Raw genomic sequence first — 557,509 nt, forward strand, 5'->3', positions numbered from 1 at the left:
CCAAACAGCCTCACAGCTGAATCCCCATCCTAGCCCAATATCTGTGGAGACAGCCAGTTGTTCATGGTCTTCCAAAAGTGGTAATAAGGTAAAAAGTAAGGATCCTTCAGATTTTAGGGACAGCAAAGTCATCCTTTTTAATAGATAGGGCTTCATTGCTATGGGCAAAGGCTTACGTACAGTATTAGCCCCATGTATGTGCTAATTCTAACATACCTCACAGTATGGCCAGGATGAAAGAATTGTCTTAACACCTGGAATGACACAGTATAGCTTTCTTCAACCTGGTGCCCTCCAAATGTATGAGCAGTGTAGAGTTCAGAATTCCTATGCCAGCCTAGTCATTTTCTGGGAGGTGGGAATTCTGGCACTCCCATTACCTTGAGATGTGCCAGATTGGGGAAAAGCTGAACTATATACAATGCACCAGTTAGAAAAATATCTGCTAATTTTCTTCATAGCTGTAAAAGAAGGTTATTTAAGATTTTAGTGCCAAAAATATAAAGGGCACCAGTTTGGAGGAAATTTCAAGTTTGCTGGCAGAATATACACTTGCAAACTATATAGACATGTGTTGTGTCATAACTGCATAATTATTGTGGCTTGAGGATCATGCCATGCTTTGTATACTATATCAAGAGCATACTCCAAAAATGGATAGCCTAGGGTCCTTTGGGGAAAACTTTGAGGAATTTAAGCAATAAAATGAATGCCATAAAACTCTCAACTAAACCCTTTAAACCCGCTGAAAAAAACACAAATCAGTGCCAGACTTCGCTGGCTCCTAGTCTGGAGACCAGAAAAGGAATAAATGCAAACTTTACATTTTACTGTATAAAATAAAAGTGCAAGAGTTTCAGCTTGTGATGCTAGAATATACATTTCTGGCCATTATTCAGTTCACTACTGTCTAAGGATGAGGAAGAGGAAGAAGCTATATTTCCATCTGGAAGAAAACTATTGGGTTAAATTCCCAGTCGCTTTGATTGCATTTCATCTATATTGTATGTCTCTGCTTAGTCATAGTTATATAGAAAGAGAAAAAACCTTTAATTGTCAAATGTCTGCTATCATATTCCAAGTTTCAAATTAAAAAGTCTTATTAAAATTAGGAGAAGGACATAGAAATAATAGGATAGGGGGCAATGTATAAAGAAACTAAGACCCAACCTTTTTTTTTAACTCTGAAGAAAAAATGCCCAAAGTGGCAAACCAAAAGGAAGAGCAATTCTCCACCACTCCATTTTGGGATGTGTTTATAGGTCTCCTTTTACATTTATTCATCAAAAACACTAATCCCATAAACTCTGAAACCCTGCCCCTGCCCACATGCATTGGATCACCGAGTCAATTTCCCAACCTCTCTAAGGATTTTTTTTTTTAAGTCTGTATGCCTACCCTTAGTTTAAATAAATAATACAATTTTGAAACTCAAAGGATCCTAGCTAGATGGCAGCACACACCCGTCCTTGCTTGATCTTCAGAAACTTAATGGGGCAAGTCCTGTTTAGTACTTGGATAGGAGCCACCAAAAATACCAAGACTATAGACTAGATTATGAAGTCAAAAATCATCCTGGAAGAAAATAATGGCAAACAAATTTTAAGAAGCTCACAAACATTCCTTGAAGTGATCAGAAGTTGAAGTCAACTTAAAGGAGTCTTTATGTTACACAGATAGTTCTCGACTTACAACACTTCATTTAGTGACCATTGAAAGTTACAATGGTACTGAAAAATGTGATTTATGACCGTTTTTCAAAGTTACAACCTTTGCAGCATCCCTATGATCACATGATCAAAATTTGGATGCTTGGGAACTGGTTCATATTTATAACCATTGCTGTGTCCTGGTGTCATATCCTCTTTTGTGACCTTCTGACAAGCAAAGTCAATGGGGAAGCCAGATTCACTTAACAACTGCTTAACGCATTGTAAGCCGCCCTGAGTCTCCGGAGAAGGGCGGCATATAAATCAAATTAAAAAAAAAAATGTAGCAAATGGGGCAAAACTCACTTAACACATGTCTCACTTAACAACATAAATTTTGGGATCAATTGTGTCGGAAGTCGAGTACTACTTGCATTAAATGAAACAAGGATTATGTTTATACAATAGGCAGTCTTTAATAAGGAGAAAATACTCAATTTGTAAAATTAGGAGACATTGTTGAATGAAGACTTGGATCCATCAATCACATGTCACCCATATAGCTCGTACAGTATATGGAATACCTGTTGAGGTGGAATTTTGACATTTGAAACAGGAGGATGAGAACCTACAAAAAAACTTCCAGGGAAGTGGGTAATTGTGGTTTCTAGCAGCCCAGGAAGTATAACTATAAGAAATAAAAACTTTCATCTCTTATTACACATTGACCCTGGGATGTGTGAAGTTCTGCCTGTATTCATGGAAGATATGTGACAAACAATATGTTTTGTAAGGGAAAATCTAGGCCATTATGCCAGTTACAATAGATAAAAGACAGGAATTGTATACTCCAATATTTCTCATTTGAATGCTTTTTTTTCTTCACACCCAGTTCTAAATTATGGCTTTCTTATAAGAAACACGGCAATGTTACTGAAAAGTAACATTACTGTTTTTCTTATAATGGTAATTCATATGGAATGTAAAAATTAAGAGAATATTTTTCAGAATCTGGGTGCCCTAATAAATGTAATAATTGTTGGAAATCCCAGGCAGCACAGGCAATGGCTAAAACATTCTGGGGATTTTATGGTGTCCAGGTAAGTTTGTTCTGTTGTGCAGGACTCTCTGTCCCACAGCAATCAGACACTGGTGTGTGAATTCTTCCTGCCTAAAGGCCTTGACTCCACAAGCTTGTCTGTGTGCATTGCTTCATATTATCCCTCTTAAAGTATATCTCGTTGTATCCACTGCCAAAATTCAGTGGCCCTACTGTATCTCAAGTTGACATTAAGTGTGCCTTATTCTCATTTTACCCCACTGTTTCTATTCTTTTGAGCCTGGAGTCAGTCCATTGTATCATAGCTGTCAGAACTTTTCAGCGTATGCTCTGTTTTTTTTCAACACTTTGGTGATAAAATTGTATGATTTTACTTAAAAACAAACATGTTCTTAGATTAAATGCTTACATAACCCTGGCTTCAGAAACATTTGCTAAAATTGCTCTTGCTGGGAGATTCGTAATTCTGCTCTGAAATAACGCAACCACACTACTTTGCTTTAGTTTTGCTCTACTACCTGATGAAGTTGATAACATTGTAATTCACTGAAATAGTTCATTCTCCTTCACATGTTCCTTCTTAATGTGCAGAAAGCTTCTTTGCATACCTTAACCCAAGGTTTTCAAACTTTGGCCACTTTTACGGTGTGTTTACTTCAGTTCCAAGAATTCCCAAGTCAGTATGCCTGCCCTTAGAGATGAAGTGGTTCTACTCTGTCTAGAAGGAAACTTCCTCCCTGCCACTGCCCTGACATTTTGAGCTCTGTCTGTGAGTCCCTCTGTGGGACTGAGGGTTTGTTCTGTGCCTGTTACTGTCAGTATGACAGTCCAACAAGCCACAATTAGCTTTTATCACTGCCTGGTCATGTCTGCCTGATCCAAGAATTCACCATCAGAGTTTCATTTATGTAGGGTACCAAAAGCCATCCCCTAATGCCTGATTAGAAAGAAGTTATAAACACTGAATCTTTGATCCCTGAACTAGGCCAACTTTCGGACTCAGGCCACAAAGTAGGCTGTAGATGAAACAGAGAAGCCCAAGACCAGTCAGTCTAAAGGCTAAATCCCAAGTTCCACGGCTTTGTGGGCTGTAGCCACTTCTCTGTGTTAAGAAATAAGTGGAGGTTTTTCTTTTTTTATTACCTTGCTAGCTATGGTGCTTACGCTATCCAGGCAAAGAGTAGATTCCGCCCTCTGCAGCATCTTCTGCTGGTTCTACTGATAAACAAACTTTACTGAGCAGCAGCAAAATGGAGTAGGCAAAACAGATCTTTTTAGTATGACAAGTGAAGTCACAGAGCAAGATGGCTCTGAGGCCAATCAGGCTAAGGTACCTGACCTCCTCAAATTAAATTGGTGGTTGGCCAGCTAATACCAACTTGCTTCTACCTTCTCTATGTAAACTCCCGTTGCGGCATATCACCACCTATGTGCTTTAGCTCCCACCTCCAAGCCAAGAGAAAATAATTGAGGTCAATCAGGAAACTGAGCAAAGGGACACCCAACCATTGAAACCACTGCAGCCACTACTGGAGACAAATTCCAACAGCCCCTGGAATATGTCAAAAAGCACAGAAATACAATACATTTACCTAATGTGTGACTTTTCTGTTTGTTGCTGTGAATGTGTAGGGTTACATGTCTGTTAAATGGGTACGTTTACTTCTTTCATATTGTCTATCATCTATCTATCTATCTATCTATCTATCTATCTATCTATCTATCTATCTATCTATCTATCTATCTATCATCTATCTCTATCTATCTATCTATCTATCTATCTATCTATCTATCTATCTATCTATCTATCTATCATCTATCTCTATCTATCTATCTATCTATCTATCTATCTATCTATCTATCTATCTATCTATCTATCTATCTATCCTCTATCTATTGTCTATCTATCCAGCTAGCTATCTAGCTATCTATCTACCTATCTTTGATACAATTTAATGTATACTTTGATTGTGCTCCCCTGTCAAATTCTGCAAATTCTTTTAGGTCCTGCCTTGCGCTTAGGACAGATGTAATGCAGATTATGCTAAGTGATCTGAGTTGGCTTGATATCATGTATGAACAATATAACAGTATCTGGTGGCAGATGTAGAACTGCCTTCCCAAACAAACTTGATTGTATTATTTGAAAAATTAGCAATTGTACAATTTCAGACCTGGTTGTATATTTCCTATATTACACTATCTCTACAGAAAAATGTTGCTCTACTATAGACTCTATAAATGCTAACAAGCTAAGATGGAGCAAACAATTGTGAAGGGACTTGCTCTGAGTATACCTGATGCAGGCAGGTCTGTCTGGGCAGGACACCACCTGAGAATTATGATTGGGTATTTCTGGGAGTTGAAGTTCATGCATCTTTATTATTTGAAAAACAGTTATACTGTTGAAGAAAGACCAATGGTATGTTATGGGCATAGATTGGTGGGCATAGAAGAGTGGGCAAGTTATGGGCATAGATTGTAGGTATAGAATGGTGAAAACAAGGGAGCAGGTGATATAGAATAGACTCAGTAAAAATGACAGATAATATTGAAGGCATCCCATCTTGGTTAGAGGCCTTAAAAAGAAAACAAGCATTCATCTACCTAGAAGCTTTTTTCTTTTAATGCCGGAATCTTCTCAGACTTGGTGCTTTTGTCTTGCTGCAAAGCACTTTTTTTTTTTTTTTTTTTTACAAAAGGCTAGTCTTCCTTCAGTTGCAAATATAACAGCTGGGGTGATTAATAAAGAGCAATTTCAGTAACTAATTAAGCAAATATAGCTATTTTGTGCACACATGATGCACACAGGGAGAAGGAGGCTCCCTCATTGCAAACTGCAGCAAACGCTATACTGCTGCTTTTTTTTTTCTGCCCTTCCCAGCAACTTGGCAACAACTGTGCAGCTAGGCTGGTCCAGAAAATAGTGATTGACAGGGCTGTGATTAGCGGGGATGGGATTCCTCATTAGCTAATCAGCTTTCTCATTGCTTTGTCAGAGTTTAATGACTAGCTGCCTTGGGAAGGCGGACACCACGCTTTGCATTCTGCTCAGGAGCTGGGAGTAGCATGGGAAGGGTAGAGGGTGGGGGGTGCTAATTGGCAAGACTAACGAGTCTCATGTGGCTGGGCCCTTTGCACCTGTTGCTCAGGCTGGGGCTGCCTTTTCTTTTCTGTGCTAGCCTTGAGCAGCAATGGCAGCTAATGAAAAGGAATTACCCCATAAATCAATCATTTGTGCTACTGTGGCCTCAATCTTGAGGCAGGTCAGATCCTGTTAGAAGGTAAGCATCTCCATCCTGTTAGAATAGATGGCTATATATATATTTTTTAAAAAAGATTCATTTAGCCAGGCGGGCAATGGGATGCCCATGGAAACCCCCAGGGAGGTTGTGATTCAGGAATTTTGAAGTAAGAAAAAGAATTTGTAGGCCATTTTTCAAATGCTGTTTGTCAAAAATGTATGAGTCTCCCCTCAGCTTGAAAGGCAATTGAGGGTACAGGCTATATATATTAAAGAACAGCTACAGATTCGTTCTCAACCGGCTGAAATCTACTTACAAGGTTGAATGTGATTCATAAAAATGCAGGGATATTACTCAGGTACTCAGTGCATGATTGCAAGCTGAAATGTGCAAAACAGTTTCCAATGACAAATGTGCTGGCACCGATGTCAAAGTTCTAAATTGTTACAATTATGTGATGGGTCCTTCACACACCAAAGATACAAAAGTCACCCTCCTGTGCTATATTGCAGTCCAAAGCATCTCCATGTAAACCCATACAGAGTAGGGTTTCAATTAGGTGTGTGACTTGCATGTGATTGGGTTTTAGTCAAGCTATTTTAGGGATGGAGCATATTTCATCTTGGCAATTGAAGAAGGGTGCTAGCTTTAACATAGATTCTCCCCCCCCTCCACGCCACACACACACACACACACACACACACACACACACACACACACACAGGCATTTAATTCTTGCCTTTTCCAGGTATAGCTGGGAAAGAATATTGTCTGAACCCCTGTAGTCAATGTTGATGGGATGAGTTAAATGGGCCGCTAATATGCTGAGCAGAGCAATGCTGATGTTTCAAAAGGCAATTTTTAATATTGATAAATTGACATGAATTTACTATTTTTCCTGTCTTGGTTTCAAATATTAATGATTGGAAAAATCCGAAGACTGCATCTAAGTTAATTAATATGCAAATTAACACCTCTTTCTCCCCTCACTTGTCCTGTGATAAATGTGTTGGTCATCACCCAGAATGATCAGAGGACTTGGATACGCAACTTCCTTGGGCCAGTTAGTTCTTGGGTCAGATCTTGTTAAACCAGCTTAAAGAACTGAAAGAGCTTCACTCTCACAAAGAAATTTAGAAGTTAAATGCAGGCAATATGGTTCCTGCAGTGAGTGATTTTTCTCTTTTGTCACCATATGACAATTTGGTGGCAACCGTTAGAAGAGGGGCTGGCTGGCCCCCAAATTTTTGTAGCTGCCTAGAGTTCTGCATTCCTGCCTTGCACAAATTATCTTTATAAATAATTGAAATCAAGCCAGGGTTCTAGTTTCAGGGCTTATCCCATTTTCCGTTTAAGGCTAGTAAAAATTATAATTTTCTAGAGGCAAACTTGATGACTGATGGCTGATGGGGCTACCTGTAGTCCTGAATCATGAACAGGATGGTGGTGGTGAGAAATTCTACTTACTCACTATTAAGAGTTGTGGTGCACAGTGGTTAGAATGCAGTACTGCAGGCTACTTCTGCTGACTGCCAGCTGCCAGCAGTTAGATTCTCACTGGCTCAAGATTGACTCAGACTTCCATCCTTCTGAGGTCGGTAAAATGAGGATCCAGATTGTTGGGGGGCAATATTTATTTATTTTATTTGTCAAGCATATATAAGATAACAAATAAAAGTATAAACATGGTTATGAATACATGAAATGGATACGAATAAAAGGGACATTAGGACAGGGATGGTAGGCACGTTGGTGCACTTATGCACGCACCTTACAGACCTCTTAGGAATGGGGTGAGGTCAATAGTAGACAGTCTAAGGTTGAAGTTTTGGGGGTTTGGGGAAGAAACCACAGAGTCAGGTAGTGCATCCCAGGCAATGACCACTCTGTTGCTGAAGTCGTATTTTCTGCAATCGAGTTTGGAGCGGTTTATCTTAAGTTTGTATCTATTGTGTGCTTGTGTATTGTTGTGGTAAAAGCAGAAGTAGTCATTGACAGGTAGGACATTGTAGTAGATAAGGTACTACGCTTAGGTCAGACCGAAGGTGGCGTAGTTCTAAGTTGTCTAAGCCCAAATTTTCAAGTCTGGTGGCATAAGATATTCCATTGCGAGCAGAGGAGTGGAGAACTCTTCTTGTGAAATATCTTTGGACTCTCTCAATTGTATTAATGTCCAATATGCAGTGCGGGTTCCGGACAAATGAGCTGTATTCAAGAATTGATCTAGCAAATGTTTTGTATGCTCTAGTTAGTAGTACAATATTACCAGAGAAGAAGCTACACAAGATTAGGTTAATGCCTTTTTGGCAATGTTGTTACGGTGAGCCCTGGCACTTAGATCTTTAGAAATTAGTACTCCAAGGTCCTTGACAGAGTGAGGGTCATCTACAAGGTCATGTCCATCTAGCTCAGTGTTGGCAAACCTTATCGGCACCGAGTGCCAAAATGGGAGCATATGCATGTGCGCAGGCACACATGTACCAGAAACTGGAAGAGCAGCCTCCTGGTGTGCATGCGCACACTAGGAAGATAATCTTCTGGTTTCTGGTGCGCATGCACATGCAAAGGCCAGCTGGCCAGCACGCTGGACCCTGGATGTGCAACAAACGATGGCCCAGAGAGATGGCTCTGTATGCCACTTCTGGCACACATGCCATAGGTTCACCATCACGGATCTAGCTTGTATTTAATGTTCTGATTTTTTTTGCCAATGTGTAAGACAGAGCATTTGTTGGTTGAGATTTGAAGTTGCCAATTGTTTGACCAATCTGACACATAGTCAAGGTCTTTTTGAAGGGTAGCAGCATTGTCGGTGGTGTTGAATAGTTTTACATCATCAGCAAAGAGAATGCAGTTGCTTTTAATATGATTGCAAAGGTCATTTATGTAAAGTATAAAGAGTGTTGGTCCTAAAATGCTGCCTTGGGGAACACCGTTGTTGACAGGTACAGGATTTGATAGAGTGCTTCCTATTTTGACCACTTGTTGCCTGTTTGACAGGAAAATATGCAGAAGTCCAGAAATGCCATAAGATTTTAGTTTTAGAAGTAGTTTGTCATGTACCACTGAATCAAAGGCTTTGCCGAAGTCTATATAAATTGCGTCTATTGCTTTGCCCTGATCAATATGTGTAGTCTATATGTTTTTGCAATGTAGTAGTTGCAGATTACAGGATAATTTTTTTCTGAAACCAAATTGTTTATGGTTTTGGGCATCAGAAATACAAATAAAGGGAAATTTTACAGTTTTGAGGCTAGAAATAACTGTTGTTTGTAATGGGTATATGTGGCAGTGAATTTTTGGTGAAATCCAAATTTTTTTACTACCGGTTCTGTGGGTGTGGCTTGGTGGGTGTGGTGTGGCTTGGTGGGCGTGGCAGGGGAAGGATACTGCAAAATCTCCATTCCTTCTCCACTCCAGGGGAAGGATACTGCAAAATCTCCATTCCCACCCCACTCTGGGGCCAGCCAGAGGTGGTATTTGTCAGTTCTCTGAACTACTCAAAATTTCCGTTACTGGTTCTCTGAACTGCTTAAAATTTCCGCTACCAGTTCTCCAGAACCTGTTAGAATCTACTGGATTTCACCCCTGATATGTGATATATGATTTAGAAAATGGATATTTTGAAGGTCAGAATTTGAGGAGGAGGTGGGGAGTAGCTAGCTTCCTGATCCAGAAGCTGCTTGGACAGTTTTCCAGTGTAAGCCACCCCATCCACCCCAGAGATAAGCAGTAATGCTCTTGCATCAAAGCAGATGAGAAGAATTCATCAGTTGGTTATCCCTGCCTCAGCGTGTGAATTAGCTCCTCTCCTCTGGGCCGAGGCTGGAATGCTTAAGGATTGCTCCCTGATCCCAAATCCTTTATTCTTCAGCTATGGAGAGGAATTAATATTGTTTAAACCCATCCAACATTTGGATGAAAGTGTGGTCTTTCTGGTGATTGGTTTGGCAGGAGATGTGCACGCAGCAGAAGCTCTAGAGAGAAATATATTGGCGGTGGATGGCAGCAAGAAGACTTAATCCACTCAAAGCAGTAGATGACTGATTTGGTAACAAGATTAAAGGATAGGAATGACATTTGCCTGGCAGCTTTGAATCAACTCAACAAGAACAAAAGATTTCAAATAAACACTGGCATTAAAGCAGGAAATACAGAAGCATCTAAGAAGGCTGCACTCTTCATATTGCTGCTCAACAATTTCCTCTCTGGATGCATTTGACACTTCTGAAGCAGCAAAATCGGGCTCGTGTTTCTCCTCAACAACCTGAGATATGAATTAATAGAAAAATCTCAGATAGGGGTGTCAAACTCAAGGCCCAGGGGCCAGATCCAACCTTTGGGGTACTTAGATCTGGTCCGCGGGGGCCAACAGAAACAGTGAAGGACCAGGCCGCGGTGTTTCTGCCAGCAAAAACAGGCTCCTGAGCTCTGTTTTCAGCTGCCACAGCCTCCTGCACGCGGCCCTCCTGAGCTCCATTTTCACTAGCAGAGGGTTGTGATCTAAGATTTAATTTGTTCCTGGAGGTGGGAAAGAAGTTGTTGGGGAAGGGAGGGAAAGCAGGGAAGGCTTTTAATCCTAGACAATGGAAGATACTACTCTAACTTTCTTCAAGGAAACTTCAGTGTGTGCTTAATGTTGTCAGCCTGAAGGATGCCCAGGTATTTATCTTCTCCTCAGGTTATTTCTATAGGGCATCCTGATTCCTTCGGTTTTCCCTGTTGATGGTGACGGTGGCACATTTATCCATCCAAGCTCCATTGCAATATCTTGGCTGTATATTTGAGTAATGATTCCATTTCAGATGGTTTTTCCATACAGCTTCAGACTATCCATGAAAAGGGAGTGGGATAGCCTATCACCTATTTTTGATGTCTGTTAGCCCTGGCCTATCATGTTCAGTATTATCAACAAGGGAATCAGTGCAACGATAAACAATAAAGGTGATAGTGAGTCTCTTGAAAGATTCCTCTCTTGATATTAACCCTTCTCCCAATTTATCCCCATTGATCAGCACCGTGACTTCCATTTTGCCATTGATCTTTACAGAAAGCTTCTGATGTTCCTGTTATTTCTAGACACTTGATTATTCAATCATACGGAAAGGAGTGGATTGTGTTCATGTAATCAATCCAAGCTACACTCAAGTTGGTCTTCCTTCTTTTAGTTTTCCCAAATTGTCTTTTCAATTAGGAGCTGATGCTTTGTCCCTTTGCCATTTTGGCAGTTCGGTTTCTGCTTATATGGAAAGAGCTTGATTTCAACTAGATGCTGTTGGAATGCAACAGCTACCACAGGAGCTAGCAATTTGAAAGTTAATGATAAGCAGGTATTGGCCTGTAGTTGCCTGGTTCTGCTCCTTTTGTTGAATCTTTAGTTTTTAAGATAAATGTGTAGGTCTTCAATTTCACCCTCCTTGCAGGAGGTTATTAAACTGCTTGGCAATAAGTGAGTTTCAGCCAAAAAATGATGCAGTTCATCTTCACTTGTGTTGACCAATTCTTAATCTATCTTGCCCTTTTCTCCACTGTTTCTGCTGTTGTACTAACAGTTCTTTTAGTTCAGCTTTTTTCCCCTTCAGCTTTTTTCTCTTCTCCACCTACTTTATGTAAACTGCATTTTTATTGTATTTCCTTCATTTGTCCCATAGCTACACCTAGAACTGTACTGCTTCTTCTTTGCTGTGTTGACTGCATTGCATTCTCTCCATGAATTGGACTGAAATTGCAGAATTCTACTTATAATATGCAATTTGAGCATCATACCTGCTGATCTTGACTGCAACTGTTACTTGCTGCTTTATTATTTCTAGTTCTTTCTTTCTTCCTTGTTTCTAGGTGATATTTCTTCATCAGGTATTACTTGGTCTTGTTCTTCAGCTTTTCTTTCATCTGTTCTAATTGGCTTGGATCTGATCTTAGCATGCTGATCTTATTTTCCAGCCATATCTTCCATTTTGGTGGTGCACTTGCAGATTTTTTTTCTTGTTAATTTTTCATTCAAAATCTTCAGTTACAATTGCAACTGTGCTGTATGGTTTGTTTCTTGCAGTGACTTACATTTGATATTTCACTATTGGCATCTCTTAATACTTCTTTGCAATGAGTTTCAATGCAGGCAACCTTATCCTGTTGTTTTTGTGCTGTTCTAGATGTTCAATTACTCTTTGTTTTAGTTCCTCTCATTTTTCAATTAGACAACTTTATTTTTTTCTGAGGAGAAGGTAGAGGAGAGGGTATCTGGGAATGAAAATAGTTCAGTAGTGATGCTGGCTTCCTCTACTACTGAATCCCCTTATTTTGGCTCTGCTGGCAAGGCTTCAGTTTTTTTGCCCTGGATAGACCTTTGAAGTTCTTCCCATTCTACTTCTGTAAGTACTTTATTTCATGTTACAAATTGACATCAATCTTTTAGCCAATGTTCTGTTTTATCTGATTGTGGATGTTGTTCTTTCCAGGAGTGGTACATTTATTTTCAGATTTCCTCTTCTCATTGGACTTGATGTCTAATAGCAAATTATTATTTCTTTGTTTTAAGACTTTTGTATTTGGGTAAGCAAGTTTTCTTACAGTAGATGTGCAGCTGCTGGATCCAGCTGTTCTGGCAACAGTCCTGAATCCTGTAGCCTACTTACCATCAGATGTCCAGGAACTCCAACCCCTAGTGTGATCCTTGTTGACTTGGGCAGTGACTGATCCAATAGGTTTCCAAAATTATGTCTCACCATATTGTTTATGACAAAGACACTCTTCATCTGGCTCCTTTGATGAGACCTGTCCAGTATGATTGAACCTGACATAGCTATCATCTTCCCCAGAGCACATAAGGCCCACAACCACATCTAAGTAATACCTCACTAGGATCTGATGGTGATAATCTGCAAGTTTATCTCCAGCCAGCAAGTAAAAAAAAAATGTGGGGATAACTGAATAGATAAATTAACTCAATAATCTTTACAACACTGTAAAGTAGGGTAACATTGTTTAAGCCAATGCCAACTTCCTGAGAACAGTTACAATGCCAAAAGAATTATGTGCCCTTCAGACCAGTAAGTATACTTTAGGGTGCATTATAGTTCAACTGAGAGCAGTTAACCTTTCTGGTCTAATTGTAATAGTTTAAGTACAAGTGGCTCAGAAGTACTTGACAGTAACACATTTGTGGTAGCTGATACTACTACTTCAAAAGTTCTACTGGCTGGGGGATTCTGGGAGCTGAAGTCCACCCATCTTCAAGCTACCAAGGTTTAGAATCACTGATCAAGATGCATATGGAATCTCACAAATAGCTCTGTCTTTGATCCAATAGTTCTCACTATCCGTTTTTCACCATCTTATTGGCACAGCAAAGACTTTACTTATTAAATGTTGTCTTCTTCTAGTTATCTTCCAAAACGTGAGGCAGAATTTGGCTTGCATGAAAAGGAATTGCAGAGTTTTAGTTACATATCCATCTCTTATTTTTGCAGATGTTCAAATTCTCCCGGAATATAACATAGGCCATTGAAATTACCTGGCAGATGTTCTTCTAGATTTTATCAGCCTGAGGTTCTGCTGATGTCTATGTTAGCACCCTATTTGAATATATCCTGAAGAGGATCTACTCCTTGCAGCCCTGTTCTTTTAAAGTGATATTGTCACATGGGTTCCACGCTCTCTTTCTGGGAACTAAGAAAGTAGCCATTCAGGTTTATTCCCCCCTCCCTCGAAGTAGGATGTTCTGATTGCAGCATTTGGAATTGAGCTTTGATTGGACGTGTGTGTGTGTGTGAGCATCTGACAATTTAACTAGTGAATTTTCCTCACATTTGTGATGCTGCTTGCTACACCATGCTTTTTTATTTTTAATATGAAATATAGTCTTATGCTATTGTTTCTGCTTTTCCTACTATATATGCATTTCTATGCCACAAAAGTCAGGGGTGAGGTGGGGGGGAATGGTGGATCTCAATATTGTACTATAGAGTTTAAATATGTCCTTTCTGGTACCAATGGTTTAAAATAGAATTATCAGACCTTGGTTTCATTTCCCCCCTATTCTTCCCATACAGAGCCCAAACATCTGGGTCTCCCAATCAGGAAACCATCAATTCCAATCATCCCTGGCTTCCCAATTCCAGTACTTTCACTGAGCCTTGATTTTAAGCTTTTCTCGTTCCTCATCACTCAAAGCTACTGGGTCTACTCCCCTGTCAAGAAGGTAGGCCAAGACTCTGCGGAGGCAGAAAGGAACACCAGATGCTGTCCTGTGCTGGAGGAACCTGGACTGCACCGAGTGATCTGATTGTCACCATGCTTCTGTGCAGCCAGTCATTAAAGAGAACTAGTAGCATCAAACGCCTGCAGTAATTTACCATTGTGCATTAACCCTGGCCATACAAGGGAGAGAGTACTCCATAAATTATTTTGCCTGTCAGCTGACTTGTGTCTGCAGGCAGCTCTTTGCCCTGTTCTCTGGAAGGGAGCCAGCAGTGGTTTTACAGCAGCGATTTCACAGGGATTCCTTTTGTGCCAATTCAATAGGGAGTGGCAAAAGTCTCCTAGGAAGACACCATATGCAGAAGAGATTCTGGGGAAGACCACCAGTGTCATCCTAATACATTATTTCACACAAGAATAGGATGTACATGCCGAAATACTTACAATCTCAAACCAGAGACCACTGCCCAACTATTCGCAAATTGCCTGCTGTCAAACATTATACTTCACCTTTCATTCCTGTTTATTCTAAATGTCATCTGGCTTCTACTGATTTTTAAAGCCAAGTGCATGTTTTTCCCCCCACTTGATTGATGTCATCCTCCTCCCCGAAAACATCCCTACAATGCTCTATGTAGTGAACATCAAAGTATTTTTCAGCTGCTGCAGTGTAAAATGGTCAATTGGCTGCTTCTCATGCTCTTGCATTTATACACCTGCATTTTACGCGGCAGTGTACAAGAACTGGATCCAGCTTCCAGTTAGAGGTTTGAGAATCCTGCAAGAGGGTTAAGATCACTGATAAATGGAAACTGGCAGCCCGCATTCAAATATGAATTGAGGGAATTTTGAAAACGTGAAAAAGTTTGATAATAGAAAAAAACATAGAATTTACCTTGACTAAGTGAAGTGATAGTGAAACAGGATTTCATAGCATGGTGAGAATACCCTCTTTCCTTTCTCTTACACATTCTTTCTGCCATCCCTTTCTCTTTCCCCCGTTCTTTTCTCTTCCTCCCCACCCAGTAGGTTACTGCAAGGAAGACCAGTCATGATTGCCAGAAGTCTGAACAGACTGTTGCAGAGGACTTTTGAAGTTAGGCCAAGGAGTCTGTGAAATTAGGCCAACAGCTCCAGGATACCTATTGCTGTAGGTTGCACATGCCACAAAACCTCGTGTTACGTGTGTTGTATACACAGCAGAAGTTGAAGAGAGAAACAAATATGAGCCATCTGTGCACCTCATGAAAGTGGTATGCTTTCATTCTGTGATTATCAAGGGTGGCAGCAAATTTCTGACTCCTCGTATCTGCAACTAGAACTGGAGCCTAACTATGTAATTTCCTACCACTACCATCAAGAAACCCTGGAAATTGGAATTCAGTGAGGCAAGCAAGAAACACTATCAGGAAACAACAATTATCCCAGTATTAAAACTGGTGTGTTTGTGTGTGTGGTTAGAGTGTAAATGAACCCCAAATCTTTGTGTAGGAGCAAGCCTTAAAGCTGTGCATAAGATTTTTTTTTTAATTTTAAATCAGTCTGTTCACTGAGCCATTGAATCATTCATCAATTATCTTTCAATAAAATGGACAAATAATGCCATTTTGTAATACAAAAAGAAACAGGTTTTACAATTTAATTAACAAATGCCTCCACATTCAGATATTAGACATGTTTAATGCTTCCATTCTTTGTCAGAGTTAGAGTCAAATAACCTTTTCCCTCCAGATCAGCAACTGTGCCCTTATTTTGCCCAGCAATTTATCTTTTTAAAATGCCTTTATCCACTACTGAAGCCATAGTTAATGAATCTATCCATTAAAGCTTGCAGCTCTTTATAGGATGCGTTGCCTCTTTTTGGAGTGGTATGAAATCAAGTGGTGGATAGATATTCTAAGCTACTCAGAGGAATCAGCAACACTTCAGATTAGGAAGCTGTTAATAGTATTGGTTCTGTCTCATTTTTCTAACTTTGACTTTATTTTGTACATTTCTGCAACAGGTTGCCATTTTAAATAATCAATATGAGAAGTTGTACAGATGCTTTCAATGATGCAATTTTGCAAGCCATTGTCAAATAATGATTTTTGTAAATTCTTATTCATATATTTTTTAAAACAAACTTTCTTCTGATGATTTTTAAATTATCCGTGCAAGTCGAATTAATTTCTCCGTACCCTCGCTTTTGTTGTTCTTAAATAATGTTTCACATAGCAAGTGGGAGTTGGGCATCCAAGGATATCTGAAAGGTTATACCTGCACTGAGGAATCCCCTCTTAATGATCTCCTTTCCAGTTTCACCTATGAGCTTTTTACATTAATAGTTTGTAAAAAAGTATGTAAAGTATGTAGATAAATATTTCTGCATGCACAGACAGACACACAAGGTTTGCTTAGTGTGTGTTTGGAGAGAGCTTCAGTCCCAGTAAGCATTATAAACTGGGTTGGAGAAGTAAGAGTTCCATCATGAATAGCTTCAAGTCCATCACGGCTCTGTAATGGGAAAAAGGGATCAGAAGATAAAATATTGACTTCTGTGCAGCTCTTACAAGCACACGATGAGGAAACTGAAACAGTCAGTCTCTTAAACAAAGACAAACTGACAAATGGATGTGCCTACACTGAGCTTTCATAATGAAAACTAGCATTCTGCAGGCCATTCTGTCGCCTGCTGTGTTCTAGGAGAACCCAATTGTGCTTTCCCAATGCAAGTATTAGCGAGATGGGCTGAGCAATCACAAAATTCACTCAGAGATGTCAGTTTACACCGAAGGATATTTCCTTAGGAGTATGTCTCATACTTCTTTTTTCATCATGTAATTTCAAAGCCAACCCCCTGATTGAATCTATGACCCTTGTCATAACAGATGCTGGATTTGCTTTCCTGCCAGTCTTGAGAACAGTTCAAGTGCCTTGCTGTGTTTTGCAATGGTGCCATTGGAGGTTTAGGCTTAACAATATTTGACCTCGGGACATGTAACAGTATGTGGGAAAGACCTTTGGAGACTGAGCAGAGACACCACCAAGTGAATGGGCCAGATAACAGACAGCAACTGGACAGTGGGTGGGGCAAAGAGGCCTTGTTTCTCAGGCTGTAAAAGAGGCGTGGAAGGGCAGAATTGTACTTTCAGACTTGCAAAATTCTGTCAATATAGTTTTAAAATAAAATAAAATTAGCTCATTTCATGATTCTGACCTACCATGGAGGTGACAGGGCATGTATACATTTGCTGATGGGTGCAGCTTGATCCATAGCTCTATTGGAAAAGCTCTAGATTTAAGTGTTCTATATTCACTTCACCTCAGCTGCCTGACCCTACTTTAAAGAAATAGAACTTGACTTTATTGGGATGAAACATGAGGAGCTACACCTCTCTGAATGCAAAGTTTTATTAAAGGATAGATGGAATGCTGGGAAGACACATCAGTTTGAATGATCTGGATGGGGCTTGGCATCTTCCTCTTATATTGCTGGTTTGACTAATTCATGCAGGAATACACTGAGGACTTGAATGTAACCTTTGTTGGCCTTGGTGCATTGCTTTTCAGTGGCATCTGCTCACACAGCCAGCAATAGGAATTCAAAATGCAGCAAGTGAATGAAGAGAAGTTCAGATGACAGCATCCTTGACCAGCACAGGATGGTGTTTTTACAATGACAGTTCCTAGAGTTTTACGTTCCAGCTACAGAAATGTACACCTTAATTGCCTCATAACATGATTTCTCTGGTCCCCACACATTGGGCTTATCCTTTCTGCAATTTAGCTGTGATATTAAATCTCCAGAGTGAGTTACCTCCTTCTCAGCAGCAAGCTATCCAGTACAGCTGTCCACATCCTGGTATTTTCCACATCTGCCATAATTGCCTCTAAATTCTGGGGATTGTATCCTTTTGATCCATGTTGGGGAAAGCTAATATAATCCCTACATAATATTTGAAGGAAGAGTTTGAAGTGGTGACCAGAGGCAATTCTAGGCTTGTTACTGTCCCCAGTGTTGACATCTGTATCTTTTTGTGTGCCTCTTAATTTATCTTTAATGCGCCGTGATACTCGTCTAGCAAGGGAGGATTGAAAAATGTGCCAGTATAAGAACTGAAATTGAATAGTTGGGAAACTGGGACTGGAGCAGCCTGTTAGGGGGTGCTGTTTGAAAAGCTTGCTTGTTTTTTTGTAAAAGATGTGGGTGAAACTAGTAAAGAAGCATCTTCTTGGTTTTTTTTTTTTTTTGTTTTTGTCTTGACTGCTATTGGTATCAATAGAAGAGAATATCTGTAGCTCAGAGTTGAACTGTGGAGTCCTTGGTGCTCTCTGAGTGTGATTATTTGTCTGCAGACATTTCATTACCTGACTAGATAACATCATCAGTGCCCTGTGCACCAGTTACTTAGTTGATAATGAAATATCTGCAAGCAAACCACCAAGCTCAGAGAACACAAGGACTCAATGGTAGAGGTGTTCTTTTAAAGTTCGTTCCTTGCAAACTGAAACCAGGGGTGTTAGAATTTCAGTACTGTAGGGAGGTCAACTTTTCCTGGCAGCTGATAAGTCTTTAACATCTGGGTCTTCTGTGGGTAGAATAATAATACAGGGATGTGGAGCTCCTTTCTGTCTATTTTGAGGGGGAACTTTGGGAGAGGCCTAACACATTAAACCCATTTTAAGATTTACAATGGATTCTTGATTAGAAATCACAGTGCTAATTTTCCACAAATATGGAGAAAAGGGTTTCGGAAGCCCCCAAATATTTAATAGCCACCTGAGGAGAGGTCTGGCATCTTAGGTTATCGACTTGCGCAGTCTGTCATTAAGCTCTGTGTGCAAGATTTTCTGACACTCATTAAGAGATGTCAGTAACCCACCCCATAAAAAACAACAACAATGGCACATGTTCTGGACAAGCACTGGTCAGAAAGCTCTGAAAAGTATTGCTGGGGATAGAATGACCTTTTTTACCAGTGGAAATTATATACTGCCCTTTGAACATAGAGGCAATTTGAGGGGCAGAGAGGTGAAACTCCCTCCCAATCTTCCGAAGGGCTGCAGGAGGCCCAGTGGTATCACTAGAAGGGAGGAGGGTGATTTTCTTGGGATCCTTTTGTAGGAGAGGGATTCAAGGTGGAAGCTCTCTGGGAACATGAGGGTTTTTTTGAAGCCAATATGGATACTATACTCTCAACTTGTCAGGCTATATTAATGAAATCATAGAGTTTTCTCAGGCTGAGATAAACAATGTGGCTTCAGTTAGGACTTGGGAGAAGGAAGAGACTGAAGAGCAAACCAATAAAAAAAGGTTATTCCCAGTGACAACAAAGAGGTGCTCTTAAAAAGTTTTGAAAGGAATTGTTAGCTTCCGTGAAAGAGACAGGGTTTTAAAAATTTGATAAATAAACAAATGTCTTTTTATAATATACATTTTAGCATTGAAAAAAAAATCATTGACTGCAATGTCAATGTTTTACTAGAGGGAAGAGAAGTTAATTTGCATGAATGTTGATTCATGTTTGTGTGTTTACCAGACCAGTGAACAGTTAAGCTCTAGCAGCTGTTCACTAAACAGAGCCAATGACGATACGTTCTAGCCAAAAGTAGACAACTGGGTGTCCTCCAGAAGTTTTGGACTTCAGTTCCCATTGGCCCCAGCAGCAAACAAGAGAGCTGTAATTCTCAATTTCTGGAGATACCTCAGTTGTCTGCCATCCCCCAGCCTTACATTAACATACTAAGCTAAGATGACTAGAATGAATCGTTTGTAGTTCTGTGGAGCATCTATTACTTCAAGCGTATCATTCAGGAATTCTTTTGGAGTCCTAGGAATCTCTGAGTTATAACCTGAGTGTTACTTGCAAAAGGAGAAAGGGATATGTTAAAGATTAGATTTAGGATCATTGGCACTAGTTACTGGCAGCAATCCATAAAATTTGGGACTACCTGTCAAATGAAAGGAAATAAGAATCTGCATCAATCATCTCTTTTTTTTTTTCCCCCCCGCACGTTCTTTCTTCTTTGGTTATTAAATTTACAGTAAACGTGCACCAATTAAGTTTATGCAACAGGCTAAGCCAATTGACCCCAGCCTCCAATCCCGATATTATTAGTCGTCCACGAAGCTGTGTCAGGAGTCCCTGGTGCAAGTGCCAAAATAAAAACTCCAAATTTATTAAGATTGTTAAGTGTGACAAAATTCTGTCACACACAAATGGAGATGCTAATATTTCATGAGTTTGACGCTCTTCTGAGATCTTAGCCATTAAACATTTATAATGCAATTTCTCAGGTTGGAAATTTATACAGTACTTGTATAATTTGTAAAATGCTACATTGTTATGATAAAAGAAGAAAGATTGAGGTAGAGCAGTTGCCGCAGATGTGATCATTTAATATATCCATGGTCCAACAAGCAGGTATTCCATCCATGGTGGAACATCTGCATCTGGGAGCATCTGTGCTTTGTCCCCAGTCTAAAAAGAACTTGGCAAGCAGGCAAACAGGGCTGTAAGAGGTTTTTGCCTGAGGCATGGAGACCCCATCTCTCATGGTGGAGACCACTGGAATCCATTACACTAACGTGACTTTCCCAACCTTCCAAATTAACTAGGAGATATTATTTGTTAACATATCATTAGCCATTTACAACATTAGCCATAAGCCACGCTGGCTGGAGATGATGTGATCTGAAAGAGATCAAAATAGAGAAATCTGGACCAATGATCTGGTTTTGATAAAAATCCACATTTTACTTTCACAAGCTATATTTGACGCTCTTCAGAAATCATCCAAAAAGAATATCTTAGTCAAGAAATATGGAAGGACAATTGCCTTAGGAAAAGTAATGTTTTAGTATTCGAAATGCATTTTCTCAAAATGGATGTTTCTTGCACAAAAGGGGCCAAAGTACATGATTCACTTTTCTTTGCATTTGACTCTTACATCCAATAGAAGTCCAATATAAATAGTAGGCAGTGTGCAGAAATATGTTTTTCCCCATGATCAGGAATTACTAAATCCTCAAAGGCATGAGTCATAAACACAAAACCATTTTTTCGATGTCTAAAGTTATGATATCTAACTCAAAAAAATACTGAAGATACTTGCCATTTTCTTAATTACTTTCTGTTTCCAAAGACCTTAGATAGTTTTTTCAAGTTTTTCAGGATTAACTTCACAGCAAGAGTTCCAACATGATCCCAAGATTCTTTGCAGCCTTACAATATTTAATTACTCATAATAGAGTTGACCAAGTTCCTGATGGATTGCCTTGTAATATCTCTCTCCCCCCCTCCCGTGTGTGTGTGTGTGTGTGTGTGAGAGAGAGAGAGAGAGAGAGAGAGTGAAAGAGAGAAAAAGAGGGAAGGGATGGGATGGGATATGTGTACCTGTGCCTGGGAAGGAAGCCCTGAGGCAGGCAGGGTTATCTTGATAGCGATGGGCAGAAAGTGATATGGCAGAAATCTGAAATAGGGACACTGGGCCTGCTGCTTGACAGCAGTACCATTGTCTAGTCCTTGGCGTGTACCCTAAGAGCCTGGTAATTGAATCTTCAGTGACTCTTGTTGCTTGGTCTCCCATTGCATCTGCCTGGTCACTTCAATCTTGCAGGACTGGTATTGGGTTACTTTGATTAAACAACATCATTCAATGTGCCATCTCTGTAGCAGCATCTGCCCTCTGGAACTAGGCTGCCCGAGATATGGATGCCCTCCATTCTATTGTTCAAAAGAGTCTTGAAGATCTGGCTTTTTACCCAGGCTCTTTCTTTGCCCAGGAGACCCTCTGCTCCATTCTGAATGGTCTGTTCTTATCAGACCATTTTTATCAATGTAATTGTGATTTCTTTGATTGTTGTGAGCCATCCAGCATTGTCAGGTGGATGAATGTTTCATAAATATCTTGGACCCTAGTGAGGTGCTACCTTGACACCCATTATGGCACTATCTTCACATGGTTAATTTTGGTTTTCAGCCTTTTTTATTTCGTGGCATACATCTCACAGGTAGAACATCCGGCTGATGAAACACCTGAATACTTGTGGACCTTTTGTGGCACAAAAATGTGTTGTGGGCAGCACACTAGTTGACAACCCCTGCTCTAGAAAATTTATTTATTTATTTATTTATTTATTCAATTTATATACCGCCCTTCTCCTAGTGGACTCAGGGCGGTGCACAGCCAAAACTAAAATACATAACAATACAAAATTTAAAATTAATTAAAAGAATTATATACTTTGGCCCGAATTAAAACAGTGCGAATTAAAACCCATTAACAAATTAAAACTAAACAATTAATAACCATTAAAAACTAAAATTACTATATGGCAGCAAATTTTAGTCTTTGTTGCCATCCAATAGTCTTCTGGAGCTCCACAATCCAGTTGATAAATTTACTTTTTACTCCTTTTACCGATTTTTAAGATGTTACTGTTTTTTTTTCTTTCAAATATGTAATTTAATTAAAGGCATAAATAATAAAGTTACAACTTATAATATGAATCCAAAAAATATGGAGAGGAACACTGCCGATTTTGGCTGGCCAGTTCAAAATTTCCTCTGAAGGGAAGTATGTACCCTGTTTCCCACAAAATAAGACATCCCCTGATAATAAGCCCAATCAGGCTTTTGAGCACATGGCAATAAGGCCAAGCGCTTATTTCAGGGTCCAAAAAAATATAAGACAGGGTCTTATTTTCGGGGAAACACAGTATGTATTTTCTCCAGAACACATATGCACACACAAAAAGTTAATGGAAAAATGTAACAGTTTGCATGTGAAGTTTGGTTTTCATAAGCTGGATGTCCTAGATGCAATTTTCTAATTTAGGTGTGCATTTGTACATATGTGTTCATTAAAAAGTTTACGCCAACTTTTTCTTCTGGAGAATTTACATATAGTCTCTGAATTTTGTTTTTATTTATAATTTCTGGTTTTGGCATGTGACACTGAAAATGGTTCCAAACCAATTAAAAAACTGAGAAAAGATCTGTAATTATAAAGAAAAGAGAATGAGCTGTATTCCAGTTAATTAAACTTCTGACTACAAATCCTGTGAAATACATATGTGGGAGTAAATGCCACTGACCCAAGTGGGTGTTTCTTAAGCGTGAGCTGCAAGTCACACAGGGCGTTTCTGAACAGAAGTAACTTTCTCCTGTCAAATTGTAAGCTGCACATGATTTTATAAAAGTCTGCTGGACTTTTTTTTTTTTTTTTTTGAAGAGGAATGGCAAGACTGCATTAAGAATTCCATTGAAGAAATCAAGAAGGATAGGCAGTCCTTTGGTTTGCTGTCTCTCTTTATTTATTTTTATTTACCTACAGTATAATGCAGGTTGACACTCTAAAATGGTAGCACTGGAAATACTTGTTCAAATTTTGCTTTGCAAATAAATCAAATATCTTTCAATGTTCCCTCCCTTTCCTTTGGCTTAAGTGAGCAAAAATAAAAATAATTAATTCCCTCTCTTACTTCTTAGTCCAGGAACGACGAAAATGTAGGTACTAGAGCAGTGGCCCCCAACCTTTTGGGCACCAGGGACCGGTTCCATGTAAATTTTTCTATGGACTGGACGGGGCGTGATTTTGCGTGCTGCCTGCATCCCACAGATGGGGGCTTTGCTTGTCTGTGTGGCATGCCTGCTGGCACGCCACGGACTGACGCCAGTCCATGGACCAGGGATTTGGACCCCTGCACTAGACATTCATGAGATATTTGAGGGGAATTGCACTTACACCACTCTATCTGGACACAGACTGCCTTCACTGTTCTGCTGGTGCTGAGTAGATTAATCTAAGTTATACAGGCCATTAAGGTCCTGGAGTTCTCCTTCAATGGCCCTTGCACAATGTCTGTCAAAGGATACCCCTGATCCTGGAATGTATTTTAACTGTGATTCAAGGTTGGCTTGCACACACACAGAAGTAATATTCAGGAGGGCTCTAATAGGTAATTCAAGATTTTTGAGGGAATGTGGTGCTATAAAGTTGGAGACCCTATGCCTTACCCCAAATGTTTTTTTTCCAATGCTTTAGTTTAGCTTTTCTTGTGGTATACTTAAATCCAGGTAATTAACAAACAACCATGCTCATCTTCTCGCTTTACTTAAGGAAGAGAAAAGGCTCTTCCCAAGAGCAGGAAGCAGCTGCTATTCTTGGTCTCTTCTCAGCTTTGTATTATAAAAACAAAAGCAGCTTGGCAACTTTAATTTCTGCAAAAAGCCCTCATTTGGCAGAAAGTACACATTTCCAAAAGGGTACACAAGTTTTTTGGCAGGCTATTCAGTGAGGGAGAGAAAAGGTGTGGGGAGAGCTGTGAAGAAGATACAGATGTGCCCCAGAGAAAGGAACAGGACAACTCACCGTGGTCAATCTGACATAACCATCTCGCCATGGGACAACTTGCCATGGGACAATTCCATGTGGGATAACTCAACATGATAAATATTATCCAGCACTGTTTGTTCCAACATCATTGCCATTGACAAAAATGGAAAGAATGCAGAAGAAACTATGGTGGATAACATTTATCGCGTTAAGAGTTCCCACATGGAAGTTGTTCCAGAGCAAATAGAACAGAGTTGGAAGGGGCCTTGGAGGTCTTCTAGTCCAACCCCCTGCTTAGGCAGGAAACCCTACACCACTTCAGACAAATGGTTATCCAATCTCTTTTTAAAAACTTCCAGTGTTGGAGCATTCGCAACTTCTGGAGGCAAGTTGTTCCACTGATTAATTGTTCTAACTGTCAGGAAATTTCTCCTTAGTTCTAGGTTGCTTCTCTCCTTTATTAGTTTCCACCCATTGCTTCTTGTCCTACCCTCAGGTGCTTTGGAGAATAGCTTGACTCCCTCTTCTTTGTGGTGAACTGGTGAGTTGGCTGTGATAAAATGGCTGTACCGGGCTGGTCACAGCAAGGTGGTCATGGCGAGTTGGACAGGACGAGGTGGCTGCAGCAAGATGGTTGTGGCGAGTTATCCTAGATCCCCAAGAGAAGGTGTGAGCTCTTGACTCTGAACCTGCCTGCTTATCACTTCAGAGGTGGTATTCAGCCGGTTCTGGAGAATCGGTAGAGGAAATTTTGAGTAGTTCAGAGAACCGGCAAATACCACCTCTGACTGGCCCCGCCCACATCTATTCGCTGCCTCCCAAGTCCCAGCTGATCGAGTCCCAGCTGGGTCTTCTTTTGTTGCCCTGTACACGGAGCTGGAAAGCAGGTTAGTGGGGAGGGGAGGAATGGAAATTTTACAGTATCCTTCCCTTCATCTTCACTTGTGCTGACCAATTCTTAATCTATTTTACCCTTTTCTCCACCGTTTTTGCTGTTGTAATAACAATTCTTTTAGTTCAGCTTTTTTTCCCTTCAGCTTTTTTCCCTTCTCTGCCTACTTTATGTAAACTGCATTTTTGTTGTATTTCCTTCATTTGTCCCATAGCTACACCTAGAATTGTACTGCTTCTTCTTTGCTGTGTTGACTGCATTGCATTCTCTCCATGAATTAGACCGAAATTGGAGATTCTACCTATAATATGCAATTTGAGCATCATATCTGCGAGACCGCCTTCTGCCGCCAATGGCCTCCCACCGACCGGTTCACTCGCACAGAGAGGGCCTCCTCAGGGTGTCGCCGGCCAGACGGTGCCGGCTGGCGACCCCCAGGGGGAGAGCCTTCTCTGTGGCAGCACCTGCCCTCTGGAATGACCTACCCCCTGAGATACGCACGATTTCAGACCTCCGGACTTTTCGTCGGGCCCTGAAAACACACTTATTCCATCTAGCCGGGCTGGCTTGATCCCATCCTCTCAGTTTTAATTGAATTTGGTTTTAATTGGATTGTTTTAAATTTTGGGCCGAAATTATTTAATTGTTTTTTAAACTGTTTTTAAAAATTTTATATGCTATGTTTTATCTCGGCTGTATACCGCCCTGAGTCCCGCAGGAGAAGGGCGGTATAAAAATAAAATAAAATAAAATAAAATAAAATAAAATAAAATAAAATAAAATAAAATAAAATAAAATAAAATAAAATAAAATAAAATAAAATAAAATAATAAAATAAAATAAAATAAAATAAAATAAAATAAAATAATAAAATAAAATAAAATAAAATAAAATAATAAAATAAAATAAAATAAATAAATATCTGCTGATCTTGACTGCAGCTGTTATTTGCTCCTTTATTATTTCTAGTACTTCCTTTCTTCCTTGTTTCTAGGTGATATTTCTTCATCAGGTATTACTTGGTCTTGTTCTGTAGCTTTTCTTTCATCTGTTCTAATTGGCTTGGATCTGATTTTAGCACGCTGATCTTATTTTCCAGCCATATCTTCCATTTTGGTGGTACACTCAGAGATGGTATTCAGCAGGTTCTGACCAGTTCTGGAGAACTGGTAGCAGAAATTTTGAGTAGTTCGGAGAACCGGTAAATATTATCTCTGACTGGCCCCTCCCCCACCTATTCTCTGCCTGCTGAGTCCCAGCTGATCAGGAGGAAATAGGGATTTTTCAATAACCTTCCCCTGGAGTGGGGAGGGAATGGAGATTTTATAGTATCCTTCCCCTAGAATGGGAGGGGGGAATGGAGATTTTACAGTATCCTTCCCTTGCCACACCCACCAAGCCAAGCCACACCCAGCAAGCCATGCCCACAGAACCGGTAGTAAAAAAAATTGAATCCTACCACTGTATCACTTCCTTCTGCCCTACTTCCCCCCAGAATGTGACAGGGCCACACAGAGCAATCTTCTGAGTGTTCAGGCTTTAGGAAAACGAAAGTTGTCACCAATGGAGAAGGTGAGTCCTTAAATCTTTTTGGAAAGGCCATTTGAATAAAGGCAGGTCACCTTGTAGACGAGGGAGGAAGGTGTATCTGTCAACATTCTCTCCTATCGCACAATTAAAAGGGATTCCTGGCCTAGAGGCAGGTAGGAAGTAATTATAGTGTGGTCTATAATGGAGAAAGAAGCCGATTGTGGATTTTTGTTATAGTTAATCTATAAAACCCTAAATATTTAGAGAATTTGCCTTGTAAATAAAATTCTACAGGAGCCCGATACAGCACAAAAACGAGAATGTCTGTCCATCACCTCCCCACGGACGCAATAAAGCTAAATACTCTTGCATCTGGAAAAGGAGATCGCCCTGGAAATTTTCTCTTTATTCTTCCTGTCTGGCACATCTAGGGCTGTCTCTACAGAATTACTGTCAGGGTGACAATATTGCTCGACAAGCATAGTTGCACCTGCAGCTCCATGATCCAGTAAGAAAATATTTTCAATGCCAATCCTAACCAATTTTCAATATATAGTTTGAAACCATACCTTAAGTGGATTTTAAGAGGAGTTAAACCACACAGGACCTAAGAAACCAAGTGGGTAGTGTTTTGTGTGTTTCTCTTCTCTTGGTTTCCTGTAATCACTCATAACCTTCAGGACAGTATGAAGCATAAACACTAACTTGATCACTGAAAGATGTTGCAAGGCACCTGCACAGGGAAATGGGACAAACTTCCAAGCTTGGTCTTCATTTTATTGAAAGAGAAAAATATCCATGAAAAAGAAGCATGGGAAAAGGATCACAAGCCAGCATGTTTCCACAGGAAAGAGAACATGGCCCTGGAACCACTACAAACCTGGGCATCCCACTCCCAGAAAATTAAATAGGCAGGCAGGCACAGATGCAGAGTCTTTCAACCATCCCAGAAAGGAAGGTCACATTTCGAATGTATGTGCCCAGTAGGTGAAAAGATGCTTTCCTCATATTCACAGATGTATTCTATGCAACAGAGTTGGCCATATGCCCAAACAGCTTTCATTACAGAATGATTGACTACAGGAAAGGCACAGGAGGGAATTAATCACTTGCTGCTGACTCCTGTCCACTGGCAGATTATTGATTCAGTGGCTCATACTTTCCCAAAGATCTGCCCATCAGTTTCTACGGCTTGCTAGCTTGCTCCTTGGCAGTAGGGCTGGGTTTTGTTCTGGATCATTCCTGAAATGACCTTATTTCAATTGAGGTCACTGTTAGCAGTACATCTGTGTAAGAAAGGAAGGGGAGGGAGCACTCACTGATAAACTTTCAAGATGGACCAGCACTGGCTTGGTGGGGCCTGATACATTTGGTTCCTCTTTGTTTTTGATCTTAATGATCATAGACATAAGATGTTCCTTGCCACATGGCATGTGGATGCGCTGCATGTCATGTATTTTCCTGGGCCAATTCCTCAGGGCAGGGAATCTGATTCTGGGGCTTTAGTAGATGCATGACAGGCTGTGGTTGGGAAGAAAGATTATGTTGTGGGTCTACTGTGCCATGTCCTGCTGCTGTGTGATACAAATGTTTCTTGTACTGCACAAACATGCAGACCTTAAGAACAATAGCCAGCACGTTCTTCCCCATGAAGATACCAGAGACACGAATGTCCCGGAAGAATAACATATTGCTTCCCCTGATGAAGATGGTGGTGATATTGATTGTAAGCATGCTCAGAATTGGGTACAGCATCATGCGGTGCGGCACAATGCTGATTCCTTGCATACTAATTTCACACAGCGACACACAAGGCAGAATCAAGAGGAGGATATAGCAGTAGAAGAACATCAGGCCTTCAGCCCAGATGGGTAACCCTTTCTTCTGAGGCTCCCAGAGATTGGCCTGAATGTCCAGCACATCCAGCATGTCGACAATGACCCAGAAGAGACGATTGCGAAGATCCTCTTTTTTCTTGAACGTCCTGACGTACTCCATATGCTCTGTAGCCACCAAAAGCACATAGAGGGCTGGGATGCAGATTGACAGTAGAAGGGTCAATGCTTTGCGGGCTATGAGGTCCAAACTTTTCCTGTCAGCCTTATAGTTCTGATAAACGAAGTAGACTTTGATTTCCAGCACAAAGACATACAGGAACCAAAGGATCATGGCGTAGCCTCGCTTAGCAGTCCTCACTTCAGCCCCAACCCAAACAGCAACATACCTGAGCACCACCAGGAAGCAGATGTCTCCAACTGAGACCATGATGCAAATAGCCAATTTCCTAGAACCCTGGTTCTGTTCCACCAGATAAGCATCCATCAGCACCATGCTGCTCATGATGAGTGTAGTGGATAGGCAGACATGGGACTTGTTAATAGGAGGGGGAGGAACCATTCTGAAACAAAGAAGACATATTATTAGTCCAACAGAATTTCTGTGCAGCCATGGACCTTCTCCAGGCTCGTTGTTAGTACTGTGGTTGCTATAGCTTTGGCATGTGTGGGGTGTTGACCAACTGTATCTCTTCATCTAATATCCCTATAGTTGAATAACACACCTTGTAATATGTTGTTAGTTCCCAAAGAAACTGTATAGATATAACATTCAAGCAATGGGAACTGAACAGGGACCTTTAATTCAAGCCATGATGACTGTACTAAGCACACATTCTGTGTAAAAATACCAAATACGAGTGTAATAGTACAATGCTTTCAGTACTTAGAAAGTATTTATTACAAGCTTCTTTTTCCCTCTGTGCAATATGGAAAAAAACATAGATATCACTGATTTTCCTTCTATCACTGCATTCCCAAAGGCCTCCCATCCATCTGGACAAACTTTGGGAATTCCATGGGAAGAAGCTATCAGTGAAAATGGTCTGATCTTTTTTATAGCCACCATCCAAACTTGAGTTTCACTGAGATCACTCCCTTCAGTAAAACTTTAATGGTGATCCAAATCTTTGATTTTAAATAAAAATATATTCTAGTGAGGGATGGATCCCTGATTGATATTATATTTTATGGAGATGTTTTGCAGAATCAATGACATCCAATTCTCAAGTTGCCAGCACAAGTTGTTAATTCTCTTGTGGCTTCAGAACAGATTATGAATAAAATTCAAGCTTTTATGTTACATGTGCTCACATGTTCAGTTTATGGTTCCCCATTCACAGCCTGTCAGACACACAGATCTGTAAGCCAGGGATCCCCAACCCCCGGTCTGTGGACCAGCACCGGTCCGCAGCATGCCAGCAAACAAGTGAAGCCCCATCCACGGGATGCAGGCAGCATGCAAAAACCACGCTCCCTCCGGTCCGTGGAAAAATCTTTCTGCATGGAACTTGGCCCCTGGTGCCCAAAAGGCTGGGGGCCCCTGTTGTTTTTCCCTTGCTTTCTACTTGGATTCTCCAAATGGTTGCAGTGAGAACGGACAAGATACACAGCCCCAGTCAACAGCTTGAAAAAAACTAGGGACAAATACAAATCTCTTTCAACTGAACATTAAGGCAAATCAGGTTCTTTGAATTACACTGAGACCTGATGAATTTAAAGTAACAGCAAAACTTTACTGGATACATGGTACATTTGCTCTTTCTCACACACACATACACTCATTCATGCTTACTTAACGTCCTTCTCAACTAGACTGCCAGGCACTAGCCAAGAAGGATGGAAACTGCCAAGCTTGGTTCCAAAAAAATTATCAAGGAGTGGGTGGGCTTGTGGACCTCTTTTTGTCCCCAAGGATTTTCGCTTTATTGACTAGCTGGGATGGATGGGGACCCCCTTCCATGTGTTCAGGCCCAGCTTCCTTCATCTGGTTCAAGTGACATTTTTTTCCTTTCTTCTCTTAACAATTTACTTCCTTCTTACTGTAAGGGACCTTGTAGACAAGATTCCTGGTTTTTTGTCCTCTCTGCTTAAGTGTCTTTTTCTTCTTTACAGATAGTCCTAAACTTACAACAGTTCATTTAATGATAGTCCAAAGTTATGACTGTTTTAGAAAAAGTGACTTGTGACCCCTCCTCAAAGTTAAGACCATCACACCATCCCCATGTGATTGCAATTTGGGTTCTTGGTAACCGGCTTGTATTTACAAGGATTGCAGTGTCTTGCAGTCATATGATCCCAATTAGCAACCTTCCCAGTCAGCTTCCGACCAGGAAAGTCAATTGGGGAAGCTGGATTTGTTTAATGACAATGGTAAAAATGGTTGTAAAATCAGGTCCAGTAGTCACACAAATGACTCAGTTAATGACCACATCACTTATCAACCAAAATTCTAGTCCGAATTGTGGTCATAAATTAACCTGTAGTTATGGCAGCTTCTGATTAATGCCACACATTTCTACCGTCATGTATGTGAGCACTGTATCTAAATTGAATTGAATTGAATTGATTAAATTTTTATACCGCCCTTCTCCCAGAGGGACTCAGGGCGGTGAACAGCCAGGATTAAAATACATATAATATGAAAATTAAAATAATTTAAAACATAATTAAATCCATTTGGCTTCCCCAATTTAAAACCCCTTACCCATAAAACAATTAAAAATTTTAAGCCAGCCCGGCTTGCTGAAAGAAGAAGGTCTTCAGAGCCCGGCGGAAAGTACGGAGGTCCGGGATCAATCGTATCCCTGGGGGTAGCTCATTCCAGAGGGTGGGTGCCCCCACAGAGAAGGCTCTTCCCCTGGGGGTCACCAGTCGACATTGCTTGACCGACGGCACCCTGAGAAGACCCTCTCTGTGGGAGCATATTGGTCGGTGGGAGGTTGTCGCTGGCAGAAGGTGGTCTCGTAGGTACCCAGGCCCTAAGCCATGGAGCGCTTTAAAGATGAGAACCAATACCTTGAAGCGCACCCAGAAGACCACCGGAAGCCAGTGCAGCTTGCGCAGGAGAGGTGTTACATGGGAGCGCCATGTTGCCCCCATAATCACCAGCGCAGCTGCATTCTGGACCAGTTGGAGCCTCCAGGTGCTCCTCAAGGGGAGCCCCATGTAGAGAGCATTACAGTAGTCCAGGCGGGAAGTAACGAGGGCGTGAGTGACCGTGCATAAGGAGTCCTGATCCAGAAAGGGGTGCAACTGGCGTATCAGGTGAACCCGATAAAAAGCCCCCCTGGCCACAGCCATCATATGCTCTTCTAAAGACAGCCGTGCATCCAGGAGGATGCCCAAGTTACGAGCCCTCTCCGTGGGGGCCAATGACTCGCCCCCAATAGCCAGCGATGGCACCAGCTGGCTATATCAGGACGTTGGCAACCACAGCCACTCTGTCTTGGAGGGGTTGAGTCAGAGCCTGTTCTTCCCCATCCAAACCCACACGGCCTCCAGGCACCGGGACATCACTTCAAGGGCATCATTGGTGTGGTCTGGGGTGGAGATGTACAGTTGAATATCGTCAGCGTACAGATGGCACTGCACCCCAAATCCATGGATGATCTCACCCAGTGGCTTCACATAAATGTTGAACAGGAGAGGTGAGAGGACCAACCCTTGCGGCACCCCACAAACAAGGTGCCTTGAGGTCGACTTCTGCCCCCCAGCCAACACGGACTGCGACCGGTCGGAGAGATAGGAGGAGAACCACCGTAACATGGTGCCTCCCACTCCCAACCCTTCCAGCCGGCGCAGCATGATACCATGGTCGATGGTATCAAAAGTCGCTGAGAGATCTAATAGGACCAGGACAGAGGAACAACCCCTGTCCCGAGCCCTCCAGAGATTGAAAATGAATTAAAGTCCAGGAAGAAGTCCAACAGCTTTAAACTAGATCAAGCTCAAAAACAGCCTTTCCTAACTAACTGCTCTGCAAAAGGGCTGGGTTAGGTCTTCCAGAATTCCCAGATTAGCTACATGCCCAACATACAGGTGAGCCATTCCATTTTTCTTTTTTACTATAGCATTTGCATGTGGTCCTGATTTAGACTGGAAATTTTGAAAAGAACCTCCTGAACCATGATAACACAGTGGTTAGAATGCAGTAAGTCTGTAGAGATTCTTAAGTCATCCAGGTTATGGTTGTCCCAAAGATGCTTTTTCAGGAGGCAACTGGACTTTCTTGTTTTTTCTTTTGAAGATGTTTCACTTCTCATTCAAGAAGCTTCTTTAGCTCTGACAGAATAGTGGGGAATGGAAGGATTTATATTCTTTGCAGACAGCTGGTCATTTGCATCCTTTTCAAGGGTCATTGAAGCACTTGGAATGCAGTACTGTAGGTTAACTCTGCCCACACACGAGGAGTTCGATCCTGGCTCAAGGTTGACTCAGCCTTCCATCCTTCTGAGGTCAATAAAATGAGGACCCACAGTGTTGGGGACAATATGCCGATACTTTTAAACCATTCAGAGAGTACTGTAAAGCTCTATGGAACGGTATATAAGACTAAGTACTATTGGTATTGCTATGAATTCTAGTGATATCAGTGGCAAAAACTTGTGATTATCAAAATCCAGTAAGAATCCAATAAGAATGATTTCCTGATGTAAAACAAAGTGGCCAATAGTGCCATTTAGCCATAAAGAAAATGACCTAATGTTTTGTTCTATAGATCATACAGAATGTGAATGTGTTAAATCAGAATGTGATTTGTTTGGTTTTGGATTAGTTTATTGTGTTAACCCAGATGCTGTGGTTCAAACACAACTGTCTCTGTCTTAATGTTATATGTAAATCCTACCACTTGGATTGATCAACAAATCATGGTTAAACAAAGCCCAGATCCAGTCCCTGAGCTAAATCACTTCAGAATTGAGATATATTTAAAGACAGTTTGTTCAGCATGTATATTCCCATGACCACCCAGGCAGTAGCTGCTTTTCCTGGGTGTCTACCACTCATATGCTTATTGATTTCATGTACAATTGGCAAAGCTGGAACAATTAGGCAGGCTTGTGCCGAATAATTTTCAAAGGCTTCCAAGCTTTTGCTGCTTTGAGAGACTCTTGTCAAAGTAACATCAACAGGAAGGGGGAAATATCGTAATGATGATCACCTGAGCAGAGAATGAGAGGCCACCAAATGGAAAATGGGGGGGTGGGGCGGGAATGAGGAAGACCAAATATTTCAATTGAAATAAACATGGATCAGGAACGCAGATTTAAAAACAAGGATATAACAAGATAGCTCAGCTTGCAGTCTCTTCTATGACCTTGGGTGGTCCTGGATTCTTCCAATGCAGTCGACAAGAGATTGGGAACCCATTATCCTCACATCCAACCCACTCTCAGCCCAAGCCGTTTTGCTGAGACTGATTACTTACATTCTGAACACTTGTCTTGCTATCATTTTGCTTTCTCATTACAGAGAATTCAGTTACTTGTAATACCATACAAAGCGCTAAGCTGCACAAACTCTGTATAGGCACCCATGCTAGGCCCCAAACCCAAGAATGACACCAGATGATTCTTCTGAGTGGAGTTCTTTATTGTTTCTACACCCACAGACAGAATCTTGCCAGACTAACCACTCTACTATCTGAATCTACCATATATAGATAGTCCTCAACATACGACCATAATTGAGCCCAAATTTATGTTGTTAAGTGAGAAATTGGTTAAGTGAGTTTGCTCCATTTTATGACTATTCTCGCCACACTTGTTAAGTGAATCACTGCAGTTCTTAAATTAGTAACACAGTTGTTTAATGACTCTGGTTTCCCCATTGACTGCTTGTCAGAAGTGTGCAAAAGGGGATTGCATGACTCCGGAATGCTGCAACTGTCATAAATATAAGTCAGTTGTCAAGCATCTGAATGTAAATCACGTGACCATGGGGATGCTGCAATGGTCAATAAGTGTGAAAAATGGTCATAAGTCACTTTTTTCAGTGCCATTGTAACTTTGAGCAGTCACTAAATGAATTGTTGTAAATTGAGGACTACCTGTACTCTGAAAACTATTAGGGAGGGGCTGTCTTCAACCTCTTTCTCTCAATACAATATATCTGGATTGAGTTGTCTCTTATTCCTCTGGAAGGTACTCCCTTCCTCTGGGAATCTAACCTACTACATTCCATCACATCCCACCTGCTCCTACAAGGTAACTATCTGCTGGCTAAGATCTAGGAAAGATGCTCTCTTAAATTTGCAGTGTGGTGACTCAAATGAAAATGCTCAGGACAAGGTGCCCTGGTCATGGAATCCCTCCTTGTTCCATTAGAGTTGGCCACAAGCCTTTTAATCTTCAGGTTAAACTAATATTGCTTTCCATGTCTGGTCTGCTACCCCTATCCCTTGTCTTAAGAGTTTTTGAAAGCAATTGAAGATACCTAACATGCTTTTTAGAGTTTTAGAGTTTTGCTTTTCTTTTAATTATTTTAAGTTATTATCACTTAACGAGCTTTTATTTGTTTTTTTAATAATCTGTGCTCTACTTATGGATTGTAAAGCTATTTAAGTGTAATGTTATTTAAACTTAAATTGAATTAAATTAAATTCAGTACACTTAAATTATTCCTCTCTGTTTAATAGCTTTTTCATCCTGTCACCTTCAGAATTATATTACTTTTGGAGGAACTCCAGAGCCAGCCCTATAGATGGGAACAGGCATTGCTCACCTCCAGTGAAAAGAAGAGAGCTCATTCATTCTAATTTAGAGATGGTTGGACTGGAGCTGTGGTGTGATCTGTTTGGCCATTAGACAGCTGTTTTTTTAGGTTGAACAGCATCACATTTTAAGCAACATCACTCCATCTTGTTATTGTGAAGTAACCTAGGGTTTGAAGCATATACCTTGCACACACTTCCTTACAAAACTATATTGACATCTTTACTCTACAGGCTCAGTGATACAATAGAATTAGATTTGTATAGCTCAAGAATGGATAATAATAGTTACTGGAATCCATTTATCAGTATATGAAGACATGAATGGTAAGTCAGTAAATACTGGATAAGAATTAGTGAATGATCTAACCCAGGGGTGTCAAACTGGCACATGCAGGCCACGCCCACCTCAGCTCCACGAAGGGAAAAAAAATCACAATACATCACGAGACATCAACGTGACACGGCAAATTTGACACCCATGATCTAACCAGTATTCAGCACTTTTAATAAATCCTGTTTATTTTCAAGGGAAAATTTTATAAGTGCTTCATTGGCTAAATTCCATCTACATAAGGATGACATACAACAATAAAAACTGAGGTTGCTGTATTTCTTCTCTACACACTTACATAGAGAGGCAATTTTAATATATGTATTGTATTAGAATTGAATTGTGAATTCTTTTGCAAAAGCCAAGTTACTCTAGGAAATGTTAGTGCATTCTATTTATACAGTGTTTTATGAGTAATTGGAATACCTTTTCTTTTCTTTTATAAAAAAACAGATATTCTGAGCTTCTGATATGTACATAACTTCCAAAACCAGAACAAAATTAAATCATTTAGACGAAGAACAAAGAAGGTAAAAGAAACATTGTAGATAGGGGAGGGAAAGGAAAGAGAGGAGAGAGAGAAGGATTGTTGTAAAACAAGGGAAATGAAATGGTAGAAGAGCAACCCCGAATATAATTAAATTGTTTAGGATGAAGATTGTATTAGTATGAAAGTTAAAATAAAATATGTATGTTAGATAAGAAATTGTACATTTAAGATATGTTTATGAGACGAAGAAAAATATAAAAAACTTTTAAAAAAACAAAAAAAAAAAACATTGTAGATACGTTCTGCTTCCCCCATGGTTAGTTTTGGCTTGGAATGTTTTGTGAATAGAATCAATTATGTTTATAGCTCAGTGCGAATATGAACCTAGCTAATTATGGATTCCTGTGACTTACATCAGGAACTCAGTTAAGTAATCCATGATTTAGCAATACTTTTGACAAGCTGGGGTCTGCCAACGTTGGGACAAAATTCTCAGAACTGACCATGTTGCCTTGGGATTCTGGGAATTGCGTTTCCAACATAGGGAAAGAGTGTAGAAATGGTCAGGCATGTTTAGTGTGATGTGTTAAGCCTTGCTTAAGGATGCCCTCTGATTTTCTCCGGTATAGTTAGATTAAAAGTCAGTCTCACGCAATGCAATTTATATATGGTTGGGGATATCCCATGGGAGATAAGGAACTTTATGCCCGAGTATACTTATATAGGCTGAGCCTATTGAATACTAAGTAGTGCCAGCTCTCAGGACTCATAGTTAGCAATTGGGTTACGGTCTTTGAAGGCAGAATTGAGGAATTGCTCAGTGTCGCACTTCAGAAGATTGCTTATGGGATTCAAAACTGCAGATGTGGGTATCTGTGAGAACTACCAAAAAGAAGGGGAGGGGGGGAGAAAAAGAAAAGATGCAGCTAAGACTACAGACAATGGCAGAAGACAGCACATACAAACAGAACTAAGACTGAAGCTGCTAGGAAGCCTGACTGGGGAGAAAAATGTCAGATAAGCCAGTGAAAAAAGACTGGCTTACAATGTGGTGTTTTTCTTCCAAGTTTCTGTGCAAGAAAAATACATGCAAATATGAATATAAATTTTCTTTTCCTAGTCTGTCCACTGATCTTTCCTATGATTAATCCTCGCTGCTGTTTATATAAATCCATGGAGAAAGTTGCCAGAAGCCACAAGTAAAAGCAAGAATTTATGCTTCTTTCATGTGTAACTGGTTTTTAAGAGCAACTTGTTAGGTAATACTGTACCACAACATTAAGTAGGAAGTAGTAAAATACTATCACAGGCCTTGACCTTATGTAGTTGAACTAATACACTTCTCTAGCTCAGAGTCAAGTCTGGGTTAATTAGTTGTAACGGAGAAATGTAGACTAACATTGCCCCATTTATTTAGAAACAGGTTAAGATGGTTTGGAACTGGAATAGAGGCTAAATATTACTCATATTATCCTGGGGGGTGGGATTCATCTGCCCTTTTGCCTTTCTTGAGCCTCCTTGGTAGACCCCACTGCTCCCTAGTCTGCTCTACTGGTTGAGTATCTAGGACAGGTTTATGAACTCAGGATTATGTGAAAGTGAATCATTTTTCAGAAACGAACAAGCTTCTAAGGAAGTAAAAGAAACAGAAAAATATATCATTATGCAAACACTATCTCTCTGCACACACACACACACACACACACACTACTAGGTTATACAGCAAAGGTAAAAAAAAAGGAAAAGGCAGTTGGAAATCACAAAATCCAGGCTTTGGAAGGATACTCTCTTTTAGCCTAGAAAGTAAATCCTGTTCTTTGGCTTCACAAGGGCTATTTTAGCATATGATTCAACACAATGAGATACATTATAAGCTACAAAGCAAGACTTTTGCTTTTTTTTAAAAAAAAAAAAACCTGACTTCCTTTGATTTAGAAGGAAGAGGCAGAAGAAATCATGCAATTTAGAACCAAAAGACTTTGATTAAAATTTAAACTTTGGAACCATAATTTATGCCAAAATGGAAAAGAGGCCATGTTAAAAAAGATAGGTCTACTCTAAGGCATTAGTCTAGAATCCAGAAGCTCCTCGGGTAGTTCTTAAATAAGATGAAGACTTTTGATCAAGCACAATGGGACATAATGTTTATAGGTGTCTTAAATCTAATGTCAGACTGTCTGGATTCCAAAGAAGACCAGAGCCAAGAGAAAATTAAGCATCCAACGAAGAAAGATGGGTCCAAGATATAGTATCATCATTTGGTAAAGGCGATACCACTTTTTTCATGTAAAATGAGGTTTCTATATCTATGGGGCAAATCCATGTCCATAATCATTATATTAATAACACTGGGATTTCAAACTCATACTTACTATACATCACTCAAAGTCATTTTTGTGAGATAGGAAGACATATAAATTTGATAGATAAAGAAATAAATACATAATATACTATATGGAATTAAGAATGTGTGGACTGTGAATGTAGAACAGCCACTGTAAAAATATTTCTTCCAAATTGTCAGCACTTCTCTCTTGTCACGGGTAGCTTTGAAGCTGCTGAATATAAGCAGCTTCATATAATCCATTTCAGGGGTGGATTCTACTTACCTTTACTACCGGTTCACATCATTCCCGCGCGCACTCACTCGCTTCGTGCTCCCATGCATGCGTCCTTCTGTGCATGCGCAGATCACCTATGATGACGTCCAAGTCAGTGGGCGGAGCCGCCCGCCAGTTTTACTACCGGTTCTTGCAAACCGGTCCGAACCAGAGGCAACCCACCACTGGTCCATTTGATGGTATATCTAGATTCTGGATTTATTAAACTAGTTTCTAATTTATTAAAGCAGCATCTTTAAGAAACATGTGCCCAGTAAGTAGATATTTTTCTATTTTTAAGCATTTCTTTTCTACATGTAGGCTGGAATATAGGCTTTCAAATAGTCCATCTGATGGTAAATCTAATTTCTGGATTTATTGAACTAGTTTCTAATTTATTAAAGCAACAACATTAAAAAATGTGCAGACAGTAAGCAGGGTTTTTTTTCCCTATTTTTAAGTGTTTCTTTCCTACATTTTTATCAAAAATTCTTCATTTGGCTATGATCGCCCAGCATGCAAAACCATAGTTTGCTTTACCACAATTTATTAAATGAACCATAACTGGTTGAGTCCACATAACTCAAATTATAATGCGCAATCTACAAGCGATTCTGTCTGGATTCCTACATTAGGGTTAAACGAACACAACTGCAGAGCAGAAAATTACCCAGCTGGGCTGAACATTATTACGTCATTACAGGGATCAATATTTAGAGCCAAATTTCCACCCTCCCATGCGAATGACACCCTTGATCAAGGGCCAATCCATGCAATGAGTTCAACTTTTACCAAGCAATACACTAAGCATTAAAAAAAAATGTGTGTCAGTTTTTCCTTGGCAGAGTACGAAGTATTCATTTTAACCTTTAAAGCCCATCAACAGTTTAGGATTTGATCTTCTGAGGGATCCCATATTTCAAAACGAACTTGCCTGGGCATTAGGTGCAGAGGGTCTCACTTTCTGAGGTTTGTTTGTTGGGCATATAGGAGAAGAATTTCTTCTATATGGGTCACATCCATGGACACCTGGAGGGGACAAGTGAGATAGCGATATCATACACGTCATAATGGAACTGATATAAATGTTGTCAATGTGAAATCATGGTTGGTACGACTCTGAGATAAAAGAAGTAAGTCTTTTTTCTTCAGCTATGCTTTTGTAATCGGAGTTAGCTTTCATACCGGTTATAATTATTTCAATGATATTTTAACTCTAGTTATGTTTTGCATTGTTAGCTGCCTTGATTGCCCTGTGGGCAGAAAGGCAGGATATAAATAAAATAAATCACTACACACATATTAGTCTATCTTAACTCACAGGAAACAGGGATGCTTCACATGATATGCCTTAAGGCAATGTACTACTCCCTCCTTCAGCTGTCTGTCTTACAATGCTTCCAAACTAATCAAGATTTATCAGCTTTCTCTCACCTGATGCCTGCCCAGAATTTCCATGCAGACTGCCAGTCTACCTTCTACCCAACAGAGTAGAAAGGAGTTCTATTCACAAGTCCTTGCAACCCCATAAATATGCTTCCCGGTAATTGTAAACTGGATGGCATAACTTCAGCCACAGAATGGGATCCATTAAAAAGATTACAATATTGCCTACCCTGATTCATGTCAATAATACTCTAAACAAAATAGGTACTTCCTCATCTTTTTCTTCTTAATTTTTGTGTCTTAAGCTGAGGCGTAGTTGAAGTGCTTAATGTTAGAGCTTTTTTAAATGAGTCCAAGCAAAATAGCAATGTTGCAAGCAAAGGACAAGTAGTCCATTTTTTGATGTAGATCTCACTTCTTTTTTCAATGGCCAGCAGCATGTGCATACATGCACACACACACACACACACACACACACACACACACATTCACATACCTTCCTCAGTTTTCTATCTATCAGAACTCATTCATGTGTTTGTTGAAATGCAGCTGACTCTTCGTATGAATTATGGTTGTCTGGTCTATCTGCTAAGCATGGATCCCCTTTTGTTGTTCAATCCTAACTTGAGATTTTGGAGGTTGGGTGAAGCACTTGTGAAAAAGTATCGAAAAAAGGGGTGTATCAGCCTCAGATTTGCACATGGCAGAGAAACTGTTATCTGTCTATCTGCAGCAGAGAAGAAAGTTAAACAGGTTGGCTGGGTTTTGGGTCATGTGCAAAAAGAATAGGATTGCTGCATTTTTTTCACAAGGGGCTTCCTGGCTACAATCAATGGAATTTATAGTGTAGCACATCTGGAAAGTGCCATTTGAGAAAAGTGCTTTATACAATCTATCTTTTCCAGCACACCATATTAACCACATTGAGTTTGCATGTGTGAGAGATGTCTACCTACATAGAAATATTATAATTAATGCTATTCAGGGATAAAAGGTCACGATATAGAAAGTCTGTGCCTGGTTTTTTCATGCCTTCTTATTTTATCCCAGAGAGATGTAGGCTAGATGGCAGAATCAATCTGGGTAGGGAAGGGAAATAGAAGAGTAATAGAAGGAAAAAAGCACTTAGCCTCATCCAGATCATTCTTCCCGCCCAGAGCGGATGTCTATTAAATCAATTTTGGTGAAATTTCTTATCAATTACAGTTAGATCATAAACATTTCAGTGAATATATTGTATAGTGAATAATAATACTGATTGTCAGTATTCACATGAGAATGTTGGCAATCTCAGGATAATTTTGTCACTCCTTGGGAGTCTGCACATGCATACAATCATATTTTCCCCATATGTTCTGGGACACATACAACTACATCTCAATGATTGCCAACATTCAGAAGAGTGCCTAAGTTTTCCATAAGGCAGTACATTTGCCCAGGATCCTAAAGATTCATAAGCAAATGACACGTTTTCTTAAGGTTCACACTTCCCCCCCCCCTCACATATTCAAATCGAGCCACCCGTTCACTGCAGCATCAATTTGTTCTTTGGCTGCTTTCCAAAGAAATCCAAGAGCAAAACCAAAACCAAAGCTTATTTAATGAAGGATGATTTTAGACGACAATAATAATAATGATAATAACAACAACAATTAATAGTAGCAGTAGTACAATATTACCTAGTGCTGGTCTTGAAAGCCCCGGGACTTTTCTCCGGCTCTCAACAGGGATGGTCTAGTGCTGAAAGACGGAGGGATCTTGAAGCGATCCAGTCAGTTAATCAACTGAGTTAGGACGAGAGCGAGATCCCCCGGCAGAGCGAGGCCGCCCCTTCGCAGCCAATGAATGCTCAGCAAGTTCTGCGCGTGGATTTCAGCCTGGTCCTGGAGAGGCAACCGCACCGCCTCCCGCCCTGCCTTCCACGCCCGGAGCTGCTCAGACTGATCTCTTGCAAGGGACCCCCGGCGTGCTAATCGCTACGCTTAGATCCAAATTTCTGCCTCCGCGCCCCGACTAGCTCGCTCTTCGAGGTCCCGCACGCCGGTTGCTTCCCGCCGCTCCAGGGGGCTCCCTTCCGGCTGTTTTAGCGTGCTGTAGACCGATGCCGGGAGCGCTCTGCGCCGCTCGGCTCGCCTCTTCTCCCCGCGAACGCCTCCTCTCCGGTGTAGGTGACGAGCAGCCGTTGGCCCGGAGCCCAGCAGCACCATCCCCCGCGATGCGACCGGGGCAAGCAGCCTCTCCTTCCCGCGGGAAGCGAAGGTCAAGAGCGATTCTCGCAAGCGGCGGTGGCTCACGGCTTTTGCAGTTTCCTCCACCCACGAGCGCGGAACGTTAGGGCAGGGAGCGGCGGGGCTGAGAACTGTGCAAAAGCGGCACACGCAGAACAAAAGTCCTCGAGGTGCCGGAGAAAAGCGGGACTTCGACTCCGCTCCAGCCTGGCCTTCGCCCTGCTCTGCTCTGCCTCTTGCCCGCCTCAGAAGGCGAGCGGGAAGCCGCTTCCCCCCCCCCCCGCCACACGACCCCGGGGTCCAGCCACACGAGCTGCGGTTGGGGGCGGGAAGTCCCTGGCCCTGGCTGGGCAGCGTGCGGCGGCGGCGGCTTCTGCAGTCTGGCAAGCGCCTGGCTCGGCGAGGCTGGGAGCGCTGCTGAGATCAAGCGCGCCTCTGTGCTGAGCTGAGCGAAGCAGTGAATTAAAGTGAGTTAGTCAGGCGGCAGGTTGGCAGCATGGCCGCTCCCTCCAGAGAGCGAGACGGACGGAGGCAGGAAAGGAGGCAGGAAGGAGCGGAGGGGATAATGGAGTGGTTGTCTTATTGGGGAGTCTTACGGGAGGAGGAGGAGGCTACGCCGGGACGGTCCCGAGGGATGTGCCGGTCCTTGCTGTTGTGCCAAACATCCTGTTTTGTTAAATTCCAGATGTTTAATTCCAGACGAGGGCAGCCATCTATGTATAAATAAATGTACGTCCGCCCCGGTGCGCTCTTGCTCCTTTATTCTCATCCCAGAAAGTGCTCCGCAACCCACATTCTCCTCCTATGTAAATGCTTCGCCAGCAAAAGCCAGAAAATACGCAAATCAAAGGATGTGCTGCTAATTTTTGAGAGGAACGTATCTTTAGGCCTTGTATAATTGTCCTCCCTCATGCGTACACAGGGACACACATTCTCACACACACACACACACACACACACACAAACAAATATACATAAGCAGGTGAAATTTCTCCAGCTATAGTTAATATAGTTCAAAACTCTTTTCTGCCTTCAAAATTGTTTTAGAAACATAATGGATACAAAAAAAAAATAAATCCATAACAAGCAAGATTTTCAGAAAGATTGTTCTGCCCAGCTCCAAATTTCCACCATTGGCATTGCAGTCTTAACAGCTCTGGTGGAGGAGAGAAAGGTGAATGAATGAATGAATGCAGACAGAGAGATAATGCCAAGTAATAGGATTTAATCATTGCTTTCTTATATAGGCTACTGGAGGTCAAGCACTTAGTGACACTGTGCCACTAAGAAAAATATCACACCACTAATCCTTTCAGAAAATAATCTTTAAAAAATTTTTTCAAAATAAAGATTTTGATAAATCTTTTAAAAGATTTTAAAAAATCTTTATTTACCTTTCCCCAATAAACACAAGCATATTATGGAAAGCGTTGGGTTTTTTTCATATTGCTGAATGTTAATGGTGTAAACTGCCTGGAGGTTATACTAATCCAAGTAAAACAAGTACTTCTATCAGAAAAGTATAAAGATACAAGTTTTATATAATTCATTTATATATGATATAAAGAAATAATATTTTGCACTTTAAAATTGAAATACTACTCCTTTGGAATTTTTGACAAGTGATATAAAAGAAGCCCAAGTACTATGATATTTATTTTTTGGAAGAAATAGTGACTTTACCATTGCTGCTCAAGAATGATAGGTTTGTAGGTATCCTATCATGATAGTACAAATTTAGCTACTATTAAAAGGAAGAAGATGGAATCCTTTCTATTAATGAGGTAGCATCATCAGTTTCCAAGACAAGCATTAATAGATTCAGCACTGGAGTTTGAACATTGCACTAATTATGGCTGTTAAGCAAGCCATTATTGACTATTTGTTGTGTTCAGCCAAAATTAACCACAATGATGACTTACAGAAATGATTTAAATAATTCTCAAATTACAAGTATGGGAATATGGACTATGATATATAAACTCCCTCAAAAGTGATGCGATCCTGGTGGCATAATATAAACTTCCCATTTTTAGCTTGTTTTGTGCATATCAACCACTTGCTCATAATTTAAAACCTATTCTTTGATGTTATCACATATAGAGGCAATAAGGTGTTTTCTTTAAGCTTGCGCTCTCTCTCTCTCTCTCTCTCTCTCTCTTTCTCTCTCTCTCTCTCTCTCTCTCTGTGTGTGTGTGTGTGTGTATACAATTATGCCTGAAATTCCTTCCCAGAATAGCTATTGAAGTGACATTCAAATTGCCCTCCAGCTTCCCCCTTCCTGCATTTTATTAAATTTAACTAGTGAAGTTTATGTTTTATCAAGCTGAAAAGTGATTACTAATCCTAAACATTGACTCCACCTGTTTTTACTATCAGGGTTAAGGCTAAAGAAACATGGAAATGAGGGGTCCTTGGTGCTCTCTGAGCTTGGTTGTTTTTTTGCAGACATTTCGTTTTATTTTTATTTGATTTTATTTTATTTCTATACCGCCCTTCTCCAACAGGACTCAGGGCGGTGAACAGCCGAGATAAAACATAACATATAAAATTTTAAAAAACAGTTTAAAAGATATTAAATAATTTCATTTCATTACCCAGACTAGTTAACATCATCAGTGCCAATCAGTGAAACATCTGCAAGAAAACAGCCAAGCTCAGAGAGCACCAAGGACCTCTCATTTCGACCCTGAGCTACAAATATTCTCCTTTATTGGAAAATAGGAAATAGTTGAAAAGTTGTCAGAATTTCTATGTGGCTTATTTGCTGCATTATGTCTGGTTTGTATATTTCAGACTATGCTGGCTTGGATTAATTATTTATTTCTCATCTGCAACTGGGAAGAAGCAGAAATATATATGTGAGATACATATACATATACATATATATTCATTCATTCATTTGCATGTCCTATCTTTCCCTTTTTTCCTTCCCTTTCATCTTTTAGCCTGTCAAAATTTATTTATACTCTAAACTCAGGGGAGGAGATATCAAATTCCATAAATATGAAAGACCTTGACAGCATTTCATATGGAAAAATGAAGCATTTTTACCCTGATGTATACTATCCATGAGAAATATACCAGACCTCTACATTTTGATGACCCTTTGTATCAAGCACGGTGAAGGACTAATGATATACAGTAAATTCCTAAACAGTACTGGATTCTTGATGTTCTTTACAAAGGAGTAAGATGGGTGACCAATAAATTTTACAAATAAATAAATTTGTTTTTTGTCCCAGTATTGCTTCTCTATATTGTCTATCCATGCTGATTTTGTTAAAATAAAATAAAAGAGTTCTTAATTGAGGCACAAGTGATCAGGCTCATCATATTTGGGATATTATGCAAAGCCTGAAATTTGAGAAGTTTATTATTCTGGGGAAGACAGAAAGAAAGCAAAAAAGAAGCCAATTACAACAAGGGGGACTATGGTTAGGCTTAAAATGCCCTGGTGGAAGGTCTGAAGAACAAGAAAAATCTGTCTACGGAGTCACTAAAAGTCAGCACTGGCTTGGTCCATAATCAATTTCTGCTTACATATCTTGTATGTGTTTCTTGCTATTTGCTTCTCAGTTAGGGAAGGTGACTACTTCTATGACTCCATTGCCCATTTAGCAATCCATATGATACATCGATGCACTGTGTTTATCCTCTCTTGGGACAGTTTATAATCCCAATGGCTTGTGGAGCAGCAGAGCTAAATTTGGCTACACTTTTTTCGTTTTAAGTAGAGAAAGAGGTAAGTATCCAAAAACAAAATTGGTAGTGGACAGGGCCGGATTTTCCTATAGGCTAACTAGGCTTCAGCATAGGGCCTCAAGATCAAGAGGGGCCTACATTCAAATTGTTAGCAAAATTAAAATTACACTTTCACTATAGGTGAAAGGGCCTCATAATAGCCTAGGGCCTCTTTTCATCTAAATCCGGGCCTGGTAGTAGATTTCGGATTTCAGGGACCAGATTTCACAAAACCTGGGAATGAACATAGACATACTAGAAACAGAGGGGACAGTATAGTTTCCTTTCAAGGTAATCAAATAACACATGTGTGAAAAGTCTTTGTAGAAATAGTGGATGGCTACAGTCCAATAATTTGGTTGGAAGTGTCACCAAGTCCACTGAAAAGGCAAAAGATAAAATGAAGTATTAGAAGGCATGATGGAAGCAGAAGGGTAGATAGAGGAGAATAAACTCACTAGTTTGCTTCCTCGTGAATGGATGTTTTTGTCTGACCATGTCCTCTATGGTAGCAGTTTTGTAAGAGTGCCTGTGTGACATGCTCTTCAAATTCCACATGTGTCCAGTGGCCTCAGGCATGCAGTTTAACATGCTGGCTCTTACCCAATATTTCCCTACCCACATTCTCTGACCTTTTCAGCAAGAAGCTGTGCAGGAGAGCTATTCTTTCGTTCATGAGAACATGATAAAAATTTCCTGTGTAACGACAGTTATGTGCTAAAAATATGTGTATCCTCCTGACTAGTACATTTAATCCTATATAGTATTCAGAAAACCTGGGCGAGGGCTGATTTCTAATATAAATTGCATCAAAGCTGCATTTCAAGGCCATCTATATATTTATTCTTGTAACACACTCAGTACAGGTTAGATAAGCATCACCCTGGCATATTAAAATAACGAAACTATAAACAGCACTAAATACCTAAGGAAACGTATGCTCCTATGGCAACATGGGTGCTGGGGCAAGGGACTTTGAAAAGGCAGAATCGAAAGAAATTCTTATATGCCGGGCTTCTGACTTCTAAACCAGCATGAAGATAATAGCCTGATTTAATATTTGCTGAGGATAACTGTAACACAAAAGACTTTGGACACATTTTACTTCTGCCCAATTAATCTCTAAATGTCCTTCCAGTCATTGCATTCATTTATGGGCTGGGTCTAGCATTAGGCAGCAGACTCAACCTTCACCATTTATGAGCTGTTAGAAGATGGAATCGTGTGCGTTACCTAAAGAGGCTTCTAGCTAGCCTTAAAAGATGCTCTCCTGCTGCTGCTTCTTAGCTGTTCAATTAAGATGTAATGGAAAAAGAAAAAGGGGACAAATCCTTCATTTCACTCATCCAAACTCTTGGGTTGCCAAGAAGTCCATAAAAAATCTTCAGTACTGGGAAAGCTCTCTTTTCTGCAGTTTTTGCTTGGGTTGGGGCTTGAAGCAGGCCTACTCTTTATGATTAGTTTCATTTGAGAACATAGATTTTTTTTTTATTAGTGGTCCCATAAAGTTCTTTTATGGTTTGGGCCAGATCAGATCCGTACCAGAAGGTATGAGCTACATCTCATATCCATATCTAATCCATACTTAATAGGAGACAGCAACAGTGTTAACTACAAGGAGTGCCAAGCAGGGGTGAAATGCTCCTGGTTCGGCCCGGTTTGACCAAACCAGTAGCGATGACAGCTGGTGGTTCGGAGAACCGGTAGGAATGGCAGCTTGAGGCTCCACCCACCTGCCCGGTCGTCATTACTTCCTGGTTTTAACCAGGAAGTAACCTATTTTTTACCCTCTCCGCATGCACAGAAGGGTTTGCGCATTCGCAGAGGGTTGTCGCGGGCATGTGACGCGCATGTGGCATGTGCACTTCCAAAATGCTAGGGAAGGTAAGTAGATTTCACTCCTGGTACCAAGCAGTGGTGGGATTCAGCCAGTTCGCACCACTTCAGGAGAACCAGTTGTTAACTTTCTGAGCAGTTTGGCAAACTGGCTGTTGGAAGAAATCATTAGGGCAGAGAACCGGTTGTTAAATTACTTGAATCTCAACACTGGTGCCAAGTGATCGTAATGCCCCATATCTACGATACTGCAACCTCATGCTAGAAAGGCAAATAAGTACAGCACTAAATACTGTACAGGAGTTGATATCTGACCAAGGAGGTTGCATGCTGATACTAAGTATAATCCAAAAAACCTTTCCTGGCAAGTCACACAGCTTTCCCTGGGCAATACGAGCTATGCCATGTAGAACAGGATCAGCATATCTAAATAATTCAAATCAGAATTTAAACAACTAATTTCAAACAAATAGAAACATCTTTCTTACATATACTTTTTCAAACTGTCTTATTCCACCTTGAAACCAATCAATTTATTTTCTCAGAAGCACTTGGGAAATATATACATATGACATATTATATCATTATATAGCCATGTGGATGGCTATATTCTCATAATATATATTGTCTATGTTTTCGTATCCGTTTTTGTTGCAACAGCTTAATGCAGTTATATTTCTGTAAACTATTTTAAAAGTTAGTGATGCATGAAATAATTGGCAATTTGGCTGCCCTTTAATAACATCTGAAAATTGCTAACGGAAGCAGGCACTATCAGCATTGTACAATAGATGATGATAAGGCTAGGAGAAGATTCTCTTTGTCATTTTCCCATCCAAACGCAGGCAGTGTGTCACGGATTAACAGAAAGCCTCAACCAAAGTGGCCACTGGGTGTCACTGAGTCTCTACAGACAGGCTGTAGAACGAGGGTGTACTTGTGTGCAGGAAAGAGCTACTGCAAGTCCTGAAATTCATTCCTTACTTGGCTTGAGCCCCCATCTGAAAAACTCCCCAAGGAATAGCCATCCATGGACATCTCCATGACTTCTGGCCTTTCTTTCAAATCTTTGGCACGTTATTTTGACGCAGACCACATTTCTGCTGGGAGAGGAAAAAGAAAAGATAAGATTGTTGTTCACTTGTACATCTTATCTTATTTGAACACCATCTACTTTATAAAGCTTTCCAGTAAATATAATATTTGCTTAGCGTATTCATAGTCATGGATCTAACAAGAAAGTCACTACTGACATTTGGGAGAGACTAACAATCCAGGACTCTTTGCTGACATGCATTATTTTATTTGTTGGAGAAAAATATGGCTCAGAGAGGCTAAGGAAGATATATAACCAGATCAATTGGTTCTTGCTGTTTGAGCTGTTGCAACTTTATGAATCAAACATGCACCTCTACTGCTATTTCCATTTTATATACTGCAAGAGCTGTGGAATTCTGATGATCTTTTATTCATACGAGTGAAAAGAAGTGCCCAAATATTGGTGGTAAAACTGTAGAAAAGGTATCTATTATCTCTAATAGCTGTACAGGAGAGAGAACCTTAACAAAAAAGCATTATTTTTTCTCCACAGTGCTGTACTTTAGCAAGCGATCCAATGCACTGTTAGTTATTTCAAGAATTGCATAGTCTTTCTTTCTAGAACATAAAATGCATTGTTCAAGCAATCCATTGAAAGTGGATTTTCCCATAAATTCATTTATTTTGTCCTAAGATTAAAGGGCAGTCATACAAGCACAATAACATAACACAAAGGAAGCCTTTAGAGAGTATATCAAGTATGGTGAAGAGAATTTAGACTAGAGCTCCCTAGAGGCTCAAAAGGATTTGCTGAGCTCTATAATCCCCCTACCTTGCAGGATCAATTTCTGAAAGAATCACAACACGAGCTGAGATAATTGTATTATTTTGACTTTGTCACTTGGGTCCATGCTTCCTTTGAATTTTAACCTCAGAATATTGGCAAAAGGCAATACTGTATACAATAAAGATAACATCAAATCAGAGATGTGAAGACTTCTGGTTGTGGGAGAGGTTTTTTCCCCCAAAACAACGCACCAAATTCAATATGTTTATTCTAAGCTATTGGACTTCATATTTCAATTCTAAGTAAGACTGAATCTGGAAACAACATGGTGTTGCAAGGATCTGATGATCTTTTGATGATCTACTACAACATTCCTGAAATAAAGGATTTAAGCATCTATAAGCCAATGCAATTATACTGACAAGGAATTTAGGAGGTGGTCCAGCACACTGGGGAGCATTACATTAGAATTGGGTAGATGACATATATTTCAGGCAGTGTCATTTTTACTTATTTCTGATCTCTTAAGATAATGGGAAGCATTTCTGATCTCTTAAGATAATGGGAAGCATCCATTTTTTATGCTTGCTATCCAGATTTTTTCCATCGACTTTAATCACTATTATTACATGATTTTCATTGTTCTAAATTAAATATAGCTCCAATATTGTGAAGGTTCTCAGACTTAATTGGAAAATTTTCCATGGATTATTGCAATTCAATAGAGAATAATAGGTGTTCCTTGAAGGTGTAGACCAGGGGTGTCAAACTTGATTTCATTGAGGGCCACATCAGGGTTGTGTTTGACTTTGGGGGGGGTCGAGGGGTGTGTGGCCAGCTCAACGTCACTTGTGTCGGGGACGCCTGTGGTGGCCCAAGTGCTCTGCCAGAGAAAACAGAGCTCGGCTGGGCCGTGCACAGCCCTCCTGAGCTCCGTTTTTGCTGGTAGAAGGTTGCAAGAGGCCATTGCAGCCAAAACAGAGCTCGAGAAGGCCACATGCAGCTCTCCCGAGCTCTTTTTTTGCTGGCAGAGGCACTGAGGGCCAGTCCTTTGCTGTTCCCAGGGAAGCCCCACAGACCAGATCTAAGCACCCCATGGGCCAGATCTGGGCCGCGAGCCTTGAGTTTGACACCCCTGATCTACTCCCATAAATAAGGGTCCCTTTGCCATGGATATCTTGACAATCTCTGCTGTTGGTTAGAGAAATACAATAAGACACTTCTAGATTTTGGTCCCTAATGAGAAGTAGAGTTACTTGCTTAGTAATATAACCCAGTTTTCGCAACTCCAGCAAGTTTAAAATGTGTGAACTTCAATTCCTAGAATTCTACATGCTGGCTAGGAATCCTGGGAGCTGAAGCCCACATAACTTAAAGTTCTGATGTTGAGAAAAACTGATGTAACCAGTAAAGCATTCCTTGCTAGAAGTAGAACATGACGTTTCTAATGCTGAACTTAGTGCTTTGGGAGTTCCATGTCTCAACATATTTTGGAGGTGACACATAGAATGAGAATTCTTTACGGACCCATATGCTTTCTCATTTGGAAGCAATTTATTTCAGAAAAGACTTGCTTTGACAAATATAGTTTCTCATCAAATGTGAGAGAACATGCAAGAGGGGACCAAGAAAATTAAACCAGATCCTGCTACTTTTAATTTGTACCAATATTTTATGCACATGCACATACAGAATGTCCCATATGTCAATAAAATTTTGACAAATTGGAAAAACCTTGAGAATGGATATGTAGGATATCTAATATTAAAACAATCCTTATGAGGTCCTGTTTGGAATAAATATTAGAGTCTCAGCTGGTAGTTAGAAAGAATAGGACTATTTTCTATGGCATTGTCCCTCAGGAATTCTCTCTCAAGGGAAATCAGGCCAGACATGTCCTTGGGCAGAATGAGATGGCTGCCTCACACAAGGGAGTGGGTAGAAAGGAGGCAGAATCAGGCCATCCTTGAATGTTCCTATTGAACTTCCTTCTGAGGCCCATCTACTCTCTTGGAGGCTCGAGGATCAACCTCTGTGCCATCTAAGCAAGGCTGCTGCTGCCCTCAGGTGCAGTTCTGATTCCTGGCCAATTTCTCATCTGGAAGTAAAATTAAAATGGCAGACTGATCAGCTCTGTACATAGAATGGGAGGAGGCTTTCTTTAGGTAATCCTAAATAAATCCTATATGGCCTATTCCCCCCCTCCCCCACACACATCTTCATAAGGATACAGTAGTTGAAATTTACACAAAAAATAAATTGGGAAACATTTAGGTTACTTGGATGAATAATTCCAAACTATTTTTAAAACTGCTGCTACATTGCTTTGTATCCATTAATCATATCTGGTTGGAATTAATAACCTTAACTGTTAGTGCTTGCATGCCACAAATGTCCCTGATAAACGCTTTCAGGTTTTTTTTACTCCCCATCGGCTGCTACTTTCTCCTCTTGCAAAAATGTTTTGAATGTTATTGGTAGATCTATCATTCTTCCATTCTCAGGATGTATTTGACGGTGAAATCTTACTGGCTGTTTGTGGCACTAACCCCCTCATGAAGGAATAAAAAAACACAGCTTACATACATGATATATGTGGGTGCATGTCTGCTTACACATACATAAATGCTTACACCGAAGTCCCAAATATTTAAATAATTAGGCTAATGATATGGAAGCAGTTTGCCACTGGTTTCTGCTTGATATTTTTTTTTCCAACTTCTCACTTTAGCCAATAATCCTGGGATTTCTTGGTGAAACAGAACCACAGTATTAATTATTGTAGTGCTAGCAACTATGACAAGGTTAAGTTCTGTGCCTGCTTAGTCTGCTATCTATGTTCTTTTATCAGTTTCAAGCACCTGCTTTTCCTTCTTCTTATAGTTCTATTTTTTTACATTTGGGCATGGACTAGACAGCTTTTCAAAAAGGACAATCTTCTGTCATCTACTGCCTTCTATATAAATTGGAACTACAACTCTCAGAATTCCTTTCTGCCACATTGGCTGGAAATTCTAGTACATTACAAGAAAACTATATTGGGGAAGGCTGAAATAGGATACCTTAAAATAAAATAGGGAACTGTCCTCTGAAAGCCCTTCAAATAGAGGACTCTTAAACACAGCCACCCTAGTTGGATATAGTATAATATACAACTGAGTATGCAAAAACACATGGACATTTAAGCATGCTGGAATGCACTGCCTGGTGTTTCCCACTGGTGAGACTTATTTTGAAGGATTTCCAATCTGTGTTTAATAGGAACATATGGAGAGGCTTGCTGGCTTACACCAAGTGTTCTGTCAGTGTTCTGTATTTTACTTTGGCCAATCACAGTCAGAACACAGAAGCTATCATTCCAACTACAAATAGTCCTTGACTTATGACCACAATTGAGTCCAAAATTTCTCTTGCTAAACGAGATATTTGTTAAGTGCCCCATTTTATGATCTTTCTTGCCACAGGTGTTAAGCGAATCTAGTTTCCTCATTGACTTTTCCTGTCAGAAGTTTGCAAAAGATGATCGCACAATCCCGAGACACTGCAACGGTCATAAATAGAATAGAATAGAATAGAATTCTGTATTGGCCAAGTATGATTGGACACACAAGGAATTTGTCTTTGGTGCATATGCTTTCAGTGTACATAAAAAGACAAGACACACTCGTTAAGAATCACAAGACACAACACCCAGTGACAGTCATATGGTACAATAAGCAATCAAATCATACTAGGAAACAATCAATATCAATATAAATCGCAAGGATACAAGCAACGAAGTTACAGTCATACAGTCATAAGTGGGAGGAGATGGGCGACAGGAACGATGAGAAGACCAATAGCAATAGTAATAGTAATGCAGCCTTAATGGATAGTTTGACAGTTTTGAGGGAATTATTTATTTAGCAGAGTGATGGTGTTCAGGGAAAAAACTGTTCTTGTATCTAGTTGTCTTGGTGTGCAGTGCTCTATAGTGTCATTTTGAGGGTAGGAGTTGAAACAATTTATGTCCAGGATGTGAGGGAGTCTGTAAATATTTTCATAGCCCTCTTTTTGACTTGTGCAGTGTACAGGTCCTCAATGGAATGCACATTGGTAGTAATTGTTTTTTTCTGCGTTCTAATTACCTATTGAAGTCTGTGTCTGTCTTGTTGGGTTGCAGAACCAGACCAGATAGTTATAGAGGTGCAGATGACAGACTCAATAATTCCTTTGTAGAACTGTATCAGCAGCTCCTTGGGCAGTTTGAGCTTCATGAGTTGGCACAGAAAGAACATTCTTTGTTGTGCTTTTTTGATGATGTTTTTGATGTTAGATGTCCATTTTAGGTCTTGAGATATGATAGAACCTAGAAATTCGAAGGTCTCTACTGTTGATACTGTGTTATCTAGTATTGTAATGATATATGATAATATAGGAGGGTTTCTTCTAAAGTCTACCACCATTTATATGGTTTTGAATGTGTTCAGTTCCAGATTGTTCCGGTCACACCATGAGGCTAGTTGTTCAACCTCCTCTCTGTATGCAGATCAAATGAGACCAATCAATGTTGTATCATCTGCAAACTTCAGTAGTTTAACAGATGGATCATTTGAGATGCAGTCATTGGTATATAGAGGGAAGAGAAGTGAAGAAAGCACACATCCTTGCGGGGGCCCTGTGTTAATTGTACAGGTATCTGATGTTATTTTGCTTGGCTTCACCTGCTGTTTCCTGTCTGTTAGGAAGCTTGTGATCCACTTACAAGTGTGTTCAGGTACCGCTAGCTGATTTAGTTTAGTTAGAAGAATGTCCGATATGATGGTATTGAATGCTGAACTAAAGTCTACAAAGAGGATCCTTGCATAGGTCTTCGTTGATTCAAGATGTTGTAGGATGTAGTGCAGAGCCATATTAACAACATCATCTGCTCAGTATGCAAATTGCAGGGGATCTAACAGCGGATCCGTGATGGTTTTCAGGTGGGACATCACTTGCCTTTCAAAGGTTTTCATAACTACAGATGTTAGAGCAACTGGTCTGTAGTCATTCAGTTCCTTGATGGAGGGCTTCTTCGGCAAATATGAGTCAGTTGCCAAGCATCTGAATTTTGATCATGGGGATGCTGCAACGGTCGTAGGTGATAGAACAGTCATAAATCACTTTTTTTCAGTGCCTTTGAAACAGTCACTAAACAGTCACTAAATGAACATTTGTAATTCAAGGACTACCTGTACTGGGATTCAGAGGCAGAGAGCTCACTAGGCAACCATTAAGTAACCTGTAGTCACTAGGACAGAATAATACAGGTAGTCCTTGAATTACACCCATTCGTTTAGTGATCGTAAGACAGTGGCACTGAAAAAGTGACTTATGACAGGTCTTGTACTTAAGCATAACATAGCATCCTCATGGTCAGATGATCAAAATTTGGGTGCTTGACAACCAGCATGTATTTACAATGATTGCAGCATCTTGCAGTCATACCATTTGTGACTTTCCTAGCTAGCAAAGGAATAAGCAAAGTCAATGGGGAAAGCTGGATTCGCTTAACAACCGTGTGATTCACTTAATAACTGAAGTTATTCGCTTAACTACTATGTCAAAAAGGTCCTAAAATTGGGCATGATTTACTTATCAACTACCCTGCTTAGCAATGGAAATTCTGGTCCATATTGTGATTGTAAATCAAGGACTACCTGAATATCTTTAATCTCTCCCCTATATGCATCATGTAAAATATTCATTTTTATTAAATGCAAGACACTTTTTCTTGCCAAAAATATAATAGCACGTTCTATTAGAAGCTAACCTTTATTGATCCATAAGGAAGGCTTGTTTTTATGATTTCTTTTTCTGGCCAAAAATTGTTTAAACTGACAAGTGTAAAGTGGTGTACCTGTATATTGATGAATTTGAAAACAAAGCCACTATCCAATAACAAATTCTATCTCTAATGTAGAGCAGTTAATTCCCTTCTTGGCTGTACGGAGGGGAAGTCCCTGAAGAATTAATTAGAGCTCCTCTTTTCTTCTATGCATCATAATATGCCAGACGTTATTTGCTATTGGAAATTCAGGATCTTATCTGATACTGAGGTTCAGCTGCCCTGCTCTTTTTCAGCTGTCAGAACAGATTACTTATAATAAGAATCTGCCATTTGTTCCTGGTTAACTGAGCTTTTTTCATGACTTACTTCAAAATTTGAACGTGCTCAAACATACACATGCACACATATATATAATACATATGAAACAATATTAATCTTGCTAATATGTGACACCTTTATCTTATGTGTCTTAGAGTTGTGGCTATCTTCTTCTTCTTCTTCTTCTTCTTCTTCTTCTTCTTCTTCTTCTTCTTCTTCTTCTTCTCCTCCTCCTCCTCCTCCTCCTCCTCCTCCTCCTCTTCCTCCTCCCCCCCTTCCCCTTCCCCTTCCCCTTCCCCTTCCCCTTCCCCTTCCCCTTCCCCTTCCCCTTCCCCTTCCCCTTCCCCTTCCCCTTCTTCTTCTTCTTCTTCTTCTTCTTCTTCTTCTTCTTCTTCTTCTTCTTCTTCTTCTTCTTCTTCTTCTTTGACTTTAATAGCAAGGAGAAGTTCATGAAATGTGTTTTGTTGAGGTGATGGGAGCTATCCCAAGCAGCTTTTAAAAGGATTGATGTAATTATGAAAAATCTTGATTTTCTCCTAGTTTTCCTTCGCAGAAGTAAACACCAAGGAGAAATAATTAGAAGCTTAATATATTATAGACAACCCATGACCCTTTGGGTCATTGTTTCAGATTTATTCCCCTACCTAAACAGAGAAACAGAGTGACCGCAGGCAGGCAAAAAATAACTGGGAACAGAAACTTCTGATTTCCCACTGGCTTTTCCATTGACTTTCCTTGTAGGAAGCTAGCAAGCAGGGAGTATTGGAAATGATGATCCGGTGACTGTAGGTGATTTTGGCAGCATTGCGGTATTACAGCACAGCAGTACTGAAATGGTCACAACTTTGTCAAATTTCTATCTCATGGGTCCTGGATTTTGGATATATTCTGTAAGCCTATTTGAGATGTATTGATTCAAAAATTGTTGCCTGTGATGAACTATTTCACCCAAGTGAAGTTGCAAACAATCAAACAGACACAAGAGTTTTAGTAGTATATAGATTTCTAAAATATTGATTTGATATTCAGCTATAAGTCCTTCACTTGCTGTATGTTTCAGCTGAAGATTTAATGGTGTTTTGACTTTTGTTGCTTTTGGGGTAATTCCTGGAAAAGTAGCAAGTCCACTAACTTTGCATGTAATTGGCTGTACCTTTTTGAATTCACAATTGCAAAATTCTATATTCCCTTGCTTTTCCCCAGATTTAAACTACAAGCTGGCTCCAAATTGCTTCTTTGATCCTCTTTTATAGCTGGAGGGCGCCAAACTGAACAGACGTTAATTATTTATTGGTATCTCATTACAGAGATTGGACAGGGATTCTCAACTAAAGGAACATTATCATTTTATGGCTAAATTCTTACAAGGCCATTTCTTACTACAATCTGGCCAAAATCACAGCAAGTATGCTCACCTTATAGGAGACATATGCACATAATGTAGAAAAAAATTGATAATGCACAAAATGAGGGGAGAAACATATATCGTTAGCAGTGCCAAAGAAACTACTGGAAAGAAAATGAGGTCATCAAATTAATTTTTTGCTTAATTGATAGGACTCTATGTTTGCTGTTTTTTAAAAGTAAGGCGTATTGGAAGCATTTTAAAATATTTTCTTATAATCATTGCATAACAATATAAGAATTAGAAATGATAAAGCATCACTGCAAAAATAAATATATTAAAATAAGTGTCATTTTCTGTATAATAATTGGATTATAGCATCCATTGGGTTGAATCTGCCAACAAACTTAAATCTTCAATAACCCTTCTTGGTTTTAGCTTCATTCTGCCATTTCAGCAAATTATTGATGTATGATGTGCATAGATTCTATAGGTCACAGAATCTGCTCTTTATTTCATGATAATTGTTTGTTGTACAAGTGCTGGTCTCGAAAGCCCTGATCAACTCTCCTCTAATGCAGTTTAGAAATTATTCCCGTTTAAAGTTTGTAAGGGCAATTTGCTATAGGTGCAATATTTCTGCGGTAGGCAAGTATCCTTTGATTGAATTACAACTGATAAGGTAGTTTCATATTTTCAAAAGCTTGCTGAAAGCAATTACTATATAGTAAATCACGCTAGATTTCAGATTGGGAGAACTATCTCTTCATTCCACATCAACTACAGAATCACTTCATGATCCATAGAAACATTAGCTTAGCAAGGTCTGAGGCAGAAAAAGGAGATCAAGATAAAAACAACACAAAACTCACCAATTTATAGAATTTGGGTGACTTCTGACTGCTTTGAGGGAGTTTCTGGCTGCTATTACTGATTATCACATTGAAGCGTTAATGTCACTATGGAATGGTGAGGCAAGATGTTAATTGATTGAGTATATACCATCAAGTTGTTTTTGATTCCTATGGGGTACCTAGATTTTCTATAGGACAATCTATCCCTAATCTTTCTTTCAAGTCTCCACTCATCACCAATGTAACTGAGTCCACCCACCTTGCTGCTGGTTTTCCTTCTCTTCTCTTTTGAGGCAAGATGTGCCATCATGTAACTGTCACCAGTACTCCCTGCTACATTTTAAGAATTGATACGGTATTTACTTCTAAACGTGCCTCCCCAGGAACCAAAGGTTTTTGACTGATACAGGTATCTCCTTTTTATTATTATTATTATTTATTGAATTTGTATACCGCCCTACTCCCGAAGGACTCAGGGCGGTGAACAGCCAAATAAAATACATATAATACAAATGTTAAAAAACCATTAAAATACAATTAAATAATTGGCCCGGAAAACGAAATTTAAAACACCCCAATTCATAAGACAAATTTAAAATTTTTAAAAGTTTTAAAAAACAGTTTAAAAGAGAGGTTAGGCCAGGCCAGCCTGCTGGAAAAGAAATGTTTTAATGGCACGGCGGAAAGCGCGCAGGTCCGGGATCCTCCATATCTCCGGGGGGAGCTCGTTCCAGATGGCGGGTGCCCCCACAGAGAAGGCTCTCTCCCTGGGGGCCGCCAGTCGACATTGTTTGGCCGACGGCACCCTGAGGAGCCCCTCTCTATGGGAGCGTACTGGTCGGTGAGAGGCTACTGGTGGCAGAAGGTGGTCTCGTAAATACCCCGGTCCTAATCCATGGAGTGCTCTAAAGGTGGTAACCAGAACCTTGAAGCACATCCAGAAGACCCCGGGAGCCAGTGCAGCTCGCGCAGGAGGGGGGTCACATGGGAGCGCCCCGTCGCTCCCATAACCACTCGCGCATTTTGAGCATGGGAGCAAATAAACAGTAAGAGATATCCTGATTTAACTTCATACCGTGTTTTCCCAAAAATAAGACCTTGTCTTATATTTTTTTGAACCCTGAAATAAGCTCTTGGCCTTATTGCCATGCACTCAAAAGCCCGATAGGGCTTATTAACAGGGGATGTCTTATTTTGGACATCCAAAGGGTAATTTGAGTTTAACCTCATAGGCAAATTCATTAAAAGTAGCAAGGTTCTTTTAAAAGAGGTGAATATTTATACTTAGCAAAAAGTACCAAAAATAAAGCTAAAAGAAAGGCATACATAGTAGTGCTGCATATTTTTGCCCCAACCTTCCATTTATAAGATGTTGTGAAATGAGGAAAAATCAGATTATATCAAAGACTACTTCTGTTTTTGATAATTTCTCCCATAAATTTTGTTTTAATTATCAGTTTATTTTCCCAGCAGTCCAAATAATTATTTTTAGTTTAGCATCCTTTATTCAGTCTGCAGCAAACTTTTTTAAAGAACATATTGGCATTTGATGATATGTATTTATACATTACTGGAGTAAAACAATCTTGAGGTTTCAGAAGTGTGACTAACTGTGGTATTTACAGTAGTCAGAATCTGTACAATTTTTAGCAGCCAATGAATAATACTTTGGATATTGGTTAACCTGGATATTGATTAAAAGAAGGATTTGAGATTTATTAATAAAAGTTAAAGTTTTAAAGTTCTTTTGCTATATCTTTTTTTGTAAAGAATCTCTGTAAGTAATATCCAGTACATTTCTGATACACATCATAATTACAGAGAAATACATATGCACACACATTGTGTTGTATAGAACCACTTCCTTTTCATTTGATGGCTGTGTTAGCATATTTTATGACTGTGTTCCCATGGCTATCTTTATCCAAGTATCTCAATATTTGTGGCATTGCGGAACTCACTGAACTATAAACCATAAAATTACCATAAACCATAAACTGATCATGTACGTTGAATTTGTAGAATATGTCAGGCTAAAAGTGTGGCTGATTAGTTTGTGGTTCAGCAGGGCACAAACACACACAATATAAAGGAATTAAAACCTGACAGGTGAAGATTGACTGAGCTCCTGGGCCTTGAAGATTAGGGGTTCCGTTTTCATCACATGCATGTTTTGCAGGTTGGGATGCAGGAAAGGATGTTGGACATACATGTCTTTCTCCAAATCCACTGGTCCCCCTCCTCCCTATAGATGATTGGGTAAGTGTCATTGCCGCTCAGTCAGGATTGGTAATGTCTGCAAGTAGGAGGGTTTTAAAAAATTATTTATTTATATTATTGGGGCAAGGCCTTCCGATGGCTATGTATATAGCTTAGGATCGAGACTATTGATAGATTAATATTCTGTCCTGCTTTGCTACCTCATTGTAATGCAATGGAATGTTCCTAGGAAGCAAAGATATAGTGCCAGATGATGCACAGTTCAGATTGAATGGAAAAGCTGAACAAATTTGGGTGTACTAATATTGTTTGTTATTATTCCTATGCCCTGGAATCAGTCTTGACTCCTGGCAACAACATGACAAGGCTATACAGTTTTCTTGGCAACATTTGTAGGATTGATTTGTTATTGTTTCTTCCTAGGCTGAAAGAGGTGATTTGCTGAAAGTCATCCAGCTGGTTTTGTGCCTCCAGTAGGACTAGACCAGTCACCTGGTTTCTAGGGCAATACTTTTAATAACTACACCAAATTGGCTATTAATGGTGATAGATGGTGCAGCTAGCTCAAACCCTTTAGGACATCGAATAGCTGATGTTGCCATGCAAAAGGGGGGAAAAATCCAAAGATGCAGAGTCTCATGGGGGACATAGAATATAAGAAGCATGAATATGGAAAACACAGTGTAGCTAAAGATGAGTCAAGTGCATATTGATAGCTTAGGCATCAATGAATTGAAAGGGAATTTGACGCTTTCAATCAGAAGAACATACTATTTACTACTCAGGACATGAAAAAAGGATAGTGTCATTTTCATAGTCAGAAAGAATATAGCAAAAGCATTTGGCTACAATGCAATTGGTGATCAAATAGCATTCATTAGACTCTTTTGATATAATATGGAGAGAAACTTTTAACAGATTTCAAGATCAAGATCTGAAAGGATTAACATTAATCCTTTAAAGTAATCAGGGTCAAGCATGGCAGGATTTCCTTCACATAAAGTGAAATTCTCTACAATATGGATGTCAACATCCAAGATACCCTTAGAAAACAATATTTACAGGAACCTTTAGTATTAGCATATAAGAGCACTCCAGCTATTACCAAGCTAGAATATCTATAGAAATATGGCAAGCAACAGAAGAAAAATCAGTCATGCTACACCATCAAAGGAGAACAATACATAAGAGCCAATAGATTGGAAGAGGTCAATTTACATATCAAAGAAAGAAGGCTTAACACAATATTCCTAACACACTAGTGAAATAAATAAAACTAAGACTCATCCAACCACGACCAGAGCTCTATAAGTCAAAATGTGCTTCACTGATTAGAGAAAGGCTTTCAGTTAGGTCAACCATGTGAAACTATGGGATATCCTTAGAAAGATGGAATCCTGGAACATCTCACAGTCCTCATATAAAACTTAATCATGAAGCAACAGTCCAGACACCAAATTTTACAGATTGGACATAAATAAAAAATAGATAAATTATATCATAAAAATATTGGAAATATTGAGATATAGAAGGAACATTTTATCAAACATGGTGGTCAATCTAAAAGATCAGAAGTCCTTGAAAGAAATACAACATTATTCTTAAAAAAATAAACAAAGTTTGAATTAAAACCTTGATTTCTACTACGAATTGTTCCTAGAAGAACAAATAAATAAGAACATTTTTACAAATTATATATTAATGGTCATGAGGAAAAATTTGGTGAATATTTTGCTGGCAGTATCAATATTTGACAATATCAGACTGGGAAACCACACTTGATGAACATCTAGCAACGGCAAAATTAACAGTATGCATTCAGAACATAAACTGGACTAAATTTAAACAAGAATAACTCCCTTATATATCACATGTCACATAACAATCCAAACTAGGATATTAGTGTGTGGTTTTTAATTGACCACAATTAGTAAACGTTTTAGTGTTTATGAAAGTACTGAAACAATCACCAGTTGGCTACAATGGGAGGAAATTTAAAATTGCATAGTTTGCCAACGTTGTTTACTGATTATTCTCTTTTTAATTTATTTTTGTTTATTTTTTTCTTTTTGAACCTCACCCCCATTTTTTAAAATTTTGCATGATTATGTGGGTGCATATAGTGGGGAGGTCGATGTTAAACTCTAGTATAATATAACATAACATAATATATTACTATAATACAGTTTCATAGAGATTTCAAGTTCTTTCTTCAGATAACATAGTGAACTTAGTTCTAGTCATTTATTTATTTATTTATTTTATTTATTTATTTATTAGTCATTTAATTAATTTAAATTTTATGATAAATCTTTTATTTACTTTTTATTTAATTATTTATTTTCCTTATGCACAATGTCTCCTTGTTATGTACCTATTTATTCTGGTCCTTTAAATAGTTTAATAAATAAATCATAACCAAAAAAATCAATAATACTGGGAAAGATGGAAGGAATAAGAAAAAAAAAGAGAACGCCTAGCAGAAAGTTGGATGGATTCAGTTATAGTGACAATGGGTGCAAGACTAGAAGCCCTGAAAGACCGTGTTGAAACAGATTGTGTAGAAGAAAATCTGTGTAGTCCAGAGGTCTTCAAATTTGGCAGCTTTAAGACTTGTGGACTTCAACTCCCAGAATTCTCCAGCCAGCTTTGTTGGGAGTTGAGCTGAGAATTCTGGGAGTTGAAGTCCACAAGTCTTAAAGCTGCCAAGTTTGAAGACCTCTGGTGTAGTCACTAAGAATCAACACCATTCAACTACTGGATGGCAATTAACAAGAATACCATTTAAAGGTAAAATATATATATATGACCAGCTTTCCACATTTACTTTGGAAATAAGTCTGGTTTAGCTTACTCTACACAGGAATGCTAAACTGCAGTGTCAAGCCCGTTTTTCTCTATGCTGATACCTGTAGTAGGGTTAAGAGATCTGGGCAAGAGAAATCTGGATGACCACAAGATGGCAGCAAAAGAGATATTTTTTTTGCAGCCCCCAACCAGCATTCTGGGAGTTGAAGTCTGCACATCTTAAAACAGCTGTGGTTGAGAAACACTGCTTGGATAGCCTTCATTAGTACTGGGCCTGCTTTCATTTGCCCATTCCCTGCCATTCCCTGAAAGAGTATTTAGAGACCTGCTAAACTATAGAGCCCTAGATTTCATCTCCAGGACTAGCCCATGTGCTCCCGTTGGATAAGTGTGGGGGTGCACGTTTGTCAGCCATTTCTCTAACATTGGGGAATTTTCCTCCACATCTTTGGAGATCATGAGCAAATGTTGGTCCAGCAGCTGCTCAATTGCCCTTCCCATGTACAATTTATGATCAGGGTTGTTCTGGCTATAGTACCATATTACTTCACCTATTCCATACAGGTTTGTTTATTGAATTGAAAATCCCACAATACACATCAATTCTATTTTAAAAAAAATAAATAGACAACACAGTCAGAACAGAGACAGAAACATGAAGAATGCTTTTATTAGTAGTCTGTTTCTTTATTGGGTAAACTACGTGTCACTCAATTTCTTTCCAATCCTTAAAGTCTGTTTCCCCTCCCTATTTAAACTCTTCTTTCCCCAGGCCACGCCTCGTCAAGCCTTCCCCTTTTCAAAGCCTGCCCCCTCGCGTCGGAATTGGCTGATGCTGTGGAAACAGTTTCTCCCCTCCACGCTGGTTGGCCTACCGTCGCGGCAAGGTTTGCCTCCGACGTTCCGGATTGGCTGCCTCGTTAGAGGCTCCGCCCCGTTCGTGCGGTGAGGAGGGAATCGGGGCTGGGCGGAGGGTCCCGGCCGCCCCCCTACCTTCCCTCCCACCGCACCCAGTTTAGGTTCCAGGGTAGCGGCGCGATGGCGGCGGCGGCGGCGACGACAGCGGGCTCGTTGGGGTCCGGGTCAGGGCCCGGGGGGGCGGCCAGTAATGCTTTCCCCCCGATGGGCACTTGCGCGGCGGCATCGGGGGTCTCTGGGGGGCTCGGGCCGGTCCCGGTGCCCATGAACCTCTTCGCCACCTGGGAAATCGATCGCTCAGCGCCCAGCTGCGTGCCCAGGTAAGATGGGCGGGATCCGGCGGGGGTCCTCGCATCAGGGAAGGAAGGGATGTGCGGTGCGGGGTCCGGGAAGGGGACGGATGCAGAGGAGAAGCCGGGCCGTGGCGGGCTTCACGGGGGGATGAACATGCTATGGAGGCGTGGCGCGGTGCGGCGCTGACATAACGGGGTGCTGGAAAGCGGGTGGAGGGGAAATGGGGAGAGCATCATCTCGGATCTCCGTGGGATAGGTGGGAAGCACAGATGCAGCAGATGTGGGATGGGTGGGGTGGATTTTAGATGTGAACTTTAACACACACACACACACACACACACACACACACACACATCACCATCACCATCACCACCACCACCCTGCCCAATGGAAAGCTGAAGCTTCATTCTGATTTTTTGAGGTTCTTCAGGAAGTTTGGAAGTCAGGAAGTCTCTGTCTAGGAGGAAGACAGCACCCTGGTTTGTTATAGCCTTCTCTAGAGCTTAGTGTCTTTTATACATGCTAGACACCCCACTTCTATAGACGATGGGAAGTGCAGTTGAACATATCTGGGAAGAGCACCATGTGGGAACTCTATGTGAGAAGTGAATAGTTTGGGTATGTTTAATCAGTTGTTTTGTCTTGAAGAGAGTTCATGGATTCCTGCCTTGGATTCCAATGAATGTGAGAGAATCCTGACTCTAAATAGACTGAGTGGTGATATTTGGCCCAGAATTATTTCAAAGACAAAACAACAGTGTGGATGAGCAGTTGGGCTTTGTGATAGTCCATTGGATCTTGGCTTATAATTCTCAACTCTTTGTCAGAGCAGCTGTCCAAAAAATCTGGTAGCAGACAGTAACATTTTAAGGGTTAGGATACAAAAACCTTGATATGAATAGAGAGGCATTTTGAAAATGTCTCTTATATTCAGTATTGGCCCTTAATTCTATTCCATTTACCTTATGATTCCCTAATTATCTGCTTTAAATTGGCTTTTCCTAACTTTTATGCTAGACTACAGTATTAGATATTCTTGCTCAAGGAACACATGCTGCTAATAAACATCAATGTAAATTATGTAGAGTGGGGGGAGATGATATCACTGCATAATACTCACATGTTCATATAGTTAATTTTGCCCAGCATATTCTATTTTTGTATTGGTTACCAGGATTTATTCCCACCTCCTTGTGCTTCGGTATTGATATGAAGAAGGCCCTGATGTCAATAAAGTTGGCTGCTTACAAGAGAAAATGTTTTCATAAATGTTAATCGGTTCGGTTTGCCAGAAAGAGAAAACATGACATCTACATGTTGGCTTTCTCCAATGAGGTTTCAGCAGAGTGAGGTTTACCTGAGTATGTGTTAACATAAAATGCTTTAGACACACCTAAATCTGCATTAGGGAACTAGAGTGTTTGGAGTTTTTGTCAGGTTGCTCAGCCATTTGCTTGAGAGACAGCAACTGTTGTGGCTGTTCTAAGATCAGCTGTATGCACATTAAGGATTCATTTGGATGGTTAGCATTATTTGATGATATTAAAGCATAGCTACAAGTCTGCTTGAGTTGTCCATAGCTGTACTATATTTGTTGTAAGAGGGTCGCAAACTGGACAAGGTGCACCTGACTATAGAGGAAGTAGCCTGTATAAATCTGTTAGAAAAGTGGAATCCTGTGTTTCCCTTGGATAGGTATTTGCAAGTTGGCTATCTTTAATGATACACAGAATAATTTTTTTTCTTCCATATTGTTTGGTATTAATTAGACACATTTTTTGAAGAAACAAGTGACAAAGAATGTTTTGTATAACAACAACAACAACAACAATAATACAACTAATTTGCTGGGAGATGAGTGAGAAAGGACTAAGTGGGTAAACAAGTGCTCATGTAAATGCAGAAGAGGGTAGGCTACTAAGGCAAGCTGCTGCTGAAAGGGTTTGTGTATCCATGGGCTCTGTGTCATTCCATGGCAACTGATGGCAACTGTCTCTAAGCAAAAGAAATCATGACTTGGAATCCTGCTTGTAATAGCAATGTGAATTGTTAAACTCTTGACTTGCTTTTCAGCCAGTGTGTCCTGTTTTGCAGTTTCCTATTTTACAATGGAAATAGATACTTTTTCTTCTTTTTATTAATATGTTGTTTGCTTTGTTACTGTCTTTGTTAAGAAAATTAAAGTAATGAAAAGTAGAAGAAAAAAAAACTAAGAAGATATCCGTCTAAAAGCTTTGCTATTCTACACTGTTCCAACTTCTTTAAACTTCCCAAGCTTCTGGGAAAGATGTGAGGTCCTTCATGTAGATTAATTTAGCTCAAGCGATTTATTTATATGCATGTACTTTATAAATATTTGAATATCATTTGGTCGTGGTGTTTATAATTTGTGCTTTCATTAATGGATCTGGAAAGTGCATGTTTGAGCCTCATTGCTGTAGTTCCAGTGAACAGTTTGCAGTGGACTATACTTGGTGAAATAGCTGTTCCCATTTCTACAGCCGGTGGCCTGTTTGGCAGGTAAACACATGTTGCAACATAAATCTGTATGCTTACTGTCTTGTCCCAATATTTGTTTTTGGAACAATAGGAGACTTCTTTAAACGGTTATCCTCCAAATATATTGGGATCACAGGAAACCTAGATGTTACCAGTGAGGAAAGCCAAGCTTGAGAACTGGGTCTGCTTTTGCAGAAGATTGAAGACATTGTTTATCACTAAGCTGATGCCTAAGCAGCTGACCTCTTACAATGTGTCATCTTTCTTGTTGTTGTTGAAAGATACAATGATAAGTTGCTTTGAATTGTACATGAGAACAGATTCCTTTTTATTGTGGTTGGTAAATGAGTCTTTTCTTGTTTTGTTGGGCCTTTCTGTTCAATCTTTTGTGATCAGATTATATTTGTTTGTTTTGTTTTATCAGGTGCTATTTCAATGCTTGAATTAACACAAACTGTGATGTTTGAAATACAGATATATTGGAGCACTTCAGGTTGCTTAGAAACAGGAGAAAAAGAAGATCAAGAAAGAGTAGGGAGTGTCATATTTTTTTCAGAGAAGGCAATCTTTTCTTCAGCCCAAGACAAAGCCAATATTAAGTGGTCTGTTGAGATGATCCAAACACCATGGAGGAAAACATCTTTATCCATCCTTTCATAACATGAAAGCACATCCTTCCACCTCTTCTTTAGCTTCCCCATTCCCTCCTCTCTAAAAGCTCAGGATTGGAATCATTACTTAAACTTTTGCAGAGGAATTCAGAAGAGAAAAGAGTTACATTGAGAATGAAAATGGAGAGGATGGAGATGTAGTCAGAAATCCTCTTTATATTGTGCGATACATAAGTATGTAGACTAATAAAAATTTGGGAACATGAAGGAAGGGAACTTGTGGGGAAGGGTCAATTGTTTTGAGGTTGTCCACAAAGTATGTGATACTGTTAATCCAGTCTGGCATTATATAGTGCTGTAATTTCCCAAAATCTTGCTATCCAATCCTTCATCTGGACAGTATGGAGACTTTCCTGTGTCTTTTATTCAGCATGGGAATTTTCTGGTTCTGGAATGATCCAGAATTATGGATGGATGGAGCTAGTCATTTATGATCTATGTGAGTTTTTCCGTGTCTTCTTTTGTTAGCCCTATTCCTGTGTTAATCTGTATTTTTTTTTTTAATAAAATCTCTGACAGTTCAAAGACATTAATGTATAAAGCTGAAAACTGCAACACATCATTTGGAGAAATGTTGAATTGTTAGGATAATTGTGTTCTACTATGCATAGTTAGGATGTGTGGGTTATGTTAGTATGCTTTCAAAATGAGGACCTAATTAAATTCCATTTTTTGTCTGTAGCTCATATGATACATAGATACTCAAAAAGATCATTGGATGTAGAATAATATTTAATGACTATTACTAGTGAAGGTTCCAAAATATTACTCTAAAGTTCTTTTATGGAAAAATGGATGAGCAAGTGCTGAAATTTCAAACTATTTTTTTAGCTTAATATAAACACCAGTATATATTGTTTGTAGGAATGTGGATAAGTTTGTTCAATTGTCACTTTAACATAAAGTTATCCAATTCGTATATCTCTAACCAGTAAGCTATAGCACAATTATTTTTCACATTTTAGCATATTTCTGCATTTTATGGTACACTTTTCCAGGATAAAAAGTGCACCAAATCCTTATGGTAAAAGTACCACACATTTACAAAAGCAATATCAAAACTACAACTATTAACAGATATTAGAAAAATTGCATGGGGAAATACTTTATATTATGATAAATTTGTCCACTTGTGACCACTTCAAAGTTAAGGTAATATTTGAAAAGCATAACAATGAATGAAATGAAAGAAAAAAGGTATGTTCTGAATCTAAGAAAATAAAAAAAGGATTAATAATTAAAATTGGTCTGCTCTTGAGTGGATGAATTTATGAAAAGTCAAAATCTACATTTAATTATGAATGAAAAACTGAAATATATGTCAGAAATTAAGTATTGATAGATAACCTAGGCTAACTGTGTATATGAACCTGGGAAATCAAAAGTGTGTTTTAGCTGTATGTTGTGGTCAGATAGAATAGTGTAAGAGAGAAAAATAGAGAAGATATTTTAGGAAAAGCAACCAATATTTTGAGCAAATGCTAGGGGACATGAATAGATGGTTGATAAGATGAGAATAGTACATGGAACATGACTGAGCTCTATGAAGACTCAAAAATTAATGAGAATGAACATTGGTAAATATCTGCTTAGAAAAAGGATTCTCTATTTCAAATATATGGTTTAAACACAGATTTATTAATATGTGCACGTGACAAAGGAATGAATATAAATCCAAATGCATGATTGATTTGATAGTTTAATCATGAAAAATTAGAGAATTAGTGAGCAAGCTATACAGTATAAAAGCATAAGTTTTTCTGAATGTGAGGCATATTATTTCTTAGTAGTGTCAAGAGTGAATGTTGGGAAAAATGGACATGGGAAAAAAGTGAAAATAGAAGGACTGCAGAAAGAGAAGGTAAAAGTCCTATGTGGAAAAATTTTCAGAAACTAGATTAATCTCAGAATGAATAAAGAAGGGAATGTGGAAAATTCCTGGGAAAGATGAAAAAAATTATGTAATAGTGTCACAGATTGTGTTGCGTTATGCTAATTGAAAATATATAAAAGGACTCTCTTGCAGAATGAGTGGAAACACGAATAAAGAATAGTATATAATTTTGGATGAAATTGAAATGAAGGAATGCTGGAAGGAGTGTTGTAGAGTTCTGTATTGGAATGTTAGTGATATTTTTAAAAAAATTGAAATGAATGCCATGAAGATACTGATTAAATGCTATGAAAATGGTAAGGCTACAGGTGCAGGTGGTTTAATTGAAGAAATTCTAAAGCTAGGATGTAGTTTTCCTATAGGGTAGCCTTGAGATTTGCTTTATGTGTGAGAACATTGAATCTGTTGAAGTTGAAGAATGCCATTATTGTTCCCTGTACAAATTGAAAGGCAGCAAGAATGAATGCAATAATTACAGTGGGGTTAGTTTCTTAAGTATGCCTGGGAAGGTGTTTGGCAAGCTTCTTGTGGAAAGAGTACCAGAAATGGGCAAAATTGGAGAAAACAGCCTGTACTTAGTTTTTGCTCTTCCTCATATCATTGAGACATCTGTGAGTATAATACATGAGAGTTGGATATGTCCAGAGAAAAATTAAAGTTAAATGCCATAGGGATGAGATACTTATGTGTCTGCGGTAAAACATGATTTATGCTTTAGAATGAATGGATGCTGAATAAATGCAAACAGAATGGGAGTTGAGAGCATTATGCTGGATGCACACGATGAAATCCTCAGAAAGGACAGGCAGCCATAAATGAAGCAGTGTGTGAACATTGAACATTGTGAAAGAAAAAAGTACTTTGCTAGTACAGAAATGTTGAGGTACAATGAACAGTGTACTAAACCAGTTTTATCTATTTTTAAAAAAATTGTGCCTTTGATTTCTTAGATTTAGTATTTAGCCCAGAGTCCTTGAGAGTTGGGTGACATACAAGTTTAATTATTATTTATTATTTCTTTTCTGTGCTATGCATATTGCTTATCCCAAAAAGGAATAGAATGATACATATGTAAGTGTGTCTTTCATATTTCAGATTATAGTCCACAGCAGTTTTGATAGAATCTTCTCTTGATTTTCAGCATTGAATAATTTTCTGGTGGCAACAGGTAAGAGAGGTATATCTCCGTTTATTTGAATAGTAAGTACTCCTGAGAAAGATTTTTTAAAAATAATCAGTTATTTTGCTTAAATATGGGCAATGTGTGACCAGGTAGTTGTAATTGGTTTGCTCACTTTTCTTTGAATCTGGTGACTTTTTTGCTGCTACAACAATTTTGTCCTAGATTTAAGTTCAGATATTGTTGGAGTTCCTTTGTTTGTAAGCTCTGTTATGATATTTTTAAAAATATAACTCATTCCAAGCTCTGCCTGTGAATGAATCTTGGGGAGCATAAATATTAAGCTCACCTGAATGTCTTAAGTGTAGATAGAAGGAGAAGGTGTTTGACCAGAATTTAGCACTGTTTATAGAACTATAATTCCAATATCCAACATTACCAAATACTATTTGGTCCTTATCTGAATGCTTATATCACTGTTGCCAATTAATGGAAAGAATGTTCAGATGATAATATTTGATATATTTCAATTTACTGTATTTTCTTGACTGGGTTGTACTAAACTACAGTGTAGCAAACTCGTTTTTACACGATTGGACAGTGAATCAACTATTACCTTTTTAGGGAAGTAATCATACTTTGATTAAACTGTTGACTTGGTATTTTGTGCACAGAACCTAATCCTTTTGTGATTTTCTGGCTTATTCTGCTTTGTTTTTTAATATTCTGCCAAAGATCCTGAGGAATTCCAGAATGTCAAGTTAAGACCACCTAAACAAAAGAAGGGAAACAAACTAGGAATTATCAAGTAATCCATGAATACTTTGCTTGCCTACAAAACTGATTTAGGCAGGTTTCTAATTTGTTCAACATATTGCGATCAAACAAGCCATGCTTAATGTGTTGCTCTGGAAGAAATCAACTGTCAACTGACTTTAATTCATCAGTGTTGTTACAAAACCTTGGCATTTGTCTTTCAAGATCGTTGATATGCCTTTTATTAAATGCATCCAGATTTTTCTCCAAATGATTCTCTGTGAAGGGAAGGGTCAGCTTAGCAATTTACATTTGCTAAGAACATAGTAAATAAAAAAAACTATTGAAAGTGAAGCAACTTGTGAATTGCAAATGGATGGTGACATCTTAGGGTTGGATGCCTTTGAAAATTAAGACAATTATTTACTGCTGCTTGGAAAAAGCTGCTTACCTGGTGAATCTAACTCTTTTTGTAATGTTTAAGCAGAGTTTCTCTTTCTATTGCTGCATTTGCTTCCTTTTATTATTCTTTGTTGCTATTCCTGCTGGAAAGGGAGTTAAATGCATATATTGGTTTACTTGTATGTTTCTGCTGGGTGTTTTTTTGGCTTGAGGCTTCTGGCAGAGAAAAAGTCGCACATGTGGCCCTTATAATACAGGTGTACGTACACATTCCTTGAGGGAGGAGGAATTCTCCAAGACTGTTTTCCTCTGTCATTGATAACCCAAAATGGACAAATTAAGAAAGCTGGAAGGCATTGCACAGGATTCTTGTCTCCCTGTATTTTTTTCCCCTTTTACTCTTCTTTATTTGGGAAGATTTCCTAAATTCTAGGTTCTCTAGTTTCTGAGTAAAAATGGTAGTACAGTTAAGTACTATTATTGGCTGCTGTATCTGTTTCAGATCCACTAAATTGCAGTGTCATTTTCTGTCTGCCCTCCCCCCCCATATCCTTTTTTCAGTTCCTGGTATTTCTGGTATTTATTGTTTCTAGTCCTTCATTTTCTTCTCATCTTGCCCAGAATATAAGGAGTGAATATTAAAGTAAGTGTCTCATGACAGAGAATCTTAGTTCGATTTTAAAGCTTGCTACAAGCCAGTGATTTTACCTGTGACCACACATTAACACAAAGGAGGTGGATCAGGGATTGATGGACAGATAAAGTATAAATAATATTCAGAGGCAGAGCACTATTAAAAACCTATTGTATTTTAGTTAGCTATCACACACTGTCACTGTCACTGTCATGAGCTGGAATACCCTATACAGGTAGTCCTCGACTTACAACAGTTCATTTAGTGAACGTTCAAAGTTACAACAGCACTGAAAATAATGACTAATAATCATTTTTCACAGTTACGACATTTGCAATATCCCCCATGATCATGTGATCAACATTCAGACGCTTGGCAAGTGGTTCATATTTATGACCGTTGCTGTGTTACCAAGGTCGTGATCCCCTTTTGCGAGCAAAGTCAATGGGGAAGCCAGATTCACTTAACAACCATGTCACTAACTTATCAACTGCAGTGATTCATTTAACAACCGAGGCAAGAAAGGTCGTAAAATGGGGCAAAATTCACTTAACAAATCTCACTTAACAACAAAAATGTTGGGCTCAATTGTAGTCGTAAGTCGAGGACTACCTACATTGAAGAAAACTCATAGGCTAAGAAATACAGTTGGTCTTTTTGGAAAATTATGATTCTTATATTTTGTATGGTCATTTTCCAGGTGGAGTATCTAATGAGGATACTCCAAATATACTGAGGAATGGATGTAAGAAACACCACTGTGATATCTTTCCTTAAACCAAAGGATTATTATCCTTAATTTCAGGAAATTATTCAAAGAACATGAATGCTAGTGTGGTTACAAACTAGAGTAGTTGACTTAGATGCAATTTTTAATCTTTGGTTAACCCAAAAGATTTGCAGCATTATTTTGAAGCGAAAAGGGGATTTCATCCTGAGGTTTTTAGAAGTTATTTTTAAAATATTTTAAAATACACTAGATCTGAGCATGTTAAATACTGCTGGGAAAGGCAGTTGGAGAAATGCCATCTTTCTCAAACATGCTTGTATTCCTCCATTCTTTTCTCCTCTCTCCCTGCCTGCTTTCATTCAAAGTAGTATGCATGGTAGGTGTAAGTAGATTAGGTTGAGACATTTGTAGAGACAACACAACTCTCACTAGACACAAAACTCAACACTCTTAAAAAACTGTGATAGACCATCTTTTAGTACAGAAAGTTGTGTCACAAAAATAAATATTTCAGAAATTAGGAAGTAAAGAACAGAAAGTTGTAAGGATGTACTGTGACCATAAGCAGAAAGTTCTGCTGACTGTGAAGTTGAAAAGCAGAAATTGTCTTTGGTTCCTTTTAACAGTGCTAATGGGTGGGAGGGAATGTTGAGGATCAAGCTATCTCATTTAAAAGATGAGGGGGATTACATTAACATGACTTCATTGTTACATTGAGCTCTATTCTTGTTAAAGGCATTAAAAACTTTGTATTCAGAAATGGGCACAAAGGAAGAAGGGGGGGGTTGGATGCCAGGAAACTATGAATCTGTGTGAATTTTTTTTTTTTAATCATATGAATCAACCCCTTCTGTAGAATCTCTCAGGTTTTTAAAAAATGGACTAAAATCCCATCTAACCTTATACAGGTAGTCCTCAACTTACGATCACAATTGAGCTCACAATTTATGTTGCTAAGTGAGAAATTTGTTAAGTGAGTTTTGCCCCATTTTACAGATTTTCTTGCCACATTGGTTAAGTGAATCACCGCAGTTGTTAAATTAGTAACACGATTGTTAAATGAATCTGGTTTCCCCATTGACTTTGCTTGTCAGAAGGTCGCAAAAGGGGATCACATGGCTCTGGGACACTGCAACCGTCATAAATGTGAATCAAGCATCCAAATGTAAATCACATAACCATGAGGATGTTGCAATAGTCATAAGTGTGAAAAATGGTCATAAGTCCCTTTTTGCAGTGCCGTTGTAACTTCTAATGGTCACTAAGCAACCTGTTGTAAATTGGGGACTACCTCTACTTTCTGTATTTGTCCTTCATTCTGTCTAGAGGTGCCCATCCCACAAAAGTTTCCAGTCTCCCAGGTTAACCCACAAGACTCCAATTTTTTGGGCCCAATCAACAAATCTGGAGTTTTGAGAAACAATCGAGAGCCATTGCAAAGTAATGGCATGGGATAATGCTAAGTTAAAAAATAGCTGTTGTGGTACCTGCAGCCAACTGCAAAATATTCATTTCATAGAATAGTAGAAAGCATATCATTACTCTGAACAAAAACCCTGAACAAAGAGCAGAACTGGAGTCAGATCCAAAACAGAAAGAATGCCTTTGAATCAACATTTCTCTAGCTTATATAAACAGATTGGGGTTTTTTGTTTTTGTTTTGCTACACTCTGCAGCACAAAACACACTTGTGTTAGTTATTATTTCCTCCAGAACTTCCATCTTCCTGAACACTCCCTTGGTATCTCTCCCACCCGTTTTAAACTTTCTTATACATCTAGCATTCGGTATTTTTAATATTGTCTTCAGCAAAACTGTCTTCCTTTTTTCTCCATGGCCAGTAGGAAAAAGAAGCCTACAAACCTTTTTTACTAAGTTAATCAAAAGGAGCAAAAAAAGAAGCTGACAACTGTGCAAGCTTGGTGGTACGTGGAGTTATTTACAAAGCAATGTTACATTTTAAACCAAGAATATTGGAACAAAAAAAGTCTGTAAAACAATAAATATAAAATGTATCTTCAGTCTAAAGAATGTATGACATTAAGAGGATTTATCGGAAGAGATATATATTCGAAATAACATTTTTTCCTCTCTTAATTGAATCATATAGCACCAGAGGATCTGAGAACCTTGTTGTTCTTTTCCTTTTTCTTCTTCTCCTCCTCCTCCTCCTCCTCCTCCTCCTCCTCCTCCTCCTCCTCCTCCTCCCCCCCCCTTGGCAAATGCAGGGTCCTCTTTTTTTCAGATTAATTAAGTGTTGATCCAGGTTGCAACAAAATTGACTGTCCAGCTTATCACCTGAACCTGACATCATGGATTGATTGAGAGAAAGTGATTGGCCCAAGTTACTCAGCTAAGGCTGGACTAGAGCTTATAGTTTCCTGCTTTCTAGCAGTCACTAGACCCAACTGGCTCTTGATCGTTAAAATCTGAGAATATTCAAAAGAATAAGGATTTTATTCCTATTGATTTTGTGTTTTTATTTGTATAATGGGATTGTAAAAGTAAGCAAAATGCATATTTAGAGTCATTTTACTCGAGCTTTAGTATTTGAAACAAAAGTCCTGGCCTTCCTCGGAGATTTTGATTCTCTTAGACCTGTCAGTAGCTTTCAGTGCCATCTGTCAAGGTATTCCTCTGGACCAATTGTTTGAATGGGTAGTGAAGAGCACAGGTTTATTTAATTTACTGCTTCCCTAGGAGGGTGGTGGAAGATGATAACTTTTCATCGTGATAGTTGTGTCATAGAATTCCTCAAGATTTGTTATTTTCCATGCTATTTAATATCTGCATGAAACTGTAGTGGGAATTGTATAGGGTCATGTGCTGAGTTAGGGTTAGGAGGATGAAATTTATCTGTCCTTTTTCATTAAATGAAGCAATAGGTATCCAAGGTTTGAATAGATGAGGGTTGCAAACAGCCAAAAAGTTGAAGAAAAAATGAAACGGTCCAGATAAGTAGTATTATTGAAAAACTATACTTAATCTTGAAAGACTTGGAATCTTGTTTAAAAGTACTTCTTTATCCATCACTGACATAGGAGACATGAAGCCTTGGTGACTGAGACTGTATTTTTATCAACTTGATATGCTAGCAGCAACAGAATATCAGTATATTTCAGAATCGGGATAACTAGATTGATATAGCCTGTTGTACACGCTTTGGTAAGCTCTCAATTGCATTACTGCAATCCTTGCATGTGGCTACCATACAATATAATGTAGAAATTAGTTCAGAAGGGAATTGTGAAGCTAACCGAGATTGCCAGTATGATAAAACTACCAATTTGATTTGATGCTGCTTTTAAATCCATTCTCAAGAATTGCCTTAGCATAGAATTGTTTTCATGGGGGGATTAAAATATTTTTAGCAATCTTGTAGTTCTCTCAGGGTCATTCAGGTGAAGAGAGGAGGAAGCTACTTTCTTATGTATATTACTGAATTACTAGGTTCATATTTTGCTTTATGCCATTTTTGGGTGAATAGGCCCCTGGCCAAATTCATATATAATGTTAAGTCATAAATCATGATTTACATATCACAATAACAAGTTCACACATACCACAATAGCAAGTTCATACAACATTTCTAACTAAATAAAAATCACAAAATGGCTTAATGTAACGTGTGATCTTAGCTAATGAATCTTGGATTACGCACTATAGCTATGAATACTTTCAAATATCTCCTTGGCAGCCCAATTTGAATTTTCTCTCTGTAGTATTTGATTCAAGTACATTTTCACAGCATGAAAGTGTTAACACATTAGAAAACATTCTTTACAAAGACAATTGCTTTTGTAGTGTAAAATTTGCCAATAATTCAACATTACAAATTTAGCAAATTCGAGGGAGTTCCATTATAAATACAGAAATCTTAATAGGTTTCTTGGAGTCCTGGTGAACTCAACTGCTTGCTCACATTGCAATGCAATTGACAGTTATATATACTTGAATGTGGAATCTGGTTTTGCTAATAGTTTTATCACTTAGCTCATTCTTAATTCAGCTTTAATCCCTGCAAAATAACACATGCATATTTTTAATAATTCATCATCTATTAATTAGTTTTGGCAATACTTATTTTTAAAGATCTACTCTAATTACCTGGGAGGAAGAACCTGTTTAATAACTTAAGGAAGAACAGCCAATTTATGCCTTTTGACAGCCAATTTCTCCTTCAAAGTCACAGCTTAGTTTCCTCCAAAGGTGCAGCTAGTTCTCACTTTCATTCTGAAAGAGAAAAGTGCATTTGTCTTCAGTATGCATAGCTTTAATGTGACATGAGCCTTTCCAAATAAGTCCTACTCCTCTCCATTTTTTGTCTCCATTTTCACTTAAAAGGGAAGAAGAAAGCCTCATCCACTTTTATGCTTGTCCGAATGCCAGATTTTACACTTGTTATGTCAGACGTCAGTTTTTGTGCCTGGTGCTTTAAAAGGCAGTGTAGTTCAGCCCTAGAGGCCCTGAAGAACTGGGAGTTGCCCTCTTGGAAAAGGTCAGTTATCTCATCCATTCCAGGATTGCACAGGGTGTGTATTTGTGAACTAATCATTGCATCTCAGTCATTAAATGTAAGCCTTCCAAATGCAACTAGTCAAAAAGAGCTGCTTGTCAAATTTTTACACGGCCTGTAGTTTGAAAGGGCCCTTGCTCTCACACAAATGAGTGTGGTGAACATCTGTAAGGACTTTTCTCCAACTTTAGTGGACTGACTCAGCCTGGAGGAGATTCCCAGCCCTTTTTCTGTAGACAGACTGATTCTCCCATGCTGCAAGTCTTTTGTCTCTTTAATGGAAAGTTTAGTTTATTTAATTTTATTTTAAAGCAGAAATGGACAAGTTACGTAATCTTGGACCACATAAAGCTCTTGTCATGTTCAGTGTAGTGTGTGAATGGTCAGTTCAAACACCCAGCACGAATGATAATATTTTTCTCCCTACTTCATGTCGGTGGATCTTTGGAAGGATTCGGAGCCCCAGTTGCTCTTTACTTCCACCAGCGAAATTACTTCCTGAACCACAGGCAGCATATTTTAAATACCAGCTGCTGAGGGGATCTATTGTCCTCTTGTTCCTCTTTATGAGCTTCCCAAATACTATGTGTGGTAAAGAATTCTGGACCAAGTGAGCGTTTGGCTTGATGTTTATACTGAAAGACAAAAAGGGTAGATGAAGCCAACATAATTTAATATGCATTTATATTTATTCTGCTATTCAACTTGAAAAGCTCTTCAAAGCAGCTTTGTAGATTAATAAGCATGAATCACTGGATGCGCAGACTTCCAATACTCAACACAAGAGGAAAAAGAAATAGGAAAAGGAAACTTGAAGACAAATATTTAATTTAAAGGTTATTATAACTAGCTAAGATAGAAATACATTGTTCACAGTTCTGAAACAGGCCCCCGAAAAATAGCTTGGCCTTCCTAAAAACCTGAGATAGAGTTCTTGGCTTTAGAATCATAGAAATTTCAGTTCTTCACCACTGAGCCCAACTGCCTGCTTTAAGAATGAAAATTAACGCATACATCTTCAACTGCTTTTTAAAATAATAAGAAAAAGAAAAAAAACAAAAGATACAGAACACAAAAATATATATATGATAAAATATGATTGTACTACAAATGAATACACACACATATATACAGATATCTATACATATTTGGCAAAATGTTTGCATTAGAAATATAGAATTTACTGTAATGACATATAATTTATATTTTGGTTTTTCTGTTGTATTTTTTGCTTATTTTTAATAACTTATTTTTTTATTATGTATGCATTTTTGGATTTTGTATCTTGTATTTTTTTTCCTTTCTCTGAAAATTAAAGCATGCCTGCCAGGCCATTGTCTCCCCTTCAATTGCATACATCCAGTGAAGGGGAGCATTGAATTATGTATTGGACACTTACATTTCATTTTGTGATCTTCAGCCTACTCTCTAGCCTGTCAAAATCACTGTTTTATGTCATGTATAAATTAGATACATTTTACTTTTCTTCATAGTTAATTGAAATGTTGAAGAGTACCGGGCAGGTCTAAGGTTTGTCACACCTCATTGAATACTTCCCCTCAGTTTGATGAAGATCTATGATGAGCACTCTATTGATAAGTGCAGTTTTTGAGCCTGCTGTCAGGAGCCAGGATAGAATTCAAAAGCATTGCAAGTTTATTCCATGCAACGTATATATAAGAATCTGATCTACTAATGGCCAGGACAAATTGGCGCCAGATAAAAGTCAACAGACTTCAAGGGGGATTGGATTTAGGTCTCTTTTGGGGACATAAGGACTCCAGACTGATGTTGCATTTGACCTGCCCTCTTGGGCTCCGCCTGGCCATCCCCTATCTCTGTATGTGATTTAATTGTCTATTTAATTGTCATATTCTCTAGCCCACATTAACTTGACAATTGCAACGTCACACAGAATTTTGTCCATATGTTATAGAAATCAAGATATATTATGTACATGTCATTTCTACAATCTATTAAATAAGTTGTCCAATCAAAAATTAAGAACCAGGTTAGTCTGGCAAGACTTGTTCTTGACAAATACATGCTATTTTCTGGGAATCTTGTCATTTTTTCAGAGTTTGATTACTGTATAATTTGCTGCAGAGTGTTTCTAAATATTAATTTCAGACTGAGTATTCTCTAATGTTGAAGGTCTTCTTTTTACCTCTTTTAGAAGATGAAGGATATGGTTTGTCTTCCTCTAGTCATATGGCATTTAATCTGTTCTCCAACATTTCTAAGAGATGATAGTTTATTCAGACCATTACCGGTAGGTACTGTCTTCAAGACAGTAGGATACAGTTTGTGTGGCCCTGGAGATAGAAACTTGTTCAAAGTGATTAAATCTTCCCTGACTGCATGTTTCTGTCAGTTCCAAGCTTCAAATTTTGTTCTTTGTTTTATTCTGTTCTTCACAACTGTATATATTATTGGAGATGACTGAGATGAAACGGGAATTAAATCTGCTGTTATAATTTTTTTTGCGTTTGAGCAGCTGGTACATGGCTTCTTTTCATCTTTTATACATATCTGAAGAAGCCTTTTTCTTCTTCTTGTCATTCTGCACCATTGTGAGTTTTAACATTGCTGATGTTCCCTCTACAATTCGGGAGATATGTACTTACACGCGTGAATGCACACATGCACGTGCGTGTCCACACACACTTCTGTGGTAGCCCTCTTTTTATGCTCTACATGTGAATTTGTTTTCCTACTTTTATTTTTTTTTTCTCAGTAGATCGTTGGCAAACATGCTTTTAGTTTTTTCAAGTTTTAGGTGCTATAACTTAGCTTGAGCTCCTTTGCTCATTAGCTTCTCCTGTCTCCATTGGTGGTGTCCTACTTACTGCTCTGAGGATATTAACATCTTTTGAAGTCTAAGATTCATATTTGACTCCACTGATCTTTTCTTCAGGATTAACGTGGTCACTTTCTCCTAGTTTATTTTTTACTACTTCCATTTTATCAACTAAGTCTTTTCTGGTGGACTGTATTAAGTTAAAGATAAATGATTTTCTTGTCCCTCTCTTCATTCTCTGATGGATAAAAGCATTGGCAAAGCCAATCAGGAATTCCCTGAGAAAACCATGTTTTGCAGAGTTTATTTCATAGATATTAGTTCAATTAAAGTCTTCTCTATTATTATTACAAGCGCTGTTTGGTTTTGGAAGGCATCATATACCTAATCTCTTGAGTAAAGTGAGCTTTGGTAGCACCAACAGCAGAAGTCAGTAATTCTCTATGGCAGCCCCTGTCCTGTGAAACAATTTCCCCACTCTCCCATAACCAGATGATGCTCTCCCACTATTTAAGCAGGCAGTGTAAATGATGCTTTTCAGGAGAGCCCTTAATGGTTGGATCTTATTGTTGGGAGATGGCTCTGTTTTATAATTTTGCTAATTTAAGATATTGCTGTATGTTATTTTCCACTGTACTTTATTAAATGTTTGGTGCTGTTTTCTGGGAATGCAAGAGAAATGCAGCAACAGAAAAATAAAATTAGGGTGTCTACTAAGGCCACAGTTTTTCAATGTGTGATTGAACAGGCTACATAATAGTAACTTACTTCCTCACATAGCGAACAGATTTTTTAACTAACTCCCTTACTTTAGGGAAAGCTACACCAGGTATTCCTTTGGAGCCTGCAATTATTTTTAATTTTATCAAGTTGTTGGGGGCCTACTTTACGGTGTTAATTTCTAACCTCTATAGATCATGATTGGAAGACTCCCATGTTATACAAATGGTCCATCACTGAGATAACTTAGAACTGCTGAAACGTTGTTGGAAATAACTTCTCACCAATCTGGACATTGCAAGTAAGAGCAAAGAGACTACTGTAGATGAAATTAGCATTACCTCCTGAGGAGATGGTTTTCTTGTTCTTCTTTATAAGGCAACTTAACTGGTAGAAACAGCAACAAATGGAGATAATGGGGCCTGTTGTTGTTTTTCCTCTTCTGTGCAAAGCAGTTGGTTCAAGCAGCCTTCCAGTGGTGTCAAGCATCTCTGACTTGCAATTTGGGGAATTGAAGTTCAGAACCTCAGGAGATCTCCAGGCTGGGATAAACTGACTCAAGGCATTTACCAGCCACTCTTTCTATTATGTCCCAGTGCACAGCACTGGCAATTATGTTTTTGATGCATTAATATTTTATGTTAACTCTGAAAAATGAGGGGGAAAAGAAATGTCAAGTATTGACTTTAAAAATTAAATTGTAATCATAAAAGTAATTGGCAGAATTGATTGACAATCTGATCTGAGCCCTATGCAATAAACTTGGGTTGTAAAAACTCCTAAATGTCTAGATGTTTGTTTTAGAATGAGGAAAGAAATGATGAACTTTATCTTTAATTATAGAGTTGCTATCACACCTCCTGTAAAAATACATTGTAGCCGTAATTAAAGGCTGTAAAATTTAAATTCTTGGAGTTAGAGATTTCCAGGAATGGAACAGTGAGGAAGTGAGAGAAAACAATGTGAAAGCTACTATTCCTTGGAAGTGCTTCAACAGTGATGATTGTAAAGTGCTTGGCTGTTTAATTTAGTAATAAATAAATTATAGGATTCATGAATCCAGGCAAGAAAGCCTGTCCTTAATAATAGAATTGCTAACAGCAAATTATAGGTTAAATACTGAGTTTTACAGTACTGCTCATTTGGTGAATATAGAAATGCTAAAAAAATGCAAATACATTTTTGATGATAGAGAAATTCAGCTTATGACTTGAGATGTGACTAATTCATAAATTATAGTTGATATACTGTTTTTCTGGTTGATTGTATCTTTTTTATATGCGTTATTTTCTTTTTATTTATTAGTCACTCAGAGTCATCAAAGAGTTGTGTAGCTTCAAAAATTGATAGGTAAAGAAAAATAAAAATGCAATGTTCTAGTTCAGGATTTGTCTAGATGGCGCAGCTCTTAAAAATCATCTGAAATCTTTGATGTATGTAGCATGCAGCAGTCCAGATAGCTAGATGCCTAGATTAACCTATGTAACACCATAAAGCCGTGATGGCGAACCTATGGCATGCGTACTAGAGGTACCAGAGGTGGGGCGCAGAGCCCTCTCTGATGGCACGCGAGCCGTCACCCCAGTTCAGCTCCACTGTGCATGTGTGCGCACCTCCCGCCAGCCAGCTATTCTTACTGGCCAGCGGAGCGCATGCAGGGGGGGCATGTGCATGCAGGGGATGGGGCGCATGCGCAGGGGCCATGCATTGCATTTTGGGGGTGCATGTGCACACATCCGTGCACATGCGAGCTTTGAACACTCAGACCGGAAAAGGTTAGCCATCACTGCCATAAGGGATTGTATTAAATGTCAGTCCACTTCTAGATACAATTCAGGTGCCAGTTATCATCATTAAAACCATACTTGACTCAGGGCCTGGATATCTTTGAATATCTGCTCTGGGATGAGTCTGCCTATTCCAATAAGAGCTGAGATCTGCTAATGATCTCTTCTCTAAAGGAGTGCCATTGACTGGAGCCCCATAGCAGAGCCTTCTCATGATAGTACCCCTTCCATGAAACAGTTTCTCTTGATATCCAAACTACCCTATTTCTTGGAACTTCTGAAGAGCTTTCAAGATATGACGCTTCAGGAAATCATTTGAGGACAATGAGAATTAACGTATTCCAGTTGGGCTGCATTTAGGGAATATTTTATAATTAGATCATTATGGTTCTGTTTTTCATTTTGTTGTTTGATGTAAGCCTCTTACAGCTGTTGGGAACTGAGCCGTATATAAGCCATAGTAAATAACAATAAATTTGGATGTATTTTATTATTGCAATCTGGGGGGGCTGAAACATTTGGATGGTTGCCTTCACTTATGGTCCGTTTTAGAGCATTTAAGAAGCATGCTAGTTGTTGTTGACAATAACAATGCAAGGTTAAATCAATAGTCCTGCGCTCATTATCTCCACTTTATGTACATACTGTTGTCCAAGGAAGATAACTAAGATAACACGGTGCCTTCCAGATATTTTGGATATCAGCTCTCAGCGAAAACATCTTATTAGCCCCAGCAAGCATGGCCAGTGACATTGGCTTATGGGAACTGAATCCATAATAGCTTGTTTTGTTTCCTTGTATTAAAGACCAGTAATTATGTAGAAGACGAAGATGAAGTAGCTTCATGCAATTTCTTTTCGTATTGTCCTGCTTGGACAAAATAAGTCATTTGAGACCTTTCAAATATTGCTAAAACACCATCCAATCAGCAAATTTGGCCAATAATCTGACCTTTGGAAATAGAATGGATGTATCACCTTAGTTTCTTATGAATTACAGCCATAAAATGGATTACATATAGACCAAAGGGGCAGTCCAAAAGCCTCATGCAAATATCCTATCACAATTCCAGCCCATTCAACAACTTAGTACCTCTAGATTAGGGTGCTGAAATTAGGTGCATTTTGCGGGGGAGGTTCTAGTGGATTTGGAAAGGTTTTGACTCCCAGAAGCCTCTCATTCTCATGCCTGCCCTTAAATGCTCTTTTAAAGAATGAGGAATTCTTATATCTGCATTTTTCATACTATATCATACTTTTATATTTCTACCTATAGTCTTCAAATTACCATAGTTCGTTTAGTGACTGTTCAAAGTTACAACGGCACTGAAAAAAGTGACCTATGTCTGTTTTTCACAGTTACAACCATTACAGTATCCCCATGGTCACGTGTTCAAAATTGGGATACTAGGCAATTGACTCATATTTACGACCGCTGCAGTGTCCTGGGGTCATGTGATAACCTTTTACGACCTTCTGACAAGTAAAGTTAATGTGGAAGTCAGATTCACTTTAACAACTGCAGAGATTCACTTAACAACTGTGGCAAGAAAGTTCACAGAATGGAGCAAATTCACTTAATAAATGTCTCACTTAGCAACAGAAATGTTGGGCTCAATTGTTTGGCTCAATAAGTTGAGGACTATTTGTACAAGTAGTCCTTGATTTACAAGAGTTTGCTTAGTGACCATTCAAAGTTACAATGGCACTGATAGAAGTGACTTATGAGTGTTTTTCACAGTTACGACATTTCCAGCATCCCCATGATGATGTGATCAAAATTCAGATGCTTGGCAACTGGTTCATACTTACGACCGTTGCTGTGTCCCAAGATCATGTGATCACCTTTTGCAACTTTCTGACAAGCAAAGTCAATGGGGAAACCAGATTCACTTAACAGCTAGGTTATTAGCTTATCAACTGCAGTGGTTCATTTAACAACCGTGGCAAGAAAGGTCATAAAATGGGGCAAAACTCACTTAATAACAGAAATGTTGGGCTCAATTGTGGTCGTAAGTCAAGGACTATCTGTACTTAATTCCAGATAAAAATAATCGCAGATACTGTAGAGTTTCTCCTCATTTTATCTGTGTTTAAATGATCATCATAGGCTGCCAGTCTTTTTCCAGACTCAAATCAGATGGTAGTGATTAATGTCTTTGACCCAGAATATTCTATTTCTACTTGCCCAGGCATTTTGGTTATCTTCTGAAGCCATCCTCTTAGTATTCTTTCTTTCTGATGGTAGGTAGACAGCTATAAGGGGGTGTGCTTAACATTATGGAGCTTTATTTATGACATGCTTTCCCCAGCAAGGCTTTTCTAATACTTTGTGATATCTTCTTGATGTCATTAAGACATCCTTCTTCCCCCATCATTTTAATGGTGGTATTTATGTTTATATTCTTCCTGTACTACTTATACATCTATTAATTGTTTTTCATTATTACCTTTACTATTGCTTTGGATGTTTCTAAAAGCTTTATAGTGTACTTAGGGAATTATGGATGCTGAGTGCATTAGAAATACTGTTGCTGCTAATATACTTGTACAACATGTCTTGGATGCTCTCAAAAAATGACCACCACAACTGTCACAATACCGAAGGCATATATATTCAGAAATTTACCGAAGGCATACATGCTCAGAAATACCCACTCTGTCAATGGGATCTTACTACAGGTGGCGCAGTGGTTAGAGGGCAGTACTGCAGGCTACTTCAGCTGACTGCTAGCTGCAGTTCGGCATTGTGAAGCAGTATATAAGTCTTAAGTGCTATTGCTGTTGCTACATTTCGGTCACACAACTGTGGCCTTTAGTCTCACAACTGAGAGAGTATGACCCAGAAGGAGTAGAGGTAGCAGGCCAAATTCGGCAGAAATGGAACACACATGGAATGTTCTTTCTGTTCCTCTTCAAGGTTGGGTTTTGATAGGTATTTTTTTCCTTTTTCCTAGCAAATTCTAGGAATTAGGGAAGAATATTACTACTTTTCCCACCTAAAAACAGTGGGAAACTGTCAGTGATCTCTGGAAGCAAAATTAGACAGAGAGACTTCCAGGGGTTTAACAAACAGTTATATAAGAAGGAGGACTTGGGGCTCCATGCTGTCCATGTAGGTCCTGGTTGGTTTAAAACTAGTAGGCCAAAGGTTGGTTTAAAACTAGTTATTGAGAATCAACAGGATTTTGGAATTGTTCTTGTAGTTGGAAAACAAATGTGTAGCTAAGGTTGATTTCTAACAAGCTACTGATTACAAAAAGTCAGCTTCGTTGATTACCTTAATTATAGATGAAACTGTGAGCAGTACTTCATCATATTTGCATAACATTTTCTGTTAATAAGAATCTTCCCTCATCCTATTCCAGTTTATTTTTCTGGATGAGAGTTTCTGATGGCTTTTTAAATATATTGCAACAGAAAATGGTCCAGATGTTTTTAAAGAATGACTTTAAGGGGAAATATTTTTCCTAGTTTTATATGTAAAATATTACTATATTTACATTGGTAATGTCTAAATTATATATTTGAAGTTAGAAAAAAAATAAATGAGGCAAATCTGTTGTTAGATAATAAACAAAGAAAGGATTCCAATCCAATTATGGCTTCCATTTTTTCTTGATGAAAGTTCCTAGAGCAATGATACATAGTCAGAAATTCAGAAAGTGAAGAAAGATGCACTTACTTATTTAATACTTTTCTTTTGCAAACTGTGAAAACAGGATAGTCTTTTGAAATTGTTTATATCAGGGGTGAAATGATACCAGTTCGCACTGGTTTGGGAGAACCGGTAGTGATAAAAATGACCGGTTCAACTTCAGGCGAATCAGTAGTAAAAAAAAAGCTACCGGTTCATTTGAACCGGTATTTCTGACGATCAGCTGTGCCACCCCGTTTATATTCACTAGAAAGCAGGAAATCCTGCTTTCTAGCGAAGCTAAATCACGCGGCACAGCTGTTCCCCCCCTGCTGTTCTATTACCTTCCAAGTGTTCTTTTCCTGCGTGAAGCGCGCATTTGGCGTGCACTGTGCACTGTGCATGCGCATGTAGCGTGCTTTTGGTGTGCACTGTGTATGTGCACGCACACAGCGTGCTTTTAGAGCACACTGTGCATGCAGCATGCATTTGGTGCGCACTGCGCATGTGCAGGCAGCAAATCAGTGGCAATCCGCAGAGGAGTTCACCACTGGTTTATATGTAAATTTTTCATGTAATCTAGACTGTGATTAGGCACAAATGCAAGAAACGAATATGTAGCTCTTTGTTTGGCCTAACTAGGGAAGAAAATGCCAGAAGTTTTTATGTCAGCTACTTAATGATAATAGTCCATCTGACCTACATCTAGTTTTGCCCCAAAATGTATATCATTATTTAATGAAGTGCATTGGAAATATTAAATATTTGAATTCATAGTGGAACTATTTAGGGCTCATTCATACACAGTCATAGGGGTTAGAATATATATTTGATAGATGTTATGTGATTGACTTGCCCATTTTGGAGATAACTTTCTTCATGGTTTGCAATTTTCTTTAGTTTCTGTCTTCATTCTTAGCCATAATAAGATTTCTTTTGAACAAGGTTTCTGGGTAAGGACATATGGCAATTTAGATATCCTTGCAAGCATCTCAATAAGCATGAATAGTACTCCAGCGAAGATCAATGTTCAGGCAACAAGTTCAGGCAACTGTTGAAATTTTCTTTGGAAATGGAGAAATTGTGAGATCATCTAGTTGTGCTCTGGATAGCTGCTTCTCACCAGGAGACAACAAGATTCAAATTGCTTGTGGTTGATTGTGAACTGCTTGGGAGCTGAGGAAATAACACCACACTCAAAATCTACTGTGTAGCTTTTATGGATACATGATGTGCAAAACCCCATTTCTTAAATATTTTTTGTATGTTTTGTATTTACAACTTAAGGGAGATCTTCCAAATGACAGGAAAGAACAAACACATTTGGTGAGTCACTCTTTCAGAATTAAGAAAAGAAAAGAAATATCTCAAAAGATTTTGACTTAAAAGCAAAAAGCTTAACAAGATTGTGATACATGAAAGTTTGTAATGGATAAGATTGTGTGATTGTAGCTATAGAGAGCTAATTGGGACTAAAGTCTTAGAAAAAAAAAGCAAATTGGAGCAAAAAAAGAGTGCTTTTTATTTTTATTTTAATCCTAGTAATTGACATACTTTATCATAATGTCAACTATAAAAGAAAAGTAGCAAAAATAGGAGAAGGAAGGAGACGTTCACTAGAACAATTTACAGATAATGGGCATTTATTATTAGATTTATTACAGAAAATGTTTGAGGAACTTGGCAAGAAGATGACTGCAATAGTTGCCAAGAGTTTGAATGCTTTTAAAAAAGAAATGGTAGAAGGATTTACAGGGATAAAAGAGTATATGAAAGAAGAAGTTAAAGAAATTAAAAATCTGTAGGACAGTTGGCTGGAGATGTAAAACAAATTAATGACAAACTGAAAGTTTTGTGAAGTAAGCCAGAAGTTATAAATACACAGATAGAGAAAGATTTGAACAACTTGGCATTGCTGGAACTGAGAGGAAAAAGAATTTTATTTAAGATTTAGAGCAATTCCAGAAGACCGAGGAAACATATCGGACAAAAGATTGTTAAATCTCTGCCTAACTTTTTCTATTTGGATGAAGTTGACACAAAGACAGATAGCGATGAGGTTTATAGGTTCAATACACAATTTACAAAATTAAGAAATGTTCCAAGAGATGTCCTTATGCCCTTTGTTAGGAAGAAAATTAGATGTCAAGTTTTGCAGCAATATTTAATACTACATTGAGGATTGATAATATAATGTAATGGTACTTAAGAAAATTCCAATGAGAATACTGCATAGGAGAAAGGAATATTTCTTTCTGACAGACTTAAATAGAAGATGGTTCTATTTAGATGGGATATGTTGGAATGAGTTATTTTTACTTTTAAACGGTAGAGGTTTAAACTGAACTCTGTGAAGAAAGCAAGATATTTCCTGGGAAAATTCAAACAAGAATTGGAAGAAATGCAAATGGAAGTGACAGTGACAGATGTGATTAAACAAATGCAATAACAGATACAATGGGATGCTGCTACCACACTGAGCACTTTAGAATATCAAGTTTTTGAAAATCTTGGTCTAACTATGGTTTATAAATGCTTAACATGGGATATAAATACAGTAAAATGCTCCTCAAAAAAGAAAAAGCTAAAATAAGATGTGATTTGCTTAAAAGAAATACATATTAGGAAAAAATATAAAATATTTGAATCAAAAAAATGTGAGTGAATAATTTATTTCAGCAGGATTGCAAAAAAAGAAATGGAATTGTTTTGTATATAAATTGTCAACCATATCCATAATTTATATTGACTGATGATTATGGCAGATACGTTGGAGTGAAAATAATTCTATAGGGATTAGAATATTAACACTGATATTGGGAATTTAAGCCCCAAATGAAAATTAAACAGCATTTTATAAAGGATTTATGGATAAACTATTGGATTTTTTTGTATGAAAAATGGTAATTCAAAAGAATAAGCTTTTTTTTTTTTTTGAAAGAAATAAATCTTTTTCAAGAATAGATTTTGCATCTCTAAGACTTTGGTTACTCATATTCATAAAAAGAAGATATTACCAATGGCTCTCTCAGACCACAATCCATTGGTTTTAACTTTTAAAAGAAAAATGGCTCTTTTAGATGGAGATTGAATGAGATGTTGTTGCATAAGGAAATAGTAGTGGAAAAAGAAATTAAAAAGGTTTTTTTTTTTTAGAATAGTCTTCAATAAAGGCACAGAAGGAAAAATTGTTTTGGATGCAAGCAAAGCTTTACATTCTCCAACGCGCAGCTTGGAGAATCCAAAGCTTTGGGTTGTTCAGTAGTTGGATAGCCTACACTGAGTGTGTTCCTTTAAGAGATTTCTCTTCAGACACGCCCACTTGCTCAACAGAGTCCCAGTTTAGTTCACTCAGTTGAGCCTGTGACACTGTCTGAAAATTTCTCTGCCATCCTACTAAACTTGTTCCAGAAGCTTTGGATTCTTCAAGAGTTTCCACATTATTTCTTCAGTTCTCTTCAAATCGCTAATTCTGCCAGGGGGTGAGTCTGTCTGCTGCCCCAGGCAGGCTGTCAAAATCTATTAACTCTCTCTGAAGCCGGCTAATTATCGCCTCCTCAACGTCGCTGAATAGCCGCAGGGTGCGGGGTTGGCTCCCCGGCCTGACGGCAATACCGCCCTCGCCGCCTGGACTTCATTTTAAATTTGGCGGCTGGAGATTGACGCCCTGCGCTTAGCGGCGTCTCTCCCTCTCTCTCTCATCGTTTAGTGGCGGTTCTAGCGCTGGGATCACTTTTGAGTGATCGCGCGCTGTACTATTGCAGAGATATCGGCGCAGCCTCCTCCTATACTCGGCTCGATCGTTGGAGCGCCCCTCGAAGCGCCGGAGCGCCCCTCAAGCGTCCCTCGAGCGCCAGAGCGCCCCTCAAGCGTCCCTCGATCGCCGGAGCGCTCTTGCTATCTCTGCCCAGCCCGGGAGACGCTTCTGAGCCTTCTCCTGCTTCCGTGGCTCTCGGCTGCCTTGCACTTTCCAAAGGGGCTTATCGGCGGTGGCGCTTGGACAGTTTAAAAAAAGTGCGCGCCATTTCTAGCCGCCTCAGCGCTGGGAGCTGCGCTCAGTGGCAGCTCGCGCTTATTTGCACCCTCCCCCACAAGCCTCCCTTACTGACAGTCTTTGCCTGCCTAAGTTTCAACTGCCCTTCAAGGAGGACTTAGAGGAAGGCTTAAAGGAGTAGGCTTAAGTTTTAAAACTACTCCTATTGCCTCGATCTGCAGCCTTGCCTGACGCCATTCCCTTTGCTCTCAGGGAAAGGGATTATAACGGACGTGGATTCTGCCTAGCAACTGACTCGCGCATGAGCAGTTCACTACTAGAGGCCAGTCTTTTCCCCCGCTGGGATTTGCCTTCTCTCTAGCTTGTCTCTGGGCAACAATTGGCTAGTTGTGCTTATACTCCACCCCCTCCTCCATCTTCCTCCTCCTGGACTTACCTGCTGGCCCTTTTTTTGGCTCCTTTCCTTCACCGCTGTCATTCTTTCAGCTGCTTCCTGTTTAAAAAAAAAAAAAAAAAAAAACATTTATATATACTCCAGATATCCACAGAATTATATTAATCACAATAAAGAGGGAGAACAACAGGTTCTGACATGGCGGAACGTGATCTCTCGTCAGAATTAGAGGACAACGTCAGCTCCCCCAAGCGCCCTCGCGAACGGACTAGGCAACATACAAAGTCCCGAAAATGCTCTTCACTTTCGTCTTCGTCTGGTGCTCCATTTCCAAAAAAGACCAAACATTCGTCAGCTGCGGACAAGGACGCCTCCAGGAGGCACAAGGCTCTGGAGCGTCAGTTTGAGAAGGCGCGCAGCCAGTCAGTCCAGGCTGCATTCGCACACTTACCAGCCCCACTCTCACCTGTGGCTGAAGTCCCTGTCCAACCCATCCATCAAGCTGCGCAACAACCTCTACGGTCGTTACATCACACACCGGTCATGGAAGTTTTCACTGAGACGATTCCGGCTCATTGCATGGAACCAGTGGACCTCTCGTGCAACGCCTCCCTTTCTCGACGGCCTCAGCCGGAGGCAACCTTTACTCCCACGGCTGCGGGATTGCGCGCCACGGAGTCGGCCCACCCGCCCTTTCAGTATGACATTCAGCAGGTCATATCTGACACCGTTACCCGGACCCTGGCAGCAACTTCTCAGCAGGCAGCACCATATGGGGCTTGGACTCAGCCGCGATTTCCTCCTCCTCCTCCTCTGGCCCGGGACTCGCAACCGGTCCCTATCCAGTACCAACCTAGGATCCTGGGGTCCGGTCCTCCATCTGACTATGGACAAGATGGGGAGTCGTCCCCGGAGGAGGGAGAAGCTGACCCATCGGATATGGAACTATCCGATGATGCAGATATGCCACCCGAAAAGCCAGCCTTTTCTGGACTTTTTAGACCCTCGTTATTCAAGTCGCTCCTGCACAAGGCAAAGTTGGCCACAAATATGGCAGACCCGGCCCCTCAGGTGGTTCAGCCTGGTCCCTCTCAACAACATGAGGCCTTATTTACGGCACCTAAGCCGGAGGCGGACTTTATTCCGTGCCCACAGCTCTTTTCTGAGGTGGTCCAACGATCCTGGTCCACGCCTTCCTCCTTGCCCGCTCCTTCGGGGCTAGACAAGAAACTATTGTTCGGCACCTAGTCTCCAGGACCTTCTTCAGTTGCCAACTGTCGACACACCTGTGGCCAATCTAACGGCTTCCTCTGTGATTTCCAACGATGTCGCCGACGGTTTGCGCTCTGAGGATAAGAAAGCCGAGTTTACCTTCCGGCGTACACACAATGCAGCCGCCTGGGCGGTTAAGGCAGCCACCTCGGCTTCCTTCTTCAGCCGTGCCTGCTTAATCTGGCTCCGCCAACTTCAGGAGCACCTGCCCTCTGCAGATTCTCGCCTCCGCCAAGATGTCAACAAACTGGTGGCGGCTACTGAATATACGGCTGACGCCTCGCTCAATGCCGCGAAGTTCGCTTCGCGCGCCCTGGTGTCGTCCGTCACATCTCGCCGCTTATTATGGCTTAAGAATTGGAGAGCTGATGCCAAGTCTCGATGGCGCCTCGCTTCAACTCCGTATAAAGGTTCCCGTCTTTTTGGTGAAGCCTTAGACCCCATCCTTGTCGAGGACAAGGATAAACGGAAGGTCATGCCATCCTCTTATAAAAGGGCAGACCGTAAACCATCGTCCTACTCCACCAGGCAGCCCTTTCGGAACGACGCCAGACCTTCGGGATCTTTTTCCTCAAGGCCCTATTCTCAAGGATTCGACCGTTCCTTCGATAGACCCTCCTTCAGAGACCGTGGTCGAAAGGCCCCAGCACCCAAACAGCCCTTTCGAGGTACGGGTTCCCGTACCTTCAGAAGAGGGAAGTGACTACATCCATCTTCCCATTGGCGGCCGTCTGACTTATTTTCTTCCCCAGTGGGAAACCTCGACAACGGACGCCTGGGTGCTCCAGACAATTCGTCTGGGCCTTACCCTGGAGTTCCGCTCCAGACCTCCCTCACACTTTGTCCAATGCCCTATTTCTCCCAACCTGACCAAGCGCCAGCTAATGGAGGCAGAAATCCATCACCTGCTTCAAATCCAAGCCATCGAACCGGTTCCCCACCATCATCGCGGGACCGGCTTCTATTCAATTTTCTTCCTGGTCCCCAAATCGTCCGGGGGTCACAGGGGCATCCTAGACCTCAAGAGGCTGAACGAATTTATCGTATACCATCAGTTCAAAATGGAGTCCCTCCGATCGATTCTGGCTTCCATTCGACCATCGGACTGGATGACCTCGATCGATTTGAAAGAAGCGTATCTCCACGTTCCCATACGACTGTCCCATCGTCGTTTCCTACGCTTTGCCTACAACAACAGGCATTACCAATACAGAGCAATGCCCTTCGGCCTCTCCTCCGCCCCGAGAACCTTTACGAAGCTCCTGGCAGCAGTGGCGGCCCATCTACGTCAACATCCGGTACGGCTCCACTGCTACTTGGACGATATACTAGTGCTCTCCCCCTCCCCGGTCCGGGCCTCTCGAGACCTGGATGTGGTGTGTCGCTGCCTTCGTCATCATGGCTTCTCCCTCAACATTCCGAAGAGCCAGTTGCAGCCCACTACTCGTATTCTTCACCTCGGGACAGTAATAGACTCAGTGAAGGGCCAGGTGTTCCTGTCACCGGACCGGTGCTCCAGTCTCCAGTCATTAGCCCTTCAGGTCCTTTCCTCACGAAGGGTGACCTTGCTGCTCCTGTCCCGCCTGCTCGGCAAAATGATATCCTGCCTGTCCGTCGTCCCTTGGGCGAGGTTTCACTCCCGCCAGCTCCAGTGGTTCCTCCTCCCCTTTCAGAGGGCCAGGAAAAGCAACTCTTCAGTACAAGTATCCCTCCCGCTGGAGGTCTCAGGGTCTCTCCTCTGGTGGTCCTCCCAGAGTATACAGCAGGGCTGCCACTTCCAAAACCTGCAGCGCCTGGTAGTGACAACGGACGCCAGCCTGACGGGATGGGGAGGTCATCTTCTCTCTCACGTGGCCCAAGGTACGTGGTCAACAGAGGAGCGTCTCAAAGGGATCAACTGGTTGGAGCTCCGGGCGATCCGCCTTTCCCTCCTACGATTCCAGCAGATCGTGTCGGGGCACCATGTCCTAATACGCACGGACAATGTAACAGCAAAGGCGCACGTGAATCGCCAGGGGGGGACCCGTTCAGGCCCGTTAATGGAGGAAGCGACTCTGCTTCTGATCTGGGCGGAGGCGCATCTCTTGTCCCTCGTAGCGGAGCACATCGCCGGGACCACGAACATCACAGCGGACTGGCTCAGCAGGCAACACCTGGACCACGCCGAGTGGCGCCTTCACCCGGATCTGTTCGCCGAGATAGTTCGCAGATTCGGCATGCCTCTAGTCGATCTATTCGCCAGCTGCGACAACACACACCTTCCCAGGTTCTTCACCCGGTACCAGTGCCATCAGGCGGAGGGAGTCGACGCCCTCGCCTCTCCCTGGCCCAGGGGTCTCCTCTATGCCTTTCCCCCTCTACCGCTCCTTCCTCGTCTGATCCGCAGGATAATAGCAGACAGGGCCGACGTCGTTCTGGTCGCACCCCACTGGCCTCGGAGGTCCTGGTTTGCGGATCTGATAGGACTGTCGGTGGCACGACCATGGCGGATTCCAGGGGACAGGGTCATCCTCAGCCAGGGGGTCATTCTGCACCCAGATCCGCAGTGGTTGCAATTGACCGCCTGGCGCTTGAGAGGATCTTGCTAAGGAGAGTAAACGTACCTAGCAATGCAATTCCCACAATTCAGGCGTCAAGGAGGCCATCAACGTGCCGAATTTACAACGCAACCTGGGTTGCCTTCTGTTCCTGGTGTGCTAAATCCCACCTGGATCCAACGTCTGCTTCCGTTCCTGAAGTGTTGGGATTCCTTCAGGAGGGCATGGACAGGCACCTTGCACCTAACACCCTTCGTCGCCAGGTGGCTGCACTGAGTACTGTACTTTCGGCTTCGGCAACGCTTCCTCTCTCTCAAGACCCTACGATTCGCGACTTTCTTCGAGGGGCATCTAACCTGCGCCCACCAGTTATACATCGCTACCTGACCTGGGATTTGACTCTGGTCCTTCAGGCCCTCATGCATCCTCCATTTGAGCCCCTCACTTCCATCAGCCTCCGTTTTCTGACACTTAAGGTGGCGTTTCTGGTCGCAATAACTTCGGCTCGCCGCATATCTGAACTAGCGGCCCTGTCCGTTAGAAGCGATCTCTGTGTCTTCCACACAAATCACGTGGTACTAAGACTGGACCCCTCGTTCCTGCCTAAAGTAAATTCCTCATTCCATCGAGCCCAGGAATTGATCCTACCGGACTTCTGCCCCGAACCTCGTCATCCTCGGGAAGCAGACTGGCACCTCTTAGATGTACGCCGGGCCCTGCGCAGATATATTAAGCGAACGGAACATTTCCGAAGATCAGAATCGCTCTTCATTTCCTTTCTGCCCGCCTCAATGGGCCGAAAGGTTTCTTCCACAACGATTGGGAGATGGATTAAATCCTGCATCTCCAGGGCTTATTCAGCTCGGAACAGACCGGTTCCGCAGAGGATTCTTCCACACTCTACCAGGAGTGCCGCCACAACGGCCGCCTGGGCCACTAATGCCTCCGTTTCTGACATCTGCAGAGCGGCTACCTGGTCATCCTTGAATCCCTTTATCAGGCACTACAAGGTGGACTCCTTCGCCTCGGCGGAGGCATCCTTCGGCCGCCGGGTGCTCCAAGCTGTATGCAACTCTTCAGACGACGTGCAGCAGCCAGTTTCCCTCCCTGTCTGAACTTGCTTGGGTAAATCCCGAAGCTTTGGATTCTCCAAGCTGCGCGTTGGAGAACGGACGTTGCTTACCTGAACGTCCCTTCTCGACGCGCAGCTGGAGAATCCAACCCACCCAGGTTGGCTGCTGAACATTCCTTCCTTACGCTCTACTGCTCCTTACTTCGTGAACAAAACTGGGACTCTGTTGAGCAAGTGGGCGTGTCTGAAGAGAAATCTCTTAAAGGAACACACTCAGTGTAGGCTATCCAACTACTGAACAACCCAAAGCTTTGGATTCTCCAGCTGCGCGTCGAGAAGGGACGTTCAGGTAAGCAACGTCCGTTTCATATAATGTAACAGTGAATTTAAAAGAAAAGGCAAAGAAAATACAATTATAATTTCGAATGAGTTAAAAAAATGAAAGAAGAGCATTACATCTTCATAATGACATTGATAAAATATACCTGCCCCACAAAAATGGAAGCAGAATTTACTTCAGTTCAAATAGACGGCTGAAGAAAGCATGCGTTGTCTGATTATGTAAAAGATGACCAAGAACAAGCATTGAGGCAAGTTAAAAATTGAAACTTACTGAATGTACATGAAACAAAGCATGAATATCAAAATAATGTAATAAAAACATGAACAGAATGCTGGCAAGGAAAAGCATTACATGGTCAATTTCTACAAAAGATCAAGGGGAAAGTGGATAAAGATGAAACCTGGCAATGACTTACAGCTAAAATGTTTTTAAAAAAGAAACTGAAGGATTGATTTAGGCTATGCAAGAGCAAGATATTCAAATTAGTGCAATCAAGGCCAAGATAGACAAATCATCAAATAATTCAAAGTGCAGATTATGCAAAGAAGCAGAGAAAAACAGCAGAACCATATATTCAGTTTATGCAAGATGGTTGCATTAACTGGTTATAAACAAAAACATAACCCATTTGCCAAAAATATTCACTAGATTAGAATATCTATAAAAATTATCATGTGTCACTAATGAAAAATTGGTGGGAACACAGAGTTGAAAAAATAATTAAAAATGAGCGGATTAAAATATTACAGGATTTTCATATACAAAATGATTAAGTCTTATCTTATAACACACCAGGTTTAACTGTAGTTGAAAATAAGAAAGTGTGGATAATTGATGAGGAAATACCAAGAGACAGTAGAATAGTAGGAAAAAAATGGACAAGAAGAAGGCATCAAAATCTAAAAACTGAAGTTAAAAAATAATGGCATAAACTGGACCAACTGATTATCAGCATACCAGAAAATCTTGGATGGCATTTAAGAAACATGAGCATTCCCTCAATTTCCATCTGTCAATTGGAAAAGGCCACAGTGCTTGGATTTGCTCATATACTACGCCAATACATTATGACATTGTAGGTTCTTGGGAAGAACCTGATGCGTGTGAAGGCCAAAACCCCAGCTAATGGATTGGCAACTTTTTCTTCATATTTTTGTGAACATATAATAATAAATATTTCTTATGGTGGTAGTTGTAGACCAGCCTATCTGAAAGATAGTGTCAGGCCTGGAAGCCTTCTTTTGCATTGGATCTTCAGGCTTACCACATTTAGTGCTGTGGGAAGCTGGGAGGGGGGATTGGATGGAGCAGGGGAGATATATAGTCTTAATAACATTCCTTTCTCTGAGAGTCAAGGACATCTAGCCTGCACCTGGAGTGGTGTGACTAGGAGGCATCTCCATTTGGAACGGTGCATTGATTGGGCCATATGATGGACATGTGGGTGCAGGGGAAGGGACTTGGACTTTCTTTTGGGTGGGGAAAACCTGGAAGCTTTCAGATTCAGGTTTTCCCAGATGTGACAATATGACATCTCTGATAAAATGGAATTTTGAGGAATTTCTTGCCTCAGAGTCTTCTTTCATTGGGGGTGTTACTTGGAACCCTGACAGATAGTAGATTAGAGCAAGTTTGTGTAAGGAAAATAATAAAGGTGGGATACAAATCAATAAATAATTTCAAACATTGATGATGTTTGAAGGTGCCACAGGGTCAAAAATAGTGTTTGCCATACAAAATAAATAGAAAAAAATTAACAGAGTTGGTAAGAAGAGGAAGCTTATTTATTTTTGATTAACTATTTAATGTGGCATTACTTTTTGGATGGAATTTTTTTTAGTGACTCTTATTTTTCTTGTTCTATTAAAAAAGTAAATTACCAGAAAAAGGACAGATTGTAACTATTTTGTGATAAGCATTTTAACATATTTCTAGAGGAATTTCCAAAAACAAAATAGAATGCTGAGAAGCAGCTGTTGTCGCCCCAGAAGCCTTGCTCTTCTTTCAAGAGAACTGTAAAGTGGTACAGAGAATTTCAAACATTTGTGCTTCTTGGTCATGTTAGCTCATTGGCACATTTTGCTTTGCAAAATGGCTGAGTTATTTAGCAAATGGTGTCTCGTCACAGCAGGTTAGCCCTCCAAGCTGGCAAACATCACTCTAGGCCCCTTGTGCAATTGACTAAACTAGGGAAAGGGCAAGTTACTTATTGAGTCATGCAAATCTCTGCCAAATAATCAATTTTGCTGAATTTAGAAAGTAAAACCCATGAGGGCATGAGATTTAAAAATAGATAAAGGAGCTGAATGTTAGCCTTGTGAAAATGAATATGGTAATAAACAGCACAGGTTGGAGAATAGAGAACTTTACCCCCCACCCCCCTCAAAAAAACATGTGGAGAGTCCAGTTTTCTTCCGAAGCAGTTTCTGAGAAAAGCTTTGAATTAAAAAAAAACATACAGTCCTTGCGGAAAAAAATTGCTGAGTAAAAAAAAATTGCTGAGTAATCTTTTCGGTGATTGCCAGCTTGCAGTTAGTTCTAATTAGAATGTGCAAGTAATATGTAAATACTTTGGGTTTAAACTTTGATATTCCTAGGGGGTCTCTCTTTTGGATTCCTGATTGTTTTTAAAAATATGCATTTGTGCTTATGCATTTCTTCAATTGCTGATGTAGGAAGAAGACAAAGCTATTATATTTTTATTGTAATTTTCCTTGGGATGTTTTAAGCTGCTTCTCATCAACCACAGCAGCTTTTATTCTGAATTCAATGCACATTTTACTTTAAGTATCTGCACTTTGGTGTTGGCTTAGTCTCATGGGAAAATAATGGAGAATGTTTGTAATTCAGGTGTAGGCAGACTTGAGGTTTCTGTACTATGTGTTTCACTAATACTTAAAGTGAAACTGGTCCCAAGGAATTTTATTATGGCTCAGTGGGGCAGGTCAGTTGCAGTACTTAGCATTTTACAGGGAAAAAAGGGTATCTCTTAGCAAAGGATTTGCTCAGGAATTTGGTTTTTATTTGAAGACTAAGCTTTCTATAATTACAGTACATTTACACATAGATTTTTTTATTTATCTACCCCAATATTTTCTTTGTTTAGTTACTCAGAGATGTAAATAGATAGACTTTTAGAAATGAAGAAGCCTTGTTGTTTTCACGAACGTCATCCTACCTTTGGATCCTATCCTCCCTTAGCTCACCTTTGTTCCAAGTAAATCTAAAAAAAATACTGAAATTAATTTTTATTGAATATTTTTTTTACAGAATAAAATATACATTAGAGAAAAACAGTAAGAAAATGAAGACAAAGGGCAGAAAAGAAAGAAAGAAAAGAAAAAAGATACAAAGGAGTAGCTTCTGATCTTTACAGCAATCATAAATGCATTTATATTTTATTTTATTTATTTTATTAATTTAATTTGTATACCGCCCTTCTCCCAGAAGGGACTCAGGGCGGTGAACAACCAAAATTAAAAAACATTCAAATACAAAAGTTAAAATAATTAAAAAGAATTAAATCACTAGCTTCACAATTTAAAACCCCCAAATCCATAAAATTTAAAATCCCAATTAAAAACCATTTAGGCTAGGCCGGCTTGATGGAATAAAAACGTCTTCAGGGCTTTACGGAAGGTCTGGAGGTCCTGGATCAATTGTATTACAGGAGGCAGCTCGTTCCACAGGGTGGGTGCCCCCACAGAGAAGGCTCTCCCCCTGGGGGCCACCAGCCGACATTGCCTGACCGACGGCACTCTGAGGAGGCCCTCTCTGTGAGAGTGTATTGGCCGGTGGGAGGTTATCGGTAGCAGCAGGCGGTCTCGCAAATACCCTGGCCCTAAGCCATGGAGCGCTTTAAAGATGAGAACCAACATCTTAAAGCGCACCCGGAAGACCACCGGGAGCCAATGCAGCTCGCGCAGGAGAGGTGTTACGTGGGAGCGCCATGTCGCTCCCATAATCACCTGCACGGCCGCATTCTGCCCCAGCTGGAGCCTCCAGGGGGAGCCCCATGTAGAGAGCGTTGCAGTGCGTTTGTTTTCTCTCTCTTTAAGGTTTCATTGTGGCTCCCTTCTTTCTATGTTTCAACCTTTCTAATAATCAAACCCATAAGTCACAAATTTATTTTTTTCTGTTTTCAGCAAAAGAAAAAGAAAAAAAAGGGCTTCCAGTGATTAACAGATGTACCATAATTATTGCCTTTTCCCTAACCAAACAAGTCAATTTTACCATCTCTGCAAATTCTGAAATCTTTACCAACTATTCTTCCATTGAGGGTATTTCAGAATCTTCCCATCTTCGTAATATAATAATCTCATTATAGTTACTATATACAAAAATAGTCTTCCATAAGTCTTTTTTAGATGTCTGTCCATTAGTTCCAGCAAGAGTAGATAGATAAAAAATGTTTGATGCTGGAAATATCTTGTTTCCTGAAGGATAGCCACCATGCTTATAGCAAGCAAAAAGAGAATAGTGCTACCTTAAAAACCATTATACCATAAGCCATCGTGGACTGGAATCTGTATTTCAATAGTTGTAGCCAGTCTTCTTAAAAATATCAACGGGAGTCTCCAATATGAAATTGCTGTACAAAGTTTATCAGGGCACTAGTATTATTGCTTATGGCCTAAATCAAGGTCACAGGCTTTCAGCGCACTACAGATTTTAATTAGTTTTGACAGCATTTTATACCATCAATTTATCATTTTTGCCTTCTGCATTCTGTGTATTAATCAATATTGTGTTTCATTTGTTTACCATTCTTCCATTCCAGTTTAGCCATGGTGACTGTGTGAATTTGGCAACATTGAAACACTAGTCAAAACTAGTGGTGTTCCAGGTTTTATTCAGTACAAGATTGGCATACATTCTTAGATTTAAATTTTCATTTAGGCCATAGCAAAAAAAAAAAAAAAAAGGAATTTGTGTCATTCATAAAGATTAGAAAATTTATTATGGAATAAACTTTCTTAATCAGAGTCAGCAATCTAGTTGGTGCTCAACCATACATTGATATTGGGCAGGGTTGTCAACTCGATTTCATTGAGGGCCGGATCAGGGTTATGTGTGACCTTGGGGGGCTGGGGTGGGCATGGCCAGCTCGACATCACTCATGTTGTGGGTGCCTGTGGCGGCCCAAGAACTCTGCCAGTGAAAACGGGCTCCCGAGCTCTGTTTTCAGCTGTGATGGACTCCTGCAACCCTCTGCCAGCAAAAACGGAGCTCAGGAGAGCCGCACGTGGCCCTCGCAAGCTCCATTTTCTCTGGCAGAGGTACTGCTGGCTGGTCCTTCACTGTTTTCAGGGTGCAGATCTAAGCACCCCGTGAGCTGGATCCGGCCCCTGGGCCTTGAGTTTGACACCCTGATGTAGGAGAACCTGATTAAGCAATAAGGTTAAACAGCAACTGAATATATGAAATACAATCTTAATTCTATGCAATATGTCAAATTAACAGTGTGACTACAACATTAGTAATAGATGATTATATATTATTGATGTACTTGGAGCATTTAGACACTGCCCAGTAATAAAATTCCTGTTGTTTGCAGTAATAAAATATTAGCATACAAATTAAAACCATAAAATCCAATATATAAAATGTAACAGAAAACTATGCAACTGAATAAAAGCAGTATTGTCAGATTATTAACAGTGCAAGAAATAAGCAGAATTTATATATTTCTAAGAATCTTAACAGGAATATTTACTTTAAAAATGCTGGAATATTTTTAGAGCCTAGTGTATAAATATATATTTCTGATGCTGAAAAGAGCTTACACAAGTGCATTGTGCACTGATTCTCAAACAGTGATTCATGGACTACTAGAGGTCCAAGAGGTCCACCAGGTGGCCCATCCTGCATTCATTAAAGTCTACATTTGAAAATAGTTGTTTGCTGGGGTTATTTTAGCTGAGACGTAGCTTACATTGACATGTTTTCCATTTGCATTGTTGAATAAACTTCCATGACAGATGGGAGAATAGGTATAGTACTCTGCTTCAAACCATCGGTGTGTTTTTCCAGACCTTAGGTATATATCTGACCCCTGGAAAGATTTGGAGATTTCTGAAGGTTCCAAAAACATAATAGTCAAGAAGACTGGCTTGCAGCTGCATATGGAGCCTAGGCCAAGGCCACTAAAGGTATTTAGTGTTCGTCTGAGGCAATTCTTTAGACTGTAGCAGTGGTGGGTTTCTACTGGTTCGTCCCAGTTCAAGTGAACCAGTAGCGGCGGGAGGCTCCGCCCACCCATCCAGACGTCATCACGGACGCTCTGTGCATGTGCAGAAGGTTCTGCAGAAGCGCTGTGTGTGCGTACATGCATGCACTCACTATTCCAAACTGGTAGCAAAGGTAAGTGGACACTACTGGACTGTAGCTTTAAAAATTAATCACAAGCTCATGAATTCCTTCCTCTGCTATAATGTATAGCTGCATTTCTTAAATTTGAGAGCTATACTTTGACTTTGATATTTGCAGTTCACTGTTGCTTCCATTTCTTGATCGTGGTCAGCATTGGTTCTCATTCTGATTTGCAGGAGTTATGTCAAACTGAGATGGTTGCTGACAAGGAAATAATTTAACACAGAGTACGAGAGGGGATGTGAAATGCCTGTTATTTGTTTGATTTCACAGAGGCACTTTTTACAAGCTGATATTTACTCTTTAATTTCCGTTCCAGTGGTAAAGTCGTTGCATAGTCAAGGTAGTGATGCATAGTGGTTGGGACTGTTTCTTTCAAGGCTTTGTTGGAGTTTACTTTTTACTCTGGAATAGTATATAAGGATTAAAAAATAACAACCCAAAACCTCTGGTGCAGTGGTGGGTTCTAAATTTTTTTACTACAGGTTCTGTGGGGGTGGCTAGGTGGGGGTCATGACTGAGTGGGTGTGGCCAACTTGACATCACTCAGGCACATGACCCCCCCACCAAGCCACGCCCACCAAAATGGTGGCGAAAATTTTTGGGACTTTTTGACACTTTTTCTTTTTTGACATTTCGGCCCCATATCCAGGTGGGGACGCAGTAGGGTGGCGGTGGTCATCCTGGCTTTCCCTCCATTGCCCTTCCTGGCCGAAAAGCGCCCTTTCTCGCCTCTGACAGGCCTTCCCCGTGGTTGCAGCCGGAGCACCCAACTACTGCCGACCGGGTCCTGTCTGCGAGATGAGTGTGCAGGAGAAAGGCTTCCCTCTGGATCTTGGGGGAGGCTTCACTGAGGATGCGCCCAGGCCCACAGTCAAGAGTATGACCCTGTTTCTGCAGCCTGCCAGCCACAGCTTTTTGGCTGGGAAGGGCAATGGAGGGAAAGCACAAAGCAGCTTCCTTCTCGCTTTTTGGTGGTGTTGTCGTCAACCTCCTGGAGAGCCACACTCATGCTAGCCTGCATGAGCGGAGCCAGCCAGGGGCGAGCTGGGCAGGCCAGGGAGATGGCAACGGCAGAATCCGGCACTCGGGGAGGGCAAGGTTAGTATGCGCTCAGCTGTGCCCTGCACGGCCTCCACCAGCTCAGGGCAGCAGTCTCAGCTGCAGCCCAGACGAGCCGAGGAACTGTGGGGAGCCTCCCGCGTGTTGCACCCCCTTCCCAGCCTTTGCCCGCGCCTCTGTGCTGGGCTGCCCCTGTCCCTGTCGCAGCTCCAACGGCGGCGGCTTCGGGAGATGCTGGAGGCATGGAGGCATGGGCAAAGGCTGCAAGGGTGGTGCAGCTGAGCCCACTGCCCTGAGCCGGTCCGTGGAGGCACTCCTCCCAGCCAGATCTTTTGGGATTTGACTTGGAGGAAAGAGCAGCTCATGGCTGCTAAATTTCGCTGTGCTGCACTAGCGAAGGGGAAGAAACAGCCAATGAAGAGCACACAGAGCTGCTTCAGTCCACGTGTTCTCCAGGTCAGTGGTTGTTTCTCTCCTTCGTTGCTCTTTATGGAAAAGCATTTGGCGCAGCACAACGAAATTTAGCAGCCATGAGCCATGCTTTCCTCAAAGCGCTGCGGGCAGCAGAGGGAAACATGTGCTTCTCTCTGCACAGAGCTTTTCAGATGAGACTTGGAGGAAAGTGCAGCTCATGGCTGCTACATTTCGCTCCAACAATGAGTTTGGCAGAGATCTAAGGAAACGTCTTCCGGCTCATCACAATCAAAAGAAGCGGCAGTGGAGGTGACGGGCATGTGTGTCCCTCTGCAAGGACTTCGGGGCAGACATCGCCCCTCTGAGATAAAGAGGCAGTGGCAAAGCCCTGGCTGTCACCCAGGAGAGGACCGCGGAGGGACACACATGCCCCTGTCACCTCCACTGCTGCTTCTTAGATTGCTGACACTCCAACAATGAGTTTGGTGGAGATCTAAGGAAACATCTTCCAGCTCTTCATGATCGACTTTAAGAGCACCGAGAAGCTGACAGCAAAAGAAGCAGCAGCGGAGGCAACAGGGGCATTTGTGTGTGTGTGTCCCTCTGCAGTCCTCTCCCAAGTGACAGCCAGGGCTTCACCGCTGCCTCTTTTCCTCAGAGGGGGGTGTCTGCCTCCCTTCACATGCAGTGCACATGTGCAGCAGCCCTGGGACATCTGCCTGCCCCCCGTCAGCACCACCACTGCCGCTGCCCCTCTCAGCTCCAGCACAGCACTCCGTCTCCCCGAAGGGCCGCCCATCCATCCACTGGCCGGGCTGGAAGGCAGGCAAGCATGTCAGGGCCATGGGGAAGGGAGCTAGCTAGCCGGCCAGCCCCAACATCTTGCCTGCCTTCCTGGCAGTCCCCGTGGCACGCCCGCTTGCCTGCCTTCCTCCCCACCACCGCCTCTTTGTTCGGCTGCTTACCTTCCGCGGCGGCTGGTCCAGAGTCGGGAAGGCAAGCTGACCCGAGTTTTCTGCAGCCCACAGCCAGCCGCCGCTGTTGGAAAGCGTCTGGCCAGGAAACCTCCAAAAAGGCTTCTTTGCCAGCTGCTTTCTCCTCAGGCCACCAAAAAGTATTGGCGGGAAAAGCTGCTGCTGTTCCGCCATGTTCTTCACACATGCACATCCCATTGGACTTACAAGGCAATGGGATGCGTGTGTGCTAAAACATGGCAGCGATGAACATGGAGGCCGGGGCAAGCAAGCAGTAACCGGGAGACTGGTTTGGGGGCGCGGCCAGCCAGCCATTACTACCAGTTCTGCGAGTGATGACAGATTTTTACTACCGGTTCTCCTGAACCGGTGCAAACCGGGAGCAACCCACCACTGCTCTAGTGCCAAGAATAAATAATAACCCTGCTCAATGAAACCCACTCAATGAACAACAGCAGAGCTCATCTAAACACCTGACTCAAATGCCTGAAAAAAACAACCAGGTTGACACTGACTTACAAAATCCTAAAGGGTTGGGCCATCTAAATCTCCAGAGGGATGGTCTTCCATAGGGCAGGTGCTGCTACTGAGGAGACACAAATCCGGGATCCAACAAGATTGTCTGATGAAAAGGCTAAGATTAAAGACTAAACAAATGACAACAGGTACAGTAACCAGCTGTACAATTTGGCAGTGAAGCCATTGAAAAGCTGGATAGCTGCTACTTTTTAGGTTCAATTATCAATAGTAGAGGATCCACCAGTCAAGAAATAAGACACAGACTAGCACTTATAGAGTAGCACCAAAGGTCTTGTAAAGGATATTCAGATGTTGCAACATGTCTATGCCTAGAGAGATCAAAATCGTGCAAGCAGTGGTGATGCTGAGTCTTAGACTGTTAAAATCTACAGCTTGGCAGTTCGAGAACCCAAATGCCATGAGATGGAGTAAGCTACCATTACTTGTCCCAACTCCTGCTAACCTAGCAGTTGAAAGCATGCAAATGCAAGTAGATGAATAGGTACCACATGTAAGCAAGTGGGAAGGTAACAGTATTCCTGATGCTTTGTGTTGCAGTGTAATGTCATGCCGGCCATATGACCACAGAAACATCTCCAGACATTGACTCTTTGGCTTAAGAAACAGAGATGAGCACTGCCCCTTATAATTAGTCACAATTAGTGGGCTAAAACCATGGAGACACTTTTACCAATATTAGCTCCAACAAGAGGGGCATACGTTGGGTCTCTTTGGTTAAAGAAAGTGATCTTTAACCCATAGCACCTCCCATTGGAACATGTTTCACCCCCACCCGCCCCAGATTCTGACTCCAGATGTGCTACAGGGCCTGAGAGTTGGGAGATTAGTTGGCCCACTGAGAGGTTTCTGTCTATTGTTTTGTTGGGTTCATCCTTGGTGACGATATTGGATTTTTATGTTTTGCTCATGTTTTATTGCTCATGTTTTATTGCTTTAATGTATTGTTGGTTGCTATTTACAAGTTCCAGTTTACAAGATTGTGGCCAACAAAGGTGGATGGACTCCAACAGTGACAATAAATGCACTATTGGAAGATCTGAAAAAACAGGTTGGGGAAACAAATCTGCATTGTTAGTTTCAATAGAAAAGAATATATGTAGCTCAAGATTTAGCTGTGAAGTCCTTGGTGCTCTCAGAGCTTGATTGTTTGCTTGCAGACAAACCAGTTAACATCCGTAGTGTTCCTTTTGTAGTTTAGTAGTTCTTCAAGGGGGGGTAATTACCATTAAGGGAGTAATTTGGGCATATTCTCGGTGTAATGGAGCTATTTTGTTAATTGAAGATTCTATTTGGAACTGCTGTGCTAAGATGTTTGTGTAAAACAACAGTCTGGGGGGGGGGGTGTTTTGGAGATAGTGATTTTTGGGAGGGGAGTTGAAGCACTCGAACAAATCAGCCTTCAACAGGGGCAACAATATTTACATAGCATTCAATAAAGAGAATAAAAAAACTTGACAGGCATAACAATATTTACATAGCATAGCATACATTTACGAAGAGAATAAAAAAAATTAAAAGGTCGAAAAAAGAACAGAAGTAAGCACACCCTCACCAACAAGCAACACCCAAATAAACAGGGATTAACACCAGGATTAACACCAGACCAACACTCAAGCAGTAAACAATACCCTAATCAAGAAACCACCATGAACAATGAAGCAGTAGACAACAGCCTAATCAAGGAACTGCCAAGGAGAAAATAACACTTCTGTCAATACTTGAACAGGGGAAGTTGCTCTGTATAAATAGAGACCAATTGCCACTCCCTTTCATCATTGAAGATGTTACCTAATCGGTTAACTAAATGTATGCAAGCAAACTACCAAGTCCTTGGTACTTAGAGAGCACCAAGGACTTGAATGGTATCTTCTGTTCTGTAGATCTAGTGGACTGCAAACCCCATTTCCCCTTACCAAAATGCTAAAGTTGGGAAAGCTATTTGACAGTAGAGGCTCAGTTTAATAAGGCCGACATAACTTTTACAATCTGAGCTTATCTGGTTAGACTTATCAGGGTTAAACCTATGAGTCAAGTAATTTCTTTGCTTTGTATATATTACATTATTAAAATTACTTCCTTAGATACAGTTCGATAAACCCAAGCTAAATAGAAACAATGTGCCTAAGACTTTTGCATTTGCAAAAGCTCATAAGATTATACATGGATGGAATCCTTTGATTAGATTTCTAAATGTCTACCATCATACTTGTCCTGTAAATGGTGCCATTTGTGGAGGAAAGAGAGCAGATTTGGTAGAGGAACAATGGATTTTTAGAATCCACATTAACGTCAAAGAAGCTTCAAAACAGCTGAATGTACACAGTATAATATGCGAGGGGATGGTAGAAGCAAATGAGAAGAGGAATGAAATGTGTACTGCAGTATTTTTTTAAATGAGGCAACTTTAAGACGTTAAGATTCTGCCGAGTGAATTCTGAGAGTTGAGATCCACACATCAAAGTTGCCAGGTTTGGAAAGCACTGGTGTAGTGGGAAACAGGGCTATATATAATTGACTGAATTCTGTTGTTTATATTCCATATGTACGTACATATAGCAATAACAATAGCACTTAGACTTATATACCACTTTATAGTGCTTTACAGCACTCTCTAAGCAGTTTACAGAGTCAGCATATTGCCTCCAACAATCTGGGTCCTCATTTTACCCACCTCAGAAGGACGGAAGGCTGAGTCAACCTTGAGCCTGGTGGGATTTGAACTGGTAAATTGCAGGCAGCCGGCAGGCAGCAGAAGTAGTCTGCAGCATTACACTCTAACCACTGCGCCACCGAGAGGTACAGACTTAGATTCTCTTTATATTAAAATAAGATACTAGTTTTTACAGCCATTCCATCCTTAGTTTGTCAAAAAGAATCTGACTTGATTGATGGCATTTTTAAAACTAAATTTTTCCATATTGATATACATATACAGGCAGTTGAGTTAGTGAGCTCAGTTTTGGTGCATCATTTTTATTGAACATTTGCTATATTGAACCTGCTGGGTAATCATATGTGGCCCCTCCATCGACCTATAAATTTTTCCCTACTCCAAAAATTGTCCCCCCTGCCCAGCCCTAATGATGCTGTTGCCTACTAATAAACCATCAGGTAGGTAATACAATTTTATAGCCTATTCGTTTTGTCACTGCAGTTTAACCTAATGCCAAAAGGTATTGGGATCTTTGGCACTAGTTAACTTCAAAGGGAAAGATCCGTCAGTGATAAGCAGCCAACACAGAGAAGATCTGATTAGTTTTTCCCTGATTAAGAAGCCAGCACAATATCATCTACTTAGATTTAGAACATGGGGAAATAGAACATGGAGAGATGATGCTTCAAGTTTTGGGATCCATAACCATCAAGAATTTTAACACTAGGCACTAACTCCTTGAATTGAGTAGAGTAATTGAATAAATTAACAAATATACTACTCCATATGTATTGGATTTTTCATTTAAAAGTCTTTAAATAAAGCCTATTATGCTTACTTGAAAGAAAGGCAGCCTTAAGTTTAGGATTGATTTCCTCCCCTAGAGTAGATGGGGTGGGGGGAGGAAATCTACAGAAAAAAATGTGCTACAGTGCCCATCATCCTCTCTGTCAACATAGCTGATTCCTGTCCAACCGCTAAACAAAACTGAAAAGAAACCATGCCACTTTTGATCAAATAATGGCCGGACACCCAGTTCTGTGCTAAGTCCCATGTACGTGTGTACCAACTATTCTCTTTTTCACACTAACCACTCTCTCACACAGAAATGCAAATATATACCATGCACTCACACACTCAACATGTACACACAGAGACAAGTTCCCTTCCCTTTTTCTAGCAGAATTAGAAAACAGAAAAATCAGGATGGGACAAGGAAAGAAGCAAGGCAAATCTTCAGAGACAACCAGACTGCAGCAATGATGCCTGCAGCCATTTGCATTTACTGCTCAGGTCTTTCTTTTCAACACTTACTCTGCTTCTCATCAGTGAATGTAGTGACCATAAGAGCCTTCCTCCTTTTCAATACATAGCTAATTATTTCAGCAGAAAAAAGCAGATGCCATGAGTTCCATTGTGCTACGATGTGCTCTATACAATATCTGGGGATTATGTGTGAAAGCTGAGAGATACTAATGAGATTGGGACAGATTGTTTGACCTTTCTAACACAGTCAGCAGTATCTTCCCTTTGAGGGTGGACCGCATTTAATGGGAAACAGGAACATGTGATTCCTTTTTTATGTTCAATACTTAAACTGCCTGGAATTTGCTTTGTAAAAAAGCAGTTGCTCAGCAACTGTGCCTGTGCATAAAGGGTACCTTACCTGGGGTATCAAAATATATACGCTATATAAACAGCGTTGGCTTAAAACAGCCCAAGCAATGAGAAGCAAGATTATTTAAAGATCAGTTATACTGAGATAGAAAATGATTGCAGAGAGAATCTGTTGAAGTTGATTGGCTATTTTGGAGCACCAACAGTTTAAAGTATGATGTAATCTTGCAGCCTTCTGCTTGTTAGTGAAAAAGTTTCTCCAACAACACTAATCATGCATCTATTATTTTAAATAAAAGTGCACATGGTTGCATCTGCATATATCAGAAAAATAGCAGGAAGAGTGGTGGGGAGCGCTGAAGAAATATTTCCAGGCCTGCAAACTCTAGCCTGTGGTAACCTTAGCTGCAGATATGAGCAGCATTTGAAGGAGTCACTCTTCACTTCTAAATAGCAAATCCATGTGGTGTCTTCCTTAGGCAAGCAGTATCCTTGGAGATCTTTCCTGCTGACAGTCTCTGCAGTCATGTAGTGCCCTGAACAGGATGCCCCAGTTTGTCTGTAAACATTAAATATATACTGTTTGTGGCTTTCGGACTGTTACATTGAGAATAACAGAAGCTTGGAGTTGAATTGCAAAGTTGAAAAATTGGCAAATTGACCAAGGGCACCTTGGTGTGAAAACAGAGTAGAATAGCGGTTTTCCCCCAGATCCCTTCTACAATTTTGGCAAGACATGTGGATGGGTGGATGGATCAGAATTTGGGAGAGGCTGGAGAAGTGTGTGGAATGCTGATGAAGCTTATACTGATTTTCCAAACCATGTGCATGCTTCTCCTCCTGACATAGCAAAATGAATGGCTTGAAACACTAAATGTCCGAGCTTTATTTCCTTTTAGTCTTGTTCTGTGCTGAGGCCAAATTATTCTCCACCTGCCCCCCCCTTTTGTACCACATGACACTCTCACCAAGGAGTCTTGCACAACTTTGGACTCTATTCTGGTATTTTGTTCTGCATCTCCTTTGTTTTGGCTATTTTAAACTGTTTTCTCTGGGTTAGTGATATTTATATGGATAAGCAGTGTGTTATTTTGACCAGTGCCAGCGAAATTGCTTCAGCCTACATAACTGGTCTGGTAACCTTTCTTCACCTTGAAAAGCATAAGAACAGCTTTGCCAAAAAAAAAAAAAAAAGGGTGGTGGGTGGGATGTCTTTCATCTATCGACTGTTGACCAGGATGAATGCTCAGTTTCTTGATAAATATATGCATACTATTTTAATGCAGAATCTGCAGCTATAATTATCTATATGCTTATATTAATCTATTTGGAAAAGTAGTTCTGTGAAGCTGTGCAAAATGAGTTTTTTGCTATCCCAAAATCAGGAGGGGGAAAAAAAAACAGTACCTCAGTGACCCATCCAGAGCTTTTGAAATGTGATTTAGGGTTGAGGGCAGCATTTAATCAGTTACTCTTGGCAGCTTTCCTTCTCCTACAGAAGGACTTTCTTTACTTTCTTCCTTGCTCAGTGAAATAGAGGAGGGAACTCAGTTGTCCTTCCCCTTCCTAATTAATTTTTTAAAGGGGAAAAAATGGATTTCTTCCTCTAAATCTCTTCCAGTTAACATCTTCTTTATTTTCTGGCTCTTGCTCAAGGCTGTCAGTGAATTCATGCAAAAAGTTACCTAGGTGTAAATCACATTGATTTAAGGTAAGTGGAGACAGAGGTTGCCAGGCAAGACAAGAAGAAAAAGCTATGCTCAAATGATGATGGAGGATAAGAGAGATGCCATCACTTTTATGTCCAAATACTGAGAAACAGAATGCTTTTTGGTGGAAATGGAAAACAGGAGAGCATATGGTTGGAAAAGGAGAAGAAAACTTGCTAAGAAGTCCTGCTGCTTTTGAAGCTGCCAATGAGGAGAATAAGGCGCAAGGAGAAACGAGACGGCACACACAGGGCTACCTGAGACTCTCTAGAAACATCAGAAATAAAGCACATTGAATACCTCTCTGGTGAAGTAAGTGGCAGAAATGAAATAGTTCCCATGGATCAACAGAATAAACTGCAGCTGTAGAGTAGCCCTCTTTTTGGATAAAATAACATAGAACTGTGTTGTGTATGTGTACACTCACTGATAGTTTACAATTACTTCCCATTCCTGATGTTATACCAACTGTTTGTTTAGTGCCTTTGAGTCAATGTTGGTTCCCAGTGGGTGCCTAGACAGGTCCTTGCAGTTTTTGTCGCACAATTTGGAGAGTAGTGTGCCATTGCCCCTTTCCTAGGGCAGAGACAGTGTGACTGGCCCAAGGTCAGTCTAGGAGCCTTGGTAGTACAGTGGTTTAAGGCACCCTGTTATTAAGCTGGTTATTAAGACCAGATGCCTGCAATTACTGCAGGTTCGAATCTCGCCAGGCTCAAGGTTGACTCAGCCTTCCATCCTTTTTAAGATAGGTAAATTGAGGACCCAGTTGTGGGGGCAATAAGCTGACTTTGTATAAATATACGAAAGGATGAAGGCTATTGCTGAGCACATTGTAAGCCGCCCTGAGTCTCCGGAGAAGGGCGGCATATAAATCAAATTAAAAAAAAAAAAAAGGTCACCCCGCTGGATTTGTGCCTAAGGCGACACTTGAACTCACAATCTCCAGGTTTCTGGCTTGATGCCTTACCCACTCTACCAGATTGGCTCATACTGTGACGATACAAAGCAATAAATGGTACCAGCTCCTCTTAGAAAATGCTAGAGCTTCACTTATCTAATTTTAAAACATTTCTTGTATAGTGCAGCACTACACCCTGGCATATAATTCAGTATTATATTCATTAACAAGTGCCATTCAGAAATTGCATTGTCAGATATCGGTGAGGAGCAGTGATGTCTCTTGTTTCAAAGGCAAGACCCATAGTGTATATTATGTTCATTCTTTTGCTTCCTGACATAGTTTACTTACTAGTACCTCAGTAGCCTATTATAAATAGGTTTACGAAAAGTTGAAGGTAAAACCAGATTCAAGTTAAGATGCTATAATTATTGAGTTTGTGGGAATGCCATTTGATTAAAATTTATAGTTAGTTCTTGGGTTATGATCAGTCGCTCAGCAATCATTCAAAGTTATGATGACCCTGAATAAGTGGTACTTACAACCGTTCCTTGAAGTTTGGACCATTGCCGCATCCCTGCAGTCACATGATTGTGATTTGTGTGCTTGGTAACCATCTCACACTTATGATGGTTGCAAGGTCCTGAAATCATATGATTGTCAACTTATAAGCAAAGAAATGAAGAAGCTGGCAGGGATTGCCACAGGTCACTCCTGCAAGTCGCAACCACTGCTTTTTCTTCCAAGGACCTCCATTTCTCTCGATTTTGCTAATCTAGCTAAGTTTTGTAGCATTGCTATCAGTGAAATCATCCTCTCTTTTGTCTTAGGCAATGCAAAATGTTTTAGAATGTTCTTGTCAAGGAATGAATCTAAAGGTTAGGTAAACATTGTGTCCATACACACACTTAAGGTACCTGCCCCCTCTCTTGAGGGCTTATAAAGATTATGTTCACTGGATTTGAATTGTCTTCTTAGGTTCTTTTATTTTATTTTTTAAAATATGATTATGTAGAGAGGGAAAGGAAAACTAATATGCTGCTGTGCAGCCCAATAGTTTCTGACACCCTCTTTATAAAGATGCATCTGGGGCTCATATAAATCCTGTAAATATTCTTAAAAGATATTAAACAGTGAATGGCTTCAGCTATATGGAATGGAATAATTCAGTCAGAGGAGCTTGAGTAGATAAGGAAAGGACTGTCCTTATTGCTTTGTCTTCTAATAAATGGGTGGTTTGTGATATGGCAGGTGACCCCATGGGGACCCCGATGAGAAATATTGTCAACATTTCAAATGTACCACAATCCCTTCCCCCTTTTTTTTCAAAGGGTCAGACCATCATGAATTTAGTGTAGTACTGCATAGTGTAACTGGCAGTAACTCCAATATATTTCCCATCCCTACCACAAAATTTTTCCAGAGATGTTATCTGATTTCTTTTTAGCTAAAGTTTTCAATAATTGTATGCTGAGATTTTCTGCATACAACGCTGTTGCTAACCAAAGATCAGCCAACTGTTCAGCCAACAATTGTTTTATTTAGTATGCAGGTTTTGGAATTTGCTTACAGTGTTGCTTTTGACCTACAAATAGAAAACACGCTATGAATCTTCATTCAGATTTTATTCAATACAAAAAATTCATAGGAGCACCTTAAGAATCAGAGAATAAAAGAAGACGAAAAGGAGGAGATAACAATGAAAATAATAGTGACTGGTGAATTAAAACAGCGGGAAAATATATTAAGAGAGTTGAAAAGAGAATTGGAGATACAGGAAGATATTTTTGAAAGGGAGATAGGGGCCTGGGCAGAAATTTTAGAAAGTAAGCAGTGGAAGAGGGTAGAGGTTGGAGAAATATCTAGATTGAACAGCCAAGAAGTAGATTCAGACAGAGATAAAGATCCAAGAGAGGAATATGGGAGGCAAGTCAAAAAAAGCATAGCAATTAAAGCATTGAAGCGGGCAAGACAACGATGGATAGATGATTCTTTTTTTCTCTCTTATTATTGCTTTTCTTTTTCTCTCTTCTTTTTTTAGGTAAGTGATATGACTAGAAGTTAGGTAGGATAGAAAGAAGATGTTTTTAATAAAGGATGATATGACTAAAAGTTAGAATAAGAGAGAAATAAGAGAGGGGGAATATTAGTGTAATTTATATAATAAAATAAAAGCGATAACAAGAAAATAGGGAATAATTGAATAATGACAGACTGCAACTTAATATACAGTAAATGTGTATTATTGTTAGAAATATATAAGTTGATTGAATGTAATAACTATGATTAATTTTACTAGTTTTATTTGTATTAGAATGCATGATACCCAGGTGCTACACTGTTCATGCATTGATATGTTTGTAAAAAAATAAAAAACTTGGAAAAAAAAGACATTGTATGATTTTTTAAAAGGATGTAGAGCTTGCTGGTCGACAACTTGGAATAATGTTGCCTTCCTAACTGTGACCCACTGGTAAAACTATTAAAGTTGCATGAGTTAGGATTCTGGAGATTTAATTATTTAGTTATTTTTATGTGCAGTACACTGAAAGCTAGACCATAAACGCAGAAGAGATTATATCTACTGTTTCTTTTAGGACTTGGTGAATTTCTGTATGAAATGTAATTATGCAGATCTGCAATATGGCATTTCAGCCGTGCTGAGGAATGATTCAGAACATGTACAAATATTTCCATTTGATCAGTATTATGCATAACATAAATATTTATATGCGTTCTAAAGCACTTTATTATGTTGTCCTAGCCCTGTGAACCCTGATTGCCTTAGATACCATAGATCTGATAACTAGAGCAACTAGACCTAATTGTAGAAAAATAAAGTACAAATTAATCTTCCTGTATGTATTCTGAAATTGATTTTAGATGAGTTAATTTTTGAAGAAGCTGAAAAAAAATCATACTCTGTTTCTATATCCACTGGCGTAGCTGCCTATCCCAAATCTTCCACAATTAAAAGAAAAATATTCCCAACTTAGGCTACAATCATTTGTTCTACATACCAAATATTTTGCAACCATTTTTTTAAAATTTGGGAATCCGTTTTACTACCCTCAGCATTTTTAAAAAGTATTTTTATATTAAGATGTAGAAAATCTTTTTTTGATCCATGTCTGTCTGTAGTATGAGACTTTGTCTTTTCACTTGTGCTGGTGTGAATTTTAATGGGCAATTATGAATAGGCATGGAAACAAAAGAGATCACAAAAGGAATCAATCAAGAGCTCTCACCTGAGTCACAAATGACCAGGTTCAAATTATCATATTTTGGGCACATTATACCAAGAGTCAGCTCTCTTGAGAAATCATTTATGCTAGGAAAGGTGGAAGGGATTGAAGAAGAGGATGACCAGCATCAGGGCAGCTAGTCCAGTTACATTGGTGATGGATTGCACCATTAGAAATCCTGAAGGATCAGGCTGAGGATGGATCATTCTGAAGAAGGTGACTGGTTGCTAAGAATCAACGCTAACTTGAAGGTATAATCAAAATGCACCGAATGGAAAAGTAAGTTACCGTACTTTTCGGAGTATAAGACACACTTTTCCCCCCTCCAGCGAAGGACCGTGCGTCTTATACACCAAATACAGCCATTTTTGGCCTCCCGAAGCCCCACCACATGCATCCCATTTTTTTTTTTTTTTTGCAAAAACAGGGCATGTTTTGGGAGGCCTGCAGAGTGTACCTATGGGCTGGGGAGGGTAAAAACTCCCCCCTTTTGTGAAAAACGGGCCCATTTTTTGCAAAAACAGGGCATGCAGAGGCTTTGGGAGGTCTGCAGAGTGCTCCTGGGGGCTGGGGAGGGCAAAAACGCCCTCGTTTTTGCAAAAAACACCCATTTTTGCCCTCTGTGTGTTGCATTTTTGCCCTCCCCAGCCCCCAGGAGCACTCTGCAGGCCTCCCAAACCCACTGCGTGCCCCTTTTTTGCAAAAAACGGGACACACAGAGGGTTTGGAAGGCCTGCAGTGCGCTCCTGGGGGCCAGGGAGGGCAAAAGCTTTTTTTCCTTGCTTACCTCTTCGAAATCTTGGTGTGTCTTATACACTGGTGCATCTTATAGTCTGAAAAATATGGTAAGTAACAATGTTGGAGAGTTCCTGTCACCACAAATGTCTATTGGTACTATTTAGAGATTAGAAATTTGGGGAGATGCTGATTATTGTCTGCTAGAGGCCTGACACACATACATACCCAATGTAGAATTGTGGCTCTGTAATACTCTTCTAGGGCAACTGAGTTACTATTAAATTGGTTTAGATCTAGGATGCCCTTAAAGTACTTTTCACAGATAATTAGGTTGTGGTTTAGTTTTTCTCTATAGCTTCTTGACTGTTTTGTAATGTGCAGTTAGGGTGGAATGTTATGTTTTACTGGGGCCATTATTTTTAAAAGTTGTGGGCAGATTGGAAAAATCTTAAGAAATGGTGTCTCTGCCCTTGAAGTTTGAAACATATGAAATGGATATAATCTCCTTAAGTCATTGTACATCTTTCACCTCCTCCAGACTTCCCTACTTCCTTACCACCACCAAGCAGGAAATGCTGTATTATTCTAGCCACATTGATTGACAAAATACATTGCTAATGTATTTGTATCTCTCCATGAACTGAGATTACATATTGTAGATCTTTTTCAGTTACTTCTGTCCTCTGAGGTAAAAATTCCATTTCTCTTTCCCCATCCCTGTACTGATAGACGCATCTCAATGACCCACATAAGAGAGTTCTGAATTGGTTTCCATCGCTCACTAGTCTTTTGATCTGCAGAGTGGCAGGAGTTGAAATAGAGATTTATTTTATTGTCAGTGTTGTGGATATTTACACTGTATTTTGCTGTTGTTGTTAAATATATTTTTAATTATATTTTTAATATGGTAATAGAAAAATGATGTAACAAAAATGGCATATTTTCTAAAACATTAATGTGTGTGGTTTGGGGTGGAAAGAAGGGAAGGCGTGCTCGCATATGGTGCTTTTAAAGAATGCACCCCTGTTTGAAGTAAATCTGAGTTTCTTAATTCAACATGAAGGCACCTCCGGCAGCTGTTTCATGTTTCTATTCACTGAAATCTCAGAAGATTTTCAATGGTAATCCTTAGTGTTATTGGGCCAAACACACTGAATAGTTTTTCCATATTTTCCCCTCAACAGATGTTCTCTGCTAAGGGGGTAGGGAAAGAGGAAGAATTGGTATGAAAGCACAGGATTGTTCAAAATGAAAGTTGATACCAAGCCTGGACAACCTGTAAAATTCCATGAATGGGATAGAATAATAAAGGCTTATCTGGAAATGTCTCTGGAATGTGTGCATAGATGCTTATGTGTTATTAATGAAATGGATTTAGTAAGAACAGTTTTGTAACAGAGAGCCTGAAGACATATTCAATAATTTTGAGACATATCTATGTGGTTTGGCCTATTCAGTGACATTGTATAGGATATTTCAGATTACATTATACCTCTACAGTCATTTGAAAAATATAATTTATATATTTTTATATACACACACACATATACACACACACACATATATATCTCCTGTTGAAAATTTTGGTGTTTTCAACATTCTGATATTTGATCTTCATTTCAATGATAGAGAAAAGGGATATAACAAATATCATGCGCCACTTACATTTTGTGTAATTTAAAAAATATAAATGCAAATTTTGCTTGTAGAAAAAATAAGTACAGTCTTACATTTATCACTACTTCAAATTTGTAAAATTTGAATCAGGTGCCCCAGATCAGGTGCAAATGATTAGAACATTAGAGAAGATCTGGGAAGAATCTGTTTTATTGAAACCTCAGGCATTTCATTTCATTTGTTTTTTGTTGTTGAAGTGTGTGATATTACCATCTCTCTCTTTGAGGACTTCAGAAAGAAGGCTATAAATGCCTATGAGTCTGGAAGGTATTTGAAAAGTTTGTCAAACAATTTGACATCAGTCATTCCACTGTTTAAAAAATCTACAGATGGAGAAGTTTTTAAACAACTGCCAACTTGCTCAGACCAGACCATTCCAGCAAGTTCAGCCCAGGAGCAGAATGCAAGAAGTTGAAAAAGTCTCGTAAGAACCTCAGAATTTCATCATGTTACCTACAATTATCTCTCACCACTATTGATGTCAAATTGTATGGGTTAACTATTAGAAGAATTTGCACAAATTAGATCTACATGGCAGATCTACATTACTAGGAAAAAAAATCTGATGTCCAGAAAGAACATTAGGGCAAGATTAACATTTGCTCATGAACATCTAAGCAAAGACCTGGAGTTCTGGAACAGTTTATTCTGGACAAACAAGGCAAAGATGGAATTATGGTCACAGAACCAGAAGACATGTTGGGCGAAAACTCAAGACAACGTTTTGCCAGAAGAACCTGATACCAACCAATGTCATGGTTTGGGACTGCTTTGCTGAATCAAGGCCTGATCAGGGCACCATCCTAAAACCCATTATGAATTCTTCAGTGTACCAGTAGGTTCTTGAGAAAGTTGTGAACCATCTGTTGAAGGATTGAAGCTCAGCTGAAAACGAACATTGCAACATAACAGTGACCCTAAACATTTTAGTAAATCCACCAGTGAATAGCTGAAAAAAAATAAATGGAGTATTCTGGAATAGCCAAGTCAGAAGTCAGTTCTAAATTACATTGAGTTGGTGTGGTGTAGTTTGAAAAGGGTTGTACATGCAAGAAACCCCTCAAACATCACACAGTTGAAAAAAATTCTGCATGGAGATATAGGAAAAAAAATCCTCCCAATTGCTCTCAGAGACTTATAGACAGTTATAAGAAACACCTATTTGAGATTATTTTGGCGAAAAGGGACAATACCAGGTATTGGAGCCAAAAGTGTACTTTTTCTACAGAAGGAAATGGCATTATTTCTTACGTTACAGTCTTATAAATGACTGTAAAGACAATTTTAGATTTTTAAAAATTCAGTTATATCTCCTTTGTAGTAGGTTTAAAATAATTATTGGCAAATCCACATATGTTAAAAAAATTACATGGGGTGTACTTTCATCTATTTGGGACACGTTAGTGTGTCGCACTTGCTGTATCTTTTGTTGAATTCAGTAAAATCTAGCTGTGTTCCTTACCCAATTATTAATATCTGTAGCAGTTCCTCAAGATTTAACTATGGCCTGTAGCTGACATGTTCTTTTTTCTTTTACTACATTTGTTATAATTACTTCAATGCAATTTTGACTGAATTGGCTAGAATGAATTTTATTTTGATGACTGTTGTGTAAAATCTGAGGAGGCTACTTCAGATAGTTTTTCTTATATTTTTCCTGTATCTTTGATTAATAGAGGAGGCATAACTGTTCTCTCCTGAGTCCTGGACCAAGACAACATACGCCATTCTGATGACTTTTCCGTTTCATAATTTTTTATCTTGTTTCATCCAACATACCTCAGGTGTTGACCTGTAGAAGTTTTGGAAGATTATCATCTCCAGTGGATATGTTAGCACAGGATTATGGGAATCGTAGACTAGTGCACTTACAGAGCCATATTGAGGAAGGATGCATGGTCCCATGTCCAATCTTTCTTATTTAATTCTTCTTGATTTTGTTTTTCAGGGCAGAGTGGATGATTTTTAATTTTTCTGCTAATTTGCCAGATCTAAGAGATGGAAATATTCACCTCTGTATAATGGAAACCTTCAATTATGGGGTATTTGCAAATCAAGTATTCATTATATCATTATCTAGCTGAGTAGCCATTATATGCATGCAAAACTCAGAACACATTGGCCCCACTTCATAAAATTCTGCAAGCAATGGTGAGGCAGGCATCACAGTGCCACATACTTACTGTTATTTTGGGCTTGCGCATCAGATGTTAGGTGTACACCAAAAATAGAACATAAATTTAATCTGTGTATGTTTTGTTAGTACATATGATTCAGGGAAGTTTGGTTCTAATTCCTTGATGCTGTGTTTGGTTTCAAACAATATTCGATAGGAAACTTGAGGTTCAATTTATGTGTAGAAAGGACATTTCTTAGGAAGTGCTTGCTAAGCCTTCCTGAAGAGTTAGAACTACAAATGCCCTGTAGTATTGATGTCCTTTCACCCCTATGAACCGTATGGATGGTTTTAATTTGTTTGAAAATACTGCCCCCCCTCCTTCTCAGTTGTCATATATAACTGTTAGGGTCATTTGAGGCTATATTCTGTTTTTGTGATTTGGTCCTAGAAAGCTGAAGGCTGAGGTTTTGTGCAGTATTTTATAAAGTACACAATTTATTTAGTGTCATGTTTTGCTATAGGCAAAGAGCCAGCTCAGGTGACACAAGAATTTTCCTTACCCAAGAAACTACTGCAGATAAAGAATTAAGTCATCTCTTGGCTGAGTTAGCATAGTACCATCATCATAGTTCTCTGGGTTAGAAAAGGAGAGTCTTTTATATTAAATGTTCTCAAGTGATATTTATTGACTTGCCCATCTGATGGGTTTTTTTTTAATGTATTGTTTTATGCTGGTTTCTTGAACTACTGACACTAATCTGCTACTAATGTTAACTGCAGGGGAAACACAAAGTGAACTTGACAATGGAGAGCTGCTCTTTGACAGAGTTGCTGCACTGATTTGCAGGAGGCCATGTTGAACGCAAGCGTGAGCCATTGCAGTGTTGGTGTATTCTGTCAACTAGAAATAACCACAGAGGCAGCAGCTTTTTACCCAAACTCTGACAGGAGCATATGTTTCCATGAGAGAGAGAGTGGTGACAGATGTCAAAAGATTGCAGTGGAGATATTTGTTTTCTGGGCCTCTGGTGTGATTCCATGAAGAACTGATAGTATATTGAGTGGGCAAATGTGCCATAAACTATAGCATCTTGAGAGGGAATGCTGTTTTTACCCAGTCATTGTGGTCTAATGGAATAGTGTCTTTTAGACAGTTTCTAAGAATCATAAATCACCTGAATTGTTAGAAAGCTGTGCCTTCTTATGGAATAGCATTCTGTTTTCTTGATGTATCTTGGACCTGCGCCTATATTGCCCGCATGTTGCATTTTAAAACAATAGGGAGAATAGAATTGGAAAAGATCTATTGTTCTTTGCTTTAGATCCTGGAGATTCACTGCTATATTAGGTAATGTTGAACTATGTGGATCGTCATTTTCTTTTGGGATCTCTTTGTCATATTCAAATTTTGGGAAATCTCCTATATCTTTATGGGGTTCATATAAAAGTATTACAGTAACCTGTATTTTTTTTCTCACACACTTTACAGTGTAATTGTATTGCTGAAAGGATCCCAAATCCTTTCAGATTAGGGCAGGTAATAAATACATACATACATACATACATACATACATACATACATACATACATACATACATATTGTCACAGGGAATAGTTCCTTCTGGAGATGTCAGATTTAAGGATACCTGTCCAGAGTCTGTTTCTGAAGTCCTGTCCAAAAATTTTTAAAGTGAATTCTCCATGTTTAGATATGATAAAACGTGTTGTCCTTAGGGATATGGTGTGACATTTTGCAAAGCAATGTATGCTGTTGCTTCTGCCTTCTAAAATCAGTCTGGCTTGTTTAGCAATTCTCTCTGCTTTTGGATACAATTCCAAGTGCTAGTATTGACTTACAAAAAATGTAAGTGGATTATACTCAGGGTGCTATAAGGATAATCTCCTCCCATTAGTTTACTGAGTATCCTAAGCTGATCTTTAACTGCCCCCATTTTCAAAAGTGAGACAAAGGCTTATCAAATATAAGACTTCTTGGTGATAGCTCCACAATGTAAAAATAGTTATCCTAATTCTTGCATCCATTCTTTCTTGTTTCTAAAATCATTTTATTTGAAAGAGCTCTTAATAACTTAATAAAAGCTAAAATTATAAATAAATAAATAAATAAATAAATAAATAAATAAATAAATAAAACAAATTAAAATGATTGCATTTGAAAGAATTTTTAATAAGAGGTGCCTGAAAACCTTGTAACCTGTAAAACTTGTTACAAGTTTTGGGATTTAGCCACGTGTCTTTATTGTTTGAAAGGAAAAAAATGAAGAAAGAGGATATTTTTGTAAGCTTTTAAAAAGTTTCCAATACAATGATTCTTTCAGATTTATAAACAGATTATAGAATAACAGCACTGAAATCTTTGCAGAGTTAGAGTTCTCACACAATCTCAGCTATTTTTAAAATGACAGTTTCTACTATCACGGGTATTTCAATTTGCCAATGCCTGAAACTTCAGAGTGAAATTTATTAATTTAATCTTTCATTTTGTTGAGCTTTCCCATGTTCATGTTTGTACATTTCATGTTCCTGCTATAATTCTGCCTTTTTACAGCTCCAGAAGTTCTTTTCCTGTACTGTAACAACAGCAACTGACTGTCCTGAAATCTTTAATCTAGCTACCTCATAAACACCATCGTGTACTAAAAGATCTTCTGCTCTTTCTTAGCAGCATGTTAAGTGTCGTCCATTTGAGAGGTCCATCATTTGGCACTATATCATAAATCACTTTTCATTGTCTATCCATGTTGTTTTTGTGGTAAAATGTAGAAGTGATTTAACATTGCATTCTTCGATGCAATATCAATTGCTATTGTTACTAAAGTGACCATTTGCCTTAGCATCTTCTGTGGTGTTAGTGCCCAATATAAGTACCTGCATGTTGTACTTTAACTGAACAACTGGAATAACCTTTATACCTGGAGTGACCCTGCTGAGAATATATTCTATTGACATACGCTTCCCATGTTCTTCACTCATCCCTCCCAGAAATATTTCATTTGTTTGTTTATTTATTTAATCAAATTTAGAAACTGCCCATCTCCATCACAGAGGGATTCTGGGCACTATACAACTAAAATAAAGTTGTAAGGTGATAAGGTGCCTGATAAGGTGGCACAACAGGGCTACTTTTAAAAAAATTACTAGAAATGGAAATGTGCAAAGCAAAGCAGTAAACAAAAGAATAACTTTTTATTTGCTGAAGTGCTGTTATAAATTAGAAACAGTTGGCTGCACAGTGCTACTTTCTAGGAAAAGGTATGAACTGTTATATTAGCCTAGAACTAAGGAGAAATTTTCGGAGTTACCTCCAGACGTTAATCAACAACTTGCCTCCAGAAGAGATTGGACAACAATTTGTCTCGATCAGGGGGTTGAACTAGAAGACCTCCAAGGCACCTTCCAACTCTGTTATTCTGTTATTTATCCTGTTATTCTGCATGCGGGTGAAGGGGAGGAAACATCCTGAAGGGCTGGAGGGAGTAGCGAGCAACTTCAGATGTTTGCCCTCTGATAAATGAAATGGGAGGTTACCATGACTGACAATATCTATTATAGAATATCATCGGACTCCAGCTACCAGCCCTGGACGACATCTTCGAAACTCGCTGTCTGAGGAAGTTGCATAACATTCCCAGAGACTCTTCCCATCCTGCTTAACAATCTTTTTGGACTGTTGCCTTCTGGCAGAAGATACAGAACAATTAAAACTCGGACCACACATTTTCTGAATAGTTTTTATCCCAGAGCTATAATTGCACTCAACAATGAACTAAAGGGCCACCATCAGTGAACTGTTGGACAGGATTACTTGGTCTGTTGTGTGGATGTTTGGGTGGTTTAGGGGTGGGGAATTATGGTGGGTGGGAGTGTGTTTGGGGATTGTTATGTGTGTTGGACCTGGTCTTTGGGTGTTAAATGAATTTCGTTGTATGGGTATACTGTGTATACACATACAATGACAATAAAGTTGTTATTATGATTATCATCATCATCATCATCATCATCATCATCACCATCATTATATTTATATACACAAAATGACAATATACACAGCAAACGAGATAACCATGCTGGATTTCGTATCCCAAATCACGAGTCGAACACTTCCCAAGCGTTCAGGACTGTGTGATGTATCGGTGGATAATGCGAGCAGATCCCAGCAAGGTGGCTTTCTGCAGCTGACCAATGGAGATCTTTTCAGGTTATGACTTACCAACAGAACACTGAAGAAAGGAACAGAAGGCCTGATTCTTGCAACCCAGGAACAAGCCATCAGAACGAATGTAATCAAAGGCAGAATAGAAAAATCTGCTGATGACCCCAAATGCAGACTCTGCAAAGAAGCGGATGAAACCATTGATCACATACTGAGCAGTTGCAAGACATTACCTCAGACTGATTACAAACAATGATGATGATGATGATGATGATGATGATGATGAACCTCTGGAAAACGAAACTTATGGCTAATGAAGAAGAACTGGGTGAAGTTGAAATTAAACAAGGCATTTTCCAGGGCGATTCCCTTTCACCCCTACTTTTTATACTCTCAATGCTACCATTGACAATCATTTTGAAGAAGATGAACTGTGGATACGAACTTGCAAATAAAGGATTGAAAATCTCGCACTTGATGTACATGGATGATTTGAAGCTGTTTGGTAAAACAAAAGCTCAACTGAATTTATTAATTGAAAACACAAAAGAATTCAGCCAAGACATTAGTATGCACTTTGGAATTGACAAATGTGCAACAATAGCAACCAAAGCAGGCAAGATCATAGAAGAGAATGGAATAGAACTAGAGAATGAAGAAATGATAAAGGCAGTAAAATCAGAAGAAGGCTACAAGTACTTGGGGATTTTAGAGGCCTCTGACTTAATGCATAATAAAGTCAAGGAATTAACTTCAGCCAAGTACATTCGGCGAATTCATAAGATATTAATGTCCAAATTGAATGGAGGAAACATCATAAAAGCCATAAATACCTGGGCTATACTTGTGAGTCGATACACTGCAGGAATAATTGACTGGACCCAGATGGAGTTAGACAATTTGGACAAAAAAACAAGAAAATTTATGACAATGAATCATGCCTTGCACCCTAAAAGTGATGTTGAACGATTATATTTACCAAGAGCAGAGGGTGGTCGAGGACTCCTACAAGTAAAGCAGACTGTGGAAGAAGAAAAACGCAGCTTGAATGATTACATCCAGAAAAATGAAGAACCAATGATTAAGGAGGTAAATAAAGGAGGCCTTTTAAAGACAACTAAAACAAAAGCAGAATATAAGAAAGAAGTAATTGAGCAGCGAGCTGAAAATTGGAAAAGCAAAGCTCTGCATGGCCAATACTTGAAAAGTATTGAAGGCAAAGCTGACCAGAAACTAACATGGAACTGGTTAAGATCAGGAGTACTGAAGAAAGAAACAGAAAGCTTTATTTTGGCAGCTCAAGAACAAGCCGTAGTCACAAACTGCATGAAGGCAAAAATTCAACATGTTACCACCAACAGCAAATGCCGCCTCTGCAATGAGAAAGATGAGACAGTTGACCACCTGATCAGTGGGTGCAACAAAATTTCACAAACTGACTACCTACAACGCCATGATCGCATTGCTAAGATCATTCACTGGAAATTGTGCCAGAAGTTTGGATTTGAGTACAACAAAAACCACTGGGAACATCAGGTTGAGAAAGTTTTAGAGAATGAGAAACTCAAGATCTTGTGGGACGTTAGGATTCAAACTGACAGGCACTTGGTCCACAATACACCTGACATAACAATAGTTGAAAAGAAAAAAGATTTATTATTATTATTATTATTATTATTATTATTATTATTATTATTATTTAATCTTTAGTGAGATTCACAGCCTTTGAGGCTGGTTAATAGCTCAGCAGCTCGAGTCCTAACCAAGGTCCTAGGAACTGTTAAGGTATCGTCGGAGGATATAAGCTGTTCTGAGTAAGGTGGTTTTTTGTAGAGTCAAAATATTCAAGTCCGGTAAATTTAGAATTTCTAAATAGCGGGGTAGCCCTTTGGGTATTGCTCCAAGGGCTCCAATTACAATTGGAACAACACACAATTTCTTTTTCCACAGTCGCTCAACTTCAATTTGCAAGTCCCAGTACTTTGTGATTTTTGATTGCTGCTTATCTTCAATCTGTGCATAACCAGGTATTGCAATGTCAATGAACCATACTTTTTTCTTTTCAATTATTGTTGTCAGGTATGTTGTGAACCAAGTGCCTGTCAGTCTGAATCATCATCATCATCATCATCATCATCATCATCATCATCATCATCATTATTATTATTATTATTATTATTATTATTATTATTATTATTATTGGAAATGTGAACAAAACATGTTCCAAAATTTCAAATATCCTTACTGGCCCCCAAAGTATACGGGCCTTGCAGAATGAAGATATTCTTCAGGGATCAGTTTGCCATTTATTTGTTTATTTTTCCTTAGTTTAATAGGCAGGTTTATATTTCAGATTAATTGGAGTGGGAGATTATATTGATGGTTGAAGAGACCAAAGAACAATAAGCACTAGGGGGAAATGATCAAGGGGAAGCTTTCCTTATTTAATTTATTCACATCTCTTTGAGAAAGATTATGGTTTGTTGTGTATGTGCCATTTCAGTTTTTATGTATGTTGAATTCTTCTCAAGTTTGACATGGTTCTATTAGAGAAGTTTATAATCCTTAAATCCCTTTTGGATAATTTTATTGCTTTATCTATCAATATTACTTTTACCTTTTATGTTACTGTTTTCAAGTTTATACTACCCAGATTGCTAATTTTAATCTTTCTCTTTTGTAGCATGTGTTATTTAATCACTTTATCATTCTTTGTTTTAACAATTGTTTTAGCTAAAATTCTTTGTTTTTCTCCTAATTATCCTGACACTGTCAGTTTAGTTTTGAACATTTGCATTCCGATTCTGTTGTGCTAATTAATACCTGCAATAACGTTTTTCAATTTTGATTTATTCACATATTTGAAAGGTTTGACTCACAGCTCTTAGCAATGGTGAAAATATTATTTTCTAAGCAAGAGATTGCTTAAGCAGGACATTTGTAGACTTCAAGTCCTTTGTGACAAATGACCTATCTCTGTCTTCCAAAATTTAAATTTCTTGGGAAAATGTTGGTTAAGCAAGGAAAAACATCTGAGAATTATATATAAATTGTTGAAAGATGGGCTTGAATTTACCAGATTTTAAACTGTATTTTGATGTTTGTCCCTTGCTCTGGATGAAAGACTGGGTACTATCCTCAAAAATGAGAGGCTATGAATTGGAGAGCCATTAACTAAGATTTGGATGGCAAGGCGTTCCTCCCTATGGTGTGACAAGATTAAAATAAATGCTGGCTTTAGGAATCATTTTGATTGGTGTGCCATCCTAAGAATTTGGAATAAATATAAGATAAGGCTCTCTTCGAAGGTACCTATTTGGGTGCCACCTCAGGAAGCTTTTTTCAGAAAAGAAATGATGGTGAGACCAAACTGGTAGTCAAGTAGTATATTTTAATCAAGGTGAAAATCTAATCTCAAGTCAAAAGAGGAATTGGAGTCAGAAGGATGTGTTTATCACTAGCTTACATACGCACAACTGAAGGAAAAGTTTTAATTTACACGAGTTATGGGTTTGAATCTGTAGAAAATGAATTTTAAATTGTATGATCTGCTAGTGTTGAAACAAAATCTGGAAAGTGAATATATGAAACATTTTATGATTCAATGGGCAAAAAATTGGGGTATAATCTGCTTGAGCAATGGGAAAATGTGTGGATGAATGGTTTAAAATTTTACACTGAATTATAATTTGAAAGAAAATTTTTACAAAGTGATGCATCATTGGTATCTAACACCTGACAAATTGTCAAAGATGTATAAGGGTGTGCCAAATGTTGGAAACGCAATTGTAAAGAAGGAACTTTTTACTATCTTTTATGGACTTGTGATAAAGCAAAGAAATATTGGGGCCAGATTTATGTTTTAATTGAAAATATTTTTAAATGAATATAAAATTCAAACTAGAAGTTTTTTCTTTTGGAATATACTGGATAAGAATTGGAGAAAAAAATGGAACTTTGTTACTACCGGTATATATGTTGGCTGCAGCAAGAATTTGTGCAAAAATGGAAAGATACATTAATCCCCATAATTAGAGGATAGATGGAAAAAGTGATGGAGTCAGCAGAATAGCAAAATTAACTGTTTAACAGTTTAAAAATTAACAGAGAAAAGAATACATCTAGTTTTGCTTCTACATAAAAACCGCTTTTAGATTTCGTCTTCAAACTAGAAAAAAAATGAAAATTTGACTTTGGGTTTTGCTGATTAGTTTGTTGTTATAGATTAGTACTTAACTAAATATGTTAAGTAAAAAATTGAGACTGTATTTCTATTTTGCATGTTACTGCACTAAACAAAGTTGGAAGTTATTTTTTTTCTCTCTTCCCTGTTACCCAACATTTTTCTTTCCTCTTACTTTTCCTTTCGCATTTCTCTACTACCTTGTATTTTGTATTTTAATCTCAATAAAATTTATCTATAAAAAGGGGGAAAGCTGGCTAATAGCTGTGTAGGGTCTCAATAATGGTACAAACTCTTTGAACAGAAATAAAAATCACTTTAATATAGATCTATTAATGATAGATCTGTGAAATAAGTTTTTGAATTGCTTATGTATGGTCATATATTGTAATATTGTACAGTATTTTATTTTGAACAGTGGTTTTAGAATAAACATCTGGATATTCTTGTAGGCGATTTAATATACAGTATCACATTATTTAGCTATATATTTCTTGTCACGAGAAAGAGAGAGGAAGAAAATAACTTACTTTTATGAATTTATTGACCTTTGCTGGTATCTTCCAAGTGCTCAGGGTCAAAAAGAATCTGCCAAATCTGTAATAGCCAGTTTCTTTCCTCCTTGTTTTGAAAGGGCAACAAAACGATGAAAATCCAAATAAGCTGTTCTGTGCAGTGTAATTGTTCAAATTAGAGAGAAAGCTAACAGGCATGAGTGTTTAACGCAAGAATGGCATCGAGAAGACAAATTGGGAGCATTTTTCAAACTGTCTGCCATTAATGCAAGAGCAAAGAAACATTAAGTAAAATTAGGAGTTAGTGGATCCCAAGTGAGATTCTGTGCAGTGTCCTCATTAACAATTCAATTTTTTTTGCGATGAATTGTCACTGATATCAAAGGCTTAATAAAAATCAAAGTCTACATAGACATTTCAGTTAATGCAAATATGTTTTGTAACTCTATAGGTAAGATACCTATAAGATAAAATATGAGAACATACATCGTGAATTGGGAAGATCCTGCTTTCAAATACTTTTCAAAGCTTTACTTGATATATTAGGATCAGTCATCAGAACATCTTATTACATGGTCACAGTCCAGAATATGACCAATCTTCATCTCTGTGTCTAATCTCCCTCACAGATTGATCTAATAATAATACAAATACTGAATGTAAAATTACAGGCAGTCCTTGATTTACAACCATTCATTCAGTGGCCAAAGTTAACAACGGCACCAAAAAAGGACTTGTGATCGGTCCTTATGATTGTCATAGCATCCCCATAGTCATGTGATCAAAATTCAGGTGCTTGGAAACTGCCATGTTACCATTTGTGACCTTCCCAGCCAGCTTTCGATAAGCAAAGTAATGGAGGAAGGCAGATTTGCTTAACAACTGCACGATTCACCTAGCAACTCCAGTGATTCACTTAAAAACTGTGATAAAACAGGTAAAATTGAGTTTGACTTAACAATTGCTGGTCCCAGTTGTGGTTGTAAGTCGAGGACTACGTGTAAGGGCTTTAAATGAAACATCCATAGGACTGCTTGGTGATAACTTTATGTTACATTACAGGGGGTTGTCCTACAATTGAAGCAAAACGTAGTGGCGCAGGCAAATCTGGATTATATAGTTTTATATTGACTTTTCCACAACTATGCTGTGTCATCAGTGGATGTTTTTATCTATAGCCATGTTGGTGAACCTATAGAATGCGTGCTGGAAGCAGCACACAGAACCATCCCGCGTGGGACACGCGGCCTCACTGGCCCCTTTTCCGCATTCCTGTGCATACACACGTGCTGGTCAGGTGGCCTCTGCGTGTGCGGGAGTGCCAAAACCCGAAAGAGCAGTGTTCCATCACGCATATGCGCGCTGGCACCCGAACTTCCAGGTTTCTGGTGTGCATGTTCATCAGGCGGGCCACCGCATCGGAAAACGGAAGTTTGGGTGCCAGCACGCACATGCGCGATGGAATGCTGCTCTTCTGGGTTTTGGTGGTCCCGCGCATGCAAAGGCCAGCAAGGCCACACAGTCTAGGCGGGATGGGTTTGCGTGCCATTTCCAGCACACAGGTCAGCACACGGTGACGTAAAAGGTTAGCATTCACTGATCTATAGCTTTTAAATACCTTCTTTCTAAAAATGACAAGTGATTCCCTGTCCACCTATTCTCATGATAGCGAACCTATGACACGTGTGCTAGAGGCAAACAGCACCCTCTCTATGGGCACGTAAGCTGTCGCCCCAGTTCAGCTCTGCTCCGTAATGTGCGTGCGCCTCCCATCGGCCAGCTGGTCTTCAGGTCTCTGCCGCGCATGTGCAGGGGGTGAGGTGCATGCGAGGGGACCGTGCATGAATGTGTGGGGGCAGGGCATGCGCAGGGGGGCAGTGTGTGATGCACGGAGGGGGCATTGCATTTTGGGAGTTTGGGCTCACACTTTGGGCACTCAGTCTGGAAAAGGTTAGCCATCACTGCCCTATTTCCAATAGTTAGGTTCTACTGGAAACCATTGAACTCTCTGCCAAATGTTAACTCTTCTGAACTCAAGAGATTAATTTAAAAATTATAAAACTCTGGCCAAACAGAGAAGCAAAAAAGAACTTTGATTCTCTTTGAACAAAATCCAAGAGTCCTTGACTTCCCATTCCCAAAAGACACATCCTTAATGATTAAAAAAAAAATAGAACTAAAGATTTCCGGGGGGCGGGGGAGTTGAACCCTAGGCTTTGCTTTCAATTGTCAGAAAATAAAACATGAAAAAGAAGAAGGAAGATGTCCTTGTTTGCTGATGACTGCTAATAGTAGATGCTGGGGGTGGGGCTTGTGGGGATTCAGCATATGGGGAAATAAGTGTAAAGATTGGAGTGGAGAGATGCAAATCAGAAAAGAAGAGGCTAAGATATAGAGAACTGTAAAAAAGCATTTGATTATCTAGATCTGTAGAATAACTCAATAAGAATAGGAATGAGAACGGGATCTTTATATATTCAGTTCTTTGTATCTTGGTGGGCTTTCTTTATTTTGTAATTTGAAGTATTTAATATGAAAAATTGTTTTGTGGTAGGATTGTCTTGCAAGGCTACCTTTCCATATTGAACTAGGAACATTATGGCTGAGCTTTAACCTTATCCTCCTCTCTGTTTGTCTGCCCTTTTCTACTATACAGCAGAGCTGATACAGGAATGCAGGAGACAAAACATTGTGGAGCTTGTCAAAGTTTAATGGTAGTCTAACAACTTTGTGCGCGTTGTCTTGTTCTGTGGTGTGATCTTGACTCTTTGTGATCTGTATAGTTATTAAATTTTTGCCACGATTTATAGCAATTTTACTTGCACACCTTATGACCTAACGGGGAAAGAAATCCAGTAGGTTTACTAGTTCTATTTTCTTTTGCACTATTTATTATATTTTGTACTATTGTATCAATCCTTTAATACTGTTTTATTTTATTTTCTGTACATTGTACACCCATTGTTTAAGAAGGGGAATGAGTGTGTCTGTATATTTAAAAAGAAATAGGTACAGTGAAATGAACTGGAAATCTGGTATAACAGAAGAGTCTCAAGAAGCATTTGATTGACAAACAGATGGCATCAAGCTGCTATTAAGTATTTGTCAGTTTCATCCTGTTTTTTCTAGTGCTTTCGGCTTAGGGGCCTTCTACAGTTTACATAGAATCATAGGGCTAGAATGGATCCTGTGAGGTCTTCTAGTTCAACCCCCTCCTGACCAAGGCAGGAGTCCTTATAACCATTTCCGGGCCTTCAGGGGCCACCAGAAGTAGGGAAACAGGCTGTTTCCTGCCTCTGGAGGGCCTGAGGAGGGGTGGGGAAGGCCCATTTTTCTTTCTCACCTGGCTCCAGATCCTTTTTATGCATCTGGGGAGGGAGAAAACAGCCTTTCCCACTCCTTCGGAGACCCTCCGGAGGCCTAAAACAGCCCATTTCCCAACTCCCAGTGGGACAGGAAGTGACGTTTTTTGCTGTCCCCAGCCTCCAGAGACGCCTAGAAGTGAAAGTGAAACTTTTCACGAAAAGTGAAAAGGATAAGATACAATATCAAAACTGTGAAAAGCAGCATGAAAATAATTGCTTATGGCTAGATAAAAGAATGAAATCCCTAGGTTCTCTCGCAGGCCATCTCTCAGTTAAATGCAACTCAATTCAAGACTTTTATGTGTTATCCCTGCTCTTATTTCCTTGAGATTTGTTTGGATATAAGAAATTCTGGCTTTGTCTGGCTGTCTGTTTCCCTGGATAGGTTCACCTAAATTGGAAAAAGGATTAATATAGTATCCTGCTGATGGATGGGTGGAGTTGTTTCTAAATGGAGAGTTGCAGCCATATCAGTCTCAGTTCATTGCAGTGTATAAATAATACTGTGATGAATTTAACAGTGACATTTAATTCCTTCTTCATACTGTCTGGTGATATAACAGAGATTATCAGCCTTTAGGGGCCAGATAACATATATGGAATTTTGAGATCATAGTTGGGAATTTACATGTCACACACAGCGTGTATATGTGCGTGTTTGACTCTTTCCAAAATGGCAGCCTCAAATACTTAAAATCTGTTTAATAGAAGACAAAATTCTGAGGTTGCTCCTTGCTACCTATTTCAACATTCCAGATCTCATTTCTTCCTCTAAACCTGTTATTGGCTTTTGGTGTTTCTCTGTGCAGGAGGGCACATTTCGAAACAGTATGTTAAGCTGCATTCATCTAAATTTTTTATGTGCTAAGAACACCCACAGGGCCCCAACCATCCTTGGAAATAAAAAATAATTCTACAGGTTTTGTAGCATGTCCACTTACTTTTTTTAATTAAAGGCTTTTATTAAAAATTAAAGCAAGGGGAGGCAGAGAGCATGCAGGTGCCAAGGGTGGAATTACAGCACACTTACAGTGTGCTAGCGATCGGTTGCACCTCACCAGCGACTTCAGCCATATAAAATGACTCCAGGCTACGGTTTAGATTGGGCACTAGGGACCAGGATTAGCAAAAAACCAGGTTTTACTGCAGGCCTATTTGCATTGTTATTCAAAGTCTTGGGTTTTAATTATAAACCTTTGAAATCTGCAGTTCCACTTCTGATCTCATGCTGTTTTTCGAAATTGCTATTGTGTATTCCTTACTTACTATGTGACATTTATTAATTGCTGATAATATTTGTAGGAGCTGTGCATGAAAATTGAATTTAGCCAATATTTTACAGATAGAATATATATAAAATCTATAGATATATACAGGTAGTCCTCGGTGTACAATCACAACTGAACCCAAGATTTCTGTTGTTGAGTAAAACAGTTGTTAAGTGAATTTTGTCTCACTTTGCAACCTTTCTTGCCACAGTTGTTAAGTGAATCACTGTAGTTAAGCTAGTAACACGGTTGTTAAGTGAATTTGGCTTTCCCATTGATTTTGCTTGTGAATGTTGCAAAGGGTGATCACGTGATCTCAGGACACTGTAACCATCATAAATATGAACCAATCGCCAAGCATCCGAATTTTGGTCACGTGACCACATGGATGCTGCAACCGGTTTATATGTTGTTATCCAAAGAAAAATCATTTTTACTCTATTCTACCTATATAAACTTGTCAATTACATACGTTAAATTTGAATTATTCTTTCTGGGCTTTCCCTCCTAGAGCAGTCTCCTCACTGCCATCAAGAACTATTAAATCACATAAATAATCATTTGGGGATTGCACATAATGCAATTGACTTAGTTAATTGTATTATGCTCTTATATGCATGTAAATACTAAAATATTAAATAAGTGCAAAAAGTATTGGAGTGGCAAGGAAGACCATGCTGGATTGTCCCAACGGTGCTTTTTAAGAGGCAGCTGGACTTTCTTTCTTATCAGAAAGTCCAGTTGCCTCTTGAAAAAGCACCTTTGGGACAACCATGACCTGGATGACCAAGATTCTCCATAAGACACCATGCTAGATTCTTCTGAATCTCCGATTCTACAAGGAGGGATCCACCAATTCATCATGGCTATTGTAGCAAACTTCACAGAAGAGGGCAAGTGAAGATGTGCCACATTTTTATATCATTATATCATTTCCAAACGTTGGAAAGATAACACGCAGTTGTTCTTCGTGAGCTTTTCTGAGAGTGATTGGCTGAGAAATTCATTAGAAGTTTGTTAGGCACAGAAAGCCCCAACTAACCATTTCTCTACTCTAGTCTTAAGGGAAATTACTCTTAAGTGTCAGCTGTTCTCTGAAGCGGTTTGCGCAGAAATCTCTGAAAGATTTACCCTGTTCTTTCCTTATTCTAGGCAGCTTAATTTTCCTTTTGCACAGTTGGAGACACATTTTTTCCTTTATAATGGTGAAAATAAAGATATTCAAATCATACTTTTAATTCCTGTCTTTTTTTCTAAAGATGTATGTTTATGGTTTCAGAAAGCTAACACATCTTATTATGTGTTATATTGTCTACAGAATTTTATTTTTGATTTCCGGCCATATATAAATTTGAAGATACATGTATCTTTGCTTGGACTGTATATGTGCTATTCATAAATGCCTGTGTTCTCTAACATGAAGTATTGTATCTAAGGTCTTTGGGTGAGTGATTAGGAAAGAATTATCAAGTGAAAAAAAATGGTACAGTACTCAATTCCTCCCCTGGATTAATGATGCATTTTATGAATGGATAATGAAGCTACAGTATATTAATGTAACAAGACTAGGGAACTAGCACAAAACTGCATCAAATCCAGTGTGTAATATTTGGGATGGGGATAGACAATATAACAGTTAATCCATAGTAAAAAAAAAACAAGCCTTGATTTCCAATGCCTTTAATATTTGGGGGGCTTTAAAGACTATAAGAGTGCTGTTCACATCATCAGGTAACCAGAGCAGGTGAATTCCAAATTTTGCAGAAGCTGAATTCACCTATTTTCCTTTCACCCTTCATGGGAAAATTAGCCTAATTTTGAGAAGGTTGTGGGCTTTCTCAGATGAAAGTCTGGCTCAAACCTTTCCATCTACTTTAATGGATGTAAAATACAACACTAATCATATACTTCAGTTTATCTGTGGGCAATGAATACTGTTTATTCTACTGTTTAGACGGTGAATGCTTTTTCTGACTTTTGAGATGAATAAAAGCAATTTAGAAATCAGCTCTAAATTGGTTACTATGCACTGCTATCCATTCTCTTTGGTAACTATACCCATCATTTCAAGCCTTCTTTGCAAGTTGAATGAACAAGCCTTCTAAAATATCCAAATCTAGCCAGAGCAGCAGTATGTATATAGCTTAGAAGCCTTTGTCTGTTCTGAATAAACAGCTATCTCAGTGTTTTAGTTTTTTTTCCTATCCCAAAAAATTCAAAGGAGTTCCATTTGAGATACATAACTTCTTTGAAATGTGATTATTTTGTTTTGCTCACTATGTTAAGTAATAAAATCTGCCATTTCCTTGGGGCCTGGGGTCAAGAGACTACTAATATGACATCTGAATATAATATTGTTGGGGGTTGTCCACATATTTACATACCTATAAATCTCTTTTTAAAATCTAACTTCATTTATGTGCAGACATGCTCTATAGCTTAAAGCTTTCCTGTGGTTAAATGAGTACAAGAGAAAGGATTTAACAATTGGCCTCTCTCTTATTGCCTGTTGTAATTACATTAATGATTATACTTGGTGCACATTTGTTCTGGAGCTAAGGACAATTTGTGAATCAGAATATTATATCCCTGGGCTGATCTAATGGTACGTTTTAAAATAAATAAATGTTATTTGTTTTTAAATTTTTAAGGGGCCTTACCAACTACTGTCTTTAATTCTGTTTTAGTTGGTGCTAGACACATCCAGTGGAAAATAGTCAAAGCCAATGATTCTGTATTTGTACATTGAGCATTCACAGGAAGGCTGCAAACAACCTACTTCAGTATTTCTGTTTTTATTCCTAACCAGTATTGAGCTATGTAGGCTCTTCTCCCAGTAGAAGTAGACTATAGGGAAGCTTATTAGAATTCACATGGTGTAGTTTTCTTTTGGCAAAGTAGGTCAGGGAAATACGTCTGCCTGTCAGGAAAACTGGCTAGTGGGGGTGGATTTTAATGAAGGTTAGAGCACAGTCAACATACCTACTGTCTATTTGTTTGTGAAAATCACAGATGCTTTAAATACAAGTGGAAAGAGCAGGGAGATTATGTCTACACTGATACATTATTGTCTATGCAAATTTCCCATTGCTGTTCCCTGAGAAGCATGTTATAGCATGATTGTTTTGTTAGATTAGTCCATTGGTTGGTCTAATTCACGGGTGTCAAACTCATGGTGTCATGTTGCCGTCACTTGACGTATTACAACATTTTTCCCCTTTGCGGAGCTGGGGTGGGCATGGCCTGCACATGACGCACCCGACCTGCGGACTGCCTCTACTTCAATTTTTACTATGATATCTAAGGAAAAACACCCTGCATCCTCAGATTGTGAGAACTGAATTTGTAAGTGACAGAATGGAAAGCAAATGATATAACATGGAGCAATTGCTGCTCTTCAAATTAGAATATGTGGACATGGGTTGTGTATATCTCTGAAAGCTCCTCTTTTTTCTTTTGTGGCATCCTGGAGTACAAGAGTTTAAACAGGAAACCTGCGGTCCTTTCAAAATCGAGCAATTTCAACCAAACTTGGTACACAGGTGACTTGCTCTCTGGAAAGAAATACTTTGGGGGTAAAACACCTCTAACACCCCTCGGGTGGGAGTGTTCTGTTAAGATACAGCCTGTTGTGCCTTAAAATGGCTTCTACTGTGCAGCACAGTGGAGTTGCCATGGTAACGGCTTCACAGTACTCCACAAGGGGGCTCCCTCTGGTAAAGGGAAAAATCCAACATTAGAAATTACATTTGGTCCAGACAGTTTCAACAGATCTTTGATTATTCTTTAGGAAAAAATGTATGTCCATAATCAATAAAATATTGCTGCAACTTGGCCAGCCTGCACCACTACGAGACTGGCACGACGTACTTCACACAGATTACATACGAGAAAAGAACTACAACATCGAACAGCTTAGTGCATATATCGTGGACAAGAAGCTAAATCAAGATCAGAAAAAAGCATACCATATGATCATGGATCAGCTACCAAAATAACAAGGTGGTATCATTTTATTTGACACTTCTGGGGGCACAAGGAAAATATTTTTAATTAATTTAATTCTCACCGAAATCAGGGCTCAGGGTGAAATTGCTCTTCCTGTCTAATACAGGATTGGGATAAATAAATACCTGGGCAACGCTGGATTATCAGCTAGTCATTAGATATAGATAATGTTTGTGGCTTTTGATGATAGTTGTACTCCAATAGCATCTGGAGTACTACAGGTTCTGTAGTTCTGATTTTTTATTTATTTATTTATTTATTAAATTTATATCCCGCCCTTCTCCCCGAAGGGACTCAGGGCGGTGAACAGCCGAGAATTAAAATAACATGCAATATAAAAGTTAAAATAATTAAGAATAAATTAAACTAAACGGCCACCCCAATTTAAAACCCCTAGCAATACAATTAAAAACCCTTAAAACCTATTCAGGCCAGGCCGGCTTGCTGAAATAAAAACGTCTTCAGGGCCTTACGGAAAGTGCGGAGATCCGGAATCAGCCGTATTCCGGGAGGAAGCTCGTTCCAGAGGGCAAGTGCTCCCACAGAGAAGGCCCTCCCCCTGGGGGCCGCCAGCTGACATTGCTTGACCGACTGCACCCTGAGGAGGCCCTCTCTGTGAGAGCGTATTGGCCGGTGGGAGGTTATCGGTAGCAGCAGGCGCTCTCGTAAATACCCTGGCCCTAAGCCATGGAGCGCTTTAAAGGTGAGAACCAACACCTTGAAGTGCACCCGGAAGACCACCGGGAGCCAGTGCAGCTCGCGCAGAGAGGTGTTATATGGGAGCGCCATGTCGCTCCCGTAATCACCCGCGCGGCCGCATTCTGGACCAGTTGGAGCCTCCGGGTGCTCCTCAAGGGGAGCCCCATGTAGAGAGCGTTAGCGTAGTCCAGGCGAGAAGTGATGAGAGCATGAGTGACTGTGCATAAGGAATCCCGACTCAGAAAGGGGCGCAACTGGCGTATCAGGCGAACCTGATAAAAATTCCCCCTGGCCACGGCCGCCATATGCTCTTCTAAAGACAGCCGTGTATCCAGGAGGACGCCCAAGTTGCGAGCCCCCTCTGTGGGGGTCAATGACTCACCCCCAATAGCCAGTGATGGCGCCAGCTGGCTATATCGGGATGCCGGCATCCACAGCCACTCGGTCTCGGAAGGGTTGAGTCGAAGCCTGTTCCTCCCCATCCAGACCCGCACGGCCTCCAGACACTGGGAAATCACTTCAAGGGCATCATTGGGGTGGTTTGGGGTGGAGATGTACAGCTGAGTGTCATCAGCGTACAGATGGCATCGCACCCCAAATCCACGGATGATCTCACCCAGCGGCTTCACATAAATGTTGAACAGGAGTGGCGAGAGGACCGACCCATGTGGCACCCCATAAACAAGGTGCCTCAAGGTCAACCTCTGCCCCCCTGCCAACACAGACTGCGACCGGTCGGAGAGATAGGAGAACCACCGCAACATGGTGCCTCCCACCCCCAACCCCTCCAGCCGGTGCAGCATGATACCATGGTCGATGGTATCAAAAGCCGCTGAGAGATCTAATAGGACCAGAACAGAGGAGCAACCCCTGTCCCGAGCCCTCCAGAGATCATCAACCAACGCGACCAATGCTGTTTCCGTGCTGTACCCAGGCCTGAAGCCGGACTGGCACGGGTCTAGATAGACGGTTTCATCCAGGTATTGCGGGAGCTGTTGTGCAACCACACTCTCAACAACCTTCGCAATAAAGCGAAGGTTGGAGACAGGACAGTAGTTAGCCATAACAGCTGGATCCAGAGAAGGCTTCTTAAGGAGGGACCTCACCACCGCCTCTTTCAAAGCAGGCGGCAGGAAACCCTCCCCCAAAGAAGCATTTATAATCCTCTGGAACCAGCCTCGCGTAACCTCCCGGGTAGCCAGAACCAGCCAGGAGGGACATGGGTCCAGTAAACATGTGGTTGTGTTTAACCTCCCCAGAATCCTGTCCATGTCCTCAGGAGTCACAGGATCGAACTCGTCCCAGATAACATTCTCAAGACCTGCCTCAGCCACCCTGCCGGAATCTACCCAGTCAGAGTCCAAGCCTTCCCGAATCTGAGTGATTTTATCGTGCAGATACTGTGCAAAATCCTCAACCTGCCCTTGCAAGGGGTCCTCCTGCGCTCCGTGATGGAGGAGGGAGCGGGTCACTCTAAACAAGGCGGCTGGGCGGTTATCTGCCGATGCAATAAGAGCAGAAAAGTAATCACACTTTGCCGCTTTTATCGCCACTAAATAGGTCTTAATATGAGACCTAATTAGTGTTCGGTCGGATTCGGAACGACTGGCCCTCCAACCACTCTCTAGGCGTCTTTTCCGGCGTTTCATCCCCCTCAGCTCCTCGGTGAACCAGGGAGCTAGGCAGGTGCGATGCCGGACCAGCGGCCGCAAAGGCACGACACGATCCAAAGCCCCGGAGGCCATCCTATCCCAGGCGGCCACCAGATCTTCAGTCGAGTCGTGAGCCAAAGCCTCAGGAAATGGCCCAAGCTCCCTCTGGAATCTCTCCGGATCCATCAGGCGCCTGGGGCGGAACCACCTAATCGGTTCCACCTCTCTGCGGTGGGGTGCAGCGGTTAGAAAGTCCAGCCTCAGGAGAGAATGGTCCGACCATGACAGGGGCTCAATAGCTATATCCCCTATAACCTGGCCATTCAACCACTGACCAGAGACAAAAACTAAGTCCAGAGTGTGTCCTCCCATGTGAGTCGGGCCATGAATTAGTTGTGTCAGGTCCAAGGTTCATGGAAGCCATGAACTCCCGGGCCACCTCAGACGCCTCACCGGCCGACGGCAGGTTGAAATCCCTCATGACCACAAGTCTGGGGGTATCAACCGCCACTCCGGCAATAACGTTGAGAAGCTCGGGCAGGGCCGCTGTCACGTGGCAGGGAGCCAGGTACGTAATCAGCAGGCCCATCTGCATCCCATGGCCGCACTTCACCAGGAGAGACTCACATCCAGCTATCTGTGGTACAGTGGTCTCCCTCGGATCAAGACTTTCCTTAATGACAATCGCCACCCCCCCCACCCCTGCCCTGGGCCCTCGGCTGATGAAATGCTCGGAAACCTGGTGGGCACATTTCTACAAGGGGGACCCCCCCCCCTTGGCCCAGCCAGGTCTCTGTAATACCCGCCAGGTCCGCTCCCCCCTCCTGAATTAACTCGCAAATGAGGGGGGCCTTATTTACCATGGACCTGGCGTTGCACAGCATCAGCCTAAGGCCTGGGCTCTGAAGCTCTGGACAACCCGGGAAACGAGATGAGCCTTGGGGGCCGAGGCATGCCACTGCTTGAAGACAGCGGGTGCGTGCCCCCCTAACATGATATGGTCCCCTGCTCCCGCCGTATCTGCCCCTCCCAACATGGTCCTGATGGAATTGCCCTCTTCCATACTTACACTAAGCCCCTCCACACCCGGCTCCACACCTCCCAGTTCGTGCCCCTGTGCCAAGTCTGACCTATCATCCTCCCTCCCCACCCCCCTCCCCAAACCCCTTAAAAATTTACACAAAGACAATTTTAAAAAACCCCTCAGCCCCCTCTTTGCGGCATGCAACCTCTCGGGATTCCAAAATCCGTCATCGAGGTAGGCCCTCGATAACGTGGAGGGCCAAGCCTGCGAGAGGGGGGAATCTTGCAGACCAAGAAGCTCCGCTGCTGCATACATCTTGCCGCAGGGATGGGATGACCGTTCCCCTAAAGGGTCCACACAGAAAAGTCCGAGGGAGAACATAAGAAAACAGGAGCCACAAAAGGGTTCAAGACCCAGTCCACTGTTCTCTCACAACAGAGGCCAAGTCCGTCTCCAGGTCGACACAGTCCAAGGGGGGGGGAGGGATAAGTCATACCGCCCTCTCACAGCGGCTTGGCCCAATGGTCTGCCCCCTTTACTGGTGAGATGGAAGTAATGGTCCAACTTGCGTACTCGGCACCCATAATATAGGTCCAAAATCCGCCCTCTCACGGCAGATTCGATGGTCCGTCCCTCTGCCAGCAAAGTGTAAAGTGCAGGTGCCGAATGATGGTACAACAGAAACAGTGCAGCACCCAGGATATAAATCCCCAATCCGCCTTCTCACGGCGGTTTGTCCGATGGTCATTCCCCTGCCAGCAGGTACAAAGTGCAGAGTGCAAAATAGCTAATGCCATCCCAGCTCAACCCGTGGGGCCCAGAGCACAAGCCACCCTCTCACGGTGGTTAGGCTCTTGGCTGGTCCTCCCAGTTGGTGGGATGGAGTCATATACCAGCTCCTGTTCAGATGATATTAGTCCTCCACACAAGTAGGGGAAGGGCTCAGGTGGAATGAGCGAGCTATTTATGTCAGCGAGATGAAACTAAAAGAGGGCGCAAGTCCGAGAGGGGCGTGTTGCAAGGGGGAGAGATGGAATGAGGGGGGGGATTACACTTTAACCCCCCCAGTCCCCAAGGGCACTCTAAAACACCCCAGCGGAGGCCCCCCCTCAATAACACACCCAGTCCTCGTCTATCCTGGCTCGAAAAGATGGTCCTCGGCCACATTAGCGCCCCTCATCAAGGCCATAGGGCGCTCCTCTCCCCGCCAAGAGCCGGAAGTCTTCACGGTTGCTGCCCTTGTCGCCATCCCCCACTGCCATACTGAAATCACGGCAGCGTCCCTGAGATTTTTCCAGGGAACCGGCAGCCCCAACAGCCCCAACAGCCCCTCAACAAAGCCAAGGCCTGGGGCGATGTCCACGTGGTAGGCGCCCCCAGCGCAATGCCACCACCGCCGCTCCCACTCCCGGCGAGGTCCAGCTATTTACGAATATTCTGAAATAACTTTCTGTAAAACCCCCTTTTTTTGCCACCCTTTAATAATATTTCCCACAAAATATTAAAAGTATGTGTTTATAGCTTTTAAATCCTTGAGAAACTAATAAACATTATACCAAAGCTAATTATATGGGGTTGAAGAACATAAGAGTTCAAAGTCTGAAGGTAGAAGGAACTGGTAGGAATAAAAACACAGTGAGCTGCAGCAAATCTAATTTTGAGGCACTACAAGGTTCCAGTAAGCCTTGGAGATTAAACGCAGCTCCTTTGCAACTTGACTGCTGGTTTAAGGAAAGGAACTGCAAACAGTTTGTATTATATATACCATGATTCTGATGTAATGCCCAGTTGCTTTCCTTAGATTGATTTTACGACCTATTCAAACTTACCTGGCTTTCATTTTTGAAATTGCTCCAGTTTTATGCCAAAGAACATTTTAACAACCTTCTTCCATGCTGTGCAGAAATGGCCTTTTGTATTAAATCCATCTTTCAAATGAATAAGCAAAAACATCAAGAGATCATAGTGTCCATATTAGAAAAAAGTAGGCTGTTAAATATTTCATTTTTGGGGTAGTGTATAATAACTTTTGGGCTATCTGAACATATGTACATTACTTTATCTACTGCATCTAATTAAACACATTGACATCTATCTGTCTTTCTTTTATGATCATGAGATCTTTCCTGTCAGCTAAGTATATTTTACTTTCATGCAGGAAAAATATTTGTTGGATGCTTTCGGCAATTTATGCTAGTGGAAAAAAATGATTCTATAGAATAGCATTACAAAATACAAAATCTATGCCAGAGAAAAAACATATTGAGGCATTTTTGGACTAGTAGATAAAATTGCCTTTTCAAAATCAGCTAAGTTGCAAATCTCTTGAATCCAGTCCTTAATATTAGGAATATGACTTTTTTTTTTCGATTTCTGAAAAGAATTATCTTGGCAACACCACCAGGCCATAACAACCATAACTCATCTGGACTGTCTAAAAGGATATGCTATGCTAATGGCTATCTAAGTATTTCAAACCTTGGCTTTAAAACTGGTATAAAGAAATCTGTCTTCGTTAACAAAATGACAGCGAATACTTACAACCTGAAACAACTGGGGTGATGACATAAACTAGTGTTTCTCAAACTTGGCAACTTTATGATTTGTGAAGTTCAACTTCCAGAATTCCCTACAAGTTATGCTTGGCTGTGGCATTCTGGGAGATAGTCCATATCAGAGGTGGGTTTCAGCAGGTTCTGACAGTTCTGGAGAACCAGTAGTGGAAATTTTGAGTAGTTCAGAGAACTGGTAGTAAAAATTCTGACTGGCCCTGCCCCCATCTATTCTCTGCCTCCCAAGTCCCAGCTGTTTGGGAGGAAGTGGGGATTTTGCAGTATCCTTCCCCTGAAATGGGGTGGGAATGGAGATTTTACAGTATCCTTCCCCTGCCACGCCCACCAAGCCACGCCCACAGAACCCGTAGTAAAAAAATTTGAAACCCACCACTGGTCCATATGTCTTAAAGTTGTTAAGGTTGAAAAACACTGATCTAAATGCATTTGAAAACAAATCCTACCTAGTCAGCCTCCATCAGCAGATTTTGATATCAGCCTTGAGATCCTGATGCCTGGGGTGGTATAAATACTACTGTGATATATAACTGCTACTGTGATTAATTGTAAGTTTTTATTGCAATCATATGTTTCAGTAGCTTTTCCTACATATTTATATTATGGCTAGATATGTTGCTATCACACACTACTTGGATTGGGTTCATGTAACTCATGTGAATCTCATAAAAAAACCTTCATATATGAATCTTATATCTATATATAATAATCTTATAGTCAGCAGGCACATTGGTTGAAATGTGGTTGAAGGAAAGACTTTGGAGTGGTGAGATTTAAATTTGCAACTTTCCTCTACTGTGCAATTGATTAGGAAATGGTGATCTGATACGGTAATCCAGGAAGATCTTCTCATTTTAAATTACTAGTTGACCGTATTGCTTTTCTTTGCACTCAATTGTTTTTTTTTTTCAGAAGGCAATGAAAATTCCTGGTCTAGAGCAGGGGTGTCAAACTTGCGGCCCACAGTCTGGATGCATCACATGCTGGCCATTCCCCCGCCCGGTTTAGCGAAGGAAAAAAAGTCCCAATATGTCACATGGCACCACTGTGACGATGTGAGTTTGACACCCCTGGTCTAAAGGATTTCCCTTCCTATTTGGTTTCCAATTGGTGAAAGACAAAAGAAGTCTAAGGAAACTGCTTCTTAAGAGTCTTCCAAATTTTTTTGCGGTTGTGACTCCCGTCTTTCTTTCTTTCTTTCTTTCTTTCTTTCTTTCTTTCTTTCTTTCTTTCTTTCTTTCTTTCTTTCTTTCTTTCTTTCTTTCTTTCTCTCTCTCTCTCTCTCTCTCTCTCTCTCTCTCTCTCTCTCTCTCTCTCTCTCTCTCCCTCCCTCCCTCCCTCCCTCCCTCCCTCCCTCCCTCTGAGGATAAAGCTTAGGGAAGGGGCTTTCACTGGGTCTTTATTTGCATTAATAGGAAGAACTGATGGAAATTTTCCATCATTCTACGAGGGCAAACCTCGATTCCTGTAAAATTTGGCCTCGTTTTGTTGGATAAATTGTCCATAATCAAGAATATATATACTGCTTGCTTTCCTGCAGAAATGTGAAAGGAAATATATCTTTTATCTTCTATTTGAGCAATACATTTAAGGTTGCATTTGAAGATCCCCGTGGGCTTAATGGATAACGGTTGACAACACTGTGGCAAAACATAAAGTATTTCTGAGATATCTGTAGATTAGAGGAGCAGGAGCGCAGAGATTATGAGATTAATTTAAAGTCAAATGCAATGCTATATCATTGGAGAAAATTTGACCTAGTTTCCCAGAGGAATTGACTGCCTCTCTTATTTTACTTTTATAAAGCAACCATAGCTTTCACTAATTTCTCTATGTTGCTTGTGTGATGATCAATAACATTAATGTTAATTAAGAGTCATGCTTTGAAACTCAGCCTCTGGGTAATGCTTAGTTGTTTATCCTTCTTCATTGCCATTTTGAAGGGGTCCAGAAATTACATTTTTGATTTTCAGCATTAATGATTTGTTTTTAGTTTTGTTTTAATTTTGTTTAATTAAAATAGTGAAATAAGAAAGATAAGAGTCCACTTTGAAAAGTTAATACATAGTGAAGAAAAAAAAGTTGAATATGTTAGAGATTAAATGAATTAAATGTAGCTCCTCCAAACAAAAAATTAAATAGAAAACACCTATGTAGAATTGATTCATTTTATCATGAAATAAAAACCAAATAGAAACGTACAATAGTGTGCCATTTTCTCATTTTTAAAACACACATGCTTTTCAAAAATAAACAACAAAGCCACATCCTAGGTTAGTGATGGTGAACATTTTTGCTGTCATGTGCCAAACGTGAGGGGAGTGCGGGGGGGGGGGTCGGGCGCACAAGTGCCCACACCCATAATGCAATGCTCCCCTGCATGCCCTGCCCTCCCCCCACATGCACACGTGACCCCTGCACACATGTGATCCCATGCATGCATGTGTGACCCCGCTCCCACCGCATATGCATGCACGACCCCCCCGTGCATGTGCACCCCCCCGCTGCCCATTTTGGGCCTTGCAAGCCTCCCTGAAGCCTCTTGGGACCAAAAAGGGGCTTGGGGGGGGGGGGAGACGCTGCCAGAACTTGGAAAAGTGTCAATGAAATGCCCCGTCCAGCCTGCCACCAAGAACAAGTCAGCGCAGACCCCTCCCCCTTCTGCTAAGAGAGCATGCCCGCTTCCTGGCTGGTGTGTCTCTTCCTGGCGCCGGAGAGACATTCCTTCGGCATGGACTCCGCTCCTGCAGCAGTGCTGCTTGTCCTCAGTGGCTGGTGAGGGGGGGGGCAACAGTTGTCCTCCAGAGTCCTGGCCACAAGTGGCAGGGTGAGAACTGCCGCCCCCCCCTCGCCCGCCACCGAGAACAAGCAGCACTACCCCTCCTACTTTCCTGGGGCTGCGGGGCTGTGCAGCGTTCTCACCCTGGCGCCAGACTGACGTTCCTTCGGCTCAGACTCCATTCTCCTCCAGAATCCCGGGTGCAAGCGACAGGGTGAGAACCACTGCGCAGCCCCAAGAAAGTAGCAGGGGCAGCACTGCTTGTTCTCAGTGGCAGGTGAGGTGGGGGCGACAGTTTTCCTCCAGAATCCCGGGCGCAAGTGGGAGAGTAAGATCCACTGTGCAGCCCCCAGAAAGTAGCAGGGAAAGCGCTGCTTGTCAATGCCGGGATAGGGGGGGCGGTGGTTTTCAACCTGCTGCTTGTAGTCGGGATTCTGGAGGAGGACCACCGCCCTCCCTTGCCAGCCACCAAGAAGAAGCAGCGTTGCTGCTGCTGCTCTTCTGGGGCGCCCAAGCTGGCCAGGTGCTTCGGACTGTGGACATGTGTCTCCGTGGGCTGGAGGGCTGGGGCTGCGCAAGAAGCCCGCTTGGGCAGGGAGGGACGGAAGCCTGAAGAGGTTGTAGAAAAAATGGTTTTAAAAGTAAAAAAAAAAAAAAAATTGGCCACGCCCAACCAGTCATATTACCCCCCCCAAGCCACGCCCACAGAACCGGTAGTAACAAATTTTACACTGATGCACCCTGTATGTCTGATAATATAAATGTTTAAAACCAGGAATCAGTAATTTGGATCTGTTCATCAAGACTTTTAAAAGTGTCCAAGTACATCATTACTTGGAGTCAAATGTCAGAATTCTTGGATACACTTCCTGGGAGACAGAATTTTTATCCTGTTTTTTTTTGTTTTTTTTCCTGCTTCAGAATAGCTCTCCTGTTCCTTGAAATATTAACAATTTTTATTAATCCCTCAAATTCTAATGGAGGCTCTCCAGGCTACCTATTGAATTATGTCAGTCCCCTCTCTCCTGAAATGTCAGATAAGTTTAAACATGGTTTCCCTTCAAAGATGATTCTTTCTTTAATTGTCCTAGACAGTTGCCTTCTACTAATGAGGTTGTAGGTTGGAATCACAATTGTATGAGATCAAGTACCATTTCATTTTGCCCTGCTAGTGGTACAAGAATTGCTCTGGAGATGATTAATGTACAGCAGTAAGGATTAAATAGGAAGGATTTAAAAAGTGAATTTTGTTTTGCTCTATAATGAATGTCTGTAATGAAACCATAGCTGAGAGGGTCAAAGCAGGACTGAGAGTGAGCTGATGAAAAAGATTATCATTCTTGATGAATAGCCAGCATTGTGGGTGCACACACCCAGAATGCACAGTTGCTTGTAAAGAATCCATTGTAATTGCTTGTAAAGAATGCAGCCTCTGTCTATTTTCAAACTTTTGCTTGCTAAGAAATGATGGGCTGTGGTGCCCATTTTTTATTGGGCAGAAATATGGATTGGTGCTTTGTTTTGTTTTGTTTCCAAGGCATGAAACCAATCCCATTTGCTTTTCTAATTGTGGAAATCTATCAAGTTCCTTTTCTTGATTTCTGATTTGCTTGTTAGTTGAAGCAGTTTTTCAGTAGCAGAAGCAAGTCTAGTGAATTCTGGATTCAGCCATAAGGCTTCCAAGAGGAAGACTTTGATTTGGAAATCACCTCATGATTGTATCTGCTCCACTCCATCTTTTATTTTTAAGCAAATCGATATTCTCACTGGTAGATAAGACAAAAGTGCTAGTCATCCTTCATTTATTTATTTGATACATTTGTATACTCTACATTTTTTTTTCTAAGGAGTTTAAGATAGCATGCTCTAATCTTTATTTTGTCCTTGTGACCCTTTTGCAATTTAAGTTAAAGTGGAGTTAAAGTTTAAGTATTTCGCCAACAGAAAAAGCACCATTGTTCAGTTGTATAGCTCATGTATTGCATGCAAAAATCCTAGGTACATACTAAATGGAGTTGTACCTGAAAGCATCTGTTTAGAGAAAACTGTTATTAAGCCTGTGAACTATGAATATTTGTCATCTGACTTAATAAAAATCATGGTGCCTCTTCCATATGTAGTCCAGCACTTGATATCCTCAGTCCTGAACCTAATATCTCAACCAACTAGCCAGCTTGCCAGCCTAGAATTCTGAAAATCTCAATGCATTTGATGGACAACTAAATTGGTTAAAAAAAAAAAAAGAGTTCCCTATGCATTTCCTTCTGGTGACAAAGCTAATGAGAATAAGATGCTAAGTTGCATACAGGTAGTCCTCGACTTATGTCTAAAATTGAGCCCAAAATTTCTGTTGTTAAGTGAGACATTTGTTAAGTGAGTTTTGCCTCATCTTACAACCTGGCTTGCCACAGTTTATTTATTTATTTATTTATTATTCCAATTTATATGCCGCCCTTCTCCCGAAGGACTCAGGGCGGTGGTGTACACCCAAAGTAAAAGCACACAGATATAAAATTTAAAAACGATTAAAAAGCATATTAAATATTTTGGCCCAGTTATTCAGATAAAAACCCCATTTTAAAAATTTAAAATTAAAAAGTTAAAAAATTAGGCCAGCCTGGCTTGTTGGAATAAAAACATTTTGAGGGCACAGCGAAAGGTGCGCAAGTCGGGAATCCTCTGTATCCTGGGGGGCAGTTCGTTCCAGAGGGCAGGTGCTCCCACAGAGAAGGTTCTCCCCCTGGGGGTCGCCAGTCGATATTGCTTGACCGACGGCACCCAGAGGAGCCCCTCTCTGTGGGAGCATACTGGCTGGTGGGAGGCTATTGGTAGCAGCAGGCGGTCTTGTTAAATTAATAAGATGGTTGTTAAGTGAATCTGGCTTCTCCATTGATTTTGCTTGTCAGAAGGTCAGAGAAGGTGATCACATTACCGAGGACACAGCCACCATCATAAATATGAGTCAGTTGCCAAGCGTTTGAATTTTGATCATGTGACCATGAGGATGCTACAATGATCATAAGTGTGGAAATTGGTCATAAGTCACTTTTTTCAGTACCGAACTGTCACTAAATGAACTATTGTAAGTCGAGGACTACCTGTATATTGGACTGAGACCAATATAGGCATCAACATAAGCTTCCATCAGTAGTATTCAGAATATTGAAAATCTTCTTAAGAAAGCTCTTTTGTTCTGACAAAAGAATTGATGGTGGTGTTTTTTTTGTAAAAAAGCAAAACTAGTATGACTATTTCTGCCTTGCTGTCAAGCTGAATGGTAGGTTCTGGGTTGTTATTTTTATTTTCCTATGATGATCATTGATTGGTGCAACCCATCTGTTGTGCATGAGTGCAGTGTGCATGATGCATGAAGAAGCAGTGGGATTTTGATAATCCAGTCACATCCGCCATTTTTAAGTCAGTGACCATTACCACAGATGTGCCTGATTATTATTTCCACGGCGTCAATAGTTAAAACTGACAACTGCATAGGAATATATCAGAGTCAAGAACAGTGGGTTGCTCAGCTAAGATTCCAGTCCTTAAAGCACTAGAATAATGGGATCTGTTCTTTTTCTGCAAAATAGCCTTCTCAGTTGTGAATAAAGGCTCCACTGTCAGCAAACTTGAAAAATGTTCTTATTGTGCCTCAGTTTCCCAATAGCTATTTGTAAGCATTTTTTTCAATATAGGTTTCTATAATATTGATTATCTCATGTAAATCTTATCAGCAGTGATAAAGTAAATAGAAATTGTAAAGTTAACAAACAAAACCATCTCTTTCCAAGTGTCTTCCGGAAGTGTCTTAACACTTCTTTGGAAGTGTTTTTCTTTGGAAGAAAATGGAAAGAATATAAATGATATTTTCATAGCTCATAGTGGAGCATTGCATAGATACCATGACAGTCCTGATACCTTCACTGTAGTATAGAGTCTATACTATAGACTGTTGAATCAAGCAGAAGATCTGTATTGTGTTCTTCTGCACCAGATGACTGAAATTTCAAGGAGGAGGAACATAGGGAACTGCTATCACACATTAGGTGTAGTGATGTAATTTTTTTCACTTTATGACTACATTGCTTAACAACAGAGTTACTGGTCCCAATTGCAGTAAATAAATCAGGATTACTTGTAGTACAGAAAGGGAAAGTGGAGGATAATTATATTTACACAGTAGATTGCATCAAAGTCAATTTCAAGAAGCTTAAATTATTAGACAAGATTCTATGGACAGAAGGCCTCAGGTCAAGGGAGTGTAGGAAATTTCTAAAAATGGACATGTTAGAAGTACAGTTGCACACCATTCCCAGGAGGAAAAAATGGAGAGTGGTTTATGAAGCAATTTTAAATGCATAGGGAACTTTTGACTGAGCTAACAGCTATAAGGGACATGTATAGGAAGTGGAAAATGAATGTAATCACCAAAGGGATAGATGTAACAAATGGATAAAATCAGAAAGACTAAAGTAACAAAAGGAACTTGGGCACAGAAAGGAGGTAAAAACAACAAACATATTTTTTTTCTTATCAGGTCAATAATAAAATGAAGAAATAAAAAGGACTAGGCATATCTATGGAGATTCTCAATCATCCAGGTCATGGTTGTCCCAAACATGTTTTTCAAAAGGCAACTGGATTTTGGTTTTTCTTTGAAAATGTTTCGCTTCTCATCCAAGAGCTTCAGGTTTGCTTCAGTCTTCTCACCAAGTAGGAAATTGTATTCAGATGGACATTAGCAGAACCATTGCCACAGGAAGGTAATGGCAACCCAAGTGAAATACTATAAAGAGTTTATTAGGAAACACTTGGTTTACAAGAACGGGTTTAAGTTTTCAGAACTAAATCAAGTACAACCAAAAATCTTGAGGGAGCTTGTAGATATCATCCCCGTGCACCTACTTGTAATCTTTATTATTTTATAATATTTGAAATAGAAATCAATTGATAGATTGTTAGATATGTATCCATATTTTAGTAGTTGTATTTTTCTTCTTTGTTAATTGGAATCTAGCGTGTGTGTAAACTGTGTAGAAATGTTACTTTTATTTTCCCATGAACTCCCTAACTCTTTACAAAACCATTAATAATTTGATTTAAAAGATAAACTATATTAATCAATGTAACAGTATATTAACAATCCATGACTGCAAATCAGATGTAAATTTCTCCTTCTGGTATTGTGCAACAGTTCTTTCAGCCAGCCATTCATGTCCAAATTCAAAATTTATGATGTCTCCATAGATTCAAAATATTAGGCAGAGGCAACGAAAAGGTGTGTATTTTTAACACAGTGATCAATCTAGAGTTGTATTTGTCTATTTCAATGCAAACTTTGACAAGTCCAGATTTTGTATTCTAACCAGGTCTCAGCTAAAGCTATAAAATCATCGTTGTCTCATTTATCTTGTTTATCTTGTTCATTTCCTATTCTCTGAGTGTTGTTATATAGACAATGAAGACTGTGAATTTTATAAGCCAATGTTTTTTTCTGATTTTTTCCATGCATAGATTAAGAAGCCATATTATAATAACAACCCCATATTCTTCTTTTCTGCAGAATGTTTTATTTGAGGTGCTTCTGGGCTTTTGTTTCTGGTCCCCCATAAGATTCAATTTAAGTACTCCTGATTGAATTTACCATGAATTAATAAAACCCATTTTTCCCTATCCTTATGAAGGGCTACTCATTGTGTGGTATGTAGTACTCCATTATCAAGATAACTGACTGTGATGCCAGAAATAAAATTTCCTTCCTTCCTTCCTTCCTTCCTTCCTTCCTTCCTTCCTTCCTTCCTTCCTTCCTTCCTTCCTTCCTTCCTTCCTTCCTTCCTTCCTTCCTTCCTTTTGTAGAGCCACCCATCTTAAATCCATGACTCTGGGTAACTAACAATATTAAACTGTAAACGCATTAAAAAAGAGAATTAAACATAGCACACTGGGGTAAAAACAGACCCACCAATCACAAATTAAGATAACCAATGTATGAGCTCAGTCTCACCTCCTGACTCCTTTTCTTATTAGCATCATCAGTTATACTTTCAGCAATTTTCCTTTTTTTAAAAAAAAAAAACATTGCAAGGTTGAATGAAAATACCACTTGAGCTTCTGGTGTTTTGAATATGATTCTGCAAATCACATTTGGCATTAAGCTTTTTAAAAATTGTCATATAACATTTTTCACATTTGAAATTTCTCATTTATAGGCTAGACAAACAAGTTGCGTTCCAAAGGGCATAAAAGGTTTTTTTTAAAAAAAATTCTTTCTGATTCAGTTGACATTCTCCCAGAGCTATATTTTGAACTATTCTTCATGTAATCCATTTGCTTTTTGAGGGCATGATTTTACATTGATAGCAGGACTGTAGCTCTATGCGTTGTTCTGTCCTCATTATTTCTGTGCTTGCTGATATGCTTCCTAGCCCACTAGACTTCAGTTAGCCTTCTGCTGCCCTCCTCTTTCTACCACGGCTTACTCACTGAATCTAGGGAGCCTCATTAATATATTCAAGAGTGTTTAAATGTTAGCTTTTGTTACTTTGTATCTGTGAAAAGCATCAGGGCGGGGTTATACCCTGCAGCTCAGTTGGATGCTTGTTTGCCACTTTGGCTATAAAATGTCTCTGAGACTAGACGGAAATGAAGATTTCAGCTGAGCTTTTAGAACCTAAAACTTGTGTTGGTATTAACAGATACCTTTAGTTCAACATATGAGATTGAGGGTTTCCTTAGGGCAGGGGTGAGCAACTCCGGCCCGTTACAACCCATGGACTTCAACTCCCAGAATTCCATTTCCAACTTTTGTGCTGGCTCAGGAATTCTGGGAGTTGAAGTCTATGTGTCGTAAAAAAGCCATAGTTGCCCACCTTTGCCTTAGGCATTTACATTTTAAGCTCATCTCTCTTTCTTGCTTCCCTAAAACATTGATCCTGTGGAACATTTCCCAATGCACCCTCCCTAATTCTTATCTGGCCCTATTTAAGTAGCTTCATAGGCGTAAGCAAAGGAGGCAAACGTTTCTGTTTTTTGAAAAAAATTATGGAGAGTGAAAGCATCTCTATCAGAATTGCTTCCTCACTGATGGCATTATGGAAGCAGCAGGATCCCCATGCATTTAATACCAGTTTTTTCTTCTAATGCTATAGGTAAGTACACAAGTTGAAAATAATGAGAAATAAACTTTGTCCTTGAGCGCTCAGGTGTATGAAAAATGGTCACTGTGCCAGAACTTTGGCTTCTGATCAGAAGGGCTGTGTTCACTTTGTGTGTGTTTGTGTGTTTGGTAGGTCAAGCTATGACACAATGTGGTTCCATTAGACTTGGTAAAAGCTGAATCAGCTCAGAGTGCTTATTAGATATGATCACGAAGGCTGCTTAACCAGCAGTCATTTGTATCACTTCAATTTCAAAAGTTGTTCCCAGTAGGGAGGCTGCCATCTTTAATTTCTGCAAGGGTTTTAGCTAAAACACATTTTCTCCCTGGAGATAATTACCTCTGTTCATGTGGGGACATGACCAAACTTGATGACATGAAATGTTTCTGACAAGTGAAGCTGTAAGACCTTGGTAATAAATAATTTAATTTCTCCCAGTGGACGGTACAGAATATTGGCTTTAACACTGATTGTCTTTGTTGCATCTGTACCACCTTTGTAGACTAGTTGGTGCCTTAAGCACCTTGGGGATTTTGTCATCTTGGATAAAAATTCTCCTTGCCTGAAAATGGTTTGGTTTTTTTTAAAGGCAGGAAGCTGGAATATAAAAGAAATAAAAAAACCCCAATATAATAAATTTGATTAAGGGTAGAAGTTTGTTTGGTTTGCATATGCCTAGAAATTAACAACATTAATGTTTTCTAAATTCAAAACAAAATATAGTGATCTGTTTTGCTTTTTAAATTTGGAGATATAGTTCTATCACCGGAGTGTCAAATTCGCGTTGTTACAGCGGTGTCACATGACATATCGCAACGTCCCCCCTTCACTAAACTGGATGTGGGCATGGCCAGCGTGTGATGCATCCAGCCCGCAGGCCGCAGGTTTGACAGCTCTGTCCTATTGGATAATACATAAAAATTCATAATAATAATAGTAACAATTCATATATGTGTACACAGGTTGATCCCAGTGACTGGAGTCTGAAGTGTGTATTGGAGCAAATTATTTTGGAAAGTTTGTTGTTGTTAGTCGCAAACTTGTGTCCGACCTATCGCGACCCCCTGGACAATGTTCTTCCAAGCCTTCCTGGGCTCTACCATCCCCTGGAGTCCATTTAAGCTCACGCCTACTGCTTCAGTGACTTCATCCAGCCATCTCATTCTCTGTCATCCCCTTCTTCTTTTGCCCTCAATCGTTCCCAGCAATAGGCTCTTCTCCAGTGAGTCCTTCCTTCTCATTAGGTGGCCAAAGTATTTGAGTTTCATTTTCAGGATCTGGCCTTCTAAAGAGCAGTCAGGGTTGATCTCTTCTAGGACTGACCGGTTTGATCGCCTTGCAAGGGACTCGCAGGAGTCTTCTCCAGCACCATAGTTCAAAGATAATACACAGTAAAAAAAAAACAACCTACAAATCTTCATGAATAAAATGTATGTGAAATTATATTTTTAATCTTAATCTCTTATAACAAGGTGAAAGTAATATAATTAAAAATATTTCATTTCTTTCCTGCTTTATCCTAGCCATGTCTTTCCCTTTCTCCTGTTTGCTTTGTGTGCATTTTCTATATTCATGTCCCACTAATTTTAGAAGAGCAGTTTAGTAAGAATATTCAGCCAGTTATTTAAAGATGAATGATTTCAGTCATGTCTATATAAACCATGTTTTAAGAAGTTTTTAATTTTTTTAACACATGGGAGTTTTTAAGACTCCGTTTTTCTCATGTGTTTTACATATTGATTAATGTATACATTCTTATTAGTATTTGATTAGTAACTTTCTCAATATTGGTTTTCAAATGCAATCAAGGCCGACATTGTACATAAATTTACTTCAGATTGTTCCATTGGGTTCAGTAGGACAGTTTCTCAGTTAGCAATCTTAGGATCAGTTTGTGGATGTGAACATAGTCAAATCATTTAGTGATTATTTAGAAAAACGCATTAGATTATAGAATTAGGAACAATAATTTTCCACAAGTGATTAAATGAGTTTGATCTGTTCTGTCCCTTGTAGCATAGATCGATTACAAAAAGGCATTTAACTCCCTGCCACATGATTGCATAATCAAGTGCCTAGAAATAATAGGAATTAGTAGAAACATCAGAAGCTTTGTGCAAGGATGGTTGCTGGTCAGTGGTGACAGAGTGGGAGAGGTTCATATCAAAAGAGGAATCTTTCAACAAAACTCACTTTCATCACTACTGTTTGCCATTGTATGTGTCAATAATACTGAATAATTCTCAAACATCAAAAACATCTGCCAGACTATCCCACCTCCTTTACACGGATACTCTAAAGCTGTATGGAAAAACACTACCTGATACAGAATCGCTTTTCAACATGGCCAAGATATTGCAGTGGAGTTTGATTAGATAGATGTACTGCGCTTGCCATGAAACATGGAAAAATAGTGAGAACTGAAGGAATCAAGATGCCCTATAGAAATAACATCAAGAGTCTGGATAAAGGCAATCATTAAAAATACCTAGGCATCCTTCAAGCTGACAACATCAAGCACACTGAAGTAAGAAAAAGGTTAGAGCTGAATAAATCAAGAGAGTGAGGAAGATCTCAAAGTCCAAAATCAGTAAAGGGAATACCATCAAGGCAATGAACACCTGGGCAATTCCAGTTATTAGATACACAGCTGGAATAGTGAACTGTACTCAAGCAGAACTGAAGGCCCTGGATAGGAACATCAGAAATATAATGGCAATGAATCATACCATTCATCCTTGCAGTGATGTTCCCTTCACCAGGAAAATAAGTAGGCGTGGAATGTTGCAAGTACATTGGACAGTTAAAGAATTAAAAAGGGCATTGGAAGAATATCTGAAGGACAGTGAAGATGATGCACTGAAGCTAGTATACCAGGAAGGCTTACATAATACTGGAGAGACCAAATTGGCTTACAAGAAAGAAGAACAGAAAAAAGTCATGGGAAGACAATGTATTACATGGCCAGTATATTAAAAAAAAAAGTAGATAAAGCAATGACTAAGAAGAGGAAAGTTTAAGAAAGGGATAGAGGAGCTAATTCTGGCTGCACAAAACCAAGCCTTAAGAACAAATGCATACAAAGCCAGAATTGAGAAGACAGCAACAGATATCAAGTGTTGCTTCTGCAAAGAAGCTGAAGAAAGAGTGGACTATCTGATTAACTGCTACAAGAAGATTGCATAGATTGACTACAAACAACAGCATGACAAAGTAGCAACAATGGTGCATTGGAAGATCTGCCAGCAATACCATTTGCTTGCAAGCAAGAACTGTTGGGACCATAAAATAGAGAAAGGCATTAAATTGTTTTTAAATACCACAATGTGCTGGTAGTGCATCTTGCATATCTTAAAGAAAGCTATTCCATTTTTAGAATGCCATCAAGAGAAAACTGATTAAACAATGTATTTCATCTCACGTTGGGATGACAAATTGAACTGCACTTCACTGCAAAGTGTGGCAGACTGATATTATTTGTAAATTGAGTTTTGTTTGTTTTTGGAACCAATCTGTGTCATAATCAACCAGGCTTTGTTATGGACCAACCGTCTATAATGCAAATCCCTTGAACCAAAGAACCATCTATTTTGCTGTGTTGGCATTTTTGGAAACGTTTCCAGGCCATTTGAGACAAGTGTCAATCTTTCTGAATATAAATGCAAGTAAGGGACACATGGCAGTTGGGATTCCATTATTATTCAAGTATTCAAGTATTTCTCTATGATTGCCATATGGTTCTGTTTTTAGGAGCAATGTGCATTCTCTAGACTTGGTTACAAATGAAGCCAGATATGATTTACAAGGGAAATTATATAAATGTTGTAAGAAAAGGAAAACATGATCTTAAACTAAATTATTGGGTATGTAATATCAAAAGAGTTTGCCAAGCTTCTTATTTGCCAGACATAAAATTGATTTTAAAGCACATTTGTATAGATCTAGGTGTGTTCTGACTTTTTTTTATATCTTTCATCTATTCTTTGTGTAAAAATCATTAATGAAGAGAACGGGTGAAGATATATTAATAGAGTTTAAAGTACTTTATTACTCATTCTCTTCTGGAATTTTTCAAAAACATTCATTTTTGAACATAAATATTCTTATTAACTTGGAGCTGATCAAGTATTGAATTTATTTTCATGGTAGCTACATTATTTTCACAGTTCTTCAGTACTCACAAGGGCATGAATGTGTATTATTTATAAAATTGTTATATTGTAAAAAAAATATTGCATCAGTAGCATAAACGCTGCAATGATTCTTTGATTCCCAAAATCAAGAAACATATCTGCAGTTTTGTCTGCAGTCATTTTCAGTGTAGATTATTTATTTATTACATTTATATGCTATGCATCTTGCCATCAGTTGAATCTAACCCTATTTCATAATCATATTTCAAACTTCCTATTCCTAAAACTTTCCACCATAACAAGCAACCTTTTATTTAATACTTTAACATATATTGTAAATTACATAGCCAGGTTCAAATGACAAATAATCCTTATTTTCAATCTATATGTTGACCAGCATCATGGTCTAATTTTAAGTTTTCTGCAGATAATCAGTTCAGATCTTGGCAAATGCAATCTCTTGCTTTTCCCAGTTATCTGTGCAAGAAGCAAGATTTAGAGGATGAAAGACAGAGAACAGGCAATCGGGAAATGGGCAGTTATGTACAGTGCAGTCAGAAAGTATTCAAATCCCCTTCACTTTTGTCAATTTTGCTATGCTGTAGCCTGATTCTACAGTTGTTGAAATTCATTTTTTTCTCATTAATCTACATTCAGTACTCCATAATGACGAAGTGAAAACAGAATTTTAGAAATGTTTGTAAATTTATCAAAAAGAAAAAACTGAAAGGTCACATTGGCATAAATATTCAGACCCTTCAGCCAGTACTTTGTTGAAGCACCTTTGGCAGCAATTACAGCCTCAAGTCTTTTGGGGTATGACGTGACAAGCTTTGCACACCTGGAGTGGGGGATTTTCTGCTATACTTCTTTGCAAATCTTTATGGCGACCATCAGTGGACAGCCATTTTCAGGTCTCTCCAGAGATGTTCAATAGGATTCAGGTCAGGGTTCTAGCTGGGCCACTCTAGGATATTCAAAGAATTGTCTCTAAGTCTCCTGTGTTGTCTTGGCTGTGTGCTTACGATCATTGTCATGTTGGAAAGTGAACCTTCAGCCCAAACTGAGAACCTGAGCAAGTTTTTCTTGAGGATATCTTTGTACTTTGCTCCGTTCAGCTTTCCCTCAACCCTGACCAATCTCCAGTCCCTGCTGCTGAAAAACACCCCCACAGCATGATGCTGCTACCACCATGCTTCACTGTTGGGATGATATTGGGCAGGTGACGAGCGGTGCATAGTTTCCTCCAGACATAACATTTAAAATTGAGGCCAAACAATTCAATCTTGGTTTCATTAGACCAAAGAATCTTGTTCCTCACAGTCTGAGAGTCGTCAGGTGCTTTTTTGAAAATTCTAAGCAGGCATGTATTTTGCACCGAGGAGCAGCTTCCGTCTAGCCAGTCTGCCATAAAGCCCAGATTGGTGGAGGGTTGCAATGGTAGTTGTTCTTATGCAACCTGTCCCATCTCCACACAGGATCTCTGGAGCCCAGTCAGAGTGACCATCGGGTTCTTGGTCACCTCTGTTACTAAAGCCCTTCTTCCCCGATTGCTCAGTTTGACCGGGCGACCAGCTCTTGCAAAATTTCATATGAGAATTATTGAGGCCGTGGTACCCTTAGGAATCTTCAGTGTGGCAGAAACTTTATTGAAACTTTATTGTAGATTTCCCCAGATCTATACCTTGCAATAATCCTGTTCTGAGCATTGCAGGCAGTTCCTTTGACCTCATAGCTTTTGCTCTGCTGCAGTATGCATTGTCGGCTGTGAGGCCTTCTATAGAGAGGTGTGTGCCTTTCCAAAGCATGTCCAATCAATTTAATTTACCACAGTCAACTCCAATCAAAGTGTCGAAACATGTCAGCAACTATCAAGAGAATTGGGAGGCACCTGAGCTAAATTTCAAGTTTTGTTGTAAAGGATCTGAATATGTACGATATGCCAATGTGATATTTCAGTTTTTTTCTTTTTAATAAAGGTACAGACATTTCTAAAATTCTCTTTTCTCTTTGTCATTATGGGGTACTGAGCGTAGATTAATGAGAAAAAAAAATGAATTTCAACAACTGTAGAATCAGGCTAAAGCACAGCAGAATTGACAAAAGTGAAGGGATCTCAATACTTTCTGAATGCACTGAAAATCAATGTAATTTATTGTAAATTAAATTTACATATATATACTATATGTATTAATAATAATACATGTAAATTATATTTACAGTGTAAATCAATATAATAAAAGAGATAGTATTTCTTATTACTGCATGTATCTTGAGATAGGTAATTCTGATACTGCATTTTATCCCATGTCTTAAATGCTATAATTTATATGCTTTTTAGGCATACCTTTTGTAACGTGTATATTGTATATAGGAGTGTAACATTCAGAGAAGTCATAGCAGAATTAGGAGAGTTTCTGATCTGTGATGCAAAATTTCTCAACTTTCACAACATGTGTCTCTTTGTTCCTCTCCCCCCCCCCATGTATTTATGATTAAATGCTTGTGATATCAGTTACAGGTGTGCTGGTTGGGTATGTAATTATGCGTGTACCGTACTATATAGCTGATGAAATATTGTTGGCAGAGAACCAAATTATTGGCTGCAAATGTTATATGAAAAAAATGAGCATGGACTGAACATTAATACACCAAAGACAAAATTGTTTTTGACAAAGAAAATGGGCTAAATGTTTGCAAGTTATATATGGTGAAAAAAAACAGAACCAGTAGATGGATTTTTGTATCTTGAAGCACTATTTATTAAAGATAGAAAACTCTTGTGGATTTGTTTTAAGATGCACTAATGTTCAAAGAAGGATAATGGATAATATGCATGATGTGAGGAATGAACATCTACTGAAAGAAATGAAAATGTCTATGTATAACCATTAAAAAGCAAATGGCATTGGGGTACTTAACTTGCATAATAAACAAAAAGAAAATGAATAGATTCTAAATAAGTAAACAGTTTGAAAGTGAATAACCATTAGAAAAAAATACATTGGCTTGGTTTGCTCATATAGAGAGACAATGTGAAGACCAAGTCACTAAGTGATGTATTTTATGATTCTTGATGAATGTTTTTCTTCTTCTTCTTTTTTTCCTTTTATGTACACTGAGAACATATGCACCAAAGATAAATTCCTTGTGTGTCCAAACACACTTGGCCAATAAAGAATTCTATTCTATTCTATTCTATTCTATTCTATTCTATTCTATTCTATTCTATTCTATTCTATTCTATTCTATTCTATTCTATTCTATTCTATTCTTCTCTATTCTATTATTTAACAATGTTTGAAGAGTGAATGAGTTTGAATGGGACAACCAAAAAATAAACTTTGTGTGGAATTAAGGAGATTCTCAAAAAAAAAGAGAGCATAACAATTTGAAGAACACAAGGCAATTCAAACTCAGTGATAAAAGCAACAATGATTTGCAAGGGCAGAAAGGTACAGTGAATTGGGTTGGTGCATTCTAGATTTAGCTGATTTCCTTTTCTCTCATTTCCTAACATCAATTACTTTTGCTCCATCTTGTCACTCATATTGTGCACTTTGCATAATTCTCTTCACCCCCAAAGGAATAATATGAAGGATATGCATGGTTTGGATCATAGTCTGAATGGTTGTAATTGGCAAGGCAGGAATTAGTAGTCCAAAAGTTAGAGGGAACCTTATATAAAAGCTGCCACCCAAGAACTTCAAGAGACTGGCCAAGTATTCATTCATTAATATATCAATTCATCGATTCATTCATTGATTCATTCAATTTGTATAGCCACCGATCTCACATACATGACTCTGAAGGACCCACACAAAAGTTAAAAACACAAAAATACAAATATAGATACAAATAAATAACTCAACCAATAACACAAAAACCATTAAAACACATTAAAATGTGTTTTTAAAACCATAAAAACCATAAAAACATCTTCAGGAGAGTGCAATCCATCTTATAAACAATGTAACCATTTTGCAATTTCCACACCATCACCGGATCCTAGGCCAGATGGCAAAGCCATATCTTCAGGGTCTTCCAGAAAGTCAATAGATTTGGGGACAAGCTTACCTCAGTGAGGATGTTGTTCCAAAGGGCAGATATCATGGCAGAAAAGGCTCTCCTGATGTCAGATGGCGCTCCTTAGTGGATGGGACCTGTAATATGCCCCTCCTGCTGGTCTTGATGGGAAGGGTAGATGTAACCAGGGAAATGTGGTCCTTGAAATAACCTAAGCTCATGCTGTAGAGCAGGGGTGTCAAACTCAAGACCTGCTGGTTGGATCCGGCCCGTGGGGTGCTTAGATCTGGCCCACGGGGCCAGGAGTGGGTTCTACTTACCTTTACTACCGGTTTGCATAGTGCCTGCGTGCATGCTCTTCTGCGCATGTGCAGAAGCTTCTCCGCATGCGCAGATCACCTATGATGATGTCCGGGTCAGTGAGTGGAGCCTCACGCCAGTTTTACAACCGGTTATTGTGAACCGGTTCGAACCGCGGGCAACCCACCACTGGCAGGGCCGCCCTGGAAATAGCAAAGGACCAGCCCACAGTGCCTCTTCAAGCAAGAATGGAGCCCAGGAGGGCCGCGTGCAGCCCTCTTGGGCTCCATTTTCTCTAGCAGAGAACTGCAGGAGAATCCCCCCCAGCCCCACCTGGGCCACCACAAGTGCCCCTGACACAAGTGATGTCGAGTTGGCCACACCCACCCGGCTCCCCCCACAAGATCAAACACAACCCTGATGCAGCCCTCAATAAAATTAAGTTTGGCATCCCTGCTGTAGAGGGCTTTGTAAATCATTACCAGCACTTTAAGAAAATCCATTAAATCAGAAGCTTGGAAAGCAGAAAGCCTGGAGTTTCAACTCTGAAGCCAGGTTGTGACAGTTATACCACAGTGGACAGTCGAATTTAATGTTTAAAACTTCATTCTTGTTTGCAGTAAAGTCTAACCAAATCATGTCTGAGAGTCAAGTCCAACCAAAAGTGAATTAAGTGTTAAGTAGCTAGAGAATTGAGATTGATGGTTGAACTCTGGTATGAACTCTGAGAGTAATGTTTTTTCCCATCTTCAAGTTGAGAAGCCAAAGATACGTGTCAGTTCTTTTCTATTTGCATGGTGCATAAGAGGCCTTTAGTCAAGAAATCAGGGCCATTTTACTCTTTCGTATCAGTTTTATCTTTTTCACTGTGGCATATTCTGAAGGTTTTTAAAAAAGGGCAGCCTGCTTCTTAACCTAGCTATTGTTCCTGCTTATCACATTCCATTTATGTTTTGCTACATCAGATCGGTTTTTAGTAGTTTAACAATATTTCCTGTGCTGCTTGGATAGTGTTGTCTAAAGCACTATCTGTACAAATTTGCTACCAAACAACATAAGCCACAGTTTTGTTTACATTCTTCCCAGAACCATGAAAGAGGCAAATGCTACAGATTTATAAAATGATGTACTCTGTAGACAGAAAAGAATCCTGTGTGTTTTGTCTTTTAGTATTAATATTAGAATAAGAGGTCACCCAAATAAATTGATTGGCAGGGGACATAATGTATAGTTTAATTGATTGGAACCAGTGGTGGGATTCAAATAATTTAACAGGTTCTCTGCCCTAATGATGAGCTGGGTAAGTGTGGCTCGGTGGTCATGTGACCATGTGGGCGTGGCCAACTCAACATCACTCATGCCGATGGGCGCTTCGCCTTAGCTGTTACAATGTAATAAGGGTTAACCAGAGAGGCAGTTTCTGTAAGCAGGGTAATAAAGATTAGGCTAGAAACAACACCAGAATATTTCCTTCCTGCCTTCCTTACAGGATTAGCTCTGTAAAGTGGAAAAAAAACAAAATAAGATTTCCTCCAACAACCGGTTCTCCAAACTGCTTAGAAAGTTAACAACCGGTTCTCCCAAATAGGTGCGAACTGGCTGAATCCCACCATTGATTGGAACCCTCAACTATAGTCATTGAAATTATTAATGGCCTGAATGTTTTTTAAACAGACAAATTAGTGGATGTGTGGTAGTAAAATGGCAGCTTATGGGAAGCCTATTTGTCATGGAGGGCTTTATTCAACATGGAAGCAACCAGTTATTTTTAATTCAGCCCCATTTTCTCTTAACTATTGGAAGATGTGGTCTGATGGAATTTTTATATACTGTATTAGTATCAAGAAAATCTCTAGGATGGGGAAACGTGTTTTAGTGTTGATCCAGCATTAGGATCTTGTGTTTATAGGAAGATAAACCCACAATCACAGAAGACTAATATTCTATCTACACTCCTTAACTTATTCAGTAAAAAATATATGTTGCTTCTGGACCAATACATCCCACATCATAGAGTATCCAAATTGTGCAGCAGTTTACTTCAAAGGTCAGACTTGATAACTATATTCATCCATTAATGAATGAAATAAGAAAATTTTAATATAGTGATAATAATTGTAAATTCATTATTTATTGATTGATATTCTTTATCTATGTGTCTTTTTTCTTTTAGATAGCTACTTATTCTGCTCCTTAAATGTTTTAACAAATAAATTATTAATTTTTAAAAAATATGAAGAGTTCCACTGCTGAAATACAATGTTTTAAAAGCTTGTAATCTTTTATATATAAATGTTATCATCATTTGTTAAACCTCAAATACAAGGTTAACTCTGTAAATGGTGTAAATTTACACCATTCTGCACTACAAACTTACATGTTTTGATATTTCTGGTACATTCTAGTACTGATTAATATGTAATTTAAAAGCTGGCAATAAAACTAACATGAATTGGAATTTATAGATTCCATTGCTTTGTTTAAAAACAGGGAAGCATGTCTGATAACCATTTGTTTTCTGAATATTGTATAAAACAATATAAAATAATTTGATATGTGCATGCTATCAAAGAAAATCTGCTTTAACTGTGTGATTTTTCATGCAATACAGTACTGATCATTATTATTTTTATTTACTTTGTACTGTGATAGATTTTACTGATAAATTGTAGTCTTTTAAATTTATCTCAAGAGATAGATTGAGTAGATTATGGAAAATCCAGGTTCTAGTATTTTCCATTCATTTTTTTTTTATGAGCTGTATTTGCTAGGTTTTCTGGTAAAGCTTAACAGTGAGGCAAAAGGACAGATAACAAAAACTCTACATAGAATATATGTTAAGAATGTGAATTCATTTTTTAATTATGATGTGTACTAAAGGCCATCCGCTCAGCTACTTTAAAAAGTGTTTTGATTTTACAGAGACTAATACTTAACACTATTAATGGCCTTTTGTCATGTATTACTTCTAGTATTATCAATCAAATATATCTGAATTTTAGTTGCTAAGGAACATGAATAGAAAGCTATTATGCTTTTGTGTTCTACTTGTGGCTTTCTTGGAGGCCTGTGTAGACCACTAATATAGTCTTGCAGAGACTGATCTAGCTGAGTTTCACATAATCTCATTTTAGAAGAACAGAAAAAAAGGTCATGTTGCCTTTTTAGGAAAAGTTGCCAAATATCAGGATACATAATTGATAATTGTGTTAATATTTAACTCTCAAGTTCTTATCCTATATTTCTAAGAAAAAAAGAGGCTTGCATTAGGAATTATTTCATATGAATTCCATTTTTTATTATTCCTTCAATCCAGGTTGGAGCACTAAATTAATTATTAACGTTAACGTTTTTTTATTGCTTCATTTTTAATATAGGACCATGATGGCGATCCTATGGCACGCATGCCCAAAGTGGCACATGAAGCCATGTTGACCGGCACGCGTGGCCTTGGTGTTTGTCTTCTGGGTTTCTGGCATGCATGCACACACAATGATCAGCTGTCCTTTGTGTGCATGGCAGTGCCAAAAACCGGTGTGCACATGTGCACCAGTCAGCTGATTGTTGGACTTGCATGCATGCTAGAACCTGGAAATTTGGCTTTTCTGGAGCGCGATCCCTTCGTGTGCACAGCAGTGTGCACAATAGGGAAGGGTAGCTCCACCTCCTCAGCTACCTGGACACCCGGCATAGCCTCCACCACAGTGTCCTCCGCCGTTTCCTCAATCGCCGGTGAACCGGCCGCCATGCCTTCCGCCATACCAAACACAGTGCCGGCAGGTCAAACCAGCGAAAGAAAAAAAAAACGCCGACTTTCTATCACGTATTCCGCTGCGTGTCTGGGTACATCGGGAAAAGAAAATGCTACAAACAGGTCTCGGTTGCTGTAAACGATTTACTCCGATCAACCACCAGCACCATCAGCGACGACTCTGACATTCGATGCGAAGATACACAAAATCGGTGTTGGGAACGGCTGCCTCCCAACGCCGTTTAAATATGCGCGCCGGCAATTACAGCTTATTACACGCCCTTCCGGGTATCGCAACTTCTGCCCATGTGCGAGTCAGCGATTTCTTCATCCCATCAGGGTGGAAGGGCGTCAGGACGAAAGCCTCCCCCTGACCGCAGCATGACCGGCCGCCTATCGTTACTACACACCGGTGTGAGCAGTACAGCCCAACCAACCCCCCCTGCCGCTGAACCAGGTATCTTTTATAGCGTCAGGATCCACGGTCACCACTACAGCTCAGAGTGTCGAGAGGATCTCGACAGTGCCGATAACTGGCCTGCACATGAGCACTGGCTACCTGATCGTCGGGCGTGCATGCACGCTAGAACCCGGTTGTTCAGTTTTTCCAGAGCGGAGCCCCAATGAGTGCGTGTGTGCACTATGTTTCTGCGCAGAATTTTCAGCACTCAGTGTCGAAAAGGTTCGCCATCACTGGTATAGGATTATGGCTGAGAACTTGATTTTTAGGGAACTGTCATGGAAGAGAGAGACAGGTTAAATCTTTTCTCTCCGTGGGCCCTTTCTGCAACAGGAGAGTAGGGAAAAGAATTTTTTCAGACAGATGGATAGAGGAAAGAAGGTATACAAACTCAAGAAGTTGCATTTTTGCACTGGTGTATAAAATACTCTTGAAACACTTTTAAGAATATAGGAGAGAAAAAAGAAAAACTTGAAATTTTTGGGAGGAAAAAGGAGGTCATATTATAAAGCAACGTAGAGAATCTCTAGCTGCTCCAGATGTTCTTGGACTTCAACTCCAATTAACTAGTTAATCTACTCAGTAGTCGGAGAGTATCAGACAAATACGTTCAGTTGGCTACTGTTATTGTCGCTCTATTCCATGGTTGGTTCATAATATTGAATACACTTTTAGATAATTAATTTTATGTAAATGATTAACTTGGTATTCTTAATGCTGTGAGGAGTTCTGGCAATAAGGTAACGAGTAATATCCAGGCACTGAAGTGCACCTTTGTGTTTGTGTCAATTTGTCTCAAAACACGAATATGCTTATACAACTCATATTTGTTTCTTGGCTACAAGAATCTTTAATGTACTTTTAGTTTAAAAATGCTCCTGTGACCATCATCATATTATAAAACAACAACAAAGGTTAGGAGCTGCCTTGGTTCCATCTCCTGATTTTCCACACCAATGTTGGCTTGTATTTTTATTTCAAGTTAGAGAATTTTAATCATTCTTGTCTGGGCAGATGTTCTCTCTCTTGAAGCCTGTCTATAACCAGATGACATTCTGTTCAGACTGTGTCAAATTAAATAGAAATTATAATTAAATAGAAATTATCATTGTCAGTCTTAACTCTAATTACTTAGCGTGTTAGTTTTCAGATTGCTTTCTGGGGAACTCTTAAGTTTCTTCGGAGCTGATCAGAATTCCTGAAAACCAGTAATAGCAAACAGTTCCAAAGAGCTTATTTATTGCTGCTGTCACACCGCCCATGTTCCAGCCAGAAGAGAACACAGGATTCTGTTCCATGCAGGGGCACATATTCTCAGAGAGGGAGGGATTGCAATTAGACAGGAGAGCCAAAGGAATCTCTATGCTTATGAATCTAATGGTGTGCAGTTGAACATGACTTCCAAATCCTTTGCATTGAGAGGTTGCCACAAAGAGGAGGAGGTCAACTTATTTTCCAAAGCACCAGAGGGCAGGACAAGAAACAGTGGGTAGAAACTAATCAAGCAGAGAAGCAACCTGAAATTAAAGAGAAACTTCCTAACTGTGAGAATAATTAACCAGTGGAACAGCTTGCAGTCAGAACTTGTAGGTGCTTCATCACTGGAGATTTTTAAGAAGAGACTGGACAGTCGCTTGTCTGAAATGGATAGGGTCTCCTGCTTGAGCAGGAGGTTGGACTAGAAGACCTAAAAGTCCCTTCCAGCTCTATTCTGATTAATTGAGATTTGGTGACAGATTTGACACACCTCAGCAGAAAACTCTGGTGTTGAAAATAAAAAAGGTTAGAAGTTACTGACTTGAACAAGTTGCCTTTATCGGTTTCCTGCTCTAACTCTTGCATTATTTTTCCCCAACCCGTTTCATCTGTAATGTGCCTAAGGGACACGTCAAATCAGATATGTGTGTGTACAGATTATCACATCTCATTTGATATTTGAACTGGATATAGCCTTTCTCCATTTGAGAATATTCTATTCTATTCTATTCTATTCTATTCTATTCTATTCTATTCTATTCTATTCTATTCTATTCTATTCTATTCTATTCTATTCTATTCTATTCTATTCTATTCACCAACTAGATTAATGCTATTGAGTAGTCCATATAATGGATTTTAGGGCAATAATCCTGACTAATAACTAATTTTCAAAGGCCCTACCATATGCCCATTGCTAATTTTTAACCTGAATTTCTCCACTACCAATTTTCACTGAGCACCGAATGCTTCTAATTGGTGTAAGAGCTAGAGCGAAGACATCTATTGCATTTAATTTTATCCAGCATCACCTTTCATATAAAAAGAAATTTGTGCACAATTTCTGGGAATATAAATATATTTGGTACATTTTACAAGTTGGGAAAAGCACAGGTTTCAATACAACAGTGTATCATACTTCACATATTAATGCGGAGTGCTGGCTAACTTTATATTGTAGTTGTTGTGATTGAAAGGAAAAATAATATGAAATCTCTAAATAGGCCTCGGGGACATATTGGGAATAATGCCAGGCAAATGCAGAGGGAAGAGGAGGGGGAGGATTCAATTATTTAATATTCTGCTTCATGAACTTTCCAAAGACATGTTGGTGAGATAACTAAAGTATACTTTTATTTTGATGTTGGAGAGTGCTCACGTCATTAAACTACACCCCATAAAAATCTGAAACTTTTTTCAGGGATGGGGCAAATGTGAGATATAGTCAGTTTCTGAGTTCCTTTTTATAATTTTGTCACTGAGTGTTGCCATTCAGTATGGTTGCTGTGGTCTCTCCTTCCCTCCCTCTCATTGTCACTCTCCCCCCACCCACTTCCTCCCCCAGGCCCCCTTTCCCTGGGCATTCCTTCTGGTTTGCCTTTGGAAAGTCAAATGCAGAAGAACTTGAAAGAAGGTAGAATGTGGAGGCCAATGATGAAGAGGGTGGTAAAGGGCAGGGCTGCAATCTTGGGAGTCAGGCAGAACCATTCAGTTCTTGGAAATGCCTAGACAAGCTGACATAGCTTTAAGGAAATGTAACTGGAGCCATCACTGCCTCAGTCGAACTTCAGGGATGCTTAGAAGCTTAGCCAGTTTCTTTTGTGAGCCTATTTTAAACCTTTCGGTTATTTCCACTAAGGGGAATTCAGGCTGCCGGTGAGAAAGCCGGATGGGCTGATTACTTAGGAGATTTTGTCTTGTGGCTCCGTTTTCTTGCTTGCTTGCTTTCAGGATGGCTAGTCCTGGGAGTACTGCCAGGAAATCTGCTGGTTCCTTAGAATTTAGGTACTTCTAGTATTCTGGGAGTAGTTAGTTTGGATTGCAGGAAGCGGGTGTTTTGCACAGTCACAATTAGGGCTACAATATAGCAGTAACGAAGGGTGGGGAGAGAGGTGGCTGAGTGCAGAACCTTGAATGACAGATTCTGCTTAGCTCTATTTCACAGTCACTTAGCAATATACTTTTTCACTCTTCCAGGAACTGCTGGAGTTTATATAGAATTTGTTACATTTTTCCCCCAGATTGTTTACTAGTTATATACCTTGTCTGTTATCAGTAAATTGTTTTTGAGAGGGATAGGACGGTGAAAGACACAGAACACCTCATGCACAGATTTTGAGAAGTGCTGACTCTTATTGACTGTCAATTCTTTTCTGCCATTTAGTGAGATATGAAATAGCTAAAGGCAGGAAACTGGTGCCACCTAGAGGACATTGCAAGCTATCAAAATGGGTTTGACACCCATTGGAGCTAAACAAAGCCTTGGGGCAATGGAGTGGGGTGATGGAAGCCGTGGAAGCAGTTAGATCAGTGTTTTCAACTTAGCAGTTTTAAGACGTGTAAACTTCAGCTCTCAGAATTCCCTAGCTAGCATACTGGCTGCAGAATTCTGGGAGCTGAAGTCCACATGTTCTAAGAATGCTAAGATTGAGAAACCCTGAGTTAGATTGTCAGGTCACTGGGTATATTGGATGGTAGTGGAAACCATTGTCCAATATAGCCAATTTGGGGGAGTCTGAATTAAAATAAACAGTATCTGGATGAGAGATGTTCAGATTTGTCACATTTTTATTGCGGTCAATAACAGGTCAATTGCCAACTTAGATTTTTCATTATTCAGATTTTATACTTGTACTATCACATTGATCTGTCCCCGTCCACACACACACACACAAACACAGCCAGCCGAGGGTTAAGGAAACACTTTGGCACACACCCAGGTCTTATCTCCAACTTGGCAGCGATTTACACACCGTCTGCCAAGTGCGTTTATTTCCACAAAACAGAAAGATAAGATACTTAGCGTACAAAAAGTCCAATCAGAATAATATTTCTCTCAGCAGTTCCGGACGAGGCTTTAGTGACTATCCAAGGTTTACTTTTGTTCGTCACAAGGATCACTGGCCACCATCCTCTATTATATAGTCTCTGGGGTGTGGTCCAATGACTCAGTTCTAATCCCTAGCACGCCTCCTGAGCTGCTGCAATTGTTTATCACGCCTTCGGAGGCGTGCGTCCAGGAATGATGTTTCTCCCTCGCTCTCATCCGAGCCACCTGTCTCCCTGTTAATCTCCTCTCCCTCGGCCGGCACCTGAGACAGTGCCAGAGGGGAGGGGCCTGGAGAGGGAGGCCTGGCTGACTCCTCTTCCTCATGCTCGGAGCTTTCTTCCTCTGATGGGACAGGCTCAGAGGGCGGGGCCACAACACATATTTTCATATTGCTATTACTTGTTGAAGGTGCATGAAAAGTTATGATACGATGTCATAGGTAGACATATAAGAAGACTAAATAAATAATAGTTGTAATGCTTGTACTACCTCCAGAATCAAAAATAACTTGCGTTAAACATGAATTGCTAAGCAACAGCACTGAAGGAAGGTTATCACTTTAAACGTCCTGCTCATTTTTTTCAGGAGTTCAAGATGTCTCCCTTCATTTTGTCTTCACAACAACAATTCTTCTTAGTATGTAGACCTGAGAGAAAATAATCAGCCCAAAGTTTCCCAATGAGTTTCTATTCTATTTCTGAGGGTGGATTTGAACCTGGATCTCCCCTATCTTAGATCAACACCTTCATCACTACCCACATTGGTCTCCTAACTCTTCTGAGTGCATTTCATTGCTCAGTCTTTGATTTAATCTATGGCAGAGGTGTCAAACTCATATTGTCACGGCAATATCACATGACGTATCGGAACTTTTTTCCCCTTCACTAAACTGGGTGTGGGCGTGGCCAGTGCATGACGCATCCGGCCCAGAGCCGGGAGTTTTGACAGCCCTGATGTATGGCATGTTTTGTAATACTGTAACTTTTCTGCAAAATGTTTTCCTTAGTATGTATTTTATGACCTTTCTCTAAAATGTTGTGAGATGGACCAGTGTCTAAGGCAGGTTCTTATATCTTATATCAGTTAGCATTTGCATTTTTTCTTTATTTTACTCTGATGTAGATCTATCTTGCATGAAAATTGTTGGCAGTAAGGGTTCATAATATGTTGCCGGGTATATCTTTAGTGGTTAAAACAATTTAAATGGTTGATAGCTTTAAAGGCTGCTAAACGTATTGTGGCATCTATTTTTATAGATTCATTTAATCCATAAAACCGACAATACCACTAAAGTGTCTGCAATGGGTTCCTGCAATCCTCACATATCTTGTTAAGTCCTACATTATTTATTTCCTTTTGGCATAGCAAATTGTATGAATGCAACTAATTGTGATTGATTCAAATCGTACTTATACAGACCATACTTATACAATATGCAAAGCCAGCTTAAGTGTTCTGTAACATGCTATATAACATTCAAGCATGAATAGGAATGCTCTATTACCAGTACAATATTATGCAGCAGATAACTGAATAAGTATAACTAGAATGATTATGTCAGCTTGGATTTTATGCATCCCCTAGCATCTCAAAATGTTAGGATTTATCAAAGAAGTCTTCTATGACAGGTTTGATTAGCAACTCTGTGTTAATTGTATATTAAAATTGGTAAAAAAAGTTTTTGATAAAGATATAGTTACAAAAATAAAGAAAGGAGAAAGTAACCAAATATGTAAGCTGCTGAACTGCATTTTCTGAGCTTCACTACTGAAATTATTTCCTTCCCCTGGCAATTGGGTGAATAAAAGCAAAATGCTACTGGTTTATTAATGACACAAATGTAGTGAGCCAGCTTTTAAAATTTTGATTTAAATGACTTCAATAAATTATGTTAAGTGGAAACATTAAGAGAGGTTGGCCCATATTTTATTGCATTCCAATCAGACTTAACAAAATAAAATATGTGCAAAAGTTGCTTATGGGTATAAGAACAAATAGATGAAAACTATTACAGTAATTTTATGTTGAGCATCTGAAAAAAATTAACCCATTGAAGAAATTTTGAATTTTGAAATAGCTACATATTTATGTAACATATAATTATATAAGGTAGTGCTTCACCTTGTAGATAAGATACTATTATCATTAATATGTATAACCAACTCTTCCTGTTTTTAATATATAGATTTTGCTGCTGCAGTTTTAAATGTTGTATATATCTGTTTTAGGTTCATTGCATTTATTTTTATTTAAATGTTTGTTTTTTTTAAATTATGCCTTGAACAGAATTTTCTTGTGAGCCAGGATAAAAATATTGTAATAGAAATGGTATAGATGGTTCTGAGGAATTATCAATGACATGTTTAAATTATAGAAATGGGGTCTTAGCTTTTCTAGTTCCTGTGTTGCCCTTAGTTAGGGAACATGCATGCTAGTAGCTAACGAGTTAAATTGTCCTGGGCTAAATAAAAATAACATAGTAATCCAACAAAAAGATAATTTTTGTAGGCGTCTCTCTTTTTTCCCTACAGATATTAAGCAGTGGAAAAGGAGCTGGCAGAGTCTTGGGAAGTGATCTACGCAGATGTGTTTGCGTACATTTAGATAGCTGTAAATACCAGTGACTTCATAGGGAATCAAACTTTTTCTTTAGGGATATGTAGCTAGCATCAGGGCTAATTTATTGTGGTCAGTTGGAGACCAATTAAATTTAATACTCTGTGACAAAGGTATGATGTGTTCTGTGTAAAACAATTTGCTGCTGTGTCTCATCAGATATATATTCTCATTTATGTTTGAGGGGAGATCACTATTTGCAGATCATACAAGAAATCATACAAGAACACCTATAGCAAATTCTGTAGCACTGACGACAATACAAAGATATTATATAATGTAAGGCTACCCTTCAGGTTGAGGTCAAGACCTGATGATTATATGCATGTTTCAGAAGTATCTATAGTGTGTGGGGTGGAGTGTCTACCTCCCAGTCTAATCTGTATTCCTGAAAGTAGATAGACACTCCCATCCAATCCTTAAGCAGGGCTAAATCTGCTATGCTTCAGAAATTAGCTATGGTTCAGCTAGATGTTGCCACCTACTGGTTTTTTCTTTAGAAGGTGAATGTTTGGAAAATTGTAAATCCATAGAATATGTTGCTGCATCTTTAACAATGAGCCTACTGAATTCTTGGAATGCTTCAATGGCAAGGTCCTCTAAACAATCAAAAAGGTATTTAGTAGCTATTCCATCAAGGAGGTCCTGGGAATGAAGATGTCTTTTCCTTGAAAATTTAGTATAGAAAACCAGATGTTTCTACTGAATGGTTGCCATTCTGCTGCATAGTTAGCCAGTAGGATAAAACTTTCACTTTCCATTTTTCACATTCTGGACAAAAGGACACTGACAGCCTTCTTATATGAAAAATATCATGATGTAGTTTAATAATAATAATAATAATAATAATAATAATAATAATAATAATAACAACAACAACAACAACAACAACAACAACAACAACTAATAATAATAATAATAATAACAAATAATAATAATAATAATAATAATAATAATAATAATAATAATAATAATAATAATAATAAAAAACAACTGAGAACATCTACAGAGTAGAATTAAGGCAAGTGCTTGGTTCTAGTATTTAACACCTCAGTCCAAATACATCCTAGTGGCAGGCCTTAGGTCCATGGTGACAGGTTGGGGAGATAGGGAGACACAAAGGATAAAGAATTCCATGTAATCCATAGTAGTACCCCCAGATATTCACCTCAGCAAAGTGTAGGATTGCTTGAAGTAATTTGCATTCTAAAAACTTGCATGCCTTTTTTGGTCAGCTTTTATATCTGTGTAGATAGCTTGGCTTTTTATGATATACACTTAAAATACCTGCCTCTCTCACATATTCCAGCAGTCTTTTTTAAATAGTGGTAGGAGATTCACAAACCCAGTACAGGAAAATAGTTAATATATGTACTGCAACTGGAAAAAATTTAGTCAAGGCTGACCCAAATTTTGTACAAAGGTTTGCATTTCAGGAGCTTTATGAATGATGCATACTGCATATGTTCAGAAATGTTTCTGCTGGGCTTGTGAAGGAAGAAAAATAGCAAAACTGTACTCTCCATTCTGAGGTCTGCATATAAATCTTTTTGATGAATTATCAGTTGTGTGTGATCCTTTTTCTGGGGAAAAAAATCACTTCATAAACTTTGGTCTAAAAGTAAAATGGTGTTTTTAGATGAAAAAGGTGCTCCATTTTTGTTCCCAAAACAATGATGCTGAAGGAATTTCTTGGAAATATCTATTGTAACCAACTGAATTTGCTGAATTACTTCTGGTATTTGACTGGGTGAGGGTTGGAACCTCAGAAAAGTATTGACAATCTCTGTAATGTCTCATTCCTGACTTCATGCAGTATGGGTGGATCAGGAGGAAACTGGGCCACAAGGAACTGCTTTGTTAATAAAAACTACAAAAAGTAGTTACCAGATTTTTTTTTTACTACACTGCTTAGAGAATTGGATGTGTTTTCCTGCTAACTGCAAAAGAGGGGAAGTCCTCATCTTCATGGCATGTGGAACGCCTTTTAGAACATTTAATATTAATAGTAAAAAGGCGTCTTCCAACCCCTGTTAATGTCCCATAAAACAGACAGACTGAGAAAGAGGGGTTTGTGTGCCTCCCTCCCCATTCCTCTCCGTAGAATTCCTGGTTGAATGATGAGTAACGGTTGTTTAAACCCCAGGCTGTACTCAATGCTAGTAAAGTGATTCAGAAACAAGGCTGGGGGGACCAAATGGGAAGTAATAGAATTCACTGAGTAGGATGATTTGATGTACAGAGATTTAACTCAATCTCATGTATTTACTGTATCTGCTGTTGTGCAACTTATACTTTAAGTATTATTTGTGTGTGGTTTACTATCCAAATAGAAAATAAGCAAGGAAAAAAAATTCCTTTGGGTTACATTAAGGGCACGATACTGCAATAATTATAAGGAAATTCCCCTAATCATTCAAGTGTCTCTGTACAGAGCTGGCACTAGTTTCCTTTTGGGCAGGGATTTCTCCTCTGTGTGCTTTGCAACTTCCTGTCATAGCATAATCTTCTTAATCCTGCTTTAGCTCTATTAATTTTCCTCCTTTCCTCTTTTTCTGATCCGCTTTCTCTCTGCTGCATGAATTCAGGAGTTCCTGAGCTAGAGGAGCAACTCAGGCCCTGCCGTGGTCAGCAATATCCCAGGCTACCTCCGGAGCCTCTTGTATCATGCAGCAGGGGCCCTGGGATGGTGGTGCCTGAATGTATCCCATTCTCTCTGTCTTACAGGCTGTGCAGCCTTCGCCTGAAAAAGCTGACGGTGCTGCGGGAACTAGACAAGGAGCTTAGCTCTGTGCTCATTGCTGTGAAGATCCAGGTAAGCCGCTGATCTTCTGTACTGTATTCACCTGTCTTTGGGAAGGTCTACTTGGTTCTCCTCAGAAATACATTACTTCACTGTGTCGTTGTTATGATCTCATTATTGTCACACGTTTGCCTTTTCCACAAACGGCCATTGCCTCTGGAGAGAGGAACAAGCCTTTACTGTCTCTGCAAAGCTTCTTGCTCTTTAAAAGGTAGCCATTTGATGTGTAGAAATGTATATTGCTATATAATTGTAGTATTATATAGGAATGGGACTATGTTTATATACAGGAATGTTCACATCAGTTTATAAACTTGACAATAGTTTTACATAATTGCTAAATATACTGTGTTTCCCCTGCCTTATATTTTTTTGAACCCTGAAATAAGCGCTTGGCCTTATTACCATACGCTCAAAAGCCCGATTGGGCTTATTATCAGGGGATGTCTTATTTGGGGGGAAACAGGAGTATGAAAAAAAGATCTTAGTAAAGGCCATGTGCTTTTGTCCTAAGTATGAACCTGGAGAAGGAGGAAGGCCCAAGGCTCTTTCCTCATGAGTAATGATCAACCATCCCTAGTAAAGATATGGTCTGGGACACATATTGTATTAGATCATGTTTTTTTAACCATGGTTTACTGAAATAATCCTAATTAGTTGGATTCTAAGAGTATACTTTGCCATTATGTAATTTGTTTAATTAGAGGCAGTCCGGTTTTCTTTCTCAGGCTTCTAACAAATAAGGCTAATTATTAAATACAACAGAAATATAAACAGGCAGATCTGAAGAAGCTGCATCTGTTTCTGATCTTAGACTAGGATTCTCCATTCTCGCTTCCATTCTCAGACTAAACAAATACCAGCACATCATAGATAATTTCAAGAAATAACTGGACCAAACCCATGACCTCAGAACACATAAAAATGCTGACTACCATCAAGATTAAATCTCTAAGACAAGCTGAAAAATAGAAAAGAAAAGAAATACAATATAGGTGATGCTAATCAGTTAGAATTCTTTGCAGCCTTAGAAGAAGCAACATTTAAAACCACAGAGCTTGCCGAGACCCAACAAAATATAAGGCGGACAATCATACCACAGACCAGAACAACACCAACTCAAAGCAACCCTCAAAAACCTAAAGGCGAAACAAACCACCACCTTGTTCTCAGCAGACAAAGCCCAAACTACAGCTGTCATGGACAGAATATAATACATTCAAAAAGCCAAAGAATGACTGAAGGACAAAAAGCCCTACATCCTAATAAATGCCAACCCCGTACAGAAACTAGACAACCTGACCAAGAGAACCCATAATTAATCTTGAAAGGTCAAATCACAAAAGAAGAATGGTGGCAAATGATAAACAATGTTCCCATCCCCCAGTGCTTTTGTGGACATTCAAAAATATACAAGCCTGACATACTTCATCCAACTGTATCGTTACCAGAGACCCCAACATACAACATAGAGGAGTGATGGCGGACCTTTTCGGCACCGCGTGCACAAACCGGAACGCGTGTGCATGCTTGTGCACCGGAAACCTGAAGACCAGCTTTTTTGGCAGTTTTTTGGGTCATTTTCAGGCCATTTTTCGGGCCGTTTTCAGGCCATTTTTCAGCCCAAAAACTGGCCTGAAAACAGCCCAAAAATGGCCTGCTTTTTGGCCGTTTTTCAGTGCTCTGGTGCCCATGAAGACCAGCTGGCAACGACGCATGTGCCCACACAGAGGGCTCTGCATGCCACAGGTTCGCCATCACGGACATAGAGCATACAGAAAAGCTTAGATAGTGCACAGAGGGAAACACGTATTGTATCTGTTCTCCATTACAGTGCCTCCAGAAAATCAGAGACTTCAAAATAGAAGAAGATGAAATTATGGTTTTGTTCAATGTCATAGCTCCCTTTACATCCAAAGATTAAAAACTAGCAAAAGATCCATGGCAGCATATCCAACACACCCGACCTAATCAAATAACACTAAGATCAAAATATTCAGTATTATGGAACTTATCAACCTCTGCCATACTATGTACTTTCAGTTTGATTGACAAATATGCCACAAAATCAGAGGAATACCCATGGGATTGACATTCTCAGAACTCATAGCAGAGACTATAATATACCGGTAGTGTCTAGAAACTATAGTACTATCATGCATAAGGCCAAAAGTATGGATCTGGTATATAAATGATACCTTTGCTTGCCATCATAAAAAAAGGAACAACTAGAGAAGATACATGAGACAATCAACAATATCTTCAAAGAAACGCAATTCACAAGGAAGAAGTAAACAGCACACTATCTTTCCTGGATATCCTCATCAGCAGAGGAAACAATGCCAATTAGAAACTCTAGTCTATCAAAACGTAACCTACCCTAACCAAGAACTCCATTACCAAAGTTAAAAACCCAACTTTTTGCAAGAGGTGCTGTTTAAAAACATTATTTAGACAGCAAAGTAACCTGGAATACTAAAAAAAGGAATTAGACCACCTATAAAATATCTTTCAACAAAGTGGATACCCATACCACTTCATTAAAAAAAATGTGTGACCACTCAATCTATACACATTCATCCTTTGGATGCCATACTCCAAAAATATCTCAGAAATTACTAATAGGCTATTACAATCACATGGCATCACTATAGCATGCAAATCTACTAAAACCCACCAAAACATCTTAAGTAAACTGAAAGACCCAGTAACTAAGAAAGAAAAAGAAACAGAAATCTTGTACAACATACAGTGGAAAGTCATACAGCCAGAAGACAGGATGAAAACTCCTTAATCTCACAAGACTTGTACATACTCAATCATAGTTTCAGCCGTGAAACTGTGAGCATTGTAGATCAAGCTAAAGCCAAAAAGTGCTAGGAAATTATTGGATGATTGGCATTCAGAGAAATCAGCCATCAATAGACAAATTGAGATGAACCACATTTATACACTATTCAAAAGAAACAAAAAAAAAAAGCTAAGAAAGAAATAAAAAGACCAGAACACATCCTCTCCAGCAGCCACCAGGCAGATAGGCAGGAATTAACATTAGAGAAATAATCAAGCAGAAAACAATACCCTAATCAAGGAACCATCAAGAAGGAAACCATGCCCCCACCAACACTGACAAGCAAGCTATTACACATAAACAGGGAGCAAATCTCACATCCACTAACATTGACATCCCTAACTGAATCATGAAATGTCTGCAAGCAAATTACTAAGATCAGAGAGCACCAAGGACTCTGTAGTTCAATTCTGATTTACAAAAGTTCCTCCATTGGGATTGCCCATTCTGAAATGCAATCTATAGGTACTCCTCAACTTAGGACCACAATTGAGACCAGAATTTATGTTGCTAAGTGAGGAATTTGTTAAGTGAGTTTTGTCCCATTTTATGACTTTTCTTGTCACATTTGTTAAGCGAATCACTAAATTAGTAACACAGTTGTTAAGTGAACCTGGATTCCCCATTGACTTTGCTTGTCAGAAGGTCACAAAAGATGGTCACATGACCCTGGGACACTACAATGGTCATAAATATGAATCAGTTGTCAAGCATCCAAAAGTAAATCACATGACCATAGGGATGCTGCTTTGGTCATAAGTGTGAAAAATGGTCATAAGTCACTTTTTTCAGTGCCATTGTAACTTTGAACGGTCACTAAATGAACTGTTGTAAATTGAGGACTACCTATATATGGTTTTCTTGTTGGATCATAAGAATTGAGCTTTGTGATAACAACTTCATAATACAGTCACCGTCTTTTTGTACTTGCCTCAATAGTATATTAGGAGACCATTACATTGTCAAGATTTTGTCCCATAAATTAAACTGCTGATGATTTTAAATAACACATTTACCAATTATGTGAGAACTTTTAAAAATATTGTCAGGGGCATTCAGGACTTCAGGATTCTTGAGAGGTTTTCTATACTTTCTGTAGAAAGTATCCAGATATGCTTTTTTCTTTCCTTTGAGAATCATAACATTCTAAGTGTTAAAAAAAAAACCTTGATGCACATTAAAATAATGTCTAAATACAGTTGTGCCACTAACCATCGCATTGCTAGCAGTGTGTTAGGAGCCTTTGATTGTTTAAGCACAATGGGATAAGAAGAATACTATTGTAATACATGTTTTTTTGTAAAAAGCTTTTAATTATAACATTTCTAAATGTGACTATTAAAAAACCTGGAACTATTACATTTAAAATTTAATTGCACAAATGAGCAAACTTGGCTAAAAACACACGCACCATACAAAAAAACCATCATTGGTTGCCATGTACTATTGAGTGTTTATTTGTTGTCAATACATGAATTGCAGGGTGGTTTGAAGCGCCTAGCTCCTTTGTTTAAGAAGATGGCTCCTTGGCTACTATTTTTAGAAAATTATTAGCAGGGGCATGTATTCATCTAAAATTGAAAAGGGTCAGGGTGAGGAGTGATGAATTTCATAAAGGGCCTTTCTAGTCCAATAATTTGTGCTGAGAACGGAGGATAGAATTTATTGGTTCCCATGGATTATGATGTATACATAGAGAAAATAGCTTTTTTTTTTAAAAAAAAAATTTGATTTATATGCCGCCCTTCTCCGGAGACTCAGGGCGGCTTACAATGCATTAAGCAATAGCCTTCATTCTTTTGTATATTTTATACAAAGTCAGCTTATTGCCCCCACAAACTGGGTCCTCATTTCACCTACCTTAGAAAGGATGGAAGGCTGAGTCAACCTTGAGCCTTGGAGAGAGTAAATTGCAGGCAGCTGTGTTAATAACAGGGTGCGTAGACCACTGTACTATCAAGACTCTTTAAAAATCAGAGTAATCTTTTTTTCCAGAGTACTGCTCCTGCAGTCCATAGCTGGGTTTCTTCATCATCAGTTCCTTTTGACTGGGTGATCTTTAAGAATATCTCTCTCTTCGTCCTGTGGCCACGCCCCCTGCTCCCATAATGCACCAGTCTTTTCACTCAGTCACTGAAGACTGGTGTGTTTTTTCTCTCTTCGTGATCAACATTGCTTCCTTCTTAGATTCTGGCGTTAGGTTTTTTATTTATTTTTGTTAGTTATTTTTTCGGTGAGAGCCTTAGAGGACAAAGCTGCAGGGACTAGAAATCGGCGCTGGGGCTCCAGTCCGTTTCTTCCCGGGGTTTTCTGACGGCCGTCAGACCGCAGCTGGGAGTTCCGACCCTTCGGGGCGGTCCCCTGGCCTCTATTTCAGCCGCCGGGGTGAGTGCAGGCTTTGCGGATCGCCGCAGGCACCCCCCCCACTCAATTATTTTGGACTTCTGCCATCGGCTCTCGTAGGGGCGGCTCCGGAGCTTTGCAAGGTTTGCCCTGCAGGCTCTGATGTGTGTGTGCGGCCTCGTCTGCTGGAGCGAGGCCTAATTAGCTCAGCCGGCTTGCATTTCCTTTATTGAAGGCGCCTTTGATCGGCAGGAGATCGCGGAGCCTTCGCACGCCCGAGCGGCCAGTGGTGAGAGTGCTGGGCGTCCGACCTTCGGGCGGCGCCCTTGGGGAGTGTAGCTGGGCGAAAGGTGATTTGCGGTGGTGTCCAGGCTCGCCCTAATTTCGCCGCTGCTGGCCCATGTGTGTAGGAGCGCTGCGGGCGCCATTTTGAGTCCACCTTCATTGCGTCGGCCATTTTGCCTCGTTTTTCCGGCTGGTCGCTCCTCTTGCCATTGTGCTGATTTGTTTTTTCTCCCTTTTGGGGGGCTTTAAGTTTTAAGAGCACACCTAGTATCTGGACTGCCTCACTGCTATCCCTGTGTGCTGGGGTCAGAGGCTGACTTTACCTGGTTATAAGCCCAGTCTGTTTGGGGCTTCTAGGTTTTTTTCCGCCAAGCCTCCGTGTTCTCTGCTGTTCCCCTCATCATACGAGGCGGCCTGTGACTCTTGTATATAGTTTCCCATCGTTGTTTTCAAAAAAAAAAAAAAAAATTAATAATAATAATAATAATAATAATAATAATAATAGTTTATAATTTAAAAAAAAAAAAAGAATAAAGAAAGAGAAGGAAGATTTTTGCATATTTTGTGGCTTAGCCCCTGTTATGGCGGATTCTTTTTTGTCTTCTGACTCGGAGTGGGAGCCCAGTCCACCCAGGGCCCCGGCCAAGCACAAATCGAAGTCACGAGGACGCTCTGCTGCCGCTTCTACGGAGTCTCAACAGCACAGACCCTCATCAGCGGCAGAAAAAGACGCTCAGCGCCGGCATAGAGCGCTTGAGAAGCAATATGATAGGGCCAGGCTGGCCACCTCTGCTTCTGTCTTCGCATCCAGCCAGCTGTTACCTCCTCATGGTCACTCATCTTTGACCCCTGAGACTGCTTCTGGCCTGGATACACCGCTCGCTCCGGATCGTGACGTCTCCACTTCTCAGGTTCCGCCTAGTCTTCCTCGGGGCCTATCCAAAAGGACCTCTCTGTCCTTACCAGATGTTTCGGCTGTGGGACTTGCTGAACCTCTTGCTCAGTCTTCTCGCCGGGCTGAAGCGACGTTTACCCCTACCGCTGCCGGACTCCGGGGTCCAGACGGGCAGATGCTGACTCCTCAGGTGGACCTCCAGGCAGCGTTGTCCAACGCTCTTTCCTCCATTTTGGCTGCCGGCCTTCAACAGTCTGTCCTTCAGCAACCTCTTCCAGCTCCGTCCAATACTTCTTTCTCTGTTGCTCCTGGTCGTTCCAAGTCTCCATCCCGAGTGGCTCAAGTCTCTTCTGAGGACTCTGAACAGGAGGAGGAGTTTCCTGAGGAATTGGAGTTCTCGGAGGATGAAGGCCTGGCTCCAGACACCCCGGCTTTTTCCGGCTTATTTCGGCCTTCATTGTTTAAGTCTCTGCTGCATAAAGCCAGGCAGGTCACCAATATGGAGGTCCCGTCTGCTGAACCTTCTACTTCCTCGGCTCCTCATGAGGCCTTGTTTTCGTCATCCAAGCCAGGCAAGGACTTTATTCCTTGTCCCCAACTCTTTGCTGATGTTCTACAGTCCCCCTGGTCTCAACCGGGCTCTCAGATGGGTCCCACCAGCCTGGACAAAAAACTGTATTGTGGGGCTCCGGAATTGGACTCCTTATTATCTCTACCTGTGGTTGACCATCCGATTGCCAGCCTCTCCTCTTCTTCGCTTTTGTCCTCGGATGCTTTGGACGTTCTTAAATCAGAGGATAGGAAGTCTGAACTCTCCTTTCGTAAGGAGCATCAATCTCTTGCTTGGACAATTAAGACGGCGACTGCTACGTCGTTCTTTAATAGAGCCACATTGCTTTGGCTGAGGCAACTTCAAGAGAAACTTCCGCCAGAAGACACGCGTCTTCATCAGGATATAAATAAAATTGTTGCTGCCACCGAATATTCGGCGGATGCCTCGTTAAACTCCGTGAAGTTTGCCTCAGGGGCCTTGGCTTCGTCTGTCACATCTCGCAGACTGTTTTGGCTCAGAAATTGGAGAGCTGATGCCAAGGCAAAGTGGAAGTTGGCGGCGGCCCCTTTTAAGGCCCCGAACCTCTTTGGCCCTGCCCTCGATCCTGTCTTGATCGAGGACAAAGATAAAAGGAAAGTGATGCCCACGTCTTCATACCGCAGACCGGAAAGGCGCTACGCACCCTATTCTCAGCGTCAGCCCTTTCGGGCCTCGTCGGGATCAGGGGGCCCCTACTCACAGCGCGGTTATTTTCCTGGGACCGACCGATCATCGGACAGACAGCGCTTCAGGGACAGGTCCAGAGCCAGCAGCTCCAGACGCCCCTTTCGTGGAGCTGGCTTCCGCCAGTCCCGTCGAGGCAAATGACTACAGTCTGCAGGATCCCATTGGTGGACGGCTACAACTTTTCAGTCACCAATGGGAACGCTCGACCAAGGATACCTGGGTTCTTCGGACAGTATCTCAAGGTCTGGCCATCGAATTTCTGGGACGCCCTCCGATTCGCCACGTCAGCTGTCCAACCCACCTGTCGCCCGACAAGGCGGCCCTCTTGCGGAAGGAGGTCCTCCACCTACTCCTTATCCGAGCAATAGAACCTGTTCCTCTGGATCAGCGGGGCAAGGGCTTCTATTCAACTCTCTTTTTGGTCCCCAAACATTCCGGGGGTTGGAGAGCCATCTTAAATTTGAAGCAGCTGAATCTGTCAGTCCGCTACCGCAGATTCAAGATGCACTCCCTGGGATCCATCCTCGCGGGAGTGCGACGAGGCGACCTACTCCAGTCTGTCGATCTCAGGGAGGCGTATCTGCACGTTCCGGTCCTCCCGGCCCATCGCCAGTACTTGCGTTTCCAACTTGGGGAGGACCATTATCAATATTGTGCAATGCCCTTCGGCTTGTCATCTGCTCCAAGGACTTTCACAAAACTGGTGGCGGTGGTGGCGGCTGCTCTCCGGATGTTGCCTGTAAGGGTCTTGTGCTATCTGGACGACATTCTGGTCCTGTCCTCCTCCAGAAGCCAAGCATCTCAGGACCTGGCCCATGTCATCGGTTCCTTTCAGGACCACGGGTTTTCGATCAATTTCCCAAAGAGCCATCTGCACCCGACCACTGTTCTCCAACACTTGGGAGCAGTAATCGACTCCATTCGGGGCCAGGTCTCCCTATCCCCAGACAGGGCGGAAAGCATTCGCAATCTGATTCGGCTCATTCAATCCAAGCGGACTGTTCCTCTTCTACATCTATCCCAGTTATTGGGGAAAATGGTCTCGTGCTTCTCGATAGTGCCATGGGCGCGCAGACACACGAGGCCGTTGCAGTGGTTCCTACTGCCTTTTCAACGCACGGGTCGCAGCGACTCTCTCCACAAGGTCTCCCTTCCCCCTCAGATTTCCATGTCCCTCAACTGGTGGACGGGTCCCAACCTTCTTCTCGGAACGCAGTTCCTGCTCCCGGATCGGCTGACATTGACCTCGGATGCCAGTCTTCTGGGCTGGGGAGCCCATCTCGACGATCGGATGGTGCAGGGCCGCTGGTCATCTTCGGAACAAACGTTGAGCATCAACATCTTGGAGCTGAGAGCGATTCGCCTAGCTCTCTGTCACTTTCAGTCCCTGTTGCAAGGCCAACACGTTCTCGTCCTCACGGACAATATCTCCGCCAAGGCCCATATAAACAAGGAGGGGGGCACGAGGTCAAGGGACCTGATGCTGGAAGCAGAGAAGCTGTTCTCTTGGGCCGAGGGTCACGTTCTGTCTCTGAAGGCCGATCACATCTCCGGCGTGGACAATGTCAGAGCAGACTGGCTCAGCAGGCAGCTGTTAGATCAGTCGGAATGGCAACTGGATCCCGAGATTTTTCAGGAGGCTGTCACCATCTTCGGCCGGCCTGTGGTGGACCTCTTCGCCAGTCCGGCAAACGCCCAACTTCCCAGGTTTGTGACGCGTTATCCGACTCAGATGGCAGAGGACCACAATGCACTACGGTGCCGCTGGCCTCCCGGCCTCCTGTACGCCTTCCCTCCACTTCCGTTGATTCCTCAAGTCATTCGAAAGTTGTTGGAAGAACGGGCGGAGATTTTGCTGGTGGCTCCCAATTGGCCTCGTCGACCGTGGTATGCAGACCTGGTGGCCCTGTCCATACTTCCCCCGTGGGAGATTCCACCGAACCGTCTCTCTCTACGCCAAGGAGCGGTGTTCCACCCAGATCCAGGATGGCTCCAATTGGCCGTCTGGCGTTTGAGCGGGTCATCCTGCGCAAGGACCGGCTGCCCGACTCTGTCATAACCACTATACAGGCGTCTCGCAGACCTTCGACATCGCGCATATACGAGGCCTCATGGCGGGCTTTCTGCGTCTGGTGTGCTGACAACTTAGTGGATCCTACGTCGGCTCAGGTCGTTGACATCCTCTGCTTTTTACAATCGGGCCTGGACAAGGGCTTGTCGCCGTCTACCCTTCGTCGACAGACTGCTGCTTTGTCCACTGTCGTTCGCTGCCCGCCTTACTCGTCTCTGTCTCAGCACCCTCAACTCAGAGAATTCTTGCATGGGGCTATGAACTTACGTCCGCCTCCAGTTCGTCGGTACCCGACCTGGGATCTTTCCCTGGTTCTTCAAGCGCTCATGAGTCCCCCTTTCGAACCGTTGGGCTCTGTGTCTCTTAAGTACTTGTCCTATAAAGTCGCTTTCCTCTTGGCGATCACATCCGCCAGACGGATATCCGAACTTTCAGCTCTGTCGATCCGGAACGATTTGTGTATTTTTCACGCTAATACTGTTGTTCTTCGCCTGGACCCGGCCTTCTTGCCGAAAGTGAACTCATATTTCCATCGCGCCCAGGAATTAATCCTTCCCGACTTCTGCCCGTCGCCCAAGCACCAACGTGAGAGGGATTGGCACACCCTTGACGTGCGCAGGGCCCTCCGACGTTACATTCGCAGGACTGAGTCGTTCCGGAAAACGGAAGCCCTTTTGATATCTTTCCATCCAAGATCTTTGGGCCAAAAAATATCTCCATCGACCGTGGGCAGGTGGATTAAGGCGTGCATCTCCACTGCTTATGAGCGCCAGGCCAGGCAGGTCCCAGCTGGGATTTTGCCTCACTCTACTCGTAGTGCGGCAACATCAGCTACTTGGGCCACTCAGGCATCTGTTTCGGACATCTGCCGGGCTGCCACCTGGTCCTCGGTGACACCTTTTATCAGACATTATAGGGTGGATTCATTTGCCTCGGCTGAGGCTTCCTTTGGCCGTCGTGTCCTGCAGAGTGTTCTGGTGACGCAGGACTCCGGGGGCCCTTAGTTTCCCACCCTTGTTTTTTTCTGAGCTTGGGTATATCCCAGCTATGGACTGCAGGAGCAGTACTCTGGAAAACGAACATTGTCTTACCTGAATGTTCCTTTTCGGAGTACTGCGACTGCAGTCCATCCCCTCCCTTGGTTTTTTTGTCTTCCTGATATTAATGAGCTACTGGTGTCTGGGCCGGTCTGAATTTGTTGATGTTGTCGACCCGTTGAGTTTTTTCTTGGACTATTTTAGGTGGTCGCGCCTTCGTTCAAAGACTGGTACATTATGGGAGCAGGGGGCGTGGCCACAGGACGAAGAGAGAGATATTCTTAAAGATCACCCAGTCCAAAGGAACTGATGATGAAGAAACCCAGCTATGGACTGCAGTCGCAGTACTCCGAAAAGGAACATTCAGGTAAGACAATGTTCGTTCTTTGGAAAACAGTTTTCCTTATACCAGATCAGGTATTTAAACCATTTGTTTCACTGTGGCTCTCTAGGTTCCCTGGTGGAAAAATATTCACAAATGAACCTAGAGAGGTATTGCCCTTCCTGTGCCCTGTTCAGCTGTTGGAAAAGCTGCTGATACCACTAAAAGCAGGCTGGGGAAGAGGCAGAGAGCTTTGCATTCTCTCTAGGCAGCCATTAGGATTTAAATCCAGGATTAAGAATTGAAGCTGCTGTTTTTAAAGTTGCTTTTTGAAAGTGTATCAGGGGTGATCTACACAGTGCAAGATAGATAACAGCAAGATGCACTGAACCCCTGGATTAAACCCATGTGGTTTCCCCCTAACTTCATGAACAAATAAGATGCCGTTCCCTGAAGTTCTTTATTATAGTATAGATCAGGGGTGTCAAACTGGATTTCATCGAGGACCAGATCAACATTGTAGTTCTCCTCCGCAGGCTGGCCGGGGAGGGGGGGAGAGATGGGACAGATGCCTCCTGCAGCACCCTGCCGGCCAAACGGGGCACTGGGGGCCATGCACCCCCATGCCCCTTTTTGGATACCAGAAGCCCCGCGGACTGGTCCTTTGTTATTTCCAGACAAGCCCCACGGGCCAGATTTAAGCACCCTGCGGGCCGGATCTGGCCTGTAGGTCTTGAGTTTGACACAACTAGTATAGATTCTTGGAAAGCTTTACTTACGGGTAGTCTTTGGCTTACAACCATTCATTTAGTGACCTCTCGAGGTTACAACGGCACTGAAAAAAGTGACTGATGACTGTTGCAGCTCCCATTCTTCATTCCAGCTCCTGCTAGGGACATGAAAGGAGCCCCCAACTGGGCGTCCCCCAGGCAACGGTGCTGTCACTGGCTAATCATTTCAACCTGGAAGTGCCTCAGCGCTTCCAACGTGAGTGTGATGCAATGTGATGGAAATGGGCTCAGCTGTGTAAGTTGTGGAGTATTTGTACTCTGACACCAGCTGATTGTAAAGTGTAGCCCGATGAGTTACTCTTCTAAGGTCCATTGTAGCCTTCCCCAGTTTGGCTCCTCCTAGTTGTCTGGGCAGTAAGTCATAGCCTACATATTGCCTGGATATTAAAGAGGTTATTGTCCAACATACTTGGACTGTGCTAAGTTGGGGAAGGTTACTCTGCTGCCTTCCTGAAAGGTGTAAAATATCAAACACCAAATTGCTTTGTCTTAAAATGGAGTTCTTCTATCAGAATAAGCCTTATTGTGAGCTTGGCACACATTGGTTGGTGGTAGAATGGAAACTAACTAAATCCAAAGATGAATCAGACATTGGGAGGAGGGGGGCAAGTATCTTTGGGATTCCTCTCATTTTACATTAGTTGACATTCCTTACTGTGGTGATATCTGTAGGGCTTGCACTCTGTTCAGCAGGTTGCACAATGCCTATCAGTTCAAGAACCACAACAGGCTGCATTGCATTACAGGCACCACATTTCATAAGTGGTTTGAGCCAAGACTATTGTGTGTGTGTGTGTGTGTGTGTGTGTGTGTGTGAGAGAGAGAGAGAGAGAGAGAGAGAGAGAGAGAGAGAGAGAGAGAGAGAGAGAGAGAGAGAGAGAGAGAGAGAGAGAGAGAGAGCCTGCTGTCAACCCTTTGAGATACTCCAGACAAGAAGCATAAAAATGAATACTGGCTCTATCCTTATTGTAAGGTTATAAGTCTGAAAGCACTTCTTATGTTCCCTTGCCTTTACTTTCCAGAGAACTAGGGATGGTCTCTTCTGAAATGCCTCCATGCCCCCATTCCTTCTTTGGGTTGAGATACTCTGATCATTGTCTTCATGTCTTTTCACAGCCCATTACACCAAACCACTTGGGGGAGGAAGAGGATGGGAGTCACAAGGGGATGTTTGTGGTCTATATCTGGTTCCTCAGCCATACTCATCCCATAATTGTAATAAAGTCTGAATACTGAGGTGGCAAAATGTTGGGAGGAGCTGCGTAATACCCAGTTGTGACACCATCTCTATATTATCTTCTGCAGTTTTCAGGCAACCTAAGAAGGCTTAGTTCAGTGATGGTTAACCTTTTTGCCGTGCCAAAAGTGGGGGGAATGTGGGGGAGTCGTGTGTGCGTGTACCCATGCCCATAATTCAATGCACCCCACCCCCTCCACATGCGCGTGTTACCCCCCCCACGCTCCCCTTGCTTTTGGCACGTGATGGCATGGTGGGCCCAGTAGGCCCGTTTTTTCGCCCTTCCCAGGCGCCAAGAAAGCCTCTGGAAGCCGTTTTTCACACTCCCTGGGCTCCAGGCTTTCTAGGAGCCTGGGGAGGGTGAAAACAGGCCTCCCCCCCCCCCGAGGCCAGAAACAGCCCATTTGCCAGTGGGCCCGGAAGGCTTGAAAATCAGATGCGCGCGCCACAGCTGAACTAGGGCAACATTCCCGTGCCCACCAATATGGCTCTGTGTGCCACCTGTGGCATGCGTGCCATAGGTTTGTCATCACGGGCTTAGTTGATGCTGAGAATGAGAAATGGTATTTAAACAATAGGAAGATTGCACCTGCAAATGTAATATTTTAATTGTGCAGACCAGCAGTCTTTAAATCAAAGAGCAGTCTAAGAAGACAGTTTATTATCTACAACATTGAATTTTGAGATTTTAATTCAGAACAAATCAGCTAATCTGAAGTAACTGTTGTAGCTGCATATTTCTTCTTTTCTATTAACATAGAGGGTCCCCCCCCCAATCCCATTAGAACAACTGAGGAAAAAGCTAGTGTGATATGTAGCCTTATATGGCTTAGATTCTCATTCTTTCAAACAAGCAATGGCTTTCTTGTGAAACTCGGAAGGCTCTCATTTCGTTTTCTTTTCATCCCTGGAGTCTAATTTTTCAGTAGTTAAAATCAAGTTTTTATATGAGTTGCTTACGGCATTTTCATCCTAGAGTGCAACAGTTTTTGTGTTTAATGCAGAAAACAAAGACATATACCTGGATGATTGTCTGGGTTTACTTAAGCTTGGAAGAGGGCAATATTTTTGCCCTCTGGGCCTAGAAAATCAATTTTATCCAGATGTATCTGGACTCCAGGGATGAAAAGAAAACAAAACGAGAGCTTTCTGAGTTTCACAATTGATTTTCCAATAAAAGTAATTTAAAATCTATATGAAATTATTTCTTAGTCTGGTCTACTTTATAGGGCTGACATTCATTATTTTATGATGATCCTCAGGATTCTGTCTTATTTCAAAGCTGAAACATGCTCAAACTGCTAGAGGAGATTATTAGGGGCTTTGGAGAGAGATGCCATTAGTGTGTTGATGACACCTAATTCAAACCTCAAGTAAGTGATCAGTACCCTTGAAGCTTAAACTCAACAGTAGGCTGAATGACACAGATTGTACATCAAGAAAGATGTTCTAATGGTAAGAACCATTCAGCAACATTGAAATTTGCTCAGAAATTGGTGGGATGGGGATATTTGATAAGGGATTCCTGCAATGGGCAGAAAGTTGAACTAAATGATCTCCATGTACCCTTCCGATCCTTCCATTCTATGACTCTAAGAAAAAGTTAATAATTACAATCATTTATTAAATGTATATGCTCTCAATTCCTAGCAAAAGTAAATTAAATCCCAACAAGGCAGTGGTACTGTTGATAAGGAAAAAGCTGAACTCTGAGACTGATGTGGCATCTGTTCTGAATGGGGTTGCATTCTTTGAGAAAGAAAATTGGATAGGCTTTTTAACTCTTAACTATCAGTAAACCTGAAGATGGTGGATGTGGTGAAGAACCCATTTGCACCACGATGGTTAGTGCCTGAACTGCAGTCTTTCCTAAGCAATGGTTAGGAAAGATTTAACAATGGTTTTCCACACTTGGTTACAGTCCATCCCAACTGCTGCAGTGCCCCTTATGTGTGACTGTGCTTGAAAAGTATCTAGAAATTGTAATTGGCGAGGCTGCTGACAAGTGCAAGGAGTAGGAACCATTAAAGCCTATTTTGACAGCTATCAGTTGCCTTTCAGCCACAGTTTAAGAAGTTGATGTTGATCTAAATACCAAACAGCTTAAGATCACCTATCTGGTTATGAAACTGTTTGGTTACTCGGATGAGCAAGAAAGGTCTTCTTAATCCAAAGATGCCCCATTGCAGAAACTTGACTATGGAATATATGAGAAAAGGCTGCCTTCTGTGTAGCACCCAGCTATGATGTGTGCCCTAAGGATATACATTTAGCTCTCACTTTCTCAGTAACACGAAAATATTTCTTACACATTAATTATAAGAATTTTTTTAATGTTGGTTTTTAAGTGGAATAAATCCATTACATTTTATATGCTTGTATTTTAATCTTTTGAAATATTGAAATAAAGAGAAAGGCAGGGTATAAATTCAATTAAAAAAAGGAAGGAAAGAAGGAATTCAGCTTTCTTGCAATGAGGGGAAATAGCAAAAGAAGATAGCAGAAGCCAAGACTAGTCCAGGCTCATTTACCGTTTCCACAGCAAACAAAGCTTCCTGACATGAATAATTATAGAGACCTTAGAACAAAAACAATTGTTAATTCAATTTGTGGGAGATTATTTAGGTGTTATAACCAGCTGTTAAAAGGATGAGATAATAACACCCAGGAAATAAAGAAAGAACTTAAAAAAGGAAGGGGAGGCAGGAAATTAACATGAGCTACTTTGCTCAAAATGTGTATCTAATTCATGTTGAGAAACCTGACATGGCCCTTGTTATGTAACAGGAATCATGCGAAAACACTGATGTTCCAAATGCCAATTAACCCAATCAGATCAGATATATAATGTTGCACACTGCAAAGCCTCATGGACATGTTTTTTACAAGCCAGCATGTATCTATCATAGCTCTGAAAATAAACTGAAATATTTCTGTAACTCTGGATGATGCTTTTTAACATCTGTGGTGGTTTGTAGTGAGGTATTAGGTTTATAGCAAATCTGTCCTTTACCTCCAAAAGCTTTAAAAAGAATTCACTCCTGGGAAGCATTGGCTTTGATTCTAACATAATTAGAATTATGTTATGAATGCTATAAATACATTGCTTTTGATTTTTATTTGAAACATGTTTTAAGCTATGAATTTGCAAATTTGACTTTTGATCGGATCAGTGTTTGTAGTTAGATCTGTATTGTTTAATATGTGTACATTATACTGAAAGCCAGTTTGATGTAATGGTTAAGGCATCAGGCTAGAAATCTGGAGACCGTGAATTCTATTTACTCCTGCCTTAGCCAGCTGGGTGACCTTGGGCCAATCACTTTCTTTCAGCCCTAAGAAGGAGGCAATGGCAAACTACCCCAGGAAAAACCTTGCCAAGAAAACTGCAAGGACTTCTCCAGGCAGTCTGCAAGAATGAATTGGACATGATTAAATGAAAGAAAAAAAAGTTATATTGAGAAGCATTTACCTATGAAAAATCAAGAAACTGCCACAAATGAAAGATAGGTTGGCACTTGGTTCACTCCCCTTCCTAACAGAAATCTCAACAGAATTATAATCTTCATGGGAAATTTCTTACAACGAAGATCTTCTTCTGTAAGCACACTAAATATTTTGGCAAGGTATTAATTTCAGTCTTTCTATTGATGTTTGGCAAGGCCAAATTAATGGTTATATAGTACAGTACTTACGCATTCACAGACTGGTCTTTTTGAATGATTAGATGTGACTTTACTATTATTAATGGAAGCTCCCAAATAATTCTCTTCATATAGTTAGACTGGTTGTCACCTTTCTGTTTTTTCCTTTCTGTTCCAATGTTGCTGAAGTCGGTTACAAAGTGATGCTTCAGTATGTTGCATTTTTCTGGTCTCTTTTATTTTTCTTGCCGAGGATCTGCTGATTTTGCTGCCAAAGCTGATTCACTAGCAGTGCTGCTCCCTGGAATTGTATGGGAGCATTTAGGAATAATTCAAGATGACTTTTAGACAGCTGTGGACCCACCTGGGAAGGGGAGTCTTGAAGATTCCACTTTCCTCTAGGAGCAGTCAGAAAGTCATTGAGCAACTCCATCTTCCTGTCAGCAATTTTATTTTCTAAGTAAGCCTGGGTTTTAACTTTCACTTTTTAATTGATTGTTTTACTCTGCTTTTTATCTTTAAAAGTTGACCAGCTAATTTAATGCTAATTTATTTCAACCCTCTGGTGGACTCTAGCTGTTTTTTCTTTTTCTTTCTCTTTGATTTATGTAGTTGTTTTGAATAACCCTCCTTCTTTGAGCCAGCAGTGTGCAGCGGCAGCTAAAAAAGCCAATGCAATCCTAAATTGTATTAACAATTTAGGGGATACAATCAAGATCAAGTGAAGTACTAATACCACTCTATAAAGTTTTGGTCACCACACTATAAAAAAGATGTTGAGACTCTAGAAAAAGTGCAGAGGAGAGCAACCAGGATGATTAGGGGATTGGAGACTAAAACATATGAAGAACGGTTACATGAACTGGGCATGGCTAGTCTAGTAAAGAGAAGGACCAGGGGAGACATGATAGCAGTGTTCCAATATTTGAGGGGTTGCCACAGAGAGGAGGGGGTCATGCTGTTTTCCAAAGCACCTGAAGGACAGACAAGGAATAATGGATGGAAACTGATCAAGGAGGGATTCAACCTAGAAATGAGGAGGAACTTTCTGACAGTGAGAACAATCAACCAATGGAACAGCTTGCCTTCGGAAGTTGTGGGAGTTTATCACTTGAGACTTTCAAGAAAAGATTGGACTGTCGTTTGTCAGAAATGGTTTAGGGTCTCCTGCTAGAGCGGGGGGTTGGACTAGATGACCTATAAGGTCCCTTCCAACTCTGTTAATCTGTTAAATCTGTTAAATCTCACATTTCATCTTTTTGGATATTGAAGAGCTATCACTACAGGATTTGTGCATTTTTTATATTTGCAAAATATTTGTTTATTTCTTTTGTATTTTTTTTTTTTTTTTTATTGCAAAAGTTTTACAATTACATTTTCACCCCCTTTTTCACCCCCCACCTCCCGCCCCAAACCTCCCATCCTCCCTAACCCTCCCTAACCCTCCCCCCCCCAGACTTCCCTATTACTTACTCATAACTAATGACACTAATATATAAGCCTGAACCCGTCCCTCCCCCTATAAAATTTTTCCTCATTATCCCTTTGCATTAAAATATTTCTAATACATTATTTTCAAATAAAAGCTATTTGATACTTTCTAGTTTGATATTTGTTCTGAACATATTCTATCCACCTTTTCCATTCCCATTCATAAGTCTCTTGTGAACAATCTTTTAAATACGCTGAAATCTTCGCCATCTCTGCAAAACTGGCCATCTTCACAGTCCATTCCTCGATAGTGGGCAAAGCTTCATTCTTCCAGTATTTACCTATCAACAGTCTTGCTGCTGTTATCATATACAATATCAATTTTGTTTCACCCAATGTAAAACCCTTAACTATACCCAATAAAAACAGTTGTGGAGAAAACTGAATTTTTTTCTTCAAAACATTCTGCATGACCCACCAAATTTTTATCCAAAAAGCCTTAACTTTCCTACAGGTCCACCAAACATGATAATACGTAGCATCCAAACATTCGCATCTCCAACATTTTGGCTGAACATTAGGGTACATACATGACAACTTTTTGGGATCTAAATGCCATCTATAAAACATTTTATAGAAATTTTCCCTCAGATTCTGCGACTGTGTAAATTTAACATTCTGAACCCAAATTTTTTCCCATGTTTCCAACATCACTGGTTCTTCAAAATTTTGTGCCCACTTAATCATACAATCTTTAACTAATTCGGTTTCTGAGTCCCTTTCTAGCAAAACATTATAAAGCCTTTTAATATGCATTGGACCTTTCTCTTTTATGTGTCTAACCAATTCTTCCTCATGCAACATAATACCAGTTTTTTGGTCCTCTTTCCATCTCAATTGTAATTGATTATATTGTAACCAAGTTAGATTAAGTCCTTCATCCAACAGTGTCTGTAATGTCTTCAGCTGCCATCTGCCCGCATCTGTAAAAAGAACCTCTTTATATAAAAACCCCCCGAGTGACATTATATTTGTATTCCACAAAGTATGACCAAGATCCAACCATAGCGGTATTTTGTAATCCCATTTGAGTCGGTGCTTCTTCCAAACTCTCATCAAGGAGTCTCTAAGTATATGGCTTTTAAATACTTTATCTACTTTGTCGTCATAAAATAAATAAGCATGCCATCCAAATTCGAGATCAAAACTTTCTGCGTTTAGTATTCCAGTCTTTTTACTTCCAAACCAATCACTTGTTAAAGTTAAAGCTGCAGCATCATAATATAACTGTAGGTTTGGGAGTTTAAGGCCTCCTCTTTCTGGAACATCTTGCATAATTTTCAGTTTCACTCTCGGCTTCTTCTCGTTCCAGACAAACTTATTCACACCAGACTGCCAAACTTTCAATTGTTTATCACTTTTAAGCACCGGAATCATTTGAAATAAAAACAGAAGTCTTGGCAAAATATTCATCTTAACTGCTGCTATTCTTCCAAGTAAAGACAGTTGCAGCTTTTTCCAGGTCTCCATATCTTTCTGAACCTCTCGCCACAACACCTCATAATTATTTTGAAACAATTTCAAATTTGATTCTGCAACCTGAACTCCAAGATATTTTACCTTAGGTACAATTTCAAAACCTGCCCTCCTTTCAAGCTCATATTTACGATCTTGTGTCATATTTTTAACTATCATTTTGGTCTTTTTTGAATTCAGTCTAAAACCTGAAACTCTACCATAATCTTGTATAATGTCATTCATCAAGATTATTGATTCCATTGGTTGTGATAGGGTAACCACCAGATCATCTGCAAATGCCTTTATTCTGTAATCCTCTTGCCTTATCATTATACCTTTCAAAATTTTTGAGTCCCGTATTGTGTTTAACAAGACTTCCAATGTTAAAATAAATAAAAGTGGGGACAACGGACATCCCTGTCTTGTTCCTTTTTCAATTTTAAACTCTGTCGTCAAACTTCCATTAATAATAATCTGTGCCTTTTGCTCTTGATAAATTGCTGAGATTGCCTGTATAAATTGGTCCCCAAAGTTCATCTTTTTTAAAGTCTTTAAAAGAAAATTCCAATCCACTCTATCAAAGGCCTTCTCTGCATCCAAAAAAGCCAGCACTGCAGGAATCTGTTTATTCTTATCAAGATATTCCAATAAATCTATTACTTGCCTTACATTGTCCTTCATATATCTGCCTTCAATAAATCCCGCTTGGTCCTCATGAATCACCTTTTGAATTACTGGCATCAATCTGTTGGCTAATACCTTCGCATAAATTTTATAGTCTGTATTCAAAAGAGATATTGGTCTATAATTCTCTGGTTTTTTAGGACCAACTTGTTCTTTTGGTATCAAAGATATATAAGCAGTTGTCCAAGATGGGGGTATTTTACCCCCTTGTTGAATGTTACAAAATAAGTCTCTAAGTTGTCCCACCATTTCAGCTTGCAAAGTTTTATAATACACTGCAGTCAGACCATCCGTGCCAGGAGCTTTGGCTGTTTTTAACTGTTTAATTGCTGCTGTTATCTCCTCCTCTGTTATGGGATAATTCATTCTTTCCTTTTGTTGATCGGTAATTTTTGTAATTCTCTTATCATTTAAATATTTTTCTATAAGTCCATTCTGCACCTCTTCTTTAGCATATAATTTAGTATAATAATCCACAAAAGCTTCTTTAATTAATTTTTGTTGAAAGATTTCTTTCCCGCCAATATCAATACTATCAATAGTCCGTATACTTTGTTTTTTCCTCAATGTGTAAGCCAACCATCTGCCCGGTTTGTTAGCGTTGCAAAATGTATTATGCTTCGCATATTGTAGGCTTGTTGCAACTTGTTCCGCCATAAGCATTTGAAATTGGTCCTTCAAAAGTTTTATAGCACCTCGAATTCTTTCATCTGTTGGATTTTTAATAAGTAGCTGTTCTTTATTCTTTATTTCCATTTCCAACTCGATTCTTTTCTTTTGTCGGAACTGTCTATGTTTAGAGTTCATATAGATAAGTACCCCTCTCATATAAGCTTTACTTGCGTCCCAAACAATTTCGATTGGAGTACCTTTATTCAAATTTATTTCAAAAAATTCTTTCAAGTGCTTTTTAAGTTCTATTATATTTTTTTCGTATCTAAACAAGTTCTCATTTAATCTCCAGGAGCGTCTCTCAACCTTATCCATCTCAATTTCTATCCATACAGGGCTATGGTCAGTCAAAGTTCTTGGAAAAATCTTTGTTCTTTTGGTCTTAACAAGTAGATCATTTGACAACAGGATAAAGTCAATCCTAGAAAAAGATCTATGTCTATCAGAAAAAAAAGTGTAATCCAATACATTTGAATTATGTATTCTCCAAACATCTTTTAATTCCATATCTTCTTTCATATCAAAAAAAGTCTGTGGTAGTCTAATTCTAGACTTTGCCAAGCTCTTTTTATCTAATTTAGAATCAATTACTCCATTCCAGTCTCCCATAATTAAAATAGATCTATAGTCCCATTGCAATATTTTAGTATATAATATCTTATAAAAATAATCCTGTTGTTGGTTGGGAGCATAAATTCCAATCAAAAGAATTGGTCCATTTGCTGTAAGCAATTCAATTGCTACAAACCTACCTTCTTGATCTGCTTCTATAACTTTCGCTGTTAATTTTTTATTTACATAGATAACCACACCATTCTTTTTCTGCGATGTCGAAGATATAAAATGTAATCCTAATTTTGAGTTTATCAAATATTTTTGATCTTGAGTAGTTATATGCGTTTCTTGTAAACATATTATATCATTATTAAATTGTTTCAAATATGTAAATATTTTCTTCCTTTTCTGTGCTGAATTCAACCCATTGACATTCCAAGATAGACACTTAAAGGTCATCGGCCTCTTTCTGGAGCGCGGAGCAATATCTTTGAAGTTCCTCCGAAAGCTTCGATCTCGCTCCTCCCATAGCGCCACTCTCTTGTACGGTACTCTTAACTGCCTTCTTGTCTTGTCTTTCCTGTTGTTGTTGTTGCTGTTGTTTAAATAGCTTAGATTGAGCTCTAGTTATACGTTGATCTTTCACTTCAGCCAACTGAATCAAATCCAAAATTGGAGAAGAATCCAGCAAGGGCTCACTCAAAAAACCTCCTTCTGCACCTTGCACTGTTTCTAATTCCTGCTTAGACTGTTCTTCCAATTGCCTCTCTTCACTCTCCTTAATCTCCAAAACTGTAGATGTACGTGGAGATGGAGTTCTTTCCTTAAGTATAGTACTATAAAAATGTTGTGCCTTCTCCACGGTATTCAGCCGATATCCTTCTCCCTTGTATCTAAAAATTATCCCAGCTGGTGCATCCCACCGGAAAGGTATCTGTAAATTTTTCAATTCCTTAACAAGAAAACCAAATTCTTTTCTAGCTTTCAGCATTTTAGGAGGTAATTCTTTAAAAATTTCAAGTCGTGAGCCCCCCACTTGTATAGAAGTATGAAAAGATTTTTGCAGGATATGATTTCTAATTTCTCTATCAGTGAAATATATCACCACATCTCTAGGCAGTTGTCTTTGTCTGGCCACCCAAGAGTTGACTCTGTAAATTTTATCTATTTTGTGAAATACCAAATCAGGACTAGCTTGTAAAATCTTAGCCAAGGCTTCAGAGCAAACTTGTCTCAAGTCCTGTCTCTCCTCCTCTCGAATTCCCCGAAGCCGTATAGCAAATTCCATCGCCCGGAATTGTATCATAACAATCTCATCTTCAATTCTCTGCATTTTATTGTCAACTTCATCAATTTTATAATCATTGTCTTTCATCTTGACATTAACTTCTGATTTAAATTCTTCAACTTTAAAATCAACTTTCCCAATAAATTCTACCAGGCCAGACGCCACTTCTGATATTTTTTTGGTCACCTTTTTTTGATTCTGATTCACCATGTCTTTAACTTCATTAATTTCCTGCATAAATTCCTGATGTGATTTTTGAAGTTTATCATCTATCTCCTGTTGGGATTTTTGAAATTTGTCATCCAAAGTTTTAGAAATAAATTCTTTTAAATCTCCCACATCAAATTCTTTTTTCTGAGTTTGTAACTGTTGAGCAGGGGGAGGTTGCTTTTCATGTTTGTGTGTGGGGGATCCCCCCCCTGACGCCTTCCCTTCCTGCTTCTTTGAAGCCATCCTGGCTCGTGATCTAGTTTTTCTGAAAAGGGAGGTTCCTTTTCCTTTCCCTCCTGCACAAAGACTTCTAAAAAAGTCCCCCAGATTTAATCAAATAAAGACTTGAATAAAGCAAAGTCCAGTATTAAAAAAGGAGAAATTATTGTTTCTCTTTTAACAAGCAGGGCAACTTTGTAACAACTTGGAAACTTTGTAACAAAACAAGATAACTTCACCAATCCACTTTCACTGGCTCGTTAACTCAGAGGCTAGGCGCCATATTTTTTTCTTTTCAAAGCACTTTCACTCACTCGCATTTCTCAAATTGAAAGTCAATAAAGTGCTGATACTTGCGTTTCCAAATTTCAGGCTTCAGATAGTTTCGCTGTTTATTAAAGCCGGTTCTTTCGCTTTAAGTTTCCTGCAGCCGGCTTGTTCTGCAGAGGCAGAATCGTCCCACGTCGCCCGGAGTTTCAGCAGGCTGGAAGGGAGCCACGCCTGTTCTCTCCCCAGAAACTTCCCTGGGGGGTCACAGGGGCTCAACCAGTGCCCTGCGATCTCTCTTCTTCAATCCTTTAGGATCTAGAAGTTTTCGAGCCGCTTCTTCGTTTCGAAGCGGCTCTACAGGCGGCGGGGCTGGCGGAGCTTCAAAGAGCGCCGCCGACGCCGGAGACAAGGAAACCGGAAGTCCATTTCTTTTGTATTTTTATTTGGATCGAAGTGTCCAAAAAATATCTTTCCTGTTTCTTTCTGCTTCACTATTCTAAATTCCCTGATCAAGTTTCACAGAGTAACAATGTATCAGGTTACAGACTAACAAAGGTGGTTGAAATGTATGAAAAGACTTTTTGATAACATGCAACTTTTAGCTGAAAGGTTTTTTTAAAAAGTTTACGGAATTATAATAGCCATGGAAAACATGCAGAGGCATGTAGTTTTGGATAAATTAGATTCACGAAAGGGTTCTGATATGAAAGTTGCAGACCAAAAAGATAGCCAGAGAACTGAGCTGATCTTATGTGTCTCTTTGAAGTTCAAGCCTGTATCTCTTTACAATACTAGAAGTCTGACTGAATGGGGAAGTGAGAAATTTTCCTTTCCTAAGAGGGCCCATATAGAATCACTTTATATGGATTTTGTTAGGAAGATCGAGACACCATGGAGACTGAATTAATTATATTTAATTAGACAATAATTAATAAGAGATGGTATTAAGAACATGGATATTTGATTATTCTTAACTTTTGGGCTGATTTAGGAATAGATAAGATGCCTTGGCAAATTTTCTATGAGTGGATTATAATAACAGTTTGTTAACAGAGACTTTTGAAACCTTAACCTTGCTTTTTTATTATTGTTCTTCCTGTTAACTATTTTGTCATTTTTTTTAAAAAAAAATTATTATATTTTTATTGTTAAAAAATAACAAAAAGGAAAAAAAAATCAATACAAAAAATCAATAGTAAGGAAAGAAAAAAATTTTTTCCCCCAACGTGCTATACAAACGGAAAGGAAGTTTTATGAACTTTCTGGAAGAATTGAAGACTTCAAGTAACTATTTTGTCATTAACATATTATATATATAAGATAGGTCAATAATTTGCAAATAGATTTACTAGTTTAAAAATTTTGGGGCCTGTTTCACAATCAATATTGTAATAATGTAATAATCAGTATTCAATTAGGGACGATAACATGTTTATATATATTTTATTTCTTTTCAATACTCTTTTTTCTTGATTGTTTTGTATTTTTTTGGAGATTTGTACTTATAACTTTCTTTTGAATAAAATAAAAAAATAGAAAAAAAGAACATTGCATTTTCCTTTTTAAAGAACAAGTCCTTCATTACTGAAAACCAACACATTAAATGTCTATTTAAATGTCTGAGGAATGGACAAACTAGTAAAATATTTATTGGGATTATGGTGGTTCAACCTTTTTGTTATAGATCAAATCATGTTTATTTATATTGTAATATTTTTAATAACTGTTATCTAACTTATTCTGATATGAATTCCAGAAATTTCATTAATCCAGATTGCGATATTAATATTTTGATGTACAGTATTGCAGGAAATCACATATATTTTGAGAAAAAAATTGAGAGACGTAAGGAATCAAATGTTAAAAATTGATAAACTGAGGCATAGATAATATCTTACTGGATCTCATTTTCTCTCTCTCTCCCTCCCTCCCTCCCTCCCCTTCTCTCTCTTTCTCTCTCTCTCTCCCTCTCCCCCTTCCTTTCTCTTTCTCTCCTTCTCCCTCCCTCCCTGTGTGTGTATATGTGTTTTGTCACATTCTTAAGAGGATAAATAATCCATATTTATAATGACAGCCAGCGGGCTATTTTTTTACTTTTATCAGTGCTAAATCTGGGGTGACAAATTGCTTTCTGAAGCTGGATTCTTCTCTGCAGGTGTCAGAATAAAAATAAAAGTAATCACTTATCAAGACTCCTAGATCTGTGACAAGTCTGTTAGAAGCTTATTGCTACCAAAACATAATGGGACCCTTCAGTTAGATTAATGCTCATTTTCTTCCTGAAATACAGTGCAATCAACGTAAAGAAAACCAAATATTCTTTACATTATTTTTTTGTAAAAGCTGATTGCAAATAACAGCTTTCATTGATGTTGGTAGAGCACCTCCCTCTGGAAGTTTGGCTACACCACTGCTTTAATGAAGGAAAACATTGTGGCCTTGCCATGTTGCCCCTCACTTCCTAGCAGTAGTTCAAGCTGTGAGCCCAGCTGAATTGCTGTTTTTTGTTATTTTTTTTTTTAAATGTATGTTTTCTGGAATAGCTTACTTTTTATATTTACAAAACCTTTTTTTATTTGTTTAAGTGGGGCAGAGAGAAAGAGAGAGAGAATGTTTATCAAATCTAGAATCATTCTGAAGGTCTGAAGATGATTGTTAAAGCTGTGTGGTCATGGAATCATAGAAAATTGAGACAAAAGCCAAAACTAAGTGTAATGATGGACATCCAGTCCTCTAGGATGATGTTCTTAGAAGATAAACATGCTAATTTTTTTCTCTTGAATACCTCACTAATAGCTTCAGTAACTGCTCACATAATATCACTCTTCCATTACTGACAAACTCTCCAGAACTTGGTTCAATGGTCCCTTTCTACATGCTTGTCATTTCCTGCATCTTATCAGGACTACTTTAACCTGTGCAGCCAGGAATGATTAAGTTGTTCCTTTTCCTAGAAACAACTAGTTTTCTTCCTTACTTGTTGTAGAAGAGAGTGATTTTTTTAAGGTCAAAGAATACCCTCCATGGGATTCAGGGAACGGAAATTGACAGTAAGAAAAATTCTCTTTCCCTCCTTCATAAATTCCTTTTCGGAGTATGTATGTAAGTTGGCACTAAAGGAAATTGCAGTCAGCAAAGGTCGGAATTTAAAACAGACTTCAATCTGTAAAATATTAGGACATAAGTAATGGTAAATTATTTAAAATAACACAACAGTCACCTTTTTCGCTGTCAAAGGAATCTATAATTTATTAAGTCGTTGAGGAACAGAGTTTCATAATTAGCGGCCCTTCTTTTGTGGCAAAGTAACTAAGACATTTGATTTGTATAAAAGAATGGCACTAACTTAATAATTCTTAGAAATGAAAATCAAAGGATCCATATTCAGAAATGTGCATTATCAAACATCTATCCAAGAGACTGAGTTCTATAGTAAATGTCCAGGCAGCACAAGTTAAGGGTTATTAAAGTTTCAAGTATTCACATATCCCTCTCATTTCTGCTTGGAAGCAATCTTTGAAATAGTTTATCAGTCTTCCATATGCAAATGAAGAGCTGAGATAGAAGAATGGTTGAATGTGTGAGGCTGCCCAGCAGCTTTTTAATAGATTGACTTTTAAATACATCCTTTATGGATCTCGATCTAATACCTCAGCCAGAAATTTGCTGTTAACTTACAAGACATGCAGCCATATACTAGTGTAGGCCTTGTAGCAGCAGATAAAACTCTTCTTTCTTTCAGCACTTTCTTGCTTGCCAGACACACTTCTCACTCGTGTTTTCTGGCAAGCTATTTCTTCTGTTTATCTGGTTCAGCATTGTTGAATGTTAGTTCATTATGGCCCATCCCAAATTAGTCTTGAAGTGAATATCCATTGATCCTTTTGGCTTAGCTTTTATCTGGATTATGCACAATGTGTATCAGGGATGCTGCTCATACCATAATTTAAGACCTATATTTCTGCTTAGCTTATTCTATAAACTTTTCAAGATTTTGGAGAAGCTGTGGCTTTGTTGCTTAATCGAGGCAATGGGACATTATTTATCACCTGGAATTTGCTACATACATATTTTATTGGAATAGTTTAGCCTAACTAGAATTAAGCTCAGGAAATGGGACATTTTGTGAGGATTTCCCCTTTCACATGGTGCTCCAGGCTATCAGCTGTGTTCTGAATATACAACTTGGCCTCAGGCTAGGGAGATTATGCTCACTGCATGTAGCCCACAAGGTGCTCCACAGCTCCCCTTTATCATTTTAAAATCCAAATGCTAGTAAGAGAAGGAGAGATGAGAGACATCTACAGAAAAAGGACAAGTTTGGAACCAAGACTGATGAGAACAGCTTCAGAAATTACTGTACTTGACTAAAATCCTCAGAGATCATCTGAATGAGGGATCCGGGAATAACTGAGATAGAGAGTATTACATTGGGAAGGATAAATATAAAGATCTAGCTGGTAATATTTTATAACAGTAATTTTACTTTGGAATATATGCAATTATTTAAGCTTTATGATGTCTGATGTATCTTGTCCTGGATAAGATATATGCAACCTGGTATCTCTTTGCAATGAAGTTGCTTTATATTATTAGCAGATCTATCACCTTTTATCTTATCTTCTCTTTTGCAGTTTTCTGTGGGAGATTTCTTTAACATGCTAACTGATTAAATAGCACTTTACTTTTATCTCCTTGCCATAGAATGTTTTTACCTGTGATAACTTAATGCTGAACAGGGATTTTTGCATCTTTTCCTTTCCTTTAAAAAAATAAATAAATAGTAATTTCAATTATAATTTGTCAGATGGAGCTATTTTAACACTATAAAGACCAGGAGGTAGCACTGTAGAATTTATTTCATTTTTATCATCTTTTCTTCTTTTGTATTTGCCAGTAAGGCCACAGAGTGTGGGATTCTTATCTGCCTCACCTGCCGGGACTGGGGAGAGCATCCTAGGATTCTCCAGGAGGCTAAGTGGAAGCAGCAATATCTGAGAGGTGGGATCCTTGGGGCTTTCTGAGCTTGGTTGCTTTCTTGCAGATGTTTCATTACCCAAACTAGGTAACATCATCAGTGACTAGAAAACTGTCAGCCTCAGAGAGCACCAAGGACCTCTCATTTCAACCCTGAGCTACAAATATTCTTCTTTATTGGCAGCAATATCTGTGAAGTAGCAATATCTGTCAAGTGGCTTCATCAAAGCAAGGTTGTAAACATAGGAGGTTTTTGGGAGAGAAGGGTTGACACCTGTAGCCTTTCTGCCATATACAGGTAGTCCTTGACTTACAACCACAAGTGAGCCCCAAATTTATGTTGCTAAGTGAAAAATTTGTTGGATTTTGCCCCATTTTACAACTTTACTTGCCACTTTTGTTAAGTGAATCACTGCAGTTGTTAAATTACTAACAGGGTTCTTAGGTAAATCTGGCTTCCCCATTGACTTTCCTTGCCAGCAGGTCACAAAAGGGGATCACATAACTCTGGGACATTGCAACTGTCATAGATGTGAACCAGTTGTCAAGCCTCTGAATTTTGATAATGCGACCTTGTTGTAAGTCACTTTTTTCAGTGCTGTTGTAACTTCAAATGGTCACTAAATTACCTGTTGTAACTTGAAGACTACCTGTAATAGTTGTCCAGATTTTTGCAAACTGGACTTTATCATTTTAGATTGCTGTTGTATTTGTATGTATATTTCTACATGTAAGAAATCCTCTGAAGTAAAATTTTATGTGACAAGGATCAGGTCTAATTAGATTTTCAGAGTCCAAATGCACATCTGGCATTTCCTTAAAAGTTTACTAGATAGCAGATGGATCTCTATCCATACATAGCAATTTAATTATGCCACAACTACTATACAGTAATGCAACCACCACCCCTTACTGGTTTCAGTATAGGGATAGGCATGCTTTGCTATGTCATCTGCTCTACATTGAGGGCCTACACCTATGCATGCAGTTTTTCCCCCATCTTTGTGCTGAATTAGTACTCTCCATGTGCTGTGCTGTGTGCTTTTTCTGAATATGTTGCTCTAATTGAAAGTGAGCCAAAGCAGCACTATGATTTTTTGGCAGTCAAAAAAAAATATGCCTTGGAGGTGTTAAGGAGAAGATGACATCTCCTTGACAGAGGACTGCATGGAGTATATCTGGATGGTTGCCCAGAATACTTGAGGTGAAGATTATTCTTCTAGGATCTTTTAACCATTAGGTTAAATTTGTTCCATGTGTTAAAAAGCAACAAACAAACAAAAACAATGGTTGGCTGATTTCATTCTTGGATGGCCTTTTTTAAAAGTATTTCATACTCACTAGCATTCTTTTTTTTTTTCTTCTTCTGTGATGCTTCCAGCTTTGAAATATATATATTTTGTGGACTGGCTTTGGTTTCTCTCTGTAAATTAATATTTTAAAACCAATCAAAAAGGTGTCATCAGTATAGCTCTCAGAGTCCTAGTGAACATGTGCAAGAGTTATTAAAACCATCTAGAAGCCTTGGGGTGGTTAATCTTTTTCTTTCTCTGAGGCGGGCCACATTGCAGTTAATCCTGCTGGAATTAAGCCTCTCATCAAATAATATCTGTCTGGATCAAGTATATTTCTATGTAATTTAATGAAGTAAGGTTAACAAGTGGTGAGGCCTCAGTACTTTTGCCTAACTTTATCGTTGGCTGTAAAGGTAACTTTTCTGCAGTACAGTATGGAAAAGTTTCTTCTGAAAAGGAGATAGTAAAATGGTTCTTGAGAGCATCTTGCCAGCCAAAGTAGTAGGGTAGCATATAAATACTGTACCAGTCAAACTTTCCTTTCTTTCTCACGATCCCCTCTATTTCCAGATTAAGAGCACAGAGCATTATGAGGCATGAATAAATGAATACAAACAAACAGATTCTATCATTACTAATTGTTTTCATTCTGGTGGGGGAATGATAGAAGTTGGAGTCCAACAACTTGTAGAGAGCCACACATTCTCTATCCTTTTTTACGAGATGGTACTAAGCATAAGACAAGCATCTTGCCTTCGTTTCTGTCCATCCGTGTCAGAATGTACATGGCAATGGAGAATGAGGAGGATTGGGAACCATGATTATAGATAAAGATCACATAATCAATAATATTAATAGGGAAAGCAGGTGAAAGCAGTCTAGAGAAAAGAAGGACTCTGGGTGACATGATACTGGTAGCATTATTCTAGTATTTGGGAGGTTGCTACAAAGAGGAGGGGGTCAACTTATTTACCAAAGCACCTGTAGACAAGACAGAAAATAATGGATGGAAATTAATCAGGGAGAGAAGCAACCTGGGACTAAGGAGAAACTTCCTAACAGTCAGGACAATTAACCAGTGGAACAGCTTGCCATCAAACATTGTGGATGCTTCATCACTGGAGATTTTAAAAAAGAGAGTGGACAGTCACTTGTCTGAAATGGTATAGGATTTCCTGCTTGAGCAGGGGATTGGACTAGAAGACTTTGAAGGTCCCTTCCAGTTCTATTCTGATTGATTGATTGATTGATTGATCATTAATCTTCATTAATGATCATCACTAGTGATCATTAATATTAATGGGAAGTAGGTGGCAGCAATTATAAACACAAATAATGTAAAACAAATATAGTCTCTATTCATAAAGCAGTCTTAATAATGTAAACATGACAATAGAAGACTAATTAACTCCTGTAGTGGAATAAAGGGCTGTTAATTTGATTCAGGCCGCTTATGATAGAATCAGATTTCTTGATTAGTTGTGATTCAGTGGTTTAGTTGTGCAGTCAGTTTTTCAATGTTTTTTTTTAATCTTCCAAATATCACTTTAATGGCAGTTGTAGTTTTCTTGGGAGGTTCAAATATTTTCCCATTTTATTTGGAATGTTGCCATTTCTGCCATTGGATCTGTATATGACTTTTATTTTGTCTAAATAATAATAATTTGGTGTTGAAAGCGGAATGCAGTTGAGGACATGTTGCACTGGAGGATGAACTGTTAACTTTTGATATTGGTGCTGTCATTATTACATCTGGTAGTGCTGCCAGAGAAATTATCTAGAATGTATAAAAGTACTCCAGTTGTATTTTGGAAATGTAAACAACATGAAAGGACATTTTATCATTCTTCGTGGACATGTAAAATAGCTGTAAAATGTTGAATTCAAATAATATTTTGATACAGACAGTGTTAAAGACCAATATTCAATTGAAGCTGGAACTTTTCTTTTTAGGATTAATGGATAAACAGTTAGAAAAAAGCCATGGAAGATTATTTCAATATATGATTACTGTGGCGAGATTACTATATGCACAGAGATGGAAAGATTGGACACTACCCAATACGGAGGAATGGTTGGTGAAGTTAATAGATATTGCTGAAATGGATAAATTGACTTCTTTGATTAGAGAAAAGATATTATCTAAATTTCTTGGTGACTGGTGGCCTTTTTGTGAAAAAATGGGGAAAAAATGAATTTGTGATCTATGATAATTAAACACAATAGGTTATGGAAAGAAAAGCAATATGATGTAACTTTAGAAAGAGATTAAAATATATTTGTACTTTTAACTGCTGTGAAGAATATCAGAAGCCACTTCTTTATATCTTTTTTGCTTTCTCTTTTCCCTCAACTTTTTTCTTTTCTTCCACTTTTTTCCTTTTCTTTGATTTCTTTTTCTTTTTCTTCCTTACCTTATATTAGTTCGTGTTAAACTTGTTTAAAGGTTTTAATAAAAATCATATGTATATATGATTACAGCATAAAAGATGCTGTAGAGCTGTTGCCCAAACAATTGTAAAGGCATCTGGATATATTTATTAATTGCATAGTCTAGTCCTGTGGTAGGTGGGGCCTTTATTTTGTAGTCTGATGTAGTGGTTTTAGAATAGGAGAATAGTCTGGTGACAATAAGAAGTCTACTGATTTGAAGAGGGAAGTATGCTTGTTTTTCTCTAATTTTAAATGGAAGCCGTGGATAGCAACAAATTATGTTTTGTCACATTTCTTCTAGGTCTGACTTATAACAGATTACTTCTGGGTACCAATGTGCCATTATTGATCTGTTGGAGTGATTTGTTTTTTAGTGCTACATCTCACAAAACTTGCATTTTTATATGCTTGTTTATCTGTGATCTTTTAAATATCCAGCATCCTGCTGTGCCTGCAGAATGCCCAGTTTGACAAAAATGTTCAGTCAGAAGCATTTTAAACTTGCAATTGTGAGATAAGAGGCTAGATGATTTGATTGAATAATTAAATAAAGTGAGCTACTGTTTAGACACTTGGCATCTTTATTCCATGGAAATAAGATATAGCAGGGAGGTAATCTGAAAATTAAAAAAAAAGAAAAGAAAAGAGTGGCGGACCGCTTTACCAGAATAATAGGAAGAGGAAATGGAGAAACTGGTTTGAGATGGGTCAGGCTAGGAGGCAACCCAGTTTGGGAGAGGAGGAAGGGAACTGGGGTGTAGGCTGGAGATGGTGTCTGTGAACAGCAAGATGGGTGAGAGAAAGCTAAGCACAGAAATATGAAGACGAAGACTGTGGTTCTCTATTTGGAGAGGGAGTTTTAGAAAAAGAGAGGGAAATTAAGGACTTCTAAGCTATGCCTTAAAAAAAAGAAAAAGAGGGACGCGGTGGCTAAGATGCTGAGCTTGTCGATTGAAAGGTCAGCAGTTCAGCGGTTCGAACCCCGAGTGCCGCGTAACGGGGTGAGCTCCCATTACTTGTCCCAGCTTCTGCCAACCTACCAGTTCAAAAGCACATAAAAAATGCAAGTAGAAAAATAGGGACCACCTTTGGTGGGAAGGTAACAGCGTTCCATGTGCCTTTGGCATTTATAGTCATGCCGGCCACATGACCACGGAGACGTCTTCGGACAGTGCTGGCTCTTCGGCTTTGAAACGGAGATGAGCACTGCCCCCTAGAGTTGGGAATGACTAGCACATATGTGGAGGGGAACCTTTACCTTTACCTTTAAGCTATGCCTGTGATTTAGTATTTAATTCTCCGCCTCTAATTGTTAGCAAGTTACTTAGACTTTGTGAATAATTGCAGCTCCCAATAAGAAACGTATTAGGTATCATATGTAATGCATGTTGAATGGGTTGATATTTGTGTGGCATATGTAGTGCATGTGTATATAATACATAAATGGAGATTTAGAGATAACTGATCTATCTACTGGTATGTATGTATGTATATATGTATTAGGCTGTTCCTTATGGTAGCTGAATTGAAGTAATGATGCAATGATTGTTCCTGGACTTTTACAGGGCTCAAAAAGAGTCTTGAGATCCAATGAATATGTTTTACCGCCTGGAGGCTTGATGGAGACTGATCTGGAGTTAACATTTTCACTGCAGGTAACTTTAACTTTCTTGGGCAGAAATAAAGAATTGTGTCTCAGTAAAAGCTTTCTTTGTGTATTTTGAACAGAATGTATTTAAGAATAGTACTTCAAGTAACTATATTATGAATTGTTAAACATTTGTAACCTATGATCGATATTCTTAAAGCATAATTTTTGGTATATTTATTCTGAAATAAGCCCACAGTGTTCAAAGGATCTTATTTTCATAATTAGTTCATTCTGAGCACAGCCTAAGGCTATTTTCCAATCACATTTGTGCTCTGGTTATAAAATGAAGCATAAACGAAGGAATATGGAGGCTGCTTGAGAGATCTGGTATATTCCTTCTTAACCACTCTGTGAATGTTTCACCAGAAGCACCTTAAAAATGGTCTTTCATGTAAATACTCTTTTTTACAGTATCCACATTTCCTGAAAAGAGATGGTAACAAGCTCCAGATCATGCTGCAGCGCAGAAAGCGGTATAAGAATAGAACTATTCTGGGCTACAAGACTTTGGCAGTGGGCATCATTAACATGGCTGAGGTAAATGGAACTGCAGAAAGATTGTAGCACAGCTATCTGGGAACTGGTGGGGAAGAGGAGATGCTTATTTAGGGTGTAGATTGAGGACCAGAATGTAATACTGGCTGCTTTGTACATTTTCCAAGAAAAGCATGGAATGTTATTAGTCTATGCTAGAGGCTGTTTGTATTGTATTCTCTACTCAGGTCATGCAACACCCCACAGATGGAGGGCAGCTTTTGGGCCTTCACAGCAACATCAAGGATGTAAGCATCCGGGTGGCTGAAATCAGCATCTACTCACTTTCTAGTCAACCTATCGATCATGAAGATGGAAATGTCCCCTCTGGTCCCAAAATCAAGGCGTCTGGTAAGGTTTTGTTTATAAAGTTTTACCCTGCGGGGTTTAGTTGAAGTTTGCTCCAAATCCTCTGTTTGCCCCAAATCCTTTGGTCAGGTCTGGATTATATTGCTATTCCATCCTGAAGTATTTTTTTTCTTCTGTTAATCCACAATAATGTTAGTGATCCTTCTTCTAACGTGTGGCTAAATACTGGCATACACTCTCCAAAATCATTGTAATTGGCCCCAGTTTGGATAACTTCAAAGAGGAATTCCACAAATTGTAACTATAGGTTACCTCTATCTGTTATCTGAGGCAGGAAGCATTTCAGTAGCATTTCAGAAGGGAGGGAGCCAAACACTTCACTGAAAAACTAAAGAATGTGTAGACTGTATCTCAGATTAAAACAAGAACTGTAGAACACACATTTCAAATGTAGCACAATTCTACATATAAAATTGTTGCCTAGAAATGGCTTCCAAATGAGATTAAATTGTAGATCACATTTAATTTTTAGATATAGGGTTATTCTAGACCTTGAGGCATAATCCCCCAGTTTAATTCATCATTCACACATAGAAGAGATCAGAGATCTTTTCCATTAAAGAGCATATAAAATCCTTACAGCTATTATATGTAATGTTAAATATAATATCAGTTCAGTATGTTTTGAAGAAATGTATAGTTTAGTGATGTTTAATAAAAACACCTCAGGTTGTAATGGGATTATAACTTTCAAAATTTGTTCCCTTCTGAGATGAATTGGCATTATGTTCTGTTGTGCTTTATCACTCTTCTCATGAACCTTGCAGTTTCTTCCTTCCATTAGCTTGTAGCCTTCCATTAGAAAATCTAGTGCCTTATTGCTGTATTTTCTTCCATTCTTCTGTATCAGTTCATAAGTGGCCATCTTTTTCCCTTCTAGATCGCTCTCCAGATATTGATAACTATTCTGAAGAAGAGGATGACAGCTTTTCCTCTGAGCAGGAAGCCAGTGATGATGCAGTACAGGGCCAGGTACTTATCTACCTATTTGCCTTTCTACTACCTTTGCTATAAGACATGAGTTCAAAAGCTGGGTATTTTTCAAGTGTATTTGAGTTACAAAAGCCTCAGTCCTTGACGATGATAAGACTTGGTCAACAAGATTGATTACCCACTCTTATTAAAAGAGATTAGGAAGAATATATCTTTTTTGAGTCACCCTTCCAGCTGTCAAGGAAGAGGTATATTTTAGTGCTAAGTACCAGGTATCAATTGCTAGTCTCTTTCCTCCCACTTGAGCAGCTAATCTGTACCCAGTTTATAGAATGGTTTAGGGGAGGGAGAGGGAGAGAATACAATTGATTAAAAGGATGTTTAGTAGATGGTAAAGTGCAAGAGAGCCCCAAACTGAGAATTGAGATGCAATGGAATTTTGTCCTGCAATTAAAACACATGTAATAAGTGATTAAGGTTTTTTCCTCCTTCACTTACCAGAAAAGCAGGGTTTTTTCACTGTGGATGGATGTTTATGGGAGAAACAAAAGCTACCCTGTTTCCTCTAAAGTAAGACATCTCCTGATAATAAGCCCAGTCAGGCTTTTGAATGCATGTGCTTAAATACCCCTCTCCCGAAAATAAACCCTCCCAAAAAATAAGCCCTCCCCAAAAATATTTAAACGCATGTGCAGTCGGTCCCCGCCATTTCCTCTGGTTAGGATTAGGGAGACAGAGCTGGAAATCAGCTGGAAATAAGATGGCAAGAGGAGCCCCGTCTTACTCCACGCCCCGAAATTATAAGACCTCCCTGAAAATAAGGCCAAGCACTTATTTCAGGGTTCAAAAAAATATAAGACAGGGTCTTATTTTCAGGGAAACACGGTATTAAGAGAGAAAAACAGATTACTAGCAACAGTGTTAAATCTATTGAGATATTTATCAGAGAACAACCAATAAGTATCTGGAATGATACTGTTAAAATAGTTTTAATGGATCGTACACATTTTTTTGACCCAAAATAAGCCGACTTTTAAAACATACCTTCTGAGAAGATTTCCCCATCTCAACTTTCTATTCACTGATCATCAGCCATGTAATCTCTATTTGTTGCTCTCCAAAACTCTCTAATAAATATCCAAGGAATCACAAAGTTCATTTAACAGCCCCCCCTCCCTCGAAACCAGATGGTCATGACAGTGTATTGCCCTCTCTTTCTATTCAGGATTTATATGACGAAGAGGACGAAATGAGGAAGCCAAAGAAAGCCAGGCGGAAAATGATCCGAACTACATCAATGACCCGAGTAAAGTCAGCCCTTTTTTCCTGGGGATGGATTTCTGTGGGCTTTAGCTGGGATCAGGAATAAAGGCACTCCATAATAAACCATGATTGCAAGTCCCACTTCACTTTTCCCCTTTCTTCGCACAAGGGAATATAGGTGCCATCCATAAATAAATTCAGAGAGAGTGAGAGAGAATTTCATGTAGTCTTCCATCAGCATAGATTGCAGGGTTAGGTGTGTTACAGACTTCTTTCTGGATTCAGATACTTTTTTTTTTTTTTTTGAATATAGTGATATTTTCTGGGTTTTGCCATGAAAGCTAGTTATATGTGTTCAGGATATTCAAATGCATTTAGAATAGAATAGAATAACAGAGTTGGAAGGGACCTTGGAGGTCTTCTAGTCCAACCCCCTGCCCAGGCAGGAAACCCTACACCACTTCAGACAAATGGTTATCCAATATCTTAAAAATGTCCAGTGTTGGAGCATTCACAACTTCTGCAGGCAAGTTGTTCCACTTATTAATTGTTCTAACTGTCAGGAAATTTCTCGTTAGTTCTAAGTTGCTTCTCATCTGCATTTCATCTGATATTACTTAAAACTATCACATAGAAGATGGGATTGCTTTGTTTCATAATACAGGATAAGAAATAATGGGTTTAAATTACAAGGAAGTAGATTTCAATTGGACATCAGGAAAAATGTCTTAATGGTAAGGGCTATTCGACATGGGAGTAGACTGCCTCCAAAAGTGGTGGACTTCATTGAAGATGTTTACATTTATGTTGGATGAGAAGTCATTATGGTCAATTCCTATAGAAGTAGAGGTTGGGCTAGATGAGCAAGGTTCCTTCCAATTCTACAGTTCTGTGAGTCCGTGAATATGTGTTGTAACATGCATAAGAGCAGTAACTTCCAAATAGGAAGCTGTTGGGATGAAAAGGCCGTACCTAAGAGGCATTCACATTCAGCAAATGGGAGCAACAGCTGGAATTCCCCCATTCCAGCACAGTGACTCCAACTACCATTTAACTATTTAAATAAATAAATAAATACCAGTCTTTCCTTTTTCATCTCAAATTCTGCTGCTGCTGCTGCTGCTCCTGATTAAATCCACAAATGATTAGGCAAATGAAGGGAGGATGGTGACCATCTCTGCCTTTAGAATCAGTAGAGGTTAGCTTCTGAGAAAGAAGCTGACACTGATGCTGCTGTTCACAAAGGATTGCTCATCCTCTCCCTTTGGAAACTTGGGCTGCTGATAGGCTGTTTTGGCTTCTGTGTTTGGGCAATGTTTTAGTACTGCTGGGGAGGAAATGGCAAGGTGGGCCAATTACAGAATGTGTTGTAGTCCAGCTAGAGGGAGGTAGCAAAGGAAGACTTTTCCTCTATTACTAAATCTGTTTCCTCTCAACTTTTTTCGTATTTTAGCAACCAAACTTCAAGCAGAAATTTGTTGCCTTGCTGAAGAGGTTTAAAGTGACAGATGAGGTAAGGAAATTGATTTCAGATAGATGCGGAGGCAAACTATTTTCCGTCTTCACTCAATATTTTTTGAACATTTTTACAGAATATTTTAAAAGGGGAAAAATCATAAACCTAAGAAGATTTTATTTTATTTATTTATTTTATTTTATTTATTTGATTTATATACCGCCCTACTCCCGAAGGACTCAGGGCGGTGAACAGCCAAACAGTAAAAATACATAGATACAAAATTTAAAAAACAAAGTAAAATCGAATTAAACAATTTGGCCCAGACAAATTAAAACACCCCAGTCATTTAAAACCGATTAAAATTTGCATAATTAAAAAGAGGGAAAAGATTAGGCCAGGCCCGCCTGGTGGAATAAAAAGGTCTTAAGAGCGCGGCGGAAGGTGCGTAGATCCGGGATGAGAGGGAAAAGCACAAAGCAAGCAAATAAGAGATTTACGTCCATCATAAGATTAATTAAATCATACTTGATCTTAGCCAGAAGGCTGCGAAGTGAATATTAGTGTCAGTGATAAGCACAATATGAAATATAACTTAAAGTGAAACATTATACTCTAATCCATTACTTAAATGGTAACATGTTATGTTAAGAGAAACCCAAATTTTGGATAGGACCCAAGCCTGTAAGTAGAATCTAAATAAAATAAATGCTCTCCATCTTATAGTCAATTCTGTGGCAGATTCATTTTTTTCCAAGACATTTTTATTTATTTATTAAATTTCTATCTCACTGAGTGATTCTGAGCAATTTATATCAAAAATGTAAAAGGTTATTTTAGACGGATATACCACTACAACATAATTTGCTACTCTAGTGAATGAATTGTATGTATGTCTCAGAGCAGAGCATTAAGTATCTTAGCAACTGTTAGCATGGACAAAGCTAGTTTGATATAGTTTGTAGAAACATAGTTTAGTCATATTTAGTAGAAATTATCCTGCAATTAATTTCTTGTAGGAGTATCTGCTGCAGAAACTGTAACTGGCACTCTTATGACCAAGGTGCTTGCATGGCCACAGCAGAAATGCAGTAGAAACCCACCAAAGATATCTCTGCATTTGCTCGCTCTAATTCAATGTACTTCCATTGCATCAAATGCAGCAGCCAGTGCAGTAGGCTAGGAGAAGCCTGTGGTCTTCAGATGCTGCAGACTGCAACTCCCATCTTTAATCATGATGATGGGTGCTGAGACAAGTTGGAATCTGATGAGTTCTGGAGGGCCACAGATTTCTCCATCCCTTTCTGAATATATTGTAAGGATTTTTCAGTGCACTAGTTTCTACTTTATTCTTCGTGCACGAGAGGATTAAGCCTCCTCCCATCCTTGAAGGATGCTACATTGAAATAACATTGTTATTTCCACTTACGGTTCTCTCCCCCCTCCCCAGGTTAATACTTTTTTCTGTCTTCATTTAACATTCACAGCTTGCCGCAACAGTAATAGAAATCAGTGCCATCAACATGCTGTTTTAATGACTTCTCCTGCAGACGCCCCCCTAAAATTGGATGCAAACCACCCAATAGCCAAAGTGCTACTCCTTATTATATTACTTATTATCTTTTCTGTTTTGGTTCCTGTGCTGGCCTTAAATCATCAAAACTTGAAGGGTTTGATTGAGTAAAAATGTTGACAGATGTGGGTGGGGACAGCCCCTCCCCCCTGCATTTTATTGTTTCATAACAGCTGGCAGCACTGGGTATGGGTTGCAACCCAGGAAAGGGAAAGCATACAGCGAAATCTGATTCTGAGTTACTTAAAAGTGCTCCTTTGATCCCAGAGCATTAGGAGACATGCTCTATGTACACTATTACACTATCTCAGGAGAGTAGAAATACATTCTCAACCAGAATTATTTGGTTGTTAGTGATTCTGTAATTTGGCTTTAATTAATTTAGTTTTCCCTGATGCTGCAGAGCGTAAAGCAAATCCTCTGCTTTGGTCATCAAGATAAAACTTTGATCCCGTAGGACTTAATGTCCAAGTTTTTCAGGAGGAGGGAGCACTCCTTTTCCCCAACCTGATGGCCTGGTTTAAGCTTCTGCATACAATCACTCACTCTCTCGCCATGTCTCTATTTTATGAATACTTCCACTGTGGAGTGCTAGGCAGAGGATGTTGAGCTGGGTAGCTTTGGAGAGGCTCCTTCAGGATCAGAGATGTTTTATTGTATAGCATAAAGCAGGGGTCTCCAACCTTGGCAACTTTAAGCCTGGAGGACTTCAACTCCCAGAATTCCCCAGATGGCTAAGGAATTCTGGGAGTTGAAGTCCTCCAGGCTTAAAGTTGGCAAGGTTGGAGACTCCTGGCATAAAGGCTTGTGCTTAGCCACTGTGGGATTGATCAATAACACTTTCAAAATACAGAGAATGTCAAAAACATTTCTAAGATTAATGCACTTAGGGAAAAACTTTCTTCCTTTTTCTTTAAGAGCTTCTAGAGAGCTATAGTTATGTTAGACTTTTTCAGCAAAACCAACAAAGAATTCTGTGGCACTTTAAAGATTTTTCTCATGAGCTTTTATAAATCATAGTCCACTACATTAGTTGCTCTGCAGAGGCCTGTTCCCATTTCTGCTGTAATTTCCCAAACGTGTAAAAAAAAATCTATCCCTTCATAAGCGGCTCGCTATAGCTTCTGAATGATCAGGAAACTAAGTTGTGGTTTCTGGCCCACAGTCTTTTAAAAATTGTTTATTCCTGCTTTATGATTATTAATTTGAGAAACTCAAAAAGTATTCAGATGACTCTGAAATTAAGTACATGCACTCTCTCTCTGTCTCTTTTTCTCCAACACACATTCATCTCTTGACTACTATACCCTCAAGTGACATAGGATAAATGAATCATTACTTGAGATGGATAAATATATGTAAGCCCTGAATTGCCAAATAGGCTATAAATGAAGGAAGTGTCTTTTCCAAAAGGTGCTTTTTCCAAGAGGCATTTTCTTTGATGATGTTTCACTTCTCATCCAGGGGTGGGTTCCACTTACCTTTACTACCGGTTCGCAACAGGAAGGTGCACATGCACAGAAGCTTCTGCACATGCGCAGATCATCCATGATGATGTCCAGATGGGTGGGCAGAGCCTCCCGCCACCATTACTACCGGTTAGCAAGAACCGGACCAAACCGGGAGCAACCCACCACTGTTCTCATCCAAGAAGTTTCAAAGAAAAACAAGAAAGTCCAGTTACTTCTTGGAAAAAGCGTCTTTGGGACAACCATGACCTGGATAATTGAGAACCCCCATAGACATGAAGGAAGTGTCTTCTATATAAGTCCAGAAATTCTCCTTTATCAAATAAAGAGGCATACCCATTTGTGATGAAGCTGTGTTTGGTCCTCTTCATCTGTTAAAGGAGCTACTAATTTTGGATCAGGTGGTATATTCTTAAAGATCCATCTCATCCATCTCATGCTGGGCACCCTTTTTTTGAACTATTACCATCTAGCAGACGGTACAGGACAATAAAAACAAGGACAAATAGGCTGAAAAACAGCTTCTATCCCAGAGCAGTAACTATACTGAATTCTACTGCATAGTGTAATATTAATGCAGTATCAGGGGTTTCCATTCAGTTGTATAGAATGTGTAGGGTGTGTGTTTTTGTTTTATTTTTTATAGTTTTCTTATGTATGATGTACACTGAAGATGGCATTTAATTTCGTTTTACAAAGTGCAATGACAATAAACTAAACTAAACTAAAACTAACCATTTGGTAGGATGGTCCTTATGATACGGTTTTCCATATTGAGAATTGGGGTAAGATTGAGTTTAGTTGGCTTTTGTTACTGCTGTCCTTCCTCAGAAAAGGAATATAGCATCATAAAGCACAAGAATGCAATAGTGTTGCCCTTCCTAATACTATTCAGATTGTTAGGTTAGTGTGGTGTTTGTAACCTGTTTTATGAGGTAAAGTTCTCCTTCCACAAACAAAAGAATAAGCCTCTGAATGGCAACAACTGTTAGTCTTTTGTTGACAATATAGATCTTTGCTGATGTTGTTTTCTATTGGACTTTGCTTACTTAATTTCATTCTTAGGAGTGCTCTTTTTGTAATAAATATTAACGTTCTGTTTTTCCCCATGTGTTTTTGAGACACATCAAGGCTATAATGTTGTTATCAAAACCTGAATACACGCCAATTTTTTTTTAAAAAATGACTTCATAGTGGTCAATTTCAGCAGCTCAGATATATATATAGTTGTATTTATCCTAGTGCATCAGCAAGGAGAATTTTAATTTTGGGTATGGTTTTTTATATGTAATAAAAACGGGGGGAAAAGAAACCATGAAAGAACGGATGAAATTAGTACCTTTATGTTGCTGTATCATTTTATTCTCCACCTTGGTTTGGGATCTCCAGGTTTTGGATTCTGACCCAGTGGATCAGACCCAAGAAGTGGAGGAAGACCTGGGTCTGCTCTATGACAGCCTTGAGGAATGCAACAACAGTGACAGCGGCCCTGAGATTGAAGATAATGAAAGTGTTCATAGCACTCCTAAACCAACTTTGAGGTAAGAGCTCAGATGAAAAGCCACTGAGTCTGGCTTGATGAACTGTGGCAGGAAGTATTTGTCCTGCAAAGCTTTCCTTTGGATTTCAGCCTCTCAACATTGTCTCCGCAATTCAAGTAACTCCATGCTCAGCCAGGAATCCTTTGCACGTCTACTCCAAAGCAAGCCCCAGCTGAGTTCACTGAGGCTCAGTCCCAGAGAGCCATATTTGGGACGGCAGCCCTGACTTTCCTTCCACCTCAGTGCAGCTGGGCTGACGACTTGCAAGAACACAGTTTCTGCATTTTGTGATTCATTTGCTGGGAAAGGGAAGACTTGGGATCATAAAGTAATTTGGTGATAGATGGAGATAGCTTGAGGCTGACCTTAAATGTGACAGGCTAATAAAAGAGCCTTGCGTAAGCCACAACAGACCAGCAGGGATTGATGAAGTAGCCAAGCTTCCCTGGGGCAATTATGCTGAGTCTGCCTTGCAAATGATGAGGTAAAAGAAGAGAGAGAGATGGAGGGGGGGGGGTGAATTTTGTATTTTAGTGCTTGCCTGAGGAAGCGGTGGACTATCTCTCTCAGTGTTTTCACATAGTTTTTCTTTCACGGGGACAGGCTTCCAATGTTATTAATCTTTAGGAGGATTTAATGGTAATCTGAGAGATAGAACAGTTAATCTGTATCTCTTAGTTCTGAAAATCTCACTATTGGGAAAAGTGCAGTGGACAATCAGAGCATAAATGAAATTGAATATTGTCTTACTGAAAAGGATAAACAGACTTACCTGACCAGGTGTTTTACAGATGGGTTCAGCTGTAATTCTGATGCTTGGGAATTATGGTCTACCACACTCAAGAGGACAACATTCAATTTTTATTTGTTTGCTGGTAGACAAAACTATGGAGGAATATCTGACTGGTTGCTTAGAAAGTAGAAAACGGGGCTATTACTACCTTGGAGCTTCTCCAGTGGTAACATGCCTGTTTCTCCCAAGGCAGCAAATATTTTAGAAAAGGTTCTCCTCCTTCCTGCAGATCATATCTGCACAACTTCCTGTAAATTTGTTTCATTAATGGTGGATAAATAGCTAGGAATGTTCTTATCTGTATCACATTTGAAGCATAGATAGTAGAGGTGCATAATGCACATCTCAAATCTCCAGGAAAATGGTCTTGTCTCCCTCCTTTTCCATTGAGAAAAATTCTCTGTTCAGTGCATTTAGTGATATAGTAATGCCTTTTTATAAGCCACAGGATTGGGGTTGTTGGTATTTGAGATGACACTTTTAAGACAACATCCATCAGAAATCTATTTGCCCAGATGTTTCCATTTTGAAGAACTGTCAGTCTGATCTGTGTGAGTTAATGTTAGGGTAGTTAGAAGCACATGGGAATTGCCAGTTGATGGCACTTCTCCTGAGTCCTTTGGGAGGAGGGCGGTATATAAATCTAATAAAATAAACAAATTAATTAGCTTTCTTTTGTTTTACCCTAAGTTTGGTCTCTCAGTAGAGCTTTCCTTGAGGTTATGGTCCTTTGTAGGTATTCCCTGACATATGCATAGTATTATAGAGGAGTTATGGAGGCATGCATGCATATAAATATTCACATCCCATTAGTTTTTATTTTTATTTATGTATTTATCACATTTTGGAACTGCCATCCCCATCACAGAGAGACTCTGGGCAGTTTACAGTAAATTATTAAAACATAGAAGCAATATATAAAGGTTAAAATGTAAAAGGAGACAAGTTCTTTGCAAATGACTTTTGCAAGGAACTTGTCTCCTTTTACATTTTAACCTTTATTTATTTAACCTGTGTATGTATAATGTGAAATTAATCTGAAAAAAAAAATCTTAGCTCGTTTGGATGATTCCACCTTGTGTAAGCAGTACCTCACCAGACACTTTATAGTGCTCCTTTTCATATACTAGAAATGCAAGATCTTTACACAGAATCATGTAATCTGAATTCTTGCTGGTAGATCTGAGTAAACATCCATATCTCCAAACTCTTATTTATCTTCCGATAGAAATAATGCAACTCAATCTTACCAAAACCCAGCAATACATTTTAATGCTGAACAATAGCCAGGAGGTAGACCAATCTGCAATGTAGATCTTATCTTTTAGTTGTGCTGTTGGTGCATATCTTTACAAAATAAAGTTGCAAGCTTGAGCCAAAGCAGACTCACTTAGTTTCTCTTCCAATGATAGAAATCATAGGAAGGTAACAAGGAGTTTCCTTTCAGTTTTGCATTTGATTCCCCCCCCCCAGCCATTTCAATCCTAACAATAGGTTTGAACAATAGCTGTCCTCTTTCTTCTGCAGATTCAGTTACTTGAAGAGAGAATCTAGTTGGTTGGGGAGAATATACTTGTTCTAGCTGGAAGTAGAAGTGCTTTGCTCTATTTTATTCCTTCTCTGTTGAAAGTGACACTTCAAAACCCCTTTGCTCACAAGGATCGGCCCTCCCTCCCTTCCAACTATCTTTTTGTGTTGCTGAAAGACCAGGGCTTTGGTGATGGGTTTGCTTGTGGTGCTCCATGGGGATAGAGAATGGGGTGGAATTCAAGCTTGGGTTATGGTGACTTCACTTCTCCCTCATTTCTCTTTCTGTCTGTCTGTCTGTCTCTCTGTCTGTCTGTCTGTCTGTCTGTTTCTTCTGCAGGCGCTTCTTTGAGGGCGTCTCTCACTCTGGTTCCCAGACTGAGATCAGCAGTCTGCACAGCCAAAAAGGGCAGGAGCGAGAGTCGGGCAGCCCTGTGAGTTGTTACTCCTTCCTTCCTTCCTTCCTTCCTTCCTTCCTTCCTTCCTTCCTTCCTTCCTTCCTTCCTTCCTTCCTTCCTTCCTTCCTTCTTTTTCTTCCTTCCCCCGACTTTCCAGTTTGCCCATCCAGAAACTCTGTGCTTTAATAACAGTTCCTGCTACATGCATTTGCTTTTCTTTCTTCTGTCTTTCCTTAATGAGCTTCCTTCTGTCCAATTTAGAAGAAGTAGGATAGGAGCAAGCCAACCAGACTTACTTAGCTGGGCCCCCAGGGTTCCTGCAGTGAGCAAATGAAAGGGAGGGTGGCTATTTTCCTCTACAACCTCTTCTGTTTCCAATGTTCTGGACAATGAGAAAGCACAATGTATTTTGATGTGTGCCTGTTCTTCCTATGTCTGGAATAGCCCTGCTTCTGCACCTTTCCTAAGATTTCATGGCTCCAAAGTTGTCACTACTCATCCATTTTCTTCTTCCCTCCCCCATGCCTGCTTGCTCTCTGCCCACTCTCCTAGGGAGAAGCAGAGAAGTGGAAAGTGGGTATCCCACGCACCCAAGATGAGGCTGCTGTGGAAAATGCAGCTATGGTGAGTCCTCTCCTTTCCTGGCGGTTTTATGAAGTTTCTGCCACCCTCCCATCTGATCTGGCAGTTTATCCAAATGAGCAAATGGTTGACTTCATGTTGCTCATCTGATCCCGGTTGTCAATGGCCATCGGTTTGACACTTATTCTGGGCAAACGATAGCTATTCCATTGGGAACAGGACAGGCTTTGGGTCCAGATTTCCAAATATTGTACAGTTGAGTGTTCCTAAGATAAAACAAACCTGCCATCTCTTTTGCTGCAGGGATTCTGGGATGGTTGGCACTCGCTCCGCAGATGTGGCCAACCTTTGCCAGTTACTCATGGGGCCCTGCCACATATGGTCCCACAGCAGCAGTGCTTTTTTTGCTTTGACCCATCAAACTCATTAGCTCACAACAAAGAGATGCTTTCTCTGGGTGATTTGTTATATTGTTTCTCATGAGCACCCATGTGTATGGGGAGTAGACAAACTATTTGGAGAATTATTCGAGCAGTAAATCTTTCATCAACTAAGCATTTGTAAGTGGTTGGTCTGAGCATCTTCCTGCTTCAGTCTGTTCTAATGTCTGTGTGAGCAGCAACTTTAGAGGTGGTGGGAGAAAATGACTCAAAGAGCCCTTGAGATACATTGGCAATGTTTGGGGAAATTCTAGCATTAATCTTTATCAGTGCTAGATACGCTACCCTGTTTTCCCCAGAATAAGGCATCCCCTGATAATAAGCCCTATCAGGCTTTTGAGTGCGTGGCAATAAGGCGAAGCGCTTATTTCAGGGTTCAAAAAAATATAAGACAGGGTCTTATTTTCGGGGAAACATAGTAGTCATCCACTCTGTATATTCTGGGTACTACTCCCAATACTACATTCACATGAAGAACAGTATACCCTGTGCTTTCTTCTACTCTATAAACATCCACAGTCTTTGTGGGTACTGAAACATTTGGCACTCTTGCTGGCATTTCTACATACTGGAGTAGTGGTGGATTGAATGAAGGGAATTTAGGAAGCACCATGGTGAAGGGAGTTTTGAAAACACAATGGTTATACATAGCTCTGTTTGGTTGATACTTTGTTCTCAAGGGCTACGTTCTGCTGGCCAGTTCAGTTGTTGATTCATCCCACCATCTCAATGCACAGTGGAATCACATATTCTTTATTTGTACAGGTAGTCCTTGACTTATGACCATTTGCTTAATGATGGTTTGAATTAAAGATGGTTTTGGAAAGGTTGCAGTGTGACCTGTAAAGCACTTTTCCGACCATTGCAAAATATTACACTACCAGTCGCTTGATAGTGATCTGGCTTCTTGGCATCCAGTTTGCACTTACAAGCAATCATATGACTGCCATTTACAGTCTTGTCTGCAGGCTTCCCCAGAAAGTCAGTGTGGGAAAGCTTGCAAGCCTGTCGAGAGGACTCTTTCTCATCTCCGAAGACTGGCTGAAAGAGCTCCCTGCCAAAGGATTTCAGCTCCATGGTTGCTTGGATTGTTGAAATCCACATTCAAATCCAAAGGGAGACTCTACTGAAATCCAAGCAGGCATGGAGTTGAAATCCTTTGGCAGGGAGTTCTTTCAGCCAGCCCCCAGAGACAAAGGGAACCAAAACCCAAGTCGGGATTTCAGCCCCTGAGCAGAGAGGCAGCGCAGTAAGGTAAGGAGCACAGGGTGCCCCCGAGGGAGGAAGGCCTTGAGAGACATGGTAAAGTTGCATGTGAGTGTCTCCTCTGCTCAGGGGCTGAAAATCCTGCTTGAATTTTGGAAGGAGGATTTTCAGTTCCTGAGCAGAGAGGTGCCAGGCCTCCCAAGGTCTCCCCCCCACCCCCTGAGGCACCGGGCGCTCCTTATATGGGATTCCCTCTGCTTTATGATCTGTGAGTTTGCTTAACGACCTCAGTCGGGAATGCCAGAATTGTGGTCATTGAGTGAAGCAGTCATGTGACATCTCATTTTAACAACCGCTTTGCTCAACAACTAAGATTCCGGTTACAGTTGTGGTTGTAAGTCAAGGACTACCTGCAGCTTTGCAGGCACAGTCGAGGATTTTCTCCCCACCTTCTAGAATCATGTAAATTAAATTTGGCTCTTTTTTGAAAGTATGGAACAACTCATAATTCAACCCTCCTGTTAGCCTTCTTTCTGCTTCTGTCTGTTTGGCTGGGGCGAGCTACAGAGATGGCCGTAATGATGTAGCAGTGGGGCTAGAAATGTGCATTAGTGAGTTGAGGTGTAGGAAGAGGTTGAAGAAAAAAGCTTGCCAGTGGGTAAGAGGCATGCCAATCAAGCCATTCCATTTGACAATCTTCTGGGGCTCCAAAGCAAAACACACCCACAAACAAACTTTCCAATGCTTTCTGTGCATCATCATTTCTTTGGTTATTGGGCATGTTGGAAATATAATAACCACATGATCTCAGGAGCTGGAGGCAAACGATTCCTGTCCAGGAGGAGCAGCTGAGACGGTGTTGAAGGAGAGCAGCATGGACAGGCTTGCCCAACTGAGCAATGTTAGCAAGCCGGAGTTCCCAGCCACTGTTTCCCCCAGGTAAGAAAGGCCCCATCTTCAATGGGAAGCTGATCTTGCATAGGTAGAAGCTATGTTGGCCATGCAGATGAGGTTTTTAGAGTATAAAAAAGGTTCCCCCCCCCCCCAGGGCCAATATTCAGGTAGAAACTATAAGTCTGCTGTGGCTCAGGCATGGATTCTTGGCCTAAGATTTCGTGAGGTAATCGAATCAGTAAATTCTTCAAAAACCTAAGATGTTTTCCCAGATATCCTTTCAACCCTAAATTGGCATAGCATATAAATAATCAGAGCATAGGTGGTGGTACACTTGGTCGATTTTTATAGACTTTGACAAACAGTTTTTGTTTTACAATGTCCAATTAATCTCTGTTGCAAGTATGAATTTCTTAGCCTCCCCTTCCCCTCTTCAGTCTCTATCTTTGGGTCTCGTTGATGACTTAGAAGCTCTGGCCGCTCATGGCATTTGCTCAGTAGCGCAGCAAGGACTTTCTCTGGGCATCTGAGGCCTGGCTACCCTCCCCCAACCTGTGCTGATAACCTGCTGTTTGTCTTTCAGCAAAGCTGAGAACAAGCAGCTCTGGCGACCTCGCAGTATGTCTGTCAAGGATCGACAAAACTCCAAGAGCCACAGTGACCGAACCGGTAGCCTGGACAGTGAGGGCTCCCCAGATTCCCGGCAGAACAGCCAGGTTAGGCAGTGGTGAGCGGGATGAGAGGGGAGGGAGAGAGAAATGCCTTAAATGGGGAATGGAGAAACAAAATCAAAGCAATAGAGACATTTGCAACTTTCCCCAGACAGCCAACGTCTCTCCTACCTTTATGGTCTTTGATGATGCAGGGATTGGAACTGTCCTGAACATAGTTGTTCCAAAAGTGCTTTTTTTCCAAGAGGCAATTGAACTTTCTGGTTTTTCTTTGAAGACGTTTTGCTTCTCCTCCCAGAAGCTGAAGAAGCGAAACGTCTTCAAAAAACTCCCAGAAAGTTCAGTTGCTTCTTGAAAAAGCACCTTTGGGACAACCATGATCTGGATGACTGAGAATCTCAATAGACATTTGTCCTGAACATGGCTTTCCTTTGCTGCTGCAGGTGCCCCGGAAATCTGTGTATGATCAGCTCAACCAGATCCTGGTCTCAGACGAGCAGCTGCCTGAGAGCATCATCCTGGTGAACATCACAGAGTGGCAAGGCCAGGTGAGGAAGCCCTGAAGGCAGTGATTGCACGAGGGTTGCATTTAACTAAACCCTCCGCTCTGAAAGTGAAGGGAAACTTGTGAAAAGCAGGTTTCACAGAGCACATTGCCCCCCCCCCAAAAAAGGGCGGGGGGGGCGAAGCATTTAAAACAATTACATGTACATTAAAACAATTAAATCTACAGAGGAGTACACCAGATCAGATGTATAAATAACTCTGCAGATTAATGAATTATATGATATCAAATGAGTATAAGAGTAAGGCAGTGTAATAATCTAAACATGCTAACTATTCACATAAATTCAATATGACCTTCCTTGTCACAATTTTGCCTTGAAAAGCATCATGCCAGATTTAAAGTTAAATCCCAAATAAGTCCTTCTTGTTAGCTCAGGAACAGATCTCCTCCCATTCAAACCACAGAGCCAAGAATAGGAGGAGAACTTTGAGACTGGAGATGTTGCATATTTGTTTTAGCTGCTTTTGCCTATGTTTCTTGTTTTATGTTGGCAGTACCTGTGTGATCAGCTCCAAGAACACAAGCAGCCCATGGTCTCCACCTGCTCCATGGCAGATGTGCAGGCTGCCTTCAACACAATTGTTTCTCGCATTCAGAGATAGTGAGTATAGTCAGCCGAGGCCATGGTTCTGGACTGGTTTCCCAAGTTAATCATGTGCCTGAGAACTTTGGTACTTGGTTATGTGGACCATGAAGCCACCCTGGTTGTAGCTTCAGAGATTCCTTTTCATTTGGTCCAGCTTTCCATGGCCCATTGCTTTCCAAGGCAGTGATGCATAGCTTCCCATTATCTCCAACTGAAAGATTGTTGGCTAGTTAGGAAGGCTAGGAGCTTCCAATTGGGGGGGGGGGGGAGGAGTTAAACTAGAGGGAGTGCTGGCTGTAGGTAATTGGGGGGGGGGGTGTTGGTGTTGCTCTCCTGGATCTGCAGCCTCTCAGAATTTCTCTTCCTCCACAGCTGTAACTGTAACTCCCACATGCCTCCCCCAGTGAAAGTGGCTGTGGCAGGGGACCAGAGCTACCTGAGTATCGTCCTGCGCTTTTTTGTGGAGCAGCTAGCCAGCAAGACTCCTGATTGGCTGAACTACCTCCGTTTTCTTGTGGTGCCCTTGGGTAAGAGTCTTGCCCGCTGGCGCCAGTTCTGAAAAGCTGTGGCATATTCTAAACCAGGGGAGCCTGCCTTCCTTTTTGTTAGCATGCAAAAGCAGCTATGCCAACCAGGAAAAGAAAACATGGGCTAGAGAAATGTGGAGGTGAGGCAATTCGCTATTCATGTATGTTTGCTCAGACCTTTGGCTCACCTTTGTAAGGAGGGGATGAGGAAATTACCTTGTTTATGTCCTCCGCTTTTTCTTCCCTTTGTTTAAATGCTCTGTATCCTTCCCAGGCTCTCACCCCCTGGCCAAGTACCTTGGTTCAGTTGATAATAGATACAGCACTCTGTTTCTGGATGCGGCCTGGAGAGAGCTCTTTAGCAGAGTTGAAGCCCCTAGTGCAGGTAAGAGCTAGAATTGGCTGTAGCAATGCAGACCAGTAGTGGGATATCTGATCTAAGGAGCCATTGGGCCTCACTGGTGTTGTGTGTGCCTCCTCCCAACCCCCTCTCTCCATCTCTTTCCAGATACTGTGGACATCTCTGGCCGGGTTGCTCAGTTCATTACAGGTGCCAATGTATCTCACCAGCTACCCATTTCAGAGGCCATGTTGACCTACAAACAGAAGAGGTAGGACAGCTTGCAGTCTTCCTTCCTTTCATCTCTCCGTCCTTTCACTCTCTTACAGGCCTCAACTCAGTAACAGAATTACTTATTTGAACCCACACAACCTGGAGCCCATCTCTTGTGGTGCATGGCTGCATCCCCATATTTCTTGGTGTGTGGGAGGGTGGTATGCTGGGCTGGGCAGTGAGGCCTGATAAGAGGAGGAAGACTGTAGTTTGTTTTCTGCCATGTTGAGATAGGACACACGCAAAACATACTGTAGTGAATGCTCTAAAATAGGCCTTCTATGTTTTTTAAAAACAGAATAATCTCTGTGATGCTTCCAAACCAGAAAAAAACTGTACATGCCTATATGTGTGACACAGCTCTTACCTACTTGATGTTGTTGGCCTACCCATTATGTCCTGATATCTCCCTGCCTCCCACCCACCCCCAATATCATCCTTCTGGGAGTACCAGGCAGTTGTTGCTTCTACTTTATATGATCTCTTTTCCGGGTGTTTCCAGGGAACATGACCAGGTTTTGCTGTGTGATCTTCATACAGTTCTTAAAGGACAGGGCAGCCAGGAGAAAGCAGAATAGATGGGCAGTTTTTTCTGTTCTTGCCCCAGGATAAAGCCTGGTCTGAATAGTCATTTTGGGAATTGCAAGTGCTGTTTGTATCCTTCCTCCCGCCACAGTTCAAGTGTGTGGGGTACATCAGGCCCCACTGTTCTCTGCTTTTCCCTTCAGCCAAGGGAGACTGACTCATAGTATGTACACTTTGTATGTCCACTTTGCTGCACTCAGAGGGTGAGGGGAGGCTTCTGAGGAAGTTGGGAAAGGACTCTGTTTTTTGCTGGGATATTCCTGAAGCTCTGTCCTCCCCAAGCAGACTTGTTATTGAATTGGAGGCATGGTGAAAATGTGATGTTTTCATTTTTATAAGCCATTTTAAACACTATTTTAAAAAAAGTTGCATGTCTCAAAGCAAAGCACCGGCTTTCAAAATCATCTTTATTTCCAAGGATGCATTCAGCTTCCACATAGGTCCCACAAATGTTTTCACAGACCAGCAATGCAGGTCTTTATTTTAGTTTTGCCCAGCAAAAAGGCAGATGTCCTGGGAGGCTAGAAAGGGTAGCAACCTCACCAGTTTGAAGTGATGTTTTCTATCTGACAGATTCTCTGTAACAATTTTCCCTCAAACGACCCACCAGTCTCCAGATGCTGAGGATACCTTGCTCTAAATTAACCTCTGCCGATTTGCTCTGAGGAGCAACTCTGTGCTAAAGCCCCACTGATGGAACAGTATGTGCCAGGAAATGAAACCTTGGCACTGTGGCACTGTGAGAGGATGGGGAGAAGGGTGGGGCAGGGCTGTAGGTCATAAAGAACTGACTTAGTTATCTGGACACATGACAGGTGTGAGTACAAGGACTGTGATGAGGTGGCTTCCTGCCCCCATTGCCATGTACAGGACTTGTCTTCCGGTATTGCTTTGTAGGCATTCGCAGTGGTGGCTTCTGCCCAGAACACCTGGACTGCATGTAGGTGATGCATCTTCAGTTAGCTTGCCACCCACAGGCTGAAGCATAACACACACATGCATTCCCCAGAATGACTACGTTGCTTGTTGTTGTGTAAATAGATCTAGATATGCCAGCATTAAAAATCAGCCTGGAGTTGAGCAAGTTATTGGCATTGCAGAATCTGCAGTTACTGTGAAGAAGGAAGGGACCCTTGGAGAGCCCAAGAATGGGTCATTGAAATTTAGCTATGAGCTGTCAGTTTATACGGTACCATTTTTTATTATAGAAAGCAACAAAAGAGGTGCTTTAAGCTTCTAGTAGACTTCAATGCACCTATTTTACTTTAAAAAAAAAAAGCTATTAAAATTCCCTCTGACGTTGTCACTCTATGTCCCCGATGGCTTTAACTGTCAAAGATTTTTGGGGGTGGGGGGAGATGGTGCTGTGTAGCACCATCAAGGAACTCACTACTCAGATAACTGAAAGCAAAAAAATCAAACTATGGGTAGGAGGACGAGGCCTATATATGTATTTTAAAATATTCTCCATTATTAAAGTACACCGATATTCAAGTCAAAAGCTAAAATGATGAAATGTTGGCATTTTCTAATACTAAGAGGTGCCTAAAGAGCTTTGAATAAATTGTTTCTATATTTCCCCCCCTAAACTTTCTAAAAAGCACAATAGAGTCTTTCCAATACTCCAAAGTACATAGTAGGTGGAGAGAACCTATCTTTGGCCTTAGTATACCATTCTTACATTTGTATTTCTTCTGGTAGTTCTTTGACAACCATTCCTCAGAGAGTGCATATATTCTTTTAACACATCTCACCCAGGGGTGGGTTCTACTTACCTTTACTACCAGTTCGCAATGGGGCTGCGTGTGCGCGCTTGCTTCGCTCACGCATGCACGCACTCTTCTGCGCATGCGCAGAATCATTTTGATGATGTCAGGGTCAGTGGGCGGAGCCTCCCGCTGATTTTACTACCGGTTCTATAGAACTGGTGCGAACCGGGGGCAACCCACCACTGATCTCACCTCATAATTCAGAGCCATAGGGAGACGTAGGGTGGATGTATATTCAGTTAATGTGTGGGGACAGAACCCAGCCAACATCCCAGTTGAGTAGAGAAGGCACTAGTATCTCTCTGGTGAATTGTTTGCAACCCATGGCGTTCCAGATCATTTCAGATACCCTGTTGTTCTGAGGAAAAACAAAAATAATTTAAGAGCAGTGGCAATGATTTGCAGTTTTTTCACGTTTGGTATCTGAATGGAGAGGACATGAGCATTCATGCCAAATGAAGATGGCTAGATCTGTGAGGGCATCGACACGACAGTCACGCAAAATGAATGGAGAAGGTCTGTAGCAGACGTTGACATGTCCCTCTTTGGCTGTGGTCTCTGCCAGGCAGTAAACGCATGTGAATGACAAAAAAGGCCTCTCTCAGGCAGTAAACACATTTTTTAAAAAAACATTCTGTTTAATTCACTGGTGGCAATAGGTTTATTTGATGGAAGAGTATGTTTTGGGGATTGGCCTCCTCTTCACTGCTGCTAGTTTGGTATCCTCACTCTTGTTCTCCAGCAAACTCCCCCTCCCCCATTTCTCTTTTTCTCATTCTCTCTTTCCCTGTCTCTCTGTCTCGTTTGAATTCTGCCAGATTTTACATTCTCTCTGCGTTCTGATTGTGGCTTATAACAACTTATCCGAAAAGACCTGGCTTCTGGGCCTCTGGGCTGCTCTCTGGGAAAGGGCAGGCAAATGGGCAGGGTGACAGGGCAGGTGATCCACCAGGCTGTCCTGTCCAAGGCTCCACCAAATGTGAAGCCAGTGCTGGTACCAATGTTTTGTAGGGCAGCTCTCTCTCTCTTTCTCTGAGACATGTTGTGAGCACCTGCAACATAAATATTGCAAAGCACGGTAAGTATGTTAAGTGGGAAATGGTTAAAAACATTTGAAATCTTCCTGTTCCTCTTTGTGGAATTTGAGCTATCGTCTACTGAAAGCTAACCAGAACACCTTGGAAAGGGGGCCTTGGGAAGAAATGTCATGCTCTCTAACCACTAATTCAGGGGCCACGAGGAGTTGCGCTGGGCCTCTCCCCTTCCTTCCACCTTTGAGTACAATATAGCATTGGTGGCCCAGCCTTGCCAAGTGAGATAGGCATTGTGTGTTGTCTCCCAGCGCCAGTGCCTAACTGCTTGTATTCAAGTAGTGCTGACGCCTGTCCCTCTTCTTGGTTTTTGGCACTCAAGGAAAAGAAGCCTCTATTTTGATTTTTATATCAGGTATTGGACTGTGGCTTGCTGCAGTGTTGCCTTTCTCTTCTGTGTCCGTCCGTCTCATCTCTTTGTCTAGGAACAGAATGAGTGCTTCCCCTGCCTGTCTTGCCTGAGGCCAGGCTGCTGGCTGTCCCTGGTTGCATGTGAGAACTCCCGCCTGTGGAAGTCGCAGAGAAGGAAGCTGGCCTGTCTTCCTTCCTCTTGAGTCTCTTCTGCGTTTGTCCCTTTGCCTTCCCATCCATCTTTCCTGCGCACTGTGATCCTGTGCTCAGCATTGGGTTTGCGCGGCGAGGGGGGGGGAGTTTGCTATGCTATGTGAGAGTGAGGGAACCATCCTGCTTCCTTCCCGAGAAAGAGACACCATTGCTTGCCTCTGCGATAGCTGCTTGTTTATTACATCAGGCTTTGGCTGGGGTTGCCTGGCCAAATCCTGGAGTCAGTCCATTTCTCCCAAAGCTGCCCTTTCTGCTTGTGTCCAACGGCACTGCAAGGGGAGGGGGCAGAGCTATTCGAGAGTGGCTGGTAACGTGACCATCAAAGGACGATGGGAGGCAAAGCTTTGGGTGAGCTCCACTTCACAGGTGGCCTTTGCAGGTAGAGGACTCTGCAGGGGCTTGCTATTTGTAATTGCCTCTGTTCCGTTTTTACAGCCCGGATGAGGATTCCTGCCAGAAATTTGTGCCGTTTGTTGGGGTAAGTGCGTTGGAGTGCATCAGCCAGTAATTGCTAAAGCAGTTTTCCAACCTTGGAAACTTTAAAATGTGTGGACTTCAACTTCCAGAATTCCCCAGCTGTTTTCTTTGCTTCTTGAGAGATGCCTGCAGGAGAAATTGGATGTGTGTGCCTTGCATGAAGGGGTCTGTTGCAAGTTGTGTTTTTGTGGTTGTTGTTGTGAAGCTGTGGGTGGGCCCAACAGGGAGGTTCTCAGGGTGTGGCCAAAAAGTCAAGATGGCAGACATGATGGTGCACATTAAAAAACAAACAAACAGGCAGCTTCTGTGACTTTTTGAACCCCACACTGCGGACCCCCACTCCCACACACACACCCTCCCAGACCTACCTGTCAGGGTGGTGGAATATTGCCTGTTGCAATTTCTTGGTTTTGAGCAATTTTTCTTCCCACACAGGTGGTGAAAGTGGGACTTGTGGAGCAGTCCTTCAGCACTTCAGGTGAGAGATGGGCACAGGATGAGAGTTGGGTTTTTGAGGCAGCAACCTTGCTCTGTTTTCACTCCTGTTTTGTGTCCCTGTAGACCAGGGAAAACTTGGGATAATTATGGGGCAGAGAGCTGAAGTCATGCTATGGCAGCCTGCCTCAACTATAACCTCTCCTGATTTTGCACATCACTGAGGCCTAGGCTTTTGAGGAGAACAACAAAAACGGGAGAGGCAAAATGAATCCAGGACTGGTCATATTTCAGTAGAATCGTGGCAGTTCTCACATTTGATTGTATTGAAATTTGACTCTCCTCTTTAAACCCACTTGTCCTTTTCAATGTTTTCCTGGTGCCATTAAGGTTTCAAATTGAGGAGAGTTAGGACCCTTCCCCCTTTGTCCTCATATTCTGTCAGTCTCACTCCTCAACCACCATCCATTTAGCCCAGAAGTCTGGAGGGGAGTTATTATGGCTGCATATGTTGTTTCATTTGTTTTTTGAATCTGCCGAAAGCTATACTTACGTTCAGATGACTGAGATTACATCTCTCCTTCATTACTAAACCCATCATATAACACTGAGGATAGACAAGGAGGTTAGGGGAGAAAAATGTAGAGAATAGGCCGGTGTTCCTCTACCTTATTTTTGGGCGTTCAAGCAAACATCTGAACATCAAATGGTTTTGAATGCCCTCCAAGAGAAGCGTTCATCCACACCCAGTTGCGGCATGCAGAAACAGCTTCATGTTTTAATTATTGTATTTTTGTTGCTGTTATTATCCTATGGGTGATGGTTTTACTGTTAAATGGTTTATCAGATTGTTTTTACTGAATATCTCTGAGGTCCTTTGGGATAAAGAGGGTGTTTTGCCAAGTTTCAGGGTAGCCCAGGCAATCGGTTCTTTTAGATCTAGAGACAAGAAACATAACAATGAATAAAGAGGTTTTAAGCTTTATTATTGACTTAAGCAAACAAATTTAAAAGCATAACATAAAAAGCCTATACTATATACTATATACTATATACTATATACTATATACTATATACTATATACTATATACTATATACTATATACTATATACTATATACTATATACTATATACTATATATACTATATACTATATACCAAGCAAGATGATACCAGAATCTCTTATAAGCTATCAAGAGATCCTTAATGAAAGCAGATACCCCTCCAAGGTCTGGCCAAATTCCCCATTACCCAGTGCTAGGCTGTGTGCAGAAGCTTCCAGCTTAAAGGCCAGTATTAGGTCATCATTAAAATCTGGCACCATGACCTCTAAGGTTCTGCTTCTAAGGTCATGAGACCACAAGATCTGACTTCGACCAGGTGGCACATGACTCTGGGATGGGCACTGAAAGTCTGGAACTTTCTTTGCAGCTACGTGAAGACCCCTCCCCCCTCCTTTATTCAGCAAGAGTGGAAAGTAAATAGGTTAGCTCAAAATCAGCTCTAAACTTTTAAACTTTTCCTTAATATGAAGGAGAAATCAAAATATGTCACTCAACTCCTCAAAATACAATGGTATTCCTCATTGCCATTACAGAGAGATTCAGTGCTTCTTGTTGTTTTAAAAGAGATTGCCTTATGACTTGTGCGAAATGTATTGGTAGATCAAGAGAAGAGGTGTTGTACTATTGGAGAAAAAGTGTTATTTTCACACATGTCTTTGAGAAGACTCAAAAGGACAAATATGTATTGTTACCGGGTAAAATTAAGTGTCTCTCCCTGCATTCTCCCTCCCTTCTTTCTGATAAGGGAATAGGAATAAAAAAATAACACTTGGTAGTTATTGTGACTCTAGGGCAGAGGTGCAGCCAATTTATTTGTGCACCACATTTTTTACTAAGAGATTGTGCTGAAAATACTTTATTCAAATATAAATATCACTATGCCAAATGTGTCCAATTACATGGATTCAATTACAGTTCATTTGGAAAATACCAAGTTTAATTAAGCATAAAATAAATCATGTACATTAATCATGTCTAATAATAATAGCACATTCAGTAGTTCGTATCTAGATAGACCAAACAGAAAAAAGACTGAAAAATGAAGCATAGAAAGTGGAAGAACATGGGGGAAGGGGGGGGGATTCAACAAGGAAGAGATTCATTGGAATCCAATGTCCTGAAACCACAGAAGATGCTTCAAGCTAGTAGACAGCAGGGCAATCAGGAGTCTCAAGATGCAATGCTGTTTTGGTTCCAGATGTGGGAAAAAGCAAACAAATGCCAACACAATGCCATGGTTTCTTTTGCTGAATTGTCTGGGGACATATCACATAACTGTTATAAAACTGTTTTCAAACCACAGTGGCTGGGTTGACACAATGGACTAAGCTGAAATCACACATTTGCACATTGTGTGTGCAAATCCAGCTAGTGCCTCTGTCCTTTCCTTGTTCCTTCCATAGTAATTACCTTGGTAAATTTGGTAGGGCAAGGCATATGGAAACAGCCCAGCTCTGATAGCAGATAGAAATCTCTTTTGCGCCTCATTCCAGACAGCCACATTTTCCACCAAGTGCTCTGGGCAAACAAAGACATATAATCAGGTGCTTTCTCACAATTTCCCCTAGTTGATTCTGATGATGCTACCATCTGCTCCACTTCACTGCTGAGCTCATCGTCTCCATCTGGTGGAGGGATCCCTTATACCAAGGAAGCTATAGGAACCCCTCCGCCCTCTCCCTCTGTCAGCAGTGGGCTCTCAGGAACTGGGTAAGCATCTTTCAATTTACTTATGGGCATTTTATGATACTATTAACTGAATAGAGCCCTTTCGTTTAACATGTTTAGGTTGGCATTTCTTTGGCTAGCAGGCTGCACCAAGGCTTGTGTAGCATTACAGGAGTAACATTCCAAATCCGAAATCAGAATCTGATTTTGGACCAGAATCCTATTTTGGTGAGGGCATAAAGAGGTATTAGCCTTTACAATGCTTAAAAGCACCATTTTGCTCCTTAATCTTTCTTGGAGCACCCCCTCCAAGCATAAATGGGGGGAGGGTGGGGGAAGGACAGAGGAGAAGAGCAGATTCAATTCCACCATTCTTAAGGAGGCTCAAAAGATTGCAAAAGGATATGATCCCATGTTTTGCACCCCTGGGCTAATTCAGTTCTCCCGAGAAGATTGAATGATTTCAAGGAGTCATGACAGAAACAGATGAGCAAAAGAATGTACCATATTTTTCGGAGTATAAGACGCACCTTTTTCCCCCAAAAAAGAGGGTGAAAATCTGGATGCATCTTATACTCCAAATGTAGCCCCACCCAGCCTTGCAAACGGAGATTTCAGAGGCTGAAAGAAGCCTCTGAAAGAAGCTTCAGAAAAAAAAGTCTCTGAAAGGCTTTTATTTAAAATAATATGGCAAGCAACAAAAGAAGAATCAATAAAGGTTCTAACCAAACTATGCTAACAAATCTGGAAAATGACACAATAATCAACAGATTGGAAGAGGTTAATCTACATACCAATACCAAAGAAAGGAGATTGAACAGAGTACAGATAGTCCTTCAGAATAAAAGCCTCTGAAAGAAGCTTCAGAAAAAAAGCCTCCAAACAGAGCTTCAGAAAAAAGCCTTTTTTTCTGAAGCTCTGTTTCGGAGGCTTTTAGAGGCAGAAAAAAAAGTTTTTTCTGAAACAGAGTTTCAGAAGTTTCAAAGGCAGAAAAAAAAAGCAAGGCAGAGAGCTCACAACCAACGAACCTGTTGCTAAAATTCACCTCTGGAAACAGCTGGTTGGGGATATTGCGGGAGGCCCATCCACCCACCAATCAGCTTTTTTCTTATTTTCCTCCCCAAAAACTAAAGTGCATCTTATACTCTGCTGCGTCTTATACTCCGAAAAATATGGTACTTATTCAGTTAGTTTATTCTTACTGTAGAAATGCTGGAGGTATTGCCAGAATTCTTTGTTTGGGGACCATAGCAATATTGGCACAGGAATGTGGTTCCATGAGAAAAGAATATCTATCAAGAAAATTCAACTATTGAATGGCTGGAGATCATTAAAGGAATGAGATAATATCAAAGACTGGTTACACTGGGCTGTACACTGGACTGTAAAACATTGACTTGAAAAATAAAAAGGGGCAAGTCATTCTATTTATAAAGGTACATGAATAGCAGCATTTTTGCTCAGAGGAAAAATGCTGTCCAGTAAAAGTCAAAAGCAAACATTAACAGCGCATGAGAGATCAGAACGCCTCAGAATTCAGCTAAATGACAGCATGTTGATCTTCTCTTATAGGATGGAGTGGTACAGTGCCATCTCCTCCTGTGGAGGCACAACTTCATTCAGATGGTTTTTCTTTTTCTCTTCTTTCAGCAATTTGAGCCCTGGTGTGGAGGTGATGGGTCTGCAGGTAGACTACTGGACAGCTCAGGGGCCAGAGAAGAGAAAAGAGGCTGAAAAGCGGGAAATAGGCATAAAGAACACCCTGAAAAGCAACTTCCGCTCCCTGCAGGTCAGCCGCATCCCTAGTCCAGGAGAGCTCACCCCACCTAACACCATGGCCATGACTGTGGTCACCAAGGAGAAAAACAAAAAAGGTAACCAAATCATCTAAGGAGCATTTTCCCCCCCTCAGGTTGTCTTACCTTGTTTGCCTTTAGTCACCCTGAGTGCCCTTTGGGTATAAATTAACATAATTCATAAACAAAAAGTGCTTGTGGTTTGACGTAGACTCTAGGATTAGCTACTTTGCCCGTTAGTGGCTTAAATATAGTTTGCTCTTAGCTCTGTTGAGCCATGATCTTTTCTTGGCAGTGATGTTCCTAAGCAAGAAACCTAAGGAGAAGGATTTGGAACCCAAAAGCCAAGTGATTGAAGGAATCACCCGCCTGATCTGCACAGCCAAGCATCAAAACACTATGTTGCGTGGTAAGTGGGTCAGCTCAATGTTTTCCAGGTTGGGACCTACGATGGCAGAGTTCTCCTTCTACTTGACAAGGTCAGAGAACAGGTCTCCATGTGGGTCTGCCAAGTCTTTTCCCCTGGTTTCCCCAATCTGGTGACCTCCAGATGGGTTCTCGTCTCCATATATCAGATGGATATCAGTTTGAGGAAGATACTTCACAAAAAAGCTAAGGTAGAATTCCTTCACCAGCACCATCACGCAGTGTGTTTATATAATACGGCTCTTTTCTCCCTTCACACATGCTCCAGAGCTTGACCTAGATATTTATCCTGCCTTTACCACTCATAGAATGATAATGTTCTGTCATCTTTCTTACAGTTTGTATTGATGGTGTGGAGTGGAATGATGTGAAGTTTTTCCAGCTGGCTGCACAGTGGCCAACGCACGTCAAACATTTTCCAATTGGCATCTTCGGCTACTCAAAGAGTGTGTGATATGAAACAAACCATATGGAAGAGTCCGGGCTCTGCCAGATAGACCAGGAGGAGGAGCATCCGTTTCCTTTGCTTCTGAAGACTGACTGCCCATACAGAGCCGACTCTGGCAAGGGCTCTACTTGCTCCATTTGTTCTGTGCAGGGAGCACCCCAATTTGCTTTATGTCTCACCCATGAGTTTTTTAGTTTAACGTGAACTTGGGTTGTAGGAAAGGGAAGGAAGACAGATGCACACACAAAAACACAAGAGAGAAATGGCTTTTCAACACAGACTCTTAAGACTAGAATATTAGGCCTGTCTTCTCTGTTCATGTGACATCAGGAATGAAAGAGGCTGAGCAGGGTTGAATAGCTTCCCAAGTTGCTTGTGGAAGGTGGGACAGAGTTCCTTTCCATGCCTTGTCTAGCTGGCTTGGGCAAGAAATGGGAAGGCAGGTCTTCTTTTAACTTGCTGCTACCTTGTAAATCTCTAATAGGGAAAAAATGTATGTTAAGACCCTTTTCCTAGAATTGCTTAGCCAGGCTTGCCCAGAAGTGTTCTGGACCAGTTGACCTCTGCCCACAAGTGCCAATTGGCAGTCCTCTATCTCAGAATTCACCGAGGGCTACGGCATTTTGGCATCTTGCAGTTTCTTTTTAACATGAAGCCACTTTTCCCCGTCTCTCCTCTTATTTGGAGTGGAGTTGGCATTGTTTGACTCTCACACAATTGGAATGTGTAGAGCAGAGTATATAACACAAGAATAAGGGGTTGACAACTGAGATGAGCATGATTTCTGGATCTGCTCCGGAGGCTGCTTAACAGGAGATGGTATACGAGCCATTTTGTGTTGTTCTTACCTTGCTCAAAATGTTCTTAAGAAAGCAGCTAGAGGAACTGTTTCCTCCATTCATCAGCTGTGAGCACAACAGAAAGAGATGGCACATAGCTGGACTTCAGCAAGGAGAAAATGGTCCAGGCTGTGCCATGAACCAGCAGGCAAGAGTACTCTTTTCCAGCCAAGTAAAGGGAAGAATCGTAGAATAGATTCTGAATGAACACCCTTTCAAGTAAAATAGAGGAAGAAACCTTTGCTAAGCAGTATTGGGGAGGGGAGGATGGAATGGGGCAGGTAGGCTTAAGTTCTTCTTCAGAATTTAAGAAAATGTATCTTGAGGGAGGGGATTAGGCCATTTTCTCCCCAGAAGTATTTTAGCTCTGCGTAAATGTTGCATATTTGTTTTCTTTGCCTGTACCACACTGCTGTGCCCTGCTGTATAGGTAAGGTCAAGTACTAATATCTAAAGCTCATGGAAGTGGTGGGGCAAGCTGGGCCCCTTCCACTTCTATTCAGATGAAGAAAAAGGTGATCTCGTGTGATGGAACCGGCTTATGAATCAATACACTCCATTTATAGCCAGTAAAAGTGCTCCCTTCCCCCTTTCCCCAGATCAGCACTTTGCCTGGACAGGTCTCAGGGTAGTTACTACATCCACAAGTTTTTTCCAGTTCCACCTTTGCTGTGTTGTTGTAATAGATCTGTTGCACTGGCAGACTGATGAAGCTGGCAAGTATGAGATCCATTGGCAAGGTCAGGTACAATGATGTGCAGGGAGGATAGTCACAGACCTTTAAAATTGCTTAAATTGATCAGGAGAGATCGAACAAACGAGTTTGCGAAAATACAGTAAGCGTCAGAAGGCAGCTACTAGTGCCTCCTTTCCTTCCCTAGCTGGATTCACAAATGTCCCCATCCATTCTCTTACCCCTAAATCATGCAGGTTCCAAAGGCCAGGACCTCTACCTTCCTGGAGCTTGTGTCACTAGAACTGCCAAACCAACGTCCCCTGCCTTGAAAGTGTGTCCTACCGAACTTAAGAGACCTAAACTGTGGTATTGCGCCTGCCTGGCGAATGCAGCTGCTCGTGGTTAGGAGAGCAGGGATGGTGGGTAAATCCCATTTTTTACAAGATTCTATTTTTGTTAATGTAAGGTTGCTTTCTGGATTAATTTTAATAAATTAATGCTGGTACCATTGTGACTGAGAGTATCAACTTGATTTTATTCTGTTTGGAATTGCATCTTGTTCTTCTTTGTGATTTAGAGGCACAGGGCATCAGTCAAAGGATTTCACAAAGTAAGAGGCGCTTAGTTTTGGATTTGCTTGAATACTTGAGGCTCCCCCACAATACAGTTTTAAAAAGTATGGAGAATTTAAGAAACAGACATGAAAAGGGGGGGGGTGTTTATCAACCAGAAGAAAACAGCACAATTCAACTGGCAGCTTTAGGTCTTTTGTGTGCAGTTAAGCAACTCTCTATCCACCTACTGTGTCTATGTAGGCATCCCTATTCTTTGACTGGGAACACAGTAAAAATATGGCCAGTTATCCTAGCAGCTCTTGACAGAAGTGAATGACTATATTTACCGCATTATATTTCCTTGTCTGCTTGTTTATGAACGAAGATGACATAATCTTTTGGAGGGTATTTAGTCTTGACCTATATGCCAAGACATGGCAAGATCAGGATAAGAATTACAATTAACGTGGCCACTTCCCATGTTTTAATGAATATTCTCTACCTTTAAAATTACAATTCAACAGCAATTTTTGAATGGACTCTTAAGAGCTAAAGCAAAGCCTTTTTATGAAGCTCAGTGGACTCAGACTTGTAGATCTATAAAATCATTGCACATCATTGGGAGTCAGCATATAACTTTCATGAATAATAATAGTTCTAAGTTCTGCACAATAGTGAAAAGTGTAATGAAATCATTTCATCAATTGTGGACAATCTGTGACTATGGAGATACATAAGCCTCCTTTCATAATTGACTGTCATCAAACTGTTGGGATAGCAGTCTGTCTCTCTGGGCAGGGAGGAGAGAAAAAGAAAGAGAAGAAAGAAGGATGGAGCAGGATGTTCCAATCTTTTGATTGCACTTTGCCTGCACAGGTTACGGTTCTGTTGCCAAATGAATGCAGTCCTCCTTGGAGAAAAATGCAGCCTATTCCTGCTATCACTATCAATATTGATGTAAAAAAAACATAAGGTAATAAAACACATATCTGGCATTTAAATTTCAACCCTTGCACAGAATACAATTTGTGTGGCAAGGGAGGTAGGAACTCTTTTGAAGGAAAGCCTATACAGTATTTTCTTTTTAAAATTAAATCCTGCAGGATTTTGCACTACAAATGAAGGCAAATATACGTGTCCCAGGATAATGTTGCAGGATCCAATCTGGGTTGGTCACAGAGGCCAGAGGTTTAGTCTTTTACACTAAATCATCACACTCTCCAATTCAATCACTTGTAGTCCCTTTGGACTTCCTCTTAGCCCGATCCTATTCTGTGGTGGAACTGCATATTGATAAAAACTATTTGCAAAGGAAGGAAGAATGTCAAGAAAAGTACAACTGAGTGGGAAGATACAAAATGAAAAGGGTCTGTTGGCCGCACAAGAATTAACCATATTAATCAACCAGCTGAAAGTTGCTTTTCATAAATGTTAAATACTTACAGTGCTTCTACCATCTAAAGAATTCGCTTTCCATTCTGAGATTGTGGAAAATGGGAATATGTGCAAAAAGGCTCCCTGGAGCATACAAAGTAAAGCAGATCCTATTTGTTGTTTTTCATTTATTGAAGGTGGAAGTGAGTTGTTGGGCTTGTGAGCCAGAACCACTAGTTTATGCTAAATCATGCACAATTCTGGCTGTAATTCAAAAAGCCACATTCTGTATATTGCCAAATTTTGTCTTTATTTGGAATCTGGCAATTGATGCGCTTCCAAGATTTTGGATAACATATAGAAAAGAATTGAAGTGGAAGGCAGCTGCACTAGATAGTTAGACAGCTCAAAACATAAACCATGGAAATATTGTTGAGCAGGAACTTCCATCTCTCATTTTTACATCTCAAGCAATCTACCGCTATGGGGGGGGGAATCAATAAAGAGCCCCCAACCAATTAGTTGTCATAGTGAAATAAGTAACTACTTGCTCATAATGTGCAAAATGCAAGTAGGTAAATCATCTGAAATTGTATGCTGCAAATAAAATATTTTTTTTTTAAATGAAGAATTTTCTTAATTTCAAGGTCAAGGAAATGAAACAGGCACCTCATTTTTACTTGTATCTAAAACTTCCTTTCATCCAATCTTTATCAACTATTATTGGACAGGGATGCAAGGGTCTAAATAAGAAACCCAGGTGATAATAGAAATGCTAAAAAATGTATTCTTTACTGAAGAGTGGTTTTTCTAGGTAAATGAACCTAGACAACAAAAACACACTTGTAAAGTAGACAAGGACTGCAAATAAATAGAAAAAGTTCATTGCCTTAAGGCAAGATTCATGCATTAAAGACTCTATAAAGGGGATGATGGATACCAACCATCCATCATATAAGAGAAGGAAGTTTCAACTACATCCTGTGGCAACACAACAGTCTGAAAATAGGCAGATACATGTGGGCGGGCGATTGTGGGGGACGGAAATGTTTGAACTGTCTGGCTTTAGAATCTAGCTACCTTACTCAAGCTGTAGAGAAAAAAACGTGTTGAATTATTCCTGAAGTCATGTCCCTCAACTGCGGCCAGGCAATGGAAGAACAGAGCCAGTTCTTTTCAGGAAGGGAAAAAAACCTTACTACTGGAAAACTGCTCCGTGCTACACTTGGTCAGTTCTTCTTCCCAGCTTTTAATGTTGGAGCATTCAGTTCTACATGTGGAAAACGAGTAGAAGGGACAAAACACAAGAAACTCAGCCATACTAATGCTTTATACGAACAGCTTTTAGGCTTACTTTCCGAGCTTGTCACACACACATATAGCAATTTTACCTAAATGTAGAAAATGTCTGTTTCTTCTCCATACAAGGCATACTGGGCACTTTTTTGATTTTCACAGTCTGAAATACTACTTGAGGCTGATTCTTTGGCACTGCTGGGGTTGGAATATCCACACATACATACTGTAAAAGTTGTGGAAAATTTTCCTGGCGCTGGACAAAACCCTGATTTAGCAAATTCAAGATACAAGAGAGGACATCCGCACTGCTGCAGACGTTTCCCAAGAAGTCTGAAGGTGATCCACGCCTCTGTTTGTGGCAGGCATCGATTACCTGGAAGAGGCAAAAAGAACGAATGGAATTACGGGTAGTCCTTGGGTTGTGACCACTCATTTAGCAACATTCAAAGTCATGATGGCTCTGAACCAGGACGACCGATCACAAACTGCAGCCGTTGCAATGTTCCCATGGTCAAGTGATAGAGAATTAGGTGCTTGGCAACCAGTTCACAATTACAATTGCAGCATCCTGGGGTCACGTGATCCGCCATTTTCAACTGTCCCTGCTGGCTTCCCACAAACAAAGTCGAGGGGAAAGCTGGCAGGAGGTTGCAAGTGGCTTTCACCTGCCCACCAGCACTCCATGATACACCTACCCTTGGCACCCATTTGGCCTCCTACAGCACCCGCCCAGGCTCTTCAGCGCCTACCCGCAGCACCTGCCCACAGCCTCTACTCCCTGGCCTGCTTGCCTAGGATTCCCGCCTCTTCCCATGTTGTGATCACATGAGGTCCTCGGTTAACATCCTGCATAGGCCTGGGGTTACACTGGCAACCGGAATTGCTGCCATTGCCATCACCAAGCAATGTCATGTGACACTGCACTTTATAACCATATCACTTAGCAATGGAAATTCCAATCTCAGTTGCCGGTTATAGTGTTTCTTTGGATTACCAGCTGGGATGACTAAAAGGGTGGAATCTTTGTAATCTATACCTTGAATACCAGGCTGTCGATATGTATCTCTTTCTCCTCCTTCAGGATCTGGTCGAGGCAACAGCAGATGATGTTCCTTTTTTCCTCCACAGCATGGCATACTTTTTCTTCCACATTCAGGTACATCGGTTTGGGCAAGAGGCACAGGCTCTGACCAGACACATGACTTAGTACCTCCTCATTCAGTCTTAAAATACCTAGCAAAGAAGACTCAGCCTTAGAGGAGCAGAAAGGTGGGCCTTTCTAAATTCAGGGGCATCTGACATACCTAGCCAGAAAGCTCTCGTTTCATAACTGAAGCTGGTAAACCAAGTGCTCCACGGGAGCAGCCCAGAGTCAAGATTTCCACCCAACATACTAGAGTTAATTTTCCAAAAGGACAAAATCTTCACTCTCTTACAGAATATTCCCCAGCCCCCTCCGCTTACTCTGTCTCTGGGAGAGGATCCCATTCTCCTTTATCAGGGGTTTCAGGGCATGACCTAGGAAGACACGGGAGAGACCTGTGACTTCTAATAGCGTCTCCACAGAAACTTCCTGAAACCAATAGAAGAAAAAATAGTTGAATATGCAGAAAGAGGTAGGAGAATGTTGTGACATGTAGTCTTTAAACCCATTCTGAGAGAGATTGCAAGTGCAATGAAATGCCCACTTCCAAGACTAATTAGTGCAATAAACTACAGACAAAGGATCCAGGCAAAGGATTCCCAACACAGCACACACAGAATCAATTCAGCCTCACCAAGATTTCAAAAAATAATATCCAATTCAGATTAACACTTTTAAACCTCAAAGTGCAGATCATGCCGAGATTGTTAAGATTGTAGAACACTTCAGGATTCTTAATTGTCTCAGAATAGACAAACTGTCATTAAAATTGGTTTTGAGAATTTAAACATTTTCAATTAATTTGGAGAGAAGCTATAAAATAAGATAGAAGCCTGAATCAAGCAAACCATCTGGCCAAATACAAGTTACTTCTCACCATTAGGGACAGAACTTCCTTTGCTTATAAAAAGGAGAAACTACATTTATTTGCATAATACAGAAATTCCTCAAATTGGAGTACATCCAGAGTCAATTTACAACTGCCTCCTTTGTGTGTGTAACTCCTGGTGGCTGCTTGCACTAGTCCCTTGCAGTTTTCTTGGCAACATTTGATTTGCCATCACCTTCTTCCTACAACTGAGAGAGGTTGACTGGCCCAAGGTCACCCAGGTGGTTTCACACCTAAGGTGGCACTTAGCTCACGTATTTGCAATTTATTTCTATACTGATATTGTGGTGCACACATTTCTAATTGGTTTGGGAAAAGCTGCATAAAACATTTTTTCCCCCACGCATGCAAAGTGAGAAATCAGAGGGAATATTGGTCAGGACCTGAGCACTGTTGAAACACAGAAGAATGTACATTTGCAGGGTGGACACCTGCAGGATGCAGCCTTGGTAATCCAGCTCTGCATGGCCCAACCAAGTCCACTGTAAGCGTGGTGGCTTTGTATGCTCCAACCCAAAGCAGCTCTGACCTGCAAGAGATGAAGGGATCAGTGACCAAGATACATCAGCAAGATTGCCAGTATCAATCTCCTGCATACTGAAATGGCTCATCAAGAATAGAAGCCTAACCATTGTAATGTCTAGGGAGATTCTCAGTCAACCAGGTCATGCTTGTCCCAAAGGTGCTTTTTCAAGAGACAACTCGACTTTCTGGTTTTTCTTTGAAGACATTTTGTTCTCCTCCAAGAAGCTTCTTCAGCTCTGGGAGAACTGAAGAAGCTTCTTGGATGTTCTTGAAAAAGTACTGAAGAGAGCTGAAGCAGCTTCTTGGATGAGAAGCGAAACGTCTTCAAAGAAAGACCAGAAAGTCCAGGTGCCTCTTGCAAAAGCATCTTTGGGACAACCATTATAATATTTCATCTCAAGCTGACATTTAAATAGTTTCATAATGGCTGGGCAATTTCATCCATATGTGCAGCTTTCAGATAATCAAAGAGCTAGTTCAGTTCCCAACCTTTTGACTCAATTGGAATATTCAGAATGTTGAGTCCATATTATCAACACACTCACACCATGGAAAGTAAAGCACTAAATTACAGCCATCCTTCATTTGATCTTCTAAGAACAGTAGGCTTCTACCATGTTTCCCCGAAAATAAGACCCTGTCTTATATGTTTTTGAACCCTGAAATAAGCACTTGGCCTTATTGCCATGCGCTCAAAAGCCGGATTGGGTTTATTATCAGGGGATGTCTTATTTTGGGGGAAACAGGGTACTACATGGCATATTATATTGTATGATCCAGAGATATAGTTTGAAATAAAGGTCTACATAATATACAAACTTCCCTTTTCTTTAATTAAGAACATTTTTAAAAAAGAGATTAGGGCACAGAATTCAGCAGTTTTAGTGTGTTCGCAGGCATACCAACACCCTACATTGTTATGCTGGGACTTTGGGACGAGGCCATTCCCTGCCCTTCATATTAACCGGATATCATAATGCAGATAGATAGATGATAGATAGATAGATAGATAGATAGATAGATAGATAGATAGATAGATAGATAGATGGATGATAGATCCAAATCTGATGCTTGCTTGGATCTCTAAAAATCTGACCCAATTCTCTCTTTTCTCTATCATCTTTGGGTAAAGTGATATTGATTTGCTTACTATCAAGTAATTCGGAAAGAAATAGAAGGGACCCAACAAAATTTGGGCTGAGGACAGTGCTATACTCACTCTGGATGTAGAAATCTGCAAACTTGCTCAGGTGCTGACTGAGGGACGAGGGGAAAAAACTGATAGGGTCTTTCAGGAAGCACAGTGGAGGGATGGTCCAGCAGAAGGGAGACAAGAGCAATACCTTCACCTCTGCTTCTTCCTCCTGTGAGAATGACTTCTCCTGCATCATCTGGGAGCAAAACATATCTAGTATCAGGTTTATGGCTTCTGAAGGACGGCAGAACATTCTAGTAATTTATAACTGGAAAAAAAGATGTGTGAGGGAAAAAAATGCCTTGACTTTGGAGATTTAAGCCCTAAAAGCGGCATTCCTATCCAGCTCACCTCTCCCTCTTCTTTCAATCTTCCTTCCTGATCAACTTCCAGAAAATGTTTGTCAAGCTGCTGGAGCTGAAAAAGGTGAAACTCCTGCTGCTGCTGCTCCAGCTCACTCAAATTCTTCAGCATCTGCTGAGGGTAACGGCTGGGGAAGCAGAGTCCAATTTGCTCTACCACGGCCGACTCCAGCCATGTATTGCCCAGAGACAGAAGACGTTCTCCTAGATAGTATCTGAAGAGACAAGGAAATCTGGGTGAAATTAAAAAACAACCAGAGCTCTGCCATCAGCCTATACTCATTCCCATGCCTCCACTGACACCCTGCTTCTGAGATATAGGCCTATCTATATGTCTATGGAGATTCTCAGTCATCCAGGTCATGGTTGTCCCAAAGGTGCTTTTTCAGGAGGCAACTGGACTTTCTTGTTTTTTCTTTGATGACGTTTTGCTTCTTATCCAAGAAGCTTCTTCAGTTCTGTCTGGATGGTGGGGAATGAAAAGATTTATATTCCTTGCAGACAGCTGATCATTTGCATTCTTTTAGAGTCATTGAAAGCCACTTGGAGGTTGAGTGGCCTCAATGACACTCTAAAAGAATGCAAATGACCAATTGTCTGCATGGAATATAAATCTTTTCATTCCCCACCATCCAGTCAGACCAGAAGAAGCTTCTTGGATGAGAAGTGAAATGTCTTCAAAGAAAAAGCAAGAAAGTCCAGTTGCCTCCTGAAAAAGCATCTTTGGGATAGACCTATCTAGTTATGCAAGAACCAGACTGATCTGCCATCTGGCCCCATTATCCCTCAGAACAAAATCTAGTACCACACTTGTATTTTTGAGCATGGTTTCATGCAGACTAAAGTGCTTAACCACTACTGTCCAAGAACTTGCAGCATGAGATCGGTCTCCTTTGTTTGCAGGTGCAGCAAACTCTCATTTTCTTTCTTTTCCCTCACCGATAGAAATGTTCAAAAATGTTGGCCAATTCCAATTCTGCCAGGAAACTGATGGGCTCAAGGCTCTTTTGCAGATGCTGCACATTTTCTGTGTTAGTTGAGTCTATCCAGCTGTCTCGGATCCATTGGTCAATGTATTGGGCAAACTTCTCGCTCACCTGAAGTCATAGAAAAGGAGATGCCAAGTGTCAGTCGCTAAGTGATGTAACCGTTAAACAAGTCACACATGACTAGACAACAATTTTACAACAATTTTTATCACAGTCATTAAGCAAATCATATGGTCATTAAGTGAATCATGCAGTCATTAAGCAATTCTGGCTTGCCCAATTGGCTTTGTCTATCAGAAGCAGACTGGGAAGATAGCCAATTGTGATCATTTGATTGCAAGATGCTGAAACTATCATAAGTTGCCAAGTGCCCAAATTGTGATCATGTGACCAGCAGGCTGGTGCCATGGTTGTAACTTCATGGATGGGTTGTAAGTGACTTTTTCCAAGGCAGACCACTTTGTACCATCATTAAATGAACGATCGTAAGTCAAGAATTACCATAGTTTCCTTTGTGTCACATTAAAAGTTACAATTTAATTATGACAAGAAAAGCATCACCTTATCATTTCACTTGTAGGCACATATTAGTCAAACCAATATAGAAAAAAAACTTCAAGAAAAAACATTTTGTCACACAATTCTTAAAAGCAGCATCTGACAGCTAATTTTACAGAAAATATCCTACATCATTGGGTATAACTCTGATATCTTGTATTAATGGAACTCAGAGCAAGGAAGACCTATAAAATGTGGTTTGTTAAAAGTACAAAAATGTTTGATTCTTAAATAGGTAGGTTCTGAAAAATCACAGAAGGCTGTTAAGAAAGATAGTGAATAGATACTGGGATTGTTGTTTTCCCTATATAAAGTTGTCTCAGGAAAAAAATTAAACTAATAAATATTTTAATATAAGAATTTAAGAGAAAATGATGTTATCTCAAGGTATCCATTCGTAAAGGTTTGTCAAGGATGAGATATGAACAGTTTAGACATTATAAGATTGGGAAGACTAAAATAGAAAGTTTTCTGAAGCTACCTTTGCTTTCCTAAATGAGCAGCTCAACTACTTCTTATTTGTGTGTGGCTTAGAGCAGGGGTGGATTCAAATTTTTTTTACTACCGGTTCTGTGGGTGTGGCTTATTTTGTGGACGTGGCTTGGTGGTGGGAAGGTAATGTGACTGGGTGGGCGTGGCCAACTTTTTTTTTTTTTTACTTTTAAAAGCATTTTTTCTACAACCTTAAGAGGTTGCAGAAAAAAATGCTTTTAGAAGCCTCTGACGATCAGGCAACTCAGCTGTGATCGCCAGAGGCTTTTAAAGGCATTTTTTTTTCTACAACTTCTTCGGCTTAAGAGGTTGTAGAAAAAATGCTTTTAAAAGTAAAAAAAAAAGCCTCTGATGAGGTGGGCGGGGTAAGTGAGCGGTGACCAGGCCGGGGACCAGTTCGGGGGCATGGTCAGCCAATGTTATTACCGGTTCTCCGAACTACTACAAATTTTTACTACCAGTTCTTGCGAACCGGTACGAACCGGGAGTAATCCATCACTGATTTAGAGTTACAGTAAATAATTTATATTCCTTATAAAAAACTCACACTGGTTATACACGAGCATAGTACCTTCAAAAGAAACGTTATATGTTTCTGAAATTACTTTTCCTGTTTTAACATATAATAGAATTGTGTTTCAGTCAATCATCCTGTCTCATAGTATATTTTAAAAGTAAACAGTTGTATTTTAGGTGACAGAGATACACAGCTGTTCAGGAAGGTTTGACAGTATATTTAAATATACGGCTGTAATTCTTTTCAGGGAGCAGATCTGGCCTTGGGCCTCAGGTTCCCTACCTCCATTCTAGGGAGACATCTTAGTTCCCAACCACCCATCCCTTACTCACATGGGCAGCTGATGAGAAGGGCAGCTGTGCCAAGCCTTCAGAGAAGCCATCGTGCAAGGCCAACAAGAAGGACATCTTCTGTCCAAACAACTCCTCCATGGCAGTACGGAGGTGCTGGTAGATCCTACGATATTGCTCCACAAAGTCAGGGGCCTGCCAAAAGGACTTCAAGAACTGTTTCACCTGGAACCGAAACATATGTAGTATTTTAAAATCATAACCTTTCTATCTGGTTCAGTGGAAGCAAACTCAAGGTAGCCTTTTGCAGTGCCAAATCTTTTTTTCACCCAAGACTGATTTTTTTACAGCTGACTGCTGTTTTGGAATGTTTTACCAACATGTCTAATTTTCTATCTTTCTATAAACCCAAAGGCCTAAGGAATACACTGGGTTTTCATTTCACAATAAAAATAAAACCACCTAACTTAGTGGACAACAGAGCCTAAAGCAGACACACACTTTTACTCTGAGAATTTGGTGTCCAACTGGTCTTTCTTAAAGTCTCTGGATCCTGATGTAGAGCCCTAAGAACTCCTTCATTTCCAACAGCACACACACACATGCACTATAAATAAACATGAAATACACATCAATTGCTTGACTGTAAAGCCCAGTTTGCATCAGTAGACGCAAAAGCCCGAGCCTTCTTGATAATGTATCAAGAGTCACACTCTATGAGACCGCACTTGGAAAGACCACACTTGAAATACTGCATCCAGTTTTGGTCACCACAATGTAAAAAAGATATTGAGACTGTACTCTTTCTAGAAAGAGTACAGAGAAGAGCAACAAAGATGATTAGGGGACTGGAGGTTAAAACATATAAAGAATGGTTGCTGGAATTGGGCATGTCTAGTTTAATGAAAAGGACTAGGGGTGACATGATAGCAGTCCAATATTTCATGTAACAGTTCCAATATTTGAGGTGTTGCCACAATGAAGCCCCTCAAATATTTATTTTCCAAAGCACCTGAAGGCAGGACAAGAAGCAATGGATGGACACTAATCAAGGAGAAAAGCAACTTAGAACTAAGGAGAAATTTCCTGACAGAACAATTAACCAGTGGAACAACTTGCCTCCAGAAATTGTGAATGCTCCAACATTGGAAGTTTTTAAGAAGCGATTGGACCATCATTTATCTGAAATGGTATAGGGCTTCCTGTCTGAGCAGGGAATTGGATTAGAAGACCTCCAAGGTCCCTTCCAACTCTGCCATTCTCCTCTGTTCTGTTCTTGTTGCTGAACAACAACCTTACCTGCTGCTGCACAACATCTTTCCAGCACTGTGTGATGCTTATCAAACTGGTGGATTTTTTCATGGTGACCTTTAGACTTGCTGATCTGAACTCCTTATACTTGGTATTCTTCCTATCTGCAAAAGGAAATTTATACAGCATTTAGGAAGGCTTCTGGGACAGGGAAGCAATAGAGAGACAAGTAACACTCTCCAATTTTCTGAGTCCTTTAAAGTTTTCCTCTGATCAAGAATGGCATTCTACTCCTCCATCCCACCAGTCCTTCTCTACTCTATTCTGCTGCCTGTTCTTATTTTGCCAGTATGACCGTACAACGTATTCATGGAATTTTCATCTTTGTCATCATCCCTCTCTTAGTTTTGTGTGGATCATCTGCCCATTTTATACTTTTATTTGTTCCATGGAAGAGGACTCACTGCATTGAATAGGAGACATCAGTTCTTCAGGCTCAGGGCCACTGGGGTCTACATGTACCAGCAGATGGCTCAGACGCCGAACACGGGAATTAAAGGAAATGTTCTGGCTTGTGGCTGCCTCCAGGTTTTCCAAGTATTGACTTAGGAGCCAAGACAGGGGGCTGGTACCATTGGGGCCTGGAAAAACAGGAGGGAAAAAAAAGAACAATCCATAAGATTGCTGAGAAAGAGGAAGAGCAAAGGCTGCCAAGACTTGTGAGAGGAGAGGGAGCCCATACCTGGAGAGGTGATTCTCTGCACCAAGGGACTGATCAGGGCCTCCCAACAGGTCTTGCCTAGAACCTGGGCAGCCTCATCATCAGGAAGGAAGTGATCGGCAAACAGTTCCTCATGACACAAGGCCCTGTTCAACCTGCATTTGGAAAGGGATGCAGACTGAGCTTTTTATTTTTTTGGGGGGGAAAAACCCAACCAATAATGGGTACATATAGATTCAGTAAAGCAAGTAAATGGGGAGGATGGAGTTTGGACAATATGATGGATATTAATAAACAGGATAAGGAAAGGAAAAGGTATCCTCAGAATAGTGATGCTCTCCCACTAGTCACTTCTGTCAGTTTCTATGACAGAAATTTGAAGAGACCACAAACATCTGAAGCTGTAGAAGGATATGGCACCAGAGGCATTTCTACAAACACAACTTTTTGAGCACATCCCAATGTATCCCCAAGACGCTGGTTAAATAAAAATTCGAAGCCATAGAAAGTTTGTGATCTAGGAAACGTGCTCTGAGACAGACTCTTTGCTGACCTTCCCCCCACCCCAGGCCAACTCCCCACCTCCATAGGACAAAAGTCTTCCATTAGGAAAGGGCTGCTGACCTGTTAAAAAGTTGCAGCAACTGCATCTGGTCTGCTGAAATTTCTTGGCACCAAGTGTGTGCTTTGGTAGCGTAGAAGAGGTGTGTGCGCTGGCACAGCTGCTCCCTGAAGATGGGCCAGAAGGTAGGCTTGGGGCCCATCACTTCGATGCCACGCACACGTGTGTCAATGCCACCCTGTGGAAAACACATGGTAATGGTCTAAATCAGACTTCCAACCTGGTATACTCCTCGTGCATCATGTCTGCTTCCTTCCCAACTACACAGTTGCTCTCACTGTTGGGACAGAAGGAAAGCACACCTACCTACCTGCTGGCAACGCTTAATCTTGATCTGTATGATAGGCCAGAAGCGAGTCATGTTCTCCAACAGGATCACTCTGGTAGATAAAGGTGGGACATTTACCTTTGTGGAGAAAAGAGAAAGAATGTCAACTATGTTAATGAAACTTCGATGATGATATGGTGAAAATTCCTATTCTTCAGTTAGAAAAGAAAGAATCCAACTCCTGACTAAAATGGTATGAACAAAATGTCCATTCACAAAAGCCTTTAACAAAAAGGCCTTTCAGAGTAAAAATGAAAAGTTGCTTTCTTTGACAGAAATTTGAAGAGACCACAAAAGGTCGTAGTTGTAGGTTGTAGAATGATATGGCATCAGGGACATTTCTACAAACACAACATTTTGAGCATGTCCCAACGTATTTGAATATCCCCAAAAGGCTGGTTAAATAAAAATTCAAGGCCATAGAAATGCAAGCTGACTGATCATCAATTGTATTTAAATGAATTACATCCAAAGTTAAATGAGCAGTGAGATTGGTAAATTTACTGAAGATATCAAATTATTTTATAGAAAGGAACAGAACTCCAAACTCCAGTCTCTTCAAACTTAAGAGCACAGGTTTTAAAAAAATTAATGTGATTCCATATGTCAGACTTCACACTAGGACACAGCAGTGAATCCCAGCTCTTCAAACACAAGCTGTTAGTGAACAGGTTGTTTATTTTGGTAGAAGATTCTCCATCTGGATTTGACTAAATTAAAATCTACCCTACAGACTGGAATAAACATTACATTCAACATGTTTTGCCTTCTGCATGGAAATCAGAGTTTATCTATATCAAAAGTGGTTTTTATTTTGAAAAGGCAACTGAACTGATTTTTCTGAGGGAAAAAACAATGACCTGGATGATTGAGAATCTTCATAGCTTATCTATATGATTGCATTCCAGAGTTTAAACTGTAGATGCTTTCCTTGCCCTCACAAATTAAAGGATTTTTGGTTGTGGATTTTCTGGACTTGGGAGACAGCCAAACTGTTTTAAAGACTGGTTCTCTGTACCTGGAAATGGCTGGTTCTTGCTTTCTCTCATCTCATTTTAGCCCTTATATGGTGGGAACAACTGTCGAATGATGGCTGAACATTCTAGCTTTGTATAGCTACTGATGATATCTGAGTGAGTGGTTAATTCCCAAGAATGACATCATAAGATATAGTGAACAGTTTAATGGCACCATCAATTCAGCACACATAAAAGCAAATCTTTTGTGCTGGAAATAATAAAAACTATGACTGTCAATATATAAAGTCTCCCTATAAATGCGTAATCTAACTACCATTAAAAACTGCTCTGATTGTATCCCTCCGAAGGATGTAACACACAAAGGTTAATTAAAATGATAAATAAACTAGGAAGGAAGGGAACAACTTATTAAAAAAATAATAGGTTGAGGACAAAAATGGAGACAGCAAACACTATATATACTCAAACTCAGGATCAACACTCTAAATGATTCAGCACAGGGAGAAATCAACACTCTAAATGATTCAGCACAGGGAGAAATCACATAATAAATTGCTACTGCCGGATGATTTTGAAGGGGGATTAGACAAACCTACAGAGGATAAAGCTACCCACAGTTGCCATTAACAAAGGCAGTAGCAATTTGCTTTTTACCAGTTGCTGGGAAACATGAACTGAAAGATGCTAGGCTTTCATACCCTGCTTGTCAGCTTTCTTCTGGCAGCCAGTTGGCCATTTGGGACAAGGTAGGTCTGTGCCTGATCCAGAGGGACTCTGTTCACACTTCCTGCTAATTTCTCAAAGTGTATTTAAAACAACTAAATAGATTCAATTTTTGCCATTAAGCCTCATTGCCAAAACCAAGGTTCTTTTTCTATGAACAATGAATAATACACAATAATCACTAACTTGCAGAAGAGAAAAAACAAGCTGTCCCATAAAAAGCAGCTGCGGGGTATGGAAGTCCACCTGGAGAAATAGCAGGAGCATTTCTCACAACTTTCTCTGTTCTCCACATACAGAGATAGAGAAATCAACATTTTATACTTGAATACACAGAAAAAAGTGTAATCTATGCATTATCTTCAATGGTTGATTTCTGACAAATCATTACAAGTAATTTATACTGTTATAGAGTTCTTACCTTCCATCTTAGATGCCTGAATATGATTCTGGTGGCTCACAATTTAAAATAAACAGCAATATACAAACGTTGTATAGAAAATATTCCAAAATACATCGGCCATTCAGACAACACACTCTAAATCCAAAAGCCCATCTGACTTGGCTCTACACAAGATCCAGGAAAACAACCAGGTTTTCAAAGCTTTGGGGAACACCATCGGAATGGGAGTCACATGAATCTCTGAGATGATCTCATTCCAGAGCACAGATGCCAAGAGAGAGATGGCTTGTGCCCTGGGTCCCAATAAATGACATTGTTTAATCAAAAGTATCCATAGCACTCAATTCTGCTAGCTTTTACCAGGTAGGTAGAAGTCATGAAGATATTGGCTGGGTCTCAAAGACTCAAGATATAAAATGATATAATGATAACACAAGCTATATGGGATATCGATATAATAAATGAGTGACTGAATCGGGACCTTTCATGCAAAACTAGAGTCTTTCTCCTGAAAAGTATTCCTCATAGTGGGAATCCTTACAAGGCAGGCTGAAGAGCTTTGTGCTCTTCCCTCTGGCTGTGGAAGCCTAGGTTATTGGGGAACCCACAGGACTGACCATATTGAGCTTGGTGTTGATGCTGGAAGTGCTCTCTCCTGCCATAACTGTAATCCGGGCCGGCATGTAGCTTGAATCCTCACTGGCCACCAGTAGTGACATCTGCCTATACAAGCCAAGAATAACAGTTTCAGAGATAAGAATCAAGCCCCAGCTGAAAAGCCCATCTTTCTCACAATTTAAAGGCACACTGTTCTTATGCTATGTGAGCTACCCATTTGCCCAGATCTGGCTGAACAGGAAAACCATAATTCCATTTGGCATCTGAGCCATCATATTTTTGTTGATCTAGGACCTATTAGATATTTCAGTAAGGAAACAAACTTTTTGTGTACTCTTTCCTCTTAAGGTATATAGGCAATATGACAGAAATGACTTTTCTTATTATGCCCATAAGGTACAGTTCAGGGGCAGAAAAAGCTCATTACCCAAATTTCCTTGTTTCAAAGCCTTCTTTCTGGTTCATGCATACACTCACTGGATTATGACACCCTGATGCATGTAAACATTGATGTAGTGGGATCCAGTGGTGCCATTTGACTCCCAGTAGGTTTTGACATTTCCATCCACTAACTTGTTGGCCTGTTGAGAATTGGAGGAAACTTCTACTTTCTCCCAACACTTGTCTTCCTTTACTTCAGTGCTGCAACCTATACACAAAAGAAAACATTGAAGAAATCCAGGCAGGGGAGAAGCTGGAAGAGCCTCTGAAGGAATGAGTTATCTAAAACTCCAACACTAACAATATGCTCACCATGACAAAGATAATGCAGAAATACATCAAAAAATGGAACATTGATAGGCTGATGGCTATGCCTGTGTTCTTCTATCTGATTTAGAACCATCTGTAAAGTATGTTGGAAAGGAGACAAAAGAAAATAAAGCTAAGGTATAGAGTTAGGTTGGCTAAACAACACAGCAGAGCTACATTGGAAAAAAAGAATCCCATATTTAGACTGAGAGGTGATGCTTTCTGGATTGTTGGACTTTCAGAAATATTGGACTTCACAGCCCGTCATTCCCAGCCAGCACTGCCAATGATTGCACTGTATAAAAGCTGTAATCTGATTTATGTGAAGAGTATCCAGTTGGATAAGGGTATCTAAAGGCACCGTGAGTTTGTTTTATATTTCCTTTGGATAAAAGTAGATCTGAGCACTATGTTACCAAGAAACTCTGATCCTCAGTCTGCTCCCTGAAGTTAGACATTATTAGCCAAAGAAGAAAAAATTCACCTGGATGCAACCAGCCAGGATGGTGGCTGTCATCTTCTGATAGAGGCTAGCAGGCTTCTCACAGTTATTCATGAGATCCCTCAGTTCTGTCACTTGAGAAAGGCTGGAGCTGTGTTTTTCTAAGACTTTGCTCAAGGCTTCCCTAATGCCAGAAGAGCACATTACAACAGCACAGTCTTTGTTGACGAAGGCCAGGCGGTATAAGAATTTAATGAACTCTTGAACAATCTGCAAACACAAAAACACAAATAGTTAGTCCCTGAAGGTTTCCTGTGTGGCGTTAGAGCCTCTTTCTCCAATTCATTTTTGGGGGACGGAATGTATGTGCTGTACTAAACACCTTGGGCCCACTGTCCCTCAGAAAAGAAACCCTTCTAAGCAAAGGTAAGGAACCTGCGATTTAGCACAAGTTGCCCATTTTCAATAACCAGCAAGCATTAAGGGAACTTTAGTTCAAGATATTACAAGCGCCAGACATCCATTCTAAAGAGCAAGTCATTAAAAGGAGATTTTAAGGAATTTTAAGGCAGCAGAATTTTGAACAATATATTTTTCTGCATTAAAAAAAAAAAGCAATTTGCATTTCTTATCTGACTTTTACATTTTATTTATTTAAATAATTCTCTCTCAATTTTCTCAACAATTGCCATAACTGGCAACTATAAAACATAACAAAAACCCATTTAAAATATAACAGCAAAAAACAAACTGCAGGAGCAAAACAGAAGCAGAAAAGAGCCTTGGTGGCGCAGCAGACTAAAGTGCTGTTAAATAGCACCAGCTGTCTGCAATTACTGCAAATTCAAATCTCACCAGGCTCAAGGTTGACTCAGCCTTCCATCCTTTCGAGGTAGGTAAAATGAGGACCCGGATTGTGGGGGCAATAAACTGACTTTGTATAAAAAAGAACACCGCTTGGGGGGGCTGAAAGCTCTACTAAGCAGGTATATACAAAAGTATGAAGGCTATTGCTTAACATTGTCAGTGTCTCACCGCTGACATAGAAAGGAAGATAAGCCCTGGACTTTTGCCTGCTAAATCCCTTTGAAGCTCGGTCTCCGTGGAAATGAAGGGGGGGAGACATTCCTGTGAAATGATGAGACAAGAAGTCAGGAGAGTGACTTGGAAGATAGCCAATGAGAAGCAGATAATTGGGGATCGGAAAGGGAGGGATTGGGGGGCAAAAGGTCAGTCTTGTCCGCATCGAGTCATGATCTGGTTGCTGTGCTCGAATAAAGAGAAGATTTCCTTAAAGTTTGGCAGTTTGGAAATTCATTTATTTTGAGGTAGCATCGAAGTCTGACAAACACATTGTAAGCCACCTTGAGTTTCCGGAGAAGGGCAGCATATAAATCGAATCAATCAATCAATCAATCGATCAATCAATAAATAAATAAAAAGCAACCTCAGCAATAAATCCAACAAAAGCAAGGTGAGAGTACAGCACTAGTTTTCAGCTTATTAAAAACAAGTCACTATTTGCAAAAGGTTGGAACAAGGACAAGAAAATGCAGGATGCACCTCTTCTTTGGTGAAAAAGACATGCATCTAAATATTTGGAATAACAAGCAGATAATGGTCCAGCTATGAGACCATATCGTATATGTGGATTCTGGTTGGTACTCCTAGATTTCCACTGTCTCACCTCTCGATCATTTATGTGTCTGTTTATGGAAGACAAGCAAGGCTCAATGCACTTATGCCAGGATACTACATCCTTCCATGAACTATCCAAACACTTGTTCAAAAGCCTGGATCAAAAAAAGAAAAGTAGCTTCTTTCAGAAAAAGCACTTTGAAAATACATATATACCTAAAACAAAAGTGACTGATTCTTATGTTAATCATTTTGTAATCTAACACCTTGTAATCTAACTGAAATATGCAAGTAGTCTTGCCTATACTATGAAGCGGTATAGAAGTCTAAGTGCTATTACTATTATTTCTTCTGTAGCTTTCTGTAGCTACATAATAATTACTATTATTTCTTCTGTAGCTTTAAATTGTAGCCTAACTTGTAGAACTGCCAGTTTATTTGGGAAATCCTCATGATACATTAATTTACCAAGTAATATAAATCTAAATGTGCTCACCAGCAAATGAACATACTTTATCTCTTAACAATCTTAATAGTCCAGCCTTCAATTTCAATCAGGATAGCCAAAGGTGTGGGAGTTATAGTCCAACATCTGCAAGGCAACAAGTCACTTCCTTTTCTGAAGAAAACTTTCAGGGTGAGAACATTAGATTAGATGGAATCTAAGATATCCTGTACTGAAAGGAGAGGTACCTTTGTGCTCTAATTGTACTACAGTACAATTGTTGTTAAGATTAAAACTTCCGTAATCTTTTATCATTGGCTATACTGGTTGACTTAATGAGATTCAATAGCTGGAGGTCCATTTATTGTTCAGTTCATCTCTAGGAATTCCAAATAGGAACATATACACTTAAAACATGTACACTATTACTGAAATATAGCAGCCTTACCTTAACATTCCCAGTTGTATTTCTTTTTCAGAATCCTGCTTTGTCAAGTCTTTCTGAATTGGCATATTTACCAGAAACTCATGGCTTGTTTCCTCAAAAAAGGCACCTTTGTCAGAGAGAAAGCATTGCAGCTCCATTGCCATCTCCTTCCAAACACTGTTTGTCTGCAGACTACTCAGTAGCTTTCTGATATTCATGTCATGAAGATTAAAGAAGGCTGCAGAGTCTGGTTGGGGAGGTAAAACATTGGAAGGACATAAATGAAATGCTTTCTGGTCCAGAAACTTTATTTTGGAAAAAACAAAATATTGGGAAGGGAGGAATCTCACTCACTTCTCTGACCAAAATTCCTAGAAGTACCCCCAAAGTAATACCAGTAGTGATATTTGTTAGCCCTTCTAAAAAATTGTACTACATCTGTGAAAGGGAAATGACAATCTGCCAATCACGATGGTCTTTAGAATGCAAAGGAGAGTTCAGATCAGTGGTGGGTTGCTCCTGGTTCTGTCCGGTTCCTTAGAACTGGTAGTAAAAATGGTGGGAGGCTCCGCCCACCTGCCCTAACATCAACATTGATGATCTACGCATGCGCACGTGTGCTCCCATTGCGAACCGGTAGTAAAGGTAAGTAGAACCCACCCCTGGTTCAGATATCACAATATACATAGTTACTGAGAAGGATTTACACTAAAGACTGGGATGTTTCATACCTGCATCCTGTTTGTTCAGTGGTGGCTTATGTTCAGGCAGACGGGTGAGCATTTTGTGAGCCATGACTGGGTCTGAGCTTTGGCCCAAGTGACAGAAGTTCCAAAGGGCACCACGAAGGTCAGAGTTTTCTACTTGCTGTGCCAGGGTCTTATCATAATCAATCAACTTGCTGAGCACCAGAAGCCCATCCTGAACTGCTTCTGAGGCTCTGGGAAAGAAGGGTAAGGATTAACACTTGATCTTAAAGCAGCCTGTGCTGAGAGGAACAGAAAGTAGAAGGGAGTATAGTAAAATTCATTTTCCAAACAATGAAGGCTAATTATTTATATATTTGCTAGGGTGATTTTTTTTTTAACAAAAGAGAAATTGAAATCCTTGCCTCCAAAGCTCAAAAACATTTTCCCCATAGCGCTGAGTGGCCTTTAGCTGCCATACAGTTATAACTCTTTGTTTCACCGAGATTCTCACTTGAGCTTACCCAGGTGTGCCCAACATCTTCTCAACTGCAGCAGGGATGACACACAGTAAGTTGCCAATGTCCTTGCTGGAAGCAGAATCAATGCTGGCCAAGACCTGTTGCATTGTCTGGAATCCTGAGCTGTCCACAGGTTGGAGCTTCCCACAGGCCCTTGGTAACTTATAGTTCTCCACATCCAACAGCATCTTCAGTACCTGGGAGTCAAATACAGCAGCTCAAAAGCAAGAAAGAAAAGAGGACAAGATGTAGATTGGGATCAAAATCTCCAACAGTTCTCTTCATTCACAAAAAGCAAAGTAGACGTAGTTAATATTTCACCCTTTATGCTCATATGCTTATTAAAGCATATGAGTATAAAGAAGATATAAGCTTCTGATAATGGCACTATCAAATCTGAAAGATGCTGTTTTGGGTTTCCTCAAGGCAAGAAAAGACATGGAAGCAATGACTGCTGATCACCCACTGCAGTTAGATATCTTTGCAGCTTAGATCTGGACTGTGAACCAGACCTTGCAACTCTACAAGGGATAGAGTTTTTTTCAGAAAATGGTCCATATTTGAAAATCCCTCTCTGGAGATTTGGTCCAAATATCTCAAGTGGGTTTTCAATAAAGCAAAACAATAAGCTTTGTTTATCCTTTTCGTATTTTATGCTTCTTGTTTTGATTGCTCCTCAGTTTTAAATCGCTTATTTAATTGCACTGTTTTAAACTTCTGATTGTAAATTGCCCTGTGACTATGTTATTCTGAAAAAAGTAGAAATGTTTTAAAAAAAGAAAATAAACAAGCATTCCCCAGCAATGTGATTCCAAGGAGTCTCTACATCCTACTTACTGCTAGACCGGCCTGCTGAACCAGCACAGATGTGGAGTTCTCCTTCATGCAGTGCAGCACACAATGCAGCCCCCCTTTGGTTGCAATGAGCATCTGCCAATCATATTCTGCCATGAGGAGATATAGCACCTGGAACCCCAATATTGTAAGCAGGTTTTCCTTTACATGGTGGCTCAGCAGGTCCATCAGTGTCTTCACAATTCTCTCCCTGCAGGTAGAAAAGAGGCAAGATCATACCCTGAGGGCCTTTCAAGATGATTAGCTGACAAATCACATAAGACTAGAGATGAGAAAGCCCAGGAAATAAACTGGAAATATTTGGGGGGGGGGAAACATATTTATCCATCACACATTAACACTTTTCCAAGTCCTATCAGAGAAAAATACTAAACTACTGGATTGTAAAACATTTTATTTTTGAAAGATCATTTTAAAAGAATTATCTAGGGATTGCTGATGTTCAGTTCATAGTGGTGCAGGACGGTCAGAATACGAAACAATCTGCCCACTTGGATTCACTAGACTTCCATGGTTTAGAAAGTTTTCACCAGCAGTGAAAGACTTAAACACCAACTACCCTACCAAAATTTAAAAAACTATTTTGAATTTTTAGAAATGTTATTTATTAAATTATATGTGTTGTAAGTGCAGAGATTTTACAAAATAAAAAATTGTATATAGGTTTTTTTTTGGGGGGGGGAATATATATATATTGGATAGAAAGTTCTGAATTACAATGTTTAATCTATATAAACCAATTAGCTTATTTTCATTAAAATATGAATTATGATTTCATTCTTGCTCATTGAATTTTTGGTGCAAAACCATCCATCTAGCTAAATTTGGAAATTTAGGATTCAATCGTATCTTAAAGGTAATATTTCAACTATGATCACCTATCAACTATAAAATATTTCAACTATGAACAAACCAAATTATACATAATACAAAAGATGTAAAAGGTTTTTTAAAAGATGTTTCAAAAATTTGTAAAAGGTGTTCCAAAAATTATTTCAACTTTTCCAAAAATTCTGGTGTTATTTAAGAAGAAAAAAAGTTTCAAAAGTTCTACAATTGTAATCTCTGTCTATAGAACATTGTAAGCTTGGACAAAAATGTGCCAAGTTATATCTAAGGACCAGTGGAAGCAAACGCTCTGAATGAAAACATGCTGATATCTGTGTTTGCATACAGCATCAGCACCACAGGTCTGACATTTTATTTATTTAGAATTAAATTCATTCTGATCTTTCAAGAAGACAAATGGGTATGTATCTACTTTTTGACATATAACAGAATAACAGAGTTGGAAGGGACTTTGGAGGTGTTCTAGTCCAACCCCACATATGTATTTCGGCTTTGGTTTTGGTATGCTATTGTAAATAAGAATTTACTTAAAGGCTACTTAAAACCATTCTTCAATATTCCTTCTGTTGTTCAAAACATGCCATAATGATAACAGGACCTAATGAAAAAAAGCTAACCTAATGGCAAATTCACTCTCTGCTGTGGCAATCTGTCTCCCTTGCCCAGATTCCTCTTCCTCCTCCAAAATCGTGATGATAAATTTAAGACCCGCCAGCTTCAGCTCAATGTCACAGCTGGACTTCTGGATCATCTCCATGGCATCCTGCAGCTGCTCCAGGGTGCTTTCCTTTTTGGCCTTCACACTGCAGAAAACTGAGCGACAGATATATCAGCACAATTTTGCAATCAGTTTCCCAAAAGTAGCCTCTTCATATCTACTTACTATTCACCCAGTCAACTATAATACAAATCCCCCTACAGGTATGTTAGCCTTTTCTTAGCAAACTTTTCTGTCTATATTGGATATCTGGAGAGAATCTTTGTGGATTTCATACCATATAAGGCATACATACTGTAAAAGGAGGAGGTCAAAGAGCACGAGGCAGATCCAGAAGATGATGGAAAGACAACATCAAAGACGCGCTACAGAAGCATCAAATAACAAAATGGTTGAAGCAACAAGAAGTGCAAGAACCAAAACTTTGTATCTCTCAACATTCAAAATGGTAAAAGAGGAAATAAAGAAGAAGATTGGATATAACAATCTACACCAACAAGTAATGAGGAATACTATAAGACAATAGGTCTGAATGCCAAACAAATATTTCCAATTTCAAAAGTTAATTTAAAAATTAGGTGATGACCTCTTGAGGAGTGATGTATTACCACTCCTTTCAAAGTTGGTAGGATCATCTCTTCTCTCAAAGAGGCAGATACCACCGGATGGATCCATCCCTTGGTCACCTCCTGAGTCACCTTAACAACTCAAGAGGGGCAGGATTTAACAGACAAGTGGCTGCACTAACAGACTGGAGGATTTTGTCAATTTCCTTGCGTGACACAGAATCAGACTCAGTCTGGATAACCTCACAAGACTGTGCCGTGCGCAATTCAGATGGACTTGTCCAGATAGAGTTCAAATCCAAGCAAATCTGAGTGATTTTATCCACCGGATAGCATGAATCAGTTGTGAAATCTGAACTGGTTTACTACTGGTTTGCTGGCTGTGCATGCGCACCAAACGCGCGCTGCGTGCACGCATGTAGTGTCCACCACGCACCAAATGCAAGGTGCGCGCACGTGCACAGTGCACACTTAAAGGAGGCATGGGGTAAGTAGAACAGCACGTGGAGGGGGGTGATCTGCTGTGGCATGCAATCTTTGGAGGCTTTTTTTTTACTTTTAAAAGCATTTTTTTACAACCTATTCGCCCGAATAGGTTGTAAAAAATGCTTTTAAAAGTAAAAAAAAGGCTCTGACGATCGTGTGGCACAGCTGTGATTGTCAGAGCCTTTTTGTTTTACTTTTTAAAAGCATTTTTATTATCGGTTCCAGAGAACTGGTAGTAAAAAAATGCCTAAAAAGTTTTTTTTAAAAAAGTTCCAACAATCGCGCATCACTCAGCTGATCGACGGAACTTTTTTTTTTACATTTTTTACTACCAGTTCGGCCGAACCGGACTGAACCGGGAGCATTTCACCCTTGGTATGAATATTCATCATTATGGTTCTGCAGATGATCCTGCAGCTCTCCCCTTCACCAAACAGGGAGTGTGTTACTCTGAACAGGACCACTGAGCAGCTACTGGTATAATTTATTTTTTTTAATTTGATTTATATGCCGCCCTTCTCCGGAGACTCAGGGCGTCTTACAATGCACTAAGCAATAGCCTTCATTCTTTTTGTATATTTATACAAAGTCAGCTTATTGCCCCCACAACTGGGTCCTCAATTTACCTACCAATTCAATAATAGCAGTGGAATAATCACATTTTACCCTCTTTCTTGCCATGATATAGGCCCACGAATGGGCTTTCCCTCATGTTTGGTTGGATTCACTCTTTGTCTTTCTTCAAAGACATTCTAGACATCACTTCTTGCACTTCATCTTCTGGAGTTCCTTGAAGAACCATGGATTTGGAGCACAGAGAGAAGCTGCATAGAAGCAATTCAGTCCAGATCCTGTCCCCTGCCTATTCCAGGCTGCAATTAAAACTTCAACTGAACTACCTGACAGACCTTCAGGGAAAACCGAAAGCTTTCTCTGGAACTTAAATAAGCCCATCAGACATCTGAGGTGGGCCAAACTAACAAAAACTATCTTCCCTCATAGTGGTTGGTTGGTCCCAGTAAGCCAAAGAGCAACCAGAATGATCTGCCCATGGCAATGAACTGATGGCAATGTCTTTCAACATCACAGCACACTGCAATTGTCCTGAGACAAAAACTAGATTTAACATGCAACCCACAGTATGCACTGGGCTCTCTATTATTTAAGAGAATATCATTACTGAACTTCAAACAGATATAGATACTATGTTACCTTCTTGGAATACTCAAACATTATTTACAGCAGGACTACAAACGTATTTTGTAGTCATAGCATTTCTTACTGCATAATTAAATAATACTTCATTTACTTCACCAACCTATTGCTTTTCCTACAATGTTTGTTTTCTCTGCCATCTTGAGTTTGTTTATATTATTCCTTGTTTTTAAATGTTTTTAATAATTTGTAAACCATCCAGAATTGCTGGGACTTGGGTGGCTATTCATTTAATATGTTATTGTTGTTGTTATTAATGGAGTCTCTAAAATTGCAATCTGAAACAGCACTGGGGGAATGCCAGTATGCCTAAGGCCACCTTCCTTACTTCTACTATATTCCAGGCCCCACATGACTCTCTAATGGCCATGGGATGGAGAGAGGTCTCAAGAAAGGGTGAAGCACCATTATGATAAATTGGCCTTCATAACTGGCTAAATTGGATATGTCAGAAATTTTGTGAAGTGGGAAACTCAGCCACAGCAGAGAATTTGCTTGACTGCTCATAACATGTTCTCCAAATTTGAAATGTGCTTTAAAATAATTGTTGCACATTTTCAGTCTGCTCTAAAATTATGCACACACTACAACAATGGCCCCCAACCTTTTGGGCACCAGGGACTGGTTCCATGGAGAAAGGTTTTTCCATGGACCAGAGGGGGCGTGGTTTTGCATGCTGCCTGCATCCCACGGATGGGGCTTCACTTGTTTGCACAGCCCGGTGTCTGGCAATGTCACGGACTGATCCTGGTCCATGGAATGGGGGTTGGGGACCCCTGAACTACAGGAAACAAACTGAGGTTTATTTAGGATCTCTCTAACTCCATAATTCTAATAATAGTTAATTTGTAGTGAGATAACAATTTTTATTGATTTATTTTATTTATAATTTTGTTTGCTGACTATCTTACCACAAGGGGGCTCTGATATCAATCATTGCTACTTTCTGTCACTTGCAGTCAATAATGTGGAACAGAAGTTGGAAGTACAGACTATTGTACAAAACATGTTTCATTGGCTACTAATAGTCATGAGTCCTGATATATCAAATCAAGTTCTAACAGCAAACTTGGCTATAAAATGGAAACCTATATGCTGAATCATTTCATTTTTAAGTTCAAAGCATAGATACAGTATATTAGAGAGAGAGTTAGGAATTCTCAATGCAGCTATGTTCTGATGTTCCTCTAATCAATTAATATGTCTGATACTGCCTGGCACTTACCTTTGACTTTCTCATCCAATGTGTCTGGAAAGAAGACCCCTTCTATTTTGGGAAATGTGTTAATCAGCCGTCTGTCACTTTCCTTTGCTGCAAATGGAGTTGGAGAAGACACTCTATCAGGCAGTGTATCTTCTTTTGTTTTTTTGGACTTCAGGGCTTCAGAAAGGTCACCATAATTTGCAGAGAGCATTTCTGCGTTTGGGCAGTTCTGCTCTGTACCTCCCTTGCTAAAGAAATATTTGAAATAGACATGGGAGTTCTGCAGATCAATTTGAGTGGTGCCCTGACAATGCTTGTTCAGGAGCTGCAGTATTTTCTGAGCCAACTCTACTGAAACACACATCTGGATCAGATCCTCTTCATTTAGTCTTGATAGCTTGAAATGCAGAGAGAATAAAAGCACAGTGTTCCTATTTAAGTTTATTACCAGAGTTATCTAGAACCACACAAAAAGCCCACAAAATCAGATTGGGAGAGTTCATTAATCCAGCTTGGAAATTTGGCCCTTGAATCTAGAGCACCAAAGTTATCTATGATTTTCCAATATTTGGATGACATTTGGAGGTAGGCAACCTAATATCAGCAGTTATTTTGAACTTCAATTCCTATCATCCTCAAGCAAATTGTCTGAAAACTGGACCTTTACAAAATTCAAAACTGTATACAATTAATTTGGAGCTGGTTTCTTAAATTAGCTTCACTGACTCTGGATCTATCCACATAGATCAAGTTTATTTTGGGACTTATCTTGAATATTAAAGATTTAGGGCCCCATAACTATCTTTCTGATTACAGAATGTAATCCCAGGCACACAGAAATATTTTTCAGATATGATGCATCTGATCTTGTAATACAATTACTTTTTTACGCCTAGACAGTGTATGAGTTCTCACATCAAATTAAGCAACTGGGAATTAGCTTGAAATCCCTTTCTGGTTGGACTGATTCTTCTTGGTGCTTTACCTTCTGATTCTGCTGGATGAAATGAACAACTTCTTGATGTTTATGGAGTTCTAGCTTGTTAATGAAGAAAAGTAGCTCCCACCATTCAGCTTGACTTAGAGTCCCACAGTCCTCATTCAAATGATCCGTAAGGCATGGTAAAGCGTATAATTCTTTGAGCGGTTGGCAATATCTTGGCTGGTTAACTGGAAATAAACACAAAATGACTAAGAGATGCTATATATGGTTTCTTGAGGCACTCAAGTTAAATGGTGCCATCAAAACAGAAATTTCATAATAGGACTTTCTGCTACATGCTAATAGGCAACTTAATTCTATAGATATTGCAATTTAAACTCATACATGTCTACCCAAAAGTAAGCCCCATTATATTCAATTTGATTTATTCCTACATATAGGATTACCCTATTAATATACAATTAGAGAATCAGCTAAGAAAACAATGAAATATTGAACAATGAAAGGCAATGAAAAATTGTTTTCTTAGCTGCTACTCTAATTGTATATTAACAGGGTAATCCTATACCTAATTATTTACTTATAATTAGTAAATATATTCATATTAGTAAATATATTCATATTTTAATGATCAATTACATAAATGAATTCAATTGGGCATATCTCATCCATATCTTAGTTACAAAAACATTCAAATAGTAAATATATCAAAGGTATATATCCTAAACAGATTAAAAAGTAAATATATAAAAACATACACTACATTGTTAATAAGAAGATACAGAACTTTGTCTATATTAGGTAAGTTCATTGAACTTAATAACTAAGTCTAAACTACTCCCCTAAGTTATTAATATAGTGCCGTTAACTTTCTGGTCAGTGTTAAATTAACTTTACTGTGTCAGCTCAAACAAAGAAAATACATTTTCTCATCGCAGCAGGGAATGGAAGTTGGGAAGATCATGGATTTCCTCACAGCTTCAGGTAAAAGTATGGCATTCCCAGGAAAAACCGGAAAGAAAGGCAATTTTTTTTTTTTTTTTTTTTGCTTCAGAAAGCCTGCTATTTTGGGAAGAAGCAGATAAATACTCTAGCCTAAATGTCTAGCAGTAGAATTTTAATTTATGATGTAGTTTGTTGGTGCTGTGTAAGACACATTGTTTTTATCTTTATAACATTGAAAATTCTGTTTAAAAGATTCGGTTTTGCTGTTATTCATTTATTTTAAATTTGGTCTGTTTCCCAAGGAAAGGCTGAAACCTTATCATAAATCTCCAAGTAAGAAACCCAAATAGCTGTGATGGGAAAACTCTGTCCCTATCATCTGTAACCTACTCTCTTTTTAATTTGCACATATATACTGCACTTGTTACATGCAAAACACATGTTCTATCACTAACCCATGATTCCTCCCAATAAGGAGAGACTGACAAGAAACATTATTTCAGCATTTCATCTGCTTAAACAGGAAAGTAAGCGCTGAGAAAACTGAAACCAGTCTACAAGCTTGGCATAAATAACAAAACTGAAGCTCAGAAGCAGAGAACACCCTTAAAGTAACTTAGCAACGGAGTGCAAGGGTATCTAAAAGCCCAGCAGAATCTTACCTGTGTTTTCTCTCAGAAGCTCTCTAAGAGTTGATACCTTTTCCTGGGCTTTCTGCTCTGCATTTCTTGATGAACCAACAATCTCAATCATGTGCCAATGAACCCAGTATGTACGGCCCAGAGATTCCCAGTAAACCTGGAAAATTATAGTGTTATAAAATGCCATGAATCTGGAAATTACTTCATTGTTTTCAGTGTGCTTACAGATCACTTCCTTTATGATCCAGTCTAGAATCATAAACTTCACAACACAACACACAAAAATTCTTCTTCTATAAATAAGGGCTAATATACCAAGTGCCTTATACAACAATTATCAACCAAGCCACAAGCTTTCTTTGAATATAGATGCACTTCTCATGCCAATCTAGGAAGCACAATAATTTGAGAAACTCAACAGGATTCCTAAAAATCAAATGTTTATATCACTTCTTCACCATCATATCATCACCAGCATGTCCCTCCCCTCCCCCACATTGTAGTACCTTCACAGGTGGTGTGCCATTATTGCTCTGAAGAAACTCGCCTTCATCTCCTGCACAGACTTTCTCATAATTTTCCAGCATACGCACATGCATGCCACGCACCAACGTCTCTCGCACATATTCCACGTAGCTCTTACGACTAGGAAAGGCTGAGCACAACTTGAAAGCAGAGTTTTCTTTCTGGAGCATTTCTGCATCTGATGGGATGGTTGGAATTTGGGGCTGGAAGATTGACTGATATCGTTTCTTTTGTCTGAGTGAGTGAAGCTCTTGATTCTGATTCCATCCCATAACCTGGATTAACTCTGAAATGAAGTGGGCCATAGCCATGCTGAAGTCAAATTCACATTGTATTCTCTTCTTTCTCTTTGAATCCGCACTAGAGGGCATGCAATGTTCCTGTTCATCTCCCCACTCCGTGATGTTGTTGAGTTTGTCCATGAAAGAGGTAGCACATAGATAACGCTTTACTAGAGAAAACAGCAGTTTTCCTGGAATCTGAAACAAGAAGACCATATCTGTCAATGGCCAATAATTCTGCTATTGACTCAAGGCAGCATAGTTTACAGCTCACTCCATAAAAACTCTTTCCTTTTAATATGTATCTGACATATTATTGAGTTCTAGTAGCTTTCTAATCAAATGTCATCATCAGTACTCTAAGTGCGACTATTTGACATCAACAAGATGCTAGCAGCAGAAGTAAGTGCCAGCCATTTATTTTCAATCAGAGAATGGATACCAGTCATTATAGGTAATGAAAATTCAGGATAAAATTGTGTAGGTAATTTCTTTATCAAAACTGATTTAGTTAGCCACATTAAGCTTGCCAATTGAAAGACAACATAAGCACAGCTTCTAAATTTATCACCAGCTGCTGAAGATTACATTCTCTTCACAACTGAATTCTTTATAATTCAGGTTTTAAACTGAAAATGTCTCATCAATAAAGAGAGCCGCACTCCTTTGCCAAAACCTTTTGTCAGTTAGTACCTGAGGAAGAGGAATCCCTTCAAAAGATATGCAATGCTCTTCAGAAGATGTTGTTTCTGCAAACAGCTCAAGAAGGGTATAGCGACTATCAAAGTCCATGTGTTGTTCAATACCATCTTGCTGGCTCAGGGACAGGAGAACAAAGGCTCTGCTTCCTAAAACAGAAAAAACTTATATAGCTCTTTCCTTACTTGCTCTCCATAACAGGGTAGAAGCAACTTTTTTAGCTCACAAAGAGATATCAATTAATCCATGAACAAAGCCTCATACTATAAACAAATTTAAACAGGATGACCTGCAAGTTAGGACAGAATAACAGAATAATAAAGTTGAAGGGACTTTGGAAGTCTTCTAGTCCAACCCCCTGCTCATACCATTTGAGACAAATGGTTATCTAATCTCTTCTTATAAACTTCCATTGATGGAGCACCCACTACTTCTGAAGGCAAGTCATTCCACTGATTAATTATTCTGTAAGGAAATTTCTGCTTATTTCTAGCTTGTCTACTTTTCTACTCAGTCATCCAGGTCATGGTTGTCCCAAACGTGTTTTTTTTACAAAGCACCTTTGGGACATACTTGTAGCTAGGTTTTCTCTTAGTTTCCACCCATTGCTTCTTGTTCTGCCTTCAGGTGCTTTGTGGAATAGCTTGACCCCCTCATCATTGTGGCAGCTCCTTAGATATTGGAACATTGCTATCAAGCCACTCATAGCTCTTCTTTTCATTCATTTAGACATACCCAATTCCTGCAACAGTTCTTCATACTTTTTAGCTTTCAGTCCCCTAATTATCTTTGTTACTCTTCTCTACACTCTATTTCTAGAGTCTCAACATCTTTTTTTTTATTGTGGAAACCAAAACTGGATGCAATATTCCAAGTGTGGCCTTACCAAGGCATTATAAAGTGCTATTAACACTTCATGAGATCTTGATTCTATCCCTTTGTTAATGCAGTCTCACACTATGTTGGCTTTTTGGCAGCTGAAGCACACTGCTGGCTCATATTTAATTGATTGTCCACTAGGATTCCAAGACCCCACTGGTACCATTGGATTATAAATCAGCACTTCAGTCACTGACATGTCTTCTATCAGCATAGAGTTTTAGTAATTTTGTTCAAGCAATGGAGACACTTTTATCCACCTCTTCTGCAGAGTCAAGGTGCTGTCAGGGTCAATGCTATTGATTTTTTGGGAAGACGCTCCTGATCAATTTGGCTGCACAGAGACTTAATAATCTCGTGCCCAAGGCTATTAGTAGTCTTGTAGAGTTCCCATGCCCCAGTAGAACAGCAACTCACCTTGTTGTATACAAAATATTTACAGGGACATGCGAATTCAGATATGCTAAAACAAAAAGCCTCCCCCCCACACACACATTCCTCAGGACTCCAATCACTACAAGCACCAGTTTGGAATTTAAAAACCTGCCCAAACATAAAAATAACCTGCAACCATGGCAAAAGGGCAATCCTTTACATCAAAATAGAAGTGTACAATTTCCTGAATGATTTAAAAACGCCTCCCCATATGACATAACATTTATTAACTTGTGATATGTTTATAACAATTAAGAATGCTTTACTTGTTCTGAACCAAACAGAAATGGTTCTTTTAAAATTAAAACAAGTTAACATTTGTAGAATTTTAATCTGAATTGACTAAGGGGATATCATAACTGAAACCTTTGATGTATGTTTATCAACTATAAATTAACTTTTAATAGGCAACAGTTACTCAAAATTTGCTGCAATGGCTCAATCATCACTCTAAAGTATTTATCAACATCTAAGTAGCTAAGAGTTCTAATTCTATTAAGGATGGGATTGAAGGTCTGTTAAAATCCATAAGAATAATGGGTTAGCACCAACTTTCTGTATTACTGAATGTGACTTTCAACTAAGCATATCTAAAAACTTGTAATACCTCAGGCAGGAATTTTATATTAGTTGTGGGCATCTCCTAAGATGTCATACCTGCATCATGACAAGCCAAAGCTCTCAGCATCTTTCCAGCACTACAACGGATATGCTTTTCCTCATTACACAGCATTTTCATAAGAAGAGTAAGGGCCCCGGTCTCCTTGAAGATGGCCATCAATGAGCCAATACTGGCATAAGCGCTGAGTATATGGATGGTATTCAGTATGGATGACTGTGGAACAGGGATGCTTGCTAGTTGCCAGGAAGCTCGCTGCACCAGGTTCCTGACATCAGCTTTCATCTCTGCAAGAGAGGCTTCATCTAAAGTGTCTTCAGGAGGGAATAAGTTAGATACATTCTGTTCCACCACTTGTTCCTTGGGCTTCCTCTTGCCTAATAATGTTGAACAGTTGGCATATATATCCTCTGACGACATCCACATTAAGATTGTCTGTTTTTTACCTTCAACTGAAGAGGCTTCAATACTGTTTTCTTCCTCATTATCCAAGCAAAGGATGTTCCAACGGATCAAGTACTCACTACATCCATTGTGACCACGACGTTGCCGAATTAACTCCTCAGGATAGGCTTGATGTTTGGGTCCAAGATGCACCAGCACATCCCCATTTTGCCTTTTAATCCTCATGACAGGGAATGTATCTCTGGTGTGATAAAAGGCAGGTTATGCCATGAAGAAAAACCAAAAAGGCTTTCAGTCTAGGAGTCCTGAGAAGAAAAGTGCAGGAATACTTGCTTTGGCATAACTATAGATTGCTATAAGAAAACTTGCCCAGCTAAGGGAAAGTTCATCAAGTAATTATTTCTGTTGGAATCAGAATAGACTTATCCATTAGGTCAACAGGCACAGCAACTTAGGGCCAGTATTCTTTTTAAACATAAAGACTAAATGAATAAATTGTACTTATTAGATGCTTTGTAATAAATAACAGGCAAGATATACATACAATTTGAACAACTAAATATAGTGAACGGTAAAATTTAGTAACTTTGATGATATACAGAAGGCATAGTTAATCAACAAGCTAATAAACATATAATTTACTATTTACAAATGTGACAATCTGAAGCTGAGCTGGTGTGGAACTTTGTTTTTAGTGAAGTTTTCAAACTTCCTGTTTAGAAAACGTTTTTTTCAATCTTCCTCCATTCTATGGATCCCCCACTCATGGCAGAACATTCTGCAATTGTTGCAGGGTGCTGTTCAACCTACTGGCAATCAAGACCCAGATATGGGTAGCATGCAAGAGTGAAATAATATTACAGTTGCACCACTTTTAAAGTTGTTTAAAACAGATGTCATAAAAGGGTGTATAAATATAAGGTAAAAGCCTGGTGTTCTGTTAAAGCAGTGGTTCTCAACCTGTGGGTCACGACCCCTTTGGAGGTCGAACAACCCTTTCACAGGGGTCGCCTAAGACCAGCAGAAAACACATATTTTCAATGGTTTTAGGAATAATTTTATGGTTGGGGGTCACCACAACATGAGGAACTGTATTAAAGGGTCGCGGCATTAGGAAGGTTGAGAACCACTGTGTTAAAGAGAGGACTTTGGCAGAAAACAGCTTTTTTACTCTACATGACAGATTCCTTTTTATAGTACCACATTTCTTATAAAGAAATTGTGCATCTAGATACAAAAAGGATGGATACACATAACCAAAAAAAAGAGCACGTTCAATGTTGGTAACTGTAGCTCTGGTAGGTTTAAAGGACTATATAAATTATTTTATCTTTATAAAATCAGATCTGGAAAAATGATGAAGTGAAGTAAGATGAAAAATAGACACAAGGCATTTTTTTTCTAAGATTCAGCAACATTTATCTGATGCTATTTATACAATCCCTGTATCTAATAATTTTAACCAGAAAGGACAGCATCTGAATATTTATGAGCACTTCACATTATCTGATACAATGCAAAAAACTATTTAGTGCCTTTCCCAGTTTAATTCCGTCTAGGCTTGTGCTATTTTTATCGTCCATACTGAGATTTGTTACAGAGGACACCAGTCTAGTCTAGTCCCAAAACAGCTTCTAGTTAAGAAGCAAGAACATGTGCGATACCCTGATCGGTGGCCATATTTATCTGTGCAGCATTAACATGTTTGGGGTCTTTAAAATTCTTAGGCTGAGTTCACCCAACATGGTAAGTACGCTAAAATAATGTTGCAGCTGCAGGAGGAGGTGGTGGCCTGATGAAAAGTGTAGGTAAATCCCAAAGCGCCAGTCTTTCAATACATGAGATATGAATATAAGGGGAAAAGAGGACTGCTATTGCTCGTCCTGTTTCCTCTTGAATTGATATATTTCTTCCTTGTTCTAGGCCAAGGGTAGGGAACCACTGACTGCCCCCTTTATGACTTGTGGACTTCAAGTCCCAGAATTCCTAAGCCAGCATGGCTGGTTCAGGAATTCTGGGAGTTGAAGTCCACAAGTCATAAAGGGGCCACAGTTCCACACCTCCAGCCGCCTCACGCCCAAGGTGCTCGCAGAATTGCGCACCGGCTCGAGCCTATCGGAAACAGAGGAAGACAAGTCCGGTGGGCGGAGCTTAGGGGCGCGTCGACCTTCCTTGGAATGGACAAGGGAACCCGCGGGGTTCTCTTCCACCTGCAACGGGAGGCACCCGTGCAGTAGTAGGGCCTGAAAGTCTCGAGCTTCAGCCTACCTTAAACGCGGCTCCAAAACTTAGTAGTCAAAGCAGCAAATCGTCGGCAAGCCTTGCTTAGCAACTTCCATTTATTTACCTTGCCCAGACGCTGTCTCATCCGCTTGTTCTGCGCATGTTGCTTATTATTAAAATAGTTACGGGTCCTCCGACAGGACAGAATTATGCTATAATCGTTTTCAAAGGGGGTTCTTAAACCCAAGTTTTTGGAAAGAGATTAAGTGTTGCCGTATTCCTCTTTAGGAACGAGCGTCAAATACTTTCTGCGAGTGTGAAATCAGTTTGTTTTCCCCGGTTATGCATTGTCTTTGATTTTTTTTTTTTTAAATTCACTAATTTGCGTTTGAGCTGCAACTCCTGCGCGCTGATGTGCTACTGTAATGATGTTAATACACTTTTAACAAAGAACTAGAAGACAAGACATGAAACAATGGATGGAAACAAGGAGAGAAGCAACCTAGAACTAAGGAGAAATTTCTCAACGGTGAGAACAATTAACCAGTTGTTGTTGTTAGTTGCGAAGTCGTGTCCGACCCATCGCGATCCTATGGACAAGGTTCCTCCTGGCCTTCCTGTCCTCTACCATCCTCTGGAGTCCAATTAACCAGTGGAATGCTTTTTCTTCAGAAGCTGTGGGTGCCCCATCGCTGGAAGCTTTTAAGAAGAGATTGGACACCCACTTGTCTGGAATGGTATAGGGCAGGGGTCTCCAACCTTAGCAACTTTAAGACTTGTGGACTTCAAAGCTGGCTGAGGAATTCTGGGAGTTGAAGTCCACAGGTCTTAAAGTTGCCAAGGTTGGAGACCCCTGGTATAGGGTGTCCTGCTTAAGCAGCAGGTTGGACTAAATGATCTCCAAGGTCCCTGCTGTTATTCTATGATCTGTGTTCTAAATTGGACTCTGTTCAGCACCCAACCCAAGAACAGGCAAGGTAACCATATTTTATTTTAGTAAAAGTGTTAGTAATTCTTTAAAAGAGCTTTTCAAAATCAGCTAAAGCATTAAAGCCGACAAGTAGAAAATAACCTTGAATATGTGGATCCAGGGGGGTAGCTGTGGCATCAAAATTATCAAAATCAAAAACATATTATTATCACATATAATGTGATTATATTTTATCACGTATGTTTTATGGATCTTAGTTCATTGTAACAGACGCATGGCATGAGCATGATCCTGAAAGGACTATATATGCAGCTCTTGTGAGGAAGGTTGAATAGTGAAAGGATTATAAGATGGTGCTTATATGTTGCAGGAATTGGGTATGTCTAGTTTAATAAATAGGACTAGAGGTGACATAGCACTGTTCCAATATCCCAGAGGTTGCCGCAAAGAAGAGGGAGTCAAGCTATTTTCCAAAGCACCTGAGGACAGAACAAGAAGCAATGGAGGGAAACTAATCAAGGAGAGAAGCAACCTTAGAAGAAATTTCCTGATAGTTACCATGTTTCCCCGAAAATAGAACCCTGTCTTATATTTTTTTGAACCCTGAAATAAGCGCTTGGCCTTATTGCCATGCACTCAAAAGGCTGATTGGGCTTATTATCAGGGAATGTCTTAATTTGGGGGAAACAGGGTAGAAAAAATAATCAGTGCCTCCAGAAGTTATGGGTGCTCTTACACTGGAGGTATAAGAAAAGATTGGACAACCATTTGTCTGAAACAGTATAGGGTTTCCTGTTTGAGCAGGGGGTTGGACTAAAAGACCTCTAAGGTCCTTTCCAACTCTATTCTTCTCTTCTGTTATTCTATATAAAATATATTCACTGTTATATCTGTATTCAAATTATTGACAGTTATTTTCTTTGTGAATTTGACAACGTATAGCCAGTTTAATGAGAAAATACAAAAAGCCATAAAACAGAACAATTTTTCTAAAATGGACTACAAAACAAGAGAAATCAGTTTTAGGACACTCAGAAACTCCTTTTTTGTGTAGTAAGAGTTAAATTGTTTCTCAATAACTGGAAAGGATTAACTCTTTAGGATCATATTAGGACAGTGGTTCCATAAGCAAATTGAAAGAATTTGAATTTCTCTGAAACTATGTTAGACACCAGACTAAGGCACATGTTCCTAGAGAACTTTTAAGAAGTCTAAAAACAGTTTAAAAGCCTTAAGGTCACTTACTCTATGTAGAGATGGACTGTAACTGTACCAGCTTCATACCAAGTAAGCTGTTTTCTCAAGAGAATTCATTAATACAAAAAAAAAAAAAAAAAAAAAGGAAAAAAACACAGTAGCTTTGCAGGTTGCAGGTGAAAACTTTATTTAACAGAATTCTAAAGAGCTACTAATGTCAGCCTTGTGAGGCTGGCATTGGCAGGTTCACATAACTTTTTATCGCTGGGAGGGGCCTGATCTTGCGTCCAGCCCATCCCCCTTTCCGCTGCCATAAACCACTATCTGGTCGCTTTCCCAGCCACCGGTTCCGACCAGCTTTCCCAAGATTTCGTTGGTTGTGCTCAACATTGGAAACTCGTCCCACTGTAGCCATGCATGTTTCCAGCACCTGTAAGAGTAAAAGAGGAAGCAGAATATTCCAGATATTTGCAGGCACCAGACACAATTATTCTATTCTTTGTGCTTTCAATAGCTTTTAAATGTTCAAGATCATAGGAGAGAGAGAAGATGACTGCCTTGAGGCCCATTCTAACTGAACTTCTAACCCAGAGCCATTTATTACCATCCTCCCTGTGAGAAGAAACCTAGTAACAAGTTTTATATAATCAGCATCATCCTCTTGAGTTTTGAAGGCAAGTTCTGAACAATTTGATTCAACACAGAAATATTCAAATGATGACCCCGCATAAATTTCCTCACTTAGCGGCATCTGCAATGGAGCAAGGGAGGCAGGGTGATACAAGCAACACTGCAGGATCACCGCACAAGCCCCCTATCCCTTTTCTACATGTCTTGGCACATCCCAAAAGAGGCATTGCTTGTAGGGAAGCATTGATGAAAAAAGCAAAATAGATGATACTCTTTCCCATCAAGACAATTCTAGGTGTTAAAGGAGCCTTGCCTTTTATCTTCACTAACACCCCTGAACTCTAAAGGGCTTACCTGTATTTGCCTCTTGGAGGGCAACTGTATAATGGCTGTTCCACTAATTTTCCTCAGTAATACCCCACAGGTGCCTAAAAAAGAAAGTGTCAGCAAGACTGCAATGTTTTGACCAAACACTGAATTAGGCCGACAGAAATCATCCAACCACAAACTTTTTTCAACCTATCCCAATAGAAACATAAATCCAGGATCTGCTATAGGCCAGTTTTGCCTAATAAGATATCCTAAAGCTGCATTGGCAGCCATCATACAAAGTTAGCATCTGGCATCAACCTCTTAGCATTTGAGGTTGGAGTCATTACTTAATCTCTTGAATCCACTGTGTTAAATATGAATACAATTGGATGATAATCTGAAACTAGACTGAATACAGCATCAAATTAATACTCTAACTGCATGCATTGGACCTCTATTAAACATCATCTCTTGGTTTCCAGCATTATCATCAGCATAGATTTACAATCTAAAACACATTCTGAAGATCATGTTCTACAATACCTAATGCTAAAGATAGTTCACCCTTTTTAATTAACATAATTAGAATGACTAGCATGAGTCCTGATTGTAACTTATTTGCTGACTGAACATTCCCCATTAATTGAACAAAATGATTTAGGAAGGATTCATGCTGATCTACTGACAAGAGTTTCTCCTATCCCATTCTGGAATATGCAGGGGTTGTTTTTTTTAATCAATTTTTTATTTTGGCATCTAAGCCATGAATTAAGCAAAGGAAGTGTGGTTGAATGGATCTTTGACTACCCTAGGTTTCATTTTGCCATCTAACACTTACCAGATGCAGTTTTGTTTGCTTTCGTCAAACATGATTGCTCAACAGCCACACAGTATGAGTAAATCTTATTTAAACATCAGTTGCTAAGTAGGGAGAATAATATAACACTCAAGAAACTGTTAGTATTCTGTTGCAGGTTTCAAAACTAATGTACAAAAGTACAATTCTATTGAATAACCTTCAGAACACCTTCTAAAAAGAAGTCAAAACAGGGAAGGAGACGTATGCAACTTTGGGAAATGGACTCCAAACACAAAAGCATCAATGGTTTTGGTAAATTGGACTGGAAAGAAGCCAAGGACTCCAAAACTGCTTTGGTTCTGACTGTCCAGATTTGTTTCATCCTTCCAAACTGTTTCTGGCTTCTACTGGATCCTGACCTGCTGCTCGGATATACTGTGCTCCTTTCCCAGGATGACTCTCCAAGTTATTTATAAGGGTTCCAAGTGGTAGAGCTCCAACTGGATATGCATCTCCATCATTAGCAGAGACTGAAAGACAAAAAAATAAGGACATTGAATATAAACTCAACAAATAAACATGGTTAGAAAAAAGAAATATACCAGAGAAAAATAAATAAAATCTTTGTAAAATATTGAGAGGAAGAAATGAACTTAGCTCTCAGAAGCTAAATACTAGCAAAAGGGCAGAAGGGGGAGCAGGGAGCTGCATCTAAATGTGCATCCATTTATGTACATTTTTAAGGAAAGATGCATAGTTTAGGCTCAAATAGAGAACCCTAAGAATAAAATAGGTAAAGGTAAAGGTTCCCCTCACACATATGTGCTAGTCGTTCCCGACTCTAGGGGGCAGTGCTCATCTCCGTTTCAAAGCCAAAGGACCAGCACTGTCCGAAGATGTGTCTGTGGTCATGTGGCCAGCATGACTAAACGCCAAAGGTGCACGGAACACTGTTATCTTCCCACCAAAGGTAGTCCCTATTTTTCTACTTGCATTTTTTATGTGCTTTCGAACTGCTAGGTTGGCAGAAGCTGGGACAAATAACGGGAGCTCACCCTGTTATGCGGCGCTAGGGATTCGAACCACTGAACTGCCAACCTTTCTATCGACAAGCTCAGCATCTTAGCCATTGAGCCACTGCGTCCCTCAAGAATAAGATAGAATCACTTAATTTTTTTAAAAGTCACAATATTTCTCAAATAAATATTTTGGGTCTACAATGGAGTCCTTCATGCTTTCTGAATTTGTTTTTTATGTGCAGACATTTCATTATCTAACTAGATATCATCAGTGCAAGTGAGTGTAGGTTTGCTCCCTGTTTATATGCAGTTTTGATGAGAGAGTGGTTTTCTCCTAGAACACAGATAGATGCTGACAACACCTCTATCAATACTACACCTCTAAGACAAGTTGACAAAAGGAAAACAAAACTTCAAACCAAATTGGTGAAACTAAATTCCAGAAGCAAAGAGATTGCTAATTAACACGTCCAGCCACCCAATATCCACTACAGAACACAATATCCTCCAGAAATATCTCAACTATAACATAGAGCTTGTCAATCAGTTAGAATTTTTTGCAGCCTGGGAAGCAGCATTTAAAACCACAGGGCTTGCCATAGTGGTTCAAGAAAACATCTAGCTCTGATGATGCTACCTAGTTTGATAATGAAACATCTGCAAGAATATAACCAAGTTCAGAAAGCACCAAGAACTCCACAGTTCAATGCTGAGCTACAAATATTCTCAGTAAGAAAACATATGGCAAACATCATACTACAGACCAGAAGAAAACAGAATCAGAACTAACCCAAAGCAGCACTTTGAGGCAGAACAGAGCAGTACTCAAAAACATATAGAATGACCAAAACTATCATTATCCTCTCATCAGACAAAGGCCATACCAAGGTTATCATGAACAGAACACAATACTAATAGAAAGCCAAAGAACTACTGGAGGACAAATAAACCTACATCCCATAAACACCAACTCAATCCAGAAACTGGATAACCTAACCAAGAAATGTCAAATCAGAAAAGAACAATGGCAGGATATTTTGGAAGGGTATTAAAACTTGGATTTGCTTGGGGCCCTTAGGGGCTGCTCCCCATTGGAGGTAGTTGATGGGATAAGAAGACCTCATCTCATTGCCATTCGTCGTCTTGGTTCTGCTTCTTTGCATAGTTTTACATTTTTAATGTGCATTATTTTAAATTGCTTTTTTATTTATCTTTTTCTGATTTGTAAGCTATCAAGGGCCACCTTATGGATGTATATAAATTTAATAAATAAATTTAAACAAGCCCAACGTATCACTTCATTCATAGATCTAGAACTAGCCAAAGAATCCATTACAGCAGTGCTACACCACACCCTGGCCTAGACAAATACACTATGATTGAAATATCCAGACTCATGGATCTCATCAACCACACAATCTTTCCTAGATATCCTCATCAGCAGAGGAAACGATAGCAAATTAGAAATCCAAATCTATCAAACACAATCCACATTAATGTTCCATTACCAATGTAACAACCCATCGTCTCACAAGAGCTGCTGTGTAAGAACATTATTCAGACAAGGACAAACACAATACCAACAATCCAGAACACCAGAAATTGGAATTAGATCATCTATACAAATGACTATACAACATCTTCAAAAAAAATGCAAGCCCATGAAAGTTTATCAAAAAGTGCCTGAACACTCAACTGAATATAGCACAACCAACACAAACTATGAAAAGGATAACACTTTATAAACATGTCAGAAACCACAAAAAGACTGTTATGACTACATGGCATCACTGTAGCACATACAACCTTAAGTTACATATTTTTTTTCTATTGGCCTACATCATTCCTTAGAAAAGTAGACTATAGCCAATCCTTCAATATTAATACTAATAATCAGCTTGCAATGTGATGAAAAGTCTGCCTCAAAATTCTTCTTTGCTTAGCTTTAGATTTAGAGGAAGTAATATATCTTGAAACCTAGCCATTCCCATCTTCAGTAGTAGCATTAAGTAATATTTACGTATGTAGCATTTCAAATATTTACCTGCCATCCTTTCTATCTTTCCTGAAGTTTTGATGATGTCACCAGCTACCATGTTTTCAGTTGCAATGATCCAGCGTTTCCGCTTCCCTCCACCCACTAGAGCTATATGACCTGATCTTCAAAGGGAACAAAATCAATCAATCAATAAAAAATGAACAGTTCAAAGTATTAGCTTTACTCGGAATAAAAAGTAAACCAGCTGGGCAAGAAAGATAATGTCAAAACATTTTTGTACAACTGTTCTGAGATAGAAATCTTTCAGCATTCTGAGGTAATCAAGCAGATTACTTGCTTCTCAGTGGGATTTTGGAGAGACAGCTGCTACCCGATCCCAGTTACATCAAGACCTTTGATTTACATAGGCTACTCTGACTTCCATTGCTGAAGACAATGGAAAATAACTTCTTAATATGAACCATGGAATGACCTATTTAGACAATAGATGCAAAGTGAAAAATGGCTTCTTGATGTGAACCAGAGAATGATCTACTTAGACAAAAGAGAGATCTATTTAGGCAAAAGAGTTTTTAAAATTACACGTCTTCGACCAGCTGTCTTTTCCTAATGCTCCATTTCATTAGTTTTTCTATAGTAGCTTGTTTTCCTTACAGTGATCAGTTACTTTTCCAATGTTACTTAACAAACTCAATCTTGGAACTCAATCTTGATAGCGTTCTTTTTGGGGGATTATCTTTTTTCCAGAGCTTTTTCATACTACTGTAAGAGTTCTGTATACGGTGGTTTTAAGACTATCAAGTCGCTCCGAATCTACAGATACTTCTCTTACGTTGGGCTATTGCTGTCAAGCAATAGTATTTACAAAACTAAGATGAAATTAAAACTCAACAAACCTTCAATCTGCTTGTCAACTCAATTGCCTATTACTTACCTACATGGATCATATCGGATCAAAAGCACTTTTTCCTCAAATGGACTAGGATCTGCTGCATCTGGATAACGCAGTCTTTGGAAATCAATCATACGGTAGCATTGTTTATTTCCTCCTCCAATTCCATCCACACGGATACGACCTTATGGTGGAAACAGTACTTTTAAACCATCATGTATTGCACTGAAACACTATATTCAGCTGCAAGATTTTTTTTCAATGTTACAAATCTCAAAATTCCCATGAAATGGGAATTCATTATCACTGAGCTCTCATAAGATATTCAAGCAAGAATATCTTTTTAAAATTTTTTTATTAAATATAAAAACACACAAAATACACATACACATACAAGTACAAATAGAACAATACACAACATTGACATTAATGACATCTAAACGTAATGTCAAATTTCTTATGACATCAATAACCTATATTCCTCAATATATATTCCTTCCTCTCGCCTTAAATAACGATATTATTTTATTGATATTTAGTTATTCGTTGTTAAATCTTATTTGGTACAGAATTTTGTTTTACTCTTTTAGAATCCTCTTTTGATTTGGTTTTTTTTTTTTTATTCTCCAACCATTGATACCACCTTTGCCAAACCAGATAGTAGTTAGATTCTTCCTTTCCTTGGATTTCCTTGGTGAGTCTGTCCATCTCGGCACATTCCATGACTTTGGATATTATTCTGTCTTGTGTTGGGACTTCTTCCAGTTTCCAATTTTGTGCATAAGTGATCCTTGAGGTAGTCAGAATGTGTGTGATCAAATATATTATTTCTTTTTCATAATTACATGTAAATATGCCTAGTAGATATGTTTCCGGTTTTAATGGTACTTTTTGAGCTGTTATTTCTTCCAATTGGGTTTTAATATTGTTCCAGAATTGTTTGGCTTTGGGACACGACCACCACATATGGTAGTATGCCCCTTTTTGTGCTTTGCATTTCCAGCAGAGTGAAGATGTATTGGGAAACATTTTGGAGATCCGTGCCGGTGGGAGGTGCCATCTATAAAACATCTTATAGGTATTTTCTTTGTACGGTACTGATAGTGTTAGTTTGCTGTTGGTTTTCCATAATTTTTCCCATTTATTTAATTCTATGGGGTATCTGAAGTTCATCGCCCACGTGATCATATTTTCTTTAACTATCTCCTCCTCTAATTTATATGCCAATAGGAAGTTGTAAATTTTTGTTATTGATTTCTCATTTGGGCCCAGTAAAATTTTGTCTAACTGATTTAGTTCTTTTTGGATTCCGAATTTCTCCATATCTGTTTTGTATCTGGATTTTAATTGTAAGTATGGCCACCAGTCCATTTCAAGACCTTGAGTTCTTAATTCTTCTATTGTTTTTAATTTTCCTTCTTCATTTAGGAGATCCTGGTATGTTTTCATTTTATTTGTGTCCATTGTATTTGGATAGATTTGTGTTTCCATTGTAGAGATCCACCGTGGGATCTTATCATAGTGGTTCTTTCTAATTTCATTCCAGGTTTTGAGCAGGGTATCTCTCACAACATGTCTACGGAATTGTTCTTCAAGCAAGAATATCTTAATTTCACAAAATTTGGCAATTTTACAAGAATTTAGCCTTCTAAATATGCCATTTTGTGAATGTCGTGGCACTACACACAACATCCCTTGCAAACATGGATTTTAAGCCATATAGAACATTATCACTCATGTTCACACAGTACACCTTCCCATGTGTTTTTGTAACTCACTCATAACAAAAACTGCAAATCAGTGGTACACCCATACAAACATGACTCCATAGAATGCCAGAAATGCTCAACTGATAGAATTAAATTAGGCTGAACTATCCACCTATTGAGATCGATAGACAAATCAATAGAATCGGATCAATTCTCATGGAGGATTTACAAATCTCCCCAGAAATTCCATTGTGTGTTATCTAGAGTTCATAGCTAAAGTCACACACTTTATTAATAAGCTATAACCAATATTTGGCAAAGAGACTGTATTTTGTCAGACATTGGATGACAGGCCCATACATACAGATGACCACCCAACCTGCAGCGGATTCTCAACAGAACAAGAAATAGCATAACAATGATACCAACAAGGAACAAGACCCTGCAACAAATCAAGATGTTTATTTTGCCCCCAGCATTATCACAAATCCCATCAACTTTACATACATAAGAGACCTCTTCACATGCTTGTCTTCTAGTGTAATATATACCATTATTTGCAATGCCTTTCTGGATTCAATATAGAACCAAACAATCCAATGCTTTGCACAAAATAATACTCAGACATCAAGAATCAAAATAGGAACAAAGTAATATTTGGGCATTTCAAACTTCTAGAAATTCCATTCCAGATATCAAAATACTCATTTTGGATACAAGAAATTTCACCAGTACAATCAAGCAAAAGATTGTTGTGTTCGCACACAACAGAAGGTTTCAGGACATCTTAAAATGTTTCAACAAACAATCAATTTTTAAACACATAATTAATTGATACAATACTTTTTCCAATGTAACTGGCATCAGCATAACCATCCTTCCTTCTGCCCTCTTCTCCTTTCCCTTCTCCCTGTTTAAATCCTACAATCTAGTCACTCCTTTGTATCTGATGAAGTGGGAAAAAAAACCCTACAGGGACAGTTCAGAATGTACCTGTGTGATCTCGACCTCCTGACTTTGGTTTGGGAATGGGCTTAATGGTATACTTTGTCCTGCATTTCCACAGAGGATCTCTAGTTAAGACCAAGGTAGAAGTACTGATTTCACGGGATGCACCAAGTTGGCTAACCAGAAAAAGCGGGCGGAAAGATGCAGGGATCTAGTAAAGGCAAGAAAAGCAAACAACAGGATATGATGAATGGTAAATTTTTAACTGCAGTGGCATAACTGGACATAACATGAATGAAAAGTTTTCATCTTTGTTGTTTAATGTTTTAGAAAACATACCTTCAGATACAGTGACAATTTAGCAGCAAAGTTCTAAAACATTTTGCTATTATATGTTAAATATGAAGCCATTTTTACAGGTTTTCCGCAAAACACAAGCTGCTTCCTCTAAAAATTAATGGCATACAATAAGCAAGAATATGCAAGAGCCTGGTGGTGCGGCAGACTAAAGCACTGTTATTAACAGTTATTAACATCAGCTGCCTGCAATTACTGCAAGTTCAAATCTCACCAGGCTCAAGGTTGACTCAGCCTTCCATCCTTTCTAAGGTAGGTAAAATGAGGACCCAGATTATGGGGGCAATAAGATGACTTTGTATAAAAATATGCAAAAGTATGAAGGCTATTGCTTAACGCATTGTAAGCCGCCCTGAGTCTCCGGAGAAGGGCGGCATATAAATTTAAAAAAAAAAAATCAAAACTAAAAATGTTACAATCAAAATAGATACCTGATTATTAAACCATTAACATTAATTAAGATGTTCACCCTATTTATGTGTTTGAATCAGGAGCATTTATTTTACATTAGAGAAGGAAAGGCATCTGCAAATGTCTAGAAATATTTACATACACTGCTAAGTGAATCTCTAAAATATGGATCTCACTGAAAGACTATGCCTTGAAAGTTAAAGCTTAGTTCAGGCCTTTATATAGCAGAAAAATAATTAAGATGGTATAAAGTCCACTAAGTAATTCTACTCAGAAAGAATAAAAGCAGAATAAAAAGATAGTATTATGTTCCTATCCCATTTTTTCTCTATCAGTTTATATAGGTGCCTTGTGCTCATATATGACTCATATATATATTAGAGATATTTGCTTGGAAGAAGAACACTACTACAAAAAGATCCAGAATCCTGTACAATTTATAATCCATTTGGCCAAAACAGCAAAGTAAATATACCTGTGGAAGATGAGGACTTGAAGACAGCAGCAGGGAACCAAAGTTCCGGATCAAGTTTGATACTGCCATTAGGAATAACTACTTGTTTTCTGCTGTAGAGAAAAATAAGACAATGACCATTAGAGTTAACACATATATCTTAACCCTTTCATTCATAAGCAAAACTACATCTTCCAATTCCTTCCATATATTCATGGTCTTCACACGATCAGACTACTTTTATTCAGGTCTATCACAGTCTTTCCCCTTTTTCTTAGTCTGATACAGAACACATAGGCAGCTGGAACTGGCAGACTGGGTTGTTAATGAATGCATTCCCAAAGAATTGTATTATTAGTGCATAAGCAGGGGAAATATATTTTATATTTGTAATATTCCTGTTTGACAGATTGTTGTACAGGACAATTAACTGCAGAGGATGAACCGCATTGTACTCTAAAAGGCAGATTTGAAATAACAAGCTTATCCTTAAATAATCCTTTGCAGAGGATCGCGGTCATATTTGCAAAAACACACTTCGCTGCCATCTTTCTCACTTTATTTAGCTGAAGTCAGGAGACGTGGTTTTCTCTTTATAGTCATAAATCATTTGAGTCCCACTGACTTTGTATTAATTTCTCCCTCTCCCCTAAGATCACGCACAGAATGAATTGAGCGAAGATGTTTTTATAACTTGAAAATGTTACAGAGTAGTCTCTTTTGGGTTACAGAAGGGATACTCCGGGAATAATATTTTTCTTTGGAGGAACGAAGTTCTCCCGATCCGCCTGCACCTACCCACAATCGCACTTCACAGCGCAGCCATATCGCGGTCTCGTTCTGCCCTCCCCAAACCGGAGCATGCGCACTCTGACCCGGAAGAACAATATGAAGAAGCGGAAAGCTTTGACTTCCCCGGTGGCTTTGGTGTAGAAGGGACCTGGCTTTCACTAGTTCGATTCTCAGATGTGGTTGGGTTGCAGCTCTCATCGTCCCGGCCAGGAAAGCAATAGTCGGAATGGTGGGAACTGAAGTCCCACTTAAGAGAAGAGCTGCTTAATCTTTTCTGTTACCATACATAGAACTCACAACCTGTCCCCCTCCGAATGCACGTTCAAGAAATGTAGACTCTCGATTCAAAATGGGTTGGCTCTTTTCTTGTTCAAACATGTTTGGGAAAGAAAAATAGCGACGCAATCTTCTGGCGATCTACCCAGAACTATTCGGTTTATTAAATCTTATTTGATTGGATGTGTACCGTAAAGGATTTGTTGTTGTTCTCGGGCGTAGAGTTCCTCTGACTTTAAAACTGGCGGACAGAATTTTCGGAAGTGAAGTTTCCGATCTCCTAATATCGGAAACAGCCTGGCTTTAATTTGTTGCAATTAAAAGACATCGTAGCCCATTCGATAGATTCTCCTTGGCATCAGATAGTCGCTTGACAATATGATCCTTAGTCGAGGCTAGATTTCATTGCGCCCGCTCTGGCTCTTTTGGGAGTAAAATTCATGCCAAAAAAAAAAAAAAGCGGCCAATTCTTTTCCCCCCTGAACCAACTATTAAGGGCAGGAGCAGGGCGCCACCGAAGGTGGGCTGCAAAAAGTTCTCGCAAACGCTAGATAGCGGCAAACCCATTTACAAGTTCTAACGCTGTACGAGTCGTATGGAGTTTTGCAGCCCGGAGCCAGTAATTGGAATCACAGACCTCGTTACCAACCTTGATAAAAGACGGGTTTCAGGAGGCAACTGGACTTTGTTTTTTCTTTTGAAGACCTTTCGCTTCTCATCCAAGAAGCTTCTTCAGTTCTGACAGGATAGTGGGGAATGGAAGGATTTACCGGTATATTCCTTGCAGACAGCTGGTAATCTGCATCGTTTAAAAGGGTCGTTGAAACGCTTGGAGGTTTATCTGTGTCCTCAGGGTCACCTGAGTTGTGTTCCTGGTTCTTAGTTCTGCAATTTTTCCTCTGGAAATCCATTCCTACTCCCACACCATTCAAAGGGTGTTCATCCCAAATTGTATAGCTAAAAGTCTGTAGAGATTCTCAGTCATCCAGGTCACGGTTGTCCCAAAGGTGCTTTTTTTCAGGAGGCAACTGGACTTTGTTTTTTTTCTCCTGAAGACGTTTCGCTTCTCATCCAAGCTGAATGAAGAAGCTTCTTGGGCTGAAGAAGCTTCTTGGATGAGAAGCGAAACGTCTTCAAAAGGAAAAAAAAAAACAAAGTCCAGTTGCCTCCTGAAAAAAAGCACCTTTGGGACAATTAATCAAAGCCTAGCTCAGTGTTTTTGAACTTTGGCAATTTAAAAAAGTGTGGGTATTAAAGTTGCCAAAGTTCAAAAATCACTCAACTATCTTATTAATTACATCGCGTACCGCTCCGCGCCCTCTCCCCTCGTCTCCACCCTTAAAGGGAAAAATCAGCTATCCTGATGCATTTCGGGACGCGACCGGGTATCGCCCTGGCGGCCATATTGGACTTAAAGGGGCTGCGGCAAAATGGGGAGGAGCCAGAGTGGGAACTGTTTTTCTTCTTTCAGGAGCGGCCGGAGCGGCTTGGGGAGACCGGGAGTCTGTTAAGCGCATGCGCGCTTCCTCCTCCATCCTCTGATTCTTCTTCTTGAGAGACCCGAAGGAGGCCCAGGTAGGAGCTTCTCCGTGCCTCTTTCTCTCTTACGGAGGCGGGGACGGGGTGAGTTATCCTCGTGGAAAGCCCCCATCTTGGCCCGAGAAGCAGCTTAGCGGCTAGCCTGTCTGACAGACGAGCATAACGTCGGTTAGACAGGTTGTGGTGGTAGATGGGGGGCGAGGGCGGCTCCAGAGTAACCCCCGGGCAGAAGCGGGTGAGAGAGAAAAAAAGCTACAAAACTGGCTGAAAAACAACGGTTTTTGCATAGGCGCTTATGTAATTTTACACTGGCGTTGGATGTTTTGCGGAAGAGTCTCCATAGACATTTTATGGAAGTAAACACAATTTAAGTGAGCGGGCTAATCCATCTGCATTTTAAAACCCTCCTTTTCCTTCTTATATAATAGGGGAATTAGGAGGACTCTGATTTTTATTTTGCCTTTACAGATGCAATTGGATGCTAGGGTGAATCCGGGCGTACATTTAGCCTGGAGGCACATGATTAGACATTGAGACATCATGTCTCAAATGCTGCCTTTTCCACTCACCACCACCACCCACATGCGCACAATCCCTGTGGCCAACTCCTTATTTGTGGTTCAGTTGTCATTGTGTTTCCTTCTGGAAGGGTGTGTCTCTGCACTGCTGGCACAGCAAAAGGCAGGTCTCCAGGCTATGGGGCAGGTGCTGCTCCTTTGCTGACAGTGGTTGCCTAATTTGTGAGGGAGGAGGAGCCGATCCGGCTGTCTTCTCTACTGTCTACGAAAATGATTCAAAACAGCTGCTGCTAGGATAGGTTTTGGATTCCTTTAGGGATGTTGGATAAGGGTTGACGTACCTTCTAATATCACAGACCTTTATCCTCTTGGAATATTATTACGCCTGAGCTCTATGGTGAATGGGTTTAGAATCAGTCTGCTCTGTATTTTTTGTTTTGTTGTTGTTGCAATATTAACTTGTAATTGTGTTGCAATTAAATTAAATAAATATTTCCCACCAAATTTGCACTGTAAAAGTTGAAGTGTTTAGAACCAGGGATAAAATGTTGGGTTGGAGATCACAACTCTGGAAATAATAACTACAAGTTCTTGCTTAGGTGTTTTCCTTCCCCGATTCTCTTCTTTGATGCAAGAGAACCCTTTAAATGTATCTGCTATATTTTCTATAGCTACAATGTGGTAAAGTGAATCCTGTGATGTAATATTTTTATAACTCTGTTATCATTTCTTATTTCCTTTATATAAAGATTTCAGGGCTATGTGATAGTCTTTTGTATGGACTGCTGTTACAGTTCACTCTTTTATGAATCATTCAGATGGCTGAAATTTTTGATCTTTGAAACCAGTTTTGGGAGGAGCTGGCATGCTTAATTGCAAGGTTCCATGTGTATGTGGCACTTTCTATATATATAATCATGATGCTATTGCATTTGTGTAGCTGTGGGCTGTGCCATCCTGCAGAATGGAAATTTAATGGATTCTTCCATGCTAAAACTTTAGGCAGTCCTTTAAAAATAATTATTTTCAGATGTAATCATATCCAGAATTAGATATATGTAGTTTATATTACATATGATGAAAGTTTTCATCTTTTGAAAGTCTTTTTTTTTAATGTGATATCAAAACAAAGATATTTCTGTTTGATCTTAAGTGTAACTTTTGTTACATTTAACAGAAGATGGGAGTGGTGATGATGATCAGTTTTGCCATCTAAGCAAGAGTTGTCTTCCAACTCCAGCTGGCTAGTTGCTTCTGGTACATTTATTATTTATTATATTTGTTTGCTGCCAATCTCACCACAAAGTGATTACTACAACTCTTTTTTCTGTATAGGTTCTATATTGATACCATGTTATTTCTTGCACTTCTAGAAATTGACTTTCAAGTATATTGGCCTACAGTTCCAACAGCATGCATGTAATAATGGAAATGAAACAATAATTAGAAACTGGTACTACTAGAGAGCAGCAAGGAGGTGCTGTAATGCAATATATTTTTTCTGAAAATGATATTGAGCCAAAAAGGATAAAGAGATGAACTTGAATAATTATGCATATACTTATAAATACATCATTTATGTTTTATCCTCTATTTGAAGAAAGAAACATATAAGTTAGATTACCTAAGCCAGTGATGGCAAACCTTTTTGGCACTGAATGCCAAAAAAGGAGTGAGAGCACGCACACTTGGCGCATTTATCTGGGCCACAACCTGGAAGAGGAGCTGCCAAGGGTGCATGTGCGCGCCCAAAAATAAACTTCCATTTCTGGTGCGCATGCAGATTCCAGCCAGCTAGTCTTCTGGGTTTCTGGCCCATGTGTGTGCACAACAATCAGCTGGCTGGCGCGCATGCTCACACAGGAAAACAGAAGATCAGTTCTTACAGCTCTTAAAAGAGCCTCAGTGGTGCAGCGGACTAAAGTGCTGTTAAGTGCTAGCATTTAGCTGCCAGCTGCCTGCAATTAGTGCAAGTTCAAATCTCACCAGGCTCAGGGTTGACTCAGCCTTCCATCCTTTCGAGGTAGGTAAATTGAGGACCCGGATTGTGGGGGCAATAAGCCAACTTTGTATAGAGCAACACCGCTTGGGGGGGGCGAAAGCCCTAATAAGCAGGTATATACAAAAAAGTATGCAGGCTATTGCTATAATGCATTGTAAGCCGCCCTGAGTCTACAGAGAAGGGCGGCATATAAATTGGACTAATAAATAATAAATAAATTTCCAGCACAGCCGCACACAAAAAAGCCAGCGATGGTCGCACGCGCATGGGCGCTAGAAACCCAGAAGAATGATGGTGTCCATTCTTATTTCACATATAATACCTGTTTGGGCTATAGTAGAGATCCAGTTTGGTGTGATTAAGGCATCAAGCTAGAAACCAGAAGACACTAAATTCTCATCCCCATTGAGCACAAAGCCAGCTAGGTGGCCCCAATTCGGTCACTTTCTCTTAATCCTAGGAAGAAAGCAATGTGATAAACCACTTTTGAAAAAAATTGTCAAGGAAATTGCAATGACCTGTTCAAGCAGTCTGCAAGAATTGGACATAATTGAACAGAAGGAAAAAAAATACTGCTCTTCAGTGTTGATGTACTGTACTATATTTTAGGATAGTTTAGGGGAACAAAACAAACTATGTGGTACACATCAGTCTCCTCTGATATCTTGATGCTTGTCTTCTAGAACAGTAATGGCTAACCTTTTTGCCATTGCATGCCTGGGGGGCAGGGGAGTCACACGTGCGCATGCCCACACCCATAATTCTATGCGTCCTGCCCAACGCATGCACGCATGACCCCCCCCCCCCGCTCCTGGCGTGATGGCCCAGTAAGTCTGTTTTTCTCACCTGGCTCCAGGGCCTCTCTAGGAATCTGAGGAGGGTGAAAACGGCCTTCCTGACACACACACACCCTCGAAGGTCCTCTGGAGGCTGAAAACAGCCAGTTTGACAACTTCCGGTTGTTTCTTCTGGGCTTATATTGGAACTGTTACATTGAATAAATTGGAGTAGGGAGTGAAATAGCAAAAGTTGCAAATGATCCTGACTTACAATGGTCAAGCAAACTTCAAATTGCTCTGTAAATAGTTAATAGAATGCCAAATATTATAATATTGATTTGTGATTCACTGAAACATTAGTTTTGTTACTTTGCTGGGCAAAAGAGACTATGAATATTGGGAGTTGTGAAGGGCAATAGGTATAAAATAGTAATGATAATTTCAGGTAACTGCTTTGGCCACATTTCCCAAGTAGCATTAATTAATGAATCACACAGCTGAAGTGACAGTCTAGGTTATACATCAGAGTCCTTGTTTTACATTATTTTATTGTATTATTTGAACCTTGCCCTATTTAAATGATTGAATTTTAGCAAATTGCAGCTTTTCATAGTGTAGATGCCGGTGTACAGTCCTCAAACAGCATACTTCAGCACATCAGGAAGGCATTAGGTTGGAGGAGACTGGTTTTGGGAAGTTTAAGTTGTTTGATATAAAAAAGCCCAGATTCATTATAGGAACCAGTCTGCTAGTTAAATTGGTGCACAAGCACAAAGTGGTTGGGCTGCTGTAAATTCATGTTCCCAAAAGCTCAAGGGCCAACCTTCCCAAGGAGCTTTGGAGAATTACTATAGAAAGGCCAAAATGAGATTGAAGATTTTACAATAGGAAATTGGGGGCAGGAGGGAGGGAACATTAGAAAATCTCACACTTTCTCAAGGTTTCAGTGTACTACCAAATAAACAGTAAATTGGTTTGGAAAATGTGTATTTGTACTCATGGTCTTTGTACAGAAGATTCTTATTTAAGATGAGAGCAAGAAGGGTGAATAATGCTTTAATTTGCAAGTCAAGCACACAGATTGAATGTCTCCCCAGTGTTTTCTCCTTAGATTTCTTTTCTTTTTTTAATCCTGAGAATTTCTATCGTAAGCCAAAAGCTGCTTATATAAAAGAAATAATTCAAAGTATTCAATTGATGTAAGCATTGCTTTATATTCTGCCATTCATTCCATTGCAGTTTCTTTACTGGAATTATAAAGAAGACAGCAGGTTGACAGTCATTTACCAAATTAGATTTCAAGAGACACTATTATCAAATGACATATATAGCACACAATTCCAAGAGGTTTGTGAAATAATTGATTTTAGATGCACATTTCTAGGTTTTAAATTTTATGCATTTTTAAAAATTAATATAATAAGGGTAATAATTGGTTTTTGTTATTATAAAGCAATACCCATATATGCAAAATCAGTTTGATTACAATTCACATTAAGAATTTGGAAATGGTTATGACCTTTTTTCTTCCACTCAAATGTTGTTTTAGAAATAATTTATTATATTTGAATATAACAGCTGTCTGTTAAAAAATAACATCAAAAAAGTAAAGACTATATTGTGAGGCTAATTTTTACAATCTGCAGATTGGTTTGCCCTATGCTATCCATTCTGTTTTTAGATTCTAAAACAGCTATGAAACTATTTTGTATCTTTTTGTAACATTGAAGCAATACAGAAAGAACACTAAAAAGTTATTTGGTAGCATACAAAAATTTTGAATTTTTCCTTAAATTGTGAACAATTAAAGCTGTAGCTTCAACCAGAAGGAGGAATAACCATTTCCTGTTGGTATATAGAGAGATAAGAAGACTTACTAGAAATACCGACTAAATGTCTAGTTTGTGTAGTTGGAAGGATGTCTCCAACTAATTTATAAAGAAGTTGGATTATTTTTGATGGGCATAGCACTTAATATTTGTTTGTGTGAGAGAGAGAGAGAGTGAGTGAGTGAGTGAGTGAGTGAGTGAGTGAGTGAGTGACAAAAGGCTGGTAGAATGAAAAAAAGGATGAAAGAAAATTGCTGAATGATGACTGATAGCGGTTTCATTGGATGCTACAGTGTTTCAAGATGTTCAGATTGCTGTATCTAGTATGATTGACAACCTAATTAGCTTATATTTCCATTTGATGCTGCTGGCCATTCCCCCAGCAGTGGTAGCATATCCATATCCAGGCAGGTGGTAGAATAATTTCCTCATGGGTCCTTCAGCAGGATCACCTAACTCAGTGGTCCCCAACCTTTTTATTGCCGCGGCCCGCTGAGCGCGCGCAGGGGTGGGGGCACGGCCCAGGAGCTTTTGCGCACGGCCCATTGCGCACGGCCCAGGAGCTTTTGCGCACGGCCCAGGAGCCTTTGCGCTGCAGCGTTTATGTCCCCCGGCCGCTGCGCGGCCCGGTGCCAGGTACTCCACGGCCCGGCACTGGTCCGCGGACCGGGGGTTGGGGACCACTGACCTAACTCATCTCCCATTGCTGATGCAATTAGACGTAGCTTCCAGGTAATTTCTGTTCTTCCTTATTCTTTGTATTTCATATGGCTATGACAAACTGCAGCAGTTGGTTTGTCTTTTAGAATGTATACAGTGACTCTCTAGACAAGTTTCTGTGGTCTGTTATTTAACTAGCTTGGAGGAGAAACAGGCAATTTAAATTAGACCTACATCAGTATATAGGTACTAAGTGCAGCTAAATCACTGGTCCCCTTTCATGTGATACTGGCTGTTCCAACTTGCTGCAGGGTGCCGTGAATGGATTATTGTGCAGTAATCTTGTGGTGTATTTTGGCTTTTCATTTTTCGGCATTGCATACTTGAGCATATCTTTGTTTATCTGAATAACATTTTCTCAGATTACTGTTAAAGCTGTTTCCCAGTGGTATAACTACTTCACAGCCAAAGGATTGCAGTATTTCCCATGTTTTAATAGGAATTGTTGATGCAGGTTGGTATGGTGCTTGACAGCATGTGGGTCCTATTTCTGCCTAACAACAGAGCTACTATTGTTCTGTGCAGATTAGAGGCATTTCTTTCTGAATTAAGCTGTGGAGATCTGTATGGTCAGCATGAATAAGTTTTGTGTGGAAAATGGGCAACATAAATAAAAACAATAAAATATTCTCCTGGTACTGTTGAAAGATTTCCCAGATCTATTGAAGCAGTCTTCCCTGTTCTGAACATGTCTGCCAAGATTTAGCAGAGGAATTGGGGCTTTTTCCATGCATAAAAGCATCTTCAGATTGCCTACCTACTCTAATTTTAGGCTATTTCAGTGTTCCACAACTAACTGGGGAATTCTGGGCATTGAGGTTCTTACATTTTAAAGCTGAGGTTCTTACATTTTAAAGCTCTTTAAAGTTGAGAAACACTGGGTTAAAGTATCTCTTTTTCTCCCTCTAGTATGGCAACTGAGTTTGTAAGAGAGAAGGGAGGAAAACAAATCTTTGTTCTATTGGGAGTACCATGTTGCTTGGTTGAGGAATAAATGTTGTTTCCACATGTTGTCTCTCTAGCTTTCCAGAGCATCATTTGGGCTTTTGATAGTACAGATGGCCTGGAAATATATCATACTACATATTTAAGGCAGATGGCAGATGAAAGCCTAGCACAATGCAATAGTATACAAAACTTGAGAGGAACAGACATACTGTAATTTATCATTGCATCTGATCTTGAACCCATTCAAGGCATTAAATCAAACAGGATACTTCCAAATATAAGAGCCTTAAGTATTTGACAAATACACATTCCCATCAAGAGCACTTTTTGTGGGGATTCCATATTCTTTATCTGTAACAGAACATCCTATCTTTGAAGGCAACATATGGATCAGGAGTTTTCAAATTTATTTAAGACTTTTTTGTGTAAAACATAAAAATTAACAATTTGTGGTTTTGCTAATTTGAAAGAACATGAGTCATTAAAGAGGTAAATTTACAATTCTTATAATTGCTGCAAAGAAAATTAGATATTTTTTCTTTGACACTAATAGTTAAAAGGTTTATTTCAATTTCATTACAACATATTACTTTTATTTATATACAAATCTCTAAAATATTTCTCTTCCTTTCTCTTTTTTACTTCTTTCAGTTTGATCTCAATTATTTTCAACACTTAATTTTATTCATTCTGCTGATGACTGACTAAGTCAACCTTTCCATTTAAAAAAAAGTATCAAAATCACCCTACATTTTCTTTAAAATAGGCAGACTTAAATGTTTATTTCTCTTTTTGACCCATGTTCTTTCCCACTGTTTTTTTCCCACTATACATATTCTATATCATTCTTTTATCCTCTCCCCCCCCCCCACACCCCCAAAGTCATTCTCTTATAGAGTTCTTGGTTCTCTCTGAGCTTGGTTGTTTGCTTGTTCTTTACCTAAATAGGTAACATCATCAGCACTAGTGAGTGTGAACTTTGCTCTCTATTTATATACAATAGTTTGCCCTGCTAATATTGATGAGCTGTGGTTTTCTCCTTGCTAGTTCTTGATTATGTCATTGTTTTCTGCTTGGAGTATATATGTTTGTGTGGATGCAGAATCTGCAGGAACACTTTAACCAAATGTCTTTTCCCAAGATTGCTTGCCAGTTTTGGGATATATTCTTCAGTCCAAATAAAAGGTCTATCTGCTTTAAGGTGTTCCTGATTGCTGTGTTGTGCACACACACCTGTTCCAAATCACATTTTGTCCTTTGAATCCAGATTTCTATGCAGCCCTACTTAGTATTTATGTAATAAATGTTAATTGTTATAAATAACTTGAGTCCATTTACCTAAAAAGTAGGTTATTAAAAATAATATTGTTATACTAAAAAGGATGGTTACTGCATTTTCTGATTGATCCTAGGGATATTAACTGGAGGACACTTAGTCATAGTAACAGAATAAAAGAGTAGCAGAGTTGGAAAGGACCTTGGAGGTCTTCTAAATAACTCCCTGTTCAAGAGGAGACCCTATACGAGGGGTCTCCAATCCTGGCAACTTTAAGACTTGTGGACTTGAAGTTGCCAAGATTGGAGACTCCTGCCCTATACCATTTCAGTCAAATTATTGTCCAGTGTCTTCTTAAAAATCTCCAGTGTTGGAGTACCCATAACTTCTGGAGGCTAGTGATTCAGAATTTTAGAGGAATACTAAACAACCTATGACCCATAGGGTCATTCTTTCAGAAATATTTCCTTACCTAAACAGAGAAACAAAATGATGGTCAGGTGGCAAAAATGCAGAGTGGAATCAACTTCCCACTTTCTGCCAGCTTCCCATTGACTTTGCTCATTAGAAATTGGCAGGGAGCATCCAAAATCACAAATCACATGACTGCGGATAACTGCAGCAATGTTGCAGCCACAATTTTCTGAATACAACTGTTGTGAAGATCCTGGAAATGTTAATAACACGGGAGTATTGGGTCCTGGATTTGTACACGTTCTTTAAATTAACCGATTTGAGGTACTTGAATTTTTAAAAAAATGTGCTGCAGTGCCCCATTAATTGAGGATTATAAATAGACAGAGTTTTAATAGTATATAGATAGCTTTGACCAGCTTGCACTTACATGCAACATTAGCTTTCCTTTTCCCTTTGCTCTTAGACCACATTTAAATTTTAATATTCATTAATGTAATGTAATGTAAAGTTCAGCATGCAGCTAGCTAGAGAAAGCCAAGATGCATTAGCAGTTGGGTGTGGTTGGAACTAAGCCATCTTTGATATGAGAGGGCAGAGTTAATATTTACTCAGCAGTAGAATAAAAGTCTTGCATTTCCACTCAATTCATATAACCAACAAACAAGGCTGCCTTATATTTGGATGTTATAGTAACCGATCTACTACTTGGAGCAAAATCTAATTCTGCTTTCAACTTCTTAAAGTTTTGGTTGTGCCTATATTTCATCAGAGTCCAAAATATATTATAACCCTGCATATCACCTGAAGATGTGCTTATATGTTAGAAAGTGACAGCAGTAGAAGACTGACATATGTGTGTTTTGGTCTTGTCATGCCTTCAGATTTGAGGCTGAGGCTTCATGGATTTCTTTTTAGTTCATGATTTTAACAAGGAAAATAAGGGAAGATAAGATCTTGCTTTATAAGAATATGGAAGATCTTCTCATGATAGGCACAGATAGAACAATGACTAGAAGCAGATTGCATTGCAATTAAAAAGACATTACTGTAACATCTGGAAGAGGGAAAATAATCTTACAGAACCACAAGGAACTTAGCAGAGTAACTGATAAAAATAATTAAAATATCACATAAAATAAATAGTAGGACTACAGTTTAAATATTCTAGGAGTAATAGCATCTCTTCTAACCCAAGCATGACAGATTAGCAGCAAGGAGTCTTGTGGGAATCGTTCTATCAAGGATAATTCTTGCAAGGACATTATGCTTAAAAGCCTGTTCCTTTTTTCAAATCTCAATGGTCCAAGGAACAAATCTTCATCTGAAATCCAAAATATTCAAAAATGTTTTTATAGAATGCCTCTTTTTTTGTACAGGATTGCACAATACATTTCAAGATTCTGTGCCCATCTTCTTACTACTAATTTTTGTACCCCATCTTTTCTCTAATGAGCAAAATGGCTTCTGTGATCAGTTTCTTAATTTAGCAGTCGTTGGCATTTTGTAAAATAGCCAGTTTGGGCAACTGAGTCATAACAAAAGTATATTTGCAAACAGTGTACGAGCAATTTTAAGCCTCTGATCAGGAATAGGATGTAATGAGGAATGATCATTTGTACGTATCAAATAGAAATTAAAGTGTTTAGATTCCTTCATGAGTATTGCCCCATTAAGACATTTTCTGTGATCTAGTATTGCATGAAGGGCTCAAGTTTAGCTCTTTGGATGATTGATGGATTTTTCCCCACTGCTTAGTTGGACGTTCAGTCCAGCAATCTTTGAACTGAAAGAAAGAAAAAAAAATGCAATTTCCAGGGATGACGTTTACTGTCCTCGTTGCTGATCATTATCCTCTCTCTTTTGTTGCCTTTGTTTCAAATCACTGTAGTCACCTCTCTTTCCTCCAAGATAATGGATGATAAAGCAAATGATGCTGCCTTGGATAAATGTTACTTTAACAGGGATGAAAAAGAGGCAAAAGCATCATAATGAAGACATATTAGAAAAAAGATATTGCCAAGACGTGTGGTTAGATGCAGGTAAAGAAAGGCTCTATACATCAAGGGATAAACAATTATGCTGACGAAGTATCCACACAATGGGTGAAAGGCATCATGTGGGGAACTCTGCTATAAACAAAGACTGATTACATTCCCAAATAGATCCCTGAAAGGTTGTTGTTTCTGCTCAAAGTACTTGCTCTGTAACGAGATTCTTGATGAATGGAGCATTGAATAACATACTGAAGTGGGCTTGAAGAACTATAAATGGCCTCTGCTGGAAGAAAGGAAGATAGCTGTAAAGGGGCAAGGATGAATTTGATACAGGATGGGCAGCCTAAAAGGATGCTGATTTCTGCTCCTTAGTTTTCCTTGCTATCACAAGATCAGTACCAGTATTTATCTGGGCACCCACTATTTCTTGGCAATCGATTTTCATATTTTTCCTGCTGCTATTGGTGCTGTAGAGGTAAATCACCCTGTGGATAGTAATTCTGTCTCTGGTGGGGAAGGAACTCAGATCAGCAGTTGCTGCCCTGTTGTTTTTCCTCTTTTCTATAAATATTTATTACCTTGCAATTCCTGAAGCATCATTTTGTTCAAGGATATTTTTATGGAAAACAAGTCTGATATACAGTGAGATGCTTTTGGGTGGATATGTCAGCATTGAGAGCTATTGGATAAAAATAAGAGGCTATCCATTCTTTTTGACAAAGTACCTAGAGGGCTTAACTTATTTTTACAGTGAAAATAAATGAAGCACTTGGCAGGAATCAAAAGGTGGAAAAGCTAATGGTGGCAGAAAAGTATGCATGATTAGACTAGCTTTTTTGGCAACTTCAAATATTAAGCTGGAATGGTCTTGCATTATCTGTTTGCTATATAATATCTACCTTAAAGTATAAGTCCACTTATGGTGGCTACTTTGTTTATCTTCCTGGAACAATACAGCTTGTTACAATTTTGAGTTTCACTGGGACTATAACATCAGCTTCTGATGAATGCACATGTGCCCACCACTTATGCAAATGGAGCTTCCTGGGCATGCGCTTGCCCGCCGCTCACACAGAACTATCCCCTCTCCCCAGCCAGTCCACAAAGCCAGAAAGGTTGGGGACCTCTGCTCTAAGGCACCCTGGAAATGAGCTTTATAGGTCAAAATCAGCACTTGCTTGGACTTCAAGGTCTACCGGCATTTCTTGGAGTGACTAGTCACTAGAGAATAGATTTATGCTTACATAGTAGTCTTAACCTGTTAGCATGTTGGCTACCTCATTCTGTACCAACTATAATTTCTAATTCATTTTCAGAGGTACCTCCATGTAAAGTGCATTCCTAGATTCTTTACATGTGGCAATCAGGGTGTGAATTATAGTTACTAAGGCTTCAAATAGAACTGCAACTGATGATGGAATCTCAAAAACTTTGCACACTAATTAAGTTGTATACATTACTACTTCTCTATTTTATTTTGATGATTCTTCCCTAGCCAACATATGTATAGAAATAAGGATGGAGGACATATATTTTATAAACTGCTTCACAAAATGTGAACATATTTTTTCCTCTTTCCATACCTATGTTTTAGTCATAGGAATTGATAGCCCAAGGGTGCAGAACTAAATTGGAATTCAAATAACCTTTATTGAAACATGTATAGACTAGTTTATTATTTAAAAAGGATCAGTAAACATTTTTTTTTTACTGGATTGTGCAATAGTGATATGATAAGCCTATTTTAATATGATTCACTGAGTATTAAGAAAAGATGAATGTCATATTATGTATCCAGATCATTCAGATTATCAGTAAGCCTTACAAGAAGAGATTTTAAAAATAAATACATTACAATTAGTTAAAATAATAAAACTATAAGACACTCCTCCCCCCCCCCATTCAATCATGTCCAATTCTTGGACATGTCCCTGCAGTTTTCTTTGCAAGATTTTTTAGAAATAGTTTTCCATTGTCCCCTTCCTAGGGCTGAGAGAAAATGACTGGTCCAGGGTCATCCAGCTGGCTTTTGTCTAAGGTAGGAGTAGAATACCAATTTGCTATCTCTAGTCTAATATATAATAGAACACTTTAGAAACAGTGGTGGAAAACATTTTCAGTTCAACTTTCTGTGAACATTTCTTACACTTTAAGCAGTTATATGTAGGGGGCATCTCATAGGTTTGTGAGCCGCGGTGGCACAGTGGTTAGAGTGCAGTACTGCAGGCTACTTCTGCTGATCACCGGCTGCCAGCAGTTTGGCAGATCGAATCTCACCTGGCTCAAGCTTGACTCAGCCTTCCATCCTTCCAAGGTCAGTAAAATGAGGACCCAGATTGTTGGAGGCAATACGTTGACTCTGTAAACCATTTAGAGAGGGCTGTAAAGCACTATGAAATGGTATATAAGTCTTAAATGCTATTGCTATTGCTATTGCTATTTGGTAGTGAATCCAACTCACATTTTGCCTACAATCACTAATGGATTATAACTTCAATAGAATTTTGGATTCAATAGAATTTTTTCTCAACCTTAGGAAGAAGGCAGGGGCAAAATCACTTCTTGCCAAACCTTGTCAAGAAAACTATAGGGACTTGTTCAGACAGTCATTAGGAGTCAAGATTGACTCAAAGTCTCAAAAGAACTATACATAAGGCAGGTATATGATCTTATGTTGTTCAATAGTTCTTAAATGGTTAGAGGAAAGCAATCTGATGTCAAATCTATCTGTGCCGAAATAGATAAAAAGAATTTAGGCTTCCCACCCACAGAGGGTACTATAACCCAGGGGTCCCCAACCTTCGAGCCATGGCCCACTACTGGACCACGACCTATTCGAAACTGGGCCATGGGAAAGATGGGCAAGTGCACTTGCACGAAGCTCCACTCACGTGAATGGAGGATGCTCACATGAGTGGAGCTTTAGTGTCCTCTTTTCGCGCAAGCAGAGCTTCACGCACGAGTGCAAAAGTGACTGCCGCTCAGGCGAGTGGAGCTTCACACATGAGCACAAGCACCCTCTTACTTGCACGCGAAGCTCCGCATGAGTGGAGGTCAGTCGTACCCACTGCTTGTACACATGGAGCTGTGTACCTGCCACTCACATCATCCTGGCACCAGGCTGGGTTGCCAAACTGGAAAGGTTGGGGGCTGCTGCTTTAACCAATTTAGATAGCCCAGGCAGGAGGAGTTTGATTTTACTGTAAATGCTTCCTGATCTGAGGGAAAGTGCCTCTAGAGGAGGAGGTGGTGTGATAGACCTCAGCGAATTGCAGTTTCCCAGAAAGAAGGGAAGACATTCCTAGGAGGGGGATGAGACAAGAGGCAACACAATCTGGAGTTGGATATGAGACAGACGAAGAAAGGATAGCCACTTCCTAGAATACCTCAGAGTATATCCATCTGGGTGAGAGTAGTAAAGATTTAGTCTGGCAAGATTTGGTATATTTGGTATCAACAAATAAAAAACTGAACTTTGGCTGAATTTTTCTATGTCGTTCTTGGGCTAGGCCTGAATCTTGCTCTTGATATACAATGGCTGGAATTTAAGTGCTGTAGAAAATAAATAAATAGATTAGATAAATTACTTATCAGACATTCCTAAATTATTTTGTGATAATTTTATTTGTTTTAGCTCAGCCTTGAATAGGAGATGCCAAACTTGTTGGAATACCCATAGTAGAGCAAGTTACATCAAAGAATGCTTCTGAAAATCTATTACATCTGTACAAATATTTGGATAGATCTTCACATGAATTTAGGAAGATAACTGATGGTAAATTAGTTAGGGGAAGTAGAAAAAGGGGACATATTGATGTCTGTGTATTTAAAGCAAAATGTAAGAGTAGGTTGCAGACATTCATATTAGATTCTACTAGAATACTTTCAGGGACACTGAGCTTGTCGATCAAAAGGTCGGCAGTTCAGCGGTTTCAATCCCTAGTGCCGTGTAACAAGGTGAGCTCCTGTTACTTGTCCCAGCTTCTGCGAACCTAGTAGTTCAAAAGCACGTAAAAAATGCAAGTAGAAAAATAAGGACCATCTTTGGTGGGAAGGTAACAGCATTCTGTGCGCCTTTGGCTTTTAGTCATGCCGGCCACATCACCACGGAGACATCTTCGGACAGCGCTGGCTCTTTGGCTTTGAAATGGAGATGAGCACCACCCCCTAGAGTCGGGAACGACTAGCACATATGTGCGAGAGGAACCTTTACCTTAGAATACTTTCAGCTTGCCTTTAGGAGCCTCCCAAGAAATGCTAGGAGGAAGAAAAAAATGTACAATAGCTGATTCCCTATTTTTTAGAATATGAGATGGAAATATATGGATAATGCACAGATACCTGCATTGGCATTAGGCCAAAAGTTTGTGCCTTTTTTTTTTTTTTTACTGTTTCCTACCCAAATGGAACATTGAAAATAAATGATGCAAACGGTGTCAGGCCTCTGCCCATCTGGCTGCTCATCAGCAGGAAACCGTCAAACCCGGATAGAATGGGACCAAATTTGGTGTGGCAGGAGAAACCAGCAAAAGAAATTTGAGTTTGAAATTGAGCTGGATCCAATTAGGGTCTGCAGAGAAAAAAAAAATCAGAAAAAAATTCCCAATGCATCCCTATGGGAGAGGCATTTGGGCAGTAACTTGCAAGGCTTCTGGTTGCTTCATTCATAAACACTGTTCTCTTCTCGTAATGTGACCCAGAATAGATTGAGCTTGTTTTAAGGGGGTGGAGAGGTTTCCAGAAGCCATGCCCTGTATATTTTCCTAATTTGTTTAGAATTTCTAATTTATTGTAAAGGTAGTCGGCTTCCAGAAGTCGTCACAAAACAACACCCAGCATAGTTTTCAGTTCCAAGAATAGGCTGCCTATAGGATCCCTTAAGTATTCTTGGAAAATAAACACGGTGGGTGACTAACACCCACTGCTGTATTTAATTCTAAAATATATATATATAAAGTAAGCTGGAGCATTAGAAAGCATTTTGCAGGAAGAGCAGCCAGATGGGATATTGAGAAGTAAAACCTCAGCAGTTTGCCTTCTGGCAGATGTCTGTTTTGTGATTATCCATGGCCACTGTGGCGTGTACTTTTGGAATGCACAAATCCCTCCCCCATCAGTCCAATGACAGCTAATTTAGGAAAGTGCCATATCCTCAAAATGCAAATGTATCCACAGTAGCCCAATTAAGATGTGGTGTCATGGTTGTAGAATAACAAATTCAGCTGTTAAGTTGAATGTTGTTCTGTGTCGTACATGGAAGATTCCCAGGGAACTTACAGTAGCATCCATTGGCTGTGTACATGCAGCATTCTAAACCCGGAACCACCAGACTAACCACCTATGGTTACTGTATTCCTATAACAAGCTGTTTCTAAACAAATAAATTATATGAAGGCTTAACATGATTGCTTAGTTTTTAATTACATTTTAAGCTACTTTGGTTGCTTGTATGAATCCCATCAGTATTCCTCTTTCACCAAAGAAAAGGTTTTTTTTTCCTTTCCTCAAAATGTCATGCAGGTTCATTTTTATGAGCACTCACAGAGAAAAACACATGCACCTTTCTTCCTCTTGGGGGAAAAATAAATAACCAGAGCATCCCCATCTACTTCCTTATAGAATTGCTCTGGCCCTCTTCTGAACAGCAGGCGACTGTGCTAAGGGGACTCCAATTATCCTTATGTGGGTTGGGTTTGTTATTGTTGAGGGGGATTTCCTGTTGGTCTCTCCCACGAGGGGGCGGTGGCTGTTGCCTAGCAAAGAACCCTGAACACACAGAGGTGGGACTACCGGAGAACAAAGGCAGATCTGCTGATATCTTCCTCTTTCTTCTCCTTTTCTCCTCCTTACTGGTCCAGCTGCGCTCAGTAATAGCTTTGCCTGCTGCCAACGGATCACGTGGCCCAAGTTGTCCCCTTTGTATCTGCAGCAACGGGGCAGGTTGCTCCAACCACTGTTATGAGGTAAGTTCCTTGCTAAAACATGTAGGTGCTTTGTGTGTTGGAGTGTCTTTTCTTTGGGGTGTGGATGAATCGGTCAGCCTGGGATTTGACCTGGATAATTGCTATGTGTTTTTCACTAAACCAGGCAATGGCTTGGCAAAGGAAAGAAATCTGATTTGTTTGTGATTTTAATAACAAAGAGTAGAAGGCTTGGTGAGACTGAGCAACGCTTTTCCCTGCAGTGCCTGTAATCCTCTCCTTTGAATCTTCATTTGCAAACTTTATTTGCACAGCTAGATAAAATTCATACGTTGTATTGTGTGTTTGTGAAAGTTTACCAGCTTTTATTTGTTGAATGGTATGTTTCCGGCTTGTTTTCCTTGCGTCACTCTCCTTCCAGCTTGCTTTAGATTTCAGGTATATATAAATAGAGTTAAATATGCTCTCACATGGATAATAATTTTAAAAACCCTGTTATTTTATAGTAAGATCTAGCAATTAAGTTTTTCAAAGATGTTCATAAAGATGCATGTTAATGACAGAGTCTAGATTGGAAGCAGGATCATTTTATTTTTAAGCATGTTGAACAATTAACTATCACAAATCCTAACGCTAAGCATTTGCCTCCAAATTTTCGCTCATCAGTGAGTAATATTCCTGCTTGTTTTTGGCTGTGGTATAAGGATCAAGACCACCACCAATGCTACTTTTCCTCTTCCTCCCTTTTCCCCCCTAAATTGTACTTCTATTTACTTAATCTCAGAAAGATTCTCTAATGTAGAAATTGCAAACAAAAAGAAAAAAAAATCCCTGTACTTTCTGTTACTTTACTGGAAACATTTGTTCTTATTCCTGTTTGTTCATTCTAGATCGCTAATCACTGGAAAGGAAGTCTTAATTCCTTATAGTTTCTCATATGTTTTTCAAATGACAATTAAATCAACCTTCTAGATTCCTAGGGTTACAGGGGCAGTAAGAGAATGTTAATTTTGATGCAACTGCCATCTTTACCTTCATTTGGTCTTCCCAGTAATATTCTGTGCACCATATTGCCACTTTTACAAGGATGTGCAGTCTTCAAGTATGGTGGGAATTTCCTTCATTTCCACTTTTCAAATGAAAATGGGAATAAGACCTTTATTCACAATATCACTTTGTTGGTTTAATCTTTCAGAATCTGTTGTCTAAGTAACCTGTGGTCTGTACTAACCCCTTTGTTTTTTCTTCCTTAAATGGAGGTAATACTGAAAGATTATGTCCACTATGGTGTACCCCAGGGAGGAGAAAATGGACAAGCTAAGCCAAGAAGAGATTATCTCCAATACTAAGCTGGTGATGCAAGGGCTGGAGGCCCTTAAAAATGAGCATAACTCGATCTTGCACAGCCTACTGGAGACTATCAAGTGTCTGAAGAAAGATGAAGAAGCCAATCTAGTACACGAGAAAGCCAACCTGCTGCGCAAGTCAGTGGAGATGATTGAGTTGGGACTTGGAGAAGCTCAGGTGAGCTATATTTTGTACATGAATAAAAAAAAAAAAACCAAACACAGAAAACATAAGGATTCAAATACACTGTTTAGAGCGGACATGCATACTAAGTAAAAACATAAACAAAAGCATACCTTTTGTTTATGAAATGCAGAACAGTCAAACTAGCAGGCACAGAATACATTGGTAAATACTGCATCTTCTGAGTGCTGGTTTTTAGTTTTATGATTGTATGGATAGGATTGAAATTGAATAGGTATATGGATAGAATTGAAACCTGTAATTGACCCTTGATTATGAGCAGAGAGGACTTCTTTGAGTTTCCACTTTTTGCCCATCTGCTCAAGCATTGGCTTCTTTTCTCTTGATTTAGGAAAAATGGGGTTAATTGTTCAGAATAGCAAGTATATATATCTATTCAAATTAAGTTTAGCTTTTGCAAATGTAGATGACACACCTTTAGCCACTCATGTACAATGCAGGGCTTACAAAGCTGATACGAATGAGATGAAATAGCCAATTATATTTGTTGTTCCTTTTCCTCCTTTCTGGCAACACTGTTCTTCTCTCTTTTTCCAAAGGAAAAAAAATGGAACAGGCATCTAAGATGATTTATGTTACACAACACTGGTTTAAGGTCCAAACTTTCATTATTTTGTAATAGTTAAAAACCAGTTCTTTGTTCAATTCTACCCCTGGCTTGTTCTAAGACCGTAAGAAATATGCTCACCAATTTTCCTACAAGTCTTGGAATTTTGTTTGGTGGTGTGTACATTTTCTTTTCCTCTAAGAGTTTGTTTTTTAAAAAAACATTTAAGACAGACATTTTTCCTTTTTTCTCTTGGACCAGGTCATGATGGCTCTGTCAAACCATCTCAATGCTGTGGAGTCTGAAAAGCAGAAATTGCGGGCCCAGGTGCGGAGACTATGCCAGGAGAACCAGTGGCTACGAGACGAACTAGCAAACACTCAGCAGAAATTGCAACGCAGTGAACAAACTGTGGCACAGCTTGAAGAAGAAAAAAAACACTTAGAATTCATGAACCAGCTGAAGAAATATGATGAAGATGTATCCCCAACGGTGAGTATCTATAGGGTAGAGCATCTATGCTTCCTGTACAAAATAAGCTAGTAATAGCTTTCTCAGAGTTCCTATCTACTACTTTGAGTTTGCCTCTACTGGCTATGACAGGCACAGGTCACCTACCCTTGTAATTATTATCTTGAATTATCTTCCTGAGAAAAATAACATTTTATCATTTGCATCAGTGTCGGGCATAAAAACCTTGCAGTACTAATGCATATTAATTTCTCTCTACCCCTTTCTGTTGGTGCTTTTCTATATTAACATTTCAGGAGGAGAAGGAAGGTGATTCCACAAAGGATTCTTTGGATGATTTGTTTCCAAATGAGGAAGAGGATCAGGGACAAGGATGTAAGTTTCATTCTTTCACTCTTCTTGTATGAACTGCTATTGAACTTGACTTCCTCCAAATATTCCATCTGATTGAAAAATTAAGGATACAAAGGAGTAACAATTCTTGTATTAATAAACCATAATATAGCATTGCATGCTGTGCTTCTGTATTTATTGATATGATATGTATTTGCAGTGCCTCAACACAGCAGTGCTGTAGCAGCTGCTCAGCAAGGTGGTTATGAGATCCCAGCACGCTTGCGTACACTACATAATCTGGTGATCCAGTATGCATCACAGGGACGCTACGAGGTGGCTGTGCCTCTTTGCAAGCAGGCCCTGGAGGACTTGGAGAAGACTTCAGGACACGATCACCCTGATGTGGCCACTATGCTCAACATCTTGGCCTTAGTATATAGGTGAGGAATAGATAGGTAGAAGGTACCTGCTTCTTGTGAAAATGGAACAGCATGTCATGAACAGAAATGAAAGAGGGAGTATGAGGGAAGTCGGTGTAGTCAATCCCTGTTGTGGCAACCTCTATTAATATGGTATGTTATGTCTGTGCAATGTCTCCCTATTTTTGTGTCATGTTTATATAAATTGTTGTCCCTCTACTTCTAAACAGTATCTGTATCTAACATTTTGTTGCAGGGATCAAAATAAATATAAAGAAGCAGCTCACCTTCTAAATGACGCATTGTCTATTAGAGAGAAAACTCTTGGCAAAGATCACCCTGCAGTAAGTGGCTATTATTTGTTTTACTTCAAGGAGGAGGATCCGAATATGTAGAAACTGAAAAGTAATTGTGTCATTGCCTGATCAATTCTTCTGATTCCCATGCAAATCCACATTTTAGTCATGGTAATTAAGGATGATCGAAACAATATATCTAGAGGGCACCAGATTGAAGAAAGCTGCTTCTACACACACACACACACACCTAATAAATAAACCACAAGGAAGGGAATTTGACCAACCACTAATGGAGTATATATCCCTATAAGAACCATTAATGAAGAAGCATGGCATTAAGAAAGAAAGGAGGACAAATAAACAAATATCTTTGACTTTTCAATGAGATAGAGAAAACTGAATCAAAAGTCTACACCAGTGGTGAGTTCCTCCCGGTTCTGCCGAGTTCTGCCGAGCCAGTAGCGGTGATGATATGACGATCAGTGCCTGCAAAAATAAATGTGTAGATTGGTACAGCTCTGCAAGCAGTTAAAAGCATGGTAGACCAGTACCTCTGCTAAATCCTAAATAATTGTCACATGACCCATGTGCCACAAAATAAGCCACGCCCACAGAACGGTAGTAAAAAAATTTAGAACCCACCCCCGGTCTACACCTTTGTTTCCTAAGCAGTAAGGCAACATTGGGCATATAGCTTTATAAGGAAATCCAAGCACATGATTATGGTAGTGACATTTGGGCCCAAATTTATATATACAGTAATTGTTTTACTTTATATTTAAAATATCAATACATATGTTGCCTTACAGATTGTTGGCAAAAGAAATATGTGACTGAATAGAACAATGTGATTTCTTGAAATAGTATCCTGCTGAGAAATGGTGACACAATTAGGGCTCTGTTTCACATATCCAGTTACTGTTAATGCTGCCAGCTATAACAAATTGGCTCTCTAAGTAGTATCACTTTTTATGCCCTGTGTGTGTGTGTGTGTTTGTGTGTGTGTTGATTCTTCCTTAGTTCTCATGCGGTTGTTTCCACATCTCCCTGCAGGTTGCTGCAACCCTAAATAATCTAGCCGTTCTGTATGGCAAAAGAGGGAAATACAAGGAGGCAGAACCATTATGCAAGCGGGCACTGGAAATCCGGGAAAAGGTATCTTTCTTTCAGAATAATTAATAATAATAATAATAATAATAATAATAATAATAATAATAATAATAATAATAATAATAATAATTTTATTTCTATACCGCCCTTCTCCCGAAGGACTCAGGGCAGTGTACAGCCAATTTAAAAACACAAGACACAACAATGATTAAAAATTAAAACAATTAAATAGATTTGGCCGATTTAAAACCCCAAAAATTTAAAATACCCCAATTTAAAATTATTATGTTGATAGCCCGGCCTGGCGGAACAACAGGGTCTTCAGTGCCCAGCAAAACACCCGGAGGTCGGAGATCTTACGTATTTCTGGGGGCAGTTCATTCCACAGGGCTGGGGCTCCCACAGAGAAGGCCCTCCCCCTGGGTGTCGCCAGCCGACATAACTTGGCTGATGACACCCTGAGGAGACCCTCTCTGTGGGAACGGACTGGTCGGTGGGAGGCTATTGGGGGCAGAAGACTGTCTCGAAGGTACCCGGGTCCTATGCCATGGAGCCCTTTAAAGGTGGTAACCAACACCTTGAATCGCACCCGGAAGACCACTGGGAGCCAGGGCAGCTCACGCAGGAGGGGTGTCACGCGGGCACAACGAGTTGTGCTCATAACCACCCGCGCGGCCGCATTCTGGACCAGTTGGAGCCTCCGAGTGCTCTTCAAGGGGAGCCCCATGTAGAGAGCATTACAATAGTCCAGCCGGGAGGTGACAAGGGCATGAGTGACCGTGCACAAGGCGTCCCGGTCCAGAAAGGGCTGCAACTGGCGGATCAGGCAAACCTGATAAAAGCCCCCCTGGCCACGGCCGTCATATGCTCTTCTAAAGACAGTCGTGCGTCCAGGAGGACACCCAGATTGCGAGCCCTCTCTGTGGGGGGCAAAGATTCACCCCCAATAGTCAGCGATGGCACCTGCTGACTATATCGGGACGCCGGCAGCCACAGCCACTCGGTCTTGGACCGGTTGAGTCTGAGCCTGTTCCTCCCCATCCAGACCCGCACGGCCTCCAGGCAGCGAGACATCACATCAAGGGCATCGTTGGGGTGGTCTGGGGTGGAGATGTACAGCGGGAGTATCATCAGCGTACAGATGACACTTCACCCCAAAACCACGGATGAAGGAGGAAGGTTTAGGGCCTAGGCTATGGGGCCACTCATCACTGAAACTATTCAACAACTTTCACTGCTTGCGATTCCTACAATAGAAGACTGTTTCCGAAAAGAAATATATTTTGGATCAATTATATGCATAATGAGGCTAATATGCATATAATATGAAGCCAAGTGTACAAAATTCAAGTTTCTAATGGTATTTATGATGCAGTTTTCCCAGGGAAAGAAAAGTTTTGCAGAATTTCATAAATTATTCTTACCTGCTTCATTTTCAGGTTCTAGGCAAAGATCACCCAGATGTGGCCAAACAGTTAAATAACTTGGCTTTACTATGCCAGAATCAGGGCAAGTATGAAGAAGTAGAATATTACTATCGCCGAGCTCTGGAGATCTACGAATCCCGCCTAGGGCCTGATGATCCAAATGTTGCTAAAACAAAGAACAATCTGGTGGGTCTGTTTGTTGATGTGAGAACTATGGAGCCAAATGATTATCTGAACTGCGGGGTGACTGGCTATGGAACGGGTTTTTTGATAGTTTTATAACAATATCCCTTGTACTCTGCCAGGCCTCCTGCTACCTGAAACAAGCCAAATACAAGGATGCCGAGACCCTGTACAAGGAAATTCTCACCCGTGCCCATGTGAAAGAATTCGGCACTGTTGATGGTATGTACATCAAAGAAGAAAAAGGCAACATGTGCAAAGAGAACCAGGTCTTAGAAGGAGATTGAAACCCTTGAATGTTAATTGTGAAGGTTTCTCGAACATTCCATAATTGTTAGGACAGATGTGTGTGGAAAAGAGAACTTCTTGGGAGAAAATTGGGACAAGTATGCTATTCATAAATAAATGAACTATGATCAAAAGCCTATTTTTCCTTTGGACGCATTTTGATAAGTAAATGATACACAATCTGTAAAGACTTTTCATTAGCAGTGAAGTTTACACTGTCTAATCTCTTGTAGCTTGTTTATCAAGTCTTTGCTTATTTATTTACGAACAAGGGGAAAGGGACCGGAAAGCCAATATATCAAGGTCCCTCTGAAAATACCATTAGAATGCATACAGAGACCTTTCCCCCTCTTCTTATCTTTTCTCTGCAGATGAACACAAGCCTATATGGATGCATGCAGAAGAAAGGGAGAAAATGAGCAAGGTGAGGATGAGAGCAGTGCTCTCACAGGCATTGCAGTGCTGTCCTAAACCATCAAGTAGCTGAAGGAACTCCTGAATGATAATTAGGAATAATTTTAGATTAGAAAAAAACTAACTGAAAAGAGGGACACAATCTTATAGTGATATATAGTGTAGAGAGAGACAAAAACCCTCTCTCAAAGAACCCAGGGTTATCCAGGTAAGCTGAATAGGTACAAGACAGATAAAAATAATCACTTGCATTCCTATTGTGCTTAGGTAACCTTGCTGTTAAGAGTCCCAATTCTAGTGGGACTGTAGAACTTTCTCTTCTAAATTGGGTCACATGTAAGCCTTTTATCAGTTTTAGTTGATATACCAACTGTATCCCTTCCTGGGAAAAAAACTAGCTCAGCTGTCAAATTGATCTATGAAAGACCTCCCCAAGATTCCATATTACCCTTGTGTCTGAAGTGTTGCACAGACTTGTCAGTTTATTTCCAAGTGAAACATGAAATGCCTGTTGACTCTAGACCTCTATTGCTTGGGTCTAGGTTAGTGGGGAGAATGCTTCTTTTCTATAGGATTCCCTATCCTTCAAAAAATCAATTGTTGAATTGTGTATTTGATGGCTAAATCTTTTTAGTACCTATTCCAGGTCTTTGGAATGTACTGCCTGATGAGTAGAAGGACCTATCATTTTTGTTTTTCTTTGAAAAAGGTCTCAAAGCTATATTTGTTTTCAAACATGTAAAATGTATATTAATAATTAAATATAACAGCGTCATAAAATACAGTATAGATAATCAGCAAATAGGATGGTTTTTGAGAAGGTTGTATAGATTCACAGAGAATGTAACCATGAATAATAATAGATGTAAGTTAACTTCAGGATCAGGGCCAATAGGCCTCAGAACCAGTTCTTGGTAAGCAAAAGTATAAAGATAGCATTCTTCTTTCTCTTTTGTGAAGGTATTCTCATAGGCATCAGATTGTGGGACCTAAATACTGTGCTATACAAGCCTTCGATCTGAATGAAGATAGTTTTTCTTACGTTTTTCAAGGTTGTATGGTGTGAACTGGAAGCGTTTGTCCTATTCTTCCCATGCTTTGCATATTTTTTCTTTGTTATAGTGGATTCCTTAGGACGTACTGGAAAATGGACGATGGAGGGATTTCAGCAGGTTCTGGGCCACAGACATTTCAGAATCAGAATGTTTCTAAAGTTTGCTGTTTTGAAGGGCCATCTTTAAACTTTTCAGATTTAGAAAAGTTAATTATTAATGTTTCCCTAGATTGGGAGGAGAGAGAGTTAAGTTGAAAAGTCTGCGTACTAGAGCTACAACAAATCCAAAGTCCTTGGCTTTGAACTTCTGCACCTCACTCTTTTGGAAAAATCTGTACAATCTATGAAACATTACTAAATATAGAATAGAAATGTGATAAACTTCCGGGACATTTTGGGCTAAAGTACTGGATATATCATAGGAGTTCTCAAGCAGGATGGCTCCACTCTCTGTTTTTGTCTTGAAAAAGCTATTGGAATTTTTTTATTTTTTTTTTTGGTTCATCTAATCTAATGACTGATAACTGCTTCCAGTAGTAGATAAAAATAGATATCTATTTCCTGGATTTTAGTACTTTACAGTACTTAGTTTCCCTTAGTTTCATTGCTATTGCTGCTAAAGGAATTAGCACTGTTTATCTTATTGCTATCCATATGTCTTTCTGCACATTACTTTTCTGTCAAATTGGTGGTTTAAAAGGGGTGAAAAGGAATACATATGAATGTGCATACATATGTACTAAGTGGTACTAGTTAAAATGTGTCAGCTGTTCTTAAGTTTTGCCTAGCAGTGCATTGTTACTACTCATTGGTTACATTTGCTAACTTGGATATATCCCATCTGCTGACTTGGATACAAAAGCTGACTGTACCCATAGGATCATGCTGAGAAGTCTTTGAAATTAAGAACTCTTCATGAAAGACTGTTAGTTTTGAATTGGTTTTCCCAGAATTTTGGGTGGAAAAAGATCTCTCTTCATCTCTGGCATGTGTGAGAATTTTCCTGATACCAAAAAAAAAAAAAAACAACACATTAAATCAGAAACCTTCTGAGTTCAAGGGATTGGTTTGGACTCTTTTATGTTGTGTGATTTTATACATTTGTTGTTTTATACTAGCAAGCATCAATTTATCTTCTAATCATTTTAAGGTACTCAGGTACTTTTGCTTCTATCAAACTTTTATGTCATATTTTTCAAACTCACGGAAAAAGATGCCTACAAGAAACATATTGACACCTTCTTCCTGAATACAGCTAATGGGATTTGCAATTGTATGTCATCCAGAAAGCAAATTGGATAATTTGATAAGGACAGGAAAAGGCAAGGCAGTTGTTATGAATGCAAAAGATTTATAAACAGCAGACTCGCCAATCATCAAAAGTGAATTTAGGTTCTCATTTGTTGAAGCTTAATAAAATGCCAAATGAATCAATCCTTGGGAAGAAGGTAACAGATAAAAACAACAACTTCAGTTAGATTTACGATTTTTAAGTATTTATCTTGCTAGAAAATATTTGTGAGAAATATTTAGGAAAACCTAGACAAAGAAATGCAAATATTCAGAGTTTAGTATTCATCCATTTGTCTATGTAAATCAGTACTCCTATGTGATGCAAACAATAAACTTTCCACCTAATAACTCTAACAGCTAAATTATATCACTTTTTCTTAAACACAGAAGTGAGCCAGAGCACTTCAGCATGAGAACACAAAAGATATTTCCAAGCAGTGGAAAGAAATTAGATTATATATTGTTATTGGAATAATAGAGTATTATTTTAGTAATGTATTTATTCAGTTTCCATTGTCTTGAATGTCTTCTCCCATTAGACTATCTGATTTTTTGTTTGTTTCATACTATTAAAGGGCATAAAAGCCATTTTACTAGAGCATTGGTTTTGTCACATTTAATCTACTGTATATAGCCTAGTAATGTCATAAATATGATGCAGGCCCAAACAACTAAATTCCATCAAACATACGGAATTTACTTCCACATAAGTGTGAAAAGATTGGATTTCTGTTCATTTCATTCCCTATAAGAAATTTGGGGATTGTAAAAATAGAATCAGAATAGCTAGCTACCATTCCTGTTGGAATGTTACATAAATAAACTTCGTGGGTTTTTCAAATTACATTTTATTAAGTTTTTTAAGAGGAGTAAATAAACATAGTGAATAAACATAGAATTTACAAGTGTTGTAAAATTAGGTTATCTTTTTCAAAATGTCATTTACTGGTTTTAAATAATGGAATATGATGTTTGGAAAATCAGTCATTTTATAATCCAATGTATAAATATCAACAGCAGTGATCAGCACAGTATAAAATAAAAATAAAAATCACAATAAACTTTATCTAAGCTACTGAAGATCTGTTCTGGTTTAAGAACTTAAGAGTTACAATTTGAATGCTCTGTTGAGGCATATATGGAATTATACATAGAGCAGTTTCCAATTTGAGTGAAATTCTCAGATTGATTTTTGAGATTACAAAATTATTTTGGACATTGAAGCATACTCTCAATTTAATTAGTCATTCTGCATTTAACTTAATTAGCCATTCTGCAGAGGAAATTGTATTTTTTAGTTGGAAGTATTCTTGCAGCACTTACATTCAACTTCTGAATATTTTGTGGAAATACAAGATAAATGATATTTAATTTAAAACTTATATAATAGATTGAAAGGAAATTCAGCTTTTAGAATTTGTTTCATTCGGGTATAAATTATTCATCAAAATTGTTGTGCTTTACAACATAGCCACCAATATGAAAAAGTGGTCTGACGTGACTGTTAAATTTCCAATAATTTTTAAAGAAGGAAGTATCAATTTTAGTTATTGAGATTAGAGTTGTGTAGCAGGGGTAAAATGCCCTATACCCATGATGGCGAACCTATGGCACGTGTGCTGGAAGTGGCATGCAGAGCCATCTCTCCAGGTAAGCAAGCTGTTGCCCATTGCTCTTCTGGGTTCTGGTGCGCCGGCCAGCTGGTGTTCACACATGTGGGAGCACCGGAAACCAGAAGAGCAGCCACCCAACCTACATGTGCCAGCTGGTCTTCGTGCGCACATGCGCGCCAGAAACCGGAAGGCCAGGTGGCCAGTGCACATGCGCACGCCGGAAACCAGAAGATCAACTCACTAGTGCATGCATGCGCACCGGCGGCTGCTCTTCCAGTTTCTGGCACACACACGTGCGCTCCTGTTTTGGCACTCGGTGCCGAAAAGGTTCACCAACACTGCCCTATACCAATTTCTCTCTTATTCAGTAAACGTACTGTATTTTTTCCCCGCTGGAATTCCCATTGTTACATATGAATTACTCTCTACATTCTGCATCCATTTAATCATATAGCCTTTAATTTGCTCTGAGTCATACATAAAAAATCTTTTTGGAAATAACTGTAATTATTACATGTATAATCTTGGAAGATGGAGAACAGAAATCAACTGAGGAGAAAAATTACCTGTATTGCAAAAATATATGGGTGCCAGCTCCTTGCCCTCTCTGTGCAATGACCTGACCTTGTGTCCCAAATCAGCAATGAATAAGACTGAGTATTGTTGATAACCATAGTTTTTTTTCCTCAAATTCCTTTCCTTCCAATCTATCCTGGAAATTTTTTAATAGCACAGATGGAGCTGCAAATATATTTTGGTGTCCTGTGCAAAATTATATAGGCACTGATCTGCCTTTGCCACTATACTGCTTGGCCTACAGAGAAGTGGCTGAAAATCAAGTTACTTTATGAGGGAAATATGTGAGAACTTATTTAAATTGTTTGTACATAAATATATTAATATGTTATACATCATCAAAATAAAATATTTTCCCTGTCCTGAAGACTCAGAAAGCAGCAAAGTGAAACATATATAGAGTTAACTTCAGGCTTTAAATGAGAATAAAACATGACACAATAAAGGTAACATCCACTCTTCATTAATTTTTTTTGTCCCAGCAATTGGGAGGACATATTATGAACTGCCTGGGTCCTGTTCCTGTTGGGCTTGAAGCAAGGTTCAAAAATGGACTCTGACATGTAGGCTTCCTGGCAAAACCTGATTACATTTTCACAATACATGTCAGAATACATACATTACATAACTTCCCAAATCCAGTCCCTAGCAACTCCATACAGGACACCCTGAACAAGTGTAGTCAATAATTGAGCTAGATAGAACTATAGGGCAACTACCTATGTTTCTAACTTATCTGCCCAATACATTTGACATTTCAGTATTACTCTTAACAGGCTTAGAACCATCCAGTTATTAGGGAATCACCTTGCCTGAGGGCATTCTGAAAATCAAAGTTGTAAGCTATGGAATTGATGACTGAATTGGAGTCCTTTCAGAAAATGCTAAGGGTATAAAAACTGTCTGATTCAGGCATAATTTCAGTGGAAAGTTGCATGACAGGATTCTTATGCCCAGAGCTCACACTTACATGAAGGTGTGTCTTTAGCCTATAATCCCACAAGTTTCTCAACCAACTGGATATGTCTCTGAGCATAAATGTTTTATATGCAGAAGCTAAGAGAACTATCTTTGTTTTAAATATCAATTTATGCTACACAATCTACTAATTTAAGGGCGGGGAACTCTGCTCTCAAATGCATTCCTATGAACTTAATGATCAAATTCTTTGCCATACCTATTTTTAACTTTGTATGTCTGTTTTCATAATTGGAACTTTGCTACAAATCAATATTTGTAGTATCTCATAGGAAATCTGGGGAGAAATTTATATCCTGCCATACTGACCTCTGAAGAATGGAGAATGCTTTCATACCATTTGGCATTAAGATGCCTAGGAACTCTTGCTGTGGAGCACTAAGTATGTCAGGAAGATGTTCCTTATCTACTTGGTCAAGTCATAGGAGAACTAACCTGCAGATAACTTTTTTCTTCTGAGGTCAAGATGGAGCCCATCCTCGGGCATATTTATACTATCATGCTTATATGAGTCTGTTAGCATGATCCTCAACCTGATTTCTTTCATATATGTTAGATCTCAATTCCCATAATTGCCACCCATGCTGGCTTTGGATTATGAAAGGTGAAGTCCAGCACAGCAGAGGCCTCTAGAAAAGGAAAGACTTCTTATAATTGGAAAGTTAGAGGAGCCTATATTTTTGCCAAGTGTTAAACAAGTGCATTATTCTTTTTTATTTCTCTCATGCATGCAAACAGAAACTCTCGCTCTTGACTTCGATTGTTCTAAGGAATGTTTCCCTCTTGCCAAATTCTCTTCCAGAGTAAACACGGAGACAGCATCCCCTATGCAGAGTATGGTGGCTGGTACAAGGCCTGCAAGGTCAGCAGGTAAGGCGTGGTATTTGCTTATGTTTCTAAACCTTTTCATGTTATTCAATTTATGGTTCTTGTGGAGGTTACAGAATCCTTTGTGAGTTTCACATTTGTTCACCAAAGGAATGTGCAAAGATGACAAGGAATGTGAAGGTGGGGAAAAACATTTACAGGTTTACGAGGATGGGAGTGCTCTATTTCATTTGTCTGCAAATGACTGAAAGGGGAGGATGACAAAGGTCGCCCAGTAAAGCTGCTTTATAGAGCAGCCTTTGTCATCACCCCAATCCCTCCCCCTCCCCTTTCAGGTGCTGCCTATCTGGCGTGCATGCATGGGTTTAAATCCTTCTGATTCACAGCTGGGGATGGGGGGGAGATGGACTGCTTTGTAAGGCCATTCGAATCAGAGAATCCTGAGTTCAAAAGGAGTGTAAAAAAAACCACTCTTAGGACAGGCTGCATGCAGTCTATTTCATTCTACTTCATGTCATGCCTCCCCTATATTATACTGGGAGGGGTGTTTTTTAATATAAAACTGTTGCTCTCTTATGTATTAAAAAAAAATTTTTTTTAATCATTTGAGATGGAGCTCCTTCCAGCTTTTTCCCATACACACCTTCTGTGACCTCCCAACAGGTCAGATTATTTGTGATTTTGTTTGACCAAAGAAATAAACTATGACAGGTCTGCTCTATGAATGCCATGTGCTTAGTGCCTCTTGCAGCCCAAGCTGAAATGAATGTCCAGTACCTAAGCAATGGGGCAGGGTGACCACAGTAATCAAGTAGTCTGTGGTAGCTCAGTAGATCCCCTCCTGATCACTTCATGAACCATATCATCAGTGAACTCCTCACAAATAGGCTGGGGATGTGATGGAATTGTATGATGTCCCTTAAATACAATTATCATGGTAATACTTAATTTTTGCAAACTTCAACCTCACATCTTGTTTCCACAGAACAAAAGTGATTGCCTGGGCAGTTATTTGGGTGCAGGAAAAGATACTGCCATTGTAGTATCCGCACTACATATAAGCTTACATGCATTCTGTATTATATTTTATCTTCAATGAAAATAATATAATTGTAGGAGCTCTATAGACTGGCATATTCATTCATCAAAGATAACTTGGGCTTTAGTGATCAAGTTACTCCAAAGGTAAAGAATGATTGTTAATTTCAGTTGTGCACTTTTTCTTGAATGCCCCTCAGCCCTACAGTGAACACCACTCTGCGGAACCTGGGTGCGTTATACAGGCGTCAGGGCAAACTGGAGGCTGCAGAAACTTTAGAACAGTGTGCACTGCGTTCTAGGAGACAGGTAAGACCAATAGTGACCCAGAAAAAATGCTGGCATTGTGCAAAGTGGAAAACAGGTAGTCTTTCAAATAAAAGTTATTTTATCCTCAATTTAATAGAAATTCCAGAGAAAATCAAATAAAAGTTGTGTTTATATATATATTTACATCTTGAATCAAATGTGAAAATTAGATTAGCCCTAATTGTCGCCACCTTTCAGAGTAGTTGAAAACCGTTTTTTCCATTGAGCATTTGGGACCTGGTGCCTGCTTTTCTTGATTGATTTGTCCTATACTTTTGTGAATTAAAAAAAATCTTATTGAATCTTGAATATTTTATTTTTTGTTTGTATTCTTGTGAAACTACCAAAAGTCTTGTGGGAATCCAACAGGGAGGGAGGGAGGGAGGGAGGGAAGGAAGGAAGGAAGGAAGGATAATTCAGATTTGAATGGTATCTTCAAAGCATCTTCAAAGAGCCTGAAATGCTGCTGAAATTGTAACTGTAAAATGCTATTAGAGATTTTTTTTTTATTGAAAAAGTTTTTCAATTACAAATTTTCCCCCCGTTTTTTTCCCCCCTCCTCCCTAACCCCCCCTCACCACCCCATCCCCCCTGTGACTTCTTCAAAATAAAAACCTAATACATAACAGATTATATAATATTTTACCATCCCCTTACTCCCTCCTCCAAATACTGACCCTTACTTCTAATGATATTATTAATATTATTACTTCCCCCTCTTACCATGCACTTCAAAATAACATTCTACTATAACACTGTATAATAACTTCTGATTTAACACAGTAATATTATTATGACTCCCAATTTAGCAATAATCTGCCCTTTTTTCTCCTCCCCCATACTTATGTCTGTATATTAATATAACATTTCAAAACAACCTTCCACTTTAAAACTATATAATAAATCCTACTTTAACATTTAATCTTTTATGTATATTAATATAACATTTCAAAGCAGCCTTCCCCATAAATTCTAATTTTAAATTTGTTCTGCTCTATCCATTTCCTCCACTCCCATAAATATATCTCTTAAGCATCCCTTTTCTTAATCTATACAATCAATACACTAGCCTGTCTCCACCCACTTTCCTACAAAATTACCATACACAACAATTCCTAATATCTTTGTTCTTCTGCCCACCCTACTAAAAAATATTCCCTTATATAGATAAAATCAATGACTTTAAACTTATAGTCCATATAATATCTTCTTTGATGTCTTTCCACTGGATTGCTGACTCCATCAGCTATTAGAGATTTTCTTGATAATAACCACAGTGGTGTGGTTAAATGTAGTTAGTGTGATCTTCTTTTTCCTGGAAAGTTGCAACTGCTTAACTTAATAGCAGTTCTTCCCTTTAGTCAGCAAAAATCACAGCGCATAGACAAAGTTGTCTGCTCAATGATTATTATTTTTTTTTGGCTGGTTTGAAAGAAACCAGCTGGCAAAGATATAGCCTGCTAACTGGTGTACACTAACATTGAGAGAAGCCTTCTTTCTGTTTTCTACCCTTGTCTCCAAACTTTGAACAATTTATAATAGATAGGAATAAAGTGTAAAATAAGAATAGCATAAAACATTACAAAATAGGGAATCTTCTAACTTTCATAAAGCTAAAAACTGCAATAACAATTAACCACAAAATAAAACTCTTAAGGTCCTTAGCTCCAAATGCCCATCAAAATAAGACATCTCTCTAGTGGATATGATATAAAGAGCCTCATTGATGCTGTAATGTTATTCTGCAGCTGGTTAGATACTGCCTATTCTTCTTGATGGACATTTCCTATATTTCCAGGATATCAGCTGACCTCTATATATTCCAAGGGAGATTTTCTGAAATTGAATTCTTAATGTGCACAAATTAATATTATGATTTTTTTCCCCATTTTCATTTTTCAAAGCAAACCCTATTTTAAGAAAATTTCTACATACTGAAACAATTACAACAATTTCCACACATTACATTCATTTCTTAATGGATTAAATAGGCTTAGGAAGCCCAGATATGTACAAGTTTTAGATATAGCCAAAAACTGCCCCTTTTCTATTTGCTTCATTTTTTTTTCTACATGGGAAAAGAAATATCAATTAACATCATTATCTGTTATCTGTTAATGACTTCCAAAACAAGCAAGGAAACAATTTAATTTTAAACCATGTTTTCCAGTATCCCTTTTTTAGAAGCTATTCTTATTTCTCAGTTTTGGACATAACAGTAAGTAGTGACAACTACAGCTTTAAAAAGCAAATGTTAAAACCAGATTAAAGCAGCTATACACAAGTGCTCATAATTTGGATGTACTGTAATCCTTCCTTGTTAAATCTGGTTTTAGTTCAGCAACATTTCCTTAAAGAATAGTAGCCTGCCTTTTGCTGCAGAATATTCAATAATCCATGATGACCAGGAAATAGACTGTAGCCTTTCTGTCTCTTTTTTTCTTCCATTCATTCAGATCTGATTTTCAGAGACTGCCTGGACAAGTTCTTGTAGTTTTTTTGGCAAAGTTTTTTAGAAGTGGTTTGCCATTGCCTCCTTCCTCACACTAAGAGAAAGTGACTAGTCACAGTCATACCCAGTTGGTTTGGCTTCTTTCCAAATTGTCTCTCTTTGTTCTCTCCAAACTCTCAGTAAATCTCCTTTGTTTCCTTGTCAAAATCATGTCCAGAGTATTATTGCTTTCTTATTGTTGTTTTTCCCTTGCAGGGTATTGACCCCATTAACCAGACTAAAGTGGTGGAAATTCTCAAAGAGGGCGATGGCTCTGAGAGGAGGAGGAGCCGAGACAGCCTGGGGGGTAGCATCAAATATGAGAATACCACAGATGGTAATGCGGAAGTGAGTATGGGCGTGGAATGGAATGGGGTAAGTACAAGTCCACCATCAAGAGCCACTTAATCCAGCCAAGAGAGACAGGGGGCAGTAATTTCCTGAATTCTGTGCTTCCCCCTGGCATCTCAGGGAGCTGATAGCCTGTCGTGGCATACACACCTTCATTCATTCTTCTGCATGATCTTTGCCCATTCCTCTTATTGCCACTTAGGTAGAATCAGGAAAGGTCCTGCCTAGTTTCTCTGTGGTTTTTTTCCCCCAATAATTCAGAAGTGCTGAGTATTTAGAAGAAGACGATGACAATGAAAGAACAAAAAGCAACTAATCTTAGGCACTTTGATCTTCTGTACTATGGTTTCACAGTAGGGAATCGGGAGGGAAAGTGAAAGAAGTGATAGAGATAATTTTAATGTCTGAGGAAGTACTTATAGTTTGGCCTGGATTACAGATAGGGTGATACTTTAGGTGATATGATGATACTTTAGGAAATTGGTACAGGGGTAGGGACAGCATTGTTTGTAGATGTATGCATGAATGATTAAAAGATATTGAGAAGGGGTGGAATGAATGGGTCAAACTTTATTTTTTTCAAAATAGCAAAAGGTTACCTATATCTTATTCATATACTTATTGATAGATAAGCTATACACATGGAGAAACATTTTTCTGCATTTGTTATTGGAGAACAGGTGCTAAAGTAGATGTCATTCCCCTTTACCCTTCTTTGCTGCCCTTTCTAGCGTGATGATTAGCTTCTTTCATTACAGCAAAATGTTGCAAAACCGAGTAAGGAAGACTATTGAGCTGGCTCAGAATATATCACAAAAAGTTTTCAGTCCTTGAAAAATAATTGTCTCACTTCCAGTGTCATAACATTACACCCAGTTCATAAATGAGGAAGCCAGATTTTGATTGAAAATAAAATCAATCTGTATAAAATTAGGTTTTTGATGAAAAACATAACTAAATTTGTTTACTACTTTTCTCTCCCTCCAAAGTCTGTTCAAATTCAGAGATGGATGTTTTGATTAACATTTTGGAACCAAAAACCTGATTTGGGAGGAAAGAGTAGGCATTAACCACATGTTACCACCTTTGATATGTTTTTTCTAGGTTTTATTCTAAAATAGATTGAGCAGCAAATAATTTGGTCTCAAATAATTTTGGGAGGGGAGGTAATGGACCATTCATTGTTTCTGTGCTTTGGTCATACTAACAAACACCTGCTTGATTGCTCCTTAACTCTTCACATTCTATTCTACTGATCCCTTACCTGCATGTGCTTCTCCATTCCCCATCTATCATAAGCAAATTGCCATGACAGCCAATCAGCATCTGGGTGTCTTGCAGTCTTGATTGTGGATTGTACCTAGCAGAAACACATTTTAAAAACTTGGCTTAAAGAATACCTGAGCCTCCTAGGATTATGCAAAACAGCAATATATGACATTCCAGACTCTAAAGACTTATCCTTTGCTTCCTTTATGAAGGGTACTTTCCAATTAGACTGAAAACTATATGATATATATTACCCAGCTGGATGAACCAGTTTTATTTTTCCCTTATTCTAAGATCTTTGAAAACATTTAAATGCAAGTATATAATATTTTCCTCTTTCAGTTCATTTTTCTGATAAAAGTGTGAGGAAAAAGGTGGTTTCTAAATTTGAAAAATAAAATAAATAGGAAGTACATAACAATATCGTAAGTACTGGTGAGGCCATAGCTATTAGTAGTTATCTTCAAACTGAAAAACCAGTATTTTATTTGCCCCAGGATATACAAAATATACAATTTATACATAATGTATAGATAACAGTTTTTAACTACTCTCTTCTTTAAATGTTACATTTCTTCAGTCTTTGATTAGTGTCCCTTATCTGCTTAGTATCATTCATCTTAGATATTCTACGTTTGAGTAAAGAAGGATTATCTGCATCCATCTTTTGCTTTTTTCAGGATTCAGGGTAGATATCATCTCTAGTAAAAAAGCAAGTAATTTCAGATAATTTCCTCTTTACTTCAATGGATGTAGTGTCCATACTACATCCCATGTTCTTGGCCACTTTATTTGCTGCAGAGGCTATAATCATGTTCCAGGAATCCTAATTTCAAAGCTACTTGTTTAGATTGAGCCTCAAAGGATGATAAAGCTATGGATATGCTAGAACATTCCCTCAAATGGAAAGGTAGCAGCATCATATGAGAGATATCTATGTTATATTATGGACTGCAACATCTAAAAACGATCTGCTATCTTATCCATACAATGCACAAATATGAGTTTAAATTGTTCCCAGACTCTCCCAAGTCTTCAAAGGAATTTAAAAAGTACCTTCAATGTATCTGCCACGTATCTGCCTCTAATCCAATTATTTTCAAACCATGCTTAGAAAACCTGGGTTGTTTTTTTTTTTAAAAGCTTTCTTCAACAGAGATGAAAAAACTGCCCCCCAAAAATCTTTCTCATTCTTTCCAGTCACCCCTAAAATGCATTTCCTGTAATCACACTTTTAAGTGTAATAGCAAAATGCTGATATCCTATAGCACTGCCCCCAGTAAATTGAGTATTTCCCAGAATGTTCAGAACCAGCAGAAGTTATAGTGTGGTCATGAGTCAGTGAGGACAATTGGCTCTCTATCATTACAACGGAGTAGTTTTAATTATAGGAATTCTTAAATCCTGACTTACTTTTCCCATAAACCCATGATATTTAAAGTATAAAGAGATTAGCTTTTATACCTCAGGCTGTAGGTTTGAATTTAATCTTAATCTCTCACTTGTTTGTCCTGTCTGTTCCTTGTACAGTTAGATCTACACTTACGAAGCTCTTATATTGGCATCCTATTTTCTTTTCCCAGCTGGTTCAAATTTCACTGATATTCTCAGATTTAAAAAGTTCCCAGCTAAAACTATTGAGTCCTACTAACCCTTGCCTATCTTTTCCAACCGTCTGAGGAAGATTTTAATGCATGAAAGAGTAGGGCCCAACTCCGGATGCATTCAGTAAAATATTCTTAAATAGCTGAAATCTGGAATCATATATCTATGAGCTAGGTAAAACAATATAATAATATAACAATTTAATATTATGCCATTTCATGTATGCAAAGAGCTCCTCTTGCCCTATTCTGACAGTTTACCCCACATAAAAGATCCTATTATGCTTAATGAAGTTGCCATTTGCCAAGAAGCAAACTGTTATGTATTACTGCCAATTTACCATCTCCAACTTCATTTTGCTAATGAATACTTATTGTTTAAGGTTTTTTTCCTGTGTTGCTTTGTTTGGGAGTAGAATGCTCTTTCAGGAAGAAAAAAGCCTCACAACCTACAAATTGGCCCACTGTGGCTGGGAGAAAGGTTCTATTTGTGTTGCTAAAAATAACTTCCCATATAATAAGCAGAACATGAAAGAGGGAAACAAATTCTGTGACCTTAACCATTAAACCCATTAAACATTTATGTTAATAATCAGCTTTTCATGCACTGCATTTTCCCAGTTTTCATGTGTGTTTGAATTAAAATGTTAGCAAACAATAACTGTTCTGGAAGATTATTTTTATTTAGGAATCATTCCAAGGGAAAATGTTAATTAACATTCTTCTCCTGTGCTGTATTCTTATTTGAAGCCATCCAACTCACATTTCGCTAGCATTTTAAGGTGACCTCAGTCTAGATTGTACTATTTTTGAGAACTAATTTAAGGCATACATTACACATGCATCAAAACTATATAGGACTGTCAGGTTGCTGGTGTGGACAGATCTTATTTTCATTCCTCTGCATAATTTTTCTCCACTTCCTGGCATTTGAAAGTCTAATTCTACCAGTTTTGGTAGATTTTTTGTTGTCTGAATCAGCATCATGCTTTTTCATAATGCTGCTTGTGTAGAGTATGCCTGGGTTTCTTTTTCTTACTTGAATACAATTTTTTTTCCTATGCCAAATTATCCATTTTAGTTACTAAGATTGTGGAGATGGGTTCTTTTCTGAGAAATACATTTTATCCTTTTATTATTTCCACTAATTTTCTTTCTTTCCTCTTCTACCTCTTCCACACCATATTAGATTGGTTGAAGCAGTGGGACCATGGAATAAATGAAGGAGCCTTCCCTTACATGGCCATGCTGTGCATTGGACCTTGTAATTAAATAGATCTAATTTTTACCTAAAATTGTGCTGGTCAAATAGTGGTGTTTCTACCCAAAAGCATGACTAAACAAAGTTTGTATTTTGAAAATTTCAAAGCATTTTTTCACATTAGATAAAGGGATTTGTAAATCCTCTGTTAAGATCATCTGTACAATTTTCTACCCCTCCATAATTCTTTGACCTCCATGTCTATACTGTTAACATATAGCTCTATTCCCTCGCTGTCACTCTTCAGGATACTATGCATCCTCACCGTGGCCTTGTACATTGTGTCTTTCTCCTCTCTGTGCACTAGGCTTAAATGCCTCCTGAGACTTCTCCCCCCCCTCCCTTCCAACACAATCATCTGGATGCTTGTGCAGCTTCTTTCGACTTTTTCTTCCAAACCATTCCCCTCCTTCCACTGTTCCTGCTTTACTCGTCAAGGACTCCACACCCGTCCCAAACCAACCTTCCATCCAAAGTGAGCACCAAGGAACACAGCAGAAGAATATTCAACTGGCTGCACACGGCTCTACTACAGCACCAATCAGCAAGAGAACAGGAAGAAACTCTACAAGGTGGCCTCTCCCCACTTCCTTTGTCTGCCAGAACAGGACTTTTCCAGGATTCCCTGTGGCTTCCTTTGTTCTCTTTCCTGTACCTTAACCAGGGGGGAAGAGGTTGATGTTTGAGAGTGACCTTGTTCCCTACTCTGGAGACACTACATTCACATTTGCCCATCTTCCTATAACTTGCCTCCCCATTTTGCTGCCTTCATTTGAACAATATGCCCCTTCCTGATCTTTCATGCTGCTTCCCTTTTCTTCCTCTTGCTTCCATGGCACAAAGTACAGAATTAAGAAACAGAAACAGAAACATCCTAATATCTTTCCCCCCAGTCCCATCTTTAAATTGTAGATAAGGATAAATGGGCTGAATAAATCATGCTCTTAATTGATGGCAAAATGGTTTGAATGCCCACTGCTGCTATTGTACAAGCCTGGTTTCTACCTTAAGCAGTATTTAAGTCCAGAGACCCATAAAGAAAGATACAGAACAGTTCATCTGTATTCTCTAGTATCTGAAGCCCTTTGGCTTCAGGATGTAAAAGGATTAGAGACAAAGGCTTGAGCTGTGCCTTCTCTCTAAAATCTTGCTTTCACAGAAATGAAAATAGGATAAACAAAGGCATTAGAAATGGAAAGACAACAACAGCAGAAGGTGGCATTCAGAGAGCTAACATTAAGTCTTTGACTGATTAATCCCAGTCTGCACTTGCTTTGCCTGTTACACTTCAGAATGCTAGCAACAAGAAAATGCTTCTCTAATATTACAACCTTGGGAATATTTTTTCTCCCACAGTTCCTTTCTCATAGAAGGAATAGTAATTGCAGAAAAAGATGGCCAGACTGCCACTTTTTCCTGACTGTTCTGCCCACAGAGCAAGAGGGGTGGGATAGTTGATGGAGTTTCATCTCCAAATTTATTCTCATTAATGTAAATTTTTTAACAATGCATTGCATGTGTGGTCCCAGCCAAATGCCACAAAGCAAGCACATGTCATAGAAGATTGGTGTGTTAAATGGTAATGTAGCACTATAGCTGCTTATTTAGAAGCATGTCAAGTGAGCAGAAAAGAAAGTAGGAATTTGCACGTCCTGTAAGAGAATAATGAAGCAAGGAGTCTTGCATGCAAGAACAAGGAGCAGAGACAATAGAAGGCAGAAGTTTTAAAGTGGGAGTAGGTTGGCCCACTGAGATTGAGCTCTGGAGGAATTTTACAGATGAAGAAAGGCTCTAATAGAAATGGATTTTCAGTAGATAGTGCCTGTTTGTGTTTTGTTACAAATAAATCCAACTACATTTAATTGTTTCCCCCCAGATCTCTGGGATTACCACCCTGGTAGAAGTTGTCTTTGGATAAGCATGTTGCCATAGAGTGAGCTAAGACAGGGGTTCTGGCAGGGGGGAAAAAGGCTGATTCCCTCAGGAATTAGGCTATATTTTTATAGGGTGGGGATATGACTCCAAAATACAAACAGGATGCATTGACCTAAAATTGTTGAGAAAGGGAGAAAAAAACCTGATGATATTCCAATTTGAACAAAGTAGTGACATGTTCTATATAGCAAAATAGGAAAGCAACCATTTTAGAGATCTGGGGATGTATCGAAAGAAGCCTTCTCTTTCACCCAGAGAAAACTGGATGTTAAGACTATTAGGCTATGAATCTAGTTTCTAAGATAGTGAATTTCTTTATTATTTACACTGGTGCTAAATATGTGTGTGTGTGGGGGGGGTCATTTCTGAGGATAGCCTGATGCTTTAATCCATCTCCAGGGCAAGCATATGTGAGGGAAGATTTTTTTCCAGCCTATCTGCTGATCATACCATAGTTTTAGGCTGTGTGCATGTGACGGGGAGGGGGTTAATGTAGGTTAATATCTTTGTGAATACAGCTGGTTTCTGAAAATAAGATAAGATTAGCTGAGTTTACAAATTAGGCTACGCATTAGATAAGAGACATTTTTTGAAGCCAAGTACTGGAAAATGGAACTGAATAATAAAAGTATGGCATGATGATTTTGTGTGGCTTTTTGAAGTACCCATGCCTGCCTCCTGCTGGAGGAGCAACAAATCAGATCATTCATTCAACCCAGGAGGGTTGTACTCAGGTGGAGTTTTGCCACAGGGCAATTTGAAATAAATTTTATGCAACTCCTTTGGGAAGTTTTGTGGAGTTGTGATGAAACCTTTGCTTTTGGCTACGTCGTTCAAGAAAGAATGTTCAAGTATACCTGGATGAGAGCAGCTTCTCTCCTAGCCTATGGCTGAGGTGGGCAATATTTGTGATCTGTTACTAAAAGTCCTCCCCTACTTCCATTGGCTGTTATGACTCTGCCTTGCCCAAGAAGGAAAGATGTCTGATGATCCAATGAAGAAGCCTCTGGAGGTGAATCCATATGCTGCTCTTGCATCTTCCTCATAAAATGCGACCAGCTGTCTCATTCCCGCTCGACTTTCTGTGTTGCAATGGAACTATCTGCAAGTCTTTTTATCGCACTGTCTAGGAGGGGCTGGAATTCTGTGTTCTACTCTCTGCCTTTGAGACTTACATGGTACTTTCCTTGTTGCTGTGAACTCATTTACCTCTGATTAAAGGCAGAAGAAGGACCTGAACCTTTGCTTCCTTGTGCCTCTTTTCCATATGCTGTCTTTGTTTTTTTAAAACCAATTTATTTTCATCAAACACATACATTTACATTACTATACACTAGAAATCATGTGGGTGTTTTTCTTTTTTGTTCACTAGAAGATCAGAAAACAAGTGTGCATGTGTGTTTGTATTTAAAATATGAATGCTTTGTGCGGCAATGGTGCAGAGAGATGAACCTCCCTTAGAAGAGTGTCATTGCTGATATAAAGTAGCTTAGAATTTAATAACTTTGTAATCTGAAAGGAAACACAGAAAGTTTAAAAAGATGTGTTTTTTGAAAGCTGTATCTGCAAAGGATGTTTTTAGGGTCTGAGATTCTAGTTTTCTAGGAGAAAATGCTAAACAGCCCTTCAAGAGACAATAACATAAATCACATCCCCTTTTCTACATATCCATCTTGCCTTCCTAAAGTCCAGATATGTTGGACTTTGAGTTCCTAGATACTTAGGTAATCTGTGATTCTGCTTGCTACGGCTTGTGGAAGTTTACACCCAATACATTTGGAGGATATCAGGAAGTTTACTATATTGTACCCTCAAACTTCTTGTTCTGCTTCTTTCCACATCAAACCAAATCCTAGCAATAATGCACAAGCTAATGTTTATTTTCTCCTAGCTGCGTAATTAAAATACATTTATAATTGGGAAATTATGTAAAAATACAACTGTACACCTAACTTTTATAATTAAGAGATTTGTATGTAAAAGCCAGATACATCTTTTTCTTGCAAAATGTCTAATTCCTTCTAAAATGTAAACTGCAGTTTTCTATAAACCTGAGATGTGTAACAGTCAAGTTAAACACAAGTGGTGGAAAACTAGAACAAGTAGATGGACTTTTACACTTTGTTATAATTGTTATTAAGATGTGAAAATAAGTGGAGAAATTTTAAGACATGTAAATACATTTAGAAGAGTAGTAGATAGTGTATAGTCTGTTTCAAGGAATAAAGGTTTGCTGAAAGGAGCAAAAACAATTGTGTATAACAATGTGCTTCTGCCCACTTCATTATGTGGAAGTGAGTTAGGTATGCTGGGGAAACCTATGAATTGACTAGTGGAAACAGCTATACTAGATGTCTGCTGTAAAACAAGAAAAGCTTCAGTCAATGAATGTGAAGGGAAGTGGATTCCCTTTCTCAACAGTGAGTAGCCAGTATGAATATAGTATGTTGAGATGGTTCAGTGGTTCATGTGGAGAATGAGTACTGAGTTACAAATCAAATATAGGAAGGAAGTGGGCCAAGCAAAGGGGTAGTCCAAGGAATTAGTGATTGTATGGAGTTAATTTTTTAAAAAGCCACCGAGCTCCAGAATGATTCTGAGATCCTAAAAAAGAGAGACATGAGAATTTTAATGAATAAAAGGCAGTGCAGGAATTGATTACTGATGTGATGGAAGCAAGGATAGTTTGCAAGGATAAAGCAGTATGGAAAAGCATAGTGGATGCTGGTTGTATAAACAAGTTTGAATTTTTTCATTTTCTATTTTTTTTCCTTTGGCATCCTATTTCTTACTCCTTTTCTGCAATCTACATGACATTGCTTATTCTAAAAGGAATAGTGCAACTGGTTTGTATGATGTATCTATGTATGCATAGTCTTATTTATTAAATGGTAACTATAGCAGTCACCAGTAGAACTAATATAACTGTGTTAAGGTTGGTTGTAGGAGTCTGTTGAAATAAATTTCAAGCAATCACCTAATTGTATGAGAGAAATTTTAAGCATTTATCTAATGGTATCAGCAAAGAAAGGAATTTATCAAACATTTGCAGTCACTTAACTGAGCCTTATTTGGTGTGGTTTCTTCATGGAATATACTATAATTGCTATCATATTTGGCAATTTTGATTGAAGATTTGGGATATGTAGTAACATATCTGAAGAATACAAAGTTGGGAAGGTAGTCCTTGAATTACAGGTAGTCCTCGACTTACAATAGTTCATTTAGTGACCGTTCAAAGTTACAACGGCAAAAAACTGAAAAAAGTGACTTATAACCATTTTTCACAGTTACAACCTTTGTAGCATCCCCATGATCATGTGGGGATGCTTGGCAACTGGTTCATACTTACGACCGTTGCTGTGTCTTAAGATCATGTGATCCCTTTTTGCAACTTTTTGACAAGCAAAGTCAGCGGGGAAGCCAGATTCACTTAACAACTGGGTTACTAACTTAACAACTGCAATGATTCATTTAACAACTGTGGCAAGAACAGTTGTAAAATGGAGCAAAAATCAGGTAACAAATTCTCACTTAACAACAGAAATTGTGGGCTCAATTGTGGTCCTAAGTCGAGGACTACTTGTATTTTGTGTGAACCAACCACTTTTAATCAATCAGTGCGTTTTAGAACTGATCTACACCTTATTTTAGGAATATAATAGCTATACAATAGGTTGCCTTTACATCCATGATCACTTTAGACTGATCACTGCAGTTGCTAAAAATGATTCAAAAACACATTTATATTTTTATCAAGCAATACACATCACTACCTAAGGTCACATATATAATCTTTGTATGATTAGGGTTGGAAACAAGCTGACAAAATCAAAACATAGATGCTATTTTCCATGACCGCTTTCTTCACAGTCTTATCTCAAAACAAGTAGCTTCCTGTGAAAGCTACACCTAGGTTAATTTTATTAAGGCTTCAGAAGTCTCTTAATTCTGAATAAAGCATTTGTCCCATGCAGTAAAGCACCTCGCTTTTTCCTTGAGAGTCTTACTTGCCAAAATGTTTATGTCTATATATATACAAATTGTATTGTCATTCTGATATATTAAGAACACCATCTATTTCAACTGCGGAGAATGAAATCAGTCCAAATAAAAAGGAATCCTAATTTTTTTGTCATGCAACAAATATCTCCTGTAGCCTTTCATTATCCAGTCCATTTGATTAGTCTTTTTTTTTTAAGGGTTCAAGTAAGTTTTTCACTCCTGGTGACTACATGGGCTTGGTAAGGTTTTTGGAAGTGGTTTGCCTCAGAGAGAGACTGGCCCAAGATCACCCAGCTGCCTTTGCGCCTAGGGCAGAACTAGAACTACAATCTCCTGGTACCTAGCCTGGTGCCTTAACCACTATACGAAACTGGCTCTATATCTGTATGCATACAGCAGCAAAAAGAAAAAAATATTCCATGGCAGGTAAAAAGGTAAAAGATACCCTAAAAATGAACCTTGATTCACAGGGCTCATATGAATACATTTTTGGATAGAAATCATTTTCTTAGCATCTTTTTTTCCCCTCTAAATGCTCTTTTGCATGCCAAACATTGGAGAACATTTAGAAAACAGTATTTTGACAGTAGAGTCATTAAAAGCTATACAGTACTCTGGCTATATCCCATAAGGTTACTGCTCATCTGTGTAGAACATGGGTGCCAAACTTGATCGTGTCACATGACGTATCACGTTTTTTGCCTTTGCGGAGCCAGGGTAGGCGTGGCCTGCATGTGATGTATCCGGCCCACAGGCCACCGGTTTTGACACCCCTGCTGTAGAACATTTTCCCAATATTGTAGAATATTTCTACAATAGAAATATTAATTCAACACATTAATTCAATAGAAAAAAACCAATATTTTCAGAAGAAAAGGATTTTCACAACTCCAATTTTTGTTTCACACATCACACACAGCCGTTGCATGGGGCTCTGGGTAGCGTACAAAAAATATTTGAATTCTTCTAATGCATTAAAATGTTGAGGAATAGACCTCATCTACACCATGCAGCTTAGCTATGATTAATTATTCAGCTACCTTGTTGCTTCATCGAAGTATGAACATTTAGCCAGGAAGAATTATTTTGTATTGAATGCATTTGGTAGCATATAAACTGGATAGGATATCTGTAAAGATCTTTTTTTCATGTAAACACCTCTCTAAGCACAAACTATAATTCTTCACAACTGATATTTGTTAAGTGGCTGCAAAAGCTCAAGTAATGGGGTGCCTTTTTAAATGAAACAACGCAGATGAAATAGATCACACTGTCTTTGTGAATTCCATGGGCAAGTTTATACACTGCTAAACCTTGGTTAACTGAATAAACCATAGACTGGGACTGGGTTCACAGAGACATATGTGAGCCTAGCCAATCTCATCTCTCAGGAACTTCTGATTTGAATGGGTAACTGCACAGATTAGTTTAAACCTATTCACAGCTGCTGCTGTTGCTGTAATTCCAACAGGATCCAACATGAGCCAGGCAACTAGGATCCATTAGTGTATATTTCTACCAGAAGAGCAGTCATTTGTAATTTGGTGTTTTTCCCACATTCTGGACTATTAGAATAATCATACGTTGGAACAGTGTATCAAATTGAAAAGATTCAAGGATTCTGGGCAATAATTACCACATGAGAGCCAGTCTGGTCTAATGGTTAAAGCACTAGGATAGAAAGCAGGAAACTGAGTTCTAATCCTGCGTTAGGCATGAAAGCCACCTGGGTGACTTTGGACCAGTGTCTCTCAGCCCAACTCACCTCACAGAGTTGTGGGGAAAAGGGGAGGAGGAATATTAGTTATGTTTTACCACCTTGAGTTACTTATAAACTTAGCAAAGTGGGATTAAAAAAAAACCCTTAAATAATAAATTATTACTGATGCCCCATCATCCCCATGTAAGCCTACCAGAGTCCAAATGGTCTTCACATTGAAATTGCCCCCAAATGCTTACATGTATTAATTCTTGCATTGTATACTGCTAAGCATACACCGATCACAGGGAATCGCTGGCCTTTTAGATGTTGAACTACAACTCAGCATTCCTTATGCTTGACTCATACCATAGTATGACATGGGCACGAGTTCTAGAATCTAGGAACTCAAAAAAGATTATGTGAAACCAATGATCTCTTACATTAATCTATAATATAGCATAATTCTCCAAAGTTTCAGCTAATGAATTTGTTTTTCCAGTGCTGAGAACACAGAGTTTAAAAAATTAATTGTAAAAGAATAGTGGCCTGAGTCTATCTCCAGCTCGTAGCTTTCTGTGTAATCAAGACAGACACCAAGAACAGGACTGATGTGGCATGTTTACCTTTTAAAATTCAAAAGAGAGAAAGCTGTTTCAGAAGCATTTAGCTTCCCCTGATATTCTGGAAGGAGATAACGTATACCGAAGAATCTCTTCATTCTGAACAGATATTTTTATTTTGAGAAGTCTTACTATTTTCACTTCAGGACTTGGAAGATGTGGTTGATTTATCTTAATAAGAGTAAAATATTAGAATTAAAGAAGACAAGTTCTCTTCACAACACAGTAGTGGACTGTCTTATGGGGCTGATGGGTATACAGCATTTTGAAAGCAAATTCAAATCCTTTGAATTTGAGTTTTCACAAAATATGTCTGCCATAAATATCTATCTAGAAAAAGCTAGGAAGTGAATGTGCTCCCCTTCTCTCTCATCCTGTCCTCCATGCTTCTTATCATACAGTTTACATTTTATTTTTGTCTGGAGTGGACTCATGCATACTGTGATTTTTTTTTATTGACATGAAAAAAAATTACCTATGTGTATTCAGAGCATTCTTCGAAATAAAGTTGAAGCTGAAAGCCCATGTTTTGCATCTTTTAACTCTTGTAATTTTAATTAAAAATCAAATGGGACCAGAAACCTCATAGACACGAAGGGGAAATTCATACACTGTACAAATTAGTATTCACAGAAATGAGACTTGAGGTGCAAGGAATCTTTTGGGAAAGAATAGAAATTTTATTTTCTCTCAGTTGGAAATCTAATTACTAGATCTAAAAATCGAGAATATTCCTGTCTTTTCCATTACAAGATATATGTTCAACCTTCATGAAACCACAGAGAAAAAGTCAAACAAAATGCATAGTATATGGTATAGAAAAGTAACATAAAAGTATTGTATAGGATGTAGAAAAGTAATATAAAGTGAAAACTACGTTAGAACTGACAAAATCTAGTCTCGCATCCTATTTCTTAACATTCCTGGTTATCTAATACTAAGAAAGATTTAGGGCATGAGCGCAACAGTTTCCTCCTGATGGTGTTCCCTAGCAACTAATGCTGCCCAGTGATCGCAATATACAACATAATTGACTCATAGCCATTGACAGCCTTATTCTCTGCTCTGGTTAATCCCTTTGAAAACCACTTAAGATAGCATATTGTTTTTGTATGAAGTGTTGAAATATTTTGTATCAACCATTAGATGCCAGAAAAATAAACTAATAATTTAAATAGAGATAGTTTTTTAAATAACTTGGAGCAGATAAGAACTTTCCAGATTTCTTTTTCTTTTTAAATTACATTCTCACAATAGTTGTTGTGACCAATGAGAAGACTACGGAGACCTAGTCCCAAAGGTGCTTTTTCAGGAGGCAACTGGACTGTTTTTTCTCTGAAGACATTTCCCTTCTCATCCAAGCCAACAGCCTGCGCCTGTCTTTAAGGGACACAGTTAAGGGACACAGGGCAGCCAAGAAGGCTCCGCACCCATTTGCACTGCTCATGTGTCCCTGAGGACACAGATAAACCTCCAAGTGGCCTCAATTACTCTTTAAAAGAATGCAAATGACCAGCTGTCTGCAAGGAATATAAATCCTTTCCCCACCATCCAGTCAGAGCTGAAGAAGTTTCTTCGATGAAAAGATGAAACGTTTTCAAAGAAAAAGCAGAAGTCCAGTTACCTCCTGAGAAAGCACCTTTGGGACAACCATCACCTGGATAACTGAGAATCTCCACAGACTTATAGAGACCTAGATTACACCTGTTTTGATTTCAGTTAAAACTTGCTGGCTGTAGCATCTCACTAGGAATCTGGGTGCTTGAAAATCTTACATTTCTGGAGAGGGATACAAATTTTATCTCATATAGATAGCCTTAAATTTTTGTGACCTGGTTTTTACTTTCAGAAAACTCTCACACATACATATATAAACATACATTTCTTTACTGACCTTAAAGATATCTCCATTTCCCCTTCCCCCAGGATATATTTATATTAATGGAAGCATATAAACACATCACTCCCCTACAAATGTATGTGGGAGGAAGGTCTTTTTAAAAGAGCATACCGGTATTATGTGGTATGCAAATCTGAAGACCACATTATCCATCCAGTAGAGTCGAAGAAAATCTTTAGCTAATTGTATTTCAGGTTATCACATTTTTAAGTGAAGAAGTCACATTTTTAAAAAATACTGTCCTCAAAAGGAAGAAAACAATAATTCCAACACAAAGAAAAAAGCAGAAGAAAAAAAAGGATTGCACGCTTTCTCCATTGGTTTTAAGTGGAGGGACTTTTTATGGGGAAGCACTGAAAAGTGCATCTCCTACTTAAACACCTGGTATAATCATGCTTTACACAGTATAAACTAATTTAGAGTTTAATAAAAACAGATGTATACCTGTATTTGTTTGGTAGGATTGCTTCCTATTTTTTTTAAGGCAAAACTATCAGTATATTGCTATTACTACAATCTACTTGGAATTCTATATTCTGGAATACGAAGGCTTCATCCACCATTTCTTGTCATATTTTTATCTTCCTTTCCAGGATGGTACTGGTGCTCTTCAACGCACTAGTTCGCTAGGAAAGATTCGAGATGTGCTAAGAAGAAGCAGTGAAATTCTGGTCAAGAAACTTCAAGGGAATGGCCCATTAGACCCACGTAGTACTAAGTAGGAGGCACTTCTTGGGCTCATATGTATCTGTTGCCTGTCAGACCTGCCCCTTTCCTTACCATAGGCTGCATAACTCATCTTTAATTGGCAATAAAAACAATTTTAGTTTCTACTTAATGTATTTGTGTGACACTATCTAACAATTCTAGATGGCCTATATCGTAATAGATGATAGGCTGATTGCAGTGCTTTAACTTTTATGCTGTACTAGAATGTTTTAGATATATTGAGCAAAGGCACATTTCTGAGACTTCTTAATGTGTCCTTGCTTAAAGACATGATGAGACTATGAACCACATAAGTCCAATGTTTTTTTTTTTACAATGGGATACCATTCTATAGAAAATAGCATCGCCATTCTTAGTTCCCATTTGCCATTGTTTAAGGTACCTTTTCCAATCTTAATATTCTTTAGATGGATTAAATTACAATACTTCCACCATCATTATTCCAGCATGTCTATTGAGAACATATTTCTTTTCTGATATGATGATGCTAGTTTCTAAATCACCATATATTCATTCATTTCAAGTATTAATAAAGATACAATTCAAAATTTTCATTGATATAATCAAGAAATCAATTTTCAGCTTTAAACACGTAATCTTGAATATTCTCTTCTGTTTTTTTCCCTTTCACTAAAACAAGTTTTGATTTTTTGCTTATTTAATATTAATCTGGATCAAAGCAAAAGTAAATCTGGAGACAGCACAGTAAAAATAGATTTCTTTCTCCCTACTTTATTAGCATGAAACGAGCTGTTTCGTTGAACTACCTGAATAAATCCAGTGAGGATACTTTCCAGGTAAGAGCATCATTTGCCTTATTTCCAAAATAGTAACAATTAATACTTTTTGCATTATTGTCCTGATAACCACAGAGTAAAAAGGAATAGGGAAGAAATGGGATATAAAAGGGAGATATGTTCAGTTAAGGGCTGGATGTCATGAACATTGGTATTTCATTTCTTCTTATAATTTGTTTTGATGCTCCCCTTTTCCAGAATCAATTAGAAAATGAGTGTATTTGTGGACAAATTTCCAAGGGATTGTTTCTGAGATGATAATCATAGTAGCTTGAAAAACTGCCATCCTCCTCCTCAAAAGAGCTATTGTATTCTGGATTATGCAAGGATATGGCATAATACTAGAGATATATGTAAAATAAAACAGGGAATTAAGTATAGATGCATAAGACAGAGAAAGAGAAAGGAACTTGTCTCAAAGATTTGTATCTTTTGTTCAAATTTTTTCAATCCTTTCTAGTTTATTGCAACATGGTTTACATGGGGCTACTCTTGAAGAACATTCAGAAACGTTGCTTCATGGATGTTAAATCCCTGCTGTTTCTTTTCAGTGCAATTCAGATTGCCGATCATCATTTTTAAAGCCCTGAATGATACAAGGCCACCTCCCACTAGAGTAGCTGTGCTCCAAGTCCTTTCCCTTAAAGGTTACCATGTAGGGGGATCTAGGCAATGTGCCTTCTTTATAGCCATCCCTGTCCTTTGAAACACCCTTTCCTGAGATCTAATGGACCACCCCTACTCCCCCAACTTTCTGAAAAATCTTAAAGATTTGGGTTTTTCTCCAAATATGTGAGGCTGGACCCAGAAACATGCCTTGTGAATATGTGGAAATGCATTGTGGTTGGGGACACTGGGAGGTTTTAGGTTTGATTTTTTTTTCCTACCATTTTTTTCTTGTTTTTACTGCTGACAGCCACCTAGGATTATGTTGCATAAGATGAGTGATGATTCGGGATGATATGACATTGTGAAGGAAGGATTTTTTTTCTTTTACCATTTTTGTGAAATACAGGATTTACAGTCTAATATACTTTTCTAGATATAAATTTGACCATGCACTAGATCATTTTTAATGCACTCTGGGAGACAGACTTGTGCAGATTGACAGATTCAAATTCATAAAAATTTGTTTTTCAGGGTTCTCAGCATCTTCGAGCTGAGAGTAGAGGCTTCAGTGCAAGCAGTGTGGATCTTTCCTCTCACACCTCTAACTGAGTCAACCCTGTTGCCATCTCAGATATTACCAGCTTCTCTTATTATTTGGATATTTCAGTTGCAACATTTTCACAAGTTACCATTTTCTCATGTTGATGAGTATGTGTTGATAGAGCTCTCACCCTGGATGGTACTAACTAATGTGGAGCCACTGCCAGATGAGATAAGGAAGCGCTCTTCAGTAATTTGTCATGGACTTTGCACCCTGGCTGAATGCACTTTCCAAGTTGTGTTTCGATGATTGCACAGAATGTGCTCCAAGGGCTCTTACATGAAGTATTGGCTCTCTGAAGTGCAAAGACATCGCTCTTCCTTAAGAAGAGCTACATTTCCACTACACAGTACTGCTGGGGAGAAGTACATCTCCAGCTGGATTCTCATGCCTGACTTATTCCTTCAGTGCCTACCTCTAGGCTTGACTTTGATAGGATTTAGTTGAATTTATGTTTGCACTCTAACGACCCTTATCTTCATCCTGCAGCCTTTTATGATGAATACCTTTCCAAATCAGAATAGTTGCTCCTGAATTTCGAAGCAGGCAGGAAGTTGGCTAGTTCAGTTTTGTGGGAAATTACTTGGTGTAAGGGATAAAGTTGAAGTATGAAGAGGCACGTAGATTCTACAGAGGTTAAGTATATGTTCACTCTCCTTTCTACAAGCCTGTCTGCATCTTGACTCATTAGTTGTGTCTTGTCTTCAAATGAACAATGGTAGTACAAAGCAATGGATATACGTTACCCTTGATTCACTTCTGATTGTTGTTTTAATTTAATAAAATGATCACAAGTAATGATCACAAGAAACAAACTTGCCAGATGTTTCCAGTTCATTTCATTTGTCTATCTTCACTGAATAACAACTATGACAAGAGAACAAGAGAAAGAGCAGTACTGAGCACACAAAAACTGTCATAATTGTAACACAGAAAAGTGGGGGCACTTTACCATTTTCTTAAGGAGAAGAGCAAGAATAAACATATGCACTGTTGAACACAAGCCATAATTATACCTCTATGAAGGGTGACTTTTGGCCAGCACACTCTCAGCACAACCGATCTCATAGGAATGTTGTTGTGGGGAAAACAGGATGCAGGCTTACGAGGCATGTTTGCTGCCTTGATTTGATCAAAATGCATATTTAAAAGGTGAGATAAAAATCAAATGACAACAACAACACATATGACTGACTGTGACCAGCCATAATAACTCTGCATTGACAAAAAAATTATCTGTCAATTACAGACAATTACAGATACTCTGTATATATTACACTAAGACAGTATGATACCTTAGGTCCTGGGGAAGAACTCAATGCAAATGAAAGCCAGTATCAGCTAAAGAATGAGCAGCCATGATTTCATATTTTTGCATATATAATAATAATGATAATCTGAAGCTATATGGAAAACCAGAAATTGAAATCTGGTCATTGACAAATACTATAAGAATTTTTAGCACAGATATAGCAATGGAATTTGTTGTAGAGATAGGTGCTACAAAAGTAATAAGTCAGGGTAAAAACATGAATAGTAATAGAATTTAAATGCCAAATGAACATTTTGAACTATCAGAAGCCAACATTTTAAAACTTCTTTAGGGCTTTCTGCAGTTGGATAACATCAAGGATGGACAAATTAAAAATGTGATTAGTAAACAATACATCCAAAGCATGAGAAAATTGCTAAAGATAAAACTGAATAGTGGAAGCACTATCAATGCCATTAATACCTGGACCATACCTGGATATGATACCCTGCTGGAATTATCAATTGGACATTAGCCGAGTTGGATAATTTGGACTGAAAAACAAGAAAGCAAATGACTATTCACTGTGCATTATATCTCCATAGTGATATTGATAGATTATATTTTCCACGCAGAAATGGAAGTAGAAGTTTACTTCAAGTCAAACTGTTGAAGAAGAAACACATGCATTGGCTGATTATATCAAAACACCCAAGAACAAGCACTGATGTAAGTTAAAAATTGGAACTTACTGAATGTGCAGGAAACAAAACATAAATACTGAGATAACGTAATAAAAATATGAATAAATTGCTGGCAAGTAAAAGCATTATATGTCAATTTCTACAAAAAAATCAAAGGGAAAAATGGATAAAGTTAAAACCCTACAATGACTTACCACTGAAACATTACATATATATAAAAAAAAAGGCAGCTTGATTTTGGCTGCTAAAGAGCCAGCTATTTGACTAATGCAATCGAAGCCAAAACTTAAAAATCATCAAATGATTCAAAATGTAGATTGTTCAAAGAAGCAGAAGAAATAATAGTCATATACTCAGCTAATGCAAGAATATTACACAAACTGATTATAAATAACTTGCCAAAATGATTCACTGGTACAGCTATAAAAATTACCTGCTACCCTGTTTCCCCTAAAATAAGATATCCCCTGATAATAAGCCCAATCAGGCTTTTGAGCGCATGCACTAAAATAAGCCCACCCCAAAAATATTTAAATGCATGCGCAGCCGGTCCCTGCCATTTCCTCTGGTTTCCTCCATGCACCCCAAAATAATAAGACCTCCACGAAAATAAGGCCAAGTGCTTATTTCCAGGTTCAAAAATTTTAAGACAGGGTCTTATTTTTGGGGAAACACGGTAGTAATGAATAATTGGGAAGGCAGAGTCGAAAAACTTGTCAAAAATGAGTAGATTAAAATTCTGTGGAACTTCTAAATACAAACTGATTAAATCTTGGTACGTAACACCAGATTTAACTGTTGTTGAAAAGAAGTAAGTATGTATAGTTGATGTAGCAATACCAGGGAATAGTAGAAGACAAAGAATTGGACAAGATCACAAAGTATCAAGATCACAAAACATCTGAAAAATGAAGTTGAAAGTCAATGACATAAACCAGCTGCAATGATCCTAGTAGTTATTGTATAGTAGTTATTCACTGGGTGCCATATCAAAAGAACTTGGACCACATTTAGAAAATCTGTGCATTGACAAACTTTCCATCTGTCAATTACAAAAGGCCATGCTGGTTGGATCTGCACATATACTAAGTTGATATATTACAGCATCTTAACTTCTTGGGAAGAACGTAATGCCTATGTCTACTAGCTAAAGAACATGCAGCTGTGATTTCACTTTGTTGAATATATAAAAATAATCTTACCCTGGCTAAATCTAGTTTATCCAAATCATAAAAGTATAAATGACTAGTAGGTAGCAGCAATGAGTTCTCTATCACTTTGTGCCATCTAGCAGTTAACTGAATTCTTGCAATCCAGACATAGGTTAAATTAACCAATTTTAAAATGTGGCCGTGATGCTAATGCAAATTACAGATATGGTTTCTGCCAGAACTTTAGGCCTTGCCTACTGCCGAAGAGTACTACCATATGCAGTTACAGTATTGCTTTGCAGTATTTTGCCAAGTTGTGATTAAGAAAACTCCCTACAACTAAATAAAAAATGAGGTTAGGCAATTACTGTTTAACAATTAGATACCAATCAGGTGTGTCAACTGAATTTTTTATCCGGTTACAATAAAATAGAGAATACAGAAAGCACCAAAATCTAAGCAGTTATTAACATTTTTGTAAAATAGGGGTGAAGTTTTGGTGGCCAAAATCCTATTATGGAGGATTTGATTTTACTGCTTGTTTCGAAGGAACAAAAAGCACCCTCTGGGAATTATACCGGATTATCCTTAAAAAAAAAAAAAAAAGCACACTTCTCTGCTTTTCCCCTGAACTTTATAGTTTAGATTCTATGCTTACTTGAAAACACTGTCCTGTAATCCAAGAGAAACCTAGAACACTCTTGCGTTCCAGTTAAATTCTTCGTCGGTTTTGATTCAAGAAACTAAAAGGGCTGCCCTTCTGGGTCGACCCTTCCTATCGCTCCAGCTGGCCCCTGCCCTGGGAGGCTTCAATCGGAACCACCACTAGCCCCACCGACCGAAACAAGGAGAACCGGCGGAAGGCCGCAACTTCAATCCACCCGGGCGTGACGTCATCCCTTTCCGAGCCTCTTCTGCTTGGTCTCCCGCCCCTTCCCCCCCCCGACTCAACCCCCCCGTCTGAGGAGGCGGAATCCATTCCGGGTCGGAAAAGGTACCGGAAGTGCCAGGTAACCCTCTTTTCCTCCTCTTTTCTCTAGCCCTCCCCCATAGAGAGGAGTGGAACGCGGACCCCGTCCCCTCTCTCCCCTTTGGCGCTGGGCTCGCTCCCACACTGGGCGGAGCCGGGGCGGGGCCTGATGTCAAGTTCCCCTCCCTAGTCGATAGTAACCCTAGTCCCGGGTTGGATTCTCTCAGCGCTCGACATACGGGTGCCCCTGTCCCCCCACCTCCACTCCACTCCCCAGGCGCTTTTTAGAGTGATTGGCTTTTTCCTCGCCTCCGTGTCGGTGTCTCGCCGTGCCCGCGCCTGGCTCTGCCCTCTTGAGAGGGGGGGAGGGGGGTGTCGACCGGTGCTTCGCCAAGTTTCCCCCTTCTTTGCCCCTTCCTGACCCGCGATTAAAGGTGCTTGTGCCTCTGCCGTTCCAGCCCCGCTTGTCGGAGCGGACCGTCTTGTCGCCTCCGTCGAGGAGCTGTGGCTTAAAAGAAAAGCTTACCGACACCTCGCTTTCGGCAGGAGCAAATTCACCCAGGCGCAGCTTTCCCCGTTACTCAACCTGCTCTAGCCCCTTTTACCTGTTGAAATTTACCTGTTGCACAGGAGGTAACCGGCTAGAAGGAAAAAAGGTAATTTTTTTTTATTTTTTTAATTTTTTTTGAAAAAAATCATTTTTATTTTTAAACAAACGTACATAAAAACATAAAAACATCTTCAATTACACACAGTGTGTCGGTTGGTTACAAGTCTTTTGTGCGTCTTCACCATATTCATAGCTTACAGTTTACCTAAAAAGGTAATTTTTTAAAAATCTTGCGCGGTATAGCCATAGGATTCCCAAGTGTCAATGAAATAGATTCTTTATTCCATAAAGGAGTCTCGGTTCCTGCTATTTGAGATTTCACTCCCCCTCTTAACTTGAAATAGAAATCTAGGCTTCATGGAGCATTAAAAATGTGTGGTGTTTTTTTTTTTAAATGAACAATATGGGAGAAAGTTTGAAGCTTAGTTACAGCATTTACCTATGTCTGACCCCTCTGATCTAGAGTGTATAAGGAGGAGGAGGAAATGCTACAAAGTTGAATAAAGCAGGCCCACCTGCAGTAACTTCTAAGGGGTGCATAAAAAAAACAAACTAAAAGGTAAATTGATAGTTGGTAATAGTTATAATTAAAAATTCAGAGATGAATTTTTAATTATCATTATAAATAATAGTTTATTATACAGAAAGAATCATATATAACAATGATATCTATTTCACTGTTAGAATTTTTGAAGGTTTTCCCAATTTTCCAAAACATTTTGTTTATATAAAAATATGTTTAAACAATTCATTTTGAAATTATCAACAACAAAAAGTTTCTTCTTAAGTCAGTAGGATAGGAAATTACAAAGTAACATGAAATAGGAAATTTCAAAAAAGGTTCTTCAAAGATCTTTGCTAAAGTTGAGCCTATTGACATGAATTGGCAATAAATTTTTCCCAAAGGAAGTGAACAGCAGGATAGTAGCAATTGTACACATGCTGTAATAATTCTGAGTTTAAAATAATGTACATTATTTAGTACTCAGGATGAGTAAATACAACTTCAGAATCAAATGCAACTTTTCTCTGAAAATTATTTATATCGTACAACAATTTGTCATAGCTGTTGTCTTCATGTCAGTTCAACTTGTCAGAGAAATCTAGCTAGCATTTGTGTGGCAAGAGTTAGTTGCACTAGACCCAATGAAAAGTTTTTTTTTAATTCCTAACCAGTTCATGAATATTGCTGGTTTATTTATTGATTGATTATATTTAAAAAGTACAATATTATCTCCAACTTGTATGCATTTTTTTTAAGAAAACATATACAATACATACAAACATACACAGATAAAAGTTTTTATTTTAGATTAAAAGCCATTACAGAATTAGCAAGTGTTATATGAAGTTGTTGTATATGTTGAATATCTAAGGTAGGTATTTCTTATTATGTACACATATGTAAAATATTCTAAAACAGTTAAGGCTGGAATTCAGGACATGCTTACTTAGGAAGTTGACCAACTGAAATTCAGAAACATGCGTGTGTTCGATATTCAGTATACTGTAGGTGTCGATCGAAAAGTCGGCAGTTCAGCGGTTCGAATCCCTAGTGCCACGTAACAGGGTGAACTCCCATTACTTGTCCCAGCTCCTGCCAACCTAGCAGTTCGAAAGCACGTAAAAAATGCAAGTAGAAAAATAGGGGTCACCTTCATTTGGACGGTAAGAGCGTTCCATGCACCTTTGGCATTTAATCATGCTAGCCACATGACCACAGAGACATCTTCGGACAGTGCTGGCTCTTTGGCTTTGAAACAGAGATGAGCACCGCCCCTTAGAGTCGGGAACGACTAGCACATATGTGCAAGGAGGAACCTTTACGTTTACCTTTTTTAGAAAGAGTACAGATGTATAATTTATCAATAAATAAGTTATTTGTTCATATATTGTGTGTTTCCCTCTTATGAAATGAAAAATAAAAAATAAATGTTACTGCTTCTTTTATGTACACTCAGGTTAGTGGACTCCAAAACCCCAGAGGGCCAACACAAGCACACCTGGCCTTCAGACAACATACCTACAAATACTCAAAGGCTAGTACTCATTATTTACTATATTGCTCTTCCCCAATTCTACAGTTCCTGTTCCTCTACCACAGGTAGTCTTCAACTTACAGCCATTCATTTAATGGCCATTAAAAATTAGACCAGCACTGAAAAAAATGATTTATGACCATTTTGCACACTTACAACCATTGCTGCATCCTCATGGTCACATGATCAAAATTGGCAATTGACCCTTGGCAACTGGCGTGTATTTATGATAGTTGCAGTAAGTCAGATTCATTTAACCACTGCATGACTAACAACAACTTCAGTGATTCACTTAAAAAATGTTGCAAGAAATGTTGTAAATTGTGGCAAAATTCACTTAACAATTATCTTGCTTAGCAACAGAAATTGTGGTCATAAGGATTACCTGTACTACTCTTTGTGAGTCCTACTTCTTGCAAACAGTCACTCTTCCATTTGCCTTAGACTGCTTCAGGCTGTTTTAATTTCTCACAGTAACATAAACCACCATTCCCAGCTCCCTCTCTCTGCTCAGCTTTTATATCTGCCGGTTGCTGGCTTGGCTAGAGAGAGGTCTTAAAGGGACGGGGCACCAGCAGCCCAGGATGCTGACCATTTTGCAGCAGCCTTTCCTCTCACAAGCAAAATGAAAATAAATAGTGAGCAAGTTAATGGTGCTTGCTTCTTAAGAGTATTTGCATATTCATGTTCACTTAATTTTATATAAATGCCCATGCATGCAGTACAATTAAAAAGTAAAACAATATTACTTCAAAATAAATGTGGGAAATAAACTATTTTCAGATATTTTTATTTTTTGTTTTATTTAATTATCAAATAGGAATTATAATTTGACTCCCTCATGCAAGATATATTAATTAGATGTAATATTCATATGTAATAAACATAACATTAGTCACCAGGTAGATACGGTCAAATGTTTGTCTATTTAACAAATCCAGATTGAAATAGTGAATTATAGATAGTATTATTTTTTATACTGTAGCTTCCTGGCTATTATCGCAGTTAATACTTTTGCACCCATAGTAACAGAAGACAGCACAAAGTCTACAGCTTGTGCATATTGTGAGATTTTTGTGAGGCTTTAATATAATTATAATATAAAGCTTCGTGAAATATAAAAAAAGAAAATTGAAAGATTAAATGATTGTGCATTTCTAACAATATGGGTGCTAATAAGTCAGTAAAAATTCTGTGCCTATGGTGGAATAAAGGCCAGAATCATAGGAGGGATTATTAGCATAGAGACAAAGAAGTTGGAATCTTTGGTATGCAGAATGAACAAAGACAGACTTCCTCTAGCTGTTCACAGGATATATGTGGTAGTTATGCAAATAAGTGCCTTAGTCTGGCAAGATTTCTAACTACAGATGAACAACAATGAATAAAATTATTGGAAGTAACTCCTTGTATACTTCTTGGTTCTTTGGGCTTGACTAGTTTCATAAACTGCATTGTCTCTCTCATGTCAGTGATCTTTTTATGTGATATCAGAAGATTAATAATTCAGTTACAGGAGTCCTTCATTAACTGAATATAAAAATCATAAAACCGAGATTCTGTCTTAGTAAATAACTGCCCGTCATTGGCCTGAATTCTGTGTGTGTTTCAGATGACAATCTAATAACTTTTTTAGCTTTCATTACTGATTTCCAATATTTTCTGATTAACATTTTTCAAAGTATTCAAATTATTCTGTGTTGAAGCTCCAATTTAGGCTTTGCTGCTGTAAATGCTTGATATGATTCATTAGTGGTATTAATAAATGTGGATCTTTAACCACCTTCTGTAACTATATAAAATTACAGACTCTTAGTTTCTCTTTTGCTGAGGCAAAAGCAATTATAGAATTCATAATGGTTATCTTAAATGCATCCCAGAGAGTTAATGTATTAGTAGAGCCCTGAGTTATTTCAAGGAAAGAACAGATTTCTTTCTTAATATATTTCACAAAAAGAAAATCTCTTTGGAAAGAAATATTCAAATATGTATTGTCATCTAGAATTGGCTAATTTATAATTGTTAAACTGGTGGCACAATAGTTAGAATGCAGGCTAATTCTGCTTTCAGCAGTTCTGCAGTTTGAGTCTCACCGGCTCAAGGTTAACTCAGCCTTCCATCCTTCCAAGGTCGGTAAAATAAGGACCAGATTTTTGGAGGCAATATGCTGACTCTGTAAACTGCTTAGAGAGAACCATGAAGCGATATATAAGTCTTAAGTGCTATTGCTGCTATTGCTATTATAGTTAGAGTCACTGGAGCATAATCTAAAATTGTAGTAGTCTAATGAGAAGTCTATAACTTGATTTTCCAAAGCATAAGAAATAATAATCTAATCAAAAATAATTAATCAAAATCAGCACAGTAAATTTGAGGGGCTGCCACAAAGAAGAGGGGGTCAACCTATATTCCAAAGCTTCAGAAGGCAAGGCAAGAAACAATGGATGGAAACTAATCAAGGAGAGAAGCCACCTAGAACTAAGGAGAAATGTCCTAACCATGAGAACAATTAATCAGTGGAACAGCTTGCCTTCAGAAGTTGTGGGTGCTCCATCACTGGAGGCTTTTAAAAAGAGACTGAGCCATTTGTCTGGAATGATATAGAGTCTCCTGCTTGAGCAGGGGGTTGGACTAGATGACCTCCAAGATCCCTTCCAACTCTGTTATTCTGTTATTCTTAGCAGCAGGACCTGCAAGAAGGATTTTTCCTATAGCCAGCCAAATTTTAACTCACTGTTTCTTGTCTGGCTTCTGAAACAACTCATTCAACAACTCGAGGAATTCTGTTCAGTCTTATAGCACCTCAGACACTTAAAAACAATTACTGTATCATGTCTCTACACTTGTCTTTTCCAGTCTAAATTTACCCAGTGTCCCAACCATTTCGCACCAGGATTGATTGTCCGTCCACCCGCCCATCCATCCATCCATCTCAATTTATTAACTGCCCAATTCCAATTGATTCTGGGTTCATACAAAACTGGAAAATCCATAAAAACATAAAACAATAAATCAGATAATCCAGACTAAAACAGTCTTATAAAAAACATAAATAAAACAAAACAGGTCCCACAGAAATATAATAATACATGGGATCCAGTGGTGGGATTCAAATTTTTTTTACTACCAGTTCTGGACATGGCATGGCTTGGTGGGCATGGCTTGGTGGGTATGGTGGAGGAAGGATACTATAAAATCTCCATTCCCACCCCACTCCAGGGGAAGGTTACTGCAAAATCCCCATTTCCTCCCAATCAGCTGGGACTCTGGAGGCAGAGAATAGATGGGGGTGGGGCCAGTTAGAGGTGGTTTTTACTGGTTCTCTGAACTACTCAAAATTTCTGTTACCGGTTCTCCAGAACTGGTCAGAACCTGCTGAATACCATCTCTGATTGAACCTCCAGAACTTTTAAGTTATCTTCAAAGGTCATTATTCTAGCTATGCAAATAAGATAATATATTTTTGTCTCAAATCATTTATAAATAATTGTACAGCATGGCACCTAGAAGGCACCTAAAAGGCACATATCTTTTATTTTGGGTTTAGATTTAACAAGAAGATTAAGTAGAAGGCTGTCTGGGTTTCTACGATTTTGAAAACATTCATTTAGCCTATGCACCTTAGCTTTTTGCTATTTGACGTTTATACTAGTTTCTCTTTCATTTTTGAAAAGTATTTCTGTATTAATCTCCATGTTCCAATACTTTTATAGTACCTACAAATCTCACAAGCAAGCAGGAAGACGCCCTCCATACTGTGTTTTCTCTACAAATGATCTGAAACCATTGCTTTGCTGTCACGAACAATTCAGAGAATACAATTTGTATGATTGTTTTTTTTTGCAGAAGCTGAGGTGTTAATATGGATAGGATTACCCTTGAAGAACTAAATGAAATGGATGATGAGATCCAGGATGAAGAACAAGAACAAGATGAAACGGAACAAAACAGGCTATTTTCTGTGTGGGAAGCAGTAGCCAACACTCATCAAGTGATACTTCCTCAAGGCAAAAAAATTAATCTAACTTTTTATTAACTGCATATTGATATATTGTACTTGCAAAGTAGAGAGAGAAGGTAGATTTTTTCACCTACAGGGCAAAGTCAATTTGTATAAAAGAATTGATATTGATTTAAATTTATTTATTTGCAGTGTTTTAATCTCAATTTCTACTAAAAGGTACCCAGAATTAACAAAAATAGTAAATAACACAATTAAAATCTATACATTTAAATCAGTGTTTCTCAACCTTGACCAACTTTAAGATGTGTGGACTTTAAGATGATGACTGGGGAATTCTTGGATTTGAAGTTCTTGCATTTTAAAGTTGCTAAGGTGAGAAACACTGATTTAAAGTCATGATCAATAATGTATAATTTAAAACAAGGGTTCTCATCCTTTTCGTCACCATGGACCCCCTTTAAATATATTTTGTGGCCACAGACCACCAAAATGTAACTCAAGATTTAAATCATAACATTTCTTCAAGCCTTTGCAGACCCCCTGTGACAACATTGCATTCTCCCCCTCTAATGGGCCACAGGTTGAAAATGACTGATTTAATACAATGAAAAACTTTGAGAATCAATTAGAAAAATAGACTGGGGAAAAACAAAGTAATGACACTAAATTTGAAAATACAAACATTGGGTGTTAAGGAAATCCACAAAATAGTAATAATCCATGAAAAGTCCCACTCCCTTGTGGATACCAAGGAAGTAAGGAAATAGAAAGTGCAGAAAAAATAGAAAATAAATAAATTATACAAATATAGTAAGAAAAGAAATATATAAAGAAATTATTTCCCCTTCATTACAATAAGTATTAAACAATTCTAGTAACTTACCACCTCTTATACAACAAATGATCTCATTTTACCATGTCCTATCTATAAACAAATCCTTAAAGTCTCATCATTTGGTTCTGGTCAGCAAAAGTCCATTAAGGGTTACCAGAAATAACACTATACGTATTTTAACCTTGATCAAATCAACCAACTTTATATTCTTTCTTTTAACTCTTAACTATTATTGATATTGTTCCTGATTGCTTATTTGTACCCTATGACTATCATTAAGTGTTGTACCTTATAATTCTTGATGAACGTATCTTTTCTTTTATCTACACTGAGAACATATGCACCAAGACAAATTCCTTGTGTGTCCAATCACACTTGGCCAATAAAAAAATTATATTCTATCTATTCTATTCTATTAACAATTTTGATCTTTAGTCCCTTCTAAGAATGTCCTCGAACTTTTTTTTCTTCATCCCTTCTCATAAAATTCTTCAAAACTTTAAAAACAACCGTAATCCTAACAAAGCAAATAAAAGCTAATTATTAATACAATATCCTATATGCTTTTACCTTTTTATTTTTCCCTCTTTCATGTTAATTATACATATTTTAATTATATTACTATTAATTATTGTTTGTTAATCTCACTTTAATCTATGAAATAAATAATTTAAAAAACCCAGTAATTCCTAAACACCAGCAAATGCTGGAGGAGCTCCATTTTGCAACTGCATTGTAGGTAGTCATCTATTCATCTGATCTAATTGTTTCCTCAATTTTATTTGTGGAAATCAAATAAATTGTAGTGGATATCCAACCTTGCATAGATTGTTAGTGGAGTGAAGACTTCAAAGCACAAACTTGGAAAAATTCCTTCAATTCTATTAGGAGCAGCTGAGAGGAAGAATTGGAAGAGATCTTACCCTTCAAAGCAAGTTTAAGATCCTGCAGCTGGGGCATGTCTTAGTGGCAGAGTGCTTGAACTTGATTCCCTGCTGAGCACAACATCAGTTCAAAAGGCAAATGAGGGCTGCTTTGCAACATCATTATGTCTTAGTCAGCTACTTTGAAATGGTAATTATAGCTATCAGCACAGCTGTGGAGTTGTCATCAGAAAACATCATTGGTGCTAAATAATCCTATATAATATTATGTACCTGTATTGTGTTAACTATAAGCACTAAACACTGTATACACTAAAAATTAGTACTACTACTACTACTACTCTTTAATTACTTTGAAGAAGAAAAGATTTATTTTTGTTGCTGCAGACCAAAGACCAAGAGAAATAGTGCTGTGAACTCTAGAATGGAATAAAGGAACTCCAGTATTTCTTTATTTGACTTTCACGGTTGCCACTCCAGCACTCAAGTAAAGAAGAATGGACAATCTGAGATAGACAAAGTCCAGCATGCTTATTTCTACTCTGCCCCACGGGGTTTTTTTTTAGCATTTTTTCTGTCTCTATAACTTAGCACAACCCCCTTCCCTCCCAATTCCCAGAGCCTCAAAGTCTCAAGCACTTCGTTATGCATAGTTGGATGCATAACAAATGGAGGGCCACAAATACAAAGAGCCACCTGTGCACTACTTTTCACAGTGGAGGACCCACAATAAATAAATTACAGTAGTAGAAGGTTATTTGGAAATGCAGTTGTGTACAAATGCTTTCATCCTTAAAGTTAACTTTTCCCAATTTACTCTGTTTCAATAGACATGGCAGGTCCAATAGTACAGATGACTCACCATAACCAAGTGCGAGAGCCTGTGCCTTACACTGTTTTATCACAGCATGAGAAAGTAAGCAATCATATTCATGTAAATATTTATTGCCTAACAGGATTAGACTGCTGTTTCTGAATAATGTAACATACTGTATGCATACAGCCGACTGTCATATTTTTGGATATATTGAGAAAGAATTGTAGAATAAAATCATACAATATTTCTGGTTTCCTTAAGTGCCCATGATTTTACCCAAACTATAGTTTTAGCCATCATTAAGTTTCTACCAAATTTGTCTTTTGGATGTGGTTTTGAGGATACAGCCTATTATATTTCTACTCAAAAGTAAACCTCATCACCTGCAATAAAACAGTAGAGAACTACAGCCAAAATAACCTACCATGAAAATTATTCCAGAGTAAGACAGCCTAATAATTTTCAGAATTCAAATCCTGTCAGGTTGCTTGACCATTTGAAAAGTTTTATTAGAATTGTACCCCAAAAGATGGTGGGTAGGAGTTGCATTATACTCTTTCCCAGGAATCCACTTTTTTACTGTTTAGTATTTCAGTTTAGATGATGGCAATGTTTTAAAACAGTTATATTTGTAGCCTGTGTTAACATTGCTTAAGTCTGTTTATATTAAGAACACATGGTGCCTTTTGGGATTCTTCTGGACCAAATATGTAGTGTAGATTATTGCCAAGCATGTCCTCCTCAGAAACATTTTAAAAGGGACTAATGAAAAACAAAAGATAAGTTGTCTCTACTTATAGATGCTTTGCAATTTCAGCTTATACTGATAAAAATTAAAATGAATGATTAAGAAAGATATATTTTGCATTTAATATGCACAGTAAAATGGATAAACACACATATACGCAAACACACGTGCACACAAACACAAGAAGATTTTATTAAAACATTTACATCAGTAATGTGTATTGAAATATTAACATTACATATAGTTAAATATTGCCCCAATTTTGTATTTATTTTTTTTTAATGTGAAAAAGCAGCTTTTCTTCACATAACAATATCTCCATTTGTAAAGTTATCAAATTTGACTCCAATAATGTAATTATCTAAATTTACAAACTCATAAGCTTTGTTACACTGTTGACATTTCTTCCCCTGGCAATAAATCACTTCTCTTCCTTCTTGGTTCAGTGCGAGGAAACAACATATGAGGAACGCCTATACCCTGCTGGGAAATGGGCATGCATCACCAAAGGAGAACCCAAGTATGAGCAGAGCATCTCATTGGGTTTCATGAAACTTATAAGATACATCTGCAAAGAAAATTCCCTAGGTATGTACGAGCAAGTGCCATGGGGAGATGTAGAAGTTTACATGACCAGGATTAATGGGGTTTGGCAAAACAAGGAATGGATTTCCCTAGGTTTACCTTTCATAACTGGTATTTCTACCTGTATCTTTATCCAGGCCGGCACTTGGGGATGACAGTACCAGTGATTAACGAGATCCACCTGAATAAGGAGGGTACTGAATTGGTCCAAGAAGTCATCACTGCTTATTATCTTCCTCAGGAATTTCAGCTTAATCCTCCTCTCCCCATGGATCCAGAAATCCAAATCCTAGAAAGATCACCACTTCAGGTTATCACCAGGTGAGTCCTGATGGACATAGGTTATGCTTTAGATGTGAACAGCCTTTTAAGTAGAGCAGGAATCAACTTTCTTTTTATTCTTAGGTAGGAAAAAAAGTATGCATGCCTGGGAAAATAGTTTCTAAGTAAAAGAAAATATGCCTCTGGTTATATAATGGAAAAGGGAAAGGATCTTGTGGAGAGGCTGGCTCTTTCTTAGGCCAGTTTTCCCCATATTTTAAAAAAGATTAGGGGCCATGCACTGATTGATGGATAGATAGATGGGTAGGTGAATGGTGGATAGATGGGAAGGGAATAAAACATTAAATACAATATATTTATGTTTTTTTGTTATTGTTTTGTTGTTAACTTTCTGTAAAGGGAGTTTTACGGGCCAACTACTGAGGAGACAATCCTGCGAGAGATTCACCTTCTTTGGGAGTTACTGGGCTCAACAGATAATGTGCTCCGTGAAACGTACTTGGTGGCTGCATATCAGAACCCTAGTGTACCCAATCGTCGCAATGAGATATGGTTTATTCGGAGAACAGACTGAAAGCATCATGGATTTCTGACAAGATTATAATCCAGTGAATTCAGTTTAGATGGCAGTTCTAGCCTGAAGGAGATGAATGCACTTCCCAACTTACTCTAGAACTGACCTGATGACCCATTCCTTTTCCTTGAGGGCATTAAGGAGTTGTGTTCCCTCCTATGAGTTCAGAAATAAGAAAAACAAGAACGTGGAAAAGTAGTATGGCTTTCTAATGTTCCTGGAGGGAGCTGGCACTGGAAGAATCTATGGATTTCTGCTTCATTGACTTTGGAATTTGTCTATGCACAGCTGAGTCAAAATGCATCAGAAATTGCAACTGTTCAGCAATCCACATCTGGTATTTCAAACATTCTGAATTCTTCTGGAAATGAATTTGGAGTGCCAGTCTATAGCTGGATAGGGGCATAGGTCATAGTTTTACTTACTTAGAGAATTTAATTTCTGGGCCAGAGGCTATATCTTTTAGCCATGTATATGAGATACTTTTAATCACCTCTGTTCCAGCTTGACACGGAATAATTTCAGACTTTCTTAACTGGGTTGATTTTAATATATCCTAGAAAGCCCTTCCCAGGAACAATCTCCCCTGAAGGGAAGATCTAAGAATTGGAGATCAGAGAAATCCTCTTCTGTTTTTCAAGAGTGGTATAACACCTGTCTCTCTGTGACCTATCCACCAACTGGACTTGTATCCATGGATGCTTCCAGACTGATGACCACTTTCATTTTTCCCTCCTTCGTAGACATTTTTCTATTAATAAAAGTAAATGGAAGCTACAGTGAAAAAATATAGGACACTTATCAATGAAAAACGTGATTATATGGGCCATAGACTTCTTTTTATTCTCTTAATGAACAAGGTAATTGCAAAATAAAGGCCATATCTAAAAGCATCCCGTCATTTTGCAAGGTACCCATTGAGTGAGCCATATATTTACTGGAAGTTATAATTGGCATTATTACATTGCACTACGTCATATTCTGGTTGGTTGATTTCATGGCCAAGAAAGTTGCTGTCTTCTCTGAAGGAGGATAATAGCACAGAGCAATTGTGAAATAAAATCTAGCTCAAACCTCTCTGATGCTTCTTATTGAGTTACATGGCATCTGATTTTATTAGATTTTTATCTCACCTTTATAAATAACTCAAGACAGTGAACATACATAATACACCTTCTTCCTCTTTTCCTTATAACAACCCTATGAGGTGGGTTGGTCTAAGAGACATAACAGACTCAAAGTCATTGGCAGGACTAGACTTCACAGTCTTCTGGTTTCTGGCCTTAACTACTGCACCAAACTGGCTCTAATTTTGATGACAGCTTAATTTGTTTTTTAAGTTCAGAAATAGTTGTTATATAAAGAACAAATGATAATGTTTGAAACAGGAACACTGATTTTACACTGTGTCTATCTTACATATCTCTAGTGGAAATCAGATGAGATCTAACTAGATATAGTAGAACTCTTTCTATCATCAAGGATGATAAAATATACTATACGTTCTATTCATCTACCAGAATCCATATACAGTAGCCACTGATCTGTGTAACTTCCCACTCCATAAGCCCTCAAATTCAATTTATAGTATTTCCCTCAGTGGTAAATGAGCATGTTTTATATTTTTAGAAACTATAACTTTGATTTTAGTTGTATTATACAGATATTTACAGTTGCAGAAATTAGTACATTTTCTATCACTTTCATTCAATTAGATTTAATACTTGCAGCTATAAATCAGCAATATTTATAATTCTTTGGTCATAAAGTATCCTGTGCTTATCTGGCTATGGTATAACATGGATTTAATAAACCCTTTGATCATTTTGCCATTTATAGCAAAACAGCAAAGTTTTATTTTTAAAATACAATTTTAAAAACTTTTAGAAGTGCAATATTTAAAAATGCTCAGGGGCCTTTCAGAGACTGATCAGGCATTTCAGAGAAAATGCATTTGTTTAAATGATGATTAATCAGAGATCTAACAGGGACAGAAAAGGAGACAGTAAAAACATGCATTTTGCAAATACAGAGGGGAGTAGCAAGATAGGTTGGGATTATACTGAAAGCAGCAATGCATACAGAATGCAAAAAAGAAATTCTTTGCTGTATTAGAAAATACCAAAGATACTTAGCAGAAACAACTAAATAATCCAAGAATTATCTGTTTGTTTTAGATGAGTAAAATATATGGATTACTTCAAGATTTTTAGGTCTATGATTTTAGATAAACGTTAATGGAGGAATTACTTCGGTACATATGACACACTAATCCAGTGATGGCAAATCTATGACATGCATGTCAAAGGTCACAAGCCACAACATTTTTGGTGATACACCAGCATTCACTAACACCCAACAACTATTCTTGATAGCATGCCCTTTTTTCATGCTATTTTTAGAGGCTGCACAAGAATGAGGTATACTCTCACGCAGCCTCCAGAAGTTGTGTGAGAGGGCCTTATTCTCTGGACCCTCTGAAAATCAAATGGGAACACAGCATGCTTTCCACAGTTTAAGAGCACACTGCCTGAAGATAAGTGGACCACAGCATAACCTGGGGACCACTGGGCCACGGGGGCATTTGCACCATTCCCCAAGACTTGTGTACCTGGTGGTGGCACTTGGGCTGAAATCAAAGCCCGGTCCTCAACTTCAGGCCCAGCCTCAGTGCTGCCACTGAGTGCCACTGTTCAGGGTGGCCTAGATGGCAGGGAGATAGAAAATTGTCTAGGGAGATTCTCAGTCATCCAGGTCGTGGTTGTCCCAAAGGTGCTTTTTTCCAGAGGCAACTGGACTTTCTGGTTTTTCTTTGAAGATGTTTCGCTTCTCATCCAGAGCTGAAGAAGTTTCTTGGATGAGAAGCGAAACATCTTCAAAGGAAAACCAGAAAGTCCAGTTGCCTCTGGAAAAAAACACCTTTGGGATAAGATAGAAAATTGTTTATCTTGATTGGCGGGAGATTGATATGCCAGCCAAATCAAGTTAGGCATTTTCCTAACTGCCATGCCTGAAATAATTGCCATTACTGCCCTAAACGATAAGTTAATTACAAGGATTCCATTTGCAAAATATACTGGCATATACACTAGTAATGATGTTAACCTTTTTGTCTTTGCGTACCAAAAGTGGGAACGGGGGGGGTCACGTGCGTGCGTGCCCACACCCATAATGCACCCCGCCCCCCTGTGCATGCATGCACAATTCTCCCGTGCTCCCCCGCTTTTGGCACACAATGGCACGGTGGACCCAGTGGCCTGTTTTTCGCCCTTCCCAGGCTCCAGAGGCTTTCTTGGAGCTTGGGGAGAGCAAAAACGGCTTTCCCCACCCTCCTGGAGGCCCTCCGGAGGCTGAAAATGGCCCGTTTCCTGACTTCCGGTCCCACCAGAGCTGAGGTAGGGCAACGTTCCTGTGCCCACCGATATGGCTCTGCGTGTCATCATGGCACTAGTATGTGTATATACAGTATTATCTGGATACACGTGCTTCACTACGAAACTATGTGATCAGGCTTGAGAAATCGACACAACTTGAAAATTAATGAGTAGTTCCAATCGGCCTCTCCTCTCCCCTTCTCTCCCTCAGCCTTGACCCACAGAACCCTATCCTATCCTATCCCCTTCTCTCCCTCAGGCTTGCTTCACAGAAGCCTCCCGATCCTATCCCCTGGTTGCTGCTGTGAAAGTAAAGCTGAAAGTGAAACTCCTTTGCTTGTGTTTTGCATTTGGAACAGATTTCTTTTCAGGTGGGTAGGGGGAGTAGAACTCCTTAGCATCAGAGCATGTTAATCATAATATAGGAAATACTAATGCTCTGATGGGCATTTCAAAAAATCCTTTCTTAGTGAGCACCTGGAAGCCAAGAGGAACATACCTGGCAAATTTCAAGTTTGTAGGCTTTACAGTTCTGGAGATTTCATGATTATAGCGTGAGTGGTTTTCGCTTTTATATATATACATATACAGTGTAGCTGACTGATTTGGGGTTCATTGTTTCATGCAAACAGCATATATGTTTGCAGAAAAAACAAGTTCATGTCACTATTTTGAGGTCAGCAATTAGGAGTAAAAAATGCAGTTAAGCATAACTACATATTCAATAGCAGCTGGAATAACACTGTATAGTGCAGGATTCAAACATTTGAAATAAATCCACCTTATGTTATAACTCAAACCAGTCCAAGATGTGTCTGATTACTCTGAATTAGTGAATAGTTCTCTGGCTCTAGGTCATTTGTCTGTCTCTTCTCACTGGCTGCAATTCTAAATTCTTGGGAGACTGACTAGAAGAATCCCTGTAGTTTCCTTGGCAAGGGAAGAAATGGTTTGTATCTGTCTAAAGCTCATTAACTGGAAGTCCTTTTTAAATGCTTGAGTTGTGTATCCTTTATTTTCATTGCAGCTATAGATTTCCAAAATCACTGATAGTTTCCTAACCATAGCACAGAGCAGCAAATCTTGGAAATAGAATGATATAATGCATAATAGGCATTTAACCATCTATGACCCTTATATACTTGAGAAAAATTTAACACATTCCTATGTTTAGAAAACTCAATGTCTTTGTATATCCCTTTAGAAAAAAACTCAGGAAAAAGAAACTTCAAGTTACAAAATGCGCTTACTTCCTATTTACATTTTATAAGATCTAATTAAGGATAGTGTACATTTGTTCTTTATTATGTGAAAGAGGATTCAACAGTAATTTCCAAGTTTTTGACATATTAGTGTGAAATTCTAAATTGTAGTGTTCTGGAAGGAAGAGGAATAAAGACTTTGGCTTGTGAACCATTGACTTTAATTTCACCCTTTCGTTGCACCCTTATACCTATTTCAACACACCATTACAGTGGAAGATGGAAACAAAAGTATTATTGATGGCTTCTGTTACTAAAACATCCTAAGGGAACAAATAAATATCTTCCATTGTATTAAAATGTTGGAATGAAAATCATAGATTTTGCAATAAATTTTTACTTTCAGAGTGAATGATTTGTCTCTTGAGAGTCAAAAAATTAAACCATTGTTAGTAGCAAATTGCATTAAATTACCTGGGCTAGAGAACAGAATGCTTATATAGAATTACGGTCATCTGGCTTGGTGTATTCCAATCCATGACAGACATACCTGAGGACAAAACTAATATGAATGAAAATTAATAGAACTTAAGAAACACAGAGTTGACTAAAGTGCCTTTGAAACTCTAAAGTTCTTTAAAAATAGAGATTTTACTTCCCATTATTATCAAATACAATTGAATGGGCAGGATGACCATGGCTAAAGGTTGCTGCCGTATAGCCCACCTGAACAATTTGAACAGCAGAAGCTGCCTAGACCAGAGTTCTTCAAACTGTGTTCCATGGAAACATGAGATTCTGTAAGAACTTGATGCAGCTGAGTGAAAGACTAAAGGGAAAACCCACGGGTGTTTTTTCCAAAAGGCAACTGGATTTTCTTGGGTTTTTATTTGAAAATGTTTTGCTTCTCATCCAAGAAGCTTCTTCAATTCTTGAAGAAACTTGAAGAAACTGAAGAAGTTTTTTGGATAAGGAGGGAAACCTTTTCAAACAAAAAACTAAGAAAGTCCAATTGCCTTTTAGAAAAAACACCCTTGGGACAACCATGACCTGAAAGATTGAGAATTTCCATGGACGCCAAGGACAAGGAAAAGTACACTGCCACATAGCCATTTTTTTGTCAGTACAGCTTTGTCTTTTGATGAGGGTTTATAGGAATGGCTTTCCATTAACAGGTTCCATGGGCTGAAAAAATGAAACTCCTGCTTTAGGCCACCCTTCCTTCTACAGTACATACTACCTTTGTAAGAAAGGCCTTTACATCAATTGCTCTGAGATCAAAAGCCCATTTCTCCTTTTTACATAGGATTCAAAATATTTCCTTGCTGAATATTTGACTTTTTAAATATAAACCTTATAGCTAGTTGCAATCTGGGATGCTATTCCACTACTTCCCTTCCACTAACAGTATCCATTCCACTGGAAGATATTTTTTCCACAAGCAATGAATCCAACTTTTTCAGTTTGACAAAGATAAAAAAAGATTAAACAAACAGCCAATAATTTATTGGATAATCGTATTGATTATATGATTTGTTTTTGTTTATAGTACAGCAAATCTAAAATAATGACACATGGTACTAATTGCTTTTTCCAACAAGGAATGATAATCCTTAGATTGAACATTAAAATAAACAGCTGTGTCTGCTAGTTAGTTCTGTTATTATTACCATGGCATATATATTTAATAAACGAGTAAGTAAATCTCTGTTCATCTGCACTTTATAACAGAAAAAGAAATATTACAAATTTGTAAGCAAATGACCCTTAATCTGCAGTTTTCCAAAGCAGCATGTGAATTCCCCTGAGTAACAAAGGCCATTTACTACATGGTAAGTATTTTGTGAAAACATGAACAAGGGTTATAATCTTTATTGCCTCTTCCCTAGTTGCAAGCCTGTAAAGGAAATAGGGTTGTCACCAGCCCTGCTGTTCTCAGCTTGAGATAATAAAGAAATGAAATAGGACACAGAAACCTTTGATGTTCCCAGCCAAGTGATCAGAGGGAAAACCTTTGGGGGCCTGGAGGCTAGTTCCTTTCATGAGTTAGCAGTCTCTTGTTAAGTGTCCTCAGAGAAGGAGACTGCAATGTCATGTAGCAGGATAAACAATCCACCATATAGGTGTGATATGAATGTTGTATACAGAGTTTTAAACAATTGATTTTTAGACAATAACCAGATGCCTTGATTAAATTGTAGTGGTTTTTAAAATAAATCTAATGGGCACTATTTCACATTTGGACAAATAGTAAACCAACTCTGTGGGGTAAAATGATACAAATTAATTAACTGCATATTCTAGCATAGCATGTCATAACACTGTTTATAAATTGGCCCACCAACAGTTACACGTTACTAATATTGAATGTTTAGCTTGTAAATATTTGGAATTCCTGTTATAGAAGAATAAGACTATGAACTAGAAAAACTGTTAATAGTGCTAATAGCATTACTTATCAGATGATTGAGAGGAAATTAAAATGATTTTATTACTTCCTCAAGGGTTTGTGGTTTCCTTCTCCAAAGGACCTGCTTTCCTTTATCCCTGCTATAAAAACTAGACCTAAAGTCTGTTTCTCTTTCAAATAGTGGTTACACATGGGCAGTTCTTTTTCTTAAGTAGCTAGTTCTATGTAAACAGTTCCTAGTACCAATAAGAAGTCATTGTAGTTTTTATCCTTTTTTCCCCTTGAAATTAAAAGAAACACAAATTGGAAAGGTATAGGAAAGTTAAAACTGGAGTTGTGTTTGGACCCTCTGTAAAATTATTAAGTGGCATGATTCCATAATGGAAGCTTAATCCAGGATACACAAACACATATACAATTGTTCACAGTATTATTCCTAAACATGGTAATATTATTCTATTTAAACCACTGAATATACAATTATGATACAACTTGTTTGCATTACTTTGATGCACAACAATTCCCTGCAACATTTATGCACAATTACAGTATCCTTGAAATTAAACTCTATCTTTATTTACTGAAAAAATTTATTGAAAAAAACTGCCCTACATTTCTGAAAGTAATAGAATGGTATCATTAAGAAAGAGCTGAAACACTAACTTGTAATTTAATCAAAGAAGAACAAATCTACAATTTTATTTAGTCACATAAAAATCTATCTACACTTGTGAGTCATATAATTGCATCACCTCATGAACACTTTTAACATCCATTACTAAATTTTCAACATCCATTATATTTTCAGGTGCTTGTGGCTTATTCAAAATTAAGTCTTGTAGTATTGAAACACATAATTTTCTAATGACAGATATACTGAGTATGTAGTCACAGATACTAACCCAATTTAATCATGTTTTTTGAATAAGCTGCAAAAGACTGGGTCACGTTTACCCCAAACCAGATAAACCACATTATGTTTTAGCTTGATGTATGATCCATTGAGATTGCTAAATTTGAAATGAACAGAAATAAGGCTATTTCATGAATAAATTAATGGAAAGAGATAGAGGATAAAATTTAGAAGGCAGCCTTATGCATATTGTTTCATGAGGAACAAATTATCTGGAAAAGGTAACAAAGAATTTTATGGCAGTTTAAAAGCTAACTCATTTATTAAGGTACAGATGTTTGCAGGTACAGTCCCATTCATCAACTTCATGGAGTAGAATCTTGAATGATGGAAGTGTGTCTGTGTGTGTGTATATGTGTGTATACCTACATGATACCTATATGTAAATCTCTATTATGTGCCCAGAATTAGTTGGAGTTCTTCGATTATATACCATCATGTCAACACTTAGTAATCACAGATAGATTTTCTCCATGGGGATTTGTCCAACATGGTCCTTCAGGTCTTTCCATGGTGCTGCCATTGTCACTGTGAGTGTGTGCATTGTTCCTTTGGCTGCTGGTCGTTCTTGCCATCTTTTTCCAGCATTAGAGCCTTCTCCAGAGACCTGGGTCTTTGCCTAATGTGTCCAAAGTAAGAACCTAGTCCCTTGTACCTGCAGCCAGCACTCTGGATTGATTTGTCCAGTGATAATTTGTTCTCCCCCCCCACCTTCACTATCCAAGAATTCTCAGAAATTTTCCCCAACCCGAAAGTTCAAAAGCGTCAATGCTCTTTCTATCCTTCTTCAAATCTCTGTAAATCAAGCAATCGTTCAATGGGAGGGGTGGTGGGAGGTTACAGCTGCTAGAAATAGTAAGATTGGGGCGAAATGAACAGATGAAAATATAAACTGAGACTAAACATACTAAAATAATTCTAAGTAAAACTATCAGATTGCAACATTCATTTAGTTAACTACTAACCAAGCTGAATTTTCGTGGGTGGGTGGGTGGGTGGGTAGGATTTTGTGTGTGTGTGTGTGTCTAGGTAGGACATTCCGGAGAACCTTTATTTTGAAATAATAATTTTTAAAAAAAAAAAAAACACCTCCCATCGGATCTCCCATTTTAAGAGCCCACCAAATCCAGTCAGTAGAGGTCGCCCGCCAACCGGACAGGTAATCTGAGAGGCGAGGAGAAATAAGTCGGGGCTGGTGGTCGTCAATTAGATTCCGGCCTGCCTTTTGCCGGAGCGGGATCCTCCTGCCCGGAAGCTCCACCTTGTCCCGGGTGTGCGAGGCGAGGGGAGGCGAGGGGTGGGGCTGGCTTTGGCGGCTGGGCTGGCTAAGAGGTTTCTGGAGCTTTTTCTGAACAGCATGGAGTGAAAGCTGGTGCCAAGGCCGGAGTTGGCCGGGCGCAACCGAAAAGGAAATCAAACCGGTGCAGCGTTGACCGCGGAGATGGCGAGGGGAGTCCTCCTCCTCCTGCTGCTGCTTCTTGGTGAGTGCGAGGCGAAAAAAAAAAAAAAAAGACACATAACTGGCCCTCTGACTCGTCGCCGCTTGTTCTTGTGCACGCCGGTCTGCCTTGCGAATCCAAACCGGGCGTCCCGCGCGGGCGTTCTTTTCCTTCTACTTTGTTTGGGCTGGAGAGAACGGGGAGCCCCCATTTTATGCCTCCGTCCGGAGGCGGACTGGGGTGGGGGCGGCGGGGGGAAAGCGAGGAGTGTTTTGGAACGAACGAAATAAAAAGTCGGTCCTCCTCGCCCTGCCTTTTTTGAGCCGGCGTGGATGCGCTTTCTCCGAGGCGCTGAAACGCGCTCGTGGATCCCAATCCGGCGTGGCGCGAGGGAGCTTGTGTGGCTCTTTGGGGCTGTGTGAGAAAGTAGCAGTTCTGTTGCTGGGGGAGGGCTGTGTGTGTGTGTGTGTGTGTGTGTTTAATTAAAAAAAAAACGCGTTAGTACGATTACGACTAACCACCCCCTTTCAAGGGGTTCCTTTGTGTCCTCCGGAGATGTTGGAGGGAGCTGGGAAGTGGATGCCGAGAGTCGGTGTCTCTCTTTCCCGCTCTCTCTCCCCGCAGCCATTTGGTGCCAAGACCCAATCAAGCCCCTCGGCGTCCGTAAGGGATTTCTTTCCATCGCCCGCCGCCGCTCGCTGCCACAACAGCGTCTCCCCCTTTTCTCCTCCCCTGTTTCATTAGACCAGGCCCAGCAATTGCTCGGTGCCATTCAGACTGATCTTTCTCAAGCTGGCAGGCAACATTTCTTCTGGCTCACTCTAACGTGCTGGTTTGAAACTGCTCCAAGAAGGGCGAGAAAAGGGGCGGCTGGAGGAATGGGGGTGTGGGGGGGGGGAAATATATGCCAGTGCCTTTCTTTTGCTCCATCGGTGTCTTCAGAGAAATTTTAAGATTCCGTTCTTGATTCCGACAGTGAATCTCTCCGTCCTTCTGAATGGTCCTGAGAAATAATTGCAAGGTTAAATAAAGCAATATTTATTACTGGACAATCCTACATGTGCTCTTTCATAAATAATTTTAAGTTAAAATTTCCCTTAGTAAGAGTTCTCAGGATTCTTAACTTTTGCCTGTGTCTTCTGAACCACTGCCGTTAATAAATATGAGCTTCTAAAGCAGCTGTGACAACTTTCAGTCTAACTTAAATCCTGATGATAGGTGCTGAGTTTCAGACTATATCCTGGAATTTAAATTAACATAGTTCCATATATGGTGGAATCAGACTATACTGTCTGAGAAACTTGGCCAATGTTGTTTAAACCTATGGAGAGGAGAGGAGGGAAGATTTCTTTAATTCACCTTTCCAGTAATAACTCCCATTGATTAATTAGAAGTGCCAAATAGTTTGTTATATTATATTGGGTTAGTAATACATACATGTATATAGGAATGAAATTATTGGCACATCTGTAATCTAGTGTTGATAGAAGATTGTGAATTTGAATATGAGTGAAATCTCTGAACATGTTATTCACATAGACAGGGTGTATCATGCCAGATTAGTAGCTGGCATGTTATATATCTGAATTGCCTTTGCTCTGTGCAATTTCTTGATATTAAGAATCTAAGGAAGGCTTTGCAGCAATTTTGATCTTGGAGATGATAATCTTAACTGAAAGTTATTTCACATATCTGGTACAGTACTTAGGTTATATAGTGTGCAAAATAAGGCAAATAAACTCTGAATGTTATGAATGTTTTGTCCTCCAAGGAGCAATAATATTTTATAATAATAAATTGTGCTATTGTATTAGAAATTTGCACTGTTGGCATACTTGTCAAAATGTTGAATTCTAGTAATCAAGATTATTTTTAATTCTTTATCAATGAAGAATGCTTTTCATCAGTATATATTAAATAATAGTGCAAAATAGCACAGTTGTATTTAATGCTTAATCTCTTCAAGTTTCATATCATAATATATCTGATTTCAATATGAAATATATACTCACTAGATACAGTGGAAGAAATTGTGAAATTTTAACAGATATTTATATTTTTCTGTGAAGATTTTTGTCGTGTTATATTTAAATTTTTAAAGATTTTTTATCACTGGATGATTTGGATTTCAGGAAGAATTCATCTTAATAATCTTATTGAGAGCAAATAACTATTTTGTGGAGGTGATTGAGTTTTTATACTTTTTTCAAGTATGGTATGTGGAATGAACTACAGTTTGGACCAAATGTTATAAGCCATAAAATGATAAACCACCACAAACTATAGCAACCAGCTTCTCACTCCATGCTGTGTCCAAGTCAAACTATTGAACATCCTGACCCAGAAAATTTTTATAATCCTAAAATTTCAGATGTTGGCTTTAAATTATTGATGTAAATACAAATTTTTTTGTTTTGCTTACTAATTTCTACATCTTTTATTTGCTTCTGAAATGAAACAAATATTTAAATCTTGTCTTTAACCTATAATTGATATTTATGAGAAAAGCAAAATTTGCTTCCTTGATAAATTTATTTACAAGGTCAGCTAACATCTAATTAATTTCAATAACAAATTAATGATTTTTAGTATTTTAGAGTGATATTCATGATATTTCTGGATTTAGAAATATTTTTTATCCCTTCAGAAATTATTATTTATTTTACAGTATCTCAATTCAGGACTGCAACTTCCATAACATTTTTTTTCTCTCTTGCCTGACATATCTATCTGGTACCGTATTTTCCGGCGTATAAGACGACTGGGCGTATAAGACGACCCCCAACTTTTCCTGTTAAAATATAGGGTTTGGGCTATACTCGTCATATAAGACTACCCCTCTTCCAATGCACACCAAATAAAAATTAAAAAACATAAACTGGCTCACCCACAATGTAAAAGCAGCTGTGCTAGACCCAAAATGGCCCCTGCAACAAGCAGGAACCTCACACAGCCACAAAAAACCCCCCCAAAAAACTTTCACACTCTAAACACACACAACACAACACAACACAACTGGCTCACCCACAATGTAAAAGCAGCTGTGCTAGTCCCAAAATGGCCCCTGCAACAAGCAGGAACCTCACACAGCCACAAAAAGCCCCCCCAAAAAACTTTCACACTCTACACACACACAACACAACTGGCTCACCCACAATGTAAAAGCAGCTGTGCTAGACCCAAAATGGCCCCTGCAACAAGCAGGAACCTCACACAGCCACAAAAAGCCCCCCCAAAAAACTTTCACACTCTAAACACACACACACAACACAACTGGCTCACCCACAATGTAAAAGCAGCTGTGCTAGACCCAAAATGGCCCCTGCAACAAGCAGGAACCTCACACAGCCACAAAAAGTCCAAAAAACCAACTTTACACACACAAAATTCCACATACAGCTTTGTGAGATTTTGTGTGTTTGTGTAGTTACAGTGAAACACTACAGAAACACATTAAATCTCAGAAAGCTGCACAAATATTATTTTATTTTATTTTATTTTTATTTTTATATGAAAGCTAAATTTAAAACTTCCTAAACTTTAAATGGCTAGGTCTAAAAAAGAACAACTAAAAAAAACCCAATTGACTATTTTTTTTAAAGCTCCCAAAGGGGAAAAAAACTTACCCAATAGAACAGGGGTCTCTAACCTTGGCAACTTTAAGACTTGTAGACTTCAACTCCCAGAATTCCTCAGCCAGCTTTGCTTTGCTGGCTGAGGAATTCTGGGAGTTGAAGTCCACAACTCCCTGCTTGCTTGATTGCTGATTGCTGATGGAATAGATTCAGGCAAGCAAGGCAAGCGTTGGGACTAGCAGCTGAGGTAAGCAAGCTGGAAGGGGAAAACTTTTTATCTTTTACATGGCTCTGGCCATCCCAGCTGAGTTGCAGGGAACTCAGCTGGGATCATCAGAGCTGGGACCGTCAGAGCCATGGTTCTGGCGATCCCAGCTGAGTTGCAGCCTTTCGGGCTGGTCTGCCTGGTTACAGGAGAACGACACCCGGCGTATAAGACGACCCCCGACTTTTGAGAAGATTTTCATGTGTTAAAAAGTCGTCTTATACGCCGGAAAATACGGTACTCAATTACCTTTGGAATATTATTCCAAATACATTGCTAAACTGCAGGGAATAATAAACTGTTATGATTACATCAATCTACTTCTTCTTAATTCAGAGAATTAGATGAAGTTCAATATCCTCTTGCAGCTGTTTTGATTGAGGAAATATACAATATTGTACTTTTAAAAAATGTCCTTCTCTCCCTATGTAGCATGTTTGATAAAAGTTATATGGCTATCAAGTGAGCAATAAGAATATTTGATTTCAGATTATTTAACAAAACTATTTTAAAATATGGAGACAGATAATAGACCACAGTGTATATTAAAAGAACAGTGCCTTATTTGTGCAAAGAACATTACAACAGAATGGAATCAGAAGAAGGTTTGTAAAACTTACTCCTATTGTGTCATAGACCTCAGTGGAAACTAAATAAAATCCAGGGATCTGATGGATTAAACTGCTGACTTTATTGAGTAGAGGAGATCATCTATAGCATGTCTGAAACTAATTAATTGCATGTGGCCTATGGAACAAGTTTCCCTGAAGACTGAATTTCATCCATCAAGCATGCAGAACATTTGTATAGGAAAGTGCTAATTAGTGTCTCCATGCTTTAGGACTTAGTATTTATATTTCTAGCAAATACCAATAATGCACCATGGAGCTGAACACATGACATTTCTAAAGAACTTAAATATCAAGCTATTCCTCAAAAGAGATGCCAAGGGCAAGTAAGTACAAGAATAACCCATGAAAGAAGGCAAGAAATGCATGAAAATGAAGCTGGTATGATTAGTTTAAATTATAGGGCAACAGCGTGGGCATGCTGGATGGAATGGCAGAAACCTTTGAAGTAAGGTAGCTGTTAAATTATGAAAGCAGCCTTTGTGCTACCTTTTCACTGGATGCAATATTTATAGGGTGGTGTAGGCAAACCTCAATTCTAATGTGCCTAGTCTGTTTGGCATATTGCATTTTCTTCTGCAACATTGTTATAATTGTAATAATGTATATTTAGAAGAAATAAATTCAAAGACAGGGCGTTCTTTTAGACTGAATGGAATGAATGGTCACCTCTGTGTCAATAATATTGGAGATTTGGCTTTCATTTTGATCATAGTGTAGTTTTTTATTTAAGTACAAGTAAATAAAATTAGGAAATAGGGCCTCACTTTTAAACAGTCTATGCTGATATCTAATTTATATGCTGTGATGGAGCTGTTTATAATTTTCTATAATAAAGTCCTAGACTAGAGCAATTTAGCTTATTTATTTTCTATTACCATATCTATTTTGTGGTCCCATCAGTTCTTGCTTTTAGTGAATTGATATTTTTTGCAGATATCTTATCTAACAATTTATGATGAGGATGATTGTATTTTATGATTGTGATCATGGTTTATCACTTGTTACTTGCATAGAATAGAGTAGAACACAACAGAACAGAACAGAAAACTGAGTGGGAAGAGACCTTGTAGGTCATCTAGTCCAACCTCCTGCGCAGGCAGGAGACCCTGTATCATTTTGTGACAGAAGGCAGTCCAGTCTCTTCTTGAAAGCTTCCAGTGATGAAGCTCCCACAACTTCTGAAGGCAAGCTGTTCCATTGGTTGATTGTTCTCACTGTCAGAAAGTTTCTAAGTTGAATCTCTCCTTGATCAGTTTCCATCCATTATTCCTTGTCTGGCCTTCAGGTGCTTTGGAAATTAGGTTGATCGATCCCCTCCTTTCTGTATCAGCCCCTCAATTATTGGAACACTGCTAACATGTCCCCCTTGGTCCTTCTCTTCACTAGACTAGCCATGCCCAATTCCTGTAATCATTCTTCATATGTTTTAGCCTCCAGTCCCTTAATCATCCTGGTTGCTCTTCTCTGTACTCTTTCTAGAGTCTCAACATCTTTTCTGTAGTATGGTGACCAAAATTGGATGCAGTACTAAGTGGTCTTAGTACCTCACATGATCTTGATTAAATCCCTCTATTAATGCTATTTAGGATTGCATTGGCTTTTTTGGCTGCTGCGCATATTTAATTGATTGAGAATTTAAGCACTGGAGACAAATTACTTATGTGTCTAATCACACTTGGCCAATAAAGAATTCTATTCCAGTGCACCATTGTTGCTACTTTCTCATGTCCTTGTTTGTAATTTTATTTATTTATTTATTTATTTTATTATTTATTATCAGATTTATATACTGCCCTTCTCCCGAAGGACTCAGGACGGTGCACAGCCAAAGTAAAAAACATAAATACAAACATTAAAATATAGTTAAAAAGATATATATGCGTTTGGCCCTATAGTTAAAAAACAATAACAAACCTATTAAAAACATTTAAAAATGTGTTAAGCCAGCCCGGCTTGCTGAAAAAGAAAGGTCTTAAGGGCACGGCGGAAGGCACTGAGGTCTTGGATTCTTCGTATCTCTGGGGGCAGCTGATTCCAGAGGGCAGGTTCCTCCACAGAAAAGGCCCTCCCCCTGGAGGCCACCAGTCTACATTGCTTGGCCGATGGCACCCTGAGGAGGCCCTCTCTGTGGGAGCGCACAGGTCAGTGGGAGGCCATTGGTAGCAGCAGGTGGTCTCGAAGATATCCAGGTCCTATGCCATGGAGCGCTTTAAAGCTAATAACCAACACCTTGAAGCGCACCCGGAAGACCACTGGGAGCCAGTGCAGCTCACGCTTATGTGGGAGTGCCATGCGGCTCCCGTAACTACCCGCGCGGCCGCATTCTGGACCAGTTGGAGCCTCCGGGTGCTCTTCAAGGGGAGCCCCATAGAGAGCATAAAAAGTCCCCCTGGCTACAGCCGTCAGATGTTCCTCCAAGGACAGCTGCGTATCCAGGAGGACGCCCAAATTGCGAGCCCTCTCCGTGGGGGCCAAAGACTCGCCCCCAATAGTCAGTGATGGTGTCAACTGACTATATCGGGATGCCGGAAACCACAGCCACTCAATCTTGGATTGGTTGAGCCTGAGCCTGAGCCTCCCCATCCAGATCCACACGGCCTCCAGGCACCGGGACATCACTTCAAGTGCATCATTGGGGTGGCCCGGGGTGGAGATGTACAGCTGGGTGATCTCACCCAGCGGCTTCACATAGATGTTGAACAAAAGGGGCGAGAGGACCGACCCCTGAGGCACCCCACATATGAGGCATCTCGAGGTCGACCTCTGCTCCCCTGCCAACACAAACTGTGACCGGTCCAAGAGAAAGGAGAACCACCGTAACACGGTGCCCCCCAACCCCAACTCTTCCAACTGGTACAGCATGATACCATGGTCGATGGTATCAAAAGCCTCTGAGAGGTCTAACAGGGCCAGAACAGAGGAGCAACCTCTGTCCGGAGCCCTCCAGAGATCATCCGACTGGAATGGATCCAGATAAGATGTTTCCTCCAGGTATTGTGGAAACTGTCGTGCGACCACACTCTCAACAACCTTCGCCACAAAGCGAAGGTTGGAGACGGGACGGTAGTTGGCTAATACTGCCGGGTCCAGGGAAGGCTTCTTGAGGAGAGGCCTCACCACCGCCTCTTTCAAGGCCGTGGGGAAGTAACCAATTTGTGTGATCTTTTTGTAGCAATTTAACTAGGTGATCCACTTTTTCTTCAAGTTCTTTGCAGAGGCAGCATTGCTACCTGTTGTCTTCTTCTCAATTCTGGTTTTGTGTGTGTTTGTTCTTATAGGTTAGATGGTCTCTCCAGTATTCAGTATTTCTTCATGAAGTACTAGCTTCAGTGCAGCTTCTTCACTGTCCTTCAGATATTCTTCCAATACCCTTTTTTCTCCTTCAACTGTCTGCTGTACTTACAACATTCCAAGCCTCCTATATGTGGTTTGCTGGAGAAAAAAGTGTAATGTCATAAAGGATATTCTTCTCTTCTTTAAATAAATGGTGTTTATTGGTTTACTTGTAAATTATTTAGGCAACACTTCTTGTTCTTTCTCTGACTCATCTATAAACCATACATAGTCCAACATACGAATTTGTATCTTTGTTTTCATGGGTCAAAAGAAAAACATTGTATACTGATTCTTGCTTTTGTAGGACTTATCAAAACAATGCTTAAAGTACCGGTAGTTTGATGTGCTTTCAGCCAAAAAGAAGATGCTATGTAAGACCAAAAGTAAAATCTATTTTTTTTCCATTCTGTGATATCTTGGATTCTACAATGTATAGTTCCTAGTCTAAAATAAAATTTGTCATGTACTGTAAATTGCACAATATAAATTTCCATATAAATTCTTACTATTGAATGACAATATTGTGAACAAATGTTATTTTTTCTTAAGGAGGAAAAAAGCTATTCCCATTAAATTTCTGTCTATGCTAAATCCTAGGGACTCCCTCATTATTGTCTTCTGTTATATCCATTTTACAACCTTGCGGCTTAAATGATCAAAGTATTCTTGGCTTTAAAAGCTAGCACATCTTCAAAGTTAAAGGAGCAACTTCAGAAATATAATTTCCACAATATTTTATGTTCTTTAAAAACACATACATCTTAACACAGAATTATTTCTTTTCAGGACATAACTTGTAAATACAGAAGCATCCCCCAAATTCAACACTCTAGATATTTTTCATTGACACAAAGTCAATGAAGGTCACAAAAGATGATCACATGACTCCAGGACACTGCAACTGTCATAAATATGAATCAGTTGCCAAGCGTCTGGCTTTTGATCACATGATCATGGGGCTGTAACAACGATTGTAACTGTGAAAAATGTTCATAAGTCACTTTTTTCAGTGCCATTGTAGCTGAACAGTCACTAAATGAACTGTTGTAAGTCGAGGACTACCTGTATTTTGTTAGATCAGATCAGATCAGGTTAAGTGCTGTTTTTCTGCCTAACCTCACCACAAAGTAGACTCATAATAGCTCATAGTTTTATTCAGTCAGATTCAAAAGTCTTCTAACTGCTTTGCAGCCTCTCCCAACTTGCTTAATTAGTGTGAGCTGCATAGGCCCCGCAAGGCTGGAAAAGATACTAGCAATGTGTTTAACTGCCTGGATTGTTTCTATGTTCTAGCCAGTTGACTTTTACAGGAGTCAAGGATTTCTCTCAAATACTTTAAGATAATTATTTATAAAAAAAACCCCTCCCTGCTGAAAGGAACAGTCCAGGATAGAACAATAAATGTGTAATCTCTCAGATTACTATCCTCCTGTTGAGTACTGAATATCCAGAGATGGCCAGTTACATGTATTGGGCCAGACAGATACAACTTAAGTAAGATTCATGGTTAATATGTAATCCTATGTTTATTGTAATGAATTTACTGCTTTTGTATTTTCTTTGTTATATGTATTTGTGGACACATCTGTTACTATTCATGTAAATGATTGCTTAGAGGATGCTAGAGAGGAAGGCAGCTGCATATATAAAGAAGAATTGGCCGTAGAATACTACTATAACGACTTGTTTGGAGTGTGTCAGTAGCCATCTGTGTACTGTAGAGCTTTGAAAGGATAAAAAGAAGGAATGTTTATTAGTTTCCTAGTACAGCATAACTCTTCCCTCCTGATTTCCCATAGAATAGTAAGGCTGATCATATGTTTAGATGTAGTAAAAGGATAATAGAGAACAGAGGCTAAGCGACTGAACATCAAACCCATATTAACTTCCTTGCTGTTGGAACTGTTAAAAACTATACCAGACGGAAAGAAATAGTGGTATGTGATAGATTATTTGCTGCTATCCTGATGTCCAGTTCTTGTGTTCGGTATTTTTAATGGACTCTGTGCTCGTTTAGTTTATGTATTAATACTGTGTTTTCCCAAAAATAAGACCCAGCCGGAAAATAAGCCCTAGCATGATTTTTTTCAGGATAATCGTAATATAAACCCTACTTGAAAAATAAGCCCCAGTTAAGATTGTCAGCCGGACAGACACATTTTAATACTGCATCTCCCCAAAAATAAGACCTAACTGGAAAATAAGCCCTAATATGTCTTTTGGAGCAAAAATTAATAGAAGATCAGATCTTACTTTTGGGGAAACATGGTAGTTGATAAATAATAGCATTGTATTGTTGCTGTGCTTCACAGATAGAAAATACCAATGTGATAATAACCTTAAAAAGTTGTAATGCATTATTGAAATACATTTATGTTTTAAAATATTAATATGTTTATTATCATGGTGTATTTTTAGTTGTAGGTATTTTTTGTTTGATGCATTTTCATTTAAAAGGAAAAGCAGCAAACAAGTCAAAACAATAATAGGCATTTACTTAATTAAAAGCTGAGAAGACGTCTACTGGTATAACAGAAAGACAAGATAAAGAAGAAAAAAAGAAATGGGGAAAGAAGGAAAAGAGGGTCAATTTAGCATAATGAAGTTCTATTTTTAATTACTAGCATGAGGAGACATACTTTAGGAAAGTGATTGCTATATACATTGGTGCAGTGGTGGGCTGCTGCCGGTTCGCAGGCTGGTCCCGCCCACCTGCTCTGGCACTATCATGTCCTATATAATCGCTGGTTTTTCGATGCCGCACACGCTCACATCGGGGTCTGGAATGGTAACCTTGTTCCAGAGGGCAGGCATCGCTACAGAGAAGGCTTGGTTCAGAGGTCCTATGAGAGGACATTGTTTGATGCAAGGAACCCAGAGTGCGCCAACCTTACAGGATTGAATTAGCCTGGCTGATGTTATGGGAGATAAGTAGTCCCTCATGCCATATAGGGCTTTAACAACCAGCACCTTGAATCACACACATTCGTTAATCAGACCAATTAGTGTTCGGTTGTGTATTAATCTGCAGAATGATAGATTTCAATTTTTATGTTTTTAGAGGCGATAATTAGTTATGGAAGTCCTCTCACTGCCATGTTAAGCAGAACCAATCACTTATGCTAATACTGTAAAGTGGCATAAATGTGAGGGCTAATTGTCCTCGCTTTCATTTGCATAGACATCGTTTGATTTATAAATGCATATGAATCTTCTATTGGTTGTTGGGCTGTTAAAAATTCAAGTAATTGTGGAACATAGGGCAGAGTTGGCACGCATACGTGGAAGCTATGCTATTCAAGGCCCCAGAGGTTGATTTGAGGATTCCAGAAATTCCTGTTGATTTGGGAAAGCTAGAAACATCTAGAGGTGTGCACGCAACCAGACAGAGATGCTGGAACGGCAGAACCCATTTTCTGAAAATGTGATTTTGGGGTCCTTCTATTTGGGGGACCTTAGGGAAATGCCTAATTGTATGGCCACATAGCAAATGAAGACTTTATTATACAAGATTCACAGTTTTGCTCAAAACAGCAAAAGTTTCAATATTTCCATCTTTTGGTTAAATTGTTATGCTCAATAAGTGATTCTTTTGGTTCCAACTAAAATTCCATTTTGTTTCACTTTCAAAGTATTTTCTTGGAATATAATTGAAAAATGCTCTTAGTTGAAAATGTTTTTGCAGCAAATCAATTTTTGTTATAGAAATTTGGGCCTGCAAAAGCTCTATTTAAAATGGGGCAGTAGGGATGATAAACTTTATTATAACTTGAACAGTAGCTGCTCATAAAGGGAACTTCGAGAAAAGTAACTATTGTATGATATATTGAATGAATTTTCTGTTACTTAGTTGGCTTGCCATTCTGATTCTCAAGATGAAAGCCCAAGGTTATCAGGTACAGGCTGGCTTAAGTAAACAACCTACTTAATAACTAGTGAGTAAATATTTCCAATTCTTTAAATACTTGACATTGAAACTGGAATACTGTACAAACTATTTCATTTTGAGACATGAAGTATGAGTTTCATGGGCATAAAAATATTAAAAGTATTACTTTAGTTATAGAATGTCCTCTTGCAGATATATTCTATAAGAAAGCTGATTTTTTAAAGAGAAATTCTACTTGAATATATGTAATACAGATAGTCCTTGACTTCCGACCACAGTTGAACCCGGAATTTATGTTGCTAAGTGAGAAATTTGTTAAGTGAATTTTGCCCCATTTTATGACTTTATTACATTTTTCTTGCCACCTTTGTTAAACGAATTTAAGTTGTTAAATTAGTAACATGGTTGTTAAGTGAATCTGGTTTCCCCATTGACTTTGTTTGTCAGAAGGTTGCAAAAAGGGATCACATGACCCTAGGACACTGCAACCGTTATAAATGTGAGTCAGTTGTCGAGCATCTGAATGTAAATCACATGACCATAGGAATGCTGCAACAGTCATAAGTGTGAAAAATGGTCACAAGTCACTTTTTTCAGTGCCATTGTAACTTCAAATGGTCACTAAATGAAATGTCGTAAGTCGAGGATTACCTGTTGAAAGTATAGGCACACTTGGGAGAAAACGTTTTGAATTTTGGGTCTGATTTTCCAGTCAGAATTCCTAGGACTAAATCATAAGTATGTCATAGGGTTATGTTTTCTTTTATAATGTTTAATTCAAATATTTGTCTACAGTATTACAAATCAAATATGATCATATTTTTGGGGGGATGAAATGTACACAATGTGTGTCTGTGCAACCTGCTTTATTTATTCAGTTTCTATAGCTGCTTATCCAAAACAAGTGACTCTCTGGGCACTGAACAATACCTAATCTATTGAAAGGTGGGTAAATTGATCTTTCCTACCTCTGTCTGCATGTTTACTTGATAGAACTTCGGTCTAAAGTGAGAGCAAGAAGGCAGTAGAAAAACACTAAATGCAGATTTATTTGTTTCACCATAAGTCATAACAATCAGAATAAAAGGATCAACATAGATATAGAATCATATTAAAGCTAAAATACCCTTTTTGTTTATCACATATAAATCTCCAAGTTACAAATTTGCAAAATTACTAAAACATACTAAACCTAATTACAGGTAGTTCTTGACCCTCGATGGCAATTCAATTGGCATTTCAATCACTAAGCAACGTGGTTGTAAAGCACAACTGTATTGCTTAGCAACAGCAATCATTACAGTTCTAGTTGCCATCGTTAACTGGTTGTTAACAAATGGTTGTTAGGTGAAGCAACTTCCTGCTAACTTCCCATAACCAAAGTCAATGGGGAAGCTGGCAGGAAGTTGCAGATCTCAGCTCGCAGGCCAGTAAGTGGCTAGGAGGAGAATAGTGGCAATGGCCATGGGATGGTCAGGGAGGGAGCATGGGAGGAACCGTGTGTTGCTCAGGAAAGGTGTGTGAAAGGCTGCCTGGGGTTGGGAGGACCACAAGAAGTGCCAGGTGGGACAAGAGGTGTGGGAAAAGTGCCACATGGATTGAGAAGGTGCGCTGTGCAGGTTGGGCAAGTGCACAAGAGGTGCCACGGAGCATGGGAGGCTGTGCAAGTGGTACCATGCAAGTCAGGGTGGGAGTGCACAAGCGATTGTGTGCAGCATGGGAAGGTATATGAGAATGCAGGAAAGGCATTGCATTGTCAGGAAGGGTGTGCGAGTGACTGATGTCAGTGCGGAGGGAGGGGAAGGAGAGTTACCCTAGCAACATGTGATGGCCTCTTCAGACTTCCCCTTGACTTTTTGGGGAAATTGGCATGGAAAATTGTAAGTTGGAAGGTTTGAAATGACAATCTTATGATCATGGGCTGCTTGGCAACTTGTCATAAAGGCAAACCCAAGTACCCAGAGCTTGATGATGTGACCATGGGGTGCTAAGACTTGTCATAATCACAATTCATTCAGTGCTGTTGTAATGTTGAATGATCATTGAATGAATGGTTGTAAGTTGAGGACTATTGGCATAAAATTAAATACGTTTTTGCAGAATACTAATTTGACAATGGAAGATAACTTCAGTGCTGTTGCTAGGAAAATCAAGCATCATGCTTAACTCAAGGGAGAATTTCTTAGTCTAAAACATTTGGAAGTTACCATCTGCTTATTCTTCATTGGGAACATATTTCTCAGTCGTCATCACCTGGAAATTGAACTGTAACCCAAGTACAATTGAATGCATTGTTTTATAAATATTAAATAAAGTGTGCCATGTTTATTAACTAGATTTTTCAATTAGAATTAAAATCCCTGCTACAGGTAGCAATGAGGTTCTTTCCTTATTGTTGCCTCAATAAAGCCTGTGGCTGTTAGATTATGAATATGTTTTTGTAGTGTTCTTTTAATAAGAAATATTTAAAAATATGGAAAATACTTCTTCAAAATGATTTTAATTCCAGAATCATATGTACTGGTTCTTAGATTCAGCTGTATGAAGGCTTTTAGTCATTGCTTTTCAATGAATTTTTCAAGACAAAATCTACAAAAATTTGTTAACTTTATTGTCTCCGTGCTATGCAAGTAAACTACTAAAATTGAGTATAATATACATTTAAAAGTGTCTAAGAAATCTCACACTGAACTATTAATGAAATAGTTCCATGTTTTCTAAGTTAAATGTTGGGATTGGAGCAAATTACCTTATATTCACATAAAACGGATTTTCTTATTTTCTTCAGTGGGAGTATGCCTCTTAGTTGCTATTTGCTCAAGCTAGATTTATTGACTGTTGCATAGACTCATTACCTGCCAGTAGAAAAGGTTGAAAGGGAGTATTTCCCTGTTCTCAAATTCCTTGTGAGTAATTCCTTTTTCTCCATACATTGGGAACTGGGTATATGTTTTAGTAATAACTTTGTACTTCAAAAAAATGGCAATGCAAAAAGAAGTGCTTTGGAATGCATCAGAATATTTTTTCACAGGGAAACAGCTCTGCATGCAAATATGAGCAGAGATAGCTGGAAGCAGCTTCCATAGCCATTGTTTTCAATGCTTTTCTATTATTATTATTTTTAGCAAAATGGGTAGAAACAAGAATCTTAAAAGAAAAAAGGCAGTTTATCAACAGAAAGCATTACATCTAGAATATAACAGCAATGTATAAGATATCAATGCAGAATCCTAATTGAGAAGAAATAGTGATAACTAAGTTTTTATTTCTACTGGACTTAATAATATATCTGACTCTATATGGGATGCTCTCAGGGCTTAGTTTTTTCTTGCAGATGTTTCATTACCAAACTAGATAAAATCAGTGCTAGAAGGGAGTAGGGCTTGCTGTCATTTTATATAGTACAGGTAGTTCTTGACTTACAATATTCCATTTAGTGACATGCAAAGTTACAACGGCACTGAAAAAATGACACATGACCATTTTCACACTTACAACTGTTGCAGCATCCCCATGGTCACATGATCAAAATTCAGACGCTTGGCAACTGATTTGTATTTATGACTATTGCGGTATCCTGTGGTCATGTGATCACCTTTTATGATCATCTGACAGGCAAATTCAGTGGGAAAGCCAGATTCTAGGGAAGCGATTGTGACAGCGGTCAGGAGAGGGTTAACCACCCTAATCTGGCACAGATCGAGTCAGGAAGTTAACTCCTCCTCTTGCTGCTCCTCCAGCTTTCTGACTCGATCTGTGCAGGATCGGACGCCTTAGCCACTTCTCCTGACCGTTGGTCTGTGTTTGTGATTGGAAATAATAATTTGAGGTGCAGACAGCGGAGAGAAATTCAGCTCTCTCCACTGGGACCGCTTGCGGTCATGTGGGATTGAGGCTTTTCGTTGCGCCTCTCCCATTGCCGGCGAGCACGGCTCACGCCCAAATCCGCCGAGGGGAACCTCCTCTCTGAGTTGCAGGTCCCTAACTGCTTGGCGGCAGCAGATCTATCGGCAGCTTGATTCCGGCGAGCGGGGCTTTTCCCCGCTTTCCGAAGGCACCTCGCGGCACCGTAATTCCTCTGCCGCTTTTCTCAGCCGCTCATTCAATCAGCCGCTTCGTTCCTCGTTGAAGCCTCGCCGCTCTTGGAGACCCATTCGCGCTTGGCGCGGGGGCGATTGCCAATTCCAGGTTGGACTGATCCCTGGAGCGAAGATTACGGTATAGTACTTGGGCGGTATTGTACCGGGGCTGAGTGGCTTACTCGGAACTGAACGTGGGAGGGGTCTTTCCCTCCACTTATTTGAAGGCTATTTGGTGAGACTTTGCAGCCGCCATTTGAGCGCCCTCTGAAGCCATTATTAGAAGGCTATTGGTGTGACTTTGCAGCCGCCATTTGAGCGCCCTCTGGTGCCATTTTGTCATAGCCTCGTGGCCGTTTGAGGCCTAATTTCCAACATGGCCTCTCGCACTCCTAAAGCCTCCAAACGCCAGGCCTCCGATGATCCTGAGGCCGGGCCTTCTTCGGCTGGGCCTTCCAAGAAGCCCAAAAAGACTCGTTCCTCTAGAGAGGATAAGAAGGCTGCAGACAAAGCCAAGGAAGAACTGCGTTTGCACCAGGCAATCGAGCGTTCTATCCAGAAGGCCATGAGGGAGGCCTCAATCAGAGATGCCCCGGCCCTGCCTGGGCCTATACTCGTTCAATCTCCCTTGGCTCCCCAACCCTCCCCTCCTGCGCCCGCTGGGGAACATCTTCAGGCCTCGCAGCCCTTGTCACCTGATGGCAACCACTCCCTTCCTCCGTTGCAAGGGGATATTTGTGAGGCCCTCTTTGGGCCCCAATCTGACGTAACCCCCGCTCAAGAACAGGCTGCTGCCTCTTCTACCCCTAAGAACGATCCAAAACCCGGGGGTGGGAACGTTCCAGCAAACTTCACCATGGCTCCAGAATTCCTTAGTTTCATGCAGGCTGCTATACAAAAGGGGGTACAGGCCGAATTACAACGCGGAACCTCTTCCTGGGTGGCAGGCTCAGACTGCTCCAGGGCTGACCTAGAAGGTTCTCTTTTGGAGGAGGGCCAAACTGCAGCGGGGGGACATGCTCCATCTATGGCTTCTTCCGAGCACCCGTCCGTTACTGAGGAGGATGGTAGAGACAGGGATCTGTCAGAAGATGAGGACGTAGCACCTGATCAACCGTCCTTCATTGGACTATTTAAGCCCCAACTTTTTAGGTCATTATTGCATAAGGCTAAATTGACCACCCGCCTGGGGAATTCCCCTGCCCCTTCCTCTTCAGGGGGCGACACAGGGACCCCCTTGCCACTATTTGAGGTTCCAGAAATTGAAACTGAAGAAATACCAGGGCCCAGATTATTTAAAGACGTACTGAAGAAGCAATGGTCGGCTCCTTCATCGGGGCCTAACCCTAATCAACTAGACCGGCGCTTCTACAACCTGGCCCCTGAATTATCATCACTTCTGCAGGTCCCCACAGTTGACCCTCCAGTAGCGGCTCTTACGGCCCAAGCTAATGTTACTGGTCCCCCTGAGGACAACCTCCGTCCGGAGGATAAACGGCTAGAGCAGTCTCTGGTGAAATCCCATCTAGCCTCGGCCTGGGCAGCTAAATCTGCCATGGCTTCATCCTTTTTTAATAGGGCATCTATTCTATGGATCCGACAATTACAGGATAGGCTTCCAGTGTCGGATACCAGGACCCATCAAGATCTGAACAAGATCTTGGCCGCTTTGGAATTCTCCGTGGACGCGACGCTCAACGCGTCTCGCTTTGCGGCTAAATCTATTGGTGCCTCGGTTACTGGCCGGCGCCTTTTCTGGCTCCGCAATTGGCAAGCGGACGCCAGATCGAAGTGGCGACTCGCCTCGTCCCCCTTTGAGGGCCCCTCCCTCTTCGGGGCCCCGTTGGAACCCCTCTTGATAGAAACAAGGGACAAGAAACGTATCCTTCCTAGTGTTTCTAGAAGATCAGAGTACCGGCGTTCCTTTCGCCCATTTGACAATCCCTTCCCAGGGGGGCGGTCTCCTAGGGCATTCCCACCGCGATCCCGGCCTCCTGATCGCCAAGGATTCCAGCCCCAGAGGGGATTCTCCAGACGCCATTCCCGCGGGGGCCGCGGACGGCCCTTCCGCAGGTCCCATTAGCTGCATGTCCAATCCTCCCATTGGGGGCCGCCTGGCTCTCTTTGCCAGCCAATGGGAGGTTTCGTCTGCGGACGCTTGGGTCCGGGAGACGGTTAGGTGGGGCCTCTCCCTCGAATTTCTCTCCACTCCCCCCGACAGGTTTCTCCGATGCCCCTCTTCCCGGGATCGGCGGAAACGGCTCCTTCTGGCATCGGCCGTCAAACACCTTCTTGATATCCAGGCCATCGAGCCGGTGCCACAGGAGCAGCACGGACAAGGTTTTTACTCTCGCCTGTTCGTCGTTCAGAAATCCTCGGGAGGCTGGAGAGCCATTCTGGACCTCAAGTCCTTGAACCGCTGGGTCATCTACCGGCGGTTCAAGATGCAGTCCCTCTCTTCCATCCTGGAAGGCATTAGAGTTGGGGACTTCCTCACGTCAGTCGATCTGACGGAGGCCTATCTCCATGTTCCCATTCATCCGGCGTACGTCAAATTTCTCCGGTTTTGTCATGCGGGTCGGCATTACCAGTACCGTGCCCTTCCATTTGGCCTATCATCGGCCCCTCGGGTCTTTACTAAAATAATGGCCGCTCTTGCGGCGCACCTTCGAGCTCAACCAATTCGGATCCAGTGTTATCTAGACGATCTTCTCATCCTCTCGAACTCGGAGATGCTGGCACGTCAGGATCTGGACGCCACCCTCCAGGTCCTGGAGACTCACGGTTTCTCTATTAATCGGGCCAAGAGTCACCTGGTACCTACGACCCGCATACAACACCTTGGGACTACCATCGATACGGTCGAGAGCAGGGTCTACCTTTCCGAGGAGCGGCTGTCCAGCTTGCGGTCTCTGGTCAGCTCGGTTGCCCAGGGGACTCCGGTCTCCCTGGCAACCCTCTCTCAACTCCTGGGAAAGATGGTTTCATGCATTGGCATCATTCCGTGGGCCCGTCTCCACTGCAGGGCCCTGCAGTGGTTTCTTCTCCCGTACCAGAAGTCCCGGAATATGATTGTTCGCCTTAACTCTCCTGTCATTCAGTCCCTCTGCTGGTGGTCTTCAGGGGCCCTGTCCAAGGGGAGGGAGTTCAGGGAGCCCAACCCGGTCATTCTAACTACGGATGCCAGCCTCTCTGGCTGGGGGGCCCATATCCAGGGCCACCTAGCACAAGGGCTTTGGTCTCCAAGGGACAAAAGCCACAACATAAACTGGCTAGAGCTCCGGGCCATCCACCTGGCCCTCCGGGTATTCAAGGAAATGGTAAGGGACAGACATGTCATTGTCCGAACGGACAACGTGGCCGCCAAGGCCCACGTCAACCGCCTGGGGGGAACACGGTCTCACTCCCTGATGGAGGAGGCGGAGCGCCTGGGAGCCTGGGCAGAGGCCAACCTGAGGTCACTCCGGGCTTCCCACATATCGGGCCTGAGCAACACTCAGGCAGACTGGCTGAGCCGAGCGACGGTGGACCACGGCGAATGGCAGCTCGACCCGGCCCTATTCCGGAGAATCACTCAACGGTTCGGGGTTCCTGTGGTGGACTTGTTTGCGACGAGGACCAACCGTCAGACGGACCGCTTCTTCTCCAGGTTTCCGGACCCGATGGCGGACTCCACGGACGCTCTCCTGAGCAGGTGGCCCAAAGGCCTTCTCTATGCCTTTCCTCCCCTTCCCCTTCTATCCAGGGTTATCCGGAAACTCCTGGAAGAGCAGGCGGACCTGATCCTCGTCGCTCCACATTGGCCCCGCCGGCCCTGGTTTGCCGACCTCCAGGCTCTGTCGGTCCATCCTCCTTGGCGTCTTCCCCCGGCCGACGTCATCCTCCGGCAGGGCGCACTTCACCATCCGGACGCGGCCTGGCTTCAGCTAACCGCTTGGCGGTTGAGCGCCAGCTCCTGACGGACCGTCATCTCCCCGCCGACGTGGTCGACACCATTCTGACGGCTCGTCGCCCGGCCACGATCCGTATCTACGGGGCTACTTGGCGTTCCTTCGCTGGGTGGTGTACCTCAAAAGGGCTGGATCCGAAACTGGCCTCTACGGAACAGGTACTCGTTTTTCTTCAAAGAGGGTTGGACGCGGGTCTCTCCCCCAACACTTTACGCAGGCAAGTAGCTGCTTTATCCTCTATACTCTGTTTGGGTGCCCGACACTCCCTGGCTCATCGTCCTTTGATAAGGCTGTTCCTCAGGGGTGCTTCCAATTCCCGTCCTCCACCCGTACATCGTTACCCCACCTGGGACCTCCCTAAGGTGTTAGACGCTCTCACCCGGGCCCCCTTTGAGCCTCTCCGTACCGTGGGGCTGCGGTTCCTATCCTATAAGGTGTCCTTCTTGGTTGCCATTACGTCCGCTAGGCGGATCTCGGAACTGGCAGCCCTTTCCACTAGAGCTGACCTTTGCATTTTCCACTCCGACAGGGTGGTCCTTCGTTTGGACCCCACCTTTCTCCCTAAGGTTAACTCCCTATTCCATCGGTCCCAGGAACTGGTTCTCCCAGACTTTTGTCCTCACCCGTCTCATCCACGGGAAAGGGTTTGGCACTCACTGGATGTTCGTCGAGCCCTACGCATTTATATCCGCCGAACGTCCTCTTTCCGCAGGTCGGAGGCTCTTTTTGTCTCCTTTCAACCTTCCACCCTGGGTCTAAAGGTATCCTCTCACACTGTAGGTCGTTGGCTTCGCGCCACTATTGCTTCTTCCTACGAGACTCTGTCTCTTCCTATTCCTCGTCGCATCACTGCTCATTCCACACGCAGTGCGGCTACCTCGGCAGCGTGGGCCACCCAGGCCTCTCTGCTGGAGGTATGCTGGGCCGCAACTTGGGCGTCTCCCACGCCTTTCATCCGCCATTATCGGATAGATAGTTTTGCGTCGGCGGAGGCTGCCTTTGGGCGCCGGGTTCTTCAACAGGTCTGTGCGGACCAGGCCTCCACGTCCCGGGCGGATCCCTCCCAGTAGGTCACCGGCTTTGGCACGTCCCTCTCCTGACCGCTGTCACAATCGCTTCCCTAGAAAGGGCATTGTCTTACCTGAACGCCCGTTCTGGGGACCGATGTGATAGCGGTCAGCCCCACCCTTCCTTCCGCCGGTCCGTCTCGGCTGGGAGCACTCCTGTTGTGTATTTGTTTTCTTTCAGGTGGCTAATGCGTCGTCAGGACATCACTTCACATTCCTCGTCTGAAAGCTGGAGGAGCAGCAAGAGGAGGAGTTAACTTCCTGACTCGATCTGTGCCAGATTAGGGTGGTTAACCCTCTCCTGACCGCTGTCACATCGGTCCCCAGAACGGGCGTTCAGGTAAGACAACGCCCTTTCACTTAACCATGTTACTATCTTAACAACTGCAGTGGCAAAGGTCGTAAATGGAGCAAAACTCACTTAAGAAATGTTTCACTTAGCAATAGAAATCTTGAGTTCAATTGTGGTCGTAAATCAAGGACTACCTATAGTGGTTTACCCTGTCAGTGTTAGTGTTATTTATCTCTGTTCTGTATAATTACCTATATACTAAATGCTGATAATATCAACATTCACTCCATGGTTCAGTGAAGCAAAGAAATGAACAAAATACATTCAAGAAATGTAAATGTTTTCTCAAAGGAATGTCATATATATGCGTGCTGCAGATTACATTTTTGCACAAGCCAGATTATTGTATTTATATTTGTGAGGTACTCTGTACAGCAGTTGTTCTGGCAGCAATAAATATTTATATAAGTGAAAAAGAAAAAATGGTCTTCAGTTTAAGAAAAAGCTGCAGGTTAGGAGAAACTTTATAACAGAACAGTTCAACATGGAGCCAAATGAGGTTTTGAAATGTGAATACATTATTGGACATGTTTGAATAGAGGCTAGGCAGCCATTTATTGGAGATGCTTTAATTTGAGTTTCTGTGCTAAGCAAGGAATTGGACTCAGTGGAACTGAATGGCCTCTAGGTTTCAGTAAATATACAAACATACAATGAAGCAAGCACTAGAAATCAGTAAATAAAAACTAACAAGTATAATTATACCAACCAACTGAAACAAAACCTAGCAGCAGTTACATAAAACCATATGCCAACTGTTGTCTATTGAAACATTACAGATTCTGTTTTATCAGTATTAATTTGATCAATAAAAACTGTTATTAAAACAATAAAAGCATAAAAGGTCTGGAATATATTTAAGAACCTTTATGCTAAAGCATTCTGATGTATGTGCTAAGTGGACATCTCGTGGGAACAACATTCCATAGTTGTGAAGCTGTTACATTAAAGTTACCGTATTTTTCAGAGTATAAAATGCACTTCCCCCCCCTAAAAGAGGATGAAAATTTGGGTGTGTCTTATACACCGAATGTAGCCCCGCCCACCCCCACCCTTTAGATATTTTCCACCTCCATGTGTCGCAGCTGAAAATCGAGGCAGCAAAGATGCAGGGGGCTTGGCGGGAAGCCCGGCAGCGTGTTTACGAGATGGCAGCGTCCAGGAGGACTGAAGTGCTGGGTCTCTTATCGGTCCTTGCTGCAAGAAAGCCAGGCTTTCAACACCTACTGCTAGGTGCTGTAGGTAGGAAGACGGGCGTTTCGGGAGTGGAGCCTTCAGTGCCAAGTGCCTCTTCTGCCCCCATGAAAATCATCCCCCACCCCACCCCACCCACTCCAGTTAAATGCACATAGGGTGATAGGGTTTGTTTTAAATGGATAAAAAGATCTGTGCTGCTTGTTATCAAAATCCGAGTGGAAGTGAGGATCCCCGCCGCCTGAAACCACCCGAAAACGCGAGGCACAGAGGTGGCGATGGTCTGTGGCAATTCTGCAGCCTAGAACAGCTGATTGGGGGTATTCCAGGAGGCCGATCCACTCGTCAATCAGCTGGTCGTGCTGAATCAGGCTGCAATAATGTGCTGAAGCTGACCAGGCTGTTTGCTGTTTGCTGCAATGACGCTAGCCAGATGAATACTGATGGATGCTGGTAGGCAGAGGCAGAATTTTTTTTTCTTGTTTTCCTCCCCAAAAATTAAGGTGCATCTTATACTCTGGTGTCTTATACTCCAAAAAATACGGTAGTCTTAAGCATCTCTGTTAACAATGTTAATATCTATGCATGTGCTTTGATGTTTTGCTGCAAAAAAAATGCTTTCACTAGCCAATATAAAGGATTGTGTGGAAAAATGGTTCACAGAAACTATGCTAGATTAGAATAGAAGCCACCCAGAGTTACCTTGAGTTAAAATAGGCAGCCTATAAATTTTATAAATAAATTATCTGATAAATTTAATTTATGTATAAAAGGGAAAGCAAAGAATTCACTCATACAGAATTTAAGCTATATAAATCAATATTATTTAAACATCCTTTCAAAATATAATTATAGAAAGCTATAAAGAAAAAGAATACAAATACAAATTTAAAAGATTATAAGAATAGATAATATCAATTAAAAAATCAAAAGTAAAGAGTAAAATGCATGCAGATAACCAATAAATTGAAAAATGTCATTATAGATATGTTCTAGTCCATCATTAAGATTTTATAATACTTTAAGAATTTTCATATCCAGCCAGGGTGGATCTTAAATGTTAAATTTAATTGACTAATTTTTCCTCCTTTTTGTGTGTGTGTGTTTTGTTACTGCTGTTGTTAGGATTTTTTATGTTTTTGTTTTTTCAATTTTTTTGTTTGCTTTACTGTTTTATATTTTATTTTCTATGATAAAACAAAATTTATAAATAACAAGAATTTTCATATCTATTTTTAAATCAAACAGTTATCTATGAAACTTAGAGGCAGGGTGAAATCCAGTAGGTTCTAACAGGTTCTGGAGAACCGGTAGCGGAAATTTTGAAAGTTCGGAGAACCAGTAGCGGAAATTTTGAGCAGTTAGGAGAACCGGCAAATACCACTTCTGGCTGGCCCCAGAGTGGGGTGGGAATGGAGATTTTGCAATATCCTTCCCCCAGGAATGGGGAGGGAATGGGGATTTTGCAGTATCCTTCCCCTGGAGTGGGGTGAAAATGGAGATTTTGCAGTATCCTTCCCCTGCCATGTCCACCAAGCCACGTCCACCAAGCCACACCATGCCTACCAAGCCATGCCCACAGAACCGGTAGTAAAAAAAATTTGATTTCACCACTGCTTAGCGGGCATTTTGCTAGCACAATTGAAGTCATTAAATTACCATATATGTAGAGTCCAAGTCAGACTATCAACTCTAAAAGTCAAATTTTGGATGTGGCACAATTCCATATATAAAATTATAGTCTAAAAATAGTTTCCAAATAGAATCAAATTCTACTTCAGATTTGTTTTGCAAATATGAAGTTATTCTAGACATCAAAGTACACTCCTACAATTTAGTTAGCCATTCTTCCATATAGGGAATTCACTTTAATTGATTCTTTCTTCCTAGCTGCCTGATGTTATTGCTGGCCATTTTCTCTTGCAATATACATTACGTTCTTCTGTTGATTGATTTTTTTTTATTTTTAAACAAATGTTTCAGAAAGTGCTTAGATATTTTTTATTATGCAAATGGTTTTAATATGTGGAAGGGGTAAGAAATGAAACAGTATTTGAAGTAGAATTATATGATGAATAATGCATGAATGTGGCCAAACCTCACAGCTCTTCTGGAGTTGATCACCATTTTTGTGGCTTTTAATGCAGGCTAACTTGCATATTTATATTATCCAATGTATGTCTAAACTCTTCTTTATCCTCTTTAGTTATGTGTTTATAAATACCCTGTTTCCCCTAAAATAAGACATTCCCTGATAATAAGCCCAATTGGGCTTTTGAGTGCATGCACTAAAATACACCCCCCCCCAAAAAAATAAGCCCTACCCAAAAATAAGCTCTACCCAAAAATATTTAAATGCATGTGCAGCTGGTCCCCGCCATTTCCTCTGATTAGGGTTAAGGAGATGGAGCTGGAAATCAGGTAAGATGGCAAGAGGAGCCCCATCTTGCTCCACGTGCCCCAAAATAATAAGGCATCCCTGAAAATAAATAAATAAATAAATAAATAAATAAATAAATAAATAAATAAATAAATAAATAAATAAATAAATAAAATAAGGCCAAGCGCTTATTTCAGGGTTCAGAAAAATATAAGATGGGGTCTTATTTTCAGGGAAACACGGTAGCTGATCAACCACATTGTATCAGCGATGTTTTGTGCATTCACCCTTGCGCCTCTGGATCTTTCAGGGGCTTTTGAAACCATTGATAATGGTGTTCTTTTCGATTGACTTAGGGAGCTGGACATGGAGGGAATCTATTTTGTGATAGTTCTCCTCTTTCTTCCAGAGTCAGTTCCAACAGGGGGAAAGAAGTCTAGCCTTAGGTCCCTTTTATGTGTGGTGCTTCAGAGCTTTGCTATCTTTCTATTCCTATTTAACGTCTACATGAAAGTGCTGCACAATGTGATTCATCGGCACAAGTGAAATATCAATATGTTGATGATTTTCAGTTATATATCTCCACTACGTCTATGACAAGTGATGCCATCATCATGCTCACCCAATCCCTGAAGGTTGTGAAGGTACGAATGGGAAAGATTAGGCTGTAAATTAGCCCTGGCAAGTGGCTTTGGGTTATAGAATCCTGGATCTGGAGATTTGTTACTGTAAACTCTTGATGGAGAAGCTCTCCCCTGGAGAGATTTGGTGCCCAGCTTGGAAGTCGTCTTGGACTCAAAGTTTCTACTTGAAGAGCAGGTGCATCCATGACTGGATATGTTTTGCACATGACTGGACATGTTTTGCACAAATCCATGACTGGATATGTTTTGCACATGACTGGACATGTTTTGCACAAATCCATGACTGGACATGTTTTGCACAAATAAATCTTGTGGTCATGGAAATAAAGCCCATTGAAAAACTAAAACTAAACTAAAACCTAACATTTAACTGAGATTGGCACTAACAGATTGTTGTAAGTCTGATTGTGCTATTTCTCCTCCCTAGTGAATGACAGCAGTATCTTCCTAAAATGCTTCTGATATTTTTATGCTTCTCTGGATTTAAAAAAATGATTTTCTTTTGCCTAGGTAATAATTCTTGCATATTTCTTTAGTGATGGAGCACTCAGAACAATGTAAGCTATTCCATTGATTAATTATTCTCACTGTAAGAAAATTTCTCCTTTCTTGTCCTGCCCTTTGGTGCTTTGCAGAATAAACCAATCCCCTGTTTTCTGTGACAACCGTCAAGTACTGGAAGACAGTTATCATATCCCATTGTCGTCCCCCCGCAATCTTTCTCTTTGATAGGCTAGACATCCCTTGCTCCTTCAACCGTTCATACAATTTAGCCTCCAGACCCTTTATAATCTTTGTTGCTCTGTTTGACTTATTTCTATCAAAGTCATTCCTTATTCTCTACACCAATAGAACAATCCTCTTGAGATCTTGAAGCCCCCTGACCCTTCTAGCTTTCTGAGAAACTATGAAGACCTGGCTCCAGGAACTGGGCCAGGATGTTTGCTGAACCCAATATAGATATTGATTGGTTGTAAGGTTGTTACAACGTCTCATACTGATTAAGTCTTGGTATATAACATACCAGATTTAATTGTTGTTGAAAAGAAAGAAGTGTGGATAATTGATACGGCAGTACTAAGGGATAGTAGAATAGAAGACACAGAATTGGAGAAGATCACAAAGTATTAAGATCTGAAAATCAAAACTGAAAGATTATGGCATAAACATGATGGTTCCAGTGATTATCAGCATACTGGGTGCCATACCAAAAAGTCTTGGACACCACTTCGAAAATGTGCTTATTTACAAAATTTCCATCTGTCAATTACAAAAGGCCACACTACTTGGATCTGCACATATACTATGCCGATGCACTTTGAAATCCTAAGTTCTTGGGAAGAACTAGATACATATGAAGGCCAAACCAACTAAAGGACTGGCAGCTGTGATTTCACATTGTTCTGTATTTAATATTAATTTAACTAGGGAAAGAGAATCTGGTAAGTGTCAAAAGAGATGTTCATAAATTCATTGCTGTCTCTGGGTGGCATGTTGGGATCTTATAATTGCTATGGCAAATGTGACTGCTGTATAACTTTGAAAAATGTTGCTTATGAACTTTGGCAGTTCACTGCCTTTTAGACTAAGCCTTCTTAGAGTGTTGTATGACCAGAGCTGCTTTTAAGGAATGACAAATTGGAAATGTAAATAGAACAGAATGTAAACAGTACAGAACAAAGTTGTTTATCTTTGTTAAGATATATTTCTCTTTATTAAAAAGTGTTCTTCTCTCTGAAATTCAAAAGCAAATTATTGCTAGCTTTTAAAGTGCATTGTTATAGTCTGGTTTATTGAAAATATTGCATTACCTTGATAATAACTGGTTTTCCCAATAATGTGTTCTAAATGAATCCTTTTTTGTTTAAAACAAATATGAGGATTGATTTTATAATATGATAGAGTCACTCCTTGCATTCAACTTCAATTCAGTTTTCCATTTATAAGGTTTCTAAAATAAAGAAATGAAGGAAAATGTATGCAAAAAAGATCTTAAATAACTATAACAAGTCCAGAAGAATGTATCATTCGTTACTTTGATTTTGTTTTTAATGTAGTGATTTTTATTTAATGAGAACTAAAATTGGAAAAATCTGACATAAGGCAAGGAAGATATCAAAAACATGGTTTTCATTGCTAAACAGTGCATCAAAACATTGGGGGGGGGAGGGGTAAGAAACCTGGACAAAAGCCAATCATTTGAAGTTTCTTCTGGCATCTCTATTATTATCCTTTAACATTGGGGTGGAAAAGGAAGCCTAATTGAAGAAATGAGAAAAGATAATTTTTATAGTCACCAAGCATATTGTTTTCAATACTGGAAAAATCATTATGTAAATATTTTTAAGATAATATTTTAATTTAGATAAGAAGGAGAAAATTTCTGAAGAGCTCAGCCAAACCAGAGGTCCATGTTTAAAAAAACCCCTAGTAATAATTGGCCTTAATACAAATATCCTTGTAAATCTGATAGAATCATATTGTGTTCCCTCAAACCCAGAAAGGCAGAATACAAATAGGAAATCTGCCAGTCAAATCTTTGATTTAAAAAAAAATCCTGCTTTTATTATATTTCAATAATTTAAGGTGTGAATACTCCTTCCTCCTCCTCTATTCCCCACAACAACTCTATGAGGTGAATTGGTATGCGAGAGAGTAATTGGCCCAAGTCACTCAGACAGCTTTTATGCCTAAGGCAGGACTAGAACTCAGTCTCCTGGTTTCATCTTCTGCCTGGGTACTATTGTACTTATTGCTTATATTATTGTACATATTGTACTAATAATATAAGTAATTTATTTTGGTGCAAATGTCATCCTCCACTTTGAATTTTTTGAGCAAGATTTCATAATAAACAGGTGTATGCATGAAAAGCTGCTTGCAGAGACAATGAACAAAATACATTAAATGCATGCAAGAAAACCTAAGCAGTTAACAAATTGCAGATATGCTTAATTCTGGCACTTCCTAAGTAAAACTTTAAAGTTTCTGTTTAAAAAAAAATGGATATATATTTTGTATTTTCAGTACAAATACTGACAACAGTAATAAAATTTAAAATTACAGTTAAAACATAATTAAGACACATCAATAAAAAAATCCTGTTGTTTCACTTAAAAAACCAGAGACAGGCTGATTAAAAAAATCTTTGTCTGCCACCAGAAGGACATCCAAAAAGTAATTAGGCTGTTTTTTTTTCACAGAGGAGCCTAAGCGAAGCTACTAAAAAGCAGGCTTTCCTTCTGGGGTTCTGTCTGGCATTCCTGCAGTTGTTCTTTAGCACACTTGGTGGGGTGGGCTGGGGTAGAGAAATAGCTCTCCCCAAGAAACTTGAATTAGGGATTGGAAAAACTGTCCATTTGCAAATAGGGAACAACTGATTGGATTTGGGTTATGTTTAGGCCCAGACCTTAAGGAGCATGTCATAGACAGAAGACATTTGATGGTGAGGGGAGAGCAGGAAAAAGCCTAGCACATAAGCAGTGATGGCTTAGAGGAAACAGGAGAAGAAGGCAGGTGCTGAGAAGATGTGGGGTGGGGAGATGGCAGGCCAATGGCTGGAATATATGTACTTCACTGGGAGCTGCTGAGGAAAAAAAGGAAGAGAGTGACATGCACCAGTCTTTCCCTCTTTGTCCTGTAAAATCAGGGACACATCCGTATTTTTGCTTTGTCTTAAACCAAAAAGAACCACAATATTACAGGTTTTCTGATTTAAATTGGCGAGCAGAACTTCAAGAATGTAGTGGTTCTGGATTCAACACAAAATATATTTTGCACATACCCTTATGGGAGAATATCCCAATACAAAGGAAATTACATGTATTTATTTCTAAACTTGTGGTAAAAATTCCTGATTTCCCCAAAATCCATTCCCATTATTTGTTGTTGAAAATCTACCATTAGGTGTAAGGCCAGAAATTTGCTTGAATGAAGCAAACTTCTAAGACTGATAAAACAGGAAAGTGCAAGGAAAAAAGAAAAGTGGATATACTTAAATGTAATTGTTTAAACTATTTTTGGTACCATCTCTTAAATGTCTATAACCAATGATAAAATGGGGGTGATGGTTGGCCATTTATGTCTCTGCTTGAAACAATAAATTGCTGTAACAGCTACATTGCCAGGCGATTCTTTGAAGTGGTTTCTCCGAAAAGGTATGCAGCATAAAGGGTTTTAAAAGTCCTTGAAAGCCCCTAAACAGGAAGAAAGAATGCTGAAAGAACAAATCCTCTGAAATACCGTATCTAAGGCAGAATTTCAACACCGCAGTTCTGCGTTCTTTTAACAACTAAGATCCACAAACCAGTTTGAAGAGAAGCATAAGAACACTTAGCCTGTCTGCATTGTGATGGAATAATAAACAATAGAGCTCACATGCTGAGTAGGGGGTGGACAGTTGATTCTTATGGATGCTTTTGTAATGATTGCATCAACGTTTTCCCAGACGAGTACTTTATGCTGCAATTCCAGTATATCATTTGGAAAACTCTAGCAGTGGTTTAATAACTCCAGATGTATCTTCCTCACAGAAGTCCTTATCCACACAAAGTATAGTGGATACCTCCAAGTGTATCTATTCTTGTGGCTACAACATTCTGTTTTAAATAAGTCTGAGCAGGATCCTGGTTTTAAAAAAATACAGGGAAATAACTGTCTCAGATTCCAGGACAAACATTTTAACAGTAATTTTAAAAATGGACATTTTTTTTTACAAAGTGAAATGTTTCTTTTGACAGTTTGAAAAGACATATTTTTACTACAGTACTTCCCAGATTCTTTTATTATAACTCTGCAAATTCTTCAAGAGAACTGTTATAGAATGCATGGAACATGTTCAAAATATCTCTTTTTAAATTGTTAAAGAATTTTCTTCTTTTTCTAGGCTCACACAGATGCTTTCTTTCAAAAAAGGAAAGCAGATATTGAAAATAGGGAGTGCCCCATTATTTACTTAAGAAGATCTTGATTTGCCAGTTCTCAGGAGCACAGTTTTCATAGATATCTTAGATATTGAAAATCTGAATATAAATACTATAATTAGTGTTTGTTTGATTTGTATTTATACTTAAACACAGTAGAAGACACCACCACCCCCGACAGTAATAACTGAATAAAGTAGATTAGACTCAGAGTTCAAGTCACCTAGTAAATTGAACTTTTAATACTCTCGCTTTTCCATTTAGTTGTTTGCGACCATGCATGGAATGGAACTGGGTTGTGTTGTTTTAGATCCAGACCTTAAGGAGCATGCCCTAGACCCATGATGGCGAATCTATGGCATGTGTGTCAGAGGTGGCATGCAGCGCCCTCTCTGATGGCACACGAGCCGTCAGCCCAGTTCAGCTCTGCTGCGCACGGGCGCATGCCTCCTGTCGGCCAGCTGGTCTTTGGGTCTCTTACCGCGCATGCACAGGGGGCGGTGGGCGTGCACATGCACAGGGAAGTGCAGGGGGCCACGCATGCATGCGTGGGGGGCAGGGGGCATGTGTGGGGTACACACGCATGCACGAGTGGGGCACATGTGCGGGGGCGCATGCACATTGCATTTGGGGGGTTGGGCATGTGCGTGCGCATTTGCGCATGCATACTTTGGGCACTTGGTCTGGAAAAGGTTAGCCATCACTGGCCTAGACAGAAGGCATTTGGGGGTGAGGGGAGAGTAGGAAAAAGCCTAGCACATAAGCAGTGATGGCTGAGAGGAAACAGGAGAAGAAGGCAGGTGCTGAAAAGATGTGAGGTGAAGAGATGGCAGGCTAGTGGTTGGAATATGCTTCACTGGGTGCTGCTGAGGAAAAAAGGTAAGACTGTCATGTGCCAGCCTTTCCCTCTTTGTCCTGTAAATCAGGGACATTTCCAGATTTTGCTTTGCCTCAAACCCCCAAAAGAACCAAAATATTACCCGTTTTCTGATTTAAAATGGCGAGCAGAACTTCAAGAATACAATGGTTCTGGATTTTTCCATGACTATGGCAAAACATAATTCTCAAAAGATAGTTGATAAACTTGAGAAAAAGTTTCCAGCTATTGAATTTGATTAGAATAAGTCAGCTATATGGGGGGGAAAAAAACAAAAAAAACCCCTTTTCCTGTGTTTGCAATATTTCAATATGCCAGAATCTTTTAAATAATTTATTGTGTGCTTACATAGTTTTTGATCTTCAAACCTTTAATCGGATTTAAAAAGAAAATATATTAAGCATTGATATTTATTTGTGTTTTTTTCTTTAGTGATTATTTTATAGTAAAATACATTCTCATTGTTAGATACAATCTATGAACTAAATATCGTGGTTAGATTAATTCAAAATCAGCTTAGTAGATATTTCTTCCTTCCACTTCCTCTTTTTTATTAGAACCTTATTAATTTACTAATTTAAATAACAGCTGCCTGGCTCACAACCCAGACTCCGGCTGCCAAGGATAAAGGATATAGGATAAAAATCAAAATAATAGGTGCAAACACCCAATAACAGCATTAATCATTATGACTTTTTATACGTCTATTGTGTGTTTATAATGTGTTAAAGATGTTTATAACACTTATAATCTCCCCCAAACCCAGATAGTCTGGATGTTGTACAGCAACAATAAAAGCATGAAGAGGAACCAAAAATAAGATTTAAGACAAGTACTTGCAACAAGTCATTTTGGCCAAAGACACACTGGAATAAAACTGCTCTGTTTCAAAAACTGTTTTTTGTAGCAATAGTAAAGTGGCTGCTGAGAGTACTCTGTGGGAGGGTATTTCACAAAGTGGAGGCTATCACTGTCAACCCTTCAAGGTAGGCTACGTCACGAAACCAACACCACAAAGACTGTTGGATCTCTGTTGGTAACAGAATCTTGAAAGCCTGGTGGTTTCCCTCTATTCCACGGGTCTCCAACCTTGGCAATTTTAAGACTTATGGACTTCAACTCCCAGAATTCCTCAGCCAGCTTTTCTGACTGAGGAATTCTGGGTGTTGAAATCCACAAGTTTTAAAGTTGCCAAGGTTGGAGAGCCCTGCTCTATCCCCTCGTATCTCCCCTCTCAATCAAGGCAGCGTAACATTCAGTTTTTTTCTCATTCCCTCCTCTTTCTCATGCTGAACTGGTGTTTATTTAACCGCTCTTACATTCCTTCTTCAAGATTATCATCCTACCCCTCTGCAAGAAAAAGTAGTAAGCCTTTTCTCCTGCAGGAAAGGTTTACCATCTGGGCCCCACCCCCTCTACTTCGAAAGGAGAGATTTACAGCAAGCTGGATGACTGAACTAGAGGAGCGGATCTGGTTTTGGCAAAGTGTTGCCTGATATATCACAGTGCTGTGATATTTAGAATTCTAAAAGTAGTCACCAGCACTAGAAAAAACATTAACCCACTTCCATATAGTTGGCAAAAAGTTACATGGACATGAAAGACCCTTGGAAGATCAGGAAGATATTATTCTATCCTTGGAATAAGGTTCCCCCTGAAATTTTAATAGCTTCCGCCTATTGATATTTCCAAGCGCCTTAAAGACCTGAGTTTTTTGCTAGGCCTTTGAAGAGGGTGACTGATGCCTCTTTCTTTCTTTCTTTCTTTCTTTCTTTCTTTCTTTCTTTCTTTCTTTCTTTCTTTCTTTCTTTCTTTCTTTCTTTCCCCCTCCCCCCCTCTCTCCCATTGTTATTTTTCTATCTTTATTTGTGAGAATGGTGGTGGTGATGTTCCTATTCGTTTGCAAATGTTTCAATTATTGTAAGCCACCCAGAGCCATTGAGAGTCAGGTGGCATATATACTTTATTATTATTATTTTATACAGTAAGTTTGCATTAGTAGACATGTGAACCTGTTCACTATATGAATATCCGTCACATTTTTTAAAAATACATACAGTATTTTGAATGCTTCTGATGGACTTGATCTCTTATATATTCTTTTTCCTCCAAACTTTCCTTTCTAAGCCTTTTTATTTTTCTTTGGTTTTGCAGCTGTCATAACACTATTCTTTTAGCCTACCTTTCTTAACTACAATATTTCTTATTCTTCTTTAGTGCTTAGTATTTAATCTTCAATAAGTCTTTCTGGTTGCTTCTGTTATCTTTGACTAAGTACTGGTGGTTCAGTCAACTGATGGTGGAAACATCCATCAAATCAGTAAATAGGTATGATATAATTAGATTCAATAAATGGTTTAGAACTAAATTAACAGGCAATAATTAGGTTTTCGTGTTAGAGTAAACCCAATCTATAAGGATTTCTTCTAAAAAAAACATGGATTTGATGCAAAATTAGTTAATGTGTTCCAAGTCACACAAGATTATGGGATTGCTGTATTTAGATTTTTCCATAATTGGGTGGTTTATTTTCCCACATTAATAAAAATAATATGGGCCTTCCGCAGCGTGGTATTCTCCAGATCTATAAGACTACAGTTTCCAGAAATTTCTGACAACATTCTTGAGGAATCTGGGACATGTAATTCAATCCATCTGGACAGCTCCAGATTGAACAGAGTTGATACAAGTTTCCAAAATAATTTGTTTATATATCAAACTTAATTTTTAATAGAGTAAGATCTCCATTTGATTGCCTAGTAGAATAGCTATTTCTAATGTCAATCTAGTTGACAATAAAAATTATAGATATTTAACATATAACACTTCATGCTCTCTTTGAACTATGGTGCTGCAGAAGAGTCCTGTGAGTCCCTTGGACTGCAAGGCAATCAAATTGGTCAGTCCTAGAGTAGATCAACCCTGACTGCTCTTTAGAAGGTCATATCCTGAAGATGAAACTCAAATACTTTGGCCACCTAATGAGAAGGAAGGACTCACTGGAGAAGAGCCTAATGCTGGGAACAATTGAAAGCAAAAGAAGAAGGGGACGACAGAGAATGAGGTGGCTGGATGGAGTCACTAAAGCAGTTGGCATGAGCTTAAATGGACTCTGGGGGATGATAGAGGACAGGAAGGCCTGGAGGAACTTTGTCCATGGGGTCGCGATGGGTTGGACACGACTTCGCAACTAACAACAAAAACTTCATGTTATATACTTTCATATTGTGCTACAACAACTGTATTATAGAATACATTCTAACGATTTGTAGTTTGTATGATGGTTTGTAGAGTCTGACTGAATTTGCAAATATTCCAACTTCTCCTAACCAAGGCAAATCGTCCTAAACAGTTCAAATAATTATTGGTTACTAGGAACCACAAATTTCTGTGAACTCCTGCTTAAAACTTCATGCCATCTACAAAAGCTGTAACATTAATGAGATGCTTCTCCAATCCAATGGTTTCAGTGTTTCCAATTATAGCTCATAGTTTCCACTTTGCTTTCAGCAGCAGTTTAACAAATTCTGCTGCTGCTTTATGGAGATAATTCTGTATGTTTGCAGTCAGAGTATCAGAATTTTGTGCAAGAATAACTCTAGTTGACATTTGATTCTCTGTAGAATTAGTTTCGTTTTTCCTCAACAAAATCTCTGAAACTCAGATAAGGATAAAAGAAAATCTGATCATTCTATTTTTAGCTTAAAGCTAACAATGGACCCTCCTCCCCTGAACCCCCCCCCCATCATTGCCTTTAAAAATTTAGAACTCGGCCCTTAAGTTTACTACATCTCTTAATATGTGACTGGGAAGCACAGAATTAATGTGGGGAGAAAGATTTTGTTCACCTCCCTCATTTTCAGTAGTTCCAGATTCAGAGAATACACTTTCAACTTTTAACAATGAAAATAAAATTATCAAACTTGTGAGATTTGGAGAAATTGTAGTGTTCTTTGCTAATAATTGTTCAAGAGGGTAAGACAGGAAGGCCACAGCTGCATACTATTCAGAGGTTAATCTCCACTTAAAAGAGTTTCCTTTGATAGAATCAATCCTATGTCTCTCAGGATTATTTATCTTGCCCAGTAAGGGCTTTCTAAATCTTGGAGATTATTTCCAGGACTGTACTTTTGCTGCATAATACTGTAGTCAACATGGGCCCTTTCTATAACTTGATACATATGCTGCACCAGTATTCCCATTGCTTCCTTATTTGCTTTTAATCTTAGTCTGGAAGGGAACCTAACCAGAGGTGGGTTTCAGCAGGTTCTGACCAATTCTGGGGAACTGGTAGCGGAAATTTTGAGTAGTTCGGAGAACCGGTAGTAAAAATTCAGACTGGCCCTGCCCCCATCTATTCTCTGCCTTCTGAGTCCCAGCTGATCAGGAGGAAATGGGGATTTTGCAGTAACCTTGCAGTGGGGAGGGAATGGAGATTTTACAGTGTCCTTTCCATGTCACGCCCACCAAGCCACACCCATAGAACCAGTAGTAAAGAATTTTGAAACCCACCACTGAACCTAACGGTAATTTTTTTGAGTAACGGTAATTTTTCTATTAGCTCTTTTATTGGAGACATAATCAAAATTCAGATGCTTGGCAACTGGTTCATATTTATGACGATTGCAGTGTCCCTGGTCATCTCTGCGACCTTCTGACAAGCAAGTCAATGGGGAAGCCAGATTCACTTCACTGTGTTACTAACTTAACAACTGTAGTGATTCACTTAACAACTGTGACAAGAAAGGTTGTAAAATGGGGCAAAATTCATTTAACAAATGTCTCACTTGGGAACATAAATTTTGGGCTCAATTGTGGTCATGAGTCAAGGTCTACCTACATTAGATTTTACTTCCAATAATTTTAATAAGAAAAATGATTTAAAATATATCTTGCTTTTATTAAGGATCAAGCAGGCTTTTCTAATGGGCTTTTTCTATCTTAGTTGCAAGATAAATTCCAAATCTTCCTCTTTTTCTTTAAGGCCTAAAAATGGAAAGGAAGAGCAAAATCTTTTATAATGAAAGAGCCAAGTTTTTCAAGCTGTAGATCCTGATATTATATGAAGATGTTTTCTGTCAGTCAAACATACTTGTACTAACTACTACAAACTGGGCAACTATCTGAAAATTAGAATTTGTGAAAAAGTAAAAGAGAATAAATATTAATCAGAAAGTTGCTTCAGGAAATACATGCTGGGATCGCTTGGGTAAAGCTGTATGTTGGATATATAAAAAACTAAAAATAAAGTTCTAAGAGCTTGTGAAACTTTTAATTTAAACGTAAATTCATATAATGTGGCATTACTGTATGCATTAGAGAGAGAGTTTGTTCCGTATCTTCATTATATATCTAAATATACAAATAACTTCCATTGCTTGTCCTCTATACTGAATATAAAAAAACCCTGTCTCTCATAGTAATAGACATCATAATGAGATACATCATAAAGTACCCTGATATTAAGGGGATGATTAAAGAAATAGTGTTCATCATCAAAGTTAATTTGCCATTAATCAGCTCCAGTTGTAAGAAGTACCATTCTAATTTAATTTCTGCTTGATTAGCAGAAGCACATGAAAGTGTTTCCTGTACAATATTCTTAGGGAAAGTTCTGTCTTTACTAAGTGACTTCTGAGCTGTTCCAGGTTCTTGCTCTATGTGCCACTGGCAAATGTCTTTGACTGCCATTTAGGATTATTTGTGTGATAGCATAAAAGAATTCATTAATAATACTCCAGTTGTTAGAAAATTGCAATGATATAACCATCTGAACCATTTTCAAATTTTACTGGTAACCAGTTAAGATATTTGAAATTATTGGTTAGCATGTCAAAAGAATGTAGTATTTCTTCTATTTCTTTCATATATATTTGCCCAAATAAATTATCTAAATCACAAGTCAATATTAAGGTGTATCTTCTTCTTGGTTAAGTATATATAAAATAGAAGGCATCAAGTTTAAGGCAAGGAATATTTTACATTTATGCTCCCCTACCTTCTTTTTTAAAAAATATTTAGAACCTCTTTGAAAATTCATAATAAACAAATTAAATTATAGAAGTGGGAGGAAAGCATAAGGTTCTTTTTTAGTAGGTAATATGTTTTATAGAGAAAGCAAGAATTTCTATTACCTCATTTCATTAATATATGAGTTTAAGTCCAATTATTTTATAAATTGGAGCATTTATAGCCGCAGTTTTGACATATAAAGATATATAAAGTTTGAAGAGTGAAGATAATAATTTTGTCATTTGTTTTTCTTACTTTTCAGGAAGCATTTACAACTATAATTTGAATTTGTTTCCATGCATGTGTAAATTACTTCCCAAGTTTGATTATTTGAGAAATACATTTATTTCATTACAATATTTTAAATACTTATAGGTTATTGAATTTTTTTTGAATTTTTCTTGTACAATTACTATATAAGCTTATAGCTTTGCTTGTATTCTAGTTTTGATCCTTCAGGGATAATTTTCAGAATTAATCTCCTCATTGCGCTCAACTTGAAAGATATTTGATTCATCCAAATCTGCAAATTTTTGAATCCTTGTTTGTATAGTGAACTTACCCGCACTTAGTTTTTAGGATCTTAAAATCAGATTAATATCAGTATTCTTTCCCAACCTTCATGTATTTTGGACACCTAGAAGAATGTTTAATAATGATATCATCTTTCTATTGGAAATAGTATGTGTTACAGTTTTATTGTTATATTTTGGAAATTAATTAACAATTGTTAATATGACTATCAGTACAGATAGTCCTCAATTTACAACCACAATTGAGCCCAAAATTTCGGTTTTTAAGTGAAACATTTGTTAAGTGAGATTTGCCCCATTTCTTGCCACAGTTGTTAAGTGAATCACTGCAGTTGATAAGTTAATAACCCAGTTGTTATGAATCTGGCTTCCCCATTAACTTTGCATGTCAGAAAGTCTCAAAAAGAAATCACATGACCTTGGAACACAGCAACAGTCATAAATTGAACCAGTTGCCAAGCATCTGATTTTTGATCACATGATCATGGGGATGCTGCAAATATCGTAACCATGAAAAATGGTCATAAGTCACATTTTTCAGTGCTGTTGTAACTTTGAACATCACTAAACAAACTGTTGTAACTTGAGGACTACCTGTAACTGAACGTTAAAGTTGTATATGTTCTTAGTTATGACTTTAGTATTTAGAATTTATCAAGGGATAAAGAACTTTAGATTTTGGAAATATAAGTGCTAGCTTAAAAAGAAAATTTTTCAACCAGTTGGTCAAAGTCTTTTTTCTGTATGTAATAATTTTACAAACCTTTTTCTTTTTTCCTTTTTTTCCATGACACTTAATTTTAGGATATCATTACATGCTTGCTTCATTTGTATTTTATTAATGATCAAAACTTTTAGCAGGTTCTGTAAAACCAGAAGCTACAATTAGAAGTTCAAACATTTCAAAGGTACATGGAAGTATAGCCTAACATATTAGCAAAATATCATATGTTATTCAAAATTATGAGTTATTTTGGCATAGTTTCAATAAGACTGAATGTTTGTTTTCTTATCTCTGCAATATATGGAGACAAATTATGTTTTTCTGCTTGCTGATTGTGAAACTATAGTATTATAAATTATTTAGCTGTGAAATATTCCAATGTACTCCAGAGCTTTGAAGGAAAAATGCAGCCAGATATCTTGGAAGCCTGCTGTCAAAAAGAATTGGTTGACTAATTCAAGCCAATATATAAATTCAGTCTCTGATTCACCCTATTTCATTTTGGGCTATGTTCCCAGGTCTGAATGCTGCAGAGGTGGTAGCAATTTCAACTACCGTATTTTTCAGTGTATAAGACGCATTCCCCCCCCCCAATAGTGGGTGGAAATGTCTGTGCATCTTATACGGCAAATGTTGCCGAAGCTTCACCCACCCGCCAGCCTGGAATGGGCTGAAAATAGGATGCATGGAGGCTGAAAATGGAGCACGCAGAGGCAGCGATAGGCGGAAGGGACGGTGGCGATGGACGGTGGCAATCCCCGCAGCCTGGAACAGCTAATAGGCAATATTCTGGGAGGCAGATCCAACCGCCAATCAGCTACTTGTGCTAAATCAGGCTGTACTGAAAATGACCAGGCTGTTTGCTGTTTGCTGCAAGGAGGCAAATTGCTGGGAGGCAGAGGCAGATTTTTTTCCCCTTGTTTTCCTTCCCAAAAGCTAAGTGCATTTTATAGTCTGGAGCGTTTTATAATCCAAAAAATACAGTATTTGAAATTAGGACTTCTTTCCTATACTGTTTTTAGTAGTAACTTTTGTTTTGTTCTCTTCTGCAAATTTGCAACATCTGTGGTGAAAAAATAAAGATCCAAATTATACATATAATGTGCCCACTATATGTATAATATAAAGAGAGAAGACAATTGTACTTTACAATTGCATGATATTTGTTTAACACAGTGCTGTAGCAGGGAAAAAAAAAAGCAGCACTGCATTGTTAGCGTCTCTGGGGCCTGTTACTTCATAACATCTGTCCAAGATATAAGCAACATCTGAAATATGTTCTTTTTGGACTAGTTTTTATTGGTTATGCAAAGCAAGGGCTGTTTCTCCTCTTGATTTTATCATGTAAGTTTTAGTAAAGTTAGTATTGTATTTTGAATGTACAAGAAAGAAGAAATAATTCTAAGCCCACACGAAGTCTTTGTTAAATACTAAGTTACATTAGTATTTAATTCTGAATTTGCAAAATGTTTTAAAAATCACTTAACACCTTGTCAATTGATTCATGCATTTATTTATTTATATCCCACTTTTATTGTTTTTACAAATGGTTTAATAAACTAGTAAAAAGGTATTCACAGAACTTTAGTGCAACAGTAATATATTTATTTGTCAATTAATTCTTCTGTTTATGTTTGGCAGTCCCCATCCCCCCCAAGAAGCATTATAGATAAAGTTGATCATTGCAGAGACAACAAGGAGCCCTAGTCGATTATCTTGTGGGAATAGTTACATTCTTCAACTATGTCTGTTAGGAAGTTGCTGAGACAAAAATAATCCAATTGCTTCAAGATGTGGTCATAACTTTACTATCTTGGCCTCTGCTTCTGTCCTGAAACAGATTAACCACAGTTGTTCATAGGCTTGCTAATAGGTTGGAAGATACTGCACTGTCAGCCAAAACTGAGAAACTCCTTTAACATTAATGATTTTAAGTAAGAGATCTTACTTAGAGATTGCAGCATCTTTCCCCCAGAAAAGCATAGAGGTGACCTTGAAGAAAATACGCCACAGCTTTTAGGAAAATATGAACCTGGCCTGGAATGAACTAGGAAAGCATAAGAAAGAAGCTCAATTTTGTCTCACCTTGATTCATTTTAATATAATACATTTAATAAAACAAAAGAAGAAGGGAGGGAGAAAAGGAAACCCTTCAGGCTTTCACAATTCTGCCAAACTAGTCAATATAGACTATTTTAGAGTTTTGGTATTTCTTGTAGTGACTTTGTCTGCATTGAAGGATGATCTGGTGCTTTTGTCATGTATTGAAATATAATCACTGTTTACCCAGCCCCCGTCAATAAGGACTTAAGGTTGCTGGAACTGATGAGGAATTCTATTACAGTATAGCTAGAGGACAGAAGTTTTGGTGAGATTGATCTAAAATTCAGAGATTAAGAGAGACTGATGCAATGAAACAAATTGAATTTGAATCATAGTAAGGCAAAGTTGTTATTTGTCCAGAAACTATTTTATGGGCAACGCTGGCTCTGGACAGAATCACATCCTCCTGTCTTTGATAGTTCTTTTGGATTCACAATTTATAGCTGAGTAGCAGTCAGAGTCATGTTCAGGAACCTTTTTCAGCTTTGGCTGATGCAATCCTTTTGGATTAAGAGATCCTGGTAACACATATCCATGCTTTCATTACCTTGAGATTTGGATTACTGGTATTTTTATACTTTACTATACTTTTACTATGTTCACTATACTTGTAACTGCCGTAGAAGTTTACCAGAAAACTTCTAGTGCAGAACATGACAGCCTGCATGTTGCCAAGTGAAAGAAATAGCAAAATTAGACTATATTGTGGGCACAGTGTTGGTTGCCAGTGTGTTTCTGAGTAGAACTCTAAATGTTGGTTTTGACTTGTGAAGTTATATAAGTTTGGAGTCTATATTACTTGTGGCATCATCTTTTTCCAAATGGAGTCTGCCTTCTCTGTTGGTCTGCCAGGGAAGGAATGCTTCAAGTCCCTCTCCTTTGGGTATAAAAGGAATGTGTGTTCAAAAGTAGACTTTTTTCTGTGGTAACCTGGTATTTTGGAACACTGTACTCCAAAAGTCCCCAGTTAGATCACTTGTAAAATAAGATGTCCAATTTATGAAAATTGTAACCCCCTCATCTGTATGTTACATTTATTCTCTCACATACAAATGATTTTCTCATCAACAATACAAATTAGACGTTCTAGCAAAAAGAGCAAGTCAGGGAAAAAAGCATAAGGTGAGGTAAGTGAAGGGGAAGGAAAGAGAAGAACAATGCTGGATGGAAATGAGGGAAAGAGGAAACAGTGAATGAAAAATAAAAAAGGGGCATTGTCTAGAGGATTCTTTTTTCATAAAAAGATTAACAATTCAGGGATGCTACAGCCATTTGCTCTAGCATCTTGTTTTTCTCTGAATAAAAGGACCTCCTCCGTAGTTCATAGGCAAATTCTAGCTGTGATTAAAACTGTTATTAGGAAGAAATTCATGTTATCATTTAGAAAGTACATAAGATGAGAAATTATGTTCATTTTTCTGTAGTAGATAAGTAGAATTGCATAGAAAGCAGGAATCATGAAGATAGCTTGGTGATCTTAGCTAGATGAATTTCCCAATTTTTTGGTGGGGGGAAGATGGACATGTTTATGCCAAACATGTTCAAACTCAGTTACTGATGACTGACCCACAATCTCTGCCCAGAAGTTGGTTCCAAGCTTCTACTACTTTTTCTGTGAAGTAATACTTTCTAATGACCCTCCAGAAAGAACTACTGAGCAGACAGGCTGGTGGAGAAGGCTGTAAATTTTGGAGGACAGAACACACATCAGTGAGAATAGCTTGACAAAGGTGGCAGAATACAAGAAAACCAGGCTATGCTTGACCCCAGATGAGCTGACAGAAACTATGTTAATCTGGGAGGGAGAAAAATAGAAAAGAGATTCTAAAATGCTCCATTTGGAATTGTCTGAATAGGACTGTATGTATTCATAACTTGTCCCAAAAGTGCTTTTCCAAGAGGCAACTGGACTTTGTTTTTCTTTGAAATTGTTTCTTCAGAACTTCAGTCTCAGAACTGAAAAAGCTTCTTGGATAAGAAGCAAAATGTCTTCAAGGAAAAACAAAGTCTAGTTGCCTTTTGAAAAAGCATATTTGGGACAACCATGACCTGGAAAATCTCCATAGATGTAATCATAGCTTCTTAAGCCAAGCTCACTTTATGTATTTGAAATACATAACAATTATTTACCTAAAAGAACCATAAAAATAAATACTCAAATTTAGGGGAGAATAATGTGTATGTTTCTGGAAATTTGCTACCGCTCTTTCCCATCCAATAACTCTGTGATTTCAAACATTGCCTTCTTCAAACAGGTTTTCTTTGTATTTTCTACTTATTCCGATGGCCAACATACATTTTTAAATATACCTAACAAAACTTACTATCTGAAAGTACCAATGATTCCAAATAGTAGAGTAACCTTCCTAGGCTGGTATGTGGTCATTTTCATGATCGTTCAGAAGGGCTTTCTCCAAACTGGCTGGCACCATTGCTTTTGGCTTTCCAAAGATCCCTCAAGGCCTGGTGGTACCAACAAGCTGGAGACCCCAGGGAACTAGTGACATGGCTGTGTTGTTATTATTAGCATTCCTTTGCCCATTATTTCTTTCTTAGCTGTATTTTATAGTTTTTAAAGGTTTTTTATTGTAATAATTGTTATGTCAGCTTTGGAAGCCATATTATAGCATTCTTCCTGTCGGTCAAGGTCAGGGCAATCCTGCATCTGGAGAAGGAGTGGTCAGGGGGCTGGGTCAAGATGGAACAGACTTTGATTGGAGCATGTGATCGACGGGGGAGAAAGGGGATGGTTTTGGGAGCTTTGACTTACTGAAGGAAAACCTGGGCTTTTTAGATTCGGGTTTTCCCAGATGTGCCAGTTTGCCTATTCTAGTAAAGAGAACTTTGGAAAAATGCTTGCTTCCGCGTCTTTACTTGGAGTTGGGGTTTTTCTGGAACGCTGACATGTTATTGATTATTTATTACTTTTTTAGCTTTATTGTATGCCACTCAGTAACTTCATTTGTGAGATGAGTGGCTGAATATGTCATGATCCAGGTTCACGTCACTGGATTTATAGCTATTTTAAGAAGTTGATTGTTAATGATTTTCTGATTGTTAAGAATTTTCTTAAGGGCAAGGGCAAGTTTCATCAAGCCAGGAGAGTTTCCTTCTGCCCTGAATGAAAAGTTTTATGTAAGAAAAACAAATGATTGTGGATATCCAGTCATTCAATATATGGAACCTCTGTCAATGTAACAATATCCTATTTCAGCTGTCAGTTTGATATTCTATAAAATATATTCTAAAAAATGTAAATTTAAATGAATAAACCAAGTAAAAGAAAAAAGACAACATATTAAAATATCAATGTTAAAATTAATGACAAAAATGCAGTTTTAAAGCATGACAATGCAAAAAAAAAAAAAGTATTTGCCAATTGCCGAAATGAGTAAATATAGAGAAGACCAAGGGGAAAGACAAGGAGATTTTCAAATTAATGATCATTTGGAAAGACTGAGGTAATTTGTGTAGACCCTGGTGTAGACTGTGATGATAGTGTATAATTAGTGTACATTAGTCTTACTAATCTAGAACTATATATCCATACACAGAGTATAGACAGTGCACGGTTGTTACCTAGATCCTCAGAGAGCATCAAGGACCCCTCATCTCAACCCCGAGCTACAAATAATCTCCTTTATTAATTCAATATAAAGGCAAAATTCCAGTTATAGTACAACATTTCCCAAATCTGCATATCTGCCTACATTGCTTTTCCCAGAAAACACTGGAGAATTGTCACTTCTAAATATTATGACACATGTAACATTAATTGTAGTGGTTTGAGTATCTTTCATTGTTAAGACTGGTTTGTTTTAAGAGACAGTAGAATCATAATTAAGCACACTGCTTCAGTGTTTGTAACAATGCGCACGAGTAATGCAACACTGTAGCAGTGTGCTTAATTTTCGTGGAGTTTCAAACCCAGTGTTAAAATCTACCGTAGTACTTCTCGATATGTACTAAGGGTATGCAACGCTTTGAATTTAAAGACAAAAAGTGTTTCGGGGTGTATTGGAGAGTTTGTTTAGCATTTTCTACAACTCATAATTGAGTTATGATAACTGATAAATGATAACTGTCTTCTAGTACTTGAAAATTTGACACAGACAAGAGGAGATGTAAGAAATTTTCTGACATTGAGTACAATTAATCAATAGAACAGCTTGCCTTCTGGAGTTGTGCATGCTCCATCATGGAGGTTTTCAAAAAATAGACTGGACATCCATTTGACTACGATGGTATACGGTCTGTTACCTTCAGCAGGGAGTTGAACTAATAAACTTCTGAGATCCCTTCCAGCCCTAATGATACAGACTTTTCTGTGGGGAAAGATATATTTGGTTTAAAGAGTTGCAGGCAGATGCTATGTGAAGTGTTGCATAGCTCTAATAAAATTTACAGCATGTTTTGCAAATCGTATCAAGGAAAACGGAAAGTGGGCCTGTGACTCAAAAAATTGTATACAAGGAGCCATGTTTTATTTCAGAGATAGGTTGAAAAGGAAAAAAAAAATCATTAGAGGTTTGCACACTACCTTGCTTATGTAAGCAGAATGAACACAGGTAAGGTCCTGTTGAACTAAACTGGGTATAATTTATGGTAAGCAGAAAATAAATATTTGTAAATGTTTTCCTTGCTTCCAAAAGCAGAGAAAAAGTATGTTCAGATAAAACTTGTGCATTTAGTAGCAATCTTTCTGCATGACTCTTTTTTGCTGTTTCATCCTCTCTACCCACCTTGGCTCCAAGCAATACCCCGAAATAATTTACAAAGCTACTTTGCAAAGTCTGAAAACCACTTTGTTGCCTAATGAGATTTAGGGATTTGGTGTATATTGTGCATATCCTAGTTTATTAAACCAGATGATCATCTAAACATAATTCATTATCTTGGGAGTGTCCTTTTGGTTACAGTATAGTATGTTTCTTGACTATCTAGTTTGTTTTCCTCCAAAATACCATGGGATTTTAAATTTTTTTACATGGACTAGTGATTTTCCACGTTAAAGCAAACTCTTCCCTTATTATCAAATCTAGCAAGGAAATGTTCTTGCATAAAAAAATCAGATTATGAAGATAATCTTTGGAACTGTAGAGGCTTGCTGTTGCTTGAACTGAAAAGCATCTTTTCTTTTCAGTCTTGGAAAACTGCTCAGTTACCTCTGATCTTTTTGTTAAGAAATCTCCAAGAAACTTTTGAGGGATTCTAATGTTCTCTGGACATAATTTTAATGCAGTACTCCTATAGTAAGAAATGTATCCTTTCATTTAATCACTGCTGTTTCTTATAAGATTAAGTTAGATATTTGATTCCATGATGTTCTACTGGCCAGAAAAAGATATATGAGAATTTGTTTGTCTTTCGAGTTTTGAACTTCATTTTTTCAAATCTAGTTTGAGATTTTCCATTTGATCTTAATTTAAACGTATGTTTTATTTCCTTTTTTGAGATTGAATTTTTATATAGGACTTCCTTGATACTTTTCTTGGAGTGTAAAACCTGATCTCTGTTTTAAAATTTAAATCGCATGTTAATGGCATGTGGTTCAGAAAATCTAGCAAAAGTACATTTATTTCAAAATTGGGGCTTCCTCTTAAAAAATAATACATTCGTTAAAAGGAGCTGAAAAGATGCAACTTGGAGCAAATACAATTTCTTTGCTGATTAAACAGTAGGCTCAGATACATTTGTACATCTTGATAATGTGCAAAGCAGCATTTATTGCATTGGTCGGTTATCACCCATTATTTTTAATTTTTTATTAAATTAGATGGCAAACATTTGCTGCATTAAAATTAGTATGGAAATTGATATGCTGCATTGCTGATTTCACATGTGTATCTTAATATAGGAACATGTGTTTCCCTTTGCTGCTTAGCCTTGAGATACTTAAACATCCTTTGTTGTTCAGGCAGCAGCTGTTATGAATTGATGGATAAACAGGGCATCATTGTAAGTCATTATTATGGGAGAAGAACAGTTGATGATGGAAACTGCCTCTGGCATTCTTCTGCAACCACTAAAAGAAAATAAGATATGTCTATAGGTTGGCAAAAATTAAATATAAGAAACGTTGAATAACAGTCTGGGATTTTGAGTTTTTGAAATGTGATTTAAATACATTATATATTATTATATACATTGTGATTATTTCATTATAATGTCTATATCAGGGTTGTCAATTATTCAGTACAATGATACCTTGATATTCAACTGATTTGAAACTCATCGAACGTGGCAGTCAATGCATTTTGACATGAAAATTTTGTCCCAGTACTCGTCGTTTGTTTGGTACTCAACGCACAAGTTAGAACTTGTCGATGTCAAGTACCTTGTGACTCACTACATTATTCCTTATGGGAAAAATTTGTTTGGTACTCACTGTTTTTGGTATCTGATCCTGGAACCAATGAATAATGAGTAACAAGATACCACTGTATTTGAAGGCTATAAGCTGACCAAGGCAAAAATGATAGCATATCCTCCTCTTTCTCTCTCCTCTCTCCTCTCTCCACCCCTCTCTTTTCACCAAAATATCTAATTATGAACAGTACTCATACATTTCTGCTGCATCACATGGCAAGACTTTCATTCTCCAAAATAGTTTTAAATCAGCTATGCAATTATCTTCAGCCCTACTGTTCCAAAAAGTGCTTTTTCCAAAAGGCAACTGGACTTTCTTGGTGTTTTCTTTGAAAACGTTTGCTTCTCATCCAAGAATCTACTTCAGTTTAGTTCTTCAGAACTGAAGAAGTTTCTTGGATGAGAAGCAAAATGTTTTCAAAGACAACACCAAGAAAGTCCAGTTGCCTTTTTGTAAAAAGCACCTTTGGGATAACCATGACATGGGAGTCTATGACAATTCACCATGGCCAACTCACAATGGCTAACTCATTGCAGGACAGCTTTTTTTTTTTTTTCCTCGCCACAGGACAACTTTTTGCGGGACAAGAATTACACTAATATCAAAGAAATGGTGGACTAGAATCATTAAAGAAGGGATGCAAAAGGAGGGACAGAATGAAATGTGAATAGCAAAAATTAAAATAATTTTTATTTATTTTAAATAATTAAATAGAATTGTTAAATTATCCCACAGCGAATTAGCCCCACGGCAAATTAGCCACAGCGAGTTGTCCTGCAGCAAATTGGCCATGATGAGTTGGCTACAGTGAAGTTGGCCGTGGCAAGTTGTCCCATTTCCATGACATGGATAGAAGAATAGAATAGAATAGAACTTTATTACGGTCATCGACCAGCAATAAACATACAATATATTAAAAAAATAATACTGACATTAATAGTGGATAATAACATCCCTGTTAAGAAAATAAGTGATCTCAAACTGTTAGGGTCACTCCCTAATTTATGTGAGTGGAGAGCCGATAAATATGTGAGTAAATATATATTTTTTTCCAGAAATCATTATAGATATCACCAAAAAATTGGCACAAGTTGACAGCTATAATTCTGTAACCAGTTTTTTTTTTCTTGTGGACATTGCAGCTACACAGAATTTTGCTACTGCACGCATGGTATCCATGACATGGATGATTGAGAATCTCTCAATTCTCCATAGACATTCAGCCTTATTGATACTAAAATGCTAGGAGCCGGCAAAGAATAATGTAGCCACCCAAAGTCATGATACCAGTAATTGGAGGCAGCCTATAAATCCATAAATCCCATTAATAAATACAGAGGCAGCAAATGTTCCCTTTAGCCAGTGAATAGGAGATTGTAAAAATCACCATGCTGTCAGTGCTTTACTGCCTGTATTATAGCAACTATTGGAGTATAAAAGTATGTTGCCCTGGCTTCATATAGAAAAGGGGAAAATAAATTGCCAGCCTCTCTCCCCTATATTCTCAGTATGTATTGAAAGTCTTGTACAGAATCTGAGTTTTAGGTATGAATTAAAAGACTGTCATGATAGTTTTCTTGCTTTATCTACCTTCTTGTTTAAAGCTATAATAATGGCAAGACATCTTAGTTTTGCAACCAGATGCTTTTCCCAGTGGTAACAACGAGGGCTGCACGCTTTAAAGCAAAGAGTTTTTGTTAAAGTAAAGGAGGGCAGTGCTTTGCTGGAGCCCAAAGGAAAAAGGTTGGCATTTAAATGGTAGGCAGAGTGGGGCAAGGATACAACAAATGCTCCAGGATCACAAATTGTGAAAGTGACGTTTTGCCATTTGAGTTGTATTACACTTGAACCAGAAGAAAAATGTGGCTCAGGTTCCCGAAGCAGGCCACTTTATGAGAACACAAAATGGGCTGATCTGGATTGGAACGCAGATTTCATAAGGAGAGGCACTATTTGAAAATGTTATATGGTTATCATCTGATTGATACTTCGATCTATCTATGTCTTGGGGAGAAAGAGGCTCATAGACATTAAATGTATATATCCATTTCTGAAACAAAGAAATCAGACAGCTGCAAGTTAGAAGACTGATTGCTTGGCAGTTTCCAGAATTAAAATGGAGAGGAGGAAAAGAGTTAATTGCTGATCTTCACCAGCTGTTATGAAGATCTGCATACTCAGCATTTGTGGCTCTGACGGAATACTTTAAATTGCTTTCACACACTTCCCCTCTTCTCTGTGTTTAGAATTTCAGAGCCTTTAGTATTCACAGATGAGCTTGCTAACAACAAACAGAACCATTTGCTGCAACAAAGCCATGGAACTTTCGCAGTAGAGCATGAATCCTAGACGATATATTTTTGTCTTTAAAAACGACTGATTTACATACATTCCTCTTAGCATCTGTCTCCTATCTGACTGATCTTCAAATTCCAAGCTGCTTTGACCCTGTTCCACATGAGCGCTCACTCTTGGGGACTAAATTAGATGAAGAGCCACAACTGTTGAATTGCCCATTGTTTCCCTTTCTACAGCCAGTGTGTAATCTGAGGAGTATAAAAAGTTCAATTATTTGTAGATCTTGGCTCATGAGTACTAATAGTGAAATCTCCTAAGCAGGAAGCTAGTCCATTCTAGCTAGATGCATCTGAAACAATTTCCACATGGAAATGAGTAAGCATGGGGTTTCATGATCCTGTTGATCTCTTTGTCAGCAGCCTGACCAAGAAATTGCACCTAGGATGCTTATTGAGGTGCAAGTTAGGCAGCCTCTTTCCTGCAGTTCATTGTCATTGATCTTTTTTCTGTCTCTCTTCTAGCTGCAGTCACTCATAGATTCAAGTAGAGACATACCTGAATCTATTTTATTGATGTCAGGGGAGTGCTAACGCAATTAAGAAATTTTAATTGGTTCACTGACATATGATTGACAGTAGTTTATTGCTGAGTTATTTGGTAGTTTAAACATGGATAATTATATCCACTTTTCAGATCAGGAAAAATCTATGTTGCATAAGAATAGAAACTTTGATTTTTATTTATAATCTAAGAAAGTTGGCCTTCTGCAAGATGTTGAAATGTGGTTCTTCCATCTTGGGTCAGGACATTTCTTCCTCTCTTCCCTAGGGAGATTGGAGAGGAAGGGATTACAAGAGAGTAAGCAGGCACATAATGGGGAATCATTGGGATGTTTGCATAGTGCACTCAGAGCTACCAGCACCACAGTATTACCTTTAATGTGTATTGCCTATTGTGTGCCTATTTACTCTCTTGTAATCCCTTCTCCAATTTCTCTGCTCAGCAAGGAAAAAAAAAACCAAGTCAGTTACTGGAAAATATGTGCTGACTGTAATGGTGATTATGTGACCGAGGGATGCTGTGAAAGTTGCAAATGAGGACATCATAAATTCTCATCACCTTCGACTGGGTGAAACAGTCCATCATAGGGCAACTATTTATTCTTTTCAGCACTGTTGTAACTTTGAATGGTCACTAGACAAGGCAGTCAATTAGTAAGGATTATCTGTACTGTATGATTGAGCTTAGAACCCTATGGTTATACAGCTTCCTTGCTATGTTTATTTACTGCTTTGTTTTACCTTTTGAAAGCTTTATTTCTGCTAGCCCTGGAGTTAGAATCATTCTTCTGCTGCATCATACAAACAAGACAGGGCTCTCCCTAAATTTTTCAACAAGCAAAATACAAGTCAGAGTTGCCATTCTTCTGCTTTCCAGATTTTTCAACGATGGCTTTTCTTTTTCTTAGACATCTTTAAATGATTGAAGCCTGTGTAAGTGTTTCAGAGTGCAACAAATGTATACCCCTAATTTCTAAATTTTAAATCTCGTATCTGTTTTGCATTCTGATTTTGGTATTGGCATGTGCAAAGATACTTGGCCAAAATACCTCCCCAAACACAAAATTTTTCTTGTCTTGTGCGCAGTGAAGTTCTAAAACATGGTTTTCGTAAAATAAATAGCACTGTAATGAATACATACTATATTGATCACATCAAACAGCTTCAAACTTGCATTTTCCAGATGAGCATCCCAGTAAGAATTCAGTTTGTTTATGTAGTGGAACATAAGCACATTTGATTTATATATAAGCATTGTGTGTGTGTGGGTATGTGTATGTATCCATATATGTATATGTCCGTGGAGGTAAGTACTAAATTAAAATTAGAAGTATACATTTGTCAAACCTGCTACATTAGATTCCAGCTAATTTAGGATATCAAATTTCTTTTACTTTTTTCCTGGAACACACTGCTGTTGAGTAAAAGCAACTCTATCTCTTCCCTGTTGCAAACTTCTTGCAAAAGGGAGGAAATGCAATTGTCTTTTGCTGTGTAGGATTATCCGAATAAGCCCTTGAAGTCTCTTTGTATATGTCAGATGTGAGTAATAGAGATACTAGTCTGTAAATGTTTAATCTACCAAGCATAAGAAAATGATCAACAACCCAGCTCTGGTGCCTTAGCTTTATAAATCTAGCTGTGTAAAGGAGCCTACTGCTGAGTGTGGCATTTGTATACTATTGGTGCCCTGGTGACCATAAGCATTTTACTTATTGTATATTGTTAAGGTATACACTTAAAGTAAAACTCTTCTTTCTGCATCAAATTGTTCCATTTTAAATATACAAGTTCGAATGGAATGTATGAATGTCATGTTATACCAATATATTGTACATCTCCTAGAGAATTAATGTGCAAACCCTGTATTGCAGAAAATTATCCCTGTAATGTGCTTTGATACTGTTGTCAGGTTTGGGAGTTGATTGCTGGGTGTGAGGTGAGTTTGGGTGTATTGTGTCTCCTTTATCAATAAGCAGTTCTAATCAGTGAAGGGCCAAGGACCCAACTTCTGCTCCTTTTTGTTTAACATCTACATGAGACTGTTGAGTGGTTCATAATTCAGTCTTATCAATATGCAAATCATATCCAGTTGTACCTCTAGACCCCAACCTAGTTAAATGATGCCATCAGTACCCTGGACTAGTGCTTAGAGCTGTGTGGGCCTGGATGGGAAAGAACAGACTTGGATTCAATCTTGCCAAGCCTGAGTCGCTATGGGTTTTTAGGCCCCTTGCATCTGATGGTGTAGATGGGGTTGCACTTCCCAGTCTGGAGATCCTTCAGACTCGAGCAGTGGCAGCTATGGCCAAGAGGACAGTGGTGGGTTGCTCCCGGTTCGGTCCGGTTCTATAGAACTGGTAGTAAAACTAGTGGGAGGCTCCGCCCACCTGCCACAATATCATCGTGGGTGATCTGCGCATGTGCAGAAGCGCGAACGAAGCAAGCGCGTGTACGCGGTCCCGTTGCGAACTGGCAGTAAAGGTAAGTAGAACTCACCCCTGCAAGAAGGCATTTGTATATCTTCATTTGGAGTTCTAGTTGTAGTCATTCCTGGATTAGGTAGCCTTCCAGACAAGTGCTCTTGCCTTAGTCACCTCATTGTTGGACTGTAACAATATGCTGTATGTGGCTCTGTCCTTGAAGATCACTCAGAAATTACTGCTGTCTTATAGTAGTAGTGCAGGCTTCACGAATAGCAGTGCAGGCAGTGTTGCACATGTCTCATCATGCTACTTGATAACTCTTCTCTGCAAGCTACAGTAGTTGCCAGTAAGTTTCCACATACAATTTAAGAGACTGGTTGTCATCTATTTTCGTCGGGCCCTGAAAACACATCTATTTCATCTAGCCGGGCTGGCTTGATCCCATCCTTTTGGTTTTAATTTGAAATTGGTTTTAACTGGGTTGTTTTAAATTGAGGGCCGAAATTATTTAATGTATTTTAATCTGTTTTTTAAATTTTATATGTTATGTTTTATCTCGGCTGTTCACCGCCCTGAGTCCTGTTGGAGAAGGGCAGTATAAAAATCAAATCAAATCAAATAAATAAATAATAAAATAATAAAATCTTCTGTGGTATAGGATCAGGTTATTTGTCAGATAATCTATCTTCCATGGTTTCTGCCTGTCCAGTAAGATCAGACATAGTTGGTATGCCTCAAATTTTCTCAATTAAACAATGTCAGCTATCCCTGTTGCAACACCTTCCCTCTAGAACAGTGGTGGCTAACCTTTTCCGGACCGAGTGCCCAAAGCACGTGCATGCGCGAACACACGTGTGCCCGAACCTCCAAAATGCAATGCATGTGCGGGGGCCCTGCACGCTCCCCGCCCCCTGCACATGCGCGCCAGAGGCCTGATGAGCAGCCGGAGGCACACACACATGCACGGCGGAGCTGAACTGGGGCAATGGCTCACATGTCCACAGAGAGGGCACTGCATGCCACAGGTTCGCCATCATGGCTCTAGAATAATATCCATAGTGCTCAAGGTTGACTCAGCCTTCCATCGTTTCGAGGTAGGTAAAATGAGGACCCAGTTTGTGGGGGCAATAAGCTGACTTTATATAAAAAAGAACACTGCTTGGGGGAGGCTGAAAGCCCTACTAAGCAGGTATATACAAAAGTATGAAGGCTATTGCTTAACACATTGTAAGCCGCCCTGAGTCTCCGGAAAAGGGCGGCATATAAATCGAACCAATAAATAAATAGTGTTCCCACTTCAACAAAGTTCAGAAGTCTTTAAGAACCTGGCCGTACACCTTGGGCTAGGGTGTTTTTAGAACCCTGATCGATTGGTTAATATGTGCTTTATCCAGATAGTAGAGTCTTTTTATTTGTTTTTATTTTAAATGTAAGCCTCTCAGAATTGTTCTGAAACCAAGCAGCTTCTAAATAAACAAATAAAGCATTGTATTAAGTTAGTTATTTAGTTAATCAAATGGTAATATTTTTCTTTTGCTCTTTTTAGCGGTTGGGGCTCAAGCAAAGATATCTTTCACTAAAGAGCCATATTCTCAGGATGCGTTGCATGGTCGTGGTGCCATTTTGCGCTGTGAAGTGAAAGACCCTAGAGACATTGAATTTGAGTGGTTACAGAATGGGGAACCTATTCAGGACACTGAACGGCGTTTCAAGGAAGGAAGCAACCTTCAATTTGCATCTATTGATCGTCAGCAAGATGGTGGGAACTTCCAATGTGTTGCCAGGAATGTAGTTACTGGAGAAGAAGCTCGGACAACAAATGCATCTTTCAACATAAAATGTGAGCATTATCTTTGTTACTAACTTATTTTGATGTTCCATCCACCTGTCAAAATGGAGAGAAAAGGGAAGATATACAACAAATGTGTTCTTTAAATAATCCAACTCGATTTCTGCAGCAAATGCACTCATGCACCAGGAAGCATTGGTTAACCATAACTCTCTAGTATCTGCATATGAAAAATATTGGTTTGGATGGACAGCTCAAATCCTTTTGTAGTAAAACTTGAAAGGAGCATTGTTCATGAATAATATAGTCTATTTACCATTTCATAGTCAATGTCTATTCAATACTAATGCAGTTAATGAAAACAATGCTAGTAATAAAGTACAAATATAAGGTTTGATACATGTCAGATGTTGCTAAACTATATGGCTTAAATTAACAGGGCACCATTTACATAACTGTAATTAATATGCAATTGAAAAAAAACAAAAGAATGGAACCCATAAAGTAAAAACAGAAATTGCATAAAAATATATAAAATATTCATGGACAGAACAATTCAACGAAACACGTTTATTATTTATTTTATTTATTAGATTTTTATGTAATAAAGGTAACTCAAGGTGGCAAGCATACGTAATACCACTTCTTCCTTTTATTTTCCCCACAATATCAACACTCTGAAGTGGGCTGGGCTGAGAGAGAGTGACTGGCCCGAAGTCACCCAGCCAGCTTTCCTGACTGAGAACTCATCTCTGGGTTTCTAGATCAGTAGCTTTAACCGCCACAGCAAACTAGCTCAGATCTATTTTCTTGTACTTACATTTAAACTGCATTTTCTCTCAAACTAATTCTAATGTTGACTAATATGTGTTAGAAGAAGAATTTTTTTGACCTGGAATCCTTTTTTCCTGTGGGTTAGCCAAAAAGTTTTTTCTTTATTGTGCACTGCCAATTATGGCAGTGTAACTAGTTGCACCAACATACAAAATATTTTGAATGTTATGATACATATTTATCTATGTGCCTTAAATTAATTTGGAGCTGGAGTTCTATATACTTATACTTAACATTCATTATTATATTAACAAATGCAAAAATCAGGGGTAAAATGCATTTTGCTACTGGCTTGGAGATGTGAATGCTCGTGTGTGCGCGCTATATTTCCATGCGCCTCTTCTGCGCATGTTCAGAAGGTCAGTGCACGGGACGTGATGACTTCCGAGTGGGGAGCCATGCGGGACAGCTGCAGCGCCGGGGAAGCGTTGGCGCCTCCTCTCTCTTCAAGTAGGTCGAACAGCTTTTGCTGCGGTGCGGTTGCTCCAGCGGCTTTGGCTCTTTCTCTGGGTGTCGAGAGGGCGAGCATGGCCAGTCAGTCACTTCATTGCCGAAACCCCTCAAGCCAACGTGCTGGTGAAACCCAGCCGGCAACGTGCGAAAGCTTGCAGCTTGCAGGGAGGAAGATTTTAATCGGTTCACCTTGGCGGTTGAATTTCACCCCTGGGAAAAATATATTTAACTTATAACTCTTGTTCTTCCTCAAGTCAGCAAAAGCTGTTATAAAATAATATGTCTTCTGTTTTGATCTGATTCAGAATTTGCTCAGAAGATGCATATTAAAGTAAACTTGTGGAAGATGGAAACACCTTAATTTAATCAGAGTCTGGATGGTGCCTGACAGCTTTTAGCTATTGAAAGAATGTGTGCTATAGATAAAATATATAAATGTCATGATGTCCAACTGCAGAACTTTCTCAATGGCAGGCAGTTATTTTAGAATTCTGTTGCGTCTTTTAGATTCTAAAATAATGTTGTGTATGGCTTTATTTTCAGTAATGCAGAGTACCTGAAAACCAAGGTCTTAACTTGGGCTGAGTCAGCTCTTTAAGTCAGATCAGTGTTACATCTACTGTTAATTCCATTCTTTGTTTAGAGTGAGCCAAGCTAAAAAAGAATCATGGGAGATTTTCAAAGACCCAGACATAAGCAAATGAGTCAGTTCTGCATCTTGGCTATAAGTTGGGTTTAGCACTCCAGCTGTAAATCCTCCTACCTGGTATAGTTAATATTTGTCTTTCTCTACTCTTTTCTTCCCAGCCCCTTAATTCTTTATTCTTAAAAATTGTAAGGAATATGGTAACCTATTTAATAGTTCCCATTGACTATATATTAGCTTTCACCTATTATCTCTATTTCATATTGTGATAGGAGAAAATCAGCCTTGGGGATGTCCTAGGACTCAGAAATATATTTATAAATATTGGCATTGCCAACAGATTCTAAAGCTCATTCCATCTCTCACTATGCTAGGGAAATATGTATTGTTTTTGTCTAGTATATGGTTAATTCCTCTTCTGTTATCACGGTTTTCTGTTTGCAAATGCTAAATAGGAAAGATTGCATTTTGTCTGACTCCTTCTCTGTAATGATTTCTTTAATAGTTACATAAATGCGTTTTATATAGTTCCAAGTAAAGTTATAGACAGGCAGTAATGCTACCATTTATGTAAGCAATAGCAGTACAAGTTGCAGCAAAACAAATAATTCACTTAATTTTGCTTTTTCAGTGCCAGGCATGTGCAGTCACGCCAAGGTGAAAACAGTTTTGTACTTCCATTGTGACTGATGAGTTCCAAAGTATACAAAAGGGCTGCGGTCTCAAACTGACTAATTTTTACTGTATTTTTGAAAGGGATTGAAACAGGAAAAGTGGTCTTGAAGAATCCTGTCAGAGTGGAGGATATACAAAGTTCTTCTCCAGTAACGTTGCATTGTCATATTGATGGGCACCCACGGTGAGTCCCTACTTTGAAGGATTCGTGTTTATTTCGGGTAACTTTTCCTCCTCCATTCATTAGTGTAACTTGTCTCTTCGAATAAAATCTTAGGTGAATTTGAGTTGCTCATGCTCTGGTCACCTCCCGCATCTCCTGCAACACACTTGATAGGGCTACCCTTGAAGAGTATTCGGAAGCTAACATCACTGCTGGTGGTGCCAATCTGCTTCCTGGTCCAATTCAAGGTGTTGTTATCACCTTTAAAGCCCATTAGGCATGGTCCAGGTTATCTCGCCCCAGTGGGATTGGCTCCTCTCATTCACTCCAGCAGAAGAGGACTACTTTGGGTTATGTCTGCCAAAGAACTTTTGGCTGGCAGGATCCAGGGAAAATCTTTTCTGCTGTACACCCCCCACCCGCAAATATTCTCCTGTCAGAGGTGAGGTTGGCCGCCACCCATCTGGTCTGCAGGAAGAGCCTTAAAATCTGGCTCTGCCGACTGGCCTGGTGCCCCAGTAGCAATGCTCTATGCTACGGGTGGCTGAAGAGAAGATCCCCATTCCCACGTCGCCTATCTTCTTGGTTTTTAATCTTTAATAGTTCATAATTTTAATTTTTTTGTATTTTTATCTTGTTAGCATTTTGTAAGCTGCTCACTTGCAGCAACAGTGAAATGGGCTGCATATAAATTTAATTAATTAAATAACTACATATTTAGAAGAGTTGATTAGCGCAATCCTGAATATGACAAAGGGCGCAGTAGCACCTCTGACGCCTGATAGCCCTTTGCTATTGTGAAGATGACACAGGTTGGGAATACATAAGGTTTTTGTTCAACACAATGTTTGCTAAAAGTTTTGTTTTAAATCTATGAATTTTCATCAAAATACCCACATCCACATCACAGATTTTGGTATAAAGAGGTTGTGCATTTATTAGTTGTTTGCTAAGTAATTGCTCTTTTCATGATACTGAGCTTTTAAACTGTCTGTGTTTCATAGCCCAACAAGTCAGTGGTTCCGAGATGGTGAGCAAATTGTAGATGATCGCACAATTTACTCAGTCAATAATAAGGAGCGGACATTGACCTTCAAGAGTGCCAGCCCAGATGATAATGGCATTTATTATTGTTGTGCTCGGAATGCTGTGGGCACTGTATGCAGCCGAAACAACTTCACCCTCAGTATTATAGGTAATTGGCATTTGTACTCTTACAAATGTCTAATCTTGAGAAAGTCTCAAGCATTTTTGTGTTGACTATGCTTCTTGTTGGCAATCTGTTGATTCAAGTGGGTTCTGCCTGTTTTATTTGGGGCCATTCCTTTCAGTTTAGTCTCTCTTCTATCACTCCTCGGCCCTTTTTTGGCTACAAGAAAGGCTGGAATTCCAACTTGAACAGCCCAGTTTTTCTGATTTTTAAATGAGTTGGTCAACTGGCTGATTTAGAAAGCTTGATACCATGAAACTGACCAGTTTCTGGATTAATCATGTAGTTAAAACCATAATTGAAAGAACCCAGCTCTGTAGCCCCTGTGGTAGGGAATTCCCTTCCCAATGGCTGCGACTCTCGGGGAAGCCTTATTGTGTATTAAAGATGTATGGACAGTGGCATAGCACAAATCTGTTCCTGTTGCATGGTAAGGGCATGCTGTGGGGGGCAAGAACATTAAGAGTGGCTTGGTTTTTTTGCTGGCTCTGGAGTGGGAGGGGAACATGGCAAAGCAGGCATGTAAATGTGGTTTTCTTTCCAGCGGAAGGAAAAATGTTGATTTGAAAGAGAGAATCCAGATCAGGGGTGAAATGCTCCCGGTTCGGACTGGATTGCCCTATCCGGTAGCAATGGCGGCGGATGGTTCGGAGAACCAGTAGCAAAAATACCTGTGCGCGCCCCCCCCCATGCCCAGCTGAGCCGCACGATCATCAGAGGCTTTTTTTTTTTTTTTACTTTTAAAAGCATTTTTTCTACAACCTCTTCCGATGAAAAAATGCTTTTAAAAGTTTTTTTTAAAAAAGCCTCTGATGATCATGTGACTCAGCTGGGATGGTCAGAGGCTTTTCAAAGCATTTTTTTCTGCAACCTCTTGGCCGAAGAGGTGGTAAAAAAAATGCTTTGAGAAGTCTCTGACGATCCCAGCTGAGTTGCCTGATCCAGCAGAGAGGCATTTTTTAAAAAGCCTCTCTGACAATCCCAGCTGAGTTGCCTGATCCAGCAGAGAAGCATTTTTTAAAAAGCCTCTCTGACGATCCCAGCTGAGTTGCCTGATCGGCAGAGGCTTTTCAAAGCATTAGAAAAAATGCTTTGAAAAGTTTTTTTTTAAAAAAAGTTGGACACACCCACCCAGTCACATTACCCACCCCCCAGCAAGCCACGCCCACAGAACCAGTAGTAACAAATTTTACATTTCACCCCTGATCCAGATGATGAATTGATTTACTCTATTCCTTTTCCCTGTCAAAGATGAAAGTTTCCCTCACCCGGTGATAGTTCCTGAGAACCAAATTGTCAATAAAAATGAGGAGGCTATGTTCCATTGCAAGTTCCAGGCTGTGCCACCACCCACCCAAGAATGGCTGTTTGAGGATGACTCTCCAATTCAAAATCGGAGCAGGTAAGTAGCTCATTTAAAAATAGAAGAGAGTGGGGATACAAAGTCACATGGCAGGTATATATTCTTGAAATAAAAATGAATTGCTATTATTGTTCGGTACTGATCGATGATCTGTCAGGCTGCTTTTTTGTTACTATGGGCAAGGCTTTCGGGATTCGCTCAACAATGGCGCTTTCAATCACATTATATGTGGCAGAAAGATTAATCTGCTGGTGGCCAGATTGGTTTCCAGTTCTTAAAAATTACTCAGCATTGCCTATTTATCACTTTATCACCAGTTGGTTGTCTATAGCAGTAAATATTTTGGTGAAGGTTGTCAGAATAGTGAATAGTGCCATTATGGAGGCATCCATTGTTGCTGTAACTATCTTTTCGTTGTATCAGCTCAATACATCTTCTCTCCCTGTTCTTTCAAAGGACCATCATATTTTCCAATGGCTCTTTACTAGTAACTCAGGTGAAACCACGCAGTGTTGGAGTCTATAAATGTGTTGGCCGTGGACAGAAAGGAAAACCTGTAATCCTGGAGGCAACCCTGCAACTAGCAGGTATGGGCTTGTATCTCACAGAGATTCTGTGGAGTTTGGAAAGTTTTGGGCTGAAGGTTCTTCATTTTGCCATACTTTCAGGGTGTAAAGAGCTAGCTACCCAGAAATTTGGGTATCATAAAAATGATAAATTGTTGGAGACTGTCATATTCAGATATGTAATTAAGGCTTATCCTAACACATTTAGCTCAAATCACGTATCAACATTGCTGGATTCTAAAATGTACATTCTGTTTTTTCATAGAAATTGAAGATTTTTCTCAAGTATTTGACCCCAAAATTGTCATAGCCAATAAAGAGCAACGTGTAACCTGTGTGGCTCCTCGTGGGATCCCTGAACCCCATATTTGGTGGGAGAGAAACAATGTTCGTATCCCCACTACTGGGAGAGTTCACCAAGAAGCAGGGGACCTTGTCTTCACCACTATTGTAGAAAAGGATACCGGAATATATACTTGCCATGCAGTGAACAAGGCTGGAGAAAAAAAACAAGATCTTTCCATTACAGTAGCAAGTAAGCTGGTTCCATCATGAATATGTTGACAGAACAAAAAGTGCAGTGAATTTTCAATATTCTTTGAGTTGGGATGGTAGTTAAAGAGAATAAAAATTCACTCTAAAACCTTTGAAGAGAACTTGGCCATGGCTAGGTTATCAAAGCTAAATGAACCTGGTGCTGTAATTTAGATTTATGGTCTTTATCATTCTGTCAATTTGGGTTAGGACTTTTTTCAAGAAACAAATGAAAAAAAGGGTCTCTTCAGAAGGCCCATATAGGATGGCATACAATGCATACCAGAATCTTCTGCTATTAAGTCAATTCTGATTAGTAATCTTTCTTTTTCTTTTATCTCTTTCCAGCAAAGCCAGAATGGGTGGAAAAGCCCAAGGACAGTCAGCTAGAGGAGAGTAAACCAGGATACCTTCATTGTGGCAGTAAAGCCTCTCCCAAGCCCACTGTCAACTGGTTTCGTAATGGCAATCCTATTTCAGAGGTAAATTATCAAAGGATCTTTTACTGTCTGGTGGAACAAGTTGTCTAGTCATTTTTCTGCTTAATCTTTACTCCTAATTGTTATACTTTTAAGGCACCTCAGGCTTCCTCTCCTATTAACACAGTTCTCATAGATGCTTCCATTATATTGATAGTATGACTTTTCTTTCTACATTGTACTTTAAATTCTCTTGATTTAACATTATATTTCTGTATTTTGACTCTGAGCTATGCTTTTCTCTAAATCGTAAGGAACCCTGGTGACGCAGTGGTTAGAATGCGGCATTGCAGGCTAACTCTGCCACAGTCTAGAGTTTGATCCTGATGGGTTCAGGGTTGACTCAACCTTCCATTCTTTTGATGTTGGTAAAATGGGGAGCCAGGTTTTGGGGGGCAATATGCTGACATTGTAAACTCCCAGAGTTTACAAGCACTATGAATGGGGCGAGAGATAAGTCTAAACACTATTGCTAAATCTAGCTTTTTATTAACTTTTACATGGATCCATGTGAATGTGCCTCCTCCTGATCTTCCTCAACTGTAGTTTTCTTAAAATGCCCAGGGAAAGTGTGTAGACTGAGCTTGCTTCAATAAAATTATTTGAAAGAGAGTTAGTATTGTAGACAGGGCTTCTCTGAATATGTCTGTCTAGCTGTAGCTGTTCCTTGGAGCATGTTCCAATCCAAAGAGACTGTCATCCTAGTTGGCTGGTACTTTCCCAAGACAGAAAGTCCTTCTGTTGCTGAAGTTGATGGAGAATAAATAATAAGAGTTGCGCCTCTTCCGTTTTTCCTTGCTCGGATAAAATCAAAAGAGAATTTTGGGAAAATACAACTGATAGACATGAAACCTATTAGAGCATGTGTGGATATATCTAGGACTGTATTTAGCTTATAGTACATTCATGTGTATCAAATATGTTGCTTAGGAAGGGGTATATGTGTACCCACAAGAAAGCCAGCCCACACACATATTTCGTTGTTATTGACCAAAAATAATTCACTAGTGGTGTTGCCCCGTTCAGTTTCTGTTCTCTCTCACATACATACATATTCATTTAAACAAGTGTGTGGTCTTGCAGTGAACAGTGGAATATGTCCTGTGGTTTTATAGATCAGATTCCACTGGCTTAATCCCATTATGCAATTAAAACCCTTTCATAAAACTGTAACAAAAGGGAGATGAATTTAAGCATTTGACACAGTGCTTAAAAAGCAATCATTGGAAGTCTCCATTTTAATTCTCTTCTTTTTCTGTGTATGAGATACATCTGAAAATGGAGTCTTATTCTTGCAGACAAGAACTGACTAGAACCTAATTGCAGAGGGGGAAGTGTGCTTGGTAGGAACCAGAGACTTATGAAGGCATCTTTTAGTATTCCGTTTGAAGTCAAAAGGCTGTAGACAGGATTAATACTAATTTATCTATAAAGCAGCATTTCAAGTTTTCTGTGTTTCACCTTTTGTATGCTAATATAAGGATTTGGTATGTGAGAGTGGGAATACCCTGTTTCTCCCAAAATAAGACATCCCCTGATAATAAGCCCAATCGGGCTTTTGAGCGCATGGCAATAAGGCCAAACGCTTATTTCAGGGTTCAAAAAAAAAAAAAAGACAGGGTCTTATTTTCGGGGAAAGACGGTAATAGTATTTTAATTATTTAAATTTTGCATTCTCTTTTGTGAGATGTGTGAAAGCTGTTTTAAATCAACAGCTACAGTCTCCTTACCACTAGAATCAATTTGAGAATATAGCATGCATAAAAGCACTTTGTAATGGTGTTGTTTTTGATGTAGAAACTCAATTGTAGTCATGCTTTATGTCTTCACAATTTTCATGCTGGGCAGGATTCCCGCTTTGAAATTGCTGAGAATGGGACACTGCGTATAAACAGCGTGGAAGTGTATGATGGAACGATATTCAAGTGTGTAAGCAGCACTCCAGCAGGAAGTATTGAAGAACAAGTCCGTGTACATGTTCTGGGTATGTGCTAACAATAAGGCCTTCGCTTATTGCACGTGAGATTATGTATATCTGCATTTTGTTAGTTTAACCCCAAATCATATAATATGGAAACATATGCAATATAGGTGTAAAATGCAAATTATCAAAAGACAACCAAGCACCATAACAAAGCAACCAAAAGGGAACCCTTCTCAACTGGCCCCTTGTGGTTGGGCGAAAATCCAGCTCTTCAAGACTTTCCTAAAGACAATCAGAGTTGGAGCCTGTCATATATTTCATGGGGGTGGGGAGATCATTCCAGAGAACAATGGCAACTACAGAAAAGGCACACTTTCAAAATCCAATAAGATGGCAAGATTTAAAAGAAGGTACCTGGAGTATGGCTCTTATGTTTGGCTTTTATATTCCTGATGCTGCCTTGAAACTGAGAGTCTTGAAACTTCTCTTGGCCATACTCACATCTCTGCAATCCATGGAAAGAAAGCTTTCTTGCAGAAAATTTAGGAATGTATTCTTTAGATGCTTAACTTGTCTCTTTTAGCCTCTGACAAATGCAATTTCATTTCAGAAAAGCTGAAGTTTACTCCTCCTCCTCAACCCCTGCAGTGTGCTGAATTTGATAAAGAAGTCACTATTTCCTGCTCAGCTACAGGGCGAGAAAAACCTGCAATCCATTGGATTAAAACCGGTACAATCTAAACATTGAAGGTTATGGGTGGGGCTGCAAGTTACACAATTTTTGCTTTTTGCAATAGATTTCATTACAAGAGGCATCTTTAACTTCTGCTTTGGAAAGAAATCCAATTAAATTGCCTTTTAGATTTGCCTTTTATCTTTTATTGACGTAGTTTTGAAATAAAATACTTCCCACATCTATTCTATGAACTAAAATTCCCCAGTATAGCTTTCTGCAACCTGATATTCTGCTGACTGGGAATTGGGGGAGTTGTAATCCAAACTGGGTGACACTGGATTAAGTACAATGAATCTGTTCAAGTCCTTACTTGCTATTTAGTGCATTTTGCTACTTATGATCCAGTTTTGAATTTATTTATTTTTTTGTTCCTGGCCAGATGGGAGAAATCTGCCAGCCTGGGTCAGTAACAATTCTGGAAACCTGCACTTTCATAAAGTGACACGAAGTGATGCTGGAAACTATACATGTATTGCTTCCAATGGTCCACAAGGAGAGATCAGAGCAACAATTCAACTTACAGTGGCAGGTAAACATTGGGTGACAGAACTCTACGTATTGCTAGCATGATTAGCAATATGAGTAACCTGTTTAATTCTCTACAAGTCTCTGTGGGTCTTCAGTCCATTTATTTCTGGACTAGAACCTAATTGGAAAGAAGGGTGAAAGAAAGAAAGAAATGCCAAAGAATTTGAAAGAATACAATAAGTTTTGTAAATAAAAATGGTTACAGTTCACAAAGATTACTAGGTGCAAAAAGAAACACACATTATTTCCATAGCAAAGAAGATAAAGCAGGAATGGTTAAATTGATTACTTTATTTAAAGAGGATAACATGTTCTTATTTGGATATCACTTCTGGAATTTGTGCTTGTGAAGAAAAAAAATGAAACTTTGATCTTGGTGTTGTTGATTAGAAAGATTTGGTGTTATAGAAATGGCTATTCTCCATTGAGAGTGGAGACAGCAGCCAGCGTGGGTAGTGCCCATCCAATCAGCTTGAAGGACTGAGCCTGCCAATTATTCTTAGTCCCGCCTCTGTTGCCGGGCAGGCCAGCTTTTGGCTCAGTCCTTCAGCGCTGGCTGGTGTGTGGGACTTCTCTCTAGTTTAAATTCCTTTATTCTTATATCTCGTGTTGGATTTCTGGTTTTCCTTGACTTGGACTGTGTGACTGTGCTCTGCCTCTTCGATTTGGACTCTAATTGTTTAATCCGGCTGACTTTGGACTGTTTTTGACTTCGAACTGTGAGTTGCCTAATTCATAGCTTAACTTCGATTGCCCCTGGCCTTGCCAGGGGCGTGGGGATTCCCTGCCCTCGATCCTCCCAAAGGAAAGTTTATTGTGGTCTGAGCTTCGAGGGACACTCTCCCCTGTCTGAGCTGCCTCCGGTGTTTTGTTTTTCGCCCAAGTTCGCTTCTTTTAATTATCGGCTTCTTCGGAGGGCGCGCTACAGCCGCGTCGGCCATTTTGGACTCCGTTTTTTCCCGCCGTTGAGGAGAGCGCTATTTGCAGCCTGCGCTCTCCCTTCTATCAATCTCTGCCGGCTGGAGCTGTTTTTGCCTCGCGGAGCACTCCCTTTCATTCAAACGTTTCAAAATTGCCTTGAAGCATGGCGGACTAGTTTATCCACCGGAGGAAATTCGCACTTTGCTTCTCAGCTGCTGTGGCCCGATCCTGCATGCCCCATTAGTTACTCAGCTGTAGATCTCTGCAAATACCTTAATTTGACTGGGAAACATTGCAGGCTAACTGATTGCAACTGCGGGGTCTTGCGCCCCCGTTCTATGCTATAGTGGCCTTGATCTGCTTGCCTTATACATTTTGCTTGTGGAGCTTCACGCCCCCATTCCACTCAGGAAGTAACTAATTGCTTATACGCCCCTCATCATTGGAAACTGGCGGAGCTTCGCGCCCCCTCCCTTTTACATTGCACAGCCACAAGAAGGTGGCTTTAATCTGCCTGCTTATTTAATTGTTTGAGTGCCTCCTCTGCAGCAACGCCTTAGCTATTCATTGGGCCTTTGCTATCACCACGCCTGCCGTTTTGTGGAGTTTTTTACGCTCCCTACCAAGCCTGTTTATTTGTTCTGCTGGTAACCTCGAGTGTCAATTTATCTGCTACTGCCTTATTGTGGAGTTCCTCTCGCTCCCTTCTGTCACATCAGAGAGTATTTCTCAAGGCATAAACTGATCTGTGGGGTGTTGCCCAAACCCCCCTTTTTTTCTGTCATGCCTAAGGCCCTTTCCAAATCTAAGCACGGCCGGAAGGCCAGTGCACGAGAAGTTGGCCAATCAGACTCCACGTCTGCTACCCAGCAATCTACCATGGAGGAACCGAGGTCGTCTTCTAAGTCTTCTCATCCTTCACGATCTCAACATAAGTCTTCTAAACATGGAGTCTCCTCCTCTTCCTCTAAAGTGGAAAAACGTAGAGACAAAGTTTTAACCAGATTATGTGACAAGGCTTGCGCTCAGTTGTCCCCTTCTACTTCCCAACCTCTTCCTGTTCCGTCTGATCCAGCTCCTGCTGTCGTGCCTCACTCTCCTACTCCTGATCAGCTGTCTTTACAGGATTGTCCAGTGACTATTTCCGATGATAATTTGTGGGGTGCTGACTCGGCTTCTCATCGACCGGATCCTGATCCAGCGATTGTACAGGATATGCCTTCCACTGATCCTATTCCGGCTCCCCCTTTGGATTCAATTGTTCCTCCAGATCAGCTTCAACAATTGATCGAGGCGGCAGTTCAAAAGTCCTTGGCTGCCCGTTCAGGTTATTCCAGTAGACATGGATCGGTCAGGGAGTCTTCTCCTGCTTCATCAGGTCGCAGCGATCAAATCTGTCCTCATTCGGTTCGACCCGCTTCTCCTACCTCTTCCCATTACAGTCATCCTTCAGCCCTGACTGATGAGGAGTTTCCTGGTTCTGACTTGTCGGAGGATGAGAACCTTCCCCCGGATCAACCGGCCTTCACAGGTCTTTTCCCTCAGGCCCTGTTCAAATCACTGTTGTTCAAGGCTGTTAATACGGCCCGTTTGTCTTCACCAAACGCTGACCCAGCCCCTCCTTCGACTTCCTCTGGATCTTTGGACCCCATGTTCGCAGAACCTGCTAGGCCTATAACATCTGTTCCTACGCCTCCTCTTTTCCTGGATGTAGTGAAACGGCAGTGGCAGTCTCCAGCCGCCGCTCCTGTCCCCTCGTCAAATGACAAAAGGAACTTTCAAGTTTCTCCGGACCTTGAGGCTCTACTTCAAATTCCTTCAATTGATGCCCCCGTTGCAGCTCTCCTTCCTAACTCTAATATTCCGGGCGATCCCGATGAAGGCCTCCGTCCTGATGAACGCCGATCTGATCAGGTCTTACAAAAGGCCTTTCAGAGCTCTGCCTGGGCAATTAAAGCAACCACCACTGCTTCCTTCTTTAATCGGACAACCTTGCTTTGGTTACGCCAATTACAAGAAAAGTTAGGCCCTGGAGATGCTCGTATCAGGCAGGACTTAAATAAAATTGTGGCTGCAGTACAATTTTCTGCTGACTCTACCCTGAATGCTGCCAGGTTTTCTTCTAAATCCTTGGCTTCATCTGTCACGGCTCGTCGTTTGCTGTATCTCCGTCACTGGCAGGCTGATGCCAGACACAAGTGGCGCTTGGCCTCAGTTCCTTTCAAGGGCACGAAGTTATTCGGGGACGCATTAGATCCTTTCCTCACTGAAACCAGGGATAAAAAGAAAGTGTTAGCAGCCGTTTACCGGAGAGGAGCGCCCCGTTTCTCTCCTTATCCTTCTCGTTCTTACTCTAGAGGTGCGGATGGGGGGTCCTCCTCTTCTTCTCCCTTTCCCTCATTTAGGAGAGATGGGTCTTTCAGCAGGCAACGGGGGTCTTCCGATAGGTCATTCAGAGGGCGTCCCTTTAACTTCAAGCGGCCCTTTCGAGGGGGAGGAGGTCGTTTCGCCCGTCGCCGTCGCTGATTGCCTTTTGGATCCTCCCATTGGCGGCCGATTGGCTCTTTTTGCCGCTGTCTGGGAAGAATCCACCTCAGATAAGTGGGTCCACGCCACCTTGAAATCTGGGTTGGCCATTGAATTTGTTGCCCCCCCTCCTCATTCCTTTGTTTGCTGTCCGATTTCTCGTAATCCCTCTAGGAGGTCCCTTATGGACTCATCGGTTCAGCATCTCCTGTCTATCAGGGCTATCCAACCTGTGCCTCCCGGTCAGGAGGGTTCGGGATTCTATTCAAGGGTGTTTCTGGTCCCTAAATCTTCGGGGGGGTGGCGTCCTATTCTGGACCTTAAACGTTTGAATAGATACGTTGTGTATCGAAAATTTAAAATGCAATCATTAAAGTCTATTCTGGACGGCGTTCGGAGGGGCGATCTCCTCTCTTCCATTGACCTAACTGAGGCCTACCTTCATATCCCTATCCTACCATCCCATAGACGTTTTTTGAGGTTTTGTTATAACGGAGCACACTACCAATATAGGGCTCTCCCATTTGGCCTTTCTTCTGCCCCCCGCACCTTTACGAAGGTGCTGGCTGCCTTGGCGGCTCAGCTCCGTCTCCGTTCAGTCCGCCTCCTGTGTTATTTAGATGATATTCTGCTGTTGTCTCCTTCTATGCAACAGGCTGCCTTAGATATTCGTCTGACGGTGGAGACGCTAGCGGCTCACGGCTTCTCTGTTAATTTGGAGAAGAGCCATCTCTCTCCCTCTACTAGGTTAGTGCACTTGGGTGCTCTGATTGACACTCATCAGGGCAAAGTTTTTCTTTCTCCCGATAGGCAGGCTAGTCTGAGGCAATTGGTTTCCCGAGTTGAGGGGAGTCGGGTGGTTTCCCCCTATGTCTTATCTCAACTCTTAGGTAAGATGATATCCGCAATAGCTATTGTTCCCTGGGCTCAACTTCACGCCAGGGAACTCCAATGGTTTCTCTTGCCTTTGCAGAAGGCTGGCAGAGGCACTTCATCGAGGCCGATCCCTCTTCCTCCTGCGGTACGAAGATCCCTCCGGTGGTGGCGCTCCCCCGCTCTCTCGGCGGGTTGCTTCTTCCTCGAGCCCTCGAGGGTGGTGGTGACTTCAGATGCCAGTCTCCTGGGCTGGGGAGCCCATTGTCAAGGTCAACTGGCTCAAGGGACTTGGACACCCTCGGAAGCTCGACATCCCATCAATTGGCTGGAACTGAAGGCCGTGTACCTAGCTCTAAAGTCCTTCCGCCATCTGGTCTCCGGGACCCACGTCCTCGTCCTCACGGACAACGTCGCCGCAAAGGCTCATTTGAACAAACTGGGGGGCACCAGGTCGAAGTCTCTTCTAACCCTGGCTGTTGCGTTGGGCGCCTGGTCAGAACGCCACCTGTGTTCCCTTCGGGCGGAACACATCTCCGGGGTACAGAATGTTCAAGCGGACTGGTTGAGTCGTCGGCAGATAGACAACGCGGAATGGCGTCTTCTCCCGCTCCTTTTCCAGGAACTGTCTCTTCGCTTCGGCCGTCCAGTGATCGACCTGTTCGCGTCGCACGAGAACTCTCAACTTCCACTGTTCTTCTCACGATACCCACATCCTCGAGCGGCAGGCGTCGACGCTCTTCGAACTCCTTGGCCATCGGGCCTCTTGTACGCATTTCCCCCGATGGCCCTCCTCCCCAGAGTCATCCGCAAGATTCTATCCGAGCGAGCGGAAGTGATCCTTGTGGCACCTCATTGGCCTCGGAGACCCTGGTTTGCGGACCTCGTGTCCCTATCGGTGACCCCATCGTGGCGTTTTCCTCTCTTGGACAATATTCTCTCGCAGGGCGCCCTGAAGCACCCAGATCCAGCCTGGCTCAATCTAACCGCTTGGAGGTTGAGCGGTGCACTTTGAGGGAGGTACAAGTCCCGGCAGATGTTGTGCATACCTTGCTATCCTCCCGACGGCCTTCTACGGAACGCATTTACTCTGCCACCTGGCGGAGTTTCTGCAACTGGTGTACTCAGGCCGGTGTCTTGCCTCTACAACCGTCTATTATACATATTCTAATGTTTTTGCAGAAGGGTCTCTCCCAAGGTCTCTCTCCTAACACTCTCCGCCGACACGTTGCAGCCTTATCTTCGGTACTTACCTGCGGCTCCTTGTCGTCTCTGGCTCAGCACCCTTTGATCCGTCGTTTTCTTCGGGGAGCAAAGAACTTGTGTCCTCCTGTTCTGCATCGCTACCCGACCTGGGATCTCCCTCTGGTCTTGCAGTCTCTTACGTCTTCCCCGTACGAACCACTTCGGACTACCAGCCTCAGACTTCTCACCTGCAAGGTTGCCTTTTTGGTGGCCATCACTTCGGCTCGCCGCATATCTGAGCTCGCCGCCTTGTCTACTCGTTCGGACCTTTGTGTTTTCCACTCAGACCGAGTGGTACTCCGTTTGGACCCGACATTCGTGCCGAAAGTCAACTCTGTTTTCCACCGAGCCCAGGAATTGGTCCTGCCAAATTTCTGCCCCCAGCCCACTCATCCTCGGGAACGTCGTTGGCATTCCCTTGATGTCCGGCGGGCACTGCGAATCTACCTGAAGAGGACGGCTCCCTTCCGTCGTTCGGAATCTCTCTTTGTCTCCTTTTTACCTACCTCTCAAGGCAGTAAGGTCTCTCCTTCAACCATCGGTCGTTGGATTCGCCAGACGATTTCCACAGCCTATGATGTTAGATCCCTTCCGCGCCCTTCAGGCTTGACAGCTCACTCCACCCGCAGCGCGGCTACGACGGCGGCTTGGGCCACCCAGGCTTCCTTGCTGGAAATTTGTAGGGCGGCCACGTGGACGTCTCCTAGTCCTTTCATCCGACACTACAAACTCGACCAGTTTGCATCAGCTGAAGCCTCGTTTGGTCGTCGGGTCCTCCAAAGGGTTGTTGCCGGAGAGGATAATGCGGTCCAGCGTGATTCCCACCCGACATCGGGACAGTGAACTTGGGTATGTCCCACGCTGGCTGCTGTCTCCACTCTCAATGGAGAAGGATCGTTGGTCTTACCTGATACGTTCCTTCTCGTTGAGTGGAGACAGCAGCCAGACCCTCCCTTTCTCTTCTTCAAGCTGGACTCCGCATTTCTATTGTTTTTTCTGTCGTTGGTTTCGTCTTGTCCCACACACCGAGTCTGTCTTCCAGTCTTCGCCAAAGCTGGCCTGCCCGGCAACAGAGGCGGGACTAAGAATAATTGGCAGGCTCAGTCCTTCAAGCTGATTGGATGGGCACTACCCACGCTGGCTGCTGTCTCCACTCAACGAGAAGGAACGTATCAGGTAAGACCAACGATCCGTTAATGTGTAAAAGCAAAAAGTTGAGGTTGGAGTGTGTTTATCTTGTACTGTGGTAGGAAGAGTTGGAAGTCAGTGCCCCCTTTTCTTTCTTTTTCTCTTCCCCTTGTATCTCACACCCTCTTTTCCTTGTTCCCTTTCCCTCCCTTAATCTCCTATTTTCTTTTCTTTTTTGTAGTTTATATAATAAAATAAAAATATATTAAAAGTGAAAACATTTATTTCTTTTCATATTATAGGTAGTCCTCCGCTTACAACCATTTGCTTAGTGACCATTCAAAATTACAATGGCACTGAATAAAGTGATTTACGATGTTTTTCACATTTATGACCATTGCAGCATCCTCATGATCACATAATCAAAATTCAGATGCTTGGCAAACTGCTTCATATTTATGATGATTGTAATCACCTTTTGCAACCTTCTGACAAGCAAAGTCAATGGGGGGGCCAGATTCACTTAGCCATGTTACTAACTTAACTGCAGCAATTTACTTAACAACTGTGACAAGAAAGATCGTAAAATGAGGCAAAAGTCACTTAATTGTCTTGCTCAGTAACATAAATTTTGAGCTCAACTGTGATCGTAAATTGAGGACTACCTGTACCATAATGCATACATGTAGTATATGCTCAATCTATAAATGAAATGTTCCTATCTCTAAATGCTAAGAGAAGACTTTAATGTTAAGGCATCTCAGGCAATAAAATACATGGGGAAATGTCTGGGATGAAGAGCATCTTTGTGAGCCTTGATGATAAAATGTGGGAAAATGGCTTTCTCTCCTGCTCATCATAACTGCCACTATCTGATAATATGGTGAGTGTAATGGTCTCTGCTACCTTGAGCAAGGTGTTCTTCAGAGACAGCTGGTCTCTCCTCAATGGTACCAAGAAACACCAGAATTCAGTGGTGTGTAAATGGGTTCATTTTCTCCTTTTAGTGTTTATAAGCTTTAAACTGAGGCCAGATGACACAACTGTATATCCAGGACACACAGCCATGTTTCAGTGTCAAGCTGAGGGTGACCCATTGCCACAAATCCAGTGGAAAGGAAAGGATAAGATTCTGGATCATGATGAATTTTCACCCAGGTATGGCTCTTTTTCCCTCCTTTGGCTGATTAGCTTACTTAAAATGTTAAATGAATAAATAAGTGTCTGAGAAAATGAGCGTGTATGTATTATGCATTAATTCAGGAAACTAAAAAGAGTTTGGAAATATAAAGTTATTTTTGGGCCCAAGCTCAATTTTCAATGTCCTAAATTTGCTTTTGCTCAGGAGAAGCTTCATACTTTTATTTCAAACACATGTTTTCAGAATATACTTGCAAAGAGTTGGAGACGCCTACAACAAGCACAGGCTGCAATTTAAACAGTTTCAAATATACATTTATTTTCAAACTTAAATCTGTAGCACCTTTTTCTGATTTCCTTTGCATATTATTTCTGTCAGAAAATATGTGGAAATATGGAGCAAATGTGTGTACAGACTGCAGAGTAGAATGTATGAGGAAAAGGAGATTTCCTATTATTAGAATCACATGGTATCTCAGTCAGTATCGTGGATAACCATCAGAGGTGACCATTGTCAGCCATTAGGACTAGAAAAGCCATAATTTTAGGGAAAATGTGAGGGGTGACTTGGAATATGTGGATTTTATATGGGGGTTATTGTAAAGTTTTGAAAAGTAAGATTACAGCACTGTATAGATAACATATGTTATCCATTTTGTGTTATGTATGTATGTGTCTGTTGATACAGCACTCCCCAGGTTAAGAACAAGTTCCATTCTCTAACTGTCTTTAACCCAAATTTGTAGTTGGGTTGGAACTTGTACTTACAAACATGATGCCTATTATTAAAAATGGCAGGCAGTGTGCTCCTTCAGTTCCTAAAAGCTGCCCAATGCTTTTAGGAACTGCTGAAGTCATGTGTTTTTCATATGTAGCCCATGTTCATCCGTTTTCAGCCGTCCCTGAAAGTGGGACACCGCTTCAGCACTTCGTCAGCTCGAGGAAGGAGAATGCCATCCACCATATTTTGTTTTGCAATAGGCATCCCGTTCGTGTCTAGGGTTTTTCTTACCTCGGACAGGTTCTTAACCTGTGGACTACCTGAACCCGCAATACAGCTACATAATTTAACATCTAAAAATTCCAGCTTTCACATTGTTCTTTAGATATTTGTACTTGAAAAAATGTAGACAGTGGCTGGAGAAACCACATTGTTCAGTAAAAAAATAGAATGAGTGATGTAAACGATACACAAAATATATTGAATTAATGGAATACATGCAAGTGGCAGAAATACACGCATAAACATTTGTATAGCAACCTGTAATATCCTTGAAATTCATGCAATTGCAGCAGCCAGTATGAAATGCAAGTTCTATAAATAAGACCTCATAAAGAGAGCAAAAAATGTATTTCAGGGAGAGAAGTTAAGCAGCAACCATAAGAGCACCCTAGAAAACCACATCATCATTGCCAGAGTATTTTTGTCTATTCATTCTCTCTTCTCCTTTTCCTATCTTTATTATGTAGATTTTGCTCTTGAACTGCTGTGCTTTTAAGGAGGCTCTTTCCTCTGTTTTAATCACCTTCAGGCCCTTTACATCTGCTTGCAATTCCTTCTCCACCTTATGTTTTGTGAAAAAATGCTCTCTCTCTAGCTTGTGGCACAACTCTCCCCAGAAACTCACACAACAGATGAACAATTAATTGCTCTGTCTCATTGCTGTCTCGTGTATGAAGCCATAACCAGTATTTACAGTTGATCAAACATTAGGTAGATGCTTTTTGAAAATGCCTCAAAGTGCTGCATCATGGATCTGTTGACACAGAAAAAAAAAATAATAACATGTGTTTCACATGTCTTATGCTTAACCTCTGTTGCTCCAAAAAATCTCTGGTGGTTGAAGTTTTGTACTTAAAACTTTGGAGACCACATAACTTTTAAATGGTAACCATTGTGAAAAATAAATTGCATTTGTGTGAAAGTTTGGAGATTGGAATTTATAGAATAGATTAGATCCATTGTTTGAACACAGAGCTGGAACTCAAGAGTTTAAGCTACATTGTAGAGAGAGAAGAATTAGAAACTTAGAAATAATATCATTTTCAAGCTGATGAGGCTTCTTTTAAAAAATCTGTAAGACTTTCACTGCAGGTAGTCCTTGACTTATGACCATACTTGAGCCCAAAATTTTTGTGACTAAGTGAGACAGTTGTGAAGTGAGTTTTGCCCCATTTTATGACCTTTCTTGCCACAGTTGAATTAGTAACACAGTTGTTAAGTGAATCTGGTTTTTCCATTGACTTTGCTTGTCAGAAGATCACAAAAGATGACCCTGGACACTGCAACTGTCATAAATGTGAGTCAGTTGCCAAGCGTCTGAATTTTGATCATGGGACCGTGGAGATGCTGCAATGGCTATAAGTGTGAATAATGATCATTTCACTTTTTTCACTGCCATTGTAACTTCAAATGGTCACTAAATGAACTGTTGTAAGATGAGGACTACTTGTATCCTGTGAATGTCTTATAGCTATCATATCCTTTGGAAGTCTTGATAGGAAAAGCCGAGAAGGTTTACTGGATTTTCTACTTCTTTTTTCTCTGAAACACAAGAAACTATTGCAGTTATGCTATTGGTTACCATTGCATTCTTCTTTTAAGTCTGTTTTTTGGAAGAATTATCATTTATCAGAAAATAAATGGCTACTGGATTTTGGTTTAAAACAAATGATTGCTGGCAGGGTGGCATATCTGGAAAAGATGGGCTTGCCTGACACAGATCAACTGAGGTTACTGGCAGGCAAGGCAATAGTTTAATTGCATGAACTTTCCCTACCCTCTGCTTGCTTTTACATTTTTTGTAGGATCCAAATTATGACCAATGGCTCTCTAATAATATATGATGTCACCACTGCGGATTCTGGCAAGTATACCTGCATTGCTGGCAACAGTTGCAACATCAAGCACCACGAGGCCTTTCTCCATGTTGTTGGTAAGGATTATAGGTTTGATGGTGATCGGGCTGTAGCATTTAGAATGCAAGAAGGTGATTCTTTTGTCATAAATTCAGCATCTCCCAAGTAAAGTTTCTCAGCTCTTCCAGAAAGGAGTCGTAATTTCTGTACCTACATATTGTGGGTTTAGCATAGTACTATTACCGATTGTGGAAGGAGGCCAGACAAGCTGGAATTTAATTACATCTAACACTTTTCCTAATTATTCAAAAATAAGTTTCCACATTTTATTCTCTGTTTATATATAGCTCAGAAATTTGAAGGAGAGGCATTTGCCCAGCAATTTTTATGCATTATAAGACAAAAACATGTCTGATTGTGTGGTGTTATATACATAATCAGCGTAGATATTTTAATAATTTGATGGCATTTCTCATGTAAGGTTGGCATCTTATTTCCAGATTTACCACTTACCAACACAGAGAATATGCCCAACAGCCACACCCCCTATAAAATGATTCAGACCATAGGGCTCTCTGTTGGTGCTGCAGTAGCATATATAATAATTGTGTTGGGCCTCATGTTCTACTGCAAGAAGAGGAGGAAAGCGAAGAGATTGAAAAAGCAACCGGAAAGTGAAGAACCAGAGATGGAATGTCTGAATGGTAAGTTACAGGATCTTTTTCATGCCTTGAACAGAATGGAAGAGGTTTTTCATTCAGCTTAGGTTTCAGGGATAAAAGATGAATTAATTATTTGGTGTGGGTGTTTATTATTATGAAGATAACAATTCAAATAGATCAAGTAATGCAATTCTGTAGGTTAAACTAAGGTATTGCACGGTCAGAGAAAATGTTAGAGGTCTTTAAAAGAAACTTGGAGGTTCAAAACAGAAGTTAAATGGAAACTGACAGAAGTGGATAAGGAATATCCTAAACGCATGCAATTCTCAGTTCATCCCAGTGATACTTTATATGATAATATCCAGATGAAGAAGAGTTTAGGTGAGTTTATAGAGCTGCTAATTGGTAGTAGATGCATCAGCCACAGTTTTCCCATGTTTAATTTTGAAAGTAACTGGTTTCCAGAGGCTGCTTTTGTAAATTGTTCTTCTCAGGGGATACAAAGTAAATTTAAAATAGCTTTAAATCAGGAGTGAAATTTCACTTACCTTCCCTACCAGTTTGCAAAAGTGTGCACACCGCGCGATCGTTCCACTCGCTCACACCATCATCCACGCATGCGGAAAGCCTTCTGTGCATACACAGAGGCTTAAAATCATTGCAAAAAAGCGACATCATGACATCCGCGTGGGTGGGCAGAGCCTCCTGCAGCCGCCGCTACCAGTTCACGCGAGCCGGATAGAACTGGCTGAATTTCACCCCACTTTAAATTGTTTTATTTGCAGGACTTTTGCATAAGTTAAAGTACATAATATTGATGCGGGGAGGGTCCCCTTAAATTATCCTTCCGTTTGGAAAGTAGTTAAAGCACCAGGCTAGAAAGGAGAATGTGAGTTCTAGTCCCATCTTAGCCATGAAAGCTGGTTGGGTGACCTTGGACCAGTCATCTTATTTCCCCCCTCCAATGGGGAGAGGTATTGTGGGGAAAATAGGAGAATGGGGAAGTGCTACGTTTGCCACTTTGAGTTATTTATTAAAATAATAAAGGCAGGATAAATAAAATAATATTGCTATGCAGATAGAAGATTAGCTGGGTTTTTTAAATCACTCCATCAGCCTTTAATATATTTTAGAAGTTCCTGCAATCAAAGGCTACTTTGAGTCATTGGCCCTCTAAGTTTCTAAGGGCTGTCCAGAATATTCTATTAGTTTATCACTACCTACCACCACCTCTGCTATTAGAAATTGTGACAAAATACTGACTACTGAAAATTTATGAAGTAGCCACAAGAGGTCTCCAGCAGGTAAAACAAGTGGTAAAACAATAGCATTGGAAACTAATCAGAGTTCAAGAACGCATCTAATGGGTGTCCTAAATCACATGTTTAGATGGCCCCCTAGTGACCAGAGTTAACTGATGTTAAGAATGGTAATTTTGCAAATAAATACATTATCTGCAATAATTTTCTCCTAAGTTTGTTGCAATTTATTTATTTTTTTATTATACTTTAAGCCAAATTCTGAAAAGTAGCTATATTACCCAAACCAGATTTACAAGTAGTCCTTGACTTGCAACCATTTGAAATTAGGACAGCACTGAAAATAATTACTTACAGCCATTGCACCATCCACATAGGCACATAAATATGATCCCAGCTTGGCAAATGTCTGGCCTTTACGACAGTTGCAGCATCCCGGGTCTTGTAATTGCTATTTGTGATCTTCCCAGCCAGCTTCCAACAAGAAAAGTCAATGGGGAAGTAGACAGGGAAGGTCAAAACATGATCATATGATGTCTGACTTAACAACTGCCTTGATTCACTTAAGGACTGCAGCAAAAAAAGCAACAACTATAAAATTAGTTACAGTCACATGATGCCTTGATTAATACTAAATTTTCTGGTTCTAAGTGTCGTACGTTGAGGACTACCTATGTCAGGGGTGTCAAACTCGATTTCATTGAGGGTCGCATTAGGGTTGTGTTTGACCTCCGGGGGCTGGGGTGGGAGTGGCTGTGGTGGGCATGGCCAGCTCTACGTCACTCGTGTCGGGGGCACCTATGGTGGTTGAAGAGGTTGTAAAAAAAATGCATTTAAAGCCTCTGATGATCCCAGCTGAGCTGCGCGATCATCAGAGGCTTTTTTTTTTTTTACTTTTAAAAGCATTTTTTTTCGGCCAAAGAGGTTGCAGAAAAAATGTTTTTTAAAATAAAAAAAAGCCTCTGATGATTGCGCGGCTCATCTGGGCAATGGGGTGGGGGCAGGATTTTTGCTACCGGTTCTCCGAACCACCTGCCTCCATCGCTACTCGATCAGGGGATCTGGTCCAAACCAGGAGCATTTCATCCCTGCTCCCAAGCTCCATTTTCGGCTTAAGACAACCTCCTGCAACCCTCTGCCAGGGAAAACGGAGCTGGCAGAGGCACCATGGGCCAGTCTTCCACTGTTTCCAGGGCAGCCCCGTGGGCCAGATCTAAGCGCCCCGTGGGCCGGATCCAACTTCTGGGCTTTGAGCTTGACACCCCTGACCTATGTGGTCTTAATAAAGATTAAGAAACATATTAACATATTAAAATAAACTTTTGTGGATGTCATCAGAGATGTGAAATGAACTGAAGAAGTAGTGGCTATATCCACTGATGGTATCCAAGTTGGTGGTCGAGGTGGATTAAAGAATGAAGCAGAGTGGTAGGCAACCTGGTGCCTGTAGGTACCAGTGTACTTATCCCCAGGCACATTTCTTGCTCCCTGCTAGACTTCCTGTTCTATTTGACCTTTAAGTTAAATTAAAAATGAAAAGGAAGCTTCAGTGCTGGAAAATATAGCACTAACCTCTAACATAATTATTTATAGGAATGTTTTAGGACCCACAAAGATCAGGTTTCTCTGAAATCTGTCTTAGCTTTTAATGCTCTACATTTTACAATCAATACTTTGTTTCAGGAGGATCATTAGCGTGGAGCTTTTAAATTCCAAACATATGACACATCCTGGGAAGACTGGCTTAACATTTTTTTTTTTTAAAAAAAACCTTTTCTTTCAGGGGGTACTTTGCTGCAAAATGGACAGACTACTGCTGAGATCCAAGAAGAGGTGGCTCTGACAAATATTGGCAGCAGCTCTGCAATCAACAAGAGGCACAGTACTAGTGATAAAATGCACTTTTCTCGGTCTAGCCTGCAGACAATCACTCCTCTGGGTATGCTGTATAGCAGTCATTCTACTTCGTATTTGCTTGCAGTACACATTCTGACCTCTCTTCTCCTGTTCCCAGCAATCCAGAATGTACTGTGATCTTAAATGAGATCTCTATGGCTTTTTCCGCATTCCTCCAATTTTTTTCCATCATCAGTTCTGTAACACCCTTGGGTGTATCCCAGTTCTATACTTTTATCAAATTATTTAAATGTATATGCAAATGAAATCAATTGTCCTGGCCTTGCTTCGTTAAATTATGCATAGCTATATCATGGACATAATTTTGGAGGGACATTTCTCCTATATGAGACAAAACGGAAAATGCCTTCTGTTGTGCTCGGTGTTGGAAGAGTTTCAATTTATATTAAAAATCTCTAGTTACTTTAGAGTTGTTGTACCGATTACTTAATACCACAACACAGATTTTCATTTTGCATTCCTCAGGCAGCTTTTGGAAAGTGTCTTTGCCTTGTAAGTAGTTAGGTATTGACTGCTTAATCTAAGCAGAGCTTAATCCCTAAATTTCCATGGGACTAAAGAGGATAGTCAAAAAATACCAAACAGAGAAGTGATCTGTAGTAATTTAAGTTGTACATATTTAGATCTGGTTAGATTCTGGGTTATAATTAAACATAAGAACTGGGAGTTATGTCAAATATACCACGGAAAGATGGCATCTTAGAAGGAAATTAAAGATATATAATGGGTGGTACACTCAAATATTGGAAGATGTTGTTTCAAACATTCAGGACACTAACAGACAGAAGGCAGCCAAGTTTTGTGGCACTTTTTAAATTTCTTGCTGAAATAAGGCTTAAAATACAAATGTTGATCTTTAAATACCTTCCCACCCCGAGCACTTAGTTTTCCCACTCATTACCAAGCACCCTGGGTAGCATTGATTCCTTCAAATTCAAATCAGTCTTATTCTATTTCAGTAATTGCAGCCAAACACTGTTTCATAGTTTGCCATAATTTTTCTTTAAAATCTATATATTTTCCATTTGGAAACATTTCAAATATAGCTGTCCAGTTAGTCATTACTTTATAGCAATGTATTATATCCTCACTGTCAATTGATTCTTATTTCTGCCTTGTATTCATTATTAGATGGCAGAGTCATTTTAAAAATATAGTCATTATAATTGGACTCAAACTTTAACTTTTGAAAGTGTAATCACTACTTATGCGTTATTCTTTCTTATACATTACATTACTACCTTTTATCTAGATATATTAATCTATATTATAGTGTCTGTGCTGCTCTATTCTTCTAAATAATCATTTAATTACCTTATATAAATTACCTTACTATTATTTATCTGCGCGGTAGTCCTCAATTTATAAAATTTCCCTCACTAAACAGTACAGCCATAAAACGTAATAGCATTGCTTAGATGCCACAGTCATAAATGCCAAAACAATGAGTCAGTAAGGAAGCTGAGGAAGTTGCAAATTCTAGGAGCAAGGGGATAGGTGGAGGTGTGTGCAGAATCAGAGAGGGTACAGGAGAGGTGTTGTGTGGGTTGGGGAGGCTAGTGGAGGGTGCAGGAGAGGCACTGTGTGGATCAGGATAAGTGTGAGGGTATGCATGATAGGCCAGAACTCTGAGAACTGGTCGTAGCCAACACTCATTCAATGCTGTCACTGATTTCGAAGAGTTATTGAAGCAATTGAGAACTACCGGTATTATTATATGATTTTATAGCTCATTTTATTCTAGTTAGTTTCTGTGCTATATAGGCTGCATTGATGTCCAGCAACTTAAACGTCACTTCTTTTGATTTGCTGGTCAGTGAGTGAAATCAGATGACTGACTGATTGACCAACATTTCTATTCCTCTGAGTAACATCACCAGACACACTTCCTATAGCCAACAGAAACAAAAAACAATTTAAGAGGTTGCACTTCTCCTAAAGCATCAAATGTATAGCCAGTGGGTTCTCCTAGGTCCACTTTTGTCATTAGAAACGCAAATATCTTTGTGTCATCAAAAACTATCTATGACCCCCAGTGGCTAAATGGGGGGCAGGTGAAGTAGGTGTCTGCATCGTACTCTCTCGGCCAACTCTTGACTTTTTCTTTGGAGCCCATGGCCTCAAATTTTTCAACATTATCCAAATCTATAATGTACTGTATTCTGTGTGTAGTAAAGAGATGATTAGCAAGCTGCTCTCCCTTTTTTTAGGGAAAGGTGAATTTGGAGATGTTTTCCTGGCTAAGGCAAAAGGCATTGAGGACAATGACACTGAAGTGCTTGTTTTAGTCAAGAGTCTTCAGTCAAGGGATGAACAACTACAGTTGGCCTTCAGGCAAGAATCTGAGATGTTTGGCAAACTGAACCACAGCAACGTGGTGCGATTGCTTGGCTTATGCAGGGAAACAGAGCCTCACTACATGATCTTGGAATATGTAGATTTGGTAAGAAATCTAATCAAATATTCAATTGCTGTATGTGTGTGGGAGGGTTTGTTTCTTTTTTAATAAGTATACAAGGTTGAAGTGGTATACACTTTATTTACTCTTATGAGAAGACCTGTTGATTGAAATACAATAATGGATGCAGAGCTGTTGAGTAAACTTGTGTCAGTTTTGCTGTGGCTAATGAGCTGATTATGCTTTTTTTCTGTTCACTTTGGAGACAAAAGCCAACAGGTTTATATGGAAATTCCACCCCTTTAGATCGGTGGCTGAAGAAGCTGGTCACTGGAAAGGGACTTCTATATTGAATATTTATTTATTTCTCAATTTCAATTCACTCAGGCAATTTACAGCAAAAACATAAAAACATTCATGATGAGGAACAAAACATCTATAGTACCACAGGTCAAACAATAGCAATACCACTTAGACTTATATACAGCTTCACAGTACTTCACAACCCTCTCTAAGTGGTTTACAGAGTCAGCATATACAACATTCAAACATCCCTGGTAAGCTTAGAAACACAATATTTTAAAATTTAAGACATGAACCAGTAGCAAAAAAAAAACATGATAGTATCTATTCTGTAGGGAGCTCTATGGAATAGCTCCATATTTAGTTGTTTCCTGTATCTTGACTGGGCTAGGATAATTGAGTAGGGAAAGCTGGATGTCTCTATGGCCCTATTTCAGAAAGATACATTTACACCCAGAAGTCTCCAAATCAGGATCCTTGGTCACAAATACAGAGTTTTTAATGATGAATGCTGATCTATTCCCCCATCCTCAGTCCTGGCTTCAAAGTTGTTGATGAATCCAAAATCTGGGAGAAGCAGATCTCTAATAAGGCAACATTGTCTTCGCCCAACTGGGTCTTGAGAATGCATGCTAACTCTGCCTGCTGATCCACTACTGTATACTGAATACTGTATGAACGTGGTGTTATTGCAGATAATCCTGGTATTTATTATTAGCATCTTAAAATTACTTTATATGATCAAAAGAGAATAAGAGATTTATAAGATGAATTGGTCTGACTTCTTTTTGTCTCGGTATACTTTTGAATAGTTCTGAAGATTTCCTTTCTGATTTCTTTTCTGCTAGGGAGATCTGAAGCAGTTCCTGAGGATTTCCAGAACTAAAGATGAGAACCTCAAGCCCCAGCCCATTAGCACAAAACATAAGGTAAAATGGTACAATTGGAAAGTTAGTAGTATCTGAATCTAAAGAAGGCTGTAATTGTAGAGAAAGGAGTGAGTTAATTTGAAAGAGTCAATAATTATATCATCCAATTTGTTACGGCATTTAGGCTGCTGTGCAGGTGGCCTTATCTTCAGTGTTGTTGCTAGGCTTATTTAAAAACAAGCCTGCATGTTGATTTTTTTAATACAGAAAGTTGTTTAGAGATAGATTCTGGCAAATTGTAGATCACAAATGCACAATTTGCAAGCCATTGTGGATCTTGATGATCTGTTCTAACAACCATCTATTAGCGATCTAAGATATATTCATTTGTTTCTTCATTTAAAAAATAAAGCATATGGCCTTCCACCTGAAAGCACAACTCTGGAAAGCTCACAACAATAATGAAATTACAAACCATAAACATAAAAAATAAAAAACCAAAAAATACCAGTGCCTCAATAATCTCCTAGGATGTCGCAGCAACTATCCGTAGGCTCCAATCACTCTAGCTCACTGCCTGGGTGAAGAGCCTGGTCTGATGGCCTTCTAGATGTCTAAAAGGATGGGGTCAGCTGAATTGTTGGCAGAAAGATGTTCCACAAGGCTGAGGCAGCTATGGAAAAGACATGCTTTTTAGGCCCCTCTACATGGCAACATTTCAGGGGAGGGACCTTGACTTGTACCTACCTTAGTCAAACTGGTGGGACAGGCAGATACTTTTAAGTCCTGAAAATAGCCTGGTCTTATGCCAAGTAGGCCTTTAAAGGAGATAACAAGCACTTTGAATTGCATCCCGCAGAAAACTGTGAGCCAGTGCAGCTTGTACTACAGTGGTGTAATGTGAGCAAACCTAGAGGTGCTCAACACTGCACATACTGTTGTATTCTAGATCAATTGTGGCTTCTGAATAGTCTTCCAAGGGAAGCCTTACACATGGAAGCACATTGCACATGGAAGCAATCCAGACAGGAAGTGATTATATGGCACGAGTGACCATCAGCAAGAGCTTCCGGTCCATGAAAAGGGAGGACTTTATAGGTCACTAAACAACCCATTTCAGAGATATTTACTTATCTAACAGATAAACAGACTGACCACAGATGTAGAAGAGAAATTGGCCAAGTCAGGGGAGGAGTCAAAAGGGCACTTTGTCTAGAATTTACACAAGTTCAAGGGGATAAAGTCTAACCCCCTCTCTTGAGTGCCATTGAACCTTAACTAGTCTCAGTGCAAATCGTTAGTCTGAGTAAATTTTTCTGTATAGGCTTGAGCAATAAAAAGCTAATTGAACTCTTAAAGTGGGGGGTCTGGTTGTTTGCACCTGACAGTAGGTAGGCAAAAAGCACCGGAGGTGGGAGTGACTTATGACTTCCCACCAGCTTCCTCATTGACTTTCTATGTAAGAATTGGCAGGGAGCATCAAAAATCATGGTCATGAGATTAGAGCTGACCGTGGCGGCTCAGTAGTGTTGCAGGGGCCACAACATTGCCAATAGAACTGGTCTGAAAATCCTTGAAATTTCAGTTCCACTGAAGTAATGAGTCCTAGGTTTTGGACACATTCTTTAAGTTAGTCATTTGAGGTACATTGACTCAAAAATGTTGCTCTGTGATGCACCATTTTATCCAATTGAATGTTACAAACAGACAAGAGTGTTTTAATACTATATAGATTTACCAGAATTTTGAATTGATAACCAAAGCAACTTGGAGGCCAGAGGTGTAATGTAAACCGGAGGCTCCAGTTGGTCCAGAATGTGGCCGCGTAGGTTGTTACGGGAGCTTCCCGTTACTCCCGTGTTACACCTCTCTTGCGCGAGCTGCACTGGTTACCGGTGGTTCTTTGGATCCGCTTCAAGGTGCTGGTACTTACCTATAAAGCCCTACATGGCATGGGCCTGGGGTACCTGCAGGACCACCTTCTGCCTGTCTCCCACCGCCCGGTGCGCTCACATAGGACTGCCCTCCGCCGGGTGCCATCGGCCAGACAATGTCGGCTGGTGGCGCCCAGGATGAGGGTGTTCTCTGTGGGTGCACCGACCCTCTGGAACGGGTTACCCACAGGGTTCCAGATGCCCCCCAACCTCCGCTCTTTCTGCCGTGACCTGAAGTCATGGCTTTTCCAACAAATTTGCTGATCTGATGGGTGATTTTAAATTGGAGATTTTAATTGATTGTTTTAGTAGTTATTTTTATTGTTTTCATTGTTTTAATTATTGTGAGCCGCCCCAAGTCCTGTGGGAGAAGGGCAGCATATAAGTATACTAACTAACTAACTAACTAACTAACTAACTAACTAACTAACTAAATAAATAAATAAATAAATAAATAAATAAATAAGCTGATCAAGGAGCATACATAACTGTTCTCATGGCTGTATTTTGCACCAGTTATAGCTTCTGGATTCTTCAAGAGCAGTTCTATGTAGAACATGTTACAGCAATCTATTTGGGAGATGACTAGAACATGAGTGATCAACAGTACAGTCTCCCAGTCCAGGAATGGGCACAACTGGTGCACTACACAAAGTTGTGAAAAGTCATCTGGCCATGGCTACCACCTGGAGATGAGTCCAAAAGGACATCCTGATTGCACATTTAATTATACTTTAATTAATTGTAACTGTAATGTAATTTTAGAATTATAATGCAATTACAATTACAGCTCTTTTTCCTAAATTTCATTTGAAGGAAAAATGCATTTAAAATATATATATATATTTTTAAAAACTTACATGTATATGTATCATCTGGAGTATTCACCTGAATAGATTTGCTTTAGGTCTAAAATATCACTCTGCAGAAATAAGGGTTATTAAAAGAAATAAGAGTCTGCAGTTAATATTTCATTGGTGTTGTGTCCTTTCTAAATTGGCCCAAAGCCTGGAAGGGCAACTTAAGTGCTGCCTGGAAGAACACTTAATATTTGGGAGAAGGTTGACTGCATAAATAAAACTAGCCTGTTCTTGGTTCAGAGATAAATTTCCTGTTTTTAAAACTTTGTTGAACCTCATATACTACAGTTTTGTTTCCTGCCTCTAAATCAGTGGTGAAATCTAATTTTTTTTACTACCGGTTCTGTGGGCGTGGCTTGGTGGGTGTGGTGTGGCTTGGTGGGTGTGGCAGGGGAAGGATACTGCAAAATTTCCATTCCCTCCCCACTCCTGGGGGAAGGATATTGCAAAATCTCCATTCCCACCCCACTCTGGGGCCAGCCAGAGGTGGTATTTGCCAGTTCTCCTAACTGCTCAAAATTTCCGCTACTGGTTCTCCAGAACCTGTCAGAACCTGCTGGATTTCACCCCTGCTCTAAATGGTAAAAAATTGTGCCACCATTGATGCTGGTCAGAGGGGGGCTCCAGGGACTGCAAAGAAGGGACTTGGGGGATACTTATAGCAATAGGATACTCATTCCTATTCTAAGAAATTTTGCAAAACAGGAAATGCCTGCCCTTTATTCTTCCTCCTCCTGGCTGGTTCAGAGAACACTTAGCTTCACATAGGATGCTTACTATGCCTTTATGTATCTGGTATTTTTCAGTTATCGTTCTGCTGCCAAGTGGCACTGGGAATGGAACATCTCTCCAATAGCAGGTTTGTTCACAAAGACTTGGCATCTCGGAACTGCCTGGTCAGTGCGCAAAGGCAGGTGAAGGTGGCAAAACTAAGTCTCAGCAAAGATGTTTACAACAGGTAAGATTGCTTCGATCTCTCTTAGCGGATGCTCCAAAGGCCATGTTTAGAAGATTTGGACAGAGCTGATTTATCCTTTGCTTCTCTCCATGTTCAGCGAATATTATCACTATCACCAAGCCTGGATTCCACTTCGTTGGATGCCCCCTGAAGCTGTCTTGGAGGATGAATTCTCCACAAAATCTGATGTGTGGTCCTTCGGGGTGGTCATGTGGGAAATATTTACATTGGGGGAATTGCCACATTCATCATTGGTGAATGAAGAGGTGTTAGCAGGTATGTGAACCCTTATCAAGTTTTTCCTTATCTAGTGAAATGTATATGAACTGGAGCAACACTGGGTTGTTCTAAAACAGCTTCTTTATTAAGTGGCTCTCCTACTATAAAAGAAATAAAAGAAGGCTGGAAGAAGCTGCTTAGTCTGGTGTTCCACTTGGTTTCAGATGATGATTGAACCTGAAACATTTAGCTAAAACATAGAATAATAGAGTTGGAGGGGACCTTGGAAGTCTTCTAGTCCAACCCCCTACTGTTAAGTATTAATAACTCAATTGATAATAAAATGCTTGAAATCAATCGGATGCATGCTTGATTAATTGATCTTCCAATTCTTGTTAATATAAATCTATATACTACTAAAGATCAGTTCTATAACTGGGTGAAACTGTACGCATTGGGCAACAATTTTTGAATCATGTTAGCTCAAAGGAGCTAATTTACAGAATATGTCCAAAACATGAAACCCATGACTCCCAGGGAATTGAAATTTGCCAAATTTTATAATTTTTTTATGATGTAAAAATCATAATAAAATGTTGTATGACTTTATACAAAATGTCACAAAGCATTTCATGTGGTAAATGTTTGATGTTTGACTGCTATGCGGTTCAAAGCAAATACATCTTTGAATATCTCCCTGAATTTTAAGAACTTTTCCAGTGAAGGCAATATATTGCATAACGCATTGTAAGCCGCCCTGAGTCTCCGGAGAAGGGCGGCATATAAATCGAACCAATAAATAAATATATAAATAAATATTAGAAGCTCTGCCATTGTAGAAGGCCTTAAGGAATCTGGCAAGGAAATATCTCTAAAATAATGACCCAGTGGATCATAGGTTGTGTAGTATTTATTAAAAACTGCAAATAAGAAAAGGAAAAAAAAATCCTGTGAGGTGCAGGCATGTATTCCTTGATGAATGTGGGGAAAAAACAGAGCCTTCTCTTAGATGATGTCTATTTCAACATTTGCTTACATCTTATATTAAAAAGAGTGCCCACTTCTTTTCTCACATACGCATTTAGTCAGAGTGATAGCCCTCATAATTTGCTTATAACCTGTGAACTCTAATTAGGAATTATTAGCATACTTTCAAGTCCAAATTTTATTTTTACAAGTTGTTTTTATACAGTAAATAAAGTAATAATCATATTTTTTTTTATAAAATAGGAACTTGATGATAAATGTTATTGCCTATATCACACGATATGTTTTGGGAGGGTTAGAAAAAATAAAACAGCCAGAAGAAAAAAGTTGAACTGTTCTAAGCCTCTAACTTCATGAGTTTGTCACAGAACTACAGCTGATTAATAAACAAATCTTTGAAAGCTTTATATTACTGCCAAAGCAAGCAAGTTAATTCATATCCATACTGAATTATTTGTATTTTATAACATATGCAACCTATTTTATAAGTTGGATGGTACTTGAAAACTAATGCAAAATGTAACAGCTGCTTATCAGTGGGAACTGTTTCCCAGAGGTGAATAGCAGTACCTCTTGTTGGAAGAGTAGGGATTTTTCTTATGGTTGGAAGAACTGAAATCAGACTCCGCTTGGAAAAAGATTGATGTACAGCTATACATATTATTTATCCTCGCTCTTACTACTGGTGAAGGAAACATGTTCAGCTTACTGGACAGTTGTGCTACTGTTGTACTTTATTTAATAAAGAGATTTTATTACAATCTCTTCAATACAATTTCAGACAGGATGGAAAAAGAGGAAAGATGAATGGGATGGAATTGGAAGAGAGAGTTGACTGAAAGATAGCATTGTTCCTCATATCATTTTGATTTGAGAAATCTTCTAAAACACACAGATCTATTTATACAGAAAATGGATATTTAAAAAATAAAAATTATCAAAAAAATTATCTAAGCTGCTGCTTGGAGGCAAATAATTCAGGAGCTGTACTGTTCCTCAAAAGTTGAACATATGTGCATCCTACAAAAAACTGGGAGGGCAGTTCTTACCCTGTGCTTTCTTTTTCTCTGTTTAGGTTTACAGTCTGGGAAAATGAAGCTTCCCCATCCAGAGGGTTGTCCCTCCAAATGTTACAAGTTGATGCAGCGCTGTTGGGCTCAAAGCCCAAAGGACCGCCCATCTTTCAGCGAAATTGCTAACATGCTTGGAGAAAGCCCATCAGAAAGCAAGGCCTGAATAGGAAATGCCCACCCTATTCAGAGGTTGGATTGGGCTGAAATCACATTTTGGTGTTTCGACTGTTACAGATTCTCAATGGGACCTAACAGAACCAAAAGGGACCAAGAACTTTTACACTAGTGGATGAAGGCTGTGGATGTTTTCTTGATCCGAGATGTCTTCACCAGGCTGTGTTCTCTGTGCCTGGCCAGGCTGCATTCCTCCAGGGTCTACCTCTGATTTCCACAGGACTAGATAAAAACATCTTAGAAATGAAGGGAATGCTGGGAATAACCGTCTTAGGATAATTTCACAAGGAAAGCCTGTAACAAGTTTTTGGGACTTCTCTGTCTTGGCACATTTAACCTTTTATTTACTTTTCAAATCCTTTCATGGAAAAGCACAGACAAGTTACTTCTGGGAAAGGGTTTTGGTTTGGGGGTGGGGGTGAGAGTTGGGGCGGGGCTAGGGAAAGGCACATGCAAAGAATCATGCTGCTCAGTCATTAATATTTTTTGGCAGGAGGCATTGAGACAGCAACAGGGAAACAAAACTTGACAACGCCTGTTGTCGCTTTTATAATTTTTGCAGTATCTGGCCAGATCTTGTGAAGCAACCAAAAGTAGTGCTATGCACAATAGCAGCCCCATTCCAAGCTCATCAATTTTTTGATCCTGCAATCGTTTCTCACTTGACTGGAATCAGAAAGGTCTGGAGTGCAATTATTTTCATCTTGAAGAGATCCAGTGACTTTTCCTTGATCATATCCCTGCAAAGGAGATAAGGAGAATCTTTCTTAAGACAAGGAGGAACCTGATATTTATTGAACAATGCTTGATTTCTCCTGGTACTGTCAAGTCTGTCAGGCCTTCTGCTGCCTCCTTACATACCCAGAAAAAAAGCAACAAACACTAAGTGCCTGGCATATGAAGGAGACTTTCAGTAGCTTTCCTGATTATCTAATGCCGCTTTTTTATATGATTCTTTTCGGCAATGTTTGTTTTTCTTACTTTTTTAAAGAAATGTTGACACTTTGCAGCCTAAGTAATTCTTTTATATGCATATACATATATATATATATATATATATATTATTGGAATTGCAGCCTAGAGTCAGTTTAGCGTCAGTTTGCTTGAGCAGAGGAGTAGAACAGCCAAGAGGTTTTTTTTAATAAAATAAAATAAAATACACTGCTTGCAATAAAGAGTCCCTCTCGAACATAAATTGCAATCTGTGTTTCTTTTCTGTTTCTCTGAATAAAACCATCCAGAAAGGATTGTAAGATACAAGCAACAAATGCTATCATATGAAGGTTGCATGGACAGTCATAAAGCAATTTTACTTCATATTCTTCTGAAACGCTTTTACTCATTGAATTTATCTCATGTTTTTACATTGTCTGGGTTGATTCATGACTAATGCTATGTCATTATTCATATGTCATAATGAATAGAAAACAGCCCAAACTCATGGCTGAGCATTACTTGTTAACTTAGCAGTTATTTCTAAACTCTTGTAATTGGGTCTTTGGTCAAGATCATGTTATTCTTGAGATATAGCATCTGAGTTTCATCATATAGCATATTCTCCCAATCCTGATTTGATAATTTAGTATACAATGGGAATCTTCCCCCCAAAAGGCTAATCCCATTACAGCTCTTTCCCAATACGTCACCATGATTAGTCTAACAAACTCAGACCTCATCTGTTTGAATTTAAGAAACCTAAAAAAAAATAGTGTTTGTTTTGTAATTAATAACTTGGAGATAAGCCATACAGCACCAAATGTAATTTAATGTTTCTCAAACTTGGCAACTTGAAGACAGGTGGACCAACTCCCAGAATCCCCCAGCCAGCCTTGAAGGCTGGGAAGACTGCCCATCTTCAAATTGCCAAGATTGAAAAGCACTGCTATATTGCATAAAAATCATGTTATATAATTAATTCTTGTGGGGTGTAATATTTATACAGTGACCATATTTTCATGGAAAAAATAAAGGACAAACCTGAAAAAGAAATAAATCTAAAAAAAATGTATAAGCATTAAAAAAAGTTTGTTTATAGCCTTTATAAAGGAAAATTCAAAAGCCAAATGAAGAAAAAACTTATGAAAACATGTATTCTAATTTTAAAAAATGTAAAGTCAAGTAGTATTTGTAAATTTATTTTAAAAACAATTCAGTTTCACATGAACGTGAATAACTAAGCATTAAGTGGTACCATTTGTATAGTAAAAGTTCAATAACCAAAATAAAGGATAAAAGTGAGTTTTTGAATAAGAAATTTGAAGGACAGCTTTCTGAAATAAAAGATTGTCCTTTATAGTAAAGGATGTATGGTCACTGTAAATATCTAGGATCTGTATTCCAGAATAAAACAAAAAGTAAGCTATACAACTGTCAACTGCAATTTCTGAAGATTACCCAGAAGGACTGCATAATAAATTAATATTTATATACTGTATTACCAGATAAGCACACCAACACACTCAATGTGCATTGGAATAAAAGAAATGGCTGTTAGAAGGCCTCTGTTAAAACAGATTCCTTCAGTTCTTAGTAATCCCTGTCTAAATGCACACGTAGGATTGTGCTCTTGCACAGACTTTTTAAGAACCTAAATTTAAGATTGCAGCCCTTCAGAATCTCTTGCACAAAAGCTCAATTCTGTTTTTCAGCCATGACAGCCATTTCCAGGTTTCTTTTACAATATTTTCTCTTGTGTTGCTGTTATTTCGCTATTCCATTCTCTCTAGTGTGCTGGCCTTTTTTTGAAGAAACACACAGACATGGTGAAAAATAATCTGCTGTGAATGACTAAAAACTCTTTCTTCTCTCCAAGTAGAGTAACAGGACTGAAAAACTCCAATCCGTTGAACCCAACTGTCAGCTGCCAGAATTCACATTAAAGCCAACATCCTACTTAAACAAATTCAGTGAAAAGGAATTTATCATCTGCTTCAATAATCAAACTACTTTTGCCACAGGATTTTTTTAAAAAAATAATCTAATGACCACAGGCACTGTAGCTCCCCCACCTCCCTATCTCCCCAACCCCCTATCTATGCCCTTCTGGCTATTCTGCACAGTGGCACTTGTCAGCAGCAGCTTCAGAGCTGGGCCTAAAGTAGAGGCCCAGGGCCTTTAGCTGTGTCAGTCAGTTGCCACTGCCACCAGGCATTGACTTCAGCCTCACTGCCACCACTGCCACCGAGAAATAACACATCAAACCCAATACCACAGCCAGACACATGAGCACCATTCTGCCCACTCTCAATTGTCCCCACAGCCCTGCACAGTTTAGGACCTGCCATGTATCGCTCACCTTCAGCTGTTTTTCTGCAGCTGCTGACAGGCCCACATAACCTCTTTGAGGCAGCTTCTCCCTGCATCAGACCTTCTCACCAAGGCTGCTTCATGCCATTCTCCAATCTGGCATCTAATTCTTGCAATAGTGCAGAAGCCTCATCCCACACATTGCACACACCCATTTTTTTCTCTTAAGTCGTGATGTGGGGAATGAGGTTTCCAAAGTAGTATGAGAACAGATTCCTGCTGCCCGCCATGCCAGCATCCTCTTCTCATGAGTCTTCAGAACCTCTGCAAAGGCTCTGTTGGCATCTTCAAGTATACTTACTGATGGTACTTCTCCACTGAGCCTTGATAATTGATCTCTGGGGTCGACTAGCTAATTTACCCATGTTCTAATGCCTCATATCATCTGTTGTGCTCTGTATGGGTGGAGGGGCAAATAGACATTCCAGCTCCAGATATCAGCTGTACACCCAGTTGTTCTTCCAGGTCATCTTGAGTCTGGGATGTAATGTGTAATTGAGCTATCTCAAGTTGTGACAGCAGCTTCCTCTTCATTGAAAGATTGTTTCTCAGTTAGTGTAGATGAGTGTCTTCTTTCTATCCATAGTTCCCTCGTATACATTTCATATGTCCCCTCTCATTAGGTCTTCTACTGTTGTAGCATTCCATCAGTTCTGGATTCTCTTGTCTTTGTATGGTTTGTTTCAGAGTTGTCCATTTATCGTATTGTTCTGATTCCTCAGTGGAACTTGTTAATCCAGGTAATGTGTGAATTGACATAACTCTTTTAGTTTGTGTCATTCTCCTATTTGAGGTAGGCAGGTGAAGCACTAGAGTAAAGGCAGGTAAACCGTTTGGATAAAGACCCTCCTGGTAAGGGAGGTACCATTCAGGATTCAAACCCCAATCTCTTGTGTCAAAAGGTGGCACTCTAAGCACTATGCTATCCAGCCACTGAATAAATATACTTATTTTCTAAAATGGGCACCAGTTCTGCAGGTGATATATTATATAGATTAGACAACAAATGATCCATTGGGTCATCATTTCAGAAATATTTTCTTACCAGATGCTTCAATGCTTTCAACAATGATAAAAGTTCTAACGTAGTATTGCCTTCACTGAAAAGAAGGGATACATTCAGAGAGATATCCGCCTTGACAATAGCCCATGTTGAATTGTATAACATAATCAAACAGCACAGGAAATGTTTTATGATATTTTGTATTATGGGATAAATTGTTTTATGATCATTTTTATGTCATAAAATATTTTGTAAAATTTGCCAAAGTTTAATTCCACAGAATTAGTCCCAGATTTTGGACACATTCTTTAAATTAAATGTTGAATTCCATCACTGTGGATTATTTCCATTGATTCTATACTGTTGAAAATCCATGAAGTAAATCTGAATAAATTTCACTTGCTAATTGCGGTCTGCCATTACATGTCTGATGTAATGATGGATTTGCCCTTGAATGACAGAAAGATTCCCTCAGTTCCTCATTGGAAGAACTTCTTTGACACCAAAGGATGCATTTGGAAGAGACAGTTGTTATTGTCTGATGTTCTTTCTGAACTTGTTTGTTCTGAACTTGTTTGTTCAGAAAGGTTCATCATTGCTGTATAAATGAGGAGCTCATTAAATAGAGGTTGCAAATTGCCAATCATGATCCTTCGCTTCGTATAGCAGAAATTGCCAGTTTCTCCAGACAATAGGAAGACATGACAGTAAGGGCAGACTTTAGCCATGGTACCAACTTCAGAAATACTACCTTGTGGAAGTTTTGCATTTTGTCTCACACTTTTTCTGTTGAGGTTTTGTTGCTTAAGGTGGGTATTGTTGTATTCAGGAACTCTCAAAGTAATTAGGGTTTGCCACATATTCTCAAGTTGATCTTCCCTTTCCTCTTACATCTTTGTTTGACTCCTCATTCTGTCATCTTGATTCTAATCTATGAACCTCACAACCCTGTGGATCGGCTGACAAACTTTCTTCAAAGCTCTGACCCTCAAAAGTTTTTCTGACTACTTTTCTGCTCACAGTTTTGAACTGAAACTCTTTAAGGCAAACCTGTTAAAAGTTTGGGGAAAACTTGTCTTTTTACTGCATGTGTGTATGTGTTTGCACTTCTTTGTTTACTTATTTGCTTACTTACTTGATAGATGTTAGCTAGTTAGCTAGACAGCTAGATAGATAAAAGAGAGAAAGAGAGATGACAGATAGTCTAGTTGTTAGCAATGTTAAAGTACTGCAGGGATGTCTGAGTTCAAATTACTACTAGGTCACCAAATTCAGTAAATCTACTCTTTAGTTTTCTCTTTCTTCTTTCTTTGTATTTTCTGTGCAATGCTATTTCAAAGAAGTTTCCCATTTTTCTGCAGAAATCCTAAAGCTCACCTCTGGGCATCTGTGAAGATATTGAATTAGACATGCATTTTTCTAGTTTAATCAAACCACATGATTGTCAAGGTGTAGCAGGGCTTTATCTAATTGTGTAATTCAAATATTTTGAATAAGTGTGGGATAGGGATTTCAAGGGACGACATGAAGAGAGCCAACTAACCTGTGTTCTCTTTAAGCTGCAAAGAAGCTAGGCATTCTAACCACATTTACAGTCCAACCAGATGAGTGTGATATGCCATAAATGGAAAAAATAGGAGGGAATGAGATACATAAGAGCAGAAGATGCCTGAAGGCAAGGAGTAACTTTGTGAAGGTTTCAAAATTGTTTTGCAAATTAATTGAGCAGCAATACATATCAACTGCTTTGCTTGCCTGAACTGTCAGCCAGCTTAACCTGGGGCAGATTTCCTTCCCAACTTGAACTGCAATAATTACGAGTTTGTCTGTGGTAGTTAAAACAAACAAGACAACTTCAACTGGCTGCTAATGTGTGATGGAACTATTTTCTTGTGTAGCTCTATGACAAAAAAAGAAATGAAGGCCGCCTCGGTGCATAACCGGAAACTCTCAGTTACAGTTAGGTTGTAAATAAATGCAGGATCCCCAACATTTTTTCTCTCCCAATTTAATCCTATTGCATACTTTTGATTCTAATTAATTTGAATTCCCCATCTGAGAAGAACAGAGCTTACAGCAAGTGGGAGGCAATCTGAGCTGATGGTGACAGGGCAACATCTTCCCCTGAGGCCTATTCTTGATAAAATTGGTGGGCCAACAGCAGTATTTCAGTTGCTCTGAATGTTCTTCATGGTTGAAGCTCTCAAGTAGACACTCTTCATTCTGTCCACTGTCCTCTTCTAAGCAAAAGGGATGAAAAGCAATTGCTCCCTATCTCCTGCCATGAAAGACTGATGCAAGGAGGCCATACCTCATTACAGCTAAAGCCTTTTCAGCTTTCAACACATGAGGGCTTTGGGTGGGGTTCATTCATGAACTATCCTTCTGAACATGTCAATTTCATTCATTGAGTACAAAATGTATCTCGTATTAGTAAATCCAATGAAACAGGAAGGCAAGGACTTTGCCCTACTTTAGGGCAATGAATTATTAAATTGACAAAGATGAATTGTCAAGTAATTATGCATCCTGTAAAATACTTCTTTTTGTCTACCTTGAACCAACTGTAAACACCACTGTCAAAACACTATAGGATGAAGGTTAGTATAGGAATGATTTGATTTGCAATAATCTTTGGATTGAAGAAATGGAATTTATGTCTATGAATATTTTTTTCACCAGACACTGTAGAACAAAAGGATTGGAAATCTTGAACTCATATTTCCACTGTATATAGTTATATTTAATCTTTGGATTTACTATTCAGTAGTACTTAATTCATAATGTATATAAATTATATTCATTTCCAGCATTTTAAGACCACCAGTTAATAATATATTCCCTGAACAATGTATGGAGTTATTTGGGAAGGGCAACATAAAAGGTAAAATGTAAAAATATACTAGCAATCTTTTTTTTTTTTAGATACTGGGGCCCTTGTGAAATTATACATGCCTAAATAGGGAAATACATAAACATGTAGTGCCTTAGTCTTGAGTTAGCCTTATTCCTGATATCTCATAAGACTTCAGGGCTTTTGTCTAGAAGTCTGTAAGATTTCAGCACCCTTGACTAAATTCAGTTGAAGATGATAAAATCGTATGAGATTTAACAATCCTATATATGAGTTTTTAGCCATAAATAAAACGTTATTAAAATTAGGGATCTTTCAAATTCAAAATGCAACAGTAATGCTATGAACATGATGCCCATCATTTTGCTACTCCTTAAAAAATAACGTTGTAAAAAATTAAAGCCAATAGTGAAAACACCGGTACCCCAAACTTAAAAGTTACGGAAACAAAAAACTTTTCCACCAGCAATAGAAAGATCTTAATGGAGATGTCAGAGACATCTGAAAAGGCCCTTTCCCCAGCAACAACATCTAATTCTTTTTTTGAATGCAGTGAGGGAGAGCCTCTACAAATGCTCTGAGTGTCTGAGTAGGCTCACACAGAAGGAGGCTAACTGATTAAAACTTTATGACAGTCAATAATCAGTTAATCAAACACACTCGCGTTTCATGAGCAAGAAACTAAAAACAAATCCTTGGGGCTTAAATATGGTTTATACAGGAAATGATGCATAAATTTCACATTTAATCCTATTAATGGAGAAAGATTTTAAATGCAATTATTTATCTGATGGCATAGTAGTCTGTAGACAAGTTTGCAAAACTGTCCCCCTCTATCGATGATTTCTATGTTATGAGCTGGTAAGATCTTCATTATAGAATAAATCTGAATGGCCTAGAAGCTTTCTCATTGATTTTCTGCATGTCATGATAAAAAAGCAATGCAAAAAAAAAATACACTCAACAGTACGCTGACGACACCCAGCTGTACATCTCCACCCCGGATCACCCCAACGATGCCCCTGAAGTGATGTCCCGGTGCCTGGAGGCCGTGCGGATCTGGATGGGGAGGAACAGGCTCAGGCTCAACCCATCCAAGACTGAGTGGCTGTGGTTTCCGACGTCCCGATATAGTCAGTTGACGCCATCTCTGACTATTGGGGGCGAATCACTGGCCCCCACGGAGAGGGTTCGCAACTTGGGCGTCCTCCTGGATTCACGGCTGTCTTTAGAAGAGCACTTGACGGCCGTGACCGGGAGGATTTTCTATCAGGTTCGCCTGATTCGCCAGTTGCATCCCTTTCTGGATCGGGACTCGTTACGCACAGTCACTCATGCCCTCGTCACCTCCCGCCTGGACTATTGTAATGCTCTCTACATGGGGCTCCCCTTGAGGAGCACCCGGAGGCTCCAACTGGCGCAGAGTGCGGCCGCGCGGGTGGTAATGGGAGCGTCATGGCGCTCCCATGTGACACCTCTCCTGCGCGAGCTGCACTGGCTCCCGGTGGTCTTCCGGGTGCGCTTCAAGGTTTTGGTTACCACCTTTAAAGCGCTCCATGGCTTAGGACCTGGTTATTTACGGGACCGCCTACTACCACCAATAGCCTCCCACCGGCCAGTACGCTCTCATAGAGAGGGACTCCTCCGGGTGCCGTCAGCCAAACAATGTCGGCTGGCGACCCCTAGGGGGAGAGCCTTCTCTGTGGGGGCACCTACCGTCTGGAATGAGCTCCCCCCAGAGATACGGAGGATCCCGGATCTGCGCACCTTCCGCCGCGCTGTGAAAACTCTTTTATTCCATCAAGCAGGCTTGGCCTAATCTCCTCCCTCTTTTAATATATAAATTTTAAATCTGTTCTTAAATTATTGGGGTGTTTTAATTTGTCTGGGCCAAAAAATGATTTAATTCGATTTTAACTGGTTTTTTAAATTTTTGTATTTATGTATCTTATTGCTTGGCTGTTCACCGCCCTGAGTCCTTCGGGAGTAGGGCGGTATACAAATCAAATAAAACATAAAACAAAAAACAAAAACAGATCAAAAAGCTTTCGTATTATGTTCAGAAAAAATATTGTAGCACATTTCCCTTTTAAAATGCTATGGGAGGACATAAAATCATAGTAATGAAAATGCTCTCATATAAAAGATTTGAATTTTTTTTCAATTTTATCTTTGACTTTTCTGTCACTGAGTTGATTTACATATCAGTGTCAGTCAAGTCAAGACAGTCAAGTTTCATTATGGCTTTTCCTTCTGAGAACCTAGCAATAAACAAGAATGATGGGTCAATACCAGCAGAACTCAGTTTCCACTTAAGGCCTGTTTCTCTGATGGCTTTGGGGTGGAGTTCCATCAGTAGGCTGATGATACTCAGCTGTACATCTCCACCCCAGGCCACCCTAACGATGCCCTTGAAGTGATGTCCCGGTGCCTGGAGGCCGTACGAGCCTGGATGTGGAGAAACAGGCTCCGACTCAACCCTTCCAAGACCAAGTGGCTGTGGCTTCCAGCATCCCAATATAGCCAGCTGGTGCCATTGCTGGTTATTGGGGGCGAATCAGTGGCCCCCACGGAAAGGGCTTGCAACTTGGGCGTCCTCCTGGATACACGGCTGTTTTTAGAAGAGCATATGACGGCCAGGGGGGCTTTTTATCAGGTCCGCCTGCTACGCCAGTTGCGTCCCTTTCTAGATCGGGACTCCCTACGCACGGTCACTCAGGCACTCGTCACTTCTCGCCTGGACTACTGCAATGCTCTCTACATGGGCTCCCCTTGCAGTGTACTCGAAGGCTCCAGTTGGTCCAGAATGCGGCCGCGCAGAGGATTATGGGAGCGACGGGGCGCTCCCATGTGACACCTCTCCTGCGCGAGCTGCACTGGCTTCCTGTGGTCTTCCGGGTGCGCTTCAAGGTGTTGGTGACCACCTTTAAAGCTCTCCATGGCTTAGGGCCGGGGTATCTATGAGACTGCCTTCTGCCACCAATAGCCTCCCACCGGCCAGTTCGCTCGCACAGAGAGGGCCTCCTCAGGGTGCCGTCGGCCAGACAATGTTGGCTGGCGACCCCCAGGGGGAGAGCCTTCTCTGTGGTGGCACCTGCCCGCTGCAACGACCTACCCCCAGAGATATGCACGATACCAGATCTCCGAACTTTTCGTTGGGCCCTGAAAACACATCTATTTCATCTAGCCGGGCTGGCTTGATCCCATCCTTGCGGTTTTAATTTGTAATTGGTTTTAACTGGGTTGTTTTAAATTGATGGCCAAAATTATTTAATGTCTTTTAAACTGCTTTTAAATTTTATATGTTGTGTTTTACCGTGGCTGTTCACCGCCCTGAGTCCTATTGGAGAAGGGCGGTATACAAATTAAATGAATAAAATAAAATAAAATAAAATAAAATAAAATAAAATAAAATAAAATAAAATAAAATAAAATAAAATAAAAGTAATAATATCAAGGGAAATTAACTTTGCAAGATGAATTCTTAATCTAAGTCAGTAGTTACATAGTCAATCACTTTCACTTACTGTATATTAAATTCTATTTTGCATAGTGATAGTCCCATCTCTTGATCATGGGAATAGTTGGACTGTCTATCAGCCTGGCCAGCTACACAACCCCTTCCCTCCCAACTTTCTTATGACTTCTTCAATAGAGCTGGAGCTGTCAGAGTCCATGTCGCTTCCCAAGTAACAGTTGAGAATGACTGTGTTCAAAATACTTCAACAGCTGCTGGAACAAAATGACCACATTTTGGAATAGCACCTCTGAGCAGGCTTTTATATGCTCCTTGTGGGTCCATCTTTTACCAATATTATATTTTAAAATGCTGACTTATCTAGTCTTGTGATAATTTAAACACAGCCTCATTTTCTAATTTATCTTCCCTTCTTCCTTCCCTTTCCTTTCTCCTTTCCTTTCCTTTCCTTCCCTTTTGCAAAAGTCATAAGTTTTGGTGTTCTGGTAATTTAGTCATCCCCAAACACAGTAAGTAACTGGAAAGTTTTTTTTAAAGACCAATAGCAGTTTGGGACAATGTCCCTCCATCAGCCATATACAGTAAGAAAATATATTTGAACTCCTTGGAAATGGTAAAGCTGGCTACATCACTAGGGAATTTATATTGGGAGTAAACAGGAGGAAGGTGAGGAAGAAACCTTTATTAAAAAATGTGGTATGAATGCCAGTGATAGTTGCATGTAACTCAACTTCAAAACTTGATGCTAAGGCTTTACATATAAGATGAGCAGCTCATTAAATAAAAAACAAATATCAACTCTTTACATTTGAGATTTACAGAATTGTCTATTATTTCCTCCCTCCCTCTTTTCTTGCCATCCTTTCGCCTAGTAAATCTAGATAATACATACATATTCAGAATGAACAATTGTGTCAGCAAAAAGAAGATAATGGCGTTTCGGGAACAGTTTTTCCACCTATATTTAATGACCGAAAGGATACTAGAAGACAGACACACGATAATAAGATAGCTAGAATATGTTTTGTAACCTTCATATTACTTAAGTTATATATAAATACATATACATTTAATAAAATAAATAATTGGTTTTGCTGTTTTAAAACTTCTGCTTAACACTCTAATAAATGGAAATGTATAATTTTTCCTAGTTTCCAGGAAAAGATAGCTTAAAAAGTTATTTTGAAAGTTTCAGCAGGATTTGATCCCAGTTTAGCTATTATTATTATTATTATTATTATTATTATTATTATTATTATTATTATTACTATTACTATTACTATTACTATTATTATTTAATCTTTAGTGAGATTCACAGCCTTTGAGGCTGGTTAATAGCTCAGCAGCTCAAGTCCTAACCAAGGACCTAGGAACTGTTAAGGTATCGTCGGAGGATGTAAACTGTTCCGAGTAAGGTGGTTTTTTGTAGAGTCAAAATGTTCAAGTCCGGCAAATTTAGAATTTCTAAATAGCGGGGTAGCCCTTTGGGTATTGCTCCAAGGGCTCCAATTACAATCGGGACAACACACAATTTCTTTTTCCACAGTCGCTCAACTTCAATTTGCAAATCCCGGTACTTTGTGATTTTTTCTTGCTGTTTATCTTCAATCCGTGCATCACCAGGTATTGCAATGTCAATAAACCATACTTTTTTCTTTTCAACTATTGTTATGTCAGGTGTGTTGTGGACCAAGTGCCTGTCAGTCTGAATCCTAAAGTCCCACAAGATCTTGAGTTTCTCATTCTCTAAAACTTTCTCAACCTGATGTTCCCAGTGGTTTTTGCTGTACTCAAATCCAAACTTCTGGCACAATTTCCAGTGAATGATCTTAGCAACACGGTCATGGCGTTGTAGGTAGTCAGTTTGTGAAATTTTGCTGCACCCACTGATCAGGTGGTCTATTATTATTATTATTATTATTATTATTATTATTATTATTATTATTATTAAAATTTCTATACCGTCCTTCTCCTTTCGGATTCAGGGTGGTGAACAGCCAAAAATAAAACATTTGTACACAAAAGTTAAAATAGTTTTAAAATAATTAAATAAAGTTTGGCCCATAATTTAAAACATTTCTATTAAAATCAGTATCAGTTTTAAAACCAATATAAAATCAGGCCAGCCCGGCTAACTGAAAAAAATAGGTTTTAAGGGCCAGACGAAAAGTCCGGAGATCTGGGATCACTCATATCTCTGGGGGTAGATTGTTCCAGAGGGTAGGCGCCATCACAGAGAAGGGTCTCCCCCTGGGGGTCGCCAGCCGACATTGTCTGGCTGACGGCACCCTGAGGAGGCCCTCTCTGTGAGAGCGAACTGGCCGGTTGGAGGCAATTGGTGGCAGAAGAGAGAATTATAATTCTGTCTTGATGTTGAATGCAATAGGTCAAGGCTGTCAAACTTGTGGCCGGTGGGCCGAATGCGTCACATGCTAGCCATGCCCACCCCAGCCCCCGGTTTAGTGAAGGGGGGAAAAGTCCCGATATGTCATGTGACGCTGCCATGACGTGTTTGACACCTCTGCAATAGGTGAATATTTAATATAAATATATAAATATAAAATAAGTACATATATTTCTCTAGTAATGGTAAAGTTTATTCATCTTTTGTATGCAATATTTTGAGAGAATTATATTCAATAGAGAGCCAGTTTCTGTAGTGGTTAAGGCATGAGGCTAGAAACCAGGAGACAGTGAATTCTAGTCCTGTCATAGCAGTGGTGGGTTTCAATTTTTTTTACTACTGGTTCTGTGGGTGTGGCTTGGTGCGAGTGGCATGGCTTGGAGGGTGTGGCAGGGGAAGGTTACTGTAAAATCTCCATTCCCACTCCACTCCAGGGGAAGGATACTGCAAAATCCCCATTTCATCCCGATCAGCTGGGACTTGGGAGGCAGAGAATAGATGGGGGTAGGGCCTGTCAGAATTTTTACTACCAGTTCTCCGAACTACTCAAAATTTCTGCTACCAGTTCTCCAGAATTGGTCAGAACCTGCTGAAACCCACCTTTGTGTCATAGGCATGAAAGCAGTCTGGGTGACCTTGGGCCAATCATTCACTCTCAGCCCAACCTACCTCAGAGTTGTTATGGGAAAAACAGGAAGAGCAAGGAGTGTTAGTTATGTTTGTCGCCTTAAATTATTTGTAAAAATAATAAAGATGAGATTAAAAATATATATTTTATTGATGTTAATGCTCATGGTGGGTCAGAAGTACTGGTTGTGTTGATCCACTTCTCTTTGTGGTTTTACTTACATGAAACATCTTGCAAAAATATTCAGCTGCAGAGCCCAGAGAAGCAACATTTTTATTTCCCATCACACTGCTCTTTAATTGAGGTTTCAAAATCACTATTTTTATTTTGACATATTTACCTGTAATTAACCTGATTGTAGGTGCTTACACAATACTATGAACCAAAGCATGTTAGACTTTTTGGTTAATTTTTGTTTCCTACATCATATAGACGCAATTACTACGGTATCAGTGGTGGGTTGCTATCGATTCACCCCCGATCGGGCAAATCGGTAGTGGCAGCGGTGGCAGGCTCCACCCGCCCAGATGCTTCTGCGCATGTGCAGAAGCATTGTGCACGCGCACGAGCGTACCGGTAGCAAACTAAATTGAAACCCACTACTGTACGGTATATCATTTAAAAGCTGAAACAGCTGCCATCTTGTATTCTTTTAATCTGGATGCTGTTTTTTAGGGTTGTCATAAACCACATTATTCATATAAACATGATCAGCATTACCTGTTATAATTTGAAGGACACAGTAAGTCTGAACATTAAATGAATTTGCAGTAGTGGAAAAAATATAAAAATGGCATATATTCTAAGTGCAAGTGCTTTGGAAACACAGCCCAGGAGTGTTCCAGCATAGAGTATAGTGCCCAAATGAATAAGGTCAGTCACCAGACATAAAATGGTATGATCCATGTACTAGGTTTGGGCTGGGAAGATCTGAGTTCACATACATGAAACAGCATCATGTTCATTGATCAGTTTCAGGCCAGTCACTGTCTAATTTATGTCCCACGATTATGATTATAATGAAGGTAAAATAATACACTCTCTTGGTAGCCAAACCTCTCTGCCACTTAAGAAAAAGGGTCTTTAAAGTAGCGTTTCTCAAGATGTGTGGACTTCAACTCCCAAAACTCCCCAGATATGTATAGCTGGTGAATTCTGGGAGTTGAAGTCCACAGATCTTAAAGTTGCTGAGGCAGACAAACACTGCTCTAGATCTCCCTGCCAACCAGGTTTTTGACACCAGTCAGTTATTACTATTATCAAAAATGGAACTGTTTTGGGTTTTGTATTTTGTTTGTTAGTTTGATTGTGCAACTGCAGGATCTAAGCCCCACATCTTCAGCTTCAATTGATACTGCCGGGTCGTTAGGCCAACTGTATTGATTTCCCTGAGGTACTTTTAATGTTAAAGAACGAACTGCGGCGGATCAGAAGACAATAAAAGCCTCTTCTCAAGTAAATGAGTTTGCAGCAAAATCCGAAGTGCAGCTCCTCCTTTCAACACAGCAGAGGAACCAACGGCAGGCAGAAAGACTCCAAAGGGCGGGAGAGGGCAGTGTGGTCCCCATTCCTCCGCACACTGGCAAGAGAAAAAGGCTGTCACAGAAACAGAAGGTGGTGACAGTACATAACCTGGGGAAATAAATACATCTGACCAGGGGTGAAAGCCAGCAGGTTCTGACAGGTTCTGGAGAACTGGTAGGGGAAATTTTGAGTAGTTCGGAGAACCAGCAAATGCCAGCTTTGGCTGGCCCCAGAGTGGGGTGGGAATGGAGATTTTGCAATATTCTTCCCCCAGGAGTAGAGGGAATGGGGATTTTGCAGTATCCTTCCCCCAGGAGCGGGATGGGAATGGAGATTTTGCAGCATCCTTCCCCTGGAGTGGGGTGGGAATGGAGAGTTTGCAGTATCCTTCCCCCAGGAGTGGGGAGGGAATGGGGATTTTGCAGTATCCTTCCCCTGGAGTGGGGTGGGAATGGAGATTTTGCAGTATCCTTCCCCCAGGAGTGGGGTGGGAATGGGGATTTTGCAGTATCCTTCCCCTGGAGTGGGGTGGGAATGGGGATTTTGCAGTATCCTTCCCCTGCCACGCCCACCGAACCGGTAGTAAAAAAATTTGAATTTCACCCCTGCATCTGAGGTTTACAAAACGTCCAGTGTTAGTAGTTTCCTCCTCCATCAGGAGGAGCCGGTGTGCTGGGCAACTGATGGGACGCCAAAGACCCAAATCTCTCGGAAATACAGATTGCCATTAAGGTAACTCCCGACAGCCTATTTGTTTGCTCTCGCCCTTCCTTGTAGCCGGCGCTTCGCCTCTGCTACCAACCCAGGAGCGGGATCGCCCCCTCGACTGAGCTCGCAACCGATCTGAAACTTCTCTCCACAAACGGGTCGCTCGGAGTTCCCGCTAGTTAATTCCTCAATCGAGCAGAGACGGAAGGGGTCGCCCGCTCCCCAAAACTCCAGCACGTGGCCCTCCAAAGGCAGAAAAGCGAGCCAGCCCCAAGGCGGGAGGGTCGAGAGACACGCCCGGGCTAAGATCCCCTTCGCGCCAGTCAAAGGTTTTGGGCTTCAGCGCCTTGTTCTCACCCCCTCTCGGATGTGTGTGTGTGTGGGGGGGGGGGAGTTGTCGTCAGCAGGTAACTTCCGCGAGCGCCGCCGATCCTCTGCACTCCCGTCCTTTCCTTTTCAATCGGCGGCGGCTGAACCGCAGAATTTCCGGGAACCGCCGCATTCCTGCTCTTTGCAAGTCCCAGAATCCGTCCCGGCTTCACCGAGTTTGACGCATACTTATGGGAGAGGAGTGGGGGGGGGGGCGATCAGTCCGACTTTCTGTCAGCTCTCGGCTCCGAGCCGTTTCGAGCCTCCTCAACCTGGAAGGAACCCTCCAGATGGGGACTACTATCCCTATAACCCCCGCGCCCGGGCCAATGACGGTTCTCTCTGGAGAAAAACGAAAGGCGATAGGTTGGGAGAAGGTTGGGTTTTTCCCGTTCTGTGGCTCAATCGGCTCACCGGATCTCTTCCTTCTTTCCTTTCCCAACCCCCCCCCCCCCGCCCCCAACCCCAGCGGCTCAGTAGCGATCATCTGAGGCTCTCTTTTGAAGCCAGCAGGCTCCTTTCCCTTTAAGAGCTGCGCCTCAGGGTGACGTCTCAACGAACGCAGCTCTTTTGGAATGTATGCAAATGAGCCCTTATGTCTTCGACCAACGAGAACCCTAGCCCGGTCCCCTACAGCCAACGGCGTCCAAGCGCTGCTAGGGGGCGGCCAATAGATGCAAAGCGCCGGCTCTCACCATATAAGGAGCGTCCTCGCCATAAAAGGCAACATTGTATCGCTTTATATGGGGGAAAGATAGCGGAGGGGGGGGAAGGGGGTGCCCCGGGCCGGCGCGGATCCTGACTCCGGTGTGAGGCAGCGGCTAGGAAGGCGGGCGGAGGCTGGGGAGAGGCGAGGGGGCCGGGTCGGAGCAGCCGGCGCTCGGGCCCATGGCAGGGCCGGTCTGACCCGACGCGTTAGCCCCACTTGGAAGGAAGAGGTGGCGGCACCGGCACTATGTTACCCAGCCAGGCCGGGGCAGGGAACGGCGCTCCCGCCTTGGCCCGTAGTGCGGTCATGGGCATGGCGCGGACCTCCTCCGGGCGGCCAGGTGCCGGGCTTCCCCGTGGGGCGAACGGCGGCGGTGCTGCTGCAGGAGTCCGCGGGCCCGGCAACGGGACAGGCCCTCCTAGCGGCCAGGGGACGATCGGCGGTCGCTTCGAGCGGGATGTAAGCGCGGCGGCGGCGGCGGGCAGCGGCAGCGAAGGCGATTCGGACTCGGCCGAAGATGAGGAGTTGGTGGGCGAGCGCCGCGGCATCAAGCGGACTTTGGGTGACATGGAACTGGGGGTGGGGGGCACGGAGGCGGTGGCCGCGGCGGCAGCGGCCGGGGCTTACGGCGGAGTGAGCGGGGCCGTGAGCGGCGCCAAACCCGGCAAGAAGACCCGCGGCCGGGTCAAGATCAAGATGGAATTTATCGACAACAAGCTGCGACGCTACACCACGTTCAGCAAGAGGAAGACGGGCATCATGAAGAAGGTAGACCGCGGTCGGGGCGTTGGGGGGTGGGGGAGGGAAGGGAAGCGGGCTGCCTCCCAGGATGGCCGTGCAAAAGGAGAGGGCGATCGGAGTCGGTGCGGGGGCTCTGAATGAAAAGGGGGCAACGGGGTCTTTGGCGGGCGAAAAAAGAAAAGTGCCGGAGCCCAAAGCTGCTTCCTCGGCCGCCAGTCCCTTCAACGCGGCGCCTGGGATGCGGGAGCGCTCTTTAACCCGCTTGGGAGAACTGCTCTGAACTCCACGTGTTCTCCTGACATTTGCAGCAACGGCGGCCAGTTTCGACTTGCTTGTCCGGTGCAGCGCTGCCTCTCCCGAAGGATCGGGCTAGTATTGATACCGGAAGGGAAGACAGACACGGGCCTACCTATCAGCCGCTTTCGCGCCGGAAAGGCACGCCCCATTCCGGCCCGGATTCAGCTCGAGGCAGACCCTCGCGGGGAGACAGAGAGAGAGAGAGAGATCCTTAGTTTAAATACAGCAAAAAGGCGATAAGGGGGAAACGCTGCCCTCCTTTAGCCCTGGGTGCACCAGGAGTCTCGGTTCCGAGTTAAGCCCGTTCCGTTGGCCTGTCCTACACAAGAACCGAGCTCACTTCTCACCCCTCTCTGGGCTCAAGCCGGGAAACTTGGGCAACGGCTGTAGAGACCCGAGTTTCCATTGAGATGTAAGGCTTGTGGTTCTTTCTGAGTATAAAGGGGAAGAATGACCGGCACGTTGGAAATGCAGCAGATCCATCGATCTGTAGGGAGGGAATGAATGCTAAGCATGTGTCCAAACCGGTACCCTCACTGGTTCTTTAATTTACCTGTCAAATAGAATTTCACTGGATTAATGTTGAAGATAACTTTGATCAGACCTGCAACTTTGTTTTGTTCAAGGAACACTACTACCGGATCAGAGTGCATAGGATTGCAACCTTAGGTGACTAAGGAGTTGAAGTTGCAGTGGGTTCCACTTATTGTAGCTTATGCTTATGTCAGGATGTATTCCAGTATGTTACTAATAGACTTAACAAACATACGTAAAAAAATGATATTCCACTAGACGTTTCTATGTCCAGCTTGATAGAAAATAGTTTTTGTCTAAAGTATAGCTATTGTTGGAACTAGAAAACACTAGTATTTAGTTGACTTTTTACTCTTTGATTGGCTAAATGGTCACCCATAAAACTTTTAGACAATTTAAAAAAAACCCTTCAAATATGATCTTGCGTTTTCTGGAAGTTTGGGGTTATAATCCCAATTACTTGTAGCCAGTAGACAAAGTTCAAGGAATTGACTTTCAGATGTGTAGTGGACTGTAACTCACCAATGGCTATACTAACATTTCTGAAGTTAATTTTATAAATTGATAAATCAGCATGGACACTGAAGAATGTTGATAGCCTTTGGCAATAGTCTGCCTGGCCCAAAACTTTGTTAGATAAAAACATTGCTTAGCCTGCTCCTTGCCAGGAATAGCATAAAAGAATTATATGTGCATATGCATCTCTGTATGCATCCCACAGTAGAATTTGGATCACTTTAATGCTGCAACTGTACTTCTGGGTGCAATTTTAATGAATTCTGAAAATCTAATGTCCAGTGCTTAGTCTGTATTTCTGGGCATTCCTTATTTATACATTTTGGCTCTTACTGTTTATAGTATCTTGGAGACAAAATAAGAATGTATAATCTAGGATTGTCCAAAGTTTTTGGTCTTGTGCAAATCTGATTCCTTATTCAGTTTAATTATCATTGATATTGGCTTCAGCTAAAGCTAAATCATTGTTTAATTAGGGGTTTTTAAACCATAGTTGGCTGAATTCACTTAATGCCAAGCAGCACAATAGTACCAAGACTAAAACTGTTGTTTACAAACCACACTGGTTGAATTCACATTACAGTCTAAATTAAAACCAAATAAAATCATTATAGCTTGGTGGGTTGGTGAAAGATACATTTCTTTGCTGTCATGAAGCCACTTCCTATTCATACCAGGGCTTCTGCCCTTTTTAGAATTTGGAAAGAGACCATAACACTTTGACTGCCCCACTGGATGGAGGTGGGGCTCCAGTATCCAACACTGAACTACTTATAGTCTCTCTGAACTAGGGTAACCCTGATTTTCCCAATATCATTCCCTCTCATGACATTTGAAGATTATTTGGTTGGGAAACTCTAGTTAGCTTATGTTAGAAGCCAGTGAAAAACATCAATTCCATTCATTTATTTTTATTTATCAAATTTATGCATATTTCATTGTTTTATCTCTATACCACCCAGAGATGGGTGGTGTATAAATTTGAGAAATAAATTAAAAAATTAGTAAGATAAAAACATTTTATAATGCTGCATTTATCATTTTGGGTAACCTGGGGATTTTAAAAATCAGCATGCAAATATTTTAAATATTTCATATTGGCTTGTTCATTAAAACAACATTGTATGAGCATAGCCACTGTTCTGTAGTTTGAAAATCATCATTTGTGGCTTACTACATATGCAGCCAGCCATTTGGGGTTGTTCAGATGAACAAAACATGTAGTGTGGCAGTTTTCATCTAGTGTGCTGTGGCACATTGGTGTGCTGCAAAAGATACGCAGGTATCAGCCAGAAGGCTGCTTCCTGTGACTTCACCAGTGGCAGGTTGCCTCCATGTTTTTTCACAAGTCCCAGCAATTAGTGGCATCATGGGACTTCTGGTTTAGTGACACAGAGGTTCCACCTATCAGTTGTGTTCTGTGAGATGAAAAAGATGGAAAACCTCTGGCCTACAGTAGTGTAATATATCAACTCGGCTACAATACATTGTTTCTTATGTTGGGTCAAAAAGTCAGTTGCAGATATTTTATCTTGAGTCAATATTGGTCTTCTCAGTACACACAGTTTAGCCCCATGTTGTGGTGTTGCCAGTCTTAAAATAATGGAAGAGCTGCACATATGCAGCAGCACATATTGGGTCATGATCTTGCATACGACCTGTTGCCTGCAGCCTGACTCAAGAAAGGGTGCAAATTTGTAAAGTCTTGATGCTTTCTTGCCAGGGTGAAGGGAAGACAAATACATCCTTTCTGGGACTGCCCTGAATGACCGACAGTTGGGAGATCTCACGCTGTTGATTAATTTAGCCTTTCAACGTACTTGGGCAGTTTTATTTTAAAAACCAAAATAGTTTCCAAAGCAACTAAAATGATTAGACATAGCTAAGACCCTGTCTGCAAGCTTATGATCTAAAAGAGAAAAAGGAGCGAAGGAAAAGAAAATGCAGGCATTATTTCTCAAAATTTTTGTTCATAGCGAAGACTCAAAACTATTCTTAGAGTCAAATGCTGCTATCAAGGTGGCAAGAGCCACAGGATGGAATAAACTGTAGGAGTATAAAATTCTCGGCCATACTCTAAAATGAGATTGCAATGTCTGTTGGGCTTTAAATGTACTCCATTCACATAATCCTGTTGCTGTTACTAAATTTAAGTGGCTTAAATGTAAAACACAGGCTCCTTAACAACTGAGGCTCCTGGATTCCATGAAAAGCATGAACTCTGGTCCGTAGACTCGTAATCAAATTTTCCATAGACAGCATATGGAAAGCATGAATATAACTTTAATGGGATTTCCAGGAAAAAGCAAATCTGGCTAGTAAATGCTTGAGCATCTACATTCGGCTTTGTTTTTCATGTTAAGTCCTATACAGGCAACAAATGGAATGATGGCTCAGTTGATGGCACTCCTGGGTGACCTTGTCTTAGCTCCGAGGCTAAACAGGGTCAGGCCAAGTTAGTTCTCACCTTAGAGACTACCTGGGAATATAAAGGCTGTCACTTAGACTGGGAAGCTGGGGCCATCTTGAAAGAAGACCATGGAAAGTCGCTTCTGTATTCTGGCCAAGAAAAGTGCATGATGTCACCAGGAATTAAACCTGACTTAAAGAAAAAAAATCTTTTTATATAGCCATAAATTATATGACAAATTATAGAAATCACATTGAATTGCAGCAGAAAAGGAACTACATATTTGTATACAGCTGCATAACAGTACTGGGTGATCTGTCTGACATGTTCACGTTGGCAATTAAACATTTCGGTAGTGAGCTTGTGGATATTCATCCTTGAAGAAGTACCGTAATACCATGGAGAACATACAGATTTTTCAGAACCATTCAAGAGCCCATTTTTCCAGAATGCCATGATTCCTGGTTTTATGTTTGTGTTATAAGTGTGCCCTTGGTTTTTTATTTATTAGATTTGTGTGCCACCTATCTCGTCTAGAGGCAACTAAGTTGCTATGCATAAGCGTATCTCTTGATTTAATTATGCCTGCTTAGGAAACAGTAACAAGTACATAAAAATTGATAATATCTCTGCCTAAAGTATGCAAGTATTAGATTCTGAATCATGATAGCTGTATATTTTTACCCCTGTAACAAACATACAGTGACATAGCCACTACACTATTCCTTTTCAAGGTACACAACATGCAAGGCACAGAACAAAATGAGAAATAGTGGACCAAGGATGTTAAAGGCAAAACATTTTTAAAAAAGGAAAATAACTTTATTTTTTATTTATGCCATCTATTATATCTCTACCTTTTTGCCCTTGCAAACTCTACCTGCTTCTACTACACTATCAGCATGTTTTACCTGTACATTGCCTTTTGTTCTTTAAATGACACTTTCTTTTTTAAGACATGATCAGTCCAATTGAGCCATGATTTTTGCATTTTCCTCCTGACCCCATTCACTCTTCCCTCAATTCCCTTTTTCTATATGATCCAACCACCTCAACATCTCTCAATATGGTTGTTATTTTATATATTTAATCCATATTAACTCAGCACCCATCCATTGTGAAACCAGTCCTATTTTACATACATAATATTTAACCCATTCCTGCTGCTCTCAACTTTATATTTCTTTTATATTTATTGCTTGCTTCATTGCCCAGGAGCATGTCTTATGCCTAGCATTTTTACTTCCATTGACAAATGTGTTCTCTGGCCTGTATAACAGACCACATAGTATACCTTTCTACAATCATTTGTTTGTCTTATGTTTATATGATCTAGTTCCGTGATGGCGAACCTGTGGCACGCGTGCCAGAGGTGGCACGCAGAGCCCTCTCTGTGGGCACGTGCGCCATAGCCAGCTGCTCTTTTGGTTTTCAGCCAGCTGGTCTTTGCAGGTGCCGGAGCACCGGAAAACGGCCTGAAAACAACCAAAAAACAGCCTGAAAATGGCCTGAAAAACGACCCAAAAACAGGCATGCGTGCGCTGGCCAGCTGATCTTCAGGCTTCCAGCGCTTCAGCATGTGCACATGCACCCATGTTCTAGTTTGGGCACTTGATGCTGAAAAGGTTGCCATCACTGATGTAATTATTGGAATATAAGCAACAACCTGCTAGCTTGCAGATAAGAAATCTTAGCTTATGTGTTTGGGGTCAAACTGAGCTTTGGCTTTACTTTGGCTAACATACTGACCAAAATAGGCCCCAAACTACCAATACTTCCTTAAGGGCTAGTACAGACTTGTAGCACATGGCACAGATACAACTACAGCTGATAACTTAGTGGACTCTTTTTCTTTCTTAAATGCAGTGTAAATGTTTCTTTCAAATGAATATAGTTGAAGAATAAAGTCAAGCCAGTATTCCAATGTCACGTTTCTAAGAGTGCTCAAATAGTTGCATTTCGGAAACTATCATTCCCCGTCTAGTAGATATGGGAGTTTTGTTTTGATGGGAAAATGTTGTGAACTTATACAGAATCTCATTTTTGACCTTTATCTCCTGTATAAACAAAAAAAAAGGAAAGGAAAAATTGTTACTATGTAAACACACATACACAGAGTGCAAATTTTATGTAACTGATGTATACCTGTCTAAATGGCATTTAAACCAAGAACAGTTCCAAAATTTTGTCTGAAATACTTTTTTCAAAAAATAAGCATCTTGTGTATTTTTAACTGCTCTGAAATAATTTCTGTTGGCATTTAGTTTCGATGGATAAGTTTGGTAATATTTTATAGGTATTCTCACAAAACTGTTGTTGGGGAGGCTTCCTGTTCCCAAAATGACTGTTATGGATGGTGTTGCTAATTACAAAATATTAATTTACCTGGATGCCCCTTTGTCAGATTTCTCCAGCAACAATCAGGAGGGAGAAGAACCATTATCTCTAAGTACAGCTTAATAGCTTTATTAGAGAAAGGTTTCTTTAAGAACACAAGAAGTTCTACTGCTGTGTTATAGTGCTGTTTTATTTATGGCAGGGCTGTCAATCTCCCAGCCTTTGGGCTGGATGTGTCACGTGCTGGTTTAGCAAAGGGGGAAAAAGTCTTGATAGGTCACGTGACGCCGCTGTGATAACATGAGTTTGACACCCCTGATTTAGGGCATTCCTCTCTGCAAGTTATGTTTACAAAACTCCGCAGTACTAAAATCATGAATTGGGTCCAAATGTTCTGTTTTCTGAAAAGACCTAAAAATCAGTGGGTATTATTTTTATTCTAATGCTTTTTAATATTTGGATCATCTTCAACTAATTTTAAAAAATAATAAAACAATTGAAAAGGACGACCACCAACAGGTACCATAACACAGGTGACAGTTTTTTCAAACAACATGGTAAAGATGAAGAGTAAAGCAGTCACTATATGAAATATAAGACTGGATTGCGACATGATCTGGGTAAAGGTCTGTAAATGGGGTATCATCATCATCACATATGACTACTCCACCCAGAGGAAGATCCAGATTGAAAACCTAAACCAGCCTTCTGCCTGATGTCATTCTAGTGTGCTGGAACCTATTTCCTACCGTTCACAGCCAGCCATGATTGGCTGGAAATAAGGGGAGCTATCAATGAATGTTGGCTGTGACTAGATCACAGTAATGGTAATAGTAGCTGAACTCAGTGGGAGAACAGGACATCGAAGATGGGTGATTTAAGTGAATAGGTATGAGCAGATATATTAAAAGCTGTCCCATATTCAAGCAATTGCTGATAATCAAAAGTTTCTTGTTATGAGTATCGGGTAGCTGTTCTCAAACATTTTGGTCTCGGGACCCCTAACCTTCTTTAAAATTATTGAGGACCTCAAAGAACTTTGGTTTATGTGGGTTAGGTTGATTGATACTTATTGTATTAGAAATTAAAACAGAAAAATTAAAAAAAAATTGACTTTGAGAACCCTCTAAAATCCTGCCTTTGCTTACAGATAGTTCTCATTTAGCAACTGTCTTGTTTAGTAACATTTTGTAGTTACAACAGTGATGAGAAAGCGCACTATGACAGTTTTATTTAGCAATAGCTTTGTACAACAACCAAGTTGAAAGTCCTAATTATGATCACTAATATTCTATCAAATATTGCAGCATTTGCTAGTGATATGGTCAACGCATGTTGTCATTTGTCCCCCTAGACATATTGATAGCCCCCACATTAGGAACTCTTGAACTAAGGCATATTAATGAGGAATGAACCTGAAGCTTGTCTCGTTTATTAACTTCATTATATCTAAATTGGGCCAGTGAATCCTGTTTCATAGATTGACCATTTATTGCATATCTACTATTCTGATTGTTTCCAAAATGTATTTTAATTGTGCTAAAAGGATGGTCCTTTGATTTTGATTACACTTTGATCTTCTCAAATAAACAACTTAGTAGTTTTTATTCAACCTAGAGTCCACCAGGTCTGTGGATATAAAGGGTGGGTAAGACTTATCTAGGGTGTTAGTTGGATGCCAGACCTCCTTGGGCTGCAGGTATGGAGTGAATTATGGTCCAGGCAAATTATTGCATCTCTTGGCCATCCAACCACAAAGATACATTTGTAGAGAACCTCAGGGTAATTCATTCTGATGCGGTACATTGCAGACTCCAGGCAATTCACATGAAATTCTCAGGACAGTTAGTATATTCTAGGAAGCATTGCAAAATGGGAACTGGACTATTATTTGCACCTAGTATTTGTCATTCACCCTTTGCTTTTTTAAAAAATAAAAAAAACCCAACCAAACTGCAAGATTTAGACTGGTGCTGTTGGGAAAAAAATGCATTGTGTGATTGCAAACCTCCATATATTGTCTCCATTTGAGAAACAGATTAATAGTCTTGCTTTGCCCATGCTGATGGTATGAAATGAAGATCATGGCAGCTGTTTCTCTTTGGGACAAAATTGAATAGCTTCTTTTTTCCCCCCTCAGCTGTCCTGCTTTCTGGGTATATTGCTAGAGCTCCCAAGTTCTTACAGTGTGTTGCAGACAGTTTAGCTAAATAAGAATGAAGATGAGTGAAGTTCTTGGATGGGAAGCTCTCTGGACAAAACTCAACCTAGTGTCTGGGGAATAGTGTAAGATGCTATCAAGCAACTGTAGGGAGGTAGCAGCTTCTTGCCATTAGTGGAGTTGGCTTTCTAGAAGTTATTGACCATTGTTCAATAATGAGATCAATGAATAGCAATAGCACTTAGACGTATATACTGCTTCATAGTTCTTTTACAGCGCTCTCTAAGCAGTTTGCAGAGTCAGCATATTGCCCCCAACAATCTGGGTTCTCATTTTACCCACCTCAGAAGGATGGAAGGCTGAGTCAACCTTGAGCCGGTGAGATTTGAACTGCCGAACTGCAGCTAGCAGTCAGCTGAAGTAGCCTGCAGTACTGCACTCTAACCACTGCACCATCTTGGCTCTATGTTGAGAGGTTGCAGTTAAATCCAAGGAAAAGGGGTTGCTCAGCTTTAGGCGTTCAGTGTATTTAAGATGGGGATCTATTTGACCTGAAAGAGCAGCTTGGTGGGATGCTTTTTGATCTTGCCTTTCTCTGGCTCTCCAGGTGGCAGCAGCTGTGAAGAGGATGCAGTGACGTATAAAGCATCTAGAATAGCAGTGGTGATCATTTTTGAGCCATTTGTATCTTGCATGCCTTACTCAGAGGCATCAATACATAATATTGGGATTAGACGGTTGTATTGAATGTTTTGAACTAAAAGCCAGTTGCTTTCCAGAGCAATTCAAAGTGTGGGTTTTCATCTTTAAAGCTATAATTATCTGAAGGCGTGAGCATTTTAAAAGGACCTCATTCAGATAAACCTGTCAAGATGCTAAAATCTGTAAAATTTTAAAGTCTTTAAAATCTTTATCAATTTCTCGTATTAATCTTTAATTTCAGCGCTTATTTTAGTGCCTTCTGGATTGCTTCTAATCTATTAAGCTGCTTTCCTAATACAGGTAGTGCTTCATTTAAAACTATTTGGTTTTGATCATTTGAAGTTAACAGTGGCACTAAAGTGACATGACTGTTTTTCACATAACTGTTGCAGCAACCCATGTTTATGTGATCAAAATGTGGATGCTTGGCAACTGGCATGTATTTATAAAGACTGCAGTGTCCCAGGATCATGTGATTACCTTTTGTGACCTTCTGAAAAGCAAAGTCAACGGGGAAGCCAGATTCACTTAACAACCGGGTTACTAACTTAACTGCAGTGATTCACTTAACAAGTGTGGTGGCAAAGGTTGTAAAAGGGGCAAAATCACTTAACTGTCTTGCTTTGCAACAGACATTTTGAACTCAGTTGTGGTCATAAGTCAAGGACCACCTGTACTGTTAGTCCCACTACAGATAATCCTCAATGACCACAATAGGATGGAAAACCAAATGGAAAATTTGTTAAGTGGAACAGTTAGTGAGGCATCATGTGAGCACACCTGATTTTTACAATCTTTTTTGCTGCTGTTAAACAAATGGCTCATGGTTGTTAAGTGAGACATCACATGGCTATGATTTGTGACTTCTTCCTGGCTTCCCTGGTAACTTTACTTGTTGAAAGCTGGCTGAGAAGGTCAAAAAAAAAAAAAAAAGATTACATGACCACAGGATGCTGCAATCATTGTAAATGTGTGACACTTATCGTAAATGTGGAGATCCAATGATCATAAGTGTGAGGACAGGTCATAAATACCTTTTTCAGTGCCAGTGTAACCTTGAATGATTGCTAAATGAATGGTAATAATTCGAAGACTATATGCTCTCACCTTTGGGGGGTGAAGGACACAATTGTCATGTTTAATCAAGCCCTTAAAATGATCTAATAAATCTAATGATTTATTTTTGTTGCTTGTAGTTTTGTCTGTACTTCACTTGGTTTTGCTTTTTAACACCTAGGGTAGAAAGATACAGAATAAATAATTAGGTTTGGGCTACTTAGAAAGGACAATTGGCTGCTTGTATCAATGAGGATTGAATTTGCTCAGCTTGCTACATATCAGCTCAAACACAGTTTAGACGCTATAATGAGCCTGATTAAAATCCTTTAAGTATAGAATGCCAGGATTGCCAGAAGTGGAAGGTTCTTGAGCACCTGGAAAACTGTGTTACACCTTGATTGGATTGTCCTTGGGATAAAAATGCCTCATCTACTTTTGCATGCACTGGAAGCCAATGTTGCTATCTCTCTCTAGTAATGCCATTATAAGGGTTCCTTGAAATGGATGGAGTCAGACATATAACTGCAATAGGCTGCAAAATACGAACTTTAGAGCATCTTGGTTAAAAGCACCATGGTGTCCAGGATTGTTATGTTTATTGCACCAGAAAACATGGTGAGGAGTTCACTGAGTAGGTATGTTGTTGCATTGATTTCAACGTGTGAGTGTACACGCATGCCCCTTGCTCTTTTAAATATAATTAAATATTTAAATATTTCATGCGGACTTAGTTTTACCAGTTCCTTCTACTTTAGGAATTTCATTCTGGGCTTAGCTCACTTTGCTTCTTTTTCCTTTGTGACTACTTGCTATGAGTTACCATGAGCCGGAAGAGTCTGCAGCAGTGCTTGAAAACTGAATTCTTCAAGTGGATAGCAGATGTGTATTTTTAAGAACTCACCCTCATGAAATAATGCTGGCAAGTTCTCAAAGTATCTTGAACTAAGGATTGATTTTCTGTAGCTCAGGGTCCTTAATGTATCCAATCCGATGCCTTGGCTACTAAACCTGTTTACAAAAGCATTGGCAATAAGTATTGGCTTTGGGCTATTTGCATAGCTGAGCATCTCTTGCTTAGTTTTGAGTACTTTCATCTTTGTTGTGGGTTGAATAAAGTTTTGCAAAAATTCTGGCTAGATACTTCTTCATGAACTTAAGTCAGGGCACATGGCTGAAAGCTGGACTTCTGTTTTGCTTTCCTTTTTACTTTTTATTCATTGACAGTGGAAGCTGACTAATTTACGTTCTTGAAATGATCTGAATGCTTTGGCTAAAGACAAAATGTTCTGCATATGCAGGGATGAATTATAATATAATGATGGTCAGTTGCATTTGTCCCATTCTTTATGTAAAAACACAACACTTGCTTTTGCACTGACATATTCTCACCCAGTTTATTTTGGTCTGGCTATGGCAGACTGTTTTGCATTTCATTCAGCCTTAAGTGGTTTGGTGAGAAATGTGGGCAGAGAAAGCTTTGAACTTTTGAAGACTAAGTGAGCTATGGTGGCGCAGTGGTTAGTTTGCAGTATTGCAGGCTACTTCTGCTGACTGCCGATTGCCAGCAGTTTGGCAATTTGAATCTCACCAGGCTCAAGGTTGACTCAGCCTTCTATCCTTCCGAGGTCGGTAAAATGAGAATCCAGATTGTTGGCAATTATTATAAAGTGTGGAATAGGTTTTATATATGGTTGGAAAACAGAATCAAATTAAGAAATAAGAATATAAAGTGAAATTTGATATTAACATACGGGATATAAATGTAAATAATGATCCTGCTAACAAAACAGTTAATTATGAATATTTAAAAATAAAGAGAAGGAGCGGGAGGATAAAAGCTAAGACAAAAGTTGATGCAAAAAGTTGTAAAATTGTATATATCTGTTGTTAGTATTGTATTTTAACGTCTGATGTGTGCGTGTGTGTTTTGTCTCTTGACTTCTTTTGCTATTGTGTGTTTGGTTTTAAAATACTCAATAAAAATTATTAAAAAAAAAAAAGAGAATCCAGATTGTTGGGGGCTGACTCTGTAAACTGCTTAGAGAGGGCTGTAAAGCACTGTGAAGTGGTATATAAGTCTAAGTGCTATTGCTAAATATTTGATAATCAACTTTCTTTGACAACTGTACCAAAATTATTATTTTTTACTAGTTCGTTGGAAACCAGAAAAGGAAGAGTGGACAATCTCATTTCTGTTCTTCCAGTTGGTTGCCTTTTTCTGATCAGCTTGGAGGAGAGGGCTTCCTTTCCCTGTCATTCCACTTTGTTTCTTTGATGGTTACAGAAGTGCCCCATCATGACTCTGACAACCCACTCACTCATCTCTGCGTGTTATGTCATCAGCTCACCTGCATGTTGCTCATGGCTCCTTGTGAGAGTTTAAAACAGAAGTATGACAAATCCGTCCTCTGACAAATCCGTACGGAAACGTTGTATCCGTTTTGCGGTATGTGGCACCTTTTTCAGGGGTGTGGAATGAAATGGGTGCCTTAAGCCTCTGCAAGGCGTAAAAGCTCGTTTTATCCATAAGCCCCCTTACCCTAAGTCAGGGGTCTCCAAACTTGGCAACTTTAAGACTTGTGGACTTCAACTCCCAGAATTCTGGGAGTTGAAGTCCACAAGTCTTAAATTTGCCAGGTTTGGAGATCCTTACCCTAAGTAGACTAAAATCCCATCCCACACATTTTGGGAGCATAACTGTGGATATTCTCTGTGGTTCTTGAATTCACCAGAAGTTATTAACTTCCTGCATACTTTTTATATTTCTTGGGATAATGCTGTTCGTAGTCATGGACGGTTAAATCAAATTTTCTTAGTTTTAGTGGTGGGATGTTGTTTAGAAATTTCTCAGCAGCATCGTGTTGGCTACTGTTGTAAGAGAACCGCTCAAGTAGTGGGATTCTTTAGTGTTTTCCCAGCAAGGCTGCATATAAGTCTTTCAGTACAGACTTGTGCAGTGACAGGTGAATTTTTCTGAACAGGAAGATATTCCAAGTAACCACTAGATGTATTGCTTTCCTGCTCTCTGACCTTGTCTGCTTCCTTTTGTTGAATGATGGTCTGTGCGAGCTGTCAGTTGTAGTCTGTTTCTGTGTTCCTCCTGTCAGTTGCTTTGGTCTTAGGGCAAAAGATTTATTGTAAATGATTTGGATGAGAGGAAAGCTCTTATGAAATTTAGAGAAGGTCATTGTTGGATGGGGCTTGATGCTTGTTATCTTTGTTGATGATTGTACTGGAGAGTGTAGCTCTTTGTGTTGAATGTACATGATCTAAGCAGAAGAATAGGAGGAGTGGTTGGATTCACACATAGCGCTAAAAGATACTGCAGTTCATTTGATTTTTGGCATAATACTAGACAATCTGTGCCTCTTTGGGTCATCGTTTCAGAGATATTTCTTTATCTAAAGAGAGAAAAAGAATGATCAAAGTCAGACAAAAAAGCAATAGGAGTAGGAACAGCTTCTGACTTCCCTTCTGGCTTCCCCATTTTGAGTTTCTTTATGGGAATCTGCAGGGAGCATTGGAAATCCTTTCCTTCCTTCCTTCCTTCCTTCCTTCCTTCCTTCCTCCCTCCCTCCCTCCCTCCCTCCCTCCCTCCCTCCCTCATCCATCTATCCCCTTTCCTTTTCTTTCCTGTCACTCAGGTAAATGGCTGCTGCTGAATTGGGGAGGGAGTGAGGGGTTATGAGAGTGACTGTGAAATTGTCACAGTAAATTGAAAATGAAGCTCATGAAGCAGCATCCAGTAGCACCATAGCTTTTCCATATTTCATTCTCTTTGGAGTCATGGATGTCGGATTTTGGACACCTTTCTGTAAGTTAGCCTATTTGAGGTACCTTGGTTCAAAAATGGTTGCTCTTCAATGACCATTTTGCCTATTGAAAGGTTATGATGAGAGTTTTAGGATAGATAATCCTCAACATAAAACCGTAATGGAGCCTGTCCATTATGTTTGTATGTTATAATAGTAATAAGACAGGTCGGTCATGTGTATTAATCCACTTTCACAACTTTTTTGTCATGGCTGTTAAATAAGCCTGTCGGTTGTCGCTACTTCAGAATTACAGGGTTCTATCTGACATTTTTGACGAAAATGAATTAAGAGTGTGACAAGGTTCTATCTACCATGACTTAATTTTTTAAGTAAAATTTCTAAATAGATTTGCCACAAATAGCAAAATTACAAGGTTCTAGCTACACTATCGCATAAAAACTCAGAACTACAGGGTTCTATTTGCAGCAGCCAATTGTGCTTGGCTACTCCCATGTGACGGAGCAAGGATGGAGCCTGCAGCGCCTAGCGTTGCCTCCATTTCTGGACACGTGAATACCAAAATAATGTCTCTTTTCCACGATGTGGAAGCAAGTTCAGACTTATATGAACCGAGTGGATCCAAGTATGTTCCAGAAACTGAAGGTGACCAATCAGATATGGAACTTTTAATTGAAAACGAGTGAGTATTCTGTGCTTTTAAGTCTATACCATTCACTAACGCTATTGCAGTGCAGGCCCGGAATCCTGCATTTTGATCCTAGTAATAATTGTGGCTATGAGTCACACTTGAATATACACGTTCAGGGCACTGAATTCTGAATTCAGTGAATCAGGTCAATTCGTGTTTGCAAAGATTTTTATCTAGGAATACTGGCAATCGGTCAAAAGCCAGTGTACAACTACCATAGCCAGAAAGATTTAGTAACAGATACCCCACCTATAAAGAGGGGGAAACACCCTCATAAGCAATTCTTTGCTATAACCAGACAAACAGTAATTGACCATATTAATTCGTTTCTGAGGGTGGAGTCGCATTATTGTCGTCCTAGAACTAAAAAAGAATACCTTGAATCGGGTGGGTTCTAAATTTTTTTACTACCGGTTCTGTGGGTGTGGCTTATTTTGTGGGCATGGCTTGATGGTCATGTGACAATTCTTTAGGATTTAGCAGAGGTACTGGTCTACCAGGCTTTTAACTGCTTGCAGAGCTGTATCGGTCTACCCATTTATTTTTGCAGGCACTGGTCTACTCATGTATTTTTGCAGGCACTGGTCTACCCATTTATTTTTGCAGGCACTGGTCTACTCATGTATTTTTGCAGGCACTGGTCTACCCATTTAATTTTGCAGGCACCGGTCTACTAATGTATTTTTTCAGGCACTGGTCTACCCATTTATTTTTGCAGGCACCGGTCTACTCATGTATTTTTGCAGGCACTGATCTACCCATTTATTTTTGCAGGCACCGGTCTACTCATTTGTTTTTGGAGGCACCGGTCTACTACCAAACTGCCTTTTACCACTGAACAGCTGTAGGGCGGCCCTTTGAAGCCCCGCAGCAAGAGTTTATACAGTTTTTCCTTATAGCCCATCAGCTGGGACTCAGGAGGCAGCAATAGATTGGGGGTGGGGCCAAATAAAAGGTAAGAATAATGCGGGCGGGGGGTGAGGGGGCAGAACCGGTTCGGTGATGTCATATCGGCTACCGGCTCGGTGGAACTGGGCTGAACTGGGAGGAACCCACCACTGCCTTGAATCTTCATTGAATGTAAGCATCATGTACGAGCTGTATAAAGAAAAAAACAGCGAAACGGGAACTGACCAGTCAAACTCTTACTGTCAAACTGTATTCAACAATGAATTTAACCTGGCATTCCATGTACCCAAAAAGATCACTGTGACATTTGTGAGGAACATAAAATTGCCACCCCATGTGTTCAAAGCCGTTTCAGTACAGTAATGTGCCGTATGCTAAAGTTTCACAACTAAAATTCACCCAGAGCCATTCAACAGTAAGGTTCAAGACAACCTTTGCTGTGGAAAATTGGAACACAGTCACCATCTGTGCCTTTGAAAAGAAGACGAGGAGTGTTCGCGGGAAACCTGCTTCACCAACACCGCCTGCTGCATCTGTTACATTGCCTGTGCCTAAGACAGAGTTTCAGGTACACATACTATCCAAAGCAAAACAAGATGACATAGAAAGTATGCTCAAATGGATGCCTAAAGTCGATAATTACTATTCTACACCATTTTGAAGAAACTGTTATGCAAAACGGGTTAAATAATAATTCTTGGCATTAAGACATGCATTTACATTCTTACATTTAGTGCTGAACCTTCAAATAGTAATTTACAAGCATTTTACGGTCACAAAAACAAATTCAAGTTAATATCAAGTTGAATTCAGTGCTTTTTTCAAAGATTTTTTTATTAAACTTTGTAATTTTTTTCAAATGTTTAAGGCTCATTTCCCGAAAAATGGTCGCGACACACATAGAACCTCGTAATTCTGAGGTAGCGAAGTGCAAATGATATGACGATCAAGTCAATGCCGTGATTGTAAATGTGAATCCATTATTTTGCTGAAAATCAGAAGTGCTGATCTTTGGCAAAGCCATCGTAAAATGTTGTCACATGACCAAGGGATGCTGCAAACGGCCATAGATGCATCTGTGTTGCCGAGTGCCCAAATGAGGTCATGTGACTGTGTGACCATTGGAGCGTAGATTCTGGTCATAAACTCCCTTTTTTGGGTAATTGTAACTTGGAACAGTTCCTGACCAGTGACGGTTGTAAATTGGTTGTAAATTGAGACTACCTGTAGTAATTTTGACATAATATAATGTGTGGATCCAGATATTGTAGATGTAAAGTTAGGTTTATAGATTAGAACAGGGTATGTCAACTTTCCCAGCCAATTACAGGTAGTCCTCAACTTACAACTACAATTGAGCCCAAAATTTATGTTGTTAAGTGAGACATTTAAGTGAATTTTGCCCCATTTTATGACCTTTCTTGCCACATTTGTTAAGTGAACCACTGCAATTGTTAAGTTAGCAACATAGTTATTAAATGAATCTGGCTTCCCTCATTGACCTTGTCAGAAGGTCGCAAAAGGGGATCACATGGCCCTGGACACTGTGACTGTCATAAATGTGAGTCAGTTACCAAGCGTCTGAATGTTGGCCAGATGACCAGAGGGATGCTGTAATGGTCGTAAGTGTGAAAATGGTCATAAGTCACTTTTTTCAGTGCCGTTATAACGTTGAATGGCCACTAAATGAATGTTGTAAGTCGAGGACTGCCTGTATTTATAAAAGTCAGAATCTTGTCAATTTCATGAAACTTTGGCAGTCACGCTCTTGATATGCTATTTAATGTCAAAACTATATGAAATCTTACATAAAAACACTAAAACTTTGCAATAATTGACAATGCTGTGAGACTTTGCCACATATATTAAAGGCATTCATACTATGCAAATCATAGAATCATAGGGCTGCAAGGGATCATGAAGGTCTTCTAGTCCAACCCCCTGCCAAGGGCAGAAGTCTTATTCCATACATACAAGTGGTTGTCCAATCTTTGGAAAAAAATGTTATTATCTGCTATTTATTAAAGCAGACACTTTTCCAGGCTTCGGTGTAAACCTAAAATTGCAATAGTTGATATAGGAAATAAGTTGATATATAGTTTTTTTTTTGTTTGTTTGTTTTGCTTTAATTTATATGCCGCCCTTCTCCGGAGACTCAGGGCGGCTTACAATGCGTTAAGCAATAGCCTTCATACTTTTGTATATTTATACAAAGTCATCTTATTGCCCCCACAATCTGGGTCCTCATTTAACCTACCTTTGAAAGGATGGAAGGCTGAGTCAACCTTGAGCCTGGTGAGATTTCAACTTGCAGTAATTGCAAGCAGCAGATGTTAATAACAGTGTGCTTTAGTCCACTGTACTACAGGCTCTTTACCTGTAGTACAGTGTTTGTGTAGTACAGTACTCTTTGTTTAAAGGTATCAGGACATTAGAATGCTCATAGACGCTATGCTGTGCTATTGATCCTTGGTGTGTCCTTTTATTTTGATTAATTGACTTGGAAAGTAATGAAGTTTAGAAGATTGCTGCTAGCTGCAAGATAATCAGGACAAAATATGGTAGATAGAAAGAGGGAACCAAACGGCTGGGGAAGAAGTTTAAACAAGATTTAGCTTGATATTTGGAAGCTGGATTAACTGGAATAATAAAAGTCTTTCTGAGTACAAAATGACATGTCTCAGTTCTGTTTAGTTAGAACCAATCTTGCACAGTTTTAAGGAGAAGAATTGTATGGAGGATTAAAGGCAGTGATAATCTTGGAATGTGTTTAAATTACAATTCCCAGAATTCCCTGTTCACTTGGACGTCAGTCATGCTGACTGGAATACGGTACAATTGCAATGCATTTGGAGGACTCCAATTTGGAGAAGAAAGGACTGTCAGAGTTTACCAGCCCAAAATTTGTTTTGATGCAAAAAATTGCCAAAAATCTGTGATGGAGTGTAATGAGAAAGGATGGAGGGTGAGCATTCCAAAGGAATAAGAGGCAACTCAGTCCAAATAGTATGTGTGAGAGAAAGAGGGTGAAGACAGCCCCTCCTTAATAGTTCACAGAGTATATTGTAGATGCAGATAGTAGAGTCTTTAGTCTGGCAACATAATGCCCATGGATATGAAACAATACAGAACTCTACTTGAAAAATTACTACATATTATTCTTGGTTTGGGGCCTGACAAAATCTGAATATAATCCACTAGATAATCTGAATGAGAGCTAGTACTGTCTCCCCTTCTCCTTTAAAATAAATATACTTATTGAAAGAGGTTGTGGCTGAACATATGTAAACATATATAATAAGTCTGAACCATAAGTCTGAACACTCGTGTGAAGGTATGGTCACAAATGGCAAAATTTAGCATGAAAATGCATAAAGAACAAGTCTTGCTAGAGTAGTAGTTACTTTATTTTTCCATTGGGCAGCTTCCTTAGATTCTTGGCATACTATAGATATAATACATTTTGGTTTTAGCAAAGCATTTGACAAAGGAACCTGTCATATCAGGAGGTTACTTTCAGCAAGTTTTGTTTTGTTTTGTTTATTTATTTCCTGCCATTATTTATACAAATAACTCATATGAAGTGAATTGGGATGAGACAGGTGACTGTCTCAAGGTCATCCAGCTGGCTTTAATGGCTAAGGCAGAACTAGAACTCACAGTTCTCCTGCCTGGCTATCACGGCAGTCAGGCTTGAGTGATAGACAGGGAGCTGGCCAATAGGACCGAGTCAACTGGACGCTCAAGCTCCGCCTCTTCCTGCTTGGCCCCAGTTTTTCGACTCGGTCTGCCTTGGACAGCCGTGTCTATAGTGTTCTCCTGTCTATCTGCGATTTATTAGGTTTTTTTGACATCGGAACGAACTGACTACGATTTTGTCTTGCCCTTATCTACCGGCCGCCTTGCCTTCAGCAGCGGCCGCTTTTTCTCTTCTCGTTAGCCGCCATCGGGCGGCTTTGCTGGTGCGCGCACGGGTTCGCCCTGCCGCGTCTCCCGGCTTTCCCGCCTCACCGGCGGACGTTTGAGGCTCAGCCCTTCGGATTTCAGATCGGGCTGATTCCGGGCCATCCCGCTTGTCTCCGGCGGTGACAGCTGCGCTAAAAAGCTTGCGCTTTGCAGCCCTGCCTGGCGCTTCGACTCCTGGGCCGTCTCCAACTGCAAGTATTTGCCCGGCGGCCATTTTATTTCCTCGGCCTCATCCTCGCCACCTCAAAATGGCGGACACTCAAATTTCGCGCCATTCTTCCCGGGCTCCTCAAAAAGGGAAACGGGTCCACGGGGAGGACCCTGAAGAAGGCACCTCTAAGGGCAGACCCCCTAAAACAAAAAAAGGGTCTGTCCCTTCAGCTCCCCCTCCTCCTCCAGCCTGCAAACCTTCCAGGGAGGAGGAGAGAAGACACAAAGCCATAGAAAAGGCTTTTCTTAGGGCTCAGGCAACATCCAATTCAGACCCAGAATTTTGGCCTGCAGAAGCCTCTAACACTGGGGGAGCTTCATCTCGGCCTACCCCGGCCTTGTCTCCGGATAGGTCTGTTCAGGAGGAGTTTTCTCCTAATGCTGAAGTTGAATCTGTATTCCCTGTGGCTCATGAGGTATCTCCTTCTCCCCCTAAGGATCTATCTGCCAATCCTGCTCCTCCCACTCCTCAACCTGATCCAGGGCTTCAAGCCTTCACCAATATTCCTCCTGCCTTAGCCAGATTAATATCTGAGGCCATTCGCCATTCAACAGAAGGCCCCTTCTGAGGTTTCTGCCCAGACTGGTAATAATCTTTCCAACAGAGACCATTCTCAACTAGAAGTGGAGGAGGCAGTATCAGAGTCTGGGGAAATAGTAGATTCTCCTGACCATGATTCCCTCTCAGAGGGTGAACTTATTGTAGACCATGATCTCTTGGATGATGAGGGGCTAGAGCCTGACCAACCCGCCTTTATAGGCCTCTTTCGGCCTCATATGTTTCGCTCCTTGCTCTTCAAGGCTCAAAATATCACCCGCCTGGGGCCTGCCTCCTCTTTAACGGATGCTTCATCAGCTTCAGCAGACCCCACCTCTGCCCTGTTTCAAGAGCCGTCGGTCCCTAAGGAAGTGGTGCCTGCCCCAAAATTATTTTCTGATGTCGTTCTTCGCCAATGGTCTTCACCAAGCTCTGGGCCTCTACCTAACAATTTGGACAAAAAATTTTATAATATGGCCCCTGAGTTTTCACAACTCCTCCAGATCCCTTCACTTGATTCTCCAGTACTGGCTCTCTCTTCTCCATCTCCTATCGCAGGTCCTCCTGAGGAGTGTTTACGCCCTGAGGAAAAGAAAGCAGAACGTATCTTAATCAAGGGACATCAGGCTTCGGCCTGGTCTGTGCAAGCATCGTCTGCAGCCTCCTTTTTTAATAGAGCAACCATCCTCTGGTTAAGGCAACTACAAGCTCGCTTGCCTGCATCGGATCACCGCTCCCATCAAGATCTCAACAAGATCATGGCTGCAGTGGAGTTTTCAGCGGATGCCACCCTGAATGCGGCTCGCTTCTCTGCAAAGGCGATTGGCACATCCATCACATCTTGTCGCCTATTGTGGCTCCGCAGCTGGCAAGCTGATATTAGAAGTAAGTGGCGTCTGGCTTCCTCCCCATTCTCCGGGGACAAACTGTCCACTCAACTTGATCCTCTGTTGGTGGAAACAAAGGATCATCGAAAAATATTGCCCGCTCTCTCAACCGCTGTCCTGACTACAGGTCTCCTTCTGCTTTTCGCTCTACTTCCTACCGGAACACGGATTCCTACTTACCTCAGCGTTCACAGCGATCCTTCTCTTCCAGAGGCCCACCTCCATCAGATCAGCAGGTCAGGTCCAATCCCCGGGCTGGATTCAGGCGGCCCTTTCGAGGAGGTAGGGGCCATCCCTTTAGGAGGTCCCGCTAATTCTGATCCTCCTCAAGCTATAGGCGGGCGGTTATCCCGTTTTGTTTCCCAATGGGACTCCTCTGTTTCGGACTCCTGGGTCAGATCCACCATTCGCTTTGGTCTCTCTCTCGAATTCCACTCCATTCCTCCGAGGCTTTTCCTCCCCTGTCCCTCCTCCTGGGACCCTGTTAAAAACGCTAGGATGGATTCCGCCATCCAGCACCTCCTGGATATTGGCGCTATCCAGCCCGTTCCCTCCTCTCAGAGGGGGCAGGGCTTCTATTCCCACCTTTTCCTAATTCCCAAAGCTTCAAGGGGGTGGAGGGCGATCCTCGATTTAAAATCCTTAAACCTGCATATCGTGTATCACCGGTTTAAGATGCACTCCCTGCAATCGATCCTCCTGGGTATCCGTCAGGGAGACTATATGACATCTATTGATTTAACTGAAGCTTACCTCCACGTTCCAATTCGGCCTGGGCACCGCAAATTCCTCCGTTTTTGTTACAATGGGCGCCATTTTCAGTATAGCGCCCTCCCCTTTGGTTTATCCTCGGCCCCCAGAGTATTTTCCAAAATAATGGCGGCCCTTATGGCCCATATCTGTTCCACCCCTATTAGAGCCATGTTCTACTTGGATGACATTCTCATCCTGTCACGGTCCTCGGACCAGGCCCTGAAGGACTTGACCCATACTCTCCACACATTACAACAGCACGGATTCTCTATAAATTGGGCCAAGAGCCATTTAGTCCCTACGACACGAATCCAACACCTGGGGGCCCTTATTGATACCTCTAAGGTAGAAGTATTTTTGTCCCGGGACCGAGTAGAGAATCTCTCTTCTCTAGCCCGACGCCTTAGGCGCGCTCGGTCTGCTTCCCTCTCTGACCTTTCCACCTTACTCGGCAAAATGGTATCAGCTTACGGGATAGTCCCTTGGTCTCGGCTCCATAGCAGATATCTTCAATGGCTCCTACTCCCATTTCAAAAATCGGCTTCTTCCACATCCTCCAGGAGGATTCGCCTTCCCGCAGTTGTGCTCGAGTCCCTTCGATGGTGGTCGTCCCCGGCCGTGTCTCGGGGGACCAAATTCCTGGAGCCGCAGCGGGCAGTCATCACAACAGACGTGAGCCTCCAAGGTTGGGGGGCCCACCTCGACTCCATCTCTGCCCAGGGCCGCTGGTCCCTACAGGAACAATCCCTCAGCATCAATGTCCTCGAGTTGCGGGCAGTCTACCTAGCCCTCCTCCATTTCGAGCCCCTCATCTCCGGTCGAGATGTCTTGGTCTTAACGGACAACATCTCGACCAAGGCTCACATCAACCACATGGGGGGGACGCACTCCAAAGTTCTCATGGAGGAAACGAGGCACCTCGGTCTCTGGGCCGAGTCCCACCTACTCTCCCTTCGGGCCGATTACATAGCGGGAAAGAACAACGTGCGAGCAGATGCCCTCAGCCGCGCCTCTCTGGAACCCACGGAATGGAGCCTACCTCCCGATCTCTTCCAATTGCTGGCAGAGCGCTTCGGCCTCCCACAGGTGGACTTATTCGCCTCCCGCGACAATCACCAACTGCCCCGCTTCTTCTCCAGATTCCGGACACCAGGAGCGGAGGCGGTGGACGCATTCCGCAGTCCCTGGCCTCAGGGGATCCTCCTCTATGCCTTCCCTCCTCTTCCCCTCATTGCGAGGGTTATACGCAAACTACTACTGGAAAAAGCAGAGCTTCTCCTCCTGGCTCCCTATTGGCCTCGCAGGCCTTGGTTTGCGGACTTGGTGGAGCTGTCCGTGGCTCCTCCTTGGAGGATTCCGAACAATCTAATCTCTCTGCAACAGGGCAGCCTCCTCCACCCCGACCCTCAGTTCTTCCACTTGACCGCGTGGAGGTTGAGCGGCTCCGTTTGACAGCTTCCCAGGTTCCACCTGCAGCCATTCCCATTATCATGGCAGCTCGTCGCCCTTCCACGGTCCGTATTTATGATTCAACTTGGAAAGCCTTCCTCCGCTGGTGTTCCAGGAACCACCTGGATCCTTCCTCAGCTTCAGTGGTCCACCTCTTAGGTTTTCTTCAGCATGGCTTTGCCTCCGGCCTCGCCCCCAATACCTTGCGACGTCAGGTCGCTGCCTTGTCATCAGTCCTTCAATTCGGATCCGCCCTTCCAATCTCCAAAGATCCCCTCATCCGGGACTTTTTGAAAGGGGCCACCAATCTTCGTCCTCCGGTGGTTCACAGGTTCCCCACGTGGGACCTCAACAAAGTTCTCACCGCCCTGACCGCTCCTCCCTTTGAACCTCTTTGGGACGTCAACTTGAAATTCCTGTCTTTCAAAGTTTCCTTTTTGGTTGCAATTACCTCGGCTCGTCGCATATCTGAACTCGCCTCCCTTTCAGTTCGATCTGACCTTTGCATTTTCCACAAAGACAGAGTGGTGCTTCGTTTGGACCCTGCTTTCATACCCAAAATCAATTCCACCTTTCATAGGTCTCAAGAGCTTGTGCTCCCAAATTTTTGTCCTTCTCCTCAACATCACCTGGAACGCCGCTGGCATACCCTCGATGTCCGCAGGGCCCTTAAAATCTATCTATCTCGTACCTTACCCTTCCGGAGGTCAAAGGCACTCTTCATTTTGTTCCAGCCTTCTTCCATGGGATCAAAGGTATCTTCCGTCACGGTGGGTCGATGGCTTCGTGCCACTATTTCTACAGCCTATGATTCTCATTCCTTACCGGCTCCTCGTCGGATCACGGCACATTCTACAGAAGCGCTGCCACGTCCGCAGCTTGGGCTACGCAAGCTCCGTGGGAAGAAATCTGTAAAGCTGCCGCCTGGTCCTCGGTGACTCCGTTTATCCGGCATTACCACCTGGACACCTTCGCTTCTGCTGATGCCTCCTTCGGGAGACGAGTCTTGCAACGGGTCCGACCAGATCCTTCCCTATAGGACATGAAGCTTTGGTATGTCCCAAGCCTGACTGCCGTGACAGCACGCAGAGAAGGGGCGTATCAGGTAAGTACAACGCCCATTCTGCTTTCTAGCCTGGTGCCTTAACCACTACACCAAACTGACTCTTCTTGAATAGGCTGACTGGCATATCTAGTTTGCATATCCAAAGATAATTCAAAAACTACACCTGACATGGTCATTAATGTTTTGCTTATCAAATTTTAAGATAGCACATAAATGGATGGGATATTAATATGGTTGCAGAGGAAATAATATTCAAAATTATTAGAGAAGTCGATTGAAAATAACAGTCTGAAATGTAACCATGGCATATAATCTTTTAGAACTGCTGGGACATTGATATAAGTTATGTAAAACACTGATGGAGTGGCAATGCAACAAAAGGAGTTCTCTCTCTTTGTCCCTCCCTCCCTCTCTCTTTGTTGATGTGCATCTATTTTTCAGAACTTTAGAAATTTCTAAAACTATGAGTGTGGAAAAGATTCTATCATGGGATCTTTTGACCCTGAGCAAGCCACTCCCAAGTGTTAGGAAAATGGTCTAAGCCCAAAATGCACATTGTAAGTATTCTACAAATAGTTGGATTATTTTGGATCACTTCTTGAATATTTGAAATAACTTATTCTAGGGTAAGACCACTTTAGAAGTGTTCAGAAAACAGCTCTTCTGAGGATAGAATGGTTCATTTTGGGATCTTTCTGATGGGACATTCACAAGTTACCTTCATAGATAGAGGCCTGGTGGCGTAGCTGATTAAACACTGTTACAGTGCACCAGCTGCCTGCAATTACTGCAAGTTCAAATCTCACTAGGCTCAAGGTTGACTCAGCCTTCCATCCTTTCTAAGGTAGGTAAAATGAGGACTCAGTTTGTGGGGGCAATAAGCTGACTTTGTATAAATTTACAAAAGTATGAAGGCTATTGCTTAATACATTGTAAGCTGCCCTGAGTCTCCGGAGAAGGGCGGCATATAAATTAAAGCAAAAAAAAAATAGATGTGTCAAAATCACTATTTATATTTCAAAGTAGTTGTAGCATCAGGAAAAGGCCAGAGAGACCAGTGCTTTTGTGTGCACACGCAATTATGTTCTTGCTCAAACTCATTTAACGTAGAAACATATATATAGCGAATAATCGTATCTCCCCCAGTGTTGATAATGTTTTTGGCATCATCTGAAAGTGACTGACCCTGGGTAGAGTAGTGCTACTTGAACAAGGAACCCCTTTCCCTAAATTCTGCCAATTTTCCCCTTCTATTCCAGGACCACATTCTGGTGGTTCTGAGCAATCCTTTAATATACTATTATGGATTTTTAGAATAACAGGATGTAATTCCCGCTATGTTACTTTTGGATTACAACTGCTATCTTATCTTAGCTTTGTATTTATGCCTGTGTATTTGCATCCTTTTATGTCAGGCAACTTGAATCAGCAAGTTAGTTTTTTTATTTATTTAAAGGGAATCGGCTAGATAAAAGGAAGAGCAAAGATAAGGCATATCTGATTGAAGATTGGGATCTGAAGATTCATTTCCTGCCTGCTCATCATTGTTTAAGTGAAATTTGTATTGTATATTGTTTCCCCCCTCATTTTACATCCTGTAAATTTCAACCTAAGTTTCAAGCATTGTATTTCTGCATCACATCCATACCTTGTGTTCTGCCCTATAAATATTTAATGGAAGAAGGTACATTGATAGTTTGGAAAGCATCTCAGTATGTCATCTTAGAGCAATCTCATGTTTTGGAATACAAATCTTGGGTTTGAAAGTGGAATCGGAATTACTAGTCTTCATGCTTTGGTATATCCTATTTCTTGGAGCACATTGTAGGGCGTGTCAAGTTTTCAACTTTCAACTTCCAAACATTAGGGCTGGTCAAAAGTTGTGACATGCCTTGGGGATTGTCAAGATATTTTGGCTACTTTAATATGCTATAATTTAAATGTGCCTGGTAAGTAATTACTGTACATAAATATCATAACTTTTTAACATTTTGTTTTTTTCATAAGCTTGATAGACCATGTACAGTTTGGAAAACTCCATAATGCTTTGGTTTATACATTATTGCCTTAGAGAAGTAGTGAATGGGCCAATAAACAGCCTGAGGCTTATGAGACAAGAGCATTGTGCAACAGCTTATATTTATTTATTTCTACTATATTTATATCTTGTTTGTTGCGTCTGGTACACTTCAGGAAAATAGGGGAGGCATTGTAGCTAAGTGGAAAAGCCCATGGTGATCACAAGGAAAATCCCTCTTTGCAATCTCTGCTTCTCTGGGTACATTAGAGAAAGCCCCATATGCTGTTGCCATCAGTGTTGATAATATTAGTCATTGGTTTAATATTGACCATGCATTGCACTCTCTTTGTTCCTCTAATATTTGTCATGGGAATTGACAAAGTTGGAGTATGTTTAGTTTGGAGAAGATGCAAGGAAGGCATGGTAGGGTTGCTGACTTCAAATATTTGAAGGATTGTTAAATAGATGATGAAGGAAATCTATTTTGTTTGGCTAAAGGAATGGTGGGACTTGATTCAAACAATTAAAAAAGACTTCCGCTGAACTTTCAGAAGAATTTCTTGATTGTTCTTAAATGGTGCATGTTGTTTGAGATTGGAATAAACTATCCCAAAAGGTGACATTCTTTTTTCTTAGATAGTTTTAGATGGTCTTGATGGCTGCCTATAAGCTGATCTTATCCAGCAGATTTTCAGCACGTAGGGAAGAAATGGTTTATATAGATTTTGAAAGTCTTTCCAGTGATCTGTTACCTTTATACCTTGCTTTGTAGGTTTGCTTATATCTGGATGCCCTTATTTTGGAAATAAGGTACTGTTCTTCATGGCCTTTTAGGCAATTCTGCAGGCCAGCTCTTTATAATTAAAATCCAATATGTTCCAAGGTTTCTAACTGCTCAGTTGTTTCCTCAGACATTTACACTGATTTGCATTAAATCCAACAGACTGCATATGGAGAATCCAAAGCTTCGGGTAGTTCAGTAGTTAGGTAGCCTACACTGAGTGTGCTCCTTTAAGAGATTTCTCTTCAGACACGCCCACTTGCTCAACAGAGTCCCAGTTTAGTTCACTCAGTTGAGCCTGTGACACTGTCTGAAAATTTCTCTGGTTACTACTAAAACTATTCCAGAAGCTTTGGATTCTTCAAGAGTGTTTCCACACCAGTTCTCTTCTCTTCGACTAATTTTTGCCGGGGGGTGAGTCTGCCTGCTGCTTCAGGCACGCTGTCAGGGACCTTTCGCTCTTACTGAAGCCCGGCCTATTATCAGCCCTCATTAATAGCCGCAGGCGTGTGGGTAGGTCCCCCGGCTTGCCGGCAATACCGCCCTCGCCGTCTGGACTGCAATTTGAATTTGGCGGCCTGAGATTGACGCCCTGCGCTCAGCGGCGTCTCTCTCTCTCTTCCCATTATTGACTTTGAGACTATCCTAGCGTCGGGATCACTTCTGAGTGATCGCACGCCTTGCCCTCGCGGAGATCGAGTTACAGCCCCCTCCACGGACGCCTGGATCATCGTGGCTGTCTTCGAGCGCCGGAACGCCCCTCCTGCGCCCCTTAATCGCCGGAGCGCTCGTCTGTATCTACCCAGCCGGGAAGTGCTTCTGAGCCTTCGGCTGATCTCCTGCCGGCATTACACCTTGCTCGGGGCTCTAGGCGGCGGCGCTTGGACTGTTTTAAAAGTGCGCGCCATTTTTAGCCGCCTCAGCGCTGGGAGCTGCGCTCAGCGGCAGCTCGCGCTCCTTGGCTTTCCCCTCCCCACAAGAAGCCTCCTTTCCTCATCGATCTCTCGACCGGCCAATTCATCGGCCTCTCAAGGATATTAAAAGAAACAGCCCTTCTAACTGTTACTGTCGCCCTCGTTCTGCAGCCCTGCCTGGCGCCATTCCCTTTACCCTAAGGGAAAGGGATTCAACGGCTGTGAATTTCTGCCTGGCAACTAGCTCACGCATGCGCAGTTGACTCCTAGAGGCAAAATTTTTTCTTCTGCTGCCATTTGTGACCTAACTAGCTTGTCTCTCTGGAGCAATCGGCTAGTTTCACTACTTCTCCACCCCCCCGCCCTCCTCTACTCCTGGACTTACCTGACTAGCCCTTTGGCTCTGTATATTTGATCCGTCGATCCTCAATTTTTTCCTGTAAAAAAAAACAAAAAAAAAAAACCAATCAAACTATATATATTTGTATCCGTCTACATAACCACAAATATTAAATACTTACTTGGAATTACTCTTCATCCTTTCTGAATATAAAAAAAAAAAAAAAAAAAGAGGACAAATAAGGAAGCAAGAGATCCCAACATGGCGGAACGTGATCTCTCGTCAGAACTTGAGGACAACAACAGCTCTCCCGAGCGCCTTCGCGAACAGTCCAAGCAACGTAAAAGGTCCCGAAAACGTGCTTCACATTCGTCCTCGTCTGCTGCTCCTAAAAAGACCAAACATTCGTCAGCTGCGGACAAGGATGCCTCCAGGAGGCACAAGGCCCTGGAGCGTCAGTTTGAGAAGGCACGCAGCCAGTCAACACAGGCTGCATTCGCACACTTACCAGTCCCACTCTCGCCTGTGGCTGAAGCTCCTGTCCAGCCCGTCCATCATGCTGCTCAGCAGCCCTTACCACCGTTGCATCAGACGCCGGGCATGGAAGATGTCCCTGAGGCGTTTTCGGCCCACTGCACAGAACCGGTGGACCTCTCGCGCAACACCACTCTTTCTCGGCGGTCTCAGCCAGAGGCAACCTTTACTCCCACTGCTGCGGGATTGCGCGCCACGGAGCCAGCCCCTCCGCCCTTTCAGTATGACATTCAGCAGATCATCTCTGACACGGTTACCAAGACACTGGCAGCAACTTCTCAACATGCTGCACCATATGGGGCTTGGCCTCAGCCACGTTTTCCTCCTCCTCCTCCTCTGGCCCGGGTCTCTCAACAGGCCCCTATCCAGTATCAGGCTATGACGCATGGGTCTGACCCGTATCTGGACCATGGTCACCGCGAGGAGTCGTCTTCGGAGGAGGGAGAGTGCGACCCCTCGGATATGGACTTATCTGATGACGCCGATATGCCACCCGAAAAGCCAGCCTTCTCTGGACTCTTTAGACCCTCGTTATTCAAGTCACTCCTGCATAAGGCCAAGTTGGCCACGAATATGGCAGACCCAGCCCCTCAGGTGGATCAGCCTGGTCCTTCTCAACAACATGAGGCTTTATTTACGGCGCCTAAGGCAGAAGCGGACTTTATTCCATGTCCACAGCTCTTTTCTGAGGTGGTCCAGCGATCCTGGTCCACGCCTTCCTCCTTGCCCGCCCCTTCGGGGCTAGACAAGAAACTTTATTGTTCGGCGCCTAGTCTCCAGGACCTTCTTCAGTTACCAATAGTAGACGCACCAGTGGCCAATCTAACGGCTTCCTCTGTAATTTCCAACGATGTCGCCGACGGCTTGCGCTCCGAGGATCGGAAAGCCGAGTTTACCTTCCGGCGTACACACAATGCGGCCGCCTGGGCGGTTAGGGCAGCCACCTCGGCTTCCTTCTTCAGCCGTGCCTGCTTAATCTGGCTACGCCAGCTTCACGAGCGCCTTCCGCCCGCGGATTCACGCCTCCGCCAAGATGTCAACAAACTGGTGGCGGCTACTGAATATACGGCGGACGCTTCGCTCAATGCCGCAAAGTTCGCTTCGCGCGCCCTGGTGTCATCCGTCACATCTCACCGTTTATTATGGCTTAAGAATTGGAGAGCGGATGCCAAGTCTAGATGGCACCTCGCTTCGACTCCGTATAAAGGTTCCCGCCTTTTTGGAGAATCCTTAGACCCCATCCTTGTCGAGGACAAGGATAAACGAAAGGTAATGCCATCCTCCTATAAAAGGGCAGACCGTAAACCATCGTCCTACTCCACCAGGCAGCCCTTTCGGAACGACGCCGGACCTTCGGGGTCCTTCTCCTCAAGGCACTATTCTCAAGGCTTCGACCGTGCCTTCGATAGACCCTCCTTCAGAGACCGTGGTCGAAAGGCCCCAGCACCCAAACGGCCCTTTCGAGGTACGGGATCCCGTAACTTTAGAAGAGGAAAGTGACTACATCCATCTTCCCATTGGCGGCCGTCTGACTCATTTTCTTCCCCAGTGGGAGATCTCGACAACGGACGCCTGGGTGCTCCAGACAATTCGTCTGGGCCTTACCCTGGAGTTTCGCTCCAGACCTCCCTCACACTTTGTCCAATGCCCTATTTCTCCCAACCTGGACAAGCGCCAGCTCATGGAGGCAGAAATCCATCACCTGCTTCAAATTCAAGCCATCGAACCGGTTCCCCACCATCATCGCGGGACCGGCTTCTATTCGATTTTCTTCCTGGTCCCCAAATCGTCCGGGGGTCACAGGGGCATCCTAGACCTCAAGAGGCTGAACGAATTTATCGTATACCATCAGTTCAAAATGGAGTCCCTCCGATCGATTCTGGCTTCCATTCGACCATCGGACTGGATGACCTCTATCGATTTGAAAGAAGCGTATCTCCACGTACCAATACGGCTGTCCCATCGTCGTTTTCTACGCTTTGCCTACAACAACAGGCATTACCAATACAGAGCAATGCCCTTCGGCCTCTCCTCCGCCCCAAGGACCTTTACGAAGCTCCTAGCAGCAGTGGCGGCCCATCTTCGTCAACATCCGGTACGGCTCCACTGCTACTTGGACGATATTCTAGTGCTCTCCCCCTCCCCGGTCCGGGCTTCTCGAGACCTGGAAGTGGTGTGTCGCTGCCTTCGTCATCATGGCTTCTCCCTCAACATCCCGAAGAGCCAGTTGCAGCCCACTACTCATATTCTTCACCTCGGGACAGTAATAGACTCAGTACAGGGCCAGGTGTTCCTGTCACCGGACCGGTGCTCCAGTCTCCAGTCCTTAGCCCTTCAGGTCTTTTCCTCGCGAAGGGTGACCTTGCTGCTCCTGTCCCGCCTGCTCGGCAAAATGATTTCCTGCCTGTCTGTCGTCCCTTGGGCGAGATTCCATTCACGCCAGCTCCAATGGTTCCTCCTCCCCTTTCAGAGAGCCAGGAGAAGCAACTCTTCCACACACGTTTCCCTCCCGCCAGAGGTCTCAAGGTCTCTCCTCTGGTGGTCCTCCCAGAGCCTACATCAGGGCAGCTACTTCCAGAATCTACAGCGCCTGATAGTAACAACGGACGCCAGCCTGACAGGATGGGGAGGTCATCTTTTATCCCACGTTGCCCAGGGAACGTGGTTAGCAGAGGAGAGCCTCAACGGGATCAATTGGTTGGAACTCCGTGCGATCCGCCTCTCCCTCCAACGGTTCCAGCAGATTGTGTCGGGGCACCATGTCCTGATACGCACGGACAATGTAACAGCAAAGGCGCACGTGAACCGCCAGGGGGGGACTCGCTCGGGTCCATTGATGGAGGAAACGACCCTACTGCTGATCTGGGCGGAGACGCACGTCCTGTCCCTTGTGGCGGAGCACATCGCCGGGACCACGAACATCACAGCGGACTGGCTCAGCAGGCAACACTTGGACCACGCCGAATGGCGACTTCACCCAGATCTGTTCGCCGAGATCGTCCGCAGATTCGGCACGCCTCTAATCGATCTATTTGCCAGCCGCGACAACACTCACCTCCCCAGGTTCTTCTCCCGGTACCAGTGCCCTCAGGCGGAGGGAGTCGACGCCCTCGCCTCTCCCTGGCCCAGGGGTCTCCTCTATGCCTTTCCCCCTCTACCGCTCCTTCCTCGTCTGATCCGCAGGATAATAGCAGACAGGGCAGACGTCGTTCTGGTCGCACCCCACTGGCCTCGGAGGTCCTGGTTTGCGGATCTGCTGGACCTGTCGGTGGCTCGGCCGTGGAGAATTCCAGGGGACAGGATCATCCTCAGCCAGGGGGTCATTCTGCACCCAGACCCGCAATGGTTGCAGTTGACCGCCTGGCGCTTGAACGGATCTTGCTAAGGAGAGCCAACGTGCCTAGCAATGCGATCCCCACGATTCAGGCGTCACGACGGCCGTCAACATGCCGCATTTATAACGCAACCTGGAACTCCTTCTGCTCCTGGTGTGCTAGATCCCACCTGGATCCAACGTCTGCTTCTGTCCCCAAAGTGCTGGGATTCCTTCAGCGGGGCATGGACAAGCACCTTGCGCCTAACACTCTTCGTCGCCAAGTTGCTGCACTTAGTACGGTCCTTTCGACTTCTGCAAAGCTTCCTCTCTCCCAGGACCCGACGATTCGCGACTTTCTGCGAGGGGCATCCAACCTGCGCCCTCCTGTTATACATCGATACCCGACCTGGGATTTGACTCTGGTCCTTCAGGCCCTCATGCATCCTCCATTTGAGCCTCTCGCCTCCATCAGCCTCCGCTTTCTGACTCTTAAGGTGGCGTTTCTGGTCGCGATTACTTCGGCTCGCCGTGTATCCGAACTAGCTGCACTGTCTGTGAGAGGCGATCTTTGTGTCTTCCATACAAATCGCGTGGTACTAAGACTAGACCCCTCATTCCTGCCTAAAGTAAATTCCACATTCCATCGAGCCCAGGAATTAATCCTTCCGGACTTCTGTCCAGATCCTCGACATCCTCGGGAAGCAGACTGGCACCTCTTAGATGTCCGACGGGCCCTGCGCAGATATATTAAACGAACACAGCATTTCCGGAAATCAGAATCGCTCTTCATTTCCTTTCTGCCCTCCTCCATGGGCCGGAAGGTATCCTCCACAACCATTGGGAGGTGGATTAAGTCCTGCATCTCCAAGGCTTATTCAGCTCGGAACAGACCAATTCCGCAGAGGATTCTTCCACATTCTACCAGGAGCGCCGCCACAACGTCCGCCTGGGCCACTAATGCCTCCATCTCTGACATCTGCAGAGCGGCCACCTGGTCATCCTTGAATCCCTTCATCCGGCACTACAAGGTGGACTCCTTTGCCTCGGCGGAGGCATCCTTCGGCCGTCGGGTGCTCCAAGCTGTATGCAACTCTTCAGACGATGCGCAGCAGCCAGCCACCCTCCCTGTATAAACTTGCTTGGGTAAATCCCGAAGCTTTGGATTCTCCAAGCTGCGCGTTGGAGAACGGACGTTGCTTACCTGAACGTCCCTTCTCGACGCGCAGCTGGAGAATCCAACCCACCCAGCCTGGCTGCTGAACCTTTCTTCTTTACGCTCTACTGCTCCTTACTTCGTGAACAAAACTGGGACTCTGTTGAGCAAGTGGGCGTGTCTGAAGAGAAATCTCTTAAAGGAGCACACTCAGTGTAGGCTACCTAACTACTGAACTACCCGAAGCTTTGGATTCTCCAGCTGCGCGTTGAGAAGGGACGTTCAGGTAAGCAACATCCGTTTTGTCCAGATTGGAAAGGATCTACACCAGGGTTTGTTCAATATGAGTTAGTTCAGTGCTCCCAGGATAGGAATCATCCATCATAACTACTAATCAGAATGGATGTTGCTTACCTGAACGTCCCTTCTCGACGCGCTGATGGAGAATCCAAAGTGAGGTTTATTCAACAGTCTAGCAGTCAGCACTGAGTGTATGTGTCTTTAAATTTCTTCAGACACGCCCCCTTGCTCGTCAGAGGCTCAGTTTTTGTTCACGAAGAAGCAGTAGAAGAAGACGAAGAAGATCCAAGTCCAGGCAGCCTGACCGGGCGGGTTGGATTCTCCATCATTGAGTTGAGAAGGGACGTTCAGGTAAGCAACGTCCATTTTCCAACGGCTGTTTGGAGAATCCAAAGTGAGGGATGCCCAAGCAAGTTCTAGTTCGGGAGGGTGGCAGGCTGCGTACGCGTGTCTGAAGTGGTGTACACTGATTGTAGAACTCGCCATCCGAACGCAGTGTCAGCCAAGGCGTATGAATCGACCTTGTAATGGCGTATGAAGGTGTTCGAAGACCATGTAGTCGCCTTACAGATATCCTCGACAGAGGCTCGAGTCAGCCAGGCCGCCATGATGGCCGCACTCTGTGTAGAGTGAGGAAGGATCTTGCCTGGAACCGGTTTCTTCTGAAGCATGTAAGCCTTGGAAATACAAGCTTTCAACCATCTCCCAATGGTGGACGAAGAAACCTTCCGACCCATCGTTGCTGGCAAAAAAGAAACGAACAGCGCCTCCGACTTACGGAAGTGCTGAGTCCTACTGATGTACCAGCGTAAGGACCTGCGGACATCTAGGGTGTGCCACTGGGCCTCCTGCGGTCGTCTCAGGTTCGGGCAGAAGTCCGGAAGAACCAACTCTTGTCCACGGTGGTAAAGAGAGTTAACTTTGGGTAGGAATGACAGGTCCAGTCGAAGAACCACTGTTGGGGAAGAAAACACAGAGATCCTCCCGAACCGAGAGGGCGGCCAGCTCAGAAATACGATGAGCTGAGGTGATTGCAACCAAGAAAACTGTCTTCAAGGTAAGGAACCGTAGACCGACGGAACCCAACGGCTCGAAGGGAGGTTGTGTAAGTGCCTGCAGGACTAGAGATAGGTCCCAAGTCGGGTAGCGATGGACTACCGGAGGCCTCAAGTTCGCCACACCTCGCAGGAATCCCCGAATCTTGGCATCCTGGGAGAGCGGAACACTGTCCTTGGCCGACAGAACTGTAGTTAAGGCCGCCACCTGTCGGCAAAGCGTGACCGGGACAAGTCCCTTGTCCAGGCCGTCCTGAAGAAAATTTAAAACCTCGGAAACAGACGCGGAGGTAAGGTCCGCGTGGATACTGGAGCACCAGGTGCAGAAGGAGGACCAGGTGGCGTTGTAGATGTGGCACGTGGAAGGACGCCTGGACGCCTCGATGGTAGATATGGCTCTTCCTGAGACGTCCCGCCCCAGGAGAATCCTCTCAAGCGCCAGGTGGTCAACTGCAGCCATTGAGGCTCTGGGTGCAGTATGACCCCCTGGCTGAGTGAGATCCTGTCGTCCGGAATGCGCCATGGAGGGGTGACAGAGAGGTTCAGGAGGTCCACGTACCAAGCCCTCCTCGGCCAGTGGGGGGGGGCGATGAGAATTACCTCCGCCTTCTCGCTCAGGATCTTGCGGACTAGACGCGGTATGAGTGGCGTCGGGGGAAAGGTGTATAGCAACCCCGAAGGTCAGGGAATGGCGAGAGCGTTGATTCCTTCTGCCTGCGGACACGGGTAACGAGCGAAGAACCGGGGGAGCTGAGCGTTGTCCCGCCGTGAGAACAGGCCAAGGACGGGAGTCCCGAAGCGATGAGACAGCTCGTGGAAGATGTCCGGGCGAAGACGCCACTCCGACTCGTCGATCTGCGTCCTGCTCAGCCAATCCGCAGTCACATTTGTCGTCCCGGAGATGTGCTGGGCCTGGAGGGAGAGGAGGTGAGATTCCACCCAAGTCATCAACAGGGACTCCTCGTCCATCAGTGGTCTTGAGCACGTGCCCCCTTCGCGGTTCACATGCACCATCGTGGTCATGTCTGTCCGGACGAGTACATGTCACCCCTCTACGATCAACTGAAAGTGAAGGAGAGTGATTCAAACCACGTGGAGTTCCAGCCCGTTGATCTCGTTCTGACTCTCCGTCTGCGACCAGCTACCCTGGGCGACCTGGGAATCCATGTGAGTGCCCCAGCTGAACAGGCTGGCATCTGTCATTACTGTGAGTCGAGGTGGTTCCAGGAAGACGCAGCCCTTTGACAGGGCCGACGAAGTCCACCAGTGGAGGGACCTGCAAACTTCCACCGGAAACCGCACGCGCGCCTTGGAGTTGCTGCGACGAGAGCGCTGATACAGGAGCATGAACCACTGGAGCTTGCGACCGTGAAAATGAGCCCACGGAACGATCGAGATACAAGAAATCATCTTCCCGAGCAGACAAGACAAAAGCACAAGAGGAATGGATGGGAGTGAAAGCACTTGAGAGACCAACGACCAGATGCTGATGCAGCGATCCGGAGATAGAAAAACTTGCCCTTTGACTGAGTCTATGATCGCGCCCAGATGAAGGATGCTGGTAGTGGAGCTCCAATGGCTTTTTTGCATGTTCAGGGAAAAGCCATGTCGCTGAAGGCAGTGACACGTTGTGGCCAGATCTCGCTTGGCCATAGTCTCCGAGGACGAAAGAATGAGGACATCATCCAGATAGCACAGGACTCTGATAGGTATCTGTCTGAGACGTGCAGCTACCGCTGACAGGAGTTTTGTGAATGTCCTGGGGGCAGAAGAAAGGCCAAAAGGCATAGCCCTGTATTGGAAGTGGTGGTTGTTGTAGGCGAAGCGGAGGAATCATCGTTGAGACTTTCGAATCAGAATGTGCAAGTAGGCTTCCGTGAGATCTATCGATGTCATCCAATCCTCTTCCCGAATGCATCCCAAGATGGATTTTAGGGACTGCATTTTGAACTGATGATAGAGAATATATTTGTTTAATTCCTTGAGATCTAGGATTCACCGGCAGCCGCTGGAATGCTTTGGAACAAGGAAAAAGATTGAATAGAAACCGGTCCCACGGTGTTCTGTGGGAACCGGCTCTATGGCACAAATGTTGATGAGGTGTTGTATCTCCATCTCCATCTCCATCAGTCGCCACTTGGCCGGGTTGGATGACATGGGACATTGGATGAACCTGTTGTGTGGACACGAGTGGAGCTCCAACGTCAATCCCAATTGATTGGTCTGGACGACCCAGGCATCCGATGTCGTCGATTCCCATTGGGCCGCAAAATGTTGGAGACGGCCCCCAATGGGAAGATGTTGGAGATAGTCATTTCCCTCTCTTAAAGGCCCGGGTTCCCGTGCCTCTGAAGGGGCGCTTGGTAGGGGCCGAGCATCTGCCACGATCTTGGAAGGAGGATCTGTCACAGGGACGATTGAAACCCTGGGAGTACTGCCTCGTGGAGAAGGACCCGCTGGGCCCTGTGTCAGTCTGAAAGGGCTGCCACTGGCTATATGAAGGAGTTTTACGCTCGGTCCGCCGGTATAACGAGGGCATGACCTTGCGCTTGTCCTTCCATGAGAATCGGGTCCAACGCCTCCCCGAAAAGATGTGTCCCTTTGTACAGGGCCGATGCACGTCGCCACTTCGATTTCATGTCCGCTCTCCAGTATCGCAGCCAGAGCAGACGCCTGGATGTCACCGATGAGACCAAGGCGCGAGACGCGAACTTGGCCGCGTTAAGGGAAGCATCCGCCGAGTACTCCGTAGCCGCAACAATTTTATTAATGTCCTGGTGGACTCTAGTGTCTTCCGGTGGCAAGCGTTCCTGGAGTTGGCACAACCAAATGAGAGTCGCCCTATTGAAGAACGACGCTGAAGTCGCGGCTCTGACCGCCCATGCCGCCGCGTTGTGCGTCTTGCGGAAGCCTCAGCCTCTCTCTTTTATTTAATTATTTTATTTTATTTTATTTTATTTTATTTTATTTTATTTTATTTTATTTTATTTTATTTTATTTTATTTTATTTTATTATTTTATTATTTTATTTTATTATTTTATTTTATTATTTTATTTTATTTTATTTTATTTTATTTTATTTTATTTTATTTTTTTATTTTATTTTTTTATTTTATTATTTTATTTTATTTTATTTTATTTTATTTTATTTTATATTTATTTTAATTCCTATTTTGGCTGGATACAGGGGACTTCGTTAAAACAGCTACCCCCCCCTTTTTCTTATAGCACAGGCTTAGAGTGAAGCTTGTGCCAGAGGGGAAAAAAGAACCTCCAATCAGGTATTACAAACATATAGTTGCAGCCATGAATTGCCAAGGAATCCCAGAAGGCTTGCCACCAGTCCAGCTGATAGCCTTCCCAACAATGGGGGGGAGGACTAGGGTGGCTCTTTATTACAGCCACCTTCACTGACCCCCCATTGCAGCAGGCACTTCCTGAGCAGGCATAGCTCCTGCACTGTCATGGAAATGCTAATTAGCCCCAGTGCGCCGTTACAGCGCTGTTTCCAGGCATCGGCATTGGCTGGGGAGCCCATTGCGCAGCTGCGGCTTCTTGCCGGACAGATTTGACTTAGGGAGGGTTCAGGCATGCTCAGACCCTCCCGCTGTGCCGATTGGTAGCAGAACAGGCAACTGCGCATGTGTGGCCTGTTGCCGGGCAGAAAAGGGGCCCCTGGAGAAGAGGCTGCGCCACGCGGTACTGGCAGCCTCCCCAGCATTGAAAAACAGCGCGAAACCCGTAACAACGCTGATCGCCTATCCAACGGTCCCACAGCCAGCCCTGAACGCGCAGCTACTCAAAAATAGCCCCAGTGCAATCTGGTATATGTTGGAGGGAGTGTACCTGAGCAGGGCAGGGACTCCACTGGTGGCAAATTATGTTAATTTCTATTGTGAGTGTGCCGCTGTGAGCAGGGTAGGGACTCCTCAGCCACTCCACACCAGAAAAACAGAAGGCAACAAAAAAACAACAACCCAGGAGGTAGGTTACTGGGCAGAGCTTCAGTAATAATAAGGGAACGTGGACAGCCAAACTGGTGAGCCAGGAGGACTTACCCTTAAATGCAGGAATATGAAAGAGGAGAAAATAATCACCCTTAACTCAATCCAATCCAACTAAAAGACGAAATCCAAGCCAAGTCAGTTCCAATCCAAGGTCAAAATCCAGAGAATCCAAAGTGAAAATATTTATTCAATAGTCTAAGACACAGAGCTGAAGAAACAAGTCTGCTTAGCTGACTGAGTGAATAAAAACTGAGCCTCTGATGAGCAAGGAGGCGTGTCTGAAGAAATTTAAAGACACATACACTCAGTGCTGACTGCTAGACTGTTGAATAACCCTCACTTTGGATTCTCCAATCAGCGCGTTGGAGAATAAGAGTTTAGCTTTGAAATTTTATGCTATGAAAAACCTATAGCCATCTCTTTGTTCTTTGTAGTTTCTGTTTTATGTTAGTAAATATTCACATACTACTTACATTTTTATGGTTTTGTTTGTAATTGCATTACTTTATTTCTTTTGTTAACAGTACTTTGATTTATCTGATGATAGTTAAAATCCATTGCAGTTCTGTAAGGACTATTTGTAGCATGCAACAACAAATATCAACCTAAACAAAAAAAAGAAGGAGGGAGGGAGGGAGAGAGAGAGAGAAAGAAAGAAAAAAGGACATCACAATAAGTCTCCATCAGAAACAAAGGGAAAATCCCCAGAGATCCCCATAATAATCAAATGTAAAGTTACTGTAGATGTTATCTAACCAGTGGCTCCAACTTTTCTTCTTTTCTTTGTGGATCAGCGGGCAAGCGTATGGGCACAGCTCCATTTGGGTAAGCAGTGGACACGTGGACCTGTCATTCGCACAAATAGAGCTGCACATGGGCACTTGTCCACCTGCTGCTTGTGCAAGTGAAGCTACACACATGCTCACCCACTGCTTCCATGACCTGGTTCTGAATGGGCCACGGCTCGGTAGAGGTCTGCGGCCCAGAGGTTGGGGACCGTTGATGTAGTCCAACCCATGTTAAGTCTGGGATTCAATACAGCAGTGTTTCTTAAACATTTTGCTCTCAGAACCCCTTCCCACTTTTAAAAAATTATGGAGCACCCCAAAAGAGTTTTTATTTGGCTTATATTTATTAATATTTGTCATGTTAAAAAATTAAAACTGAACATATGTAGAATATTTATCGAATCATGTAAAAATAATATTAAATTCATTAGATATTAACATATGTAAAATATTTTTCATGAGAAGTATTCCATATGTTATATTTTTAACAAATAAAAAATAATAATGAGAAGAGTGACATTGTTTTAAATTCCCGCTAGTATCTTCAATATCTGACAAATAATTTCGCAGAGCCCTTAGAGCAGTGGTTCTCAACCTTCCTAATGCCGCGACCCTTTAATACAGTTCCTCATGTTGTGGTGACCCCCAACCAGGGGTGGGTTCTAAATTTTTTATTACTGGTTCTGTGGGTGTGGCTTGGAGGTCATGTAACTGGGTGGGCGTGGCTAGCTGGTCATGTGACCGGGTGGCCATGGCTATGTGTATAGGGACTACTCAGAGGGCTGAAAAAAGTCATTTCTGACAGGTCCTCGCACTTTTGACTGGTCCTCACACTTATGACCATCCTCACATTTATGCCTGTGCAGCATTCTTAACAACCATGTCACTCATTTCACAACTGCTTCTCTTCACCATGGTGATAAGATAGGGCAAAAAATGTAAAACGTGAGGACAGTTGTAAATTCGAGGACTGGTCAAAAGTGCGAGGACCAGTCAGAAATAACTTTTTCAGCCCTCTGAGTAGTCCATATGCATAAAAGGATACAGCAATAGAGATGGATGAAGGAAGGGAAGGGAAATTAGAGTAGGAGTGAGGGTAAGAGAGGGAGGAAGAGAGGAGGAGAAGGAGAAAGGAAGAGGAAGTAGGGAGGAGAAGAAGAGTGGGAGGAAGAGAAAGTAAGAAGGAAAGAAAAGACAGAGGTGGTAGGTTTGAGGAGAAAGATTGCTGTACAATAAAAAAGATGAAAGGGAAGAAAACCAACCCCAAACAAATATAAAGATATTAAGATAAAGAATGAATTGTTAAACTTTAAAGAATAAAAGAGAACAAATCTGAATAAATAGCAATAATTAGAAACACGCATACAAACATACAATGTATTTTCTTTGAACAGAGTATTTGGCTGGTTCACAAATTTAAACAGTGTTTAGTCATTTCAATTAAATTTACAATTTCTATATTTCCTTTTTGCCATATTTATTCCTCATCTATTTTTTTAAAAAACCAATATTACCCTTCATCCTCATCTCTAATCTTAATCAAATTCAATTTTTCCCTTCTATTCTATATTATACCCCTTCGCATTGTCATCTATTTTTATATCCATCCTCACATTGGTTAACTATGTAATTATGTAATACAGTTGTTTAATACAAATTCAACATTTTAATATAAATCAATTAGTTATATAACTGTCTTTTTTGTATATTAATCAATATGAACATGAATATTCCAATTATTTCCATGCAATCCAATTTCTTACAAATCCATTAATTATATTTACCAATAATAATAAACCAAATAATTTCCCCCATATATTCCTCCAAACCACAACTTAACCATTTCTGCTTTCAACACAATATACAATTAATAGTATCTCAATTATTACAATTCCCTAGTTAAATAGAGCTTTTTTTCTTTTGTGTTTTAAAATCTTGAACCTCCTCTTTTGCCCTAAATTTCCCATTGTTTGCAGTTTTGCACCTACCTTTTTTGGTGAGGAAAAGGAAAAAGAAATCTCTCTCTGCCTCATTTTGTCACATTGCATCAAAGACCCTGCTTTACTTTCAGTTTCGCTTTTTCAGCATAGCTAGGGGAAAAAAAAAATCTGCTCCAGGAACTCTTTACAGCTAGCAACAGAACAGAGCCCTGCACAAAACAGCTGAGAGCAAATCAGCTGAGAGTCGGAAGGCTGATCAAATCAATTTATGGTAATTAACCTATGCTGAAGCTGAAAGGGGCTGTTTTTTCTATTTTTGCAGGCACTGGTCTATTCATTTGTTTTCTTTTAACACTGATCAGCTGTAGGGTGGCCCTTTGAAGCCCGCGGTAAGAATTTAAACACTTTTTTTCCCTCTAGCTATCAGCTGGGACTCAGGAGGCAGCAATAGATTGGGCGGGGTAAGCAAATGGCAAACGGCGATCCAACAGAGGCAGAAGGTGAGGGTGAGTGAAGGTGTGGGGGGGGAGAGAGGGCTTTGGCGACCCCTGTGAAATGGCCGTTCGACCCCCAAAGGGGTTGCGACCCCCAGGTTGAGAACCGCTGCTTTAGAGAGTCTTGGAGGACCTCCAGGGTCCTCAGATCACACTTTAAGAAACATTGTTCTACAGCATATTTGACAGATGGACATAATCAGTCTCTGAAGACCTCAAGTACAGTGAACTCTCCATGTCACGTGGCAACTGGTTCCACTGGCTGATGGAAGTCCAAATATTTTTCTGATGTCTACCTTGAACTTCCTTGTAGTTTTAATCCTTTGGTTTTGGTCCTGTCCTCTGGAGCAAAAGATGTAAATCCACTCACTTTTGAGTCTTTCATATATTTGAAGTCTGTGGTCATATCTCCCCTTAATTGTCTTTTCCACAGGCTAAACATATTCCTATCCTTTAACTGTTCTTCACAGAGTTTGATTTCCAAATATTTCACTATCTTGGTAATCCTTCTTTCAGCTTGTTTGCATCTGCCGTGATCTTTTTTTGAACAGTGATGCCCACATCAAGATGTCATAGTTAAATAGGGTCTGATCTTTACAAACTAGAAAAGAAAAAATATTTCCTTTGATCTGGATTTTGTGTTTCTCTTAAGCGATTCCAAGACAGCATTTGTCTTTTTAGCAGGTAAATTACATTTCTAGTTCATGTTTTTTTGGATGACAAGGACACCCGGATCTTTTTCACAGGTACTACTGCCAAGCTCCCCCCCCTCCCCATCCTGTACTTACATCAGCTGCCATGTCCAAGGCACTTTTGCAAACATAGCCTGATGAATAAACATTCATGGCCACCCACCTCATATTCCAAATCCCTTCATCTAGCCTAAGAGCAGTGCCTCCTGGCAATATTCTGCTTCCCTCAGGATGTGCCTAATCCTCTAATCACTCCTGGGAAATACAGGCCAGCTGGTTGACAGTGAAGTGTCCATTAAACACTAACACTCAGTTGATAATTCTTCAGTCTGTCTTCTGTCTTCTTTCTACCCAAGGAAAAAGGGAAGTACAGTTCAGTAGCAGAGCACATCACATCGATTGCATATAGAAGATCCATCCTCTATTCCAAAAGGCTCTATGCTGGAATTCCTAGATTGTGGTGGTTGGTCTGAATAGCAATGCTGTGCTGGATGGACCTACTATATATGATAACATCCGTGTTGTATATCATCATTCACTGGAAACTCTCATGCCTATTTTCTCACCTTTTTTGGCCCACAAGATCACCGCAAGATTGTTAACTGTCCAAAATGCTAAAGCTGTAGATGCATTTATCCTTGAATGCTAAAACAGAATTATATTCCCAGTCGAGATTCAAAGAAGTAAAAGCATAAGGTAAAGCAAAGACAGATTTTTTTCTGTCCAGAAAGCAAATACAGTAGTTTATGTCATGGAATTAATTTTAGCCCTGTGCTATGTTGAGGTGGGCCTTAAATGCTGGAGCTCCTGGCCTCCAATTGACTATGCAAAATCTCCTCAGTTCTGATTACAAAAACCACTCTCTGTATCCCTGAATGAACCATCCCATCCAAGGGGCAGCCAAATACTACGTTCCACACAGAGACTAGCTAAGGGGTTGGGCCACTCCTTCAACTTGTGTATTTCTGAAGACAGCATTCACAGTAGTGGAATATGCCTTTTCTCACCATCGGAATTTGACTTTTGAGCATCAGGTATAATACCGTAGGTGCCTCATCATGTATTCTTGCCCCATATGAAACCAATGCACAGATTACGGACATGACATCCAATTAGCTTTGTATTTTGAAGAACTATTTGGAGAAGAACAAGACTTGAAGAAATTGGGAAAACGGGTTAGTAGAGCCTGAGGGATGAGGGCGTAGAGAACATGGTAAATAAAGAGAGAGCACAACATTGCCAGGTGGTTGATACGTTGCACAATATGTGAAAGAATTGGAAAGGGAATTATTTACCTATGCGTTACCAAAATGAAATGTTTTGGACTTGGAGGCTACCCATTTAACTTGCATGTTTTAGCTTAGAACCTTTTTCATCTTTATTTTATGTCCTCAGTCATCCTACTCCAAGTAACCTTTTTTGTCAGATTGCCTGTTTGCTACTCTTGTCTTCAATATGGCATACACTTTATTTTTAACATTTTCTTTTTTTACTTTCCCATTTTCAGGAATGAATCTTTATCGTGAGTGTTCATCTTGGAATTAAAAAATGGAGCAAAGTTTGCTATAAGCAAGCATAACTTTCCCAGCTTATGTGATTGTATTAGATTCATATTATTGTCATAGCTTGTTAATAGAAAGCACAGGGGAAGGTTTTGTTGGGGAAAAGAACAACAGGAAGGAACCAGGTTGGGAAATGAAATTGTGGTCAAAGGTAGATTTGTGGTTTGGTATGCTGGCCACCGGTTTTTATTTCTATGCAGTTACTAATTAATATTTTCTTCTCAGCCACCAAATCTGGTTTCAACTCTCTGGATCAATATTCTGAAAAAAAAAAAAAAACCTCAAAATGATAAGACTTTAGATTACATTAAACTTTATGTAAAGTTTTATCTGTAGTGGGTAGTTTTCTGAAATATAACTGTGGCTATTTTACCTTTTTTACCAATAAGAAAGCTTGTGGCTATTTAACCCAATGCATTTGTTAATGCACAAGCTTTTGAGACTTGTAGTTGACTTCAATGGCTGTGCGATTGGAGGCCCTAGGCTAGAAAGGCCACATTGCAGGCTTAGGATACCGTGCATTATGATATCTGTAATGAACGAAGAACAACGCAAAATTAACATACCATATGAACTATGCCCATGATGGTGAACCTATGGCATGCGTGCCACAGGTGGCATGCAGTGCCCTCTCTGATGGCACATGACCTGTCATCCCAGTTCTTGGTCACGCATGCACATGTGCCTCCTGCTGGCTAGCTGGTCTTTGAGTCTCTGCCACACATGGGCGGGGGGCGTGCAGGGGGGGCGTACGTGCACATGCAGGGGTGGGTGCATGGGGTACATGCGTGGGGGTGCACGTCCATTACATTTTGGGGGTTTGGCCGCACGTGTGTGCATTCGCCTCTACACGCTTTGGGCACTCAGTCCGGAAAAGGTTAGCCATCACTGAACTATGCCATTATAAACAGGTAATCCTCAATTTACAGCTGTTTGTTTAAGGACGATTGAAAGGCATGACTGCCTTGGACAAAGTGTTTTACAACCTGTGCTTGCTCTTATAACTGTAGTATCACCTCCACAGTCATGTGATTGTACTGAAAGTGCTTGGCAACCAGCTTGCATTTATGACTGGTTGCAGCATTTTGCGGTCACTTGATCACAGTTTGCTAAATGACTGTGATGTGCTTCATGACTGTGCTAAAAATCATCATAAAATCGAGTCCCGTCGCAGGATGGTTCAACTTACTGACTTACGACTGAAATTCCAATCCCAAGTGTGATCGTAAATCAAGGACTACCTGTATATAGACCTAGAATTGCTGGATGATCTTCCCCTCACCCTGAGAAAGAGCGTATCAGGTAGGACCAACGTCCCTTTGCAGATTGCAAGTGGAAGGAACTATGCTTGTGAATGATGCTACTGTGACTTTCTGCTCATAATTGCAGAATAATGCAGTTGTTGGCTTCCTGAACCATAATGTCTATAATTTTTCAGTGTTCCATATATCTCTTGCACTTCAAAGAGCTTGCTGTTTTAAATGAACATAAACCTCCTTGGAGTCAAGGTCAGCTATTAAGTAGCTACATGGAGATTTCCATATAATTTTCTTGGCAGTAAAACAGGACTGGTTTGTAGTTATTCTCCAGGTTATTGCTATTGTTTACCAGTCTAGTCTTTATTCCTGTATTCATTCCGCATGGTCTTTCATCCACGTGGTAACTAGGTTTGACTCTACTTAGGATTCTGACATCCATTCAAGGTCAGCTACTGCTACACCTAGCACAGGTGTACAGGAAAGCTGTAATTTATCTAGAACTATCCAAACACTAGCAGTAGATCCTGACTTAGTCATTTAGTATTATTTTTTTAAGTATCGTGGAATGAAACCTAAGAGAAGTCCATGTTGGTTAAAACCATGTTAAGCCATGGTTTGTTTTAACTGTGGCTTCTTGAATGCCAAACCTCATTATGGCTTATGTAATCCATAATCAATCCCAAAGGGTATCTCATGTCCTGTTGTGAGATGAATCCAGTTGTACTTCCTCTTCTTACTAGTGACATTTTTCAGAATCTGTTCCTGACTGTTCCTTTCCTTCACCATCTTTTTTTTTTCTTATCCCAGGCCTATGAACTTTCCACTCTTACGGGCACTCAAGTGTTGCTACTTGTGGCCAGTGAGACAGGCCACGTCTACACTTTCGCCACACGGAAACTGCAGCCAATGATCACCAGCGAGACAGGCAAGGCGCTGATCCAGACATGCTTGAATTCTCCTGACTCCCCTCCTCGGTCGGACCCAACCAGCGATCAGCGCATGAGTGCTACGGGCTTTGAGGAAACGGACCTTACGTATCAGGTGTCTGAGTCGGACAGCAGCGGAGAAACAAAGGTACCCCCAATTTCTACCTTATCTTGTCAGTCTTTGGCGAGAGAAAGAGCTGCTAGCATTGTTGCTCTCTGCATGTGCTTCAGTGCAGTAGACCTGTGTATTACCAGCTTAACTGCAAGGAGCAGACTGTTTCCTTCTTTGCACCAATGAAGTCTAGCAGTGTAAGAGTTAATTCCCATAACTTAACCTTGCAAGGTTAACTTTAGAAGAAAAAAAAAATGAGGTGCTCTGAGGGATGCAGTACATTAGGAGCTGTCAGGACCTGGATTCTGCTGTTGAGCATTGATTTGGGGAGAAGCAGCGTCTCCCCTGATCCCCAGGAATCCTCTCTGTGCACATGTTACCCAGCTTCAGTAAAGTTTGGCAGGGAGAAAGGCTGAAGCTGACTGAGAGTGCTTTGATTGCTCAGACTTATCTAGTATTACTTCTCCTGGGAGGCTTCCCTCCCTTCTCCCACCACCTTCCCTGGGACTGGAGTAGATGGGCTGGATATCTGCCGAAATGGGATGGGTACAGCCCGTGTCATGCCTTCCTCTAATGGCAGCAGGCGTTGGGGGGCTGGGCTGGGCTGGGCTGAATGTGGCAGGTGCTCTTTGCTTTCCTGCTAGGACCTCCTGGAGCAGCTCTGTTTTTGGTTATCTCTGCTTGGGCGTCTCTGTGCTCCCGCTCATTGATAAAAATTGAATTCTGCCTCCATGGCCATATAAGGCCTGATTTCCTTCCCTGGAGTCCCTGGCTGGGCCCCTCACATTCCTTATAAGCTGCAGCTGTCTCTTGCTTGGTGCTGTTTGGAAGGGGGCAGGGAGGACAGGGGGAATTGAAACACTTGGCTGAACAGACTATTCCTTCTTTCTCTCTGAGTGTCCAGCCAAATACTCTGCTAGCTTAACTCTTTACTTTCTCTACAGCAGCTGGAGCATTACTAGAGAAGTGGGGTACCCAGAGGACATCCTGTATGTGTTAGTGTGTGTGTGAGGGAGAGAATACCTGCCTCTCTTGGCAGGAGAGAGCAGTTGTTTTGTTATCCCCAAGATGGAGAAAAGCTTTTCTTAAGTACCAGCCTTAAAACATTAGGCGTCTTCATACCGCTTAAATTATCTCTGTAAATCTGTGTCACAAAGTTGTTTGCTACTTCAAAGGTGATCCAAGCCTTCTAATGGCAACAGTCATGTTATCTCACTTTGCAGGCTAAAGAGGCAGTGTTTTGCCAGATCCCACATGATGAATTCTATGTTCTTTGCTATTGCTTCAGCGTTTCATCCTCTTCCCAGTTTTTATTGCTGAGGCCAGCACAGCACTTTCTCAAGGCCTGCTACCTGTTAGCAGGAGATGCCAGAGACTGAACCCAGGAACTTCAGAATGCTTTACCCCCAAGCCAACATCTTCTCTTCAAACCTGAAAATCTTTTCTTATTCTCGGCAAGCATGTAGGCAGGAGATAGGAAATGAAACTCCTGTAATAGCTTTTTCAGATCCCACACAGCTGTCTGCCTTGGCTTGAAACAATCGTCAGTTGCATGAAGCAAATGATTCCTCTAAAAATCAGCCCTACTTATATTGCCTCTTGTGACTGTTCAGGGGAGACCCCCCTGTTGAGTAAACATAAACTTCATTTTCAGGCTTTTCCAACTGGACATCATATAATGTCCTACACACTGTTTTTTTAAGTATGGAGAATACAGATATGACTAATCACTGTAGATTATTTTTCTAGCAGTGATTTTACCATTGGTGCATTATTTGCAGGAGGTGGGTGGGTTAACAGCAATGTACCGTAATTATTCTGTTTGTCCTTGAAGCACAGCATTAAAGTAGGTAGCATGTTACAGCCTGGCTGAGTATCTCTGCTTCTTGCATTACTTTTTTATTGGAGAGGTTTTCAGGTACAGTGGAAGAAAAGAACAGTCTCCTTCCCCAATATCCCAATTCTCTCTATCTTTGTTCAAAGGCCAAACCAGCATTTTAGAAAATGGATACCTACCTATCTATCTGCCTACCTGCCTGCCTGCCTGCCTGCCTGCCTACCTACCTACCTAAATACTTTGATGTATTGCCAAATTTGCGTATTTAATATTTTTTCTTTCCCATCTCCATATGTAATACCACAGCTTGAACTCCTTCAGACTCTGTTTCAGATCAACACAGTTTTGGGGAAGATATAATAGGTCCAAAAATCCATTTTTCTCCTGGTCTATGATACTTTTTAAACAGAGTTCTTAGATTCTTATAAGTTAAAACTTATAACCGTAGGCTTCCATTTAATATGGTTTTTTTTCAGTTGGTACTCTACTATGAACATGAGAGATGATTTGTGGTCAGATTTTGGTTCTACTAAACAATGGTTATAGATTTTATAGTCCCAATAGGAGGCTCAGTATTGGGGGAGGCTTCTGGGAAGAAACAACTTGCAGGTACTATTCATAGATTCCATCTCTTTTGATCATCATCAGCCACGATTTGGGGATGAAGATGGGGGTGAAAAGTCAATTTGAAGAAGAACCAAACAGACCATGCCTTCTGAGGAAGGAGCAATCTGGAATTAGCAAAGTAAATTTCTAAAAGGATGATGTGTCTTACTTGCAATACGTCTGGTTGATGCATAACTCTCTTTGGGGATCGTTGGCTATTAGAAATACAGATGTAACATCTTAAACCTGAATGAGGAATGCCCATGTTCCTTCTAAGAACAGGTGATGGGATTTTATCTTAGCTTGCATCATTATGGGCCTGGCCTCTCTCTCCAGAATCAAACAGTTGGGTAAGAGTGTACTACTTGCCATGGAAACGCTTTTCAACTAGGCATATTCTGGCACACAAAACAGCATAGCAACAAAAGCCTGCAATTTGACAACAGGCAGTGCTTGCTATAGTATCAAAACTAAAGAGAGAAAGTAGAAACTTGAAAACTAACTTGCAGGTTGATTGGATTGGGGAATAAGAACGTGATAGCATATTCTTTCTGTCATGGTCAACATACTTGTTTTAGATTAGAGTAGATAATAGGGCTTTTTTCATATTGTTAAGATACAAATTCATTGTCCCTCATTGCTGGTCATGCTAATGAAGATGGGAGTGGTTATTCAGCCGCATTGATTTCTTTTATCAGTCTTCAAAACCCAGAAAGTTAAAAGATAAGCAAGGAAAACTAGGAGTACTTTGACTTATAGTCGTATCATACTTTTTCTCAGTTTTCCTAAGTTTTGCTTTATAGAAGACCAGTGAAATGTGGTATAGTGACCGAAATAATATGATGAAAGTTTCTTTAGGTTTCATTAAACATTATTGAGCATGAGCTTCAGAATACAGCTGCATCACTGACATTCTTTTTTGTGTATCCCTTTGTCCCAAGGCTCAGTGCTCTTCTATTATAGCTTGCTTGAGGTGAAAGTGGCTTTGTGGATATGTATCTCATCTGCAAAGAGATGATGAGATGAAGAAAACTTTCTCTGATCCTGGAGAAAGCAATTTCCCCACAGTGCCTCTTTAGAGAAAGAGAGGAACAGGTGAAGTACAGAAAGACTCTTCCTGTACATTTCTTCCATTCTCCTCACATCTTACTTTCTCCTTTTTTTTGGTCACATTTCATATCTAAATGGTATACCAGTAGCTTTACAAGCAGTCCTCGACTTACAACCACAATTGTGTCCATAGTTTCTGTTGCCTAAGTGAAACAGTTGTTAAGTGAATTTTGCCCCATTTTATGACCTTCCTTGCCAAAGTTGTTAAGTGAATCACTGTAGTTGTTAAGTTAATAATATGGTTCTTAAGTGAATCTGGCTTCCCCATTGATTTTGCTTGTAAAAAGGTCGCAAAAAGGGGATCACATGACCTTAAGACCCTGCAACCATCATCAATGAGTCAGTTGTCAAGTATCTGAATTTTGATCACATGACTATGGGGATGCTGTAATAGTCGTAAGTGTGAAAATAGTCATGTCACTTTTTTCAGTGCCATTGTAACTCTGAGCAGTCACTAAATGATATGTTGTAAGTTGAGGACTACTTGTATAGACATACACATTAGGCATAATGCAAGATACTTAAAAATAACCCTCTATTAATAAATGGCCAAAACATAATGTTTCACCCTAAATTGCTCTACACTTGCATTGTATAAATGAAGACAGCTTTGAGTTTCACTTGACTCAGGCAACAGAAACTTCATAATAATATTTCTCAACTGCCCTCAAATGTGATAGTCCTGACTCTCATAATTTTTATCTTCCATGGGATTATTGTTGAAGTCCAATTTATTTAGAAGTTACCAGATTGGATAAAACCCATTTTAAAGCCTTTTCCTCCTTTCAAATGATACTACATTTTGGAAGGGATGAAAAGTTATAGGACTAATTCTCATGATAACTTGGCTAGTAAAAATGAACAAATGTTTTCACATTTGTTTGTGAAAACAAATGACTGAAAAACGGGCCCCATCAGTTATTTTTTCTAAAGTTTCTAACACACCATGTCCTATTTGGTGTCTATCAGACAGAAGGGTATCAGCATAATGTAAACTGCAAACTTTGCACTAATTTTTAATATTTCATACTGATCATATCAACATAGGCATTTCTGACTGTCTTAAGTATCTGCCTGTCTAGATCTTGGGATTTTTGCAAAACTTAAATACGATATTTTTTTCACAAGGCATGTAGGAATAATGAGGAAAAAGAAATTTAGTTTATTAATGAGCAACCTGCATTCCAACAAAGTTAATTTCCTCGAGAACTGTAGATATTTAACAAAACTGTACTGCTTTGGCTGCCTATAAGTATTAATTGTGTGTGTGTACATGCAAGAAACGAATTCTTTATATTAATATTATATATAATGTGCCAATTCTCAGAGATGTTGAACTACATTTGAATATTTTTGAATTTTAGATAATTATTCTGTGAATAGAAAAAGTGGTAAATATTACTGAACCTAGAGGGGAATGTTACGGCTTAATAGAATTTGGATCAGGAGTGAAATCCAGCAGGTTCTGACAGGTTCTGGAAAACCGGTAGCAGAAACTTTGAGCAGTTTGGAGAACCGGCAAATACCACCTCTGGCTGGCCCCAGAGTGGGGTGGGAATGGGGATTTTGCAGTATCCTTCCCCTGCCACGCCCACCAAGCAATGCCACACCCACCAAGCAACGCCCACAGAACCGGTAGTAAAAAAATTTGGATTTCACCACTGATTTGGATGCAATTGATCATAGGGAGAAAATAGACTCACAGGTTATTGAAATTCTGAAGGTGGGTTTCCTCTTTGACTAAAAGGTAGCACTGCAATCTTTAAAAACATTTCTCCATAATAGAGAGAAATAGAAACATAGTATACTTTTATAAAGGGTAAGCTCTGCATATACCTATGTAGATATTTTTCATAGTAAGGAGAATAGAAATTATGGCATAGCAGATTGAGACTCTTTAGGTTTCTAATAATCTTGGCCAGTTTAGACTGTTTATCTTGGAATTGCCCGAGTCGTGATAATGCCAGAAGTAAAAATACTGTAATTGTCTCCTGCTAGATTTGTCGGAGGGCATGACAAGGTATATTTTTAACAGAAAACACAGATAAAAACCCCCATTTAGAAACCTCAGCTCCTGTTTCTAACTCTGTATCAGCAGGCGTTGAGATGACTCTTTTTCCTCCCAAGTCCTAATTCACTCATGTGAGATGCTACCGGCTTTAGCTTTCCTGTTGAGAGAAAAATATATTTCTATATTTGTTCCCTCCTTCATCTTCATACTATCATGCTGTTGCATCCTATTCTTAGCAGCTGTGCCAATGTAGGAGCTGTTTGCAACTGTATAACTGTTTTGAGAGTGTGGAAACTTTGTATAGTGATCATTGGGTTGTTTTGGAGTGAAGGGAAAAATATACATATGGACATGCTGGGAAAGTATGATTGGCCACCGGTTTTTATAGAGAGAGAGAAGATCCTTGTACTGATGGTAGATAAGTATCAGGTTATCAGTATCAGAAAGAAGGACACAAGCAAACTAGGTTTGTTGCTGCCTTTTCCCTTATTTCTGGCACTCACTAACATCCAATAAGGAACTATTGTTAAGGGCTAACAGCCCGTGCTTTCCACCACCTTTTATATGTTATTCCCCTTATTTCCCCCGCCCAATCATGTGTGTTGTATTCTCCCTCTCTAACTGCACTGTTCAATGCCCCCATCTACATCCCGACTCGCAGGAATGCCACCCACTGGCCCATTCAGCAGGCCCGGCAGGAGAGCAGCCACCCTTCAGCCCTGGCAGGGACGAGCATCCCAGAATGTTCAAATTGACAGCAGAGATTACGACGGCATCTTCTCCCGTTCATGCCGATCTGCCTGATGATGTCATTGGTGCATGACCGCCTCTCAGCTGTACAATGGCCGCACTACAGCCCCGCGGAGCGAAAGGCTGGCATCGTGCGGATCCGCGGATCCTCCAGGCAATCGGTCATGCTGTGCAGGGTCGTGGGCAGGTGGGGGTGGTCACCCCCACTCCAGATGGCAGCCCCGGGCCGGCTGGCACGCCGGGGCTGACAATAGGACTGTTTACTTTTGTGGGGTTTTCTGTGCGACACTTATAAATATGCATTAAAATGATTTTCACGTAGAGCAAAATCAAAATAGCTGAAACAAGCCGATCTAAAATAAAATGGTATGGTAATCAACTAATCCTTCTCCTTCACTCCTAACAGCAAAGGCGGAGAAATTGTTAGTCACAACCCACATACCAAAATTAGTTCTCAGACTAAGTTTATGATCAGTGACGGACCTAAACATTTAAGCATATCATTAGAAGGCAACACAAAGGTCAACTAATCTAGTCTCTTGCACTGCAACATATCTAGTGTTACAACATTCCCAATATAGCTATCAAGACTTTGCTTTAAAACTCTTAATGATTATGATTACAACTCTTCCACTTTCTAAAACCGACTGTTCCCTTCTTAAACAATTAATTCTCTTACTTGCTTTCTAATATTTTCCTGAATTCTTTTTCTTGTAATTTGCTGTTATCTAAGCCTTTCCTTTGAAGCAATGATTTCATTGTATGTGAACTATCCTTCAAATAAATTATATATCTTTTTAACGGCCTCGTCTCCAAGTGTAACGGCAATTCTGTCAAGCTTTCCTAATACCAGTTGGCCAGAAAGTACACAGTCATCTTTGCCTCTATGCTGTGGGATATATTTTAATTTATCAGTCTTGTTCCTAAACTATAGTGTCCCCTGAAGTGAAAAGCAGAATAGCACAATCTAACATTTCATGATTGAAATGCAGTCTTTTTTGTTGATGTAGCCTACAGTGTTTAGTTTTCTAAGGAAAGAGAGAACAGTTAAACTGGAATGTTCTTTTATTTTCCTCTTGTTTATATTAACATAAGTTGATCATTTGTAACAAAAGAACAAAGAAAAATAACAACAATACAACAAAGGGGAAAAACACAAAAAACACTCAAAGACATTACTCTGTCTTTCAAGTCATGAAAAGTTCAACAATTTTACATTCTAGAATTAAACAGGCTAATAGGGAGCATTACATGAGAATTGGACCCTTAGTTCAAAGGCTTGGGAGACTGGAGCCAGTCAGAATGGTTTCCGGTAAAACTGCATGATCTAGGAATTGACCCAAATGTATTTGGCTGCCCACAAAAGTTGCATTGAAGTGTTATGTTGTCTGTGCCAGGGCAATGTTTGAAAGGTGCTGCATCTTTCCACTCTGTCATTATTCATATGCATTTAGCATGTGTACACTGTCATAGCTCTCATCTAATACGTGTGCATTGGCAGTGCCCAGGTTAAGAAACAGTGGTGAAGCTGTTGAACTCTGATGAGCTCCAGTTTGCGTGATCAGTTTTCAGAATTTATAGGCCTTGAGCCTTTCCTTATACAGTGCCTCAGTGGGTGAGCCCTTTTTAGGAGTCCCCATTGGAATGATGATTTAAGCACCTTTTGAAGTCTGCTCTTGTGTTAATTTATCATTGCAAAAAGCTATTCATAATTCTCAGATATATACCGTCTATAGCAGCAGTCCCCAATCTTTTGGATTAGGATTTGCTGTCCAAATTGTCTGCCTCTTTAGATGGTCCTTATTTTACAACAGTAACTAGGATTGGGATTTATGCTGCTAAACTATGTGTCAGGCTTGCCCCAGCTTGAGTATTTAGGAAAGAAAGATCCTCGACTCCATTTGTAGCAAAAGGTATACTTTTACAAAAGCCAAGTGATTATGTTATAAGAAAAGATGGATCTGAATATTCCTGCTCAAAACCTTCCTTTCCCCCATTTCCTGGGCCCCCCTCCATGTGACGTGTTCATGAGTGACCAATGACATTTGAATCTGGTGTTTTGGTAACCGCTTTAGGTTTAGTGCCTCTTTGGTGTACTTTTGCATTCTGTTCTCACGCTCATGTCCTTGGATGTGCTGGTCTATTCTGGATTGGCACCTCTGATTTCTGTCATCCTATCATCCCTTCCCCCCCCCGCATTCCATTCTCCCCCCTCCTGCATTTTATGGCAAGATGCCAGGAAAGCGAAGCAGGCTGATGCGTTTACGATGGCAGACCTGATACAATGCATTTGTAAAGTGTGACATCACTTTTCTTTTGTCATAATTAAATGAGGATCGTGGGTGAGTAAGTAAGGACCCCATGTGACCGTGATTTTCAACTTCCTGCCAGCTTCCAACAAGCAAAGTCAATGGGGAAACCAACAGGAAGTTGCAAATCACAGTCAGGACAGTTCTTTAGGTGGCTCTTTAATGTGCAGGTGAGTGGTATGGAATGTGCCCAGGTTGTTGTGGTTGCCATGTGAGTGTTGTTGTGATTGTTGTGGTTACCATATGAGTGTGGCTGAGGGAGGGAAGGGGTGCTGTGGCATGACAGTTCTTATACTCTCATAGCCTCATAGCCGTGGTGTTGCAATGGTTAGAATGCAATATTGCAGGCTAATTCTGCTGACTGCCAGCAGTTCAATTCTCACTGGCTGAAGGTTGACTTACATCCTTCCGAGGTTGGTAAAATGAAGACCCAGATTGTTGGGGGCAATATGCTGACTCTGTAAATCACTTGTTTACAGAGGGCTATAAAGCACTGTGAAGTAGTATATAATTCTAAATGCTATTGCTACTCTGTAGTGAGCTCTTTGGGACAAAAAAAAGTGGGAGTAAGTGGCTTACAACTTTTCCAATTGGCTTCCCATTCTATTTGCTTGTGGGAAATTGGTAGGGAAGGTCACAAGTGGCAATTATTCAACAATGGGATGCTGCAACTATTGTAACTGCGAGCTGGGTTCCAAGTTCCTAAATTACAATCACTGACCATGGGGGTGCTTGTAATGGCCAGAAAATTGAACGGTCACTTAACAAGTGATCAACTGTCTATGGAGATTCTCAGTCATTCAGGTCATGATTGTCCCCTTTTCAAGGGGCAACTGGACTTTCTTGTTTTTCTTTGAAGACGTTTCGCTTCTCATCCAAGAAGCTTCTTCAACTCTGACTGGATCCTTCCATTCCCCACCATCCAGTCAGAACTGAAGAAGCTTCTTGGATGAGAAGTGAAACGTCTTCAAAGAAAAATAAGAAAGTCCAATTTCTTCTTGAAAAAGCATCTTTCAGGTGAATGAGTTGTCATTAACTAAGGACTAACTGCATTAAATACTTCAAATAATCTTATTTTAATTCTGCCCTCTGATCATAGCTTCTTTGTGTAAGACAATCTGAGTTTAACAAAACTCCGAATACCCAATATTCTTCAAGGACATCTTCTTCTGCAGATGCAGGCTTGTTTCTTTTCAGCACAGTCTGGGAGACCATCCTCTGTTTTACTATACAGGTAGTCCTTCACTTATAACCATTTTAAGTGTTTAGTAACTGTTACAATGGCACTGAAAAAAGTGACTTATGACCAGTTTTCACACTTATCATCATTGCAACGTCCTCATGGTGACATGATCAAAATTTGGATACTTGGCAGCTGGCATGTATTTATGACAGTTGCACTATCCCAGGATCATGTGATCATCACTTGTAACCTTCCCAGCTGGCTTCCGATAAGCAAGGTCAATGGAGAAAGCCAGATCCGCTTAATAACAAAATAATTCACTTAACAACTACAGTGATTCATTTAATAATTGTGGCAAGAAAGTTTGTAAAATGGTCAAAAGTCAGTTAACTGTTTTGCTTAGCAACAGAAATTTTGGGTGCAGTTATGGTTGTAAGTTGAGGAATATCTATGTTAACTCTCCACTGAAATGGAGGAGGATAAGGTTTTGCTAGAAAAGGGAACACTTGTTGCTATTGGATCTCTTTGCAGTACATCTAACTTCCCTGTCAAGAAGCCTGAATAGGAAAACATCTGTCCTATTTATTGTTTGTTCAGAATTTGTGTCTTATCAATAAATATATTGTTCGGTTGCATCCTGGCTGTCTCAAACCCAGCTGCGATTTTCACTTGTATCCCATTTTTGCTTCTTACTTTTCTGTGGTTGATTGGAATGCTGCTTACTTCACTTTCATTCTACTTCTCAATACCTTTTTGCTTTTACTTTGAAGAGTTCTCAATTCACCTGGAGTCATCTCCCTTAGGGCTTGGTTGATAGGCCTACTTTGTTTGATCAAATTTTGCCTTTTGATCTGAGCACTTTCTCTCCCCTCTGGGATTCCTGGTTTCTTCAGTATGCATATGATATTCTTCTGCATTCAGTGGACAAGGGCTACTTAGCCCTGCTGATGTTTTTGATTGAACATGGTTTCTAAGTCTTTACTCCAGTTTTGTTATCTTGGCCCTATCCTATTATGAAAATTCCTACAACCAAAAAATAAGAATGGTGAGTTTTTGTTACATGGATCCCTAACTTTTCCACCCTGTCTCCACTCTTGGTTCAAATTGACTATGATTCCCAATCTTGTTTCTTGGTTTGAGGAAGAGAATTCTTCTTTCATTACTTTGAAGCAAAGTCTGTCAACTGCACCAGCGTATACATTCCATAGTTATTCTAAATCCTTTTATGCTATTGTCATGCTTAGCAGGGCATTGCCTCAGGAGTACTAATTCAGCTTATGGGTCCTGGGCAATGGCCTGTGCCTTACTATTCTTTGAAACCTGATCTGATAGCAGCTGGATGCCCATAGTGTTTGCAATTGGTAGCAGCTGCTGCCCTTTAGCTCAAGATATTCTTTTGAACCATTCCATGACCTTGCTAGTTCCACAAGCAATAGAAATTTTGCTGCTTTCTCAAAATACCCAATATATCTCTGCTCAGTTTTTACTCAAGTATGAGAAACTTTTGCTGCTAATGTGACTCTCAAGTGCTGTCAGACTTAAAATACTGCTCCCCCCTCCTGATTGTGGGGCAGTAGTAAGCACTGTTTCTACTTCTGGTCTTGACCTCATTGAAGACCCATTACATCACCTTACCTGGGACCTATGGGTCATCTTTTTTAAGAGGATGGTTGATGGTGCTCTGACTACTTTGTTGTCGTCATGCTTTTGTGATAGAGGCTCATGCTTTTGCCACAATGATATCTGCTAAGATTACAGAGCTTGTTGCTCTAACGTGTATTTACACCCAACCAGCAGGTTTCTCATTGACCAGTGGCCATCTACACTAACTCCAGTATGCTTTTGGTATTTGGTCAGATTTGGAAACAAAGGGGTTTCCCTTTTCTAGATACCCCTTTGTTAATACATCTGTGGCTTCCCTACCGCAATTTCTGTTTCCTCTTGCAAGGATGACAAGGACATCCCATCTTTAGCATAAGGTAACAATTTGGATTATGCTGCAGCCAAAGATCTGCTATTTCTGGTTTTTTGTTTCCCCTCTCAGTCCTTCTGCTATTGAAGTTTTGGCCTTTTCTTCTCCAGTCTGTCCTTTTTCTGGGACACAATGCCTTCTGTTTCCTGAAGAGGCTGCTTGGAAACACCTGGAGGCTCCCCCTTCTAATGGCATTTAATGGGTTTCTCATGCCCCCTCCCCCGTACTTCTTTAGATTACACTGCAAATTTTGACATGTTGGTGTGTCTCAAACAAGTTGCATAGCAAGTGGTCAACAGCTGTGGGGTATGTGCAGAACTCAGCCTACACCCTTTCTTAACTGCTGTCACCAGCACTTCCCCTTGGATGCATGGACCATTCCAGTCTTTGCAAATTCATTTCATGGATATGCCTCCTTGAAGATTATATTGCCATCTACTGATAATAATGGGGCACCTTTTCAAAAGGGCTTGAAGCCTTTCCTACTTCTATGGCCAACATAGTAGCAGTAGTAAAGTACTTACAAAAGAGATCATTCCACAATATGGCTGCTCTTCCATAATAAGATGGTGGTCTACAGTTTGCTGGCCACTTAAAAAAACCATATCCAAGGCTTTGGGAACTAAGAAGAAGCTTCATGCTCCTTATTACCCAATTTCTAATGAATTGATTAGTCCCTTGGACTGCAAGGCGATCAAACGGTCAGTCCTAGAGGAGATCAACCCTGACTGCTCTTTAGAAGGCCAGATCCTGAAGATGAAACTCAAATACTTTGGCCACCTAATGAGAAGGAAGGACTCACTGGAGAAGAGCCTATTGCTGGGAAAGATTGAGGGCAAAAGAAGAAAGGATCGACAGAGAATGAGGTGGCTGGATGGAGTCACTGAAGCAGTAGGTGTGAGCTTAAATGGACTCCAGAGGATGGTAAAGGACAGGAAAGCCTGGAGGAACGTTGTCCATGGGGTCACGATGGGTCGGACACAACTTTGCAACTAACAACAACAATGAATTGATAGAGACACCAGCTGACTGTATAAAGACTCAATTGGCCAAATTCTATACTGAAATGGGATTAAATTGGGTAGAGTGCTTGCCATATGCTCTCATATTCATGTAGCCATCAAGCCAAATAATGGATCTCTTTATTTGGTAGAGTCTTGCCACTAGATGCTATGTACCTTGAAGTTTGTACCTCTCTGCTGGGAAGTCACAAACTCCAGGTTTTTTTAAAAAAATGTATACTTGCCAAAATTTCACAGTCCAGCCTGTACCCCTCAATTAACCCAGTGCACTCCATCCAGCCATGTGTTTGGTTCTGCTTAAGAGACCCTGATGCAAGACCTTTCTGGAATCAAGGGGGGGGGGGAAGTGTGTATACCTTATCCTGCTTACCACCAAGACTTAATAAATATGCAAAGGAAAGAGGTCTGTTACAATTGGACCCAGTGAAAAGGATTACCTTACTGCAGTGGTGATCTTTAAGACGTTTGCTTTCATCTGCTAACTTCTTATCATGCAAGCTATAGATTAGATTTTTTGTAATCCTGCCTTTATTGCTTTATAAGTAACTCAATGTAGTGAAGATACCTAATACTCCTTCCTCCTCCTATTTCCCCCACAATATCAACCCTTGGGCTGAAAGAGAGTCATCCAGCTGGCAAATTGATTTTGCTCATACATTGCTGGACTACTGGGAAAGGATGGAGTCTAGAAGTCTTTTCCATCCATAATCTTAATAGATAGCCTGCCAACTGATTGCTAGGCAAACAAACCTTTGTTTACTAGTTCTGCAACAGATTATTAATATAACTATCATACCAGCATAAGGCAGTATCTGACAGACCATTTATAGTATAGTGGCATTTCTAGATTATTTCCAAAGAAGTAACCCAAGGTTCTTTCTCAACTCATAAATTACATTTTTATAATAGTACCCATGGGGGATTCTCTATTCTATATCAAGATGCTCCTGTAACCTATTTAAAATGGGTCAGTGCTGTTGCTCTGTTTTTGAATGATGAAAGTATTTGTAGACATGGAGGATAAGGAATGCGGGGTTTGGGGGGGGTAAGGAATGCCAGGTGACCCTAACTTTAATTAAACCTATGAAGTGTAGGACCCCTTAGTGCTCTTCTCTAATCACAGATTACATGAATAACGTATCTGTAGCATGAATTCAGGTAACTCTACCGTTGTATAGAAGAGGAGGGAGGGATGTTAAACTCAGCAAACTTGTAAAAAACTTCAAATGGGCCATATATGTTATGAAAACTCAGAATTATTTGCATCAGACAATTTAACAACATCAATAATGCTGTTCCAACCCTTAGATTCCAAATATTTTGTTCATTTAATGAATCTTTTTGTTTGCACAGCACTGGAGAAATGCTATAGTTTGTTCGTTCATTCATTCATTCAATTTCTGTAACTGAGACTCAGCCAGATGACTCTGTGTGGCTTGCAATTCTAAAATTACAAACAATTAAAAACATTAAAAGAATAACAACATCCATAAAATAAATAAGTACAAACAGCAACCATGATGATTTTTCAACTAATAGTAAAGCCAAATAATTCTGAGCCTCAGGCCTGTGGTACATAGCCAACTTTCTAAAGCTTTGCAAAGGGCAAACAGGGTTGGGGCTATTCTAATTTCCGAGGAGAGAATATTCCATAAAGCAGGGGCTACTGCAGAAAAAGTCCATCTTCTAGTTCCTGCCAGTTGATACTCTTTGGCTGATGGGATCTGCTGCAGCATGCCCAATCTGGATGGATAGAAACTTTTTGGAAAAAGAGTTAGGTAACCCTCAGGTAACCTGACCCCAAGCCATGTAGGGCTTTAAAGATGACAACAAGCGCCTTGAATTGCACCTGGAAACACACCGGCAGTCAGTTCAGTTCATGGAGGAATGGTGTTGATGTGCCATATAGCCAGCACCATTTATTACCCATGTAATAAATATATAATAATATATTACATTGTAATATATTAATACAATATACATATGTAATAATATAATACATGATGTAAGCAAACATGGTGGCCTCCATATGATAGCTCTCCTCCAGGTCCAGAATTGTCACAGCATAAATGGTGGAGAGCCAGGTTGCACCTGCAACCTATTCAGCCCGGAATATTTTTTGTCTGCAGACTGGGAAAGGTATATACTGTACTGTACCATCTGGTACTTGCATTCTCAGACATATCACCTCATGTTCACATAAGAAGGAATCTAACTAGCAATGAAATATTACATTTGGGAAACTGGCCTTCTCTACCTTGCAAGGGAAAGAACTTTGAGGATTTTGATGGCTCATAAAACCTTTGACTGAAGGATATACACCAAAGGTAACAGGGAATCAGCAGGGCAGAGCTTTGGAGTGGAATGGGGGTATTGCAGACTTGCAGGAGGCTTTTAGAAATTAATCCTAAAATTCTAGAAAAGGTCAATAATTCAATTTCATTGGGGATTTCAAACCCATAGAGCAGTGGTTCTCAACCTGTGGGTCGTGACCCCTTTGGGGGTCGAACAACTCTTTCACAGGGGTTGCCTAAGACCATCGGAAAACACATATTTTCAATGGTTTTAGGAATAATTTTATGGTTGGGGGTCACCACAACATGAGGAACTGTATTAAAGGGTTGCGGCATTAGGAAGATTGAGAACCACTGCCATAGAGCATTGTGGGGCCCATGTTAACATATCATGAGAGGTAGAACTGAATGTCAAGAAGACCAAACCCACCGATCCCAAACCCACTGTTAGGTTCTGTTATCACTTAGAAAACTCAACCCAAGGATCATTCCCATGACATTTGGATTGAGATAAATCTTGAGTAACCTGACTTCCATCCCTAGATTGGTATGCCAATTGATAGTTATTGTCACTGTACTTATATATTTACTTTGGCGTCTTTTCTGAAGTTCTGTTGCTCTCCAGATACTCACCATTCCAGCTTTGTCCCCACATTCACTCGACCAATTTGGTTCAAGCCAGTTAGGACCAGAATGGATGGCTCTAAGGGAGAGAACTTTCTAAAGCCAAAGGAGTGTAAGGGATGAATAGAATGTAAAGAATAAGACAGCTGTCATACTGTAACTATGCTTGATATTCAGTTAAAGAGGAAGTTCAATTGCTGATAGTTCAATTGCTGATGATAAGGTGGTGATGATTGAAAAACTGCTAATAGATAATGGACAGACATGGCAGGAGGGAAGAGGAGATAGAGGGGACAACTGGGATTCAAAACAGATTGGTGGAAATCTGTACAAATACTGTGTATTTTGACTTGCTCAGGGTCTCTCTGTTTTGTAGGAGATTTTTTTCTTTCTAGTGCTAAGAAAATAAAGTTTACTATGCAATTCTTGGTCTGGTCTGTTGGCTGTCCAGGTCCAGCAGACCCATTGTCAAAGGTCTAGGTTAGATGCATCCTGCTAGGTCTAGGAGAAATCCTGTGATCCCTCAGGTTAAGACAGCAAGGGGCCTTGTCCTATGGCTGATCCGGCTTTGTCCTTAACAATAGGTCTGTCCTCTGTGATGAGAAGGAGGCTGCAGCTGAGATAATGGAAAGTTAATTTGCTCAACAGTGCACCATTATCACATGCTCATCCTAATTCCATCTACACAGTTCTTGGTGCCAGGGCTGGAGAGGAGCAGAGGGGAAGGGAATTGCTGGCTGGCTCTCCCCTTCTCTCCCCATCCCGCCTTCCCCCTCCTCTATGCAGCAGGAAGGGTGTTCTGGATTTGTTGTCTGCCTTTCCTTTTTTAGATGTTAGTTGAGCTGTGAATTCCTTGTTTTTGGCAGTGTGTCAGGTCAGGAGCCTGGAGAAGCACATGGGAGTGCCTGCCGGCTGGATCTACATAGTAGTGCTGGGAGTTGGAGGGGAGGGGGAGGGGGGGCTGGCAGCAGAAAGAACACTGACAACATTAATGACAACAAGACATTAACCCTCCCTGGACAGGTTACGATATTGCAGACTATAGAATTCAAACAGAAATAGCCATTCTAATCCCAGAAGGCAGCATTTTCTCCAGTTTAATAGCCCTTAAAATATGACTACCATATATATACTTCCCTCCCCACCCCAATAGTTTTTTAAAACAACTTTTTATCAAGACACTAAAGCAGGACAGGACTATGCAAGTGAAATATGCTTGATTCCCAGTGGCTGGAACTCTGTCCTGAAGCTCCAAATCTTTTGATTGGGAGCTGCCCAGAGTTGATTAGAAGATGGGTAGCTACATAAATGTTTTAAATCAATCAAACAAACAAACAAACAAACAAACAAACAAACAGAACTGGCCTTCACTCAGAATTAGCCAATTATATTTCTCATGTAAGCAGATGGTTATTTTTACTCACTTGGGGACTAGTCAGATACTTCTTTTAGGAATATTGTTATGAGGTATTTGAAAGTCTGATTTGAATCTAGAACACTAGGCAATCAAACTTGCAGAGAGGGGAAATTTAATGTATTTTGAGTACAAAGTAAACACTGGTGCAACTGTGCCTCCTGTCCAGCCTTTGCTGTATGGAAACATCTCTGCCGTTCCAATGGTCCATTTCCATGCAGACAACAGTTTGGCAGTCCCTACTTTTCAAAATTATATATTTAATTAGATTTTGAAAGTAATTAAATATATAATTTAATCTTACATTTACATCTGTTTAGAATCAGATTGGGAAGAGGCCAATGGGACCATCAATGAAGGATGTAACATGAACTGAATACCTCCATTTTAATAGGCATGCTGGATAGCTTTCTGGTTGACTCATTCTCTGGCCTCCTTGATCTGGATTCCAGGCTTGAGTAACCATAGTTTTCAATATTGAATGATTCCATAAGTGTGGTGTAGATCTGGGAAAGCCATAGAATTCAGTGTCTACATCATAAAGGTGACTTGTTCTAAGTGATTTCTGATCCAGCACATCTAGGGGGGTCATATACTAGATCACTGTTTATCTTAATATGGAGGGCATTACTTCTACCCATTTACTTTGATCAGATCATTTCCTAATCCAGCTAAGATTAATTATTGTCCAGGATCCCACAGGATGGGACCTGTATGGCAATAGCACCTGGCAGTAGAATTTACTTATATGCCTCCATAATGCTTTATAGCACTCTTTGGGCAGTTTACAATGCATTTGCATATTGCTTCCAACAATGTGGCTCCTCATTTTCGTGACCTCAGAAAGATGGAAGGCTGAGTCAACCTTGAGCCCTGTCAGGTTCAAACTCCAGACTGTGGGCAGAGTTTGCCTGCAATACTGCATTCTAACCCCTGGACCACCAGGGCTGTCAGAGTTTAGAGAGTGTATCTCAAGCATCAAATAGATCCAGAGAGTACTCTTGAAGCAATGTCCACCAAGTGGCCTCTCTATCCCACTTAAGAGTTGCTCTGCAAATCCTAGAAGATCTAGTATGTGACTTATTATCCTATCCTGAAGTACAATAATAGGGTTCATGTTTTAGGCTATGTTATGTTTTGCTTAAGCATTGGTTTTTGAATAGGCTATAGTTTTCTGAATTCATATATGGTACCAAGCCTTATATCATAGCCAGAATGGCTCAGATCACATGAAATGCTAAGTCAACATTGCATTATGGTCTCATGGGATGTGTAACTCAGAGGTCATGCTACCTGAACCTGTCATCTCTGGAAAAGCCATCTCTTAGAGGTAAAATTTACAGATTAAAAATGTCCATTCTGTAGAGTTACACATTTATATAGTGCCATAAATATGCATGACTCTTTATAACATGGAAGTTACAGTGGGAATTTATAGTCAATTCAGTTTATGGCTCTGGTCACAAAAAACTTCTCAATAAAATTATCAATCAATTAAATTAACAGAAATTCACAAACTTAAACATCTAATTAACAGAGAATTAAAGTTACACTGACTTAGATAGATGCAGCCTTCCTTGCTTCTAGACAAAATTTACTCATAGTAAGTGATAAGCTATTTGTAGCAAAACAACTCCTGCTCCATTGAGCTGATAAAATGGATAGCTTTGTATTTTTTACAAAACAAAAAAAAAACTTTCTCTAAGTACTTGGAGAGATAACCCTTCAAATTGTTCTCCAGACTGCTCTTCCAGGAAAGCTAGTGGTATCATACAAGATAGTGAGTATAAACAATCCTCTGTAGTTGGAAATATTGCATGTTTTGGCTTATTAATTAACAAAAGCTAAGTAATCTCAAACATTGAAAATGAATGGCATTTTGTGCATTGAGATGCATTTGTTCATATTACAAAATCTGATCTTAATAGATTTACATGGAAGGGAAAAGCAACATTGTTCTTTTAATTTATTTGCATTCAGTTTGTGCATTACATATTGACCAATATGAATTAATGATGTGTAAGCAAATGAATAAACAAGAAACTCAAAGCAAAACCAAAGCATAAATTTGAAGACTAAACTTTGGTTCTACAGAAATCAGATTTGTTGTTAATTTTAGGAGTGGCATAAACCAAATAATTGAAGATACCAAAATAGTTATGAAAATCTCAAAGTTTTCTAGGTTTGAAAATGTGAATATCATATAGAAGCTGAGCAAGTAACTTGGATCTGAAATAGAACATATAGGAAGCCTAGTATAGGGATTTAAAGAATCGGTATCATTAATCAGGGTTGGGTGAATGATTATAGCAGCAGAATACTGGATTATTGTGAAGGGATTAGGGCAAGATATTGAGAGACCAAAATGAAAAGATTGCATCATCTAAGATACCTGTACCAGATAAATCTTGAGTGCTGCATCAGGTTCTGGATAACAAAATTTAAGAAGGATTCAGGCAACTTGAAAGTGATTAAGAGAAGGACAATAAATATTCTCAAAAGATCAGAAATATGATTCTTTGACAAGATATTGAGAGAAATGGGTATGTTTAGCCTTAAGAAAAAAAAGACTGGGGGGGGGGGTATGAGAATACTTGCCAATTCTGAAGTGGTATCATATAGAAAGACACAATCTATCGTATTCCTAGAAGACAGGGTATAGAATCATGGACTTGTTATAGGAAGCATGTCCAAGTGAAATGATAAGAAAAAAATAATTCCCTGGTGAAGGTCCTTGCTGCCATTGGGTCCCAGATTTAGCATAAGCTGGGCCTACCAGAACAGACTGAATAAGTCTGTTTCTTATTTGTTGCCTCCCCAAGAAAGTGTTTGGTAAGCTACTTAGACTGCTGATGGGACTCTCAACCATTGTGAAATGTCAAAGAAGAATGAATATCCTTGGTTTAGAATGGGGAGAAGGGAAGACAGTGATCCACCAGCTGTTGGTGGTGGATACCATTTCAATCTGTTAAATCCAGAATAGCAGACCATGGCCAGGGACATGGAATTTCATGGAATTGCATTAATAATGGCTTAATGTCAAAGAATCAGGGGTTAGGATCCTGAGTCTTGGAAAATGGTTCAGTAAAACTCCTGCCCTTATTTATGAGTGAATTCATTTGACTGGGATGTTTGTGAGTTGCTTGAATCGCTTTTTCCAGGCTATATAACTCAAGGGCTAACTGCCTTTTTCCTTGATAACCTAGCACTGAAATATTGATCTGCCATTAGTAATATTTTGAAATACTTTTCAGGAGTTTCTTTTATGGCTGACTGAGTTCTCTGGGTGTTGAACTCTACACTTCTTTAAAAGAGAGTCAAATTTGAAAAATACTGGTCTATACCAGTAGCCTGGGAGTAGTCAGGGGCAGTGAGAATTGAATCCAACCATGTGTGGAGTAGTATGGTGATTTTGAGAGCTTATTGGCTTCTATCTACATCAGGGTGGATTTGATTTAAATCGAGTCGATTTAAATCATGATTTAAATCATGATTTAAATCATAATTTAAATCATAATTTAAATCACTAGTAAAAAGACTTGATTTAAATCAACTCTATTTAAATCATTATTTTTAAAGATCAACTGTTATCTCTGCTACTCCTTTGACCCGCTGTTGACTCACCGATAGTCCCAGTGTTGCAGAATATACAGCCTTGTGCTACATAACTAAGCTCCATTTCATGCTGAATAAACTAAATTATTTATGTATCTTAAATAGAAAACTATCTTACGATAGATTTTTACCCCAAAAGTTTTTTATTAAAATAAATTCAATAAAAATCAAAAAAATCTGATTTAAATAAAAAAATCTGATTTAAATTAAAAAAATCCATTTTTTTTTATTTTTTTTTAAAAAAAATCATTGATTTTTATCCACCCTGATCTACATGTTATCTTTTACTTTTAGATGTGGATACTGTACTGCCAGATAGTCAGAAGGGTATTCAACTCTGGGGAATGTACTCAGTTTGGGCTTGGCTCTTCCTACTTGCGCTTCTTTTGCAGGACTCACTGAAGCCAGCATTCACTGTCACCAACCTCCCAGGGACGACGTCCACCATCCAGACAGCACCCACAACATCCACATCCATGCAGGTCAGCAGTGGGCCCTCGTTCCCCATTACTAACTACTTAGCACCAGTCTCTGCCAGTGTCAGCCCCAGTACAGTCACCAGTGCCAACGGAACAGTGCTGAAAACCACTGGAACCAGCGCAGTGGCCTCTGGAGGACTCATGCAGATACCTACCGGCTTTACCCTCATGTCAGGTCAGTTTCTTTTTTGCCAGTTGAAGCATTTTTGCGATAGCTGCTGATTCTTCTGCAATTACACTGAGCACGCTAGACCTTCGCCCTTCCTTGACTTGTGAGAAGCTGGAATGGAAATGCCAAAACTGCATTCTCTTAAATACGATTGTTTCATAAAGGAGTATGGCTGAGGCCAGCTGGTCAAGGGACAGGTTCTACCAGGAGAACAGGAAGTTTTAGGGAAATGGTAGTGTTGCTGTCTCTGCTGCCAGCCTCCTCGTTCCTTTGAGGAAATGGAAAGTCCCACTTTGACATCTGATTGTGAGAATTGTAGGGTTTGGAACTGGGACATGGAGCTTGGTCAATGCCTTCCCTCCTCTTCCTCCCATGAAAGATGTATGGCAGCCTCCCTCAACTGGATATTCCATCTCCTAGAATTCCACTCGGAATTCTGGCATTTATAGTCACAACCCAACTGAAGGCACAAGATTGGAGAAGGCTGCATATGATAATAATCTGGGAGGAGAGAGATTAACAAGAATCCAAGAGGGAATGAAGGAGATTTTAAAAACATCTGGCCCTGATAAAAAGCCTTTTTTTCTCCCTCCTTCCAGCAGGTGCTCCACTCCCTCCCGGGACCCCTACCATTCCTCTCACTCAGTTACAGCCACACTCGCTGGCCTTTTCCAACCAGCAGGGCCAGGCTGTACCTGGACAGCTACAGCAGGCACAACAGACAGTCTTCCGATTTCCATCTACAGCCGGAGGGCAGATTGTGTCTCTGACAGGTCAGCTGCACTCACATTGCTGCTTGCACATGGAAGGTTGGTGGGAATGCACGTTTTCAGGGCAGCTGGTTGACCTGTCTGGGGTTGAGTTGTCTTGTGTTTTTGGGAGGCCCTTCTAAGAGCAATGATAGAAAGTTGGGAAAAGTTAGCTGCTAGGTTCAAATGGAGGTGTGCTGAGACAGGAGTGGAAGGTGCAAAAGCTGTTGCTTTGTCAGCTGAATGCGAGTGATAATTTATTTTAGGAGGAATAAAGACAAATATGACTAATAACTGGTAATATAGTCCCCAAAATAGAAGGCAATTCTTTCAGATGTCTGAAAGGTAGTCCTAAGAACTTGTCACCTAGCTGAGATTGATCCTTCTACATCTGCAATCTCAGGACCATGCCTGCCATCTTCATTTTTAAAATATCTAACCATTTTCTTTCCTCTCTTGTTTGTCCAATACTACTTTTTAAAAGGATTGCCTATTTTATTGTCCAGTTAACAGACATCCCCTTGCTCTTTTTTTTTTTTACTATTAAATCTTATTACTTGTGCTTGGAAAATTCAAAAGCCTGATCTTATTTGGTGGTTTCTAGTCTTGAAGTATTACTTAAATTTATATGCGGCCTTCATGTGCCCCCCCCCCCGTGCCCCGTTGTGGGCCTGGAAAGCCTCCTGCACCAACCTGGAAGCCAAAATGGGGCACAAGGGGCCGCATGAGGCCTCATTTTGGGCCTGGAAAGCTTCCTGCACCAACCCAGAAGGCAAAACAGGGTGCGGGAGCGCTGCACGAGGCCCCCACCCCATTTTGGGCCTGGAAAGCCTCCTGCACCAACCTGCACCCCCCCCCCCCCCGTGCATGCATGCATGCGTCCCCGCATGCGTGGCAGAGACTTGAAGACTAGCTGGCTGGCAGGAGGTGTGAGCGCATGTGCAGTGGAGCTGGGCTGGGGCAATGGCTGGTGTGCCCGCAGAGAGGGCTCTGCATGTCACCTGTGGCACGCGTGCCATAGGTTCGCCATCACAGTTCTAGGATGTTAGCCTGCGGTGACAGTAACTATATTTAGGAGCATAATTCCTTTAAAATTTAAAGTTGCTGCTCTTTTTGCTTTGGGGAGTGATGTTTCTGGGGCAGTGCAGGAAGACAGAGCAATATTGGTTGTGACAGAAATTTCCATTACTCCTGAGTTGTGACTGGTGAAGTTAAATAAAGTAAATGCTTATTAGGAGGGAACAGAAGGAGAGAAAGAGAGAGAGAGAGACCACTCCCTTACAAGTGATGTAGTGGAAAGTAACTACTTTGTGGAAAACTGTCAGTATATGAAACTTAGGAAAGGAAGAGATTTGGGGGAGAGGTAGCGGGAAGGTCTTTGCAACTATGTTTGCACAATCAGTAGCATTAACTTTTGATTAATGTTTCTAGATGGTGTTTTCTAGCTCTCATAAAGGACTTGGTTTTCTTAAAACTTGAAACCATATGTTGGACGTCTATCAGAACTTCACCTTTCATTCAAAGGCAAAGTGTTGGATGGTAGCAAAGGAGATGGGGAAGACTTAAAGTTCTTAAGGTAGTCCTTGACTTACGACCACAATTGAGCCCAAAATTTCTGCTCTTAAGTGAGATAATTGTTAAGTGAAGTTTGCCCCGTTTTACGACCTCTCTTGCCATAGTTGTTAAGGGAATCACTGCAGTTGATAAAGTTAGTAGCACAGTTGTTAAGGGAATCTGGCTTCCCCCATCGATTTTGCTTGTGAAAAGGTTGCAAAAGGTGATATAGCAACGGCATAAGTATGAATCAGTTGCCAAGCATCTGAATTTTGATCACATGATCATGGGGCTGCTACAAAGGTCATAAGTGTGAAAAACGGTCATAAATCACTTTTTCCAGTGCAGCTGTAACTTTGAATAGTCACTAAATGAACTGTTGTAAGTCGAGGACTACCTGTAGTATGATAAATGGTATACTGGCATAGGTATTTATTGTGATTCCCTGGTAAAGTTCTGAAATTTGAGAGAAACTTTTAGCCCCTCTGACAGTCTTTAGTGTGAGAAGGAAGTTAGGCCTTTTTTTTTTTTCAGACTCTGCCCCCTAAATCCTGCCTTACATGATTGCTACGTTGGACCCAGGACCAGTTACCAGTTTTGAATTTCTGTGCATTATTAACATGTTCGTGCAAAATACATGTTGCTTTCTCCTACCCACGAGTAATGGATAATCAATCCATGCTTTGTTTAGTTTATTGCATTTTTAACATAAAATTGCAGTTTACACAGTATGGAAATGTCTTCACAAGATATTCCTTTCCTCCCAGCAGGTCTCTCTGCAGACAATTATATCAAAATTGACTTGTGTTCTGCATGTAATTTGGGCCCAAATTGGGTGAAATGCTGCCGGTTCGGACTGGTTCGGTTGAACCGGTAACGATGGCGGCGGGTGGTTCAGAGAACCGGTAGCAATGGCAGCACGAGGCTCTGCCCACCCACCCGGTTGTCATTACTTCCTGGTTTTAACCAGGAAGTAACCTGGTTTTTACCCTCTGCGCATTCACAGAAGGGTTTGTGCATGCACAGAGGGTCCGCACATGCATGTGACATGTGTGGCGCGTGCACTTCCGAACCGATAGGGAAGGTAAGTAGATTTCACCCCTGACCTAAACAGTTTGGTAATGTATGTCATATTAAAATATTAGTAAGATAGGAAGGATGTTCCATTTTCTTTTTGGAATGGAATGGGAGTAGTATAGAGTATGGCCATTATCTGAGTGCCATTGTCATTAAATTGGCTAGTGAGCACAAATGAATTATTAGATCTGCTGCAAAACATACTTCTGAACTGCAAAGCATGTTTTTAGGATTGAAGTTAATTAGTAATTAGTTACTTTTGATAGATTCTTTACCTGGCATTTGGATTAAATGACCCAAATCAATATATTTCTCCTTCTGTCTATGTTAGCGTTTTACGGGAACACTAGTGCCATGGGAACTCCTGTGATTGTGGCATGACCTGGCTAAGGCAGATATCACGTGGCAGGTTCAGAAAAGGTCTTGCTATCTTGGCTGGTGTTTCAGAACCCCAGACAACCTCCATCACTCTACAAAAACCTTGTGATGAGAATTAGAAGGACGTGATCAAGATGGGAATAACTGACTGAAATGAAGTAAATGAACAGGATTCACACAGTGAGCTTTGTTTAGCTTATTGAAGAACCACTGTATGTTGACTTCATACCATAATGTCAAGTCCAAACCACAGTGGCTCATTTCATACAAGATATAAAGTCATAACGAATTGGATAATGCTGTAGTTTAAAAACTAAATGACACAAGATTTAGAGACTAGTGTAAGCTATTGCTAGCCCCAGGCTTTCTTTCTATTCAAAAGATGGCAAGCTAATATAGAATGAAAGGAAATGTTAAGAAAAAGAATATTTGCTATTTCAATAGTTAAGGGTTAATTGACTGACCCAATTTATTTAATCAATAAAACATTAAAACAGAATAATTTAAAATTAAATTTTTAAAAATGTAAAACAACATTATAAAATTGCAAATGAGGGAGAGCTCCTAAATGGAGAGACTAGAAGTTGTTAATATAGGTGTGTGAGGGGGGGGGGAATTTTCACAGGGCCAACTAGTCCAATGGCTGGTTGGGCCCCTGTGTCCCCCATGCAAAGCTACATACCTATGTTTTGACCCCATTGCAGAAGGCCAAAAGATTGGGGGCGTTCCTCTCCTTTGAGGGCAAGATGTTTCACAATTGTGTGGTGGTTTTGCAGAAAACTGGCACTTCTGTGTTGTTTTTTTAGCAAAACTCTTATTTAATGACTACTACAAAAAAGCCTCATAAAATTTAGGTTGGTCACGTGACCGACTTGTTTTACAGCCATTATGATATACAATCATAATGGACAGACTCCATTATAGTTGTATGTTGAGGACTGCCTGTACTAATATTATATAGCTTCGAGCACATAAAGCATAAAATAATTTAAAGAAATAAACCAGATATTACAGGAGATATCTTAAAAATAACCATATCAGCAGGGACATTAACTATGTATTTCAGATTTACTCTGATCACAGCAGAAAAACTGATCAAACTTTTTTGCTCTATCAGAATATCAGAACTAAAATGAAAAGCACTGTCTGCCAGGCCTGACATGCAGCCGGGGAAAAGGCATTTACCAAGGCCTCTGGAATATTAATTTGAGTACTTGGCAGGTTAAAAATGTTCTGTATGTAAGGAATGGGGAATCCCAAAGGCCTAACTCATACTCCAGCTGGCCTATCCTACCTTCTGAATCTTGTGAGACCACTGCCCACAAATTACAGGCCATCTTTCTACTATTGCTGATTGCTGTTCTTTCCCTGTTTGTTATTCTAGTGTGTGCAAATAAAATTGTGCACTGATATTTTTAGCTACGGGGAGAACCTGCAATCAGTTGTCTCTAGAGACGGGGAGCCCACCATTGCCACTAAGTGGAACATAGAGCTGGAAAAGTGACTATGCAGTTCAGTACTGATATTTCATTATTTGATTTTTAGCCCACCGCATCCCTGGTCTGTTCAACTGCATAATTAAGACAAGAAATAGTAATTAAAAGTAGGGCTCAGTGGCTAAGACGCTGAGCTTGTCAATCGAAAGGTTGGCAGTTCAGCGGTTCGAATCCCTAGTGCCGCGTAACAGGGTGAACTCCTGTTACTTATCCCAGCTTCTGCCAACCTAGCAGTTCGAAAGCATGTAAAAAATGCAAGTAGCAAAATAGGGCCCACCTTTGGTGGGAAGGTAACAGCATTTTCCAGAACGCTGCTCCTACACTCCAGCACCGGGAAAATCCTCATCTCTGACAGCAACTGAGAGGACTAATATTTAAATTAATCACCCACTCTGTGCTCCTACCACGCCCCCTTTTGCACTCAGATCCCCAGTCTTTCTCTCAGTTGCTGACAGACTGGGAGGAATTTTCCTGTGCTCTTAGATTGTGTGAGGTTTTTTATTTATTTTTGATTAGCCCCCTTGTTCCCTTCGGAGGTTTCTGTTCCTTTAAAGGTGTTTTTCTGTCTCTTTTTACTTTTGGCTGCTCAATTCCGCCCCAAACAGCTGTTGGTCGGCTTCGTGCCCGGGGAGCTGGGCTGTTCCGACCCTAGCACGTGGAGCGCTCGCTGCCGCCGGCTTCTGTCCCTGCGGGGCAGAGCCGGCTGTAATTTTGCCGCTGGAGAGTCGGGGGTAGGGCGGTTAGCCGTCGCTCCCCCAGTGCGGCTTCACATAGAGAGGGGCAGCGGCGGGTCAAGAGCCGAAGGTGAGGAGCGTTTCCAGCTCGGCTCCGTTCCGGCGTCCGTCCCGTGAGTTGCTACGGGCGGCGCCGCGTGTTGAGGCTTCCCCACGGCCTGGAGCTAGCCGATTGAGGGGCAATTGGAGGAGCGCGGTGCGGCTCGTGGTGGTTCGCCGCCTCCCCGCTGAGCAGCTGGTGAGCGCAGCTCCGTTCCTCCGTGAGGCGCTCAAGAGTGTGGCGGCCGGGAGAGGCCAGGGCGGCAAGTGTTTTCCCTGAGAGGCGCGAGCGTTTGCTGCGCCATTACATCGGGGCCGCCATTTTGGCCGGTTGGGACGGCCGCCATTTTGTCGGGCCTGCAGCTGGGCCGCTGCCTTTATCCCGCCCATCTGGACGCAGGATCAGGCGAGGATTTACCCTAGTGGGGTGTTGCTGCCGGGACATTTTAAAAAAAGGGAGGGGGGGGCCTTCCAGAGACCTCACTGGCCCCATTTGATATTCCCCCAATTCGGGTGTAGCCCTGGTCGGCCTTAACGCTTCCTGCCTATCCCAAGGCAGAGCGTTAGTCCATTATTCTGTGAGTTCTTTTGGACAGTGTTACTGACCTCAGCAGGAGTGGGCCTTGTATAAAAAAAAAAAAAAAAAAACATGGCCGATTCCTCGTTTTCTTCTGATTTGGAGCTGGAGGCCAGCCCGGTACGACCTTCTAAGTCCCGCAAGAAAAAGTCGGGCAAAAAGTCTCGCTCGAGCGGTCATGGGGCCCACTCATCCAAGAGCTCATCTGCAGCAGATAAAGACGCTCTTAGGCGTCACAACGCTTTGGAGAGGCAATGGGAGAAGGCCAAACAGGCAGCAGCTTTGTCTCCAAGCCGGGAGGCGGGGTCAAGTCGTCAGTCGCCCCCTATCACAGCAGGGCCTGAGACACGAATGGCACAACCCGCTTCATCATCTTTACGTAGGGGTGTTTCACAGTCAATGCCTGATGTATCGTTAGTGGGATGGATGCTGCAGCGCCTCCTGGGCGACAACCATCAGCCACATTCACTCCCACGGCTGCAGGACTTCGGGCAGTGGAGCCCTCCCCTCCTCTGTCGCAGATGGACTTCCAGTCAATGCTCTCTACGGCCCTGGCTTCGATCATGGCAGCGAGTGCACAGACAACGGCCCAGTCTTCTGCGGCAGGAGCTTCTTCAGGCGTGCTGTCTTCCTCGTCTTCGCGTCGGATCAGGCATACTTCTCCTCGAGAGTCCGACACGTCGGAGAGCTCTGACCAGGACGAGGATTGTGCTGATGAGCCGGAATTCTCTGAGGACGAGGGATTACTGCCCGACTCACCGACTTTCACGGGCCTGTTTCGTCCGGCCTTGTTTAAATCTCTTCTACACAAGGCTAGATTGACCACGAATCTGGGGTCGGTGGGAGCCCAGCCTCCAGATGTACAGTCGGAAACAGGTCCGCATGATGCCTTGTTCAAGCAAGTTAAGCAGGAAAAAGACTTTATCCCGTGCCCTCAACTGTTCACTGAAGTGTTGCAGGCCCCTTGGGCACAACCTGGGTTGTCCACCGCACCCAGTAATTTGGATAAAAAGCTATTCTGTCCGGCTCCTGAATTGGAGAAGTTGTTGGACTTACCCACAGTGGATGCTCCAGTGGCAAGCCTCACTACTCAATCGATGGTTTCGTCTGATCCACTTGAGGGTCTTAAGTCTGAGGACAGACGTACAGAGATGGCCTTCCGGAGGTCCCACCAGGCAGGGGCCTGGACTGTCAAAACTGCCACAGCCACTTCCTTCTTCAATCGCGCCTCGTTAATCTGGTTGCATCAGCTTCGGGAGCGCCTGCCTCCGGAAGAAACTAGGTTGCGCCACGATGTCAACAAGATCATTGCAGCCACCGAATATTCAGCTGATGCGTCGCTGAATTCTGTCAAATTTGCATCGAGGGCGCTGGCAGCTACCATCACGTCTCGGCGCCTTTTCTGGCTACGTCCGTGGAAAGCCGATGTTAAGGCAAAATGGAAGCTAGCGGCAGCTCCGTATAAAGCGTCTAACTTGTTTGGTGAGGCCCTAGATCCGGTGTTGGTGGAGGATAAAGATAAGAGGAAAGTGTTGCCTTCTTCCTTTCGCAAGCAGGACAGACGTTACGTGCCGTACGCTCAGCGCCAGCCCTTTCGACCTTATTCGGGGTCGAGTGGATCCTCTTCTTACAGACAATCCTTTTAGCCGGCTGAACGCTTCACGGACCGTCAACGTTTCCGAGACCGCAGCAGACCTCAGACCTCGTCGAAGCGGCCATTTCGTGGGGCCAGCTCCAGGCCTTTCCGTAGAGGCAAATGACTCACCGATCCCAGGTCCTGTGGGCGGTCGTCTTCAAGCATTTCATCGCCGGTGGGAGATGTCCACGCAGGACATTTGGGTACGGCGCACGATCTCGGAGGGCCTCTCGATCGAATTTACCGAATCCCCTCCTCGCCGTTTCATCAGGTGTCCAGTTCCGTTGGCAGCCGACCGTCATCATCTCATGGCGGCAGAGATTTCAGACTTGCTCGAGATCAGGGCGATAGAACCAGTTCCGCTAAATCAACAAGGGACCGGCTTCTACTCGATCCTGTTTTTGGTGCCGAAAAGTTCGGGAGGCGTCCGGGGGATTCTCAATCTCAAGCACTTGAATCTAGCGGTGCGCTATCGTCGTTTCAAGATGCACTCCCTTCGTTCGATTCTGGCCTCGGTCCGCAAGGGGGACCTTTTACAGTCGGTGGACTTACGAGAGGCCTACCTCCATGTTCCGGTTCTTCCCTCTCATCGACAATTTCTACGCTTCGAATATGCGGGCAAGCACTACCAGTACTGTGCAATGCCGTTCGGACTTTCTTCGGCTCCCAGAACGTTCACCAAACTGATGGCAGTGGTGGCTGCAAAGCTCAGTGCGGTTCCGGTGAGAGTGTTGTGTTACCTGGATGATGTTCTCGTCCTCTCGTCGTCCCAGGCGCGTGCAGCGCACGACAGAGAACACGTGCTTTCCACCTTCCGAGAGCACGGCTTCACTGTAAATTTGGAAAAGAGTCAGCTCGTTCCTTCGACTTCGATCCTGCACCTGGGCACCGTGATAGACTCCGTGAAAGGGCAGGTGTTCCTGTCTTCAGAGAGGGTGAGCAGCATCCGGAGGTTGCTGGACCAGGTCCTGAGCCGGAGGTCGGTGTCTCTGCTAACTCTGTCACAGTTGCTGGGGAAGCTGGTTTCCTGTTTTCGAGTGGTACCGTGGGCTCGCAGACACTCTCGCCAGTTACAGTGGCTTCTACTTCCTTACCAGCGGAAGGGCTGTTCCAACTCTACGAGGAGGGTGCTCGTGAACCCCCAAGTCCGACTGTCACTCCGTTGGTGGAAGACATCTGCGCTCCTGAAGGGCTGCAGCTTTCTGGAGCCGAACCGGATCACAGTGACCACCGATGCCAGTCTCCACGGCTGGGGGGCCCATCTGGGTGCTCAGGTGGCTCAGGGGCAGTGGACTCCAGAGGAACGGATACTCAGCATCAATCTGCTCGAGCTTCGTGCGATCCGTCTTGCCCTGCTCCACTTCGGACACCTGGTCCAGGGTCGCCACATCCTGGTCCTCACGGACAACACGTCTGCCAAGGCACACGTGAACCGAGAAGGGGGGACGAAGTCACGGGTGTTGATGCTCGAGTCGGAGAGACTGTTCAACTGGGCGGAGCGTCACCTGTTGTCGATTCGAGCGGACCACATTTCGGGCACGGCCAACACGCGGGCGGACTGGCTCAGCAGAGAGGTGATCGATCAAGCCGAGTGGCAGCTGCTTCCGAGGCTGTTCCAGGAGGCCTCTCTTCGTTTCGGGGAGCCGGTGGTGGATCTGTTCGCCAGTCCCGCCAACGCCCAACTGCCCCGGTTCTTCTCTCGCTACCCGTCTCCGTTGGCAGAGGACGTCGACGCACTGAGGTGTCGGTGGCCGGCCGGGCTTCTGTACGCCTTCCCGCCGATCACGTTGATCCAGCAGGTGATCAGGAAGATGATTGCGGAGAGGGCGGAAGTGTTACTTGTGGCACCCCATTGGCCACGCAGACCATGGTTCGCGGACCTGGTGGAGTTTTCCGTATCCGACCCGTGGGTGATCCCCCCTCATCGAGTGGTTCTGTGCCAAGGGGCCATTCGTCACCCAGAGCCCCAGTGGCTCCAGTTGGCCGTTTGGCATTTGAACGTGTCATCTTAAAGAAAGGCCGACTTCCAGATCCGGTGATTGGTACGATGCAGGCGGCCCGCAGACCATCCACAACCAGGATCTATGAAGCCTCATGGAGAGCATTTTGTCGCTGGTGTGCGGGGGCCTATGTTGACCCGACGTCTGCAACGATCCAGGATGTCTTAGGCTTTCTCCAATCCGGATTGGACAAAGGGCTGGCGTCGGCCACCCTGAGGCGTCAGGTGGCAGCGTTGGCTACGGTCCTCTCCTTTCCTCCGTACACCTCGTTGTCTCATCATCCTTGGGTGAAGGATTTCCTGCATGGCGCCACGAATCTGAGACCTCCCACTGTTCATCGTTATCCTTCTTGGGATTTGCCTCTGGTTCTTCAAGCTCTTACTGTGGCTCCGTTTGAGCCCCTTGGTTCGATTCCCCTCAAGTTTCTGTCGTTTAAAGTTGCATTTCTTGTGGCAATAACTTTGGCCAGACGGATTTCCGAGTTGGCTGCTTTGTCCATCAGGGAGGACTTGTGCATTTTTCGCCCTAACACCGTGGTGCTTCGTCTGGATCCGGCGTTTACGCCTAAAGTGAATTCTTGGTTTCATCGTTCACAAGAGCTGGTTCTCCCAGACTTCTGTCCTTCACCCAGTCATCAGCAGGAGGTTCTTTGGCACACTCTGGACGTTCGTCGGGCCTTGAGGCGTTATATCCGCAGAACTGCTTCGTTTCGAAAGTCGGAGGCTCTTTTTGTGTCGTTTCATCCTGCCACAATGGGTCAGAAGGTGTCATCGTCCACGATTGGTCGTTAGATTAAGGCCTGCATTTCGTCTGCATATGAGAAGCAGTCTAGAACTGTTCCGGCGGGGATTCAGCCTCATTCGACTCGGAGTGCGGCGACCTCGGCAGCCTGGGCGACTCAGGCCTCTGTGCTGGACATATGTAGGGCGGCCACTTGGACTTCCTTGTCGCCTTTTATTAGACATTAGCGTATTGACGCTTATGCATCGGCTGAGGCGTCTTTTGGACGCAGGGTTCTGCAGGGTGTTGTTTCGAGGTCTTCTGTGGGTGGAGATCATTTGCCCGCCCCTGATGGTTAGCCTTGGGTATGTCCCAGTGCTGGAGTGTAGGAGCAGCGTTCTGGAAAATGGACATTGACTTACCTGAATGTCCCTTTTCAGAACGCTGCGGATACACTCCATTTCCCTCCCTAATTTGTTGTTGGTTTTGTTGTTGTTAATAAAGTTTTGTTGCATTTTGTTTGCTGGTCCTTCGTTCAAGACTGGGGATCTGAGTGCAAAAGGGGGCGTGGTAGGAGCACAGAGTGGGTGATTAATTTAAATATTAGTCCTCTCAGTTGCTGTCAGAGATGAGGATTTTCCCGGTGCTGGAGTGTATCCGCAGCGTTCTGAAAAGGGACATTCAGGTAAGTCAATGTCCATTCCGTGCACCTTTGGCGTTTAGTCATGCCGGCCACATGACTACGGAGACATCTTTGGACAGTGCTGGCTCATCGGCTTTGAAATGGAGATGAGCACTGCCCCCTAGAGTCGGGAGTGACTAGCACATATGTGCAAGGGGAACCTTTACCATATTTATTTATTCAATTTCTATAGCTGCCCATCTCAGCCTAGTAGTGACTGGGCAATTTACAATTATAAAACTGTAAAACAATTAAAAACAATAAAAACAATCCAAAGAATAAATACATACAGCAGCCAAAAGAGTTAAACACTATTTTGGTTACCTGCAACCAATTAACTGTAAAGGAATTGGTCCCTAGCACATTATGAGGCCCAGGCCCTCGCACACAGGCAAGTTTTTAAAGCCTTATGAAAGACCAAGAGGGTTGGGGCCATTCTAATCTCAAAGGGGAGAATGTTTCACAAAGCAGGGGCTACAGCAGAGAATAGGGGGGAAATTAAAAATAAACTTGATACTAAAATTAATTAAGAAAACACTTATGAAAGAGATGTGTCTTTACAGATTTTCTAAATGAAGAGAAAATGTGAGTTGAAAGCAGGCAATATTTGTTTGAGTACTCTCCATAGCCTGGGAGCATCCCAAGAGAAGTCTTCCCCTGAAGATTGCTAATATTTCTAAACCACAATTTGTAGCATCCACAGCCCCTGCAATCAGCAATGAAGGATGCCACCTATGAAAAAGCCACAGATGATCCATCTGTAATCTAATCCAGCCAAATGTGGAATCTACACAGATATAGGTAGCTAAATGCCTCCTACAGATAACTGGCAAGCACTTTATGATATGATTTGTTTCATGAATGACAATACTTTACTATAGGAAGATTTCACCTCAGGTAAAGCAAACATCTCCCCCTATCCCATTGGAGTTGACTCCTGGAGTTTTCTTGTCAATAATATAGAAGTCATTTCCCATTGCTCTTTCTGGATTTATTTTTTATTTCTAAATCTTATAGATATCTGGGTATTTCATGGCAGCCCAAGTACTAATAGATTTCATCCTGCTTTTTCAAGATCAGCCAAGGTTGGCCAAGTGCTGCCACCTTGTGTGATTTTTCTCCTAATTATTACCAGAATTTGCTTTGCTATAATTTTCATTTTTTTAGCTTCCCTTTGGAAAAAATAGAACAGTGCAATGATGCTTGGGTTGCCACGTAACTAGAATTTTTGGATGACCTATTTCCTGTTCAATTAGTGCTGCTACAGATGTAGGGTCAGTTTAGTTCTGTCACAAGCTGAGATTGAAGTCCTGATAGAAGACATAAAGATTTCTCCTGATACCCAGATTTAAGAGATTAGAAAAGAAGTCTGTTCAGTTACATTAGCCTATCCTGAGGGGCTGTAACATTACTTCTATGGTAGTTTGAATTAGGAAAAGAAAACTACTGAGTCAATAATATCTTCAAAGTAGCATAATGAATCAGATTGGGAGGTCTAGAGAAAGCCCAAGGGAAGAACCAGTGGGTGGGTGGGGCTAGACAGAATAATGGTGTGTGAAATTCAGTGCCTAGGAATGCATTTTATGTAGGTCATTGGAACAAACTCACTCTTTAAGAAATTTGTCTATCTCTCAATGGTGATGTAAATTTGGATTAGCCTGGCAACAATTTAAGCAACACCCTTTTAGATTAGATCACTCTCACTTTGTTCTGGTGTAATTTTTGTGTGTGAGTTTAAATGGATAGTCATACCTGATTAACCCTTAGATTGAGCAAACCTTTATATATAGGTAGGACAGAATGAGAACATCATTTTACGACAGACATGGGAAATTTAATGCCCTAAGACCAAATTCAGGGCCAGAGGCATGCCCAGGAGAGATGAAGAAGTCAAGATGGTGGCTATATTGATTGAAACCCTGTCACACAAGTGAAAAGAGGGAGATGCTTTAATAGCAATAGCAATAGCAATAGCACTTAGACTTATATACCGCTTCATAGTGCTTTTACAGCCCTCTCTAAGCAGTTTACAGAGTCAACATATTGCCCCCAACAATCTGGGTCCTCATTTTACCCACCTCAGAAGGATGGAAGGCTGAGTCAACCTTGAGCCTGGGGAGATTCGATCTGCCAAACTGCTGGCAGCTGGTGATCAGCAGAAGTAGCCTGCTGTACTGCACTCTAATCAATGTGCCACTGCAGCTAATCATGCACTCTCAGTTGTTAACTTTTAGATGTTCTAACTTCTGGAGCATCTTTTGTTTGTATTGTTCTTCACAGTTGCTAAAGTGGGTGACCCATTTTGAACTATACCTGTAGGATAACCCTTCAGCCTTAATGTAGTTTTATTTTTAAATAAAAGGACAAATAGTTTCTCAATCCAGAGAAAAAGGGAAAACTCTGACCTCTGTACTTTCTGTCGTCATACCACTTTCTGTATCTGGTTACTAAAGCTCGTGTCTCTTCTCTCTCCTGTTCTGTGTGCTTGATTCCAAGCAGTTCTACAAAAGCTATGGTCACAAAATTGTTCCATTGACTATAATAAGGATAGACAGAAATAAGCTTACATTATGTGCTTTTTTATCTTTCCTGCATAAATCAAGGCAACTGGCAGCAATGAAATGCATAATTGTAAATTAGATTACATTTTTTAAAATAAACTACAATCACATAAAATTGTTTTTATTTAATTCCATTTCTGGAGTTGAATTATTTCATCTAAATTCTACAAAGGATAGAAGGGTGTTTTTACTAACCACTAGAAGAAAATAAAAGATAAAGTCAGTGTGGACTCTTGATAGAGAATTCAAGTATTTGGAAATATTAGGCTGGGGGAGAGTGTAGGGGGATTTTACACTCACTTTACCTAGTCCTTTTAGAACAGGGGTGTCAAACTGGCGGCCTGCAGGCCAGATGCATTATGTGTAGGCCACGCCCACCCCAGCTCCACAAAAGGAAAAACGTCACGAAATGTCACGTGATGGCAACTTGATGCCGTGAATTTGACACCCATTGTTTTAGAATGTGCATGTTGATTCTTATGTGTTGCTTGTATTTTTATAATGTTACATACACATATGGAAAGATACCCAGAATAAATTTGGTGTTGTTTTATTCTCTTGGGAAGGTAATTCAGAGATGGGGTATGAACAGAATAAAGCATCGAAAACTGTTGTGCTACATAACCCTAAATTTAAGTTAAGAAAACACAGTTGCTGAAGTCACATAATATATTATGCTTAAAGAAATAAATCATATTAATGTTTAATGTGATGATCTGTTTACACAACATGCTAAGAAAATGGCTGGGTTCCCACAATTCATCAAAAGCAATTCAGTCCTTTTTTAGCCTAGCTTTCTGTGTGATGCCAACCAAACAACAGAGAAATTTAGAGCAGTTTGGAGAACTATCTTTCTTTTTGTCCTCTTCTTGACATAGAAGAGGCCCCTTTAGGGCCACCGAAGAAATCTTAGGCGTAACTTCTAAATATAAATGTGGTTGAAATGAATCCAAGTTATTGGTGACAACCACCGAGAAGCCACTTGCTTGATTAAAGTTGTGACCATTTGGCATAGATGTGAGGATTGAAAAATATATACTTTATGAATAGCTGTATCGTAACCTATTTCAGGTTGCAGCAAAAACGCCAAAGGTGAGAGTAAGCACATTGTGCTTAACTGTAACATGCATGGTTTCAAGTTTGGGTATTATATAAACCCAACCATTATTCAATAAATCATGGTTAATATAATCATGCTCATTGCTGTGTGTGTGAGCCTACTCAAACTGCCAAATTATTTCATTTATTACAGTTAGTGTTTTCATTACTTTCATGCACTGGAATTAAGTGGACTGCAAATCAGCATTGACTCCCGGCAACCACCTTCACAAATCTCTGCAGTTTTCTTGGCAGTGATTTGCCATTGCCTCCTTCCTAGGCTTAGAGAGGGGGACTGACCCAAAGTCCCCCAGATGGCTTTGTGGTCAAGGAGGGACTGAAACTCACGGTCCCCCACTTTCTAGCCCACTGCTTTAACCGCTACACCATACTGATTGTCCTGATAGCCCAATAGAAAACAAACTGGTACTTTATAGATTTTGGATTATTGCTCTCCAAAAGCCCTTGTCAGTGTAGCCGGTGATTATGGATTATGGGAGATGTGGTTAAATACTCTGAAGAATTCTCAAATTGCCTGTTGCTGGTATTAGCTTCTATTCATGGGAGATCAGTTCATGGTGGTAGCAATGAAATAAAATTGTACAAAACTCTAGAAGGTTTTGCTGGAAAATGCAAGATGTATCTTTTTGCTAAGGATTGTCATGGGTCATATAAAGTGAGCATCTACTAAATCTACTAAAGTTGTTCTGTATAAGGTTTTCTTCTCCACAATATATTTTTTTAATTTCCAAATCTAGTTTCTGTTCTGGGATATCCTGGTAGTTTCTATCATGCTAGCAAATCAGCTGACCCTACTTAGCTTATCCAAATCATATCCAAAGTTAACCAGGTGCTACTGTCAGGTTGGGACACTATTTTTGCACAAGATGCCAGAAATTTGATTAAACCTTGTGTGATTTGCTGATATCTGCGCACTGTAGGAGGCATCCAGTTGACAGCCCTATTTGTATTTGTCAGATCCTTTTTCTTAAAGGGAAGAAAGAGTAAGAGAGCAAAAGAGACCCCCCTCTTTCTGTGAACATGGTATATTTGTCTCTAAGGCTGTTTTATAGATTGATAATAGTGGGTAATATAAAGGCTACAGTGGATGGAAGACTTGGACTGAAATTGATAAATATGTAAAGAGAAGGGAAATGATGTAGCCAGAGATGTAGACACTTAAACCTGGAAATTTAGATCTGCATGTCCTTGCTGGGAAAGAGTAGAAAACCATGATGGCAACAGCTAACCAAATGCTTTACTAGGAGGCTCTTTCCTCTTCACCTTATACTTTTCTGCACATTATTTTGGATGCTGGTAGACAGAAAAATCCCTTTGGATAGGCTGGGGGGGGGATAAATATTATTTTAGCTATATTTGTGCTCTAAATGGATTAGAAAAAGATGAGAAAGCATGTTGATGCAAAAAAAAAAAAAAAAAAGAGGGCCTGTTATCATATTCCAATTTTGACTTATTCCTATGTAATACTGCTTCCTCACACAAAATATAATTATATATTTACAATTAGCATATAAATAAACTCACTCTCTCTCTCGCTATATGTAAATCTACCTAGGGACAAACACAAAGTTACATACATGTACATTATAGAATTAATGATACAAATAAATTTATGGAAAGAATTATTTAGTGCAGCCCAATGGATCCTTTCTGTTTATGGGTACTACAGCTTTGCAATTCTGAATTGCTCAGGTGCAAGAGATGGTAGCTTTCTTTATACTTTTTTGGTGGCTTTCCCCAAAATCTGGTTGAATCTTTTCGGAACAGTTCTTAATGTTACATGGTGCTTGCTAGAAGTCTCCTAACTAAAATATTCATCCAGGAAAGTCATAGCCTTATTTGCTGGGACCTGAAAGTTATAGTTAATGGTAATTATATGTCCAGTATTTCTAAACGGCATCAGATTGGGGAAATGTAACTTCCCAATATTTAGAAACTGCCCATCTCCCTCACAGATCCCCCTTTCTTTGTGGAAGTTTTTATTATTATTAAATTTATTTCCCATTTGTTGTTCAGGAGCTTAAGGAAGTATTAATAGTGTTCCCTCTTCCCATTTAACCCTATGACAACAACCCAGTGAGGTAGGTCTGGCTAAATGAGAGTGTCTAGAGTCTAGACATTCATCCAATGAACTTCCATGCTGAAGGCTGCCAATCCAGCCTCTTAAGCACTACATCACCCTGCTGTGTATTTTAAAAAGTCCCTCTGTGAGGGAGATGGGCAGTTTCTAAATGTGATTGATAAACAACCAACCAAACAAACAAATTGCTTTCATTGTATCTAAATGTTTGTATGAGAGTATTGTTAAAAAACTGCTTTTTCTTGTTTGTGATGACTTTGAGATTAGTTTTTGATATATATCCATATTTCTTGGAAATGTCTTACGTTACTGACTTACTAGATACGGCATGATCCTAAATAACAAAAGTCATCACTTCTTGTACAGTGCTTTATTTCAAATACAGAAATTTCTACAACTCATCCTATTTACATTGTCTGACTTAATTCCTCCCTCATTGGCTTCTAACATCTAAGAGTGCTGTGGTTGAAGGCAATATCATTTGAACAATTTCTTAAAAATAACTTTGAAAAAACTGCTGTAACAATGTGGAGGGATAGCATGTTGCTGTAATAGTTTTGAAAAAGCATCTAACATATCTTGTCAACTACAGTCAAAGGGTTCAAGCAACAGCAGATGCTAAGAACAGCTTGTCTTGCTTCCCAGGTGGTGCAGTGGCTCAACAGGTTCCTGTGCAAGCCATCCAGGTGCATCAGGCCCCCCAGCAAACGTCTCCTACAAGCGACAACAGCACTGATGTCACACAGACCTCTTCCAGTGGGACAGGTAGGCAACCAATCACCCCTAACTCTCACTCTGCAGCCAAAGGTCAGGAGCTCTTCAGGGTTGTCCACCAGAACTCAACATCAAGAAGTTCAATGCAAGTAGTTCTTGGGTTATGATGGCAACTGGGACTTGAATTTCCATCACTAAGCAATACAGTTACAAAGAGTGATGTGACATGACAACATTGCTTAGTGACAGCAATTCTGGTTGCTGTTGTAACCCCAGGACTTTGTGGCTCATTAAGCAAGGAGCTCACATGACTGCATTACTTAGTGATGCTGCAGTCGTAACCTCAGGATCATGCGGGTCCTTGAGTAAGGAGCTCATGTGACCTCTGACATGG

At 40.3% G+C, this 557,509-nt stretch overlaps 8 protein-coding genes and 1 long non-coding RNA gene across 21 annotated transcripts in view; 5 read left to right on the forward strand and 4 right to left on the reverse strand.

Moving 5' to 3' along the window:
* Positions 1-27,702: 27,702 nt before the first annotated feature.
* On the reverse strand, positions 27,703-29,303 carry LOC139320059 (transmembrane protein 121-like). Its single transcript, XM_070948188.1, has one exon. It carries the CDS (start codon positions 29,293-29,295, stop codon positions 28,348-28,350), a length of 948 nt encoding a protein of 315 aa, XP_070804289.1. The 5' UTR covers positions 29,296-29,303; the 3' UTR covers positions 27,703-28,347.
* A 34,980-nt stretch (positions 29,304-64,283) lies between these two features.
* On the forward strand, positions 64,284-240,289 carry LOC139308638 (phosphofurin acidic cluster sorting protein 2-like). 2 transcript variants are annotated; one of them, XM_070932319.1, is made up of 24 exons: positions 64,284-64,483; positions 175,963-176,050; positions 209,911-210,000; positions 210,408-210,533; positions 210,719-210,881; positions 211,780-211,871; positions 213,058-213,138; positions 214,549-214,608; positions 218,983-219,134; positions 221,795-221,888; positions 222,405-222,476; positions 224,892-225,019; positions 225,558-225,690; positions 226,089-226,193; positions 226,708-226,814; positions 227,172-227,326; positions 227,601-227,711; positions 227,835-227,937; positions 232,384-232,426; positions 232,861-232,903; positions 235,491-235,632; positions 237,241-237,464; positions 237,682-237,795; positions 238,151-240,289. In XM_070932319.1, exons 1-24 carry the CDS (start codon positions 64,284-64,286, stop codon positions 238,264-238,266), a joined length of 2,742 nt encoding a protein of 913 aa, XP_070788420.1. In that variant the 3' UTR covers positions 238,267-240,289. The 2 variants fall into 2 exon arrangements, with proteins under 2 accessions (XP_070788420.1, XP_070788419.1); XM_070932318.1 differs by lacking the exon at positions 222,405-222,476 and having other exon boundaries at positions 64,410-64,483.
* On the reverse strand, positions 235,380-273,008 carry LOC139308637 (cullin-9-like). The gene is made up of 30 exons (XM_070932317.1): positions 272,417-273,008; positions 270,440-270,594; positions 269,447-269,944; positions 268,962-269,097; positions 267,397-267,581; positions 266,433-266,808; positions 262,840-263,035; positions 261,356-261,563; positions 260,522-260,715; positions 260,043-260,251; positions 259,333-259,558; positions 258,489-258,594; positions 256,844-257,071; positions 256,363-256,453; positions 256,087-256,258; positions 255,609-255,714; positions 252,868-252,963; positions 252,560-252,735; positions 251,957-252,090; positions 251,679-251,855; positions 251,263-251,378; positions 250,006-250,188; positions 248,057-248,214; positions 247,107-247,332; positions 246,780-246,951; positions 245,419-245,564; positions 244,467-244,575; positions 244,039-244,235; positions 243,095-243,375; positions 235,380-235,440 (listed from the first exon to the last, which is right to left on the reverse strand). The coding sequence occupies exons 1-30, from the start codon at positions 273,006-273,008 to the stop codon at positions 235,407-235,409; spliced, it is 5,883 nt and encodes a 1,960-aa protein (XP_070788418.1). The 3' UTR covers positions 235,380-235,406.
* Positions 273,009-277,296: 4,288 nt separating this feature from the next.
* On the reverse strand, positions 277,297-288,681 carry MRPL2 (mitochondrial ribosomal protein L2). 4 transcript variants are annotated; one of them, XM_070932323.1, is made up of 8 exons: positions 288,382-288,681; positions 286,686-286,774; positions 285,488-285,653; positions 282,828-282,969; positions 281,939-282,054; positions 279,295-279,405; positions 278,119-278,192; positions 277,297-277,564 (listed from the first exon to the last, which is right to left on the reverse strand). In XM_070932323.1, exons 2-8 carry the CDS (start codon positions 286,752-286,754, stop codon positions 277,352-277,354), a joined length of 891 nt encoding a protein of 296 aa, XP_070788424.1. In that variant the 5' UTR covers positions 286,755-286,774; positions 288,382-288,681; the 3' UTR covers positions 277,297-277,351. The 4 variants fall into 4 exon arrangements, with proteins under 4 accessions (XP_070788424.1, XP_070788423.1, XP_070788421.1 ...); XM_070932322.1 differs by having other exon boundaries at positions 286,686-286,777; XM_070932320.1 differs by lacking the exon at positions 288,382-288,681 and adding an exon at positions 287,463-287,546 and having other exon boundaries at positions 286,686-286,777.
* A 555-nt stretch (positions 288,682-289,236) lies between these two features.
* On the forward strand, positions 289,237-341,030 carry KLC4 (kinesin light chain 4). 6 transcript variants are annotated; one of them, XM_070932324.1, is made up of 17 exons: positions 289,237-289,307; positions 305,613-305,717; positions 306,935-307,199; positions 308,035-308,265; positions 308,541-308,619; positions 308,798-309,020; positions 309,256-309,343; positions 310,352-310,453; positions 311,848-312,021; positions 312,141-312,240; positions 312,678-312,730; positions 319,037-319,104; positions 320,301-320,409; positions 323,117-323,275; positions 338,141-338,265; positions 339,016-339,073; positions 340,214-341,030. In XM_070932324.1, exons 3-17 carry the CDS (start codon positions 306,951-306,953, stop codon positions 340,289-340,291), a joined length of 1,896 nt encoding a protein of 631 aa, XP_070788425.1. In that variant the 5' UTR covers positions 289,237-289,307; positions 305,613-305,717; positions 306,935-306,950; the 3' UTR covers positions 340,292-341,030. The 6 variants fall into 6 exon arrangements, with proteins under 6 accessions (XP_070788425.1, XP_070788428.1, XP_070788427.1 ...); XM_070932327.1 differs by having other exon boundaries at positions 323,117-323,248; XM_070932326.1 differs by having other exon boundaries at positions 306,974-307,199.
* Positions 309,664-344,261, reverse strand: LOC139308643 (uncharacterized). Of its 2 annotated transcripts, XR_011599733.1 has the most exons (5): positions 344,049-344,261; positions 342,030-342,089; positions 341,300-341,405; positions 324,516-324,611; positions 309,664-309,784 (listed from the first exon to the last, which is right to left on the reverse strand). It is a non-coding gene; the product is annotated as an uncharacterized lncRNA (long non-coding RNA). The 2 variants fall into 2 exon arrangements; XR_011599734.1 differs by lacking the exon at positions 341,300-341,405.
* A 94-nt stretch (positions 344,262-344,355) lies between these two features.
* LOC139308642 (heme-binding protein 1-like) lies at positions 344,356-356,755 on the forward strand. 2 transcript variants are annotated; one of them, XM_070932331.1, is made up of 8 exons: positions 344,356-344,400; positions 344,819-345,016; positions 346,932-347,009; positions 350,856-351,016; positions 353,523-353,608; positions 354,704-354,845; positions 354,980-355,163; positions 355,524-356,755. In XM_070932331.1, exons 4-8 carry the CDS (start codon positions 350,872-350,874, stop codon positions 355,696-355,698), a joined length of 732 nt encoding a protein of 243 aa, XP_070788432.1. In that variant the 5' UTR covers positions 344,356-344,400; positions 344,819-345,016; positions 346,932-347,009; positions 350,856-350,871; the 3' UTR covers positions 355,699-356,755. The 2 variants fall into 2 exon arrangements, with proteins under 2 accessions (XP_070788432.1, XP_070788433.1); XM_070932332.1 differs by lacking the exon at positions 346,932-347,009.
* An 8,206-nt stretch (positions 356,756-364,961) lies between these two features.
* On the forward strand, positions 364,962-453,816 carry PTK7 (protein tyrosine kinase 7 (inactive)). Its single transcript, XM_070948200.1, has 20 exons — positions 364,962-365,078; positions 418,771-419,064; positions 421,703-421,805; positions 422,789-422,979; positions 424,246-424,396; positions 424,814-424,944; positions 425,189-425,458; positions 425,806-425,939; positions 427,785-427,920; positions 428,471-428,590; positions 428,976-429,125; positions 436,825-436,975; positions 439,766-439,893; positions 440,317-440,520; positions 443,521-443,676; positions 445,865-446,097; positions 447,204-447,284; positions 450,825-450,976; positions 451,074-451,252; positions 453,258-453,816. The coding sequence occupies exons 1-20, from the start codon at positions 365,039-365,041 to the stop codon at positions 453,416-453,418; spliced, it is 3,165 nt and encodes a 1,054-aa protein (XP_070804301.1). The 5' UTR covers positions 364,962-365,038; the 3' UTR covers positions 453,419-453,816.
* Positions 453,817-470,552: 16,736 nt separating this feature from the next.
* The window catches only part of SRF (serum response factor), a 96,409-nt gene continuing 9,452 nt past the window's right edge, over positions 470,553-557,509 (forward strand). Inside the window, exons 1-5 of one of the 2 annotated variants that reach the window (XM_070932334.1) lie at positions 470,553-471,180; positions 517,374-517,640; positions 538,744-539,005; positions 539,599-539,772; positions 557,047-557,166. In XM_070932334.1, the coding sequence (XP_070788435.1) occupies positions 470,659-471,180; positions 517,374-517,640; positions 538,744-539,005; positions 539,599-539,772; positions 557,047-557,166 (1,345 nt within the window). In that variant the 5' untranslated portion in view covers positions 470,553-470,658. The remainder of the gene's footprint in view (positions 471,181-517,373; positions 517,641-538,743; positions 539,006-539,598; positions 539,773-557,046; positions 557,167-557,509) is intronic. The other variant, XM_070932335.1, reaches the window with a different exon arrangement.

This window comes from Pituophis catenifer, unplaced genomic scaffold, assembly GCF_029215685.1.
Source record: "Pituophis catenifer annectens isolate HBS135680 unplaced genomic scaffold, rPitCat1.0.hap2 SCAF_1, whole genome shotgun sequence".
NCBI classification, from domain to species: Eukaryota; Metazoa; Chordata; class Lepidosauria; order Squamata; family Colubridae; genus Pituophis; species Pituophis catenifer.

Excerpts from the sequence above, each read along its gene's own strand:
- LOC139320059 (XM_070948188.1), bottom strand. The coding sequence starts at position 29,295 with ATGGTTCCTCCCCCTCCTATTAACAAGTCCCATGTCTGCCTATCCACT.
- LOC139308638 (XM_070932319.1), top strand. The coding sequence starts at position 64,284 with ATGGCGGCGGCGGCGGCGACGACAGCGGGCTCGTTGGGGTCCGGGTCA. Across the intron at positions 213,139-214,548 it reads GAACTACATCAATGACCCGA|CAACCAAACTTCAAGCAGAA; the intron begins GTAAAGTCAGCC and ends TTCGTATTTTAG. Across the intron at positions 237,465-237,681 it reads CAAGGAGAAAAACAAAAAAG|TGATGTTCCTAAGCAAGAAA; the intron begins GTAACCAAATCA and ends TTTTCTTGGCAG.
- LOC139308637 (XM_070932317.1), bottom strand. The coding sequence starts at position 273,008 with ATGAGGATTAAAAGGCAAAATGGGGATGTGCTGGTGCATCTTGGACCC. Across the intron at positions 260,716-261,355 it reads TTCAGCAGGCCGGTCTAGCA|GTACTGAAGATGCTGTTGGA; the intron begins GTAAGTAGGATG and ends TTTGACTCCCAG. Across the intron at positions 244,236-244,466 it reads GATCCTCTCCCAGAGACAGA|GTATTTTAAGACTGAATGAG; the intron begins GTAAGCGGAGGG and ends CTTCTTTGCTAG.
- MRPL2 (XM_070932323.1), bottom strand. The coding sequence starts at position 286,754 with ATGGCAGTATCAAACTTGATCCGGAACTTTGGTTCCCTGCTGCTGTCT. Across the intron at positions 282,970-285,487 it reads AGGAGGTCGAGATCACACAG|GTCGTATCCGTGTGGATGGA; the intron begins GTACATTCTGAA and ends TTCCACCATAAG. Across the intron at positions 277,565-278,118 it reads CCTCCAAGAGGCAAATACAG|GTGCTGGAAACATGCATGGC; the intron begins GTAAGCCCTTTA and ends TTACTCTTACAG.
- KLC4 (XM_070932324.1), top strand. The coding sequence starts at position 306,951 with ATGTCCACTATGGTGTACCCCAGGGAGGAGAAAATGGACAAGCTAAGC. Across the intron at positions 307,200-308,034 it reads TGGGACTTGGAGAAGCTCAG|GTCATGATGGCTCTGTCAAA; the intron begins GTGAGCTATATT and ends CTCTTGGACCAG. Across the intron at positions 312,731-319,036 it reads AAAGGGAGAAAATGAGCAAG|AGTAAACACGGAGACAGCAT; the intron begins GTGAGGATGAGA and ends ATTCTCTTCCAG.
- LOC139308642 (XM_070932331.1), top strand. The coding sequence starts at position 350,872 with ATGGATAGGATTACCCTTGAAGAACTAAATGAAATGGATGATGAGATC. Across the intron at positions 353,609-354,703 it reads TTTTATCACAGCATGAGAAA|TGCGAGGAAACAACATATGA; the intron begins GTAAGCAATCAT and ends TTCTTGGTTCAG. Across the intron at positions 354,846-354,979 it reads CTGCAAAGAAAATTCCCTAG|GCCGGCACTTGGGGATGACA; the intron begins GTATGTACGAGC and ends ATCTTTATCCAG.
- PTK7 (XM_070948200.1), top strand. The coding sequence starts at position 365,039 with ATGGCGAGGGGAGTCCTCCTCCTCCTGCTGCTGCTTCTTG. Across the intron at positions 424,397-424,813 it reads CCAATTCAAAATCGGAGCAG|GACCATCATATTTTCCAATG; the intron begins GTAAGTAGCTCA and ends GTTCTTTCAAAG. Across the intron at positions 450,977-451,073 it reads AGCAAAGATGTTTACAACAG|CGAATATTATCACTATCACC; the intron begins GTAAGATTGCTT and ends CTCCATGTTCAG.